At 39.7% G+C, this 555157-nt stretch overlaps 12 protein-coding genes, 2 long non-coding RNA genes and 1 other non-coding gene across 29 annotated transcripts; 7 read left to right on the forward strand and 8 right to left on the reverse strand.

Moving 5' to 3' along the window:
- Nucleotides 1–3572: 3572 nt before the first annotated feature.
- LOC144056944 (uncharacterized) lies at nucleotides 3573–9873 on the reverse strand. Its single transcript, XR_013295143.1, has 4 exons — nucleotides 9677–9873; nucleotides 8672–8794; nucleotides 5777–5850; nucleotides 3573–4234 (listed from the first exon to the last, which is right to left on the reverse strand). It is a non-coding gene; the product is annotated as an uncharacterized LOC144056944 (long non-coding RNA).
- A 23997-nt stretch (nucleotides 9874–33870) lies between these two features.
- id1 (inhibitor of DNA binding 1, HLH protein) lies at nucleotides 33871–34947 on the forward strand. The gene is made up of 2 exons (XM_077574460.1): nucleotides 33871–34359; nucleotides 34442–34947. Exons 1-2 carry the CDS (start codon nucleotides 33997–33999, stop codon nucleotides 34475–34477), a joined length of 399 nt encoding a protein of 132 aa, XP_077430586.1. The 5' UTR covers nucleotides 33871–33996; the 3' UTR covers nucleotides 34478–34947.
- A 2276-nt stretch (nucleotides 34948–37223) lies between these two features.
- ncoa3 (nuclear receptor coactivator 3) lies at nucleotides 37224–70519 on the reverse strand. Of its 5 annotated transcripts, none has more exons than XM_077572505.1 (23): nucleotides 70382–70519; nucleotides 55521–55589; nucleotides 53188–53292; nucleotides 52244–52404; nucleotides 51074–51174; nucleotides 50777–50951; nucleotides 50472–50663; nucleotides 50259–50345; nucleotides 49909–50052; nucleotides 49270–49417; nucleotides 48063–48574; nucleotides 47042–47991; nucleotides 46825–46945; nucleotides 45579–45818; nucleotides 45174–45386; nucleotides 44781–44898; nucleotides 44501–44672; nucleotides 43313–43672; nucleotides 42494–42661; nucleotides 42157–42409; nucleotides 39923–40115; nucleotides 39027–39261; nucleotides 37224–38944 (listed from the first exon to the last, which is right to left on the reverse strand). In XM_077572505.1, the coding sequence occupies exons 3-23, from the start codon at nucleotides 53271–53273 to the stop codon at nucleotides 38933–38935; spliced, it is 4641 nt and encodes a 1546-aa protein (XP_077428631.1). In that variant the 5' UTR covers nucleotides 53274–53292; nucleotides 55521–55589; nucleotides 70382–70519; the 3' UTR covers nucleotides 37224–38932. The 5 variants fall into 5 exon arrangements, with proteins under 5 accessions (XP_077428631.1, XP_077428627.1, XP_077428629.1 ...); XM_077572501.1 differs by having other exon boundaries at nucleotides 42148–42409; XM_077572503.1 differs by having other exon boundaries at nucleotides 42148–42409; nucleotides 55511–55589.
- LOC144056094 (uncharacterized) lies at nucleotides 39625–40380 on the forward strand. The gene is made up of 2 exons (XR_013294998.1): nucleotides 39625–39701; nucleotides 39890–40380. It is a non-coding gene; the product is annotated as an uncharacterized LOC144056094 (long non-coding RNA).
- Nucleotides 70520–74662: 4143 nt separating the features above from the next.
- trnat-ugu (transfer RNA threonine (anticodon UGU)) lies at nucleotides 74663–74735 on the reverse strand. Its single transcript has one exon. It is a non-coding gene; the product is annotated as a tRNA-Thr (tRNA).
- Nucleotides 74736–75003: 268 nt separating this feature from the next.
- Nucleotides 75004–99230, forward strand: zmynd8 (zinc finger, MYND-type containing 8). Of its 4 annotated transcripts, none has more exons than XM_077572507.1 (21): nucleotides 75149–75300; nucleotides 81858–81922; nucleotides 88187–88332; nucleotides 89535–89756; nucleotides 89908–90021; nucleotides 90992–91057; nucleotides 91253–91345; nucleotides 91440–91527; nucleotides 92196–92251; nucleotides 92353–92430; nucleotides 92505–92620; nucleotides 92708–93186; nucleotides 93259–93381; nucleotides 94885–95040; nucleotides 95126–95623; nucleotides 95702–96136; nucleotides 96223–96347; nucleotides 96463–96543; nucleotides 96621–96699; nucleotides 98227–98466; nucleotides 98537–99230. In XM_077572507.1, exons 1-21 carry the CDS (start codon nucleotides 75287–75289, stop codon nucleotides 98719–98721), a joined length of 3459 nt encoding a protein of 1152 aa, XP_077428633.1. In that variant the 5' UTR covers nucleotides 75149–75286; the 3' UTR covers nucleotides 98722–99230. The 4 variants fall into 4 exon arrangements, 3 of the variants coding, with proteins under 3 accessions (XP_077428633.1, XP_077428634.1, XP_077428635.1); XM_077572508.1 differs by having other exon boundaries at nucleotides 92708–93174; XM_077572509.1 differs by lacking the exon at nucleotides 90992–91057.
- A 1009-nt stretch (nucleotides 99231–100239) lies between these two features.
- Nucleotides 100240–102549, reverse strand: arpc4l (actin related protein 2/3 complex, subunit 4, like). The gene is made up of 6 exons (XM_077574029.1): nucleotides 102336–102549; nucleotides 101811–101929; nucleotides 101473–101584; nucleotides 101166–101261; nucleotides 100705–100875; nucleotides 100240–100629 (listed from the first exon to the last, which is right to left on the reverse strand). The coding sequence occupies exons 1-6, from the start codon at nucleotides 102336–102338 to the stop codon at nucleotides 100624–100626; spliced, it is 507 nt and encodes a 168-aa protein (XP_077430155.1). The 5' UTR covers nucleotides 102339–102549; the 3' UTR covers nucleotides 100240–100623.
- Nucleotides 102550–102787: 238 nt separating this feature from the next.
- tada3l (transcriptional adaptor 3 (NGG1 homolog, yeast)-like) lies at nucleotides 102788–106198 on the forward strand. 2 transcript variants are annotated; one of them, XM_077574027.1, is made up of 9 exons: nucleotides 102788–102969; nucleotides 103429–103675; nucleotides 103789–104036; nucleotides 104392–104497; nucleotides 104575–104710; nucleotides 105025–105128; nucleotides 105208–105314; nucleotides 105506–105697; nucleotides 105767–106198. In XM_077574027.1, exons 2-9 carry the CDS (start codon nucleotides 103466–103468, stop codon nucleotides 105957–105959), a joined length of 1296 nt encoding a protein of 431 aa, XP_077430153.1. In that variant the 5' UTR covers nucleotides 102788–102969; nucleotides 103429–103465; the 3' UTR covers nucleotides 105960–106198. The 2 variants fall into 2 exon arrangements, with proteins under 2 accessions (XP_077430153.1, XP_077430154.1); XM_077574028.1 differs by lacking the exon at nucleotides 102788–102969 and adding an exon at nucleotides 102976–103065.
- Nucleotides 106199–123396: 17198 nt separating this feature from the next.
- Nucleotides 123397–138402, reverse strand: LOC144056717 (RNA-binding protein 38-like). The gene is made up of 4 exons (XM_077573732.1): nucleotides 137976–138402; nucleotides 135311–135434; nucleotides 132968–133022; nucleotides 123397–125051 (listed from the first exon to the last, which is right to left on the reverse strand). Exons 1-4 carry the CDS (start codon nucleotides 138219–138221, stop codon nucleotides 124700–124702), a joined length of 777 nt encoding a protein of 258 aa, XP_077429858.1. The 5' UTR covers nucleotides 138222–138402; the 3' UTR covers nucleotides 123397–124699.
- A 1946-nt stretch (nucleotides 138403–140348) lies between these two features.
- Nucleotides 140349–145071, reverse strand: rae1 (ribonucleic acid export 1). Of its 3 annotated transcripts, XM_077573881.1 has the most exons (13): nucleotides 144905–145071; nucleotides 144368–144480; nucleotides 144186–144290; nucleotides 143998–144090; nucleotides 143837–143923; nucleotides 143511–143597; nucleotides 143313–143384; nucleotides 143104–143211; nucleotides 142899–143005; nucleotides 142661–142736; nucleotides 141474–141668; nucleotides 141301–141386; nucleotides 140349–140718 (listed from the first exon to the last, which is right to left on the reverse strand). In XM_077573881.1, coding segments are annotated over exons 2-13 (1107 nt in total). In that variant the 5' UTR covers nucleotides 144458–144480; nucleotides 144905–145071; the 3' UTR covers nucleotides 140349–140717. The 3 variants fall into 3 exon arrangements, with proteins under 3 accessions (XP_077430007.1, XP_077430005.1, XP_077430006.1); XM_077573879.1 differs by lacking the exon at nucleotides 140349–140718 and having other exon boundaries at nucleotides 141297–141386; XM_077573880.1 differs by lacking the exon at nucleotides 140349–140718 and having other exon boundaries at nucleotides 141297–141386; nucleotides 144368–144540; nucleotides 144905–145064.
- On the forward strand, nucleotides 144532–161124 carry LOC144056803 (bone morphogenetic protein 7-like). 2 transcript variants are annotated; one of them, XM_077573878.1, is made up of 8 exons: nucleotides 144532–144702; nucleotides 147419–147746; nucleotides 153220–153409; nucleotides 156357–156505; nucleotides 156626–156832; nucleotides 158496–158566; nucleotides 158653–158763; nucleotides 158860–161124. In XM_077573878.1, exons 1-8 carry the CDS (start codon nucleotides 144643–144645, stop codon nucleotides 159007–159009), a joined length of 1266 nt encoding a protein of 421 aa, XP_077430004.1. In that variant the 5' UTR covers nucleotides 144532–144642; the 3' UTR covers nucleotides 159010–161124. The 2 variants fall into 2 exon arrangements, with proteins under 2 accessions (XP_077430004.1, XP_077430003.1); XM_077573877.1 differs by lacking the exon at nucleotides 144532–144702 and having other exon boundaries at nucleotides 147209–147746.
- Nucleotides 161125–163313: 2189 nt separating this feature from the next.
- LOC144056444 (dysbindin-like) lies at nucleotides 163314–171652 on the forward strand. The gene is made up of 4 exons (XM_077573276.1): nucleotides 163314–163508; nucleotides 170595–170747; nucleotides 170815–170958; nucleotides 171030–171652. Exons 1-4 carry the CDS (start codon nucleotides 163466–163468, stop codon nucleotides 171269–171271), a joined length of 582 nt encoding a protein of 193 aa, XP_077429402.1. The 5' UTR covers nucleotides 163314–163465; the 3' UTR covers nucleotides 171272–171652.
- Nucleotides 171653–172026: 374 nt separating this feature from the next.
- Nucleotides 172027–176127, reverse strand: LOC144056443 (protein LSM14 homolog B-like). Its single transcript, XM_077573275.1, has 8 exons — nucleotides 175430–176127; nucleotides 175180–175343; nucleotides 174676–174805; nucleotides 173815–174000; nucleotides 173651–173728; nucleotides 173423–173557; nucleotides 172703–172826; nucleotides 172027–172621 (listed from the first exon to the last, which is right to left on the reverse strand). Exons 1-8 carry the CDS (start codon nucleotides 175554–175556, stop codon nucleotides 172465–172467), a joined length of 1101 nt encoding a protein of 366 aa, XP_077429401.1. The 5' UTR covers nucleotides 175557–176127; the 3' UTR covers nucleotides 172027–172464.
- A 784-nt stretch (nucleotides 176128–176911) lies between these two features.
- taf4a (TAF4A RNA polymerase II, TATA box binding protein (TBP)-associated factor) lies at nucleotides 176912–185802 on the forward strand. Of its 3 annotated transcripts, none has more exons than XM_077573273.1 (16): nucleotides 176912–177181; nucleotides 177556–178318; nucleotides 179148–179278; nucleotides 179606–179725; nucleotides 181085–181168; nucleotides 181302–181421; nucleotides 181495–181584; nucleotides 181714–181926; nucleotides 182015–182156; nucleotides 182265–182367; nucleotides 182957–183126; nucleotides 183529–183659; nucleotides 183909–184034; nucleotides 184132–184188; nucleotides 184275–184397; nucleotides 184623–185802. In XM_077573273.1, the coding sequence occupies exons 2-16, from the start codon at nucleotides 177808–177810 to the stop codon at nucleotides 184779–184781; spliced, it is 2280 nt and encodes a 759-aa protein (XP_077429399.1). In that variant the 5' UTR covers nucleotides 176912–177181; nucleotides 177556–177807; the 3' UTR covers nucleotides 184782–185802. The 3 variants fall into 3 exon arrangements, with proteins under 3 accessions (XP_077429399.1, XP_077429397.1, XP_077429400.1); XM_077573274.1 differs by lacking the exon at nucleotides 176912–177181 and adding an exon at nucleotides 177262–177336; XM_077573271.1 differs by lacking the exon at nucleotides 176912–177181 and having other exon boundaries at nucleotides 177237–178318.
- A 19169-nt stretch (nucleotides 185803–204971) lies between these two features.
- cdh4 (cadherin 4, type 1, R-cadherin (retinal)) lies at nucleotides 204972–422366 on the reverse strand. Of its 2 annotated transcripts, none has more exons than XM_077574031.1 (16): nucleotides 422154–422366; nucleotides 420561–420672; nucleotides 283052–283278; nucleotides 276935–277117; nucleotides 259615–259770; nucleotides 249007–249151; nucleotides 236792–236964; nucleotides 226834–226971; nucleotides 223413–223598; nucleotides 221399–221652; nucleotides 215575–215717; nucleotides 211617–211853; nucleotides 210767–211000; nucleotides 208761–208900; nucleotides 206362–206526; nucleotides 204972–205178 (listed from the first exon to the last, which is right to left on the reverse strand). In XM_077574031.1, exons 1-16 carry the CDS (start codon nucleotides 422205–422207, stop codon nucleotides 204972–204974), a joined length of 2754 nt encoding a protein of 917 aa, XP_077430157.1. In that variant the 5' UTR covers nucleotides 422208–422366. The 2 variants fall into 2 exon arrangements, with proteins under 2 accessions (XP_077430157.1, XP_077430156.1); XM_077574030.1 differs by having other exon boundaries at nucleotides 215566–215717.
- Between the last annotated feature and the right edge of the window lie 132791 nt (nucleotides 422367–555157).

Genomic DNA, 555157 nt, shown 5'->3' on the forward strand with positions numbered 1-555157 from the left:
GGCACAGTGTGAATAAGATAGGGTGAACGTAATCGTAAAAAAAAGCATGTTTGTTACTGGGAGAGGAAATCAGACTACACGGGGGAATAAAAGGAGGCCCATGTAAGCCTACAAGAAAATACTGACACTCGACAGTTTGTTCCTTCTGTAACATTCCAGTCTGTAAATGTGATAAATTGTGTTGATAATGACTGATAATTAAGTATTCATATTAATATAATTGTAAAGCAAAGTGCTACAGATGCTTTTTAAATTGAAGTTGGCTGTAACAAGTTTTGCTCTGACCAATCAGAGGACAAAAAATGCTGACATTATCAAGTGCCAGCTCACTTGAGAACAAATTGGCCTGGTTAAAAAAAACACGCCCAATGCTAATGCAATTTAGTTTAAGTTACATGGGCCAGCACTCTTGATTCTGAAGGACCTGAGCAGATTAGATTCACGTAGCAGCACTGAAATCGGATTAGCTGAAGAATCTAACATTAACATTATATTAACTTATTCTACATACTGGAAGCATTGCAGCCAAGTGAAACCCATGAAATAAAGATAATAAACTCTATTATGATGTGCTGTAGGTTATACATTTACTTTAGATCAATACTTCTGACTGTGTTTAGGTCAGCAGAGATGGCTTTGTTGATCAATCGCCACTGGGTTCAAGTGATATGCTCCCCTTTTTTTTTCTCAATGTGGCCAAGTTTAGATTTTCTATGGGGGCACTGTGAGCAGCAAAAAAAAGTTGCTATTGTATACGGTCGGTATGTATGTGGATAAAAATATGAAATGCAGTGTAAAGTCTCATACACGCGTTCAATTTTTTAACATCTTGACCAATTCTTTCCGCCAAACTTAGGGTTGATCACAGTGAACTGGTAACATTTAAGATTGTTGGCCTCTATTAGGGTGGAAAACCTACCTTTAACACACTACAGGATAATCCGTCCAGACAGCCGATAAACAAATGCTGTTGGGGTTTTTTGTTAATTTTTCCTTTTGGACAATCATAGAGACAATTTACAACATTCACTTTTCACATACAATTAAAGCCGAAAAGAAAAAGGGCTGACGGGATGAAGCCGAAGTTTATTAATTCCCATTCCCAGAATACAATAGGACGCAGATAATCAAAGTGGTAATTCGTCACATATCTAGTTGAGTGGGTTATCAAATTGTTGATTGATGCAAACCTCGATCAGTCAGAAAGCGAAAGCATAATGTATAGACTATTAAATAGGGAAAACACTGACTGCTGGTGAGTGCTGGTATTGTGTGTTCAAACATATGTAGGAACTACTGGGGCCAACTAAGCAAACACTCGCCAAAAATATAAAAATAAATATTTTGCTCCCACTTTTTCATGAGATAAACTCAAAGATCTCAAACTTCTTCCGCATACACAATATCACCATTTCTCTCAAATATTGTTCACAAACCAGTCTAAATATGTGATAGTGCGCACTTCTCCTTTGCCGAGATAATCCATCCCACCTTACAGGTGTGCCATATCAAGATGCTGATCTTTCCCATTTATTTCTGTATGTTGTGTAGTTTTTTTCCTACTATTTGAGTGAATGTAAATGTATCATGAGTGCAAAAAGATGCGTATGAGAGACTAAAAGGCAAAAAGTGTGCAAGCTTGAATAAGTCAAAGTTGAGTTGAAAATGATGTGTTTCTATTTTAATGACACCCACCAAAAGGAGTCACCAGTAAGTGTGTGAGCGATCATGTTTATCACACTGCTGTTTATACATGTCAGAGGCAATGTGCTTCAATGACTGATCTTTGTCTCAGATGTATGATCCTCGATTCCCCCTCCCACTCTCCAGCTTTCAGAGAGAGCAATAACAATCCTTTCTGTGATTCCTTCCACATGCATGTCGTGACACACACTTCATTTCAGACTATTTCGTCCATCGTCAGATGTGCTGGGCAAGAATTAGAGAGAAGAGTGAGAGAAAGACAAGAGAGGGAAAGCGAGTGGGAGGGAAATAGAGAGACCTCTTCTTATGTTTCAATTGTGGAGCGGCAGCTACGCAAACAGTGGATGAAGGTGGGAGGGAGGCGCTGCAGCTGAGGCTGAGGGATGGATGGATGTGGATGTGGAGAGCGAAGAAGGGAGGGAGTGAGGCGCTAGGCAGAGCCACTGAGTCTAGACTCCAGATGTGCAGGCAGCAGCATAGTGGCTGCATTGGCCCCCACCAGGCTGCTCTGGGAGTATCCCCAGCACATGTCCCCACGCCGCCTGTAAATCAGTCCAGCTCGGCCTCAGGCTGCACCGCAGCCACAAAACCCCTCCGCATGGACCCCCAAACTTTGCTGGCCAGCGACAGAAAGACGCCAATGAGTCCACTGTGTTCAGTTTTATCCATAATTGTCTCTCGGACTGCCTATTAGATAAAACCAGCTCCAAATTTGAAGGAGACCTTTATGCAACACAGTCTTTGCTGATTTTGATGATAATATTGTGTTATTTTGACCATTTATTTACACAAGCATTTTGGAACAATGGTGGACTTAATTAGTGCTTGAACGTAACACTTTCTTTAGCATAGAGTACATTTACAGCAAATTCTACATTTACCAAGGATGGGTAAATTTGGAGGGGCCAAGAATTTTTCCACTTATACTGCTTGGGGTTTCACAGAGGGTCGCACACCTGCAAAAACAGATATAAGCCAAAAATGCAATTTTAAGTAAGACCAAAATATTTTTAACAAGGTGTGAGAAACAGACAAAAAAATAACCACATACCACTGCTGAGATTTTTGTTTTCGTTTAATGCAAAGGGCTTTTGTGCATGAAAATTCATATTCAAACAGAACTGCTGAACAACAAACAATCACTGTAAACAATCACGTTCAATTACTCATTTGATGAGACTTTCTCCAAGATTTTACTATGACACTATTGGTCCTGTAAGTCATTCAAAATCCCAAAAGGAAGAGGCCTACCCACTGCATGTGCACAATACGGCAGTGGTTCATTCGACATTGTTGAAGGAAGCCCCGTGAATCAGTGCACCATCCCTAACAATAGCTGATTCCAACATGATTAACGGCTTTGAAAAATTCTGTGTTTTTGGAGGACAGACCTGTCAACAGTTTTTCTGAAAATCCGCAGCTGGCTAACGTGCATCACATGTTCTTTCATACAAGGCCAGGGAGAAGTAGCTATAACAATTGATTGATAGCTAGCTAGCTAGCTAGCTATCAATCCAAGCTTGCTTTTAGCTCTTGAGTTACTACTTGGTACCTGCTCAGTCATGGTTCTAAGTGTGCTAGACAAACTGTTGGCCGTACTATGTTGTCATGTCATAGCTCTGGATGTAGCAATATTCGACCTCACAGTTTCCTGAATGTTGCCTCCTTACTGTTTGCCATCAAGTAAATACATGTGTATTTGTTCTCCATTGTACCGTTTAGCACTTTTTCATTCTGACTGATATATTCAAACCAGTAGAGTTTTTGCTGCACAGGTACGTCTCCCAAAAATCAACCATCATAAAGCAAGATACTGGCAAAGGAGAAAACATTTTTTATTGGATAGTTGTCCTTTAATTAAACAAGCTCGAAGAAGTTGCAATACTATTGCCTATCTGTGGCTTCTAATTTGCGTATGTGCATAGTTGCATGAGCACATGCAAGTGTACACGAGAATGCAGCTGATGGTCGGCTACAGCTGCCTACAGATCAGAGGGAGTGCTGCTTGGTGTCGCTCCTCATTTAGCTCCACCACAGCTCATCTGCCGCCTGCTCCCCAGTCTCACTGGCACCAGGGCATTCCTTCAATAGCTCGCTGCTTCCCAAACTTTATATCCACAGAGCACATTTATACAATTACAGATTCCTGCTGGATGTGAGTATGTGTGCGCAATCCGTTTCCATCAATGCACACACATAATTAGATGTTGGACTGAAAGGCTCGCACCATATATAGTAAGCAACGCAGACCACAAGCATGCGCTACAAAAACCACAATTCTCATTGTAGTCCATCAGGGAGCTATTTTAAAGGAGGAGGAAAATGTTTTTTTAGCGGGTCAGCATTTAACACATCCAAATCCAAATGAAGGAAGCGAGCTGAACGAGGCCTATGCATGTGTCTGTGTGTCCCGCAAACGCAGCCTGCGCTATTGTGCAAAGTGTGAGAGTCGACGCCTCGCTCAGCTGTTCAAACAGGTAGCGCGGAAACATTGGCGCCGTGCTTCAATTGATCGGGGTGTAGACGTCCTCTGAACAAACAGGTGAGCACAGGGAAAGATGCAGAGGTCAGAATGCTGATGAGTTTGTGTGAACAGGTGAGCAAGTCATCGTTTGCAGTTCCGCCCATGTGCACAGGCAAAACAATGAAACACACAAATTGGCACTCACACAAATCCCAGCCGATCCTCCTAAACTAGTCTTTCCCAACCTTTATTGCAAATTGTGAGATCGCAGTAGCAGCGGAGCTCACACTGTGTGTCCATATGTGTGTGTGTGCACATTAGGGTTGTTCAAACACTTTAATTGTGTTGATACTCGTCGCAGGTATACATGGAGAGCTTTCCCAGCGTTTAGGCCCTGACCCCCCCGGCGGGATGCTCCTGGAAAAACTAGCTGACAGCTTGTGGAATTCTCCTGGACATGAGAGGTTAACTAGGCTTTAACCTTTGCTCGGTGGGAGCACAGAACAACACAGATTGTCATCAGAGGCTTATGCGACAGTCAAGTCAAACGCGTGGATATCGAATGACGATACCACATGCAAAATACGAGACACAAGGTTTGTTTTCAATGATATCATGGAAAATGTTGATGAGTTCAATGTAGACTAAGAAGTTATTGTTGATTGAGTCAATTCTTTATACTGCTCATTTAGGGTGAGGATGTTGTAAGATCTGGACAGATCACTTGTCAATCACGAGACTGACAGAGAGAGAATCTGTTTACAGTTTTCAATAAAGCTGGCCTTCAAGTGGATGTCCACTCAAACGTTAGGGTAACTATATGAAACGTTTTCTTAACAATATGTTATCCTATGTAGCCCAACTATTCTAAACACGATATTCTGATTACTATCTGCGTTTAAGCAGCAAAATCCACCATTTTAATCCATCTCAGAAGGCGGCCATTTTGCCTTGTACTGCCACTTTCTATCCACTACAAATGACATCACATTGGGGCGCAGGTAACGACCAATCACGCCTCATGTGTTTTCTGAAGCTGAGCTTTTGTAGATGACACTAATTTGCAGACAGTGAAATTTCCATCATTTGAAGAAAGGTATGTGTCATTTTGTAGTATTTAATTACAGACTTACATCGCCAACTACTGGTCTGGCATGTTAACTACCAGACAGCTTTGGGGCTCTCCTACACTCACAAACACACACTACATATTTTTGCAAGAACATTGCCAAGCATACATAACTGGTGACGGTAATCCAGTTTATAGTTTTAATCTACAGCAAATATGAATGAATACAGTATTTTACTTAAATAAAACAAAACAATATTGCATTAATGCAATTCACTGTGTTAGTAATCACCTTTTATTTATTTAAAACTAGTAGTTCTATGTGGGCCATAATTGTTATGGTCTCTTGGAACCAAAGGAATAGAGACCAACAGTGTTGTTAGACTGCTGACAGACAGTGAGTGGCATTCCAAGTCCAAAGCAGCGTGGGAAAAAGTATAGCCGCAATTCCTCAGACAATATAATAATTACACGCATTCACAGAATACACTTTAGACTAGACACCTATTAGTAGGGATTGTCGAGTACCAATACCTTACCTTATTAAAAGGTATCCGTGCTCGTCATAGCAGCCGATGCCAGTATCTGCGTGTCTTCTTGTAACCATTTCACACTAGAAATGACAAATTGAAAGAATAGAATTGCCATTAATTATACGTAATTATAAGGAAAAAATGCTAAATTGGGATATATAGATCTTTTGATTATCTGTCATTGTTTTTGTTTTGTGATTTTACTATTTAAAAACACAAGTATCGGTTCTTGATATCGGTATTGGTCCGGGGGAAAAAAGTCGTATCAAACATCTCTATCTTTTAGCCTGCATTCAACAGTCTTCTGTTAAGTGCGTCAAAGCGCTTGTAAAGCTCCAATGCAGCAATGTTAAAGATTGGTGTTTTCTATCCCTCCACTAGAGGGCTACCTACACCATCTGTGATTCTCCAGGGGTCGTCAACCGATAGGAGTCTGTAAGTCTGTGTATGCATTCGTGTGAGTGTCTGTCATGCATGCATGAGCAATCCCGAGTGGGGGGATTGCAATAGACAAGGCAGTCAGTCAGAAGGCCTTGGGTTCCTCCACTTAATTAGTAGCAGTACTAGGCCGCAAACAAGCCAGCATCAGCCGCCTGGCTAACAGTCATCATGTGAAACGGCTGCAGGGGAGAACATCTCCCTGGTGCTGACTGTGCAGATAGAGTCGTTCAAAGAGCTTATCTCAGGCCGTCTGGCCTTGTCTTATCTGATGTGACCCCAGTGCAAACTCCTCCTGTTACACTATGTTTCATCTGGTGCACAGTGTACATGTGTGCACGATTGCTTTTTTGGGATGGCAACCAGGAGAGTGTGAGGTCGCCGTTCGTAACCTAGTGTGGGTCACACATCAAATAAAGCGACATCATAGTATGGTTACATGGATTTGTTCTTTGTTGGAGTAGTGATTTATGAAGTGATTAATAATGGAGCTCTGTGAATAGGATATGTTGAAGAGTGTTTTTATTTAAGGCCACAGCTCAGCAAGAACAAGTGTCTGATATGGTTCCCATGACTTTTTCATGGAGGTGAAGGTGATTACTTATATTTTACTTATCCTCATTTACAATTTAACCACCGACTCCTGAATCATTCGAATAGGTTACTAATTGTACTTTTGCTGAAAAAATAAGACATAGTCCAAAAATAATGAAAGATCCAATTTAATGAAGGTAAAAAGTAAGTGGAGTACACTATGTATAGCGCTTTATCTACACCATATGTTCTACAAAGCGCTTTACCAAGCCTCCTATTTATTCACTTTTTGAAAACATGTCTGAGTGTAGGCCTACATTTACGGCTGACATGCTAACACAGACGCATCAGCCTACGGAAAAATTTTCCTTTTTAGTTTAAAATAACTTATTTTGACCTTTAGGATCCTTTGCTGCGCCCTGGCCAACAGCAGAATCCAGAGTCGTCCATCCATGACATCTGTCGTGTCTGTCATATTAGCTAGCTTGCGCTAAACTAAAAACCGTGAGGGTTTGTCTCTCCCGTGCAGTGTCCAAATTTTTAACGGCTCTTTGTGCTAAAACATCATCAGAGGCCAACAGCGAAGTTACCGGAAAGGTGTTGATACACTACTTGATTGAATTTATTGACTGATTGCTTAACAGGGTAGTATAATGATCATTACCATCTAAACATTGCCGTACACACACACACACAACGCTGTATACTCCCCACATAGGTACAAAAATCACACACACATTCAATCATTCCACTGACAATACCAGTGTTGTACCGGAACGAGTTCAATGGACAAAAGTTCATGAACTCGTTCATATTTTGGGCAAACGGGAACTAAACGTAGTGCATTTTTGCTTCGTGAACGTTTTGTGAACGAGCTCATTCTGGGGTAAATGATTGGCTTTCAACACAGTTCAGTTTCTTTCCAGGTTGCCAGGTTTTCTTTTGTCAGAAAACCAGACTAAAGACACCATAAACTGGCCTTAATTAGATGGGAAATGCCATTATCTGGCGACAAACGGTCGCAAGGCACTTACATCATCAAAATGCGACGCTAGCTTGCCTGATGTAACTCACAGCATCGCTGTGTGTTTCTTGTGTAGCAAACGCAGAGCGTATGTGATTTTGCCGTCCCTAAAAGTAACAAACAACAACAAGAAATACACCGATCATATATTTAAATACATAACATCTTTAGTTTAGAAAACATCGCTAGCGCTAATGCTGAAGTCGATGGCGGATCCCGTTCAAAAGCTAACAGGAAATTAGCATCAACTTCGGGAGTGCTATTCCTTCAAATAACTGCTATTCACACACAAACACTTTGGAAATACATACACACGGGTAAGATCATTCAAAGGCACATACCCCCCCCCCCCACCCCCTGAACTAGCTCTTTTTAAAATTTGTGAGCTGAACTTTGAACTTGTTTGCGTAGAAAATGAACTTTCCCAACACTGACTAGTACACATGACAATATGCCATGATTCGTTCTCACTCAAATCCGAAAATTCCAATTCGACATTCGCATGCTGTAACTATGTACACACTCATGGCACAAGGCCACTGGTGGGCCGGCATGAACAATTCAGAGACGATTCAGCTCCAGTGCTGTGGTAATTGTTGTTGCCCACTGTCTACCCCAGGGGTGACCCCCGCTTCCCGAAATGCAAACACATGCAGATACAGATGCACATACTCAAACACATTAACACACAATGTTGACACAGCTTCGGCAGTGATGCCTCCCCTTCCCCGCATTCGCTCACACACACATCCACACCATATCCCCCCTTCTGCCTTCTTGATCCCTCATCCTATCATCCCTCCCTACAAGACACACATGCACGCACACACACACACACACACACACACACACACACACACACACTGCTGTTTAGAGATCAGAAGCCCAGCTCGGAGGCCCCACACCTGGGCATGTTTGTGGAGGAAGCGGGCCCTGGGCGGGCTGCGCTCCATGCGCCTGTCGACTGGCTCCACCAAGTCTGGCCAGCTGTGCTCCTGGCCTGGCCTCTTGCTGTGGGGGCTGTGCAGCTGGGAAAGGCATGTTTCCCAAAAGGGGAGAAAAAAGGACAAGCGAGGGGAGGAGGGAGGGAGGACATAGAAAAGAGGGAAAAAAAGGGGCTTTAGGTTATTTCGAGATCATTACACATTCATCCCTGGGCTTTCCTAAAGCATCTTTTTTGGGGGGTTTGAGAAAACCATACAGATTCTAGATAATGCATTCCAGTTAATGACTTTTTTTAAAAAAAAAATTTTATAAATAAGCCTTACTAAGAAATGTCTCTATTGAATCACAAAAAATGCTGATTAACTGATTAAGGATTATGGGCCTTATTCCCAAACTATTCGGAATCATGTTTATGCACTTTTATTAAAAATACATTTAATCCTCACAAACATACTATAAGTGTGTCATGATTGAACAAAACAATTATGACTAAACCTATTAATGAGGTTCTGGAAGACTTTTACAGTACTGATAAAGAGATAATGGCATTTTGAATCTCATAATATTACATAAGTAAACACCTAAATGTGTGTATGTATTCGTTGAGTTCTTAAGAAAATACTGATCATCTACAAAAGTCTGTCCATGCAAGTTCATGTGAAAAAAACACGAGCATGTGGAACAGGTTGGAAAGAAAATATTAAAGTTGTTTGCATGTCTAATGACTTAATTGTGTTCTGTCTTCTGTACCAGAAAACCAGGTTCCTAAATACACTAACTGTAAATGTCAAAAAAAAAATTGCAAATTATTGTTATATTATGATTTATGAATGTGAAACATTCACAAATGGAGTATTCCATCAGCACGTGAAATTATCTTTAGATACGGAGCACCCATGCAAAACTTTCACCAGATTTAAGAGACAACAAACAAATGTTGTGGCATTTGCTATTTCAGATGTCACCTCTTCCTGAGTGTACTTAGCCCGCTGCCATGCGGAGCTCCTTGGGGCTGCACAGCTGAGCCACGCTGCGTCTCAGGAAGGGGAGGACGTGTGGAAACGCTGGCTGCCATGTCCGCCTGTCACACAGCAATCATCCATGCTGAACCATACAGGCCATGCCCGGTGCGTGACAGCTTCGGGATGAGTGCGGAGCTCATCCTTGCCTTCCTTGAGGATGAGTGCCAAATACTACACGGCCTTAATTATGACGGATTGCGGGTGAGATTGCACTGATCCTATCAGCAGTGCTGTTGTTTTTCCAAGTTAGGAAAGTGAAACAGCCAACCAGAGGTTGTTACTAAATACTGCTATCTCTCTGAGGAATCTTGACCTGTTTGCTATCACGTCGCTATTTTTCGCTGTGTGGGACAGTTCCGTTTGTAGGCACATTGATACAATCTGCGTAGGCAATCCAAACCCTTGACAGCTGCACAACCTCCACTGACCTGAGCATGAGTGTTCAGGTGAAACAACACCAGTTATTCAATGCAGCTATTTATTGCCCCTGCCAAGTCGTTCTAAAAAGCCAAACAGATGACCAACATACCAAATGCATGTGTTTTTAAGTTGCGCTTGTTTAGTGAGTGGCAACGTAAGATGTCCGCCGCACATACAAGTGGTTCCTGAAAAACAAGTATCCTCGTGAAAAAAGCACAAGCAAAACATAAACCTTAAGTTCAGTTCAAAGGAAGTAAAGTAACCCGATCGCATTTTTATGACCAAATTCAGTATTTGAATAGAAAAGGGGTAACCCAGGTGTCTTGATCAGGTTTTAAAAAACCCTAAATAAGAGCATATTCTGCATTTTGTGCATGTTTACATGGCCTTGATTGATTGATTTCTTAGCCATATAAACATTAGAAAAGAACAAAGAATTGAAAGAAAGAAAAGAACGACCATCAATAGAATTCAACACAGTTTACATGTTCATAGGGGAGAAGGAAGAAGTACAAGACCTTATCTAGTAGGGGTGGGAATCTTTGAATGTCTCACGATTCGATTCGATTCCGATTTTTGGGTCTGCGATTCGATCCGGAATCAATTTTCAACTCGGAACGATTTTTGATTCAAAATAATTTGGTTAATTCATTCACTGCCATTGACGCCTATAAACGTAAAAAAATATATATATTTTTTTAACTATTTCTATTAGTTTAACATTTTTTCCACTTTTGTTAATACTTGTGTACTGTATACTTGGAACGATTATTAACTCGTGAAGCTCTTATTTGCCTAAGTTCAAAGGAGATGCACACAGTTTGACCCCAGGGGATGTCAAGGTAGCTTATTCACTGGCATCGGCCTGTAGCCTCACTATCGAAGGCGTGCCAGGATGTGAGCCGCTATCTCTTGGCTAGTCCTGCTCCTCACTGTCGTCCCACCACAAGCCTGACCCCGCCGCTCCACACACGACTCTCACCGGTTGCCCAAAAAGAACATACGGTGAGAGAGGGACATAAGGTGAACATATGCTGAAGTGGGTGTCAGGAAGTGTAATTGTTCTATTCTAAACTAAAATAACATTCATGGATGATAGGTGATGCATGGCGGGATGGGAAAATGTGAGAGCTCAGACAGAGAGGCGTCTGGAGTCAAACAGTCGCTTCTTTTGACTGCGCCTCCTACACTTTCACTCCTCATGCTGCTTTTTCTCGAGAGCCGCCCGCTTCTGTTTGCTCATCCACCGAGGCCTCCTCCTTGTGGGAAGTCTGTGCTCGCTTGCTGAGATTCTTCTGAGGCCATGCTTACATCACAGCCATCTTGAATACATTTTAATAACTGCCATATGAATATGAAGATGACCCAAGTGCACAAGGATCTCTGAAACAGAATCTGTCATCATAGTCAACAAAACAAGCGTGCAACAGCAATTGAGAGATGTACTTTGTAAACTATTAATGCCACCAGGGAAATTGAGGAAAGATTTCTGACAAAATCCCGGATTACTTTTTAGATCTTCTCACTGAGGTCATAAGATTGAAACAACATTTTTTGGGGAAAAATAAGGCTATAATGTCAAACAAAACCTCTGAGTTCAAACTGCATCCATGACGTTACCTGAAGCATCAGCATGTGCCTCTCAAATGATTCTTTGCTTTTCTTGATGCTTTTTTCAAAACAAAAGAGAATTTGAAGAAACTGATACACACAAGTTACATAATTTGTGGTCAAAGTTGGGTACGAGTTTGTTTACTCGTTTACTTAAAGGATGTGCGAGTTCTTATTTCAATGTGTTGGTACTTACAACTGCCAACTTCTTGTGGTTGGGTTACAATCAGGTATGAGAAATTAGAAGAATAGAAAATTGTCATTAATTTCATGCAATTCTAAGGAAAAACGCTATATTGGGATATTTAGGTTGTTCTTTAAAATTAGCTGTCATTGTTTTTTTGGGGGGAATTTTATCGATCAAAGGGTTAGCACTAGTAGTACTAGTTGTATCGGTACTTGGCATCGGTATTGGTGACTACTCAAGATTTGAGTACTTGTACTGGTATCAGTTTGGGGGGGGAAAGTGGTATCTAACATCCCTAGTATTTACCTTTTGTCATTAACTCATTCACTCCCATTGACGGCTATAGACTATTTTTTATTAGTTTAACATTTGTTTCCACTTTTGTTAACAAGAGTATGAAAACCTAGGAAAAAATATTGTACATTTAGAACAGATATAACATTTGTGATTAATCGTGAGTTAACTATTGAAGTCATGCAATTAATTACAATTTAAAAAATGTAATCGCCTGATGCGTTTTTTTTTTTTTTTTTTAAAGATTTTAAAGAAAATTTTATATCTGTTCTAAATGCACAATAAAAAAAATCTAGGTTTTCATGCTCTTGTTAACAAAAGTGGGGGAAAAAAATGTTAAACTAATAGAAATAGTTCAAATGAATTTTTTACGTCTATCGTCGTCACTGGCAGTGAATGAGTTAACAATGTTCTTTTTTATGTTTGTGTGACAACTCAGAATGTGAAATTTGCACATTGCAAACATTAGAGCTGGTTGGTTACCCAATCATTGTGATTAATGATTCAAACCACCACACTGCGTAATTGTAACCTGGATTTTATGAATCATAATGGCTGGCTGCTGCTAAGAACACAAAGCGAATAAAGTAGGATACTGATTTTTAACAACTTAACCAGTTTTTAAAATTAAAATATATATATATTTTAAATGGCATATGTGTGCTACTACTACTGTACTCATGATGACCAACGCAACACACCATGCAAATAATGATCTCTACTGACAATAGTGAGTCTCTTCTGTAGTACCAGGAGTGACCTATGAGAGGCAGCATGGTGTCACGGGACATCCAACACTGCCTAAAATATAAAGAAGGACAAGTAGTAGAGAAACAGAAGTAGCTACGCTAGCTGTTATATTGCGGTTGCAAACTCTTCTCCTTATCCTTTTTGATGTGAATTACTTTGAAAACATTTTATAGGCTTACTTTGACAATTTAGTCCATTTAAATAAGTTGAATATTGTAATTTGCACATGCTGTGGTATAGTGATACGGTTCTATACTGTTCTCAACAGTATAAAATAGAAGGTGCAGAAAGACTTTTTAAGGTCAAAAGTCAAAACTAATTGTAAAAAAAATGTCACTTTTCTGGTTGTCTGAACTGATAGATTGAACTAAAGTAAGTTTATGGGCTTTTACAACCATGCCTGTGGAAAGTGCAATCATAACCTTTGGATAATTATAGGTTTTGCTTTTATAGGGCAAAGTCATCACACTTGTAAAGTTGTTTATCACATATTTGTCATGTGATGGCATTCTTGCAATACCCAAGTCCTGGTGGCCGCCCGCTCCACTCTCACTTGCTGTCGTCAGCCCAGAATAAATTAACCATGAACTGGTATAAAAATAAAATGGATACTGAAATACTAAATACTGAGTGGTAAGACTTGCCCAGTGGCACTTTGTTTTAGAGAAGGAACTCTCAACCCCTACCTCCTCAACTTGCAGCCGTATGGGTGTCAATGTAGTAAGTAACCATACCTGTAACATTACCTCTAGATATTCCAAATAGATATATATCAGAATAGTCACATATCTCTTAATTTTCGCCATGTAGAGAAAATGATAAAATTCTGGGGGATCTAATTTATTTGGCATAGCCAAATGAAACCTGCCGCACTGCAGAGAAACTGGAAAACACAGTACAGAGGGAAAATCAAGTCCCTTGAGATACGCAGAGAGAATGGAAAAAAAAAGTCCTGACAAAAGCAGAACGAGAGAATTATCTGTGCAGCTGTCTGTGCATCAGGATGTTGCTCCCAGAGAGTCAGCTCCAACCAGCCTGATCACAGAGGCAGCACAGGAAGTCGCACAAAAAGCAAAGGAAGTAAGCACAAGCTCCAGGAAGTGTTTTTTTTTTTTTTTTTTTTTTGCAGCATCGGCTCCACGAAGTCTGGATCCTGGGAGGGAGGAGGAAGGGAGGCAGCCCGGCTAAACACCAGAGTGTGAGAGAGAAGGAAAAGGGAGGGAAAAACCGACAGTGAGAGGGAGGGAGAGATTAGAGCATGCACATTATAAGAGCAGTGACATCTGTCTCTATGTCTCCCAGCTGTGTGTCATTTAGCGAGTGCTTAGAAAAGCCCGCCTGGCATCATTGAGTGATGTGCCTGATGCTGTGGCGCCAGGCGTTCCACTTTAAATGACACTGGGTGCTACCACCAACCATTTCCTTCAGCCTACGCACAAATTGCTCACTTCAACACAAGTAAACACAAGCTTGTGTTTAGGAGAGTTGGATTTTCTTCCCTTTTTTTTCTTCTCAATCGGAGATGTTTCCATTATTCTTCTGCAATCCATTTCAACAGAATATGAAATGTGACACATTAGTGCAATTTAACAGTAACCAAGCAAACAAGCAGCATCAGGACAAACAGATTAGTGGCTCCGGTGACAATAAGCCGCCCCCACCTTCCCGTCACACACTCATACACACACCTGTGTTCACATATTTACCACCTAAGCCGGCATTTTGCATGTAAATAGAACGCGTCGTTGTGTTGAAGAGGTGCTAACTTCCTCAGTGTTGCACCTGGACGGACGTCTTTTGCATAAAGAGGGGGTGAAGAGGAGAACGTCAGAGGTGTTAATGGAGTAAAACCTGATAATTGGGGGGTACTTAGTCAACTATTGTTACTGTGAGGAACAACAGATGAAGGCTCATTTTTAATTACATGTGACTTTAACAATGGGACATATTTAATTGATGTCGCTTATCTGTTTTTGCGTCTCTAGTCCAATCCTGACTGTTGATTCTTGGGATTTAACCATGAATGCCATGCTATAATTTGCCTTCAATTAGCTATTTCACAAGATAACATGAGCTGTACACAAAAACCTCAGTTATGAACTGTCTGGACTTGCAAAAACGGAAGGAGGCAAAAGATAACTTATACAATCATTTATAAACTTTTTTTTTTTTTTAAATCTAAATGTAGAACCTTGCATTCATCAGTTCCTCACCACAATCCAATCCAATGAAAACAGCAGGGGCCCCAAAATTGAACCCTGTGGAACACCATACCACAGTTGGACAACACGCGGTACCGCGGCTCAGAGAGAATCGAGCATTTTCCGTTGCTTGTTCCTCGCTTTGGAATGACCTCCCGATCAATGCTAACCAAGCTTTCTCTCAGCCCGTTTGTAAAACTCGTCTTAAAACTAATTTTTACTCTTTGGCTTTTGATTCAGCATGACACTCTGTATTGCTTTAATGTATTGTGTTTGTTTTTACGTTTACAGGTAGTCCTCTAGTTACGAACCTTCACAGATACGAACAAGGGCTGACTGATGTCCATAAATGTTGCATTTTGCTCGCAAGTTATTATTTTTTAGTGTGCGCCTTATCATACATTTTGGTACAGTACTGCACTATATTTCCCCTCTCTGCCACAAGCCCGCTGAGAAGCATCGCGCCATTTGGGCATTTCAAATACCTCTCATTCTTCATACACCAAATATTGCCGGCACGCTGTGAGTACATTTCAGCGGCTCTCCTCCAGGATATTCACGAGAAGCAGCCCTCAGTCATCTTCTTTATCGGCGTAGTAGCAAATCAAACAACAATATCTTTTCAGCTTTGAGATCACTTGAATCTGACTCGGTGGTCGCCATCTTGAATCGTCATACACGGTAATCACAGTCATGTGCACTTCAGTGACTGGTCGGAAAACAGTGAGCGTATTTATTTTTGTTTTTATTGCGTTGTACTGTGTAAAAATTTTATTTAATTTACTGTGAGGAAAAGTGGTTCAGATAATTGATGGATGGATGATGTAATATATTTTGTTATTTAATGTACTTTATAAAAAGTAGATATTGTATATCATTTTATTTGTTTCATATTTTTTATTGCTTACATTTTTGGCATTATTATATATTTTTAAATAATTTCATAAAATGTAACTTTGAAACAAAATTTACATGTGATTCGACTTACAAACAACCTCTCGGAACCCAGTGTGTTCTTAAGTTGAGGACTACCTGTAATTTATTGTTTTAACTGTTTATGTTATTGTATGACAAATTTTTACTCCACGTACGTCCACTTTGTATGCAGCAATGATTGTCTTAAAGTGCTTTATAAATAGCAAGCAGTGCATGCCATAATCACAAAGCGATCCAGTGGTACGCTGACTGCGCATCTTCACCGCAAGCGAGTGGTTCAAATGCAAAATCCAGACATCTGAATGACACACAAGACCACTTTGACTTCACACAAAGATGGATAAGATGAAGCCATCACGTCTGAGCGCGACCTGTACTGTATCTTGGTGTCCTCCTGCATGTCCTTTGCCTCTGACTCTGCTCTTTCTTGCCTGATAAATGATAACATGAAGAGCATATGCTCTCCATTTGTTATCAGACCCTATCGGGGGCTTAGAAGCGTATCTGCTGTGGCCTCATCAAGGTCAGAATGCTGTTCATCCAAAAATCCTTCAGGCCTGCGAGTGCTTTTCAGATGGGACCCGCGCGTCTCGGAGCCAGCCCGGTACACACAGTCAAAACATTTGGGTTGGATTCTAGCAACAGACATAATTCAGCACAGCTTTGAAAGCAAAAGCTGATAATATTCAATATAACTTGTGTCATCGCACTTGAGAACGAGTGCTTTGGCTCGGGGCCAGTGTGCTATATTTGGTCATTTCTGCAGCCTTTTAATGACTTCACCGAAGCAATTTTAGCCCCGGCCTGTGTGTTGTTTCAGTCTCATTTTCAGTCAACTCTGTGATCACCTGGCCTTTGCGTTCCACAGGCCTTTCACTGGGAGCACAAAGAGCCAAGGGGGCATTAGTCCACAAGAAAAGCCCAGCTTTGGCTTCTTTAAGAAAGCAGAGGTTTAGCTCTTTCACTTCCACTGCATTGTTATGCTAAGGCCCAGCTTGGGAATAAGAGTAAACCATTAGCATCTGAAGAAGAGCCAACATCTGAGGGAAACACGTCTTTAAGGCCCCAAAGAAAAGAATCCATGCTGTCTCTCCCTCTCATTTTCTCATTCTCTCACTCGCTTGCTTGTTCCTCGGCTCCTCTCTCGTCCCTCGCCGTCCGTTCGATGGCCCGTTCTCTATTCTTTAAAGCTTCTTTTGGCGCCAAGAGGGTTCAGATGCATGTGTGTGTGTGCGCGTGTGTGAGTAAAGAGGAGGATTAGAAATTGGAATGCTTGCTGATGACACAATGAATACAGCTCTTGACACAAACTGCATAGCTGTTTCAAAGAGGTAGTCTGAATCAATTAGAAATGGAACCCGCATCGGAATAGATCATTGGGCCACCAAGAAGCTTGAAGATATTGAAGTGATGTTTTGCCCGTTGATTTGAAGCACAACAACAATTTAGCCAAAGTGCAGATATCTGACATTGTGAAACCTCTGTTTAGACATGCATAGCAATGAACAGATTATAATGTCAGAAAAGTTTGATTTCAGCTGTTTACCTAATGGACGATGAGAGTACAATTCACACGATCCATACTTCGCAGTCAGATTATTGCAGCTTCATTCTGTTGTTGGATGGTTTTCATTTGTGACCGTAACTTCATCTATTGTGGATTTTCTTGCTCTTTTATTTGTTTTTGTTTTCTGTGGGAAAATTTGTTTTACAAAAACCGAGACTCTGAACATTACAGCTCGTCACCCCCCAAAATCCGCACTCCCTCATCGTGGGTGCGCTTGGAAATACATTCCGAGCACACTGCCTCACTCAGGCCGTTCAGGAACTCAGAACGTGGTTTAAATGTATCATTTGATTATTCAGGGTGCCCTCCTTCAAAAAATAAATAAATACATAAAAATTGAGTACCGGAGTCCAGTGCATCAGGCAGTACAATGAAAGCACACAGTTGAATCGCGTGAAATTAGTGTGAGCAGAGCACCTGCAGCAAACGAAGATGACAAAATGCGCTCTTAATAACAACCTTAGTTTTTAGTTTTTTGTTTAAAGTGGCTTACCTTAACAAAATCCTTCCTTTTAGCACTGTAAATCCTTGTTGTGGTAAAAAAAAAATCTTCGTCTACTACTTCTTCTTCCTCTTCTTTTTCTTCTTCTTCTAATGGAAGACAACAAGGATTTTCTGCACCAGTATTTTTCTTCATTTCACATTTTAAAAATTTAATTTAAGAGTAAAAGGTGTTTGTTTTAAGGGTGGAAACTGTGAGTTTGGGGGGGGGGGGGGGTAATATGGGAATCAGAATTCGGAAATCCCCAAAAAAGAAATAGGGGAGGCTAGTATCACGGGTAAGTTGTCACGTTGCAATTGTCTTCTTCACCAGAAGGGCGCAACAAAAAAGTGGAATACTAGTTTTCTTCGTATAAATAAATGGTCAGCGGTTGTGTACTGTCTGAGAAGAGAATAGCACATTGTGAGTTGAGATGCGTGCCAGTTATCTGTCTTGCACAACCCAAAGTAAAAAATTTCAACTTCATATATTTTGAAACAGGCGTCGTACATAAACAAATTCTAGCAACAAATGATTTGGACTCGTTAGAGGAGAGATTCAGGCATCTTGTCATGCCTCAGTCACTGCTCTGTTTTAAGCTAACTTTAAACGAGAGCAAGTATTAGCCAACATGGTCGTTTGGAGCAACGTGTCTGGTTTGTTGTCGCATATGCAAAGAATGGGCCAATGAAAAATGCAACTCGGGCAATTTATGCCAGAATTGTTCTTCAGATGATAGAATTTGATGAGTGAGGAAATTAATTTGCCATGTTCTGGTTCATTGTTTAAAGTTAGATTTTTCCAGTTGTTGGAACTACAGCATGCCCACGTCAGGACTGGTTTAAGTTTCATGATGGAACATCCATCCATTAACCGAAACGTTTATTTATTTATTTATTTGGTCCAGTTTAGGAGGGGTGGGCATTTGAGGCTGAGAGCTGTAACATGCCAGCAGTTCCTAAGGACTTTAATCAATTTCATAATATTTTATGTTAAAGTTTGCTCAATTATTATGCTAAACCCGTGAAAAGTCACACACAAATCTCTAAAAAGTAGTATGTCAAAAATGTGGCTTGTGCTTATGTCTCATAATTATGCAAGTATGTTTAATGTCCAGGAGTGCAAACCAATCAAGCCTGGATAATTTAACCTGACAACATTTCGAGTTTCCATGAGTGTAAGCAGCTTGTTGTCAACGGAGCCGGCTGAACATACTGACTACAGAGCTGCAGCCATTTGGGGGGGGGGGGGGGGGGGGTCAGCTGTGGGATGAATCACTGTGCCGACACACACGCGCGTACACGTAATCTTGGGTGGAAACACACAGATGCTCCCCTGGATAACAGCTGGAGTGGAACACATTAGGAGAAAGAGTAATACTTTTAATAAATGGTCGGTGCAAGCCATGGCTAGGATGGCTTTTGTTAAGATCTGGTACTTAACAGGTACTTTTATTGTTTAGAAAAACGAAATATTAAAATTGGTATTGTTATGATAGACCTTTGTATTGTTTTGAATACATTTAATTTTCTTTAATGTTGTATTTTCTTATGGTTTTTGTCCTATCTCTGTCGTTTTCTGTTTCCAACTGTGCTCATTAACCCGGTCCCTTGTGTATACCAATTAGCTCCCTCCTCTGTCCAGTTGTTTTTCCTTGTCTCGTCTGTCTGCCTGTATTTAGTTCCCTTCTTTTGTTGAGTTCTTGTTAGTTCATTTTTGCACTTGCCATCTCAGTCTCAGACCAGCTCAGTGGCCTAGTGGTAGTGCGTCTGCCCTGAAACTGGGAGGTTGTGCGTTCTATCAAACCCATTATCTTCCTGCATGCTTGACACTCAGCAGGGGTGGAGTTACTCTCACCCGTGGCACTGCTGCTGCTCACCGGTCCCTCAGGGAATCGGGTTGAATGCGGAGAACAAAACAAACCCACTTTGGTGTTCAATCAGTGGTACTTTAACCAGTCCTTGTTCGAGTGAAGTTGAGTTCTTCCTCATTTTATTTTTTGTACTTTGAACCTTGTTCTTTTGGATTTGTGTTATGTTAGTGTTCTTCACAATGCTAAAAATATTAATGTAAAAATAGATAAATAAAAACAGTGATTTACTGAAAAAGTAATGTTGTGACCATATCACTACTCTAATGTTAAACATAATATAAGCAATTATTTAATGCAACAGAAAACAGCAGTGTAAAACAACAATGGCGTGCTAAAAGCGCTAAATGCTAACGTTGCGCTAAATGCTAATGGTGCGCTAAATGTAAGAAATTTGAACGTAGCATAGGTTACTTGTTTCTACCATCCATTTTACCACTGCATAAAAGTATTTGGGGGGGCAATCAAACCAAGAATAACCAACATTTTAAATTAACGTAACAGTTAGACTGAGTGTTACTGTAAATTGATGAGCCACCTGGAGAGTGAGACGCAACGCTAACAGCGGTTTTGTCTAACTGAGCTCAGTTTTACCCTTTTATGGTGTCCGGGGTCTGTGAGACCCACGTACCCATACAAAACACAGGTCTCATAAACCCGAACACCATACGAGGGTTAAATGCCCTGATTCAATATTATCTTAGGAACACAGCTAAACCAATAAACCCCACATGCCAAAATAACAATATAAACAGAGTTATATGGCACTGTGTTTATATCATACTAGAAATCATATTGCAATATGACTGGTCAGAACTGTATGGGCACAGAAATCAGCCAACCGTGTCTCTCACCCAGTGGGGCGAGATGGCTCGTCTCTAAGTTTGAAAATGCTTCTTAGACGAATACACACATTTTATTGTTATTTAGAAACAATATCAGAGAAGGTAGAAAATAACGTTCACACAATATATATATATATTTTTTAAACAACTATAATTTAAGTAATTTCTCTAAGCTTGTTAACATACCCATCAACACACTGGAGCCAGTTCATACCAGGGCTCGTATCCATCCCTAGCTGTGGCATTTATTTATGAACATGCATACGGTTCATACATGTGTCCACTTGTTACAGGACAGACTTGATAGGGCTCAAGCATAAATGTTTGCATGAAGGAACCTGCAAACTGACGATTGGAGTTCCACAGAATACAGCGAAAAGACAGCAAAACATTAATGCCGAGTCAGTTGTCATCCTTGAAGAGAACTGCCCTCAGCTGCCTGTTGACATAAAAATGAGTCAGTTACGAGTGGCATGATAACAAACCACTGCCGGTGTGAAGCCTCCTTTATGATAAACACAAATCTGGCATGGCTCTTCGGTCAAAACTTTCCAGCTGAGTAACGGCTCACTGAAGCACACAGCCAGTTTGGGTATAAAAAAAAAGAAAGATGGATGACTAAGCCGTGCACCTGCCTCGCTTTCAGGCTGTAACACTGACAGGAGGGGACGGAGGGAAAGGAGGGGAGGGCTGAGTTCGTATGAAAAAACGGAATTTCCAAGGACAGGGAAGATGTTGTGAAATCATATTGCGCATGTGACCCGTACAGCTGCAGAGGGAGGGGATTGCTGCGTGTGCAATAGCATGAATCACCAGCAGAGTTCCTCAAAATTCAGAACATACATTCACCTCTCTTCTATTTCTTCACTCTCTCTCTTTCTCTCTCCTTTCCAATCTGGCCTTCTTTGTGTCTTCTTAAACACAGTTGTACATAGTGAAGTAAAATGATCACATGAACATGCACACAAACAAGCACACACACACCTTATTAACAATGAACAATGCCGGAGTCATCCAAAGTTTCTTCAACAGCATGAGATCATGTGACACATATAACGCATACACACTTCCTCCTCCCCCCAGTTCAGTGCAGGTGGCTGACTGCAGCAGCCGGAGCAACATTCCAGCTCCGTTGTTAAGTGACATCTCCCTTGTACAAGTGTCCTCATCCAGGAAAAGAAAATGACTCATGAGCTTGTTTACTTCAGATGGCAACCACGACCAATACGTGGAAGCTGGGGGGTGGGGGGTGGGGGGTGGGGGTGGGGGCGATTGCCTGGACACCTGTTGCATTGGATGCAGACATGACTTATCATATATGCAAAGTGTTTTTCGGTTGGCTTTGTTTCCTGACCAATTCTTTCATTACCTTTTTTTTTGACTGAAGCTAATTGAATAAAAATCGATCAATCTAAAAGCTGGACTCGGCGATCCATATTGACGGTGTTGACATTCAACTTAGGTGGTCAAAATCAGCACTTAGCAACTTTTTTTCAAATATCATTCAAACATGAATATATAAGAAATTTGTATCCAAATGGTTAGCTGACCATCGTCACATTTCTGGGATTGGAGTTCAAATCTTGCCACCTTCCTTTCTTTTTCCTCCCATTTTCGCAAAACATATATGTCAGGTTAATTGAAGACCCTAAATTCACCATAAATGTGAGTATGCTTACCACCAAAGTCCGCTGGGAAGGCTCAAGGTCTCCCGCTATGGTATGGAAAATGATTTCACTTCCCTTCCAAAAGTAATGAGGCCAGTTCATTTTGCTGTAGACTGAAAATATTCTTGTACACGTGAATATGATAGTTGAACATTTCAGCTTTAATTTCCACTTACTGTACGTACATCTGGATCTGATACACAACTCCGATGACAGCACCTTTTGTTCAAAAACATCAGTTTTTCCTGTGAGCTCAAAGTATTGGAACATATGACTGACAAGTGTGTTTTGTTGCCCGGGAGCGTCCTATTCCACTGATTTTTCAAAATGTTAAATCACAGTCTTTACACAAACATGGGCCATAGCCAGTACAACCCTTTGGAATGTTCTGGATAAGGAAGAAGCCACTGGTGTACTAAGTAACAGACTTTGAACGTGTAGACCAAGAGAAACATTTTGAAAGTTGGAAAGAAAGAACCCTAGTGACATCATTAACAACCTCCAGGGAGCAGGTGTGAAGGTTTCTACTACAGAGCACTTCATGAGCAGAAGAACAAAGGCTACACCAGATACCAAGAAGAATGGGAAGGCTTGCCAATTTGCCAAAAAGAACAGAGATAAGTCGAAAAGAATGAATGAACAAAGTTTTCTTACGGTCTATTTGTCAAAAGACCTGATGACGGTCCCAAATGTACTTAACGATCGTTAATTAATCACCTAACATCTAGAGAAACATTGTGTCTGCCAATTTAAAGAAAAATGTAATCAAATTCAGATACTTGAAAACATGGCAAGTTAATAACCCAAAACACGCTGCCAAAATAGCAAAGGAGTTCATCAAGGGAAAGCCATCAAAGATTTTACACTAGCTAAGACTCAAACCCTATAGAGCATGCATTTTATTTGCTAAAGAGGAATATTGCTACTTTTAGTGGCACAGACCAAATTTACTCATATTTTACTCAACACACATTGTTAATCATACTAATATTAATGCATCAGTCTTGAACTCTCGTGTGTGTCTTGTCAAACTTGTTTAATTCTTTGGAGTGCTATATTTTGGTCACTACTTAGTGGCAAATCTGCAAATTCATTCCTGCCGATAATTTTGTTTTCAACAACCCGGGCAACCTTGACAACTTTTATTAGCAGGTCTACTGAGCTGCACCTTGCAGCTGCCAGATGGTTCAACATCAAGAGAGGGAAAATGTTTTTTTTTTCCCTCTCTCTCTTTCACAATAAACAGATAAAGACTCAAATGTGATGATACGCCCATGGCCACTTATGACTGCTTGCACAACTTAATGAGCTCCAATACTAGAGTTATATAAAAAATTTTGACAATGAAAATATTTTTTTAACCGCTCAGTATTGATTTTTTTTTTTATTATTATCGTGGGAGGAGTTGGCAGAGGTGTAAAAATTGCACTGCAGCTTCCTGAGAGCTGTTTCTTGCAGGATGGATGGATAGATAGATAGATAGATAGATAGATAGATAGATAGATAGATAGATAGATAGATAGATAGATAGATAGATAGATAGATAGATAGATAGATAGATAGATAGATAGATAGATAGATAGATAGATAGAAACGACATCTAACCTTAGCAGATGCAAGAAGTGAGGATGTGGCAGTTTCGATCTGCCTTGTCTTTTCAACAAGAGTTTAAAATTGGAGTAGTTGCCACATTACCAAGAATAGCGTGTATTTACTTGTACAAAGCCACCTGTAGGAACCTCTCAGTTCCTAGTATGGCTGAGCCCTAAGCCATGAATATGAATATACTGAGTGCTAAATAGAATATGGGGGGTAAGCAGTTGATGAGAAGCTCCCCAGTGAAGTGAAGAGGGTGCCGACATCTTTATCTATTCAAGCTGATGCTGAATTGAGAGCTTTGGAATGTGTCTTTAATACTGATTGAATGGTTAAATCCATCCATAGCCAGGCTGGCCACAGTGGCCCGGAGGGTAAATGTGTTATCCAGGGTCCCTAAGGACTGTCCCCTGGTCCTCTGTGTGGTCTACACCCCCCCCCCCTCAACTGAAGGCTGAGTCCGTTTTCTGCCTCCTTGTCCTCCTTTGATATCAAGAGTGCTGGAATGGAGGAGTAAAACTGCAACGAGGGCGGGAGGGGGTGGGGGGTTGCCGGGTCTCCCTAGTTGCCAAGCGAACGCCATATGGGCAGCTCACTGGTGTTACTGGGGGCCCAGGGCTGTTCCCAGAATTCACATGATAATGAAGCCCGGGGCCATTCAGAGTGCCGGCCTAAAGCTGGGCCTAAGAGCTTTTGATAGCCCCCGGCAAGCTGTAGGCCTGCCCACCCCAGTCCCAGCCAGCTTTCCTGCCAGGCCTAAACCACCTGTTTGATTTTCCCAGGGCCCTGCCACAGTGGAGTGGGATATAGGGAGGAGGGAGGGGCAGCAAAGGAATGCCTCACGTTTTGTCACCAAGTGTGTACTTCCCTTTTACTTCCTCTTTATAATCCTGCAGCCCTCCCCTCACATGCACTCACAGTTGGTCACACAAAGTATAACCTAGATGCACACACACACACACACACACACCAGTGGTCTCCCTTTATCAACGCAATTCCCGGGAGAAGAATGAAGTTTGAAAGTAGGGCACCTTCTGCTGCATAGGAGCTTCACACAAGCAGATTCCTGGAAGCCAGCCCTGGGTGCGGGTGGGTCTCTTCTTACGTGGGAACCAGGGGACCAGTTGGGGTGGACAAGAAGGTGACGGGGACGCGGAGGATGAATTGCTGGGGGTCGATGTATGTTGACTGTGGGCACATTCCTTTATCGTGAGAATGGCTGGTCGGTGATAATAACTAACACCAGCACAGACATGGCAGATGGCCTCAAGCCTAACGCATTCTAGCTACTGTACATGAAAACAAATCATGTGTGAACAAAATCCCTCAATTGACGAGTCAAACAGGCGCTCGCAAGAGTGATATTTATAGATTGAATTTTTCTCAATGCCAAAACATTTAAATTCTTGATCAAATGCGCTCGATCCTTTGGGCAAGATTTTGCGGTGTTTTTTTTGTGGATTCATGTGATCCGAGCAGGTGTGCAGGTGTGGCGCTGTGTACTCTGCAGCCACTTTTGGTTCCCAGTGTGAAGGTGGGGCAGCGTTCCTGCAGTTTAACCTGAACTGCCGCCTTGCTAAGGGCTAAACACCTGCAACACTGTCACGACAACAGCAACAGGGGGTGAAGAGGGGCGGGTGTCTTGTCTCTTCTCACCTAACACAGTCTCTGGTTGCTGCGCTACGTTGCCGCATTATTCAGGTGAGGTGCTCAGGGGACGGCGAAGCGAACAATGCCTTTCGCAGTCAAGCCCTATTGACGGTGACAGAATAACTACACCTGTTGCACCTGAATTCCTATCTGGAGGGCCCATGAATGGAAAAGCACAATTCCCACACCCAAGGAAATTAACTTGCTCTTGTTGTTGCACCCTCTATACACATTTGACGAAGGGAAACAACAAGCAAGAGCGGAAACCTGAGCGCGGGCATATAGAGAGGCTCGCGGAGGTGCGACTTAAATGTCAAGAGCGAAACAAAAACCTCTCCGAGGCCCAAATAACTTGATTATAGCCGCTCCACAATCAAAACAAAAGTGTCAGGCCCAATCTGTTCACTGTCAATGGCGGCTCTCATTTGTCAAGCCCATCCGAGAAGTTGGTTCTCAGGCGACTTGCACAATGCCCAGTGACAAACAGGAGGGCTCTCCTTTTAGCCCTGCCTGCCACCGGGAAGCCCATCTGAAGTATTAATCTTTGGGTGGAAGAGTGGAGGAGAGGGCTCAGCCTGGCCCAGCCATTGTCCCCAGGCCCGGGCCCTCTGAATGGGGCTTTGTCAGCTCCCCAGCTGCCACTGTCCGTGCTCCATCTTTGGGCTCGGACTCTCATGTCCCCGGCCGTGCTGACTGGACGCCTCTGTGCAGCTGTGGGGATGTGAGCGTTTGTTTGCGCGCCAGATGAAGAGAGAGGTCAGGTGACCGACTCTTGGCTTGTCATTTTGAACTGCCACCTTCACTTTCCATGCAAGTCTCACAATTGCTAAACCATCAATATGATAAAATAAATACACATAAAATGGGGTCAATGTAACAGAGCCCTAGATGCTTGGGAGTAATTACTTCCTGACCTTTGACCTTCCCACTGTGGTTAAGTCCCCTATAACATTTTTTTACACCACAGACTGGTTTCCCTGGTTTGTGCAGTCCCCTCAAAAAGTATTTGAACGGCATGGTCAATTCCTTTGTTATTGTTGTCCATTTGGGTTTGAGATGCAAAGATGAATATAAGACAATAAGTTCAGAATTCCAACTTTTGTTTCATGCTATTTACATCTAGAAGTGTTAAACAACTCGGGACAGAGCTGTTGCTCCGTTTTTGTTTCAACCTTCAGTTTCCTCATCATGAGGTAAAATGCATGCTCTACTGGTTAAGGTCTGGTGATTGACTTGGCCAGTCTAAGACCTTCCATTTTCCTTGCATGGCTGCATCTGGATCAGGCTCACTAGTCTTTATTAATGATGTAACTCATGATGATATTCTTTTTTTGAACCGAAACCCAAATGTCTTCAGTGTACAACAAAAGCAAAGGAATTGACCTTTTGGAGGAGACACGTGACTCAGTGGAAGCCGTGTGTTTGTTCTCTATGTGGTAAAAGCAGTTTTGAAACGCATCATGGACTCTTTGGATTTAGCAAGTACCCATTGATAAATAGAAAAACATCCCATAGATAATATCATAGGGTACAAAATCGGTCTTTTATTTATTTATTTATTTAAAAAAAAACACGACATCAGTCCTTCTGGTCTCAGATCATGTTCTTGGATTCTTGTATCACCTCGGTTGCTTAGTCGATTCTATTTCACAGATTTTATGACAGCTTGTTTGATTCTTCAATCCATTTTTAAAACTGTTATTTATTTGGTCTTCACCAGTCTACTAAGTTAGGAAAGGGGGAGGGGGCAGCTGGCCAGCAGCAATCAGGAACTGTCCCCCATGGGCATCTTCTGGCTACCAGCTGGGAACAGCTGGTCCTCCTTCTGCTACCAGTGGACCTGGACTCTGTTGGAGTCCTGGCGAAGAGGTGGTCTCACAGGATTTGACATGTGGGTAGTATTCAAACATAGACAGCCTTCTGCTAATGAAGAGGCCTCATTAGGCTACACTTACAGTTTCTATAGCGGTGCATCTATTGTTCACTGTACAACCACTGGGCTGGTCGGGACAATGGAGACGCTCATCAGGTTGTGTTGTCTGTTTTACTGTGACCTCAATGTAAAGTCAGTATAAACTCACCCGCCCGTCCACTCTGTGATGTCACCAGTAAACGGTTTGCTGAAAGAATGAAGGGAGGGCTGAGATGGCGTTGGGAAAAACTTGTGGTGGTGATGGGCCGGGGCGGGGGGATGACCAGCCGACGGAAAAGGGACTCGGGCGTTATTAGATTCGCAACAAGCCGTAACACTGTCTCCCATTGTGTCCCCCCCCACCCCTACACTCCCCCAAGCCGTGACCGTAGAAAACACTAGCAAGCATCCCCTCCATTTCACCCCCTACTCACCAAACTCAAGCCCAACGCCCCCTGCGCTCGCACCCCCGACTAAAGCTCTCTCTCCAGGCAATTGCCACTGGAGTGGAAAGTATTCCAGAGTACAATGTCCGTGCTCTCAATGGGTGCTTTAGCATGCCACCAGTGCGCTGTCACCAGCAGATGGGGAGCTAATTAGAAGCCATTAAAGGGCTTTGATAGTGTGTGTGGGAACCAAGCAGTGGGAGATGGCCACCGGGGTGTAAGGGGGGGTACGTTTTGGGTCTGGCGAATCCACAGACACACGTAGACCAAACCAAACTCGCTGCCGGGCCAAGGACGCAGACCAAAAGACACCTGTCCTTTAAGGATAACATACAGATAGTGTAACCTGCCCAGTAGCACCCGACTACTGTCAAAAGAAAAGAAAAACACTCAACAGTCGGCTCCGGCCAGTCTGCGCTACTGATGACACATCTCTGAACCGGGACTCCCACAGGAAGTGACTCCCAACCACGGGCCCTCAGTCATTACACAGGGAGGTGCCAGGCCACACCGCAGCGCACCAGCATCCCCAGGAATCCAGGCGGGGTGTGTGCGTGCAGCAGCTGACACACGACGACACAAAATTTCACTTTGGACTTCCTGGTTGAAATGTGACAATGCGGTTGTGGTTGACACCACGCACACACCTTCCTGGTCTCACATCAGCCTCTCCATTCACCTGCTCACCTGTGCACAGGTGTGATCATTATCAAGCAAACAGGAAGAGCCTGACTGGGAACTGGAAACTAATCCCACAGCTGCGAGGAGACAGCCTCTAGCGTGTGTGCATGCGTGTGCGTGTGTAGATGAATAGAAGGAAAGATAGATAGATAGTAAATGTGGGTGTCTATGTAAAAATATATGAATAAGTGTTTTGGTTTGTGGAAATTATCAATATAAATAGCACATCGATATCTTGAAGGCAGATGTAGCTAACAATGGTGAATGGGGTAGAATTTAAATGAGTTTTGCATTGTGTTTTAGCATTAAGCTAGTGGATATGCTAAAAACAAGGTTGTGTTGTTTGCTGTAAATAAACATGGTGTAATTCTGTTTGTTTTGTTTTATTTGACTGTACACTTTAAACGGTATTGACAAGAAACAACTTGAAGCTTCTTTTAAAAAATTATTTTTTTTAATTTGTTCACTGAACGCCAAACTGCAGTTTGTTTTGTGAAGTAAATTGAGTCTGCTGCCACCATCTCAATTTCTTGCTAGCAAGTCAAAACCAAAACAGATGCCAATCAAATCAATTGTTTTTATTTTTGTTTTTTGTACTGTATGTTCAAAATTAAAATCAACTCTATGAATGAAATAATAGTTGTGCTACAATAATATTTGTATGTGTGTGTTGATGATAATGTGATCTGTTTCTCTCGGAATTGATTACCAACAGCATTTCTGAAACCCATCTGTCCAAGAAACAAAAAGATTTATTCCGTCACCATTATTGTGACTTGGGCCACTTTCATGTTTCAGGAAGTAGTAAGACTGCTTCGTATTGTCCCAACAGTAATAAAAACAGCAGCAAAAGTGTGCTGGAATGTCCCATTTCCTCTGAAGGAATTCCTGCATCAACTTTTCCCGGATACTTCCTGTAATGTGCTTTACTCGCACAAGTGATAAAGAGGGCGTATTATTGAATATGCTTCCCTTCCACCAAATGGAACAATGCCTCCAACAAAATAAAACAAAACAAAAAAAACGGCCAAGATACACAATGTTCTTTAAAAGCCTTTCTGCTGTTTGATGGCCGCAGGATGTTGCGACAGACCGTCACAAACGGTAGCCTGTCAGCAAACATAAAATAGTGGCAACCAGGCAAAAGTCTAACGGGTCCGCTGGGAAATGAATCCCGTGTCGGCAATGAAGGAGGGACGGGGCGCCGCAAGCAGGCACTGCCATTCTGTCAGTTAAAATCAGGAGCTAATATGGTTCACTTTTCTTTGGCCTCCTCTGCCTCTTCCTTCTGTCTCCCCTCGCCTTGATGTGCTGTAAACAGGCTAAAAAGGGCCCAGCTGTGTGGAGTTATTGTTGGTGTCAGTAGGAAGTGCTGATAGCTTTTGCAGCTGAACAAAAGCTGGATGAGGGGAGTGGAGGGGTGCTCCAGACACTGTGGCTCCAGCCTAGATTCTCTCCCACAATCCCTGCATCGCGCTCCCATTGTTCTGCCCACCCGGCCCTCCCACCGCCCTGTCAGCTGCGACCTGGGACAGAGGGCAGGGGCAAAAAAGAAAAAAAGAAAGTTGGGGAGAAAAGTTTTTACAGGTTACTGCAACAGAAAGAAGAAAAAGCCTTGGGCTAGTGAGATTGGTTAAAAAGAAAACAATGAGTCATGGCTCTTTTAATAGATTGTAGACTAAAACAAGGGTTATTTACAAAAGTATTTCAAATATTGCATATGTTTGTGCAAGGCAGGTATACCAACATATAGTCAAATATCTAGAGTATAAAGAAAAATACACTAATTTTAAGGAGGGTCATACACAAAAGACAACTGAAACTTTACGCATGTAATTTTCTTGCTTTTTTTTTTGAGCCAACAGAAATATTTCACACAAAGGAAACGAGTCTGGACAAAAATAACGTAACAAAAAGTCTGGTTGCACAACCTTGGATTTCTGTTACTCTCAATGAAACTTGTGCACCTGTCGACCGGTATTTTGGCACACTTGTCGTAACAAAACTGCTCCGGCTGGTTTGAAATGGCCTTTCACCAGATTGCATGTTTCAGATGTTCAATAGGGTTTAGGTCAGGGTTCATCAGTTTTGTTCTTAGCCGTTCTTTGCTGTTTTTAGCTCGTTTTAGGTCTTTAGATTTTTTTTCCCACATGTGTATGAGCAATATTTCAATTATTGCCAAGACCAGCCTTCAATTGATTAGAAATGATCATTTCTGACCATGCATAAAAGCCGCTAGTGACATGGATTTGATTTGAAAATGATTCTGTACATTTTACCTTACTTTCCATTTTTTTAAATATATCCCATCTATTTTCTATAGCTTGTCCTGTTGGCTGTCACGGGGACATGCAGCTAACTTTTTCAGTCCAATCACAGATCACATAAAGACAACTATTCAGACTCACAATCACATCCATGGACAATTTACGTATCAAACTCATGGCCCCCGGGGACAGATCTGGCCCACATGTCGTTTTATGTGGCCTGCAAAAGCAAATCATGTGCGCTAACTTCCAGGATCCTCGCTAAAAAATCTGTGCAAAATTTCAAATTCTCATATGTAATGAATAATCATGTTGATATTGCAAGATTTTTTTTGGTTTTATTAAACAGTAACTGGATAGAGTCTTGAGTGAACTTAACATGCTTGTTTTTGTAACACAGGAGGAAGCCGGAGTCTCCAGACAAGACCTACACAAGCATGAGAACAACATACAAACTCCTTACAGTTGTGAGGTTTGAACCAAACCTCACAACTGTAAGGTAGTCACGCAAACCACTACACCCACTGCGGTCTGTATTTCTATTTATTTATACAGTATATTCTATGATGTTTTATGTTTTAAATCATGATGTAATTAATGGATGGTTAATTGACATCATGTGTTAAAAAATAAAATCAAGTGGATGTAATGTATGAACAACAGTAAATCCCACAAAGAAAAAAAACATTGTAAACAACTCATCGGAGTCAATGCAGTGACAGGAAGTATTGAAGTCCAAAATTCTTTGTCACTGTACTTAAGTAGATTTTTCAGGTACTTTACAATAGAACTTATTTTTAGAGAATTTTTGCACATTATTGTCGGCAATCAGGCAATGTGAATGATTTCTGGCAAATGAATTGCGTCTTGCGCCATCATAAAATCCACCAAATTCTGGAATGCAAAATTTTCTGTCTAATCTGCAGGTAAAATGTGTACTTTTCAGTTGCTATCGTTAGCATAATTTAGCTTTCTTTCTTCTTCTTTTTTTTATGTTGTTTTAGATCATGCAGGACCTGTTGTCTTGATTATCATTTCATAATTTAGTTTGCAGTAAAGCTATGTCCTGTGATTTTATTTTTTTATTTTTAGCTAACAGGTAAAGATTTTAATATAGCCATAGCCTATATGATGCAAAATTAAATAAATACCGGCACATTTAGATAAAGATGATGACCAAAAGATAAGAGATAAAAAGCCCACGTGAAAGTGGTCATGTGAAAGAATGCAAGCGATGTGTGTTAAAATGCAAATTCAGATCCTCCCCACCCCACCCGGCTCGCACTAGTCTAGCGGCGCCCGTGCAGGTGCGCGGGGCGGTAATCTCATCTGGCTGCTGCAAGGTGATTAATGAACGACAAAGCTCCGGAGCTGGTTTGTTCTCGGGGTGCAGGTGAATGGCGGAGCGAGGCGGTGCGAGTTCTCTTGTTTGACGTCTCCATGGAGACCGCCCGAGCGGCGCCAGGCTGACAGGCGTCAAGGCTCCAATGAATGGGTGACGTCACCACGCTGGCGCCTGCCAGTCTGCGCGCTGCGCGGGCTTGTTTGGATAATCTGAGAGGGAGGGGGGAGACGAACCATGTGAAAGCGAGGCTCGGCACACACTGCAGAAACATGTGAAGGAATCTGCGAAAAGTTTGAGCCGCCGCGAACACTGCGGGTCTTGTCGATTCGGAAAAGGTTGGAAAAGAAGAGAACAAGCGAGCAGAAAGAAAGCTTTCAGCTCGAGCGGTTGCCAGTGAGGTGGAAATACTCACGTTGAATAGTGCGGTCGTACCTTAAGTTCACTAAATGAACCACCACACTTATTTTTGTTTTATATTTTTAATTTTAAAAAAAGTTCAGTTAAGTTACTCTGTTAATTAGAGTTAACTTATATATCTAAAATGTTTCATCTGTTGTTGCACTTTATTGTGGTTGTTGCACTATAAATGGCTTCTGCACATTGTTGTTGCTGTTTTAAAAAAAAACAAAAAAACAGATGGATTTATTTACTTGTTTTTTGTACACATTAACACAGTACACCATAAGACAAAGATTAATTCAAACCACTCCCATTTTTTTGTTTATTTTTAACAACATTTAACAAATAAGTATTTTAAAACAGTAAAATGTTCTTCCTGTAATTCATATCATTATTGTAAGCATTCAGAGAGCAAAAAAAGAAAAAAAATATTTCCTTGATTATTTTTAATTAATCGGCTGATTAATCGGTTATCTGAATTTTATTCTGCCAAACGTCAGAATCAGCACTTGTACATACACTTATTCATTTCTTATTGGTTTATACTGTGTGTTTGAAACAAAACGTTCAATCAAACAATAATCCATTTGGCTGGCAGAAAATCCCCAACTGAAATTTATTTTAGGGCAGGGCCCCAGGAAGCAGCTCTGACTACAGCGGTGCACATCTGCAGCGCCAGCAACAATGGCCAAATGTGTGGCAGCCTAATTAACACGGAGCATTCATTCATTCATTCTCCCACCACAGCACCCCGTGACTGTCCCGCAGGCAATCTCCACCTGCAGAGTCCCCAAGCCTCGCAACGGACAGCTGGATTCCCACATATTAGCCATAAAAGACACACATTTGTTTCCATTTGTAACGCCATCCCTCAAACAGATTGGAAATCCCGATAACCAGGCGAGCTCGCTGATTGGACGAGATGTCAGCGCGTTCATACGAAAGCCGACACTCGATTGGCTGAGATCCTGCAAGGCCGCGCCCCTGACCACCGCTCTTGCTATATAAGCAGGAAGTCTCTCCATGTGGACGTTGCGAACTGTCAACATTACCACGCTGCAATCTCCAAAGGAGAATTTACACACCGACCTTTTTTTCTTCCTGTGTGGAAAGTACGAGCTGAAATCTTATCCCCACCATGAAGGTCGTTGGATCTACTTGCGCCCTGAAGAGCAAAGTTGGCGGCGAGGACATGGTGCGCTGCTTATCTGAACAGAGTCTCGCCATATCCAAATGCAAGATCCCGCTGCTGGACGAGCAGATGAGCGTCTTCCTGCAGGACATGAACAGCTGTTACAGCAAACTCAAGGAGCTCGTGCCCACCCTGCCCACCAACAAAAAGGCGAGCAAGGTGGAGATCCTGCAACACGTCATCGACTACATCTGGGATCTGCAGGTGGAGCTGGACGAGCCGGAGAGGAGCCGCCACCAGCCCGGGGGCGTGCAGACGCGCACGCCGCTCACTGCCCTCAACTCGGAGCTCGCCGGCATCGCTGTAGAGGTGAATATCACAAAATTCATCTTTGTGATTCGTTTTGCCTCAACGCTTCACGGTGTGCTAATCGTTTGTCTCCTTTTTGCAGAATGGCTGCTCGGATGATAGGATCATGTGCCGCTAAGAGCTTCACGAGGATTTCCAAAGGTGTCACCACGCAGCATCCACGAAAACGTTGAACTGTTAGTGGTGGGGGTGCGGTTCCCACTCCCACAAAAAACAAAAAGCTAGAAGCGTTGCGTGGACGTTCTCGAGGATGTCAAAGCAAGAAGTCACTCGAGGCTCTCGATTCATTAGAGGGTCCAGAAAGAGAGAAGACACAAGACCGGGCTGGCCACTGGGACCAAGACGAGACCAGTCCAGCAGAACCTGTTGCATCTTCTACAAAGCTTCTGTTACATTCTTGTATCTTGTGCAAACTATCTGAAAAAAGAAATCATTCCACAAATTTGTATTGTATGTAATTCTCAGATTCCTGAGCGATCAACTGTATTGTATATTACAATGCCACATTACATGTGAACATATTGTTTTCTTACAATGTACATTTTATTGGTGTTTTTTAATTAAAACAAGACAATTATTTTTAACTTATCTGCGCATGTGTTACTGCTTCTTCCACACACGTGAGGCTCTTAGCACTGATTCCTTATCCATGTGTGAAAACTAACACTTGGCTATTATGGCAACGTGATGGGCCTTATTGGAGCAAAATGGTGGAATGCACTAGTCTATGTGTTGTCACACTCAGGACAAGCTGTTTGGTCACTCTAGTGAGTATTTCATTTGGTAACAAAAAGCCACAAGTTTGGCGGGTCAACACAATGGCCCTGCACTAGAGCTCATTTGGCTTTGTGTGGCTCATTAGCAGCTATCACCTTACGAGAGACGTTTCACTTAGCCTACAACTCTTCAACGTGGGGCGAAAGGAAACACAATTTATAGGCTCCCCTTAATAGAACTTGTAATTTATTTTATAGACCTTAATTTGTTTTTAAGTATCGTTCTGTTGTGGGTCCTCGATTTACGTCTGAGTTAGGTATAAGTTGTAACCTGTACATAAGTCGGAACATGTTGCTGTAAAGTCATATTTACCCTTCATGACCATCAAACAATTACAGACTAGTTAATATTGTCTTGTTCGTAACTTCGGAAATGTCTTAATTATATTCAAAATGAATGTGATAAACACATAAATATAATGGGGAAAGTAATTAGCCCGCAAACATTTAAGTCATATAATTAATAATTAAATATCTGTTTACATGTTTGTACGTCGAAACGTTGTATGTCGAAATCACCGTAAAGCGAGTGTGTGCACGAGTTGTCAAATGACAAGGCGTCAGTCCGCTCTAAAAGTCATTTCCCTGAGTCAGGCGTCACTTCAACTTGCTGTTTCAATGTGTTCTGCTATAAATCAGCATGTGCGCCGCACGGGTTAAAAACAGGCTCTGGCTTTAAGATCGCTTGTAAGATTTATTCTGTCTCCCCGGTGCAATGTTTTTCCCATTTTCCCTGCGGTGCGATGCGCACAGCTGCGGGCCGGCGTGGCCGCCCGGGCGCCGTGTGATTGTGTTTGTGCGATAGCTTTGTGCCAAGGGCAGGGGCGGGGGGGAGGAGGGAGGCGGCGATGGGAGGGGAGGGCGGCTGGGCCCAGACTGAGCGGCGCCGCGGCACACCTGGGGAAGTTCAGGTTAAATAGCTCCACATTCCTCAACACACAGCTGATTGAAACATTAACAAACAGTAATCCGCGGGCCAGGCCGCAGATGGGCCGGGAACCGAGCCAACACACAGACAGAGAGAGAGAGAGGGAGCGAGGGAGAGATAGAGAGCGAGAGGGAGGGAGTCAGCCTCGCTTTGGCACAGATTCCCACACTACAAACTCGTGATTGAGATCTGCTACACACGTCATATTTTTAAACACGCAAACACTGGATAACATTTAACTGCGAATTACCTTTAACAAGAAAATGTAAATATCTTATCGACTGTTTTGAGATGATTTACAGCATTTCCTCTAAATTAGTATTGTATTCAAAAAATATGAACAACTTTGCAATTTAATTACAAGCTATGATGCGACTTTTGCAAGGAAGTAGCACTTCCTAGCGTTCATTTAGGGCATTGCAAGTATTCAGCCAAACCAGCTGGGCTGCGTTACAGAGCAACATTGCCCCCTGCTGGCTAGAGGGCAAAACGGACAGATGAGTTAAAAGGTTTAAAATTTTATTTAAAAAAAAGAAAAACGGTTTATTCATTAATGAACGAATGATTAATTTTCAATTCATAATTAATGTATCTATTAAAATTATGTTATGTAGCTACATTATTTTATTTTACTATTTTATTTACAATACATTATACAATTATTAAACGAGACAGGAATTTATTACATTTTAATTTTAAAATGGACAGATGTACAGATTTATGTAAAATATAAGGTAATTAAATACTGACATAATTCAAATGTACAATTCATTTAATTATGAACAAATCAGATAATAAAATAAAACCATGGCTTTTATTTGCAGTAACTCAATATTTTTTTTGAATGAAATACATGAAGGAAAGCAATACATACAATTGAATTAATTTAATGAATGCCACAAATATTCCAGGACTCTTGCGAAGGTGGGTGCTTGGTTGGCTGCATTACAGAAGGGAGCAGGTAGTATATGGCCCACAGGCTATATGAACACCACCAAACAAAATGTATATTCTGCAGCTACCCTGTATTGTTTTTTTTTTCAATTAACTCGTAAAATAAATTTGTGTGAAATCTGGCCGTGTTTAGTTAAGATAAAGCTGATACAGACAGACGGATGTGTTAACAACCGAATGTTATTCCACAATAATTTGACACGTCATGGTTTCCTTTGTTTATTTTGTAAACATAATATACCAGCAGATGTGCCCACTGATAATCATAAGTTCACAATCAAAGTGTTTAAATAGAAATTTGTATTTACATCAATATCAACATCAACTGAAAAAAAAACTGTAATATACATCATGTAAAATAACAGCTATTCAAATCCCAAAGATAGGAAAACAGTTCAATTATCTTTTGCGTCGCCTTGCACTTCATTCAAACATTACAAAGTTCTGTTCCCCACGCAAATAGCAATATCAGGGCCTGGTACGAAGTTGTAGTTGTGCCATTGATATGTCTTGAAGTGAACTTTTCCTATTTGGGTTGAAGGGCATTATGCAGCGGGGAATTTCATAGTCTTTTCTGCACACAGCTCCCAACAACTTCAACCCATTTATTATATGACTAAAATACATAACCATCATATGAGTTTACAGATGTATGATATGTACCCATTTACCATCTGAATAAAATAATGTATATCATAAAAATGTACACTCCAAAACCTTAGAAACTATACAAAGATGTGGAAAAATATCTTTGGATTGCGCTTGTTGAAAAGGTAGATTGAGCAGAATAAGAGTCCAAAGGAAAATGACCAAATGGCAAAAAAATAAAAAATAAAACACAAAAATAAAAAAATACACTCCACAGAAAGAGGAAGCCGGAAGGAGAACAATGTGAGGACCAAAGGTGTGGTGTACTGCAGACTGTTTGTTCACGTCCACGTCGTACTGCAGTGAGACGCGCATACAAAACTCGTCTCGCACTTCAAACAAAACAGCGTTGCGTGACTGACGGTCCAAAAAGACGGCACTTCCACAACACTCGTGAGTGCGCAAGCTCAAACCTTCCGTTCGCCAGATCCTTGTCACAATTAAAAGTGCCTCGCTAAGACATGAAATACAAACATTTGCAGAAAAAAAAGAAAATGAAAGAGACACAGCGTTTAAAAAGGAGGGAAGTCTCATCAGACCTGTAATATTTGGAAAGGTGTTCAAAATAAAACAAAATACAAACCAAATAAATCAGCTTTGACCTACTGGACAAAAAAATACAAGCCAGTCTCATTCTTTGTGCAATAATAGGCCTTTAAATTCATGTCTGATATATTTTGTTGAATATTTACAATTCATATTCACAGATGATGTTTGAGACATCTAATACTGCAGTACCATTTGTTTGCTTCAAACAGAGGTTGAGATGCTCAATTACAGACGAAAAGATGGACATTATTGCTCCAATCTGCATACCATAATAAATTGTGCTTATAGCTTCCAATGTCTTACATGAGGCGCATCCATCCAGACGTACAAAAACACAAATTAAATCAGAAACAAAACCCATTGTTGTGAAGGCATCCATTTTCGAGTAAGGCTGTCAAGATGAGGAAATATTGCATCAATCTTTTTTTTTCATACAGAAACCTGCAGGTAAAGTGCAGTCAGAGCCAGTTGTACCGTCGCTCCCCGTTTCGCTCAACACTGACTGACATCTCCAAGTTACACACACACACACACACATGCACTAATATGAGGGTGCGAGGCTCCAGTTGGAGATAAAACCTGGCACAAATTCATCCTCAGGGCAAAGTTCCACTTGGATGAGCAGTGTGTTGTGTCGATGTCATGCTTGACGCTGGAGAATAATGTTTGCGTGTCCTCAGAGCCAAAACCTTTGTGGCAAGGCTGTGAGCTCACAGACTCAGCAATATTTCTACAGAGAGATAAAAAAAAAAAAAGATGAGAAATGTTATGAAGCATCGGCAGAATGTCAGGCGTGGCAAAGTGTGGCGTACCTGATCAGGTCCCATTGGCATCCGACCCATTCCCATGGGGTTCATGCCCATCTGGCCCTGCATTGGTCCTGGCATCTGGCCCTGCATTTGATTCTGCATCTGGACCGGCATTTGGCCCATTTGTGCCGGGCCGGCACCACCGACCGCACCGGGTCTGCCAATCGAGTTGTTCATCATCATGTTCCCAAACTGTCCCTGGTTTCCCTGCTGTGGGAACTGTTGCTGGGGATACGAGCTGGAGGACACAAACAAAAAGAAAAGCTTAGTCATGTGTCGGAGATTTACTGCAAAAGTTCTTCCCAAAATTTTACACTCCAATTTATTTGTCAAAAATGACCATTAATTCAAAAATATCTCTTTGTTCATCTGTGACAAAGTGACAGGCAGAAAAATGTTATGCTCTTCCACTAGATGGCATTTGGTGTTCATACAATAGAAGTCATGGCTTCCTGTGCGTAGTGTTCAATTCAACAGGCACATATTGCACACTGACTATGTCAACGGGCTCTTTCATGATTGGACAAACTGATTAATCCAGGTGTGCCTGACCAATGTCGTCATGGTTACTGAGGTCAGGCACACCTGGATTCATCAGTTTGTCCAATCATGAAAGACAGGATATGAAGGAGTGGTATTGAGTTCAGGAAGTAGTGGATTTGTGCAAAGAGCCCATTTGTGAGTACATTGAGACAAGATCATCTTTGTTTTAGTTTTCATACTTTTTTATGTAGCCATTTTTGGGTAATGTGCCATGAATGTTTATACATAAAATGGTGCCAGCCCGAACAGCAGACATGATCAATCCTAGCAGCAAGTACTTTAAAAGTAATATTCCTTTTTTTTCTTCTTTTATTTTACCCCAGAAAGACTTGTGTCATTATGTTGGCATTGCATACCTTTTGCGTGGCATCCCACCCTGCGGCCAGCCCTTCATGTCTCCTGACGGATACATGGAGCCTCCCTGTGGATTTCCTTGCATTCCTGACATCATGTTGTTCTGAGAAGGACCTCCCATCCTACCCGCCATCATGTTTTGTGGTGGGCTGCTACTTGGAGCCATGAACGACTGCTCCCCCTGTTGGTTCAATCCTGCATGTGCAGAAAAACAACAGTCAGGATTGCAACTTCCAACATGGCGGAGAAAACAAGCAAAATGGAGACTGATAAAATGTGTTTTTAGTGTACCGGTATCTATGTAACACACACACACATTGGCATTTTTGTGGGGATTATTTGTTTTCTTTGCTATTGGGCATGTGTCACCACTCACACTAGAGAGGGTGCTGTAGGGTGGATACGGTATTAGTGGGTAAATAAAAAGCCAAAGGTGAGTGAGAACGTATCATTAAAGGCACAGAGTGTATTATTTAGTCACATCTAGTAGTGAACTAATAGAATACAACAATTTTTAAGCATGCACACTTGCACCAATTACTACTCTAAATGAAGATTTATTTTATGTATTTTTGTTTCGTAGGAGCAGGACACTTTACAGACTATATTTTCAGTACGAACTTTCAACTATGGCAAGTCATTTTCAGTCAAATAGTAACTACCTCACGAAAATAGAGTGTTACACTATGAATTAGTATTTGGAGTGAGCAAGAACGAGCTGAAGCGGTTAACAAGAACGGCTAGCGGGAGTAAAGCAGAGGGAGACAAGCGTCGGGAGCCCGAATTAACGAGACTCGTAGCAGAAAGAAAGCAGAAGCGAAACATGTCAGGCTCCCGAAGGCATGGCAGCGACCTATGTAACATAATTAATGATTACTGGACCTACGATTAGTTTTAAAAACGTATGTTGATGTGATAGAACATATATATTTTTTGCATATTATTGAAATTAATAGTGGGGTTTTAAAACAAATGAATTATTAGTTCACCACTAGATGGCGCTAAATATTACACACTAAAGCTTTAAGAGCATACAAAAAGTGCCCTACATTGCATACAGCCAACAAGTTTTTGTTGTTTTTGTACATTTTGTGTCGGTCAATATGTTTTTGTAAGTTAAGCAGAAGTTAGTAAGTATTTATTTTCTTTATGCTAGTTGTTGCGTTTGTTTGAGTATTTTTGCTCTCGTTTTCACGGTGGATTAATTGTTTGTCAAGGAGCAATAAACTCGGCAGTCAAGGAAAACCACTTGTATCTGTGGCTATGAAGTGCAAGCAACTAAGGCATCTATAACATAAAAAAAATATTTTGCCTAAAATCGTAAATGTGATTTCATTCACAAAGGGTCAAAACATTAAAGGGGAAGTCCCCCCCACCAAAAATATCTTGTCTATAATATGTTCTATGATGCCCCACTAGTGTAAATGTGGTATTCTGGTTAATATTGCGTTAGTGGAATATGAGTTAAGCAGCAAAATCGTCTTTATCCATCTCATCCCATCAATGTTTGCTCAAGTCTCAGGTAACAATCAATCACAGTTCAGCTTCAGAAAACTGGTGAGCTGTGATTGGTCGTTGCCTGAACCCTAAGCAATTGTGTTGTCCTCTTCAGTCGACAGCAAGTGGCAAAATATCCGCCCCCTGAGATGGATAAAAACGGCTGGATTTTACTGCATAATTTATATTCCACAAATGTAATATTAATCAGAATGTCATATTTGGACTAGTGAGGTCACATATAAAATATTATTGTCAAAAATGTTTAAGGTTGACTTCCACTTTAAGAAATAATCCATTCTAGAGGAAAACAAATATTAGCCAAACAGGAAATGTTTCAAAACATAAAAATAAAAAATAAATAAAACAAGTGGGTGAGGGGGGAAGTCAAGCCAAAAATGTTATTTGCAATAATAGAGTATTAGTATTAGTATATAGTGTTCTATGTGCCCCCATTGACTAAACACGGCATTCTGATTAATATTGCATTTGTGGAACAATACGAAAATCCAGCAAAATCCACCCGTTTTTACCCATCTAATTTGGCGGCCATTTGGACTGAAAATGACATCACAGTGCCAAAGGGCTCAGCTTGTGAACGTCACATGACCAAACCCAGAAAACAGGTGAGCCGTGATTGGTCATTCATTACCTGAGCCCTAAGGCACTGTCATGTCATTTTCAGTCAGTGACTCTTAAAACACAAACAGCTTTGTCGTAAGTGACTCACCATAGTTACCTCCATAATTGAATCCCTGCTGTCCTGGCTGGTTCATGCCGGGGCCTCCCATGGCACTGTCCATTCCTCCCGGTGCGGTGACATTTGGAGGAGGGCTGAATCCTGCGGCAGCCCCTTGTGCCTGTGCCTGTGCCTGTGCCTGTGCCTGCGCCTGCATCTGTTGCTTCTGCTGCATCAGTATCATCATCCGGTGTCTCCTCATCTCCATTTCTCTGCTGCGCTGGGCCATCATCTGAGCATTCAGGAAACCAGGCTGCGCAAAAAACAAAAATACACTGACTAACTTGCGTCATTAATAGTGACTTTCGTGAAGCATGAAGGACAGTTGCTGGCATACCTGACCACTCATCCCAGGCTGCATCCCAGGCTGCATCCCAGGTTGCATACTAGGTCGCATACCAGGCTGCATGCCGGGTTGCATGGCGGGCCGCATGGCAGGGCGCATGGCAGGATTTCCTCCAGGGGCATTTTCCATCTTTATGCCTTGACGGGTCTGGTTCATAAACTGTCATATGGGATCATTTCAAAGCATATGTCATTACGGGGGTTGATTACTTCTGATGTACTGTAATAAGGCCCGGCTTGAGAAAGCGGGACCAGCGGGCCACTAGAGGTCACTATTTCACAAATTACAAAATCAGCCAATAATATGCTTGTGGTAAACCTTGCCATGCAGGCGCAGTGACAAAGTTGGAGCATATAATATAATATTTTTTAGAATGTACTTGAAATTATTTGCACACACACAAATCATGAAATATTTTTGACCTGTTGTTATTTATAGCTTAGGTCAGTGGTGTCATACATGTATTTGTTTATTGTTCAAATAAACATTGTGATCCAGTAACGGCATTCAGTTGTTACTTTAATTTTTGATGAAATACACTAAAAATATCGATGTTGGGTGGAATATGAAGCTATTTTAGATTGATGCACTAATATGCAAAAAACAAAAATGGCGTTAAAATGCTGTGAACTGAAGTGGGCCAGTCTGAGCATTGAAACTCCAGAGCTGAAAATGAGTCCCAGTCCCTGACTGTAATACAGTCAGTACTTTACAAATTTACTAAACCATCATTAGAAAAAAAAGTACAATAAAATGAACATGACTATTTTTTAATTAAGAAACCAAGAACTACTCTACGAGTGTTATCACCTGAAGCCTCTGCTGCAGCTGCAGTCGAAGAGGCTTGGCTGTGATCATGCTAGGTCTCATCATGTTAGCGCGGGGGTTACCCAGACCTGCCATGCCCCCCATTCCCGGGAAGCTTCCGGGCTGGCCCATTTGATTCATCATGGGGTTGAATCCTGCTGGAGATTGGCTTGGTATCGAGTTGCCACCATAACCAGGCTGCATGCCTATTGAGGCAGGTCCCGGTGGCCCAGGATACCCTTGGCCATACAAGGGCTTTTGCTCCATGCCAATGGTTGAGTCAGGCCCTGTGAAAGGCTCTGATCGGGCAGATTGTGGCTGTCCTTGATCCTGGGCCTGAGGATGGCCCTCGGGTCCGTGGTTCTAAGGTAAAGAAGAGAGAAATGTCATCATGGATTGGACATTGTAGATCTGAACTCATTCACTGCCATTGACGGCTTAAGACATCAAAAAATCATTTGAACTATTTCTATTAGTTTAACATTTTTTTCCCACTTTTGTTAACAAGAAACCTAGAATTTTTGTTATTGTACATTTTAGAACAGATACAATTTGTGATTAATCTTGAGTTAACTAGTGAAGTCATGCAATTAATTATGATTAAAAATTGTAATCGCCTGACGCTTCTAATTTTTTATAATCTTTTCTTTCTTTTTTAAATCGCGTCAGGCAATATTTTTTTTTAATTGTAATTAATTGCATGACTTCAGTAGTTAACTCACGATTAATCACAAATTTTAAATCTGTTCTAAATGTACACAAATGTTTTTTTCTAGGTTTTCATACTCTTAACAAAAGTTCAAATGAATTTTTTACATCCATAGCTGTCAAAGGCAGTGGATGAGTTAATATGTATGTGGAGTGAAGCAGGTTTCATAACGTATAATGTAGGTACCCAAAACATGAACCCCCTAAATCAGAGGTGGGCAATCTCGGTCCTCGAGGGCCGGAGTCCTGCAGGTTTTGGAGGTTTCTCACTTCCAACACAAGCTGATTCCAATCAACAGGATCGTTATCAGGCTTATGCAGAGCTTGCTGATGTGCTGATTATATATCAGCTGTGTTGGAGAAGGGCAACATGCAAAACCTGCAGGACTCCGGCCCTCGATGCCCACCTCAGCTCTAAATAATAATAATGGAAATCAGTTGCCAATAAATTACTTTGCAAATCATCCTTAATAGTACCCGTACCTGGCCTACTATTTCAGGGATGCCGAGAGCTCGGTCGATTTCCTGCAAAGCATTGACGTCTGCAGTGTTGAGCAGAGAGTCCAGCTGATCCAGAAGTGCCCGCTCATCACTCTGTCCTTCACTGCTCGCCAGGGGGCCAAGAAGCTCTTCTAGTGGGTTGCCAAACTGTTCCCTATCACAAAAGATGAAGAGGAAGATATTGAATGGCTGTTACAAAAAGTTGGACAACGTCTGTCTACAATCATTGATTAGGATCAACTGAGAAAGACGTATGTTTTACCTGTTTGTATTACTCCGTGATCTTTCAATGCCCATAGCAGAGTCTGGCCAGGACGGGGACCGAGGTGGGGGCCCGGCCCCACCAAATGGGCTCATGCTCATGTTGCCTTCATTGGTACCTAGAGTGGAGACAGTGGGTGGTGCAATAATCAGCAGGTGGTAGAAAATATTCAAATTATTCACATAACACAATACAAAAAAATACATATTATAACTGCATATATGCTTATAGTCAGTTCCAAGTCATACTTGTTAAAATACAAATTCAAGCAAGCATTACATGCAACTAAACTACCAGTAAATTGATTCATTTATTGAAGAATGTTCAGACTGATGTTGCTTTGGTTTCTTTTTTACTACATAGTGTATACTATTAGTGCTTTGTCAGGCGTACCCATCTCCATAAGTTGTTGCTGCAGGATTGACCTCGTGTTTGCGGGCACACTGTTGGAGCGGTTGATCAAGGGTCCCCCCATTGGACCGGAGCGAGCCATGCCTGGGTGGCCTGGTCCAGTCATCGGGCTGGTGTTGGATCGTTGCATTACCCAATCCCCTGGCCCTGCCATTGGAGGGCGTAGAGGCATTCCCGTCCCTCTGACCATGCCTCCTGATCGACAAAAGTCAATAACAAAACTTAGTCACACAGAAAATATTCTTTCTGAGACAAAGACAACATGCAATAAGTCAAAGATAGTTTCTACATCAAACATCTATACATTTTTCCAATGATTTTTCTCTGTAACTAAGAATTAATTAACAGACTGTTGTTTTAAGAATGCTAAGATTTTTTGAAATGTACTTGTTGGGTGGCCTCTTGGTGGACACACTCCCGTGCCTCCGGGGAAGCCATTAGGAATCCCCCCAGGTCGGATGGGCGCATCCATGTTCTCTTGTTTGATGAGTGTGGGACAGAGGACATTCCTTCTTCCAGCCAAGCCAACTCCCACTGGCACTTCGCCACCCATCGGCTTAGAATCTACAGACAGCGCTCTTTGACAGGCGCCTCGCTGACCTGTAGTTAAAGCGCCTCGATTGCCTTCTAAAACAAACAAGGAAACCATTTAGGCTGTGTTAGTAGTCCAATGCGTATATGCTTAATCAGTCAATATTAAAAGCTATAACATGACAATAAAAAGTATGAATGTTTGATACCACTTTTATTTTCTTCAGACCAATATCAGGGTGACTAGTCAACTCTTGAGTAGTCACTGGTACTGATACCACTAGTATTTTTAATACATAAAATTTCCCCCAACAAACTGACAGAGAATTTTAAAGAAAAACCTACATTTCCCAATATAGCATTTTCCCTTAAAATTGCATTAAATTTACTCATTCACTCCCAGCTATTTTCACTGAAGCAATCCTGTTTGCTCCCCGGCTGTTTTACTGGATTTTGACAAATTTTGCAAGGCCCACAGAATATTGTGTTCTTGTGCTATAAAAACATGGACCTACCTACTAAAAGAAAGATTATATTCTTTTCTTTCATCAGAAAAAAATAATCTGTTTAATCTGTTGTATCTGTTTACGTTTTGCAGCAATTAGCATTAGAATATAGCCAAGTTTCATCATTATTCCCATTCCTGTTGAAAACACTGGCAAAAAGAGCTTTTTGCAACATGGCCCTGGCTGATCTCTTATACTCTTCTGCCACCTGCTGGCCGTTTTTTTTGTAATAACTACCATTGCTTCAAGCCACCTCTTCATGTCAGAAGCTGCATCAAACCCTTCTGTGTGCTCTTGCATTAAAACTATTTTAAAAAACACATACATAAATACTGTATGTTTTTGGGAGTGAAGGACAAAGTATTTAAAAAAAACATGTACTTTTATCGGTTTGAATGAGTTCACCACAATTTTCTATTTTTCTAATTTCTAGGTCCTGATTGTAAAACGGCCACCCTACTGGGATTGGCCGCCGTCGTGGGTACCGCGGTATACCTTGAAATAAAGACGGTTATCAGCCCGATACTGATACCTGGTATCAATACTCAGTGAGTACTCAGTCTTCCATCCAAGAAGCAAAAATGTATTTGGCTTACCAAGCAAACTGTCAGGCATGATTCCCTGTTTGCTCCCGACTTCTTTTCCTGATCTGGAATCAGGCTCAGGGAAGAAACCAGAAACATTCCTTGTTCCAAGGATGGTCTCCAGGGTCTCCACCTGCATCATTGATGTGGGGAATCAAATGAATTACAAAAATGATTATTGCGCTGACTAATGCTAAAATGAGATTGCTGGTTTGAGTGAAAATATCACCTCATCAGATGGCTCAAGCTTGACTTTGCCATCCATTAAGTGGGTCTCAGAGCTTGTGACCCCTGACCCCAGAGCTCCCCTCCCCTCTAGCTCTTCCAGCTTTGGCTTGATATCAGCAGCTTCTTTTGAGTCATCCTTATTAAGGAGGTAGTGAAGGAGTGCATGGGGCTTCTCCTTCTTCGGACTGTGCTGCTCCTGCTTTGATTCTGTTCCCCGAACTCCTCCGACAGCTCCTGCCTCAGATGTGCCGGACTCCAAGCTACTCTTGCCAGTGGCTTCTTCTGTGATGCGGGCCACATCAGCGGGGGTGTTCCCAGTTTTCAGAAGCTTGTGGAGAATCTTGTGCTTCTCTTGAAGTGACTGGTTTGTGAAATGCCCTGAAGAGGACACGGCGCCGTGACCTCCGCCTGTAGAGGAAGACACACCAGTTGAGGAGGAAGGGCTGGTAACACCAGTTGTTCCGTCTTTCACATCCAGTGTGGAACTGGGCCCAGAGCTTGGAGGGTGTTTCGCTGGCGCGAGCTCATCTGTTGGGCATGTGAGGAGCTGCAAAAGCTTCTTGTGGCTTTTGTCGGGCCCCCGACGATGAGATTCTCCCATGTTTGGTCCCGCCTCTCTGCTTGCTTGACTGTCTGGTTTGTCTGAAGGGCACTCGCTCGAGGGGGTGTGGGGATGCTGCTCCCCTGTTGCCCCCAGTGAGCTACCCGGGCTCTTTGAGTCGCAGTGGGATGGGAGGCCGGATTTGCAAGGCCCACTTGTAACCTGGTTGGTGGAATTAATACTTGGTGAGCTGTCAGGCTTGTGCGTGGTAGGGGAAGTAAGAGGGGAGGGCAGTGGGTTGCCCACACCCTCGCTAATTGCTTGCAGAGCATTCAAGGAGCTGCTGGAGAAAGTAGTGGTCCCGCCTCCTGAGTTACCCGGGTGACTGGAGCTCATGGGAGAATTCAAACCTATAAATAAGATAGCACGTGAGCTTGGTAAAACAAATTCATGTGAGAATTGCAGATTTTGCTTTTTGTACCTCCAGGAGAGAAGGGGCTGGCACCCATCTTGGGACTTCCTCTGACTCGGGGTGAACCCATGACATTGTGTGGAGGGCCATTTATACCTGGACTGGCCTGTGGCGGACTGGTCATTCCCATCCCGTATCCTCCACCTCCAGGTCCACCCCCGTGGAACTGAGCCATCTGTTGATGTTGGTGCTGATGCTGCTGATGCATGCTGTGGTGGCCCATCGGATTCATTTGCCCCATTTGGTTCATCGTGTTCATTGAATTCATGGAATTGATTGGGCCCATGTTGTTCATTTGATGCATGGGATTCATTTGATGCATGGAGTTCATTTGATTCATGCGGTTGCCCCCATTGTAAGGAGGTGCTCCTCTTTGGGCCAGGTTTCCCTGGTCAGCCATGCCATAGGGCATGCTCATGCCTCCACCGGACACCATGTTCATCTGTTGGTTGGGGTTGTTCACACCCATGCTTTGAGGCCTGATGCTTCCTACTTGGTTTCCACGATAGCTACTCTGCTCTCTGAAAGATTAAATACAAAATATGATGAGACAATCATGCTGTTGAATCCAAGTCGCATCGCACTGTGAATAACACAAACTGGTTTATAATACCCATCAACAGACCAGAAAAAAAACACCCTTAAAAATGTTTACTTCTCTCTGTACTTGTGTATATTACTGGCCGCCAATTTATTGATATCCTTTATTATAAGAGTGAATAATATCAATTAATAAAGAGTCAAACACACTACTAATATGTAAATGTTTTAAATCCATTAAAAACAATGCTATTTTCGCATATCTTAAGGTAGTAAGGTATTTCAAAGTATTTTTAAACTCATGTTTTCCAAAATCTTGTTCTTGCACTGTACGCTCTTTTAGTCACTTTCGTTAGCTTTTTAATTTCTTTGCTTTTAAATCTCTTAAAACTATATTTGTAACTGCTTTCAAATAGTGTAATTATACAGTATGTGAAGCATATTGAGTTAGTGTGTGTAAAATGTGCTATAAATCAGCGATTCTATTTTTTTCTACAACCCGCTAGGGACTGGTAAACTTCTAAATAATTTGAAATTGTTTCTTTTTTTTATTAAGCCCTCATGTATGATTCCCCCTCCCCTTAAATGAAGGATAAAATTGCTAAAAAATTAAAAATGAAAACGCAGGGAAAAAATTGCGTGTAATTCACAATTTCACAAAAAATGTCATTTTCACCTCTGAAGCAGGTGTGTAGAGAGAAATGAGTGTGGTTCATTGGTGTTAGGATTCCTGCAGAGGTCACTGCGAGTCTGGGCGGTGACGGGGGTGCCATCAGAGAGGGAGAATCGGTAGAGTGGTGTTTCTGCATGGCCATTGTGGAAAGCTGTTGTGGAATGGAGCAAGCAAAAAATAAGAAAATTACCAGACATAGTGAATATCAATGACATGGGGCCAAAACTCATAAGTCTCAATTTGGTAAATTTCTTATTGTAACACAAATCTATCCTATTGGTCAGTCCACACGTGGGTGTTTTTTTCACAAATAATTGACCAATCTTAAGTGTTGAAAATGATTGCTCTCTTTGATGATTTGGTGTTATTGGTTGAACAAAAAAAGCCCTTTTTAGGGTCTTCTCAAAAGTGACTATTTTAGAAGTACAAAGTTTCGGCCGGATGCCAGCAATATAAGTGACTGAGCAGTCAACTGAGGTCATTTAAGGATAGGCATACATTTTGAATGCTGTCTGTTATTGTTCCTCCTATCTAGACACCGAAGTGAATCCCGACCCTGTTCAAATAAAGTGGTCTGGTAAAATACTGTATGACCACATTCTGAATGTAATGCTTGAAACGACTCAGTTCGGAAATACAAACCATCTTGATAGTGGCGTTTGTAAGACCATGGCTGTCCATCGCTTCGACTGAGGAACATCTGTATGCAGCGCCTCACCAGGTCCTCCCAACCAGGACGCATTGTGGTGTGAAGAGTGTTATGCTGCTCAATTTCAATGAGTTTACCTAGAATTGCGGGACAAAAAATTAGGGTTGCATTGAGATGTAACTGCTGGGATGCATGAAATGAAATGTCATCCTTTCATCTACTGCATGAAAGGATTTCAAACCTCATGTTGACACAGTGAAATTATACAAGTAAAGCAAGACCCTTATGCTTGTTTTTCATTATTTCCCATTTGTACACCATTTGGGGAAAAAAGGAACCTTACCTGACAGCTCGTGGCGTGTGCTAAACCGTTCTGTCCTCTCTAGTGCTGTGATGCGTCGAGCCACGCAGATCATACATGACTGGAGATCTGAATCAGAAGACAATATAATATTACATGCTTTATTTTTATACTACTTTTAATGCATTTTTTTTTATTTCAGATTAAGCCAAACGGTATTAAAACTTTGGGGACAAAATATTTGAGATTAGATACCTTCCCCTTCCTCCATCATGGCCCGGGGCTGAGTGAGAGCAAAACACTGCATAGTCTCATAGCGCTGTCCACCGGGCCTGTTTTCTGACAACCCATGACATTGACCATGGACCAAGTTTACCAACATGCGACAGTTGAATGTGTGGCTCTTCTGTCTGGGTGCCTCTCCCGCCCACGATGCCCCATTTGGAACTACAAGAAGCGATCAAAATGACTACTGAGTGACTACGATAACATTTTGTATTGAGTTGATGTTAAGGCGTTTTACTCATCATACTCATTAGAATGTGTAATTCATATCTCACCAGCAGATTTGGGCAAATTCTTGTGAAATGCCTCCCTGTCGTCATCATGAATGATGTTATACACACTAGTGTTGATGAGCTCCTCCTGTTTGTACTGAAGGTATTGTGTCACATTGTCTGACACAAACACAATGCTTCCCTCTCGGTTTACTACAAAGAGAAACCCATCTAGAGCCTGGAAAGAACAAAAAAGTGGAGAATTAGGAATGCACAAACTTTCCGCTGACTTGTCAAGTGCAAGCGATGACAGGGGGAGGACGCATCATATTGGATTTTTGGCCCAGGTGAGAAACTGACCTGTAAAAGCAAGGGTCCCAGGTGGTCTTTGTCAATGACTCCTTGACCAGTAGAGGACACATCCGCCTTCTGGACATCGTCAGCGCTGCAAGAGTTTTTACCTAAGGAGACATTGCACAGCAGCGACTATAAACAAGAATCGGCATTTATATCATATGAGTTTCTTAAAAGTGCCCCCCAAAATTAAGAGGAGTCTATAAGTGTATATTATGTTACACTTAAAGTAAAAAAAAGTTGATGTACTGTCATCATTGTAAAGCTTCAACTTGATTTTACTACAATATAATTGTAATATCTTTGCCTGATCACCAGGTGGCAGCACAAGTCACATATGCATGCTTAACATACCTTTCTATTTTTAAATTCAGCATGTGTCTGAGACTTTGTTCGACAGCCCTCAATATAGTAGGACTATCTCTGGGGTTAAGTGCTAAGTAAGACACAAAATAGAGTAACCTTGGAATAAATATCCTTTTGTTTGCGATTGCGAAGATGAATGTCACCTATCTGAGAGTCCAACTGTGGATGTGGTGGAAAAGTAAATGATGTGTTGAAATATATATATATATATATATATATATATATATATATATATATATATATATATATAGAGATAGATAGATAGATAGATAGATAGATAGATAGATAGATAGATAGATAGATAGATAGATAGATAAAATGGTCCCCTTCCATTTTGTCTGTCCATAGCATCCTGGTAGGGTGATGCTGCGGGGTCCAGTAAAAAAACCAGTAACTGTGTGAGACACCTCTCAGATCTTATCTCAATCGCGCGAATACAGGTGAAAAGAATGTTCTCAATCAAGTCAAATTTGCAAAATGGCGAAGGGACATCATCATTATTCTCCAATGGCAAGCAGGGAAAACAGATCAACAGTGTCTCTGACAGCCTTGAGCCACGAGCATTGGTCTCAATTACTGGTGTTCATTTACCCTCGATGACACAGCCAAACTGGCTGTCGATCTGAGGCCTGGCCCTGAACCAAAAGCACCACTTCATCACCAGCATCATCTGCTCTGCAGAAGGGTAATTTGTCTTGCCAAACCATATTCACTTTCAATTCTCCAAATACAAATAAGGAAGATACAAATTGCATATTGTGCTTTGGAGGTGTTCATCATATGTAGGTGTCGCATGCACTCGGCTTGTACCTTGCTCTTTGATTTGTCTGATCTGCCGCACAGTCTCCTTGAGGATTGCACATTTGTCAGGCTTCACATTGAAGCTATCAATGTTAGAGAGGTTAGCAGAGATGAGCTCAGCCAGCTCCTCGATGTACTTGGTCTCTTGTTCCCGTCGACGCTTGTCACACCTGCCAGGGCGCCAAGGGGATTAGACATGTTGCCAAGACAACCTCGCCACCCCGTCAGTATGCGCAGTAAACTGTTCAGATAGTTGCAAGGCAGCAGTAAAAGCAGTAGCTCGCAGTGTGTCCATACATTAAAGAGGAAACCTAAAATGTTCTTGTGTATTCTGATTAACATTGCGTTTGTGGAATATTCGTTAGGCAGGAAAATTAACTCCGGCCATTTTGTAACTTGCTGTCCACTGAATATGAGAAAATCATTTAACGACCAATCACGGCTCACCTGTTTTCTGAAGCTGAGCCTTGATTGGTCTTTACCTTTAAGAAACTGTGATGTCATTTTCAGTTGACAACAAGTGGCAAAATGGCTGCCCCCAGAGAAAAATGGGTGGATTTTGCCATTTAATTTGCAAATTATTATTATTTTATTCATTATTTTGCCATTTTAAAGGGAAGTCAACCCAAAGATCTTCTTTAAAATATGTTTTTTGCGCCCCCATTAGTCTAAATATGGTATTCTGATTAAAATTGTGTTTTCTGAAGCTGAACCGTGATTGGATGTTAACTGAGCCCTGAGCAACTGTGATGTGACTCTCAGTCGACGGTTTGTGGCAAAATGGCCGCCCCCTGAGATGGATATAAAATGGGTGGATTTTGCTGCTTCACACATATTCCACAAATGCATTAATCAGAATGCCATGTTTAGCCTAGTGGGGGCACATATTATTGTAAAGAAAATCTTTGGGTTGACTTCCCCTATGAATTGATATCTAAGACTAAAACACTCACCCTATGCCTGGTGTCTCGCAGGTGGATAGTTTACGTTTGCGGTCCGAGCACAGTGGCTCCAACGAGTTGTCCCCTAATCCACTCATCGTCAGAGCATATCAGCACCTGGAAATTTACAGTCACATCTTACACGTGTCCACTCACAAACAAAGGCTTCAATAAATCAAACACTGAATGACCTGGGAGTGTGTTTTGCGTGCGCTTGTACGATCTGATCAAAGGAGACGCGTCCTCTGATGTCAGTAAAATATGTCAAACCTCAAACCTTGAAAGCTAGGTGTCAGGTTGAGGTAAAAAAACAAAACAAAAAAAAACATACAAACTCCCTAACCAACTGAGGTTATAAATGAAATGACTTCCTTGGGAAGAGCAGATTCCTTCTGATTTATGAGGGAAGACTATCCAGTTAGTAAAGCAGCCTTGGTTCTTGATGGGAATGAAATCTCATCTGTTCCACTGTGGGGAGCGACTGATGATGATGTGGTGATTTGAAGCCTCGGGGGAGATGGGTCATCCTGCGTTCAGCCAGCTTGCCCGCTAGAATGGTACCACTCCACTCTGCCGGCAGTAGCAACACACATACGTATACATGCTGCTATACAAACCCTTTCTAGTACACGTATGCGCTCAGGCATGCCGCAGCACAGTGTGTAAGGGAGATGAATGCTAGGAGCAGCAAGGCATATATTCTGCAGCCTGCCTCTCTCTCTCTCTAACTGTGCAGGACCACATGAGTGGGAAAAAAAAAGAAAAAAACACACACATTTCTCAATCTTGTGTAGCCTAGACTTGGTCCTCTTCATGGCTACCCACTAAATTTCAGGGACTAGCAAATAAATATCCCGTTTATGCATTCTATTTACTTAGCTTTTTCCACTAGGCTACATCCGTTCTTTCCTCCACAAGATTTTAACTGCTCTTTCTCCGCATGCCAGCCTCAGTCAACCCCTCCCCTTCTCTCCCTGCTTCAATATAGTATTCAACCCAATCCAGACAAATTTATATTGCACCAAAGCAAAACCTCAGTTACGTCTCATCATTTTTCACATAGGGCAGGTCAAGAATTACACATTCACACAGCCGCATTTGCACTAAATAACAGTTGCAAGGAAAAACGACATTTTACCTACAATTACCTACATAAGCTTGAGCTAGTTGAGATGCAACTACAGTAATCTTGTGGTGACTCTGCACTTAATTCATTTCTATAGCACTGACCCAAGTCTGACCTCCTCTCAGTTCACATAGGAGGAAATCTTGTTACCCGGTCTGTAAGGTCACTCCTCCTCCCTATCCCCTCCGACAAATATAAAGTTGCAGTGCTCTGTCTGCTGTACAACCACCAATACTATCCTGGACACTGTGTCTGCATGGTTGTAAATGCACAGGAACAAGCAGTCTTTCAGCACAAAGGAGTGAGCTCATTCCAGAGTTGAAAAGTGTAGAACGGATGAGAGCAATTATGCAACTCCAGCTCCACAGTTGCAGGCTAGAACATGCAGCTAGGTCACCCACCACTGCCTGCCACGGCTACCTCTACCACCAATTTGCACAAGTAATGCCAGTGCTACAAACCCTCGAAGGCACACTTCATACTATAAATCTGCTTGTCCAGCTACCCAAATGATCTTGCTTTGCTCTGCTCTGCCTTGAGCTAAACTCCCTTCTTTCTTTCTCCCTTCCTCCCTGGTTTCTGTCCTGGGGCTCACCTCTAAAATAGTGGAGAAAGATGACATCAACACACAGACAGCATCACATTCTGAAATGAACAGCAGAAGTGGAGTGTGCTAGCATTTCTGAGAATAGGGAATTACACTTCAGGATTTTCATTCTGGTTGCAGGAAAACAAGTTTGAGCATGTTTTAACGTAGAAATGTTGTTTTCTATTATCCAATCAACTGTACCAGTTTATCCACCACTCCTAAAACTGTTGTGTTAAAAATAACCCAACTATGGGTAAAAAATGGACCGATCCTCTACCTGGGTCAATTTGATACAACTTTGAGTCAAGAAAATTGTCTTTTAGTGTAAAACAACTCATAAACATTGGTCAGATCCTTTACTTGGGTAAAAAAAACTGGGTCATTTTGTATAAAATAACCCAGAAATTTGGGTCAAATAGACCCATAAAGTAGATCGATCCATTTTTCTTTTTAAATCCGAAATTGGGTTGCTTTTGACCTAACTGTTTTTAGAGTGACTGGTATGAATCAGCTCAATGTGTTAAATGTGCTCAGTGGCATTTGGCCTGCTAGTAAAGGACTGTTCATTATAGTATTTAGTCAGAGTCTGATTCTTTTTAAAAACATTTTTAAACACATACCTATGCTCACCTTGGTGTGTAAAATTCCCAGCTAAGCGCCATCCGGGTTCCCTGGGCAACTTCAATGTGCTGTCATCGCCTGAGAAAGCAAATAAAATCTCAAATGTAACATTGTATGTTTATGTTTAGCTTGACAGAAATTCATAGGAATAGATGATTTTGAAAATTTAGCAAGAAAGCCACAGTAAGTTGCATCCTGTTTGCTTCGTTGCTCAGCTTGTTCCACTGCGTCATCACTTCCCTTTCCTGGAAGTGTGCCTACTGCCACTTCATCCACCCAATTTACATACTGCCTGTATCAGGCTAGTTGTTTCGAGTCGTTTTGGTTTCTACTCATGTTTTGACCAAAAAAGGTTTAGTAAGCATAAATACTTGATAACTCTCAGGTCTTCTCTCATATAATCTTGCAAAAGTCAGAATTAATGAGAAAATAGTTCCTAATTGCAGCGTACCTGCAGTGGGCAGTTGATTTGTGTAGTCAAGAAAGCACATTAACTCCTAACCGCCTGCCACATACTGAACGACAGTACCGGTACATAATATTATCTGTATAAAAGCCACTACGATGGTGCCTATACAACATAGTAAAGACAAACATGACAATAGCAAACTCCTCCTATTACAAGAAAGCGATTTTCACTACAACATAGGATCCCACTCCCACCTTCATCCTACCACCAGCCATTGAGCCTTGTCAGGTTTTCAAACAACACATTTTGTATCTTGTAGTTCGTAGCGTTGTTGTAGTAATGTGTAACAAATTATTTTTGAAGTGATTTATCAGTATACTGTACCCACACAACCTGCATTTGCATTTGTAACCTGCTATGAAAAACAAAATAGACAAAACCTATACTTACATTAACAGTACTTTATACTAATTTATCTATATCTACAGTAGAAAATAAAAAAATATATATATTGAAAAAAAGGGGCTACCTGGTAGAACAACATTCAATCAAGTACAGCTTGTTTATTCTTCCCTCACTTTAACAATTGATGGAAAGGAGTCACAGCACATGCCTGAGTACGTCATATTCATGCATGCCTAATACTGTACAGGACTGTTGTGTGAGTTTCACTCAAGATAATGAGCTTGAAACGGGGGGAAAAAAGAGTCATATTTAATTACAAATACTAACAGTAATTTGTTTGCTGACGTCGGCACGATTTGCGAATGTCTATTTCAGGACCAAGTCCAGCCCCTAGCTATATTATACATCTTTTCTGTTTTGTTTATCAAGAAAGAAAGAAAATTCACATAAATGTATTTATAGTTTATAATATTTGAGTAAATGGGTCATTAAAATACGTAGTATGTACAAGCAATAAGAAAGAGACCTAGTAATAATCTGCATCAATTCAAGATCAAGTTGCATTGATAATCAGTCACTGAATCATAGCCCATTGAATTGTAATTTAGTCAAATTGTGAGGTGGTTTGAGATGCCCACCCAAAGTAGTTTACCAAAACTGAGACCACATTAAGTGAATGTTAGTGTGTCACAAGATGTCACGAAGAAGTATGATATTATTATTTTTTAAAGTTTTTATTATAGCATTTGGTCTGAATTTCCTCTTTGCTGTGTCCTGTGATGTTTATGGAAGATAATAAACATTTTTGGACAGGACAAAATGTGCATGAAAGTAGCTTGTCTTTTAGAAGTATTGTTTGGAAAGTATTAGCTTCATGGTTTAAAGTTGTGCTTAAAATTGTTTCTGAATAGTTTATTCTCCATCTCTTGCAAGAACTTTCCAGTTCTCGTTCATTGCAAAGCATTCTTTTACCACACTTCTTTTTCTTTGTCCTGTTTTTGCATAGCTAGGCAGCACAACCAACTTGTATTACTTGTTTCTCAGAATAAAATGTATTTTGGTACTATATATTGTGCCTTCATTCCACTTATGAATTCATGGAAATGTTGTTGTTTTTTTTCCCATAAGTATTCTTCTGGGACTCTTGCTGTGAAGAAAATGTTGTGTTTGAATTAATTTTCAAGAATACTGGTGATAGATTGTATAAGTTGTTGAGTATGAAGACTACAAGTATGCTACCAGGAATAAGTGACTTAATCACAACAAACTGGTTTAGTGTCAAATGCGTTTTTTCCTCCGATACTTTGTAGATGTATTGGCCGTGCTACTGCTGCAAAGTTCAGAACGGCAGCAGTGTCACGCAGTCAGTACCAGAATAGTGAGGAGGACATTCCTGCTCAGCGCAAATAAAAGCCTGAAACTTGAGCTCCCCGAGACAATGACTTGTGCGCCAACAATAAACACGGACACACCCAAAACAAACTGGTGCGCACGTACATGAACACACAATTGCAATCTCACAAAATCACACCCAATTTATTGTACACTGACACAACTGAGCAGAGAGGTAAGCAGGTGTGTCTCACAACAGAGAGAGGTTCTAGTAGATTCGACTCATCTCTGGCTGTTCTGAGTAGAGTTTACAGAGTTCACGTTTTTTATGTCTCCTCCACATTAAAAATAATAATAATAATACAAGAACCTGACCATGTAGATGTACTGAAGGACTTTATTGTCCACAGGTTGTCCAAAGTAAGCTGACATAGACTCCAGCTTGCTAGGGAAACTAATTTCAATTCTATCTTTTATTTAAAGACATCATTTATAAAGGAGGAAAAAGCGTTATAAAAAACTGATAGTTGGATTTCACTTAAGACAATCTTTTTCGAAACCCCCAAATGTCATATTTGGGGTATTAAACATAAAAGATCTGCAGTGCTCCATAAGAGCTTCTGACATCACGTACAAAAAGAAAATCCAAAATGACTTCCTGTTTTTCTTTGAACAACTCCACTACCTCCTAACAAGCATGCTGCAAACAACATGAATATTAACAGGAATAGTAAACACTATAGACTTTATAACAATTCATTTTACGGGTGAGATCCAATTCAATATTCATTTCCCAGCAAAAAGCGATGACAACACGGCACAGTCTTTTTGACGCTGGCGTTTAACTCTAGAGAATAATCCTCCCAAACAAATAAAAAGCAACTGCAGAAAAGCATCTGTAAAATAATTTAAATTTTTTTAATGAATGGCCTGCTCTACCGTAAACCCTGTGTGGAGATTGAGAACAAGCACCACAAAAAAAAAACACCTTAAAAGGAACACAGGACTGGAAATTCATTTTCCTTCAATCTACGAAGCCGTGCATATGACCATTAAAACTTCAAATATCAAACGCATCTGATTCCCTGAAAGAAGATTGAAGCCAATTAAAGGTGTTTTCAAGGATCTTTTCGATAAGTAGAAGGCACTTTTTTTTAAATGCGCATGCGGAAGACCATCCTACCAGCTCTACTGCTCGTCCGGGGGGAACACAAAAATGGAGTGATATTTACTTGAAAACGCCTAGTAAAGGTTGATGCACTCAGAAATTTTAAGTAAATTTTACAAGGAGTTTAACTAGAAACTTTACTAGACTTTTTAAAGTAAATCTCGTCGGAACGTGCAAGCTCATCTTAATCAGTCTCTGCTGCCGGTTTCCCCCGTTTCACTTAATTCATATAAAAACTTAATTATTAGGTACAACTAGTGCATTTTCGTTTATCTTTGCTTGCCAGAACAATCACAAACAAATTACAGTGCGCAACCTGACCCTCGCACACATACTAACTCACAACAGAAAAATGCAATCACCGCCATTATGGTTAATGCTTTGAAGCACCACACAGATTATATTATTGAACCACAAATAACATGGCATGATTGTCAAGGAAAAACAGAATTGCTCGAGCTGCTGTAGCTTGATTTCTCCATTGGCAGAGACTAAAAAAAAAGGAAACTGGCAAGAAGAAATGCGAGACTATGTACTGTATATTTGAGAGGCTGTTAGCAATGCTAGCTGAATTCATTGTTGAGCGCAGTGAAAATGAACTTTTTCTGCATCCTAAACCTTAGCGCCGGCGACAAATTGGATTTCGCTTGATAACAGCAAATGTAATTTTGGTGGCGAAAGATCACATGATATAACCGTGGGTTTTGATTGAGTGTACTGCTGTGACACCATTGATTCGATTCAATATTTGGATGTGCAGCCAAACTCGTTGCAGACGGTCGGCAACTCATTAAGACTAGTTGCGAAAGCACACACACCGGGTGAGGCAGCTCAACTGTTTATTGTTGTTTGTTCAGCCGCGTTACTCTATGTGGGGCTGGCTGGCAGAAAGTGCAAAGGAATTGAATGTGGTATAAATCATCAATACGACGTTGTGTAAACTATGGTGCACTGGATCAATTCCCATGCAGCTGGCATGACGTATTCATAATGGCATCGAAATAACGTGTTTCGAAAGAACAGGTATTTGTCCTGCTTGTGTTTATGCTTTACTCTGGGAGTGCACATGAGGTCCAGTGATGACAGCAGCAGCAAGGGAGAGGGAATATTTCAAAGCAGAGGAAAACTGTTTTCATAGAGATGTTTTAATAGAAAGGGGAAAAAAACAACCCCCACCCTCAGCCAACAAACACACACACACACACACATCTCCGGTAAGCAGGGTGAGAATCTTCCAATTTTCTCACCCAAAAATGCAACGTGTAGAAAAAAATGGGGGGAAATAAATGAAAGTGGAAACAAAGAGGTGACAGATTAAGCTGTGTGTGCGTGTGTGCACATGTGCGTATGCACGCACGTTCTCCAAATGCGTCTCATACAACTATCCATCATGAATGCCGACAAAGAAAAGAAAGAAACAGGAAAGGACCCACGAGGACTGTGATTCGACCACAAAAGTCCAAATGCTGCTGCAGTGTTATGATCAAACGAACCAATATTTTTTTTAACGCTATAATAAATACTAATGGTATACAAAACATGGAAGAGGGGTTCTGTGAGAGAAAAAGAAATGCAAAACATGGTTGGGTGATGCGAGGAGAACCAGTGATGGCACCAGGCTAAAATCATGGAAATGCGCTCATTAATCAATGGCTAACTCGCCTTTTATCAGCACAGCCAGAGCGCCAGGGTTTGATCGGCCTTCATGCTAGCCACTCTGATAACGCAAACCTCTTCTGCATCTGCAACTGAAAAATCTCATGCTGCCCAAGATCATTTAGACTGAAGATATGTCAGCCATTATGAATATTTTATGTTTTTTGAAAATGAAAAAAAAAACACACAATATTGAGCCAAAAGGAGTTGCTTGAATTGAGAAGTGTGCATGTCCATATTTCACAGTCATTTTAAGATTGCACCGCACCACTGATTCTCTCCCAGTGCATTTTCTCTCCACCCACACTGCGCTCTCTACCCCTCCCCCCACGTTCCTGTTGGATTGGTGGAGTAAACACAGGAAGAGAGCGGGCTCTGTTCCACCATGCCAGAGCTGAGGCTGGGCGTTCCTGCAGCGCTCCTGCGCCGGGGTCAAAAGTTTACTGTGGTTTTTATTTCACCTTTCCTCAGCCAATCACGGCGCAACACTGTAGTGTGTTAACTCTGACCCCTACAAAGAATTTAGCTCAAAAGATGGTCTGACGGCAGTTTCACAAATACACCCCAGCCCCGTCGCCCAATTCTCTTCTCACTGCTTCTTTTCCTTTCTTCCTTACAGGCAGGCCAGTTTTCATGTGTTGACAGAGACCGCGAGTGAAAGATTTCGAAAAGGCACACTGCAGAGAAAGACGGGCCGATTTACCTGTAAAGTAGACTGTGAAAGTCAAGTTCAGGATCAGGGGGAGTCTTACTTTTCCTCTAGTTCCCTCCGTCCACTCAATGTTCAAAGAAAGAACAAGTTGAAAAGGCGGCGAGATTAGTAGGACAGAGAAACACAAGCACACACACACCCTTTACTGCATAAAAGTGTGCTTTTGTTTTTGACTTTGTGACACGCAACTCTTTGTAATCTGAAGTATGATTACGCTTGTGCTGCCAATCAGGTCCTTCAACTGGTTTTAAGCACGCAAGAAAAATGTACTCCAACATAGTTGAGACTTGTCAGTTTATGAATCAAACAGCCTTAAATGGTGTTCACATGCGTAGAAACAAAACGTCATTGATCAATCATGTTCCAGTCAATGAAATGTTCAACCAGGCCAGGAATTTTCCTTTTTCAAGATCAACCTCACAATATTAACCACGTTCATTATTATATGCCACACCCTTTCAGACACTGACAAAAGGACAGATAAGTGAAAGCAAAATGGTTAGCTTCAAACTGTGTGGTGTTTAAGAAAAAAACGAATGAAAGACTAATCATATGGCAAATGCCTTACCAGTGTCAACACGCTGTAGTATGTCTACAGCCCTTAACTATGGTGTGGGATCGTTTGTGACTAGACTCTCTTTGAACTGAAGGTGACAATAAAGTAAAAATTGCACTTGTGGAAACTAAAAATGTGGGGGTGGTTCTGTATTGTAAATCTCAGAGAAATGACATCAAATGGAAACACGCCTCAGCAACAATACAACAAAGTTGAACCACTGTAGATATGGAGTGGGTAGTACTAGTGAGGATAGTGAAGATGAGCTTTGAGGAAACTTAAGATAATCATCAGAGGTGGTGGCAAAGTCCAGAAAGTAAAAGCCCTGCCCCAGTTTGGCTTTAACCGCAGGTGCTTCGATTCAACTGGTAGGTACCTGTTGGGTGAGTAGAAGTAGGATTTTTACTTCCTGGACCTTGATTTACCACCTTCGATAACCATATAACATACTATTGACCATTTGCACCGACGTCACGTGATCACGTGACTGCCCTATGACGGACATGATTGTTGAATGGAAGTGGACGTGACCCGGAGCGACTTAGTGACTTAGCGACTGCTATTTTACAAATTAAACGTTATTATTGCCCATTGCGCCATGGAATCTATTACTTCAACCGAAGGTTGCCTGTCAGTGGAAGTTGCACATTTAGTCGGGACTCATAGAGCGCGATATTTACTTAAGTTGGAGATCGCTAGTTTGAAAACAGCACATTACCTTCTAATGCCTGCTGTTTTTACCAAGTTAATCAAATTCACAGCACACGACCTATATCATTATGTAGTCAATGCCTGATTCAAAAGCTCGACGCTGGCTGGGTCTCTGGGACGAGATGCTACGCTCACACCGGGGGACAATATACCTTGTTATGCAAAGGTAAAACATGTTTATCATGCTAACTGACTTATTTTTACATAGTCCGTGTTATATTGAAACGCTGTGATGGTGTTATGTTACTATGTTTACTAGCATGGAACAAGTGACTATCGTAGTGGCAAGCTATGCAGTAATTTCGTGAATATGACTCCAGAGTGAAAAACTCCAAGCACAAAGACCAAATCCCCCATTATTAAACGGTCAAATGCACTTAATAGTTTTGAAGAAGGCGCTTTTTAAAACTAAGCTGTGTGTTCGTGCAGTTGGAGTGGATGCTAACTATCTGGCTCGTTAATGTGATTTGAAACACGCAATTCGACACCTCTGTTACAATCTTTGTTAAGAGTGTACGTTTACTAGTAAAATGTATGAACATTTATCTACTAACCTCGCAAAAAATTATCGCTGCAAATCCGTGAACACTTTGTGGGCTGCCAGTCCTTTCTGTTGATTGCTGCTATCAATCGACGTCATTTGTCTTCGTTAGGTATGCGATAAAAAGCAACATTTGGTTTACTACTTTGTCTGTCTGCACAAACGACCACACAGCAAGATATGACCATTTTATATGATAATCGATTAGATAAAGGACTTTACGCTGTACGAGATTCAATGGTTACAATACAAGCAAGTGGCTCTTTTGCTGTCCAGCGTCCCGTAGGGGGCGTTCCCATGAGGGCTGTGACGTCACGTGCAAAAGGTCAATACAGTGCTGTAAACTAAGGCCTTGTTTACAGGACAATGACCTTGCTAATAACTGAAAGGCTCCACGGAAATTCTGAGTGCACTGCATACAATGCATACAAGTCTTGTGGTTAGCAGTATAACTATTAAATAAAATATACACCTGATTTTGAGTCCAAATGTTTGTACAAAAGACTTTGCTGTTTTTTCCTTGTGACCACTAATGAAAAAACTTGAACATATCAGGAACTATTAAAACGCTTCGGAGGGGTCATTTTTGCCCTCACACATGGCTGACAGCAGTCACACTTTACACCCTTGATGCAACAGAACCCCATTCTGCCAGCTTGATGATAAATGATGTGGGCCCAAAAGATTATGTACAGGAACAGAGTTTCAAGAGTAAGCATATTTAGGGTCACACGGAGAACCAAAAGATCGGTCCAAATGCTGCAAAACATTACCTATTATATTAGGTGTACTATAAATTGAAAGTATTTGCTGATCACAAAGTGCAGCATGGAATTAACAGGTAATCTATAGAAAAAGAGAAGATGGGGAAAGTCCATGTAACAGTTGAAAAGTTCATCTACAAACGTCAGTCTATTTTTCTTGACTTTTTCTCTCCCCTCCTTTACTCGGCTCCCTCTCTTCACTTGAAGCTGCCAAAAGAGGCAGAAAGAGAGCATCTGGTAGCAGTTATGACACAAACCAAACTTGTCGCCCTTTCTGTCTCTTCCCCCAAAGCGTTTCTTATAAACAAAACACAAACAAAGTCTTGCTAGGATTTTTACAATAGTCACAAAACTGTGCCCGGGATACCCTTCCCCCCGCTGGCTTGTTCAGGTGAACTCATTTTACGAGCATTCTTTAGCTAGGGGGGTGGGGAGTTAAAGGGAGAGTTGAAGTTAAAGAGGAAGGGCAAGGAGAGGAGGGGGACAAAGCTCTTGGCACCCCCTCTGCCAATAAACTCTTGCTTTCGTCCAATCGGCAGGGACTACAGAGAGTTAACTGTTCCAAATCCTTGCTGGTTATAAACTGGAATTGGGTGCAATGATTGCTTCAGGCTGCCCGTTTGGCTTTGAGAAGTGTGCATGGCTCACATATGGCTCAGCTTGCCTGACACTTGGGTATTGCCACAAAGTTGAAGATGAGGGGATCGAGGGGGTGAATGAGATGTGACTTTAAAAACAGTCCAAGGGCAAACTGCACCGCTTCACTTGACTCCACGCCGAGAATCGGCTGTCTGGCTTCTTCGGAGTTGAGAATAACAATCTGGTATGATGAGCCGCTCTACTCAGACTCTCACTTGTTTGGGCAAAGTCACAGTAAATATTTCAGCAGTGGAAACACGCCTGTCTTGTTAGGCAGAGTTTTCTATATTTAGCTGGGAGGACGAAAGCAGAGGAAGCAAACCTACCTGTTGAGGATCATCAAGAGTGTTGGTAGAAAGCAAACTTTGGAAAACACAAACATTGAACACAAAATCTCAACTGACCACAAGACATAAAAAAAATACAAACTCAGGACTACTTCGAGAAACCAGGTTGCATTAAGAGCTCAAAGTATGTTGATTACAAACATTAAGCATTCATGCTTCTATTACCATAAAACAATGCAATTTAAAACAATTCAGGCAGATGATACAGCTCGACTATTTCTTAACTCCACAGTACTTGTGCCTGACAAAAAGTGCAGGGAGTCATATTTCAATTAGGGGATACAATCGGGCTTTCCTTTCAGCTCTGTGTTGTCACGACTACTGTGACTCCTGCTCATCTACACTGTGGTAATTTAAGGTCAAGTCTGCTCAACATGGGGAGGGGTGTGTGTAATTTGCTAAAATTGTAATGGATATATTTCTATTAATACAGAACCAATCTAAACAACAAAGTAATATTCAACTTTCTTGTATCCTTTTATATTTATATAGGAGACCAGTATTCATGTAACACCAAAACGTTTCTGGTACAGTAGCCCATATTGTTGAGAAAATTAAGAAAAGAGGACCCGATTGTTGAAATCGGCAGCGGAAGAAAACCAAGGGGTTGCGACTTGTCAGTGAAGTGAAGACAAAGAAGCAAAATGAATTGGGGGCAGGCACCAATCAGAGAATAAAGACAGACAGTGTTTCAGTTTTTCCAAAGTGAAATCACTAGTGGGGGGACAATTATGTGTTTACATGCACAAGGGGGGGGGGGGGGGGGGAATCATTAGATTGATTGAAAAGTTTTCAATCAATCACACATGTAAACCCCTAAATCATACTAAACATACTAAAAAGTATACTTCTAAGTATCTTTTGCATTTACATCTGGCTTTGATGTATAGAGTACACTTGTGTACTTCTTCAAAGTACTGCATACACTTCACTCACGACTCATGAGCCAGAGTGCTGGTATCCTGCCGTCTCTGCAGAGGATTTATCAGGGATCCTAAAACCATTTCAATCTCAATTAAAGAAGATGAAGTCAAGATGGGAGGATGGGCCAGATTTGGACAGGCAAGGAAATACATTCAGGTTCCATTATCTTAAAGGAGAACGCAAGTAAAATGTTTTCTTTCCAATAATATGCTCTATGCGGATTAAACAGCATTGTGATTAATATTGCGTTTGTTGAATTAAGCACACAAAAACACAAATTCATTTTCATCTATCTCAAGAAGCGGCCATTATGCCACTTGCTCTCGACTGAAAATGACATCACAGCGCCTAACAGCTCTTCTGTTATCTGGGTTTGGTCACGTGACGTTCGCATTTTCATAAATGCGTAAAAAAGTAGACTGAAAATAAACTGCCTGCATTTTGTTAGTCTTAAATATTATACAAGTAAATATGAGGTCAACTGTGTATCTATTGTACAGCTAATGGCTATTTAAAAAAAAAAAAGCAAAAGGACCTTCATATTAAAGTGAGAAAAAAGGGTTACAATGGCACAACACATGACTTTTTCCTGTCTCCATCACCTTCTTATAACACATTAAGCCATTTGTAAAAAAAACAATACAAAAACAAATAAAAACATACCGCTATGTGCAAAATGTACGGAGCTATAAAGTTGTCAATTTTACCACTTAGCAACTAGCGAGTAGCATCCCACAACTTTCTGGTTGAAAAACCAATAGCGAAATGAACTTAAGGAGCATAATCATTAGCTGGCATTGCAAAGGGAGACAAAGTTTGGCCAAAGATCCAACTACATCCAGTGCATGTAAACAGGAATTTCAGAGAGAAGTGTAAAAATTTAAAGAAAGAAAAAATACACCAGTAAGCCAATTAATTTGCGCAACAGATGTATTTAATTAAATGTGTTTTTATAAGGTCCCGGCTTTCTGTCAATTTAGCCTAAACACACTCTTGCCTACATAGAAAACTGCATCATCTTCTACAATTGTCCTTCTTAAATGTTAAAACATAACACATACCATGGCAGTTGCAAGAAATGAAACTTAACGTTATCATCATTATCTCAGTCCCAGTCTCTCGGTCGCAGACTAACACTGAAGGAATTCTATCTATTCAAACATCAGAGAAAGAAAATGCAGTTTGACGAAAACAAACTGGAGACAGCTATCGAAAATAGACCTGCCACTTTAGTGTGGCAGATTTGAAATACCTCTTGCTGATACCGGTCAGACTTTAGTTTACAAAGACATAATTAACAATTATCAGAGTTCTGCATTAACAGTGTGTCGGGCCACCCAATATTCACTGACGTTGGCCCAAGCGGGCTAGTACAACATCATAAATACAGTAAATTTATTTAAATAAACACGTTCTTGTGTTGTTGTTTTTTTAAATATTTAATATTTTTAAGTTGATCAATCATCATTGATCTTTTGGACAATTTTAAATTAAACAAGGTCTCTAAATGATTAATCAGTTACAGAAAAATAATTATTGATTAATTTGATAACCAATTAGTTGTCAATTAATCATTACACCTCAAATTTTATTAACGGTTTAAATGGTACAAATATGCTAAATATGAAATCATCAATGAAACGTTTTGAATATATATCATGAATATACAGGGCCACAGGGCCAACACCCAAAAAGCCTTAGACAGGAGTCAAAGGACACTGATTATACCTTTTTGATAATGCTATTAGATCCAACTGTATGATGATGAATAACTCACTTAAGTATGCATTTGTCTGTGATAATATTATTAGCTATTTTATTTTCATAGCAATTTAACTTAACAATTCATCACAGCCCACCATGAAAATACATAAAGAATTCTACGGTTGCGCCATTTTTAATTTTACAGCAGTGCACAGAACGTACTCGATGGGAAGGCAGTAATCAATATGCACAACCATGTGGGAATTGTTATTACTTAGTCCCAAAGCTACCAATAAGAATAAATGTCTGTATGTCAAATGAAACGTGTTAGTTTAAATCCAATCCCACCTGTCCAACCTTTCATATTAAACAACACAAATGTGTTAGCGAAAGGACAACATCTGAGCATTTTTAGATAATAATCTACTCGCATTATGTAACCAAAGTTGCCACTGTAGAAAACAGACTTTTCTGGCTCTCATGAGAAAAAGTGATAAGTTAATGAATTATTGAGAGCACAGGGGCTGACAGACAAAGAGCCAAAGCCATGCATCCCAGTCACTTCTTCACCCCATCTGCAGTCAAAGAATGCCCCCAAAGATTGATTCATTGTTAACACAGCCTGACACCCTGTGTGAGGGAGAAAGAAAGTGCTAGATAAAAGGACAGAGAATGGGGGACAGGGGGCTCCATTTACCAAGAATATGAGCAGAAGCAGTCTATAGGACAGATTCCCACAGTGATCATTTTGCCACTTTCCAAAATACCACATATGTGGGCATGAGTAATGGCATTCCATCAGCTTCAAAACGAACAGTGCATCTACACTCAGGAACATTGTTCCTTATTTCCCAGCTAGAAACAATTTCAATTCCTGCCCTGCATTATTGATATATCACAGCTATATGCAGACTTTCTGCATTGACTTACATAAGCAGCAACATTTCCGAAGAGAAGAGCAAATCTGATTCCTGCAGGCAAAATGCAACTATTACGGCAGTGGATTCAAAAGTTATTTGATTACAGGTAGGCATGTGCAAATTGAGGAGGAATAGGCAAAGATGGCTGCTAGCAAAGAGAATGAAAAGTGCATTTAAAGCTCTCACTCAGATGGTTTTACACCAAAATCACATAAAACTCATTTGGCAGTATATGTGAATGCACCTTCTGACAGCAGCACTAAGCCAAGATACAAAACTGGGGTCAATGTTGCTCCTGCGTGAACTTGGAGGAGGGCTGCTTGTACATTCAGTCGGGGGTGGAAACAGCAGTATTTTGACTTAAATTCCACAGGTGCCATATTTAAAACGGAAGCATGATGTGCCCACTATCAAATCAAGAATCTCTATTTTCAAAACAATTACAATTACACTTATGCGAGTGTCCTGCTAGTGATGTACATATTACAAGTCTTACAAGTCCACCTGAAGTGTTCAGCCTCAACATCTGTCTGCATCTGCCTGTCTCTTGCTCTTTTGCACATACAAAATGTCCTACATGTGATTTTACCAGCAGTTAAAACTAACATGATATGCCATTTTGCCTGCTATCACAATCACGCATATGCAATCTCAGTAAAGCCCAGCAAATAATAATTAACAGATGCTTTGGAATCCAGCTTTCGTTGTCATCTCTGAGGACACGTGATCCAGTGGTGAATAAAAAATGTTGTTGTTTTTTTTTACTTCATTGGCTGCCCTTTGTGCATGTATATAATCATAAAACTATGACAGGAGTACGATATGCATATGTGAGGTAATGTGGTACCAGATGACAATAAACAATAGGCAGTGGTTATTTTGCCGTGACCGTCAACTCTCCTGCTAGCATTATTTTGCCGTGACCAGCTCTGATTGGTCAATCACCGAAACCGGGTCATGTACTCGCTGTGGTTCCTGCCTTGCTTCACCCCCTTTGGTGTCATTTCACAAAGATTTCATTTTGTTTCGTCTGTCTAGCAATTGCTAATTATATTACATAGGTCGCGCCGCAACATACAGGAGGCTGATGTGTTTCCCTGCCATCTTTCTGTTACGGATACCCGACGGAGAAGAACTTTACAAACGTAGTAATTAGTGGTAGGCTTGCAAAGTGACTTTAGTGTACTTGCTTCAAAATGCACGCAATTCGAACTTAGATCATGGCATTCTTTTAGTTCACCACTAGATGGCACTAAATTCAACACATTGTCTTTGCGCAAAATTCGCTAACTGTTCAAGTCTTCAAAAAACGCGTGAAGCAAAACGACTCGTTTACAACTCTCGACTGGCTGCAAGAAATTGTAAAAAATAAAAAATAAAAATAATGTACAGAGTGGGATTCGAACCCATCACTCAGCACTTTCAGGCCGATCGCCCTAACCACTATTGCACAGCCTATACACATCCCCTGGCGCAGAATTTGGACTTGAATATTACAGACAGTGGGTTTGTAACTAATAACTAACTAATAACTAACATTGTAACATAACTAATGTGTTGTAACAAGCTCTTTGACGAGATAATTTCTACAGTTGGACTTGAAGGCAAGTCAAGCTGGCTGGCTAAAAATACTTACTACCCTCGAAGCCATCCCGTTGTGTTGTTTAATATGTCAAGCGGTGCCAAAGAAAAACAATAACCGAACACAAGTATGTCCCACACATAAACCAACGGTGAGTATTGGCTATCGTATTGCACCCCGCGAACAAGCCATATATACGCTATAAAGTTTGTACATGGAAGGCGCCTGCAAACACATGGAAACGAGTACACGCATTTTACCCAAAACGAGTGCATCAAATCGTTGTATTCAACGCACAATTCAGATGGCAAATAAAACCAAATAACTGAGAATGGAAAGGTGGCTCGCTGTATCGCGACAGCTTAGGGACCATAGTCTGCTTCCGAAGCGGAGCTACAGCAACTGCCTCGGTGACAAATTTACGCAGTCAAAACACACGGTAGCAACAGAGTTCGAAAGTCGCTCATTGACTGATGACAAAATATTTCAAATAAACTCACCGGCTTCGACGTTTTCATTGAAAAAGCAGTTTCTTTTACATCTCTACAAACTCTCCGCCATCTTCGGAAGGACCGTGTTTGTTTAAATGGGAAACACTCCCAGACGGAGAGCCAGCTTGTGGGCAGAACCACGTGCATTCTGGGTAATGTAGTCATTTACCTTCCGTAGAAATGGAATGCTACTACACGTACACAATGCGATGAACATGATTTGCCCCGCAGATATTAGTAGGGATTTAAAGATGTATTTATAGCGTGCCCGGAAGTCAGCTTCATTCACGAGTTATCATGACAAGAGACATTGGAAATGTAAGGGTTAGACTTATTAACTACATAACTTCAAACTGAACGCATTAATAACTGTGTTGTGTGCCCATTTGTAGTAAAGCGATGCAGCGGTATCCTGGCGTTTGCTACAGTGCAGGTTGTATAATCTCTCTGTGACATACAAAATCAAACGGGTTTGCATGTAACAGGTACTACAAGCTAATTTTATGTTGCCTTATATAAAAACAATGTCACCATTGCGCAACAACTGCCCCTTCTGGACACTGAAAATATGTCAATTTGGCATAGGCCTATGAATAATAATACTGTACTAGGACCACTAGTGAGTCATCACACATGCAAGATGAAAAAGACAGTCTTAGCCCTGTACTCTTCTTTGCGCAAGGGCTTGGATTTTATTTATTTATTTATTTATTTATTTAGCTACCGAGAAGGAAGTCAAGCAAAATACAAGTCAAATTCTGGTGATAAATCAGTGAAGTTCAATGTCATCCATTGAAACATTTTACGACAGTCAGGCTTGGCAATAGCTGCTATTCGGACAATGTCGCCCAACATGTTTTGCAAGTAGCAACCACATGGACAGTTATTCATGATGTCTTGTTGGGCCCCTTAAAGCAAAGATGATTGTGTATTGATTATCCCACACACAAGCTGTGCCTATTATCTGTACCCCCAAAATTAATAAATACTTGATCAAACCGTGAAATGCAATAAATTAAGTGACTTATTTTTTCTTTTCTTTTTTTTTTACTGTAAGGGCTTTATGCTGTTTATACTGAGAGAGAGAGAGAGAGCAAGAGAGAGAGAGAGAGAGAGAGAGAGAGAGAGAGAGATAGAATTCCATTCCACAGAGAGCCACTGAGGGGCCATGCAGGCCCCTGTTTGTGCCCCATCCCCCAACAAAACATGCAAAACTGACCTTCCCCCTTGGTGAGTGTGAGACACTTAATTCCATGCCCCCCTCCCCCCCATACACTCCTGCTACTTTGAAAGGACAGGAGATAACAGTTTGAAAGGACAGGAGATAGCCCTATAATCATTATTGTATTCAGATTGGTTTACCTGCAAACTGCTATACAGCTTGCACAGCACACTCAGTTCAATAAATCCTAGACACAGGCGACATTGTTATCAATTTTTCAATCAACATCACATTATTCAATTGGGGGTAAAGAGACCAATCATTTAATATCTTGTGGTCTTACTCAAGTTTGGCATTTCATTTTCATTCGTGATAAATAACAAAAATACCAGTTATAGGATGTAATGGAAATTGCCACGATGACGCTGGTATTGTAAGTTACATTTTCAGATGATGTTAGATGATTTCACAAACATTTGAATTAGTACACTGTGAAACAGAAGAGTTGGACTAACAACGTGCTATTTCTCTTTAAATTTACTACTTTTATGTTTAAAATTTGCTATATATAGGCTATTACTATCAGACGATCACAGTATAAATCTACTTGCGACGGTGACAAGAGGACGAATGACTAACGACAGCGCCATCTCGAGGCCTGCAGAATTCCTTACAAAGAAGTCACCCACACGAGCCAGATGTCACAACCTGAACCTGCCTCCGGAGGAGCAAAAGGTACGATGGCTAACGCCAACATCACACAAAATAGCAAAAATGTGAATGCATTTTGTAAGCGGGACACTGTCGTCACTATTACGAATTAGGTTTAAATTTTGCGCTTTTATAGAACGAACTTAAATGAACAAAATTCGCCCCTAACTATCTGAAAACGAACGTGTGGCCTAGCTAATTTAAGCGTAAAATAATATAGCTCGAGTAAAATTGTGTGCTATGTTGTTTGTTAGCGCCACATACTTAGAATTTGTAAAAAGGGAGTAAACAAAAAAATGCTATTTTAAGTTAAGCTACTGTTAAAAGGCTACTTGTTGGTAAACCTATGTTGATAGAAACTCCTCACGACCTCTTAATTAGTTCTAAAGAGATTATTTTGAACAATGGAAAAAAACACAATGTGCATATATATTTTTTATTATTATTTAATGTTAACTAATTGAGCCTTGAGTGACACTACCTGAATGGGGAATTGATGTTGCAGTCAAAATACTGTGCTGTAGAATGATTGTGATTGAAATTGTTTATTATTTTACTCACCTGATGATTTGCAATATGTTGGACAAGTCAGCTTGTAGATGCTACTACACTTGAGAGTATACTACAACTATTTTTTTCTTTAAATCTTTATAATAAACGGTAATTAAACCAAATAAAAACAGAACTATTTACATCTAACAACAGAATAGTGATGTGACTTCATGCTTTACACTTTTTAAATGTCATACAAAGAAGTTAAAAAATAAGTTTGAAGAAAGGCAGAATGATTCCACCCAAACCCTGTAGGTAACGGTAATTCTAAAATTTCCACACACAAAAAACAAACAAAATATTTATGTTGATATTTTGCCATTATGAATTTAATATGACAAAAGAAACAAGTCAAATCTTGTGGTTTAGAGATAATTTCTGCCTTTCATTTTGGAACGACAGATGTTTATAAATGTGTAGTTAAGTGCTTAAAGTGACAGTGTGTAATCATCTAGTGCTAAACTAAGAATTCATTTATTTTAAAAACCCACTATTGATTTCAATAATATGCAAAAAAAAAAAAGTTCTATTACACCAACATACATTTTTTTAATATAATCGTATGTCTAGTAATTGAAAAATATTACATGGTTAGAGCCTCACTTCACCGCCATCTTCTTGCTACGGATGCCCAAAGGACAACTTCGCCAAAAGTAGTTAGCCCCGATGGTTCTTGCATGTAACCTGGCAATAGCCAGATTGATATTGTGAGCCACTCAAGGGAGTTCTCCACAATATCAATCTGGGACTGCTCAATGGTGATTTGCTCGGGAAAGGCGGGACAATCTGTACAATACTTAGAGCTGATTGGGCGATGCGGCATTGTGAACATTTGTTTTGACAAATCACGGCCACGGATGAAAATGTCTTAGCTCTCGTCGAACATCTTTACCAGCAACAAAAGCATGAATGAAACGCATCTCGCTGTTCAACATTCAACTAGGAAACGGTGAGTAATTCTGCAAGAACAGAATTAATTTCAGCGTCCATTCATCCATGTCAGGTTTGTTTTCTCCGGCATCGGCGCTGGCTTCTTGGTTTCGTCACAGCTGCATATCACGCCCCATCCACAATGTCGCTATTTGATTAGGAGGGGCCGTAGGTGCATGCTGGCAGCCAAGCTTCTGTTAGCCTGACCCAGGGTAGCTGTGGCTACTTAAGTAGCTTACCGCCACCACAGTGTGAATGTGTGAGTGCATGAATGTATCCATTGCATTGTAAAGCGTCTTTGAGTGTCTAGAAAAGCGCTATTTAAATCTGATGTATTATTATTATTACTAACTTTTTACACACTGTAACTTTAGGCATAGAGTAAGTACATCTGGATTTAAGATCAATCCTAGCAACCATTTAAAATGAAAACTATGCTCTGTCTATGCTTTTATGTATATGTTGTTGTTGTATGAATCTTAAGTGGTAAAGTACTAGTACTGTAGTTATATTTTATACTGCGAAAAAGTCAACAAAAAGAACACACAATAATGTGCAACAGTTTGAACATTAAATATCTTGTCTTTATAGTATATTCTATTGAATGTAGGTTGAAAAAGATTAGCAAATCATTGTATTCTGTTTTTACACAGTATACTAAGTTTTACACAATGTCCCAATTTCAATGGAATTGGGGTTTGTAGACAAACACAGCCACACACGCCAATTGTACTTCTCTTCAGGGATTGTTCAGTTCATGTAAAATCAACAACTTTATAAATATTTATATATTTAACAGTTAGGTAGCGCAATAGTGCCAGACGCCATGAGTAATTGCAGTTCCGCTTTTCTTAAGTGCGATTGGAACCTTCAACCATTCAGTACAAAAGCCAAGCCCTACAGTTAAGTCACAGCAAGCCTTAAAATGTACAGTTAGGCCCCAGCGAGAATTGAACTCGCGACCCCTGGTTTACAAGACCAGTGCTCTAACCACTGAGCTATGAGGCCAGTCCCTGTAACCTGACTAGTCTGTTGTCTGTACACGGGTAAACGGTCAGGTTTCCTGGTAAATCATTTAACTGCCTCATAATGTTTTTAATACTACTGTATACAGCTCAAATGCAGGGATAACATCGCTTAACTGTCTATTTAAAGAACACCTCATGTTTTCTTGGTTAGTTAAATTAAGGGTCAGGCATATTGATTCAGGTCGTTCTGGGAACAGGACTGGCTTTTCTCTGACGTAATTATTAACCGTATAAAATGTTTGAAACCACAACAGCTGAGTGGGAAGTTCTGCGTTTCAGCCTTATCTTTTCATGGTTCCGCCTCTCTCAACCTAACAAAAGACGAGCAGCCAGGAAGTGCAACAGCCAATCGGCAGCTCTCTTACATTTTGCCAGTGTGTCTGTCCACTCAGCATTTGCTTTTTATGAGAGCAGCGCGTAGGGCCGCTTGTGGAGACTGAGAGCGTGGCTGTGCTGGGAGCAGGGTGAGGGCTGACAGGGCTGTCCTCCATGTTGTAATAAGCATTGACATATCACACAGAATTGTTAGACATGCATCCACAGAGGTAAGCCAGATTTTTATTCTTTCACTAATATGACGCTGTTGTCAAGGCATCAGCCGTATATGAGCTATGCCTTGAAAACTGGGGGAGGGGAAGCAAGATTTTGTCCCACCATATTCTAGAATTGGAGCTGAAAAGATGAGCATAGCTAATGGCGATGAGTCTCTGTACATGACCAAATTGGACCCACCTGGTCAGAGTATTCTAACAAAACAACAAAGGTCCTCAGAATGGGAGAGGCAGCCACCATTGCAAATAGGACAGCCCAAAGGAATTAACAGATGGTAAACTGACTGCACAGCAAGTTTAATTTAGGCCTCAAACTGGCGTGAGAGCAGTACTGCCAAGCAGGCATTCTCTGCAATTGTATATTCAACAAACCTATCAAAAACAATCACCTAGCACTTTCCTCATTCACGGAAAGTCAGTTCACTTTACCACACATTTGCCCTTTTGAAACATGTCTTAAACGGGCATCATTCTAGAATCTGCTCACCAATTTTAGGTTGGTGTTGTAAAGTTATAAATGATCTACAGACCTATTTTGCCGTAGCGGCTTATTTATCGCAGCGGATGAGGAATTGCTGAAGTCTAATGGTGTGCACTGCCTCCCAATGTTCTCTGCTTCTGAGTGTCAGCCATCTTAGAGAACTTCCCCTTTCTGTCCCTGTGCTCCAAGCACACTGGTTACTTGTATGTAAGCGGGAGGAAAGAAGAAGGGAAGGATCTCCTCTGAATAGGCTCTGCAGTGAAATCTCATCTCATCCCTGTTTTCGAAAACCTGTCTGAAGGACAAACAGGTTTGGTAGAATCTTGTTTCTATGTGCTATATTTAGGTTGCTTGCTTTCTGCGTGTAAGAGTCTGGGAAATCATACAGTGTGGTTGTTTTGCTCTGTCTTCCAGTTTTAGCCTAGTATGTTTTTCTTCTGACAGTTGTACACGTATCTGGTTCAGACCTTGTTACAGACACTCTGGCCTGGTTATGAAGACTTGCTTGATGCTTGACCTGAGTTCAAGCTCACTCTCTATTGACTGAAAGAATCACTCCCTCCCCACCTGTTTTGTTTTCTGGTCACACCTTTCATTTCCTGATTTGATGATCATATTTGCATTGTGCTGTATTTCATTTCGTCTCTTATATCACTGTCTACCAGTTGACCGCTTCTGCTGTAACTTGACCCGTCACAGACGGTTGGATGTGATGTAGTTTGATAGCATATTTATTAGTGTTGTGCACAAATGGGTGGTCATTTGGAGAGTTGTTTGAATGGGCGTGGAAAATTAAAAATCAAATCATAATTTGCGGTCTGGGATCAGATGGTGTGACGTCACCAGAACCTGCATTTTATTTACATGGTAACCTTTTAGCGCGAGTCCACTTTCTATGACAATTACAGACTTAGACCATGTGGGAACGCCAGTTGACGCATCTTAAAAGAGGATGTGTATGGAGTTCTGTCCATACACATGAAATCGTACCTGACCTCCTGTTCTTTTCACAATACTCGTCTCCGGTGATTTGCCATCAAACAAATGCGCATTAGCTTTTTCCTCCCTGGTTGTTAGGTCAAAGGCCAACAATGCAACAAGGTATCAGGCTGCAAAAGACATTTTGAAATGCTACGCAATTGTTAAGTAAATGGAAGCAAGACACGTATATTTTGGGCAATCTGCTCTCGGTACAGAGATCTATACATAGAGCCTTCACTCTGAGTGGTTACCGTGTTGAGTAATCCCCTCGATGGTCTCTACGTTACAAACAAAAAAATAGCACGTGGCTTATGTCATAGCTGCATGTCTGATGTTTGTAACAAATCAATCTGTGTCAAAATCACTAAAGAATTCAATGACTTACTATGATCTTATTGGAGCCAAACACACAAATTGCTCTATAGCTAATATATCTATGGTCTCTGCAGCTAGCTTAGTTTACCAAATAGCATGCAGGCTAACCCATCCAGCAATCAGGATGTTCGCACGAGTACTACTACTTTGTAACACCACAGTGTGCAATAACCGATACACATTCTACCGCAACACAAGATTCTACTTAAAACTACAGAACACAGACTATTCCATTTTGAATCGCTACTGCCACCTGTTGACGAAAAATGAAACTGCACACACCCTTCTTCACGTACACATTGCCTACGTGACGTCACATACATAGACAGAGGGTGGGAAATTTGAACCCAAATCCAATCTGAAAATTATTGCCCAGAGGCTTGTAGGACTGGAGTACCCATTGTGAACAACTAAGGAGTTAATCTACTAATTAGAATATGTTTCAGCCATAAATGGTCAAATAAAAAGGCTATTGTAAAGATATTTTTGGCCATATTGTGACAGAGAGCAGCTTTAAGGTTAGCCATTTGAAACTTAAAAGTGTAGATAAAGCACTATATAAGTCTTCTCCATTTACTATTTAAGTCAAATTTGATTTATTTTCTGGAAAATACATTTTTTCCCACCCTGGAAATAATTGTATTAAGTTACAAATCCAAATGGAATTCATTTGCTGACTTCAGCACAATTAGTAAATCTGGATTTTTGGAGCGAGTCCAGGCGCTAATATTTATACTTTAATGGTGCAATATTTATTGCAATGAATGTTAATGATCCCCACAGTTACAGTGAAACGGTCTCTTCAGAAATATTCAGAAAATGTCAAGCTAAAAGACTTTGTGTTTTTTTCCCCCATACTCAAGCAAATTCCTGCAATATTTCCTCAATGTAACCTAGCAGCAAAAGAGAAACGGATGGCTTGTGATGGATTTAGGTTCTGTCTTCTGAGTCAGACCTGTGACTTCTGTCTTTGTGTCTACTGCATAATAAAACGCAGGGGACATGATAACCTGCATGTGGTCCTTGTTCACTATACTCAACTGGTGCGGTGTGGACTTGTTTTGTGTGTGGTGCGAGCAGCTGGAGAGAGAGAGAAAGCCTCATCAAAATGGATGCCATATACCTCTGAGAGCAAAGAGAGGAGAGAAGCTCCGCTCGCCGTCTCACTCATAAAAGCTGCATTTTACATGTCCGCGGCCTTTTTTGTGTGCTTTAACGGAGGAAATAGGGAATTCAGGAATAGTGGAGAGCAGTACTCTCTGCATTGCAGCACTGTAGCTGAGGAGATCAAGAAGCAGAAAAGCTTATGTGGTACATTGAGCTTAGCATCCAATCAGGTACCTCGGAGTGCTGCTCAAGCCAATCAGGCGCCTGCAGCTGAGGTTAAAGATTGACAATTGCAGGAGGAAGCAGCGGGGAGAGGAGGCCTTCTGGGATACTTGGAACCACCGTTTCCCTCATTTCACAACGCCCTCCATAATTGAAAAGAGTTCAAAAATAGGGTGAAGAATCTTTATGTGAGTAAGATGGAAAGCATGCTGTTGATTTCCTTCATTGAAGCATGGATGTTCTAGTGGTGTAGGCTGTGGAAATGGTTGTATCAGTACCTGGTGTATAATTCTCTGTTTGATAATATTCATGCCATAGAATTGGGTGTCATGCGTTTGTCTCATGTTGATTGTTGCTTTATTCCTGAACTGCATGGGACATTGCTGTGATAATTTGACTGTTCAGACTGGGTGCTTGAAAAGGCCAGAATGTCTTTTCACTGCCCTTATGTCTGTCTTTGTGTATGGTCTGTGTCCATGGCAGACACATGATCACATCATTCTCTGATGGAGATGGAGGAGGAGAGGGAGGATGGGCGAGGAGGGATTGGCGAACCACATTTTTAAAAAGCTCTGCTCTCTCGACAGAGAGCCTGTAAACAACAATAGGAATGACATCATGGTGCCTACAATACAAACCAGGGTGAAGCATTGACTGATACTGAAAAATACCTGGTGGGTATTTAGACACCAGGCTTTCATTTGCATATTAAATAAATGTTTCTTTTGGGAGGGACTAGCACTCCATGATTCAGTTGTTTTGACTTGAATGTGACTTGGCCAGTTTAAGCCACAATGAGCCTGTTGTTGTACTTGTTTGGTGGTATGGACTAGGGATGCACGATAATGCTATTTTCAACCGATAGCGATAAACCAGTAATTTAGAAAGTGCCGATGTCGATAACCGATCAGTAAGCCGATAATTATTTGCAAAATTAACTTGAATACAAATATACTTTATATACATTGTGTAAAGCACCACAAAGCTGAATTTTATTAATATCTCTGCTTCAAAGACAACCAGTAACTCATTTTGAGTTTACCATGTTTCAACAAATACAACAAAAAACTGCGATGGTAACATTTTGGGGAGACTCAGTAAAGAAAGCCCACACTGGCAACTACCATGTCACCATGAACCATCTTCTGTGAACACGAGGTTGCGCACATTATGACATCACAAATATGCGACACTACCATAGCAGAGGGGAAGGGTTGAGAAGTTGGGCACAACTTGAGCCACAAACACAACAGGTGGACCAGTGTGGCATGTCTATTATTATCGGCAGATTTCTTTATTATCTGTTTTATCCGTTTGACGTCAAATTGGTCGAAAAATGCACATAATTATCATTCACCGATATCATGCATCCCTAGTATGGACTCGGGCACAAAAGATATGTTCAATATTGTAGGCCCATGTTCATCAAAAAGGGATGTGAGGATATCCAAACAATCACGATATTGTGGGTTGGTTGGCGATATAAAAAAAAAACTCACGATACTGTGTAAAAACTCACAATATTGAACACCCCCCAATAATAATTTAAAAAAATTAAATAAAATTAAAACTCTTTTTTTTTTGGGGGGTGGATGGGCAATATTGTGTTTTTGTCCATAATAACAGCTGTGATGAAGAACTAGGCTTGGCCATTTCATTGTCATGTGCGCCTATTGGCTCAGCGGCACAGAGTATCGTGGTCTATGTAATTCACAATTTTGTGTTCAGCTGAAGCGGAAAAAATGTTATTGTTTTTTGACACAAAGATGTTGAAAAATATTTGCTGGTATTACTGATTTATATGAGTGATAACCGCCACAGTGGCTAAAACATTCCTAATTCAAATTCAACTGCACCTATAACCTAACCACCAGAGGGTGATAGAACTGCACAAATGGAATACAACCTCATCATCCTCACAGATGTGCTGATTTTAATATTGTGACATGACGATGACGATATTGTGGCAATTTTAATATCACAATGTTGCCGTTATTGTTACATCCCTATCGGCAGAGTGATTATTTTATTTGTTTTGTATTTGTAGCTTTATTTGGGAGCATGGTCCCTGGACTGTTGGGATAAGTAGCCCTGTTGTGAAAAAAAAGAGGAAATGGTTAAAACACTGGGTACTAAATTGGAATGGAGCACCTGTAGGGGAGTTATTTATTTTATTTTTTACTTTGTTTTACTGTGTTGTGTGCAGGCAGGTCGGCATTGCAAATGTAAATCTGTTCCCAATAGTCCTATATGGGTAAATAAAGGTTAAATAAAAAGGTATTGCCATAATCACTTTGTACAATTGTGCTATCGGAATGGTATTTGTCATTAGGGTATGGTTGGTCAGTCAGGTTTTTTAAACCAGTAGGTTGAGTGTACCACGTCTTTTGTGCTCAGTTTACTAAGGCTAAGCTCTGGTTGGCTCTGGCTTTTTTATAATTCTTTGTTGACATGGTTCACTTCTTTTTAGGCGTGCGTAGACTGTCAAGTGTATTCTCTAATGCCTCAAATGCTCAATGTTGAGATATTGGCGCCAAAACATCTCTATTTCATTATCTGTTATCGCTCTACAACATTCTGTTTATCGTCCATTGTCTTCTGTTGCCACAGTGCTTCTTGTCTTTATCTGGTCTTCCAGTTACTGCCGTTTAGCCACTCTTGGGCCAATATTGTATCTCTAGGCGGACTTACTGTGTATATGAACACTTGACATCGATTCATTTGACTGGTTTGAGCTCTACAATTTTTTGGCCCCAGCAAAATTTAGTCTTGGCAAGTATTCTCAATCGACTCCAAAAGTGTATTTGTTAAAATACATTATCATTTTATCAACATAAAACGTACAAGGGGTAGGACTAGATACGTTTTTAACTTCCTCCTACCCCTTTTGAACATATAAACTCTTTTCTTTCTTCCTATTTTTGTTTTTCTTTTTTTTTTTATACTTCAACTTATATTTTAAACTTGTAATGTGTTTTTATATGTTTAATAAAACCATAAGCCCCACCAAAAAATCCACAAAGTCAAAGCCCATGTTGGCTTTCTCGTGCACGATCACAAAAACAAGAGTGAAACAAACATTTCAGATCATTGATGTGCATTGTTAATGCAGTGTATTATAATGTCTTATCCCTGCCAAATGAAAGCTGACACTGATCTTTCAGTGATCTGTTAAAACAAATATTGAAGAAATATTGTGTTAGCATCATCACAAGCAAGGTTTTTGATATGCATATTGTAAGTAAAACCGTAGCTTTAAGTCAGTGAAAATAGATGCAAAACACTGATCAGCGCCAGTGTTTCAAGTTTACAAATGTGCACTGTGTAATTCCCACGATGCGATATGATATGTACTATATTAACTAAACTCTTTTGTCTACACAAGCGGAGCAGACGAAGTAAAGACTGACACTCCAATGGAGAAAATGGAAAGCTCAACGCGATCTAAAGGTAAGAATTAATCATACATGCTGTAAAGCTTTTATATTGCTTCAAGTATAGTTTGCATGTTTTATTTTAATATACTTTATTTGTATAACTGTATTCAAGATTGATATTTATAATCGTGGTCAGAAGTTTACATACACTCATTATTTCATGACTATCATATTAGCATGGGGCTTTTGATGATTTATAGTGCTGACAGGCGATTATTATTTTTTTATCTAATTAAATATAGGATTTCTAATTAATTAACCTATTTTAATCTCATATCTGATAAAGGTTCCCAAATAAACAATTTGAATTCCAGGACATTACAAAATTGTATTGAATGACTAATCAATTGAATACACCAAGAAGAGAAGAGTGCTTCATAAGTGCTTCATAAATGAAATTCAAAAGAAAAGCACATCAACAAACCAATTAGGCCCTACATTATTTTAAAAGATAATCTAAACTTCAATTAAATTCAAAAAAGGGTGAACAAACTTTAAACTTCCACAAGCTGCGGTCGGTGTATAGATGGCATGAGATGAACTGATAATAAATAGCTGTGGTTGTTTTTGAGCTAAACTAACAAACTGGTAATCAGGAAAAGTTAGAGGTTAGAAGGAAAGGTTAACAAAAATATAAAGCTACAATATCTGGGTCATAACAACTCAAACCCAAAAGAGGAACTGGGGCTACAGTATCAACTCCTCAAATCAAAAACCCACCCCAAGCTAGGTTACAGGATCAACAGACAACTAACGCTATGTGTCCTTGAGCCAGTTGCTCAAACAAGCTTGTTTACATTGAGTGTCTTAAATGATAAGTCAGGCTGGAGCTGCTTTTTTCTTTTTTACAAAAGGTACAAATCACTGCGTTCTTGTTAATAGTCCCGGCTATGCTCTTTTTATAAATAAACTTGCGTTTAACCACTAGCATTACCAGAATTTTAAGACAACTAGATCTCCCAGAGCCGTCATTTTGAGCCTAATATAGTTATTACTCGCTGTTTTAAGTAGCTAATAAAATCCCTCTCTTGCTTTTTTTTTTTTTTTTTACCTAAAGCCCATTAAAAAAAAATCCCATACTAATAATATAATATAATAATAAATTGCCAGATGCAGAAACATCAATGTAAGTTATCACGATGTAGTGGCTCTCGCTAACAGACAGAATTAAGTAACCGGAATTAGGTTAAAATATTCTATATACGTAGACCATGTTTCTATAAATTTTGATATTTGGTTTTTATTTGAGGCAGATATTTTTTCCATTAAAATGTGATTTATGAGGAGGTTAGACCATTGGTCGATATTCAGAGTTTGTTTATTTTTCCAGTTAACAAGAATTGTTTTTTTTAGCGATAGTAAGGGCTACAAATGTAGATTGAAATTGTTTATGTGGTAAGTCAGTTGTTGTTAGGTCACCTAGCAAACACAAGTTTGGAGATAAAGGTATCCTACAGTCCAAAATAGCGGAAAGTTTTTCTAAGACTTTAGTCCAGAAATACATAACCGGAGTACATAACCATAAAGCATGAACATAAGTGTCTGTAGTGTTTTGTAAGCATTGGAGACAAATGTCGGAGTCTGAGAGTCCCATTTTCTTCATCATATATTGAGTAATGTATGTTCTGTGAATAATTTTATATTGGATAAGTTGTAAATTTGTGTGTTTTGTCATTTTAAATGCGTTTTCACAAACTTGAATCCAAAAGTCAGGTTCCGGTGCTATAGACAAGTCTGTCTCCCATTTCGAGATGGGTAAAGACATTTTATCAGTATATGAAAGTAACTTATATATTTTTGAAAGTTTTTTTGTTGTTGTCGGAGAAAGCTTGTTAATATCTTTAGCTAAAACAGGCGGTTGGAGCGTACCCCGAAGTGTTGGAATTTTTTTCTTTATCATATTTTTAACTTGTAGATAATGTAAAAAATTTCCATTTTCTATATTGTATTTTTGGAGCAAGGATGTATATGATATAAACATATTATCTGAGAAGAGATGGTGGAGATGTGTAATTCCTTTCTGCTCCCACACAGCTAAATGAAACGGTTGGTTGTTAAGTTGAAAGTCGGGGTTATGCCATAGGGGAGAAAGTCCACAGGGCTCCACTTGGGCTTTTGTCAATTCTAGTGCCTTCCACCAGGCAGTCACGGTGGCGGAAATCATTGGGTTTTTAAAACAATTATGGCGCTTAATTGATGTTGTAATAAAGAGTAAATCTCGAAGTCTGAGGTTATTACAATCCTTCTGTTCTAGTTCCAACCAACAGTTAGTGTCTCTGTTGGGTTGTGCCCATAGAACGATATATTGTAGCTGGTTAGCTATATAGTAGTACATAAAATTTGGTGCCTCTAGACCACCTTTGGATTTGCTTTTCTGAAGAGTAGATAGACTAATCTTTGCTTTTTTTTTATTCCAGTAAAATTTTGTTACGGCTGAGTCCAACAACTGGAACCATTTAGCCGTAGGTTTAAATGGAATCATTGAGAAAAAATAGTTTATTTTAGGTAAAACTTTCATTTTAATGGTGGCTATTCGTCCTATTAGAGAAATAGGAAGATTATTCCAGCGCTCCAAGTCACTATAAATGTTATCCAGAAGTGGAGAAAAGTTTAAATGAATTAAATCAGTTAATTTAGGTGAGATTTTTATGCCTAAGTATTTTAAATTACCTATAGGAAATGAGTAGTGTAGGTCCTGGCTTGCAGGGTTCCATGAATTTTCTGTAATAGGTAGAAGTGTTGATTTTGTCCAGTTAATAGAATAATCTGATAACTGTGAGAATTTAGTTATTAAATTAAATACTTCCCCTAGCGAAGTAGCCGGCTTTTCTAAATAAAGTAAGATGTCATCGGCATATACATTAATTTTATGTTCTGTTACCCCAGAGTGAATTCCTTGAATCCTTCTTTCCTGGCGTATGGCTAATGCAAGTGGCTCAATAAATATTGCAAATAATAAAGGGGACAGTGGGCATCCCTGTCTTGTGCCTCTCTGTAAAGTAAAGCTCTGAGATATAATCCCATTAGTAGTAACTGTAGCTTTTGGAGAATCATATAATACTGATACCCAGTGGATAAATGATTTCCCAAAGCCAAATTTATTTAAAACAGCAAAGAGGAAGGACCAGTTAACTTTGTCGAAAGCTTTTTCTGCATCCAATGATATAATAACTGCCTTTTTATCATGCCGCTGTGACATGCTAATAAGGTTAAAGAGTCTCCTAATATTATTAGTAGAGTGACGATCTTTAATAAAGCCTGTTTGGTCGCTATGAATAATTGTCGAGATTACTGTTTCTAGTCTAGATGTGAAAGCCTTAGTGATAATTTTAATATCAGTATTAATTAGTGAAATCGGACGGTAACTTGATGGAAGGGTGGGGTCTTTTTCTGGCTTTAATAAAAGTTTAATTGCTGCTGTATTCATGTGTGGGCGTATGTAACCCTTAGTTTTAATTTCTGTTACTACTCTTAAGAATAGTGGAGCAAGCATTAACCAGAAGTGCTTAAAAAATATAGCCGGATAACCATCCGGGCCAGGTGCTTTGCCATTAGGCATACTATCTCGAGCACTGTACAACTCGTTTATAGTAAGTGGCGCATCTAACATGTCTTTATATTCAGTAGTTAACTCAGGTATGTTTATGCTACTGAGGAATGCCTCAATATGCTCAGGGTTAGGCTTGTTAGTTTCTAAGTATAGGTTACGATAATAGTTATAAAAAATGTGATTAATTTCTTCTGGTGATTGTGTGCATTCACCAGTTGTCCCTTTAATCGCCGTTATAAGAGACTTTTCCCGATTGCGTTGAAGTTGGTTTGCAAGAAATTTACCTGATTTGTTATTATATTCAAAGTTGTTATATCTCAATTGTTGTATTATAAATTCTGTCTTTTTAGTTAGCATATTGTCTAACTGTATTTTTGTATTTTGTAAGTCAGTCCATATTTGGTTATTTGGGTTTATTGCGTACTCATCCGTCAGTTGTTTAATTTTATCTTCCAAGTCTTTTTCTGATTTTTGATCCTGTTTCTTTTTATAAGATGAATATGATATAATTTTACCTCTAATTACTGCTTTCCCAGTTTCCCAGAGAAGAGATGGCGATAGGTCTTGAGAGTCATTTATTTCCAAAAAGTCTGCCCATTCTTTTCTTATAATTTTGTCAAACTCTGCGTCGTTTAGCAGTGAGATGTTAAACCGCCATGTCGGTGGTGGTTTAAAGGTATAATCAACTTGTAGGGAAAGGGAGACTGGTGCATGGTCGCTAATAATAATAGGATGTATTTTTGTAACAGTTTTATCAGCAATAGAGTTATTTGTAAGAAAATAATCAATTCTTGAAAAAGACCGGTGCACAGCGGAAAATAAGGTAAATTCCTTCTTATTTGGGTTTTTAAGTCTCCAGCTGTCGACGAGGCCAAAGTCATCCATATATTCCCCTATTACTTTAGTAGATTGTAATCGTCTACATGTTGTATTATTAGAACGGTCAATTAATGGATTTAAGACTGTGTTAAAGTCTCCTCCAATAATAATAGTAGAGTTCGCTGCTAAATCAAACAGCTGAGAGAAAAATTCATGGAAAAAGGCCGGATCATCATTATTAGGGGCATATAAATTACCAAGTGTATATATTTTATTAAATATAGTCACCTGAATAATAATGTATCGGCCCTCTGGGTCTGTTATTGTATTATTTAAAGTAAAGAGTAAATTCTTATGTATGAGTATACAGACTCCTCTTTGTCTACTATTATAAGGGGCAGAGTACGCTTGGCTAAAACTCTTATCAATAAGTAATTTTTCTTCAGATTTTTGTAGGTGGGTTTCTTGTAGGAGGCAAATATCTGCTTTTAATTTTAAGAGATGATCTAAAGTTTTTATTCTTTTTGCTTCTGAGCGAGCGCCACAAACATTCCAGGAAACCAGAACTAATTTATGCATATAAACAATATAGACTCAGTTCTGTGTATATATCTGCCTCTCTTGCTTTTCTGAGGCGGTCGGGTGGTGGACCTTTATTGATTTCGATTATCAGGCTTGTACTGCCAAAACGTCATGACTCTTTTAACTATAAGCCTTTACTAAACCTTGAAATCATCGGTCTTGTGGAGGTCTTTGGAGCCACAGCATCACGACATTGCGTTCCGGAGATAGAGGGCCGACAAACCCGTGATTTTACCCAGTATAGCAACCATCGCAGGTGGGGTAAGTGTTTGAAAATCATCGGTCTCCTGGAGGTCTTTGTGCGGCCGTATCTCCCGAACCGTACGTCCTACCGGGGACATAAGGGCATCCCCGGACTCGTCTTGACGACAGATTTCCAACAATGTCGGTGCCATCGCTCCACGACATTACGTTCTGCCATGGTGATCTAGCTTGTAGCCTTCGTGATGAATGGCAGTTGCGGCGGCTGCAGCAACTACGGAAGCCCAGCGGCGCAACCCCGCGGGTCCTGGCGAGTTGAAAGATGTACATTGAAAAGAAAAGAACCGTCAAAATATCGGCTCTTGGAGATATAGGTCCAAATAAGTTTGCCTCACTATCCTGGCTGTGCTGCACTCGCGTCCATGTTTGCTCGTAGTGGCTAGTAGTGCTACCCTCTGCCGCCTACGGGTACATCAACGGGCCAAAATGCGTGTTGACTTGCCACTCACGATCAATTCCATTATTTTTTTTAACGCGCTAATTTGCGTGTAATTAATTAATCTAGATTGACGCGTTAAAGTGACATCCTTAATTATTTATTTAAAGTGGGGGGTTTTCTGAGTGGAATGATCGTACAACTACCAATTCCGATGAAGTTGGGATATTGCATAAAATGTAAGTATATATTCAATTGACTACAATACAAACTACAAAGCCAAGATATTTAATGTTCAGATTCAGACTAATACATTTTATTATTTTAGTTTTTGCAAATAATCACTGCACATAAGCGGCAAAGCCAAAAACCAAACCGGCATCATTGTAAAGCGTCTGGCTGAGGTGAAACAGAACTTGCTAAGGGACATTTAACCAATTATTAGTGGGGTTGTAAGGATCTAACTTAACCTTTTATTAATGGTTTTCACCTTGTGAGGAGTAGAGAAAGTCCTAATTTCAGTAAATGATGTGTATCTAAATCCAGTCTGAGACTTCAAAAAAATTATTGAAATCCTAAACTGAATACAGTTGAGTGATGTAAACCTCTGATCATAACTGCATATGACTTAACTAAGGCCATCACGGAACCTTAGTTGATTTGTATCAAACTGTCATCTGCAACACAAGACACAGGCTCAACCGAGCGGACGACCCAGAAGCGAAAGATGCCAAGTCCCTCTCACTCATCAAATGGTCACTCCTCTGCTGACACCTCCCCCAGCCCAGCAAAAAAGAAGAAGAAGCCAGGTGCTGTTAGCAGCAGCAAAGACCAGGTAATAAACAAAAGAAATGGAGAAAAAATGGCTTTGTCATCACTCCTCTCACAGCCATCCAACATTGCTAAAGGGGAAGTCAACCCCAACATTTTCTTTAAAATAATATGTTGTATGTGCCCCCCACTTGTCTAAACATGATATTTTGAGATGGACGAAAATGGCTGGGATTCACTGCTTAAAACTTATATATATTCTACAAATGCAATATTAATCAGAATACCGTATTTAGGCTAGTGGGCTGCATAGAACATATTGTTATTTAAAAAATAAATAAAATGGGGGCCTGATTTCCCATTTAAGTAATTTCAAGAATTCTAGTCTGAAGCTATATGTAGTGCTGCAAGTAGTCCTTGGAACCTTGTGCACATTTAACAGTAGAGAAGAATATTGCATCACCGCCTTCACATCCCAGTACAATAATATGTTATACTGTATGTGACCTTACTAGTCTAAACATGACATTCTGATCAATATTACATTTGTGGAACATGAGTTATGCAGCAATTTCTATGCAGCCTTTTTTCATCCATCTCAGGGGCGGCCATTTTGCCACTTACTGTCGACTGAAGATGACATCACAGTTGTTCAGGGCTCAGGCAACGGCCAATCACAGCTCACCTGTTTTCTGAAGCTGCGATGTGATTGGTTGTTACCTGAGACCTGAGCAACTGTGATGTCATTTTCACCCGTCAGCAAGTGGCAAAATGTCCACCTGCTGGATTTTGCTGCATAACTCATATTCCACTAACTCAATATTAACCAGAATGCCGTATTTAGACTAGTGGGGCTGCACAGAGCATATTATTGTTTTAAAAAAACTTTTTGGAGGGGATGACTTCCTCTTTAGAAAAGAAAAATCTATGGTAACAATACTGATATTGTGCTTTATCACACTCACACTTAAATGCATGGGAGTCGCCATTTTGCAGGTGCCCTCAATGGTATCTTCAGGTTGTCATAGATACCACTCTCAAATGCTGCACGGCATTACAGAACATCTTGAATTTGATTAATTACCCATATAAGCTGCAAACAAAGCACTCTAAATAAATTAAACCTCAACATCCATGGATGAACCCAGCATTTTTTTTTTCAACAGTGCACCTTTTGTCGTCATTGTGCATCACTGCTTGTCTTTGTTCAACTTGGCCCGATTTTGACCTCCCCCAACCTTGTGTTTCTTTTTGCCTGCATTCCAGTCAGAACTAAGACATGGTCCCTTTTACTATGTGAAGCAGCCAGCACTCACCACAGACCCTGTTGATGTTGTACCGCAGGACGGCAGGAATGACTTCTACTGCTGGTTGTGCCACCGCGAGGGTCAGGTGCTCTGCTGTGAGCTCTGCCCCAGGGTGTACCACGCCAAGTGCCTCAAACTACCAGACGAGCCTGAGGGCGACTGGTTCTGTCCGGAGTGTGAGGTACTCACCCAGGAATATTCTGAGTGTAAGGGTGTTGGAAACCAGAATTTAAAGACTGATGTTTCATCTACTTGTGTTTGTTTAACATCGTAGACCTCACTGTGGACGTCTACTAACTATTTTCCTCTCAATGTTTTTTTTCTCTCATTAGAAAATAACAGTTGCTGAATGTATAGAAACTCAGAGCAAAGCCATGATGATGCTGACTATAGAGCAGCTGTCTTACCTACTCAAGTTTGCTCTTCAGAAGATGAAACAACCAGGCGTAAGTATGCTGGTATCAGTGTCTCCATGGGGATCTCATGCTAACTAAATGGTACTATTGGAGTGAGAAGCTGCAATACAGTGTCAACGTTAATTTGTAATTGTTTATTCTTTCTGATTTCTATCACCTGAGCATATTTTTCTTGGCAAGTCAGCACAGCAAGCTTATGGCAGTAAATTAAGAGCTTTTACAGTCATCGTAGTCTCATCAAGTCTCTTCCCTTAAAATAAGGCTGGACGATTAACTGAAATTGTATCCTGATTTCGATTTTGGCTTTTTTTATTTTATCATAATGATCGAAGAAAAACGATTACTGTACTGTGCAAAACGCCGCGGCGCGTATACAATTTCCCTACTTTGTGAAAGGACCCTGAATGCACCATGTAGCTTGTAGCTAGCACGGAGCGAATGAGTGTGATTCTGCCGTCCTTAAAGCGTCCTTTAATCTGCATTTACACACACAAATTCTGTCGAAACACATGACCACAGGTAAGATAACACTACTCAAAGGCGTAATTTCTTCCCAACTTGCAAAAACGAGTTATTTTAATAGAATTCAATCGCAACTTTCTACTGTTCTCATTGTATACCACACTGCCCCTAATAGGCCAAAACCCGCAGGAACACCCAGTATTTGTTTTGCAATTACTTTTTTAGCATACAGTATTTTGATGCAATAATAATAGTTTTGAGTAGTTGGACAAATATTAGTTTTAAAACTAATTAATAATAATATTATTAATTGTGAATTCTATCTCAATCAAAATACCATAATCGTGATCATTATTTTTTCCCATAATCGTCCAGCCTTACCCTAAAACCTGTCCTCCTTTGCTCTAGCATGAGACCTCAATAATTTGCATGTGAAATAAATATTCATATAACGCACACAACATTCCACAACATTGAACTAGACTGGGCCTGTCAAGCTGATAGTGAGGATACAGCTGCGCCTCTCACTCTCTTTCAGGATCATCCCCGCTTGTCATCTCGCTCTCCCCATGCAGCTTCCACGCAGAGAAAGACTTTTAATTGGGTAATAATTACACCACTAACAAGTCCCTGTCTTGATTTCTTCCTTCACTGGTTGTGCTTTTTGTTTGATGCAGCTTTTGGAGTGTTTAGTAGTAGCATGATGACAGTAGTGGTCATCTGCCATAGTGGGGAAGGATTTGCAGTAAATTGGTGTGTTGAATCAAACCCCAACACCTCTTCTCTTTTTATTTTAAAGACTGAGCTCTTCCAGAAACCCGTTTCTCTTGAGCAGCATCCAGACTATGCCGAATACATATTTCACCCAATGGACCTTTGCACTCTTGAGAAGGTAAAAATGTGTCCATATAAAGTTTTTTAATGAAATATACATGCATGTTGAACAGCTCTCATTTATAAACGGATGTTTTCCATTTGCAACACAGAACATCAAAAAGAAAATGTACGGCTGCACGGAGGCCTTCTTGGCAGATGTAAAGTGGATTTTGCATAACTGCATCATATACAACGGAGGTGAGTTGCCTATTTTAACCTCTAAAAGCAAATCATAAAAGAATGGGTATAGTATCTTGGTAAACTATACACTCTATACACTTGGGTCAAAAATAAGCCCAAAAAAGAGACTGACCCAAAATTTTGGGTTATTCAATTTACCCAAAAAGTTGGATCAAATGAATAACCCACAAAACAACCCAAGATGGGTTACTTTGTTGATTATTAATTTTATTTGGTCCAACTTTTGGGGTTAAATAAATTAAAAAGTTGGGTCCGTTTATTTTTGACACAGTTCAATTGGGTTATTCAATTCACCAAAACGTTGGGTCAAATTTATCCAAATTAATTTAACTTGACCCAAAGTGGGGGTTAAATAAATATTTTTGTTTAACTTATTGGGATAAATAACTCAAGAGTCAGTCAGTTCTTTTTTGACCCAGTACTTTTGGGTTATTCAGTTCATCCAAAAAGTTGGTTCAGTTGAATAACCCACAAAACAACCCCCCCGAAATGGGTTGCTTTGTGGGTTATTAATTTAATTTGACCTAACTTTTTTGGTCGAATAACTCAGTTGGGTTGGTCCATTCTTGACCCAATTTGGGTTATTTTTGACCCAACTGTTTTTAGAGTATATGAAATTGTCAAACTTCCCACTGTATTATATATACCTTACTTTATATTTTCAGGCAACCACAAACTGACAGCCACAGCCAAAGTTATCGTCAAGATTTGTGAACATGAGGTGAATATGCGGTCTGTGTCATTTTTTTTGTGTGTGTGTGTAGTGGAAATTATTTTTTAATGATTGATTCAGCAAACGTAATTCTGTATCCCTTTTTGCAGATGAATGAGATTGAAGTCTGCCCTGAATGTTATCTGTCTGCTTGCCAAAAGAGAGACAACTGGTTCTGTGAGCCGTGTGTAAGTGGGACTTGTTTATGTTTTCATGTAAGAGTAAAAAATTTTAGGTTGAGTATATTATTGTGTGATGACAGGGTAACCCTCACCCTCTGGTGTGGGCTAAATTGAAAGGTTTTCCATTCTGGCCAGCAAAAGCTCTGCGTGACAAAGATGGACAGGTGGATGCTCGCTTCTTTGGTCAGCATGACAGGTCGCAATCTTTCGTGCTTCACATACTTGACTTTGTTGTCGTTTCGAAAGATTTGATGTCACTTACATGAATACGTTTACCCTTTAGGGCTTGGGTCCCTTTAAATAATTGTTACCTGATGTCCAAAGAGATTCCATTCTCTGTAAAGAAGACCAAAAGCATCTTCAACAGCGCCATGCAAGAGATGGAAGTCTACGTGGAGAACGTGAAAAAGAAGTTTGGCGTGTTTAACTACGCCCCCTTCCGGACACCCTACACCCACGACAACAGCTTTCAGATGCTGCACGACCCCTCCGACCCCTCATCCACTCCTTTCAAGCCTGAGAAACAGGAAAAGATCAAGTTGAGCTTTGACATGTCTGCGTCACCCAAGATCTCGCTGACCAGGACCATGTTGCCGGGGACTGGCGTTGGAGGGATGATGGCAGGCCGTCGGCTGCCTCTCACGGACGTGCCTCGCTCCCCCATGAGCACCAACTCTTCTGCGCATACAGGTTCGGATGTAGAGGACACAACAGACAAGTCCCATGCAAAGGCCGCAAACAGTCAGGGAGGTATTGGACAAGGTATTCTGGCCTTTACTTCAATCCTATGAAATTATACTGGAGTCTTATTTGTTGGTAAACACCTGTGTGCAGTGTCACCGGATCATCCTCGACCAAGTCAAGCTGACAGCCCCAAACCTTTACAGCCACAAGCCCCTGGCAACACCGAGCAAGAGAAGACACAGCTGACAGGAAGCATTTTGAATCTTAATCTAGGTGAAGTAATCGCTCATGCTTTTGTAGCGTGTAAGAAATAGGGATGGGCAGGTAATGATGCAAGCCTTATATTAAGGTATCGGTACTCGATACCAGGGATAGGCCGATCATCAGCCGAGCCGATTATCTGTGTTAATATTTGGCATTTTGACAAATATCGGCATCAGCCTTGTTACGAATCTTAAGGCCAATGAAGCTGGTATCTCACCCAGTGGTGAATGCTTGCGAACGTAGTGAACTGAGGGCTTTCATCAGGATTTGTAAGAAGTTCAGATAGTTTTACTTGTTGCAAAGACTTTTCGAACATATTCAAACAAATTTTCACTGTCTGCGAAGATCTTTTGAACCCTGACAAAAAAAAAAATTGTTACATTTGCATGCATTTTGTTACTCAGTGAGATACGGGGAACGTTTCATTTATAGATTTATTTAAATTTCCACTTCATAAAAAAAAATGATGCTGACACTGGGAACTCCCTCCACTTTTTTTATATTCAAAAATAAAATAAATCTAAGAAATTATGTTTTGGAAAACTTTATTTACAATAGAAAACTTAAGGGAACTATTTACTTGCTTTGTTTTTAATTTATCTTAACACATGCTGTTGACTCTTCAAGCTCCCTGCAACTTTTTGTTATAATTTTTAAACAAAGCTATCAATTCTTTATGTTTAAAATTAGAAGAAAAAGTCATTTTTAAAAATGTTGACGCTAATTTTTTCTCTTTTACTACAAATGAACATCGGCTTGAAATATGGGTTATTGGTCTCCTTGACTACTACTATTGGTATCGACCTTCATTTCATGCCATTTTAAGGAAAAATGCTATCTTAGGATATACAGTATCAGGCCAAATGTTTGGATACACTTTCTTATTCAATGCATTCGCTTTATTCTCATGACTGGTTACTTTGTAGATTCTCACTGAAGGCATCAAAACTATGTATGAACTGATGTGGAGTTAAGTACTTGAAAAAAAAAAAGTGAAATAACTGAAAACATGTTTTATATTATAGATTCTTCAAAACATCCATCCTTTGCTCTGGTTACTTTTTTGCATACTCTCGTCATTCTTACCTCTGCGAACTCCTTAAAGACTGTTGGAAAAGCCTTCCAGATGACTACCACTGAGAGACTGTATGGGCAAAAAAATTATCTGAGATTTTTTTATTAATGTGTTTATTTTATTATTTTCATTATATTTACTTTTTTTTGGTTTGTTAAGTACATAACTCCAAATGTGTTTGTTAGTTGTCATAGTTTTGATGCCCTCAGTGAGAATCTACAAAGTAACCAGTCATGAGAATAAAGCAAATGCATTGAATAAGAAAGTGTGTCCAAAATTTTGGCCTGATACTGACTACTTAAGAGTTGAGTACTTGTACTGTTATACTGGTCTGGAAAAAAAGTGGTATTGAACGTCCCTAGTGTGTAATAAAGGTAATAAATACTTTTTTATTGTGATATTGCTATGATGAAGTCATTCATGTAGTATTCTTCCAGATCGGAGTAAAGCCGAAATGGATCTAAAGGAACTCAGTGAAACGGTTCAGCAGAAGCTGGGGACCACCCCGGTTCTCACCTCTCCCAAACGGCAGATCAAGAGCCGCTTCCAGATGAACTTGGACAAAACCATTGAAAGCTGTAAAGCACAGCTAGGTCAGTACAAGTTTCATCTCATACATCGTTAATTATATATACGTGTGTTTTGTAATATCGCTTTGGTGCTCCAAACATTTTGCAGGTATAAATGAGATCTCTTCTGAGGTGTACAAAGGTGAGGAACACAGCGACACTGAGGACTCTGAGGGTAAATCCGAATCCAGTGACACAGAGTATGGCAGTGATGAAGGACCAAAGGTCGACGATTCCGCACCAACAGAGGAACCCCAGAACAAGAGTCGAGACCAAGACCACTCATCTCCAATCCAAGAGAGCAAGGCCAATATTGCTCCGGTATCTGAACCTGCAGCAGCGGATGTTAGTGTAATGCAATCAGAAACGCCGACTCAAGAAAACGTTCCAGAGAGTTCCGAGAAGACCAAATCCCCCCCATCGTTACCTGTGTCGAGGGAGAAGGGTCAGGTGAAAGAAGATATTAAGCAAAATGCGTCTGCGGAGGATTCGGACTCGGAGCGAGAGCTGGTTATTGACCTTGGGGAGGAGCAGGGGAAAAAAGACAAGAAGAGACGCAAAAAAGACAGCACTAATGCTAAAGAGTCATCTGCGAGTAAACCTGAAGGTGAGATGCTGTTTTTTATGATGCGTGAGTGTGACTTTGTGTGAAATTGCTCACTAAGCAGTCGATTTCTCCTTGAAGGCAAATCCCTCACCCCGTCAACATTCCCATCTCAAAACAGCACAACCCCTTCCACACCCTCCAGTGTTGCCTCGCAGTCCCCTATGGCCATGCCCGTCACCATGATCTCCCTCACGGCGCCCTCTGCTGCCAATGTCAGCCTTGCCACCGTCTCCAATGCCCCTGCAACTCCACCTTGTTCGTCCTCATCTTCAGCCTCCACCACCCCGGGATTGAAGAAACAGCGCCCTCTGCTGCCGAGAGAGAGCGCGCCCGCAGCGCAGAGCGCCACCGTGTGGAATCCCAGCGCCAAGCCGCAGAATTCCTCACACAAATGGCACACGCGGCAGGCAGGGCAAATTCAAGCATGTGACAACAATTCATCATCAGCGACTTCATCTTCAACACAACAGTCTTCACAGAGCACGCGTTATCAGACCAGGCAGTCAATTAAAGGTATCCGTTGAATACATTCCAATAGTCACTGCAAATCTTAGCGTAATCTGAATATCTAATTTGATGTTCTCTGTTGAGCACACCAGCTGTCACCCTGGTGTCAGCCTCGGGTGTAGGCACATCATCTCCATCCTCGTCGGTGGAAACGGATCAGTACATCGCCACAGCCTCGGCAGACGTGGCCGCAGATATCGCCAAGTACACTAACAAAGTAAGCATTTCTGAGCAAGGTGTTGATGAGCGTACCTTCCTTAGGAGACTGTTGTGGGTGAGAATGTTGATTATACATTGCATAATAATATGACAGAATTATTTTTCTTTTCCAGATAATGGATACAATCAAAGGTACAGTGACTGAAATCTACAGTGACCTCTCGAAGAGCACTTCAGGGAATACCATTGCTGAGGTGTCGTTTTGCACAGTTAATAATATTTCTTTGCATCAAGACACCCCCTTGATGTTTTCTTTGATTGTTTGTTTTAGATGAAGCGGCTTAGAATTGAAATTGAAAAACTACAGTGGTTACATCAGCAAGAGTTGTCAGAGATGAAACACAATCTTGGTAAGGACCTTATTCACCAGCTCTTAACCTTGTTGAAGGTACTGAACCGCACCAGTTTTCTTCACCTAACCCTTCTTTATTGATTTTTTTCTTTAAATTTAAGACATGAACAAAAGAAACAGGGAGAGTGGCCTTTTCATCAAATCTTAATCAATCAAACTTTATTTATATAGCACCTTTCATACATTAAAATGCAACTGAAAATGTGCTAAACAACTAAAACATCCATAGTACAATAAAAAGAAAATCTGACTTTCTTCACCTTGAATTTAGACTGTACCCCTGAGACTGGCTCACCGAACCCCTGGGGTTCAGTCGAACCCAGGTTAGGAGCCACTGAGATAAGTAATATATACTCCACACAACTTTATTTAGCTCAAAAAACACAAAAACGACTGCAGCTAAAACCTCGTTCTATACATAAAATCAAATGCAAAACACAAATAATAATAATAAATACAGTATTCTATGTTGATATATTATTTAAAAAATAATACAGCATTAATTTTGAATAAAATTATCAAAATAAAATAATAATAATAATAAAATGCTATTTTAACTAATTCACTGCCATTGACGGCTGTAGACGTCAAATATTCATTTGAACTATTTCTATTATTTTTTTTCCACTTTTGTTAACAAGAGTATGAAAACCTAGAATTGTTTTATTGTATATTCAGAACAGATATAAAATTGTGAGTTAAGTCATGCGATTATTACGACGGCAAATTTTAATCGCTTGACGCCCCTGATTTTTTATATATTTTTTATTTTTCTAATCTTTTTTTTTTAAAGAAAAGATTATTAAAAAATTAGGGGCGTCGGGTGATTACATTTTTTAATTGGAATGAATTGCATGACTTTACTAGTTAATTCACGATTAAAAAAATAAAATAAAAGACGATTAAAAATTTTTAAAAAAATTGTAATCAATTGCATGACTTCACTTGTTAACTCACGATTAATAACACATTTTATATCTGTTTTAAATGTGCAGTAAAAAAAAAATTCTAGGTTTTCATACCTTTGTTAACAAAAGTGGAAAAAAATGTTAAATAGAAATTGTTAAAATGAATTTTTGACGTCTATAGGCATCAATGGCAGTTAATGAGTTAATATTTTATTAAGAAATAAAGTGAAAACAGGAGAATGGTGAAGCGAAAATTGGATTGGCTACAAACCAAAAAAAAGATAGCTATTATTATGGTGTGTGTGTGTGTGTGTGTGTGCCAGCCCTGGGCAGATTAGATTCACATGGCAACATATGCGGCCTGAAATCTGATTGGACAGCAGAATCTGCATACGCATGACTAGAAGCCGGGCGACACAGACACATCTTAAGAAATGAAGATCATGTTGTTGGAAATAAAGTAATCCAATTTCATCGAAGTTTTAACTGAAGATCAGTTTTTCGGATCGTGTTTAGGCCAGCAGAGAAGGCCTTGAGAAGGCCCTTACTGGCAGATACATGCCCCACTTCCAATGTAAAGTAATGCAATGTATTTGGTGAACATGAATCTAATCTAGAGCTTACAATGGCTGAGATGAGGCAGAGTCTGGAACAGGAACAAGAGCGCTTGGTGGCCGAGGTGAAGAAACAGACGGAGCTGGAAAAGCAGCAAGTGGTGGATGAAACCAAGAAGAAGCAGTGGTGCGCCAACTGCAGAAAAGAGGCAATTTTTTATTGCTGCTGGAACACCAGCTACTGCGATTACCCGTGTCAGCAGGCCCACTGGCCAGAACACATGAAGTCCTGCACTCAGTCAGGTAAGAGATCCTCACATTCAACAAGGACTGCGCCGTAGATTTCTCTTTTCAAACGTTGGTGTGTTCGCAGCCACGGCTCCGCAGCAAGAACCCGAGGCGGAGTCTGCGGCAGACTTGTCAAACAAAGGAGCGGGACAGGCTAACTGTGGACCGAACACTCTCCGAGAAGCGCCGCTCTCTGCTTCGTCTGCTTCGTCTGATAAAGACTGTGAACCAGAGACCAGTGCTGACAATGCTGCTGTCACTTCAACTTAACTGTGTGCAATATACTTTTTTTTTTTTTTTTTTTTTTTTTTTTTACCACTACACGGATGTATGTATACAATATGTTCTATATATGCCCTGTTAAAAGTGGCTGTATCCAAAGTATTGTTTATTTATTTGTTGGGTTTACAATGTAGGGCTTAAAATGGCTGCCCGTGTACAGTGTTCCTTTTTGAATGTGAAAACAAGACTGACAGCCGTTGTTACCAAGAACGAGGGGCCAGTTTTAAAAGAAATGTGCACTACATGCTGTATTCATGCACACTTTGTAGTCGGTAGTTTGTAACGGCATGCATCACAAAAGACAAACTGTTTAACAGTCCAATTGGCAAATAAGAGAACCTACAGTATTTGAATGGACCACTTTACTATAAGAGTACTACTGACAAACATGTTGTCTGTAGAGTTCATGTTGAATTATGTTAATTTATGTTTGTATCTGTTATGATGTTGCCTGCTGTATAGTGTTCTATGGCGAGAAGAAGACGTTTTCAACAAGATGTTTGTGTGGTTGTTCTTGTTACAAGTAGACTGCAGTCAATCGTTCACAAATCGAGTATTGCCATCAGGTGTTTTGGGGTACATTTGGTCTTAATGTTGTGGGCGTGATTTAAAAAATGTTTGGTCAAATATTGGGTGTGTTCCAATTTAACTAGATGTTCAAATGAAACCGTTACCTCGAAGCGAGCGTCTAACTTCCTGAATCACACTGCTTCGAAATTGGGCTTCGGAGCTTGTATCATTCTGCAAGTATCACGTGACCGATGACGTTCGAAACTTCATATGTTACAGCGCTATTGACGACCCGAAACGTTTTGGTGGCTGGTAGCCCGCGAAATCACGCTGGAATTTATGTGGTCCTTTGAGAGGTCCCAATTAAGTTCGTTGTTAATTGGTCTCCTCTGCGTGGTGAAGTGGAATAAGAGGCGTGGGTTCGCTTCCTTCCACCGGGAGATCATAGTGAGAGAGGGGAATTTTTTTTAATTCTCTATTCAAAGCTACTTATTTTAAATGTATAATATTACAATCTTATTAATTATATTGCTTGTAATTTAACTGAGTTTACATTTTTCTTATTAGTAGCACAGACTTTTGTAAATAATACATGCTTTGTATCTGATTTAGACTTTTATTGATGAAAGATCAAGTGTGAGTGATTGTTTCTCACTTCAATGACATAGGTCGCATTTACTTCTTTCGTCCACTAGATGCCCCATATGTTGCTTTCACTGAAGCACCAAAGCTTGGAATCTTTTTCGGCACAATTTGAACGAAAGCCTCAAAGTTTCACAAAACTTCACCCACACATCTCTAAATTTAACTGACTCTTACCTCAGGTGTCATTAAAAATCAACCCAAAAGAGGTTAAAAAATGCAACATGTAAAGGGGACAGCGGGACTCAGCAAAGTAGTTTTTTTGGTCAGTTCCTAATCATCTTAGTTTCTTGCCAGCCTATATTTGTGCTGCAATCTCAAAACAATTTCCTCTACAAACGACAAGCAAAAAGGTAGAAACATTGGCGCTTTATTTATTTTATACAACATTTTCCGCATGTGTATCTGAAGACAAACTTACATACACTGAATACTCACACCTAACTACTTAATTGCATTTGAACACACCCATAGTTTCTGTATTCAAGGACACCAGCGTGTTTAATACTTTAAGGACCCGCCTTTGTTTGGGTATTTATTCTAAGTGGTAGAAAATTGAAACTGCTAAGTATTTCGTTATATACAGTCACTGATATCAATGAATACAGAAATGAGTCATTAGACAAAGCCAACATGGGGTCAAAAATGGGTGGGTGGTGTTGCTCTCTCACTGGAACAATGATTGTTTACACCCAAAGTTTTCTGACAGCTGGCTGTTCATCTGGGAGCCAGCGGTCATCAGAACTGTGGAAAAGACAACAAAACTGCTTAATGCCACAAATTCTGTCTTTTAAGACGCATCATATGCTTCTGTCTTACATTCTTGAGGAACTCCTCTGCGACGATACGGGCTCTGGCATTAACGGACAGCTTCATCTCGCTAATCTCCTTGTCGATCTCCTCCATGAAATGGATGACAAAGTCCACCAGCTTGTGTTTGTACATTTGCTCCGTGTGGAAGTTGGTGATCAAGAAGCTTATATCATATCCCTGAAAGAAAAAGTTGTAATTTGTCAATTACAACATCAGGCACGGGAATTTATTTTTTACAGTATTTATGGGAATCGATGCATTATTCATTATAATCCATCCAACCATTCTCTAAAATGCTAGAATTCGCACAGAGCTCACTATTTTGCAAGCCCCAGCAACTGTCATTTCTATCAGGATAGTGTAATAGCATTGGTATAGTGAAGAGGCGAAGCAGTGAATGTCTAATCTTTCACTTTCTTAACAATCCTCATACTATGCAAATGGGCCACCCTCAACCCGTTTCTTACCTCGACTGGTTTCCTCCTCAGAATGAAGAAATTCTCTGCCCTCATCATCATAAAGCGCATGAACTTGTGGCAAAGGATCTTCTCAATCTCATCAGCCTGAAGTGGTAGACATGGCACAATTGCTTTTAGGGTGGATATAGAAAAACTGCAGAATTGTATTGCCTCCCAAAGGCAAACACAATCCAATATTCCTCTCGACTTACATTGTGTATCTCTAAATACTCATTCGGTGAAGTGCTACCACCACATTTTTTTTTAGGACAACTGGTAAGTACAATGTCTCATTAAAGGTCATCAAAATGAATACCTGCTTGACAGCAATGCTGACTCTGACAGAGTTGATGGATCCCTCGATAAGAACCTTCTCCTTGTCATTGCGGCTGATCACAACAGGCTGAAGAAGCAGCTCCTTACTGCTCCTGTAAACCACAACAAAAACAATCATCAGATATTCATGAAAAGTCTCAAATGAAATATATGACCAATTGCTGAACTTCTCATTTAAACAATGGCGCTTGCAGAAGCCAGTTTCACATCTTGCATGCACATCCAGCATTTTCCACCCTCAAAGATTACCATGTGCGAGTTTGCACAGGTTCAAACTTGTGTAGAAGTAGCAATCCTCTGCAAAGCAGAGTGACATACCTGACTTCCACCTCGGGCTTGTTGTGACGCTCCACCACCTGAGAGGAGAAGTTCTCCAGACACAGGGCCGCCTGCAGGGTGGCCCTCACGGCGTTTAAGTAGGGACGCAGAGTTGCTGTCTAAGGACAATTGGACAAACTCAGTGTCTGCAGTTTTTTTTTTTTAACAAAATGGCATGAAATTCATAAAACATCAGCATCAGGGGAGCGATGTCACCGTTTAAAAAGCAAGGTCGTAAATGAGTTGAATACAATTGAGGATAAACCCGATAATAACTGTTTGAATACAAATAATGATTTGAATATATAAGAATTAACAGGAAAAAGCTAAGTGATAAAAAAGGGAGGGGAAACTGATTCTACAAGAGAAAACCACTATATGTGCTAATGCACTTTTTCCCAAAACCCCACTTGTGGCTGAAACATGAAAGTAGCAATGTAACTGTCGCTGTAGTCTGATGCTGTCAAATAACGCACGACTATAAATTAACTAAGTAAAGAAGACACACTTGAAGAGAAGACTTACCATTTTTGCGCTGTAAAAGACGGAAGTTCCTAAGCCACGCCTGGGACTCAACTTCCGTAAACCCTACATTTCCAGAAACGAAAGGGTGTGCTTGTTTTAAATTTAGTTTTTTATGAGGAAGTGGGCTGCTCTATGGACTGTGCTTGTCTAACGACTAGCTTCTTTACACCGCCCGTTTTGAGTATACGAAGTTATAAAACGAACATTCCCTTAGCGACGAGTCCATTTGGCTGCAAGAATAGGGGACATTTGTTTAGTGGTCGTGATTGTATTTGTTTCACAGCAATAATATTTAAAACAATAACACTTAAAGCAAGTTTTAGTAATCAAAATAGTGGCTTTAAACTACTAAATTCAACTGTGTGCGATGGAAATAGTGTATCGTTAGACCATACCATAACATAATGTGGTTTAATCCGACGCTACCATTAATATGTGGCATTGATGTCCTAAAATAGGGTGTCTGGTCAGTAAACTGGACAACTCCGGATTAATTTAACGTACTTAGTTATTTATTGTCGTCTCAAGTGCCACCTGAAATATTGTGACGGTGTCGTAATCTCAGTGAATTCAACAGTTGTACGACCCCTTTTCTGTTAATGGAGTTTTCCATCATGGACGCCATTCTCTGACTGTAAGTATTGCTGCATGTAGAAATTCACCGATTTATCACTCTTTTATACCGTTTACTATCTCTCAAGGATTGACATAACGCCACTGCATAAAGTGTGTAAGTTCAACCATGTAAATACAATGGTAAATTTTTAAAATATATGTTAATACACTATTCACGGTGTGGGCCCTGCAGAATAGCGATGTACAGCCCAAACCTAACCTGCGTGTATCGTGAGGGCGAAAAACGAGCATTGCTCGCATACACTTAATTCTAAGTACAAAATAACAAAACAAGTTAGACACAATGTAAACGTTCATCATCCCCCTCTCCCTCTCCCCCCCCCTCTCTCCCCCCCCCCCCTCTCTCTCTCTCTCTCCCCCCCCCCCCCCTCTCTCTCTCTCTCTCTCTCTCTCTCTCTCTCTCTCTCTCTCTCTCTCTCTCTCTCTCTCTCTCTCTCTCTCTCTCCATGTGGTTCAGTTTATTCGTAGGTAGGCAGGCCTCAGGTAGCGGCAACATGAGTGATCTGAAGGACTGCCCCCCTTTGAAGTACTATGACTTCAAGCCTGTGGAGCACGTCAAAGTGTGTCCCCGCTACACGGCCGTGCTGGGACGCTCGGAGGACGATGGGATTGGTATCGAGGAGCTGGACACGTTGCAGCTGGAGCTGGAGACTCTCCTGTCCTCAGCCAACCGTCGCCTCAGAGCTCTGGAGGAGCAGAGACAGGTGGGAAAGAAAATAAACTCATCCGTCCATCTATTTTCCACTATCTTGCGGCAAAGAGAAATTGAAAATTCAAACGCAATTTTAATGGTATTATATTTTGTCCTGCATTGCAGATCCTCACGGACTGGCAGGACAAGAAGGGAGACAAGCGCTTTCTGAAAATGGGAAAAGACCCCGACCCTGCCGCGTCATCTCGACACAAGCCAAAGAAGCAGAAATTAGATGGCAAAAGTAGTCACGGGCCAGGTCCAGGTCCTGGCAGACCTAAATCCAAAAACCTGCAACCCAAAGTCCAAGAATATGAATTTACAGATGATCCTCAAGACATTCCTCGCACTCCGAAGAACGATGTCCCCAACAGGTCAGTAATAATCTCTCTCATATATTATACAGGAGTATAAATTAAAATAGTGTTTAAAGCGTAACTTTTTTTCAGTAGTTCAGTTTAAAAAAGTGAAACTCATTATATGGATTCACTACAAGGAACATTTTTCATAATTTTAGTTTGCAATTTTGATAGATTTTACCTTACTTTTAGCGAAACCCAAAATTCACCATTTTAAGAAATTATAATTTAATGTACCTAAAGCATTTTCTGGTGCTTCTCAACTCAGAAGAAAACATTAGGTCTTTTTTTTTTTTATAGCAAACTTGGCAAAAGACGGCAACAATTGTCTTTGTAGTTGGTCATCAACTTGCATCGTTTCTCTTTCCAGATTCTGGGCTTCTGTTGAGCCGTACTGTGCCGACATAACAAATGAGGAAATTCGGTTACTTGAGGAACTTCTAAAACCACCAGAAGATGAAGCTGAGTACTTTAAAGTAAGCCATTTGCGTATGCTGTGTCTTTACGTTAAGAGCAGTGTGTTAAATTTTGGTGCTGTGTGTGTTAATTGAAGATTCCAGCATTAGGGAAACACTACTCACAGCGGTGGGCTCAGGAAGATCTGCTGGAGGAGCAGAGAGAAGGAGCTCGGGCCAACGACAAGAAGAAGAGTCTTTTGGGTGGTCCGCTGTCTGAGCTTGACGCAAAAGGTGACAAGAATTTTGCTGCCAGTGCCTGTAAAATGAGACATTCCTGCTCTGATGTGTCATGGGAAGGAGGAGGAGGATGATGATGATGATGATGATGATGATGAAGACAAGATGTTATGGCCAAATTACACAAAAGTAAAATGCATTTAGTTGGTGTGACCTGACTGAGGGTAACCTCCACATTACTCCACTGGCAAAAATATTTCCCTTATTTCATAATCATCACATCAATGACTGTAATTGCAAAAGAGGCAGGCAGCATGAAAGCGTTGTGACGTCACGGTGGGTTTATGCACTTGGCTGATGTTTACTAGATGTGGACTCTTTGCTGAAGAAGTCCGAGTCCCAGCATGAGTCCCCGGAAGACGGCTGTCCCTTCGGCCCTCTCACTCAACGGCTCCTCCAGGCTCTCGTCGAGGTAATTCTACTTTGGAAAGTGAAATTCATGCTTCGGTATTTGGAAGTTTAAACGTTGATGTCTTCTCTGTTGCATTCAGGAGAATATTATATCCCCCATGGAGGATTCTCCTATACCAGATATTGCAGGGAAGGATGCTAATGATGGAGCCGGGACATCTCCTCGAAGCCAAGGGAAATCTTTTAGGTAGGTCGAAAAACATCTTCAGACTACATAAGAGTCGTGGAGATTGGGACTGAGCCTTTCCACGAAAAATGAAAATCTGTAATAAATTCCCTTTTCTGATATCAAACCCAATTTCCCACTATTGGTGCATTCAAAGTTACGTCCACTCATTAAAGTGAACGAAATGAAGCATCTTGACGTTCCCATTGTAGCGCACCTCACACACGTTCCCTCGAAGCTCGGATTAAAGAGGAGCTGATTGCCCAAGGAATCCTGGACTCGGAGGAGCGACCCGGTCCGGGCGGAGACTGCGAGGACGAAGTGCTGGTCGAGCTCCAGAAGAGGCAGGCGGAGCTCAAAGCTCTCATTGCTCACAACAAAACCCGCAAGCAGGAGCTGCTCAGGTGAGGATCATCTCAAAATGGCACCACAGACTCGTCAAGCTCCTGGTTACGTTTGTTTCTGCTTCTTAGGTTGGCAAAAGAGGAAATGCGCAAACAGGAGCTGAGGCAGAGAGTCCGGGTGTCTGACAATGAGGTCATGGAGGGATTTCGGCGAATCATGGCAGCCAGACAGAAGAAGCGCACTCCAACCAAGAAGGAGAAAGACCAGGCATGGAAAGCTCTGAAGGAGCGGGAAAGTATTCTTAAGTTACTGGATGGCTGAAGGAAGGGAAGACGTTAAAAACTGTGTGAGGAACAATTTTTGGACTACAGTCACGCACTGCTGCATGTGGAACTTAAAAAGATGGATCTCCCTACAGGTGGCATTTGAGGAGGGGCATTTCTGTCGTTTATTTGATTTTGATGTCAAGATGTTTTTTCTATGGCTTTTTCGTCTGTTGTGATGGCATAACAATGCATATCAGTGTTTGTATAAATAATTAAAAGCTGTTGTTGTAATGAAAGGAATTCTAGCGTTTCTTTTCATTTTTCTTCTTCTTAAAGTTAAGAACTGTCCTGAAAAGCTTACGTACTTAGTATGACAGACTGTTGACTGACTGAAATATCATTTGCTTAAGATGATAGCAAACATCAATACATTTATGTAGGTTGATCAGCAATCTACAAAGTAATTGTCATAAATAATGAAAGAGTTTACTGTTTTTGGTGTGCAAACCGTAACGCCGCGTGGCCTTAAAACAAACTGTGCTGGTCATGTAACTACAAATTCCTGCATGGCAACAATCTGAGAAGTGAGAGAAAAGAATCAAGACTCTTTCATGTAATGTGCCTACCACTAGTCACTCTCAATGGATAAATGTCTAATAAATGTTGTAGGGTGTAAGTGATGAAGTGTTATATTTACACATGTAAATGTGTACTTTAATGGGAAAGGTTTTGAAAGCTGTACATTTCATGAAAAGTGCCGTATTGCATAGCACAGAAATATTTTCCAACACCACTAGATGGCAGTCAAATCTTATTTAATCCGTTTAATCCAACCAGTTAAAATGGTCCTCGCTTTACAACGGAGTAACGTTGCGTACGTAACATTGCTTACGTTAACACAGTCGTAAAGTCACAGGCTCAGTCATGTGTATGAAAAACAATTTCCCAGTGTATGAAGGCTACAGAGGAAGTCATAATATAGCTCATCTTTGCAGGAGGCCAGTTTATGACACACAGAACATTGCGACGTTATGTTTGCACAGTGCAGAGAGTAATGCACCCCAAGGTACTTTATTCTTGTTTCCATGAACTTTATCCTGCTATAAAACTTTTGACTGCTGAACTTTTCTGCGAGCCTCAAGCTTTTTGGATCATTCTGTCCAAATGTGTGTCTTTTCCAAACAATTTGTTTGGCTAAACTCTAGCAAGGAGATTCATTTCGTTTACTTGTTTTCATAAAAACTGTCTGACGGATTTCCACAATCTAAAATATGTTAACAATGTAGGATTTGTTTCCCCCTAATTTTGCAACATTTGAGGAGGTTGGTATCAGTTAGATGTTGATCCATTCTGAGACTTGTAGTTGTTTTTGCCATTAATGTGACCTACAGTATGCCTAGAACCTGTACAACTACAAAATAAATATTCGCGGGGATGTATGAATAAACAACTGAGATCATGTGGTTTCATAAGTGAGCACACACACACACACACACACACACACAAAACCTGTAGAGGGCGCTCCGCCCTTCTTTAACTGAGGTCCAGGGTCTCCGATTTGGAGGTCTTGAATTTGAGTGAAAATAAATAAATACATTAATTAAATAGAACTGTACATATTATAGGTCGCATTAATAGTGGAAAAAAATATGACATGTTTTACCTTTTTTTTTTTTGTATATCACAAAAGCCTGGCATTTAAGCAGAGGGCATATCCATTGGGGTATATGCCACGGAGGAGGCGGGACTTCCGACTTCCTGGTTTTCACACATCAGCTTTGTTTCCGTTTCTTGTTTGCGACGTGTGGGCCTCGTCCCAGTTCTTGCGCTTCCGCCTTTGTGCCCCTCGGTTGCGCGTTCCCGTCGACAGGTGCGAGTGTGTAGTGTTTTTGTCTCAGTTGTGCGAAGCATTTCAGAGAGTTGAGACGCCCATTTGGGGGGCGCAGGGGTGGGGTGCGAGTGTTGGAACGCGGCCATCAGTGGCCGTAAACGACGCTGATGTGTGGCATCTAACCCATATTTAGTTTTATACTATTAAATGTAAATTAAATAATCCACTATATCAGAAAATGGTTGAATGTTTATGCACACACAAAAACATGTTCAGTGTCCTTGCACGCACTTCTGTGCTTACACCCAAACAGACACCAACAATGACCTCCCACCCCCACCCCCTAGCCACTTCCCTGTTAGACCAACATCCTCTATGCAAATTCATAATGCCATGAACTCATTTGCATGAAAGCTCTTTTTCAAAATACAAACCTATTGAATCTTCCCCAGGTGAATGAATGCCAGAATCCACGCATGTGTATACAGTCCCGCAGAGCCTTTGTTGTATTTGTTGTCATTATGAGACCTCAGCTGAAGGGCAAGTGGGTTTTGTGTTGTATTGAAACACAGCATACATACTCACTCATTCACTATTCACACTTCATTACATTGAACTGCTCTTAAGTGTACTTTTGATAGTGCAGGTGTTTTGTTTTGTTTTGTTTTTGTTTCCCCCCCCTAATGCTGTGACCTGTGAGGTTCTGCATTTCGGTCTTGGCCCCACCCTTTTACTTCTGCCCATGTGAAATTCAGCCATGAGGTGCGCTTCTTCACTTGTCCCTGTCGCAGCCTGTAAACCTTTATGGCTGTTTGGACAAGAGAGCTCTTCACTGGAGGGCCTGCTGTATAATATTTGAACTTGAAGTATGCTGGGCATAATAACGTTAGAATATGGTTTGGTTATGCGGATGGATGCAGTTAGGCCGAGTAAGTTTTTCAACAGCGACATTTGTATGATTTTTGCTTTCTCACACCACACTTAACACATCTTGACGTAAATACCATCTAGACGTAAATACCATGAAATAAAAAAAGGAATTCTTAACTTAAGTCTCATATTCATCTTTTGATCTGAAGCCCAAATGTTGTCAGTATACAACAAAAACAACAGACAAACCTTGCCGTTCCAATACTCTTGTTGGATACTGTATGTTTTTAAATGTGGGGACTAAAAGAAAAAAGTTGTCAGAAAAATAAATACTCACATTTATATATATATATATATATATATATATATATATATATAAATTCTAGAAAAAAACTTGCAGGTTTGTGACAATATAAAGTAGCACATTTGCAAGAAAAAACTCACAAATTTATAAACATAAACTTACAGATTTGCGACATTATAAAGTGGCAAATTTGTGAGAAAAAACTCACAAATTTACCCAAAAAAAACCCCTCATATATTTGCAACATTACAAAATGGCACATTTGGAAGAAAAAAACGAGCAAATTTACGAGAAAAAACTTGCAGGTTTGTGACATGATAAAGTGGCACATTTGCAAGGGAAAAAAAATAATTTATGAGAAAAAAACTCGTATATTTGCAAGAAAAAAAACCTCGCAAATTTATGAGAATTTTTTGGGCAGATTTGTGACATTATAAAGTGGCAAATTTGCTAGAAAAAACTCACAAATTCACGAGAAAAAAACTCGTATATTTGCAACATTACAAAATGGCACATTTGTAAGAAAAAACTCACAAATTTATGAGAAAAAACTTGCAAATTTGTGACATTATAAAGTGGCAAATTTGCGAGAAAAAAACTTGCAGATATGTGCGAAAAGCCTCATAAACTTGCGAGAAATACACCTCGTGTACTCGGATGTTTGTGCCAATACTTTTCGGACGGGTTTTGCAATAAGGAGATAGTAAATGCTTTAGCAGAGCTTTACCATATCATATTAAGCATTTGCACTTTGAAGCGTTGGGTACAAGTCACTAAATTGATGTGTTGAATCTGCTGTCATTCACTTGCATTTACCTTAAGTCTGCTAGCTTCTGATTGGTTAGTGTTAGTCAGCTGATAGGGGGTCAGGAAGTGTTGTCGCTGTAACTTGCCGTGTGTAACAAGTAAAATTTAGAAATCCCTCTCCATCCTGTCTTTTCATTTTATAAAGATTGTTCCATTAACTACCAACAAATCTTCACGTTATTAGCTACACTACGTCTTGCAAGTTTCTGAGGTTTTTTTTTCTCGCAAATCTTGCAAATTTGCCACTTTATAATGTCACAAATCTGCGTGTTTATTACATACTAATATTACACCCCCTCTAAAAATATATATATATTTATACGTGGCCCTAATATGCCGTCATAGATACCTGATAAATCTGCATAAGTGCAGTAATAATAAAAAAAAAGAACATTGCTACTTCCCACTATTGTAAGTGTATAAGGTACAATTATAGAAAGCGCTGTCAGTGTCCAAATACTTCTGGACCGGTCACACGACTCACACTCCTCTGTTACTGTTACTAAGGTACTTGGCTGTATCTCCATGTTAGTCGAGGGGGGCTTTCTGCTCAGCAAAGCTCTTTGTTTTCTACGCTGAGTCTCTTTCTTTGGGGCCTTTACTCCTACTCCACCTCCGCCTCTGCGTTCCCGAACATGGACAGAGAGAACCTCTCAAATAAACATCCTCACTCATACATACAGATGAGCACAAGATAGCACGAGCGAGACGCATACAGGGAAAGGGATTTAACATGTTATGACTGTCAACGCATTGTCCAAATGCTATGTCAATTTCCAAGCTAATAGCACATGCTGAATAGAGATTGTGTATGCGCGGACGACATGTCCACTGACAAGCGCCTCTGTCCAGCCGGGGTCGCGCCTATTCGGCTATTCACCTCCTGCACAGAGAGCGATTGTCTTCAATGCTGCTTCCACTATTCTGATGTCATGATTTGTCCTGCAGTAAAAGCGTTGTTGCTGCTGTTGTGCTAAAGCTTGAACGACCTTACAGCCTCAAGTCGGAGGCACGAATGACCCAAAGGGCAAGGGCAGCGCGTCAAAGTACTCTCTCGTCCTTCTTTACCTTGGATGGGTTTGAATGGCATTTGTTTCTCATTTGCATGGCAGTTGATGTTTTTTGTATATGACTCCGGAATTTGGACACTCCTATGCAAATGATTATTTTTTTGCCTGATTCACCTCAAATGTCTGGGGCCGGCTCACTGCAGGAAGGAAGTGAACTCATTCGCTGCCATTGACGGTTATGAATGTCAAAAAATCATTTGAGCTATTTCTATTAGTTTAACATTCTTTTTCTACTTTTGTTAACAAGGGTATGAAAACCTAGATTTTTTTATTGTACATTTAGAACAGATATAAAATGTGTGATTAATTGTGAGTTAACTATTGAAGTCATGCGATTAATTACGATTAAAAATTTGAATCGCCTGACGCCCCTAATTTCTAATAATCATCTCATCAGGAGATACATTTTTTTAAATTTAATTAATCACATGACTTCACTAGTTAACTCACGATTAATCACACATTTTATATCTGTTCTAAATGTACAATAAAAATTGTTTTCTAGGTTTTCATACTCTTGTTAACAAAAGTGGGGAAAAATGTTAAACTAATAGAAATAGTTCAAATTAATTTTTCACGTTTATAGCCGTCAATGGCAGTGAATGAGTTAAAGACTTGCCTGTAAGTTGCCGGCAAAATTAGAACCATTGCTGACAGTTTTCTACTGCTTTGTTGGACAGGTGTTAAAATGAAGACAAAGTGCACTAACTGTGGAGGAAATTAAATTACATAATAATTAGGAATGGAAGAGTGGAAGACCTTATAGCTGCAAATGGAGAGACCAATTTTTTTTTTTCATTTTCAGTTCCTGTAGGTATGTAATGACCAACACTTTTGTCCTTATACTGTTACCATGGCAATGCACTTAATGGACTCCATCATGTCACCATATTTTGAACAGAGCACTTACAGTACTTGCATAGCTGCAGGCAGTTAAAAGTGTATCGAAAAAACACTAAACGTCACCACAGGATATCATGAAGAGAAGAAACATTTTCAGTCGAAGGTTTAGTATGAGTTTTACGAGTGTTTAAAAGATTCGAGTTCATGTTAACTATCTCCCTTTTGAAAGAAATTGGTGCTAAAGCTACAAGCTGGCTTTGGGGGTGGGTTTGCACCGCCGTCTGACTGCTGCAATCACCGGTGGAGGAGAGAAAAGGTGCTCTCAGCGTGTTAGTTCATTTGGACGTCAGAGGTCAAAGCTCTTGTGAAACCCCGTTTGACACAAGTCCGCTTAGCAGAGGTCATCTTTGGGAACATATACATTAGCCCAGCAATATTGGTCCTCGTTTGGGACGCGGATGAGCTGGAGTATATCCCAGAGGTGGAGTTCACCAAATGGCCGTCAGTCAACCGTAATTTGATTGCCAGAGTGACATTAATTGAACAGTAATGTTTGTATAGGTGGCGAACTGAGAAGCGGTTATAACTGTGACCGTTTGTGGTGTAACACTGAGCTATAAATCACGGTTGGGTTCATACCTTGGTTTTACGTTCACATTGGGTACAGCGAGGGAACAAAATGCAAAACGGTTTTGTTTTGTGTAGACAGCAAAACATTAATGACTTTGAAAACAGCTTAAAACCTTTCCTTTTGACAATATTTTTTTTTTAACTCATTCACTGCCATTGACGGCTATAAACGTAAAAAAATCATTTGAACTATTTCTATTAGTTAAACGTTTGTTTCCACTTTTGTTAATGTATATGTACATTTAGAACAGATATAAAATTTGTGATTAATCGTGAGTTATCTAGTGAAGTCCTGCGATTAATTACAATTATTAATTTTAATCGCCTGATGAGATTATTATTAAAAATTAGGGGTGTCAAATTTTTAATCGTAATCAATCGCATGACTTCAATAGTTAACTCACGATTAATCACACATTTTATATCTGCTCTAAATGTACAATAAAAAAATCTAGGTTTTCATACTCTTGTTAACAAAAGTAGAAAAAAAAGTTAAACTAATAGAAATAGTTAAAAAAATATTTTTAAGTCTATAACCGTCAATGGTAGTGAATGAGTTAAGGAGATGAACAAGCAGTGTAGTTTTTAGACACCTGAATAAGACTCCTGCCCTGGAACTCGGTGTCCCAACCACCAACCACCACCCTTACTCGTCACCCGGCGCATCCCATCACCCCCCCGGCACCCATGGACTGAGAGCTGATCTGACACTTGGACACACCAGCAGGGCAATGCAGGCACCGCACCACCCGTGAGGAAGAGGAAGAAGAAGCCCGGTCCTTCGGGGCGCCACACTGTAGGTTTAGGGTCAAGAGGAGAGAAACTCGGATACATGCAAGTGACCCTTTGACATGCACACAAGTCTCCAATGAAAAGACAGGATATAGGGCTCTATTTAAGACTTAGCCATTGGTTGAAATTGGTAGCATGCAATCTGTCCCGTTGAACAACATTGTTTCGTCAGCGATTGTTAAAATGTCAAGTGACGGCTGGGAATGTCTCTTTGAGAGATCTATAATGTACTTTTAAATAAGAAGATAGTGGAACGTGATGATGTTGTCAATAGAGAGGATTTCGTCCTGCGGTTCGTGTTAAGTGAAGCAGAGAAGCGGACATGTCCAGCATTGTGGATAATAATCATTCAGGAAGACGCAGGGAAAGACACTTCTCTCACCACCCACTACCTCTCTGTCATCCTCCCTCTCTTTTGTTCCCTCTGCTCTGTTATTATCACCATCATTATTAGGCTCACTCTCCCCTCGCTGCGATGGAGAGGAGGGCCGGCCGCCCACATGGTGAGAGATTTCCAAGAGCAGCAGCAGCATAGAAAGAGAGGGGGATGAAGACAAGAGGCCCAATAAAGTCCATCTAAATATAGACAGCAGGGCCCTTTTTTCTCTTCTCCTTATAAAGAGCTGGTGGTGAATCAGGGTGGACAACCCTCAGCGCACACTGATCATTCCCTCCAGAACTGGAAATATAATTGTATGGACATAGAAAGACACACGAACACATGCAGGCTTACAATGTTTTTACGAGTGAGACAGGACAGAGAGCTTAGTGGGAGCTTTTTTTTTTTTTTTTTTCACATGAGAGGGAAAATAGTGGTTGATACTAAATTAGGAGAGGTCAGAAGAAACCCTCAGAAAAGAAATGATGGGAGCATTGAGTGATGGGGGGAGCTTCCCGGCCTGAAAAGTTGAGACCAGCGCAAGAGATTAAGAAGTAGGATTTAAATGAACTTGTGACCAAAATGTCCAAGGATGGATTTCATCCCGAGAGATGCCCCTTTTTGGCTCTCACTCGATATACAGGTCCGTGTAAACCACAAGAAATGTTTTGCTCACCAGCCACTGTGGTTTATTTTCCAATATGGGGGGGGGAGGGATTGAGAGAACTTTTTCTCGATACAAAATTAGTGCCGCCACAAACAATTACAGTATTTTGATATTTTACTATAGTCCGTAGGGGGATTTTAAAAAAATCGATTCGGCAATATATCACAATTTTACAGGGCACAGTTCTCGTATCGATTCAATATGCAGCCAAATCGATTTTTCAAGATATATTTTTGATGGAAATATTCAACAAAATGTCTTAATTAGGGTTAGGGTTCACACTTTAAGCATGGAAGAATGTTATATTAATGGAAAATGAAGCCTTAAAATTTGATTTCAATGCTATTCAAACATGAAACAGATTGCAACCTGTTTGTTAAATACAGTGGCTCACAGTTATAAGCCTGAAGTACATTTTCATATAAAAATTTATAGTGTTACTGATTAGTATTTTCTAAATTTGAGTTTTAAAAAAACACAACAATTGACAAATAGAATTGTATCGGGATTAATCGGTATCGAATCGAATTGTGACCTATGAATCGTGATACAGATCGTCTCGCAAGGTACTACGCAATTTTTGCAGTTAGTTGACTAATCAGATAATAGCATCTTATCACATGACACCAGCAAGCAGCTGCTCTTGTATAACCATCATTAACTTCCACCTTGAATTATTTAAAGTACGTGCAACCTAAAAATAAAGATAATTTTAATAAACTTTGCAGTTTCTACCAGCTTTCATGACATGTTTTATGATGTCCCATTTTTAGCTCTAAATGTTTAGGTGAGAATATTTTGTGGCTCCTTTCAAATGTTCTGTATTAGCACATGCTTTGACATTGAAAGCACCAACGTGGCTGCAACATACTGTAGGCACTAGCAAGATAGCTGAATTTGTTCATCAGAAATAGAATCATCCACAATGTGCTTGTTTTTTATATGTGTTGTGTGTAGCCTGTGACTGTTGTGCTGTTACGAATGGCAAGTTCTGTCTTGGAGGATTTCCTCATTTGTATTTCTGGTAAAATGCTCAAACTTTCAGGCTCCGTTGCTAATGCCAGTTAGCCATATTACAGTTAGCTACTTTGAGTAAACGGCAAACGCCACACTTTAACAATGATAGACAGGGGAGAACATTCTACAGGCTACCAAAAAAGGAACAAATCCGTAGCCAATGGATCATTGCAGCCATAAAATGTGTGGAAAACAAGACCGAGGTGGATATCGCCTGTGTCGGCGAGTCAATTACAGAATCAGTTAGCCATGTAGATGATTGTATAGTTATTAAATGACGTCGAAAGACGTCATCGGACACTTTGCACATGGCGGCTGAACCAGCAGATGCTAGCCTGCGTGAAGCTAGCCTCTCACCACACACATGTGAGGAAATAACTTGTTTTGTGTCATTTGTGCTGCTACGGTTTAATAGCTATCACAAAGTTGAATTTAATAACTGACCAGCAGCATAAAGAAGACTTTTTAAACCATAAGTGACAGGTGGCGCTAGCCGAATCAGCAGATGGTCAGTTGCTAATCTAGCTAACAATACTGCAAGACTTGCATGAAACTGCTAACTTAGATTGCATTTTGATTTGAAATAAATCCAGATCGTACGAACTTGTCAAGCCTTTGTATGATGACATTTGCAAGTGTGAGTAGGGCGGTCAAAATAAACAATGATGTCGATCATTAAATTGATTGTCGATGATTTTGATCGTCAGCTAATCTTGCCATATATTTCAATTTGAACTACAATTCACCAAAGAGGCTGGTGGGAGTTGAGGCATTGATAATGTCTGTACATGGAAATAGTCTTCTTTTTCTGAGGCAGTTAAAATGTATCCTTACTTGGACCCCTTATCTTCCTTATTTCCGCACTGACTGTTAAATGAGAAGCATCCCATTTAATTGTTCTTGGCCAGTTATCATCAACACATTTTGAATGCAAGCTGTAGCCACCACTATGTAACCACTGGGTTCCCTTTTACAAGGAGGATAATGTTTGAATTATTCAACTGCTCTTCACATTTACACCACGCTAGACCATATTTCTTACTTTTTACTACCTGGCTGACAAGTTTTTCTCCCGTAACTCACTGCTGAAACAAATCATTTTATAATCCAAACTATTCCGTTACTTCAACACACATTGCTCATCTGTTGTAATCATCAGACTTCAGTCAGAATAAAGGTGGCTTCTTCACTCTGGAACTTTATTGCAGGACACATGAACAGAAACAGCAGCTGCAACATCACCGCCTAATGTGATTTATCCCCATAACCATGCTCTGTGCCAGTCTGTCTAATGTGCAGTTGTCACTATAACAGCCTGTTCTCCACCCCCAACCGTTCATTAAGTAACTACGTGAGTGATAGACAGGTCATGTGCCGGGTACTGTAGATACTAGTGTCTCAGTAGGTCACATGGAGTGCACGTTTTGAAGGAGAGAAAAAAAAGGGGACATTTTTACAGCTGTCCTCTCTCGCCAGCAGTCAAGTCAAATAGGGGAATAAAGTGTGCTTTTAACATCCTCTTTTTACGCACCTGTTGCCCATTGTCCCCTGTGGTATGCTCACCACAGGCAAACTCTTCATGGTGTATAAAGATGAGACCATGCACGAAAGGCAGCGCATAAACATTCGGAGCATATGTTTAGTTTTTCCAAAACTGGCAGAAAGACAAATAGTGAGACAATTGGTATAATCCACGTGGGATCGATTTTGTGTTTGTGGCACTGACGGTTTGTGGTCGTGAATGTCTCTGAAAGCGGAAGCTCAGCTGTCAAGAGTCATGGAGCACCTCACTTGTCTTTCTGTTTCTCAGCTGCTGTTGTTATTGCCTCCAAAAGCACCCCCACCCCCACCTGCCCTCTTTCCTTTCCTCTCTTCCTTCTGCTTTCTGCCCCCCAACAATGCTGGCTGAGTCACAGGTCGAGGTGGAGGCCCCGCTCATTTTTACAAGCATGCTAGCCTGAGATAAAGAAATATGGCACCAAACCAACAACTCTCCCTCATACCCCCCACCCTACTTCTGGCTCAACATACGACATACACACCAACATATTGCGCAAACAAGTGTTGAAGATAATAAGGGAAAGCGCTTCCAGTCTGATTTAAAAAAAACAAAAAACTGTGCTTGGTATTCCACTCATGTAGGTTACAGTAGTGCGCTTTCCATAACACAATGTTGTTTATTGCGGGGGTTACACAACAACAACAACAACAACAACAACAACAACAACAACAACAAAAAAGCTCGAAAGTCCGCAAATTAGAGATTGACAGGGTTCCCACCCTTGTAAACACTTTCTACACTTAATACATTTAACATTGAAAATACTAATGAAAAAGAATTAATACCAAGCTGCTGATGATGCATTCAGAAATTAACATGAGCGGAGCGCGCTCTGCCTCCGACGTCACAAGATGATGATGGGGAATGTTCACTTAACAACTAAATTTAAGTTGTTGTTTTTTTTTTAGTTTAGAATGCCCTACCTTAACGACAATCCCACATCGCATTGTAGTCATTGTGGAAAACAAAAACAAGTCCATGACTTGGACTTCTTCTTTTTCTTCTTCTTTTAAAGCAGACAAAGAAAAATAAATAAACTTCCGCTGGAAGTACGGAAGTAGCCAACCATAGTAATTTCAACTTAGTTTCAGTTTACAAATAACATATAACGGCCCTTCCAAGTCATTCATGACAAAAAAAAAAAAAGTAGTAGTTACAGATACTGTAAGCTAACCGTTAGCCTAGCTTCTTCTATTTCCTCTTTGTACTTTCCAGCAGTCTGTGGCGCCAAGCAGTCTTAAGTACTATGACAGAGATATCACTATGTATGGAGTGTGTTGTCTCGGTTAATTAAACATATCTTACTGATGTCATAAAAAATAAATATCCACACAAATTATGTAAACTAAGTCGAAATGGTCCAAAAGCTATTTTTAGTGGTCTAAAAAAAACTCAAAAAACTCAGAAAATGTGGCTTTTTGTAAAAATATCCTTGATCGTTTGCTCTGTAATCATAAACCCTACATCATAATAAAATATTGAAGTGAATTTCAAGTTATTTGTTTACAACTTGGATAAAAAAAAATAAAAAAATATCATCCGTTTGCATTCCACACAACGTTTGCTGCTCATATGCAGAATGACACAGAACAAAGCTTCTTGCGGGCTTTAAAATCATTTCTCAGTTTGCATGATGGCAGACTGGCATGATGTGAAATGAATATGAGACGAGGATACGCGGCTGGAAGCGTCCGCGGCGTCCTCTGGAGATGCGGGGGTGGAGGTGGGAGTTTGCTGAGGGTGTCGGGATGGGAGTGGGTTGACTATACTTGCGAGTACTGTTCAGGCTTGCCCATAGGAAACTGGTGGGGTTCGGTACATCCAACAAAGTTAAGAATCACTGTTCTAACCCAATATGTGGAGTTTGTAGACCTTTCCCAAAAGGTTCCTATGTTTGAAATCTGATATCAGATCAAATTGCAAGACTTAATTAAGGTCTTAAGATCAGATAAAAAATGCCTGTTGCTGGTATAGGAACATAACACAGAAACAAACAAAAAAATCCACATGAAGAACATATTTAGTCCCTCTTTATTCCGATGTCTTCTAGAAAGTCTTCTCTGTCAAATCTACTGTGTCATTTTGTTTGGGTCTCCATCATTGCAGAAAATCACAATTAGCAGAAATAGGATGTTGTTGTTCAGTGGTTTTATGGCAGTTTTGAAAGCTTCATTGCCTTGCAAGTCTGTCGCCACCTATTATGTAGAGTGTGCTTGGTGACTGAGAATCACCTGTAGCAATAAACTTGTATTTTCAGCAGGATTGCTGATATTGCCTCGAGGCTGCAGCTTTCTTTCTTTTTGGGAAGATGTCTTCAGTCTCATCATTTGGCATTTTAGATGGATTAACCTGATTCTTAATATAAAACCTTTTTTTTTTTGTCTGAACTGTGAGCTGATGTGCAGAATGAGTTGAATGAGTGGGTTGACTATGCTTGCGATTACCGTTTAGGCTTCCCCATAGGAAACTGGTGGGGTTCGGTACATCCAACCCTATGATTTTTTTCCAATGCTTTTCAAAAACACTTTGTTTTAAAAAAAAAAAAAAAAATTCATTTTTTTTTTTTTTTAGGAGAATGAGCGATTGACAGATTCCCACTTTCATCCTTTCTTGTCTTGGACACATTGTACCGTACCTTGGATTGAACCGATTAGCCGTCTTTCACTCTGATTCAGATCTGACTCTCTCCAGACAGCCTGCGTTATCTCAATGGGTTAAGAGTGCTAGTGAATGTTGAAGTGAGAAGCTCTGAATGTCTCGGAAGTGACACTTTCCAGGATCAGATGGATCTAACATGTGGTCCTGGAGTCACAGCAGTCTAGACTTAATTACACAGGCCTCATACTCTTTATATATACAGTATATATATATATATATATATATATATATATATATATATTTTTTTTTTTTTTTTTTTTTTGAGAGGACACCCTAGACCGATCACCAATCAATCAGAGGCGACAACAATTCAAACTCAAATTTTTGCTTATTTGCCAAACATGTATGGATTCTCAAGTTGCAGTCAAACCTGTTCCACTCCAGTCCTGTAGGTGGCAGTAATGTATATTATCAACTGCCGAACAAAGATGAAGAAGACATTTCAACCATCATATCGAGAGCTACAGCATTTCTATACTGTAAACTTTATTGACCTTGTTTAGCTACATGACAGAATAAAAAAGTTAGAAGCTGCTTCAATGTATATCATGTACATGGGGCATAAAAAGTCTACACACCCCTCTTCAAATGCCAGCTTTTTGTGATACAAAAAATGAGACGTAGATGAATTTCAAAGCCTTCTCCACTTTTAATGTAACCTGCATAAATCAATTTATTATTATTATTTTAAAAATCTTGTTGAGAGGGGAAGTAAAAATTAATTTGTTGCAAAAGTGTGGGCACCCTTTTATGACTAGTATATGGACGGACAACAGTCTTCAATTAACCAATCACGTTCAAACTCATGTTAAATAGGAGTCAGCATACATTTGCCATTATTTAAGGTGCTTCTGATTAACCCCAATTAAAGTACAGATGTTCTAGTAGGCTTTTCCCTTCTTTTTCTTTTTCTTTTCTTGCAGGAACCATACGGTTTTATCCTAACATTGGCTGATATTAGCCTCTAGCCTAATAGAGAGTTGAGAATTCTCTCCACCTTACCTGGGTAGGTATGGCGTTCTTTTGGTGATGAGCAGTTTTTAGTTTGCACCAAATATACCATTTGGAATGATGACTTGATGATGAAAGTTCAGCCTTAGTTTCAATTGACGATAACACATTGAATGATGAAAGTTCAGCCTTAGTTTCAATTGACGATAACACATTTTCCCTCATGCTTTTGGTGTTTCTTTTCACACGTATTTGGACGAACTTGTCATGGTCCACCTGCTGCAACATCTGAAATTTATTTGGGGTAAATCAGTGGCACTTGTACAGGTTGTAGGTCACGTTTATGGCGAAAAGCGTTTTGAAAGGATTTATCTTGGCGTATTCTTTTTTTACATCACAAAAACCTGACATTTTAACACAGGTGTGTAGACTTTTTGTATTGACTGTATATATAGTATATCAACTGTATATAGTTCAATTTTACACCCATGCAAAATAATGGTCTAATCTTGTTTTAAAAAAACAAACACAAACAAAGTGCTTATTTGCATAGTTGGGTTTGAAGCTGAACAGAGATCTGATAAGGTGGGGCAATTTTTATGACACTTCTGAGGAATCCCAATACGTCAGAGTTGCACAAGCGAGCAAGAAGCGTTAGGAGAGTGAGGTGTGACTGGAACCTACATGTGAAGTAGAGACACACAGAGAGGGACTGAAACAGATAAGCCTCATGGTGACTCAGCATTACAGGGGCCTGCACAAGCTTGTTTTTTTATCAAGCTGACACACTGTCAACTCAGTTTGGGCTCCTCTCTGCTCTGTCTTCACCAGGCAAGGGACGGGAGAAGAGAAAGAGAAAAAGGAAAGGAGATGAGAGTGGAGAGAATAAGCAATGAAGCGTGAGGAGAAACAGCAGCGTGCTCACCAAAGTGGAAACGAGTGACAGAAATGTTAAGGAAAGAAAAACACAAATGACTGCCAGAGTTGAGTAAATCAATGGGGTGAGTGAGAGCACAGCCGTGGAACAGGGTGGTGAGATAGTGAAAGATAAACAGTGACAAAAAGACAAGAAAAAAAAGGTGGGGGTGGGGTGTCGTAGTTGGACACAACAGGAACAACCAGTTTACAGGACAAACATACCGTGTTGACATTATTGTGAATTATATCACTGATATGAGAAATCCTTTAAAGGGAATTGTCCTTCCCAGACAATTCATTAGGTACATCTAAAAACATATGCACACATCTGCAAATTCACGCTCAGAATAAGAGTTTATCATTTAAACTAGCTCAGTTAGCTAGCCAGTAGCAGCTTGGATTTAATATGAACACGTGTGTGTCAAAAGCATGTTTCTCTCATTGTATTTCAAACAGGACAGTGACCACCACCTCGTATAGCTAGCAAAAAAACATAAACAGTGTCTTATGGTTAAATGCAGTGTAAATTAGACCCGCTAAAGTTGATGTGTACTTAATGAGTGGAAGAAGTTAAGCAATTTGCCACACATCCATGTTAAGAAAGGTCCAGTAAGGCACAGTACTCACTCAAACTATTCCATGTGAATGGAATACTGCTCACTCCCACAGTCAAGAAGAGGTGCCTGGATCCAACCATTTTTGAGACATAAGCAGTGTTTCCCACACCATGTTAATACTAAGGCGGGCCACCCAAGAAACTTTCAGGGAAATTTTTTTAAAATATATATATATTTTTAAACTGTTGCGACTGGATATACTGCATGTTATATATGCTATGTATTTCATATATACACAATGTTAGTTTGCCGTCATTTTGTCGATGGCGGGGCTAGAGGAGGCGTAACAGGACTGTGACCAGAAATCAATGAAACCTCATGTATGATATTAATCGGCAAAGCAGAACGGAAAGGGTATTTTCACAATAACTATACTATAGTTAATTTCAGTTAGATTTTTTTAAAAGTACTTTTTGTTTGTTAATTTTATTAATTAGAATAACCTTTCTACCAAGTGCTGTGTGGGGTTAACACTTCTTTAGCTGAGTAACAAAAGGAGATACTCTAAATATAAAGTCTTGAGACTTCGTTTTTGAAGTTGCTTGGCTGATCAAAGGAATGATTTTGCACCTCCAAAAATGGAATAAACACATCCATGGCCTTAATATAAAAAGTCCAGTTTCAAGAGGGGTATTAAGGTTATTATTATTGTGGTTATTTGTTTTTAGAGATGTACAACTGCACATCATACTGAGAGCTGTGCACAAGATTAAAACTATTATAATGAATAGAATACAATAAATATGAAAGGATGACAACAAGTTGATGGAGTTTATCTTTTTTTTCCTTTAGGCAAATGTCAGAGAATGTAGCGCTGGTGGAGAGAACATGCAACACCCTGGCAGGTGGTGGTGTTGAGGACTGATAAGTCCAAGTCTGGGGCCTCATGCAACCCCCCACCCACACATGCGAAGGATCCAGTGACGCACACACACTCCTCTGGATAACAAGCACACTTAGGTGAACTCTGTGACCCCGTATTACTGACACAGTAATGTACCAACAATGACGCAAACAAAGGAACCTTTTCAGTAGCAACTTTGTGTTTTTTGTTTGTAAAATAAAAACGTTGTATGCATCTTAAAGAGGGAGTCAAGTCAAAAATATTTGTATGTTCTATGTGGCTCCACTAGTCTAAACACAGTATTCTGATATAATATAAATAAAGCCGCCAAATCCACCTGTTTTTAGCCATCACAGGGGGCGGCCATTTTGCTACATGCTGTCGGCTGTTGCTCAAGTAATAACCAATTATGGCTCAGCTTGTGAATGTTACATGACCAAACTCAGAAAACAGGTGCACTGTCATTGGTCGTTACCTGAGCAACTGTGATGTCAATTTCAGTCAACAGCATGTAGCAACACGGCCTCTCCGAGATGGATAAAAACGGGTGGATTTTGCTGCTTAATTCATGTTCCACAAATGCAAATATGAATCAGAATACCAGAATAATAGAATAGTGGGGGCACGTGGAACATATTGTATATAAAATGTTTGACTTGACTTCCCCCTCTAATGTGATTGAAAGATAATCAAATATACTACTACTGCGCAACAAAAAGTTCAGAGGCATAACTAAGTACAAATTCTTTATTCTCAATTTGTTGTATGGCTTTTCTTAAAAGGACTATAAAATGTATTTGCTTATACAACCAGAGTCATCTACAAATAGGCCTCATCTGTAGCAGTACTTAAATGCACTGAACATGGTGACAAAACAAATATCCATGGATGTGCAGGTATGCTTCTGCAGGTTAATTGGCATCAGTGCTACAACTACAGTCATAGTACAAAAAAAGAAAAAAAAAATCACACTATTTAACTTAGTACCTTTTATAAATACCTATGTATAAATATTGTAAATGTACTTGAGGACTGAAAATATCTTGAATGCAGTGCTTGGACAATTGGTGACAGTCAGATAGAAAGGAGAAAAATGTCGGCTGAAATCCATGACAGGTACACAGCACGCTTGGTCCCAAACGGCCACATACTGCACGTAATCATCTACATCCACCTAAAATAACCAAGATACGAGTGGGTCAGGTTAATGACTGACTGCTGAAAACAGAGCAGTTACAAAGTCTGCAATTCTCGGGCAAAAGGAGCTCATGTGAATCAGGAAGAAAAAAAAAAAGGCGAACTTCTTATTTATTAAGGCCTCTTCAATAAAAATAATAAAATGTTTTCCTGATATCGTCCAGGCAGAACACAATGTAGCTCAGAGTCTTGCAAATTGAGACTTTTCCTTTTTTTTCTCCTTGAGAGGTCAAACATCGTGTCCTCCGGGTTGGAGCAGAGCTGAGTGCTGGGAGTTTGTTCATGGCGGCGCAGTGATCGAGGGAGGCTGTCATCACCCGCCCCACCTCGGACACCTGCCCCCCACCCCGGCACTGTCCGAAGGCATCAGTCACCCTCACATCCAGCTGAGATACTTTGGAGCGTGTAACATGTCACAGAATGCTCTCAAAACAATATGTACCACTGACGTGTCATACCATTGACTGAGCCAAGAGGCATGATAATGATAACAACTAAACAATGACATCAATAGAATAATAATAATAATGATGATGATGACGACAATACAAAGAATAACAATAATAATAATGATAATAATAATAATAATAAAGAGTCAGCTTCTAGAAGCCCTTGGAAGCGATCTTACACATTAAAGCTTCTCAGCCTGCCCATCAAGACCCCCCTCCCCAACCCACCCTTAACCCCCATGACCAAAGAGGACATCCTGATGTATAGCGTCTAGTGCAATAGTCCCCCTCCTTTTCCTGAAACGCCCTGAAAACAAGGTAGCCCCCCCAAAAGGGCATTTTGCCATCCTCGGTCCACTTTTGTGCAACCCCCCCCCAACCGTCCCCAGCTCACTGCATGCGGTCAGGCTGGATTTGCTGCTGCGGCGCATAGTGCAGGAAGGCGGCGGCGGCGGCGGCCGGCCCGGCGGCCGAAGGCAGGGCGGCGTGCACGGTGGACGGCGCGGTGGCGGCGGGGGCCGGCCCCACGCTGGCGGCGGGGCTGGTGGCGTAGCTGTAACCCAGGAAGCCGGCCGGGGAGGCGGCGTAGGGGTACTGCTGCTCAAAGTTGGCCTGGGCGTACTGCGTGTAGGCGGCGCTGTAGTCCAGGTAAGGGCTGCTGCTCACCGAGGACGACAGCTGGGTGGGCAGCACCAGGCTGGGCTGCACGTAGGCTTGCGGGTAGACGTACGGCGGGGCCAACCTGCGCACAGCCAAAGAGACCAAACAAGGGATGTTAGACAAAGACGGTCTGGCTTGTATTGTTTACATTTGCTTCCTGAGCGTAAAACAAACTGTGGCTAGCAGATGAGAGCGCCAAAGGCGGTTAGGAGGACATGGAGATGACTTTCTACTTTCAGTTAGCAAAAACCTACCAAACGTGTTTGGTTGGGCCTTCTCGGCTCAGAGCGTGGGGAGGGGCGGGTGAATGATAGAGTCAGCCGTTACTGGCAGGTTTTCAAGTTCAGGCACCAGCAGAGTGTTTTAACAGCTGCTGCTTTTCGCACGCACGCACACACATGCTACTGGGGGCTTATCAATGCTGCTGTCAGGTGCTGTAGCTCTTAGACAGGTGATTCAAGCTGTGTGATGTGGGGGTCACAAAGTCTCTAGGACCAGGTCCACATACCCATTTTTTGGGGTTTTTGATTAAAATAGGCATGGGCCGATATTAGCTTTTGACTAGGGATGGGCGAGTACCGATACCAAGGTATCGGTATTGGGGCGATACACGGCGTTATTTCAGGGAATGGAAATGGAAATGAAAACTTAATTTCATGCAATTGAAAGGGAAAAAATGCTACATTGGGATATATGTAGGTCTTTCTTTAAAATTCTCGGCCTTTTTGGGGGTGGTGGGTAGTATCATAAATATCGTCATCATAGATACTGGTGTATCAGTAATTGGCATCCGTATCAGTGACTGTGAGTGCTCTTACTGTTATCAGTCTGGAAAAAGTAGTATTGAACATCCCTAATTTTGACAGTAGAATAACCATGAGCAAAAATATTGCTGTATCACAGTTTTAAAATTACAGCTCCAAAATGATTAATTAATATATATATATATATACTGTATATGGCAAATAACAGCATATTTTCCCCACTGAACACAATCCATTTTATTTTAAAGAGATACAATATTTAGTACAGCAGAAACATGTACCATGTTTTAGTTGAAATAAAATAAATGTTAACATTCTTCAATTTTAAATTCTTCCTAGTTAAGTTACGGTGTCCGATCACTTGTGAGGTTTTTTTTAATTATTTTTTTTAAACAGACCTGTGTGCTCCTCATGTGCTTAGGGCCAACTAGTACCGCCCCACCCCTTTTTTTTTTAAAGGACAATGGACATGAATCAGAGCAAAAAGGAGAGAAGGAGGTGACATGGAAAAAAACGTTAATTAGAGGCAATTAACTTCAAAGATGTGTCTCATTAACTCAACTCTGCAGGCAGCCAATACTATTGTATCCTGCTTAGACATCTCCTCAAAAGAGAAAAGATGAGCTCATTCCTGGTGACAGCCACTATTAGCGGTTATTTCAAACCACAGTAAACCATCAAACTGGTAATCAGCCCATGCCCATTATACCACAATAACTTGTTTGTGCCGATTTCAATCCCGCGAGGGGAAATTCACTTTACGCTCCGTTCTATATTTTTGTTGCACATCAGACAGAGAAACAGATCACACACATGCAGGCACGTCAATGCGACAGAGCGTGCAAATGGTGACCATGCCCCTGAGCTGAGAGCTGTTTGTTTAGTGCCTTGCTCAAGGGCACCTCAACAGTAGTCAGGATGCAGACTAGCATCAAACAACTAATTGCCCTTTTGTTTTTGTCCACAGCAAGACTGCAGCTCTCACCTTCCGGTTCCAAGCTGGAAATTGGTTGACACGCAGAACAGTGCAAATGTCTTCTTATGATAGAAATGCTAAAATGACCATGTACAGTATAACTTAGTGACATTTCCAGGGGTGTCAAACTCATTTTTGTGGCAGGCCACATAATTGTGGTTTCTCGGGGCGGGCCATTATGAGTGTGAACGGTGGTGCAACGGATCAGCGTTGATCCGTGGTCGGTTCGGATCAGGCCCCACAGTTCGGATCGCCTACGATCCGCGGATTGGTTGGTGGTGGTGGGGGGGGGGGGGTACGGGGGACAACAACAACAAAGTGCGCATTCACAGTGGACACCATTCAGACATGTCAAAGAAGCCAAAACATACTCAACGTAACACACCGCTTACACTCAGGCTAACTTCAAAATCAGGTTTGTTTACATTAATGGCAATGCAAATAGCGTTAGTGGACATTTACTTTGAAAGTGGCCCATGTTGTGGCATTATGGCTAGCTTGGCTTCCCTTTTAGATGTTCGTAGTTTTGATTGACATTAAAGTTGCGACCAACATCAACACAACGCTGTCCCGAACTCATATTCAATCGCTAATTTAGGACGCTAAGAAACCGCTAATCAATTACGCCGTCATATGAGACAACGGAAGTCTCCGACGTAAATGGCTACTGGCTAGCATGCAGCTAGCTGTTAGCATTAACTAACAGCCTGGCTGGTAGCTGTAAATGAGTTTGACAGCTGGTAACTGGCTTAGTTGAATTATTTTTTTTAATATTCTGGACCAAGGCTACTTTGTAATTCACTCTCCATGTTTAAAGGAAGGGAATGTGCCTTAAATTAGACTTGGAAGTCTTTTCATTATTAAAAAATAATAAATAAATAGAACTCAGTCTTCATTTATTTGATAAAAACTATTTTGCCCATTAAAAAAGAAAAACACGCAACTCAAAATGTCAATCATACCCGTTTAGATTGTTAGATTGGACTCTAGTTTAAGCCCTTAGTACCTTGTTATTTTACACATGGACCATGTTTAAAAATGAGAATGTTTATGCCTCATAGTGCACTTAAAGTTGTGTTCTTAAATCCTAAACAGCTATATTGGACATTTTGAATAGATTTTTTGATTTTAATGGGAAAAAGTGTTTTACAAAATAAATGAAGACTAAGTACTATTTTTTTTTTGTTTGTTGCTGATCCGAAAAACGATCCCATCAGTGGCTCAAATCCGTAATCCGATACGAATCAAGACTTTTGTGATCCATTGTACCACTAGTGTGAACCCATATAAATTTATAGTACCCTCATATTATCAAATACACACTACACAACAGAGGCCAGTAAGCCCACTCCCCAAAAAACAAAGATATTTTTATATTTGTGTTAAATGGGAATTGGAAACAAAAATGATTGCACTCTTAATGTTATTAAGTCAAGACAATTACCTGCAGCAATTTTGGTATTTTATTTACATTGAAAAAGGTCATTGTAGCAAAGCTAGTGATGGGCTAAGACTTTTGCATTGTACTTCGTAAGAACAGAAACATCAAAATGCAAATATGCTTTTTTTTTTGTTAATGAAAAATGCCAACAATGGAAAGGCAAGATAACACAAACTGAACAGAGCAAAACTGCACTGCTTGGTTGTGGTGCTTTTTTGTCACTCGAACCAAGAGCATTTGCTCTGTTCTATGTTGAGGAACTATCTAGTGTTTAAAAGGTAGCACAGAGAGCAATAGCAGATAGAAGTTCCCCTTATATGAAAAAAAAAAGATGTAAAAATAGATTGGGAGTCGAGACTTTGAAAACTTGACATTCTAGTTTTGAGTGGCAAAACATTTATGGACAAAGACTAGAACATCACAACAAACGTCATTAACTGAGCGGCCTCTCAGTGCTGATAAGAAGCATTTCAGCTTTCGTCTTCAATCATCAGTACTGAAAGGCTGCCGTGGAGTCAACACAGCAAAAGATGGAAGCATGCAAGGATAGGGATGTCATCACGCTCCCTGACACGCACACACGCGCACACACACCAGTAACCACTGCAAACCCAAACCATGCCATAATAGGGAAAGAGTCACACCGCAATCAGTGCAACCTCTTCACTTCATATCACTGGCACACAAAACGGCAAAAGATAAAAAGGCACTCCAATCCATCACAGCACACGCCACGGCACGCCACGGCACTCTCAAGCCATCACTGGCACCTTGCGAAGAGAGGAGATGTGGGGGTGGGACATTTTCTGTCAAAGCCTTCCTCAGGACTAGTCCTATATTTGGGGGGGGGGGGGGACGTCCTCGAATCATCAGCTGGCAGCGGACAGCAACCGTGGCAGAAGTTGGACAGGAGGAAGATTATTGTCAAGAAAAAATATCAAAAAGTCGGACTGCATTGTATGCACTCCACATACCTATTTGTATACAAGTATGTCAAAGTCAGTGTTCCATACTATGCCCACTTTAAAAGTCACTTTTAAACTAGGCATGGGTCGATTACAGGTTTGACGGTTCACCGGAGTGAGACGGCACAGTTACAGATACATGGATGCCTTCTGATTAATTTGCATTGTCCTAACAAACAAACACGGTGCCAAGCGTGTACTAGTTAGCCCCAAGGACACCATGAGTAGCCCAAGGGTCTGTTCCAAAAATAGCTCACCAGTGATGTGTCACTATGACTTAGAAGAAAGTTAACATTTATTTTCTTAAAATTTAACATGCTACATGTTTTGTAATGTACATTTTGTTTAAAAATAAAATAGATTGTGTACAATCTGAAAAAAAAATCTATTTTTATTTATCCAATTATTTATTTCATCATCGCCGCAATATTTTCGCTCAAACTTACCATATCAGCCCCATGCCTACTCGAAACACACACTTCATCCTAAAGCAGGCGCTAAATAAGACGTGCCAGGATGTAATCTGATGAATGATTATGGGACGGATGAAAACTGGACTCCAACAGTGAGCAAACAACTGGCAAAGAAGTATTCAGCCTCATGCACCGATCTCCACAAGTATACGATAGTGTCGAGCCCGCGCACGGCCGTCATGTGTACGGAACATGCCTCGTCTCAGGCCTTGGTCGTCGGCCGCTGATGTAATCCCACATGGAAATCTAAAGGGATCATGTGGACTTGAAATGGAATGCAGCGGATAAGGCAAGACTAAAGGGATCATTTTATTGATACAATGCGGAGGTGTTAGCTTTAATTTTAACTTCTATCTAAAGAGATAAGCAGTGAGAGGACGCTGAGAGGTCTGGTGTGGACCGTGAGCAGTGATCGCTGACAGGCGAACGTGGACGCTGGCCAGAAAATCCGAGGTCAGCTGGTTTTGTGCTGACGGTGAGCTAGTGTGATTTTGACACAATGACACTGTAAGGCTAGCCTGGTCTGAGATGCATATTTGAAATGAATGCTTGTATAATATTACAAATACCTGTGTGGTTGCTTTTTTATTGGGGTGTCAAACAGTTTTGCATCTGAGTTTACTTTGCGGGTCAAAATTTGAATTTTGTACCTCATTTTAACACGGTGAAAAGCAAAACTGAGACTCAAACAGCGAGATGACCATCAAAAGAAAGTAGAAGAAGAACCACTGACGGGCCTAAAAAGTTTAGACTGCGGGTAGCCTGAATTTGAGGGAAGCTTAGTTCATTTTTTTAAGTGATGATTACTCAAATTTATTCAAATCATTGCACAGCCCTAATTGTTCATTCCATACATCGTCATATTCCACAAAGTTGGAAAGTTGCTCCTCAAACAAAGTAATTTATTCGCCAAAAAAAGCAATTATTTCGAGCCTTGTGCAATTAAGTAATGCGACTGCTGGTCGCAGTAAATTCCAAACACGGCAACAACACAACAGCAGCATCATTTTTGGTGTTAACATGGAAACAAGCCGCCTTGTATCCTTCTCTTTCCACCCGAGGATGAACGCTGGCGTGCGACGTTTCACACCTGTAGTGGTGTGTTTCCTAGGATGCACGCTGCCTCATTAAAAAAACAACAGCTCCAGATAAAAGCAAGCATCACCCTCTCTTTAACTACCAAACCCCGACCCCCCCTGCCCACTGCCTCACAGAAGTGTCAGCTTTCACACTGCTAGTGGCAGCCAGGGAAGAGACCGATTTAAATGAAGGGGAAAAAAACACACACACACACACATACACAGGGCAAAAGAAAGAGGTTTACATAGATGAAAAGATGACTATGGAGTGAACGTGGTTGGGGGTGGGGTCGACCCTATCAAAACAACAACACTGGCCTCTCCTCTTCTGACCCTTCCAAAGCATCTGCTGACCACAGCTATAAGACTCACTGTATACGATACTCCAGTTTTGCTTCCAATCCCACTTCAGAGCATGTCAGCACACCATATGTCGTCAAGGGGGGAGAAGAAAAGCCACTTGTAGGCTGTGTGTCTTAGGGAGGCCTGCGTCTGTCACTCACCAATCGACAGGACTCTGGGGCAGGAGGACAGGTGCTTGGTGGAGGCCTGCGAGTCTCTGGGGTGGTGGCCAGGGGGTGATTAAAAGGCTGTAATATGAGCCGGCACCTGCCAGAGCCATACCTCAAAACCCACACATTTTCAAACCCTCGGGGCTTCGACGTGCAATCTGTGATCACCATGGTAACAGAAGCATGGACATGGGACTTTCCAGGGTCCTCGGAACAAGATGGGACATATTCCCAATGGATCATTAACACCCAGTGTGGGTTGATTTAATGGGACACCATCATTGCCAGATAAAGACTGCTTTGGGAGGGGGGGTGGGGGGTTATATTATCATTGTCCCTACGGAGTGTGGAAAAACCTGGGATTTCCAGGAAGATGCACTCTTAAACGCTGGCAAGTACTGGTCTGTTCAATGTGAAAGAGCATCACTTTCCTTTTGTGAAAAATGCCCTTGTTGCTTTCCGTTTTAAACCAGTCCATTAAAATTGCCATCAAATGCAAACCAACAATTTACGTACAAAATATACGACCAAAGACAGTTTATAATGTGATTGCGTAGTTGTTCTTAAGTGTTAGACGTCATGACGCGATTGGACTAAACTCACACTTTGTTAATTACAGAGTTGTCTCGATCTGATCATGTGATCAGTAATCGGAGCCGATTTTCACCTGATCAGTATCGGCTCAAAAACATGGGATTTTTGAATGTTCTTTATCTTTAAGTCAAGAATGAAATTATTTATTTATTTACTTACTTACTTGACTTAGAAACCTGTGCTGATTTTTGTCTTTGTAATGCATTGTTGAAGGCAAATCCACCCTGATAGATAAACAAGAACTATTTTTTTTTCATTCAATGCTGGATTCCCATCTGAAACGGAATGCTATTATAAGAAATACAGGGGTTAAAGGTGAAGCCACAAAAGGCAACATTATAAATACACAGAGTACTCTGAGACGATTTTCACCCGATCAGTATCGGCTCAAAATCATGGGATTTTTGAATGTTCTTTATCTTTATTTAAGTCAAGAATTAAATTATTCATTTATTTACTTACTTGACTTATAAACCTGTGCTGATTTACAGCCATATAAAGTTATCATGTTGGTATACATCTATCCAATTTAAAAGGAAAAAAGTTATTTCAGACAATTTGGATGCACTTGTTTTTGTCTTTGTAATGCATTGCCGATGGCAAATCCACCCTGATAGATAAACAAGAACTTTTTTTTTTCATTCAATGCTGTATTCCCATCTGAAACTGAATGCTATTATAAGAAATACAGGGGTTAAAGGTGAAGCCACAAAAGGCAACATTATGAATACACAGAGTACTCTGAGTTTAAAAATTGACAGTTCAGAATTACTTGTAGCTTGAGGTAGTGATACGGGAGAGTTGCGGGTGGGGAGTCATTAATATAGTGAAACGCTCATTAACTGCTCAACAGACCATGTCTGAGACGCTGTTCCTACGACACAGCCGCTTCAAGGATGCCGAGCCCACTCAAGGAGGGTAGACGAGTCAATAACCTCCTGACAAAACTTAACAAGTGAGTCACACATTCACCTCTGGAATGCCCTTCTATTACCACAGATATGTGAGCAATCTCCCTGGCCTAGAAAACTCAAATATGCTAATGGACTCCCTCTGGATTTGCAAGCAGGCCCAGAAACTGACATGTACTTTCCAGAGGCCCTGTTTGTCCAAGAAATAGTGGCCTAGTGGCATTGCACAAAGCGTCCAGCACAAGAGCGCGCACACAACAAGCGCCCACTCCCTTTGACTTACCCATACTGCCTCTGGATGAACGCTGGGTGAATGGGCTGCACTCCGATGGATATGCCTGCAAGATACGAGGCCGACTGTCAAGACACACACACATACAAAACACATACATTTGCATTTACAGAGGAGGACCAGAGAACAATACACAGAGAGCAGAGTGAGACAGAGGAAGGGCCTGTTCCAATCTTTGGGCAAACAACGTGCGATACAGTGAACCCCCCACCATATTGTGGTTCAGCTATTACAATTTTGAAAGTGAGCATTTTTATGTATTTATTTTTTTACAATATATATGAAGTTTTTTTCATTCAGAGTTGCACGCCTACAGTCTAGCGCAGCACTGAGCTCTTCTTCATGTATAAATGCAGCAGAATTAAGACAAGAGAGAAAGCAGAGATGGTCCTATTCTATGCAGAGAGAATTTACAACAGATATAAAAAGTCTGCACACCGTTGTTCAAATGCCAGGTTTTGGGGATATAAATAAAATAACACCAAGATGAATCATTTCAAACTACATCCTTTATAAATCAAGTGGGAAAAAAATAGAGGTGAAGTAAAAAATACACAACCAAGATGGTTGTGAAAGTGTGCACACCCTCTTACAAGTTGGATGTGGCCACGTCTACAATTAACCAATCGCATTCAAACTTATAAATGGGAGTCAGCACACACGTGCTACCGTTTCAAGTGTCTCTGCAAACCGCAAATAAAGTTCAGACGCTCTAGTAGGCTTGTCCTAATATTTTTGCAGTCAAACCTTCAAGCACAGGCAATCTGCTGATCTCATTCAGCTTGGAGAAGGGTACAAAATAATTTCCAAGCCATTTAATATAATATGGAACACAGTAATAACAGCCATCATCAAATGGAGAAATTTTGACACAACTGGGACATTGCCAACAATTAGATGTTCCTCTAAAATTAATGAAAATAACAAAACAGGTAAGGGAGGCTGCCAAGAGGCAGAAGGGACACCAGGAATTTCTGCCAAGTACTAGCTGTTCAGTAAATGTGTTACGTTCTGATGAAACCAAGGTTAAACTTTTCTACTTTGGTAGAAAAGAAAAAAAGAACATCACAAGAAGCCTACTAGAACATCTAAACTTTATTGGGGTTAATCAAAGCAGTATTTCTCAACCCAGGTCCTGGGGCACACTATCCAGCCTGTTTTGCATGTCTCCCTATTCCACACACAGGTGAGGATTCTCCAGTGTTTGCTGATGAGCTCTCATTGGAATCACCTGTGTGTGGAATAGGGAGACATGGAAAGCAGGATGGATAGTGTTCCCTGAAGACCAGGGTTGAGAAACACTGAATCAAAGAGGCACTTTTAATTGTGGCAGTTGTATGTTGACTCCCATTTAACCAGAGTTGAAACGTGGTTGAATCATTTTGACTCAGATATAAAGAGGGTGTGCACGCTTGTGAAATTACATTGTTTCAGTTGTTTTTTTTGACTTCCTCTCTTAAATAAAAACTGTTGTACAGGATGGTTAGAGGTCACATTATTGGTGGAATAAGTTTGGAGTGATTTATCATCATATAATTTTGTTGTATCACAAAAACCTGGCATTTGAACAGATCCATGTAATGTTGAGCCATGTGGTTTGGCTGAACATATTAGTGTTTCTAAAAACACTGGCTAATTGTCTTTGTTGTACGTGATGCTGCTCGTACTCCGTATGCATTTAAGTAGCAGTTGTTTTAAGGTTTATAACTGCCGTTATGTCAATGGTCATTTCAGTTAGCCTGTCTATGGTGTTCTCCATTATATGTTAGCATTAAGCTAGCAGACTTGACATACAATCTCTACATTTATTTTGTTTAATGTGTCAGTTTCACAATAAACTTCAACTGGGAGTGACAAATACTTGAAACTTTACCTCTTACTTGGAGAACTGTGAATGTGAGAGTGACAATTAAGGAATACTTTACAAAGTTCTACTCATATTATAACTAATACAAATAAGGAAAACTCACGTGTGTTTTAACAAGTTTATATTGTGTTTAAAGCATTTTTCTCATACGGCCTCTCTACTATCTATCGCAGGTTTTTTTTTAACCAATCTGAGCGATCTTCTACGAGGGTTGACTGTAGTAGAAACGTGGTTGATTGTCATTAGATTTGAAAGACAAAAGGATTCAAAAACATTTCCCTGAGGACATGCCACATTTTATGCAACCAGATGTTTGTAAGACGTTTTCCCTCATGTATAAAAACCTCTATTATTAAGAACAGAAAGTTTGATCCTTCAAGTCAGCCATTACTGGAGCTGGCCAGTTAATCGGGGTACACTGATTTTGTGAATACATACATGAAAAAAAATTATACACAATGTTCCACCTGTTTGTATGCTGCGGGGCTTGGCTCCAAGGTAGGCCAGGTTGACGTTGGCCTTTCTGCCGTCAATAATGGGGTTGGGATCCTTGCAGGCTCTTTCAGCCGACCCTCGGTCTGTCATCGTTACCTGGTGAGCGACATTGTGATGGGAATCATAATAAGTCATTGTTAAAACTTGAATTTGGTCTAAGTTATGTCTTGGAGCGATTGACGCAAAAGAGAGTGCACAGCTTGGCTGTGACCAGCAGTGGCACTGTTGGTTCAGCCTCAACTGGTTTGCTAGAAGAACAAACATGACATTAGCGATGACCATATCCCTGCTAGACCTCCAGCAAAAAAATAATAAAAAAGTATCATGTTGTACCTAACGCCTGACCTAAAAAGGTTTGTAATTGTTTATAGACAAGATGACGACAAAGCACTACTGTTGTCTAAATGAAGCTACTCAAATCATTTCAATACAGTTCCTTGGCACCAAAGCACTACTGTTGTCTAAATGAAATTCCTCAATTCACTTATACATAGTTCATTGCCACCAAACTGCCACAAGATGGTACCAAATTAAAAGTTTTTTGTTTCGACCCGAGCTATAGTGACGGATCAATGGCACGCTGTAAAAAACACAACTTGTATTTTTTGGGGTGCTAAAAGAGTCATTTACAGTATAAATTATTGACATTAGTGTCAATACTATTAGTTCGCACAACAAAGCAAGAAAGTTGCTAGCTCCAAAACAATTTGCCGAGTTGTTCTTTCTAATAGCTTTAAGTAGGCGGGACAATACAAGAGACAACAGTTTTGTAAACTCTTATTTATTTGTTGTTAAATGGGGGTAAAGTAAATTTTCACACGAGCAAAATTTAATATATTTAATTGAATTGCCCAGCTTAAAATTGAATTAAAGTTTGTTGCCTTGAAATTTTGAGTTCACCCAACTTATTTATTTATTTTTAAACAGTGTATATAAACTGAGGATCTCCCATCTCGGTATCTGAAAGCTTACATGTCATGCTCACCAAAAGCATTACCGTATTTGGAAAAAAATCCTATTGCCGTTCTTATACTTAAAATACAAACAAAGTTCATTGCTTTTTCTTTCAAGCCGCTCACAGCAGCAATGGCACACCTGCAGAAATATGGATTTATGCAGAATAACATTTAAGGAGGTTATCCAATTAGGGACATAATATTAAGGAGCTTGTCTTAAGTCAGCCCCCTCCTTTCTCCCTCCAGGCATTAGACAAGCCCTTCTGTTTTGATTTCCAAGCTCTGCCAGCTCAGTAACTTGAGTCAGCTCACTGAGTCGACCAAACTGTGTATGAATGAATGTGGGCCATGGCTATCATTGTTTTAGAGGGCATTTTCAAAAACAGCAAGGCGACAAAAAGCGCATTCCGGCGTCTGTGTTGTGAACACAGGAAGGAACGAGGCTTTGTTTACACTGTGTGGAGTCTTGCTGTGGGGGTCCCACTAATCCACCTCTGAAGTGTGTTTGGATAAAAGGTGAGCTCAGCTTTGGGGCATCTCACCCGCCCCCTTTCTGTTGGTTTACACCCACCACCCCCAACCAAAATGAGCAGGTTGTCTTCTGTTGGTCAACTAACCACGTGCTTGGCTGACAGCAGGCAAATCCCAGCAAGCCTGTTTGACAGGTAACACCGGTCTCCGCGCTCAACCGTTAGCAACAAGACTTGTAGGACAGTGTTCTCTGGTTGAAAAGCTGCTGTGTAAACATCAAGCAATTGTCTTCCATACGGCCTGTAAACATACAGACACACATAACACTTTTCCATTCCTTCTTTGGCCTGACAGAACTAGTGCTGATGGGTCTTTCCAGAGTTCTGGTAAATATTTGCATTGCTCACATGGCCTCTGTGCTTTGTGTCAAAGGGAGAATGGCCGGTTTTATCTGGCAGGGACGGACGGGATAAGTCACCTATTAGCCAGGCCTGAGAGAATGCAACAGGACTTTTTTTGTTCACTGGATTTTTAAACAATCCCATTATGATTTTGACATTTTGGCATCTGGCATTTTGTGATTTGGTGGTGGGGGGTTAACTTGGGCCGGTGCTCCTTACTAAAGCTTTCAAAAGATAAGATCTTTACAGAGTATTCACACATTCACAGGATGAAAACAATTTCTTCCAAAGCAGCCAAGTTGCAGTGTAAATCATCTAAACGGTGAGCAATGCAGGCGCTTCCGTCTATGACAATGGAGGGCACACTGTACAAGGTCAAACTCTCCCACTGCTGCTGCTCCAAAATAACCATATAAAGGAACCAAGAGCAGACAGACTCTCCCACACTTAAGCCATAAGCCAGGGTTGTTCAGGGGTGAATGGGGCTGTCTTTGGGGTTAAGGGGCAGACATATGTGGAAATATAATCTTCTTACTTGTGTGAGCACTCATCCCCATTAAGATAGAAAGACAATTCAATTATATGAACAGGGCATATAGTCGACAGGGATCTATTCGATAGTCATACAAGGACAAACATCAACACGTGGAAAGAGAACAAAAATCAACACGTGGAAAAGCAGACAGACAAGACAAGCAATCATTCTACAGTGTTTGCAAGGCAAATTCAATGTATTACACTCCGTTAGGCAAATGAGCGCAGAGTGTGTATTCCATCACGCGGAGTGACTTTTATCTTGTTCTACTTACAAAGCCGTATCCTCGGGATTTGCCGGTCTGCCTGTCGGTTATCACCACAGCTTCGTCAATGTCCCCAAAGGCCTCGAAGTATTTTCGCAACGAAGCGTCGTTGGTGTGGTACGGCAGCCCGCCGACGAAGATTTTAGTAAAAGTGGTGTCCTTCTGGAGCGCTGTGGGATGCATGGCTTCCAGGGCTCCGTTCATAAACTGGTGCAGAAGCATTGGTGAGCCGGCCAGACCCCCAGAGGCACACATTGGCTAAACTGACTTAACTGAGCTTTAATGGCGGACCGGCATTTGTAACAAAAACTAATTAAGCAAGAGTACACCGACTCAATCTACTGCGCGTAAAACAACCTGGTGGCGACCGCTAGCTAATTCACTAATGTGAAGGATCCTCCGGTCGCGAGCACAACTGGCAGATTGTTGTGGAGGACAAGTGGTGAGTGTTTTTATATGCCAGAAATATGGGCCCGCCTCCGCACAACTCTTAGCCAATCACATTAGCGCCTGCGTGCCAACTTCTTTGCGTTATCACCCCTTCGCCCCGCCCACTCAGAAACCCCGCTGCACCTGCCTTTGTCCTTCAGAGATTCTGAACTGCACAAAAAACGGTGCCTTGACTCATTCTCCCTTAACAAGTTACTATGTCCACGTGGCATGGACACAATGCCTATGAATAAATACTGTGGTTTAACTATTTGGCATATGAAAATCTTAACGAAATAATAATATGGATTTGCTTTACATTCACTACAGTGACCGTCGTATGAACTTTAGAATAAAGGAATGTCACGCGTTTTCAAAACAGTGATAAATTGAGCGTACTAAACTACTAACTTGATTTTCATTGATTTAATTAATTTATTCAATCAATCTTTCTCTCTCTCTCAACCTCTCACCCGAAGTCAACTTAGGCTTTCAAACCCGCCTGACCCTAATGAGACACTATCAAAAATGAATGGAAAATATTTGTCTAGTGATTATCAATGTTTGTCTGGCTGACAAGGCGCTACTTTATTTTTAGAGCACATTTAATAGGCAAGTCGCAAGGTAACAATGTCTTTTACAGAATTAAAAATACACTTAAAGCCATTTACAAATAAACAAAAAGTAAGAGAGTTAAACGCAAAGAAAAGAAATAAAAAGTAGCTTACTAAATTTAGTAAAAAGAACATACAGTGCAAGAACATTTTGGACAATTCTATTGCATAAATGTTTTAAAAGACCTTAATCATAGGTTCGGGGGCATAGTTTTAAACCTGGATTTATACACTTGGGGCTGACTTAGCATCTGATTCCATTTGTGTGCAGCATAACAGCTAAATGCTGATTCACCATCTTTGCTTTTAACTCTGGGCTCCACTAACTGAAGGCTCAAACTCACCCGCAACCCAAATAATGCATGTAACTCAGTCACATTACTGCTTTGCACCGTTATGACAATATACAGTACTTTTTTTTTTATCCATCTCTCATATTGTAAAGTAATGGAGCCACATCCCCCTTTTAGTGAGGGTGAATAAGTATGTCCTTATTTGGTATGTAGCTTAAATGAGCTGCTTCAAACACTAAAACGGTTGCACTGGGCTGAGGATTTACATTTAACACCAAAGAGGCAAGCCCCGCAAGAAAGTGGCAACACTTTGAGAGGAGATGGAGAAGTGCAGCTGCAGAAAAATCTTCCCACCTTGGTGGCTTGGAGTCCCACCGCTAAGTACCAAGGGTCAGGCTCACAGTGAGGTGATACTCTAATAACGTCCATAAAATGACATTTAATTCACACCTTGTGCACTATGACCCTGTTCACTTTTCACATGTGGCCTTTGTTGTGACCTCATTTATATCCTAGTGGCAAACCCCACCCCACTTCACAGCTGTTTCGCCCCAACGTTAAAAGGATTCGACCTGTATGAATAATCTTTTATCACATTTGTCCTTCTTTAGGTGGGTGGCCTGACCTAACGCCTTCGAGTTAAGAGTAAACAGTCAACACGCTCCACCTGCTGGTCAACTTGCTTAACACAAGCATAAACCAAAACCTTTCTATTATCATCCCATTTTGTGATTTATGTCCCAATAACACTAAAGTTAACTAGTTTACATGTCAAAATCATACAGTAATCTGAGTGATACCATACCATGTGTATGTTGCAATAAAAACAAATGGCAGTACAGTGAACAAGTGGTTATCACATCTGCCTTACAGATATTTCTGCGGTTCTGGGTTCAAGCTTCTGTATTCTCTCCTCACTTGGGTTTTCACTCTCTTACTCGTTATTACTTTTACTATCACAAAGTTAGCTGGCTCCACTTCAGCTATGATCCTACTGAGGGCAAATGATACAGATAATAGATGGAATAAATACATTAGAATCAAAGTATCTTCACTTGTTTATTTTACAGCAACATTCCAGAGATAAACCACAGAGTAACAACAAATTCAAAATGGACAGTCTTTGGAGAGGTGTAAAAAAAAAAAGAAGAAAAAAAGAAAACCATACCCAGATGTAAATGAATGACAAACGCTCCATATATATGCAAACTTATACGACCAGTTTTCCAAGCAGTTGTCATCAATCAGCACTGAGTTGTGTAGGCCTCTCTGATTGGTCCACGGACAGGAAGCAGCATCACAGCAGCTGGTCCAGGTGTTTGTCAAATGGAAGGAGTCTTTCTTGAGTATATACGCATACTAAAGCATCTGGTTGTCTGCGTTTCCCCACACCAGATGCGACTTGGCACGAAGAATCTATAGAAAGGAGGTGATGCAGTCAGTGAAAAGGAACAGTTCATTTTAGGCTCTTTATTTAATAAATTATGTCCCATTTTGCACAGAATAAACAGGACAAAAATGGTGGTAGGTAATAGCCATTGTAAAATATTGCTTGCCCAAATCCAATGACTTGTCAATTCTGTATTCTAATAAATATATATTTTTCTATAAATAGCCAATCAACATTTAGCACGCTATACTACGCCTCACTGCAAATACAGCTTCAAAAACCTGCAAGCTCCATTCTCAACCCACTCATTGCCGATGTGCAAAGGCAGATTGTACATGCAACAGATGTCGAAACCACACAAGCCTTCAAAGAGATTTTAGTCACTTGTGTAAATTGCTATTCCCACTGATCCAGTTTGCTAGAATCTCTGCTTGTAGAAGAAGTGGCTTGGAATCAGCGTTTCTGCTCGCTCATATCCACGCATGCTAGGGGCTGCACGGTGGTGGTCACAAAGGCCCAGTGTGAGCCACGCGTGCACAGAGGAAGTGCGGATCCCATCCGGCGAGTTCGGTATCCGGGCTAATGGACAGTTCTTGCCGGGCTCTCACCATTTCTTGTTCCGAGGCTTCAGCTCCTCTGCAGCATTCCTCAAGAAAATGTAGTTCTTCTTCTGGGGGTTGTAGTACTCGTGGCCCTGAAGAAATTAGCGACCTCAATGCATTTTCACATTATAATATCATACTATGCAAAATAAACATGTTTTTTTCCCAAGACATCTTACCTTTGACCAGTCATAGCTGGAAGCATATGCAAAGATGTTGCCATTGTGGTTAAAGCAGCAGGCCGTGATGGGCTGGTCCAGCTGCTCCGATGTCTTCAACTTGGTGCGGGCGTCTTTGTCCCAAAAACTGAAGCGACCATCTGAGCCGACAGTCGCCAGAGTCCCGTGAACAGGATGGAAGGAAATGGCGTTGACCTGGTAAAGAAGAAAAAGCATATTGATTATTTGTTGTCATTCCCTCTCTACCTCAGCAGCTTTGTACTACTTTTTAAGTTATCGTTCATTGATTCACTATTCCTTTATTTCAACAACTGCCTAATGTATGGTATATGGTTAACACTTCCTGACATAATGGATGATAAATACACTTATAAATTGTATGCATAGTAATATGCTCTATAAATTGATTGTCCATATTCATAATAATAACTAGGGATGGGCGATACCCGGCCTTATTGCAAGGTATCGGCACTGATAAACGGCATCTTATGGTCGTTTTATGATTAGGAACTAGAAATGAGAATAGAAAATTGCCATTGATTTCATGAAATTTTGGGGATACTTGAATCATTGAGCCATTTTAAGCAGTAAAAAGTTAATATTTTGTTAATTTTTAAGTTAATTTGTTAAGTTAATGTTATCTTCCACTTGCTATCGACTGAAGATGACATCACCTGTGCTGAGAAAATCGCTAACGACCAATCATGGCTCACTTGCTTTCTAGGTTTGGTCAAGAAACTAAGCCGTGTTTGAATGAAATGGCGGCCCATTTATTATAAATTAGTTCTGTTAATGTACACATTACAGAACAAATTCAATAAATGTTGCAAAAACATATGTCTAACAAAGCAACAATTTAGGTTTAAAACTCAAATTCACAAGAATTTAAATACAAATTAGTATAATCATGATCTAAATTTTAAAAACTGTTCTTGTGTTCATGCACTCATTTAAGTTGAGCACTAGTTTACGTACAGCTAAACAGGTCGAATATGAGCTTCTAATGATGAAGAACTGTTTTTGATTGACATTGTCAGAGAAATATAGTTTGCCAGTTTTCATGTGATTTCATGAGTGTGGTCACTTCCTGCAGTTAAGTGAGTTGTGGGGACCATGTCATGTAGTATTATAATGGAGTTTTAAAAAAAAAGAAAAGAAAAAAGAAGAGAAAGAAATCGAAGTCTTACAGCATAGATGTCCTGTGGGGTGGCTGTGTTGGTTCCATTCGACCTGTGGCACTTGAAGGTGAAGTTGTCTTTGGCGCTATGTGAAAACGGGCAAACACATTTGTCCCAGATTATTGCTTGTACATTTGATAACATTAACTGCTACTTGAAATCATGTAAATGGAATCATGTTAACAATTGAGTAGTTGTTGAAATACTACTATAAAACAAAAATGCAAGTCTTCGTTTTGACGCTTACGGGTTAGGAGGGTTTATGTAGTGGATGGCAACACGTCCCTCAATGCTTCCCAGTGCAAAGCCAGTTGGCTTGTTTTGCTTGTCCTTGAATATGGCCACGCAGCGGTGCTACAAAATATATTAGACTCAAAGTGACTTACACATTCGGAATATTACACTTTAGAGCATGAATGTATGTTTCCTAACAATGAAAAATATCTACTCACCTGATGTTTAAGGGGAGATTCAAGTCTGCGAAATTCGGAGGGCTGGTTCTCTAACTGGTACACAATCAGGCCTCGCTCAGCTGTAGCCACCACCGCCATGGGGTACACCTGCAGAGGCAGATCATATTGAGAGAAAGAAAGAAAACCCGCTCGACACATAATCCGTTAGGTGAGAATATACTGCATGATCCTTCTTCAAGTCAACGTACAACATCAGCATAGTAACATCTTTCAGGCATCTGCAGAGACATCATAGGATTGGGCGAGCGGGTGTCCCAAAACTGGAATACAAACAACAAAAGCATGTCATGTATGAATGGTTGAAGATATATATTCTTGTGTTCATGCACTCATTTAGGTTGAGCACTAGTTTATGCATTACAATGTAAGGACGCAGGAGAGTGCACCTTTAGTGTTTTGTCCCAGCTCCCAGTCATGACACAGCTGTAGTTTGGTGCTTTTATCCAGTGAATCGACTTGATTGGCCCATCGTGCTGTTAAGTAAAATGCTTGTGAGCGAGAAAGGAGAAAGTTTGATGATTATGCTTTATATCTGTGGCTGGGTTTACACTGCAGGTCCAAGCAGTGCCCAATTCCAATGTAATGCTACAGTATTTCGTTTTTTTACTATTTTATTTGCATGTTGAGACCAAATCTATGTATTTAGGCCGCACTTATATTGGCCCATTTCGAAGAGGCCTGATTCCAATCTGAAGATAAGTGCACTTATTACCTGTGCAATCTGCATTGCTTGATTGCTGTTGAGATCCCACATCTTAGCGGTCTTGTCACAGGAAGCAGTGAACACTTTACTACCATCCTGGATAAATAGCAAGCATGTTGAAATGTGTTTTTGTTTGTATACAAGAGAGCTTCATGTATGGTAAGACTTACATCACTCCAGCATGTATCAAGCACAGGACCTGTGTGCATCTGTTGAGCTTTGGGGACAGTTTGTCCGTTGTCTTGTACTTCCCAGCAGCGGACCTAATGACACATCATACAGACATATGTTCTTATTTTGCATAACCACACTTAGTAAAACTTGCCTCGAAACTACTGAACCCCCCGCAATTACGCACATCATTAGCCCAGGATCCTCCAATAAGAAAATTCCCAGGCATGGTGGGGGGGCTGAAAGCCAGACAGCTGATACTATCATCAGGTGGGGAAGTCACTTCAACATCCTAAGCGACTCAAAAAAGTACAATATTTGACACAGTAACAAGTCAATAAATCTATGTGTAGCCAGTTTGCTATTTACCTTCATAGGATTGTGCGTGTCAGTCGTTGCGTTTCCAAAAACGCCAGTTCCCGTTGTTCCAAAACCGGAATTGGTGCCAAATAAACTCATGGTGCATTACCGCAATTCCCGATCTATACGTGGTAAGAGAAAATGCATATGGCCTCTCATCATCCGGACTGCAAGTAGAAATTCTGACAGACAAGTATTTAAAGTCAAATACTGTATACTGGAAGCAAAGGCTTTGCCTCGCAACGTATACAAATCTGCATTCGACGAGGGCGGGTATATAACAAATGGCACAGAACCCACCCAGTTGGGAAGTAAGCGCAATGGTGACAAGGACAAAATGTAAAGTAAGGATCTGACTCCATTATTCTAATACGATTATTCACATAAAATGTAAGTGTGAAATATCATGACTTCAGAGCTAGCTAACATTAGCTAGATAGCTTGTTGGAAATATTCCACTTTAGACCGGCAAACGTCTCCTGAGCAACAGCGGTATTCACAATATTTAAACAATACTGACTATCTTTTATCAATGAGTATACATACCCCGAATTCGTTATTCTTTTATCCCAATTTTGACTCCGACGTTGAGCCGAATATCACAAATTTATTCAGCGCTACAAAAATGTGGCGCTTGTTTAGCTTAGCGCTGTGTCGCAGTTTGGTGACGTAGGGTGCCGGGAGGAAGTTGCACTTTGTGGGTTTAACGCTTGTGGGCAGTGTAGGACAAAAATCTTGGCACTTGTTTGGGTTCTGATTTGTGCTCGTTTTGAATTTCATTTTAAACCTTTATTTGAGGTATTTTTAAGCCTTCTGGTGAACATATGTGTAATACTATCTGTTAAACATTTGTATTATTGTCATTAATAATGTATAATAATTTGGTTTATTAAACTGTACAGTTTACAAACTGAATGCTCGCATAATTTCTGGGCTCGTTTGGCTGCCTTTGAAAAGTGACCCGTGTTGAATGGTTATCACATAAACACAAAAACCTTTGCTGCACACTAAATAATTCACCTGTTTTATTAACTTGTACATTGCTCATACTGAAGGGAAAAAAACAAACATTAAACACAGCTTTGCTGCACTTAATTCTGACAGGATAATGACTGCCCTGACAAGAGGTCCTGCTTGAGCAAAACAAAGCAGCATAATTAAAATTTATACATTAGCTGACATTGAAACGTGTGGAAAAATGCACCTCACCTTTATGTGTTTTTATTAGACCCAAACCATTCGTTTAGTCGACAACTTCTAACAATAGTAAGCAAAAATAGCAGGCGTAGAAAGTACGGAGCAGAAACTAAGATATCTTTCAAATTTGAGGAATCAAAGCAAACATTTGTAGAAGAATGAATACCCAACTAAGATTCACAATCAGATACAGTATTTGAAAAATACTGAAGTACAGTAATCACATATTTGTAGTTTGTAATTTGCACACCTCAACCTTGGCTGATGGGAACATTGAGAACAAGGCTAATAAGATGAAATGTCAGTTTGCATATAGGACACACATTTGTGCAGTTTGCTTGTTGCTAGGCACAGGGCCAAATCCTTTGTAACCCCGAGAACAATTTAAAAAAAATGGCATAGCCTGGCTCTCTATTCTGTTTCCTAGGCAATGTAGGACTGAGGCCTGGTTATGAGACAAGTTAATTTTCCCACTATCATTTTGAGAATCACTACCAAATACAAATCTTGACAGGCCTTTTACACAATACCTGCTGCCCACTTGCTTCCACTGTTAATCAGACACTAAATTTCCTACAGGTGAGAATGTGAGTGCGTATGATTGTTTTTGGAATGTGGGAAGAAGTCGGGCAGGCAAGTTGAGAGCAGAAAACTCCAGACATCAGATCTGTGAGGCAGACATGCTAACCATTAGCGGTGTCACTCAAGAAAACTAACAAAATGATGCAAACTGACGAAGCAATTTCTGCTAGTTGCAGTTTAAGCGAAAACATACTTTTTAGACATTGTGGATGCTCGAGTTGGGGGTGGGGTGGTGGTGTGGGTGGGTGGTGACAATGAAAGGTTTTACTACTTTCTTTCTTTCAATATATAGCCACAGTCTGTTACCTTGCCCCCATTCTTTAATACGAATGCCCCACAGAACTTTTCATCAACGGGTGGTGAGACGGAATAAATAATTTTCCATTTGCTGTCAATATACGGCCTACAGTATATCCGCCGGATAGAATATAGCCTATATTTAGGCATGCGTCTGGTGTACTGCCCCCCCCCCCCCCCCCCCCCGCACACCACTGCACAGACATACAGTAGGCTACATACTGTATCTTACTTTGTTGATGCAAGTTTGTTTAATTCAAACTCACAGTAGCACTCGTGTAATCTGCACCAAATAATTGGATTTAATTTTATGCATTCATCACCCACACCTTGAGCCATTACCCACCTATTAAAACAACGGTGAGTGCTTTGCACATTGTTACACTAATTCACTGGGGCCATTGGCAAGTCCCTTCTTGCCACTAAACAGCAGCTCAGAGTACACCCCCAAATGATTAGGGTGGGACCAACCTGATTGTTTCAGTTCAAAGAAGTCTATGTTGATTAGGGGTCTGCAGGGGGATTTTATTATTTTTATTTTTAACCTCTTGATGGCCAAAAGTTTTCAAATCGTTTAAATATAATATGGATGACACTTGTTAAAAAACACGCCAACATATATGGACAAGCTTCTTAAAAAGACACTCCATTCTTTTCACTGTACTGTAGTTAATTCCCCCCAATGAGCCCCCCTCCCCCGCCCCTCCTTTTCAGACATAGGGTCTCTAAACGCGCTCCAAAATTGCCATAAGCAAAGAAAGGGCACGACGGGAACACACAAGAGAGCAGTGTTACATCAGATGACCGCATATTTTGATGAGATTATTAGCCTGTTCGATTTTTGATCCTGGAAATATTTACAAGTGATCGATTACTTCAGTATCTTTTAGAGACGCGCGTAAAAACATGGTTCGAACTGTGACGTGCGCATTGGGGACACTAATCATTTTCCTGACTTGGAGTTGTGGCGTCTTGTCCACAAAGTCCTTTTCCAACTTCTCGGTGGACAACGATGTGCGCTCCAGCTTCATCCACCGCCGACTGAGGAGCCAGGAGCGCAGGGACATGCAGCGGGAGATTCTTTCCATCTTGGGACTGCCTCATCGCCCGCGACCATCGCAGGTCGACTCCAGGCTCAACGCTGCCCCGTTGTTCATGCTGGACCTGTATAATACTGCCTCGGCAGACGCGCCGCACACAAGATATTCCAGCTACAATCCCCATTTGGACTCCCAGGCTTCCAACTTGGTGACCCTGCAGGACAGCCGCTTCCTGGATGATGCTGATATGGTCATGAGTTTTGTCAATCTCGGTAAGTTTATTTCACGGATGTTTCCTTGTTATTCAAAATATTCAAATTGCTGTAAGTTTCTTTTTTTGCATTTGCTTGATTAATATAGCGGTGCCCACATATGAGGCATGTGTACATTTTGAATATAGCTACTGGACACGTCGTCAAGTGATGATGGCCTCAATTATTTCATTCGTGTTTTGGTTTTCTTGTCTCTACTCCACACTGAAAATCGTAACGTCTATGTAGTTTTATGTCCACCATGGGTCATTTTTTTTCATGGTCAGTCAAGATGTAAGCCTACCTGGTGCAGTTGACATGCTGTGAGGTTCATGACTGGTGAGGCACTGACTCCTCTAGATTCAGATATAAAAATATGAACAACAATTGGCATGTATTTAAATTTTGAGCTTAATTGAAATGTTTGGTTTAAATTCTTTTAATTGTGCTTCAGCCAATTTACAATGTTCAGCAAGAAAAACAAAATAATATTTACGCAGTGGTTATTTTTCCGTGACTGGCAATTTGCTGCCTGCCGTGAATTGCGCAAGTGCTGCAAGTATAAACTATTGTGGCGTAGTGGGGAGGGACTGGTCCCAATGAAGCTCCCATGTCACGGGTTTAAATACTACTCTTACCATTTTATTTATTTTTATTATTATTATTTTCTGTTATTATTTACTTTGATTACACATGCAGCCAGTCAGGAGTTGTGAACGAGCTGTTTTGTTTCACGTGTTTATCGAATAATTGAAATTGATATGAAAATTTGACTGTCAATGTTGCCGTGAGGGAGTTGGATCCGCCCTGTGTTGATTCATTTTCCACATTCAAAGAAGTAAAAGACACGATTGCCGCATGAGAAACACGCAAAGGGCACCCTACTGCCTGATAATCCTGCTTTCTAGGGTTAGGCTGGTAATGATGATAACAGCCCATAGGTGGTAAAACAAAATGAAAACTTCGTGAAAAGAGACAAAGGGGGATGAAGCAAGACAGGAACCACATACTGTTCATGACTCGAGGCAAAATAATCGTTTCCCAGCAGCCTATGCATCATGCTAACATAACCTATCCACGGCCAACCTACTGTACTCACTGTAAAATAACAGATTTACCCCAGGCCAAGAATATATCACTCCGGTGATTGACTGATCACAGCAAAATAACCATTGCTTAATATTTAGCAGGAAAAAGCAAGTAGCCCTAGATGCAGAGTGCAGTCGGGTGGATTTAAATGTTTGACTCCGCCCATACGGATTTTTCAAAATGGTTTAAACAATTTTTTGGGGGGGAGATTTAATGATGCGCCGTCTTATATCGTAACGTTGTGTGTGTGTTTTTTAAACATATTATGGAGCATCGAAAGTTCCCAAACACTCAAAAGCCTCAGTCAGCCGGGGTGGAGATAAATAAACGATTTGAGGAAGAGGCGGAAGTGCAGTACTACATGTCCCCAGCATCACTGGACGGTTGAGGTTAGTAGTTGGGTTTTGGTAAGTTTTCAATTTTTGTTGCTCAATAAAGTGTTCAAAACATACTGTAATCGTTATGTGGTAGGGTTATGGTTAGGTTTAACAACAAAGAAAGAAAGAAGAATCCGTGTTGGCGAAGTCAAATGTTTAGGTCCATCCGACGTTGAGGCACGTCTCCAACTGCGCTCTGCATCCAGGGCTTACTCGGAAAAAGCGTCACCCTTCTTCTCCGCATTACACCAGTGGAGCTCAGCACTGCCACCTGTTGGCAGTGGCACGGTACTTTCTTTGTTCCACCGTAAACTCTCTGAAAGACAAATAATGCTGCCTTCATGTGGTATCGAAATTATGGTAAATACCACGTCGAGTAGAAAATTGCACCCGAATGCCCCCTCATGTCGTATTTTCAACCGGACAACTGGGAGTTTATTTTGATACCCGAGTTTCCGAGTTGAGAGAACTATTCAAGTTTCAACATGGCGGAGAGTGCCAAAGGATTTGTGACGTTAACGTCAGCTAGCCCAGCAGGTTGTTTTAGAATCTACATAATTACGTAGCATACACAATTTTGCTATAACAACAAAATCACATGAACAGGACTCGGTTGTAATTAAGAGTTTCCGAGTGGTAAGATGCATCTTTCCCATAGCACTTGAAGGCAGGGTTAAAAGGTCACACACATTCATTAAAAATATTCAACCGACTGTTGAACGCCAGCATGTGCAGAACACGTGTGATAAAACAAGTATATTTGGTGATATTAAGACAAACAACAATATCTCGTGCACCATTAATGGCCTGTTTCAATTAATGTGTGCGTGGTCGCATGAGGCAGGAAGGACGCTATGACTCATTGCAGCCGCTCTTCTCTTCAGCCCATGTATTCGAACAGGAAATATGCAAATTCTGCAACTTTATTCATTTTAATGACAAATTCATGGATATTATTGAATTTAGAGAGAAAATCAAAGTAACAGACCAGAGAACTAAAATGAAAAATCAATCAATGTGATAATTTTGTTGTTTGAGGATCCCTGAGCCCCTTTATGGACAATTTCGAGTCCAATCCAACAGACACTGGGTTGAAAAAAGCCTTGCAAAGGTTAACTATCACAATGGCGCATCCTGAAATTATAGTGTGTGAATGCACTTTGTCTCATAATAATTGTAGTGCTATTTTGGGGGTAACATCTGTGAGTTTCACTCAGAATATGTTCCTGTCAACAGCCTGTGCCCTTTCTCTGCTCATAGGGGCCCTATGTTTTTTGGAATATGGGACAAATCCCACACAAGCACGTGGAGAACATACAAATGCTAGAAAAGGCCCAAGTCAAAATTCATTCACAGAACCTTTGACTGGAAGGCTGACATGCTAACTACATGCCTTGAACGTGCTTCCCTTTAATTAACATGGTAATATGGTACATCTCATGCTTTTTTTTCTTCAATTTTTTCGAAAGCTCTTACGTAGTGGTTGTAGTGTTGCTGAAATAAGTTGTATAATACCATTTTGTAGCTTTTACATTTTTAGAAGTGTAGATTCAATTTTTAGCGGCATTGCTTAAACATCTATCTATATGACAGACAGCCTGGTGCCAATATGTCACATTTTATCCTGCAGCATTGCTGCCTCAGGGTCTGTCAGAGGGTTAAAGGCCAATTGGGAAGAGATGAAGTTTATCTTAATTTAAAGACCTGTTTATACTCTTGTCCATTTGCTTTAATGTCATTGAGTTAGAATTTATACACACACAAATAAAGAGCCATCTGAGATGAATCAATATGAAAGAACACAACACGTTAGTAGTATGCAAAGGCTTTTTAAATTGAAGGTTTTCCCCTTTTAAGCACACCATGGACTCCTGTGTCGTTCTTTTTTTCTTTTTTTTCTTGGGCCCCTCATTGTGTTGGAGCGGCATGGTGGTCCCCAGATGATGGCTTCAAGACTTAAATGGATTATGGTATTTCCCCTGTAAAGATCACAGCTTCTAGCAGATGAAGGTTTATCCTGCAGGTGGACTATGTTTGTCAGTTTCATTGTGGGGGGTGGGATTGTTGGGACGGGTTTTAATGATTTGTTGATAAGATTTTATTCATACAATAGAAAATTTGCAAAGTGCTTGACGATCCACAGGAATGAAAATGTGTTTGTATCATTGGAGATTTGAACTGCACATTTTTTTTTCAACTAAAAGATTGAACAGATTTGTCTTTTTAAAGGGGAAAAAAGCTTCAAGAAAAACACAAAACAGTTTTGCGATGTTGATGTCAGGGTTCACGTCAGGGGATCATGCTAAGAAAATCACTGTAATTTTCTTATTCAGTAGACTCGCTCCCAATAAACAAGCGCATGCAGGTTTCAATCCTTGTGGTAGTTTTGTAGTTTAGACACTCCAAATGTACTGATTGTCAAACTTCATGAATCTCAGCAAATCCTAAACAAACAGACATTGTCTGGAGCAGATGTATTCACATGGGGAACATTTGTTTTGACAAAGTCCTCTTGGTAACTGTGATAATCTGTAAGAAAACAGTTTGTAGTTTGTGCAATGCTGTCAAACTTGTCAACACACGTAGGCTTTAAATGGTGCGAATGGGGCTAAAGTGTTCTCTTGAGTAATAGACCACATGTAAAGGCTGAGCTTCAAGTGATGCATTTGATATTTTAAAGTCTTCACAAATAATTCCCAAGTCATGTTTTTTTCCTTTTTATTTCGCTACCCTCCGATAAGTCGGAAACCACCCATGCTGTTTCTTGACAAAAATGTCTCTGAAAATCACAAACGGTTCATGTCTGTGTGGCCCTGCAGTGTCAGGGGCAAACTGAAGTGTTGAAATCCCTCCCAGAGGGAAGTTTGCATATCTGAGGTCTGATCTTAGCAGCTAATGGTCCCTAACGTAAACACGCCAAGTCCTTACAAGCAATTATTGCTTTCATAAAAATACCCCCTGCTCCCTTCCAGCATTTAATTGCGGTCACACAAATGACTAGCAGGGTTCAGAATGCACGGCTCTTAAGAGCGAGTGGGCATGTGTACGTGTGTGTGTGTGTGGCGTTAGAAGTATTTTGAAAAGACGTGTCAATGTGTGTCAGGCTTTTGGGCTATGAAATTAAAATTATAGCGATGGAGGCTTTTGTGTTCTGATGTTACAGTGATGTCAGCGGGCTGCTGATCGCCGCGCTGGACCGCTAGGCGCACCTTCGCCGGAGACCTTCGGCACTCTCTCCAAGGACAAACACGTTGCCTAATGCTGCAAAAACACTGGGAAGCGTCAGGAAGCTTTGGGGTCTTTTCTGACCGCCATTCTTCTGGAAAGTCTGAGCAAGGTTTCATCTGGCAGGGCGGAAAAGCCACAATGCTACTGCAGCTTGACGTCCACGCTGAACAATCAGGGACAGTGATACATGGGAAACGGATCAGGGAGGTGCTACACAATCTGGCAGCGACATGAATTGTGTGGATTGCTATACTTCATGTGAATGTGTTTGTAAAAGCACACTGGCAGCTGTGGTTTTCCGGGCAGTGCCTTAATGGGCCTTTTCTTGTGGCACACACATGTGGGAACCAAATTGGATGCCGGGTGTGTTTTTGTCCCTCGTATTGGCATGTATGGCAGACTTAAGTGATGTTTAGATCAATCCTGTCGCAGACTTGAGGCGAGAGTTTTTCTATTCCTGCTGCGGCGTTTCCGAGATGTGGCGAGAGGCGACACACATCAGAGGATTGTCGGAGTCTCAAACAGTTTTGACAGAACTTGACGTCCCTGTCTGCTTTCACATCACACAGTGGCTTAACTTTTCCTCACAAGGGAGAAACTTTCTTTTTGAGAGTCAAATGTTTAGTGTGCGGCAGCTGGCTTGAAATAATAAACCATGAATCATGGTGTTATTATAATGGAGTGGATTGTAAATGGTGCAGAAAAGCCTCAATCAAATGTTGATTTATAGCTTCTGCCAGAAGTTTGATGTGAATATATAAATAAAGCATTTCCACATGTCCATTTTTCTTTTCTAACAGTTGATCAGGATCAAGAACTTCTGTACCAGAAGCACCAACGGGAATTCAGATTCGATCTTTCCCGTATTCCAGAGGGAGAGGCTGTCACAGCAGCAGAGTTGAGGATTTTTAAGGATTCCATTCAGGAACGCTATGAGAATGAGACCTTCAGAATCAGCGTTTACCAGGTCTTGCATGAGGCTGCGGACAGGTAAGCATACTTTTTATGTAACTTTTCAGATTTTTTCCCCCCTGCTTCTTGAGCAGGAGGGGTGGGAAAACACAACCTGTGGCATTCAATACGATTATGTTTCCACATGATCTATCTATTGTCATGTTTCGGTTCTGTGGGGCTTGGGTTTTTGTTTGTTATGGGTGTTCTTGTTGTTTTTGTCCATGGTTGGTGTTTGTCGTGTTCCTGGTTTCTTCCCTTGTCTCGTTGTTTCACCTTGTCCACCTGTGTGTCACCAATCAGTGCCCTCAGCCACTTGTGTTTGCCCAGGTGTGTCTCATTAGTGGTGGTGTATTTAGTCTATTGTGTTTGTCCAGTTGGTGTGGGAGCTTTGTTGACGTTATGTGTGGGAGTCTGTGATTTTTGTCATGTCAAAGCTAAAGGCCTCGTTATACTTCTATGTCTAACAGCGGAGCCCCGCTCGTGCGTTTGCCTTCATACTTGTGCGCAATACACATCAGGTTCTGATGGAGTTTCACTCCAAGTCGGGGTGTCGCTACGGCTTCTATTGGCTAGGATGCCACAGAGTGGAGATTCCTTTGCATTTTATGGCCAATTTTTGAGGCCCAGGGGAACGTTTGCTCATCACCATGGCAATTATTTAAAGTAGCATTAAGGAACTTTTCAACCTTAATAAAATATTTTCGTAACTCTTCTGATGAAACATCGACTTAAAACTAGTTGAATAGCGCCTTTGCCACGGCCTGAGGGAGCCTTTATAATTTTTGCTGGCACTAAGCAACTTTGAGGACGATGGTAAGAACACTGCCACACAAAAAACTACAAAAGTGCTGACTGTTTTATGGCATACGTCACTTAGCCCTTTACCCATTTGTTACAAGGAATGAAGTCAATTTGAATGTCGACGCACGAAAAAAAAAAAACGGAGCAGTGCGCTTGAAATATGGTATGGAAATATGGTCTTCCTTCAGGCATAACATTACCGCTTTTGTCCATTTGGCGGCGCCAAAATCAACATAAACTGAAGTTTCTAAGTTCCTTAGTGTTGGTTTAATGTCAAATTGCAACAGTTGATGTCAACCATAACTCGCCAAAACACTCCAGCTCCGTTCTTAGCAAACACAGTTTGTTTTTTTGTTTTCACCCCTCAACACATACATCCGCACAATCTCACACAAACGCGGTCTCCTGGGCGGGAAGTGGGTTCGTGTCGCCTGTGCTTACACAGTTGCCTTCACGGAAACTATCTGGGGGGAAAAAAAATTGAGTACGCCATCAATCTGACCAATCACGAGCGATTGTACGAACCGCCATCTACGGTGTACAAGATTTGGAGACGTGTGCGCAGCACCCAGCCACAAGCTACGTGGCACTTCAAGTTAATAGTAATTATAATTTTAAACCGATTGTACGAACATAACATTGTGATTCTGATGTTTTGATTTTAATATACAATTATTGCACAGCCACTTTTTAAGGCACAGATTTGCTAATCTCAGTATGTTGGAAGGATATGGTGGAGGACGGGGAGCGAGGCCCTTCACCGGTGACAGTAGGGCTGACGACAATGTTGACTGCAGGACCATTGTCATTCGCAAGCCCTTACATAAAGGCCACTCAGTGCAGACGAGCAGGCGTCAAAACAAAAGACAGACGTCTGCTTGAGGGTCTAAAAAACAGTCTGTAAACAAAGCTATTGTCTGTGAAATTTGCCCTTAAAAGGAGACCACACACTGTTCCGCCATTTTGTTGAAGTGGTGTCAGTGTTCATAATGATGGTGTGAGGAAAATAATGATATTGCCCCAATTTGTCTACTATTAACATGTTACGTGTACTTACTCCAGAAGTGAAATGAGATTCAAGTTATAGTCCTATGGCAGCTCTGGAGCTCTTTCGTCCCTCTTCTCTGGCTCCCTGTGGATCAAATTTTTATTATTATTATTATTCTTATTATTATCCAGCCAGCCATCATCCATTTTATTATTATTATTATTTACAAATGTAGTTTGATTTTTTTTTAGATAAAGTATTCTTTAAATCAATTAATGATTTAGATTTTAAAAAATGAATACTGGTAATAAAATGTTTAAAAAATGTTAGAGTCCACGTTTTTAAATTGTCAGAAAAAGAGAGATGAAAGGTAGATGAAAAAGGTTTTTAAAATACCTAAAATTGCTCAAAATGGAAGAGGAAAAGCAGAAAATTACCCTAAATTGTCCATGAAATTGCTAAAAATGTCAGAGATTCGAATAAAAAAAGGCAGAAAAAATATTCAAAAAGTAACCATCCAATGTCCAAAAACAAAAGAAGAAAAGCAGAAAATCATCATAAAAAGAAAACGTTCAAATATTTACCATAAAATGTCCAAAAACAAACAAATAAATAATTACAGTAAAAATTTCCACAAAATTGACAGAAAATGGATAGCAAAAAATGTAAAAAACAAACAAACATAAAATGTCAGAAAAAGCAATAAAAGAGGCAGAAAATTACCATAATATGTCCATAAAATTGTCCAAAATGTCAGAAATTAGACAGAAAAATAAAGGCAGAAAAATCTAAAATGTATGAAAAACGAAGTCTGAATTTTTATTATTTTTTTTAAGGAAGGAAGAGGAAAGGTAGAATAAAATTAATGTCTACGTATTGGATGTTGCTCTCCTATTTTTTCTTGTGGTGCAGCCCTAATTAGCTCTAATTGGGCCCTCAGTACATTACGGTACTAAACCACTGTTTCTTTCATCACAATCTTCAAATGCTTTGCGACTCCAGACAGATTTTCTTGTTATTTATTTGGCCTAAAATGGTTATTTTGCCAATAAAGGTTGCTGACCCCTGACCTATGGGGACTAGTGGAATTCCTCATTGTTTCATGGATGAATGTTATTGTAAATGCAAGTTTTACTATTTGGAATTTACCCAGGAACATTATCACACATTTACCGTTTTATCAACTTTTTGCAGTGAAGTGGAGCTGTTGCTGGTTGAACAGCGAGAGGTGTGGGCTGCAGAGCAGGGCTGGCTCATCTTTGACCTGACTGCCACCAGTAATCTTTGGCTGGCCAACCCTGAGCACAACCTGGGCCTTCAACTGTTCCTGGAAGACAACTATGGTCAGTCAACTTGATACATTATTACCTATAATGTGTGTCATGTGATATTCATGTGATCAAGACCACCCAGAAACTGAAACACTGTCATCTGCAAAACTCTGTCACTCTATTCCACTACAGGTTTTAGGAAGACCCCCCGACTGGTTGGGCTGTTAACGGGCAGCGGCGCACAACAAAAGCGACCCTTTCTGGTTGCCTTCTTTAAATCCAACGAGGTTCGCTTTCGCAACACCCGTTCTGCTCATGGCCACAGGGGGCGCCACTCGAACCGCTCCAAACCACAGAAGACCGTCCAAGATGCACTAAAGGCAGTCGAAGCCGCAACAGGTGTCCATTTCACACAATTTCAAATCAAACACAAGTATATGGACTTGTTTGAGCATCTAACTATGTCATATGAAATATTCAAATTAGACTTTTATATATATATATATATATACATATATAAATACAGTATATACATAAAAAAGTGGGGAAAAAAGCCTTTGAAGTGTGATAACTTCAAAGGCTTTTCCTTTGAAGTTATTACACTTCAAAGGAAAAGATTGACTGATTTGTGACAAAATTACAAGAATTTTGCGCTATTCAGAAAACTGCCATCGTGTAAAAACTGGGCATGCATAAAAAAATATATTGTTATGACTTATGGACTTATTCAAGCCTCTAAGTATGTCATATGAAATATTCAAATTAGACTTTTGTTTTATACATATATACAGCATAGTTCGTTTTGGTACTACAATAATACTGCTATTATTGTTCATTGGGGGCCTTAAATAAAAAACAAACAATAAAAAACAAAAAACATATATGCATAGATAGGTCTGATGTCCCTAAACATTTTGAGTGGTTGAAAGTGAAAAAATATGCATAAATGACTGAGTTATCACACTTCAAAGGAAAAGCCTGTTTTTGGACAAAATTACAAGAATGTTGTGCTATTCAGAAAACTGTCATTGTGTAAAAACTGGGCATGCATAAAAAATTATATTGTTGTGAATTATGGACTTATTCAAACCTCTAACTACAGTATGTCATATGAAATATACAAATTAGACTTATTTTATATATATATATACACATATATATATATATATAGATATAGATATAGATATGTACAGCATAGTTAATTTTGTTGTTAGCATAATACAGCTATTATTGTCCATAGGGGGCATAAAAAAACAAAAGAACAACAACTTTATATGTATAGATAGGTCTGATGCCAGTGAATATTTTGAGCGGTTGAAAGTGAAAAAAATATTCATAAATGACTACGTTATCACACTTCAAAAGAAAAGCCTGATTTTGGACAAAATTACAAGAATTTAATCAAAACTAAATAACGCTTACAGGTTAACCAGTAGGGGTGTACCGATAGCACAAAACCATTCATCCAAGAGCAATGAAATAGTACAAAAAGAGCGCCGTAGAGATAGCTGTGTTAGCCCACTAGCTCCACTAGTCCTTTCCTAGTCTGTGTGTGAGTGTGTGTGCTGCGTTCGTGAGTGCCGACTCAAATCTATTTGACAGGAGACGCAAAAAGCGGCGCAAGTGAATATTACAAACATATTATGTAAACAAAAGCACATGCAAATGACCATTTATTGACTGTGGGGAAAAAACTATCATGTCCGTTTGTTGTCAGGACATTTTTTTCTTCTGTTTTTAAATTTTTTTATTGTCGGCTGGCAAACTGATTTAGGCGCATTACTGCCACCTGGTTTGGATTGTGGATACTGCAATGAAGTTGCGTATTCATCGTTTTGAGTGTATGTATGCACGTGATGTCCGAGACGGTTCAGGACGAATACAAAGCCCGTTACAAACCCCTATTAACCAGCAATTTTTTCAAACGTTTAATATATTACCTGCTGGGTTTGTAACTCCTTAAACATTTTTTGTTGTTGTAATAAATGCGTTTTTTGGTGCTTCTTATTTTACTTATTACCTCATTGTCATTTGCGCTTAATTAATATTTTTACATTTTCAGATCTCGGCATATCTAATGATGGATGTAAGAAACATGAGCTGTATGTCAGTTTCAGAGATTTGGGATGGCAGGTAAGGTGTACGTTTTTTTTATGTATCTTATATTTGTGTTAAAATGTATGTATCTATTATTAAAATGTCTGTTTTACTGCCTTCAGGACTGGATCATTGCACCAGAGGGCTATGCGGCGTACTACTGCGAGGGGGAGTGCGCCTTCCCGCTCAATTCCTACATGAACGCCACAAACCACGCGATTGTGCAAACTCTGGTAGGTCTGGGACATTCCTGATGACAGCCACCTTTACCGCACACATTATGTCTGTGACAAACCGTGTAAACAGATTTATACTTCTTCTAAACACAGGTGCACTTTATCAACCCGGGAACGGTGCCGAAGCCCTGCTGCGCTCCCACACAGCTCCACGGCATCTCCGTGCTCTACTTTGATGACAGCTCCAATGTCATCCTAAAGAAGTACCGCAACATGGTGGTCAGAGCTTGTGGCTGTCACTGACCGCTGATCATCCATTATACAGTATGAGCTCATTTCTGAGGGATGTTTTTAAGAAGAAAAAAAAAGAAAAAAGGAGGAAGCGGTGGAACCAGAGACAAGAAATGGTTTACTGCCTGTCACAGAGTAAGCTTTTATCTGTGGGACTTTATTTATGACCAGCAGCTGAGCAATTAGAACACAGAATGGGTTTTTTAGACTGCTTATTTTCATGTTCTTTAGTGCAACTCGGAAATCTGCACTCAAAATCAATCCGAGCAGAGAGATACTTGAACTGCTTTAAACCGTAGCACTGTTAGGATCAGGTGCTGTCTATATTTTAGTTGTGACCTTTCAGCCACGAGAGGATCCAATTCAATTTACTGAATGGATGTGTATGCTTGATCAGGAATTGAACATGAACTTTTCACCTTTGACCTCCCACGTGAGCAACACTGCACATCGTCTTCTGGAAGAACTGAAGGAGATCAAGACTGCCACCAAAGTATTTCCAGGACTGTTCAGCAGGCCAGTTAAACCAAGTTAGGTGTTGATCTTCGGCGGATGTGATGAATCGTAGTCGAGACTGTAAATAATGTGTTGACTTAAAAAACCTTATTGATTGGTTTAGTTCCTTGGTGTATATTTATATCAGCATCATTCATGCAAATTAATTTTTACATTACCTTTTGCACCATCGGCTGTGGGTATGCATCTGTTATGTTGATTGTCACATTTACTTAAAAGTCAAATAAACTTAAGTGTTACAAGAAAAAGCATAGAAACAGTGCAAGTGGAAATGTAATCAAACAAATAAAAGGTGCATAAAAATTATCTTTAAAAGCTGAAAATAATGTACAATATTATACCAATTGCCTTTCATGGTCGTTATAAGAACTCATATATTGTAGACCAAAATGATGAATTCCTCAAAATGGCTGAAGACACCAATGGCTAGAAACCCAAAACGTACAGAATTCTTAAATTCTTTTTTTTTTGAGAGCTCAGTATTCTTCATTCGACAGTCTTACAGAGTCAACATGTCATCATCATTGCTCTCTTTTGTGTGTGTGTGTGTGTGTGTGCTTGTGAGTTTGTGCTCTTAAATTAATCTGAAACCTATTAAAATTCCCATACCTTTCACCTTAACCCGATACTTCAGAGTTCCACCACAGTTGTGAAGTTGTCAGGAGACCAGGGGAAGGATCAAAGGAAAGACAGATGAAACAAAGTGAAATCCAGCACCAACCAAACACCACTTGCCACCCACAGAGTTATAAAACGAGAATCTTACACCAACCCCAGAAACCTTTAAATTCCAACTGATTAGAGAGACCTCAAGAGACCAGAGGAAAAATTAAAGAAAGGAAGTAAGAATAGATGGGGCAGCGTGAAACACCAGCCTCCACTGAATCAGCGACCAGTATTCTTAAATTCAACCAAACAATCAGGGATCGTGTAGGTGATTACTAAATACTAGAGCTCGGACTCACCCCCAAAATCTGCGTTTGCTATTCGTTTACCATTTAATCAGCGAATCCCGATTCAACTCGAATGGGTTACTAATTGTACTTTTGCCCCAAAACATATGCCATAGTCCAAAAAGGAAAAATCCAAATTGATTATCATGGGCAATGGAATACACTTATATAGAGCTTTATCTACACTGTGTTGTCAAAAGCACTTCACCAAGCCTCGTTTTCACTTTTTGAAAACATAACTAAGTGTACATGGACGCACCAACGCAGCTGCGTCAATATATGGGAAGAGTTTCCTTTTAATTTACTTTAATCTCCAGGATCCCTCCCTGTACATTGGCCAAAAGCTAGCAGCAGAAACCAGCGTGTTCTTTTGGATCTATTTCAAATCTATCCACTTGAGTCATGTCAGCTAGCTTACCGCTAAACTAACCTTGGTATTTTTTTATTTAGTCTCCTTTGTTAGGATGGCATGAGAGGCCAACAGCATGTCAAGAAAGGTGTTTTATACCGGTACACTGCCCAACTGGGCTTTATTTACTGACTGATTAACAGTTGAATTTATTGCTTATTTGAACGCAGCGCACTTTCACACGTGAAATGCACTCCCCGCATTCCAACCTTTACAAGTTGTGTGATTTCCAATGGTCTGGGGGGATGTCATGAGTAACGAGAGAGGACGTTGGAGGGCGGAGGTGGTGTTTGAAGTTGTTTGCAAGGAAACATCTTGTGATAAATCATCCTTCCAGACAGATAACATCTTGTTCTGATGTAATAAATGTATTTTTGCTCAATTGCCCTGAGGCTTGAAAATGTAAGAAGTGTCACTGAACAGTATAACAACAATGGAAAGAAAGTTGAGCAATGCAACAGGAGGTACCTTAATAAATTTTAAGAACTTATTTGACCTTTAAAAGTGTAAGTATCATCACAATGAGGATCTCCTATACAAACATATTACAATCTTAATGCATGGTGACTTTTGAGGCACCCATAACCCTGTTAGCGCAATATAAAATGGCTGGATAGATCTGGTGCAAAGCAAATTGCAAAGTTCTACACAAGGGGGTGTTATTGTCCTTTTTGGAGCGTTTTCAGATCCTGTGGAAGCCACTCACACACTCAGATGCACTTATTGAGCCAATACAAGAAAAGAAAAAAAGTACATGGAAAATAAATATATGTACTGTATCAATACATCTACTGTATATGTAGCCAGACCATCTTTTTTACCTTTTTTATTTATTTATTTTTTTGTTTTTAACTTTATGCATATTATATATTGTAATTCTACAAAGTGGTTTGAAATAATACTAATGGTTTAATACCTTTATGCGTTTTGGTCGATGTTATTATATGACATACTATGCACATTTTATTTTTTTGGTGCCCATAAATATAAATATAAATATTTCATTTCTTTGAAAGGCTCGGTACAGTTGTTGTACAAACCTTGCAAGCTTCAGCTGCAGCAGATATTTTTATTTTCTAAATGTTGAAGACAGGCACACACACAAACACACACACACTTGTCTTTGTATCATTGTGGGGACATGTCATTGACATGATGCATTTCCTAGCCCCTTCCCCTAACCCCAACCATAATAAAAATATTGCTTACCCACATTCCTTACCATAACCCAATTTAAACCTAAACTCTAAAACCAAGTCATGACCCTCAAAAAGAGGTCTGAACCTGTGGGGACCACCAAAATGTCCCCACAATTTCAAGTTGGTCCCCACAAATGTAGTTAAACCTGGAAAAGCAGGTGTATATGCCCCACAATGTAGACAATCTCACAAAACAAGTCACTGAAATAGTTTATGTGTAGGCCTGCCATTATTTAAACTCATATTTCGATTAATCTCACAAAAAGGGTGAATTTAACAATTAAAAAAAAACGTATTTTCATAGCATTGTAATTTGAAAAAGGAACAAAATGTCTCTTCAACATAAAACCTGAGAAAGCCATTAAATGTGATTTCAAAAATTAATTTGAATATTTAAGTATGCTGTCACACATAATATTTTAGCATTGAACTGTAAATGAAATGATTCTTTGTGTTAAGAAACAATGACAATTTCATTTATTTAACTTTGAACCACTTAAAATAATTGGTTTGCTTAAAGCAACACTAAGGAACTTCAGTTTATGTTGATTATAGCGGCACCATATGGACAAAAGCGGTAATGTTATGCTTTAAGAAAAAACACATTTCCCATGAGGACAAACGCATTGCGTTGTTTTTGAGCTCACGCCAGTCAAATTGACTTCCATCTTTGTAATGAATGGGGAAATGGGGAAGTGACAATATGCCATAAAGCAGTCACCACACTTGTAGTTTTTCTTGTTTGGCAGTGTTCCTACCATCCTCCTTAACGTTGTTTAGTGCCAGTAAAAACGATACAGACCCCCTCAGGCCATGGCAAAAGTACCATTCAACTAGTTTTAAGTCAATGTTTCATCAGAAGAATTATGAAAATATTTTATTAAGATTCAAAAGTTCCTTAGTGCTACTTTACCCATAAGAAATCACTTGACATGAAGCTAATTAAGTTTGCACTAAATAAATTCTTTACATCAGTCAAAGTGTGATGAATTACCTCAAAATGTTCAAGTTCATCCAATGTTTTTTTTTTCTAGCGCATACAAAGTGTTTTAGTGTCACTCAGTTGATTTTAAGCTGGAGAGAGAAAAAACAGAGAGAAAGAAGACAAGAATAACTCAAAGTCCCTCCTTTGTTATTTTCCGCTTGATGACATAAAATCCCTCTTGTCAATCCCTTCCTCGCTCTTAGCTCCTCCCCCCTCCCTGGCATTGGTCAGCCGAATGACTTTACAAAACCCCTAACTTGTTTCCGCCTCCATCCAAGGGTCTCACAATCCACCGAGGAGCAAAAGTGTAAAGATAGTCGGCATCAATTGCTCTGGAATGCAGAGGCGGTGGGAGATGATTGACAGCTTCTCTGCTGAACGCTTACAGGGATAAGACATCATCATCATGAGCTCTTCATCGGGCAGCCTTCACAGCAAACGACTTCCTTGTAAGTAATTGCTTTAACTTCACAGCCTAGAGAGGACACAATTAATGTTTAATCATGTTTTACAGTGTAAGCATGTAAAGGAGTTATTCCATCAAAAGACAGAGGAGTAAATAACAACTTGTGTGTATGGGGGAATGTACTTTATCAGCATGTGCACTGCAAAAATACAGTATGTGATGCGAAAGTCCATTTTTGTATGTTTGTTTTGCATATTTCGGGACATCCATCCATAAGAATAACATTATTTTTCTTTTGGGAAGTTCATTGTGTGCATAATTAGCTCCCGGGGTACAATATAAGGGATTAAGGACTAAAGTGCTAATATATAAAAAATATCAAGGTCCTATGATTGTGACTTTTATGTACTTGTGACAGAATCTGATTTGATTTAGAGCTACATAATGCGCATATGTGCTGAAGCGGTTAGGAAGAGGGACATAATGTGTGAGACGGTGTGACAGCTCATTGGCAGCGTTGAATAGCTGCAGCTGTGTTGACGCTGCTTGAAGTGACGGCTGAAGAGTGTACTCGATGCCAAAATCAGACAGGAATGTTGAATCATCAGCCTGAGTAATGTTGGCTAATTCCATCTAAATAGGTCATGCTAGTCATCACTGGTGCAGGAACTAGATGAACTACAACTCTTTAACACTAGACACACAAAGAGCGATTATGACCTCGATTTCTAATTGGATTATGGGATGCCATCAGAGTGCAGTGGTTTTGTTCCTCAAACGCGCCGCCTCAGTGAGGACTTGAGCGTGAATTTGTGCGATTAGACAAGGCTAAAAAGGATCAAGTCGCGACCATCTGTTGCTTTGCTCCAAGCCTTACGTCACCTGGCTGTGTCTTGATTACTGTGGGAACACATGAAAGAGTTGCACTTATTAATTAAGCATGTTGTAGAATGAATATTTGCCAGCTGTTGTAAACATTTCAGGACATGATCTCTTTATTTTAGCAGAAGTACTTTATTTCTTCAGACTTAAAATTATGTCCAATATTTTTGTTTTTCATGAGATTTCAGCATCATGGAGTACCACCCAAACTGTTTGTTTACAGAAATAAGCCTGTGATATCACAGAGTTCCTTAATTAACCTGTCAGTCTGGATAAGTGGATTTGGAAATACAGTTAAAACAACGGATGTGTCGGCTGATAAATCCTGTGGCGCTTCAGGGCTTATGGAGGTCAGTGGAGCAAGACAATGACCTACACACAGTCCTAAGTAGGTGTAGATTTGATGTAGGGAAATATAATAACAGGTAACACTGTCTGGGTGTAGTTGCTTGCCTGAAAAAACTGGGCTGAAAGCTATTTGATGTATTATGTGATCCTTGACAGAATTCAGTCATTACATATACCTTAAAGTGGAAGTCAATGCCAAAAAGTTTTTATTTAAATTTTATTTTTGACATTAATATGCTTTATTCAGCCCCACTCGTCTAAATATGGTATTCTGGTTAATACTGCGTTAGTGGAATATGAGTTAGATGACATCAATGTTGCTTAGGTTTCAGGTAACAACCAATCACAGCGCAGCTTCAGAAAACAGGTGAGATCTGATTGGTTGTTGCCTGAGCCCTGAGCAACATTGATGTAATCTTCAGTTGACAGCAAGTGGCAAAATTTATCCCCTGGGATAAAAACGGCTGGATTTTACTGCATAATTAATATTCCACAAATGTAATATGAATGTTATGTTTACATTAGTGAGGTCACATATAACATTATTGTGAAGAAATGTTTACGGTTGACTTCCACTTTAAGTTAAGATATCATAAATATCAATAAATAGTAACCCGACTCCAAATAAGCGGTAGAAAATGGATGGATAAAATCTCTTTATTCTGCAAACAAAATTGTGTACAGTATTGCAATTTTTGAATATAGGAATATATTATTACCAACCTGGTTGAACCTGAAGGTATTTAGCAGTGGTAGGGTGCCTCAGGAAATTTTGCCAGTGACGTGTCTTGTCGCTAGTTTAGCATGCAGCTTACGTCAAAACATGGAGTTACTATTTACAGCAACAAAATAAGCAATAACCGACCAAGTCTTTTTGGCCACAATGCGACACAGGATTCTAATTAAGGTAAACCATTTTAAACTAAAAAATATATATATATATATATATATATATATGTATAGTGTATTTTGGGTGCTAATCCAAGCTCTAATTTTAATATATACCAGTCTCACCTGAATATACGTTGCAGGACCAGCCAAACTATGAAAAACAAGTGACTTAGAGTCTGAAAAATATGGTACACATAACAAATGCGAGGCATACGGGAAAATAGCGACTGCAAATATTGTCTATATTAACAGATGCATTGGGAATTAAGCAAAACAAAACATACAATTCACTTTCGGTGTTGTGTGGACAAAATAGTACAAAGAGATTTCAAACCTAGATGTAAAAACACCATAAATAAATAAAATAATGACATGTAAAAAAATGTGGGCTAACACGGACCGATATCAGCCATCGATCGGGGCCCAACAATCAGCAACAGCTAGTAAGGGGCACCTGTGTACAAGTGGGGACGTTGGTTCAAGACCATCTACCCCTAACATCCCCTGACATGGTGTCCTTGGGTAAGACACCAATACCTGAAATGCTTCTAAGCAACTCTTCTACTTCTTCTATGCAGCGACACAAAAGCGGCATATTTTTGTCACGCTTTTTCATTTTTTTCATTGATACAGGCCAGCTGCAACCCAAAGAACTAAAGTTCCTGTCTTACTGGTCAATTGGTTCAACCACAATCAACACAATTATTTCTACCACTGTACTGTGTGTCTTAGATAAACAGCGCAAACTTCTCAAACCACTATAACCATTTGATGTCATTTATTTGTTTAAGGAAAAGCTCATTTGTGTAAGTCTGGCAAATTACAAAGATAGGAAATTAAGTTTCTCATGTGGGTTTCTTTCTTAAATGCGGTTTATAGACCGCGCAAACTCTGGCAACCAACAGAAAGTAGCTCATCTGGAGGGCAGTTTTCTGGGCTGACCTTCCTTCTCCTTGTCATAAGTCAGCCGATGCTTTCACTTATTCATTTGACACAGAGAGGAGTTAATGGCAGCCCGTGGGCGACAGTGAGGCCTGACATCTCTGCATTTAGCCCCCAGATCAATGTGTTGCCTCTGCTGTTCGTGCAGTTGGCGCTTGTGAACCGCAGCTTCAGGGTCCTGTCCTTGAAAAGGGGTGAGGCACGTGGTGGAGTGACCTAACTTGTTTACACTGAAACAGAGATGGGCAATGAATAATGTCTTCATTGTCACGTGGGGATGATGCTTTTATTCATTTGCAGGCATTTTGTTGCCAAGTGATGTTATTTGGTCATATGCCTTAGGAGGGAAAAAAAGAATGGTTTTGTTTTGACTCTATCTTTCTGAGAAAGTCAAATGAAAGTCTAAGTGGTTAAATTCATTCATGCTCCGCTACACTTTGAGTGGTTTCCTCTAACTTGTTGTATCATGTCTAAGCAGTCCGGGTCAATTCCCTTCACTTTAAGTTCTGCTTTTATGCATCTCTGAATAGCCTTCCCCTTGGAATGGTTGTCCGACTTTTTGTGGAAAGGCAGAATGTCACCCAGGCACGTCCGGGCTACACTGCTGCTATATTCCATCTTTCTGCCTGTTCCTGTCACTCCGCATTTCCAGCTGGTTCTTAGCCCTTGTAGTGACCTTTTCTTTCTCAACTCCCAAAGCACATGCTGAGGGAAAAGTAAGGACACAGAAGAAACATTTGAAAAAGGCACACCAATACACGAAGGACAAAATGACAGAAAAACAAAACAACCCAAAGATGGCTGCGAAGACAAAAAATAGACCAGAAGAAAAAAGTTAAAAAGGTCATAGATACCGGTGTATATATCGATACATATTGAATAGTTAGGCTAATATGTAAAATATTACATGTTACATATATTATTTATGTATATTTTATATAGGGCCGTGCACAAATGGGTGTTAACTCGGATTTAGCGGCGAATTGGCTTGTGAAACAGGTCATAGCATATTGTTCTCAGTGGGTACTGTTTGAATGCACCTTACATCTCGATACGTATCACGTATCTACATGATGAGTGCACATTCGTGAAAGCTATGTATGGTTTGTTCGAGCGGATGCCAGGAAGTAGTTAACGGCACTATTTGGCCGGCTAACACCGTCCTAGCACCGTGAATATTTGGCCAGCTAACGCCTCACTGTTGGCTGGCTAATGGAGGAATTTGCAAACTTGGATGCTGGGCCTGAGAGTTTAATAACTTAGCGCTAGCTAGGATGAGGCTAGTAGCAAGTGCAACAAAACGGTTAAAATAAGTTTTTTTTTCCAACTTTGTTTATGAAATTTTTGAGTGAATACAATAGTATCAGAAAAATTTACAAGGTGTACAAAGTCAACTTTTTCTTATTGGGGAAAAAACAAAACTGTAAAGTGGTCAACACATTAATATAACAATAAAATAAGTTATTTTAAAGTAAAAAGGATAGTCTTCTCGGCTGTTGATGCTCCGGCAGGCTACACTCCGATACCATACGTTTGATTGAGAATAAGTGAATATGGGTTTTGTAACAATCGGTAGTGTGGCACCGCTCCACAGGGTGGCGCTTCTTTGTTTTTTGTTTGCACGTGTAGCACTTTTGTTGTTGTTGTGGTGAATGTTTTCTTTTGATGCCTGGAAGCTACGGTCATTGTAACGCGTGGTGGTGCCGAGCCCATTGTTTTTCTTTCGGCTTAATTAAGTGAATCCGTGGACTGCCAATCCTTTTGTTGCTCTCCTGTTTTTTTTTTGCTCATCTGCTGCGCTATCCATGGCCGATCGACCCGTGAGCTTTACAGTTTGTAAACATATGGTCAAGATAAAGCACTATATAAGTGCACTCCATTTACCATTTTGATCAAATTGCATTTTTAATTTGTCGGACGTGTTTTTTGGCAAAACTAACCAATATGTGTTGATTCGGTCATTTGGTAGCTAATGTCAATACAAGCAGCGACTGGTGTTTGGTGCGATTTCACGCTCTAAATGATATTGTATTATGATGTGTATTTACTGTGGTGTCCAGGAAATATTTTTCCTCACCTTTTGTTTTCAAAATTGAAAGATCCTTAACTACTAAAAAAGTCAATCAGTCAAGTGATCAACCCTCCTTTCCTTCAGCACACTCTTCAGGCGTCTTCTGCTGTGAAATTCAAGAATAACATTTGTGTCACGTTGTGGCTGGGATATACTATAGCATACTTGACTCATAGTCATATGCGCTGTGGTCATGCATTGTGATTTTCTTAAAAACAGAGGACTTTTTTTTTTTTTTACATTATCTGCTTTTTATCGGAGATCACGGTCATTGTGATTCAGTGCTAAAAAGACCTACTAAAGAAAATCAAAAGCAATCTGAGGATGCACATCTGTAGCTAACCTTTAGCTCTCTATGAGCATCAGCCTTTAAATAGTAAATGGACATTATGAGGGAGTAATTAATGAGGCAATAAGTCAGTGTTAACTGGGCATTAAAAACTCCTGGATAAGCAAAGATTTTGCTTAAAGCTACAGTGATGAATGACATCATTTACAGAGTGCCTCCGAACAGTCTGTCTGACTCCATAATTCATCCTGGCAAAAGACAGTTTGGGCTTCATCATTCTGAAAAATACAAGAGACTTTAAAGGCCTTCTTTTCTTCAATCTGTAGAAAATAGCTTATGAAAAAGAAATACAATTGAATGGCCCTTAAAAACATTCATATTGTGTAGTCTTTTGATAATGGGAAAAATAAATGACCAAAGTTGCAAGCAGCTACAAGGTGCCCTCGCAGGTTTGACCATGTTGGGGTACTGGCACCTTGTAGAGTTTAATTAGTTTTCTTTCGCACAGGTTTAGCTCTTTTAGGTTTCTTCTTTTTGCCCCATTAAGATTTGAAGTTTTTCCTTGCCCAGTTGGGAGGTTTAGATCATGAGATAGTGTCAATCTTATGCAGCTGTGCGTTTGTGAAGCCCTCTGAGACTATTTGGTGGTTAAGCCAGGGCTAAACAAATAAACTTAACTTGACTTTACTTTAGAAACTGCAGTCTAACTCCTAATTCATTTTGGTTGGTAACAGACACAACCCATTTTTTAATCCTTCATACACAATTTTTGCAGCTATGCATGTGCACAAATTATATGTGCATGAGCATATCTTAGAAACTTAAAATGGCATGTTCTCCATTCACTACTAAGAAAGAAACAGTACACTTTTTACTCTTTTATGAAGAAGAAACCTCTTGAGAGTTAAATTTTTTTTAATGAATTGTCAGGCTTTCATAAACAACGATGTCTTGGCAAAGTGTTTCAACGGCAGCACCGTTGCATGAAATAAAAAGCTTTTGATACCTTATTTATTTTCAACATCTTTATATGAACCACCCAGTTTGACGTACATTGGATGAATTTTGTGTCTGTGGGGGTGGGGTGGGGGTAGATTGTTAAAATGTAATGTATAAAAAAAAAGGTCAAATTGGAAAGCAAAATGGTGGACTTCTTGTTTGGTTTTGGTCATGTTACATGTGCCTCCCAAATTTCCCAGTCCTAAGATCTACGTCTAGGTCTAGGAGAAATGCACAAAAATGCTGCTTTGTTAAATATCCGTAGAGGGCGCTCCAGAGCTTTTATTTTTTACATTGCTCATGAACTCGCTAAAATGTATTTTTGATAGACCTGATGTGTGTGCAATTTCATGAGATTTCACACATGTATTAGAGCACCAATATCAGCATTATTTTTCTTGACAAACCGCACATCGCCACGGCAACAGCATTCCACAAAATAAAAAGCTTTGACCAAACTTTTGTCGACTTAAACACCTTTAAGATGAAAACCCCAAAGTTTTAAGACAATGAGGCGTTTGCTTAAAATATGACCAAATTACTCAAGCATTGCCATAGTTCAATTGCATCATACCGAATTAGTTGCTTGTCAACAGAGTGCTGAACCACATGAATGATGGATTAAAGTCGATCCTCATATTAAATCTTAAATATTAGTAAGTGTGATAAGCTACTGCCTGATTTCATGTCTGATGCTGTATTTCCAGCGGAGACAGAACGAGTTCCGAGGATTCCAGATATGGACACGGCCCATCATCTTAAAGTAAGAGAGCGGCAGCGCTTCTTCGAGGAGGTCTTCCAACACGATGTGGACGTCTACCTGTCCTCAGCGCACCTTTCTATTAGAGACTACACAAGACGTGAGCAGGAATTGGGCGATTTTTTTTTTCCACAGATGCACACGATTGACTTCAGCTCTCTTTGTAGCACCCATCGGTAGCATCTCATCTATGGAAGTGAATGTGGACATGCTGGAACAGATGGAGCTGATTGACATCTCGGACCAGGAGGCTTTGGATGTCTTCTTGAGCTCTGGGGGAGAAGATGTCGTCTTGAACTCTACAATGCCAGGTAACGATTGCAGAATGTGATATTAAAATGACAAAAATGCACCCCTCTCATGTTTTTCTTCTCATATGCAGCCAATGAAAACAACAATGCTGAGGGAGTCCTCACTAACGGACTCCTTCGACATGTCCTTGAGGGTTTTGACTCCAAATCCCGCGTGTCCTCCACATCTTCAATGTCTTCTTCTGACAGCCAGATTAACAATGCCAATCTAGGTGACACTTGTGGAGTGATTTCCCAGGATCATGTCACATGTGCAAACAGAATAGCACCACCACTGGAGACAGAGGAGAAAAGTCTGACTCCATCTATATAGGAAGTAGGCTCCCTCATCAGACCACCACCTGCAGCCATAAGAACTGTAATTCTACCCCACAAACATCACTGCCCTTAGCTTCTTTTTTTCTTCTTCCCCACTATAGGTTAGGGGTGTATTTTGGAGGTAAGAATTTTGGACTTTCAACACTGAATAGTTTTACCTTTGTTGTTGCAGTGAAGAAAGTATCATAAAATGTTATCTGTACGTATTGGATTTATGATAATTTGGTTTTGTACAGCTTTAACACAATCGAGAACTAAAACAAATACATGGGTAGTTCCATTAAGTGTCCAAAAGTAACATTCTTTAAATTAAGATTTTCTGTTTTTGCCAACCACACCAATGTTCTGTGATCAATAAAGTGAAACAAAAAACTGACAGGATGTGTTATTCAAATTATCAATGAAAAAACAGCACATTTTGGTTTTCTATGCCGTCAACTGCATTGCTGCACCTGAAAAACCGAGCAAGTCAGGTAAGTTGAACACCGCTCTTGTTTGTAGTTGCCCAAATAAATCAAACCGGTGACATTTCACGTTCAGCAACTTTCTATGAGCCTTTACATGAAGTCATGCTGCCAAAAGAGCCACCTAGGCTAACGTCTGTCTCTGTGGAACTAGACTCAAATCTTGAGTGGCTTCCACATTGCACCTACAAGGTAGTCTAATTTAACTCAGCTACTTCATGACTTGAGACTTTGAAGGCAAGGCAAAGTGTATTATGCAGACTGATTTGTTTACAAATGTGAAAAGTGTTTGTGAATCAAATTTAATAGCAACTGCTACACTTCACCGTTTCACAAACATGACAGGTGGAGGGAAAACAAATACAGTTGACTGTCCATTCCACTTGGGAATATACTCCTTTAGACCAATTCGGATTGACGTGGACAGTCAAGCACATAGAATAATATCCAGACCTGTACAGCAACAAAATTAAATTGCATGCCTGACAATCTGTTCAAGGACATGTCGTGCATTACATGCTAAACTACAAACTTGGTAAACAGCTGCTGGAATAAAATAAATTTCTCTCCCATTTTAGATGATAGAAAATGTACAGGATTCCAATAAATGCATATTTGGAATTAAGAAACAAAAATACATCATTTAAGTGCTTCAAATTGAAAAAGGGGGAGGGCAATTCTCAAGTAGAAAACATCTATTTACAGAAAATAAATCTCAACACTTTCACTCTCTCCCACCATCAATTTTCGGGAGTGGTCGCGGATCAACTTTGCTCTGCCCTTTGCGGCCCCGCTCCCGGAATCCTCTGCCTCTCAGGAAGCGCCCCTGCACTCCGAAAGTCTCCAGGTTTAATTTTTTCTCCTCTGCCCATGTGGTCCTCCTGAGGATGCTCACAAATGGTGCCTACATCAACTTGATGAATAAGACACACAAAAAGGAGGGGAAAAAACTGCATCCTCACCTGGGCTTCATGTCTGATGAGATGTTGTCAAAGAAGCCCTTACTCTTGTCATAGTACTTCTCACCAAGCGCGCTGTCCTCCTGCGTACGCGGCCTCTCGGGGGACTCTATTGAGGACACCTCAACTGTAGCGGATATCAAAACAGATAGTTTGATTTTCAAAATATCATTGAAGTTATAACAGTGAATCCCTGCTACTTGTCAGGGATAGAGAGATCTGCTGCAATGAGTGAAACTGTACAAGTAATTGACACCCCAAAAACGTTTGAGTATACAGTAGAGTTAACTGCCTGTAGATGGCACCAAAGTAATACTATTATTTGTTTTTCAGCCAAATACACTTTAAAGGGATACTTGACTCATTGAGCCATTTTCAGCAGCAAAAATTTATTTTGTCCAGAATGAAATTAATAACTTTTAAAACTAATCTTTCCACTTGCTGTTGACATCACCTGTGCTGAGGAAGTAGGTAACGACCAATCATGTCTCACCTGTTTTATGGATTTGGTCAGCAAACTGAGCCATGATTGGTGATTACATACTTCCTCAGCACAGGTGATGTCATCTTCAGTCGACAGTGGGTGGATTTTTTTAATCTGTATTTTAAGGTATTAATTTCACATGAAAAATAATTAAGTTGCCAAATTCATTCTGGACAAAAGATTTACTTTTTGCTGCTGAAAATGAACAATGAATTAAGTATCCCTTTAAGTGAACACACCTACAACCTCCTTTGTGAGATCGTCTTTAAATTGAGCATTTGCTGATTCAAAATCAAAATCTGAATCAAACTTCAAAGTTTTAGATTTTGAGTTCTTCACAAGAAACTGGCCTCTGCTCCTGGATCTGCGACTTCCTGCACAAACACACAAAAAAACGCAAGTTTCACAATAAAATTATGCTTTAGCTAATGCTTGCAAATATTTAAAAAAGCTAAATGTTATGATACCTTGTTTTCGTCTTTGTTTTTTATTATCAGTGCTTTGACCTTGTGTCAGGTCTTCACTTGGCTGAGATGCGGTTTGATCTAAAAGAAAAGGATTGGTCTAACTTAAACATGAAAAGAAATGAGTGATCTTTCGTTGATAGTCAAATTAATTGAAATAATCTTACTAATGGGGACATTCTCTTTCTGAACTTGGGAAACTGCGCGCTGGGTCGGACGAACACTCTGTCTGATCTGCTGCGGCTGGGTTGAGGATTTCCCCTTTTTCTGAGCACTGCTGGCCAATGGCACCGTCTGAACTGCTTGCTCAACCATAGGAGCTCTTCTGCCGGGGATAACGTCAAACCCTGGAACTGCACAAACAAATTGTGACACAGACAACTGAACGGCGCACAAGTAGATGAACATTGTACCTAGCAGGGTTATTATAGTCTTGGAATTTTCATTATTGTTAGTTTTTATTTCATTTTGACATTTGTTTTTAGGGTGGTTCAGTTTTTTTTATTTTTAAAGTTTTAGTAATTTCAAAAATACTCAAATCATTATTATTTTTTTTATTGTGTGCAAGATTTAATAAACACCACGGTAAATAAAAAAAATAAAGTAATGCACTTCCTACCTAGCATTGCATTTCAGCTGAATTAAATGAAAGCTGGCAAGTTGAGCCATAGAGGCCAAAAGTCAAACGCAAAATTGTCAACCATAGGAGTGACATCATCTGAAGGTGCTTTTCTATTGGCTGCTGCTAGATGTCGCTTCTGTGCGACACACTTTTAAATGTCCTTATTCTGATTAATATAGAAATAAATCACATTTAAAATCAACCCCAAAGGCTCATGTATTAAATGACCAAAGACTACAACTAAGGACATTTTCACTTTAATTATAGTTATTTTTGTAAATGTAAAATGTAGTTTCAATTCGTTTTAGTTACAAAAAAAGAAGCATTTTCATTTTTTATTTTGTTAACAAAATTATTATTTTTTTGTTATTTCGTTAGTTTTAGTTAACTAAAATAACCATGGTACCGAGACCCTGTGCTGCACTGTACTGCTCGTTGAGGAGAGAGCTGGTAGCCATCTGATTGTAGGCGGGCATCATGTCTTGGTAAGGGCTCCAGCGTGGGCGATATCCACCAGAAGGGGTTCCAAGAGAAGACTTAAACAGCAAAAAACAAACAGACATATAGAAAGGCATTTGAGCACATACACAGTATCAATCATTTTAAAAAAAAAGGACATTTTTTCCCCCCCCAGACTTGATAAACTGTCATTTACATGTCAACAATCAGTCACACTGCTTCTTTCCATTGCTCACCTTGTCCTAGTGTCATTGCCATAGTTGGCAAGATGGCTGACCTGTGAAAGTTTCTGGGAAAATATATCATCCTAAATATGTCCATTCACTGTATGCCCTTTAATGATATAAAATGTGTTCTTAGAAACATCTAAAGCCAACCCTAAAAGAATAATTTAAGTTAAAAAAAAAAAAGCAGAGAGAGAGAGAGAGAGAGAGAGAGAAAACCAAGACACCTGTACAATAGCAGGGTCTCGAGGAAGCCCATGATGCGGTTTTGCTGGTTCAGACACTGTGATGTCCTTTATGTCACTCCCTCGAAATATTATGTATTCATATACTTCATCTTTAGGTGGAAGTGGACTGCCAGTTTGACGGTCCTCCGTCCCAAATGATTTCACTGTATAAAAGGCACACAGAAAGAATCATGATGTTACGTCTTCAAGAAAGAGCTGGATACAAATTAGGAAATGACAAGGAACTTACCCTTGGCCAAAGCAACAGTGGACCTCTCTGTGTCCACGTAGGATAACACACCTTCATAACGAATCTGCGCCTTAGATATCAGACTTATTTTGCTGCCAATGTAAGGAGTTCCACCTCGGGCATTCATGTTTCCAGCAGATAAAAACAAAGCGAGAACGAGGCCACAGTTTATGCAAGGAGCATGGCATTAACTCATCAGCGACAATCAAAACTAGGAGCACGTGTGTAATTTATAAGATCGACACTTGACGCAATTCGGTTGGCTGGCAAACTGCAAAAAGAAGGGTTGGTTTGATTCTTTGTTTGGCGCACTCCATAGATAAGCGGGCGGTGGAATGTTTGAGAACTTGGGAAAAAAAGTTATCAATCAATCAATAAAGTGAGTTTTACTGTTAAATACCTCCAACTGTATTGTTTACTTTTTCAGCAGACCTGTTGGCAAACGTATCCACACTGTTAAAGCAAAAGTACTGTACTTAATTGTAAAAATAAAATAAAATAAAAAAGTGGTACTGTTTCAACTCATTTCCTTATAAGTTAAAATAGACAAAAAAACGTACATTCAGAAATTTGTATTTTTTGTTAAATCATTTTTATTTGAATTTTAAATATTCTTGCTAAGTGATGTGGCGGTGCCCTAGCCCCATCTACTGGCCACCACTGGAACGCATATTATTATGTGAGCAACCAAAGGATTTTTCAGGACAGATTTATTTATGTATTTTTCTGATGATCTTTGTATTTACTGATCGCATTGATATATATATATTTTTTAATTGATTACAAAGTCAAATATTTTGTTTGTATATTTTCTAAAAACATTTATTAACATGGATATGATAATAATAATAAAAAAAATAATAAAGAAATCTATACTTTGTCAACGTAAATTTGTTAATCTTGCTAATCTCTGCAAATGACACAACGTAAAAACGATAATAGATATATATATATATATATATATATATATATATATACACACGTGTGTGTGTGTGTGTGTGTATGTGCATACAGTATTAGTTTAATACTGTACTTTAAGCAGGGTATATACCTTCAATACCAATGTCTGTTAAAAAACAATGACACATTTGAAAATTGTCATGTTTAGTTTACTTCTGGACAACGATGCTGTAAAAAGAAAACGTCTTTGTGGTCGTGAGATTTTTTTTTTTTGGCTCATTATTAGCAATTGACTCACAAGCGACTAAGTAAATGACGTTGGTCGGGGGATCCAGTAATGTGCTTTGTTTTAGTACGTCATTTTCGCCAGACAATACTTCGTTTAAAAAAACGTGAACGTTGTCAAAATGACGCCACATTACGACACGAACAATACATAATTAATTGTGCAGTTACATGCGCTTGTAGCAGAGGATCCATCCCACTAGAGGCTGCCAGCAGCGTGTTTCCTCTAAGGGCGGGTGTGACGCCCACTCCGCCTCTTCACTACAGTAACTTCACTTTCTGCCTACAGCCAGTGGAGCCATCTTGCACCGCGTCTCGACCGTGCTTAACTCTCGAAAAAGGACAGTTCCTATTTTTGTAAAACATACTGACAACTCACTAAAAGTCACAGTTGGGAATTCGCAATAGGGGCGGCTAACGCAGCCGTACAAACAAGCCGTCTGGGACGCGGTATTTGACGAAAACACTTGGAGACCGCGGCGGTGTTTACTGCTGGTAACCAATCCTTTGGAATGACAGTTGAAGCCATTAGGACCGCCTTTTACGCAGCGGAACAGCCAATCACAGGTCAGTTCAGTACCTCCAACAAGACGCCGAAGTTGTTGAGCGCATGCGCATGTCAGTTGGTTAGTACAGTACCCGCTTCACTTCTCACTAGCTCGCGGGAGAGTAAGATGGCGGCTGTCCCTGGTCTGCTGGATGATCTTAAATAACACACAGAGGTGAATAAATCCGTAGTCTGACACGCTAAATGCTCCGTAGACTCACAATAGTTGTTCCTGTCTCACAATAACCACTGGGGAAGGCACGAGACATTTGATAATTAACTATTGCTCCTGGGCAAGCTCGTAGCGCGCTAACGTCCATTTGGGACTTGGCTCAAGAAGATAGCCAGACAGGTATGCTGTAACTCCTTATACCGTGTCGCTCTCCGTGTGTAGGAAGGAACACGCTGGCAGGGGAGATGAGTAGATGCGCCAAAGCCTAGCCCCATCACTTTCCTTATTGTTTCTGCTCCGAGCAAGTTGGAAGTGCATGGGGTGTCAACATAACGACGTCCCCATGGTTCGTCGGCGGACTTTGCCACGGGACACGAGGCTGGCAAAACACTCATTATCAGTGTTGGTGTGACTTATCTTCACTCGTCAGGAGGAAGTGGGCTCATACTCTGCGCAGACATTCAATGACCAACTATGAACTGTCACAGTTCAGGAAGTGCTGTGCCTCCTGTTAGGACGACAGTGGCAAGTTGTAATAACAGCTGTCTTGTGACATCTGTCAGTAGCAGTGGACCTGTGTTGTCCAAGGGGTCGAACGTTGCCATCGTGCCCCCCTTGTCAAACACTGTCATCCAGACGCCACTTTCGAACTCGCAAGGTGTCATCGCTTCAGCTCCGACCGTGACCCCGACATCAGGAGCCACCGTGACCCTCGTTAGGCCTCCTATGCAAACCGTGCACTTGGGTCCAACTTTGAACGGGAACAGTGATGGGATACGTGCGGTGGCGCCCGCGATTAAGGCAGAGCCCTACGCCAGCAACATACAGACTCCATCGCAGCAGTCTGTCACTTCTGACGCTGCTAGTGCTCCTCCAGCTGCCGGTCCAGGTGGGATCCAAACATTGACGCAACAGATAATGTCACCTAGGCTCCCTCTGACATCCCCGGGGCAGCCCAGTATACATAACATCCAGCTTCCCCCTGGTGAGTGTAACTTGTTTGTTCACTTGACTAGTACTACAGTATATAATTGTGATTAACTTACTTGTCACAATGGAAATAAAAACAACAAAAACATATGAACACTAAATAATCCCCCTCTTTTATTAACCTTTGTGTTCGGAATTGTACTAAGAAAAAACTGTCAGTGCTGGTTATTATGCCATGAAAACTGTTCCCATAGCTTTATATTGTTGTGAACTGAGAAAAAAAATTAGCTCATGGCAGCTGAAAAACCCCCACCTTGCCTGAATCTTTTTTTTTTCAGATTAGACATTCCAGTGCTATTGTTTTTTCTTTTTCTAAAAGTCTTTTTACATTTCGTCCTTATCCACATAGACTAAAAAAAGTAACAAACTTGTTTTGACCAGAGTAGAAAATACAGCTGCATTCAAAAGGAGGAACTAAACATTTCTTAAAAATTTAAATGGAAACTTAAACAAGTAAATAGTTCCCTATAGTTTTCTTTAAAAAAAAATCAAGTCAAAATACTTAATATCGGCACAATAATTGGCCCAGACAAAGTACAGTATTTATACTTATGCTACTCCCCACCTCCTAGAAGAACGTTGCAATGCACCGGGATAAGGACTTCTTGGAAAAAAATCTCTATATACCGGCAATAAACTAAGTGTTTGGCACAAAAAATTGGGGTCACAAAAAGAAAAGAAAAAAATGCAAATAGGTTAATCCGCAGGTGCTGAACTGCAATTTTGCGGGGGTCCACTGTATTTCATTTACAGCATGAATTTAGCAGCATTTATAGTATACCTGTTAAATTGGACTTTAACATATATTCTCCGACTTTCTTCAGGGATGGTGCTTGTACGCAGTGAGGCTGGACAGCTGTTGATGATTCCTCAACAGGCGCTGGCCCAGATGCAGGCACAGGCGCTGGGTGGCATGGCACCCCGAACTGCTCCACCAAACATGCCTCCAGGCCAGGTCGTACCATAATCACATATTTTAATTGGTTTGATTTCATGTTGAGATTTTCCACTTTGAGTCTGCGCTTGCTCCTCCATAGTTCATGGAAGTCATTTCTGGTTAGGTGAAAAGTTGTGAGCATAGGTAATAATGAATCATTTTCAGTGTGCACTTGACAAATGTGCACGACTTAATGTGAGCCAAGAGCTGTATCAACAATTTCCAAAGCTAATGCTAATATTTTATTGTGTTAAAACAGACTTTTATGATTATTCTGGAGATTATTCATTGTTTGATTATTATTTGAGGTAAAAATTTATCTTATTTCTTTCTGCCTTTTTCCAGGCTCCTGGAAACACCATCATCAGCAGACAAACAACTCCGAGCACCATTATCCGACAGGGCTGTCCAACTCCAACATCGTTGCCTTCCACCGCCACACTTCATAGACCTCCTGTCCTTCAGGTACTCTAGTCTGTTTTGATGCATTTCACACGTATATGTCAATCTAGTGATGATGCCTGTAATTGACCACAGAAAGTCAACATTCCACATCACAGGCCATTCCAAGTGATAATTTCCGCTATATAAAGTTTAAAAAGTAAAGATACTTTGGTAACATTGGTGACGGGTTGTTTTTTTGTGGTCGCGCTTTCTTTTTAAAAACACGTTTCTTGGTTTGTTACATTACTGTGATGACCACATTCTAGTTTGTCTGTCTGTTTGCTTTTTTTTTTAATATAAGAAAATGGGAACTTCACACACCTTGTAATTTTTTTGTGTTCACATAAATATTTAATTTAAAAAAAGTTGGAAAAAATGCAAATACTGAGAATAAGATTTTTTTGGTGCACTGTATAATGTAATGTTAATACTGTACTGACATTTAGTTTGGCAGTTAAGAGATCAAGGTTATCCCGCTCTGATCATGTGATCAGAAATTGTGGTTGATCACGTAATTTTCAGCTGATTGGTTTCGGGTAAAAAAAAATCAGATGCTTTAAACTTAATTTTTAATGGTCACAAAGGGCAAACAAATTCTAAGTAAAGATATAATTAAATGGCAGTAGCTTAGTTTTAAATTGCACAACTTAAAGTTTTGAGTTTGTGTGGTGTAGAAAAAAATACCCACAACCCCACAAGTGCTGGGAATCAAAAAAAGTGATTGTCATTTATTTAACCTGCAACATTTTAAGCATGGTTGGACAGAACCTATTTGTTCAGATATGAAACAAAAAAAAACAGATCATGTTGCTTCCAGTTACGGGTGGCGTTGACAAAATAAAATATATAAAATTTTTCAGGATGTTTCAATGAAATTTGCTTGCATCATTATTTTGTGCCTCACCACTTAAATGCTATAGCAATATTTTATTTGTTTACTTAATTTAAACCACTGTTGCACAAGTATTGCCATATAAAGAGGTGTCATGGGTTGAGTTAGGTGTTACTTGGTGTGAAAAGTTTGAGAACTACTGTATGCATTGCTGTGGTATCGGCATACAGTCTAAACCCGTTGACTCGGGTGCAAAAAATTAGATCGGGACAATCCCAGTAATTACAGTATGTAATGTTGAAACATTTTGAAGGTTGATAATAAAAAACAATTTAATTTTTAACATTTGAAAGATTTCCGAAAGTATAATAGATTTTTAAAAATTGTAACAAAAAAAAAAAGAAATGGGAAAATACACAAATAAAGTGATCAACTCAAGAGATTTCTGCACAGCTGTTATAAAGTAGTTCTGTAGACATTATGTTTCGCAATCAGGTTCACAAAATTAAACCAATATGATCATCAATGCTCTCTCTCCCTCCCCTTAGAGCTCGGTGGGGACGGCAATGCCAGGAATGGTCCGGAGAAACCAACCAGCTGGGACCGCAGTTACGTCAGTTACAATGAGTAAAGTGAGTCATGTGACTGGGATGGCAAACATCTGTGTTAAAAAGCCCTGCAAATGTGTCACAGAGATGATCTGTCTTCTATGAGTATTATTCATTCATTCATTCTGTGAACCAATGCATCCTTTACACCTGTCAGGAAACAATGGAAAATGTGAACAAATGTAGGAACTTCTTGTCTACACTGATCAAGCTGACTTGCACTGGCAAGCGATTAACCGAAGCTGCCAGTGTGAAACAGCTGGTTAAAGACCTGCTGGTGAGTGACGAGGACGGTACATACAAAGTGTTCATGGCATCTACATGTATATTCACATCAGCTTCCTCATCAGGAGAATAAACTGGAAGCTGAAGAGTTCACCAGCAGACTATATAAAGAGCTCAACTCATCGCCCCAGCCGTACCTAGTGCCTTTCCTTGAGGTAAGGTGACTTACGTTATTTCTCTTCATTTTTGTTTTCTTCTAGCAAATCTTTAGCGTGTATCCATAAAATCTCTATGACCACATTTAAGTTATTGTAGTTCAGTCATGTTTGTCACTTTGTGTACAGAAAAATCTTCCTGTCTTGAGGCAACTGACCCCAGACTCGGCAGCCTTCATCCAGCAGAGTCAGCTAGCCCAGCCAACCACTGGTTCTGTCTTGTCCACCTCACCGAGCCCCACCACAGTTGTCCTGAGCAGCCCTGCTCCGCGCCTCACCGCTCAAATCAACAGACCCCAGCTTCAGCCAAATGTTAGCAAGCCTGGACCGACAACGTCACTTGTAAGTACCCGCCACTAATGTCAATCCCCAACAATAAAAGCGCACGTCCAGCCATTTTCCGGGAAGTAATGGACATTCCTCTCTGTAGGTCCTCCAGTCTCAGCAGCAGAGAGCAATGTTGAGACCTCAGGTTCCTTTAGCCGTGTCCCCGATGGTGAATCTCAGGAATCAGGCCCCTGGTCGCATCATGCTGGGACAGCCACAGGTCCAGCTTAAAGAGCTGCAACCATGTGAGCGTATCACTTTTTAAAGTGACTTTTGTGCTGGCTTACCATAATGGTGACATTTTCTGTTTTTCATTTACACCATTTCTCTGTCTGTCTCACAATTTCTTGCAGTTCCTGTGAAGTCGGAGGTGCCAGCTGGTTCTAGACAAAACTCGGCCACAGTCTTGACTCTAGCTCAAAAGAATAGGCTGAAAGAAGCAGGCGGTACTTTTAAGTAAGCTTATGAAGCAGTTTCATTTCACAAATGTATTCACGGAATAATTTTACTGTTTATGGTTGCCATTAAAGGGGAAGTCAACCCCAACATTTTCTTTACAATAATACATGTTGAATGTGTCTCCACTCGATTAAACATGGCATTCTGATTAATATTGTGGTTTTGAGCCATCTCATGAGGTGGCCATTTTGTCACTTGCTGTCAACTAAAAATGACACCACAGTTGCTTCAGGTAATGACCAATCATGGTTCATGTGTTTTCTGAAGCTGAGCCATGATTGGTTGTTACCTGAGCCCTGAGCAACTGATGTCATTTTCAGTCGACCATGTTTAGACTAGTGGGGCTCCATAGAACATATTATTGTAAAGAATTTTTGGGGGTTGACGTTCCCCTTAACAGCAGAAGGGATAGACATTAAAACAAACATCAATAAATCTACTGTTTATCACCCCCTGCCCCCCCAAATAGATGTGTATTTTTTTATGCTGTTATTTCAGTTAAACACAAAGCGTTGCTTTCCATAATAACATTTCTATTCCCTTAAAATTTGTATTCTATTCCCTTAAAATGTGTCTTTTTTCACAGAGACGACGACGACATCAACGATGTGGCCTCCATGGCTGGAGTGAACCTTTCTGAGGAAAGTGCCAACATCCTGGCAACCAATTCAGGACTGGTGGGAGCAGTGACACATTCCTGTAAGGATGAGGCTTTTCTTTCTGGCGCCATGTTACAGAGGAGAATGCTGGAGATTGGTGAGACACAAGACCTCTTATAATCATGTGCTGCTATTAACCTCCTGTGTGTGTCTTTGCTCATAAAATATTATTGCTGGTATTGCAGTACTGGTAAAATTTGAATTCCTTTTTTAATTCGGGCAGGATTTTTACGCCACACACTTGTTTCCTTTCTTTGTGACAATGGCACTACGCTGCTTGTGTTAAGTAAAAAAAACAAAAAAGTAAAATATGTAGTGCCTCAAAACATTGATTTCCGATAAGAACGCCAGGGTTGCAGTTTTTCCATTGCAGTAAGTTGATTTAATGTACACACGAGGGTCAATCGCCTGATGTATTTTTTCACGATTGTCCAGTTCCGTTAGCATGCAACTCCTAATGGTGTTCAAAGGTATAACGGCGTCACTCCTTTTGCTTCAGGCCGCAGGCATGGCGTGACAGACTTCGGTCCAGAGGTGATCAATTACGTCTCACATGCGACTCAGCAGCGCCTACGGGATCTGCTGGAAAGGGTTTCCCTCGTGGCACAGCAGAAAAACGGCAATTTTAAGGTCTGTTTATAGCTTTAGCACTGCCACAAATAGGTCCGTGGTTCCCCATAGTTTAGAATTTGCACCAGGTTGCAAACACATATTTTGGGGGGATAAGCACTCAACATGATGTTTTCTGTGCTTTTGGCAAAATGGCTGAAAAAGTTGTTTGACTGAATTTTACAACTCACAAATAAAATATAATCAGTACAACTATTTGAGGAACATTTTTGTATCACTGAATGAACCCGAACCCTTCTCTACTGGCAGGAGGACGACAGGCATGAACAGAACAGTGATGTTCGTTCTCAGCTGAAGTTCTTTGAACAGCTGGATCAGTTAGAGAAACAGCAGAAGGAGGAACAGGAGAGAGAGATCCTCTTAAAGGCAGCCAAGGTATATTCAAAATGCCCTCTACCTCAGGAAAGGAAGGGTAGTCAAACATAACACATGGGCACGGATTTGTTAATATTTCTCGTTTATGCCAACGCAGTCTCGAGCTCGTCAAGAAGACCCCGAGCAGCTCCGTCTGAAACAGAAAGCAAAAGAGGTGCGAGAAGTCAATCCATCTGTTTAAATTACCGTAACTGCAGTATGACTGACATCTATGTTGATGGCGTTACTCCGTCCTTTCAGATGCAGCAGCAGGAGCTGGCTCAGATGAGACAGAGGGAGGCCAATCAGACTGCTCTGGCCGCCATTGGCCCTCGAAAGAAGAGGAAGATTCCAGATTCGCCATCTTCCACGGCTGTAGCAGAGGTGAACTTGACTGCAGTACTTTTACTTAAGCCACATTACCACCGAGTAGTATGGGTTAGTGCAATTAGAATTGATTACAATTCTCAGTTAAATCATCACTGAGTTTTTCTTGTTCCATCCTGCAGGTATCATACCACAGCGGTTGTTTGGAAAATAATGTACCATGTTTGTGTTAGCATGGGAACAGTCATAAAGTCATTGTTGCTCATTTGTCTCGCCCCGCAGGGATCAGGCCCCAATCTTTCAGGGGGTGCTGCTTCAACAGGCTCCAGGCCTACACGGCAGCGCATCACGCGTGTCAATCTCAGGGACTTGCTCTTCTGTTTGGAGAATGACAGATTCACCAGTAGCTCCAATTTCCTCTACAAAGGCTTTCTTAAATAGGATCCATGTCAGCTAAGAGAGGAGGGAGAGTCGAGTGTGTGGAGAGAGCAACCACTCCCAACACACTGAGAGCATACAAGGCTCCCGGAGCGGATTATTTAAAACTGTGTTTTTTTCCCCACTTGGGCAGATATAGGACCTAAAACATCAAAGTATATACTGTAACTATATTATGAATCACCTTTCTACCTCCCCCCTAAAGTCACATTTATTCCCTGAGCAGCAATGAACTCTGAAAATCTGATTAATGAATTTTATAGATTTTCAAATTATGCAAGTATGCTCTCACTAGTTTTATTTTCTGGTTCCTTGTTGGTATGTGCATTACAATTTGAAGCACTGAAAATAACTATTTTTCTTTAAACAGAATCCACACTCATTTATATGAAATCATAATCTTATTTTTAAGTGAATTAGTTAATGTACATTCACAGAGTGTGACCTACTGAATTGCCTTTCTAACTATAAGCCATATAGCATACTCTGCTGTTAACCCTTAAAGCAGTAAATAGCTCCTCCTTACTTATACTGGATTTTATTTGTCACATATTTATTTACCTTTTTTTGGAATTATTGTTTAGTTATTTATTAAATTTTATTTGATACATTGTGTATCATGTACCTTGAATACATATTCCCCCCCCCCCCCCCCCCCCTTTTTCTTTTTTAAATAACTTACGGTGTGTACTGGTAGATTTCAGTAAAGTGAAGAGTGCTTCTATTCTAATAACTTTTTGTCTTGATTTAATTAACTCCCAAGTCGAAGCCTATTTTTTTTTTGTTTAGCTGCCCACATTCTACTGTTGTACTCTCTCACAGATATTATAGTTATTTCTCTACCTGAATATATTTTGTGCTTTTCAGCCCTTTATTAGTATCTATGACTGGGAAATGTGTATATTTGTAAATGTTGCATCTTAACTTTTACACATTTTTAATAGTTGTGAGAATTTACCCATATAATAAAACGAATGTGTTTTCTCAAATGAACATTTTAAATAAATTAATATTTTGCACTAACCTTCTGTTTGAAATGTTTCTCATGCTACACTGGGGGGCAGCATTGTATTGTAACATGGAGCGATTGCTTGTTAAGTCGAATAAAGATGGCTTTATTTATATAGCGCTTTCAAACAGCGACGGCATGTCCCCGATTTGTAAGGAACAGAACATCCAGCAGTTGCCCCTGCACATACAATAGGTCCCGGATAAACGGTTTTTCGTAGTTTCTTAGCAGAAAACTGCAATTTAATTATTTTATTCCCAGCTCAAACAGAGTAACAATGGGTCCATGCAGTTTCCTGATAGTTTACCACAGTAGCCTACTGTAGAATGTGAGGATATATTTTGCATGCAGACTGTTATGGGGGTGCTCTGGAACGTAACCCCACGATAAACAAGAAACTACTGTATTCTTTGGTGGGATGTCTTTTTGAGTCCCTTGGCGTTCTGGCTTCTCTGACAACATCTGCTACATCAAGCTGTTATATTTGTTGCAATGTGCATTTCCACCAGTGTGGCAGTCGTCGCCTTAGGTCACATTGACAGGAAGCAGCTTCACATGCGCCAGGTGCGCAGTTGTATTTGACAATTGTACTGAACCCCGGGTTTGGAACGTTTATTTTATTTTTTTGAATTACAGTTATTTATTGAAACCACAAGATGGCATTAGCTTCTTTGCAATAGCTACATGTAGCCTACTATACACGACAGGCATCTCCTTGTCCTATAGACTGAAACTGAAAAACAGAGTAGTTAGTAAAATGTAAAAATGCACTAATTTTATATTGAATTGTGCAAAAGTACTTTTTTGTGCACATAGTTTGCTCATTCTGAGTGTTAATAAAAGCTACTTTGTTGTTCCTCCACAAATCTTTGTCTGGTGGTGGCGGTGGTGATGCAGGTAAGACCTCATCCGTTGTGCCTCCACCCAACCCATTATTTTTCATGGTAATCCCTCTTCCACTCATCAACATCACTGCTCTTTCAGACTTAAGTCCACATAAGCTCCCACTTGAGTGCCGGAGGCAGAGCAGCAACGGGGGACGATGAGGTTGCCTAGCGACATCTCAGTCACTGCACCTGAGGGTGTTGGGTAAACACCCTGAGCTTGCCAGAGGGAACAAGAGTGAAGTAACATCACTCTTTTCTTACTTCCACGTATTCAAGTCAGCTCTTTTGAAAGGAAAGTTGACACAGTTGGGGGAATTATACGTTAAGTTTTTCTGAATGATCCCTTTCAGCTATTACATCATTTAGATGTGCTTTGTATTCTTTGTCTTTCACTTGCGACTTGTATCGCAGTTCGCACACACTATTTCTTGTCTTGCTGGAAGCGCCCATTTGAGAGTGCATCCCTGAAATTAAGTGAAGCCAGCCATCATCCTCACGGACTAAAATATGACTGGACTAACAATGCCGTTTACTTAGCGTCGTGAGAACGGAAGTCACCGGCGGCCATCTTACGTTGCCACTCGCTAATCCACCGAGTTGACCACCAGTTTGGCTTGTGATGCTCGGAATTGTCAGTAAGAGAAAATTAAAAGTATTTTTCTTTGCAATCGAATTAACATGTAACACTTCTCCCAAATTTATTGGTAAAACTGTATGTCATACACAGTGGTATGGTATTTTCCCCGTAGAGACAGAAAATAACGTGAAATTATAGTTAGGTGGCGTTAGTGAGTGGCAACGCAAAATGGCCGCCGGTGGCTTCACTTTTCCCAAAGGCGAGTATGCGGCACTGACAGTCTAGCCATATAAATCCGTGCTATGGGAAGAGCTGCCACACTTCCTCTACACATTACACAAATTGAGCTCAGCACTGCCACCTGTGGCAGCGGCTCAGTACTTTCTTGGCTCCACTGTGCACTTTCAGTCACTTTTCTGGCTGATCAGAAAGACTACATAATAGAACACATGTTCATTAAATATATTAGACAGCCGCTCTTCCTTTCTCACCCATGTATGCACGTAAATATGCAAATTCAGCAATTTTATTAATTTTAATGATGAAAACATTGACATTATTAGATTGATAAAGAAAATCAATTTAAAATACGGACGAGAAATCTAAAATTTAATTTAATGATAGCACGTCCCTGATGACCATATGAAGGCAATTTAGATGAATTGACTTAGTGCCTTGGGATACATTTGCTGCATTTTGTTGTCCAGCAAGATCCACAAATTCACTGACCAATAACCACCTTTATTATGAAATAAAGATAACTTTTTAAGGTCCATGCATCAGCATTTTCCGTCTGCTTGCACCTCTTAACAACTCCATCTCCTATGTGTCCATGACCTTGTGGCACCAGGGTTAATGCTGACTTGAGGACTCTTTTGTCACGAGGTTGACCAGGGCAGTTTGCTTTGGCCCACAGATGCTATTATAGGACCGGTGTTTATGACTGCTGTTGAAATGGGTTTGTAAGTATGGTGTGCACCTGCAAAGTATTGATGTGGGGGTTAATAGCCTGTTGCCCTCTTTAATGGGGCTACATCAGGTCTGGCAGCAGGCAGCGGCAGCGCACATAGAAAAGGAGCATCCCCATCTACAAAGTCCTTGCAAGGAAGGTACGAAAATGTGTTGCATCTCCACTTTAGGTTTACATGGAGAAGTGTGTGACATTCGAATCTCTTGCAGGAACAAACAAGCTCATGTGCTGCTCTTACATGCGCTTACATGAGGCTGCTTCGCTTGATGTCACACTGACTCACATGGAGTCACATGTAACAGCATTCGCTACACCTGGAAAACATAATGAGGTTGCCGCGTTACCTTGAAAAAGGAACGTACTGCTGAGTTCCTTTACTGATTACTTAACGAACGTAACTAAGTTAGATTGGAAGATACTTTATTAGTTATATACATTCATCAGATGCCGACAACTCCAAGATTGGAAGATACTTTATTAGTTATATACATTCATCAGATGCCGACAACTCCACTTAACATAAAATTCACAGCGTCTTCTCTAACCTCATGATCCATTAGTGAGTGACGGCGAACTAATGTTATATGCGGTATATTTGGTCACGACACGTTTAAAAAAAAATTTTTTTGTTAGCATTTTCCTGAAATCTACTTGGGTGCTGGCCAATTTACTTGGGTGGCCCGCCCAAGTATTAACATAGTGTGGGAAACACTGCATAAATATATATATATAATTAAGACTTATTTTTTTTTTGACTTAACGTAAGTAAACAGTTTTAAAAATAGTAAATAAAAATTTGTCTTTATGTATTTCACCTAACATAACGTCACCCTTAATAATTGCCTAAGTCTTTTTTTTTTTGCCCCAATTTTTTTTGCCTAAATCATTTCCTCATGATGTAAAATGGTAAATTTTTTTGCGTTTCCTGAAAAATCTGAAAAAATTACCTAGGCGATTATTTTAAGAAGGCTACAAACTAAACTCTTTCTGTCTTTTAACACTTCAATTATCATATATATATTTTAAGGCAGTCTTTTTTTGACCTGATATATTACATTTTAACTCTTTGACCGCCAGACGTTTTCAGAAAAGGGATGCCGTGGGTGCCAGCCGATTTAAGCATTTTGACTGATCTTTCAAGGTCCACAGAAAATTTTGTGTTTGGACTATGGAAACACACATACTACCAAATGAAAGATTGGACTCTCATCTTTCATCAGAAAAAAAGTTTGTTTCTACCTTATTCCGTTTTTCAGTAATCAACAATAGAAAATGGTTAGTTTCACCTAAATGCTCTGTTTTGAAACAAAATACGGAGAAATCAAGCTTTTTGTGAAACGATATTATTTTATGCACTCTTGTGAATTTGACACCTTTTTTTTCCATGAATGATGCCACAAACACCTAAACAGTGCTTTACTTCTGTAAAATACTACCACCAACAATGAAAAAGTGTTTTTTGATAGCAAAATACATTTATTTACATTCAACAGTGTAACAATTTGACAAAACAATTTGGCAAACTATTTACAAATGTGTGCAACCGTGGTACTATTTACAATTGTGTGGATGTTTCAAATACAGTTTTTCTTTTTGTAACACTCCCCTGCGTGCAAGGGGACGCAGCAGGATTTGCACAACAGATTAGTTTCACTGCGATGGCTCCTTCGCGTGCAGACGATACACTCTCTTGCCGGCCTTTTTTTCCCGGGGAATAGCAAGTATATACTGCAGTGTGTGTTTGGCCATGTTGCCATCAAGTCTACTCTCAGGATGATGATACGGTGACATTACGGTGGTGTTACGTCTGGCTTCCTCATGTCCTTCAGTTCCTATACCGGGTGGTAAGAGATGTTCTGATCTATCTTATCCGCTCCATTCATGGTGGCATCGTAGTCCAGAACCAGTGTCTTCTCTGTGATCAGACTGTACCCACTCCTCCGATGAATATGCATTGGAATCGGGGTACTCTTTGTCGTCCGATTGAACATCCGCCTGTGCAGAAGTGCTCGGTTGTGCTCCGCGTTTTCCGGCGTTAGCATCGCTAGCCGTTGAGGCTTTATGACGTGATCATAGCCGCCGAGTCAACGCTTCCAACTTCGGCGTCAACCTCGGAGTCACCATCATCATCATCATCAATGTGCTCTTTAGCATTGGTCGATGCTTTTCGTCTTTGAAAAAAATGCTCAAGCGTGAGCCGCTTGCAACCGGTCGCCATTTTCGCTTCCCCAGCCATTCTCCCCTCAACACTCTCGCTCCGCCTCACGTCTTCTACTGACGCCTACCCAATCTTGTCCAAAGAGAGTCATTGCTGCCATCTAGGGGCCAAAAATAGTCATTATACTAACTAGATCTGCTTGATACTTTCAGCACAGCTGGCCAAGGCTTTCCTCCATCCGTTTCCCCCAAAAAACATAGTGAACGTCTCTTAACGTCTTTGGCGCTCCTCCGTAGGATTTTACTAAACGTTATTTAATGTTTTTGGCGGTCAAAGAGTTAATATTGTAATTTGTCATGGCAAAACCTTTATTAAGTACATTGTTTATAAATATAATGATTAAATTTGGGAACATCACAGTTACACATCCGTGTGGGTCTTTCGCTTGAATCTGCTCCATATGATAAATACTACTACTACTACTACTACTAATAATAATAATAATATTTTTGCATTATTACACGTAGTCTTTTTGAAGCTAGATAACACTTTGTCAACAGCATAAAATGTGCAACACACCCTAATCTTTTCTTTAGCTGACGCTCAAAATAGTGAATGTACTGTATTTCCAATTTGAAAACACAAATCACTCACCTTACTGCATTGGTATTTTTCATGTGTTCCGAACGTGACATGGCACATACGTGACGTCATTATAATTGTGAAGCTTCAGTATGCTTCATTTCAAGCTGTAAAAACTGTATTTTCTCTTTCTACACTCTTAAAACAGTGTGGTCAAAAGTAACCCAATTAAGGATAAAAAAATGGACCGATCCACTTTATGCGTCAATTTGAACCAATTTTCTGGGTTGTATTATACAAAATGACCCAATTTTTTGACCCAAGTAAAGGGTCTGACCAATATTCATGAGTTGTTTTACACCAAAAGACCAATTTCTTGACTCAAAGTTGGGTCAAATGGACCCAAATAGAGGATCGGTCCATTTTTCACCCATATTTAGGTTATTTTTGATCCAACTGTTTTTAGAGTGTAGAGTTGTTTGGTATGTGTCTTTATCTACGAATGGGATATCCTCCTATATTTTATTATTTATGGCAAATGTCAATGTGATCCCTGTGATCTACTTGCTAACATTGTTAATATATAAGCTATAATCAATTGTGGCTTTGTAGTAGTCAGATTACTTCACCGAGAGAATTAACATGGTATATTAGTAACTCGTTACTTTCCAACTCGTTAATTGCATCAATGCCAGTACTCCATTGAAAAAATTACAAAATAATGATGCTCAGATTTGATGGACACTTTCCCAACAAAATTAAATAAACAAGAAATTCCTAACAGTTATTGAGCCCAGGCACATATTTTAAATTAGAAAAAAAATCTGCACACTACCAAAAAATGCTCCAGACTGAAGTTGTTGCTAATTTATACTGCCTAAAAATAATATGAACATGTATAATTGCGGTCTAAAGTAGTGGGCCATCAGGGGATGTAATGCATGCTAAAACATGAAGTACATTCAATTAAGTATCATACTAATTACTGTGAGGCAAAAGCATGAAAAAACACATGCATTAATTATACATGAGAAATAGTTTGATGTGAAATTAGCATGAATTTTATCTCATGCATTTGCAATGGAACAAGGAGTGAATACACACATGCCATGACGGCATTGACTTTAAACTGTGACTAATCATCTTTCATTAGGCAGACAATCTCAAAGCTCGTCGTTCTTCCCTGTCACATTACTGTAATATCATCACAACATTTACAATAATAATCCCGGACATGTGCGGTGATCAATTATTTATTTATACTAATGACTTTGCTATACATCTATTATTCATCCTAGGCTCTGCGCTGTCCTCCCAGAGTGAGGCTGACAGGGGGAAATGGAGGGGCAGATGGGAAACGGAGCTTGATTGTGCCCTTAAGGACATCTGAGTCCAACTTGTTGAAGTGCCGGAAAATCGTCTCTTAGGGAGGTAGACGCTGTCCTGAGGAAGACATTTCAACTGGCCGAGGTGAACATTTTCACTGAGATGATTAAATACTCTCTGCCCAGACTTCCAGCATGCATTCGACCATGTTTTCACATTCAAACACATTGTTCTACATTGGGAGCATTTCTAGTCCGCTTTTCTGGCAATAAACTTCTTGAAGATGTGTCCATGGTTGTTATTAGTTTAGTCCACATTTTTTAATTTCACCCGCATGCTTGGGCATTTGCATCCCAATAACACCCCATTGGTTAATTCTAGTCTAAAGTTCAATTCTGAGGTCAAGTCTGATTCGTATTGCACCAAAAATGTCAACAAAATGACTGCTTCATGGCTATTTTTTATCGTAATGTGCCGGTCCGTCATGATGACAGGTCTGGTACGTGGTCATGTGATATGCGATGAGGAACAAGCTGGCTGTCTGAATCGCCAAACAAAATGCGGGTACTATAGTGTGGGACTATATACGGCAGGGTTCACCAACTTGGTGCCCGTGGGCAAGACCCCAAGGTCCTCAAGTTACGGCAGAGTTCCGTTCCTACGCTGCCGATCTAACCCAAATTTCGACTTAAGTCAGATTTCCCAGTTAAAGTCGATATTTAGATCAAAATACTTTGTACAGTAATTTTAACTCTTTGACTGCCAAACGTTATCCAAAAAACAACCCGACAATGCCAGCCGATTTAGAGTATTTTAACTTATCTTTCAAGGCAAACAGAATATTGTGTGTTTTGACTACATATACATGCTGGGTACCAAATGGAAAATCGCGTTCCATTCTTTCATTAGAAAAAGAGATATGTTTCTACCTTATTCCGTTCTTTCGAAAATAGGTAATTTGAGTGACATTGAGAGAAAATTGAAAAGATAAGGAGAAAACAAGCTTTTTGTGAAAATATTTCTTTTCATTTTCTGCACAACAGTGACTTTGACACAAATATTTTTTGTTTAGTGACGCTCTGTGAATTAGATTTAATGTGACAAAGGCTTTGTGAATTCACGTCATCCTTGAAAACATTCTATTTCATCAGATTTGTCATGTTTCATTGTAATTCCATACACCGGGAGCCCATTGAAAAGAGATACAATGCTGCCATCTGCTGGTCATAGTAAGTGGCTGTTTTGGGATTTTACAACCCTAATGACAAGGTAGTGCTGCACAAGACGTTGCACTGCTTATTGAGAAAAAAATGTAGGTGACGTCAATTGACGTTATTGGCGGCATTCATTAGGATTTCAGCATACGTCATTAAACGTTTTTGGCGGTCAAAGAGCTAAAAAACATATTTGTGCGACCCAGAAGACGCCGGAACCAATATTTCGTGTTTCCGCACGGAAATTCATTGCTGACGGACAGCGAAGCGGAGCTAATTCAAGCTCAAAACATGGAAATGTGACGCGCCTAATGGCGAGCCGACCGGCTGATGGACATCTGTTGCTGGAGGTAACATCAACACAACTTTGAATAACTTTAAAACGGCGTGATTACAGTGGGAAATTAATGAAAAAGAAGGTGCTTATTGATAAGAATTTTAGCCAAGCGTACTCTGCCCCTTATAACAGCAGACTAAGAGGAGTCTCTCATACATAAGAATTTATTCTTTACTCTAAATAATACAATAGTAGACCCAGAGGGCCGATACATTATTATTCAGGTGACTATATTTAATAAAATAAATACGTTTGGTAATTTATATGCCCCTAATAAGGATGATCCGGCCTTTTTCCATGAATTTTTCTCTCAGCTGTTTGAATTATCAGCGAACTCTATTATTATTATTGGAGGAGACTTTAACACAGTCTTAAATCCATTAATAGATTGTTCTAATAATACAACATGTATAAGGCGATTACAATCTACTAAAGTAATAGGGGAATATATGGATGATTTTGGCGTCGTCGACAGCTGGAGAATTAAAAACCCAAATAAGAAGGAATTTACCTTCTTTTCCGCTGTGCACCGGTCTTTTTCAAGAATTGATTTTTTTTCTCACAAATAACTCTATTGCTGATAAAATTGTTACACTACAAAAATACATGCTATTATTATTAGCGACCAGTCTCCCTTTCCCTACAAGTTGATTATACCTTTAAATCACCCCCCGACATGCCGTTTTAACATCTCACTGCTAAACGACGCAGAGTTTGACAAAATTATAAGAAAAGAGTGGGCAGACTTTTTGGAAATAAATGACTCTCCAGACTTATCTCCATCTCTTCTCTGGGAAGCTGGGAAAGCAGTAATTAGAGGTAAAATTATATCATATTCATCTTATAAAAAGAAACAGGATAAAAAATTTGAAAATCAAACAACTGACGGATGAGTACACAACAAACCCAAATAACCAAATATGGACTGACTTACAAAATACAAAAATACAGTTAGACGATATGCAATCTAAAAAGACAGAGTTTATAATACAACAATTGAGATACAACAATTTTGAATATAATAACAAATCAGGTAAATTCATTGCAAACCAACTTCAACGCAATCTGGAAAAATCTCTTATAACGGCTATTAAAGGGACAACTGGTGAATGCACACAATCACCAGAAGAAATTAATCAAATTTTTTATAACTATTATTGCAACCTATACTCAGAAACTAAGAAGCCTAACCCTGAGCATATTGAGGCATTCCTCGGTAGCTTAAATATACCTCAGTTAACTACTGAATATAAAGATATGTTAGATGCGCCACTTACTATAAACGAGTTGTACAGTGCTCTGGATAGTAACGCCTAATGGCAAAGCACCTGGCCCGGATGGTTATCCGGCTATATTTTTTAAGCACTTCTGGTTAATGCTTGCTCCACTATTCTTAAGAGTAGCAACAGAAATTAAAACTAATGGTTACATACGCCCACACATGAATACAGCAGCAATTAAACTTTTATTAAAGCCAGATAAAGACCCCACCCTTCCATCAAGTTACCGTCCGATTTCACTAATTAACACTGATATTAAAATTATCACTAAGGCTTTCGCATCTAGACTAGAAACAGTAATCTCGACAATCATTCATAGCGACCAAACAGGCTTTATTAAAGATCGTCACTCTACTGATAATATTAGGAGGCTCTTTAACCTTATTAGCATGTTACAGCGGCATGATAAAAAGGCAGTTATTATATTATAGGATGCAGAAAAAGCTTTCGACAAAGTTAACTGGTCCTTCCTCTTTGCTGTTTTAAATAAATGTGGCTTTGGGAAATCATTTATCCACTGGGTATCAGTATTATATGATTCTCCTAAAGCTACAGTTACTACTAATGGGATTATATCTCAGAGTTTTACTCTAAAGAGAGGCACAAGACAGGGATGCCCACTGTCCCCTTTATTATTTGCAATATTTATTGAGCCGCTTGCATTAGCCATTCGCCAGGAAAGAAGGATTCAAGGAATTCACTCTGGGGTAACAGAACACAAAATGAATCTATATGCCGATGATATTTTACTTTATTTGGAAAAGCCTGCTATTTCGTTAGGGGAAGTATTTAACTTAATAACTAAATTCTCACAGTTATCAGATTATTCTATTAACTGGACAAAATCAACACTTCTACCTATTACAGAAAATTCATGGAACCCTGCAAGCCAGGACCCACACTACTCATTTCCTATAGGTAATTTAAAATACTTAGGCATAAAAATCTCACCTAAATTAACTGATTTAATTCATTTAAACTTTTCTCCAGTTCTGGATAACATTCATAGTGACTTGTAACGCTGGAATAATCTTCCTATTTCTTTAATAGGACGAATAGCCACAATTAAAATGAAAGTTTTACCTAAAATAAACTATTTTTTCTCAGTGATTCCATTTAAACCTACGGCTAACTGGTTCCAGTTGTTGGACTCAGCCGTTACAAAATTTTACTGGAATAAAAAAAAAAGCAAAGATTAGTCTATCTCCTCTTCAGAAAAGTAAATCCAAAGGAGGTCAAGAGGCACCAAATTTTATGCACTACTATATAGCTAACCAGCTACAATATATCGTTCTATGGGCACAACCCAACAGAGATACTAACTGTTGGCTGGAACTAGAACAGAAAGATTGTAATAACCTCAGACTTCTAGATTTACTCTTCATTACAACATAGATTAAGCAACACAATTGTTTTAAAAACCCAATGATTTCCGCCACCCTGACTGACTGGTGGAAGGCACTAGAAATTACAAAAGCCCAAGTGGAGCCCTGCGGGCTTTCTTCCCTATGGCATAACCCCGACTTTCAATTTAACAACCAATCGTTTTATTTAGTTGTGTGGGAGCAGAAAGGAATTACACATCTCCACCATCTCTTCTCAGATAATATGTTTATATCATATACATCCTTGCTCCAAAAATACAAAATTAACCCTGGAGAACCCACGGGGTCAAATTTGGCCCCTATAAATTCTGCTACTCAAATAACAAAGACTTTTTTTTTTTTTGCAAATTTAAATTCAAAAGTCCAGAGTGCCACTTCTGACACCTGCATGGGGTCATCTATTGGATGAATATTGCACTTACATGAGCCAGAGTGGTGGTGACAAGATGGCTGGCAACATGCCAATTTTGTTGAGCTGGAAATCAATCCAAACAAAACCATCTTCTCAACAAACCATCAGATGGTAAAATTGTGTTTTTTTTGTTAATCTATTTCATATCATGTTGCAGAATGCCTAGGAGTATGTTTTATATATATATATTGATAAATTAGCAACTCTGAGCTAGTTAAAAAAAGGGTTGAAATTGAAAAAAACATATATTTTGGTGTTCAGTGAACTTATAGCAGTCATTTAATGTATAATTCATAATTTTCCAAAGAAGAAAAGGGTTCTTGGGTTCTCCAGGGTTAAAAACTGAAATTTTTTACATTATCTGCAAGTTAAAAGTATGATAAAGAAACAAATTCCAACACTTCGGGGTACGCTCCAACCGCCTGTTTTAGCTAAAGATATTACCAAGCTTTCTCCGACAACAACAAAAAAACTCAAAAATATATAAGTTATTTTCATATACTGATAAAATGTCTTTACCCATCTCGAAATGGGAGACAGACTTGTCTATAGCTCCGGAATCTGACTTTTGGATTCAAGTTTGTGAAAACGTATTTAAAATGACAAAACACACAAATTTACAACTTATCCAATATAAAATTATTCATAGAACATACATTGCTCAATATATGATGAAGAAAATGGGACTCTCAGACTCCGACATTTGTCTCTAGTGTTTACAAAACACTACAGACACTTATGTTCATGCTTTATGGTTATGCACTCCGGTTATATATTTCTGGACTAAAGTCTTAGAAAAACTTTCTGCTATCTTGGACTGTAGGATACCTTTATCGCCAAACTTGTGTTTGCTAGGTGACCTAACAACAACTGACTTACCACATAAACAATTTCAATCTACACTTGTAGCCCTTACTATTGCAAAAAAACACAATTCTTGTTAACTGGAAAAATAAACAAAGTCTGAATATCGACCAATGGTCTAACCTCCTCATAAAACACATTTTAATGGAAAAAATATCTGCCTCAAATAAAAAAACAAATATCAAAATTTATAGAACCATGGTCTACGTATATAGAATATTTTAACCTAAATCTGGTTACTTAATTCTGCCTGTTAGCGAGAGCCACCACATCGCGATAACTTACATTGTTGTTTCTGTATTTGGCAATTTGTAACTAATGGTTGTTTTTTTATAGTCAGGAAACCAGTTGCTGCCAGCAGGATCGAGCAGACTACATCAAACGACACCTTAATCACCAACTTCTCAAGATACACCTCCAATGGGCACTAAGGGTTAATATTCGGATTCACTGCATGCCAGTGGGTTAATTCGACAGGTGCTTTCCCCCCTGGCTGGGCATGGGTGGCTCTGCCCCTCTGTTGGCTGCTCGGTGGCGGCTGCGTCTTGGTCGTTCCCTGGTCTCTTGGGGGGTGCTGCGTTGCGGGACTCTCCCTGGTGTCCGGGGCGGCGACGCCCTGGCGCGGTCTGTTGCTCTGGGCCCGGCGACGCGGTTCGGGGCCTGAGGGCCGCCGGGGTTCCCCGTGGTTCCCTCTCCCCCTTGCTGCCTCTCCCCGCCCGTCCTCCGCCTCCCTGTCCCTTCTCCCTCGTTGCCCTTCCTCCTCCTCTCCACCTATCTCTGCAGCCCTGCCGCTGCCCCTTGCCCTTCTTGTCGTCTCCTTCCCCCTACCCTGTCCGCCTTCCTCCCCCTCCCCTGGGCCGGGAGCTCCATCCATAGCCCTGGTCTCGGGGCTCCGGGGGCCGGGCGGGTGGGTGTCTTTGTGTTGTGCCCCACCCGCTCCGGTGGACCTCCTGGCACCTCGGGCGGGCCCCAGTATCCAAATCTGTATTGCCATTTGTTTCCTCCAACCATCACATCACAATGGGTTCTGAATTATGTGGTTGAAAGAGTCCTGTGATTAACGGAGTTCGGGTTTTGTGGTTAGTTAATGATGAAGTCACATTTCTTCTGCTTTGATCTCATTTGAGTTGTAAAATAGCAGCGGTGTCAGCGCACAAGCGTTGAAAAGAGCAAGTCTATCTAGCACAGCATTTCAGTTGACAACATCAACACGAAACTCTGAACAAGTCTTTATGCATCCAGCATCACAACCAACAGCTTGTGGAGTTGTTTTGATTGGAATGGTCCCAAGACCCAACACCTAAGAGACTCAACAATGAAAAAAAGTACAACATGGACATGTTTAAAGACAACTTTATTTACAACACACACACAAGGCACTGGCTGCATGCCAGCAGCAAAATCTCAGCCTACATACTCTTCATTGTAATTCAACTCAGCCGTACTTTCTTCTGTGCTCATCCTGGCAGGGAAACCAAGTGTGCCTCTGCTAAGACCGTCAAATACACTCTCTGTAAAGAAGATCAATGTCCAAATGACCTTTTGGCCAACATAATTAACACTTAAAGGCAGTGGATCAGTGCATCAAGAAATTGTATAACATTATATACCAGTTTTATCTTATTTAAAAAAAATGTAGATTACATAAAAACACCAACCACATTAACTCATTCACTGCCATTGACGCTTATAAACGTCAACAATTCATTTGAACTATTTCTATTAGTTTAACTATTTTTTCCCACTTTTTGTTTGTTGTTTGTATGAAAACCTAGACTTTTTTTTTTTTAAATAAACTTTTTTTTTTTTAAACCCCCCTGAAAAGACTATTAAAAATTAGGGCCGCGAGTCGATTACATTTTTTTAATTGTAATTAATCACATGACTTCAATAGTTAACTCACGATTAATCAAAACATTTATATCTGTTCTAAATGTACTATAATTTTCTATAGTACTAGTGGATTTTTTTTAAACTAATATGAATAGTTTAAATGAATTATTGACCACTATAGCCGTCAATGGCAGTGAATGAGTTAAATAGGACAATTTGTAAACATCTGCCTTGACTTTGGGAAAGAATAATCAACATTTTTGTCAATTTTCTGATAGATGTTAGGGACCAAACCCATAAAATGAATCATAATAAATTTGAATTTGTGCATTTGAAATAATGTCCTGCTTTATTAAATAAAGTGATGGAAATGAAATCATGTTTACAATCTTTTTGCCACTTTCTTGTGTCTTTTCTAGATTTTCTAGCCAGTAATCAAACATTGCAAGATAGTGCGGCGGTGGACCTCATCCACGATGAACTTGGTTCACTTCTCCTCCTCCGTCTTCACACAGTGACGACAAAACGACAAGATTTATTTTCAAGCTATTCTCCAGCAAGTTTCCAATGATGTACATTGGCCCCACTCTTAAATCTCTCTTCCTCGGTCCCTCCCGCTGCTGACCCTCTTCGATCCTACTAATCACTTCTCCGCATGGTCTACCTGCAGATTGCCACCACCTCATTTTTCTCCCTTGCCAGGCCTGCAGCTCTCTGGATGTCTCATTAAAGGCGCTCTATCTAATGAGATTACGCCTTGGGGATTAATGGCGTGGCTAATTGATAGACACGCTGCCAGAGAGGATTTAAATCCCGTTAAATCCCCAGTGGCTTTTTTGGCACTCCAGCTGGGTAATTGAAATCACAGGAATGGACACAAATATAGTTCTTGACCCCCCACACGCCGATACACCACTGCTTTTGCTCAGATCCGATAATTGGTCTAATTTGTGGGGGATTTACTGATAAAATAAAGATGCAGCCTACCACAAAACGTGACAATAAATTTACTGCACTATATACCAAGACCACATCATACATACATCGTATTTCAAAAGTAGTCAATTCACCATTGAGCCCACCAGGACTTGTCAAATAGTGCATCCATTTTCTGTACAACATATTAGGAGCTCAGGTGAGCAGAAGCCTATCCCCTATCCGAACTTCATTTTGCCATGAGGTGCCCATAACTATTCACACTCACCTTCACACCTAGGAACAATTTAGAGTCTTGAATTAACCTTGTTTTGGAATAGGAGGAATTAAGTACCTGGAAAAAACCCATGCAAGCATGAGGAGAACGTGATAACTCTACATCGACTTTATCTAACGCAGAACCAAAATGGGAGCTGCAGCCTCGCCCAGGTGACTTCAGGCAAAACGCAATAGTGCATTAAAAAATTTGTAGAACAGTAATATTACCAAAAGATAACACAATATAAAAACATGCCTTTGGTTTGTAAACAACACATTCTCTATGTAAAATGTATATATTAGATATAGAAATTTAGATTAGGACTGGGGAAAAAAGTCAACCAACTACGGTAGGTTGTGTTGACGACAAAAATTGGTCGATACAAGAATGAATGCCTCGAAACTAATAATTTTTATTGTATAATTGTAATATGCGATATCCAGAAGTTGGAACCAGTGTTCCATATTTCTGCACAGACATTTGTTAATGTGGACGGCCAGACACACGTCCCGCTCTTCCGGCAACAAATATCTACATCAGTATATTATGCCCATGGTTAGGGTTAGGGTTAGGGTTGTTTTTTTAACCCCAAAATTAAAGTTACATGTCATTACAGTTTTCCCTCGCTATATTGTGGTTCACCTTTCACGGTCTCGCTGTTCAGCGGATTTTTAAAATGCAATTTTGCAGGCATTTTTTTTTGGTTTACAGTAATGTACAATTTTTTTTTTTATATGAAGGTTTGAAAATTGAGAATGTTTAAACAAGAGAGAAATGTGAGAAAATGTATATGCCTTGTTGAGAAAAGTGTATAAACTGTGTGGTGAGGGTTTTTTAGAGCCTTAAAACATTTGTAATAAATGTAAAACATAAAGCTAACTATTTTGTGGATTTCATTTATTGCAGGCATTTTTTTTAACCGACCCCAGCGGGAAACGAGGGAACACTGTACTGCGAAGTGGAGCTGACATTGCTTGGAAATGGGAACACGAGGACGTAAATACATGATGAGCGGGTGAAATTCTGCTAGCGAACTTAGCTTAGTGTGGGATAAGCAGTATTTGTGGTCTATATATACTGTATGTGTATGTTAATAATTATTACATGTCGTCAAATTTATGTTGGACTTATATAGATATAAACACTTTTGGTCAGGAGACAGTTGGGATTCCATGCAGGCATGGGTAAGCAGCTCAGGGGTCCTCCCAGGCCCTAGTCAGTGTAATGCCTTCCATGAGAATGGCGTATGAGGTCATGTTGTGTCTCGTGTGTTGCAGATAAGTGCTAATTATTTGCAAAAGGGCTTCATTTAACTTTTTTAAAACTTTTTTTTATTTTTATTTGTTTTACTTTTTTAGTCGTCCCTTGCTGTTTACACTAGTCAGTTAATGCTTTCCGTGAAAATGGCATGGTCATGTCATGTTTCGTGTGTTGCAGTTAATGTGAGCGATTACAGTAAAGACAACTAAAGTACACTCTCAAGTGTCTTCATCCAACCCCAAGTGCCACATTAGCATAGCGTTCTCCAAAGTGCGTCTACATAGCTAAGCAGTGATCGTGTTTGAGTGTAAAGTGATGTGATTATTGTGGGAAAATGAATAAGGACCATGTGAAAGTGAAAGTCGCTGCTGGATCTTTTATTTTTTTAAATAAGTCCCCACTTTCATTACAGCCATTCATGGTCACAAGAGTCACTGGACCCGAGTTTATATGAAAGCAACATGAAAATGTTCTTTACTTTGAAGTTAGTATAACGTCAAAGTTTGGCTTATCACTGTTGGACATTAAAAAAATAAAAAATAAAGTTAGCTTCGGAACCATGGTGGGATATAGGGATGGGGGTGTTGGGGGATTCCCTGAACAATCATAGGATAATCGATTCCAAAAAGATTAATTTGTGAGAGCCCAAATTTCGATTGTGTCTGTGTGCGTCTCCACGATTCCCTTCAACCCACTCACATGATTGAAGACAATTCTTCTGAACAAAAATGCTCTCAGCCCTTTGGCGTGACCAAATTGTTGAAAACCTTTGAGATCCTCAAATGGTTTTGTGACATTGTATTTTTAAGAGCAGTCCATTTGGAGGCTGCTAGACATAAAAATGAAGAAATGGAGCAGACATTTTTTGTGAAACTTGAAAGATGAAGCTGAGCATTCCGGAACATGTCTGTAAGGCAAAAACTTGCAGTAAATATCTATTAAGTTAGCTTTTAGATTATTTTTGTTTGATATATATCAATGTTTTGAATTTGGAGGACATTTTATTTTTCCAATTATGTAATGGTCAGTGAATGCACAAATGAAACAAATGCACAATGCACAAATGAAACTTGTAGAGCTCACAACCTCCAAGATGTATATATATATATATATATATATATATATATATATATATATATATATATATATATATACATATATATATATATATATTATACATACAACAATTTGAAAATAAGAGCGCAAAACCTATATCCAGCCATGCATTTTCTTAACCGCTTAGTCCTCACAAGGGTCACGGGGGAACTGGAGCCTATCCCAGCTGGCTTCAGGCAGTAGGCAGGGTACACCCTGAACTGGTTGCCAGCCAATCGCAGGGGACACAGAGACAAACAAACATCCACACTCACAATCACACCTATGGACAATTTGGAGTGCTCATATAACCTGCCATGCATGTCTTTGGAATGCAGGAGGAAACCGGAGTACCTGGAGAAAACCCACACAAGCACGGGGAGAACATGCAAACTCCACCCAGGAAGGCTGAAGCCCGGACTTGATCTCACATCCTCGACACTGGGAGGCGGACGTGCTAACCAGTCAGCCACCGTGCCGCCGCAAAACCTATATTTAAAATATATATTTTTTAAATGCAAAAAGCCCCTTTAACTGAATGGAAGCAAAAAAACAAACAAAACAAAACATGAAATGTCATCAATACTTCAAAATGATGTATGTTACAGTATTTTTATTTTCTCAGTGTCTTTATACAGAGTATATTTATACAGTTTCTGTTGACTATTTTCACATTCTCACCACATACTAACAAGTGATTTGAAGAAAACTTAAAAAAAAATCATGCACCTTCCAATATTGTTGTTGGACTGTAAAAAACGGGAATGTTAAAGGTGTCGATAATGTTTCAGGACTTGTCAGAGGCCTTGATTCGGAGTCTTTTAAGGTCCCTGCTTTCTTCACATCATGCCAAATAGAAGCTTTACACTGTGGAGAAAGCATCACAACAACCGTACAGTGCAGGCAAGCATCTCAACATCAAGGCTCCCTACTGTAAATTCATGAGACCACAGAGGAAAGGCAGGCATTCTCCATCAATTTACAAATTCCAAATGAGTATAAAAATGATGTCACACAATAGCAGTTAGTCCCTGTATTTGTGTCAACAGGTGATGATCAACTGAACAGGTCCTTGGAGAAGACGTTTGTCCTCACTATTTTCAGGCCATACTTCACGTGAGTGTGACAAGTGTGCCCTGGTTGTGCCTTTCTCTCATGAACCGCGCCGAAGGGGAGGGGTGGAGTGACAGGCAAGGTTGGTTTGAGGGCCGAAGGGGAGGCGATGACAGAAAAGAGCTTCCCTGTACTGCATGAATGGCAACCGATCCTGAGATAGCAGGAGTCTGATACAAAAATCACACCACAAAAGGCACTTTATAAAATGACAGTGCTTCTGTTCTAAGGAAATTCAAGTTGAGAGAGTCACAGGGCATCTCCCCGGAAACATTCTCTTCAGCGTTGTGACTAAAGCAAGACATGGTATTCTTTTAAACAATCAAAGCTTAAGTTCAGTACGTGCGCCTCTCACTACCGCCTTGATTTGTCCCCAGGGAGTTTGGGGTCCAGCACGGTGAGAGGACAAAAAAAAAAAAAGAAAAGAAAAAAAGGAGAGAACAATATCCAACAAATTTGCCATTGAAAAGTATGAAGCCAGAATACAGTTGCAGTGGAATTGATGTTTCCAGACTTCCAGTGAGCATCGACAGCCCATGTGGGGGTCCACTCCTCACATGTCAGCGTGGGTCATGTCTCTGGTGTCTACCCGTGCTTTTCCAGGGGTATCCGTCCAAACGACCCACCTCTCCTGATTCCTGGCTCCACCCGAAAGAACCCCGCCGTCCCTGCCCACCCCACCCCCCTCCTTCGCCCTCAGTCATCGTCCCCTCCCCCGTAGAGGTCGGCCAGCTTCTTGAAGCGAGGACCCCAGTCGTTGAGGTAGTCGTAGTCCTGGTCACCTGAGCTGGTGGAGTTGAGTGAGCTGACTGATCCGGCAGTTGAACCGTTGCCCTCGTAGTCAAACACCAGCAGGGAGTCATAGGGGGGCGCCGTAGGGTCATTGTCTGCTGCCCGAAGACCCTGGAGACGCGACAGTCAAGATTTATTGAGCTGCAATGTGATAGATGTTTTTTAACCTGCCAATTGCCAGTTGTTCTTGAGTAAAACACATAAAACAGTTCCAGGTGAACATATCGATAGATTTTTCATCCTGTTAAGTAGCATTCTCACTAAAGATACTTCATTGTTATACAACATAATTGTACTTATTGAAATGTATTTGGAATTAGGCATTGGTCGATGTTCGATTCTGACAATATGATATGGGTCTGAGTTAACAAATATCAAATGCGGGGTTCCACAAGGGTCCATTCTGGGACCACTTCTATTTAATATGCATGCTGCTCCTTGCTCAGATTATGGAGCACCACAACATCTATTATCATTTTTATACAGATGACACGCAACGTTACATTTCAGTGTCATCTCATGATTACTGTCCCTTACTTTCAAATATTTAAACTATTTTATTATTGTTTATGTTCATGAGTCCATCTTTTATTCTATTGTTTTAATCCCCATTTGCACACTGTCTTTTAATTTATCTGGACTGATGGTCGGTTTTCATCATTTTAATCTAATCATTGTTTAGATGATTTTTATTATAATTTTTGCAATGTGGATATTTTTTCTGTTTCTGTAATGTTTTTATTGTTTTATGTAAAGGACTTTAAATTGTCTTTAAATGTGCTATGTATGTGTTAACATTCTTCTTTTGTTTTAATTCTTCTTTCCATCACCGGTGAGCTATTTTTTTTTTTAGAAAAACTCATATGCTACTAATGTCCTTGGGGATAACTCGTACCCTCTGGCACTTTTTTTTTTTAGGACAAAGCACATTAATCAGAACAAAAAGGCATATGTGTTTGCAGCATAAGACCTGCTTAGATTTCCCGTCAAAAAAGAAAACAAGAGCTCATTACCGGTGACAGCCAATATTAGTGGTTATTGAAATATTGACTTTTAAAAACCACGGTAAACCGTCAAACCAGTAATAGGCCCATGTTTATTTGGAGTATATTGTTACTTTGTGTGCTTATACAGCCCAAAAATTGTATCTTAAATACATTTTCACAAATGTTTAACATTTTTTTGTCGTATTTCTCCATTAATGGGTTTTGAATGCGTAATGGCACACAATGTAATTGTCAATCATCATGCCTGTTTGATTTTAAACAGAAGAAATTCAGCATGTCAGTCCTACATCATGAATAAAATCTCCTATATCTCCAGGGTGGGGCAGACTGGGTCTGACGGGATACTGTGACTCCGGGATGACAGGCCTCTCATCCACTCTGCGTACTCCCACCGGTTTATTGATGATGTGGTCCAAAGACTCTGGCTGCTGGAGCTGGCTCAGGTCATAGTCCTGGATAAAGACCACACAGAGAAATGTGCAAGACTTGCATAAAACTTCTTTGCAAAATCTGTCTCATGCAGTAACGGCCCTGTAATGAGGAGAAAAGTGATGAAAAATGTTTGCCGTACCCCAAGGAAGGAAATGAAAAATTAATCCCTAACTGCATGTTAGTATCAAGTGAAGTGGAACGTTGACGTTGTATTATAGTCATATTAATACTGGACATGGCACTTAACAGTTGCATAGATCTTTGTTTCACAAAGACAATTTACACTACTTTAAAATTGTATAATTTGCGGACAATGCAACTGAGTTAATATACTCCAGTATCAGTTGAAACCCCTTGTGGTTCACGTAAGTCGCATTTATGGGAGCATTTTGACAACTTAGCGTGAAATTAGTCCTCAAATCAATGATACAGGATTTTTTTCCTTCTGCCTCTCGTATCTCGAAGTTGCCCCACGTGGTGGCGTGACGGCTAGCTTGACTTCTATTTTAGACATTTAAATTTCTTTAGCGTAGTTTTGATTGACATTAAAGTTGCGGCCAACAACAACACAACTCATATTCTTCATAATTTAGGATGCTAAGAAACCGCTAATTAATTAGGCCGTCATCCGACGTAAGTGGCTACTGACTAGCTTGCAGCTAGCAGTTAGCATTACGTACGAATGTCTGTCTGGAAGCTGTAAATGAGTTTGACAGCTGGTATCTGGCTTATTTTAATTCATTTTCAATATTCAGGACCAAGGCAACTTTGTAAGTCACTCTCTATGTTTAAAGGAAGGTAAATGTGCCTTGAATTGCACTTTGAGACCTTTTCATTATTAAAACACTTTTGTCCATTTAAAAAATAAAATAAAAAATTCAGCTCAAAATGCCAAATTTAGCCGTTTAGATTTTAGGAACACAACATACCTCATTTTACACATGGACTATGTATATTTTTTTTCTGCCTCTAATTGCACTTAAAGTTATGTTCCTAAATCCTAAACGGCTATAGTAGACATTTTGAATGGATTATTTTTTTTAATTTTTTGGAAAAAACGTTTTACAAAATAAATGAAGAAAAAGTAAGTTACTATTTATCTTTTTTTTTTTTTTTTGATACGAAAAACAATCCGATCTGTGACTCAAATCCGTGATACAATCCGAACCGTGACTTTTGTGATCCGACACGCACCACTAGCCAAAATCTATCAGTGGCAGCCAAAATTAAGATGTGGCAACCTCCCCAAATGGCAAACACTATCATGTTTTATTTCGAGTATATGATCAATGACGTCATCGATCCGGTGGGCAAATTACGACATTATGGCTGACCACAAAATGAACAAAATATGCAAAGTATTAGCCACTCTGAGAAAACTCGCAAGTCATGTCACTCTTATCTCGAGGCACCACTGAACATTTTTTTTAAACTTTTATTCTATGGTAGTTAAGAAATTGATTGAACCACCATCCATTGTAAAGTTTATGCCACAGCTGCCCTAAATCAACACCATAGGTAATCACCAAAGTATTTTTTCTTCAAAGTGCTTGCACATTGAGTATGAAGAAGCATTTTAAATAAAATGTACCAAAGCACGACGTTACATTTGTTAAGTTCTTTGCATGAACAGCAAAGATTGCTTGTCGCGTGCATACACCCAAACACACTCTCTTGAGACGCAAATGTTGTTGCGCTCAAATGGTTGCTATTTATATGTTAATTATTCAGAAGTGCTTGCTTTTTTCATAAATATTCACCATCGGGTAAATAGCTCAATTCTATAGCACAGTCATTTGCTGAGATTTTGTTTTGCAGTTGATGAATAACTGCAACGTTACACTCATGGCAAAAGTGGTGCTGCAGCTTGCAACTACATCGACAGAAAATCCCCGTTGCAGTCATTGTTTTCACTCTCCTGGGAAGACTTTCTACTCGACTGTGGAGTGTGTCTGGGAATTTTTGTTCATTCGCCATAGAAAGCATTTGTGTGAAGAAAACCAAATCTTGACCAGCAGCCTGTATTTTAGCTGGGAAAGCAAATTTATCTTGCTATGAGAAAAGCATTTTGTGCTCTACACAAAGCAAACACGCAGTCGCGCTGACCTCAATTCGCCAAGACTTGTTCAGTTGTACACCACCAGGGAGTTATTCTCCCGCTTATATTCGGGAACTTAATGGGAGTTTTGTGTTCATCATGTCAAAGTTGACCGTGCTGGATAACAGCCTTTTATGGTTTTGGCCGACTACATACCTGATCCTCCTCTCCTCCCCCTTCCTCGTCATATTTGAGGATATTGTCTCTGACATCGTCTTCAGGGTCGATCAGCAGTGGTTTTGCCTGCTTCTCCTTCTCTCTGCGTTTCATCCACACCACAAACAAGAGCACCATGCCTACGAGGAACAGGCAGCAAAACATCAGTGGGCCAGAGGCACGCACAAACACCAAATGTTCTGAGCTGTATGTTAGAAATCTAATAATAGAATGCATGATCAAAACTAAAGAGTGTGATGTTCCTTAAAAAAGGTCACGGACCACTGAGCTTTTGATGTGCTTTTTAAAAATTGAAATTGACATCGAGTTTATTTAATTAACTGTACAGTTCACAACTGAAATAAAAATCCAGGTATTTTGCTGGCAGCAAGAAGGATGAACAGAATTGCTCGGCCTCACATTTTACATTTATGTCATATATGTCATGTGTTGCCAGGAAGAGTTCATTGGACCCGAAGGCAAATGAAAAGTTGCTATAAAGTTCTCCGAGGAGGAAGGAAATTACTCCAAAACTGTATTATAAGGATCATATTAATTATTTTGCATACATTAATTTTGCAATTGAGTCACTCATCTACATTAATATGAAATGCATCGAGGGCATACAGAAAGTATTCAGAGCACTTCACTTTTTACATTTTGTTCTTTTACAGCCTTATTCTAAAATTAACCCAAAGCTTTTTCATGATGTTGGTAAGGCATGTTGTGAGTAGAATTTTGAGGAATTATAAATGTATTACATTTTTAACTGATTTTGACTCTTTTCTCACATAAGAACAACATGGAATTTTTTTCTGGGGGGGAGTAGGTTATCTCATGTTTTTATTTGTTATAGTGGACACCAGGCTGTAACGTGTTGTAAACTTACCAAGCTTATATGTAAAATATTTAACATTAAATCATGCAAATGAACTCGCGATTGTGATTGGTTAGCTCGGATCCAATCGTCAACCAAAAGTGTTGACATCATCTAAATTACGAGTTATTATTATTATTATTATTTATTATTATCTATTTATATATTATTATTTATTTATATTTATTTATATTTATTTAAGGGGTTAAATGCTAGCGGAAGCCACCATTTTTCATCTATTGTAAAAGGGGGCTGCATAGATATGGTAGCTCTGATACATAGAGTGGATTAGATATGGACAAATTACTGTATTCTTAATACATTTCATTTCTCATAACACATTTCTCAACGCATGTATAAACTTGTCAACAAAGTGCAAAGGGCTCTCTTGCATAAAAACGACCGTTCAAGGAGGGCATAAAATTGAACAGCAAATCAACATTTTGTAGATTTTTTCACAAAAATCAACCTACTCAAAAATTCTAAAATTGAGGTACGTACATAGCTGCAGTTCAGCATTTGCAAATTCACATATTCGCTGATTAAAATAACAAACTAAACAAAAAACTGACGGTATATTGAATGTCAGTGTTTTTTTGACGAATGTTTTGAGTTTGCACAAAAAAAAAGAGAGGATTTTTTTGGGGGGTGGGTGTAATTAATCAAACAGATATTTTTTCAATATTTTGTAATATTTAGTTTTTTTCCATAGATTTTCTTTCCCCATTTAACCCATTTTACGTGGAAAAATTAGACTGAATGTTTTATAAGCATTTCTTGAGGTTTTGTTTTTAAAAATATCTTGTTTAATTATTTAAAAACAGATTGTCAATGTTTTCAATAATGTATTGTCACACAATATTTTTTGTACGTTTTATTTTATTATTATGAAATAACTTGAACTTTGTTGTGTTAAGATTAAGATTGACTCTGTTAAAGGTTATTGTATTTTATTTGTTTGTATTTTGTTTTCTTTAAATTTGTATTTATTTTTTTGTTTCTTTTATGTTGTAGTTTTTGTGTGGGGCCCCCTCGCAAACGAGATTTTGGGGCTTATCCCATGATAAAAAAAAAAGGGGGGAAAAAAAGGTCATTGCTCCATGTCCCTAATGCAGTAATTTGTACTTACTGAGTAGTACAATTATACAGATGAGTATGGCGATGATAGCCCCTGTGCCGAGGCCGGCGGCTGCTACGGCGCCCGTAGCGCTACAGTCCCCATTGTCATCACAAGGACACACTTTGATTCTGATCAAGGAGCGGTTGGACAGTTGAGGGTTGCCGGAGTCAGACACAGTAATGGGAATCTCGTACACGCCGGCCTCCAAGTAAGGAATCCTTAACCTCAGCTGTGCATGGTTACCTGGAGAGAGTTTGTGAGAAAATGAAATGAATGTCAAGCTGGAGATTTCTCATTGCGAGTACACCACATATGATAGAGCAGTAAGGGCATATCTGGCTATAGTTTATCCACGTCATGTGTTGGGTATACTGTATAGTAGATACCTTTAATACCCAACAGCAATACAACTTTCAGCATGTATGAGTCAGTCAGATGGAAACATTGAGTCCCAGTGGGAGGAGAATTCAAGTATGTGATCAGATTTGTCCTCAAGGCAAGTGTTGTGATACATCCATCTGGGTGGATTAGTTGACAGATGGGTTTCTCGGGGGACAAGGAGATGTGAATAGATCTCATTTGTCACAAATGATAGATCATATGTCAACCCTGGATGCAACCTGTATCTCTCACTGTGAGACACTCAAGTTTTACTTGGGGAGCTCAGAGCAAACCATTTATTTCATCTCTTGAGAGTTTTTGCATCCCACCGGTTACATTTTATGGATTCATTCAGCTAGTTATGTTGAGTTGCTTAATATAAGTGACTTTAGCACCTCCTAAATTTAACATGCCAATGGTACAATCATTGCATCATGAATCCTATATATTATCAAGACAATATAGATGATGATATTACCGCTAACTCTGGTAATGGTCCAATTGCGGCGCAAAGTGAGTGGAAAAGATGGTAGCTCAAAACCAAACGGCCCCACATTAGGGTCAGCATCAGCGTCCGAAGCTGTGATGTTTATCCTAGAGTTGGGGCGTGCCCGCTGACAGACTTGGGCTTCCTGCGGTATCAGCACTGGGGGGTTGTCGTTCACATCATTTAGGTAGATCTGGAGGGTTCCTGTCCCGCTGGCTTGAGGCGAACCTGGAGGGTGGACAGAAAAAAGAGAGAAGAGCGACTTTATAAAATGAGGCAGGAGGAAAAACACGCGAGGAGGTGGTGAGATAGTTATGTGGAGAGGAGGGCGAGGTAATAGATGTGAGATTAAAATGCATGCAGATGGAACTCAACAACAAGAGAGAGGAGTTTGAGGCAGTTTGGCAACAGTGCTGTTATCTATACGCTTTTAGAGAAGTAAAAGCTAGCTTGTTTTACAGAACTAAAATCTAGCTTTTACCAAACTAAAAGCTAGATTTTTTCCTAGAAGATTACATGGACGAAAGCTAGCTTTTACAGAACAGGTAGCTTAATTTACAGAACTATAAGCTAGCTTTTACAAAACAGCTACCGGTACTTTTTACAGAACTTAAAAAAAAAACATGAAGGAAATAGCTAAAATAGTTAAAATTTTCTACAAGATGTTGAAATGTGTCTTTGAGAATATTTGTTCATTGTTCCAGAAAAACATTTCCGGTCATTGGATGATGGATGAGACCAATTCTTTGATGGCCCCTTCTTTGTGCACTAGGGGCACCATTATGCCAAATTCATGAGCTTAGAATAGAAGAAAGCTTTAAACAAACTGTTTCCATAATGCTGGAAGCAAACAGTTGTCCAAAATGATGTGATCATAACGCAGCAGCTCACAATGCACGAAAAGGGCTTTTGCGTAAATACCTGGGCAAGGTTGACTTTTTGCCGCTGGTATTTGGCTGTATGTGTTATGCAAGCCTTCAATTGTCTAACTACAGAAGCTTTACAGAACTCTGCCAGACTAAAGCCATTAGCTGCTGGCTTTGCCTTTCACATATTTAATATAGATGAGAATTGAAAATTGCTTTCCTCCTTGTCATTAACACATTCCACTGTATTCACACAAAACTTAACGTGGGACATCTTGGAGGACACACAGTTTAGTTTTATGGCAAAAGAGAGCTAGATTAATTGGTGATTTAAATAACTGAAAAATAGATTCTAGAAAAATGACACATTCTGGTATTCTAGTCTACATGATGGCAGACTACTGTAAAATTGCGTGAATAACACCTGTGTATTAAAAAACAAAACATATATAAAATTAAAATATGTTTTATAGCTTTTCACCTATATAAAGAGCAATTTGATTCATATAATATTTGTGGTATATACTGTAGATGAAACAGCAAAATCGACCCATTTTTCTCCATCTCAGGGTGCGGACATTTTGCCACTTGTCGCTGTCGACTGAAACTGACATCACAGTTGCTCAGTGCTCAGGTAACGACCAATCAAGGCTCAGCTTCAGAAAACAAATTATTTAACTCATATTCCCCAATCACAATATTAATCAGAATACCATGTTTACACTAGTCGGGCTGCATAGAACATATTGTAAAGAACATTTTTGGGTTAACTTCCTCTTTAACAAGCAGTTTTTTTTTTCTGTACTCGTGTATAATATGATTTTCAAAAATCTTGAACGCACTTTTGGTCATTTTACTAAGCTATTTATTTTATTTCTTTGCTTTTATATCTCTTTTAATCTTTTAAAACAGTTTTTTAAAACTGTTTTTAAAATGTACTTTTAATTACAATATGTGAAGCATATTGAGCTACGTTGTTGACATTGTGTTGGACAAATGATATAAATCTTTTTAATATATAAAGACCAAGGAGCAGCATCCTGAAATGTCATTGTGTTGTATACAATAACAATAAAGGCGATTCTGATTCTGCCAAATGAAATCCAGTACTTTAAAAAGTAACAATTAATAAAAGATAACCTACTCGGAAGACCGTGACATCAGCACAGCAAGATGTTGACGAGGAAACAACGTGCTGCTCTGTTGAACAAACAGACTGCAGTGGTGTTGCCTTGAGCACCACGTGCCTCCCCACACACAGTCAGCAACCGGAATTAAATTACTGATGCGAGCAGAGAGAGTTTCTACCAGCAACTCATCAGTGTTACTTTATCACTGTTCTCTCTCTAACTAACTTGGTGCATCAACCATGTAAAGGTCTGCTGTCAAAAGGCCTCGGGCCCATTGACTGTCTTGTCAGTTATGATTGGATACAAGCTTTGTTGCTTCACTTTTGCGTGTCACTTTAGTGGAATAATAAAAGCAATTTCAGTCAAAGTGGATAATTTAGTCTTGTTGATACTGGGCACCACAATCGATAGACAGATGACACTTTGAGCCTGAGTTGGTGTGCTTTATTTGTCCAAGGAAAAACAACACCAGCGTCTTTTACACAGAGAGCGAGCGGCTTATTGTAGCTATCTAGTTTGTGGCACACTGCTGTGGTGAATGCCTGCTATTGACATTGACATTCATTTTATTATTACTAGCTTGTCACTGGTTGAACAAGACTCACACCTGACAAGCCACAGCCTGGCTGTATGGTATGTAGCATCATTCATGGTACAGTGCTGCAAGAACTGAATGGCTAGTTAGTTCAACCATCAAGCAATGGAGGGTAAAGGAGAGAAAGCAGGGAGACGTTTGGTATGTTTTTCCAATGAATATATAATGTTTGTTGAAATATTTTGTCTACTGGGGTAAATAAGAGTAAACGCATTTTATTTTTTTTTTATTATTATTATTATTTTTAGCTAACTACAACCTCCTTTCTATAAATGTAATCATACAAGAGTAGTCAAGAGATTCTGTTTACCTGCTATGTCTTAATTGGGTACTAACGGGAATAGTGATTGAAACACAGGTATCGTCTAAGTGCAGGCATGGTAAGCTCATTTTCGTCTTGGGCCACATTTTGGCCACATCAGAGGGCTGTTATGACTGTGAAAAACATATATGGTAATAATGTATAACCAATTCATGATATTATTACATATACACAATAGCCCCTGCATTTGATTGTTTTCATGTGTATTAACAACATATTGAATAGTAAGTCATGGGAAATTGTGGCAACCTAATGTTTTAGTGTACAATTTTCCAGTGTATTTTTAAGATAATTGAAGAATAAATAAATGCTTATAAAACTAGTTAAAGGGGAAGTCAATTTTAAACATTTCTTGACAATAATAATAATAATAAATTGGATTTGTAATGCACTTTACATTTTCAATGAAATCTCAAAGTGCTACAGTGTCAAGTAAAACAAACAAACAAACAAGCAAGAATACAAAATAAAATAAAATAACATGACATTCTGATTAGAGATTGTGGAATATGAGTTATGAAGCAAAATCTACCCATTTTTATCCATCTCAGGGGGTGGCCATTTTGCCACAGCTCACCTGTTTTCTAAGGCTGAGCTGTGATTGGTTTTACCTGAGGCCTGAGCAACTGTGATGTCATCTTCAGTCGACAGCATGTGGCAAAATGGCCACTGTCTGATATTGATAAAAAATGCTGGATTTGCTGCCTAACTCATATTCCACTAACACAATATTAACCAGAATAATGTATTTAGACTAGTAAAATATTATTGTCAATAATTTTTGGGTGGGTTGAGTTCCCCTTTAAAGTGAAGAGAAGAAAAAAAAAATCAAATTTAAGGAGAGTATATTGTTGCCCAAAATTATAACACCAAAATGAATATTATAAGAAACATGCAGTTGAAAAACAGTTTGATACCTGTGGTCTACAGTAAAATTGAAATAATAGTCCGCACCATAAAAAGGACATCTTTGGAAAAGTGAACACATCTGTGGTTACACTGGTCAAAAATTGTCATCCTCACTTACCAGACTTACCATTGTCGAAGGCCAGAAATGTGGCCTCATATATGTTGTTTTTGACGTAAATGGACTCTCGGTCTAGTAGGGCCATTGTTGTTATCTGACCATTGGTCCTGTTGATCTTCAGCCAGTTAGCGGGATCTGATAGCTTTGAGTACCTTTGCACACAGACAAGAAAGAGAAATTCATCGTTAAATTCAACAGCAAGTTTAACAATATATTTACAATCCACCCCCTACAGTGTGATGGTACTATCATCTAAGTCAGTGGTGTCCAAACTCGGTCCTCGGGGGCCGGTAGTCCCGCAGGTTTTGGATATTTCTCTCCTCCAACACAGCTGAAGCTCATCAGCAAGCTCTACTAAGCCTGATAACAATCCTGTTGATTGAAACAGGTGCGTTGGAGCAGGGAAACCTCCAAAACCTGCAGGACTACCGGCCCCCGAGGACCGAGTTTGGACACCACTGATAAGTGATGTCAAACCAAAAATGTTTTCAGTCAACAGCAAAAAAAAATTGTGTCATGGTCCCAATACATTTGGATAGGACAAAATATGTACATGCACACTATATCAATATCTTCTTCCATCATGGAATGAGAGGAACCAATTTGATTTGTGGCAAATCAAGTGTTCACACCCACAACGGCGCAAAATGACCTTTTTGAAAACGCTACGACAACTTGCACAGGTCTTCGAAAATACCAGAACTTAGTCTGACCCGCCTCCGTGCCGTTAGACAACGCCTTGTGCTGGACAAAAATAATGTTATTTACACTCAAGTGTATTGCATCAATTCTCAAATGTTTTGTTTACCTGATATATCCATCAAGCTAGCACCTTTTGAAAAGTGCAGCTACATATAGACGTGAACATATGTTTGCCAAGAATACTGTGGCAGTTAATTAGCATAGAAACATAAATACATAAAGCAAAGCAGTTGAAGAGCACTCTCGACTTCACCGCTTTTCATATCCACGAGAAAAAACTGCAACTTTCGTCATCACTGAAGTGACAACCGAACTGAAACTGACAACTCCAATTACAGACGACAAATCCAATTAACAACTGACTTAACCACTGAGTGACAGAAGATTCTCTCTTGGTGTGTTGTCAGGAGAAAGAAGTACATACAGAAACTAAACTTGGTGGAAGTATTTCCATATATTATCGAGCCATTTTATTAGGTACACTCTCATGATGGTGTGAGACTGAGTCAGAGAGCTGTATGAAAATGAATCAGTTTAATAAGTTACTGTTAATTGGATATAGTATTGTGGTTCCAATTGGCAGTTTTGCAAAGATGCACTGCTGTGGTGTTTGTAATATTTATCATTTAATTTAGAGTTATCCAGTGACTTGAGTAAGGAAATATTTTGAGTGTGTAAGTTCACCTAATGAAGGGTTCTGTGAGTGTAATCAACAGCATCCACCAAAAACATAACACAAAACTATATAATAATGTTACTGATGATTCATCTATGTGATAGAAAAAAAAACTAAACAAAAGACCGCGCAGGTTCAATCACGGGCCAGCAGGGCTGGACTGGCCACCCGGCATACAGGGTAGATGTCCGGTGGGCTGGTGTGTCTGATTGATGTTAGGCAAAGCAATAGTGGATAAATGGCATTATCTCGTAAATTGAAGGGGATGTGTCGTGGCATTTTAAGCCCTTCCACAGTTAATTATAGCATATATAATGATTAAATCTTACCTTTGGCACCATGGCGATGTAATTTTTTAGGAAATACAGTATTAGGTATTTTGCTGGAAGTAAAACGCGGTCAAACCCCTGTCAGTAAAACCCAGCCTCTTCCGTGTGGTTGCCGCGTCCCTCTCGTCCGAGCCGGCTGCTGCGCGCACCGCCACAAAATTCTGGAGCGTTGCGTTCAAGCTCCTCTGAGTGGCCACAAAAGACCGGCCAGCCCTTGCAGTACAACCGCGTCTTCTTTAAATGTGAAAATTGGATGGATGTTCAATTCTTCAATAAACATTTGAAACAAAAGGGTCCCTTGCCGCAAGAAATCGTAGTGGAGGAGGAAGGGAGGGGGGAGAAAAAAAAACCCTAAGTGGGACGTGAACCACAAACTTTCTACTTACAGGCTGAGCACACAAACCACTACACCATTCATTCAATTAGGTTCAACGGTGCAGAAATTTTACTTGTAGTTTACACAAGTGTCAGCCACAACCTGGGAATTTAAGATAGCCAATTGTCATTGCACTTTGGCATTGCAAATGTGAAGGATAATTGATTGATTTGAAATCATTTGGACAGAATGTTTACTGATAAAGGCTACTCTTATCACTATCCTGCGAGCATGGAGGTTTCAGAGAAAGTGGGGTGTGTTTAGTCCGCATAGGGGGTGCGGGGGTGGGACCACACCTGATGACATCATAGAGTGAGTACACGCTCGTTTTCTCGGGTTGGGAGGGGCTAGTGCTTGGAGAGCCGAATGACCTAGAATTTCTCATAGAGGGGCGAATGGGGGAAAACACCACTTAGGTGATGTTTTGGGTGAGGAATTAGCATTTTAACATGGCTAAAAGCTCCAAAAAGTAACATTTTCACGCTACTGTCCATTTAAGCTCAGTAAAAAACTTACTTTTTACTTTGACTTGTATTATGAGGGTGTTGAGTAAGGTTCTGCATTTGTGTGCATTTTATTTCAGGAAACCCTGACTATGGACGCTATAAATAACAATGACTATGTTACAGAGGGGGTTGCGAGCAGGTATAGGTATGTGCACGTGCGCTGGTCTAATTGAAAATGTCAAGACCAAGTTTTTTGTGCAATAGCAGGTATTGCTGTTCACAAGCCCAAATAATGTGTTATGAAGGTACAAGAATTACGTACTTGTTTGTTGCCATCATTTAAAAACAACATGATCAAATGTGGACATGTTACAGTAAGTGATCATTACATTTTAGATAAAAAGCGATCAGTTCTCCAGCAAATCGTTAACGTTGATCCAACCACTATATTCAACTCATTTATAGAATATTGATGCTAACATAAACACCAATACAATCCAATAGTTTGTCCTGTTGCCATCAAAAGCATAGCCTATTAACTGGAAAAGCAGATGGCTAATGGCCTCAAACCTCTTCTTGAAAAGGAATTACTTCCCACAGAAAAAAACTTGAGAAAGCCAATCTGGCTTGTTTCCCATTCACCACTCACACACCATCTCCGGCGTCTGCGGCACTACTTTTGAGCATTTCGGAGTCTTTTGTGTGCGCGCATGCAGAGGTTCATCCAAGGTCATCCGAAGCAAGCGCGGCAGTAAGGGTAGAGACGATGCCGTCTAAGCATGAGGTGAGCATCTGCTTGCAAACTGCTTTAGTGGAGGGAGACAGCGGCTCTTAGTTACTGACTGAGTAAAAGGCTGGGTCAGGGGGAGCAAAAAACAGACTGCAAAAGGGGATTGCTCCTCTCACCGGGATTAGCTCGTGCGACTTTTACTGCACAAAAATAAATATAACTATTTCTATGTAAACAAAAGTGACCATTTCTCTGTGATGCACTCTTATTTTTATGTATTGTAGGTGAAGAAATGGCCACTTATGCGCTACACATATGCGCTTTGTCACATTTCTACGGGGTTTGTTGGTGGAAGAGGTCATCTGACTGACATTAAGAAAAATCAATGGCTCTCAGTGGCACTCTATGGAGTGGAATGAAGCTGCTGGGCCTCGGAGGGCATGTGGGAGTGTCCGCTATGCGGGGTCGATGCCTGGGTGGCACAATGCCTGCTGCGTGTCCGCCACATTAGGACGGATGGAGAACACAATCAATTAGGAGGACGGGGAGAGGATGGGGACCCAAGCAGGCGAGACAGACAATGTCCTACTCATTATATGATGACCTCTTCACACCACACAGGACAACCGGGAGGTAACACTTGTCTTAAAGTCTGGGCCGGTTGAGAATGTCAGCGTGCAATGCTAAAGACGGATGAACTTTTGGTGAAAGTGCTCCCTGTGGATAAAACAACGGCAGCAAACTGTGAAACAATCTCACAAGGAAACTCACGTCAGGCTTTAACCTTCAAATCGAATTAGTGAATTTGGAGGGTGGGGGGGTGGGGGGTGAACACACAGAGGGAGCAAGGCAAGCAAAAACAATGGAAGTGGATTTTGGATTTTAAAGTCATATTTAGTCACACCAAGTCACATTAATGCTGTGCCTTTTGGATCCGTGAATAAGCGTGGCAACCTGCTATTTTACAACCGGGATCATACTAAATGAATTACTTTTGAACACAGTTGTGCCATGACTTACTAATATCTAATGTAAGGTCCTATTCCTACATGGGCTTTGAACATTTAGATATTTATATCTCTCTTTCATTCCTCCCCCCTTCCTTTCTTTTTATTTATCTATTTGGATAAACAATGATTATGATTCCTGTCATCCCTCTAGCCACTAATTACTTTCTAGAGCAGGGGTGGGCAAACTTTTTGACTTGCTGGCCACAATGGGTTTGAAATTTTGACAGATGGGCCGGACCAGGAGCATTTGGACCTCATAGCACAGTAAAAACACACAGATAAATCTACAACCCAATTTACTTATTATGTGCACTTAGGACTGCTTTTTCAAATGTGCAAATCCACATATTTAAAACAGCTTTTCCAATAGCTTCATTTTTATTGTTTTGGCTCAACTTTTGCTGTGTTTTTATGCTTTGTAAAGTGACCTTGGGTGTTCTGAAAGGTGCTGTTTTTAAATGAAATGTATTATTATTATTATTATGATTATTATAAAATAGCCCTAATCCAGGTAGTACGTTTGCCTCAATGAATATGCAAGATGCGGCATTTACACACTATTTGGCAAAGTGGGAGGAGAAATGTAAATAGATTATAATAGCACATACACTGTGATCTGTCAAACCGGGTGACTGCATCTATTATTAATAGATTTCAATTCAAGGCGTAAAGTTAAAGAATTTTTTTCCATTGGCCCACCCATTTTTGACATGCTGAGTGTCAAGCAGAGTGGCAATCGGTCCCATTTTTATAGTCTTTGGTATGACCCGGCCGGGAATTGAATCCACAACCTCCCAGTCTCAGGGCGGACACTCTAACCACTCGGCCACTGAGCTGAAAAAAAAAAAAAATTTTTTTTTTTCTAGCCTTATTGGATAAATTCGGCGGGCCGGATTGAAACGCATAGCGGGCTGTATTTGGCCCGCGGGCCGGGGTTTGCCCATGTCTGTTCTAGAGGGTTCATATGCAGTATGTGGTGTTCCCAGGCACAAGTTAATACAAACCAAGGAAACGAGGTATTCGAGAAACCTAATGAGCCCGCTCAGACAGACCATATATCCACGTCTTATTCTGGGATTTACGGGACTGTACAAAAAAAAATTCACTCTAATTATATAAAAATGCCTTTTTTTTTTATCATGGGTGTTCATGAAAAAAAAAGAAGTTTTGACTGTATTTTCTGAAAATAATATAACCAAACCCACACACCAAACTCTTTGAAGCTATAGCACACAATAATGGTAAAAAGTGTGTGAAGTAAGTGCGTGCAGCATGTACAGCGCCTGTAGAATGTGTTATAATAGGAATACAATAAAGCCGCTCCATTTTGGTGGTTATATTATAGACAAACCGCGCAATAAGGGAAATCCTTAGGTTGACTGACTGTGATAAAGGCTATGTTTCTGAGGGACAATGTGGGCCCAGCACTAATGAAAATAAGTGGCTTAACGAATGGACAGATTTGACTGTATTGTATGAACATTTAATATATTCTTACGCGGATCAACTACATGCAAAATAAGAGTGACACTAATTCAAGAATCCTTCACACTATAGTAAGTACCTGACAATCTGATGGACGAAGTGGTCCGGGTCCTGAGCAGAAAACACTGTAAGGGTTGTCCCCGCCGGAACTCCCTCCTCGAAGCGGATCATTTTGGGGTTAACAGGAAAGACAGGAGGCTCATTCACGTCCTGAACGGAGATGGTGACGCCGGCTGTGGACTGGAGTGATGACTGGATGCCACTGGCCAAGTGGGCTTGGTTGGACACCACCACCGTCAGCATGAAGGCCCGGTTCATCTCAAAGTCCACCGACTAGAGAAGAAGTCAAGGGTTAGACAAAAATGAAACATAAGTGAAGGGAGGAAAATGAAAGTGCCTGATGACAATAGTGTCATCTGATAAAAGACTTTCTTATTGTTTATTTTTTGTTGTTTACTGTTCAATATCAACCCTCAGATAACAAAAGTTGACATGAGATGAAAGGGAAACAGATGATGCGGAGCTCAGCAAACTGAAAACACCACTTCCACTTTAATAACGAGATCATGAATGTTTGTTTGTCATTTCAGTTATTTTATCCAGCCGAATGCTTGCTATATATGTATATGTATATATATATATATATATATATATATATATATATATATATATATATATATATATATATATATATATATATATACACATATATATTTTTTCTACTTTATGGATTCTATTTGTCATAGACTGTACAGTTTCACTCAAATGTAAAAGTCCTTGTTTTTTGTTGTTGTTGCTGTTGTTGTACCCTGTTTGGGAATTTGACAAACCGCCTTGAGCTATGGTGTGCGTTCTTGCGTATACTGAGGACGTTTCCTTTGACATGCGGGCACAAACGACCGGGGGTGGAAGGCGGTCTCTAAGTGCCCACTTCACAGATCTGTGATCTCCCTGGCCAATGTTACATCATCCACCCGTGGAGGTCTGTTTGCTGTTCCTTACACTCTAAAAACAGTTGTGTCAAAAGTAACCCAATTATGGATCAAAGATGAACCGATCAACTTTAGGAGTCAATTTGACCCAACTTTCTGGATTGTTTTATACAAAATGACCCAATTTTTTGACCCAAGTAAAGTATCTGACCAATATTTATGAGTTGTTTTACGCTGAAAGACCCATTTCTTCACTCAAAGTTGGGTCAAATTGACTACAGTAAAGGACCGGTCCATTTTTTTTAACCTATAGTTGGATTATTTTTGACCCAACTGTTTTTAGAGTGTACAAACGAAGCTTGTCTTATGAGTTTACTCCTTTGGCTATTGTCAAGCATTGTGCACTGCGTTTAAAGGGAGTTACAGAGCCATGAATCAAGTAGGCTGTGCTCACGCCCACAACGGCACAAAACACACGTTTTTAACTGTGCTTCTTGCATATGTGAAAACCCCCCGAAACCCAGTCTAGCACATATCCAGACCACACATCCTACTAGACATGCACTGGGCATGAAAATACAACCCTATGTCTATATTTGCATAAAATCAGTTCGTAAAGGGTATTAATCTTCAATAATATCCAATACTAAAACTGAAATACACAGAGAAATATTTAGAAGAAATACAGTTTTCAACGACCATTGGTATTGGCCTCTGCGGATTTGTTGCCATGAGGTGACGTGCAATAACTAATCTATATACGCGCATCACTTTTTGAGCAGGGGTGTGTAAATGTTTGTGCTCAAGGGCTACATTTGATTTTTTAAATGGGTAAATAAAAAATAACTATTGTTATATGTTTATGCAAAAGTTTTCTTTTGACTAACATGTTTCCTTTTGTTACAATAAATCAACCAACCAGTTATTCACTGAAATAATGAAATGTATTAATACATTCATAGTTTAAAAAAACAACAACAATATAAAAAAAGACTAATTTAATGCAACGAATATTACAGGACTCTTGACAATGTAAATGCTCAGTGTGCTAGAACTACTGCTTTCAAGTCAAGATCTTTAAGTACATTATGTCACGTTTTGGATTTGTCATTTTGTTCCTCAGAAGACAAAGTTGATCATCTGCAATATTTCAACACTCACCTTTACTACAGTCAGCATGCCCTCATTAGTGACGGGGTTTGTGCGGATGGTGAAATGTCCGGAAGGGTCCCCGCTAACAATGCGGTACACGGCGTTCCAGTTGGGACTGTGAGGCTGATCTCTGTCCACCACTGTCAGGTTGGCCACCACCACATTCACCTTGTTCTCTGGCACCTCACCGGAAAACTGGATCAAAGGTGCGAGAGTAGGAAAAATAGGACAGGCCAGACATTAAAATGTTTTTACAACAGTATTTCCTACATTCACATTTTGTATATTTGTCAAATTCAACATCCATTTTGGACACCATTTTGGAATATGGAAGGAAGATACAGAAAACGTATGCAAGCACAAAAACAACATGCAAACCTTGAAACTCACAACTGTGAGGCAGACAAATTTGTGTCCTAATATGTAATTAAGGCAACAGTATAAATAATCTTGCTATAATGATCCTCATTAAACTGCAGTCTGAAACAAATCCCGTGTGGACTAACTGCTGGAAACTTGGTGACATGTTCCCGCGCATTAAGGGCTCTCATTTTCAAATGATGTGAAGAGGTAAACATGTTTATGGAGTGTATCTGCCAGCTGCTGTTCACTAATGGCTTCATCTTTATGGGACTGAAGTAGCATCTGAGCTAACCATCTCTTCTTTGCTCTCAATCCCCAACTTGCTCCCCTCTCTGCCTCCTTTTCTGCATCCGCTGCAGCACCATCCGGCCAATAAGCGCAGGGACTCCAATTAAAAATGCAACATCCTTCACTGGCCTCCATTTCCTCATCACCCCAAGCTTTTAGCACAAACAACTAAAAACCTTCCCAGCCAGTTTAGCCATGTTGCCAGACAGCCAAATGGAAGGTTTTCTCTCACAGGCATACACAATGAAGCTGACAGGAAATGAGGGCGGCGTCCAAAATGGTCACTCTCTCAATAAAAATTTGTGGTAAGGGGGGACGAGTGTGAGGAAAACACAATTGCAGTTTATTGTTACAAGGGACCCGAGTCCACTCAGCAAATGGAATTGAAAATCCAATTGAAGCAAAGTAAATGGGCAAAACCTCATTTAAATGTCATGAAATGCATTTACAACACTATGCGCTCTAGCCTACAATCAAATGAAGGAATGAATGAATTTCGGCAACCACAAACAACACAGAAAAGAAAATGCAAACATCCCCTCGAACAAACCAACCAACTGAAAAAAAACACGTTATATAAATCAATAAGTCGAAAAACCCCCAAAACGTGTTATATCATAGTCATTAAAAAATATATTTTGCCAAATTATAGAATAACTCCAACATCTCTTTATTTAAAACTGAAGTGAATGAGTGTTGATTATCTGTAGTCTCAGCCTGGCCAGTGAAATGTTAGACTTCAAAGGAAAAGTGAACAAAAGGAAAACTAGATGTGTGAAATTCCAATGAGTGATTTCAAACTTTTATGGTTTAACCTGGCGTAACACAGGAAATGATGTTTCCTTATTGCAAACATTTGGAACTGGATAATTCACAGATGTGTGAATCCTTGACTCCTGCAGGCTTTGGTAGAACAAAGACCAAATTGGCAGCTGATTGTTTTGCGTGTGGACATACATATTCAAGAAGTAATATTAGATATTCATGTCGGATGTGCCCGGTCCCTATAAGACCAAAAGATTTGGGGAGTGCTCGATTTCGGGAGATTGCAGTAACTTTGACGTCTACTGTCTTTTACAACCAAAACATGGCTGTGTCAAAAGACGTTTTTTTCCATAATACAATTGCTCAACGGTGTTTTCGGAGAGTTTTCAAAGAATATAAACAACACTACAAATATTGACTGCGATTGCCAAGCCACTCGAAAAAGTGAATCGAGGCCAATGAGAGTGGTCAGAAAAACAATTTCCTGACAAAGTATTTAAAGCTACTTACTGAACGCAGATAATTAAACTTCAGATCGTTACTGCCACGTGTGGCCGAAAATTGAAACTGCATTTTCCCTTCTTCACTTCCACAATGCGCATTCACATGACATCACATCCGCGGGAAATTCGAACCTCAATCCAGTCTGAAAACTATTGGCCAGAGACTTGCAGGAGTTCCCATTACGAACAGCTAAAGTGTTAATCTACTAATTAAAGCATGTTTCAGTCATAAATGGTCAAATAAAAAGGCCATCATCAAGATATTTTCTGACCAATTTATAGTAGATGGCTGTTACGATACTGATTTTGCCACATCATAACAGGCAAGCTGCTTTCCATTCCTGCTGCTTTTAAACTCATATCAAAGTGGAGAGCAGCAGAGGGAAGTGTGGATCAAAAATCAAATGTCCTCATCCTCTTTCAGGTATTTAGACGCTCCAAATTGGCAGATGAATCACAATTCCTGCTTGGTTGGTTTTGCTATATTGATGGTTTGATTGAAAGGACACACATTGGAACACACTTTGACATCCATTTAAAACAGACTTTTTTTTTTTTTTTTTGCCATTTTGGCAGTCAATTCGATGTACTGTATTCACATTAATGTTGAAGTTCTGTTGAATGAATGGGACCTAAAACAGAGATGGGTATTTAAACAAGTGATGTAAGTTTCTTTATCTTGTAATACAGTGAGGTAAAACCATTCGTTCCGATTCTAAGTCACTTTAGATGCAACATTTATTTTTATTTTTTTACAGAATGAAGTGGCCAGCGAGTTTATGCCGTACATGTCATAACTGTCAACGGCAAAGTGTTTGTTGATGCGCAACACTACAGTTGACTGCTGTCGTGACTGTGTGAGCCACACAGATGGGGGACGGGGGCAGTTGTGTGAGCAGTGGCAGTCTTGTTTGGTGAGCTCTCGCGCTGACATCTGGGGAGCTCTTATCAGAGCATGCGGCTGGAACTGTCCTGGCATGCGGGGGACCACGGCGAAGCCAAGGGGACGAGCATCACAGTGTGTGATGCTGACACTGCTTACACTGCTTGTGGCTTCTGATGCAGAAAGCAACTGAATTGCTTTTGACTCTCACTATGCACACTACAGGCTGAGTAGATATAGTAAAAGATATGGGATGTATATGTGCAAACATAGAAAACATCTACATTAATCCCCAGATGAGATGGACTTTGAACTTCTTCCCTAAATTGTCACTGCCACACAAACACACACGTACGTATATGTCCCTGCAGCTTTCACTGCTATTGTCAATGGGCACGCGTTATTCTACTGCATACAGTATTTGTTTATGCTACATGGCTGCTTTCTCAAATAATACGTAAAATAGAATATCAGTATACTGTATAACAGGATTTACATTGTTGAGAAAATGATGGACTTTTGCAAAATAAAACTAACCAATCGTGGTGAATGCAACAACACCAAAGGCTTTGTGTCGTGAAAATGTCATTCACTCAAACCCTACAAAGTTTCCTAGTTTTGGACTCACCGTCCTGACGGTCAGTTCTGGGGGGTTGTCATTGATGTCGGTGATGGAAATCAGGGCTGTGGCTGTGTTGGACAAGCCGAAGTTTAAGTTTCCTTCCATGTCAGTGGCCTGGACAATAATAGTGTACTGGGAGACTTTCTGGAGAGAGAAGTGGAGAGAAACAACAAAGTTAAGAGTGAAACGTTGGCAAACATACCTACAGGTATAAACACGGTTGAGCTGTTTAGCTAGCTAGCTAGCTAGATCTTTGTAGATACTTTATTTAACAAGACCCAAAATAACATGTCAACAATGGTTGGAGTGGCCATAAATACATTTTGAATATGCTTAAAACTTGATCTGATATGTCATGTCTCTGCCCTCAGTTTTTTTCAGTCTCTGATTGAGCAGAGGGGCGTGTCCTCCTGCGCCGCACCTGTTTTCTATTCCTAATCAACGCTTTATAAGGCCAGGAACTGCCGGCAATCCCTGTCGGAGTATTGACCTTGCCACGTCCTCGTCTAAGTGCATCATTCAGTGTTTCCTATCCCTGTTCTAGTTTTCGTTCTTTGTTTCCAGTTTTCACATGAGTCCTTTTGATCTGTAGTTTTAAGTTATTGTCTCCCCGGCTTTCTGCCTGAGTGTTTTGGTATCCACGCATTGAGTCCTATTTCTCCGTAGTTTTTTGTTTCCTCAGCTTTATGCTAGGGATGGCAGAAATGGAACATTGAAACGATCAAATCATTTGAAATGATTGATTCACAAAAATAATCGATCTTTAGGAATGTTCAAAATATCTCCCCACAGCGACATCTGGTGACCAAGTGTAAAATATTACATTCAAACAGGAGATCTATTGGCTGTCTGTCATCACCTAATTTGCACAACTGGCAATCGGGCTATAATTGTAATTGTCTTTTCTCACGTTTCTCTCTTGTTGAAACATTCTCAATGTTCAAACCATCATAAATGTTATAAAATAGGTACATTACTGTAAAAAAAATATGCATGCAAAATTCCAGCAAAACAGCGAGGCCGCGAAAAGTGAACCGCGTTCTAGCGAGGGAAGACTGTATCTGAATTAATACTTTGTGACTATATAAAACTGAACTATAGTTAAATGTAGGGATAGGCGAGTACCAATAACAGGTATCGGTATTGAGCCGATATATCAAGGTTTTGGAGTCGCGGCTGCCCCCTTGTGGCTGTTTTATGATCAGGAACTAGAAATTAGAATAATAGAAAATTGCCATTAGTTTCATGTACTTTAAAGGAAAATTCTAAATCGGGACATGTAGGTCTTCAAATGATCTGTAATTACTAGTGGTAACGGGACTCGGTATCGGTGACTACTCAAGGGTTGAGTACTGGAAAAAAGCGGTATCAAACATCCCTTGTTAAATGTTAAAAAGGCTCGCTATAAACGTGCCGTATTACACCGCAGCACACAAAACAGTCACCACATTAAACAGCAATCACTAGTGGCTCAGTGTGGTGGCTGTCCATGGTGCTGAAAGTTAACCAAGAAGACTGCATGCTAAAGGAAATGGAATAGTATGTTGCAACCGTTCATCTCGATGTCCTGTTTCCCAACCTTTATTGAGCCAAGGCACACCACCAAACAAAAACGTTACACCAAGTATGAACACTGAAATAACGATGATTTCGTCTCAATTTACTCCGTGCTGGACCTTCCTATTCTATTCGAATAGACCCACAGACCCGCTCTTACAAATCTTGTAGATTGTAGACCCACTTCAAAGTGGAGATTAATTTCAAGTTTTCTTACATATTATTTAATTTGGGTCCCATTATTTTTGTTTGTATAATTTATATTCTGCTTTATAGTTTGATAAGAATGATTGTTTGGTGTATAGTACGCACGATACACATATTTTAGCATTACTCCAAATCCACCAAAGTGTCTGTGTATTTCCACCCAAAGCAATCATTAAAGCAGCTACTAAGTGGTCTCTTCCTAATTCCACACCAGTCCTCCACTGTGCCAGGGTGCAGAGATGGAGTAGGACAGAATGGACGTCAAGGACAGGTCAGTGTCAGCAGAGTCAACTGCGTTGTTGTACATGCACAATTTATCTCATTGAGAATCTCTTTGCTGACAGGCTCGTTTTGCCTTATTCATCAATGCGTATTTTTAAACGCTTCTCTGTAAGCTCGACTAATGTCAGGGACGGTCTGAGGGAAGATAATGGTAGAGTGGATGTGTGTGTGGACACCGCGGTCGGGTAGTCGTCGAGCTCATTGGCTGCTCTTGGTCAGTCACATTCTGAGAATGGTCTAATCCGCCATTTTTGTGTACATTCTCTTACACATTTTTTTTTATTAGTAATTAAAGATGCATTTGATTATACTGTATATCCTTCTGCATCATCAAGACAGCTCTAAAACCCAACTGAGGTCATTAGGCATCTCTGAGTCATCATGAAGTGCACAAATGCTCATTACTCCACACCCAAACAATATCGTATTAATGATTATTCCAACCTGACCTCTATCATTGGTGTAATGAAATACCAATAACATATGCCCTTCATAAAGCACTTCAGACTAAATGACTCTCTTGGCGGCCTCATTAAAGATTCAGTCACTTTATTGATACAAGGATTGTGCCGGAAACAAAATATATTGTTTGAGGAATCAATATTTTGAGGACTGCCAGTAGGTGGAGCTCTCATATAATTGGGGATGAAAAAGATGCATCCTCGCACCTGCAGGGTTTTTAATCGTTCATCCGAGGCTAGTTTGGTGTTATGGCCTTTCTAGTGCACACATGCATATCGACTAATGGTCCAGTGTGATGGAACAGGTGGGAAACACATGCATCCGCACATGCACACACACACACAGAGCCAAGTGCACTCTGTCGCCCAAAAGTGGCCAAACAAGCTACGAGAGGCTCGTTAATGAGTCCTGTAGAAATGCTGAGCAGTTCAATTAGAGCCCAGTGCGGCTTTCTCCCAAAATCCCAAAGCATCTTGTGCACATGCAATGTGTATTTTAGGCCACTGAAAACTCTTACCAGTGTTCCACAATTCAGTTTTCAGCATAACTGAAAGGTGATTTGAAAATGGAGGCACTTTGGTTGTTTTATTGTGTGTGTGTGTGTGTGTTATTTTTTTATTGACATCACAGTTGCTCAGGGCTCAAGTAATGACCAATCACGGTTCACCTGTTTTCTGAGCATGGGCATGTGACGTTCACAAGCTGAGCCGTGATTGGTCATTACTTGAGCCCTGAGCAACTGTGATGTCATTTTCAGTCAACTAGCAAGTGACAAAATGGCTGCCCCCTGAGATGGATAAAAACGGCTGGATTTTGCGGCTTGACTCATATTTCACAAACACAGTATTCATCAAAAGAATTAGACTATTGGGGCTGCAAAGAACATATTATTGTCGTAAAAACCTATTATTATTGTTATTGTTAGAGGTGTTAAACGATTAAAGTTTTAAATCAGATTAATCACATCTTAGAATTTTGATTAATCACGATTAATCTTTAATTAAAAGGCTTTTTATCAACATTTTTTGCCTGCCAAAAAAACACCTGTTGTGTGTTAATTCTTTCGACATTTAATGGATAACGCTCATCCTCCTCTTTTTCTAATCAGTTAATTACTTGCATAATTTAAAATGGGAAAAAAATAACCCCGAAAGTTTGACATGGACAAATATTCTGAATGTCATAGGCAAACATTTATTAAATGCTCTACTTTAATGTATGCAGTTATGTTTATTGCTCAAACACAACTTTAACGTAATCATCTGCTATCAAGATAAAGGATCATCTGTGGCCAAAATTAACATTGCAATTAATCTGTGTTAATACATTAGTACATTAATTAATTAGTTAACGCTTTAACTTTGACAGCACTAATTATTATTCTTTCATTAACAGAGCGGTACCAATAATGTTGTCCACATGTGTATGTACTGGGTGAGCGAGATTCAGTAATTATTTTTTGACTCAATATTTTTGTCGTAATGGTAATAGCGTCACCATTAAAAACAATGACAAATACAAACGTTATTTTTATTTATTTATTATTTTTTAAAACTATAAACAAATAATACCTCTAATATTGTAACAAAGCCCTATTGGGTTTAGTTTAACCCAATTCCCATAGCACACATGCCATTATGCCAATAATTAACTGAAACCATTGAAAGTGTGCCAAAAAACAAAAACAACACCAAAAGGTGCAGGAATACCACATTAAAGCAGATTTAGCTACATACACTGGATACAAAAAAAGACTGAGTCACACATCAATGTAGCTGCTAGAATATAGAAAACCAATGACAAAAGATTCAGTTAATCGTGCTAATCAGCGTGACCATAAATATATTAGACAAAACATAATAAATTAAACAAGAACATGAAAAACACAACACAGAATCTTTTAAGAATAAAAGATGGGAAGTGAGAGAAACGGAACCAAAGTGACAAGGACACCTTGTTAAAAATACGCTACGTCTGGTCTCTCCACCCTCATTAAAGAACAAATAAGGAGAGACTACTCGATTACTTAAATTGATCAAAACAGCACAAACTATACGTGAAAGCTTTCTAACGTGTTGTCCACGAAAAGCCTTTTGGAATTAATGACATCTCAGATCACATCACATCTTAGAGTGCGGAGAAGCAATACTCCTAATTAACCTAACTTAAAAGGTTTAAGAGATAGACAGCTGGTCAGATAGCTTGAGTCTTAATCATCTGGGCACTAGAGTGTAAAGTGCACAGCATTTCCTCCCATAAACGTAAGTCTACTTCTGAGAATGTACCTGTGAGTGAGCTATTAACATAATAACCACCCCCACACCGAGTTTCTCGACGTGGCTGCCAAACATAATGCGGAATTGCAGCGTTAGCAGAGATTAGCATTGGTTAACACGTTTATCAGCATTAGCTTCCAAATATAAAGTTAATGCTTGTACAACAAGGTTTGGTACAACTGTCTCTGTGCCACATGGCAACACTTAAGAAGCTAGCTACTAGGCTAAGGCTATTTAGTTGTTTGAGGAGAGTACACTTTCACATTTGGTTAAAAATAAAATCTAAAAGGGCGAGTGAGAAAAATGCTCGGAACAAGACCACAAAGTGTAGCAACTTCGCAGTGAGGAAAGAAAAGTTTCTCAAGAAAGGTTCAATACAAAGTTCACACTATATTGAGAACATATTTTTCAGTGCTCTTGATTCAGTGTTGGCTACAAAATGGCCTCATCCACCTCCATGCATCATTAGACCTCATTCAGCAACCTGCTCACAATTCTCCAGTGGATTTGCTGGCTTGCGCCGGGAGCTTGGATGCTCTGCTGCGAGTTAACATAACTCTGACTCTCATAGACAATGCAGCCCCCCCCCGGCCCGTTTTATGGATGCAGACTCGCAGCAATATTCTCCAGGTGGAATCCAAAGACACTAATAGAGCCAGGTTGTGGGAACTCATCCCCTACAGACAGCGCAGGCCAAGCAGTCCTGCAAAGAGTTGGCATCAGCAGTGCGGACAGTCTGGCAAAGAGCCACATCACATTATGCCACACTGGACCGTTGGAGCATGGGGCTCTGGGGGTTAGGGGGGTGGGGGGTGATTGAGACATTCGGGGTTAATGAAAGACAGCAGTTGTTTTTGCCAGGCCGGCCGCTGCTTACAAAAGAGTGCAATCTTGCCAGCTGTGGAACCAGGATGTGTCTTGAGGATTTCAGCAATATTTAACATATCAAGTCATTATAATTAGCACTTTCTTACGACAAAGCAATATGGATGAAAATAGAAGCTTTGCACTAAAATGTAAAATGTGTCAGCCTCTTTTTGTTTAGTCCTTCACATAGTGGAGATGATGTACTCAAGTTTGCTTAAAAACAAACTCTTGCAATTTACAAAAAATGGCGCACAAACAGCAGTACGGTGGCTGACTGGTTAGCACGACCGCCTCCCAGTGCAGAGGACGTGAGATCGAGTCCGGGCTTCGGCCTTCCTGGGTGGAGTTTGCATGCTCTCCCCGTGCTTGCGTGGGTCTTCACCGGGTACTCCGGTTTCCTCCCACATTCCAAAGACATGCGTGAACACTCCAAATTGTCCATAGGTGTGATTGTGAGTATGGTCGTTCGTCTCTGTGTGCCCTGCGATTGGCTGGCAACCAGTTCAGGGTGTACCCTGCCTACTGCCCGAAGCCAGCTGGGATAGGCTCCAGCACCCCCACGACCCTTGTGAGGAAAAGCGGTCCAGAAAATGGATAGATGGATAGTAACTGAACTACTTCTAATCTTGAGTTCTAACTTTTGAGCTTTAATTTTAAAGAAAGACTAGTTCAAGACTTTCCTCTATTATTAATAATATTTGTGTGAGGTGCTAAGTAAGTGAATTGCTGTGTAGTGTGCTTTGTCAGCTCTCTGCGACCTTAGAAAAATCTAACAGCGTTAGCATTTTGTTAGTCGTTTGTTTTATTTATTTATTCATTTATTTTTTAAAAACACATATGAAAGGTGATAAAGCAGTTAGGGATTTTTCATGATTTTGGGGCAGCCCCAACTGTATCACATTAGCATAGATCCGCCTCTCTCCTGAGCCGATCTCCACATTCAGAACAAAAGCGAGAGGCAACAAAAAGTGTAAGAAAATATTTTACTGCTGAAAATTAAACATCATAATTCATGAGGCATTATTTAGGCAGAGTGTTACTATTTTAGTTGTAAAAAGTTTCTTTGCATATTGAGAAAATCTCTTTCAGTGAAATGTATCAATATTAGTAGTTGTCAGGTGGATCTTAGGAGATCTGGGTGTCACAAATGTCACAATATACACCCCCCCCCCCCGCCCACAACACGCTTTTTTAAAATACCAGCACCCAATAGGGTTGCTGGCCGTGTCAAAAGCAATTTTTTTTCTCCATATATGCAGAGGGCCGTGAGAAAATGGATGGCGGGCCACAAATAGCTGAAATTTGGACACCACTGCTGTAGCCTATATTATGTTAGTGAGAAAAATAGCGGTTAAAAGTCATTTTGATATTTAGCCTCTAACTTTTATTTATTGAGTGGAATTTGCTTACAAAAATTAAATAGATAGAAACCCTCAACTCATCTTCATTTAAAATGCACAAAGTCATCTTACGCTGGCATGATTAACACAAAGCAAGTGGAATCCTTCTTGTAAGCCTGTCGAAAGCATCATGTGGAAGCACGTGTGCTCAGAGGAGGAGCGGCTGAGGGAGGTTATTGCCGGAGAACGCTCATAACAATAATTGGCATTCAGTAACGTCTGGAGAAACGATAACTAGGCTAAACCCCATGTAACCCCCATCTCCTCAATATAAGAGAAACGGCTTCACGTGTTAATTAAAATATGAATATTCTAATTAAACACCGCTGTGGTGGATGAGGATTAGCTGAAATGTGAGAGGAAGCAATAGAGAGGATATAAAGGTGTTTAAGCAAAATTCATTGTTGACACAAGATGTGTGCGGTATACCTGCCTTTTCACTGCATAGATTCAGCGAGACACCTGGCATTGTTCTTATGTTCATTGCTCTGTGTTGGCAAAGTGCGAGAATATGTGCGTGAATTCGTCTGTGTGACTGAGCATGTTTGTGTTAACGAGCTTAACAGCAGGTGGGCAAACTCTCAGTTGGGTCACACCTTTGGTGGGGCTCTCATATCACAGGAAGGTGGGACCCAGTTTGGCTGGATATATTTAGATGAATGAGTTTCCCTTGCCTCACATCAGCTTGCTGTTGCTTCTGCATGAGCCAAAATGAGACCAGCAACACAGCGCTGGCCCACGTTCAGTCAATCCTCTGGTAGAGTTCCCAAAGAAAATCGTTCGTATTGTCATCAGCAAGCCAACTTGAGATGAGATGATTTGTAATTACATTCTTTAAATTTCAGCTGAAACCTTTCTGAACATTAAACTGTTAAATCCAGCTTTCATTTCAAAAGTGTTCGCTCACTGGGTTTAATGCTGAGAAGGGACCAGTGGGACTTCTCAGAATATAAACATTATGAGATACAATCAATAGTGCTTTTATGTCTGCTGTAAAAATCAACCAAGTAAGTTATGAGATGAAATTACAGTCATTACGACGGCATACAAAGTTAAATGTTTCCATGGATTTGCCGTCCAGATTTTCTTTTCAGCTTCTTGCAGCAAGAGAAATTCTGCTTTGCACTTTGTACCCTCAACAACCTGCAACGCATGAACATGGATGAACCCCGAGTGACCTCTCTCATTAGAGAGTGAGGTGGAAGTGGGACATCTTGTGCTATGGTGGGATTGGTGTGTGGGTTTAAGGATAACCAAAGATGACGGCCTCACAACTCTGGCTGGAAGTGTTCAGTTTAGGTGAACGGTATGGGATTTTTTTTAATAGGTTTTAGGTGAACTAATAAATACACACACATTCACACGCACACACACATAATCACCCACATACAAAAAAAAAAGGAGAGCAATGATGATGGCATGTCAAATCGGTAAAATTACCGAATGAACAATACTGAGCTCTCCAGAAATAAAAAAATAAATTAAAAAAAATAAAAATAAAATAAAATAATACACCAGCTGCAGATGAGAGAGAGAGAAAAAAAAACGACAGTGAAATCCTAAAGACCACATCAGCAAAGATAGCTGTAGATTTATCTTTATAGTTTGCCTTGGCTTTAGGTCTGAGAAAAGAAGACAGTAATTTGTACACATACTATAAGTTAACCATCATTTGGCTATTTCATGTTGCTGAGTTTTCTTTTTTGTAAAGAGACCAAATTGAAAAGTACAGAATAGTCTGGCATTTTTAACAGAGAAATTAATCAATAGTTTAAAGCAGGTGGTAGGACGGCACCCAAAAATGTGCCAAGATTCATTATGTGTGGCAAGTAGCAAGTAGCAAAAAACAGACGGGCTCCTTGGTTCATGTTTTTTTAGTCATATAACTCGAACTTTGTGTTAGTGTAGATTAGTGATTTCGATGAAAATATGTGTGAGCGGAATGCTGTTATTAGCTGAAAATATGTTAATATGTAACTTGCCATTTATGTGGAAAATAACAATTTACCAGGCATGCATCAGAAAGGTAATGCTACATTTATGCGTACACGGAACATATTGTATTAAGTAGTCTACGTGATCAGCGATCAATGAGTTTGAAAAAATTATAGCCAATCACCAAATCAATCAGAAGATGGAGCAAAATATCTATTTAAACAACATTTACAGTTGAACGCCGCCAACCGCGGGGTTGAGGGGCAGGCACACACAATTAACGAAAACCCATGCTAATTGACATCAACTGAAATGCATGGAGAGAAAAAGGACATAATTCTACAAAAAAAAATGATAAACATTAACTCTAACATGTAATGTATTATTTTGTGGAGCCGATCTATGACGTCATTGATCGATCAGGCAACATGAGTCGATCACCAATTTTGCATAAAATGCTAAATATCGACCGACGGATCAAATTGCTCTAAATGAACCAATATTATCCTTGAATCGAACCAGCAACCCCGAATTGTGATACAAATCAAATCGTTAAAATGAGTCGTTTCGCCCTGACTTACGAGTGCATCAATTTACTATTTTTTCATGTTACAAGCCATCGCTTGGTCGATTCTTCCGTGTGCCCCCAAAAAAAAGAATACCAACGTGCTTCAGATATGCTGCTGCTCCCGTAATTAAAAAAATCAAATAAATAAAACATAAAAAAAACTTAAAATAGGGTGTCGGTGTGTGACTTTGGGCTTCATTAAAACAGTTTTAAGTCTTAACACTCTTTTATTCTGGTTTTATAATGCATTTCACAAAACGATTAAACGTAAAAGTGCTGGTGTCATTTTGGGGGCTGGAAAGGATTAAGCGCATTTGAATTGATTTCAATGTGGAAAACCAGATTTTAAATAGAAGTAAATGGAGTGACAAGCTTGGTCACGGTAAATGATTTGACTGTCACACACACACCTCTCTATCCAGGCCCGCCGCAACTGTAACAATGTCTCCAGTCTCGCTGTTGATGGTGAACATGTTGGGGATGGGGCTGTGGGGCGTCTGCGAGAGGATGCGGTAGCGAACCATGCCGTTAGCTGTGGTGGAGTCATCTGCGTCGCTGGCTGTCACTTGCATAACAGAAGAGCCTACGGAGGGAAAAGATAATGTTTTAAAGGGCTAAAATAAGCACTTTGAGAACATCAAGAAAAAAAAAGTGTGAAGACAAGCAGCTGGCATTCGTTGAAGTACTGCTTAACGGCGTCAATAATGAATGTTGGCAAAATATTAAAGGGGAGAAAATGTATTTATAACCGCCGCAACAAGTCAATCAGACTTTGTAAATTGCTGTAACATACTGTTATCTGGCAGCAACTTTTCGACTGTGAGCTATTATGAAGAGCAGCAAAACAAAACGTGTTCTATATACTTTGATTTCAAACTGTGCTCTTTTGTCTTTTGTTTATAGCCTTAATGGTAGTACACAGTTCCCATCTTTACAAAGTCCATCTATGACGTCTACAGTACTGCTGGTTTGATCATGGTATCATTAGAATAGGTTTAGGGGGAGGGGGGGGGGGTGTTTTTGGATCTGGATGTGTGCGTCCCACATCTTTCTGCGAAACTGCGTTTGTGCCTTCCTAAGGGCGTTTATTGATCAACATGTGTTTGTCAGCTGGACGCTCCGCTTCGACCAGGCAATTAGAGACACTTTGTGCTGGAACAAGGAGAGAGCTCTGGCAGGTTTCTGGGAAAATGTCGCTTTTCATCAGGCAGCCATTTGCAGGTTGTTGCTACGGCTGAGATAAAATAACAAGCTTGCTGGAGGGGGGTAAAGTAAAAATACTTGAGGGAGGTGAGAGTGTAAGCAAGGGAAATGCTGCATTTGATTGAAAAAAAAAACTGAAAAGGAGAATTTGATCATGTTGAAAACATTGCAAATTGGCTTCACATGTATCACAGGGGAAATCTTGTGGGTGGTGCTTTGGGAGTACGGGGTACCGAGACCCCTGATACAGACTGTTCGGTCCCTGCACAAGACGTGTCAGAGTTTGGTCCGCATTACCAGCAGTAAATCGAATTTGTTCTCAGTGAGGAACTCCTCCAAGGCTGCCCTTTGTCACAGATTCTGTTCATAACTTTTATGGACAGAATTTCTAGATGCAGCAGAGTCGTTGAGTGGTCCGGTTTGGTGGCCCTTAACATTGCATCTCTGCTTTTTGCAGATGATGTGGTGCTGTTGGCTTCTTCAAGCCGTGATCGCCAGCTCTCACTGGAGCGGTTCACAGCCGGGTGTGAAGTGGTTGGGATGAGGATCAGCACCTCCAAATCCGAGACCATGGTCCTCAGTCGGAAAAGGGTGGAGTTCGCTCTCCGGGTCGGGGAAGAGATCCTGCCCCAAGTGGAGAAGTTCAAGTATCTTGGGGTCTTGTTCACGATAGAGCAAGAGACCGACAGCCAGATTGGTGCAGTGGCTCGGGCATCTGGTTCGGATGCCTCCTGGATGCCTCCCCGGAGATGTGTTCCGGGCATGTCCTACCGGCGGGAGGCTCCAGGGACGACCCAGGACACACTGAAGAGTCTATGTCTTTCAGCTGGCTTTGGAACGCCTTGGGATCCCACCGGAGGAGCTGGTTGAAGTGGCTGGGGAGAGGTAAGTCTGGGTTTCCCTCTTTAAGCTGCTGCCCCCGCAGATAAGCGGCAGTAAATGGATGGATGGATGGATCAGTGTTGGGAGGGGAGGCAGTGCCTCACTACTGCCCCCTGGTGTAATTTCGTGTGGCGGCCGTGGCTCAGGGTGTAGAGACGGTCATTCAGTAACCAGATGGTCGGCTGTTCGATCCCCGCTCTCCCCAAGTTATGTGTCATTGTCTCCTTGGGCAAGGCACTTCACACATTGCCTCCAGTGCTGATCACACTGATGTATGCAAGGTGCGAATGTTTGGTGGTAGTCGGAGCGGCCGTAGGCGCATGCTGGCAGCCACGCTTCCGTCAGCCTGCCCCAGGGCAGCTGTGGCTACTTAAGTACCTTACCGCCACCATAGTGTGAATGTGTGAGTGCATGAATGTTTCAATTCCATTGTAAAGCATCTTTGAGTGTCTAGAAAAGCGCTATATAAATTTGATGAAACAAAAAAAATCCATTCCCCTGCATTTGAAAAGTAAAAACAACTTATGTTCTATGGTCCATGATTTACATTGATTTCCTTTTTACTTTTGGCTTTTGTACGGCTTTGTCCCAACATTCTGTTTAAGGCAGTCCTTCTCAAAAAGGGAGCACGGTGCATGTGACCCCAGGGAACATGTTATATATTTTTTTGACGTACTAGAATAATGTGTAATAGTGTACAAGGAGTCATATTTTCTTGTTCGTGGGGGTGTAACAATTTTTTTTTTGAGAAGCACTTGTTTGAGCGACAAGCTAAGACAAAATTGACGAAATCAATTTATTATTAGTAGTAGCCATAGTAGTTGTCGGGCACCACCCTTATCGGTGGTCTTATTTTTTCCTATGGTAATTTTCTTGTAGAATCCCACCAAAATCAAGGCTGACCAGGGATGGGAATTGAAAAGATTTTTACGATTCCGATTCCGTTTAACGATTCGATTCTTTATCAATTCTCTTATCGATTCTTTTTGGGAAAAAAGATGAATAAACATATATTAGCGTCCACTTTTTTATGTCTTAGTTGTATCTGTAAACCAGAGACATGTTTAAAAGTAACATGGCCCTACAAACCCAACTGTGAAGTTTTAAGGTCCACATTCGAGGACTCAATGGGGTGCCATTAAATCGTCTTCTGTAGAAATTTACAAAATACAACCTAGATTATTTTGTGACAATAATGTCCAACTCCAGTAACATTTTAACACTAAGATGAGCACTCAAAAACTCCTCCTTGTCTTCGTCTAAACAGACGCAGCCAGTAGACTGGTATGTGGCTACCGTGAGCAATCAGTGTGGTCCTGTGGAAGTAGCAAGTGTTGCTTTTAAGTTATGGTTCGTTCTGTACATCTTTGCACCTTTTGCAACCTTGAACAAACCCTGATGAAAAAAACAGCAAAACATTCGCGGGCCACGGCGTTTACCCTTGCAAGCCGGCGATGTTTATTGAGATACAGGCTTTAACATTAGCAGTTGCTAACGGCACGTTTTACATAAAGGCAATCCGGCGCTAATATATTATTACCCGTACCTGGAGTGTTGATAGGAGAACGCTTGCATTGCTGGCGGGCGTTGCTGCTGTGTTGATCCCACCGGGACTATGGAGCGCTCACAAACACGACAGACAGTCATGCTGTGTGTTCAAATGCTCTTGCATAGTGGTAGTGTTTCCTCCATTAGACGAAATATCCTATTTGCAAATATTGCAAGTTGGCCTGTTTTTAGCTTTTCTTGGAAGATGTCAACAAACTTTCGAGCGTGGTGCCATGTTTGCTGCTCGACGCACAAGACGCGCATGGTGACGTCATCGTCCCACACGGAACCGATAAGGGAATCGTTAGCAAAAACGGCAAACGATGCCAAAGAATTGAAACACTGGGGGTCGGTTCTTAACAATCTTTTCAATTCCCATCCCTAGTCCTGAAAGGGATTGTGTTTGACCTCGAAGGTGACACAGTTCCTTTTGGAGAGGAAATCTCAGAGGTGAGCATTCCGTTAGTACTGACGGACTGTTCGTCTGTTCGTCACTGACGGATACCCGTTTTGTTGACGAGTAACGGACTGACAGAATGCCCACCTCTGTATTTCGGTTCTAAAAGTGGTGACAGAAGCGTGTTTAAAATATATTGAGAGAGTGACGATTACAGTTTGGTGCGGCTTGAAAAAATGACTGAGTGACGATCAATGGAGGGTGCCCAGGTCGCTGACAAAATTTTGTAAAGTGCCCACTTCTGATAAATAGGAATGCATTTTCAATGAATATTTTTACATAATGTCTATGTCAAGACTGTCAAAGTCACTGACAAGTGAGCAGATACAGCTGTCCCCATAACTAGCGGTTGATGGCACAATAATTCCTGTGACAACATAATTGTGGCCAAGAATTCCATTTCAAACATCATTGAGTTACAAACCAGAGTTTGTTATATACAGAAAGGAAAAGTTGATGGTTCAAAGAATAATATATGTGGGAAAAAAGGCCTATATTTTCTTTAAAATATTATCATCCTCTTCACATTTTGGCCTTATACCTTTCATTATAATAAGAAGGCTCCATGGTAGTCCCATCTCATATCCAAAAATGACCGCCATGCCCAAAAGGGTTAATCTCTGAGCCTGTTTAATTCCTCTTTAATTTGAATACTAATACCGAATCCTAATTGCTTTTTCACCAAAATCACTGGAGCTGAACATTTTACTGGTGGCAAATGCAAATATTATTGGTCATTTTGTCCATGTGACCCGATATAATCCGTGAGCTATATGAGCCGCTTCACCATCTATAAGCCAGAATCAACTTCTGCCTCCCAATTAGATTTGAAAATAAGAGGAAGAAGGCTGGATATCAACATTCAGAATGGAACGGTACGAAATTGCCAAGCAGAAAAAAGTGAAGAAGGGTAGGAAAAAAAGTACAGTGGAAATCCACAAAGTGAGCAGAGATGGATGGCATGAGAGTACAATAACTCTTATCAGTGTAGAGGAGATTGGGGTGGAAGTGGAGGTTGAGGAGGAAAGGAAGTTAGGCAAAAAGGCGGAAACAGTGAATCTTGTGGGAAACAATAAGGCGACACAATATAGTTCATACGGTCTCTAATGGAGCCGACTGCTCTCTGAGGACAAAAGGAAAGTAACTTTGGAAAAGCAGCCAATATAAAATAAGGTCACTGACAGCCTTTCCTACATTAATGCATCGGTCAGATTAAATCCACCAGGGCATTTTTGAAAGAGTCTTGATGCCCAGATGACACAAGTGTAGACGGGTTTGGCAACAACACCAAAGACAACCTACTTCAAACTTGATGAGAATGCTTGAGTGTCGGATGTATATAAAAAGATGGCAGAGAGCTAGAATTTGCTAAGAAAAATATACTGTAGTTCTGGTTACTTCCTTGATTATGGTTCATTGAAACTAAAATCGAACCTAAGGTTCTGCCTCTACATCCTGACGCTGATTGGTTGAATACCTCAATTAACTTGACGTCTGTCAAGATGGATTTACATGATTGCATACTTTTATGAGGTTAAATCACTTTGGCAAAAAGTCATACTATTGTAGGCTTTGAATCCATTGTTTGAATTGTTTTCCATTCCAATCAGTTCTTGATTTGTAATACAGTATGTAACAACTGATTACAAAACAGCAGTTCTTCCAACCGCATCAGAGAAGATTACAGTGTGTGTGTGTCTAATATTTTGCAGCCACAAAATACAAGTAAATGCCAAAATCTGAATATTGAATTTCAATCATTAAAAAAATCATATACGCTAAGCTTTCTGGTTACATTTTGATGGACAAACACTTTTTGGACTGAAAGAAAGCAGGGAACTAAGGCCCCGTGCAGACGAAAGCCAGTTTCAACGTATCCTCACAAGTTTCTTGCCGTTCAGGCCGTTCGTCCACCCGATGGCGCGGTTTCGGAGCTTGAAACTGATCATTTTTTAAATCGGGCTCCAGAGTGGAATGATTTCAAAACGCGCCCCGTACGCGTCTGTCTGGACACCATATGCAGGATACTTTTTTATTTAAAATTTTTAAATAGCTCGTCTTCTTCGCCGATTCTTCTTCTATGCTTTCCATTAACTCCCTGTGGCTGCGCTACAGCGTCACTCCAGACTTGGCATATACATTACTAGGCTTGGGGGGTAACGGAATACATGTACCGCCGTTACGTAATCAGATAGCAAAAAACATGTAACTGTATTTATTCCATTACAGTTATAGGAATAATCATGTAATCAGATTACAGGTACATTTATTAAAAATGGGATTACAATTACGATGAGAGAGAGTGCAAAAGAGTGCGAGAGATAGAGAAACAAAGAGAGAGAGAGAAAAAGAGCGAGAGAGAGAGAGAGAGAGAGATGCTACATGTCGGGGAGGTGGGAACGAACAAACTGACTAGTCGTGCCATCCACACGCGGGCAGTTTGAAAAAGCTTCACGGGCGGGAAGAGGAAATGACGACCGGTATTCACTGGAACTTACTCAGAGCGAAAGTTTGAGCTAAGAGTCCAGCAGCATGCTACGCGCTGTAGCTTCTTGCTAGCTAGCCCACTAGCCTACAACCATAATGTGAGTTACACCTTCCAAACAAATCTTCCTCTCACCAATTCACTATTTAAACATCATACACAACATATACACGGCTAAACTTGTGACTGGGATAAAAGTTCATTTTGCAGTTGATGTCACACATTGTCATCCTCATTGGATGACTATCTATCTATCTATCTATCTATCTATCTATCTATCTATCATCTGTTAGTTTCTTAAAACGATAATTGAATCATACTAGTTCATCAAATCAATTTGATAACATTTACAAAATATTTGACTATATTCAGTAAAACTACATTTAAAACTAGTGTATTAATATCCATCCATTCATCCATCCATCCGTCCCATATGGCCTTCAATCAATCAATCAATCGCCTACATGCTTTTTAATTACACAAGGATTTTTGCTATTTGTAGGCGGCCCCGGTCCCTATCACCCGCAAATAGCAGGGGCACATTGTATAGAATATATATTGCGGTGATATTTATTTTTATTTTGTCTTCATGAGCATACTCAATATTGGAGTAATCCAAAAATAATCCAGTTACATTACTTTAATATTATGTTACTTGGATTACGTTACTAACTACATTTTTTAGCAGGTAACTTGTAACTGTAATTGATTACATTTTAAAAGTAACCCTCCCAACCCCGTTAAACGTCCTCAGCATCTTCTTTTGGACACACGCAAGTCTTGAAATGCTTCTGTGTATACGAGATTTGTTTGAGGAACGAATCCAGCTTTGGTTCCATCTGGACGAGGCCTAAATAAACATAGTAACGAGACAAGAAGAGACACCTGAACAAGACACACGTGGTTTGGGGAGCTGATTGGGTGACACCAGGGACCGGGATGACAAGCACAGGAGGACATGATAAAACTTGACAAGGCATTGACAAAGGGAGACACACAAGGAAAACATGAATCATAAACCAAAACAAAACACAGACCATGGTATGTGGACCAAACATCCTCTTTTGGTAGATCATTTGGGAGGACAGACTTCTTACATTCTGTTCGGGCGTCCGGGGTTTTATAAATTCATGAAAATGTCCGTTTGGCATTGAGTGACTACTAGGAGGTGAAGCACTCTTTGTAACTGCGACTGGTACCAAAATTTCAAGGCTGGGACAAGTGTCCGCTTTTTTTTGGGAAACAATTCAGTTGTTTTGAGTCTCCATTTGTTTTTGGCCGTAATTTTAAAACATTTTTAATCATTTAGTAAACAAAACACTGAAATCACTGTACTTAAGTAAACTACAGCGAGTTTTGATGTTTGGCTTTACTTTATGTTTATGTATGTTTCATTTGACATATCTTTCCTAAAGTTATTAATGCAATTATTTCTCAGAGAAAAACAACAAGCTATATGATTTCTATGTCATAACATTGGACCTCAAACACATTTTGTATTTAAAAACAATGACCTTTAATTTGGAGAAATAGCAAGCCCATATAGTGCATTTGGTATGTATTAATTGTCTACAATGTTGGAAAAAAAAGTGAATTCATGTGAAGTGGACCATAAACGCACAGATGGGCACAGAAATCGATCAGTCTGGCAGGTTAAAAAAAAGTATTTTGGAGCCACGCGCACAGGTTTGGTAGTGTTGTGGTGATATGATACAAGGTGACAAAACGAGCCGGCTCAAATGGATCTCTGCTGATGGTTTGCTTCCTTCACAGTGTAACATCTGGTGACGGTAATGCTTCCCTGTAGATCTCTTTGGTGGCTTTCATGCTACATTACCTTGGGAGATGTGCTGCAGTGCTTCACTGAACCTTTGATAAGGGTGTCTGCAGATGCAGAACCCAGGGATTCTGCTATACGTGTGTATGCTCTCCTTTACTTGGCAAGGCTTGAAGAACAGAGCATTACAGAAATAATTGATTTTAAACGTTGTGGAGAATTAGCACATGCGCCAAGAATGAACCCAATGAATGTTGGACTAAAATGAAAACATAGGAATGTATTGTTGTATGTATGTTCTTGGTGCTGGAGTCACAACAGAATCATTCAGAGAAACTCATTCTCATTACATATCAGTGAGAAGGAACATTTTAAAATGGAAATATAGTAATATAAATATAGTTTTTGGCAGTAATCATTTATTAAAGTACTTCACAGGGTAAAGTTGTTGCATCTAACGGTCAACTGCTTCGTCATCGATCTGGACTGAATATCTTGCCTACAACACTAAACTAGTAAACAACCTCTCAACAGGTGCAGAGGACGCAGGTATTGCCAGATATTTACATGCAAGTACAGCTAGGTTAGGGAAACTTGCTTTGATTTTCTTTCAAGAACAAAAAAAGGAATGGCATTCTCAGACAAACATGGTGTGCTCAAGTAAACTGGGAACTCATTTGAGGATGTGTCAATTGGGAGAGCAGCTGTTTGAGACTACATGGAACGTTTCTTTGGTTAAGTATTAATGTCAGAGTTGTGCTCTGAACAAAATTCCCCAAAATGTTTGGGAAGCCATTTTAAAGACTTTGGCCCGTTTCTCACTGAGCCGTGAAGGTTTGCGAAGTTAACAAATGTTGATCTTTCGTCAGGGTTCGCTCAAGGTCGCAAACAGTCGCAAAGATGTTTACTCAAAGATGTCCGTTGCAAATTTTTAACATGTTAAAAATTACTTGCCCACAAAAAAAAACCAACCTTGCTTGAGACCATTAAAACCGTTGGCCAACGTCTTTGTGACCATGAACACACCCTGATGAAAAATTCACATTCGCTAATAACTCACAAACCTACACCGCTCAGTGACATTCTTTTATCCGTGTAGGCTTTTCATGTTAATAGAAAACAATGACTACACTTGACTATTAATTATAATTATTGTGTACATTAAGTCCTTAGTATAATATTTGTTTGAAATTCATGTAGTAAATAGGCCTATATACTGTAAAACTTCATTGTTTAATACACTTTAATTTTGCAACATCAATTTAGGGGTCATTCTCAATTCAGTTCAAAATTTTTGGACAGTTCTGCTTCACAGAATTCTTAGTCCACATACATAGATGGCAATCTTTTTGATTTGTTTTTGAACTGTTTCGAAGTGTACAACTGACTCTAAGAGGACTTCAGTCGAACAGCAACTATTGTTTAAAGGTGCATGCAGACTTTATAATGTTAATGTTACATATTGTATATTGTATCTTCCCTTCAGTTCAGAGCATTTTGGAGTGAACACTACACAGTGCGGTAGGAGTGGGAGTGGGACGAGGGGTGGAGTGGCGCCATGACACAGAGGCTGCAGTTACGCTTTAGGCCAGAGGTGGCAGTTGTGAGCAAAAACGTGACAACCTCTGCAATTGACTTTACCGTAAAACTCGCCCACATGACCTGATAAACCAATCAAGACGCAAGACGTCATGTCTGCGTCAGCACGCATGTTTTGCTGCGGACAAACAAAGCAATCCGGCTCCCGGTGGTGCGTTAAACGCTGTAGTCACGGGTTGTGTAAGAGTGATAACCGTTATCCTGATCGACTGGAAGGAGGTGTCCGCTAGACATTGTCCGGTTGATTCTCTTCCCTAAACCCTCAAACAACTACGAAAAATGTCTGCGCTGGATCAAACGATAGCTCCAGGTAGCTAACCTTCCACGCTAACGTTTGATGGCTTACTATTTACTATTAATGCCAACAAAACATTGAAACTATGAGGTAATATAAATTCATTCTTACACTGCTTGACAGGAACAATGTCCAAAAACGAAGTGAGTGAGGCGACTGTTGTTTTTATGTGTGTGTATTTATGTCATTTTTCTATGCGACGTGCCGACGTCTGGGCCGACGCCACAGGGGGTAGGCGTGGGTCACATTTGGTTGATGTCGGACTGGTGTATCTAGGCCTTAAAGTTTACATACACCAGTGGTTCTCAACCACAGTCCTCAAGTCCAGCCAGTTTTCCATGTCTCTAACAGCTAAACAGCAAGCTCTGCATGAAGCCTGATAACGATCCTCAGGTTTGTTGGTTGAGAGAGACATGGACTTGAGGACTGGGGCTGAGAAACAGTGACATACACTATGTCAATCTGTTGACCGAAATGTATTTGCATAAAAAGAAACATTGCCCATTTGTGTCAAATATGATCATTTTATGATGATGTGATTAACTGTAATCTCTTATTAATGATATAATTTTGTAGTGTACAGCGTTCTGGACACCAACTGAACTGAAGCGAACCTTAACTGAGTTCATTATTAGTGTGGAAGACAGGGTAGGCACTAAATCAGGGTAGGCACTAAATCACAGCTGATCTAATTTCTTCAATCTTTTTAACCTTCTTCATTAAAATGAATCAATTCAAGAAGCAACAACGCAAATCGGGTTTCCTTTTACATCAAACAGTTAACACCTGATTTTAACAGATAGGAGCAACTAGAAAATACCTCCTGTTAATTTGTATCACAAAATACTTTCTCGTCAAAACTGAATTGAAATGAAACACAATTGCCCTTTTTACTTTCCCACTTTGAACTAAGCAGTGAGCATGACGATGAAATGAAAAAAGACAGCGAGATGTCTGGTTGCTCTCTCTAATTAGGTTCTCTGTATATAGATCCACGCTCCAGTGAGAAGAACCGAACCCCCCCCCCCCCCCCCACACACACACACACTGACGCACATCATGCCTTCCTATATTGTTTACAAATTCCCTTGAGATTAAACTTTGCAACAGAACAATAACTGAACGCTGTGAAAAACAAACATGGGTCCTCAGGGTCTGATTGTTAGAACAAGAGTTCGTCCAGTCGAGACAAGAAATCTACTTAAACATTCTGCTCTCGTATTTAGCTTGTCACTGACCGCAGCTCGCTTTCCTAATACTCCGGGAAGAACTGCTTCTCTCCAAGGTCCACAGAATTTGATAATGATACATATATTGCTAAAGAAATGTCTTATGAAGCAAACAAACCCCAAAACAAAAAAAATGTTGGTTTGTTGCACAAGTCAAAGCCTTTTTAAAGTTGCGATTGCTTCTACGGGACTACTGGACTATGGATCAGCATCCCACATTGGGAAGGCAACATTTTCCAGTTAAACACCACTATTCAGCTGAAGATCCATGTAGTAGTACAGTCTTCGTCCTTAATACCAAGACATGTGACAGATGAAAACTGCACTTGTTGACAACTGTGTGCCACTGCAGGCGCATGATTATGATGCCCCCCTAAAAAAATGTTTGTCGACCGTGAAGTTGAGTCGGACTGGTTGTTTGGAGTGGATTGTGTACTTAAGCCTTACTTTCAATATACAGTATTTGTTGTCTGTTATGCTGTATGCCCCCTTCTTTTATACGGATGCTCCATAGATTTTTTTTTTAACTATGGGGTGTTCAATGCTGTGTCTGAGATGTGTCTGGTGTATTGCCAACAAAAGACATTTTGAAATGTTTCTGTCAACAGGGAGGAGCGGGCTGCCCAGGTGGATGCCCCGTCATCACGAGTCGCCAGTGAAATCAAGTCTATTTATCTATCAAATCTTGTGTCTCACCTTAACTGGCCTTTACTAATAAGTCCATTATTAGTGTGGTGAAATGTACCAGAAAATAATATAAATCAAAATCCTAATCAATCAAGTTTGTTTTTGTGAGTAGGATTTTAAGGTTGGTTTCTTAATTAAAATGAATTGATTTGGGACAAAGGGAAATGTTGTGCCAAACACAAAACATGTGTTTTTCTACATCAAACAGTTAATGCCACGTTGGAACACTTTAATGGATGGTGTAACTACACCATCTACGGAGTAATTTGTTCCTGTTAACTGGTACCACAAATCTGAATAAAAAAAACACAACTGCACTTTTAAGTTCCCAGCATGAACTAAATAGACAGCCTGAAAATGATAAAACATTGGAACTGCCAACACTTTTGACTTGCAAATACGCAAATATGTACGAACATATTTAAATACGTATATTCCCCCTATTCACCTGCGGTGGTCTTACCTGGCTTTGATCCTTCAGCCACAGAGCCATTGTACACCTGATTCTTAAACTCAGGCCTGTTGTCGTTCATGTCAATCACGTAGATGTACAAATCAATTGGATTCTCCACCTGGTTGCCATTCATGTCCACTGCATGAGCTCGCAGCTGTGAATGCGCATACAAACAAAGACACCTTCATTATCATTCAATACACAAAATGAAAAGCAAGAATATGCAACACACTTTGACAGCAAGTTCTCAGTCCAACTTTGACTTGTTAATTGACAGCCTCATTTAATTGGCTGATGTTTTTATTTTATTTTTATTTTTTAAAAATCTTGTCTGTCAATTGGGCAGACGACAGCAGCAACGACAACCATCAGTGAGCTGTTGCTTTCTGGTATCTTTGACTTTTGCTTTTGTTTATACATCAGGAATAGAAAAAGAGGACGAGAAACAATCAGTGTAAAAACAGACATGAGGTGAATTTACTTGTGGAAGCAAATGTAAGATATACTGTAAACTTAAAACGGCATGGTGGTGATGGTGGGTTTTTGCATGGACAGATCTGACTGAAGGTAATTGCCACTCACATGAGTTGTTTTAATCTATTTTGCTGCTTTCACAAACTCACTTCTCTCCAATCACCATCAACAACATCTGACAGGAATTGAAGCTTCTGTAACCAACTAGGATATACGGCCCACATATACAGTGAGGAAAATAAGTATTTCACCCCCTGGTGATTTTGTGAGTTTGACCCTTTACAAAGAAAGGAACGGTCTATAATTTTCATGGTAGGTTCATCTTAACAGTGAGAGACAGAATATTAAAAAAAATCCCAGGAAATCACATTATATTAATTTTAAACATTTATTTGTCTTTTATTGAGGAAAATAAGTATTTCACCCCCTACCAACCAGCAAGAATTCTGGCTCCCACAGACCCAGGGACAAGATTATAGACCTGCACAAGGCTGGAATGGGCTACAAGACCATTAGCAAGCAGCTGGGTGAAAAGGAGTCAACTGTTGGTGCGATAGTTAGAAAATGGAAGACACACCAATTGACCATCAATCTCCCTCGGTCTGGTGCTCCACGCAAGATCTCACCTCGTGGAGTGAACCGGATCATGAGAAAGGTGAGGAAACAACCCAGAACTACACGGCAGGAGCTTGTTGATGATATCAAGGCAGCTGGAACCACAGTCACCAAGATGACCATTGGTAACACACTACGCCGTAATGGATTGAAATCCTGTAGTGCCCGCAAGGTCCCCCTGCTCAAGAAGGCACATGTACAGGCCCGTCTGAAGTTTGCCAATGAGCACCTGGATGATTCAGAGGAGGCTTGGGAGAAAGTGCTGTGGTCAGATGAGACTAAAATCGAGCTCTTTGGCATCAACTCGACTCGCCGTGTTTGGAGGGCGAAAAAAGCTGACTTTGACCCCAAGAACACCATCCCCACCGTCAAGCATGGTGGTGGAAACATTATGTTTTGGGGCTGTTTCTCTGCTAAGGGTACAGGACGACTTCACCGGATCGAGGGGAGGATGAATGGGGCCATGTACCGGGAAATCTTGGGTGAGAACCTCCTTCCCTCAGCCAGGATATTGAAAATGGGTCGTGGATGGGTGTTTCAGCATGACAATGACCCAAAACATACAGCAAAGGCAACAAAGGAGTGGCTCAAGAAGAAGCACATTAAGGTTATGGAGTGGCCTAGTCAGTCTCCAGACCTTAATCCTATAGAGAACTTGTGGAGGGAGCTGAAGCTTCGAGTTGCCAAGCAACAGCCTCGAAATCTTCAGGATTTGGAGAGGATCTGCAAAGAGGAGTGGGCCACAATCCCTCCTGGGATCTGCGCAAACTTGGTGACCAACTACAAGAAACGTCTGACCGCTGTGCTTGCCAACAAGGGTTTCTCCACCAAGTACTGAGTCATGTTTTGCTAGGGGGTGAAATACTTATTTTCCTCAATAAAAGACAAATAAATGTTTAAAATTAATATAATGTGATTTCCTGGGATTTTTTTTAATATTCTGTCTCTCACTGTTAAGATGAACCTACCATGAAAATTATAGACCGTTCCTTTCTTTGTAAAGGGTCAAACTCACAAAATCACCAGGGGGTGAAATACTTATTTTCCTCACTGTATCAGAGTCAGATTTATTGTAAAAACACACAAGAAATTTTTTTCACATTCACAACCCATCTGGAAAAACGCGAAAAACAACAATGACAAACAGAGGGAAACAGGATGGGAAACCTGGTGGTTCGCAAGTTAGCGCTCTGTGTTTCTTAGTAGCAGGGAAGGGGGGAAAAAACAGGCCCAGTTTGTGCAGCTTTAAAGGGGAGCATAGTATGCACCTAAGAAAAAACAAACATAGCAACACAATGCTGACATAGATGGGTCATTGACGGACAAGTTTGTCTGATGATGCCCATTTTATGAATTATCGTGGTGCGACCAAAAATATATAACCAATTATGGATTTTTATTTCAAAATACATTGAAAGACAGGAGTTTGTGTTTCATCCATAAGACAGTCAAAAATCCATGGGAGCAGCTATCAGGTTTGTACTAAGTCACAAATAGCCTATGTAAACTGTTACCCTTTTAGCAACTGTTATGTAGTGGTCATATTTGGACATCATATGGTATGACCTGAAAAAATAATTAACAAAATTTTTTTCTCCAACAAATTATATTTGATTATAATTTCCCTTTTACTTGTGTGGCTAGCTAGCTTGTTTTGATCAGATGGCTAATTGTTAGCCTCATAACTGATTTAAATTGAAAATATTATCTGGTGTGGATATTGTAGAAAGCTTTCCATGATAGATGTTTGGCTTAAATTGTAGATGATTATAAAGAATAATGAAGAATAAACATGTTTAAACATAAACATTTTTTTTTTACAATAAATAAACTGTCTGGTGAAATATATATTAGTCAATTACAGAAATTCAACAAATTTCGAAGACTTACACATGTAGGAGAGGGGAGAGGGGGTTGGGGGTGATAACTTGGACACACTGACCGGCCTAATCAAGGCAAGCATATCTGCAACACAACTGTGCCGTCACAGGGAGGAGGAAGATTAAGGAGAGCAAACGGAAGGCAGTGATAATAGGGTAGTGCATGCAATGTATTATCATGAATGTTTATAGCGTATGTCTGCGGAACGTCCCTTGGTATGGCAAAGCATATCGTCTCATTGCCATGGAGACAGTCTAAATGGCTTAATCAGGAACACAGTCCACAGGAGAAAGAAGTGGGGAAGGGAAATGCTTCTGCCAGCATCACTTCCAGGTGAAAGTCCACAAAACAGTTGTTTTGATTTCGGTCAGCCTTGAATCTTGCCTGTGACTTTCCATGGGCATCAATTAGCCAAGTTTGGAATTCTTCAAAAGGATTCGGCAATGTCTGCATGTTGTTCGCCAATTTGTGCAGTGGCTCAAGAGTCGCATCCAGTCTGCGATTGAATTCACTCATCACCTGACTCTGAGTGTTGATCGCTCACACCACACTATCCAAAAGACCGTCAGCTTATTCACTTCCAATAGAGCTGATAAATCAGGAAACTCCAAATAACAGAATTCCAATAATGCAAATGTCGTCCATGTTCTCGATGGTTAGAATATATGGGCACACCATCTTCTATTTTGTTCCAGGAATTCAAGGTGTACTCAGCTGCTCGTCGGGGCAAGCTGGCTCATCTCTGCCAGATCTTCCTGTCGAAAATTTTTTGTCAATTGCACCGAGAGACCAGCTGACCAATCCAATAGTTAGATTTTCAGAAGAAGTGCAGTGGGAGCCTGGGGTAATATACACTAGAAGCTCAAATCATTCATCCATGGAGTTATTAAAGAAGATTATTTAAAGCCCTGTTTGTTTGAATGGCAACCACGTCAATTTAGTGTCTGCCAATCAGAATGAAGTAAAACGTCTAGCAAAGCAAATACAGTTAGACATATCGGCAGAGTGCTGATACAGCCTGGGAGACCCGCGTCCATTGAAAAGAGCCTTCCTGAGCCACTTAATGACCCTCAAAATGTAATTTTCCCATTGGCTGAACCACAGCAACAACGACAACAAACAGAACAGCTCAATCTGTTTTCTCAGCAGTGAATTTGGCACACGGAAAGATGCGTGAATTGACTAAGTGGGATTGCTCGTGTGGAAGCAAGTGTGATAACGAAGCCACGTTTTTGTTTGCATTCATTTATGACTCTGTTTTCGTAGGGCGCGTTGCTTGTGGATTTAAATGTGTTATTCAGCTTGCATGCTTCGGTCCTTTGTGTGTGTGTGTGTGTCTTCCTTTGAATATGCCCTGCAGATGGTACAGTATGTGTGTGTCGCTATGTCTGGTGGAAAAAATGTAAATGTGATCTATGGGCCTGGAGGAATGTATGCGACTGTGGGGTTTGCTGAAGTATGCGTGAAATTACAGTTTTGGTGTATGTGGACCATGCACATATGGGCTTGTATTTTCCCATTTGCCTTTTGAAGTAACACAGAACCCTACTCATATCGTATTTACACACAACTTTGACTGTTTTTCTCTGATTTCTGCTGGTCTAACGTATAATGCTGGGCCTTCGGTATTCGAAGGAGCGAAATATACACACCTTTATAGGGCTGCCACCTGTGGTAGTCTTACTGTTTAATAAAGCTATGACCAAAACTCTGGATTAAATACATACATGTACATTGAGGGCTGAGCAACCTTTTATTAAAAAAACAACAACAAAACGACAAGACGTAATTATTGACAAACACAATAATTTATGGGCTGCTATACATAGTCCACAAACACACTATGTTCTTAAAAGGTGTGCATATGCACATGATGTTCATCAAAGTTCCAGCTGTGAGCATAATATAGTGCTAGACTTTATATTAAAATTCCTGTTAAATTTTCATGAGAACACGTTGTCCTGAAACTCACTTATAGTCCACACGCTTAATCATTTACACTTACATTTACACCTTCTGGCAATTTTGAGTCTTCATGTAATTAATTTAAATTCTAGTGCCCGACCAATGTATTTTTTAGGCCAATGCTGGTTTCTGGGTGAAAAAAAAATACTGATTCCCAATTATGGGAGTCAATTGTAACTATACTGTTAAAAAACCAAACAAAAAAAAACATTCCTTTTCGATCCCTGAATGCATTGTGTGGCACATTGCATAAGAAGTTATAAAGTCATTAATCCTTCTCAAATGCATGTTTGTGTTACCAGTTTCAATCAGTTTATTCAAAGTGCAAAATCACCATGGAACATGGTTCTAATACACTTAAAAAGAAAAATCACATACAATTAAAACAATTCACAATAAAATCAGGTACAAGAAAAAAAGAATAAAACACTTAAGAATGATAATAAAGCACAAAAGGACAATGATAAAACAGTCACGGACTAAACCATGCCAAAATACTAAGTATGAAGATATGTTTTAAGACAGGATTTAAAAATTGCAGAGGATGCTATGGCTCGACTGATATGGATTATTATTTTTTTGGGCCCAATTCCATTAAGGATGTTTGTCATATATATATATTTCTTGTACAGATTACCAATTAATCGGCTGCATAATTAAAAAATAAATAAATAATACATAAAATATTTTTTCCCCTCAATGCATTTCAGTGTGTTTCAATTATACACGTATTTTCGCTATTTGCAGACTGACGGGTGCCAACTATAAGTATATTGTTCAACAACATACAACAACATAATTTTCCTTTTCAGCTCCCAGAATGTATTGTGTGGTGCAATGCATGCAATTATTGAAGTTATAAGGACATTGATCCATATCATATCAGTGCTGAGTTAGTGTATTTTACATTGGGCATATAGTTTGACTACTAAGGGGTCCTTGTGCGCTGTTTAGCGTCAGGCACATTGTTGAACAGCTAAGGGGGATCCTTGTGCCATTGTGCCAAGTAGTCACCGTAGTTACAGTGCTGCGATAATGTCTTTCCTAAATCCACTGTGGTTTGTAGCACTGTACGTTTTTTTTGGCTGCCATTTGCACTTCATGCTGTCTTTCTGTGGGCCCATGTCGAAGAAAATTGTCTTAAAAAAATCAAAATGCACTCGCGAATGTACGGAGCACCTCCGGGAGTACTCACCCGCTCTGACTAGAAATGAGCAGCGCTCCCTCTCAACAATTGCGACGTGAGCATTCGGCATCGCTCGGCTTCACTTGGCTACCCGTTCAAGGTATTTTTGGCTTTGCTTGTGTGTTCAAACTCCGAGAATGAGGTCAAACTCCAAGGCATTTTTCACTCAGATATTTGGGTCGATGTCCGATTTGTAAAAGTTCCGAGACGTTCGAACTCCGAGGTTCCACTGTAGTTGAATGTGCATCATATTTAACACATTTATGTTTGATTGATCTCACACTATGCTTTCATTTTATTCTTATTACTACTCTGACCTTCGGTTGTAAATTAGTGACATCAGGTAAATTCTTTTCAGTACTTGCATTGCTTGTAATAATTAGGATTTACTTGGAATATCAGGTCCGTAGAATGACCTTATAGTACTAGTAAATGGTACTTGATTTATCTAGTGCTTTTCCACCTTGCCTTAAGACCCTAAAAGTGCTTTACATTTGGACTACTCATTCCCCTACTGACGACGCAGCCTCATGAGCAACTGGGGGTTCAATGCATTGCTGAAGGATACTTTAAATTTGTCACACTGGCCTGGGATCAAACCCACAACTTTAGGGTTGCAAGATGACGACTTTACCACTGAGCCATGCCGCCCCCAAGGACATTTGGCATTTAGTGATACAAAGTTTTGGTATAGATTTATGTGTACCGAGACCAGCGTAACAAATGCTGTAATTGGTTAGGTGAGTACATTTAAGGTCAAAATCGAAACGACCGATGATTAATTGGTCGGGCCCTTGTAAATTCTGTAACATTACACTAGACTACAGTGAAATTAAAGAAAACACAAGGAGGAATGTTTTAAAATGTCACTCACATGTGCTCAAGAATGTTTTGGAATGACATTAAGTTATATACTGTATAATACATACATTGATGAAATAACACATTCTTGAAAATTCCACAAGTATAACTTATCTATTGGTATGCCGTCTGTGAATGAGGCCCACTGAAATCTGTGTGTTCGCACAACACAACCAAGCATGAAAAACTAAATGTCATTTGCTCAATTGCTTTGCTGAGTCACAGGAGCTTTGCCTGACAAAGCTAAAGCACAGACTATGATCCACTCCCCCCACTTCCCCCTGGTGCTAGTCTGTCAAAAACAGCAGGCTCTTCTCTCTTTTCACACGAGCTGCGAACTAACAAGCAAAGTTTGGCCCGTAAGAGCTCAGCAGTGCTTGGAACTTCCTGTCGTGTTGAAATAAAATGAGAGATGGGACAAATTTCCCCTGGGCCAATCGCTTGCAACATTCTCTAACCCTAAATCATACATCACATCGCAACCAGCATGGGTCCACACAAGTCTAATTAGGAGCCCCCTTCGACTAGAAGAGCCTGAAAACTAATACACTCTCTTCTGAACAGAGTGCCTTATAAGAACTGTACACATGCCATGTGACTCTTCTTTCCAAGGGACTAATAACCTGGCGCCGTTATTGATCCCAATTCTGGATGTGTGTAAGAGAAGCCAAACATGCATACGTGTTAGTTCACATTTCCAAAGCATATAAGGTAACAGGGCACATATCTAAAAGGGAATCGAAAACACCCTCACAAGTACAAGACAATTCAATCAAGAAGACAATCCTCAGAAGATTTGTGTTTGTTCATACTGAGCTGTGTGTGTGCATTGGTGTGTGTGTGTGTGTTGACAGAGACGCTGAAGTGATCAACTCCCCTTTATTCCATCCCTCCTCTGAGACAGGCGCATGCGTTTGCATTACTTCTATCAGCAGCATGGCCATCTATCATGCCGACAGGCACGCAGGCACCGCAGGTCTGATTCTCCAGCGCACCTTGAGTGGAGATGTCACACTCTTTGGCGATATAAACTGAAACCTGTAATGTGTGTATATTAACCAATGGCCTGATATTAAAGCAGTTCTCATGAGTTCTGCCTATCTAATTCACACATGCACAAAGCTGTTTACAACGGGTTCCGGAGAGGAGGTTTAATCCATCTCATTGGTGTATTTACTGAGGAACCCAGCAGGTTGCATGCAGGGTTACTGTTCAGTAGGACTGCAGCTATCAAATATTTTGTTACTCGGCAGAGGTGGGCATTTTACTTAAAGTTGCTGGTCTGTCATTTAACAGCACCCTGGGCACCCCTCAGTCACAGTTAGTCTGTCATTTTACTTCAGCCATGCTTCCATCACCACTATTTTAGAACCGACAGACAGAGGTGGCCATTCGGTCAGTAAGTTATTCTTCAATTGTCAACAAAATGGCCGTCCAACAGTGACACACTTGACGTTTACACTGACGAAAACCCATGTCCGTCAGTGCTTAGTCCGTCATTTTTTAAAAGGTTCTCGACATTCATCAGAAAAACGGGATATCCGTCAGTGACGGACTGACATAGAGAGTTCGTCATTAGTAATGGAATGCTCACCACTGGTATTCGGATATTCTACCAATATTCTATGGAATAATCGGGTATTCGGATACAAAAAACTAAACAAAAAAGCATTGCCATTTAATAATGAAATACCAATTGGTTTAAATTTTTAGTTAACGATCAACATTTTTTAACTTAGTTAAACTGTGGTTAGCAGCACACCATTGCCGTTTTTAGAAACATTAGTGGGACTTGAGCAGACATGAGCATTCTGGCAGTGCTGATGGACTGTGTCAGTCCGTGATGGACACCCGTATTGCTGACGAATGACAAGAAACAATGACAGAAAATGAGAAAATGACAGACGAAACACTGACAAAAGGTGGGTTTTTGTCAGTCAGTGTAATCATCACTAACCGGGTCAAGTTATCAAAGACCTGTCAGTCTGTCACTGACTGACAGTCCGTTAGTACTGACGGAATGCCCATGTCTGTTTGCCGGTCCTAAAATAGTGGTGAAAAGTGTTGACTGAAGCGTGGTTAAAACCGACGACTACAGATTGGTTCGATTTGAAACAATGGCACTACAGACTGACGATGATGGACGTGTGACGAGGGAATGACAAACCAGCAACATTTTGGACATTCCGGATTTTAGACAAAGTACCATACCATAGATTTTGGTCTGTGGATGAAGTGACGTCAGAACCACAGAAGCGATTTTGGTGGCTAAAAAAGCATTTGAATAAGCTTGGTTTGTTAAAAAGTGATCAGATGGAAAAGCAACTGTTTCTGACTGTCAGCATCAAAGTGCACAGTCATTTATGTCTATAAATGCCTTTAAAAAGTCGTCCGTTAGCCCTCGCCAGACAAGTGCTCTAGCCGTACATTAATTAAACCGCCTTTGATAAGTAGTCTGACTGCTCTCACGAACCAAATGCTGCTGTCCGCTAGCGCTGCTATCTGCTGTTATCTGCTAGCGCTGCTATCTGATAGCACTGTTATCTGATAGCACTGTTATCTGCTAGCATTGCTATCTGCTAGCGCTGGTATCTGCTAGCGCTGCTAGCCGCTATCACTATTGCTAGGAACCCTAACCCTGGCAACAGGCGTGGTACAATACATCAATGTAATTAAGTCTTTTTTTAACATGAACATGATTTCAGAAGAATGTTTTGTTGTTGACGTTGATAGCTACAGTTTGTGACGGCAAAACGCCCTAAAGACAGTCGGAAAGACAAATCAGCCATTACACACTGCAGAGAACAATTTCAAAATATATGTGTGCCAAAGCACTGATGTCCATATATTATTTGATAGGTAAGATTTATTTTGAAGTTGGCACGTTATTGTTATGCATAGTATGAATTGCTACTGTGTTTGGATTGGCTAGTTCCTTACAGTGTACACAAAAATAAGAGGGTACCTGAGGCAGAAAAAATGATTCAAGCATATTTTTTTTTTAACCGAGGTACTCGAATTACTCAAAGACTCGTTTCAGTCCTACTGTTGAGCTTTCACTGGCATAGGTGCAGATTGCTCAAGGTAAGCATGCAGCACTGTGTCAGGGTGCCTTGGTTAAACAGTGGTCCTGTCCACAAAGGTGAAAAGGAGAAATAACAAGAGCGAGGGCAGAATAAGTGGGTGGAGAAACCTCGACCTGCTTATGCCATAAACCAACATACAACTCATCAATCACTCCTGCTTATAAAGGAACACACACGCGCACACACAAGTGTGTATGCATAGTCACCTGCTCATTAGCTCTGAGGGAAAGAACAAAGTTTTGAGTGCTTCACCACATTTCTCTGTTCTCGCCATCCTGTGCGGTCCAAATGACAGCTGAAGTGTGTATTGTTATCAAATGTTGGCTTTCATTGTTAGATTGGCCTTCAATCAGAGCCCTGAGAGGATGGAGGGATGGAACACAAAGTCCTTCGAATGTGCGACATCAATGATGGAATGAAATGTCGACAGAAGACGAGGAAATGTGGAGCCACATTTCCATTGGAGATAATTGTGAGCTAACCAGACCAGCTTGAGTGGAAACGTCAATCTGGCAGACAAGACACACAATCATTTATTTATTGTCTTACATGGAAGGAGGCTCTCTCCTCTCTGTCCAGGGGTTGAGTGACAAACATGTTGCCGCTGATGGGGTCAATGTTGTAAATACCGCTGGGCGGCTGATCAGCACCTGCCCCAGTGATGCTGTAGCGGATGCCAACATCTTTGTCCTGGTCGGAGCGAATCTGAAGAGAAGAGAAGAAAATCAAATAAGAGCATTTTATTTAAAATGTAATATGCCAGGTCCAAGTGTTGTCTCATTAGTGAAGTAGGTTATGTCAACAAAAGTAGAGCTGGCCCAGCATTCTCTTTATAAGGATTCATGACAAGAGGGTCATGGTTCAAATCCTGCTGCAAAAAAATTAACAATAGTATATAATTGTCGTAGTGATTCTAGTCTGCATTGTGACCTCTGTCAAGGTGTCCTTTGCTGAAATTTTGAGTCAACTGTTTAGGAAATTGATGGGAAGAAGGATGAAGCTATACTGAATGTCTGCTGGTTTTAGCGTGCACGATTTGAGGAGCTGGAAGAGGTGGTGACCAGGATGTGGAGGGTAGGAGAGAATTTTGCTTGCCCTTGTCTTGCAAGTGCCCAAAAATGGGTAGCAGGGCTATGTGAACTACTACATGTGCAATGGTGTAAATTGAGAATCCATTTTTCAAGTTAGTCTAATGTCTTGAAAAAGACATTGTTTCAACGTATTGCTTTCTGTTTGAATGTGACCGTTTCTTTGCAATCTTGAGGGATAAAAGCGACTTACTTTCAGCTTTGAGATTATAGAAGGACATCTTCCCTCCAGGATGATGAAAACTGATAGTTGTCAAGAACAACAATCTTTGACTGAAAGTAACATCCCACTGTGCACCGTAGGTGTTATTAACACATAATGCAGCTTTCCTTTGAACACTTTTCAGTTTCCAGCATTTATTTTTTGCTACAACAATAAAAGATATCAATACTTTTGCTCAGCGCATTGCTGACGAAAGAAGATGGATTTGTAGTACTTCTTTCAGTGGCATTGATTTTCATTACGTTCCAAAAAGACATCTGAGTCACCGTCATTAATGTGACAAGTTTTGGATTGCTAAGGTGCAGTTACTGATGGAACATTTTCACCTCCGCATCCCTTTTTATTGACTGGATTGTCTGAAATGCATTGAACGGTGAACCAAGTAAATGTGAAAATAGAGCTGCATACATGTGATAAATTAAAAGTGCAAAGAACTTATTTTGTTTTGAATTCCGTTGAGTTAAAAGACAACCTTTAATTCATGGCCTCATCACATGGAAAAGGTTTATGTACTGTTGTTTACCAATTCATTATCTCAGAAACACATAAAAGATGACAATGTAGTTTCTCATTGGCATGAAGGCAAAAGGATCTGAAGGGATAAGCAGTACAATTGTGATGCCGCTTTAAACTAGCTTGGGGTTTTTGGTGCCTTGCTCAAGGGGACCTCGAGAAAATCCTAATAATAGAAGAAATCATAATATCTCCACAATTTCCTGGTTTCGACTATAATTTGAAGTCAAGAAAGTCCAGCCATTATAGACTGAACCAGTGCCATTGCAACCACTACCTTTGGTTGGTAAAACATTTTGGGTTCTTGCTCGACAAACATCATATTTACTCCTTTCTGAATTCATTTTGTGTGTTTGTCTTTGATTGCTTAAATTACGTCTGACCTATCACATTGGCTACAACTCCAAGGGAATAACCACAGATTGAAATGGAGAAAAGGGAAAGCTTGAATCATCTTTTCTCTCTATCTTTCTCTTCCTCTCCGATGCAATTTCCCCGGTCTGTGAGTCTGCAGATCATGCATGAAAATGAAATGACTTCATCCGTTCAGCTTTGACGGCGGCTTCTGCATAAAACATCTATCTGTTTGAACATGATACCCTCTCTTTTAATTTCCACAGTTGTCTTCCCACAGCCACAGAGCAGAACTTTGCTACAAACCTTTCACAGGTGGCAGTTTTCCCTCCCTGTCGGCACGGGAACCCAGGGCCAAGTGGAATCTGAAGTACAATATGTCTATCAATCATTTCACTGAGTCCCTTCCACTTGACAGAGCAATCTCTGTATGGCTCTGTTTTACTGCATTTGTTTTTCACAGTGCCCACTGTTTATCTGCCTTAAATCAGAATTATTAATGAGAACAATTTTATTCCTTTTGAAATTGAAGTGTGGGATGACCAGACGTCCCTTTTTAACTGTGACAGTCTCGTTTTGGCTCTTGTGTCCAGAGTCCCGGCGGATTTCGCAAGCCCCATTGTTATATCCTAGGTCCCGTCCCAGCATCCAGTCTTTTTTTTGTCCAATCAGCAAGCCAATTGTTTGGCTCATATATATGTCACACAGTAGTCTAATTGCTAACAGGCGTGTTTGCCTCATGCCGGAACTAGAACGACTTTCTGTTTTCGTGTCTAAGAATCATGGGAAATGTAGCACTACCAGCCTAACGCTGCGGTTGCTAATCGGACCCAACGAACGCTGAGCTTTTCTGGTGGCATATTTCGAATATTACAATGCGGGATTGGCGCAAGGTAAACGGCACAGCCAGCTTCCATTAGCTGCCGGTACAGAGCTTTGACATGTTTAGTGCTGTTGAACTGTCAACCAACATCGCCTTTAGCATTAGCTTTTGTTTTTTTTTTCTTTTGAGAGAGAGCTCAGTATTGTTCATTCAGTAATCTTACCGATTCGACATGTCATCATCATTGCTCTCCCTCCTTTTTTTCTCTTTTTCTTTTTTCTTTTTGTATGTGCGTGAGTATGCATGTGCGGGTGTGTGTATGCATGTGTACGTGCGTGTGAATGTGTACTCATTAATTCACCTAAAACCTATTAAAAATCCCATACCGTTCACCTAAACCGAATACTTCAGAATCTTTAGCATTAGCTAATGCAATAACTGGCAATGGAATTAGTTATAAATAGTTCTTGGTAAGAGTTTATTGTATTTTTGATTTTCAGCAAAATTGTAGTGTTTTAGTTCTTTTTAAAAAAATTTAATTTCACCTTATCCAAATGATCATTTTAATATAGAGAGCCATGGGGGAAAACGGGTTAGTGCCTACAAAAGTCCAAGAGACAGCTTAGTGTGAAGTGTTTTGCAAGTCACAATGTGTTCACAAAGTGGAGAACAAGCTCAGTTCAATAATTCAAAATTCTTCTCCCCCCACGACCGTCTACACAGTTGCTTGTCATTGCGTGTTGCTGGAATCGTAAAGCAGTCGCTGTGTTGTTGGCATGTTGATGTAATATTCCTGACATGCCACGTGGCCTCTGCTGCCATGCCCGCTTAACATTCCGCACTGCTGTCACCTGAGATCACATGTCACATTCACTAGTGTATCTTAATAAGGAGGCCTTATATGAATAAATGGCATAAATGAAGAAGCATGACTTCTCGGAGTCCTGGGAATCCCATGAGTGACAACTCTGCAATTGAACCTTTTGAATGGAATGCTAATGACAAAAGCTAAGATCTTTTTTTCATCCTCCCCTAGCGCTGCCTTTCTTTCAGTCTATCACCATCATCTATCTCGAGTTCTCTTTCTCATTCGAGTAGGTCCCGGTGGAGTGACTGGCTACTAATCACACTAAAAATAGGAGAGAAAGGCAGATGTAAGGGACTTAACTTGATGTCTGTCTCCCTCAGATCAGACCAGACATCAGATAAGTGACCTATTTGTAGCTCTTTGAGAGTGATTTCCTTGATTACTGACAACTACTGGGATCCTCTGGGACAAGCTATCAGCGTGAGAAGAAAAATGGCAATGGGTGGAGGGAGAGAGGCACAGAGGAAGTGAAAGCAGCAAGGAGTTAGGGAAAATTAGATGAAGAATTATTGTTCTGTTAAGCTGTGACACAGGACGTGCAAACGGTAGGGATATTCATTGAGCATAGCGACTTGCTAACCAATTAGTGTTATATGAATGTTCAGTCTGTTCAAATCTCCTTTGATTGATCTGAACCTGAGACAAACTAAGCAAAATTCCAGGAAACTAATTTGCTTTTCATGCGTTTGCACCATGCTGACTCATAATGCGGAGACGACAGCACGCCACTATGCACAGGACAAACATCGAACAGTTCTTCTTCATAGTATCAAGCTTCCAGAGAGCACAAATAAGCAATAAGGTCATTGAAGGACAGTGTGCGGCAGGCACCCAAAGTATTACAGTATTATGGTATCATGTCTGCTATGGGCTAATGGAACATAATAATTTGAAACTGTGGGTTTACATACTTTGGTAGGCTATTTTATGTCTCATATCCACTTAATGGTTCAGGCTTGGGTTGTAGTCTTTCATTTCAAAGCTTTCCACAGGCATAGCCATTCAGTTTCTCCTCAGGGTGCGTGACCCCCTACTCGTGTTTCAAAAGCAGAAGGCACAACAGGGAGAAAATGAATTATGACCACAGTGACGAAAGCAGTACTTGAGAACAAACTGCATGACAATCAAAGTGTTTGTTTTGTATTTGAGTTGGTCAAACTCGCTTAGAACTGCTGTACCATTCGGGTTGAAATAGCTTGGGAAAACAAGACACACAACAGGTTTTGTTTTACGACACATACGGTATATATGACTTTTGAGAACTAATTGACTTGGATGCAGATAAGATGACAGACAAGCATCCGATGACTGGGGTGACTTACTAACCGACATCCAGCAATTACAATTAATTGTCCGGGAGGGGAGTGCAACGATAAGGGGGCGACCGGCCCATTCAGGAAACTCACAAAATTCCTGATTGTTTCTGGTCATCTCTTTCATTATCAATCTCTGTCATTTATGAACCAGTATAACACTACATGCTGCATTCCCCTTCCTTCCAGCCCCCAACTACTTTTTTCCTGGAGAATCTTGGATGTATTATCAGTAGAATCAAGGCTTTTTGACTACCACTGCCTTCATCGGAGTCTTGTAACCAGCCGCTTAGGCTACCGTGCAAGCAGGCCTGGTTTGTCTGATACTGTGTCAAATATTTCCCACAATGTAAACTGTTTACTTCGGAGATTAGTAGGATAAATGATTGATCGGGAGCTACACGGGAGGAAGGAAAAGTTGAAATTCAAGAGTCTCCGGCTTGAATTGGAAAATTGACAAGTATCTACTACCAATTATTATTTGGAGTGAAAAAGTGAATGAGCGAGCGGGCAGCCCGGCGAGCAAATGTGGCTAGCAAGAACGGCCTGGAGCGGCTAGGAAGAACTAGCTAGAGCGGCAAGCTAGAGCGGTTAGCAAGAGCGACTAGCGGGAGAAGCTAGCAAAAGCTAGCAAGAGCAAAGCAGAGGGAGACATACAGCGGGAGCCCGAATTACGGGACTCAGCAATGGCCACATGCGGGTCCCAGCTGCGGAAGGTAAGCAGCAGTCAACCCATTGGGTCAGACACTAGCTGCAAGCATTACCAGAGGCTAACTACATTCGTAAAGTTCTTCTCCTTTGAGTATCCATACTATTAAGTTGGCGGCCAAACATGTCAGCCTCCTGAACCTATGTAATATAAGTAGCGATTACTAGACCTACGATTACTGTATATAGGAAATGTGGTATTTGAACACCCCACATTTTTTGTAACCCCTTTTACAGTAACTTGAACAATAATTGAAGAGACTATTATCCTTGATTTTTTATTTCAAAACCATTAATCCATCAATTTGTTGTTGAGTGGATTTTAATATTTGGTTTCACCATCATGACGGCCTTCTGAGGAAAGCCGTAACTCCGTACAACGTGGCCCGTGACAAAAATGGGTTAAAGCATTGAAGGAATCATCGTAAACTAGTGCAACTCCACAAGTCCTAGTAATTACTGGTGACAATTGATGAGGCAATCAATACGTTTTGTTCTGACCCTTGATCAAACCTGTTTTATTTTATTTGAATTTGACTAGCCAGACATCATAAATTCAGCAACTGTAATTAAGGTATGTTCAGGACTGTGGTTAGACTGTTTGCATGAAGCTAGTTTATTGCTGTAAGGGCAACAAGTATGACAAGTAAGCATTCTTCTTTGTTTAACTTTTTGTCAATCACTAGTCCTATTAAAGAACAACAACACTAAGCCTAGCAGTACAACTAGTGGATATAGATAACAATTTTAACAACACTAGCACTGGGCTTGAATGTTAGTAGTGAGCGTTTGGCTCTAACTAGTCTGTCAGCCTGGCAAGTGTGAAAGAAAGGAGTCGTGCTAAGTTGCCAACAAATCCCAAAGAGTAGAGAAATAAGGCTTTTGATATTGAGGATATCAGAACAAATGCTTAAAAGATTTGCTGTTCTGATCTGCCCAACAAAAAAATTCCTGTACACGTTCACCGAGACTAGGTGAATTGCTGTGTTAAGTAGTATTATGAAAAGCATTTGTGCATCTGAAAAGTACTTGAAAATCACTGTTTGATAGTGTCTCATCTCTCCCTGCTGTCACATCCGCATATGGCGGAAATGGCGACACTAAATGTTATTCCTTCGAATTTTGACTTTTGTATTGCTCTGATGCCTATTGCTGTGCCGTTCATCTGAGATGATGCGCTCTACTTTTGATTGGTAAGAAGCTTTCCAGTCTGATAGGCCATCCACTCAAACAGAACAATATTCCATAAGCGATGAAATAAAAAGGTCGGTCGACGAAGTAGAGACAGCCTTCAGACTTAATTTGCTGTAGAATACAGTGACAACCATACATACATTAGACTTGCTATAAAGAGCGTCTGGGGACATGGGGGAGGTGTTGAGTGGTGTTATTAAAGGGGAATGGTGCAGCTGAGAGAAGCTGCAAAGGGCTCCTCTTTAATATCTCTCAAATGATCCGTTGACAGCCAACATCACGCGCAGTCTTTCCTGATACTCATAAAGAGCAGAACATTATAGATCGGGGACGGAATAGAAAATGAAAAAGCTTCCTGCATCCTTTTTATTAGAAATGTTTTTCTGTTCTGTTTGGGTTGCCTCTTAGTTTGCTCTCATCTTTCCCCCCACTTTCCACCATTTCTCCATAGTGCAGTAAAAAAAAAGGAAAATAATTCTGTCCATATAAATCAGTCTCCAACTGAAGAAAGTGTAATATTCTGTACTGACACTGTTATTCAGCTTTTTACATTTATTTTTTATTTTTTCACTTTAATTTTCTTAATTCGTATAAGCTGCTCAGGGGCCCTCAATCTAATGTTTTGGATATTGCGTGGATTTGATTGTAAATGTAAATTGGCTGTATATTATTATTGTTATTATTATTATTATTATTGTAAAGCTTCTCTGTAGAGGTTTTCGGTGTTGCGAATATTTCACAAGTAATGCAATTGCAGTGATCATCAAATTGTAACAAAGCAATTAAAAATGTTAAACATTTCTAATAAAATGTAGTTAATATTATTATTTAAGTTTCTCCTGACCTTTTGGAAACCTAAACTAGTAACTAAATCTAGTAAACACATCGTTCTGGGATGTAAAATTTTTTAATACAAATAAATCTGGGATTGACTTAGTTGGCATGTATTACTCCACTTCTGTTCATGTCCCGCCTTCCTTTATGGTCTGACTAATATACTGTAGTACCTACTCAGTTATTGTTCACATATGATTGTCTTAAATCACTGTAGCAGTATCACTCATCTGTCTGATTGAGTGTAAGATCAATCATGTAGCACAAAACCCAGATGTTGAATATACACAATTTAAGATCTAGAAGTAGGCCAGAGCAAAGTATATCATGGAAGACTGAAAGACTCTTATAAAAACAAACAAACACTGAAATTACCTTTAACTTTTAGCTATCAAAACAATTAGCTAATCTTGATTTTGTGAAAAAGTTAAATGAAAAGTCTATTAAGATAATAATTATTTGGAAATCTTTTTTACTTGTTATTTTGCTACAGCAATCAGTGTACTTAAGTTGAACGTCTGTAGACTTTTGGTATTGTTTTGGTAAACCATTTGTACGTGGTACTCTATATAGTTGACAGTGTCTCTAATTTTACTTTCAGCCATTTGCTCTTTCAACGCTCCATTGATGAGAATTTTATCAGCTCCATTGTCTTATTTTTGATTAGTTACCCCGAGGACAGAACAGTTCCACAATTTTTACATTTTGTAGCTTTAAAAAATAGATGAGATGCTTTCTCAAGCATGCCCTCGTGCTCATGCATGCGCCTCACTGCCTCCACCTCAGACCATTAACCAGACGGCGGAATGAAATGTAGGACTGAGCTCAAAAAAAGAAGCAATTACAGGGCGAACAAATATTAATGGGAGTTAAGAAGTGACGAACAAACCCAATTATGGCATTAGCCAGGCAATTTAGAGGAGCTCTGCAGGATGGGAGAATCGTGTTGAAATGTACCAGCGGTCTCTCTGCATTAACAATGGCATTAATTCCCCTGAATCACAGCGTGGGAGAAGAATGAAGAAAATATATCCATTAAGTTCCTTTATAAAGAGCGCTAGAGACATTCCGTGTATAATGAGATTGAAATGGAGGATGCCGAGGTCCACAGTCTTGTCTTACTTACCAAACAGGCTGTAAAGTCTTAAGTTTAAATGGTTTTATTGTACCATTTTACCCACAGATCCACAATACAGGAACAAAAAGTAAACTGCCATAGATCTTGGGTCTTTCATGCACAAGGCATGAAGCTCTGACTGGCTTCACGAAGTCTTACTGAAAGAGAATAACAGGGCATGTAGAGTATGAAATGGAGCGGAGTTTGTGGTGCTAAGGGAGCTTTCCGCTGCCCTTGCGCCTTCTTTTCCACCATCAACTTGCATGCTTTGACGTAATCTACTGCCATGTGCTCCCGCAGGAGGCAGCGGGCCTTGAAAGCCGGACCAATCAGCAGCAACCCGAGGCCAGTTGAAAGCACTTCTGGCATGCCCAAGGTGGCCTCGCTCCAACCAATCACTTAAAGGCCGGACTTGAAAGGAGGGCCATGTTTGGACCTGGGAGTGACTGGAGCTGCCAATGCCAGTCCAGAGGGGAGTCGCAGTGGTTCAGAGTGAGCTGCCAGTGGGGTCAGAGTGGTTGACAGTTCTTTAGTGAGAAGCTGAGCTTTACGCGGGCCACAAAAGCACACGGCCTTTTTACTACTGGGATGGCTCTAATGGGACTGTCACCTCCTAATTGTCCAACCGGGAATACTGTGATTGACACACACATTCTCTTGTGGAGACGTGCAGCAAAGTGCATACTGGGTGTGTATTTGAACATATTTACTCTAGCTTCAATTCATGAAACACATTGCTCATATCAATTTTACAGGTCCAGAGTGTAGATTTTATACAAATGAAAATTTACAATTGCATAATTTTTATGAAAATTCCAGTGACAGACATGCCAACAGAAAGATACACTTTATTTTTATTTTTAATTTAAATGATTGAAATGTATTAAATGGTACCTAGTATACCAGTATCTTATGACTCTTCCAGAGTATTCCGTGGCTCATATAAAACCTTCCATAGGTTACAACCTTGTGTATCTTGACATTAACATAAGTTTGTTTTTGGTATGAGGGAGGAAGTCGGAGTAGTCACTAATAATCCACAAACTACAAGAGAACACACAAACAAACTCAACACATACTAAAACAGGTAGGTCAAAAATAACCCAATTTGGGTTAAAAAAAAAAAACTGACTGATTCACTACTTGGGTCAAAGGTCAGTTGGTAATAAAAAAACAAAAACAAAATTTGAGAATAAAATTGACACAATTTGGAGATCTGACCACTTTTGACCCAAATTAGGTTATTTTTTCCCCAATTGCTTTTAGAGTGCAGGACGAGCAGAAATGAGATTCGAACCTCAGAGTTGTGAGGCAACTGTGCTAACCACTTGTATGAAGCCGATAATTGGATGACATAATTACATCTAGACCAGGGTTATTCAAATACATCAAAATATTAATACATTATTGAAAATGTTAAACTACTAATCACATTTTTAATTGGGTCCATTTATTGTGGTCAGTAAGGCCACTTGCATCAATACTGTTAAAATAAGGTTAATTTCATTTAAAAAAAGAAAAAGGGCTGGAACAGTATGGGTGCCACCAATAGGTAGCCAGAGGGCCAGATACGGCCCGGGGCCCACCAATTGAATACCCCTGGTCTAGGCAATATTGATCTGGCAAATTAATGGTTCACCAGGAAAACCATTATTGAAATAATGAAATACTGCATCTACAAAGGTACCTTTACTAACAAATGCAATATTGTGTTTGTGTTTGTCTATGCTTGAGAGAGACTAATTGATCATTTGGGAGTATTCATGCAATTCTGTCAATACAAACAAAAACAAATTAAAGCAACCAATAAAACTGACTTTCCTCAGACTCAGTCAGCATTTGGGTATTTGATTTTCCATTTTACGACGTCTAAAAAGACCTTTATTTTGAAACGCTTCAGTCGATTGTTCATCTAAAAATTGCTCATTATGGCATGCAAGAGGAGGGAAAATCTCATACTGTTAATTTGCAACATAATGTGATGTGTTGTGTTGTTCCAGATAACTTGCTAGAGATTTCCTCCAATCATTATAGGACAGGCAGGTACCAACATATAAATGAACTGGGCCACGATGAATACATCTGTAGTGTGTATTTCAAGAAAAAGAGAAGCTTTTCAGGTCCTCTCAATTGACAGCTTCATTAAACACAACTACAACAATAACATCAACAATGAGAAGACATCGTTAAGTAAGGAGATTTCGTGATAGAGTTGTGAAGAATACGCACACATCATGCAATTGCTTTGTAAAAGAAAATAATAAAACATGATAGGCAAAGATGTTGTCCAGAAAAGTTTCTTTATCTTTTTTAATGAGGATTGTGTGAATTGACAGATACGAGTGTGTATGCATAAAATGACCAAATACCATAACCATTAGCATATTAACCATTACTATACACACCAATTCTGTGCCTCTACTGCCACCGTAATTGTCTGCACAATGCAGGTACAATTCATCCATGAAACAAACGCCCCCATTCTTTGCACTATTTTACCCATCAGGTGACAAGTGAATAATTCAAATCTGTTGTAGAGAAAATGGATGAGGGAGCATGTCCTCATCATGGCGAAGCGGAGCAAAATCAGAGCAACTATTCCTGGAAACCTTGTTAGTCTGGATGAGTCAGCATAAATGGCACAGATTCTGGGACGATGAAGTCGGGAGGAAATGGAAATTGGGCGCTGACCTGATTCCCACCTTGAAAGAAAATGTCAACAAACTATCATCTTGAACGCAAAAAAAAGAGAACAGAATTTCAGTCACAATCAGAGAGCTAGACTGCACTTCTGACTCTGAGATGCAATGAGTGACAAAGTGTAATGTCCTGTATGTACAGTATGTGCACTAGCCATAATCTAGAATTTCAGGATGAATTTAAACAAGGGACAATGTATGTGTTTTTGTGAGTTTCTCCCTTTTACCATTTAAAAAGGACCCAAAATCGATTCCCGACCAAAACAACAACAACATGTGGCTACCTGGAATCTCTCCAAGCTGGCTTGGGATAAATGTTGAGTTTTGCCATTACAACACCAATTTAAAAAGAAAAAGGAAAATAACACCGCTTTTATTTTAGATTTTATTTAAAAATGTATTTAAGTAAAGTGAAGTCTCGAAAGACTGCCTTTATATATATATATTTTTAATTAAAAACAACCAGCCCATTTATGTTAAGTGAAATCCATTAAAAACTCTCATAAATATGGTAAGTCCATTAACTCACTTGCTCCCAAAATGTATACAAACGTTCTATTTTAAATATTGCCATGGTCCCAAAAACTTATTTATAAGATTTTTTATGTTTTTATTTTTTTAATGCTTAAGCATACAGAAGGCATACAGAAGCCTCTGGCCTGAAGAGGTCACTTAAAGTAATGGTATTTATTACAAAAAACGGCCAGCAGGTGGCAGCAGAGTATAAGAGACCAGGGCCATGTTGCAACAAGCTATTTTCCCCAAAGATTTCAACAGGTTTGTGAATAATGATGAAACTTAGCTAAATTTTAATGCTAATGACTACAAAACGGAAACAGATACAAATATCCTTTTTTCCTGATGAAAGAGGAGACTCTAATTGTTCTTTTGGTAGGTTCCATGTTTTTATAGCAACAGAACACAATATTCTGTGGGCCTTGCAAAATCAGTCAAAAATCCAGTAAAACAGCCATGAGCGAAGGGGTTTGCTTCAGTGAAAATGGCTGGAGAGTGAATAAGTTTAAAAAAAAAACTGTTTAAAATGTCCTTCAAATTAAGTGTCAAAAGCGGGTTGTCAGTATGCTACGTAACTATTGGAGTAACTTGCAATTTAACTTAGTTAAAGTTATCAATAAAGTAATAAATTACTTTTTAAAGTAAGTAATCAGTTACTTTTTCAAGGTAATTGTAACAACAAGTTAACACTGTTCTGGAAACAGTATACACACTGTGAATACTTGGGTCAAAGTTTGTTTGTGCTTCTGTTGTTGTGACTGTGACCCATTTAACCCCCGGTTGCTTCTGGTGATATTGTTTGAGAGCACAATGACAATGGGCTATTCAAAATAATGAGGTAACACAAACCATGCTGAGTTGTTGCTCTCCAACTCACCTGAAAAAAAGAAGTGTGCAGGCATGATCAAAGTCATGCTTGATGGATATCATTACAGTTCAATTTCAATTTCAGTTTCTATGTGATGACACATTCATGCACAGCATTCGGGCAAAGGGAAAAGTCCTGATCATATTCTTTCTATCATCTTTCCTTCTGAGTGGGTAATCAAAATATTTTCAAAAGCATAACACGTGCAATTGTTTTCAGGCAATTGATCATCTCCCTGGCTATGGTCAGGAAAAGAGAGGGTTTTAAACTCAAGTTAATTGCAAGTAGGATCTTTTGACTAGATCAAACAACCTTCCATCAGTTTTGGTCCATTAATCCCATGAAGGTATGCAAGAGACAGATGGGAGAGACAATACAATAAAGATGGCATATATGTGGGGGAAACAATCCATTTTGTAAGTGTTTAAGGTTGCTCTACTTTAGGGTACTTTAGGGCAGAGGTCCCCAACCCTGGTCCTCAGGGACCGGTATCCAGCCTATTTTCCATGCCTCCCACAGCCAACACAGGTGATTCATATCATCAGCTAATCAGCCATCTCTGGAGAAGGCTGATAACGATCTCCACCTGTGTCGGCTGTGGGAGACATGGAAAACAGGCTGGATACCGGTCCCTGAGGATCAGGGTTGAGGACCACTGCTTTAGGGTAAAAAAACCCCAAACAAACGCTCACCTGACACATTAGAAAGATTGTTTCACATACCCATCTTGGGAAACGCAAATCTGTACTTTTGGTTAGTCCACACTTGTGAGTGTCATTATTACAAATGATTGATCAATCTAAAGTGTTGAAAATGATTTGCTCTCTTTGATGATGCAATGTTAACTCATTCAGCCATTTTCACTGAAGCAACCCCCTTCGCTCCCGGCTGTTTTACTGGATTTTGACTGATTTTGCAATGTCCACAGAATATTCTGTTCTATTGCTATAAAAAACATGGCACCTACCAAAAGAAAGATTAGAGTCTCTTCTTTCTTCAGGGAAAAAAGTATATATATTTGTATCTGTTTCCGTTTTGCAGCAATTACCATTAGAATATAGCTAAGTTTCATCCTTTATTCACAAACCTGTTGAAAACACTGGGAAAAAGTGCTTGTTGCAACATGGCCCTGGTTGATCTCTTAAACTCTGCTGCCACTTGCTGGCCGTTTTTGTAATAACTACCATTGCTTTAAGCGACCTCTTCATGTTAGAAGCTGTATCAAAGCCTTCTGTATGCTCTAGCATAAAAAAAACATAAATAAATGTTTGGGAGTGAAGGACATAGTCTTAAAAAAACATATTTATATTTTTTTGGGTTTGAATGAGTTAATGGTTGAACAGACATGAGGTCTACTGAAAACTGTTTTGTAGAGGTAAAAGTTTTCGGCCTGACGCCAGGGATATACGAATTGCCTGGAATAGGGAATAAACCTTTAAAAGATGTTAGAATGTGATTGAATGCACCCATTAGAGGCCAATATGAGCCAAATACTGTACATCCTTTCACTCCTGTTAAATTAAAGGCCTCTAAAAGTCATGCAAGTTGGAATTTCACAAACAAAAATAAATAAATAAAATAAAATAAATGTTTATGAACCTGTACGTATTAACATGCTCTATTTAAACTTTTGTTATGATGTTCATTAATTAATCATTTAAAAATTGTGACACGTATGGCAACAGTACAACTTGTGCTTTTACGTTGCCAAACCTCTGCAGCAAACCCACCACAACTGTGCCAATAATAATTCCTCATGACACATTGACATTGAATAAACAGTCCCATCAAACTCTCCGTAAAATTTTCACGACAGTCTTTTCCGTCCAGCTGCTCACCCAGTCGCTGAATGCAAGTAAAAATAGAACCCCAAAAAGGAAGCCAGTGGGGGCTAATTCAACTTCAACATTTAGTGCTCGAGATGAAAAAGGGAATTAAGGCGTTCCCAATTCCTCGCGAGGGCAGCACATTCTGGTTCTTTCCCTGGCACTTCATCTTGTGTGTGTTTTGTTCGAGTGAGTGTTGAGCTTTAGTGGAAAATCTGCCCTCATGCCAACACACTTGGGAAAGGCGATTTCTGTAATACGGCAATGTAAGCCTCACTGTACAAATGGGCGTAGGGGACTTTGTGTGGACATTTGTGTGTGTGCGTGTGTGTACGTGTTCGAAATGCCAGCAGAAAAGCCGCATGTCTGTGTGGGTAACTGATAAGAGGCAGCCAGTAAGGAGAGTTTAGAGCAGCAGCAAAGTGTGCCTTCCATGGAAACTTGAACATTGTCATCACTTGGCTACAATCACAACCAGGTTACAAATAAAAGTCACGACATCCGTCACCAAAACTGCTCCAATGTATAGGCAATCATGGTCATTTGCGCCAAAAGGGAGACAACACTACAAAAACTGAACTAAGAACTAAGATATAATTTCTTAAATTTAAACTTAATTTGCGTATTTTGCTCTGACAAGTTATTTTTTTATTTGAAATAAGATTTTTAGATAAGATCATTCTGCTTATTTTTAGGTTCTTAGTACTTAATTATCTTATTTGATCAAGCAGTCTAAGCCTTGAGTGTTAGCAGCAAGTTTTAAGTAGCCTACTTTTGAGGCTTAAAACAAACATTTTCCACATTTTAACTCATTCACTGCCATTGACGGCTATAAACGTCAAAAATTCATTTTAACTATTTCTATTATTTTAACTTTTTTTTCCACTTTTGTTAACACGAGTATGAAAACCTAGATTTTTTTAATTGTACATTTAGAACAGATATAAAATGTATCATTAATCGTGAGTTAACTAGTAAAGTCATGCGATTAATTACGATTAAAAATTTTAATTGCTTGACGCCCCGAATTTTTAATAAGCTTTTTTTTTTTTATTCATTCACTGCCATTGACGGTTGTAAATGTCAAAAATTAATTTTAACTATTTCTATTAGTTATTCCCCCCCCCCACTTTTGTTATCATTTTTCACAATTTGTGATTAATCGTGAGTTAACGAGTGAAGTCATGCAATAAATAACAATAAAACATTTTAATCCCGTCACCCCTAATTTTTTTAATAATCTTTTTTTAAATGAATTTATGGCAGTGAATTAGTTAAGATGACTAACCAACATCAAAGGCCCCGAACTGGGGTTTCATAGGTTTAATTTTCTTATTTAAAGATTTTGCATAATCTAATAATAAGATAAATGGGGAAAATACACATGTGAAAACAATCAAACAAAAGTGGAATATAGCACTCAATTGCAAGCATTTTTTTCTCGTGGTATTTAACTCATTCACTGCCATTGACGGCTATAGACGTCATAAATTCATTTGAATTATTTCTATTACTTTAACATTTTTTTCCCACTTGTTAACAAAAGTATGACAACCTAGAACTTTTTTTTTGTACATTTAGAAGAGATATAAAATTTGTGATTAATCGTGAGTTAACTAGTGAAGTCATGCGATTAATTACAATTAAAAAAAATAAATTACCTGACACCCCTAATTTTTAACTCTTTGACTGTCAAAAACGTTAAATAACGTTTAGTAAAATCCTATGGAGGAGTGCCAAAGACGTTAAAAGACGTTTGTTTCTAAACAGAGGCGAAACTAACCATTTTCTATTGTTGATTACTGAAAAACGGAATAAGGTAGAAACAAACTTTTTTTTCTGATGAAAGATGAGAGTCCAATCTTTCATTTGGTAGTATGTGTGTTTCCATAGTCCAAACACATAATTTTCTATGGACCTTGAAAGATCAGTCAAAATGCTTAAAATCGGCTGGCACCCACGGCATCCCTTTTCTGAAAACGTCTGGCAGTCAAAGAGTTAATAAGGTCATTTTTCCTCTTTCCAGTAAATATAGTACCAGCTGTGGTAGAGTGCATACCCTCAGAGTAGGAGGTTGTGGGTTCAATCCCTGGCTGGGTCATACCAAATGCAATTAAAAAATGGGACCCGTTATCTGCCTGCTTGGCATACAAATAAAGATTGACACACAAAGATTTAATTTACTTGAAATAAGGCCATTTAACCTTTAAAAATAAGTGTTATAAATAAGCGTATAAAGCTTATTATAAGATTAATGGAGCTCTACACATTTTTCAATAATTTTTTCAAGAGATTTCAAGAAATCTAAGTTAATAACATTATCTTATTGCACAGGCAGATAATGCCACTTGTTTCTAGAAAAGTTACACTAAGACCAAGTCTAATATTAAGGAAACGTGTTTTTGCAGTGTACTGCCAGACTGCTTTCAGAATGTTAACATGGTTCAATTGTGGTTGGCTTCGTTAAAGTGAATCATAGAAATGTAACGCTGCATATTTTAATACCAGAGCGCCCTCATGTTTTACCACAAGAACAGTTAAGTTCAATAGTGGCTTCATGCAAAAAAAAAAAAACACACACACATCCTTGAAAAAATACTTAATTTGAAGTGAATTTTGGCTTCCTACGCTTGGGAGAACGTGGGTGTTTGAGTAAACAATTCATCTATTCCTCTGAGACAAAGCATGGTTTACGTTTTTGTATGCCTTCTGTTCTTGTCTCACTATATGGAAATGATAAAATATTTTCTGGCAAAAAATCCAAGATGAACTCAACGATTTAATTGAACTGACTGTGCTTTCAGTGTATGGACTGAGTCGGCATTTAATGACATTATGAAGTCTGCCTCGAGTGATATCGGTTTCGATTTTTGTTCTGGAAATTATTTCAAATTTAATTTTGACTTGATGTAAAATGACACTCACTCTGACAAGCATATGAGGAAAGGGTCCTCGGGAATTCTCAGGTACGTTAATGGGCGGGATGACCCAATCTCTCTTCTGTCGCCTCAGCCCGTTACCATAGGAGCTTCTTTGATGTTTTCGGGGAAACTTGATGACACGGGGTTGGGAATCCAAGACTCTTGATAGCATTTCTTCAATGCTGACCTGGAGAGACAAAACAAATATATGACGTCATGCCAAATCATTCACTGAATACATTTCACCATTTTAACTCTTTTACCGCCAAAAACGTTTAATGACGTATACTAAAATCCCAATGAATGCCGCCAAAAATGTTAATTGACGTTACCTAAGTTTTTTTTTTTCTCATTGAGCAGTGCAATGTCTTGTGCGGCATTGGTTTGTGAATGGAGTTTGTGAATTCCAAAAACGCCCACCAACTATGGCCAGCAGATGGCAGCATTGTATCTCTTTTCAATGGGTTCCCGGGTATTAAATTACATGAAAACATGGCGGATCTTAGAAAATAGAACGTTTTCACGGATGACGTGAATGATCAAAGCATTTGTCACATTAAATCAAATTCACAGAGTGTCACTTAACAAAAATATTCGTGTCAAAGTCACTGTTGTGCAGAAAATGTATCTTTTCACAAAAGGCTTGTTTTCTCCTTATCTTTTTCCATTTTCGCTTGATGATGTCACTCAAATTACCTATTTACTAAATAAAGAAGAAACATACTTTTTTTCTAATGAAAAAAAAAATGGAATCCAATCTTTCATATGGTATCCACCATGTTTACATGGTCATAGCACACAAAATTCTGTTTTCCTTGAAAGATGAGTGAAAATGCTCGAAATTGCCTGGCACTGTATGGGTTGTTTTTTGGATAACGTTTGGCAGTAAAAGAGTTAAAGGGTGTGATTTTTACAAGAAAAAAAATAGTCGGTGCCAAACAATAAACAATACTTATTTATAAGAGGGACAAAACATTTTTAACCACAGGCACATCATGTGCAACACAACTAAAGCAGCCTCAGTGGGTTTTTAACATGCTGTGCTTTTTCTGCATTCCTCTGCAGCCAAAGATTTTTCAGACAGACAACATTATCTGCGCACGTCTTTGTCCTCCGTGTCACTGCGAAACCCAGTAAACAATGTGACATTTCGCTGTCAGGGTATTATCAGATAAAATGGATATTGATTAAATACTGCTTCAATAACAAAATGAGTGAGGATAGAATAATATTGTTTGTACTTTGCTGAATGGCTGTATAGTTTTACATTTTGTCTTTTCCACCAAAAAATGGTTAACTTTGTGGAATAGTTTTGTGTGCTTGTCAGTGTATTAAATGATGCGTTTCATTGTGAGTTACAGTTATTGAAGACAATATAGCTCAGGGTGGTTTGTTTTATTTATCCAATGAAACAGACTGACATGGACTGATTGGCCTTGGCAGAGGTCTATTCTCCAATGACTCTCAAGCTCATAATTATCTTTTCATTCTAAAATTATAGAACTCTGGCGTCTGATGTCAGCCTTTTTCTGTCCTCTGATTGGTACAGAGCTACTCGAGTGGGATTCATTACATGAAGCTAGGAGAGGACAACTATCGGATTTCATTTGGAATTCATTTTCAAGGTGGACTTCAAAAAAATGACTGGGGAGACAGACAACACTTGTGGCTGGCTGGTTTGTTTTAACCCAGTAAATTATTTATTCCCAGTAAATTATTTATTCGCCACATCCATTCGCAACATATACACATTTCTGACCATAACAATACTGCTAGCAAAAGAGAGTGGATTTTGTCTATAATAATAAGAATATCTGGTGAGTAGTATTTTATTTTAGGCTTTTGGCATGTTATTAGATCACTGTGAACAAAATTGGAGAGTTAAAATTGCATAGTTGAATTTGTGGTTAATTTTAACTCCCAAAGTGTCATTTTAATATTTTCAGAGATTAGAGAGGTGTCCAGAGAAGGTGTTATTTCACAGAGTTGATCACCTTGAGTTAGATTAACTCAACAGAGTGAGACAATGCACTGGGCTTTCTGCTGTGTATACTGTAGTGAAGACATTTGGAGTTGAATGTTGAAATGGAATCACTGATGGTGTAGTGGTGACTGAGTAGCCTGACTTCAGTGTGGGTTAATTTCCCTCGCAGTGCCAGTGTGAGTGGTTGTCTGTCTCTATGTTTGTCCTGAAACTGACTAGTGACCAGTTCACAGTGTAGTCTGCCTTTTGTCAGCCGGTAGGCTGCGGCACCCCCGTGACCTTGATAAGAATAAGTGCTGTAGATGGATGGATGGACAGATGTTGTAATAGAAGATAAATAGTTACATTTTTGGTGTCAACCCCCGATTTCTCATTTGTTGAAAAGAGGTTTAAAAAGATGGGAACATGTTTGTTGTATTGTCAGCTATGGTGTTTCCCCTTGTAAAAGGGTTGTTTTGCTGTGATCCACCTAATCCTATTGTTGCCTTTCAGAACACACACACACACACACACATAAACCGGCAGAGAGGTTGTAACCTGTACCACAGGAGGAATCCATCAGCTAATCCCAACAGGACACACCCAACACACTCGTACGTGTACATCATTCGTGAGCACACGTGACACATGCAAACACATGTTTTATTCATGACGTAGCTCGGCGATAGGCCACCTGAGCAAACAATGAAGGAGGGAGAGGGAGGGAGAAAATTGTTGCCGTTGAGTACCGGTATCGATTCCCAGGTACCGAGAATTGGAAAAGTACCGGGTCAAACATGAAAGGCACCCATCCCTAGAATTAATGAAAATACTATTTCTTGGAACTGCATTTGCTTCTGGTTATTTTGTTTGCATTGATTTTGCTCAGTCAAAAATATGGAAACATGAAGAGATAATAGTCTGCATGTGAATATGAGGCAGGACTTTAGTGGGACATTAGGGCTTGCTCAGCCAAAATGCTTGTGTTCACAACTTGAGTCAAGTGCATATACGCATAATTGCATCTGCAAGTGTTTTTGTCCACTTGTACACACCAAAGAGTGTAGGCATATTGGCACATATGCACATTTGAGTGTGTACGTGTGTGATTGTGTGCACGTGCTATAGAGCCAGTTCGTGTGCCCCTTGTGCATGAAGGGCTTCAAAAAGCCAGAGGCGAGCAGGGCCAGCTGGCAGCTCTCTGCTCCCGGGTATGCTGCACATTGTGTGGGACATTCTACAGGCCTGAAGACCCTCAAGCTGTGGAGCTGACATCTGGAAGTTTTCAGTCTGACAAACAAGCAGGACAATACCACATGAGCTCCTTGCTCACTCTGCGCACAGTGCAATATTTGATCTAGGACTTTTGATATATGTACCTATATTTTTGTCTTCAGCGTTGTAGTGCAATTTCCCCCTGACTTGTATGATAAAGAAAGAGATCACAATACACGTCCTCTGTGAGAACATGCTCCCAAAAGATGTGCTTATAAAAGTAGCTGTATTGAATAAAAGGAATGTTAAATCCAGTAGTCGTATTTTAAAATCACATGGATTTCCAACAGCCTAAGCCAATTGAGCTTTCTAGTGCAGTTGTTACACATTTCCTAGCCTCAATTTCAGACATGAAAATATATAGATCAAAAGCGCAAATGTTTAGTTCTGCCGACTCCCCGTGACTCCGTGACCTATGAACCAAAAGGTTCAATGCTTTTCCCACCTGTCAGCTCCATTTGTAATCTAACGTGAACAGGTGAGACTATCTTGAACAGAGTGTGGTAAAAATGCAAATCAAATAAGCACTAAAACCTGTTCCGGGAACCAGTGGATTTCAGATCCGCTGGTGCATAACTAATAGGCTCTAAGCTGGTGGAGAAAGCGAGTCACCGTGCCATGAAATCAGTATGGGTTGGAGAGCACTCATTGAGAGGCCCTACCTGTGTGGGGTGTGATAGCGTTAGTGCATAAACACCGCAGAAAGACTCATAGGCCAAAGATGCTGCATTAAACACTGGAAAATGAGCATTCCAGGTGATCTATTTTCTTTTACTAAAACAGGTGAGCAAGTGTTATTAAAAGAAAATGAATACACTCTCGAGATGGCAACACAAGAAAGCTCTGATGAGAGATAAATCTAGCATGTAATTGGCATCATGTCTCGCTGCACTTAACAAAATGAACTCGCTAGCCTGTCGTCTTTTAGCCTTTCTTTGAGCTGGTATTCTGTAATGTTTCCGTGTTAGCAAAAATAGCAGCAAGTAACGTGCTAAATACAGTGTGTTCTCTAAGTTTGCCCGATTTTCACAATAAACTGAGGAAATCTTGGAGTTTATTTTCCTCCAATTTGTCACCCTGGTGTGACGATGCGCTGACTTTGAAATGCGTCCTGCAATTCACATTAGCTAGCTTTTTATTGACACACAAGCCAAGTGATCCCACGCTAAGAGTTATCACAATTCGGTTGGTTTGGGCCTGCTATCACTGGCTGGCCTACCTGTTCTGAATGGTTAGGATTCGCAAGAAGCCGTCTTGTATATCTTTTATTGTTATTATTAGTAGTAGTAGTATTACTTACAGTGCATTATTTACAGCTCAGCACACATCCATCTACCTACTTGTATGGCCAGTTGCCATACTATGTTACTTTCTTTTTTAGATATTGTCTCTCATTATATCTACATCTCTTATCTACTTTTTTTTCCATTGTGCCCCTTGTGTTCAGACTGAGACTCCACATTCGGTAAGCCTGGACATTCATAACAAGTTGACAAACTTGGGTAAATTATGTTCCTTAACTCATTTGCTCCCAAAAACGTAGAAAAAAATTCTATTTTAAATATTGCCATGGTTCCAAAAGCGTATTTATATGTTTTTTTTATGCAGAGCATACAGATCGAGGCTTTGATGCAACCTCTGACCTGAAGAGGACGCTTAAAGCAATGGTAGTTATTACAAAAACGGCCAGTAGGTGGCAGCAGAGTATAAGAGATCAACCAGGGCATGTTGCAACAAGCTCTTTTCCCCAGTGTTTTCAACAGGTTTGTGCATAATGATTAAATTGAGCTATACTCTAATGCTAATTGCTGCAAAACGGAAACAGATACAAATATTTTTTTTTTCCTGACTCTAATCTTTCTTTTGGTAGGTTCCATGTTTTTATAGCAATAAAACACAATAATGTGTGGGCCTTGCAAAATCTGTCAAAATCCAGTAAAACAGCCAGGAGCGAAGGGGGTTGCTTCAGTGAAAATGACTGGGGATTAAGCAGTTCATTTGTTAGCACTTTCACTGGATAAATGCTAGGCATGCTTGAAGCCTGTATGTCATTGAGCGGCAAAAGCTTGTGGTTTGTGCACTTAACAAATGTTTTTTCGTCAGGGTTCGTTCAAGGTTGCAAAAGGTTGCAAAGACGTTCACCACTTTTAATTATCACAATCAGTTTTTCTTGTCACAAATACATTTTGAACATGTTCAAAATTTGACCCAAGGGTAACATACAGACTGAACAAGAGGGGAGCAAAGATTGACCCTTGAAGGACCCCACATATCATGGGTATTCGATTAGATATGAAACTTTTAATCGTCATAAAATAAGTCCTTTCCTCCAAGCAGGACCTGCACCATCTTAAAACTGTTCCATTTAGTCCTAACCAAATTTCCAGCCTGTTCAAGAGTATAATTAGCTGTATAAAACACTACAATGAGCTTCAATAAGACTAGCACCAACAACTTCCCTGTATCAGTGTTCAGTTTTATAAAATGTGTTCAGTATTATAATAAGAGCTGTTTATGTAGTGTGATGAGGTCGGAAACCTTATTGAAATTCATCAGTCCATTTGAGTTCAAAAAGTTAATTAAAAAAAACAAAAACACTTTCTCAACAATCTTGGTTAAGAGGAGAAGAGGTTTGAGATGGCTGTATGAATTGCAAACAAAGAAGCAGCCAATGTTCTCTTTTCCAGAAGTGGCTTGACGGCAGCTATTTTCAGGGGTTTAGGAAACTCGCATGACTGAGGTATCAATACATCATCCTTATATTTAAATATAGAGTGCATGTCAATTGATGAGCTTCTACTTGTTTAAATTGAGGTGTTGGGTAAGCAAATGTGATTTCTTGTCCGCAAAGGATGTGTAAGCAACTAAACAATACTCGGGTACCTTTGTCAGGGGTAAAGGGTGGGGATGTCCAGCTGGTGCTAGCTTAACTGTGGTCTCCCAGATGTGTGGATCAAAGAGCTCTCGGGCAGTCACCATGAATTGGACGGGTTCCGAAAGGTTTGCAAACTCCTGCTCGGCATACACAGCACCATCAGCCCTCACGCTGAACTTGGGGTCGCTACTAACAAAGCCCACCTCTCTGGTGTGCTGGCAGTCTTCAAACTTCACTGCGGAAAAACAGAGAGAAAGAGGTTACAGAATTAGAGAACATCAAAGTGAGATTTACTTCACGAGGGTTTGGCAAATCCTTGACACATTTTAAGATTAACCTGCACCCATCAAAACATATCTTGAAATATCTCATCCCTTTTGCTGTCACTTCTGATTCCTCACTTTTGACATCTCTGGCAAAATGAACTGCTTATCTTTTTCTGAACCAGATACACAGGGGAGCCTAATTCTCTTTTGTATCATTCTTCTTTCCGAACTAGACGGATAGCAATATCAAAACTGAATTTCTCTCAGCTTCTCCAGGGAAAGCTTGAAGAATAGGTCCAAAGGATATTAGACTGAGTGGGCTGAATGCAGCCGAGGATTTACCGCCAACCGCAATGGTATCATGTTTGTTTCAGGCACATGGGATGGTGTTTTTGGTGTGTATCAGAATTCATCTTAACACTTCACAGGGATTCCTACAGTGTCAGATTAAGAATGCAAAAGCGGTTTGTCTTAATAATTACATTTACTTCCCCCAGGCTTTCCACCTCCGCGTAAGTTTGTTCACACCAAACTCATCCAAGCATGCGGTTATAGACTGGGGCGCAGTCATGCTAGAACAGAAAAGGCCTTCCCCAAACAATTCCATGGTGCAAACGCAGAAGTGTCCAAAATGTCTTGTTAAAATCAAGAAATAAGACTTCATGGGGACTAAGGGATCTAGTCTTAGCCCTCATCCATTACGTCATTTCCCATCCTGTCCATATAGTGCATGAATAAATGTTTCGTAAATATTGCAAACATACAGCTGCATCAGAGATGATGGGCGCTTGTATGCAGATATTCTAGTGACAGCTGACATGAATATGCCATTAGAAAACCCCAAACACAGAACAAACTGACAGCGTCAGACACACACAACAGTTTCATCCTACTGCCAATTTTTATCAACGCTCAATACATCATCATCCCATGATTCACAGCATGGCACAATGGCATGCGTGCCGAGAATAAATGATGGGTGGTTTTCAGCATGTCTGCCTCGTTAAGACACACCAACACAAAGTTTATACGCATGTGCTGTGATCATATCTCAAACTCTGGCTGCTGATAAAAAGACAAATTGATTTCATAAATCACCCAGGCAATAGAGCTACTGTTCTGAGCAATGGCAGAGCGATTTTTCAAAAATCCAGTCTGAAGAATTATACACAGCCAGCTTTTTTATTTTTTTAAAAAAAATTTTTTATCAAGCCATCTATTTAATTTATTGCTTAGCTTAATGTCAAAAGTAGCTTCCAAACAACAGGCTAATAAAGCCGAATCTTCTCCGCCGTTTCAGCTTAGCATCAAACAAATGACGCTGCTTGTGTTCACCATCTGAGTAATTGCGCACGGAATAAAATGGAGGTAAACACGGCTTCGACAATGAGTGCATCTGTCTTTGTTGGCAAATGCCATCCATATTTTTATCAAGCAACCTATTGAACAATGTCCTTCTGGGAGTGAAAGCCTTTGTGCAAAATTATCACTTGGCTTTATGCCGCACACAAAAGCGTAAGGTGATTTAACAACAGGTTGTGACAAGAAAACAAAGAGCTGCTTAAAATTGGCCACAGATTAATTGTGATGGCAGGCATGCATTATGTAAATGGCTTCAATTTACTTGAACTGAGCAGGCTAATTGTTGTCACCCAGACAGGTCTCTTGTGGTGCAGCTGGTGCAGTGACACGTGCCACTTACACATGTGTGTTTATGTTCCTGTGTGTGTGTGTGTGGTTCTGCGCGTAGGAGTTTGTTCAGAGTACATTGAGTTGAAGAAGTTGAGCCGCAGCAGAGCCTTCATTTAGTCTTAATTCTTCAATAACACCGGCAAACACTGGAAGGATCTGTTTAAAATCACTCGTGTGTATTATGTGTTGTGTACCAGTTGGCACACAAACTTAGATTTGGTTTATGAAACATGCACAGTAAGATTATTCTTATTAAGGTTATTATTTTTTATTAGAGAAGGAATAAAACATCTAATTTTGCGGAAGAGGTTGCGTGCCTTAGCCTTGTGCAGAAATATGAACAAATGGTTTGCTATTCATGGTTTTTGGGACAGAGGGAGACATGCGGATTCTGATGGAGACGGTGTTTGACAATATGTGTTGGTAGACTGCAACTATGCTTACTATGTTTAGAATTGTCAGCAGACATGGGCTGATTACCGTTTTCCATGGTTTGAATAACTGATAATACTGTCTGTCACCGGTAAGGAGTAATTATTTTCTTTTTTTTAGGTGCTTTTTTTGTAGAGTTGAGTAAACTAGCCGATTCTTTGAAGTTAATTGCCTCTAATTAAGTTTTTCTTTGTCCTTCTCAGAGGCGGGAGGGTTTAAAATGAAATACCGCTAAAACAGATGCCTTTTCATTTTTTGATTGTGAATTTTCTAGCCCAAAAAGGTGCCACCGGTTACTAGTTAGCCCCAAGGACAATATTAATAGTCTGTTCTAATTTGCTATGAATAAGTAGGGCGGGCCTGCTATCACTGGCTGGGCTACCTGTTATATATATATGTGTGTGTGTGTGTGTGGGGGGGGGGGGGGGGGGGCAATGATTATTACAATAATAAATATTCATCTATTCGTTGATAAAAGGTTTTGTTTATGTCTTTTGTTTGCAGTTCTATGAGCTTGCCTGCAATGTGTACGTATGTTTTTCATTCTCATGAGAATTCTATACAGTATTCTTAAGTTTCAGGACATATGAAATGTTTAGTACAGTTTTCTAGCAGCATGATTCCTAGATATTTGTGGATCACAAAATAATAACGGGTTAATGAAATAATCTACAGTAGAAATACAACTCGGATCTGATACTTCCAGAGGAGAGCAAAAAATAAAGCCCTCTAATTTAAGAAACTGCCTGACAATTATTTTAGGAACAATATAACCAGCAGAGCATAGACACCATTTTTAATGTGTACGGCACTTTTGGTTCAGAAACATCCCTTCTGCACAAGCAATTTACTATAAAACGGTATCTGCGCATTAGGATGTTGCATACCGTTGTGAGACATTTTGTAAACATGTTTGTGTGTTTCTTTTCGTGTTGATGTGTCCTACCATCCACAACATTGGCTGACAGGCTGCTGAGGGTGTTGTCATTCCGCTTGGTTACTCAGATCTAGACACATGCAGCAGAAAAAAACGATGCCCAACAGAGCGGCTAGCACATTGTGGAGGGGGCTTAGACTGAGTAGCTGTGCTGCTACAGTATGATGGCCAACAATCAACTATAACTCCATCAAGTCATGCGTTTGCACTTTGTCTCTTCCTGCTTGCAAATTATCTGCAGTGACCTTCCACCGTTGCTGTCAATCTTAGCCTTCTGTTCCTCCCACCAAATTGCTTCAAACGCAGACTGAAGTCTCTAGTGGGTCATCTAGCACTGGAAAATGTGACAATGACAGTGACTACAACAAAACGACTGATTGCAAAATAAATAACGAAAGAAACCACGGTCAAAAGGCTTTGTCACTCAATTATATCCGTTAGAATTGGATAATAGAAAAAGATCTACAACAAGAGCTGTAGTCAAAAGTTCACCTTAATAAAAAAATATGCATATTATCATAGCTGCAGTTTGTAGTGCACACTGCATGAAAGCAAACGGCCTCTCATGCAGCTAAATATGGTTACCAAAATATGACACACTAGACTCTATACACATAAGCAAAACTGACTTCAATTTGAACTTGTACTGATCCTCTTTATTCTTCACCTGAACTGCACACAAACTGTATTGAATTTGGATGGCAATTATGCTAATGAAGCATGGAAGGTGAAGAGTTCACTTTCATACACTCACCCTCGGAGAGGTATTGATTTATGACCTATGCCAAAGGAGACACAACCAGGATGGTTTTAAAATTCTAATTAAGTGGTTAATAACTTAAGGGCAAAGGTGTTTGGAATTGGCAGAGGTTTGTACGCAATACTGTTTATTAGTGTGGTAGTCATTTGCATTTTTAGTTAGATGTTAAACACTGCCTTTACTGAACTTCACGTAGCTGTATATTTAAGTGTGCTAGCCTACTACATAGCTTGGCTACAAGCGTGGTTACTAACTACAATAGTTGTTAGATATATTAGAGCCTTACCATTTAACCACCAAATCCTGAATCCATTCGAATGGGTTACTTGTCATAGTCCAAAAAAATCCAACTTATCATAATGGTAAATGGAGTACAGTTATATAGAGCTTTATCTACAACATTTGTTGCCCAAAGTGCTTTACCAAGCCTCCATCCATCCATCATCCATCTACCGCTTATCCAAGGTTGGATCGCGGGGACAGCAGCTTTAGCAGGGAAGCCCAGACTTCCCTCTCCCCAGCCACTTCAACCAGCTCCTCGAGCGGGATCCCAAGGCGTTCCCAGGCCAGCCGAGAGACATAGTCTCTCCAGCGTGTCCTGGGTCGTCCGAGGGGCCTCCCACCGGTGGGACATGCCCGGAACATCTCTACAGGGAGGTGTCCAGGAGGCATCCAAACCAGATGCCCGAGCCACCTCAACTGGCTCCTCTCAACGTGGAGGAGTCCCTCCCGGAATACCGAGCTTCTCACCCTATCTCCAGGGGAGAGCCCGGACACTCTGCGGAGGAAACTCATTTCGGCCGCTTGTATCCGGGATCGTGTTCTTTCGGTCACGACCCACAGCTCCTGACCATAGGTGAAGGTAGGAACGTAAATCAACTGCAAAATTGAGAGCTCCGCCTTTTGGCTCAGCTCCGTTTTCACCACAACGGACCGATACAGCACCAATCTACCTGTCGATTTTCCGCTCGATCCTTCCCTCACTCGTGAACAAGACCCCAAGATACTTAAACTCATCCACTTGGGGCGGGAGGACACGCCACCCATTTCCGACTGAGGCCCATGGTCTTGGATTTGGAGGTGCTGATCTTCATCCCAACCGCTTCACACTCGGCTGCAAACCGCTCCAGTGGGAGTTGGAGATCACATCTTGATGAAGCCAACAGCACCACATCATCTGCAAAAAGCAGAGATGCAATGCTGAGGCCACCAAACTGGACCCCCTCAACGCCTCGGCTGCGCCTAGAAATTCTGTCTATAAAAGTTATGAACAGAATCGGTGATAGAGGGCAGCCCTGGCAGAGTCCAACCCTCACTGGAAACAAATCCGACTTATTGCCAATGTGGATCAAACTCTGACACCGGTCGTACAGGGACTGAACAGCTCCTCAAGGGGCTCGTACCCCACAGGACTCCCTGAGGGACACGGTCGAACGCCTTCTCCAAATCTACAAAACACATGTAGACTGATTGGGCGAACTCCCATTCACCCTCGAGGACCCTGCCAAGGGTGTAGAGCTGGTCCACTGTTCCACGGCCGGCACGAAAACCACAATGCTCCTCCTAAATCCGAGATTCAACTTCCCAACGGACCCTCCTCTCCAGCACCCCTGAATAGACCTTACCAGGGAGTCTGAGGAGTGTGATCCCTCTATAGTTGAAATACACCCTCCGGTCCCCCTTCTTCTTTACTAAGCCTCATATTCACTTTTTCGAAAACAATTTGGAGTGTACATACAGTATGTGGTTGACGTGCACACAGACACATCAACCTAGGGCAGGGGCGGGCAAAATCAGTACTTGAGGGCCGGAGTGCTGCGGTTTGAGATGTTTCTCTTCTCCAACACACCTGATCCATATGATCAGCTCATCAGCAAGTTCTGCATAAGCCTGATAACGATCCTGTTCATTGGAATCAGCTGTGTTGGAGAACTGAAACCTCTAAAACCTGCAGGACTTTGCCCCTCAAGGACCTAGTTTTGCCACCCCTGTTCTAGGAAAAGGTTTCCATTTTTAGTTAAAACCTTAATCTCCAGGATCCTTTGCCGGACATTGTCCAATGACATAACCCAGGGTGTTTTTTTTCCTTCACTTTTGGTATTAAATGGACTCGCACACTATTTTATTTAACATTGTAAAGCATCATTTTGAGAAACATACTCGGTATCCATTGCAGCCTGGTCATCCTGGAAGGGGGGTTTCCCCATCTGCGGCCCTCCTTGCACTCCTTTGGGGTTAAGGTCAGGGGTTGTTAATATTTGTCAACTGTGGATGTGTGATGCCCTTTCAGGATCTGTGGTGATTAAGGGCTATATAAATAAACTTGACTTGATAACGCACTACAGAGTGCAGAGGAGAAATATGAAAATCCCATTTTTTATTTTCCAGTTTTGGATCTCTGGAGTGCTTCTCCACCAATCAAATGTCAATTTACACAATCCTGCTCCCAATGTTAAGCTCAATAAGTTAACATGCTGTTTTTAACTCACCCATAGCCATTGACTGCTAATGATGCAGTTTCAAAATAATTGTTCTATCACTGAGCTTTACGATTCAAAAAAAAAAAAAGGAAGTTTCAACTTTAGAGACTTTATTAGTGTGTGTATGTGTGACATGGTTGGTGGTAGCACATCAGGGAACACGCGTAAGCAGAAGCGGCAAGAATTTGTGGCACACTGTTTGCGTATAGTAATGCATTGATGAGTATGGGTATGTAATATGCAAGTGAAAGAATTGTATATGTGTGTGAATAAATTTCTCTTTTTCAACTGCTTGTTATTAGGTGCTGTTCATGTACATGATTGAATAAGACCTTTGTCACGTTGACACTTCACTTCTCGTGTCTATGCGGCCAACGTCAGCCCACACACACACACGGCATCCACTCCAATGCCTCCTTTGTTTTCCATCAATCGCCTTCCTCCTGCAGGTAGAACATCTGTGAAAGAAGACGCTCCTGCCCTCCATAGTGAAGGCGTAGGTGCCTACACGCCTGTCAGGATGTCAAGGTCTTTATACTGCGTGAAACCTCATAATGTTGTGTGGGCCACATACACAACGAGCTGATTTTTATAGTGTTGGATTCAGATTTTTTTTCTTCTGCTCCTCGGTTTATAATGGCACCCACAAAAAATGTTTCAAAGGTAAGAACGACACGCAATGAGCTAGTTGCGTAGCGGCATAACAATACGTTGTCACATGGCACAATAAGGTACACCGTTACCAGCGTACTTACCGTTTTCCATTTGACCATTTTATATTTATTGACGACAAGTGTTTTTCCATACCAGTATCAAATATTCATTTTGGCTTCACTTAAGTATACATTTGAGTTACGTCGCCTCTGTGGGAATGAAACTCCATTGGCTGCTTTGAGTAGCTTATTACAGGATTTGGCCAGCCCTGGCCCTGCCATTTATCTCTGCATTAGCCTCTTCTCATGTGTGCATTCATGAGGAGGCTTGAGGAATGAAAAAGGAGAAAGGGCCAGATAAAGTGGCAGAGTGGGAGAAAAGCAGAGCGGATGCAATTAAAGGACTGGATCAGACTGGAGTTGTAGGCGTCAGTGATTGTTTCTCTCCTCTTGTCTTGCGGGGTACACATATCAAGATTTTTTCAAATGACAGACAGCCCGCACGTGACGATAAAAAATTTCATTCTCATTGTGTGCTGTTTATTTGATGTGTTTGGGTTTCGTCTTTATGGATCTTGTATAGTTGAACATGCTAAAAATTTAATATTTGTCTAGATAATGCATGAGCAGGTCAGATGAAGTACTTTGTCAATGTCTGTCCTGACATACCATATTTTTGAACCAGTAGGCGCACTTAAAATCCTTCAATTTGATCAAAAAATCGATCCCGAGCGCCTTATGCAAGGATGGATGTCGGCTTTTCAGTTTGTCGTCTTTAATTCAAATTCCTTTCTATTATGTTCGCGTTTTCATTCTCATGCGTATCTATTCACTACCAGGTGTTTATATTTTTGTTATACTGGAATGAGAACTACTTGTACTTCCTGTTTCTGCGTCTAAGAATCAGGAAATGTAATCCTACTAGCTTAATGCTGCCGTCGCCCATGAGACCCAAGGCAAGCTGAGTTTATCTGGCAGCATATTTCTAATGTTACAATGAGGGACCGAACAGGGGCAAGGTAAATGACATCGTCAGCTTTAAATAGAAAGCAAAAAAGGTTAGTGTATGACTTGTTCAAAGCTGTTGAACTGTCAATCAAGATAGTATTTAGCATTAGCCAAACTAAAAACACCAGATTGACTTTTTTTTTTGTCTGTCGGAGCATCCCCTCCTCCGCTCGAAGCAAACCTTGTGTAGTGAATGGCGAATAAAAGAACGACGCTACCCAATGCAACCAAGCATAATAGCGCTAAATCTATCAAATAAACATATGGTGCAATTAGATTAAGCTATTAAGCTACAGTATCTAACATACAAAGCTTCACAAAAAATAATGTATGAAAAAAATATGAATAAAAATATTTTAAAACAGACGCGTTCATTGATATTGGGCCAAATAGTACAGTGCTCAGAAAAATCTTCTTCTTTTTCTATATACAGTGTATATACTCTGCCCAACTTTTGGTGAGTACTTATGCATCTCCGGCGAGTGCTTTAACAACGCAAAGCCTAAAAAAATACACGGACTGAGAAGGACTGTCGTTACTGACCAAGATCGATGGACGTAAACCTGCTTCCGTCGGTGCTCAATTCGTTTATTTATCCGAGGCTTTGCCTCATAACACATTCACTGAAAATGTGGGAACTTACCGAAAATGTGGGCATCCATTAACAGCGGGAAGACAAGACAAATTTGCCCATCCCTGGTATAAATACTGTATAGTAATAATTCATAACCAAAATATTGTATGGAAATATTGAATGTCTCAATCGTTTCACACGTTAATGACCAAACACTCTGCTTGAAATCTCGTTTGCATGTCTTTTGGCCGGGTGTCACATTGGCAGCTACCCATGTCAATGGTGTGTAATCTTCCTCCCGATCAATTCAGAATGTGCATCAAGGAAGCACAAAATGCCTGAAACAGTCCGCAATTGATCCCCTCGTCCCCTGTTCTATGATAATGAGAAACACTCCTTTCGAAATATAGCAGACTACAAAAATACTTTTTTTGTTGTTGTTGCCCCCCCCCCCCCCTAACTGGATCCCACTCCTTGGACGGACCATGCCCTACAGGCTTACCATTCGATTTAGCACAAGCAGAGAAGGAGCGACGCTTATCACTGCAATATCTTTTTTAAAGAGGTGAGGCAAGGAAACAGCCTCAAGGCAATGTCTGTCTACACAATGTCTGTTATCTCCTTGTACAATGTAATGATTTTACACAGCCCAAGGCGAGGTGGTGGGACACTTGGGCCAAATGAACTTTGGGCTGGGATCAAGGAACAAAAGGGGCTTCTGGGTAATATCAGTGCCTTTCACTGAGCCATATAATTACTGTGATGAAAACTCATTATTCTCATGTAAGTACTTTTTGGAGGACTCACACTGCGCAAAAGAAAAAGGTTTAATGTGAAGAGCAAACTTTTTAGTTTTAGATAGTGTTTTAACTTTATAATAACTGACGTAGGCATTAGTGCCTTCCATTAGAATGAAAGAGAAGTTTTGGGATTTAGTTAGATTTACAGATTGTGCATCATGTTTCGATGACTGCAGCAGCTCTTAGTATTTAATACTATGGAGGTCATCCTAAAACGAGATGTTGTCCTCAGAGACAAGGTAATTTTTTTCCACTTTCCATCACCCCTCACTATGGAATCTGCCTTCGTCTGTGATTTCCACCCTTTTCTCACCATCTTCTCCCACTATGCGTTATTAGCATAATGTGTTTGAATACATCCCTGGTGATTGTTTAGCTGTTGTGTTCAACATCTTTATTTGATTCCCAACAATTGCTCTAATTAGCACTACAAAAATACACAGAGGAATGAGCAGAAATATCTTATTATGCCGACAGACTAATTTAAAGTATGAGGTGCTCAAGTATGAGGCATCGCTTTTGATCAAATATGTATCGGAACATCTAAATTAGGTAATTCTAAAAATCAACATTATTCAAGTCTGGCTATACTCAGTGACTAAGGTGCATTAATTTATTAGAACAACAGGCTGAGTGATGTGGCAATGATGGCGTTTCAGTATAATCACAATGTGAAACATCCATCTTATCTTGTTTACCTCACCAGCCCAGATCATGACTTTAAAAAAAGCCAGTGATTAGATTGCACACAGATCCCTTTTGTAATGTTTTTTTCCTTATCCGTTGCACACTAATCCAGTCTCTCCTCAGACCCCCTGGGGAAAGTGATAGTTAGTCTCACAGATCCTGAGACGAGGGACAAGACTAATCTGTTTATCCTTGAGAAGAGATCAAGACCATTACAGGGTTCAGGTACACAGACTGATATATGACCCTCCCCCAATGCTTTCAGTCATCAGTCATCAACCACCTTCGCCTTTTTCTACTTTGTGAAGCCAACATGAGACGGTTGTTGTTTGTTGATTTTTTTTCTTTTTTTTGGGGGGGGGGGGGCATTATGTAATCATGTATAAAGTGACTGTTTTGTAATATATGTCACTTTTTAGGAAAATATTCACCCAAATTAACTGAATGAGTAGTATCAGTGATGACTAAATGAGATGAGATGGAGCAAACTATTCAATTTCTGTAATTTTAATGGAAAAATAATGGTTATTATTACTTTAAATTCACTTAAGAACATACTGTTTAATGAGTAAAGTAAGTCATTTTGAACAAATGCATTACATTGTGTTTCAAACGACAATTCGCGCTACCTTGCATGTACTTGAGAAAAAAATTATCATGTATAATCTGATTACGCACCATCCTCTTTGAGATTAGCCACACTTCCGTCTGAAGAATACGTGGGCCTTCCAAAGTGCAATCCTCTCTTAAGCGACAAGTCTGATTTCCTTTCAAAAGATATTTCATTTGAAGTCATTAACAAAAAGATAAGAATCACTTACATGACAAATACATTTGCACTCAACATTTCCCAGTTTTATGTGGCCCATAGCAATCACATCAATAGTGATGGAAGATTTTCCGCATGCACCATTTTCTACCTTTGGCCGCCCAAAGTGTGACTATAAGTGCTATTTCTATCCAAAACAACATTTCCAAAGATCTTTGATGAGGAACATTATTTAAGTTTTTCTGATGTTTTATGTTTGAGGTGGAGGAGTGAGGTTGAAATTCTTGGATGAACGGTAAACAGATGTCCAGCCTTTGCCCTTCCATTTATTTCTTAGAGTTTCCTTTTGCCAGTTATCAGAGAGATCGCTTGTGATCCTTCAAGCCGGCATACACCATTCCCATAAGAGTGCACAGCTGAACCTCATTGCCTGCTATCGATGAAGGAGGCACAATAGGAGAGGAGAGAGCAGCTTTCCGCTCAACTATGAGAGGGAATGGGAGGTTGGTCTCCTATGGGCAATGCAGCGAAACCATTATTCTTATCACTACTGGACAACTCACTGTGGGCCAGAAAAAAAACTCAATGGAAAGGTCAAATGAGAGTGTCTCCTAAGGTGTGTGCCTATGCACGCGTGTGTTTACCTCTACCCTGCATCTTTCAACCCAGACATTTCCCTATTTCTCATTAACTGATAATACATCACTCACGACCTTGCGATAAAATAACTGGAGACCACCAGTCATTAATCGATCAGGAAACATGGCATTTCAGTTAAAAGGTGATTAAGTCGATATGTTATCACAGTAGGAATGGGGATAGAATTAATTGCTGAACTTGAGAAAGGTCCAATGCGGGGATTTTATTTTCTACTTTGAAATGTAAAAGAGTAATTCAAGTCACTGATGGTGTAAGATTTGTCTCTCTGATTTCTGTGCAAAGCGGGTGTAAATTCTACAATTACGGCGAGAATGTGAAAGGTTGTGTTTCAAAATACTGTTAACAGTATGTTCGTTGGTAGTTTATGGTGACCAGATGTTCTGTTTTTACCGGGACAGTTGGATTTTTGAGCCTTGGGTACCGTGTCACGGCGGATGTCGCCAATCACATTGTTTTGTCCCGATATTAGGCAGGTCCTATCTAGTAATCTGTATATATTACTTGATAGCTGATAAGCCAAGACTTTTTATTTTATTTTATTTGTAGTTGTTTTTATTTTTATTTTTATTTTATTTTATTTTTTTATAAGCCAAGACTTTTGAAGCCGCAAGGCCGCCAATGATTAATCCTCCCAAGAAACGTTTCCTGGCATGCGATCCTATACATTTACAGTATCGAAATTGGAGAACATTTGAGACAGTACTTAGTAGAAACAGCATGATTTATGATGTTTTAAATGTGTTAAACATAAACGAGAGGACATTTTACAACCTGCCTTAAATACATGTATAAATTATATGCTTAATGATGTTTACAGGAGGAAACTGATTTTTACTGATCAGTGATACTGATGAAACTGATATTTTTTATTAAAGAATCATAACTCTAATTCAACAAAAGATGCCAAATGTATATGTCTAATGCAGGGTTAGGGAACCCTGGTCCTTGAGAGCCGCTGTCCCGCTTGTTTTCCATGTCTCCCTCGTCCAACACAGCTGCCTCATATTATCAGCTCATCAGCAATCTCTGTAGAAGCCTGATAATGATCCTGTTCATCAAATCAGCTGTGTTGGTGGAGGGAGACAAGGAAGACAGGCAGGTCGACAGTGGCTCTCGAGGACCAGGGTTCCTTACCCCTGGTCGAATCTGTACGCATACGTATAGAATATACAGTACTCTGCTCGAGATATGGGGGTAAAATGGCCGCCTTATGGCTTCAACAGCTTGCATGGGTGTGTATGGGCTACCAGCTATCCAGTCATGTATAAAGATCAGTGACTATGTGCAGTCAACAACTGTGTGCTAATGACAACTTCATTCATCATAAAATAGCAATACTGTGTCGTTACTGTCAAAAAACTTGTTGGAATATGCCAAACGGCCATAGCTCATGGTTGCAGAGCTAATGGATTAAAATCTGCAGGCGGGACTATGTTTCAACACAGAGAGATCTGTATTTACAACTGCAAGCTAATTGCACTTATATTTGGCTGCCAACTCACAGCTGGGCATCATATCGGTGCCAGTATCATTTTGTAAGTGTGCAAACTGTGGACGTTTCTGATGCTTAGTCTGTCTTAGCCAGCCAACAGCCCTACTTGTGTCATACGCTAGTTTGCAAACCCATAACATATGCTTCGACTTGAGCTGTCTGCTGTGCATAAATCTTAGTCTTGCTGTTGGCAAGAGTGATGACAGAGAGGCAGATGAGGACATCCAGTGCAGTATGAAGGATGATGGTAGCCTTACCACCTTGGGGCCATGGCGATGGCACAGCATTGATCCAGCCATTCCTGAGCCTGAAGAGCACAGCGTTTTGGCTTTGTCAGCAATCTTCAGCTCACAATTGCTAAGTAACTCAGTGGGGAAAGCCCAGCAAACTGGAGAATGAGGAGCAAAGCAGGGGCACAGAGCTTGCTAACTCACTGGCTACCGCAATACTGTTTTGTAGATGTGTGGTGATGTAGGTAATGAAATGTTCATTTAAAGGCTGGGGTTTACAGGGTGTCTCTACTTATTCAAAAATAATCGTAGGATTTTAAGAATTTTATCTAGCTGAGGAAGTGGGGTACAATATTTTCTCAAAATGACACTTTTTTAGTTAATAATATACATTAATAAAATGTTTTATAGTGCACAGCCTCAATAAAGATGCAATAAAGATGTACAATATCCATCAACATTTATGATAAGGCAGATAGAACCTCAGAAGATCATTCCAGACCTGCCACAATATTTGGGACATTTTACCTTGTATAACATACAACACAGCTGGGTATAAAAAGGACATAATATAAAATATTTTGAAATAAGATGCATGAGAGAGCAATTTAATAACAAAAGAAAACTGTTAATACACGAATACCGTAATTTCTTTCAACGTATTCTAAGCAAAGGTAGGTAGAGTAGCCAAAAATTGTACTCAAGTAAGAGTAGCGTTACTTCAAAAATAATGTTACTCAAGCACAAGTAAAAAAGTATTAGTTGAAAAGAATACTCAAGTACTGAGTAACTGCTTGAACATGAAGTCTGATTTATTTTTTAAATACAATGTCATCAGACAGACAAAAATATAAACTGATGTTCAAGCATCTTTACGTCATAAAATACAAAAAAAAACAAAAAAAAAAAAACTTTTGGAGCTCAAACAACGTTAACTCGTTAATACCCACCTCTGAAGGCTGATAGGGGAATTTTGAAAGTTTTGTGTATGCATAGACGAGTCACCTATGCTCAGTAAATTGCTATGTGGAGTCTTATGGGGACAGGTTACCATAAGTAAAGGACTTTGCAAAGATAGATAATTGATAATTTAATGCATGTTTAACACAACTGTGCTGCCTTCAATTCAGTTTTAAGTATACAAGAATCAAATAATTTGCCAGATTTTAGACATTGCAGTATTAAATCTCTTTGTACTGTAGATCATCTGCCCAAAAACTATTTTCTTATCATAACTATAGTATTTCTCTTTAAAGCAATACATTCATAGCAAAATCAATTGCATCTAAAAATCTACAGTTGTCACAAATGAAAAAGAGTCATCTTGATCATTATTATTTTATTTTTTGTTTGTTTTTTGGTTGTCATGTTGTAAAGAGAACTGAGTAAGAAGACTTGGTTGATAAAAATCTCATAAAAGTTCATCTTATATCAAATAATGGATTGACATGACATTTTCCTCCACTGTGCTGCAAAGATAAAGTGTTTTAAATAAGTGCATCAAATGCTGGAAATGTCAAGATGTCTGTCATTACAGAAAAGGTGATTGATTTATTTCCCTCTGTAATGCTGTGATTCCATCTCTGCCAACATAGTCACTAGTTTTCAGAGCGCCACAGCAGACAAAAAAGCAGAAAAAATGCAATTACTCTTTGATTTGAGTGAATGAAGGAAACAAACAATATTGCTTAATCTGGAGCGTGAATTGAAAGGAGGATATTGTGGATGGTGAGACGGTTGCGATAAGGGAGAAAGCTGAAGAACACCAGCCTCGAAAATGAGACCAGTGACAGGCGGCGTGTTTGCTCATCTTTCATGTTCTCTCTTAACTACAGTCTGTCTGTGAGGGAGACGGCAGGCAGGAAGATGGAGGGGAAGAGAGTGGGCAACAGACAGAAAGGTAGACATGATGGAGTGACAGCATGGTAGCAAGGCAGGCGAAGCAGAAGAAAAATGGGAGTGACAGAATGAGGTTTACAGCACCAGGTAACAGAAATCAAACCCATTCCCTGGGCTTACACACCCAAACAAATACCTGGCAGAGGAATTGTATAATAATAATAATTATTATTATCATCATTATTAATCTCTAAAACATTACAATCGAGTGCGTTATGCATTTGAATGTTCCCAAAGCTGTGGAAGTTTTGTCCCCCCCCCGCAATCTGCTTTCTCGTTTTCCTCTCAAGTTATAATTAAAGTTTAATTTTCAAGGATTCAAGGAATTATACTTTCCTCAAGATTCAATGATACAGCAGTCGAAAGACCTTTTACCGCATATGGCACAAAATATGACACCCGAGTCCCAGGTTAGCCCAGTAAGTCCCAAGACATAAAAAAAAAAAAAAAAAACAACAACAACAATAACATAAGATACATTAATATGATACAGAGATAAGGTTTGAATGTGTGCAAATTTGCAAGGCATGAAAGATGTGGGTGTAGCAAAATGAAAATGCGTGAGGCTTGAATTTGACATTATATTCACAAGGTCATTCTGTATGAGACTACGATGATAGTTTTGAGTAGTTGAATAAATACATAGTTTTGAAGCCGACCAATATTTGTTTTATTGATTGTGAGCTCCTGGGTGACAAGGCCCCGGGGGTGGATGAGATCCGCCCGGAGTTCCTAAAGGCTCTAGATGTTGTGTGGCTGTCGTGGTTGACACGCCTCTACAACATTGCGTGGACATCGGGAACAGTGCCTCTGGATTGACAGACCGGGGTGGTGGTCCCCCTTTTTAGGAAGGGGACCGGAGGGTGAGTTCCAACTATAGAGGGATCACACTCCTCAGCCTCCCTGGTATGGTCTATTCAGGGGTGCTGAAGAGGAGGGTCCGTCGAATCTCGGATTCAGGAGGAGCAGTGTGGTTTTCGTCCCCGCCGTGAACAGTGGACCAGCTCTACACCCTCGGCAGGATCCTCGAGGGTGCATGAGAGTTCGCCCAACCAGTCCACATGTGCTTTGTGGACTTGGGGAAGGTGTTTGACCGTGTCCCTCGGGGGGTGCTTTGGGAGTACGGGATACCGAGCCCCCTGATACGGGCTGTTTTGTCCCTGTACGACCGATATGAGAGTTTGGTCCGCATTGCTGGCAGTAAGTCAAATTCGTTTCCAGTGAAGGTTTGGACTCTGCCATGGTTGCCCTTTGTCACCGATTCTGTTCATAACTTTTATGGACAGAATTTCTAGGCGCAGCCGAGGCGTTGAGGGGGTCCGGTTTGGTGGCCTCAACATTGCATCTCTGCTTTTTGCAGATGATGTGATGCTGTTGGCTTCTTCAAGCCATGATCTCCAACTCTCGCTGGAGCGGTTCGCAGCCGAATGTGAAGCGGTTGGGATGAAAATCAGCACCTCCAAATCCAAGGCCATGGTCCTAAGTCGTAAAAGAGCCTGCAGTGATGCGGACTCTGTATCGGTCCGTTGTGGTGAAGAAGGAGCTGAGCCAAAAGGCAAAGCTCTCGATTTACCGGTTGATCTATGTTCCTACCCTCACCTATGGTCACGAGCTGTGGGTCGTGACCGAAAGAACAAGATCCCGGATACAAGTGGCCGATATGAGTTTCCTCCGCAGGGTGTCCGGGTTCTCCCTTAGAGATAGGGTGAGAAGCTCGGTATTCCGGGAGGGACTCAGTGTCTAGTCGCTACTCCTCCGCGTTGAGAGGAACCAGTTGAGGTGGCTCGGGCATCTGGTTTGGATGCCTACTGGATGCCTCCCTGGAGAGGTGTTCCGGGCATGTCCCACCGGCGGGAGGCCCCGGGGACGACCCAGGACATGCTGGAGAGACTATGTCTCTCGACTGGCCTGGGAACGCTTTGGGATCCCTTCGGAGGAGCTGGTTGAAGTGGCTGGGGAGAGGGAAATCTAGGCTTCCCTGCTACCGACCCGATCCCGGATAAGCAGTAGATAATGGCTGGAAGGATGAATTGTGAGTTCAATCTGAATCAAAATCACTGGGATTATTATTATTTCCATAATTGTTCAGCCCTTGTGTGACATTATTTGTATCGTTATATAGCGCAGACTGCAGCGGGCATCATTGTATCAAGCTGGGAGCTCACAAGACATGTCTGATGGTGATGTTTTGTGATTGCGAGGGCCATCCGTCATCATGAGAGAGTTCCTCCCCTTGAAAATGTAAATGCAGGATTTTACGGTAATTCGCGTTGGGCAACATGGGAGCGCTGGGCGAAAGCCTGTATTTGCAACAAAGCTTTGTCAGACTGCAGGAGAGTGCTGTCAGTGCAGCTGCCTCAACTTTATCCACCCTTCCTTTATACTCGTCTCGCCTTGCTCTGACTCACTGTCAACCCTTCAAACTTGCTCCATTCGCTCCTGCCTTAAGCCAGACATTGTGAGAAAATAGGAAGAATTTATCAATTTCTGGCTTATCTAAACAAAAGGAACATCTTTTGTGTTATGTGTTTTTATATAAATGCAAGATTTGCCATTGCTCATTTACTGCTCCTGTGGTTAATCATTGATAAAAAATAACCCGAAGAACAGGAAGATGATGAATATATGATAGGAACAGGACACAGAACAGTGATCCAGGAATATTGAAATTTACTTCAGCAGTTCTGCTGCTCGCTCTGCTTCGATGGCTATATGTGCTCATTAAATATTCATCTTTCTACCATCTCATGAGCGGAAGTTTTGGCAGAAAAAAGATTGAGACGGATAATGCCTGCACTTGCTGTTGTATCAGGCCTGCTGTTCTCTAAAAGCTATCTTTTCAGGCTAAAAATTAACATATTGAAAAGAAGAAGTGAAACACTCGAGAATGAAGTAAAAACATTCATAAAGAAAGACAAGCCAGGGATGTACATTTAATAATAGAGAAAAGGAGACTTGAGTTTGTTTGCACACACTCAACAATGTGTGTGCGGCAGCTAAAACAGAAGAGACAGAAGGAGCAAAGTCATTTAAGATCTAAAGGAGTTTCCATTCTAGATGGAATACATGAAACTACATCACCACATTTCAATGAATGACAAAGATTTAGTTGCATTTTGTGTAAGCGAGATCATATAAATACACAGGCGGACATTTGCAAAACGTTGTAGATTGTTTTGCAAATACATTAAATACATCATCATAAAAAGAGCTTGCGACAAACATTTACCATAAGGCAAGAATGTCCACATTTTCCACCAAAGGCTCCAGTGAGAAAAAAATGAAGCATCCACGGGGCACTGTGTAACCTTTAGTTTGTTCAAAGGGCGAGAAAGATCCATCAGTGTAGATAGGCTAGGAAATGACATTTATGTTAGCAATGCGCACACCTTGAATTGGTTGAGGCAAAATAGTCCTGCAATGTGATCAATGGGTGTGAGAAGAGGACAAATGTCAGATATGATTAAAAATGAATTTTAAATGCGGACTTTCAAGAAGGGAAAAAAAAAAAGTCAGCCAACGTCGTTGCTGGCTGGATTCTTTGAAACTGGAAAAGGATTTTATTTTTGTCTATCATTTTGTAAAATTGTGACGTAGTAGTGGTGGTGTAGATTAGGTCACTTAAGTCCCTACTGAGGACCCGGGTCCGAAATACAGTATGTTTGAGCATCACGTAGGCTACTCATTGAAAATGAGAGCCGCAATGATGTTCTTTTTTGTTGTACTATTTACGAGCAAAATTGAACTGCCACACTGAACTGACACAACATGTAACAGTTTGTTTTTGTCCAGTTACTAAAGCAACATGTAGTAAGTAACATATTTGATATTTATATCAATTCAAAACAAAGAGCGAGAAGCAAATTGAGCAACTACCATTGCATAAATGATTGCCAAATGCTTGTTGCCTTAGATGACGCTGACAGATACAGTTTACAGTTGTGAACGCAAGACACTGATCTTGCCTGCACAAAATGTCAAAGGAAGAATAGAATACATCAAATGACAGGGAGGATCAAGTAAGAGATACAAAAAGACGATCAAATGGTTGAGGGGAGAAAGAAAAGAAAGGGGAAAGCATAAAGATTAGCAAGCGTGGCGGAGAGCTTGCGAGGAGATAAAAATAGATCACATAGTGAGGGAAAGAGGTGAAAAGATGAGTCCTGTTCATCATAAAATGTGCACTTGGAGAGATACTCTAAAAACTTCTCTGAGAGGCAACCAGATAATAGAATGGATCAAAAAAAGGGGCCTTTTCTTTTTTAAACAAAGCTGGCCTTTTCATGTAGTAAACAGGCACATGCCAAAAAAAGGAACACCACAAAATGCTGGATACCTTCTATTGTCACTCTTTATTTCATGTACCCCATTATGTTTTGTTAAAATTGTGTGTTTTTAGCCAAACTACTGTTCTGTATAAACAAGAATGCAAGGACAACATCATCTATGCAAATGGACACCTTTGGGGTCAGATCCGCAACAGAGGGGAGATTGACAGTTGCGTGTCAAGAAATGCAGAGATCACAATCAGGACTAATTTCTCATGTTTTTGTTGACAGTAATTGTTACCGTCAGTCAACTGCCGCAATTTGTTGGCTGGGTTCTGTGTAAAAGTTGATTAAATGGTGAATCTTTGGATGCAGCAACTTTGTGTAATCTCTGTGTAAAGCCCAGTCTGCCACACTCTCAACATCATCCTTGTTGTAGGTGATCTTAAGTGCACACTGAGAGGCACACCAAATCAGTTTATTGATCCAAAATGGATCACAATGACTGTTTTACACTGTTCTACAATGTTTACATTTAGATCATTTACTTCATGTTTACATTTGAGAAAGTACATTCAAAATACATATCGTACTCAAGGGTATAATTTTGCACCTTGATCTCCTTTGGGTTTTGGGCACTGGCGGCTGTCCCCATGCAGACGCAGTGATATTTATATAATTTTATGGTGTCTTCGTATTGATTGGTTCGCTGTCAGTAATTGTAGAGTCAGCGAGAAGCAGACACTGTTGAGATTTCTCTGAATATCTGACACTGTTGCCTTTTACTGACAGTCTTCCGTCACGCAACATTTGTCTTTCACTTTTGCTCCCGTCTGACTGTGGGGATGTAAGGCCACAGTTTTTGAGCTGCAATGACAAATGTTTCTACAATCATGCATCATTCATTTTCAGTTTGATATACCCAACAAGGATGGGCAGAAACGGTAAGCATATAGAAGGAGCCTAATCTAATTCGGTTTATGAACGTAATGTACTGTAAAAACTGTTTACAAGGCAACAATGGCAAGGTGAAAATGTTAAAAAGTACTAACTAGTTGGTACTCCATATCGGAACTTTGTTTTACTCCAGTGAGCCACCAGAATATTGTTCACAATAGGTCCAACAAACAACATTAGGTGAGAGGGTGGAATTATTTTCACCATGCATTGGAAATTCTCTTCTATTAGTGGAAATGTTCGCTACCATAAGGCATATATATAATTGGCATTACCTATGAACCTGGAAATAGCCTGATAACAAATGACCAAATACAAGATTCTACATTTTGTTAAGCATTTGTCCTAAGTTAGGGGTGTTCAAACTTATCCTCCGAGGGCCACATCCAGAAAAATTGAAGGATAGGGGCCACTTTGAATTATTATTTTTTACTTCACCAAGCACACTAAAATCAGTCAATAAGAAATTGCATATTGGTTATATATTAGGCTAGAAAACTGCTACCTAAACAGCTACTATTGCGTGTACAAGTTGCATTGCTCATCTGAGGATTGATTGTGGCCGTCTGATTAATTGGTTCGACATTCTTTTTTTTTTACTTTACAAAATCATCTCACAGGCCGGATTAAACCCCTTTGCGGGCCTAAACCGGTTCGCGGGCCATATGTTTGACACCACTGGTTTAGGATTTTACAAGAGAGAGGAAGTTACGTATTTTAGGACATCCTACATATTTTGACCCAGTGGAAATTCCAGACCCACAAGAAAGTGGGTGTGGCTTGCCAGGCTAGTCATCAAAACCCTGTACCCCCAGCCCCCACCTCGAAAATATCTGCCCCTGCACTGAATCACATTTGAATCCCATCTCTACATTCAGAACCAAAACAAGAACAATCTCTCATAAGACGACCATTTTTAAAGCTGTTAATTACTTTACTGTTGTCACTTGTTTAATTGCAAATTAAAATAGTAGATGGCGGGCCACAAATTTGGTCCCCGGGCCACAGTTTGGAAACCTCTGTCCTAAGTGGTTATTATTGAGCTGGTAAAACACAAGATAAAATAGAGTTCCTTACACTTTTCGACGGCACTGTACTTATGCTGTTTTGACACATCATTATCATAAATTTGCCTGACAATCCGAATATGCTTTGTCAAACACTTTCCAGTCCTACCAGCTGTCAGCCCATTTACAGCAGGTGTCCTGAAAATACCCCATTTTAATTTATGAGGGCCACTGCTGCACTCTGGAGCGAATCGCTTGCTCATCAGAGCCGGATGCAGCACTATAGGTGGAATGAAACTTGCAGGCAGTTTGAATGTATGAACTGTGCGAGCTAATCACTTAACAGGCCCGCAGAGGGAGTGTGCTCGCTGAAAGTCTGAACTCAACATAGCCCAGTGTGTGAGAGAAAGTGTGTGCACCTCTGAGCGCAGGCAGTGGGGAAGAAGACGGAAGGCTTTTGGCAGAACCAGGTCATTCTGTTCTACCAAGTGAAAGTGTGTGTGGATGTAGCAAGTGACAGAACTGTAGTCCTCAGAGTTTTTAGCGTCCTTGTTACATAGTACTGAACACGCTGCTTGGGGAAGGGGGAAGCTTTGTTATGGACATGAACAGAGATGTAAGTCATTTGGTAGTAATTAGCGATGCAAGATGTATGATGCTGATGATTTGTCATTGTAATAGTCTACAGCTCGACCTTGCTGGAAAATAAATTTAATATTATGTAATTTTCCTCAAAGCATAATGGTTGCGGCTCTGTGAGTGGTTATATTGGACTGCAGCTAATACAAAATGACTGCCCGATTTTCGTTTCCCTTCATCTTAAGCCAGATGTGAACAACCTGCAGCCTTGTTTTTATGACAGGATTTCCCTGTATCTGTTTCGTAACACTATTTAGGCACCTGCGTTTGAATTAACCCACAAGGCAAATACTCACACACCATGCCTGCAATGAAATATAAACCGCCAACTAATATAGCTGATTGTGAGATCCAGGCTGTAATGTGATGCAATATGAGCACTGTGCTCCATAATAAGTGTCTCGGGAGAGGGCGGGTGGGTTTGTGTTGTCTGTCCCTCCAGCCACACCATAACAACACCCTTAGCTTGTATCTTCCCTTCAGTGTGGAGTGTTCGCCCCGCACAAGCTTTACATAGAGGCTACAGTTACAGTTTAGGCCAGAGGTGGCAGTCGCGAGTAAAAATAGTGACCAATTCCACAATGCTTCTTTAACAGGAGCTAAAGGCCGTTTCTCAATATGCGTTCTTGTCCGTACTTACGTCCTTGTGATCTCGTGAAACGTCATTAGTCGCGGCCCAAGTACTGTTCCAAATGAAAATACGCAAAAAGCCATAAGGATCAAGCAAAGAACGGACAGAATACCCAGATGTTGTTCTTACTCTGAGTTTCCTGGTTCTGACGCACTGCCGTAGCTGTGTAGCACGTGGTTAGATGTTATATAATTACGAGTAATACATTAAAAAAGTCTCATTTGAAATTATACATGGGATTTATCCAATTTAGGATTGTATTGGAAAAAAAACAAGGTTCTGGAAAGACACCGATGTGAGTTGTAGGTTTTGTTGCGATTCTCTTAAAATTGTGGTACAGTACATCTATAAAAAAATATATATTTGAATGTGTGTGCATATAGTAAATCATATTTATAATATATTAATATATAATATTGTAAATTGAAGTTGTTAAACAAAAAAAGGGCGAGATTTAATAAATTTGTATTTTACACGTTAAATTATTTAGTATTATTTACGCTCATAAAAGAGGCGAATACTTACAAACGTGATGCTGGTGGGGGGCAGCAATGCACATGCCGTGCCTAGTTTGCCGGAAATGAAAGAAGAAAGAAGAACAAACGTGATGCTCCCCTGCTGCCATTCGTTCCTTGAAGTACGAAATGCATGTTGGGATATTTTCCCAGCCAAGCCTTCACCAAGCAACAACCGATGCATCCTTGGTAGCTAGCAAAAAGGAACGACATCTGGGAATTCTTTTTGGTCTTGTCTAATGCATACTTTCGATTGGAACAGTAATTTACATGCCGCCATTTATGCCGTCTCACGAAATCACAAAGACATAAGTACATTTTGAAACATAGAAATAGTAGCACAAATTCATTAAAATCTAGTTACATTATATAACTGCGATAAATTACGGAAATATACCAGCGAGATATGCGCGCTTGGGAAGTATTTTATTGAGACCGGGTTTAACAAGACCCTACTCGTTGCGTCACAAGAACGTACTCTTTGCTCTTGATATTGAGAAATGGCAAATGTGTTATTTAACTACTCCTTCACTGTTCAAATGAATTTTTGACTTCTGCAGTCGTCAACGGCAGTGAATGAGCGAAACACAGGTGCCAAACCATTCATATTTTAGAGAGCAAGGATATGGACATAGCTTGACACCTCATTAAAGGTGTGTGGCTGTTAAAACGCTGACAAAATCCCAGAGGTGTGAAACCCAGGTCCAGAAAGTAAAAAACGTGCCTCAGGTGCTTCTACTCAAACGGGAGGTAAACAATCCACTTGAGCCAGTTGATTAGGAGCACCTGTTTACTTTCTGGACCAGGATTTTACACTTCTGGACTCCCGCCAGTTAAAAATGGCAAAGGTGTCTTAAGTTGTTATTTATTTATTCCCTATGACCAAGACAACCAGACGGGACAGTTGGAAATTATGCCTGATGTCAGAACCTTCACCAAAATTCATGTGGACTGCTATCTTAAGCAAACCTCTGAAATGATCAAAATTTAATATTTTGAATTGTATAACTATTTTCCTTTTGCGTAACGATGTTACGAAGATTCCAGCTGACATGAGCGATATACTAACACACAGCAGGAGTAGATTGGCTGTCTCCGAAACGGAAGGCTGTGAGTTTGTTCCTCAACCCTTGAGTGACTTTTTTCCCCAGAATGATTTATTTTACTCTCTTCCAAGTGTTATTATTATTTTAAAACGGAATCTATTTGGTTCCACTCTTGAGTCAAATATACTCTACAGAATTTACTTTGTACCTATATGCATATCAATCAGTGAAGACCCCTTCTGTGTCTGGTGTGTAAGATCTTGTGAGCCTTGACCTGAACCTCATCGAGCACATTTGAGATGAACTACAACAGAAAAAAGACGTATCTTGATACATGGATGGAATTCCCTCATACACACAAATTCCCAAAACCGTAAAAGCTGCTACTGTTGCAAAGGGTGTGAGGGTAATAGCGCATTTTCTTCTATTTTTACCTCCAGTAGATTTAATTTACAGCAGTCCTTTTTTTGTCCAATTACTGTCTGTAACACCTATGTCAATGTGTGAGAAATATAGAGGAGTTGCATTATTAGATGGTTGAGCAGATTCGGTCTCAAGGGTGTAACTTTTGTTCTTTGAGTATTCCGGTTCAAGATGTCTTGGAGGTCTGTTTTTATTTGTTGCCCCACAGGGTGCATTTTATTTTCTGCTCAAACAACCTTTCATTTATCACATCCGAGGCTGAAAAGACACCTGTCGCATCGCAGGTATGAGATGAAGAAAGGAAAATAGAGCCTGGGGGGAAACTAATGTGCAGTGTGCTTCGTACTAAATATTAATCAGTTGTCTCATGCTTGAATATTGTTGAGCGGGGCCACTCCTGCAAAGTTCGTGGGAGGATCCACCCACCCACTCTGCCAAAGACAACCCTACTTGTGCCGAGGTGACCCCCATGTGTACTACACAGCCCCAACATTCATCATGGTTATTTATGAGCATGCAAAGGTGTCCTTCTGCAGAGAGCCTGCGTGCCACCTGTTTCAGCAGCAGCTTAACGTGTCAAGCAAAGGTGAAACTGCAGGTGCGAGTGTGGGGCTAACCAGCTTAGCAAAATAAAATAAAAGTTTGGGAAGAAGAATGGTGCATATTTTTGAGTTAGTTCCAAACAAGTCCATTGATTTGATTTGAAAATCCACAAAAACAAACGTTTAAAGTGGAGTTATTTATGTGATTATTATCGTGATGTTCAGTATTAATTGTTTCAAGGTCTATCTTTTCATTTCACATTAAAAGCTTAGATTTGTGCATTTCTACTTTATTTTCATGCCTGTTTGTTCATTATGAATATAATCATGAACTTTAATCGGTGAAAAATACTTCTTTTTAGAGAGCTTACAATCTTAAAATGCAACTGAGCAATAGAACATCTCAAATTAGCCTTTAAAAGATACAGAATATTAAAGCAGCCAATAAAAAGTATGAAATCATGCAGCATGTCAGGCTTGGGTTGATGAATAAGTACAAAACTTACACTAGGGGGAAAAAAAAAGAAAAAAATCTGTTCGAAATCGAAATGCTTTTGAATTGATACAGATGAAGTATGCCTGTCTTTATAGAGGCAAATTCAAGAAAGTCAACACTTTGAGCTGATTCACGTTCTTTTCCCCATTCTTTTTGGTTTTCATTTGAGATACCAGTCAGGCAGAGAATTAAGTATCAGTAGATTGTCATCAGGACTGTTTGTGATTAAATGTAGAGGGCATTAGATGGTAATTTCCTTTTCAGTGTGTTGTGCTGAATCAGGGCTCTTTAAGTATGCATCATTTCATACTCTCTTTTGTGAATTTTGTTGGCGCACTACCTCGTGGTCTATGTTGCTTGTGTGTGTGTAAAAATAGTAGTAAAATAAATAGTCAGAATCAGGAAGTGCATCAAGGGTGACCAGATTGCAAAAATTAATGAGACTCTACAATTTTGCTGAAAATCAAATATAGGCTACAATAAATTTTCACAAGGATCTATTTATAACATATTTAATCGCGAGTCAATCTGGTGACCGGTGGTTATATTATAACTATAGCTAATGCTAAATGCTCTCATGGTTGACAGTTAAACAGCGCTAAACAAGTCAATGCACTCATCATTGTCCCACCTTTATTACTCGGTCACGGCAGCTATTTGAAGCTGACTGCGGTGTTTCCCTCATGTCAGTCCCGCATTGTAACATTGGAAAAACAATGCTAGAAAAGGTCAGCTTGCACTGCGGACTGCATGACCGTTAGACTACTAGGACTATACTGCCCATGATTCTTAGACACAGAAGCAGGAAGTAGTTATAGATCCGGTTTGACGAAAACATGCCTGCTAGCAGATGAGAACGCAAATGTGAATGTGAAGGCAAATAGGAAGGAATATAATAAATGAATTCCTTTTTGATTGGTTTATTGTATGAATTACTTTCATAACTGTGCGATTGACATATACATGGCCTAAACATTTGGCTAAAAACTAGGACGCCGCATGGGTCCTGCGTAAAAGTGGGACAAAACAATGGGGCTGGCGAAATTTGCTGGGACTTGGGACACAATGCTCAAAACCTAGGACTGTCACGGGTAAACTGAAACTTCTGGTCACCCTAAGTTAATCGATCTCATGGAAATGAGCAGACAACTTCGCTCTATCTTTATCTTATGGTTCGTTCTTGTTCAAGAATCACCTGTAAGTAATTAAGCATGCAACATGTATAAGTGAGCTGAAATGTAGATGAAGTTTTGTTGATTTAAAAAATGCTAATCGCTAATGCTTACCACCGGTGCGCTTATGCTAATCGCTGATTGTTACCACAGTCTAACTTTGTTGGTGTTTGTAATAATTCATGTGTATGAAGTGGATATTGATTGTATCTTCTGTTTCTTGTAGCCGTTTCATAATATGAATAGACAACTTCATTGCATACCTTTTGTTTATGAATGTTTAGCTGTTTAAAAACTATCTCTCTCAACTAGCAAGGCCTTTAGGACAGCAGCAACATTTTCCTCTCCATCCAAGAACATGTATTTATAACGGTTATGTTTCAAAAATGAAAATTTCCTCATTATCTACATACCTTGACATATTTGCGACTTGATGCTTTAACACATATAAAGTGCCCAAAACAAGCTTGTATCAATTGTTCATTATAGAAACCAGGCAGATGTTTGCCATAATAAATATGAGCTAGTTAACATGGCTCCAGTTGAGGTGTGAAGGATTCTTCAGCATGCTGCGTCACACATGCCCTCCTATTTTTCTACCCTTGCTCAGTGGCCAAACGGAGGCACCATGAAGAGTTTGAATAAAAGGGATGTAAGACATCGAATTCTATTAGGTGACTCTCTGGATCAGCATGGAGCTTGGCCTAGGTCTACAGCTGTGCTTCAGTCAAGGACACCGTGTGCATCAACCAGGCCAGTCTCTGTCCATCAGGCATCAAATGAGCCGCCTCCAGTGGGACACCAAGATCAGAGAGCAGAGGGATTAGTACTCCCACTGGGGCAAAATACAGGGTGTGTATGTGTATGTTCTGGGATACACACTCTGGGATAAGTATCTACATTTTAGCCACAGGCTAAACACTATCTAATTCTACTGCATGCCAACATTGCCCCTAAGGCCGCAAATATATGAGGCATCTAAAGAAGGTAACAGGAAAGGAGAAAACATCCCACAATCTGCCTGCACTGCTGGGTGATGTCAAATATTCAGCATGCAAAAACATTCTTCAAAGCTCCTGATATGTTGGAGGCGTGAGGCCATTTGTACGTTGCGGACAACATGCAAAAAGTTGACACGTGGTGCAGTGAGATCCATCTGTGGTGATTGTAGTGGAGGCATTAAACATGCATGAAAACAGGGAAGGCTTCAGTTAACTGAACCACTGGGCGTTATTGAAGTGACATTGCCACGGGGGAGAAAGGTGAGACAAAGAGCTAAGCCTCATTGGACGCAAGATCTCGTGACAATTCGGAGCATTCGAGGCCCTCGACCACTTCAGCAACACCTTTTATGATGATGTTGTTCACAAGCTTGGCACAATCTGTGGCACAAGCTGTGACACCAACACATTCGATCTTCTTCAAACATCACCATTCTCTACTGAGTTTCTGCCTTTATTTCCTCCATAAACACACACACACACACACACACACACACACACACACACACACACACACACACACACACACATTTCCTCCTCCTTTCTTGAATTTGGCCCACACAGTCTGACACTAATGGTAACTTTTCACACCCTTTATGGAGAGAGTCTGCTCAACTCCCTGTGCTGATACAGGAACAACGACTCAGCTCTAACTCTTCAAAGACGCCTGTCTGCACACAGCGAGGCACTTAGTCTCACCATGGAGGAAATGGTGAGCCACACCAAGATTTATGTCCAATTATAATGGTACAAATGGGAATTTATCACATGATACAGGCTATTTTCTGAATAAAAATAATGGCCAGCTTGTATTTATAAATTTAGCACATTTTTGGTGACAATGCTGTTTTCTACTGTCTGTGCTATACAAACACAATTATAAGCGTGACACTGAATTAACAAGCACTTTATGTACATCATAATGTCTCAACACTTCTTAAAGACCCAGTATAGTCCATAGCGCCATCTAGTTGTCAAAGAATAACATTAGAAGCGCGCAGGAGCATGCGCACTATGGTGACTCAGAGAGACCACATTTTGCAAGCCTACCACAAATTCATATTTTGCATAAGCAAACGAGCATCTTGGCGAGCGATGGCCACCGATGTGAAGCGGCTTGCGAGAGCAGCTAGCGGGAGCTAGTCGGAGCCATATGCTGGAGTGGCTAATAAGAGCGGCTAGCGGGAGGAGCTAGTTAAAAAAAAGAGCTAGTAAAGGCTTGCGAGTGCAAAGCAGAAAGTGACAAGCGACGGGCCAAATCACAGGAGTTAGTGACAACCACCTGCAGGCTCTAGCTGGTGGAAGGTAAGCTGCAGTTGACCCATTAGGTCCGACACTCGATGCAAGCACCACCTGGGCTAACTACATTCGCAAAGTTCTCCTTTGGGCATAAGTGGCAGGAAGATGGTGGTGAAACATGGCAGCTCTAGTAAGTTGAGACTACACCCATGTGATATAATTAGTGATTACTCGACCTATAAAGAAAAAATGTTTATGCGCATTTTTTTTTTTTTGCATACTAATTGACATAAACAGTCAGTTGTTTTAATTAATGAATTATTAGTTTACCGCTAGATGGCACTCGGGATTACTGAATGTCTCTAAGGTTTATCTTCCCCAAAAATTAAAAGTAAAAAAAAAAAATAAAAAAAGGGAGAGAGAGCAATGATGTTGACATGTCAAATCGGTAAAATTGCCGAATGAACAATCCTGAGCTCTCCAGAAAAAAGAAAAGAGAAAAAAAAGTAAAAAATACATTGACTGGTGAGAACCCGTTTCCTTCATTGTGGCCACATGCCAGCCTTGGCCTGGACATCAACGTCAAAAATAAGAGTTCTATTCACATTTACATTTGGTAGTATAGCAGTCTGAAGGCATGAAAAAGAGTGTAGACCCTCCCTTGTGTCTTCTAAAACAACAGCTGATTAATGCTTGATCCAGCCTAGCCTCATTTCTCCACTAGCGTGCAGGGCTAATCTATAGAGTGGGCGGGAGCAAGAGTGATGTGGCTGGAAGGTTGGGCTGAAGAAAAACTGTTTAAACAGGGTCTGTGTGGGAAACGTGTAAACAACAAATGAGTGAAAAAATTAACTAAATGAGGTGAGAATTGAACAAAATAAGAACATTGGATGAAGGCAGAAAAAACAATTGACTAAATTGAGACATCAGATTCACCCATCTAATTTTTACACTACTTATCCTTCAGGGTAGCGTGTCTGCTGGCGCCTACCCCAGCTGACTGGGCTAAAGACGGACTAAAGCCTGATTTGTTATCCATGACAGGACCCATATGGAGAGGGGTGCATATAAGCGGTGCGCAGGTGCACACGCATACTGAAAATATTCCTGTGCACCAGTTGCATGCATTTACTGTACGTACTAAACATATTGCAGCTCAGTATGTGTGTGCTCAAGTTTCTCATGTAGTGTGAGTCACAGGCTGAATGACGTGTGCCATTTACTCTGAAGTGTCTCTGTTATGTGGACCTACAAACCAATACAGTGCCAAGTGGGAGGAGATGACACAACAGACCAGCCCGCAGCCCGTCCACTCACGTCAGCTCCGATTCGCTTCCGGGAGCTTGCTGGTTTGTGAGCTAGCTGGTGGATAGCTCATCTCAGCTAGTCAGCGATGACCTGCTGAGATATATTCCAGCCACCGGAGGCTTTAGCATATATGTTTTCATGGTTTAAACATTTAGGAATGTGGAGGCATAAGAAAGCTTTCAGTTTATTTTATTTTTTTTAGCAGAACGAGCGCATTCAGCAGATACAACATACCTTACTACAACATTCCAGAGTGGTGAGAATGTCCTGAATAATCAATTGATTTTGTAGCCTCATTTTATATAATTCTCTTTTTATTATTATTATTCATTCATATTGACAGGCTTTTTGAAACACCATTCTCAGAATCTGAATCAATTTATGGACAATTCCGACCATCTCAGATATTTTCGCAATGCTACGCCCTTTACTCAATACAAACGGCGTATTGTATCACTTTTGCCTGTGATTTGTATACTAAGCTCTTAGGAATCATGCCTAAAAGTTGTGCGGTTGGATGTTCCAACCATAACATGATGGAAACTAAATTAGTATTCAATGGAGCCTGAACGTCGGAGAAAATGTGTAAAAGTAGTGAAAGAGTGGAATCGAAGGCTAACCAAAATCACAGGGCTTTGTCGTGAGCACTTCCTAAGTGGTAAGAAATGTTTTTGAGTGTGATAAAATCAAACATATTGTTTCATACATATTTTAGGTGCCAACTAGCGTGCATCATTATCCACATAAATGGTGTAAAGCCCACTCCACTCTCCTCAAAGTGACATTTACCAATTTTTCCAAGCAACAGGGCAAACATAAGGGTTAACTAAATCAAAACTGGTGAAACATCACTCCAATCATCCAAATCACTGAAATTATCGATGCAAATGTCCTATTCTGTGTATAGAATAACAAAAGAGTGTAGACTGGTTAGCCAGGCTAACTCAACCCAAGGTCAAGTCAAGTCAAGTCATCTTTATTTAAACAGCACTTTCAAACAGCCTTAGCTGTCACAAAGAACCAGCCAGCTAATGCGCCATATGATCGGCTTTCGATGTTTTAGCTTGCTTGTCGCACATTTTAGTTTTCTATGGAACTTTTTTTTATTTATATTATCAGCATAACATACAATATTCAGATGACATAAGAACTAAATAGTATTATACACAGTTTGGATTCTTTCATTTTTAATAATGTAATACTGTAATGTAAAAGTGTTTTTTTGGCTGTTTGTAAGGACATTCATCAAATGTTAGACCAATTACGTCCAATTTCAGTTCATATTGCATTTTTGCCTCTATAGGCAGATTGCTAAGTAGTCAGATGGTATTTCATAAAATTTTGAAATCAAACTATACCTCACAAATCAAATTTCAACGATCCAAAGTCCAACGCTTCCAGTGAGCAGAGAGCTTTTTTTCACCGAGTAAGACCTTGTGACGAAAGTGTCACATAAGCTCAGAATTGTCCATTGCCATTGTCTGTGAAAGTTACATTCACAACTAGGACTCTTTTACGGTTTGATGGAGCAGCATGAAATATAAATAGCAATGACAAACATCAAAAACAACAAACACTGCATCCATAACAAATTAATATGATCATAACAATGTTCTTTTCATAAAATGTCAATGACCATATGCTTGTGCGTGACTCACAGGTTGGCGGTGACATGCTCTTTTGGATGCTGAGGGGGGAGAAAACTGTTACAGCAAAGTGATGCTGACAGTTGCGTGACGAGTGAGCCGAGAGAATTAGTTTGCTACAGGTGAAAAATGCCTCTATAATTTAACAAGAAATATTCATTTAATTTTCTTTTCCGGCGGAGAGTAAGTTGCACACCTCCAACTTATTCATTTGCATGTTTTGGGAGAAGTTTATGCCAATAGATTAATTCAGAAAGTGTTTGTTTATCTATGTTTATCAAACCTGAGACGGAATGTGATGTCTGATTTTAGGACTGAAATACCACGTCTGAATAATCTAAGGGCTGAGTTGGAGCCAGTCATAAGAAGGAATCATGCCATATGACCAATGAGAAAACTACTTTCAACTCAACATTTCAGCGCACGACTGTTGGTGCTAGCCTTTCCCAAAGCAGCTTTCAGTTGTGCTGTCTTAAGATTTAAATGCAAAGGATGGGCACATACGTCCAAATGCCGCATAGTGTACTAGACACAAGACACACAAAAAAACAAAACAGAATACATGGCTTTTATAGGGTTGCCGACTTCCCCAAAATTATCGGATTGATAGTAACTTTAACTAGTAAGTTTACAATGTTAGTAGATCAAGCTTAACACATCTACAAACAACGCACAAACTGCTTGAGTGAAAATGCAATTTAGCGCCCACTACTAGTAAAGCTCGACGTCCTTATGATTCAAATGAGGCAGCATATTTCGAAGGACAAAAAGAAAAGCAGAATACATATTTGTTGTCACTGACTCAAAAGAAAAAAAATCATTGAAGAAATTAAATACATGCTTCAAAGGTAGAAGGGCAATGTTTTTGTGACTTTGGTTGTTTCATGAAACTACTATATAATTATGAAAAATATGGTCACCACAATTATTGGAAACAACTCAAAGTAAAGCAATATCAATATTTTGATTGAAGTAATTTCCCAAGAGGGAAGTCTTATTTTCCAATTGTTGGCAAGGAACAATAATAATTTTCCAAGAAAGTGATTTCCTTAATGGTATACATTTTATAAATTATATACAGTACTGTATACTCATGGATAAGTGGCACCATTTTTGAAAAAGGTAAAAGTACTTAAATTATTGCCTGTGATTGAAATGTGAAATTCTCAATAAGTGTTCTATGAAAGTACTTCTAAATCTAAACACGACCTCCATAGGCAATGCCAGCTTGGATAGTGACATCATCTTTTTAAAGTGACAGCTTAAGACTACGAATGCACAGAAAACAATTCCACCCACACATGCATTTAAAAAAAAATAAAAAATTCGCAAACAAAGCTATTGCTGAAATAGACGTGTGCATGTTGAGTGCACTGAGAGGTAGAGCTGATTGGCAGGAAAATTGTTGCTGCTGGAACACCAGCTTGACAGAGAAAAGCACCAAATGCACAAGTTAAAAGACATTCACGGAAATGGCCTCAGCATGGTTTGCATGAAAGCCAGTCTATTTTGCGTTTCTGTGAAAAGTTGAGTCTGAGGTGAAGCATTCGGTAAAATATGAGTTTTATTTATTTCATTCTTTTTTAAAGAAGAAATGCTCTTTAAAGAAATAGTAAGCTCAGGTGTCAATCATGAGCACTAAGCCCACTCTGAGGGGCTGGAGCGCATTCAAGTATCGGTATCAGTATTTCAATACTTATTTCTTACACCTTGAAGAGAGACAACTCAAGATGCGGAGCCACAAGTGGGATAGTAAATAAAGGTGATAATAAAACGTTTCATCAAGAAACTGTAATTTTACTGTCCATGGCAGGTAAATGTGGTCGGTTTGGACCAGAATGGCTGAACAATATAATAATGGAAAGTGAGGGGAAAAAAATCCCACCATGAGAGGTGATCATGAAGGTACTTTGCCAGTTTCTGCTCCTCGTAATGTCGCAGAGTGTAGGTAAAATTAGACCCAGGAAATGGTGTATCATTAGTCCCAGCCAGGATGTTAAAATAAAGTGTGAACTAATTGGTCAAGAATATACCGTGCCTGAAATAATAAAGTAGTGTAATTATGGGAGCAGACTCCACTAGAAATGTATATTTTCTGCAGCTTACGGCAGAATCCATTCGTGATTAACACAGGTGAGGTGCTACAAAGCCACCAAATACTGATAACCAGCTCTTGTTGTTTGCTTTAGTTCCTCAGTTTTTAAAAGATGGGTAACATTGAAAAGACTAAATGTTGCCAACTCCACTAACGTATTTTACAGTGCCCATTATTTCTCTTTTTCTATATTCGTGTGTTGATTTCAATATGCTCCACAAGTTAAAGCAGTATTCACATTGTAGAGTTACAATTAATCTAACACATTATTTCTCTTAAGGCCATATGCCACTGAGCTGTGATGTCGAACATGGTGAATGTTGAATTCACCAAATATGAGGTTGTCTTCTCTGCGACATTTCTGCGACATTTTTGCAACATTTGAGACAATGCGCAAATTAACCTGAAATATGAGTCAAATTGACCTACACAACGGATGAAAATGATTATTTTCCATTTCTTTTTTATCAGAAGATGTAATTATTGGACATTTATTAGCAGTCCACGTTATCACTATGACAAGTGTGAGGTGTTGCGTGCCCTGTTCATTTTAGACTTATTTCCTAGTCTGTTGTGCTATAATAGTACGAATGGCGTTGTCAAGTATTGCCATAATTTAGATAGCACTGCTACCCTTCTCAGGTTTCAGATTCTTCCTTCAAGAAAGCCAACCCATCGTGTGCGCAACCGGTCCATTATGGTGGCATATGAATAAAAACCATGACAGACTGCCCCCAAAATGAACCCTCAAAATACGAATCTGTCGTCCCCAACAGAAAAATACAAATGTTTTTCAAGTCACGCTAACTCCTGAACCGTTAGCGCTAGCAACGTAATTCCAACGGTTTCTAAGAGCGGAGAAGTGGAGATTTGCATCGATACCACATACGTTACAGTAGCTATCAGATTTTCATGTGTGGAGGAGGAGAAAGAGGTGTATTATACAGGAGAGTAACGCAGGGGACAGGAGATGATGCAACGTATACTGAAAGCGGAGGAGCGGAGCTTTACGTTGAGAGTAAAAAACAATAAAAACAGGCGGACTGCTATGATAATAGTATTTAAAGGGTCTTTATTGAGTACATGTGCAGACATGTTCTAATAATAGTCTGAAAATATTAGCACAAAACTCGCAATATTTTGGGTTATAATTATGCCACACATTCATATGAATAATAATGCTTATATTATATTATTTATTATACAAAATATTGCGAGTTTTGTTGCACCGGTAATATTTTCAGACTATGATTACCACATGTCTACACATTTTATGGAAACTTTTGGTGACAATTAGCATTGGTTTTTGGACATTAAGTGACGTAATGTTTTGTGTCTACACAAAGGAACGGATTGAGCCAACTTCATCGTGTGGAATGAAAAAAAATATGGCGAGTTTCAATCTAATATTTTCAGACTATCGTTAGCACACATACCCATACATTTTGGTGACAATCAGTCACGTTTTTCATTCATTTGCCACCGTAATGGACCGGTTGCGCACACGATGGGTTGGCTATGTCGCGCTGCAGTCACTTCCGCAATAAATGTCTTTTTTTTTTCAAAGGGAGAATATGAAACCTGAGATGGGTAGGAGTGCTACCTAAATATGACAATACTTGATGACGCCATAGGCATTTTCATAGCACAATAGATCAAGAAATAGGTCCAATACAAACGGCCGTATTGCGTGAGCGCAACACGTCACAGTGATGATGTGCTGCACAAAAATGTCCAATATGACAGCATCATTTTGACACTTAATCTGTTTAGGTTCAAACAGATTTATTTATTCAGCTAGGGAGTCAGATGTCATTAATATTTTAATGCTCATATATAGCCTTATGCCTGCGAGGCAACATCTTGTTGCGTTTTGGAGGAATATCACCGGCTTGACCGTAGTGCACGGGCACATTGAGCACTTGAAAAACATGCAAATAAATACAAAATAGAAAATATGTTCAACACATGTCTCCAAGCTAGCTTTTTGTTTTTCATTTTTGAAATATGATTTCAATGCACGTGCTGCTCGAAGCAGAGCCGCACTCCTCCAAACAGAGCCTGCTCCGCCTGAACACAAGCGCTCTCTCTCACCGTGGTAGGCGTCATTGAATTAATGAATGGGACCTCGGAAAGAACTTTGCCGTTTTATAACGAATACGATGACTTAAAACGAGATTACGAGCAAATCTGCAAGGAAATTTTGAGTATGTTCAAAATGTCCTTGCAACAGTGGCAACCAAGGCAACAAATTACAAACACAAACGCAACAGAAATGCGACATTTTCCGAACTCTTTCAAACTCTGAAACATCGCAACATTCGCAACGTTGGCCAACATTCGCAGCGCAGTGGGATAGGGTCTTAAATCAAGTAATCAGATTATAGTTACTCTTCAAATATCACAAAACTTTACTTTGTAGAATGTATTTACTTCTACAGACCAATGCAGGACAGAGTTAAATAGATTTGTATTTTCAAATCAGAACTATTATTTTGAGTTTGTGTCAGCTAAAAACAAAAATATGAAGGTTTATTGCACATTCTGCGCAGTCTACAAAACATTATGCAGCTTCAATAACACTATGTAAAAATCTAAATAAATGACTAAACAGTATATATTCAAGTTTAATTAAAGAGAAAGTGACACAATCTTGTGTGAGTGCGAGAAGCCCTTAAATTTAGTTATTACTTGGTTACTTTCAAAATCAAGTCAAGTCCGTAGCCTGGTTTACATGGAGCCATGTATTCCGATTAGAATGAATCCGAACGGCCAAACGGAATGAAAATGCTCCATATAAACACCTCAATCGGAATGAAAAGGCTGAATCCAAATGTAATTTCATTCGAAATCACAGGGGTGGTATATTCCTTTCGTCAATCCGAACGAGTGTCGTGTATACACTTCATTCGGAATAGCGATGCTGCGTCCGGCAGCATGCTCTGTCTTGATGTAAATGCATCATGACGTCATCTTTTCCACCCACTAAAATGGCGGCATCTCCCCAAAGCTTGTCAGCGAGGGGAGAAATTGTTTTTAAGTACTTGAAACTAGTTTTTTATCATGATGTTGCTTCTATAAAAGTGTTAACACTATCACAACTACTCTGCTAAATGACGAATAGACTATATCTTGATCATTCATGTGATTGATGATCGTGTGTCCCGCGGCTGCCGCGCGGCTGATCTTTTTTTTTTTTTCTTCTTCTGCCGCGGGGCTGATCTGATTAAACGGGGGAGCATATAAACGGCAGATTGGAATGGATCACGCCACATGTAAACAGGTGACCACAGATCTTCATTCAGAATGATTTCAATCGGAATCACTAAAAAGTCTCCATGTAAACCCAGTTAAGTAACTAAGTTATTTTTTTTTAAACAAGTAAGTTAATCAGTAAAGTAACCAAGTTGATTTTTAAAGAGAACTGTGACAACACTGCTGCTAGCTAACAAACATAAAAACATTAAAAGGTACATGTGATAAGACTTCTAACAACATCTGGAAGTCCGTTGGGTGCGAATGCTTTTACAGCCATTAAGCTCGGCCTCCTGTGCCTTGACACAAGTGTGTCAGCCTTTGTAGGCATAGGCTGCAGCGTTTGCTTTATTCAGCTGGGACAGGCTGGTCCGAGCTCAACATCAAGAGCTGTCAATGCTTTTATTTTTGTGAAAAATACATGAATTGTCTCAATGAATGCCTGCGGATGTTTTTGAGCATTTTAAGGAAATAACTCAAACATTGCTGCTTGATAGGTCGGACAGCATTCTTCAGCAGTTCAAAATTTGATAATGGTGAGTCGCAAACTGGGTGGCAAATAAGAGCTTCTCACTAGAGACAGGATGCTATTTTCATGCTTGTTTGTTTCGTTCTTTCCCAGTACCTCTTTGCATATACCTTTACACAAACCATCTGCCGCACAGGTCCTTTGTGAGTTTACTTCAAGAGCTTTGTGGCTGTCTCCATTCGTTCAAGAGCTGCTGCAGAAAAAAAAACTGTTTTAATTGGTATTGCACGGTGAGAGAAGAGGAGGCCTTGCACTCTGAAAGACTGGGACTTCACCTGACTCAATATTCAATTCATATGCATGCCAATGTATGTCTAAGGACACTAGAGTTGTTTCACTTTAACACCAAAATAACTGCAGCATGGCATTGAACAATTTCAGGGTTCTGATCTTGATATTTATGAAAATAGTCAAAGTTGCTGCAGTCTGCTCTTGAATGCTTTAAAGTGTGTGTAACTGATTTATAAGATACCTTGTAGAAGGGCTACGGCTACAGTAACCTGGCTGTAAAAAGATTAATAATTGTGATTCACTCAAGGGAGTTCTTTACAATATAAATCTGGGACTGCTCCACGGTGATTTGCTTGGGAAAGTCAGGACATTCTGTACAATACTTTGAGCAGATTGGACGATGCGGCATCTTGTGCACGTTTGTTTTGGCCAATCACAACAACGGATGAAAATGTTGTCTTCAGTCTTGTCTTGGGAAAAAAAAAGCATGACCATCTTTACCAGATAAAAATGCACAAAACGCAACATTCAACAAGTAAACAGAATTAATTGCAGTGTCCATGTATCTATTTTAGGTTTGTTTGTTTCCCCCAGCGTCGACAGTTCCTGGTTTCGTCACAGCTGCGTGTCCCGCCCTAAATAACGCCAGATTAGTCCAACCTAAAAAAGGTTGGATGCGAACGGATCAGCGGGATCAGTACAAGATGGATTCTCGTAGTGCTAGTGAACAAATACCGCGACAATTCAGCTTGCCGGCAAGGTTAGGGTGACAGGGAGGGCTACGAAATAACCTGTAATGATCACACTGATTATGTTTTTTATTTTTACTTTTTAATCAGTTCTATATATCAGTTATGTAACTTTGTTGATTACATGGCTGCACGAAAAGCAAAAATCTTTTGTTTTTGCGGTGGACCTTGCTAGTGTGGTCTAGTTACTGCCTGAACCCACACCCAAAACCACCATTCACTTTTCTCCTTTATGTTAACAAGTAAGTCCCGAATCAATTTCCAGAAAAACGCTTCTTTGTCCAACAATTGAAAAATCCCATTGGTCCAAAATATTATATGGTAAATGAAGTACACTTATACAGCGCGTCATCATATGTTTACAAAGCCTTACTCACTCATCTCATTCAAACATATCGGAGTGTAGCTTACACACAGACGCAGATTATCAACCAAAGGAAATTATTTTCAGTTAAAGTAACTTACTTTATTCTCCGGTGTTTTTTCGCTGTGATCCCATTTTAAATCCATTTGCTACAAGCCTCATCCTAGCTAGCGCTAAGCTAGTCCATCTCTCGGGGCCGGCCAGTGTCCACTTTTACTAACTCCATTTCGCTTGTTTTTTTTTCCATTTCGCTTGTTGATAGGACGGCATAAGATGCTAACAGCAAGGCGTTAACCGTAGCAGGCGAACAGTGAGACATTTAGCAGACAAATATTCCCAGACATTCACACACTACCATTTCCGAGCATCTACTCAAATGTAGCTTCCGCGCATGTACAAAGAGAGACAGGATATTCCATCCAAACATTCTTCTCTGTTGAAAAAATACTATAACACCTTAAGACTGTAATGGGAAAATTCAACAGCCAAACTGCTATTCAATTGAGTGACCTCGCCCTCCCAACCCCTGACTCGTGTGCAGTCCTATATACTAAGTCTAAAATATTACTGTTGCCTTGAGAAAAAAATAAAACAAGTACAACTAGCAGTGATCAGCCAGCCATCAAATTGCAGCTTCATCAACAATATACGTGCATCATCCAGTTTATAGTTTGCTGATGTGCACTGTGCTGTGGCCAAGACAGAGTTAAGGTGGTTTCCAATTGCAGTTGATGGGGTTGAACAATTTGCACGGCTGGCAGAAATACCATAATCAATCCGGAGATTATAGATAAGGACACTAAAACTAGCCAAGCACAGCATTTTCTCTTATCACAATTACACCTTACCCTCCAGCCTCAGGTAGAGCCAATTAAGCTGTGAGAGGATGAGCCAGCAGCCACTTCACATCGAGAAGGCCTATAAGATGACTCACTGCAGAAAGGGGCACGGAGGAGCACGGTAAGACACAGGGAGGATCAATTTATAATGCAGGTAGACTGAACACTCAAAACTGATATTTTTCCAAACCACACAGCTATCGATTTTGGGGATGACGCGTAGGTTGCTGAGTGATGAACAGTCTACTGGATGGCTGCATCAACAGTCCAAGGGCACAAAGACATTACCCAAACACTTCCCCTGTTTACTCTTTCATCATTCTTTAAATTCATTACTTCCGTACTCCTTTATTCTCCCTTTCGTTCTGAACTATCCCTCATGGAATGTGATGACTCAGCAGTACAAAAGTCGAAAAGCAGGAGAATGTTTTAACGTGAATGAATAAGGGTGAGTCATAGATGTGGCTAAAACTAAGACTCAGGATGAATACACATTTCCTCATAATGTCACTTATTTTTCTCTGCAGAATGTGACATTGGTAATTTAACAATAAATAAATGATCCAAATGTACTGTGGTGGCTGTAAACCCAGTATGGAAGAACACTTCCAGTGCTGGAAGCAAACTAGAACTAAAAGAGCATTCAATAGAAAAGAAAAAGATGTCCTGCCAAGTGCAAAACTTCAACAAAGGGAGATTAAAATAAAGATAAAAATAACACACACACACAAATGATGGCATGCTTATTAGTGTGTAAATTAAGCTTTAGGAAATTATCAAGTAAATTAAACTCGGCAAAGCATTGTTTTTTACTTGAACTTGATCCTGCTTGTACAGTATTAAGAGTGTGTTGAGCAAGGTGAGGATATTGATATGTGTGCATTTGATTTCATGAAACCCTGACTGTGTATCAGTTACAGAAGGGGTTCCGATCAAGCATGGGCTGGTGAGCCGGTCGGTCTAAGTCAAAATGCCAGAGCTGATTTTTTTTTTTTGGGGTGTCAGTCCAGCTCTGGGTCGGGTAAAATACGTGAACACTAACATTATTAAGTAAAAGGCAAAAATGTGACGTTATGCCGAGTCAATGAAGCATTTTGAGATTGTGCAAGGTTTTTTTGGCTGGTAATGTCTTAATTTATCTAGCAGAATAAAACAAAGATTATCCTAAGGAGTCTTTAATGTCTAGTGGGAATCATACTTGCTACAGATTGCCAATACAATAAGACACGTCAACAAGAAATATAAACTCCTCAATGGCTCGCCAAGAGGGCTTTAATTCATGTAGGGCAAATAATGATTGGCCGCATAGATGGTGCTTCCGTAATTACCTCTGCTTTTCGATTCTCTTCTTGTTGCAACATTTGTCATGGCAAGCAATGTAGTTCAGAGAAAAATAGCTTTGAGGAAATGCATTTGCTGTTTGTAGCTTGGTGCTCCCCAAACGAGACAAACATCTGAAATTGTGGTTTCTTTCACATCAGTCTAAACACAGATGCAGCTAAATGAAGGTACCCATATTAGCATACAGTTCATCAGGATGCTTGTATCTGGTATCAGGCTGCAATATAATTCCGCTCGAATACAACTTCTCCCTGAGATTTGACATAATCTTTAAACAGCCAATGACAAAAATTGTGAAATAATGCGTACGAATCGCACACACATGAATGATCGCTGGTAATTATTCAGGCCTTGACACCAACGCTAGGTGATGGAAAGTGAAGAGACAAGCCTGGAGATTCTGAACTTTTCTTTTCCTTGCCGTGTCCTCGAGCTGATTCTCTTGCTCAGATGTGATCCCAAGCAATCTCCATCGCTCTTGTTTGTATTCCTTGCTAAACAAATACCAACTGTTATCAGATCCACTTGATTTGTTTCTTAATCATAAACCACACCGTTTTGTCTAAACATTGCAACCTTGTGACTTCCAATTTTCCCAGGACAGATTTATTGTAGTTAAGAGTACAGCAACGCAAGCTCAAATTAGCCTTCATCTTCTTTAACTGCAAGACCCGAACGATTCAGCATGCAAGCCAGGTGGATTTGGATAAAGAGGATGTTGATGGATGACGGACTTCCTGAAAATGATGACACCGAATGTAACGGTAACAACATGCAGCAAAGAACATGGGCACATAGCTCATATGCTTGAAGCCTTCATGAAAGGTTTCTCATACTTTATAGCTTGTGGCAACATGGCCAACAAGTCTCACTGGCATTTATTTCAAGGCTAAACCTGCTCTGTTGGATTGATGTATGCTGACCGGTATTTCGCTTGACCTCTTTGCCTCAGTAGATATGCCCCTCTTTTAGCCTTGAAACTCTTTGAAATGATTTGTGACTTCTAAACCGGCCATGTCATAAAACGTATTGAACATATGGTCTGAATAATACACTCCAGCAACTGAAAAAGACAGGGGGGCTTAGAAGCCCCATGATGATGTAAGGCCTTCAGCAGTAAGCAGTTGCAACAGTGTTGCAGTTAGTCAAAGCCAGTCTGTTTCACTGTGCGTTTAATTATTTAATACAAATATAAAATACATTTGCGGTGCCTATAAATGTTGTCATAGTTTTGCTTCGATTGCCAGATGCCAGCTTGTGGCCTGTTTGGTTGCATCTGTTACAATCAAAGTTCAAAGTTATGTTCTATCAAGTTTACGTCTTAACGCAAAGCCATCTGAGTTCATTTAAAAAGTTGTTTCCCTTATTGACTTGTTAAAAAAAGGAACACACATCCACATCTAAATGAGGGTTTTGCTCATAGAAAGCCCGCGTAGCTCTATTCTCTCTCTGCATGGATATCCCAATAGAACTCCCCTCCGCACATGTTCAATTATTCATCTCCCTCTGTCAAAAATTCAGCCTTGCTAGCACTTGCCAGTATCCCACACAAATTGGCAGGCAGGCGCTTATTTGGCATATGGTGCAGAGCAGCATTGCTTTTTCACGTTTTTTTTCAGTTAGCCTGCTTGCACTTCTGAGTACATGGACACAAACTGAGATAAACTAACAAATGCGTGTACATTTACAACATACAGTATACTCGCACACACTAATGAGGTTCTATGTTTGTCTGTCTTGGAAAGTGAAACTGCGCCGCTTTGTTTTTTTTTTGTTTTTGTTTTGTCTGATGAGCTTTTAACATTAACTTTCAGTCTTTTCAAAGGAAACTGCTTTTTTTTGGATCACACAATGATGGAGGCAACCGTATACCACTGCTAACAATAACATACATTACACATTGTTATACAATTACCCATACAGGCACTGAAAATGGAACAAAATGGAATTGGAACAAAAATACAGACAGGACTGTATGCAACACAGATCTGAAAAACAGTTGTTACACAACAACATATTAGCTCAGCGACTCACAGGAAAGCAAAATCTTGAAGCACTTTTTAGCTTAGTAACAGTTAATGTTTGAGTTTACTTGTTTTCCACCAACAGCCAACTTTCCCCTTTCTTCACTTCCTATTATATATTACATATCCCACTGAGGGGTGAACATTTGCGAGTGTTCATGAAGGTAGCGAATGTTGATTTCTCGTCAGGGTTCGTTAGAGGTCACAAATGTTTACCAGACATTGGCTAATAGTTTTAGTGTTTTTTTTCTTGTCGCAAGAAAATGTTGTTTGAAGCCTTAAGCCTGTATCCCACTGAGGGGTGAATGTTTGTGATTGGTTGCAAATGTATCAACTTTTGATTTCTCGTCAGGGTTCATTCAAGGTTGCGAACGTTCGACAACAGTTTTAGCGATTTTTTCTTGTCGTTTCTATCCTCGTGAACGTCAACTTTTAACATGTTCAAAAGTTCTTTGAGACAAGAAAAAACATTAAAAGCGTTGTGAAATTCTGTCAAACATTTACGACATTGAACAAACCCTGTAAACATTCGGCTCGTAAACGTTCTTTTAGATCAATTCTTCTTCATGTTTGGGTTTGTGTGACTTTTGAGTTTTCATTATTTTTTAAAAGACATTTATTCCCCAAACAACAGAACATTTCCATTTCTATGCAATCTTACTTGAAACTCGTTGTCTCCCAGAATGCAACTACAGTCAAACAATGTGAGCCAGCAACTCTATGAAAATAAACTCTATCTGAGTTCTTATTCATTTTCATATTTGTCAAATGTCAGGGAGTTTTTAGACGCTGAGCTGACACATCCAAACAGCTTCTTTAAAATGGGCAGAGTTGTGCCAATGTTTAGTGTTGATGCATATGCACGATTTTTTTCCCGTATTCCATCATTTTAGCTATCAACCTTGTCTTTGGCCCATGCAATGTTCACAAACACACTAGAGTTTGTTTGCAAGTGGGCACAACCACCCAAACCTCTTCTACTTTGCGTCTGTTTCTGGTGCGCACCAGTGATGAGAGGGTTTATTCCTCATCAAACAAACTACCACCGCCAGAGTAATGACAACAGTTTGTTTAATCCAAACTAAACTGAACATATCCCAAAACTGCTCTTTGCTACTTCTTTAGGGAAAAAAAGTAATTTAGCTCTGTGAAGAAACTCATTCAAAGAATGTAATGACGTAGGATTGCTATACATTTGACTAAAAGGACTGTTATTCCTTTCCTTAATCAAAGGCGAGTCGAAAACATGTCATCTCTCATGCACTTTGCAAAAATAAAAAAATATCTCCCGTGGTTCTGGTCACAGAAGCTTGGAACCATTATGTTCTTCTATGAAGGATACATTTCACATTTTCATATATCTTTCCTTTAATTTCTTGTATTGTGTTATGACAAATACTTAAAAAAGAAGCTGTGAATCCAGCTGGCAACCACATGCTGAAAGAACGACAAATTGTTCAGAACATCATGTAGCAGCACACCAACACACACGACCACCTGCTATGGGCCTAAGTGTGCAGTGAGCGTGTGTGTTTGCATGTAGATGGGAGCGTATTCCAAATATTCTTGTTGCCCTTGCTGTGAGTACAATTTCAGCTAATAAATAATACATTTAAATCAAATCACATTGAACAAATAAGTATGTCGACAAAACTATTAATCAGAGCGCAAACATGTATTTACAAATATAACACTGGCACAAACAATCAATTATTCATAAAGTAATGGTGGGTAAGTGGGCTTCTTCCCGGGTGAGATGCTGCCATAATTGGAGTGGGACTGCAGGCGTGCTGGCTGGTGTGTGTGTTTACGTGTAGGGGTGAATGCGTATTACTGTGTGTGTACCTTTGCACACATACTTAACTAACCCCAAACCTGATACGAGCAGTCAAGTGTTGGCTCATTACTGCTTAATGACTTGTCTGATTAGTGCCGAATATAAAAGTCTTACTGTCACACGCTGTATGTTTATTTTTGATTAATTATTGCACTAAAGTTACTGAATGGTTGCAGAATGACAAGTAGTTTGAAGACCAATGTAGTTCTCATTGCGACACATTTAACATAACCACTGCCTGAAGGGATTTCACTTTGCCGGCTTTTATTGTCTCCTCCTCCATGTGTGCAGTTTTTCTCCTTATCAATCAACCTGCACACGCCAATGCATGATAATGTTCCAGACAGGTGGCCGGTTTTGAGAAGATCAGCCCTCAAACGTATTCATCAATAATACTTTTTATGTCCCTCTCATCCCTTTGTGATGTGTTAACAAAATACTCAAAGACCTTGCGATAATTAATCAACATGGGATTCATGGAACACGTGTGTGCCTCTCAGTGTGTGTATCAAAAAAAAAAAATCTAATGGCAAATCGCACTTTGTTTCCTACAAATCTAAATAGCGTTTTTTTAAAATTTAATTTAATTTAATTTATAACATAAATTGTTTGAGTATTCTATGGCAGGAACGACCATTGTTGATTTGGCCATGTGTAAAACAAAGAATAATTCTAGGTTAACCCTTTAAGCCCTAAGCTATTTTTCAGGCTTTTGCTCAAAAATTGCATACCCAAAATAAAAACAGGATATCTCTGCAACCACAAGGTCTACGTGAATAATTCTTGTGTCATAATAAAGGGAACACTTGTGAGATTTTACCAGATATGTGTAATATATGTTACTGGTTAAAAATAAATGAAGACGGCACACAGCACAAATGTGAAAAGACAAACAAACACAAGAACACGTGCGTAGCACAAACGGCCTAAACAGTAGGAAACTTGTGCGGATACATTCAAACTGGCTATCGTGTGGACGTGGCCTAAGCTCATCAGCAAGCTCTACAGAAGCCTGATAATTATCCTGATCATTGAATCAGGAGTGTTGGAGTAGAGAAACCTCAAAAACATGCAGGACTCAGGCCCTCGAAGACCGGATCTTGACACATGTGCTTGAATATAAAGGGAAGGTAAACGCTGATAGCTGTAAAACAGTCAGGGTTCTTCGTACTCATCTGGGCATTGGTGGAGCATGCATGATGTAGAAAAAGCTTTAATATTACCTTTTTAAATTGCACAATGCCCCTTTAAATGTATTTCATAATTTAAAATGGAAAAAAATGAACAAACATTCTGAATGTCATACGCAAACAATTATTATTACTTTAATGCATGTAGATATTTTTATTGCTCAAACACAACATGTGCTATCTTTAACGTAATCATCCGCTGTCAAGCTAAAGGATCGTTTGCGGCCAAAATTAATAGTGGGATTAATCTGCATTAATACATGATCAATGCGATATTTTGTTGTGATTAATTAGTTAACGCTTTGCGCTGGTATTTTCCCAATGTTTGCATGTGTGTTTACAGCTACCAATGCATAGTGCATAGTGTGCGAATGGTGAATGAATTGGAGACAATAAATGTGTGCATGTTGTAGGTAGTCAGGTTATCAAGTTCAGTCCATTTACTTGCATGCATTTTCAAGCATATCTACGCAAATCTACCACATCCAAAATGGTGGGTCCATTGCCATACAGCAACAATAGGCCAACCACTTAAAGTGGGTTCTATGTATACTGTATGTCTATGGCTTTATATAGCTAAACTTTACATCTTTTTTATATTGTCACCATCCATGGGGGTTGGGAAAAGTAATGCCTATGCACTTTTGCGCTTGGTAAGGGTAATAAGTAGAGAACATTAGCTCCAATTGAATACGACTGCCCCCATTGGGTCACGTGACTCCCTCCTGGCGCGTCTTTAATGATAATCTCCAGAAGCACAGCTTCCCTTCTCCTTATGCACAGTGTCATGTCCCTATTCATTGTCTTAACCTCTTGTTAACAACCCAAGGGCCAAATCACTTGTGTTGTGTAAAGTGCTTGCATATAATGCAAAATGTATGCTGCAACCCTTGGAATTACAATCGCGTTAATATTGAAGCACTTTTCCTGGATGCTAAAAGCATCTAATGGGAGGGTCTCCACCCTACTGTTAATGCAGGGCAGGTATTAATTATCATCAGTAATAGCGATGAACAGTTGCATTTCAGTGGGTGTCTTCTTGTATTACTTTCTGCATCACATTTACACGTTTTTGCATATGGGATTTGCACTCTGACACCTATACATGCTTCTACAGCTTGAGTAATGGAATATAATGTGCCAGCGCTTTCATATTCAGAACTCAAAAAACTGTAACTGTATTTTGTTCAGTTACTGAAAAAAAGATGTAATCAGTTTACAGGTACATTTATGAAAACTGGGCCTGCCTGGCTCCTCTTGCGCAGTCGTTGTTAGCAAACAGGTCTTCACTCAAGGGGAGGCAGTGGAACTGGCTGTGATGTGTCCTCCAAGTGAAGCCAGTTTAAAAGTATCATGGAAGAAAAGAGCAAGTGGTGACCAGTATTCATTGTTTGGAACATACTCACTAAAGGACGATTTTATCTTGTATTACATTTATAAAGAAAATTCAGTCCTACGACGCCCTGATATGGCGGCGCTAGTTGCTAGCCCGTTACACAGCTAACATGACTTCCAGCTTCCACAAAAATCTGCTATGGATTTACTATTTATTCACCATATTAATTATTAACAATAAAAACGGCTAAACATCTAATGTTTCCTTGATAAACGCGTACTAGTGCAGTACATGGCCTTCTTCTCAAGTGGCCTTTCAGATTTATGGGTGCTATGAGACACGTATTTCACTACTTTACAATGTTCGTTACATTCATAGATAAATAGATAGCAAGAAAAACAGTTATCTTTAAAAATAAAATAAAATAATTTCATTTATAATTTTTTGAAATCAGTTTTAGTTTCCATTGCTGTTAGTTTCCGTTCACTACAACATCTTTGGTTTGCACCATTTTCACAGTAGTAAATCAGACCCAGAGCGATGTCTGTGAATGGAGCCTCCCGATATAGTGGTGGAAGTAAAAAGGGAAGGTGGGTGTCTACTGTTGTTCCAGCTGCGATGAACTGGTGCTGACACAGCCAGATGTTTAGTTTAAATGCAAAGCCCCGATGTAGGATGATAGGAGGCGCTGACGCATGCTCTGGAGGTTTTAGGCAAGTGCTCCTCTGTTGACCTTTTATATCCCTGTAGGCAGAGCGTGTGTACACTTTATCGCACACAATTGACATTTAGCTCAGTGTGTGCATTTGTACGTGTGTGTGCACATTTCCATCTTTGTGACAAGCGCTACATTGAGCATACGTCGGAGATTCGACATTGTGGACTGTGTCATACCTGAAAGAAGAGAGGCTGCACTGGCTCACAGTCGACACACCTGCCACCATTAACATATGGTATCTTACGCTGCAGTTTGGATGAGAGTCATTTCCCGATGGAAGCGCTTTCATAGATTTAGCGACATTTCAACAAAAAGGTAGCAATAAAGAAGAAATAAGCCACATCTTTGTCAGTGTGTCGTCATTACTTCTACTTGCACTATCATCATAAACATGATCTCAGTTATCATGCACCTGCTGGCTCATTTGGGTACGCTGCAGCGAGCCTCGTGGAGTCGGAATGACAAGCCTTAATGGAAAGAACTTGAATTTGAAGCCATGCAGGCAGGCAGGTGGTGCTTGATAGGCTAATTGACACACTTACAAATTCCCACTTTCTTCCTCTCTCATCTTCTGTTCCCTGGTCTGTACTCATGTTCTCGCCATTGAAACTAATCTAATTTACCAGTATCTTGAATTGCAGTCATTGAATGTGTGTTATTAAGACCAGAAAGCGTGGTAGGCAGCCTTGGGGAGATCAAGAGCAGGTACGCAGAGAGGGCAGAAGGTGATTAATTCCATCCTGAAAGCGCATGAAAGGAAATGAAGATGGTGAAAAACAAATATGGATACTAAAGCCACTTTCAAAGCCCCTTCTGCTTTGCGGGGGCCAGAAAGATACAATCGAAACTCTTACCACCAATAGCACCTCTGTTTCTTTCTGCTCCATGTCGGATTATCACCATTTCGGCCACCCCGCTGCACCTCCCAACAGTCCCATTTAGGCATTAAGCCAACAAAGTACAGCCCTGCCTGCTCGCCAATCTGTCTCTGCTTCCTTCTATAGCCTTGATTCTACTGACAACCACAAGGTAATGGCCGCTGTGAAGTATTTCACAACCACTTGGGACCCATTCTTGCAGTTATGTGTCCAATGTGTGACTATTAGTCGGCAGCTAAAGGCTGCCATCTATCGCTTCGGTATCTATTTGATGATTCCCACATGGGAATACTTCACCGCTGGTCTTAGTTAACCTGTCGTTCTATTTTAACAATCTCCCTTGGGTCTCTTCACAGTCTATTATATGAATGCTGGAGAGGTTGTGTGGTATATTATTATATGCACGTCAATAAACCATATTTCATCAGTGCCCCTGTATGGTTCAATTTGTAAAGGTGCAAGACTATTGAGAGTAAGAAAAAAGGTAAAGATGCAAATTAATTACTTTAAGTCTATTAACTATATATATATATATATATATATATATAACAGCAATGCATATAAACAACCTACAATCGCTTATAACACTTAACATTGAGGCACTTACTTGCTAATGCACGCACACATTGTGTTCCTCCACATATTGACTCGGTTCACAAGCATACTACATTTCCCTTCATCTGATCATTAGCGTGGATTTTAAACATAGAAGGGCCGAAACATGCCTTGTGAAAATTAAAACTGCACTAAAAAACAAGCCACCAGAGGGGGCTAGAACTGCACAAATAGAAACCAACCTGACTTGCTTTAACAGGTGTGCTGCTCTTAATATCATGGCATGACGATGACGATATTGTGGCAGTTTTAATATCGCAATATCACAATATTGCAGTTATCGTTACGTCCCTACTAATTAGCGAACCACCAGGGTCATTGTTCTGTCTCCCTCTGTTGGTCATTGTTATTTTTTTGTGTTTCTTGGACAGATTGTGACTGTGAAGATAAAATACCTTGGGTGTTTTTACATACTTTGCCAATAAATTTAATTCTGATAAACAAAAAATTCATCTTTGAAACTACAGAGGCATGTTCTATACCACTGCAAACTGCCACCACAATTATAAAACATTTCTGTAAAGAATCAATAAATCAGTCCCCTATATTATTTCATTCTTCTTTATTGGCCTGATTAAAATGTTAACGTGTGCATAAAACAGAGTCCCTTGAGGGTAACATGTAACAATTATTTTCTGTTTTACCATACCTTTAGAAAAGCTTCCACTTATTTTACACACATCAATATTTTATTTGATGCAGAGAATGCAGCACAGGTAAGCCATTATTTTACCTCTGAGAGTATTTGTTAACAAAAAAAAAAATCCAACTTTTGCATTCTCTATGTTCAGGAACAACAACAACAACAAAGATAAGAAAGCACCCAAGAGAATAAGAGCAGAATTTTGTCTGCTCCTGTGCTCCAAAATTTCCCTCTAGTGTTCTACATTTCAGAAACACGAGCAGACCGCAGTTTCAAGTCACTGCTCAATTCCTCTTCACAAGATACAAGTGACAACTATTTTATATATACTCAAAAGTTTTACGATAGCAAAGTTGAAGTGTTTTACTTTATGTGATAGAGCAGTTATGCAGGGTAATGTTTGTGTTTGTGTTGACTTCATACACGGGCTTTTATGCAGCAACGGAGGACACAAAAAAAAGGCAGCCAAACAAAAGAGGCAGCCCGTCTAATAACGGTGGGGTTTATCAGTTCCTTCTGCCTCCTCTAATTTCCATCAACCTTGGCAAGGCCATTAAATGAATGCCAGGCCAAAAATAAACATGTTTGTGTTGAGTTTAAGTGACAAGCAGTGATCACACCTCTCAATGTTGAGGGGGATGGGGACATTTTTAATTGAAAATCAGCTGCTGTAAAACGTGCCTCCAGCACATAGCAAACACATCAAGTAAACAAATACATATTGACGGTGTTTGTCATTGAGTAGGAATATTCTAGAAGATGTGTCACATATACTTTCTGGATTACAGACCATTCTGTCATCTAATAATGGTGAGTTGTATTATCTTTCTTGAATATACTAGTCATGCATTTCTTCAACATGTGATAAGAAAAAGAACATGTTCAAGGTTTCTTTAAAAAAAAATTCTTACACATTTCAGCTACTCCACATTGTAGACTCATAAAATATGAAGAACAGGACTCCATCTTGTTGCTACAGGTCATCACCATGTCTCCTCTCCTGTCTGGCAATATGTTTTCTTAAACAGACCCTGAGGGAAGTGCTCTTCAAATTCAAAGAGTGTAAGGATTCAGTGGAACCTTTCGTATCCTCACTGGACTGCTGAGGACAATGTGACCTCAGCAAAGGCAATGTCAACCCTCGGTGCGATTGACAGGCGCCATTTTTCTCAGGATGACGTCTTTATCGGTGGCCATTGTCATCCGATGAAGGAACACAGCACAGCCGCCACCCAGCCTGTCAGCGGAACAGTTTCCATGACAACGCCATTCTCCCAACTTTCATGCCATTTCTGCCATACAGGCTGACTTAAGGTGAGCCGTTCTAAAATCTTCCCTGGCACATCTGCAGCAGATTTCAGTTCAGCTCAAGAGTTGTCTTGTACTTTTACTGGCACGGACATTCTTCTGAATCTTTCTTCCCCACACTTGCCCTTTTATTTTCTTTGATAGCTGATCTACACTACAGAGCTGTACCTCTGGGACATACAATGTTGGAAAGACCGCATGTTTGTATTTTACTCAAGGCAACTTGACAGTGGTTGGACATTTGAAACCTTTTTTTTTTTTGCTTCTTCACAATGTTGGACTGCTCATCACGAAATTCTTTCAAGGTTTATGAATCTGGGTAGTTAAGCGTGAAGTTTAGTGTGAAAAATACGATAAAGCGGGTCGGGATGAAGTGACTGGGGCATGTACAGAATCCCTTTATTTGTCTCTGGATTTGCCAGTTTATGCATAATTGGTGGTGGCTCGAATTGAGATGCAAATTGGCTGTTAAAAACGAATGCTGAATCAGAAGTTTCGGATTTGAGTGAGAATGAATCATATCCTAGCATATTAATGTGTACTAGTGTCAAAGGAATATTTGAATGGCAACACGTGCGACACGCTCTTCAACAAGCGGCATCCCCCAAAACTGTTACTTATGTATGGGAAGATTTAGCCAGCTAATTATCATTATATTTAACTGTTATGCAGTCAATCAATAAAGCCCATCAATGCAGTCTATCAACGCCTTTGTCATTGCTTCGCTGTTGGTCTCTGACGCTGTCCAAGGATGAATGGAGTTTGCAAACATGGACGCTGGATTGCTGGACAAATTATCCTAGGTTAGCTTAGCGCTAGCTACCTGCTACGACAGACACAACATGAAGGGACGACGCGGATGGATTTAAAACTTTATGAAATGCGGGAAAAAAAACACACAAATTTGGTTCTGCTGCTAGCCAGTGTTTGGCAAGGGATTCTGGAAGCATAAGTAAGATGTTTTAAACTAAAAAGGAAAACCTCTCCATAGGTTGACTTTGCTGCACATACAGTCTCGGTACAATCAAATATGTTTTCAAAATGTGAATATGAGGCTTAGTAACGTGCTTTGGAAAACATATGGTATAGATGAAGCGCAATATACGTGCACTCCATTTACCTTTATAATCAAATTGGATGTTTCCTTTCTTTGTGGATTATGACGTGTTTATTTGGCAAAAGTAACCCATTCAAATTGAATGTGATATTCGGTGGTTCAATGGTAAACAAATATGCGTACAAAGATTTGAGCTACGAATCCAGATTCTACTTATTTGTCCTGCTCTTGGTAAATGTCACCATGTGCAGGAAGGTTACAGAAACAGCTTTTCAAAATGAAAATCTGAACCAGAAGCATCATCTGAACTGTTTTGAACAGTATTTTAAAAGCAAATTAAGGCTCTTAAACTTGAATTAAAAATCAATGCTGAGCTTCCTTGAGTCATGATTTCCATTCAAGACCACTAGTAGGCCAGGGGCTGCGCCCACCAAACCTGCAATTACGGTTTGCGTGTCGTATGAAATGAATCATTACCTCTGCAACAGAGAAAATATTATGTGCTATACTTGGAGTTATTCCCCCCGCAAGGACTGATTTGCAATCAGAAGACAGAGTGTGCATTCAACCAACAATGCAGCTTTTAGCTTTCAGGCTGGCCCGGCGTGAGGGATATATGGGATGCAATCAATAGGCTAATCAATTACAACACAGCCAAATGGGAGTATTGTGTGACCAGAGGACATGTGAGAAAAGATCACTGCCTACAGTCAACATAAATTCTTAAGGCTAGTATCACTGCAACATATGAGGTTCAAGGAAGGTCATGCGGGAGCCTGTGGCATGCCTTCATCCTTTCTGCATCACTGATGCTCAGAAATACCCAGCAGTTTGATGCAACTGTGTGCATGACAGACATTTGCACAGCAACAAAAACGCTGGCTTACAAGGGATGTTTGTGTCTCATTAATGTGAGAGCAACTCATGCACGTTAATGATATGAAAGCAATTAAGACGCAATTGAAGTGAGATGGAACTAAACCAAAAGGGCAGATATGAAGAGCTGGCGTGACGCTTATTGCTGTTGTCCACTCCCCTCAGCTTGTTCCACAGTCAGCCCAAAGTATTTAGAGGAGCAGTGTGTTGCCCTGGTTGCCTGTGGGCTACATTTGCCTCATTGCTAATATCCAACAAGCACTCCATGAATTCCTTAAGAGAAAAATAAAGGGGTGGGGGATCTGCTGCTGACCTTGGCCTGGCACTTCCTGCTACTCACATAGGCAATATTCCAGACTGTTGTTTTGCTTCTATCAAATTTTCCATTAAAAGTGACATTTCATCTACATCAAGCCCTGAGGTGGAAAACCCACCCAATATTAAAGGAGGTGAGGGATGGAAGAATACGTTCAGCAGGTTTGTGCATGCCGCCAGCATCTAACTGACTCCATTATCAACATAAAGGCAATTACACGCCTCTCTGTATTCACTGTAGCTATTAAAGCAAACAGCTAGTCATTTATCAGAAGTATGTAAACACTACAGTGTGGCCTTCTCTGTCTCATCATTTGCTGCCAGAGAAATAATATTGACAAGTATCCTAAAGTATTCATGTGTGTTTATGAAATAGGGCTACATTGCAACATTCAGTGCATCCACTGGAGCAAGACACCAAAGGATGCATAACAGAGAGGGCAGGAATAAGTGCAGACAAGCAGGAAAAGGAACAGGGGTCTATTTCACAAAGCAGGTTTAGTGAGAAACCTGAGTCAAGAAATCCTCAAATGTGGGAAACTCACTTATTATTGCAAAGGGAATTAAATATTCATTGTGAGATTGTTATCAGGCCGCGCATAGATATGCTGGCGTTTTCGGACAGTTATCTTTTTGAGCGGTACTGTTTTACGTCACAGTCCATCATCTACATACACAACTTAATCTGTCCTTACATTTGCATCATTACCAGCCGTAAATGCGCTCACATCTCAGCATATATTGTGTGTTGAACTCCGCGTTTTTCTTATAACCATTTGAATAATGTTTTTATATTTCATCTTGTCAAGTGCGCTTCTCCCCCGCAGGATTGCACCTAAATGAAATGAAATAATGAGCTATCATTCAAGAAGTTTCCCCTGTAATATTATTGTGATTGCAAAGGACTACATTTAAATTTACGTATTGACCCGACACCCGAGCAGCAACGTTCTCCCACGCCGCTTTCCTCTACGGGGAGCCTCTGCGGTGTTGCACTTTTTTTCTTCTAAAGACATGTTCAAATTCGCTATATGATCGCATTAATATTTTCAGTTGAGAGGGGTAAAAACAAAAAACGCGGAAGCAGAGGGTGGCGCGTGCTTTGCGAATCGACGAATCGGGGTTCTATTGATGCGGTCTTTTTAATCTAGTGGTAACGCCAGGTGAAACTACTCTGCGTTGATAAAACTACCTCAAATCAGCTGTCCTGGAACCGAAAACGCAGTGTTTCCTCTCTCAGTTTATGTCAACTCGCTGTTCAGGGTTAGTCTCTGTGCTTGTTGAATGAACATACTTTGTGAAATGGACCCCAGCACTATATTTTTATGTACTACCTCATTGTCATCTTTCTACACTTGTACAGTATGCTGGTTTTGTTTTACGTATGTACTGATGTCTACAATGTTACTATGGCAACCCGTGGAGACAGGTCAGTAGAGATTGCCGATGTGTGGACACTTAGCGTTGTAGTTGTAGTTCTTGAGATTGGTCTTTGGTCTCTAGACCACTTTTCAAGGGTCTCCGTCTCGTCTCGGAGTCAAAGGAATTTTTACTCAGTCTTATCTCGGACTAGGGCTAGGCAGACTTGGGATTTTTGATCAAGACCGTTTGAGACCAGGGAATGTCATTGCCAAGGTACGAACTGATGTCTATGGTGTTATTATGGTCACTCATTGAGACAGTACAGACTGCCGATGTGTGGACACTTAGCGTTGCAATTCTCGAGATCGGTCTTGGTCTGGTGACCACTTTTTAAGAGTTGTCTTGGTCTTAGAATTGTTTTATTGTACAATTTGTTTGTTGTGTAATGAAACCTAATGAAAAGAAAATACTAGTCATTTGTTGTTGTTTTCCTTTGATACATACAGTCTTGGTCTTGTCTAGGTCTCGACCTCCACAAGTCTTGAGCTTGGTCTCGATATTCTGCAGTCTTGATAATGTCTTAGTCTCAGTTGGGATGGTCTTGACCACAACACTCATAACGGGGACATAACAGACCTGATCCGGTCACGTGCAAATGACGGAGCGGACTGTAGACCATTAAAGTCTGGTTTAATTAGTCAAGAACTGTGTGCGCCTCGACCGCACTGATTTTACAGCAAATGTGGGGAGCTGCTTGGTTTAGCTGGGAGCTGGCTGTGTTCCATCCCCACCCTCTTCTATCTGCATTAGTCTAGCAGAATAACAAAAGAAAGCAAACTCCTCCACCTACGCATTGTTAGACTGACTACACTTGCACTGGGCACTAGAATAGGGCCCTAGCTTTGTCCCTATCTATCTGAAACATTTACTTATCTAACATTGCCAACACATTTTAAGTTTTGTGGAAATCAACTCTGCATTTCAGTTAAGTAGTGAGTTGCACGTAAGCTCGAGAGATTTATGTACACAAGGCCTTTCAATTACTCATAAATCAAGAGACTGACTCACAACTCACACAGGCAAAAAACGTCAGAATAAGTGTAAAAAGTCTGAGTGGTATTCATTCCCTCCTGAGCATTACAGCGCAATCAATCGTGATTAAAATGGCTTGCGCTGGATTGGGTTTTGTGAAATATGATGTGCAGAGTGACGGCCTTATGTGATTATCAAGTAGCTCTTTCCAACATTATAAAACACAGTCCTATAAAACTATGAAGTTTGAAACTGAGAGCTACTTCTTGAGAACTGATTTACAGTATGTGACAGGCTACTAGTTTGATACACATGTATTTGCTCAATTAGCTTTACATACAATATAATTAATTAAAGACACTCATCATGTTATTGATTTTGAAACAATATGCAAAACTTTATTTTGATCAATCTCAGGAGCTACCTGGTGCTCGTAAGCACCATGGTGGTGACCCCAGCAATACATTTTTTTTCTTGCAAACACTGCACTGAATTGACTAAGTTGTCATTGAGACAAAATACGACAGCATGATCTTTGCAATTCACCTGTGACCCTTGTGAGCCCTCGATCACTTTGTGAAACAAATAATGACAACAATACCCCTAAACCCATCAACATAAATAAACAAGTCAACTGCAAATTTAATGAGATGTTGGTATGCTTGAGTAAATATAATGAGACGTGTAAATGTGATTTTGCTCCCGTCTGTGCTCTTCCACCAAAGGTTGTGGGTTAAAAAAAAAAGGCACATTACTAGGTACACGAACACAATCTAATGAGACACAATATGACCCTTATTAGAAATTTTGGCTTGTCTGAAATCATAATGATCTGTCTGAGTGACACTGGCAAATATACACAAATTTGGTAATAAATGAATTACAGTAATGTTGTTTGCACTAGTGTAGAAGTGCCCTGCATCATCCTGCCATGTGATTCTGATTTTTTTGTTGGACTTGCTGTGGGCTTTATTATTATTATCATGAGGAAATGTTTTACATTTACATGTTTCTTTCAGTCCGAGGACAAGCATTACATTTTTGAGTACTCACCTGCAGTACTATTGCAGATATCTAAAATTTTATTTAACACGACACCAAACAATTGTGAACAATTACCTACTTTTCTGACGCAGATGATGATTTGGCATGTGAAATACTGCCGAGGAGTAGTCGATGTCAGATTTTTTTATTTGCCATTAGTATCTGTAGCTGTTAGCGGCAGCCATTAGGAGTACCCAATAGTTAAGCCCGGTTCTCATGATGATGATGATGCCACATTAGTTTCCTTTTGGAGAGTCTCAACATGCCCTAGAACTCACAAATTTTTGTAAGCATGGACATCTTGAAGCTGTCCTTTTGGGTTTTAGGGATCCCAAACACAACTTTCTCACTTTCACTCAATAGCGCCCATTGGAAAGTTAGAGAAAAATTATACCCGACTACCAGTTGTACCATCAACATGGAATTTGACACAACAAAGTGTGTCCCTGAAATGGAATAGCAAGTCAACCACTTTGATTATATACAGCTATTTAAGTAAAACGCCTACTAGAGAATTAACCAGATTGCACCCAAAAATTAAATTGACATTTTAGACAGATTTTCCCCAGAATGACATTTTACGTTGTCAGGCAGTGATTCTACACTATACTTGGTGGGCGAATTTGCCTGTATGTACAGTACTGCACGCCCAAAGAACAAAGTGCAACTCAGATCCAATTCTGTGTGCCTGCCTCTGATTAGGAAAACAAAGACAAATTTGGGCAAGCAAATGAGAGGGAGCCTGGCAATTAGGTATCTCAATTCCACTGATTGGGGATGACAGGGGCAACACTACGCACAGCTTCATACCCTCAGACATGCACGCAAACCCTGTCACACTTTGTCTCTCTCTTTATCTCGTTCATACAAACACACAGACACACACTTGAGAATACTATGCCTCATTTACTGCAATTCTAAATTGGATCTGATTTGCAATTAATGGTTTAATTGGCCATTGGAGGGGGTTCTTCTCTCCCTGGAGCATCGCTGGTTCCGCTGGGTAGTCGTGTGGGAAAGGCAGGATGTGTAACTGATAGAGCCGGGTCAATCGAACTAAATAATCCCAAACTTGCTAGCAGACAGGGAGGGGTAATGACACATGGTCCTGCAGGGCAACTACATTACAAATTGTTCATTAAGAGATCACGTAGAGAAAAATTGACAATAAATTTGATGTACTGCTTTCAGATTGCAAGCCTGTTCAAATTATAAGAGACCTCAGTATGATCCCTCTAAAGGTGCAGCCACAAAAAAACAAACTACTTATTGAATTTCAACTAAAGAAAGGGGCAATGTAAACTAAACGAATCAATTATGTAACGAACCATGTAAATGCCTGCAAGGCATAATAATGTTAACAGTGTCTAAAATGTGTATATAGATTAAACATTTATACAATGTAGGCTTCAATGGCGTGGAGCCCCAAAAACAGAGCAGGAGAACAATAGCTCAACTGCCCCCTGCTCGAGTCGTGTTGCAATTCAGTGAGTCAGCAGAATTATAAATGCTGTTCATTATTAATCCATCCAGAGGGACTGTTCCAGTCTTGAGAAATGCCGTCGCTATGTGCATGGCGATGCAGTCAGGTTACCTGACGGGCCTTTTTCCTTGTTAACACACCTTAATTTGGTGCTGAGTATCCAACTATGCTAACATCTAATATCACAGCCTAGAACAGAGCTTCCCATGGTGCGAGCTGCGACCTTTCGGGTTGTGGGGGCAGAGCTGCTCAGCACTGGATGAGCTTGGCTACTAATTTTGCTTTTAGGCGTGACATTTGTTGCATTACTGAAATCAGCTCGTTTGAGTGGGCGGCCCTACCTCATATAAGTGGGCCAGCCGTCATCCCGCCCCACATACTGCTGGGAAAATGGCAAGTAAATATTCCTACACGGGAACGAGATGGCAGCCGCCTGATATGTCGACTGATGTCCACTGTAATATAATGTGTTCGCCATTTTCCATGAGGGACTATTTACTTTGTTGTTAGGGTTGTTTTTAGCATTAGCTTTCTGAGTCCAGAGACATCTTCCTCTTCTTCTTGATTTTGGTCCATGAATGGCAAATGCATTACTGCCCCCTACAAGGCTTTAATGGAACAGCACTATGTGTGAGAAGTCCAGTGACTTTCTATCACTCATCTCGTGCAGAAAGAAAAGATACAAAATTCTGCAGTTTGCCCATGTAATTTATTTATTCACTAGTTGTTTTCCCCTTCATTGCAGTAAATACATTACAAAGTAGTTGTTTAGAGAAGTCAAGTCAGTAATTGTATTTTCCATAATATGTTCTTTGCCCCCCCCCCCCACCCCCACACACTAGTCAAAGCACAATATTCTGATTAATATTGTGTTTGCGGAATATGAATTAAACAATACAATCCATCCACTTTTATCCATCTCAGGGGGCAGCCATTTTGCTACTTGCTGTTGACTGAAAATGACACAACAGTTGATCAGGGCACAGGAAATTATCAATCATGGCTCACTTGTTTTCTGAGTTTGGTCGTGGGACATTTGCAAGCTGAGCCGTGATTGGTCATTAACTGAACCCTGGGCAACTGTGATGTTAGTCGGCAACAATTGGCAAAATAGCCACCTCCTGAGATGAATAAAAACAGGTAGATTTTGCTGCTTAAAGGGATACTTGACTCATTGAGCCATTTTCAGCAGTAAAAAGTTAGTATTTTGTCCAGAATTAATTTGATAACTTCATTGCTTTTCATGAACAATGAATACCTTTAAAAAACAGATGTTTCCACTTGTTGTTGACTGAAGATGACATCACATGTGCTGAGGAATTAGGTAACAACCAATCACACCACATCTGTTTTCTGGGTTTGGTCAGCAAATTGAGCCATGATTGGTCATTACCTATTTCCTGAGCACGGGGGACGTCATCTTCAGTTGACAGCAAGTGGGAAAATTAGTCCGTCCGTCCGTCTTCTTCCGCTTATCCGAGGTCGGGTCGCGGGGGCAGCAGCTTTAGCAGGGAAGCCCAGACTTCCCTCTCCCCAGCCACTTCAGCCAGCTCCTCCGACGGGACTCCAAGGCGTTCCCAGGACAGCCGAGAGACATAGTCTCTCCAGCGTGTCCTGGGTCGTCCCCGGGGCCTCCCGCCGGTAGGACATGCCCGGAACACCTCCCCAGGGACGTGTCCAGGAGGCATCCGAACCAGATGCCTGAGCCACCTCAACTGGTTCCTCTCAACGTGGAGGAGTAGCGGCTCGACGCTGAGTCCCTCCCGGATGACCGAGCTTCTCACCCTATCTCTAAGGGAGAGCCCGGCTACCCTGCGGAGGAAACTCATTTCGGCCACTTGTATCCGGGATCTTGTTCTTTCGGTCACGACCCACAGCTCGTGACCATAGGTGAGGGCAGGAACGTAGATCGACCGGTAAATCGAGAGCTTTGCCTTTCGACTCAGCTCCTTCTTCACTACAACGGACCGATACAGCGTCCGCATCACTGCAGACGCTGCACCGATCCGCCTGTCGATCTCCCGCTCTAACCTACCCTCACTCGTGAACAAGACCCCAAGATACTTGAACTCCTCCACTTGGGGCAGGATCTCTTCCCCGACCCGGAGAGGGCACTCCACCCTTTTCCAACTGAGGACCATGGCCTCGGATTTGGAGGTGCTGATCCTCATCCCAACCGCTTCACACTCGGCTGCGAACCGCTCCAGTGAGAGCTGGAGATCACGGCTTGAAGAAGCCAACAGCACCACATCATCTGCAAAAAGCAGAGATGCAATGCTGAGGCCACCAAATGCAGTGTGGCAAAATTTGTTTTTAAAGTTGTTGATTGGTCATAAGTTATCACATTAATTATAGGAAAAACATTATCTTCTTACTGCTGAAAATGCCTTAATGAGTCAAGTATTCTTTTAATTCAGATTCCACAAACAGAATATTAATCAGAATACCGTGCTTATACTAGTGGTGCTAAAAACATTATTGCAAAGAAAGTTATCTTTATTTTTATTTCACACAATTTGTTTTATAATTTTTCTTTCTTCCCCCAAAAGACCCATTAAAAATATTATTATTATTATTATTATTTATTATTATTATTATCCATCCATCCATTTATTGAACCGTTTATTTTATTTCTATTATTTCAGTTATGGTTGCTGCAAAAGTTGCTTTGCTTAGTAACCATGTCTGATTGTCCCTGCTAAATAAACTAATAAAATTAAATCAAATTGAAAAGAAAGAGCAATTGGAAATAAAAGTAGGTTACACCAGGCATCAAGAGCCATTTATCAGCTCTAAAAATAGCACCATAATTAATTATGATGGTACTTATCATGAACAATGGAAAAAAAAATCTGCATTGTAGCAAGCTTCCTGCATTTTTGCATCTACCACCATTTACAAGTGGCTGAATTTCAACTCAGCAATATTTACTATAGCGTAGGCTTTCATCTCTGTTTCACATTTTCTGGACGTTCTTGCCCGAAGACACAGCATACTTGATGTGCAGAGTAAATTCCCTTTAGCCTGCAGCATGTTAGCCAAATCTCCCTGTAGTGAATACACAGAGTGGGAATTTAGTCTGGACTGACAGATAAATGGATAGACAGAGAGTTGCTTAGTACGGGTGGAGCTGAATATCTGACCACTCCACTTTGATGCAGTCTTTACTATACAGTTTTCTTTTCTTTCAGCGTAACTCCCTCATGCATTCTCCTGCAAGCTAAAAGTGTGCACGAAAACCAGGCATGGTAGGGCATCTTCAAAGCTTATATGAATTTGCCTACCCCGTTCATAACAACAAAGCTAATATGTCTCATGGGAGCGAGTGTCTGTGAGCGTGTATTACACCAGCTACAGGTAGTGTGCGCTAGGCTAGTCAGCTGTGTGGTGTTAAAAAAAAAAACTTCATATGCTTGGCTATAGACAAAAAAAGAACATTTAAATCCACAGTATGCCCAAATTATTATTATTAGAGGTTTTAAATATCCTTTATCAAGATACGGAGATGTTCTTGTAGATATTTATTTGTTAAATGTATGTGATGAATGGTCAAAGCCAGCATCTCTTCTGATTTCCTCGATGTCATGGGAAAATGGCAAGTACTTAATCTTGGTAAGACACTTATTTCCTCTATTCCTCTCTGACAATAGTTAAATTTGAGGAAGGAATGCTGATGAGGCATCCCACTGAGTAGGATCTGAGCATGAGCCGTCCACAGACACCACCTGCTTACATGGCATCAATGCCAAGCTCCCCTTCTTTTATCCTCGCATGCATTCCCCCCTTCCTCTGTTGTTACCCTTTTCAAGTCCTATCATAGATTTGCAGGAGGCTTGTGGTTTCCGGCATTTCTCTATCACTCACCCGATCTCTTGGCCTGTCTCGTTCCATGTCCATCTGGTACTTTCTTTCGCTCTCTTCCTCCATCCCTTTCTCTCTTCCTCCCTTTCCCCGTTTTTCAGTCACTGCTTCCAATGAGACATCTGAGCCAACAATCAATGTGGTTTCATTCCAGTGAAGAAAAAAAAAGAAATGGAATTCCAGCTGAGTGCAAGGCAGCAGGTGACGAACAAAGGCCTTGCTGTGGCACTGACTCTCCCTGTCCATTCCTAACACTAAAGCCCAGAGTCAAGGCTGGACAGGCCCCTATCACCTCTTTACACTACTTTGCCATTTACACAATGTGAAGCTGTACAAACAAGTTAACAAGAGCAGAGTTGGTGGGGTGGAGGCGGGATCTTATGCACATAGAACTAACTGAGTCTGAACGATGCATGGAATGATTATTTTTGTCTTGATGTGTATTAAGGTCTTCTCACACTGCACTTAGCAGGGTGCAGCTCATCGTTGACAAACCCATTTTGGTGAATGTTTGCTGTCGCGACAACAGACAGCTCATCCGATAGGAGAAGGGTTGGTGGAGTGATTTCAGAGTAAAAACCGCAATAGCAATTCCTTTTATTCATTTTCTGTTAAAAAGCATTGTTCTTCAGAATAGAATGTGTGTGGTTCAAAATGTATTGAAAATACAAAATTTCACTAAAAATTATCAGGATTTTTGAGCTTTACTCACATTTACAAATGCACTGCTATTTTTTTTTAATCACAATCTAACAATTTACGCCCAAGATCAAATCTTAATGTGGAACTTGCAGAGAACATTTTACTTGCATTCATAACTTTTGTAGTACAATAATATCATGGGGCACAAGTAAAGTTCTAAACTGCTTCTGGCAAAAACAGTTTTATTTGCCTTCAACTTCAACTTGTCGTATTGGTCTGAAGGCTAAATGAGGTTACCCCAATAATATACTGTATATGTAATATGAATTTTACTAAAATGCACCCCAATCCTTTTATCCTTTCATTTGATTCCAACTATATTAGAATTGTTAAAAATGGGAAGTCATTCATATAATAAATAATAAAAAATTAAAATGTCAACTGATGATCAATTTCATGAAAGAAAAGCCTGCATTTATTTGATGGGTGTGACCCATTATGTGCCCACGTCTTGCTGCTTCTCATGTGACTCATTGACCTACTTGAATTTCCTCTGACAATGGAGGATCTGACAGTGACATTCAAAAAGCTTTCGTTCTGATGCACCTCTTAAATGTACTTCTGTAAGACATAACATGATTGTCACAAACCAAAAATAGAACTAAACAGGAGGAAGAAAAGGATGGTTGACTGGGAAATTAAGTAGGAATCTCTGAAATTAAGATTGATATATATTGATATATATAGCCAAGATTTGTTTGCAAATTAACATCAAACCTTTGATTATAAAACCACAAATGCTAAGAGGTCCTTCTTATGATAGATGCCCCTTTCTGTTATTAAAAACGTCCAATTGTTTGACTGGGGATAGGTGCATGTTCAAGCCAATGAAAACAAAAAGAAAAGAAAAGAAAATGTTCCAAAAATTCCGCAATGACAAAAGATAACACGTGTTATGTTGAATTGAGACGATTCCCAACTGTAACCATTAGTGAAACAACAACAGCAGCAACCAGGACAACAATTTTGTTTGCACTTTACAAAACTACAGTGTGAAATGACTTCCATACATTACCCCCCCCTACCCAGCTTGCACTACAATTCTATCTGCCAGCTGCATAGGGCTCCCTCCGGCATCACCATGCCTGCATGTCTGGCCAGCTGTGGACATTCCCTGGGGCAAAAGAGAAGTGGAAAGAAAAAAATAAAGCTGGGGTGGCATTTGAGCGAGATGAAGTGGCTGGCCAGCTGTGAGAGGCAAAACGTCTTCTTCTTTTCTTTTTGCGCAGTGCAAAATGAAAAATGCGGTTAACATTAATTTCACACTTTGACAAAATAAAGTATATATCTATATCAGCATTATTCACACCCTCTCAAAGATAGAAAGTAGCAGCATAGTGCAAAGTGAAAATTGAAAAAATCATAGGATCCGTACATCACCGAATAAACCAAGTGAGCCCAGCAGTACCCAGAGGAATTATTAATGAATGCAATGACATTTTCTTTTAATCACTGTGCCCTGTCAGATGCTGTCCAGCACTGTGGGAGGTGTTTGAGTGCAGGGACAAAAATACGTGTTAACAGATAATGAAAAACATAATGTATCAGCATATGGAGGAAATAAGCCAGTGATCCCTGAGGGGAAAATTCAGCCACGCTAGAGCCGCCCAGGAAGTCCAGCTAACATTAACACGCATTACATGCCAGGCCAGACATACAGCAGGACACCGATCACATGCTGTTAGCATCTTTTATCTGTTACTTGCTAGCGTGAATTCATAATAGGCAGCAGTCTAAGGTTGTAAGGTATGGCTTTATGCAAATTTTGAATGGTTATTTGCTCATTTCTTGGAAGCTCATCCATATCTAAGTACACAGAATATCCAGTATATTAATTGTTCTATATTATTGTAATATAAAACTACCGTAAAATTCTGTGATGACCACGCACACCCGTGTATAATAACCCAACTCCCCGCCAAATCACCCTTAACTCATTTACTCCCAGCCATTTTCACGGAAGCAACCCCCTTTGCACCCGGCTGTTTTACTGGATTTTGACTGATTTTGCAAGGCCCACAGATTATTGTGTTCTATTGCTATAAAACCATGGAACCTACCAAAAGAAAGATTAGAGTCTCTTCTTTCATCAGGAAAAAAAGTTTATTTCTCTCTGTTTCCGTTTTGCAGCAATTAGGATTATAATATAACTAAGTTTCATCTTTATTCACATTCCTTTTGAAAACACTAGCAAAAAAGAGCTTTTTGCAACATGGCAATGGTTGATTCTTATACTCTGTTGCCACCTGCTGGCCGTTTTTGTAAAAACTACCATTACGTCAAGTATTCTCCTTAGTTCAGACGCTGCATCAAAGCCTACTGTATGCTCTAGCATAAAAAAAACATTTAAAAAATACATATAAATATGTCTTTTGGAGCATTGTAATATTTAAAATAGAACGTATTAATACATTTTTGGGAGCAAATGATTTAAAAAGATTTTTTGTTTCTGTACTTGTGTACAATACGGTCCCCCGATTTGCTGGTTGTCCTTTATTACCAGAGTGAATAATATGAATGAATAACGATTCGAATTAAACATACAAATAAAATGTAAATATTCTTAAATCCAGTATAAAAACGATGTGCTTTTTCCATGCCTATGATTAAGGTTTTTCAAAGTATTTTTAAAATCATGTCTTTGGCAATCTTGCTCTTGCACTGTAGGCTCTTTTAATCTTTTCAGTAAGCTATTTTGTACTGCTTTACTTTGCTTTTAAATCTCTTAAACTCTGTTTGTAACTGATTTTGAATATTGTATTTTAATTACAGTATGTAAAACACATTTATTGACTTCTATTGTTTGAAATGCGCTATAAATCAAATATTACATTTTTTGTTTGTTTACAACCTCTAGGTACTGTCTAGGTGGTAAACATCTAACAATGTGAAACATTTCAGTTTCTTATTAAGCCCCATGTATAATACCCACAACCTTGATATTTTTTATTGCCAAAAGAAAAGAAAAAACTATTCACAAATATTCACAGGATTATATAATTTTATATGTGTGCAATCCATAGGCTATGTAGTGACATATGCAAGTGTTTTGGCTCATTATCTATTCTCCACAGCTGCGTTCCTGTTCAGCAACTTAACTAAAATTTTCAAAATCAAAACCTTTAAATTACATATATTTCAAAGATTTGCATAATATTCTACAATGTGCTCCTTGGTTGAAACGAGAAGCACTTGGCAGTTTGATTAAATCACTTTGCAACTAGCATTAAGTATAATCAGCTATGGGGGGAAAAAATGTAAATTTATTTTAATAAAATTTGCATGTTATATTACACTGATCATGTATTCAGCTCCTTGGCAAATGATATGTTTCCTTGCTTACAAATACTAACGGCTGCTAAGAAAATTATAGTGTTTGCGCCAATGTTTGCTATGTCGTTTCTAATGCCTTTCTGAGAATACTTTATATCGCATTGACGCACGTGCATTCATGAGTCAGGGTGTGCAAATCAACAGATATGTACACAAACACACTTGCGAGTTCCATGCAAATAATGAGGGAATTTGTTCATTGCGGAAAAGTGAACAATAGACGAGTAATTTTAGTTCCATTGTTCACGCTCATCCCTAATCAACGAAAGCCACACCCTGACTGTTGCCACACTATCAGCAAACCTCACCAATCAGCATTAAAAACATACAACGCTGTCATTCCTACAGTCCACTCTTCACTCACATCAGCAGCCATAAGAAGTGCTTCTCTATAGACAGCCAAGCTGACATTAAAGGAAATGGATTTTCTCTCAATCCGCTTAAGACATCAGTCGCTGGTGACTTTGTTCTTTTTTTATTTTTTTAAGAATCATTTTAATACTTGTGCTTTCATGTTTGAGTGCATCCCCGCTGTGGTACAGATACTGCGTTAGAAGACTGCTGAGTGACAGTTAAACATGTAGGCAGCAAATATATTATAAATATAATATAAATGCTGCCTATGTGAGAAATTGACAAATACAAACTTCAGGCATGAGTTTACATGTGCTGTGTTTTAAGTTAACATAGCATTCATATCCGTGTTCAGTGATCAGCCAAAAAAAGGTGAATGCTTTTCAAAATATCCCATTAGGGTTTGTGTTCTCTAAATAGGACTAATTTGATTTAATGATACGAGAAACAGGCACGGGGAAGGCATATTACGTCCACAGAAAGACTCCAAGACATATATTCCCACAGTCCATGCTGGAATCAAACCAGAAACCGCCGCTGGGATCAAGCAGTGCTAACCACTCTTTCACCATGCCCTTTGTTTCCACATAGTCAGGCCGTGAGCCAGGGGTGTCAAACATACGGCTTGAGGGCCAGATAAGGCACGCAAAGGGGTTGAATCCAACCCACGAGATGATCTTGTAAAGTAAAAAAATGAGTAATGTTTTTGTTTGTTTGTTGAAATGTATTTATTTATTAATAAAAACATCAATCAAACACAAACGTGCTGAATATGACACACATTCAGCTACTGGTAACACAAACACATATGACATGGAATAACATCCTATAACTTCATTAACTGCGCCATACAATGCATTCTGGGAACAATAAATATGCAAAACAGGTGATTATAACACGCCCGTAACTCGTACGGGCAAAAGTTTTGCTGCGTGCCATTTGCATTTGTGTTATTTTTTGGAACAAAATATTTACAGTTGAGACCCGCTGGCCTGCAAATAGCGAAAAGAACTAACGGCAATTGTTTTTAAGTTATATACTATGATATTACCGGTCCGGCCCACTTGGTAATGTATTTTCCTCCATGTGGCATGAACTAATATGACACCCCTGAGAATGGTACTTCACCGTACATGTTCGTAGCCTACACTCAGGGTTGGGAGGGTTACTTTTAAAATGTAATCCATTACAGTTACAAGTTACCTGCTAACAAAAATGTAGTTCGTTCGTTCGTTCCCACCTCCCCGACATGTAGCAATGGTTACATTCGCGCGGGCATGCACGTGCTCTCTCTCACTCTGTACTTCTCTCTCTCCCTCGCTCTGTCCTCTCTCTCTCTCTCTCTCTCTAGCTCTCTCTCTCTCGCCTTTTTTCGCACTCTATCATCGTATGAATTGTAATCCCTCGAAGTAGTCCCCATTTTTAATAAATGTACCTGTAATCTGATTACATATTTTTGCCTGTAACTGTAATGGAATACAGTTTAAAAAAAACTGCAAACTGATTACGTAACTGTCACGGCTTGAGAAGGGCGGACCCAGATGCAGTGAGGAAGGCGAGCCACGGCAGGGATGCAGATAACTTTGATTTAATGTGGCGATAAACGCAAACACAAAATCACGCACACAGGCGGACAAAAATAAACACAAACTCACGCACACAGGCGGATAGCAAACAAACTCAAAATCACGCACACAGGCGGACGAAAACAAACACAAACTCACGCGCACAGGCGGATAGCAAACAAACTCAAAATCACGCACAGTGGCGGCAAAAAAGTAAGTCATGGGCAGCAGGAGAAAACTTGTAAGACGAGTACAGTCGGGTCAAGAGAGCGGCGTCTCGGGGTAATCACCCGACACTCCTTGCTGTGTCCATCAGGCCTTTATTGAGGTCTGATTGCATGATGGGCAGCAGGTGTGTATGGTGGGCGGAGCCCACCAGCTGACCCAAATCATGACAGTACCCCCCCCTTAACGACGCCCCTAGGCGGACCACCCGGCGCCGATGGGTGTGCTAAATGGAAATCCCGAACGAGGGACTGGTCCAATATCCAGGAGCGGGGAACCCACTGGCGGTCCTCGGGTCCGTACCCCTCCCAATCGACCAGATACTGAAACCCTCTGCCCCGCTTTCGAGAGTCCAGAATGTCCCTTACTGTGTACACCGGCTGCCCCCCCACGACCCGGGGAGGCGGCGGGGGCGCGGTCGGCGGGCACAAGGGGCTGGCAGAGACAGGCTTAAGCAGGGACGTGTGGAACACTGGGTGTACCTTGAGAGTAGGGGGCAGGTTGAGCCGGACCGCTACCGGGTTGACCATAGCGTTGACCTCAAACGGGCCGATGAACCGCGGCCCCAGCTTCCTTGAACTCCCCGCCAACTGTAGGTCCCTAGTTGAGAGCCACACCTTCTGACCCGGTCGGTAGAGCGGTGCCGGAACCCGGTGCCTGTCCGCGAGCCGCTTGTTGCGGTCCGAGGTGCGGCACAGGGCCTTCCTAGTGTCTTGCCAAACCCTGCGAGCCCGGCGGAGGTGGGTCTGGACTGAGGGAATGGCAACACCGCCCTCCTGGGAAGGAAACAAGGGGGGTTGATAGCCACAGGCCGCGTTGAACGGGGACAGGCCTGTGGCCGAGCACTCGAGAGTGTTGTGGGCGTATTCGACCCAAGGGAGGTGGGACGCCCACGAGGAAGGGTGCTGATGGCACACACATCGAAGCGCTGCCTCCAAATCCTGGTTGGCACGCTCCGTCTGCCCATTGGATTGGGGGTGGTAGCCCGACGACAGGCTAGCCGTAGCCCCCAAGGACTTGCAAAAGGCCTTCCAAACCCGGGACACGAACTGGGGCCCCCTGTCGGAGACGAGGTCCACTGGAATCCCGTGGATCCTGAAAACGTCTTTTATCAGGATATCCGCCGTTTGTAGCGAGGTGGGCAATTTGGGCAGGGCGATAAAGTGGGCCATCTTTGAAAACCGGTCCACCACCGTCAGGATTACCGACCGCCCGTTGGAAGTAGGTAATCCGGTAATGAAATCCAGGGCCACATGCGACCAGGGACGGTGGGGAATGGGCAGGGGTCGGAGCTGGCCAGATGGCTTCAGGCGGGAGGACTTATTACGGGCACACACCGTGCAGGACGTGACATAGTCCTGGACGTCCTTGCGCAGCCCAGGCCACCAAAATCTCTGTGCTACCAAGGACAGCGTGCGACCCACCCCAGGGTGACATGCTACCTTCGACGCATGCCCCCACTGCAGCACTTCCTGCCGAAGGTGTGTGGGCACGAACAACTTGTCTTCAGGGCACGCGACCGGGGTCTGCGTGTCGTCCGCTGCATCCGCCACCTTCCGCTCCACTTCCCACCGGAGGGCTCCCAATACTCTGTCCTCCGGGACAATGGTTTCGGGTGGAGACCCCTCGGCGGCTGGACTGTGTATTCTGGACAAGGCGTCCGGCTTGGTGTTCCGGGCTCCTGGTCGGTAGGTGATGGTGTAATTAAATCTGGTTAGGAACAGGGCCCAGCGTGCCTGGCGGGGATTCAGCCTTCGGGCGGACCGGAGGTACGCCAAGTTTTTGTGGTCAGAAAAGATCTGGAAAGGTTCCGCCGCGCCCTCCAGCCAGTGCCGCCACTCCTGCAATGCAAGGATAACGGCCAGCAGCTCCCGGTTGCCCACGTCGTAGTTGCGCTCAGCCTGGTTGAGCCGGCGCGAGAAGAAGGCGCATGGGTGTAGCCTCTGGTCCTCCGGTGACCGTTGGGATAACACTGCCCCCACTCCTGTCTCTGAAGCGTCGACCTCGACGATAAAGGGAAGAGTCTCATCGGGGTGTGTCAACACCGGGGAACGCGAAAATAATACTTTTAAATTGACGAATGCGGCCTCTGCCTGTTGGGTCCAAACAAACGGAATTTTGGTGGATGTCAGTCTTGTTAGTGGTTCCGCTTTTAAGCTGTAGTTGCGAATGAATCGACGGTAGAAGTTTGCGAATCCAAGGAACCTCTGTAGGTGTTTCCTGGATGTGGGAGTGGGCCACTCGACCACGGCCTGGATCTTCGCTGGGTCGGCTCTCAATCGACCCTTCTCCACAATGTAGCCGAGGAATTGGACTGAACTGGCGTGAAACTCACATTTTTCGGCTTTTACATACAGCCGGTTTTCCAGCAGTCGTTCCAGGACCAGCCGAACATGTTGTCGATGTTCGGTTTGATTTCTTGAAAAAATCAAAATGTCGTCCAGGTAAACAAAACAAAAATGATTGAGCATGTCGCGCAGGACGTCATTAATGAATCCCTGGAACACGGCGGGAGCGTTTGAGAGGCCAAACGGCATCACCAAGTACTCAAAATGCCCAATAGGTGTTTTAAATGCTGTCTTCCACTCATCGCCCTCCCTTATCCTCACTAGATGGTAGGCACTGCGAAGGTCCAGTTTGGTGAATACCGTGGCTGAATGTAAGGGAGCAAACGCTGAGTCCATTAGCGGCAACGGATATTTGTTTTTGATAGTTATGTCGTTCAGACCACGGAAATCGATGCACGGGCGTAGGGTCTTGTCTTTCTTTTCCACGAAGAAGAACCCCGCCCCTAGCGGTGACTTGGAAGGCCGAATCAGTCCGGCCGCCAGGGACGTGGTGAGGTACTCCGTGAGGGCTTGACGATCTGATATAGGCGTGTACCAGGCAGCGGTGCCCCAGGAACCAGTTCTATTGCGCAGTCGTAAGGTCGATGTGGAGGGAGAGACATGGCCCGGTCCTTGCTAAACACCTCCCGCAAGTCGTGGTATTCTGCCGGTACCTTATCCAGGTTAATCTCCTCTAAAGTGGCTTTGGCAGGGCCACGGTGATCATCCACTGCTGACTGCAGGCAATGCGAGTGACAGAAAACACTCCATCTCTCCACCCTGGGAATGCCCCAGTTAATGTCCGGGTTATGCCTGGCCAGCCAAGTCAGGCCCAGGACCACTGGGGCCGACCGGGACGGCATAATGAGGAACTGAACTGTTTCCACGTGGTTCCCCGATAGACGCATCTGTAGGCTCTCCGTTCGGTGTGAAATCACACCCAGGGTGCGCCCGTCGAGGTCGCGCATCTCCTTGGCTCTCTTGAGTTCAACCACCGGGCATTTCAGGATGTCCACCATCCTCGGGTCAATAATGCATTCATCCGACCCTGAATCCACCAGAGCCGTCATCCTAGCGTTTACCCCCCCCCATGTCATCTCTCCTGAGACTAGTAGTCTCCTTGGGTTACGTTGGAATGGGATGGTTGGGGCTGGAACAGGTGCGACGTGCCTGTGTCTCTCAGGCCGCCTCCCACACTTGGCCGCTAGGTGTCTCCACCGGTCCGTGTGCTCCGTTGCCGAGAGCCGCTCTCCTCCCAGCTGCAAAGGCTCCGCGCCATCTCTGGCAGGCGCGCATCGCCATGAAGCGTTGGGAGGCGGGGCGTCGACGAAGCGCCCCGCGGACGTGGCCGACACCGGCTGAGCAGACGTCTCCGCTGCCTCCGGTCGTCGCTCCTCCTCCTCCCGTTCCCGCCGTCGCTCCCGCAACCGGTTATCCAACCGGATGGCCAAGCCGATGAGCTCCTCCAGCGTGGACGTCTCGTCCCGTGCCGCCAGCTCATCCTTAATCCGCGGGTTTAGTCCCTGCCGGAAAATTCCGCACAGCGCCGCGTCGCAGTAACCACTCTCGGCGGCCAAAACCCGGAAAGAGATGGAGAATTCCGCCACGGATGAGCCGGCTTGCTGGAGGTCCAGTAAGCGGCTGCCTGCTTCTTTCCCTCTTACTGGGTGGTCGAAGACCTTACGGAATTCAGTCAGGAAGGCAGGAACTGAGGCTCGGAGCTCCGGGTTGGTTTTGCTGGCCGCCATCGCCCATAATGCTGCCTGGCCGGAAAGCAAGCTCATAATAAAAGCAACTCTGGAGCCGGCGTCCGGGAAGGTGTACGGCTGTTGGTCGAGGACCAGGCTACACTGATGAAGGAACTGGTCACACCCACCAATCTCGCCAGCGTAGCGGGGGGGATGCGGAATATTGGGTTCCCGGAAGACAAGATTGCCTGCTGATCGGGAAGTGGGGAAAACAGGAGACGCTCTGGCAGGTCGTGAGTCTTCCGCGGCCGTGGATTCCGGTCTCCGCTCCATCTTTAAGGTGAGCGATCCAATCTGTGCAGTTAGTGCCGACATCACCTCCTTTAGATCCTGGAAGTATTGCTCGTGCCGGTCGAGCAAGTGTCCATGGCTGGCCAGGACCTGGCGCGGGCTGCTGGGATCTGCGGGGTCCATAGTTGGTCGGGTGATTCTGTCACGGCTTGAGAAGGGCGGACCCAGATGCAGTGAGGAAGGCGAGCCACGGCAGGGATGCAGATAACTTTGATTTAATGTGGCGATAAACGCAAACACAAAATCACGCACACAGGCGGACAAAAATAAACACAAACTCACGCACACAGGCGGATAGCAAACAAACTCAAAATCACGCACACAGGCGGACGAAAACAAACACAAACTCACGCGCACAGGCGGATAGCAAACAAACTCAAAATCACGCACAGTGGCGGCAAAAAAGTAAGTCATGGGCAGCAGGAGAAAACTTGTAAGACGAGTACAGTCGGGTCAAGAGAGCGGCGTCTCGGGGTAATCACCCGACACTCCTTGCTGTGTCCATCAGGCCTTTATTGAGGTCTGATTGCATGATGGGCAGCAGGTGTGTATGGTGGGCGGAGCCCACCAGCTGACCCAAATCATGACAGTAACGGCGGTACATGTATTCCGTTACTCCCCAAGCCTGCCTACACTGCACCGCTCTTCTTCTACACCACTTTTCTTACACTTAAAACATGGTGGCACCTGAAGGCACCATACGTTGAGACTTGGCGGAGTTTACTTTAAAATGTAAGTACAAGACACATAAGGCCTGTCGAAATTTCCCACGGTTTATGAGGCTCACAGAGACAACATGAGGGAAGAGGAGCCTCTGAAGTTTGTGTTTTTGTGTCACGTGTTAAATTCCCATGTTTGGTTTGGTAACATACTCTCTACCTGTCTACCAAAACACAATTAGCAACTCAACTCTGGAGTGACAAAATTCACCCACTCCCCACTCTCTGTGGTCAAAGGTCGTGACTTTTCTCTTCTGCTCCATTTCTCGCCAAGTGGCGTACAAGAACATACTTGCACTGATATCCCCTCAAGAGCTTTTAGAGTCAGAGTGGTACCTTAACTTGGGTTCAAGTGGAGCATGGGATCCTGCTTGATAATGTGTATTTAGTCAAAAGGATGGTGTCTCCAATGTCTAGGAGTTTATTTACAAAGTACTAGCACCAGCATATACAGTATATATATTTTTAGAGAAAGCTCCATCTTAAATGGCTATTAGTTACGTAGGGTGGAACTGCAAACACACAAATAACAGTTTATGGGAGTCATGGGTGTAAATCTAAATATTAAAAAGCAAATATATTCTCCAGACACAAAAATAGGTACAACAACTGCTAATGTAAGCCTTGTTAAAGTTTTACATTTGAGTTTGAAACTGTTCCATATTCCTCTAGGAATGGAGTCAAAAGCCAAACAAATCAAGGAAAAGGAGAAGTGTTTATGGCTTCCTCCTTGGCTCATGCCTCTACTCTCCGCAAAGTACTTTATTTATGTTGACACTGTCAGGGACATAAATAAATACAAATAAATCAATCTATCTGACAACTTTTTTTTTATTGTGACTATATTTTGCAATGGTGTCAAATGAAACAATGCCAACCCCTAAGTTGGGACATTGTATAAAACATAAATAAAACAGAAAGCAATGATTTGCAAATTTTTTTCAACCTACTGTATATTCAAATCGAAAAAAATATACAGAAACAAGCTATTTAATAATGTTCAAACTGATGAACTTTATTGTAAATATTCCCTTATTTTGTATTTGATGCCTGTAACACAATCCAAAACTAGACATGGTGGGTTGCATTCCATCACCTGTCGTTTTAACGTCACTCAATAATCGTTTGGGAACTCAGGACACTAATTGTTGAAGCTTTGCAGACGGAATTCTTTCCCATTGTTGTTTGACGTACAACTTAAGTTGCTCAACAGTCCGAGGTCTCTGGTGTCGTAAGTATTTTGCCACTGGACTGTTGGCAAGCCAGTCTCGTACTCAAATTCTATGAATACAAAGTCATGTTGTTATAACACGTGCAAACATCGACATTTGACTTGCTAAAAGAAAGCAAGGAAGCCACCAAGAAAGACGTTGCTTGAATGGCACCTACTCCAAAAACTGCTAGAGTTTTAACTTGCATTTGTAGATGTCGAGACAAACTGTTAAATTTCACAATAGTTTTATGCAAAGTTCCTCACCCCACGTGGCAATTCCTTTACACAATGATACAATTTTTCAATGCAATGCTGCCTGAGGGATCAAAAGTCACGGTCATTGATTGGTTTTCAGCCTAGCTGAGTTAAATGCAGAGATTTCTCCAGAATTTTTGAGGATATTCTAATGACCGTAGATGATAAAATCTCTAAACTTTTTGCAATTGTAAGTTGAGAAAAGTTCTTTATGGGATATCTTGTTGTTCACAAAGTGGTTGTGAACAACAGAGCCTTTTCTGGGTTGCTTTTTTAAAATTATATTAGCATGGAAAAAGATCAAACGTGAGAATAATGCAAGTTTCTGGCTCATGATTAACTCATTCAATGCCATTGACGCCTATAGACGTCAAAAATTCCTTTTAACTAATTAATTTAAAAAAATGTCCACTTTTGTTAAGAAGAGTATAAAAAAATCTAGAGAAAAAAATTGATTGCACATTTAGAACAGATATCAAATGTGTTATTAGTCGTGAGTTAACTAGTAAAGTCATGCGATTAATTACAATTAGAATTGTTAATCACCTGACGCCCCTAATTTTTAATAATCTTTTTTTAATCGTGAGTTAACTAGTGAAGTCATGCGATTAATTACAATGAAAACATTTTATCACCCGATGCCCCTAATTTTTAATATTTTTTTCTAAAAAAAAAAAAAAAAGATTTAAAAAAGAAACAATTATTAAAAATTAGGAGTGTCAGGCGATTAAAATTTGTCATCGCATGACTTCACTAGTTAACTCACGATTTTATATCTGTTCTAAATATCCATAAAATAATTCTAGGCTTTCATACTCTTGTTAACAAAAATTGAAAAAAATGTTAAACTAATAGAAATAGCCGTCAGTGTATGTAGTGAATTAGTTAATAAAGCAGATTAGATTCAGTGACAATAGTGAAACAGTGGTAACACGTTTGGTGCAGTCAAGAAGTGTTGAGTATTTGGGCCGCGATTGGCTACAGATTGGGGTCTGGAAAAAAAGGAGAAGCATTGCAGCAAGTCCTACATCGTAAATCATGCTCCGTTAGATTGGTTTAAATCTAGCTATTCTTTTGAGCATTGCCAAGGTCCCTGGGCTTATTTGAGTCTGACGATGTGAAAATAACCAAGTGCAGTATTCATCAGAAAATACCTTCAAACAGAAAGGCAGCACAGACAAATTAATTTATCAATGGTTCTCAAATATATGTATTTGAAATACCTCCTTGCATGCAAGTTTTTATGAAATGGAATCTCTTTATATCCTCAAAGAGCTTGTCCTTTCTCTTTTCCCCTTTTATTAAACCAAGAAGAAAAACAATCTTATCTCCACTTTGAACCACCACAATGAGCAACACGGAGATACAATAATGCAGGCATTTGGACGCAAAAGGGTCCATCAAAGAAGCAGAAGTTTTTATTCCTATTGTCACTTTTTATTTTTTCCAGAAATCATGAAAAATCGGAACCAATTGCGGATTATACATTAACAATTTCATTTGTTATAATTTAATGATCTGGTTAACTAAGGATGTAGTAAAATAAGGAAGTTAAAGGGTTTGGAAGGACATCGAGGAGGGTTAAGGCGAAGTAAGCCTTGTCGGTATTTAATAACTTGAAAAATTTACTGTCTGATTAGACCTTTTGGTTTTTTTTTTTTGTTTGTTTTTATTTAATCTTTTTTTTGTGTGTGTCTTGTTAGACAGTACTGTTCTGGTTTGTGTGCTCAGCTTGAATTGGATGTTGGAGTTTTAATTAATAAAGAAAGCAACAACAAAAAAAAGGTTGCTCCAGCTTTTCAAGACGTGTCCTCGGCATTCTCAAACCCTGTGAGAGCAAAGGGGCGTCTTGTCAGTTGGAGTAACCCCAAGCCACTTGATCTTTAGATGTGAGGCGTATTTTATTCAGCAACTCCAGAAAATAGCTCTTGTGAGTCGTGCTTTTTCTTGGCTCGCTAGCAGCAGAGCGGCTCTGGCTAGGCGGTGTCACTTTACAATCAATGCACATCCGAGAACTAAACAAAATAAAAGCATTCAGCGTCGTTCAAATGCGTCACTATAACATAATTTAGTAGTAATAAATTCAATGATAATGCATATATTTGTGGGGACTGGCATCAAGTTGTATTTTACAATTTTAAAAATGTGCAAAAGTTCGCAAGTTACTTCATGTTAAAAATGAGATAGCTCTTAATATGAAAAGATCTTTTATGTTTCGTTTCCAGTGAAGTTGAGTCATTTTACAACGTGCATCCGAATTGCACTTAACAAAATAAAAACATTCAACATTGTACAAAGGAGTCACTGTAACACATTTTAGCAGTAATAAATGACATAGCAATGCATATATTTGTGAGGACTGGGTTTAAGTTGTATTTTACAGTTTTTAAAATGTGCAGAATTTCACAAGTTATTTCATGTTAAAAAATAGTCAGCTCTTAATATGAAAAGAAAAATGCACTGAGCTGTCACCACTGTTTTACAAACGCAATTATGCCATGTAGTGACAGAAAAATTGCTAACACAAATCAATGTCACACTCGTTTTTTACAGTACAGTAATAACGATTTATTTTACCTATTTTTAATTTAAAAAATTATGAATTGTTATGAACTTACTGTATCAATGACTAAAAATGTAACCATATTTCTATTACGTTAACAGTTCTTCCCACTTTTATGTTAACAAGAGTATGTAAAATTTTGGGGGGAAAATGCACACATTATAAATTTAGATATAAATTAAGATATAAAATGTGCGATTAATTTGTGATTAATCGTCAGTTAATTGTTGAAGTCAAAATATGGATTAGGCCATTATTTTTAGGTGACAATATCTTTGAGCAGAAACACAAAGCTTAATTATAAGGAAGCTGAACTTCAATAATGATGCAATTAAAATGTATTGCACGAGTAAATTCAAAATAAAACCAAATAAATGTTTAATCTTTGAAACTGAACTGTACTCAATTTAAAACAGTTAACTTTAAGCCACTGTAAACATGCACAGTTTGAACATTTAATACAGTAATTTTTTTCACTTAGCAATAGAAGAAGCCCACGTACCACTAGTGGCACCACACATATTTATTTAGATGATCTATTTACTGTAAGTAGGCTCTTATGCGAGAACCTTACTCAACACTACCATTAAAATTGAAAATCACAAGTGTACTTTTATGGGGACATATTCAAACCATTTAATCAAAACTCTCAGTCTTAATCTAGCTGGTTCCATTTTAGCTTCTCATTATTCTGCTTTCCTTAATTATTTGTCATTTTTTAACAGAACAGAAGAAATATCAAGTTCCCTACGCAAACAAGAAAATTGGTCGTCAATCATGTGCAGAGAAACAGAAAAGATCCACTATGAAAAAGGTTAGAACGCAATTATTGCAAACGGCATTGGCACATACTGTACATGTGGGGAGTAATGAAGGAAGCAAAACCAGCACATCTGCAGCTTTTCTGTGCTGATCAATACAGACAGGAAATCCAATAGCCACATTAGGACACAGCCCCAACAAGCAGCTTTTCATCACTGACATTGGCTACAGTTTGCATGCAAGAGACTACAGGATGAGCTACACCCACACTTAAAGCAGGTAGAAAATACTGACAGAATAAAACTAAATAATAACACTGGTTAGTAATTTCCTAATGCATGCCCAATTGCACTGATGACTTAAGTAGTCCTCGACCAAGGAAGGTCCATCCATCCAACCATCCATCCATCCATCCATCCATAATCTGAACCACTTATCCTGTTTAATAAATCTATAAATAAATAAATCTATAAATAGATCTAGACTATCTATTTGTAGTTATTACGAAACAATAAATTCCTGAAGTAGGTTTGGAAATGGTAAATGTAATTTCACTTGCACAGCGATTTTCTACCTACAAGCTACTCGATAACGCAACAGTAGGAGCCAGTGGAAATTCTATATCTTGCTCAAAGACACTTCAACGGCTGAGGAACTTATTTACAAATAATGGCATGATTTAACTATCCAAGTTCCCACCAAGCCATTCAATTTTTCGGCTGCTCGTGTCCTCATCCTCCTTTTCAAAATGAGCAAAGTCAGGGCACTCCATTTTTACTTCCTGGTAGGATGGTACGTCAGCCTTTCCAAATATGGGCACCGGCAATTTCACATTTCCGTGTGACTCTTTCAAACTGAGCGAGTGCAGTGTGAAAAGGGCTTAACACGGTCATTATTTTATATTATAATGTCAGTGTCTAACAAATTTCCTTTGATCTTACAAGCGGGGATAGACTGATTATCAGCTAGGCCGATTATCTGTGCCAATACCGGCATTTACCTTTAAAAAATAAATAAATAAATAAATCTGACATCTGATAATAGATCAATTTAAAACTGTGTTAACTTCAGGGAACTGTTTATTTAAATTTTCAGTTAACTTTGTAATAGATTATTTATTTATTATTAAATTATTTATTTATTTAATAGATAATTTAGGTCAACCCTGTAAACTGTCTCTACCTTCTGTTGAAAAAACTGAAAAAAATACTAATTTAACCTTTCAGATATTTTTAAATGTAAGTTTTTGTTGAACTTTTGAAGACATCTTGATGACCTTTGGAGCTCCTTTAACTCTTAATTAGAATATTAAAACAAAGATGGCTATTTTCCTTTTTAGTAAAAGTGAATATCGGCTCCAAATACCATTTAACGGCCTCCTTGAGTACTAATAATCAGTATTGGATTGAAAAAGACATATCGGTATATCTCTCCTTACAAGATCCGTTATACTTGATGACTGTTAATTTGTGTCCATCTCTCCCTCCACTCGACAAGTATTTTAAAGGAGATTATTTAATCAATCCTTGAAAATAAATAAATGTAATTCTCATTTTGCTGAAATAATAAACCATGGCACGATTTCTTTGTCACGTGATCGCTCATTAAAGCAGCTCATACAGATTTTTCCAATCGATCAATCATGCAGCATCTCCTTCAGATCTTCCTACACTATATGAAAGATGCAAGCCATCAATGCTGAGCGAGGTGGGATCAGCACAGCGGCATTCTTCAAATAAGTCCAGGTTTTGCTCGCAGGGCAGAGGTCAATGTGAGTACCATGGATGGACAAGTTTGAGACAAGGTGACAGCAATAGTGCAGCAGGTGATAAGCCTATCTGAGAAGGTCGCCCATACCTCTTTCTTGTCACAGATAACGGGTTCAAAGGCAGGCCAAAGGTCAAACAAGAGACATGCATGTGCACGTGTGTCGTGCTAATCCCTGGCACACAACAATGGGATACAGCACAGAAAGTGGGAGTAGCAACACATGCACAACTATGCACATGACCCAAAAATCAATTATTATATATGTCAGTCATGTTTGTTTGTTTTAATTAGTACCAACATTTGGGTTTGGATGATCTGTGAATTTAATTGTCGTTCATAATAAAATGTTATTGTATTTTTAATAAAGACCTGAACACACACCAAGATTATTTTTTATGGCCTGTAATTAAAAGTGCACTGTTTTTAATTATCACTGTTAGGCAATGGTAGCAAGGTCTCATTCACAGTTCGGATGATACTTAACACAAGCATGCAAATTCCAACACAACTCTGTTAATCACATACATTTGAAAAGGTGTACGATTGCATGTATTTATAGTGTCTAATGTGAAAGTAAGGTGGTTGCAAATGTTAGCAACATTGCTACTATTGTTTATTATTTGTATACTATTGCCAAGCCAATTAATTTACATGCTGACTACTCATGTATAGTTGGCTGCCAATTGAGGGTTGCCATGGTGATGGTCCTCTCATACCAGCGATTATATTGTCCTTACTACAAACCAAAATACCATCAACACGCTTCTGTTTTGAAGCTGTTATCTTAAAGGAACACAAGGCTTATGAAAAACTAACCAGCTATTCTGTGAAATGGTTAATTTCAACTCTTCCCTGAATTTTTTTTTTACATTTATGTTGAGCAATTATGATTTTATAGCATTTTTTATGAATATTTTTGCATTAAGTACACTGTCGGCCATTTTGGACTGTCACATAATCATCCTAATGTGTCGCGTGCGTAAAACAAGCATATATGACATGGCCGCTAATGACAACAAAGCCATTCACGAGGAATTATTGCGTTCCGCGGCGGAAGGTGGAATTATGCCCTATGGCAAAGAAGCACTTCTTCAAAAGCAGCACAGCCACGGAGGACTCGCCAAAGATTTGTATCCAGCCGAAAGCCGGATGAAAGTGGCCAACTCAAAGCGAGTCGAAGTTGGGGACCGTCTACAAGTTGCATGATACAGAGGCTCAAATTACCAGTCAAGAAACCATTGACATTGTTCACTCTCGAAATGTAATTTGTGGGCGGTCCCTAACCTGGACTGTAAACATCCAGGTGACTTCTACTCTGCTAGGCCAAGCTACATGTTAACTAAGCACGCTTTTGCCCACATTAGGAGAGGCCACCCCCCACCGCCCCACCTTCACACGGAATGACATGAAACCTGACGTGCGGAGGATTTTACTCTGATCAGAATTGGCGCAGTAATTGGGATAGAAGACTTAGCTATAGATAGAAGCCTTTTTCTTGCCCGATACGTCAGCAAACTCCCATTGAAATAAACGAAGGCGGCTTTTGTTTACGCACGGGATATGTCATCACGATCATGTGACCTGGATAACGGCGTTCACCACGGTATGTTCTTATTTTGATACTTAATCGGTTTAAAAGAAAATTCAGGGAATAAGATGCCAGAGATATTTGCACTTTTACTCTTTATACACAATGCCTAATCCAATACTGGAAAATTAGTAATAAGTCTTGTATCTCTATAAGGTAACATTTGAATTAAAAATGTAAGTGTTGATCGTTAGTATCGATGAATCAAGTCAATATGAATACTGTAACTCCATATGGGTGTTTGTGAGTGACAGTAAATGTCATAATATTGTTTTAGATCTGAAATTGATCTTAGTTGAGAGTTAAGCGGCTTTGATTCAGGCAATGGGTGATGTGATTACGTGCAAAGAATTAGGGAGGGGCAAGCATCAAGTATCAGTATCACCTGAGCTTATTTCAAGGTTTTGATACTCTGTTTTATGATCAAGAACTAGAAAAGAGAAGAATACAAAATTGTCATTTTAAGAAAAAACACTATATTTGCATATATAGATCTTTCTTTAAAATAATCTGTCTGTTTGTTTTATCTATCAAAAGCACCAGTGGTATACTATTACTCCAACTATAATACAACAGTCCCAGTTCTAAACTGTGAATGGCACAAATGTGACAAACATATGGTGTGATGGAAAGCTGGGGGTGGAGGTGGTGGGGGCAATCCAAACAATATTTTGGTAGGAACATAAACACATCAAGATATCAAAATTTATTTTCTCTCAGCAGATTGCAGAGGAATGTGATGAATTCCGCCTCAGAATAAAGACTCTGCAGCGCTCCTCTCTGCTGTTCTATTTTTCTTGAGCAGCACAACCAATATTCTCCCGCCGCATTTCCAATCTCTCACCCTTAAAAACAAAAGGGAGGGGTGGATTGAAAAATGAAAAATCTGTGCGAATTGGAGAAGCTTGCCCCAGTGGAAACGGAGGCACTTTAAAGCTTCAAACAGAAGAGGTGATTCTCCCAGCCGGGCAATTTGGGAACAATCAGTGTGAATTGTCGGGCGGCTCCTTCTAGCGAGACTGAGGCAATGGTACCATTGTTCATGTCAGCCCAGCTAAACGTGGCCCTCCAGAGCTCTCACTGAAAGGAGCAAAGGAGAGAAGGGCAGGAAGTGAGACCTGGAAACTGGGGTGAATAACACAGAAAACCTTTCGACTCCACATTAAGGTTCTCACATTTAAATGGACCACGTGCTTTTGGCCGATGGCTCCAATGATCTGCTTCGTTGCCTGTGTTTGCAGCTCCCATCTGAACACTTCCACAAAGCAGCCCTCAGGTAATCCATCATGAGCAATCAAGTCACAAATCGCCTCTGACTTCATACCCGCAGTCAATATGGTGTTTGAAGCATTAAAGCCACCCTGCTGTAAAAATGACGTGTAGAGTTCACATCACGACCAACATGATGACAACATGAAATAAACACGTATTTAGACAGTTCTTGTCACAAAACTGAAAGGAAAAAAATCCAGATCCGTGATTCATGAGTGATTTAGGAGGGGAAGCTTTCACCTTATCCCAATATTTCATTTAGTGCAGTGACCAGGCCATTAGACGATGTCAGACTGAGTTGAACGTGAGCAGGTATCCACCCATGCAGCACAGGATATTCATTTCATCCATGAGAGAATGTGCAACTGCAGAAAAAAAGCTTTACATGCAAGGGATGAAAAAAATGTGGAAGGGAACTGAGCTCGAACCCAAATAGGAAGGGCTATTTTGAAAAATGGAAAGGTCCCCCACAGAACATCAAGGACAACCCAAATGAAATGTCTTGTTTTATAATGGGAGTGATGACACTTTTTAGAGGAATTTAGATCTCTGGAACCTAGTTACGCAGGCAAAATCCTCTCGAACCCTCCAAATCCGGGTCAATGCACTGCAAAAATAAAAAATAGAGTAAAATAAGAAAATTATTACTTCAAATAAGCAAAATTATCTGCCAACAGAACAAGAAAATTGTACTTAAATTTACCTGTAAGATTTAGAAAAATAAGAAAATAATACCAGCCCTATATCAACCACTGCAGTCTTGAAAATAGTATTTTCAGACTAAAAGCAAGTAATGTCGACTTTTTTCAAGCTGTAATAAATAGAACTATTTTTTTTTTATATACATGAGTAATTTTTCCACGCTTGGATAACTGAGTCAAACAGGGAGGTAACGGGTCTTTATTTACTTTGTCATGACCCGGCCAGGAATTTAACTCACAACCTTCAAGTGTGAGGGTAGGCACTGTACCACTAGGCCACTGAAAGTAGGACAAACGAGCTTAGTAAATATAACGAAATGAATCATATTGCACTTGTCTGTTTTTATACTTGTATTTTTTTCCCATTTATCTTGTTATTAGGTCTTAAAATCAAAATCTTAAAATAAGAAAATTCATGAAACCCCAGTTCAGGGTCTTTGATGTTGGTTAGTTGTCATCTTAAAATGTGGGAAATGCTTGTTTTAATCCTCACAGTACTTCAAACTGGCTGTTAACACTCAATGCCAAAACTGCTTGATCAAATACGATCATTAAGTAATAAGTATCTTAAAATAAGCACAATGATCTTGCATTACAATTTCATTTTAAGTAAAAATAACTTGTCAAATCAAAACAAGCAAATTTAGGTTACATTTAAGAAATTTGATCTTACTTAAGATTTTTGTTTTTGCAGTGTGCGTCTTCCAGCTCCTTCCCTCAAGTTACAATAATTGCTATCGAACGATGCACACTAAAACCAGTAGACATTCCAATAGCTTCTTCCCCCTTCACGTTAACTCCCTAAACAATTGACTCAAAGTTCCATAGTGGCACCTTTTAAATGTTTGCCAATTTTGCATATCTCCGTGTAACGGTATTGTAGCATGAGATCTCTACATATTTGTTTAACTCATTCAAATATTTGTATAACTGTCATTGATAATTATTCCACAGCACTAGAAACTATTAAGTGCTCAAGGAATTTCTGCATCATTGCACATTCAAAGTTGTATTACAATGACTGCGCTACTGGTCAGCTGTTATTGGTCAATACTGCAAGCACTAATTGTACCTCGCACATTACGTAAAAACCCACTGTACTTATGTGTCGTGCTTTGTTTTGTATACATAGTTGCTTGTTTCTGCAAAACTAGTGTAGCTCATACTACCAGAGACAAATTTCTTGTGTGTTTTTACATACTTGGCCAATAAAGATGAGTCTGCTTCTGATGTGAAATCCCAATGACTCACTGGATACGACTTTCTGGGTTGGACAATCAGAACTGCATTCCACTATCTGATCTATGACCTTATAAGCTTGGAATTTATAACATCTTTTTTAATTCATTGCGGTTATACAACAGAAAATGTGGGACATAAAGACATTGAATTTTTTCCACATTTCTTCTTACATCATGTGAGAACAATGAGCCTCATTCAAGAGAAGCCACAGACAGACTAAGGACGAAAAGAAAAAAGATTGGTCAAACAAAAAAAGACACAAATTAGGACATGCAGCTTGAGCTTCTTGAGCACTGCCAGCGAACCCTTGAGCAACGCATCCAACAGCCAACACTCCAGGGCATGACCCTCTTTTGTACACCCCCTCAGCCCCAATTTATTTTAGTGCCTGTCATAGAACCCTACACTGTAACAAATGTCTGTAAAATCTAGAGTAAAAAATTACAGCCTTGTCTGTTTTTTTAATTTTACAATATTTAAATGCATTATGGGTAAAATATGGTGCATTATGGGTAAAAACAAAGTACAGTGATTTCCTGTATAATTAGCTGTATAATTAGCTGAATAGCTTAAATACTGTAAATTTGTTTTGGCATGTACGTATATATGTAATGCAAGCAGCGGTCTTACACTGTCAGCAGTCGTTCACACCAGTCAGCCAGTGGATTATATGTAAATACTGTAAAGATTGTTGGATTTTGGTGGGTACACTCTAGAGGAGAAGAAGCAAATAGCAGACCCTGTATTGTCACCGGAGCAGGGACAAGAATTCAGTGAATTGGTGAGTAATATTTGAGCGCGAGCCGCGAGGGCAGTCTGCATCGTCTTCACATTGCATTTCTCTAATAAACAGGCAACATTACAGCTAACATTCATTTATGCACTCGGCTGCACAACAAGGATGGATTTTACAGCAACATACTGTTTTATTTATTTACAGTAAATTCTTGTAAATTAGACTACAAGAAACTGTTGTAATCTAGATTAGAGGGAATTGCAGTTTTTTTAAAAATAAATAAATACAGTAACTGTAATTTAGGGTTAGGGTTATAGTTAAAAAAAAACACACACACAATAATATACTGTAATAGATCTTTACAGTAATTAAATGAGATTTCACAAAAATTAGCTAATTATTATTTCTTGTAAATTCTACAGTCAATTTGCTCGTTTATATGAAGGCCTGGATTCTAGTTAATGTTAGGTTACATTACTATTGCCGGAAACTGAGTGGGACTGTGGTGTTTTTTTTTCTCTATCGCTCTTCTTATTCAAGTCTTGAGTTTTGTCACAGTCTATCATAGAATCCACAATGGGCCATGGTGGGGAGGGTTTAGCCGTGGCTTCAAGGCACACTACGGTTAGGCTCGCAGTCTACCACGGATGCAATACATTCCCTCCCGATCTCTAATAAGATGATGGGGTCCCTAACGTTTTTCACCTTTGGATCAAGGTATGACGAGTTTTCCACATTCACCAAGCAGCTGTGGGTCATGTTTGTGGCTACAGAAAATGTGACTGAAATTCCCCTTCCTGGCGGGTTAACACTGCCATGTCAGACCATAGTAGAACACTAGCATGCTGTGAAAAGTGTGACAGACACATGACAAAGCATGCACCAAATGTGGCAGACTGTGATGAAACTTAAAAGGACCATACAATGATGATGATGATGATGATGAAATACTGTACATATGCTTCTGGCCCTACTACGGACCATCCCAGGTTTTGTTATACCCTAACGTAATGTCACATTTTGTTGCTTTGTCCCTGTTTTTCTACCGGCAACAATGTTTCTCATATGCAACGAGATTGCCGTGGCAAATTTTTTGACCATTTCAAATGAGGGTTAGGATGAGGGCTGCAAACCACTCAGTGTCACATTATCGCATCCCATTCTCCCGCATGGTCTCACATCCATCACGTTTTGTCAACGATGGCCTGAAACATGAATGGCGTGTCTGCCGTGTTTATAACGGAAACGTAGCATTAGGCAGCAAGACCCACATCGCTAGCGCACGCATGTTGCAGCTGACAACTATTGTGTATACATGTTTCTGTGTGCATGTGCATTCGTGTGTGATCTCACGGATGGATTCAATGCAGAGACCTAATGTCCCTCTTGGGATGAATAACATTTGTATTTTCAAGATGAAAAATGTTTGATTTTTGAACGGATCTGCAAACCATTCTGTAATGCAAGCAAGGGTTGAAAAGCTTCAGAGGTACGTTCCTCCCATGTTACGGTGATGTTCAAATTGATTTTTGGGGGGAAGAATAAATATACAAATAATATAAATGAAAGGAGAAGGTGACTTTAGGTGGAAGATTTCTGCATGTTTCATACCGTCTACAAAGTTGTCAACCGCAGCCTGAATCCTCTGGACTGTGATGTTTTATTCATCATTTGAACACACAAGATAATACCAGAGGCCAACAACTACTAGAAAAAGCAAGCCTTGCAACTTTTAAAACTCTTTAGGACTCTCACTGCTAAAAAAACATTAAGTGAAGGTATTTTATTGATAGTTTGGGATATACTGTATGTTTGGTTTCAGATGATTATGAACATGTTAAAAATGCTTGAGTACACATTTGTTGAAGCTGTTTTTACAAGTGTGCTTTGCTCTGCCAAGTCTTATACTATTGCTGTTAATTGTTTTTCCAAATAGCTAGATAGCAACCTTCAGTTATTCGAAAAACTGAGCAGAAAAGATAGACGTGTTCAAGTATTATCTACATTGTACAACTGTACTATTGTGGCAAGGTGAATTAGATATGTGATCAAGGTAATTTTGTCAAATGCAGAAAGAAATAAGAAAGGAGTGTTTTGAAGTCCCTGGGCCCAATTTTTTAAGATCCCAAATAGAGGACACTAAATTGTGTGCTCACTGTAAGAGAGTGCAGGCACTGCTTTGTTGGTTGTCGTGTTGTGCGTGATCCTCTAAGATTCTGGAGCAATTAGCAACATGTGGAGTAGACTGTAATTAAAAGAGGGCTTTGCACTTCTGAAGGTTTTCACCATGGAAATTTTGGGAGAGCCCCGCAAATGAGGAACAAAGTTTGAAGTGATGGAATTGGAAGTGTTAGTCAAAGGATGAAATAAACAATACAGCCAAAAAAGCTATGTTTCGTTTGAGTTTACTGCTTCCAGTTGGATGTATCTGCCAATCACCCTGTCATGTCTGGGAAGATCTGGTTTTGGTTGAGGGTCCCGATTGGTCCTGAGTGGGTTCCTGCCCTTCCGCGGGTTGACCAATCCGGGCCCTCAGCCACTTGTGCCTGGCCCCAGGTGTGACTAGTTACCTAATTAGTGTGGGTGTATTTAGTTCCCGGGTGGTGATCAGTCGGTGTGGGATCATTGCCGCTTGTCACGGTCAACCCCGGAGTCTTGGCTGTCAATTTGGTTTTGTGTCTTTTCAGTTCCTTGTTTATTTAGCATTAACCAGCACCCTGGTTAGTGTTTTCTGTAAAATAAAGCACGCCCGCACTCCTGCTGTGGTTCTCCTGCCTCCCTGCATTTTAGGTCCTCCACTTCACACACCGACAGACAGCACGCCGCTCCGTGGAGCACCGTAACACCCCCAGTTTTGTTCGATACCTCCAATTACTTTTCCAAAGTTGATATTGAGTAAAAGTCACGCTAGTAAGTGCTAGTTAAAAATCAGAGCTACCAACCGAATATTATTTAAAGATTTCAACATTTTTGTTACTTTGCGTAGTGTTGCTTTAAAAAACAAAAAACAAAAAAACCTTCAGACAGCAGACCCTGAAAACTGCTCTGGAAGGCCAGCACCAATTTTCCATTTGCGCAAATGACGCAGATGCATGGAAGTAAGGAAATACACCTTAAAAGGAGTTGGCTCATAACTGATATGGCATGGCAACAAGTCAACCCTTAGATCATTTAGAAGCTCTAAAACTGCATTGCTGTCAAACTATTAATAATAACAATGCATCAGATTTATATAGCGCTATTCTAGACACTCAAAGGCGTTTTACATTGGATAGATTATTCATGCACTCACACATTCACACCGTGGTGGCGGTAACTTACTTAAAGGTGTATTGTGCCGTTTATGAAAGCAATATTAAAGCTTTTTCTACATCATGCATGCTCCGCCAATGCCCAGATGAGTACGAAGAGCCCTGACTGTTTTACTCTGTCTGCACCTAACAGCTTTTATCTTCCCTTTATAGTTGAGTGTGCGGACCCCGCACACTCAACAGTTTCTTTGGGGAGGGGAGGGAAGGGGTGGAGTAGTGGAGGGTGACATCATGCGCGTCCCCGCAGAGTACCGGACATGTGGCGTGCACTTAGGATCGTGCACGTAGCAGTTACGCTTTGGGCCAGAGGTGGCAGTTGTGAGTAAAAAAAAGTGACAAATCAGATCCTTGAAGTAGCCACAGCTGCCTCGGGGCAGGCTGACGGAAGCGTGGCTGCCAGTGTGCCAAACATTCCACAAAACATTCGCACCTTCCATACACCGGTGGAACTGAAATTAATAAGTAATCATTTTTGTTTATGGCATTTCAAAATTTTTACAAAAGTGGAAAACAGTCATTCTCCTCATTGGCTCTCATTTTCTCTATGTCACCGCATTGCCAAAATAACCACATTCATTGTACACGGTCATTATCATTGTGCATGCTAAATTAATCTATTCATCACAGTATTGTACGCTTTTGAGTACAAACTTGAAAGTGAACTGCGTGGCAGACGACAATCTTGGGTATGGCCGCTTAGTCGATCAGCTTCTACATCTGTTTGCATCCGTTTTTGCACATTCAAACCTGTCATAAATCAGCCTCTACAATATGTGTTAAACTTACAATAGATTTTTTTAAACCATACAAACAAGACCTGCTTGCACTTGAGACTCCCTTGTCAGGAAATATTGTACTGTATTATTTTGTTCTTGTTATGCTCTTTTGCTTAGCCAAGCCATCCATGACATGGTTTCTCGTTTGGCTTAGTACAAGCGGTCTTTGGCAGCACTAATCCAAAATAAAACGACGCCTTTTTAAGCTCTATTGTAGTACAGTTGCTCGAACACTTAGCATCACTGCATTGTTGGATCACATTCAGCACAGCTTTGCTTCTAAGAGGAATATACAAGTGTTAAGTTCAAAAGTCCTCTTGTATGACTCTGATAAGAAGGAGCAAAACCGACTAAACAAATCTCACAATGCTCTATAATGTAAAGCTGATGTTGGACTTTATGGAAGTGGGGAAAATAAGATTGATGGCTGCAGACAATTGGCATCCACGTGGCGTCACGATGTTGGAAAAGACTTTTTGGCCAATTTTGTTCTTTGACATTGGCAGCTATTTTTGGCTACGGCTGCGTAAATGTCATTTATATTGTGTGCTCAGTTTATCAGTGATGAATGCAAAATGACATTTGAGGCAGTAGTGCAAGCTTGGAAACTTTTCTGTTTTATTCTTATTACTGTTTGGCTTGATTAAATCTTTTGGCCCACTGCCTTAAGTCTTTCAAAAGGTCTCAGAGCCAAAGTCAGTGTTTAGGGTAGTTGTTTGTTTGTATACTATTTGCTTCATAGGACTGTTACGTGCCACAACTTTTTAAAGAGACTTAAAACATATCCCAAACTAATGCTGGTATCTCAGAGCATTTTTTTTCAAAAGCTTTGAAATGTGAATTCATTTTAAGATGGCAGCACAGTATTTAAGAGTTGAGGTCTCCTGCTTCATGGCAAGACATCTGATCTCCATCTGATCACCACAGAGGCATTTACTATTAGGGCTGTGTATCAATTCTAATTTGCTCAATCAATTTGATTTTAGTTCACTAGAGTTCAGTTTGATTCGATTTTTCCTGATGTGATTCGATTTTTAATCCGATATTGGTAGTCAGGCAGTAACTGGTTAAATGATTTAGTTTATTAATGAAAGTAACACATATTAAAATCACTTAAGTGTTACACAGACATTGACATCAGCAAGGATGAGATGAAAATATGTTGACAACTCTTATTCAATAACTATAAAGATAAATTAAAATGATTCTGAATTGTATTAAAGTGCAATAAGTCAGGTCTTTCATAAATGTAAGAAAATAATTTTAAATTCAATTGAACAGTAAAATTCAAGAAAACAGTAAGATTCAAAAGAAATAGGGCCTGCATTATTGTATTTTTTTTAATTAATTTATGGAAAAAGAGATATAAAAAAATAATTTGTGGTTTTATGACTCAATATCAGTCTCTCAAAGGAAAAGCTATTCAATATTGATTATTACATTTTTTAAACCCAACCCTATTTACTATTTCTTTCGTTGAAACCATGTACTGCCAGTTAATATTTCTAACATCATATCAGGGGAAGCGATCACTTGATTAATCAAGAGAATAATCGATAGGCTGTGATTTGCTGGCAACCAGTTCAGGGTGTACCCCGCCTATTGCCCGAAGCCAGCTGGGATAGGCTCCAGCAACCCCCGCGACCCTTGTGAGGACAAGCGGTTAAGAAAATGGATGGACGGATAATCGATAGATTCGATAGTGGCAGCACTAGTCTGATAAACCAATGCGAAACCTCCCATTGCAGACAACGACACAGCATTTTCATAATCCATTCTTGCGTCCACCAGGGAGGCTCCAGGCACTTTCTCACCAGGTGATGAGTCTCAGTGCTGAATCTAATTCTTTTTTTTTCTGCCTGTGTGCACTTCACATTTACTGACCTTCCCAGTCAATTCCTTACAGCCTCTGAGCAGGCTTTTCAAATGCAGCGGAAGGGAAACCACTATCTCTGTCTCAGGTCAGTAAATATAATCTTTCTCATTAGATTAATTCACAGACACTTCTCCACATTCTAAATGTCATAAGCACGTGTAGTATGTTCTTTCCATTCATATATATATGTTGTTTGGTGTTTGTTATTTTTAAAATTTGAAATGTACCTGGAGGTAGGCAGCCTCTCCAACTTTCAGCAAGCAAGAGATTTTTTTTTAATGGTCTAAAGAGAGAATATGTTTTCTTTCTGTCCTTGTTGATGTGTCCATTAATGACAAAGAGGCACACGGGAAATGAATGGCTATGTGTCGACAGGGAGAACGGAACAGAACAAACAAAAGCAACCAGGTCGGACGTGTGAGCACTAGTCGGCTTCTGAGCTGCCCGCCAGCCAACGGCGGGCTGACGTGATCTGCATCTCAAAGGCGCTTGTCCTCTGGCAGATCGCTCGCTCCTCCAACAACAAGCTGCAAGGAGGAAGAATGAGCCTCGCAAGCTTCAAGGTCAGATATGAGATCTAGATGGGAATAATAAACATGTTTAAATTGGCAACCTTGCGCCTGGCCTGCGCAACCATTCAATTACAGATCGACGGTGTGCTAATTCGATGCTAGATCTAAGTGGCTGATTGAGTTTGAATTGTTGCCGCTTGTGGGATTATGAAACATGACAGGCTTTTTATAAGGTGTAATTAACGCTCTGATTTTAGTGGGGACATGACAGCTACTAAATTGGTTTCAGATCTCAGTGGTGAGACTGTGTGTCTTCGACTCTTGTCAACTGTGTTAAATTAAGGCATCAAGTGAAATCTTTGACAATTTTTTCCCAAAAAAGGTGACTTTGGAAATCAACATGATGAGCACTGATTAGACTTCCACATAGTGGCTACATTTAATTAAGTCATAAAAGCTGCTATATGCTTCATTTTTTATATCAGGTTGTTGTACCACTAGACTGAATGTGTTCTCCGAAGAAGCAAAGAATGTAAAATACTCGTTAATAATTGCCATTTACAGTCAAAACCATAACACCAGTTGCTTACTTATGATTGGTGGTAGTCAACTTCGTGGCGCTTCCATTTTCAGCCGTAAAATGAGTGGAATACAGCGTGAAAAAACGAAAGAAAAGGAAACAAGATTACTTCGTAGGTTAATAAGCAACAAATAAAAAAATTAAAATTTCCACCAAGCACACTCTAAAAAATGGATTGGTTAAAACCAATCTAGTAGGTTGAGCTCATATTGGCATGATTAACCAATAGATTGGTCAGACATTGACCATTCACAGGCATACAAATTCAATTGGTTAGCCAAACAACCAATGAAATTAGTTGCAGTAAAAAGTAAGTCTAGATAGATCACTTAGAAATATATTTGGTATATGAATTTATTGTCTTCTAAATGTACTTATGTGATTACAATATATTATATAAATATGGTGTTTAAAAATGGAAATGAGTGTCTAGATAGACAGTGGCCCATTGGTAGAGTGTCTGTCCTGAGACTGGGAGGTTGTGGGTTCAATCCCTGGCCGGGTCATACCAAAAGCTATAAAAATGGGGCCCATTTACCTCCCTGCTTGACACTCAGCATTATGGGTTGGAATTAGGGGGTTAGATCACCAAATGATTCCAGAGCGCAGCCGCTGCTGCTGCGCACCGCTTCCTCAGGGGATGGGTCAAATGCGGACAATTAATTTAGCAATTTGTAAAAGAACTGTACTTATCGGAACTGCAGAAAGAATTACAATTGAGGTAACAAGGAGCTTTTAATTCATCACACATTTGAAGTCTTGACAGGAAAATACTGTTGGCTGTAAGTCACCCTGTCATAATGTGTAATAAAAGAGTGTTTTAATGAACCCATGCCCCCAATCAGAAAATGGTGGAATTGATTTCTTAACTAGCAGAATAAGATATTGTATAAAGTAAATGAAAATGTTTGGCCGAAACAGAAAATGAGAAACGCTTGGCCGAAAACCGAAACACAACAAAAAAGTTATATATATATATATAAATTATTTTTAAATTAAATTAAAATTAAATTACTATTATAATTTTTGATTTTAAGCATTTATGGCTACGACTGTGTACTTAACTAAAGTCAAAGCATTGAAAATGTATAAAGTAAAAAACAAACAATACATAAATTGAACTTTTGCTGCATTCGAGGAAGTTCGGATGTCAGATTTATCCCACTCGGATTGTCCCAGTCTGACCTCAAAGTGTTTGAGGCAAATGTAAACGACATAGGCTACGTTCACACTGCAGGCAAATGCGACCCCTGTCAGAAGTGGGCTATTTTTAGAACAGATCCCAGTTACTCGTGAACAATGCGTGTGTCTCATTCCTCCAATGTGGTGGTGTTTCAGTTTTAATTGTCTTTTGGCCGACAACCAAAAATTCATTAAATTTTATTTGATTTTTTTTACCATTTTCGGCCCGAAACCGAAATTTCGGTTGCATTCCTAGTATAAAGAAGAAGACTTGTTCGACATAGGGTAATTTGGGCTATGCTTACTCATTAGTGCATTTACTTTCACTACGCAGCCCAAATATTTTAGGGCATTCCCCTCTTGACTTTCTTATACTCTCTGCATCATTTTGGGAGCTGTTATGTTCAACCACTGCATTTCCCGCTCTGTCTAGTGCTCATGTTGGTTTGTTTTCCCTTCTCTTTCTCTTGCTCTGTGTGCCCCTGCTGCTTCCATTCTAGTGTAAATGGGCAACAGCTATAACCATCCGTGGAACAGCATTTATGTGCAATCTTCCAAAACATGTACCTATTCCCTCCATTTCTGTCAATGCCAGCAATTGCTTTCGGTCCCTTTTTTATTATTTTTTTCCACACATACTATCAATTTAAGTATACAATAGCCAGTTAAAAAAAAAAAGAAGTAGCAATTAGCAAACCCATCTTCCTCGGAGGCAATGGTTTTCATGGGTATTCAGTCCCATCGACCAGATTTTGTGTGTAGATTTTTTTGTTTGGTTTTCACAAACAAAGAAGTCTATAGAACTATAGGGAAAAAAAATACAGTTTGTGACAACCTAACTAATCTGAGGATTTACAGGTGGATCCTCAGTTTCTGTTTGCACCATTTCCAGTGTGCAAGTCCACCAAAGGAGTTAAACTAATATATGGTTCCTTTTCATTGTCACTGTTTTTGAAATTTGGTTGAATTATATTTATGGCCAGAAATTGTTTTTCCATACAAATATTTTCTGCAAATGTTAGCAAGTGTTAGCATAGGTCAGTGATATAGAACGCTTATCTTCTGACTAACAAATTAAGGTTAGCACAGCGTTGTCAAAATGCAACATGTAACATAAAATGTAACTAAATAAAACTAAATCATATGGGGAATATAAAATCTTGTTAACCTAACCTAATTTTACATAGGTTCTGGTTTTAGTTTTTACATGCCATTTTATAAGAATTTTGCAACTTATAAACACATGATGTTTCCTCAACACTGAACAGGATAAATCACATTATATCCAATTTGTTTGAGATTGATTAGAAATCAGAAATAATTTGTCACAAAGCTGTGCATATGTTTACAAAGCCATTTTCACTTATCTCACTCAAGTCAAGTTAAGTCAAGTTTATTTATATAGCCCTTAATCACAAAATAGTCTCAAAATGCTTCACACGCCCACAGTTGACAAATATTAACGACATCCCCTGATATAACCACAAGAGGGCAAGAAAAAAAAAACATCATGGGAAAAACAAGACACCTTGAGAAATGTGGAAATGCCCCTTCCAGGATGACCAGGCTGCAATGGATGCCAAGTGGGCAACAATTTACACAGTATGTGGTGCTAAACAATGTTAACGAGAATAATGAGAGAGTCCATTTAATGAGTTGCAGTCCTGCACAAAGGGAACTGGTTCCTGGACTGGTTTATCCTTTTAGCTCATTCGCTGCCATTGACTGCTATAGCCGTCAAAAGATCCATTCTTACTGGACTGGCAGCGACTGAGTTAGTTTAAAATACAATGATGCGTATGATGCGTTCTGACTCATATGGGAACATTCTGATTCAGTGTTCGTTTTCAACAGTCAATTCGCTACACAAATCAAGTCACCACTCATTTGTGGACAGCCTGACAATAAACACAACAATAATTCAACATTCCTGTTGAAAACACTGGGGAAAAAATCTTGTTGCAATATGGCCCTGGTTGATCTCTTATACTCTGCTGCCACCTGCTGGCCGTTTTTTTTGTAATAACTATTGCTTTAAGCCACTTATTCATGTCAGAAGCTGCATCAAAGCCTTCTGTATGCTCTTTCATAAAAAGACATAAAAAAACGTGTTTGAATGAGTTAAAGAAGCTCAACTCTCTATCTGCGGACGTGGCGGGCCACATATGTATAAGGCAGCTAATAGAATGCCCCAAATAGATGCCAGCCTAACAGAATGCGTGTGCCCCTTTATCCTCTGCTTTCACTTGTTGTGAAGAGGAGCCTCCATTTCCTCTCTGGAGGGTTCACAGCTCTGGGGCTGGGGCTTGTCAAAAACAATTACATCCCTTGGTCCCCAGAAGGGCCTCCTCTTAATATGATCTGATAAGCATTTCCTTGCATATTAGCACAGAGACTCGGCGGTCGTACTGCTCCCCATAGATAATGGACTGAGCTGGCAAACAGCATTTGTCAAAGACAGCCACTTACCTGATCCGTGCACGACATGCTGAGCAATACTAATAATAGCCTCTCTGCCAGACGAGCAGTTAGCGGGCCACGGAACTCTGCGGCTGGCCAATCGATTGTCATTTACCCGCCTTTCAAATCAACAGGGGGAAAAAGATGTAGTGAGGCCACTTCCTGTTGCCCTCAGACAGAAATGAGGGAGAAATATGTAGTTCCTTTTGACTGATGGCGTTTCACACTATTATCAGCATTTTTTTTCCCCTTGTCAATGTTCAGTGCAATACCTGTATACCATTAACAGCAGTATTCATGTACCATAAGAGAATCCTGTCAAAATTCTCTAGATTAGAATTTTTGCGCACACTTGAAAGATACATATGTGCTACATCGAGCGGATGACCGGAAGTATGGAAGAAAATTATTTCTTGGCTAACGCCCCAATCTGGTGCCTACACCCAACGTCGTCCTAGCAACGGGAATATTTGGACAGCAAACACTTCGCTCATGGTCACCTTACACCATGCTAGCAACAAAGGAAAGGGTGTTTACAAACTTGAATGGAGGACCTTAGAGACGTACTAACTTGGATGAATTTAAAATGGAACCAAAGACAAAAAATAAAAAGCATTGGGCAGTGTATCGCATGGAATGCTGGAGGTATGTTATTTTAAACCAAAAAGATACATTTTTAAAAGATTTCCATGTGCTGATAGGCTGCACCAATGCACCGGCCGGTGTGTGCTGCACTCTAATTAATATGTTTGAATGAGATAAGTGAATATGGCTTTGTAAACATATAATCAAGCTGGTGCTATATCATATACCAATTTAATCAAATTGTATTTTTCTCATTTGATGGCAAAAGTACATTGAGTCCCCAGTTGTACTAAAGGGTCGGCAACCTCTGACTCTGGAGCCACATGTGGTAATAATGTAGAAATTATTATTTTTAACCTATATTTACATATACATAAAATATTCTTTAAATTGATTAAGAATCATTTGAATAATAAGTCCAAATTTGTAAGTCGTCAGAAAGAGCGATAGATGAAAGGCAGACAAAAAGGTTTTAAAAATGACCTAAAATTGTCAAAAATGTGACCTTAAAATGTCCAAAAAGGAAGAGGAAAAGCAGAAACAGACCATAAAATGTTCATGAAATTGCCAAGAATGTCAGACAATTAAAAAAAAATGGTAAAAAAGAAAACTTTCAAAAAGTAACCAAAAAATGTCCAAAAACAATGACAGAAAATGACCATAAAATGTATTTGGAATTAAAAGTCAGAAAATTTATTTTAAAAAAGGCCGATTTAAAAAGTAAAATCCTTAAAATTACAATAAAATGTCCACAAAATTGCCAAAAAGTCAGCAAATTAAATATATTTAAAATATAAAAAAGCAGAAAAGGAAATGTTCAAAAACAAAAGAAGACATTATGAAAATTACCATAAAATTTCCACAAAGTTGCCAGAAATGTCTGAAAATTGATATGAAAATGTCAGAAAAATAGCCACAAAAACTCCAAATTGCCCAAAAATGTCAACATTTTTACAGAAAGGCAGAAAAGTCTCAAAATGTATGAAAATTAAGTCTGAATTATGTTTTTAATACAAAAAGGGAAGAATAAAGGTAGAAGAAAATGAAAATAGTATTGGTTGCTGCATATTTATTTCTGTTATGGTGCAGCTCTTTTGCGGCTCCAGACACTTATTTGGCTTAAAATGGCTCTCTTGACCGTAAAGGTTGCTGACCCCTGACAAAAATCTACAGTTAATACGTGTAGGTGTCACTTGCATATTAATGGTATTTTTATTTTACCATGTTTTTATTTAGGTTTTTACATTTATAATACATTTTAAATAGCTGAGTTCCAAGCTAGTAAATATTCTGCACACACACAAAAAAAAACGGAATAACTTTTCAGTTTTGACCAACTCAAACATTAGCTAATCATTTCACAGACGAAACCCTGCTGAAATGCATTGGAAGAAAAGGAATGAATAGATCAAGAAGAGAAAGAGTGTGAGGCTGAAGGAGCCAGTGAGCTGAAAAGCAAAGAAACAAACCGAAGACACTGTGACTATTTTCCTGTTCATCATCTCCACTCATGCAGAACACGACCAATAATGGCATCCATTTGGCTGACGAGGGAGCCTGAGTGGGACGTTGTTTCCTTATGGCCGTCGCTTGGCGTTAGCCCAGCACACTTATATCGTTAAATCGCTCATTAGAGGCGGAATAAAACACATAATTTGATTTACAGAGCCAGAATCACTCCCCCGGCAAACAGGTAAGCTGTGCAAATACAATTACATGGCAACAATGACTTCAGGGTGGCGGAACTTATCAGCAGTACCCAATGGCTTTCTTCAAGCACAAATGCACATTGACATTTACAGAGGGCGCTCGGAGGGGAACGCTGCACCGTTTTTATTCACCATTTTGTGGGACTTCAGTGCAACCAAAAGCAAAATGGCAAATGTAAACATGTTCACAATGAGCTGTATTATTCTCCACTGGATAATATTCAAGCTTGTGCATAACAACATAAATCCAGATTCAGAGTGAAAGTATTGTATTGCAATGTTCAGTTTAAGGCATTTTTAAGTGATTGGGTGACTTTCTGACTGACAGTCATGTTTCCACTTTAAATGTGTTGTTGCACTCAAGATATATATTAGAAAAAAACACACAGATGAAAGTGAGCAACATTGATGTCTTAAGCAGTTGCAGCAATTAAACAGTTGACAGTCTGTGACAATCTTGTCGTTAGATAAGACAAACGCAGACGTGAAGTCAAAAGGGGTTATGGAACATTCAATTCTATAGACCCTCATTGTACATCACATTTACACGCTAATGTGTGTGTAAACATGTCAATGAGATTTATTATACTGCAGTTCCAACTACCCTAACTCATTTGCACCTGAATGGTTATACTACAATAATTTATAGGCAATAGAGCACATTCCAGTCGAACCTCCAACATTGCCCCAAATTAAAACACTGGGAAAAGTTCGTCTCTCGCCCACAAGAATGCAGACACGCAACCCAATAAAGCCTTTTGTACCTGTACTCCTTCCTGGTCCTGTGGGGCATTTTCATCCCCTCTGTGTAAGCAAAACTGACATCCTTTATAAAAGATTTATGAGCCAAAGATGCAAACGATAGAGCGTGAACTCTCTTGGGTACAGCATCTTCCATCTGTGAAGGATCACCTGTTCTTAGGCAGGCTAAAGTGCGTGTTCACCGCTAGTGCTAACAGGCATCTCGGCCAAGAAAGCAGGTGGGGGAGAATGCAGTAAGTTGCAAGGGGCTGAGGATCGGTGTGTAGCACAGACAACGCAACGTACCACTAGCAGACATAGCATCCCGACATGTCTGCCTCACAGTTGAGTTCTTGCATGGAGTTGGCATGACTTGCATGTCTTTTTTTCTCTGGCTTCTTCCCACATCCCCAAAACATGCATGGTAGGTTAAGTGAAATCAAATTGTCTATAATAGTGAACGTGAACAGTATTTGTCCTCTGATTGACTTGGCAGCTGTGACCTCACCCATAACCCTAATGAGGTCGAGTTTGAAATATATTGGTTGTATTATGAATATAAGACTTGACAGCAAGTGGAAATGAGATCTTCAAATACATGATAAAAGGAATATATAAATTAAAAAAACAGATCTCTCCGTACTATACTCACAATGTGGTATATGCCACGGAGAAGGCGGGACTTCCGCTGTTTCCGGTTGCTGCATGCGACGTGTGGGCCGCGTCCCGGGGCTTGCACTTCCGCCCTTGTGCCCCTCGGTTGCTCGTTCCCGTCGATGGGTGCAAGTGTGTTGTGTGTCTGTCTCCGTTTTCAGACGCCCTGCGAGCTCTCGCCCATCGGACGGAGTGCGTGGTTGGGGGTGTGAGTGTTGGGACGAGCCCTGTGTACTGCAACAGTGGCCGGAAACAGCGTCAGTATGTGACTTACGGAAGTCGGAAGTCCGTGGCATTTACCCCATAGGTGTGTGTGGAAAGAGCCAACTATTCTCGAGTTGTTTGACTCCACGGGTTGTGATGTGAACGGAATGAAGCCAATTAAAGAAGAAAGCTGAGAGACAAACGAGAAAGCGGTGGTAATTATTTTTTTTAAAATGTCCTACCTGACGTTGTTTTTTTCATTTTTAAAAGCAGGTTCCCCAGACGCCAAGAAGTATTTTTCCAAAGCAAGTCTTCATAATTTTGCACATGTGATTTCTTAGCTTTTAATTTTTTAGTATACAATATTAAGAAAAACTTAAACAAAATGAGGAAGATAGATAGATAGATAGATAGATAGATAGATAGATAGATAGATAGATGTGTGTGTGTTGATGGATAGATAGCTCGCAAACTAGATAGCTAGCAAGATGGATAGATAACAAGATAGATAGATTAGACACTAACCCAAGACTTAAGGCTAAAACAATTTGCAATATGAGAATTACAGCTCTAAGAACCCCACCAACGGACACAACTTTCCATAGTAAGATCAACACGTTTGGTTTAATGGCAACATTGTCTCAAGTTCACGAAAGACAACACAGTGTAAATAATGTTAATGTATCCTCTGATCCAATTTCTGTTCCTTTTTCTTTGCCTCATTCCACTTGCTATTCAGATAAACGAAGAGTGAAGCACAGCGGCTTTGACTGAGTTGTGCTCCTGGAGAGCGACATTCATCCATGGCTCCCAAAGGAGGGGGGTCGACAAAATGCCAGGCTTTGTTTGTTGCTTGCCTCATCCCACAGCTTCCCTACTCGCCAATTCTCTATATTGACCTTCTGGGCCATCTTGCCACACCTCCTCCCATAAGTCTGAAACACAAACGTAGCCTCATTTAAAGTGGGGTCACACTTGTTGCTTTTATCAAATCCTCTATTCACGCCCTGCGTGAACTTGATACTCCCCGTCCCAGCCAACCCCCACCAGGCTGCTGCAAGCTTAAACAGAGTGTGACGAGAGTCTGCAACATCATCTTGACACTAAATAGAGACTTTATTTTGTTTCTTCAACATAGTTGCCTACTTTAAGAACATACCATAGCCCTGGGGCCGTTATTACTGAATAATCGGAACAAGACATGTAACTATTTACACAATGAATTTTATCTTATCGTACGGTGGTGTTTTATTTGGTTTTAGAAGTTTCTTACCAGATTAAAACCTAGCTTGTTTGCTTAGGGTTCATACAGTTCATTTCTGTTTTGTTAGCTGTCATCATAGTTTTAGTCTACCATCATTGGTAACCTTTTTGGCGGCATTTCAAAAAAAACACACACACAAAAAAACGTGTAATTTTAGCTGTGTTTGGGTCTTCATCCTGTTCAATTTGTGCAAGACACTATGAATCTTCAAGACTACTAAGACTTTCAGGGATGAGATATGTCAGAAAGCTTGGTGTCAATCGCAATTTATAAGTCCTCCAACAGGATAACAACTAGCTAAAAATATCCAAGAATGGCTAAGAACAAAACATTGGACTATCCTGCAGTGACCTTCTATGGTCCCCTGTTCTAAAACCTAAACGTAACCTGAAAATCAATGTAAGGGGCTGAAACTTTTAATCTGCAGATGGCACACTACAAATAATGGAGTAATTATCTCATGCTGCTTTATTATTTCTTTTTCACTCATTTTCAATTATTACTTTAGTCATTGTTCTCAATTTTCATTAGTCCCCCCCCCCCCCTATTTTGTTTAAAATTATTATTACATTAGTCAGTTTCCCAAGTTATTTCACTGACCTTTGAGGAGATTTTCTATCTTTAAATGAAGGATTAACAACGTGTCCACATATGTAAAAACAAAGCCAGTGCGACCATCAAGCTTTACATTTTGATGACACATGTGGACACGCTAGTCTCTGTGCCTTGGTTTGCAAAGTAAGGTCATTATTAACATATGAAGGCTTGTTTACCATGTGTTTAGCTGAATTTTCACCTGGAATTCTAACAAAACCTGGTATTCTTGAACAAAAATGCACCTCTGTTTAAAAAGCATTCACAGACACCAGAATGAGCGTGTTCACAAAAACTTTCATCAAGCAGAGATACACAACATTCAGTTCACGTTTACCCCAACATATCTAGTTCATGACCTTTCAGTCATAGAACTCGTTCTGGTACAAAACTGCAAATAGCATGTCCCTCTACAGTTACTTTAAGGGCCTTCCACATCAAGTACAGTGACTGAGTGTAAAACCAGTTCATGTTTGTTCCGGGCTTGTGTTCATCCTTCTGCCCGTTTGCCCTCACTTGGCAAAAATAAAAGCATTGTTTCCAACTAAGTCATATAAGAAAGAGTGAAAGAGAGCCGATTCAGGTCCATCTCCATTTTTCCCTCTGTCTACATTTTGCACTAACCTCAGTGTCCCTTGCACTGCAGCAGCTCGCTCTACCTGACAGGAGCTGACAGAAGGCTTACAGCTGAGAGTAATGGTGGGCCAAGTGACGAATGCCCAAGCTAATGAAACATTATCTCTCGGCCCATCCCTGCTGATTCTACGGCTGTCGGTTTTTTTTCCTCGCTATTCTTTTCAGGCCTTTCAATCAAGGGAGCACTTGAGGAATAAAGCTAATTCATGCCATCAGACACATTTGTGGAAATGGAATGCAGGTGCAAACAGGTTTACCCCTATTACTTATGTGACGCCCTTTGAAGATCAGCTCATTACCGGACTGTTATCAGGGCATCAAATGATGAAACGTGTGTGTGGTATGCTGGACTAACTTATTCATGTTCATAAAAAAAAAAAAAAAAACACTTCTACCCTCCTTTTCCTTGCAGTATTTCACACCAATGAAGTTAATATATTAAATTGTACAAATTTAAATATTTGTGCTCTTCGCTATTAGAATTTGCATTGCTCTGGGGTTACCATAATCTTCATATTATTGTGGCTCTTATCCCATTTAATGGCTCTTCTGATTTAATGAGTCACATATAAACTTTATTCATCTAATTCAGCACAAATGATGTCCCAAAGCTCTTATGTCACCTACAGCTGAGGGAGATTTGAACATAGCTGGCCAGAGGAGGCATGTGGTGCAACAGTATAATTACAAACACAGCAGTGGTTTTAAATGGCTCTTAATGAGTGATGGCTGATAAATTGGTAACATGCACCTACTTGTATTTGGGTTTAATTTTGTGTTAAGTGTTGTCTTCTAGTGGTTCATGTCTGTCTCATCATGGTTTAGTGTCCACCTGTTCTCGTCAGCCCCTGTCCCTTGTGTTTACCAATCGGCTCCCTCAATCATGTGTCTTGCCCTGGTGATTCTCATTGTCTCGTTAGTTTGCTTGTATTTAGGCCCCGTCCACACGAAAGCCCGTTTTAATCGCCTTTCGAGTAGAACGATTTTAAAACGCGCCCCGTACGTTCCAATGTGGACGCCATATGCTGGATAGCCCTGCAGGGATGACGCAGTGGTCGCAGCTCAATGACGCGTGACTGTGCGCAAACTGCCAGTCTGTCAACAACAATGACGGATAGCCGTGTCGTAGTCGTTTTGTGAAACCTCCTTAGCTTCCTTATGCTTTTACAGCAAAATATTTTGCGTGATTTTGTTATACAAGCCCCCCCCCCCCCCTTTTTTTTTCTTGTCTGCCCCTCCCTCGTATCTTTCCTTCTTATCTAAGTTCTTGGGGCGCTTCTTAGTGAGTACTGGCAGACATTTCTGTCCTGTCTCCCTCTGTTGGTCATTGTTTTCCATGTTTCTTGGACTAAGTTGAGCCTGTTAAGTGACTTGTGGGTTTTTTTGCTCTGTACTTGTACATGTGCAATAACAATAAAGATATTCCATTCCAATCAAGCCCGGGTTTGCGTTCACTTCACTTCAGCTCCGATATCTGAAACGTCCTTTCTCAGGAGTTTCTATATTATCAGGTCTCCCCAGGGGGTAATTTTGGGAACCGCACATGCAAGTGTGAATTACTTACCAAAATGGGGATGAGAACAACAATTGCCTCGTTGTTCAACTTGTGTATATTTGTTTGTTTGCAATGCAGCCTATCGCCAGCTGGCCTGTGTTTAGATTAGTTTTAATAAATGATCAATTTATTTCTGCTTGACCTATGTGCATTCAAGCATTAAAAAAAGAAAAACAAAATTACAAAATGGTGCCTGTATATTTCCCATCTGTATCTTGTTTTGTTTCTCTTAGCCGGTGTGCCTGTTTCAGTTTAGTCCTAATCCTTCGTCTACACTTTCTCTCTCCATCCTCTTGTCATCTCTGTCTCAGAGATCTATGATGTGAAAAAAAGGGTGAGGTGAGGTGGGGTGGGAGTGAGGGGGGGACTTGCAACCCAAGCAACAGACTAAAGGCTTTTATAAGCCATACAAATAGGCTGCAAATCGGATTAGGGCGGAGAAGGGAGCCTTTTCTATTGAAAATCCATCTTGTGATAGGGTGGACATTGTATGTACAATGACAGGCAGGACATGCACTTCTGAAAACATGCAAGGGTGACAAGCGCGGAGAATGGCACTAATCTGCATAAAAGAGGAAGCTTTCTTATTGAATGCCACAGTGGAAGACGCCGCATTTGATTGTTGCACTAAAGAATATTCCAGACTCTTTGTGATCTGTTATTATCTGTGAGAAAAGCTGCAGAATGGAGCACAGGAATGAGCAAGATGAACGGATTAATGGCAGACAATATTCACGTCATTTGTGTAAGTAAATGCAAAAGAACATGTTTACTTTGATTAAAAGACAAGGCTTGTGGGACTGAAAATCATTTCTGTTGCATGCAGCTCCCTATTCATTCCAAATGAATTGATGTCATTTTTCACAATCGCTCTCGCACGGTTGCATATTTAGAAAATGGACTGCAAGTTGCTCAAACCCAGTTAACTGCTCGAAGTTGCAATCAACTGTTTCTCAAATGCCTCAGAGTAAAGGCAAGGTGCGCCAGCGCCCACAACGGCTCGAGCATTGTGTGAGCGCTACAAAGGCACAATACTTTGAAAATATCCATCTGTGGTGAGCTTCAGCCTTGAGAGCCACTGAGAATACAGGACAGAGCGTGAGGGCAAAGCTGGCGCATTCATCTGTAAAAGGAGTTGAGCATTTGCAATGCTAGTTGCTCTTTTGCAAATTTAATTAATTAGCTCATTGCAATTGTTGCAAAAATAACTTATTTTTTTTCCCCAGCGTTTGACTGATTGATCTGACTCGGTTGATAGATTTTCCACAGCAAAGTACAGTGCTCGAGATCAAGGTGGCATAGTTCATCTGATGTGCTGGAGTTTGTGTTCCTTTTGGTGCACCAAAAGATATATGTGGTGATGAAAGGCTTATTTTACAAAATCTGGACGGTCCTGATCTCACGTCCTTATCTCACGTGAAATGGCATACTGTACTTTGATCCTGTCATAGAAATAAATTAAGTTCTTTAAAGCAATTTAATTTTGTTTTTGCTGCAATTTGCAGTGTACATTTTTAGGGGCTTTAGGGTTCTGGTAATGACCAATCTCGGCTCACCTATTTTCTGAAGCTTGGCCATGACTGGTTGTTACCTGAGCTCTGAGCAACTATGATGTCATTTTCAGTCAACAGCAAGTGGCAATGATGGATGAAAACAGGTAATTCATATTACACAAATGCAATATAAATCAGAATGCCATGTTTAGACTATTTTTTGTGTGTGGGGGGGGGGGGTCACTTCTTTCAAGAAATAAACGAATACGCCTTTTAAAAAAAACTTAAATCAAATCTTACATTTATAAAACTAAAATTAACTATACTTATACAGAAAAGTAATTTGATTTCATCTTTATCAAGTAATATTATATTTGAGCTTTTGGAGTTCATTTTACATGTACCGGTATTTATTTTGGTATTGTGTATTTTCTGTGCATGAGAAGGAAGTTCAACCAATCGTTTGAGAAGTTGTTTACTTGACCTTACTTTATTACACAATACTTACTACTTAATGTCTTTTTTTTATTGCATTCAACAAATATTATTAAATATTAAAAAAATAAACATAATAACTAAACTAAAATACTTTTTTTTTTTAAACAAAAATGCTCTAAAAATTCATTCAAACTAACTGCATTAATAATAGAAAAGAAAAAAACTATAACGGTGGTCCCAAGTCCCTAAAACTGGTGAAGTCATGTGACTCAAGTGCCTCACCTCTGCTATATGTTTTTTTTTTCCACCACAAAAAGAGCCCATAGCACAGATACCCCTAGCTTTTATTTTGCCACAGATGCTTTCTCTGAATAAGAAACAATCTGCTGAATGCCAGGCTCTGTGGGAAAGAAGAAGCAAATTGAAGCCCTCTTGCACTGTGTTCCTCATCAGGGAAAAGGCTGTTGTTGTGTGAGCACTCCAATTCTCGAGTGACAGGCGGATTCAGCACATCCGTTATTGTGTGGAGCTTGGAGATGGACAAGCCAAGCTGGAATTTCATTACCTTACTTACTCATCCTTTCTGTCTCTCTTGCTAAGTTGATGAGAGGTGATTCTGTTGCTCCAGCAAATATAGTACAACTCCAATTCAATTAATGAGTAATGATTTAGTGTCACAGTCACTATGTGCTCTCAACCCTGAAAGAAATTGGCATTCCATTCCCAATGCAGCCTTGATGTAGTGCTTCCTGAAAAGATTGGACCTAATATGTACGTCGGGAGGAACAACCAGTTTAATCACAAAACCAAACTCCTTTGAAAAGAAATGAAACCATGCTTGGAATGGTCTAAATGTGACATTTAGTGGTATTTGAGTATGATTATAAGACTTCAGGGAATTCACTCATTTAATTCACTCACACACTCATTTCCTCGTCAGCAAACGGCTAATGGCTGTCACGGCTTGAGAAAGGAGGACCCAGATGCAGAGAGGAAGGCGAGCCAGGGCAGGGATGCGGATAACTTAGATTTAATAATAGTAATAAATGAAAACACAAAATCACGCACACAGGCGGACAAAAGGAAACACAAACTCACGCACACAGGCGGATAGTAAACAAACTCAAAAGCATGCACAGTGGCAGCAAAAAGGTAAGTCATGGAGATCAGCAGCTGGTTCTCGGATAAGCGTTTACCAGTCGGGTCAAGTGAGTAGTGTCACAGAGGAATATCCCGACACTCCTTGCTGTTTCTCTCAGGCTTTTAACTTGGCCTGATGAGCTAACGGGTTACAGGTGAGTGTGGCGGGCTCCGCCCACCAGCTGTCTCCCCAGCAACTGCAACGGAAACAGCACAGCTGATACTAATCATGACAATGGCTGTACGTCTTCGCCAGGCATCCCATTCGTCATCAAATGAAGAACGCAACAGTCTATGAAGTCAGTGGCTCACAGGCTTGATGCAGTTTTTGCAAGCAAGGCTTACGCTACCAAATATGAAATGTTATCCACTTTAAGTTAATTTCATGTCTGTTCCAAAACTTTTGCTCACTTGAGAAGCGGGTGGCTTCAAACAAACAGTGCTCTGTCCTGAGTTGTTTAACACATCTAGATGTAAATGTCATGAAATCAAAGCTGGAGTTCTGAACTTTTGTCTCATATACATTTTTGATCTGAAACCCAAATTCTTTCAGTTTGCGACAAAAACAAAGGAATGGACCTTGCCGTTGGAAAACAAGCCCGTGTGGCAAAAGTTCAAAGGCTATCAGTGAACAGAAAACAGCAGAGTGAGGCATGAGAGAGTAGTGGAAATAAAAAAAGAAGAAAAACAAAATAGGAAAAGCAACATAAAGGAACGCTTGTCCTAAAGTCACCATAATTACCTTCTTTTTCGTCCCCAGTCTTTTTCCATCCACATTTTTCTGTGTTCTGGTGCCTTCTCATTTCTCTGAGTTCATATGACACACATGCCGAATGTTTATACATCTGACTTCAAGTGGGACTGTGAGTCACTCACCTGCAGCCTAACAGAAAACATCAATTGAAGTTGGAACTATTTTTTTCTAGGAATTTAACCAAAAAATTCAAGGAAATGGTGGTGCAAAAGCCACACGAGTTGGTGTTAGTTTGTGATCTGAGCCAAACAGGGAAAGTAATAACAGAAATGAAAAAGAAAACACACTTTTTTTTTTAACATGACTTGCCTTGTTGACTTGTATTTGGACTTACATAATAATGCTATGCCAACCTGACTAAACAATACATGGCCTATTCAATCATGTTTTTTAGAGTGGCTTCACTTAATACTTAGCTCGAAATGTGACACTAGGTAACAAGTTAATTTTTTATTTTTTATTCACATATGAAAAAATTGTACACAGAACAACCAGGTTTACAACAGGGATTCAAGCCACAAATCCACTTAAGAAGTTGGCAACTTGGCAAGCATGAGATGGAAATTGCGACTATGCTAGTTGTGATGCACGTATTGTAATTCTGTAAGTCTGTGGACTGTTACAGTCCTTATATTTGATTTGTACACAGTTGTGTTTTTTTTTAAATATATATATTTTTTGTGACGAATATTTATGTGATGCATTTTTTATCTTGTGCACAAGAAATTAAACAAAATTAAAAACAAAACAAAATGATGACCTAAACTAAACTAAAATTAAGCATTTTTGAAAAATTTAATATAATGAAACCTAACAAAACACCTTTCAAAAAGTCATTAAAGTGACAGTGTGTAATCTTTAGCACCATCTAGTGGTGAACTAATAATAAATTTAAAAAAAAAACAGTATCGTTTTTAAATAATACGCAAAATATCCAATAGTATATATATTATTGGATAATATATCTTAATATAAATATATATATAATATCCAATAATATGCAAAAAAATATGTTCTATCACATCAACGTACATTTATTTTATATTATCGTCGGTCTAGTAATCACTAATTCTATTACATGGCTGGAGTCTCATCTTACAAGAGTATAGAATGTTTCACCACCATTTTCCTGCTACAGATGCCCAAAGGGTAACTTCGTGAACGCAGCTAGTGTCAGACCCAATGGGTAAACACCCGCTTAACTTTCAGAGCTGAGGCCTAGAAGTGGTTGTCGCTGAGTCCCGTGATTCCGGCTCCGCCGCTTGTCTCCCTCTGCTTTGCTCTCAATAGCTCTTACTAGCGTTTTTATTTTACTAGCTTTTCCCACTAGCCATTCTTGTTAGCCACTCCGGCCAATGGCTCTGACTAACTCTTGCTAGCCGCTCTTGTTAGCTGCTAAATCCGGCTCGCTCGGTGTGAATATTATATAGCGACATCCAAAGGAGAACTTTTACACACCGTCACTTTAAAACTATCTAAATTCAAAAAGCAAAACAGAATAAAAAGTAACTACAATGAAAATTCCAAAACGCCCAGTCTGTCACAAAAGCCAACTATTAGGCTAATATGCGATCTCAATGATGTTCTTTGTGCAAATCGTAGCATTCTGTGGTGGAATTTGTATCCCATCCCATATATGGAGCGATCCAGAAGAGACAAGCTCAAATGGCATCTCTGTATTCAGGGAGAGTTGCTGCATCGGCACAATGTTAATAATGAATTCTGTCCTTCATCTCTTTGTGATTTATTCAGCACCATATTGATTTATACAATTGCAGAGGCACTAAGGAGCAGACTATGCCTGATATGAACATTGGCACTGGCCGGCGTAAATGATTAAGCCGGATGTCTGAAAACAAGCTCCTGCAAGGGACTACAGCATCTATGCTAATTGGATGATGGTGCTTAATCTAAAGAAGTGTAAATTAAAAAGCTTCTACAGCGGGTGCTCACATCCACAAACCGGAAATGGCTTCACCTCGCTCAAACCGTACAGAAATACAAATTGAATTGTTGGTACTTGCACCACTTCGACACGTTTTGCCTGACGTCAGCTCGCTTGGAAAAATGTTGGCAAGCCTAAGACGTTTTGCACACATCTTTGTTTTGTTGATTCTTAATCTCCAGAAGCCCATCTAAGATCAATCACTTGGCCAAGCATGATGGAGGAGCCTGTCAGACCTCACTGCTGTGGCCTTGATTCAAAAAAACAAATAAAACAGTCGGCGGCTTTACAGAAAGGTTCAACTAAAAAAAAAAAAAGACGAAAGACCGCGCAGCAGACTTTCTCAACGAGAGAGAAGAATAATGAGGGCTGTGAATGTCAAAAAGTACAGAGCAAAGAGAATTGATACCCCGAGACAAAATTGATATAAAGAGCGTGCCATGCTTTGTTACTTATTATATGAACTCAAGTATTCGGATTTCAAGCCATGACACTTATTTGGAGCATGAGTCCTCCCTTCTGACCAAAGTCAGCAAGGCCACATTATCTGATATCTCTAAAGATCCTCCTGACAGTTTAGTATCTGTCCTCCAACTTTTTCACCACGAAAAGACAAAGGGTTCTATTTCTGTAGAGACACGTAAAAGACAGTGCATCTTCATTTTTGTGCTAGTGAAGTCCAGTTTTCCGTGTTTGGGAATTTGGCAGACATTAGTGAGCTAAAAGCAGGTCTAAGTTGTGGTGCAGGTCGGAATTGATCGAAGGCAGGCAGACAGACGCACAAGGACGCAAGATCTCCAAGTGCCAACTTTACAGCGATCAACTGTACATCAGCCGCAAATCTTCTTGCGGTTCGATATACACATACTTTGTACACTCTAAAAACGGTTGGGTCAAAAACCCAATTATTGTAAAAAAATTGATCCACTTTATGGGTCAATTTGACCCAACTTTCTGGGTTGTTTTATACAAAATGCCCTTCTTTTTTTTTTGACCCAAGTCAAGAATCTGACCAATTTTTAGGAGATGTTATACACTAAAAGACCCATTACTTAACTCAAGGTTGGGTCAAATAAACCCAAGTAGAGTATCGGTCCATTTTTAACCCATAGTTAAACTGTTTTTAGAGTGTACGTTGCACAGTGAGTCTGTTTCTACTTCCGCCATGCAGACCGCCTGCCACGCCGCCACTGAATTTAAAGGAAATGAAAGGAGTCACTTTGATTGGACGGGAATCAAGTTGCCTGTGTGCACTCCCACAACGGCATGAACAATCTCACGTGATTGAGGAATTGCATCTATTCACACACATTTCAAACATATTGTGGCATCAGAGCATCACACGCGAGTGTCAGCAAAAGCAACTCTTCCTCTCTGATGATGATGTCGACCATATAAGCTGAGAACTGCACAGTTCAGCTCAGCTCAGCTGGATGTGATTAAGCAGCATTTTCAATAAAGTGTTCGACAACAGAGTACAGCTCTTTCCCTCAACATAACATAACCCGAGGAGGCCATTATGCAGCGTTGTCAGCAGTTAACCTTCCAGTTGCACTTCAAAGCAAAACCTAGGGCCAAGCAGTATGGGTGAACCCCCCACCACCATCTCACACACACAAACGCACACACACACACCCCTCCCTCTCTACGCACACACCTCTGGGAGGCCAGTGCAGGACCAAAGCACCGTGCTCAGCACAGTCACCGGGCTCACACATCAAACAACTTCCTGTGGCTCTATTCTATATCCATACACTGCACACGTTGAAAACGATGATACAGGCATCCTATTGGGCCGATTGGTCAGAGAATGTTGGAGGGCAAAGGTCTTCTGTGCATTGGTATAATCAGCTGGAAACAACCATTAGCTCGTTAACACAGAAAATCTGTCCATCCATCTATTTTATGTAGTGCTTAGCCACACAATAATGTTTACGATTGTTCTTTGTCAGACAAAAAAAAAAGAGACAATGGACAAGATGAAATAAAGAGGTAAACTGAGAAGCCTAAGGAAATGTTGAATTCACTTCTATTACGTTATGTACAGTATATTGCATATTTTGGGACATGGAAATGAAAATTTAGTAGTATGCTAAAAAATTAGGGAAGGACAAGTACCGATACCAGGTATCGGTATCAGCTGATAACGATGCTGATGCCTTATTTCAAGGAATCGGTACTCGATCGGGAATTTAAGGCACATATATCTGATATATGCCCATTAAGAATTATTTATTTTAATTAATTGTATTGGGTGTTCTATACAAAATAAGTATTTTATGAACAAATGGAAAAAAGCTAATGGAAAATTGTAGGGCTGGCTTTAAAATGTTTTTTTTCCAAATTTGTAATAGAAACATCAAATTAACTTTGGGGGGCAAACAAACCTAGCAGACAAATGGTTGCTGCAATTTATTCTTGTTAGAGCCATAGGAAAAATATTCATTCATTCATTGTTCATTTATTTCAGGCAGCAATCAAAATCAACAATTTATCAATTTCTCCAGACAATACTCGACTAGTCCCACCCCCAATCTCATTAATATAAAACTTTGAAACAAATTCAGCTACTTTCCTGCAAGCTTGCAGTAACCAACAACGGTTTCCATGAACACTGAAAAACAGTTGTGTCTACAAACAGAACTAAAACAATGTGTAACTAGCTTGACATCAAAAGCTCATACCAGCAATGGTAATGAAAAGTAACAATACCAGCTTGGGTAAGAGACAAACCAGAAACAAAACAAAAGCACAAACAACACATATAAGACAAAAGTATACCAACAATGGTGATAGATAATATGCCTGCAATCATAAAAATAAAAAAAAGCAGCAAGCATACACTATCGCAATAAGATGGAAGATTGATGTAAATGTAAGATGCACTCCAAATACTGAAACCAAACCATATGTTTACACAACAGTTTGAATCTGTGGATGTTTTGGCATTGCTTGTGTTGTACCTCGCTAGGCTGTTCCAAAGTTTGACACAGACACACAAAAACTTTTATGAACCGTTCTAAATTTAGGTCATATAAAATCATAAATATAAATATAGGTTTGTTCAAATGTGAATATACAGTATATTTAACTATTTGTGTTCCATTTTAATATATTTTTTTACTAGTCACGAACCTATTTTTGGTGTTTTCTTTTTTATTTTGTTTCATGTAAATTCATTTAGAATATTTGAGTATTTGTGCTTCATTAGTTTGTCCTGCTTTTAGGCTGTCGTAAAGAAAGGCAGCTGCCGTAAAGTGTGGTGTTGACGGAAAGGAAAAAGGAAAAGCAAGTAGGGCTTGGAGGAACAACTTTATCTAACTTAAATGTAGCGACAAAAGGAAAGGAAAGGTGCCGCTACAATTCTTTTTTTTCCTAAAATGAGATCGAAGACGACATTTTTATCCGTTGCTGTGATTGATCAAAACAAACGTGCACAAGATACCGCATTGACCAATCAGCTCGAAGTATTGTACAGAATGTCCCTCCTTTCCCGAACGGATCTATTGAGTGAAGTTCCAAATTGATAATGTGAAGAACTCCCACAATTATTAATCTGGCTTGTGAGGTTACAACACGTATTTATCTGGAGACAACACCCGGACGACCCATGGCCTGCTTACCCTACAACAACCCACAGACGATTGAGGCCTTGACGACCAACATTTGTCAGAATTTCAGAAACATTTGATTGACCCACCCAGGGTGCTATTCACTTCCTGAGTAAGGTGTCTTGAGCAGGGAACTAGCCTTTAAATTGTTGATGACACAGAGTATAGCCTTTACTTTGATTCTATGTTCATGTATTGTATTCATTATATTTCTCTTAGTATATATTTTTGGAGAGTATGTGAATAAACTTCAGTATTCTCCTGCTGCCAGAAGCCATGTTAATACAGTTGCAGTCATTTTATTGATGCTCGTACTCCATCCATATTTGGATTATTTTATTTATTGTTGTTTTTGTTCAGCGATAATCTAATTGGTCTAGGAATTGAGAAGGTTTTGTGACAATGACAGTCAAACTATACTGTAGTGCTGTGCAACAATTAGGTGACCTTTTGATGAGCGACAGTCATGATAACTAAGTTAATGATGGGAACAGTTAGATTAGAATTTACAAACAAACATAAAAATGGATAATAGACAGTCACAATAAGTTACTCCTTTTGCAGCGTAGGAGGATATTTTGACTTTTTGTATTTGGCCTTCCTCAAACTTCTTCTTGGATCCCGCTAAAGAAAGCAATTTGTTCTTCACCTTTCTCCCATCTATACACTTGAACATCTTTCAAATTGACTTCTGATCTTGTATTCAAAATATGACTTCAAGATCAAGATATTGACAGGAAGAGGAATACTTGCTGGAAGCATGTTTACCCTGCATGCATTTGCATTTTGATTTCATTCATGTGCTATATACTGTTTGTGAATAAATACATATTCAAATAAAATCATCTCCCCCAACAACATTCACAGAGCCAAACTTTTTTTTCCTTCCATCCACTATTTATGATACAGAATATGTGTGTACAAAGAAGGGTTTCAATAGTTGTTTTTTCTCTCCAATACAACTATCAAGATTCCCTCCACAATTATAGTTTAGCACATTTTCCACATTTTATTGTTGTAGCTAAGTTGCGACTTTAATGGAAATGAAGAACCATTTAAAAAATGTACTGTTTAAGGATAATCTTTCAAAATCAGATTTTTTCTATGCATACTTTGTACCTTTCAGAGCACCTTATTAAAAAAACTGATGATCAACATGACAACTGCAAATACAAAATATATTCTTAACATTAAGGTCTGTAACAATGAAATGCATATCTGTACTGATGTAATTTGAGGAGCAGCTTTAAATTTTTACTACCTCTTCTGCAAGTGACCCAAAATGGATCAACTACTTTTAGATCCCGACCAGTGGAGAATCACTGGTTTGAGCATATTACAAAGTGATAGGATCGAGATATTTCTGAATTTTATTGCAATGCCGTAAATAAGTAAATATGTAAATATGTAAATAAGTGTTTGTTTAAAAAAAAAAAAAAACTTATATGAAAGATGCCAAGCCAGTGAATGTGCATGAAACACAATATATTTGCGCAAATGAGATGAAAGCTGTGCCAGTTTGAGAGGTGTGAAATGTTGACTCAATAATTAACCTTGAATTACTTTTCATCTGCATGCTATTTGTGTTGGTTACATGGTTCACTTATAAGTGGCTGTTAGCTTTCCATTATCACTTTATGCGTTCTATGCCAATAATGACCTAAAGCAACATTTATAAATAATCATGATGTTTTACCATGAGATTCATTGGGCTCTGTTATTACAACTTTAGAAGAAATCCAATCTTGTAGGCTCATGAAGTTTAGATCATCTATTCATGTATGAGACTGTGTAATATATGCTTCGCAATTATACTTTGCACAATAACTAGCACACACACCCAGAGGTGAAGGCGTCATTGCACCATCAATAGCTCCATGTGAATGGACGGAGGCTTGCTTCATCTGCAGTGCGTCAGAGTCTCGCAAGCTGGCAGGTCTCCTGTTCTCCATTCGCTTATTCATCTCTTTCACTCACAGCCAACATAGTCTCACACACACATACACACACACTTGGCATCCAGTCACCCACCAGGACCGGAACAATACCACTTGATAGACCACAATGTCGTCATTTTGAGCAAAGCCAAAATCTAGTTCAGGTGCCCCACACAATTGCCACAAAACAAACCCGTGCTGATTGTCGTTTCAGAAGCAATCGCTTCTTGAGCCCATTGAAGGGGATGCACTGTACAATCAAAGTCCATTAGCGTTACAGGAAAAAGTCCACTGGGATGATTCCCATAGGTGTACTGAGAAATGACTAAAGAAGACAGACTAAAGAAAATATTCAGCCACGAGAATAAATTATGCATACAAATTTGCCACAGGTTAAAAAAAATGCTTTGGCAGTTAGGTGGCTCAGGGTGCGGAGGAAGTAAATAAATAATCCTCTTTAATAATTCATTAAAATTCATGTTGCTTTGCCTCCAGCCTTGACGATATTTAGAATGCAGCCTGCAAGGGCTCTGACTTATGGCTGTGTGGTAAAAAAAATATTGAAAATAGAGGAGATGCAAAGAGAAGCAAAATGCATCCTCATAGTGATATATACCACTTATTAAATGTTTTGGAAAAAATAGTTAAATGGATCGACACTTGTCAACATTTTCTCCCCTGATTGCTCCACTTCTCCTTCGAATGGGATATCCAATCTCTAGAGTGTGAAGATAAGTTCAGAAAGAGCTTGAGGCTGCATACGCCGATGCTGTAAAGATGGCAACAGACACGGCGAGACTGCAAATTGGAGCTAAAAGTCAGCAGATGAAGACAGAGAGAAGGTAAAAGAGGAAAAGAGTTCATTAAGTCAGCAACTAACTTCTCTCCTAACAATTTCAATGACACCAGTACATTAACCTGTATGTGCGCATGAGAGGGTGGTTCGATAAAGAGACATATCCAAAATAAATCAAACCTTTAAAACTGTATTTGACTTTATTCGTATTTAAATTTGGCAGCACATTTTCCCTGCTTGTAGTTGGTTAGAGTTCAAACATTCACATGCGGTGTTAAGTTTGTGTGGCTTCAGCATAATAACAACTCTTGGGGGAGTTGCTGATTAAAAAACATTTTACAAGCAAAATGAAGAGCATACCAAGCACCAAGTGTGTTCATAAGACAAGCTTTCTGGTTATTTTGTATTGTTACTAGGGGTGCACTGATCACAATTTTTTGATTGATCACCGATCCCAAACCTTTTAAAAAGTCTAATCTGCTGATGTCAATTTTTTTTCTAAAACAAGCAAAACTGATTGTTTTAATTGCACATGAAGTAGCTCTATGAAATAAAAATGAAAATCCTATTAGTCATAGCAGAAAAGGACAGTGACTGACTTTTTTAGACCTCTGAGGAAGAAGATGAGACTGGTGGGGAAAAATTGGTTTATTTTTAAGGGATCAACCAATCCACCATAATTAAAGAAGTCGGGGTACCTCTAATTGTCACGCCAGTTGGAAGCCAAGAAAAGGCTAAAAGCTAAATGTAAAAGCCGTGACTTTTGTTCCTCACACATTTTTACATGCATCTCCTTCCACATCATTCATCCATTTCACATCATTCCAATTTCACCATATTCCAAAAATTCTCATCATGAAGGCTACTATATTTTTCTAATTCCACAAATTCACAGTTTTCTCAAAATTCGACATTTTCATCCAAAGATTCTCCATTCATTTCCAATTGGGACATTCCACTGAATCACATTATTCCCATTTGAAATTCAAAACATTACGCTCATTCAATCCACCTTGGGAAGGATTTTCAACATGTCAAAAGTTACTATTCACCAATAGTTTTCACCACTAAAATCCTGGCATTTGAGCTTTTGCAGAAAATTTCTGCAGAAATTGCAAATGTCTCGTATTTAATTTTTGTTGTGAGTTCAGAGACCTGCAGAACACGACAAAGCATTTTAATATTTTACAATAACCAGCAGACAAAAAGTTTCTTCCATTTGTCAGCAAATCATACCAAATTGTTTTTATTCTCAAGTCCGCATTGCAAATGAGAATCTCTTCTCAATTGCCTTACATGGATAAATAAAAAGTCAAATGAATAAATAAATGAAAATGAGCTGCAATGTATAGCAAAGGGGAGCATTTTAACAGTTTGTTGGCCTTTTACGTCATTGTAATCGTCACCAAAATCATTACGATACTTTATAAATAATTATACAAGTGACACAATAGCCATTGCAAACTACTAGCTCTGTCACAAACACATCTTTTTAGAATCACATCAATTACTCGGGTAATCTATTGACGTTTGTCGCCGGAAAAGTGCAACCGCAACAACAAATGTCCGTGCGGAAACACAGAAATGACTCAACATTGGTTATGGGTGCCACAAAAATGTTTAAAAAATAAGAATATACTATAGTTTTGAGGCAAAAATTGTTGTGTTGACCAATTTTTGTAGTCAACTTAACCTGTTTCCCAGCACTACAAACTACCGACACATTACCTACTTTTCCTGTTTGGTCTTGCAGCGGTTCCAGCTGACTTTGGACTTGGCATCACAGTGCACATAAAGCGGCAGACAACTGTTCACAATGCGTGGCAACTGAACCCACGTTACCTGTGCAACCAGAGACTGAACCACAACACTATCAGCAATTGTGTCAATAATAGGGGAGACCGGGGCTAGTTGTATCACTTTTTATACTTTTGTATATTTCTTGGAATCATTCATCCGTCCATTTTCATAACCGCTTGTCCTCACAAGGGTCGCGGGGGGCGCTGGAGCCTATACCAGCTGGCTTCAGGCAGTAGGCGTGGTACAACCTGAACTGGTTGCCAGCCAATCGTAGTCCTTGAAATCAATACATAATATATAAACAAAATGTATACCAGATGAAAGACCAAAGTCTAAGGTATATTTTTTGTATTCATGATATTTCATACCTCGTGTCAGTGCAGAGTTATAAGCCATCAAATAGAAGGAGTGAACATGTGACATGTTGCCCCACCATTGGGTAAGTTGTCACACTATATGGGGTAAGATGTCACACTGGATTTTGCAACAAATAAAACAAGGACAGAATTATCCTTATTTTGCTGGGGGGGGGTTACAGCCATAGATATTGTTAATCATTGATCTTGAAAATTTACCATAGTCTTTGAGCAAACTTTAACATAAATAAAATGTTATGAAATAGATTAAAGTACTTAGGAACTTTTGGCATGTAGGTCATAGCTCAGCCTCAAATGCCTGTTGCCCTGTTTTGCTTCCCTTAAACTGGAAATTTGAGATTAAATTGAAGCATTTCGGTTAATTGATACATGGATGGTTCATCATAAAACTTAAACCAGTCCTGACATGTGCATACTGTAGTTCCAACAACTGGAACATCCATTTTTAAACTATGAAACAAAACCTGGCAAACTAATTGGCAAACTAATTTCCTCACTCTTCAGACTCAACATCTGAAGGGCAATTCTGGCATACGTAAACTGAGTTGCCAGAGGTGTATTTTTCATTAGCCCATTCCTTGCATATGTGACAACAAACCCAAAAATGACTGAGACAAGTTGCCCCAAACAACCATGTTGGCTAATACTTGCTCTAGTTTAAAGTTAGTTTAAAAATATATGAGGTTGAAAGATTTTGCATTGCATTCATTTTGCCTCCCTGTGAACATCAAGAAGCTTTTCTATCAGTGGACTGATGTCATCAGCGTCATGTTGAATAAAGCATGTCATGGCCATCAAGAACATGACACAATCATTCTTATCTAACCCCGCCATGAATGTTGAATAAAATGTACACGTCTACCCACTCTTCCTTATTTGGCACAAGCCAAAGCACTCTTTGGAAATCACAAGCCTTTAGCACAAAGCACAAATGTCACTTGCTATCACAGAAATGCAAGGATGTTCATGTATTATGTCAACACTACTTTGTTCCACATGCTGTAGTGCCCACCGATTACAATGGTCTTGCAATGTTCCAAGCAACTAGCTCACATCACGTTAATGAGTCTAACATGACCCACGCCTGAAAATCTATCACTTAGATATAACAGAGAGGGGCAATTACAGTAGTCACAGTGACGCATAATAATTTGATGGTTTGATACAATAGGAAGTAAAAGAAAAATGCAAATCAAACACTGAATCACTGCATAGAATCAGGAAGGCCACCAGATATGCTGGATGGTGGGTGGCCCATTGCCCTGCAGAGGAGCAGTAAGCATTCAACCAGGACATTTACTCTCTATTTTATAATAGTACCTTTTATAGGGCTGTTCAAAGCTTTATCCTCTGGTTAGAATTCAGATGGCTCCATTTGAAAGGACTGCAGCATGTTAAGCCCGTAACCTGCGGGTTGCAAATCAAAATGCTACATGTGGAAGCTCAGACACAAATTGATGTGTTCAAAATCCTCCACCCTCTCAATCCCTCTGCTTTTAATAAACACAGACACGGCGATAACCACTGAAGAATTCCGTAGTGCAAGTTGAAGGCATATTTCACTTACTGTATGTGTCAATTCTAACTTGTCATTGTCAGGATGAGCCTCGACGCTGAAGTGCTTTACACAGCTATAAATTTGATGCTCTATTTAAGCGGGTTGTAAATCTTTCACTGTCACGACTCAATTTAAAATAACATTCTAAGATTCTTACAGGGAACAATTTCAAGATTGTTTCAAATCTGTTGAGTGCCAGAAAGGCCATGTGCCAAATTTTTTCATGAACTTGGCGTCGCGTAACGTGGCATGGAAATCTCCATAGCCTGGTGACACAGTGGTGCTTAGCGACATTTCCTCACATAAAAAAAACGATGTATGTTAGCATAATCTGATTCTAAATGTGAATGGTCAGTACTCCAAACTAATACTGCAACTGCAAAAACCTCTCTGATTGACTGCTAACAATTGAATTAATCAATAAAATTAACTTTCACTACCATCATAAAAAATGCTCATAAGGACCTAATTATATTAAATATAATTTATTATGAGCACACACAGTATATATGTGTAGCTGTGTTTTCAACCTAATATTACTATAACTATTTAAAACTGATAGTAGGCTACAATAGGCTACAATACTTACAAAAAAGTAGGTTACACGGCTTTTTATTTGTCACATGACATGACGAGACAAGATGGCCCGTCGAAAGTCGTTCGGTTCGCGACTCCAGCCAAAAATGCAACTACTGCAATTTAACAGCATTTTGACTTCAGGCCTGATGGCAGGAACGAGCAAATGACTATAAGGAAAATGCAAAATCTGCATGAATACAGTAATGGCCAGAGATGGAAATAAGAACAACTTGTACTTAGTTAGAACAATGCGGCTGCAATGTGTCTGAATATGTTTTCACTTAACTGTATATCAGGCTTTGTAAAATGCTTTGAAGAGCGTACAGTTTAGTTAAAGCGCTATCGAGAAGCTGAAATTCCAAGAATTTGGACAACTTTAAATTAAAAAACAATTTAAACAATTGATCGACTATCCAAAAATATATATATATATATATTGTTGTGTCAAAAAAATTTCTTGTTTTTGACCCGGCAATTGTCCTTTGGCTTTGTAACGTCGGCCAGCCTAGCTGCCAAATCTGGATTTCTTGGCTAAGAAACTTGGTCTGCGGGTGGTTATGTAAATTAGCCTCACCGTCAATAATATTCGTAGGAAGTAGAACAGCTCACTCAAATATATTTTCAATAATAGCCAGAAAACAAAATATTTACTTGGAGGGGTAATTTTGCACTTAAAGGATGGACAGGCCCAAGGATAAACAATGAGTTTTCCGATTCTCCTCTCAAAATCACATAGGTTACGTCCATCCTTCACTTTGCCATGGTGATGGGGTGGTTGCCATGCCAATCCCTCACATTTGGCTACCCAAACTAAATTGCTGTTTATCGCTATCAGATAGCACCTATTCCCAGAGGCCAGAGTTAGTCAAACACTCTCGTCTGTCTTACGGTGGTGTTGCAGACTGTAAACACTGCCACCATCCCTTCCTCCACCTCCATGCCAAGACTAGGAGAATGAGAGTGAAAAGGAGGCGCGGAAAGCAACAAAACAAGACAGGAGGGAAACACAGATTCCTCTGAAGTCTAGATCGATGCTACCGTCGTGTTCCAGCAACGCGTATTGGCAGCAAAAACGAGGACTCTATTGATTTGTATTTCAATCAAAAATGTAGGTTGTCCCCACATATTCTCCGTTGTGATTTCTAGGCTTCCTCACAATGTAAAAACAAAAACGACTCTGTTTTTTGTGCGCACAACAAAAGGGCAGTGTCACCTTTGACATGATAATAATTATATTGCATGGCTATATATGTATTTCCGTCTTTTTTACTTTTCTAAAGCATGTCTGAAGTGCATGTGTGTCATTTTACAGAGAAATTCGTATTATGGAGTGAGGAAAATTTAAAAGTCAGACCAGTGACTTTTACATTCTTACTTGATGCATCTCCTGCAGAATCATTTACTGGATGACTGTAATTTTGAAGAAAGTCAAATGAAGACCAAGGTCAATAGCTCAATGGTGCATTTAACTTAGCCATTGGGCTTCTGCTACAAAAACATGTCCTGTCTTCCTCGTGTGAATCACTAACAGAAAGCCAATAAAATAAATAAGCAAGTCAGTCACATATCCATCCATCCATCCATTTTCTTAACCGCTTGTCCTCAGAAGGGTCGCGGGGGGCACTGGAGCCTATCCCAGCTGGCTATGGGCAGTAGGCGGGGTGCACCCTTGAACTGGTTGCCAGACAATAGCAGGGCACTCAGAGACGGACAACCATCCACACTCACAATCACACTTATGGACAATTTGGAGTGTTCAACTAACCTGACATGCATGCATGCAGTCACATTTCATATTTTCATATTGTGTATTTTCAGGAAATCGGGTCAAAAGGGATGAGATGACAGTAACAGCCGCAAGAGCGAGTGCAATTATGGGAGTAGCTCTGAGTGGTGTGGGGGCTTGTATGATTGAATTTCAATCATGATGTTGTACTGGGTTAGCAAAATATTTGAAAAACAAAGTTGCAACATAATTCGCAGGAGTACATGGAGTCAGTGTAGTCACAGTTACCTTGAAAAAGTAATTTAGTAGTACTGATTACTTGCTTTAAAAAGTTAAAAAAATATGTTTATAAAAGTAAAGTAAGTTAGTTTGCAAGTTACTTGTATTTTTATATTTAGCAGATACTGACACCTGGTTTTGCCACTTAACTGGAAGTGTTTTTAACAGGAAGGTTTCTTTTTATAGTTTCAAAATGGTAATCATGCTCCATTGCTTGGCCTATCTCTGCTGCGGGGAATTTGGTGTGCTCAGTAGTCGACTTTTGACTATTGTGATGGTAAATCGTGTGACTTCTTTATTAATGTAGTCCCTTCATACTATGTCGAAAAAAGAGAACAGTCGGCTGAATATGTGCAATATGAATTCTCATGTACAAGGGAACGTCCCGTATGGTTAATTTAAATTTCTCTATAAATATAGAGTTGAGTGATAGGAGTCAAGGTGATGAGAGCCAGATTTGATGAAATAGCTACTTTCCCTGTTCATTTTGTTCCCCAGTAAACCCCCTAAACCTACGTCTTGAATTTGAAAAAAAGTCATTTTATATTTCAATTTAAAAAAAAAAAGGGCTGTGTGAATGTACCTGGTGGGGTTCAGTACCACCAAAAAGGCTACCTATACTATTTGTCAGTCCTGATGGGTGTGTTCTAGTTTTACACATCTGAAATATTGAAAATGGCTATTTGATGATAAATTGTTTACAGTTGAACAAACGTGGAATTCGAAAGGGATTATTTTGGAGATACAAGAATTTAGACTACACTGGGGCGGGGGGGCGCTGGAATCTTTCCCTTCTGAGCTACAGCAAAAGGCAGACTCCACACTCACATGATTAGCAATTCTTAGTACAACATTGAAAAAGGGAACAGAACATGTCTCTGATGTATGGATGTCAGCTATGCGAACAAACCCTTGTGCTAGAAATGCTAACGATAAATTGTAATTCTTAAAGAGATTTTGTTTTGATGCTAACACATAAAGCCACCTTAGAAATATCAAGGAAAGAAGCCTAAGCTCATCTGAGATGTACTGGCACAAAGTGGAAAAGTGTGCCGTGGTCTAATGAGAGGTATCGAGTGGACATCGTATTCTCCAGGTCAAAGAGGAAATGGACCATTTGGATTGTTCAAAAGTTTAAAAGCAGGCATATGTGATGCTATGGGGGTGTGTTAGTACTCATGGAATGCGTATCTCACACATCTGTAAAACCACTATTAATGCTGAAAGGTACATATCGTTTTGGGAGTAACGCGCTGCCATCCAAGTCTTTCCCAGCATACCTCAGCAAGACAATGTCAGGCCACATTCTGCAGTTGTTACAACAACTTGGCTTTGTAGTACTTGTAAAAATGTGCACCGGGTACCAGATTTGCCAGCAGTCCAGACCTGTTCCCATTGAAAATGTGTTGCACATTATGAAGAGAGTTTTGCAGGAACATCTGTCCCTGTCTCTGTAATCGTGTGGCAGAGTTGAGTCATTTCACTGCATTTTTTCACAAAATAATATCAAAATGATGGTTGAGTCCTTTTTTTTGTCGGTTAAAAATGTCAGTTAAGTATTGGTGTAACACTAGCTTGGAGCTGTTGTCTGTTGGAGCAATTTGATCTGAACAAAGATAAAGTAGTGCCAGTGATGATATGCTGGCAAGAAAAAAAATGGTGTCTCTGCCCCTCTTCGTACGGTTTGTGTCTTTCTCTGATACATCCCTCTGCATTGCTTACTAATTAGCTTTAAGATTGACGGCAGGATTAATCTGCTGGTTTACAATCCTTTATTTCTCCATTAAGGATAAAGTGCTGCCAATAAACATAAGCACAAACAAATGCACAGAATTCACTTCATTAATATATAAATAAGTGTGTGGGTTTTGCAGTTAGCAAAAATACGTCAGAAAATCCAGGGAGAATGGAGATAAAAGCGAGGTTGAATTAAAATGAATTCAGAGTGGAGCAAAAGCGTTTGTAGAACAAAGACATTTTGACATTTTGATATTTTGTCCTTTAATTAAGGCAAACGGAATAGCAAGAAGGCACACTATGGCTGCAGTGTGGAAGACTGTACAGTGTGGCTCTCTTGAGATGAATTTAGCAGCAGCTCAGAAAGTCGAGTCAGGCCAAATGTAAATCATTTTGATCAGGCCATGTTTCTCATCTCTTCTGGCGTTGTAGGCTAAGGATACAGTGCGCTACCGAACACGTGAGTTCAAATGGCAGCACAAGGTCAAAGGGTTTGGCCATAACTCATCAATAAAGTGCAAAGCTATCTGTCACTTGGAGTTAGTGACTCTCCAGTAAAAGGTAGAAGAGAGAAAAACAGGAGATGGGGCAGAGTAGAAATTAGATGGGGATCAAACGGAGCCAACATGGATACAACGCTGAACACGATTAATTTTTATGCATCGCTCATTTGTCTCAAGGGTCAAAACATATATTTTTAGTCCAGTCATTTACAAAATAACAACACGTGAGGCTCTCACTATCGAATATTTTTATAGTCAAGTAATCTTGTTGATTATTTGGCATAGTTTTAAACCCTAAGATTAAAAAACAAAACAACTAAAAAAAAAGCTATTAAGCAATATAACATGAGAGGGATTGATGTTGTAGTCAGCATTCTTTTTTAAACTGATTGTTACTGGTTCATTCATAGTTTTCCAAAGTAAGAGCCGATGTTTACACATGTCTTATTTGGATTAGATGCAAAAGACAATCAGCCTGCTTTCATGAAGGACTATAGAAACCAGAGAATAATTCATGTTGAGAGGATGAAATCAAAGCATTTAGACAGTCATAAAATGTCTCTAAACAATTACATGATTATTAAACAAGTTGAGTTAGTAATTTGGTAATCAATTAGTTGTCAATTACAGTATAAGACTAATTTTGACATCTTTAAATGCATGCGTGCCAATGTGAGGAGTCAGTGATACTGTTGACCATGATTATTTTGTAAAAACAATTCTCACGTCTTTCATTCAAAGCATAATCAATGCTGAAACTGGATCGTTAAGAGTGATGAGAAAAAAAATGTTTTTTATTCTTTAGTCATATTTTAAAATATCTAATGCCAAAATTAAATGAGAGCACTATCTGATCTGATGTCTTTTTTTTTTCATCTTCAAATATACAACCTTTTTCTCCTGTGAAGAGGAATAAGTTGTCTGAGCACATGTGAATCCCCTGATCCATTGCTGAAACAGAGATCATGCCAAAAAGATGTAGCTAAGACTTTCCACAACCAAGTTGGGCTTGAAAAATGGACTATAGTACAGAATTCATAATCTCTTTTTTTATGTCAGTTCATCCGGAGCACTTAAAGTAGCAGTAAATGTTTTATTTTGTGTTGCTGTGCCTGCCTTTCGCCTACATTGTCATAAATACAAATTGAGAGCTATAAATGTGCTTTGTTGACAAGCTGTCTGGGGTGACATTAAATTATTGGCACTCTTGCTGGTAAAATCTGTGGTTTACACAGCTATTCTTAATAGAAGAAAACACAAAAATGATGACAAAACCCTTATTTTTAAGTAACCGTATTAGTACTAATTTGGGGTCTTGTTCTCAGTTGTCTTGTCAAGGTTGAGTAGACTGCATCTCTTAGGCTAATAGTTACCAATTCAATAAGCCACTAGTAAGCATTGCAATAAAAGGTCATACGAAAGGATTGCATGTGAATAATTTAAGATGAGGAAAATTCTGCTTTATCCAGAAAAGCCGATTTATATTTAGATGCATGTAAATCCTACAGTCTAAGGCGGTGGTGAAAAACCTCATGTAATGAACTGGCAAACCGCGGGTCACATTTGCAGCGAAAAAGGTGACACAGAGGTCTCCTAGTGGGAACGTGATTTGTTTCTGTGCTGCAACAAAAAGCCAATCGAGTCTTAATCAAGGCTACCGATCGCTCACATGCGCTGAGATGCAGAGCACAAATACATATTGATTGAAGGCCAGGTTGATCAATAGGAAAAAAAGTATACGATAAGAAATGCAAGTGCCATTCACATAAAAAATTTTAATTTATTAATTTGTGCCACACTCTGATTCAAACAAGCTATATAATTTGTTTCCAAGAAACATGAAAGAAACTCACATTTATCCCATTTAATGAAGTATTACGCCTCTAATTTCCTCTTCAACACAGTCCTCATTCCCTTGCCAATGATTCTCGTTTTGGCACCGTCAGAGCCACCTAGTTCTTGCCTTTTTCATATAATTGCTTCACGATTTCCCACACAGCCTTTTGCAGATGCAAGCTGGAGGGTTGCATTTACCTCCATTTGAAGGTCACCATTCAGAACACTATTAGCTCACATCAATTTTGTTGGGGAAAGTACACATAAGAGTGCAACAACATGGAGGTGGTGTTATTAACCCTTTGAAATCGTCATCTATCTTTTTGGTCTTTTTGAAAGTGTACTTACTGAATCTCGCATTACACGTTGACATAAAAAAGACGTTTACAGCGGTATGAGTATGTTGGAAAGATGCAGGTCGAAATACTGGGGCAGAAGGCAATTTTTTTTAATTCAAAGAAGTCAGCATGTGCTCACCAGAGCAACTATGAGCTTCACAAGGTTCAAACACACAGACAAACCTTAGTAATGTGTGTATGGGGATGGACAGACAGGTACACAATGTGACACAAAATTTCATGTTTAATGCATGTGAATTAATTCAGCCTGTATCTGTATGACTATGCTAATATAGTGCTAACCCAAAAAGAGCTGGCTCTTAATCCACCCGTTTCCATTTGGTGGATAAGCATTTGCACAAATTCGATACAAAGATTGTGGGGAACAGAAAATCGCTTATGGCCCTCATGAGGAAAAGTAGTATAGAAAATAGGTAGATGGAACATAAAGCATTTCTGTTTTCTTTTCATTATTTCTGGGCTATGGCATTGCAATTTGTTACAGCTAAGACCCAATGTAGAATTTAGTTCCACCCCAGGGAAAATTGCATAATATTAACAAATAAAAGTAATAAAAAAGAAAACAGACATGCATATTTTACAGCAAATATAGGGAAGAAGAAGAAGAGGAGGAGGAAGAAGAAGCAGAAGAAGAGAAAGCAGAAGAAAATGTATACCTGCTTACTGACCATTGTACCTAACATTCTAAAAAGGGAAGTCAAGTCAAACATTTTCGTTACAATAATTTATTTTATGTGGCCCCACTAGTCTAAGCACCACATTCTGATTAATATTGCTTAGCAAAATCCACCTGCTTGCCGCCATCTCAGAGGGCGGCCATTTTGCCACTTTCCGTCGGGTGACATCACAGTTGCTCATGGCTCAGGTAACAGCCAATCACGGCTTTACTGTTTTCTGGGTTTGGTCATGTGACGTACGCTAGCTGAGCCGTGATTGGTCGGTACCTGAGCCCTGGCCAACTGTGATGTCATTTTCGGTCAACAGCAAGTGGCAAAATGGCCGCCCCCTGGATGAATTTTGCTTCTTAATTCATATTTCACAATCAAAAATATTAATAAAAATACTGCATTTAGACTAGCGGTGTCGCATAGAGCACTTGAAAAGACTTGACTTCCCCTTTAAAGCTTTTAAAAAAACAATATATAAATATGATCTGATCTGGTTTGTTGCAAGAAATCAAAGCAAACATGTTAAAAAAAGGAAAAGAAAGAAATTAGAAAATCTGAATTTCAACAAACACCTCCAATATACAAATCAGCAAAAAAAAAAAATAATAATAATAATTAAGTAATAGTTCCTCAGACAACTACCCAATTTCTACTCGCTCTATTCCAATATAGGATGGAAAGTATTGTGCTGCAGCATGTAGCATACTGTATCTTTGGTGGCTTGCTAGACAGAATTGGCTCCACAAGCGTGTCATGAGGCCGAGCGTTTGAGGAATAAAGGAACGCAGTCCGGTTTAGCATGAAGGTGGGTAAGATAAAGAGAAATGATGTAGCTCATCATCTCTACCTGTATTCTATCGCCTCACTACAGACTGCTGGTCTTGGCTGCGGAGATGAAATACTCTCTGAAGGACAAGAGGGACCTTCATGAGTCAAAGGAAAAATGGCATCCTACTTATCACTGGCGTAGACACATAATTCCCCCCCAACTTTCTTCACACACACACACACATAAACACAGCTGTTGGGACTGGACATACTTATGGAAGGTTGAGCTGCTGCAAAGTAGATATGGCTCCTTGCCAGATTTTTCTTGTGTAGTCTAATTGGGGTCACATAGCGAGTCATTTTGTGAGAGCAACCTCTACAGGCAGGACAAAACAATAGGAAACCATACTGAAGTGTTTAGCTGTTGGGGGCACAAACCTACTTAAATTTATCTTCTCCTGTACAGTGCTTGTTTTTTCACCCCGCAAAAGCTGAAGCAGTTAATAATAGTACGGTAAAAAGGCAATAAATCAAACGCATTGGGATGAGGCCAGGAAGGAAAGACACCTCATATCTTCAGATATAAGAGCAAATAAAGGGACCAAGACTACTCGCCTCATCGTACCGTCTTCTAAATCTCTTCTAACGGGATTCATGGAGATTTTTGCACACTCTGAAAACAAATCATCGTAATGTATGTTGTTTTTTTCTTTTTGACACGAAATAGGTGAATAGCTTAAGAAGCCTACCAAATAAAAACTGTGATGTTGGATTAAAAGTGATATGAAAAACATGCTTGTCCACCCATCAGGTGTGAAATTAGTATTTGCTAATAGAGTTATAGCATTAGCATTTAATGGCATATACTTGATTGTGCAGCCAAGTTGTTGATGGCCCCATGGTGGTGGTGTTGACACGCACACGCATTGATGGCTTTGCGATGAAGTGACATATCCACTAGTGAAGATACAATCAATTATTTTAGTCGTTATGGGGGCTTGGTGAGTGTTGGTGTAGATACCGGGTGTAACCTGAAGAGCACTACCTTGGTAGACCACACCCTCAGTGTGACTATGTCAAAGTATTCTTTAGCAAGAACCCCCAGTTGCTCCTGACACGGTGTCGTCCGTAGTCAAAATTTGAAGTGCTTTGAGGGCCTTGTAAGGAGAAAATGTGCTATATAAATGAAGGACCAGAGTTAAGTGTAATTTGAATTGTATTCGTAACACTTACAATACCTTAGACTACTTTCAACATAACTCAGCGTAGAATTTTAACACCATACAGTGTTGGAGTAACACTGGTTAAGTGTGAAGAAAGTAGCACTTTGAAAAGTGTCAAATGTACACTCATTGGTGTGGACACATATGAACACTTTTCTAGTGTTAGATTTAACACTCTCGGTCTCCTCGCAGGGGATAGCAAAAGGATATACAGTATGACTGTGAGAACTGTTAAATTGAATGTCAAAAATGTTTTGCTGCACTGATAAAGCCTGCCACTGTACGGTAAACCCGACTGAACTCCTGAATAGTACTAGTCCGGGTTTCTGCAAGTAGTTTTCGTCAGTGGCTGAGGGTCGGCCAAAACTGAAATGAGCATTCCACAGTGTCGCAACATCGCAGATATACCGCTAATCAAAATGCGCATGCGTTTTTGCACAGCAAAAAATACATTTTCAAGTTTTAAGCTAGCAAGACCCCAAGACCCTGTGCTGCAGGCAAGACATATACATACAATATATACAGCATAAATAAATAGTTTTACAACAATACTTAATTATATTTATGATTTCATATGTACCTCCAATCTATATTATATCTATATATAATATCCTTTTATTTTACTATATAATGTGCTTTCTTGGTTTATATCCTGTCAAACTGAATGCCTACTTGTTCAATTTCCAAAACACCATACTAAAAAGTTGGATTATATTTTAGAAACGTGAACCAACAAAAGTACTTGTTTTAGTGAGGCAACATATTGAAAGTGTGTTAGAAGGCTTGTGAATCACACAGTGCTCTGTTAGGTGAAACACATCACTGCTGTCATTGCTGACACTGGCAAAGTCCTGAGAGAGAGAGAGAGAGAGAGAGAGAGAGAGAGAGAGAGAGAGAGAGAGAGAGAGAGAGAGAGAGAGAGAGAGAGAGAGAGAGAGAGAGAGAGAGAGAGAGAGAGAGAGAGAGAGAGAGAGAGAGAGAGAGAGAGAGAGAGAGATAAAGTGTCTGTCCCGGCTCTTGGAGGGAAGTGATGGTTTACACAGCGAGGTGCAATCACTGGAATATTTCTTTTCATGGCTTATCTCACCACAGCGGGAATCTGCACAAACCACAACTCCAATTCAACTTCTTTGTGCCTGCCTGTGTACTGCGCCTCCTGCTCCAGTCCTGGCCCAGCTCACAGGCAAACGTCTCCATCACAGCATAAGATGATTTATTCAGAATCAGAACAACTTAGTGCAAGTGCAGGGATTTTTTTTTTTCAGTGAGTTTAACAAAAAGGTTTTATGGACCATAAACACATAACTCGCCTTTCCACTTGTCAAGTCAAGCAGAACAGCGGAATGGGACACATTCACTTTAGACATTTAAGAGAGTAAAAAAGATGCTTATCACAACATTTTGTTTAATGTGCATTTAGTTCTTGCTTTGATGAAGAATCAACCATCAATTCTGCTCCATTTTCTACCAAGCACAGACTTCCACATAATTAATCAATCAAGGGTTGGCCGAGACCCTTTAGTTGTGCTAAATTTTTTAGTCTTCATTTTCAGACAGTGCTATGCTTCTTGTTAAGCCCCACTGCACAAATCAAGGTCCGTGAAGACATGGTTGGATGATGATGCTGTGGAATGACTTATTCCTTAACAAACATCAATGACCTCTGGCCTTAAATAGCTTTCTGGTGAATGGCGAAATATTCCTATAAGCACAGCAACATCTTATTAAAAGACTTTCGAGAAAAGCGGGCTTTGAACTTTCCCGTTACTAATACACTGTAGGGTGAAAAATGACTTTGTCCGTCCGTCTTCTTCCGCTTATCCGGGGTCGGGTCGCGGGGGCAGCAGCTTTAGCAGGGAAGCCCAGACTTCCCTCTCCCCAGCCACTTCAGCCAGCTCATCCGACGGGACCCCAAGGCGTTCCCAGGACAGCCGAGAGACATAGTCTCTCCAACGTGTCCTGGGTCGTCCCCGGGGCCTCCTGCCAGTAGGACATGCCCGGAACACCTCCCCAGGGAGGCGTCCAGGAGGCATCAGGGGGCTCGGTAACCCATACTCCCGAAGCACCCCCCACAGAACTCCCCGAGGTACACGGTCAAACGCCTTCTCCAAGTCCACAAAGCACATGTGGACTGGTTGGGCGAATTTCCACGCACCCTCGAGGATCCTGCTGAGGGTGTAGAGCTGGTCCACTGTTCCACGGCCGGGACGAAAACCACACTGCTCCTCCTGGATCCGAGATTCGACCTCCCGACGGACCCTCCTCTCCAGCACCCCTGAATAGACCTTACCTGGGAGGCTGAGGAGTGTGATCCCTCTAAAGTTGGAACACACCCTCCGGACCCCTTCTTAAAAAGGGGAACCACCACCCCGGTCTGCCAATCCAGAGGCACCGTCCCCGATGTCCACGCGATGCTGCAGAGACGTGTCAACCACGACAGCCCCACAACATCCAGAGCCTTCAGGAACTCCGGGCGGATCTCATCCACCCCCGAGGCCCTGCCACCGAGAAGCTTAAAAATGACTTCAACTAAATAATTAGAATTTGAATGTAAATACCCCATGGTGATGTCACCTCACCATGGTGTATTTACTTTAAGTACGGGTACATAACTGTAACTTTGTTATTTTAACTAATTTGCTCCCAAAAACGTATAAATATGCTCTATTTTAAGTGTCCCAAAGACGGATTTATTTGTTTTTTTTATGGGTTTTTTTATGCTAGAGCATACAGAAGGCTTTGAACCGCAGAGAAAGGATGAAGCAATGGTAGTTATTACAAAAACGGCCAGCAGGTGGCAACAGAGTATACGAGATCAACCAGGGCCATGTTACAAACAAGCTGATTTCACCACAGTTCCAAACAGATTTTTGAATAATGATTTGTGAATAATGATGAAACTCAGCTATATTCTAATGCTAATTGCTGCACAACAGAAACAGATAGAAATATATGTTTTACTGATGAAAGAAGAGACTCTAACCTTTCTTTTGGTAGGTTCTATGTTTTTTTAGCAATAGAACACAACATGGGCCTTGCAAAATCAGTCAAAATCCAGTCAAACAGGAGCGAAGGAGGTTGCTTCAGTGAAAATGTTTGGGTGTGAATGAGGCAAGAACTAATAAAAAATAATGCACAATGTATTCAAAAAGGTCGTTATGGTGAAACCAAAGTAAATACACAGACCAAATGACACTGGGCTCTATTTCCGCAGACAGTGCACGTGCACTCAAAACTGGCACGTCTTCATTTTCGTGCCAGGTCAAGTCTAGCTTGCGCTGTGCCTTCTGACTTTTTCTATTACACGCCCTTGGCGCACTTGACAGTTTGGTGACAGAAAGTAGACTATAGACCTTAGATTAGTTAAAAGCAGGTCTAAGTTGTGGTGCAGATGGTGCAATATGATTTTATTGGAATTGATCAAAGAGCATGCACATGCAATCCGCTGATACGTGGGGTGGACGTCATCGTATTGCAATCATAAATATGAGAACAGCATGCAACGAGCCCTCTGAATACGTGTAGAAATAAGTTAATTGAACGCATCATTATTATCACCATCTTCATTATATGTGTATACTATATAGTACAGTATTGTATTGTATTTTATTATATTCTAGCGGCACATTTATGCAGGGAGGTGACAGACAAACACAAACAATCAGGGTGGGAGACAGTTTCCAAATGCCCACTTCACAGTGATGACCTATGATCAACCACACGTGGAGGTCTGCTTGCAGTTCCTTATAAACATACTTTTCCCATTTTGATCTTTTGCATGGACTTCTGCAATATCAAAGGGTACACTGAATACAAAAGGAATGAGGGAAGCTGCTTCAATTGGCTGGGAAAAAAACTGGTTGTTTTCACTCCCACAATTGAGCAAACGCTCTTTTATGCCTGAGTCCGTCTATGAAAATTCCAAAGTTAGACTGCACTTTGCACAGGGCACAAAAATATTGCCCACTGAGAGATATGCAACAAATGAATGCAGAATACCAGTCAATTAATGATCCTCATAAAACATAATGTAATCACATACACTTCGCCCACACATGACAAAAACAACTCCCATTTCAGCTCAGCATGCGGCCCGATGTGACTGGAAACACAAGCCCTGTTCACGCTGAGCCTGCTGGGTCACAGCTCCTTGGTCCTTCCAACAATCGCTCACTGTCATTTTCTCCAGGGACACAACAACCATGGTCTCCAGTGGTCCTGCAACCCCACCAATGCTCTGTAGCAGCCTAGACCCAACCTTACAACACACCTGATCCATTTGTTTTCTTAAAACCTGACAGTTTCAGGTTACACATACTGCAATGTAGTGTTACTATTAAATAAAGGATTCCTCTCACTTAGCATCCAACCCTACTGAAGACGAATTGAGCGTGTGTGCATAAATCATTATATGAGGACTGATACTGCTGGAACCCTGACTGCAAGATAGGGACCACCATACATCACGAGAACAGTGGACTGACTCATTTGACTTCAAAATAGGGACAATAAGGACACCTTGGCCCATTTCTAAACAGGCAGAAACCTTGAGCCCCGAGGCCCTTCAGGCAAACTCGCTCACCAGTGGCCAACCAGTGGCACCGTCCTTCTCTCCCTCCAAAATAACAAACAGAATAATTCAATTGTTACACCAGAAACTGAAAGATACTCATCATGCAAGCAGCTATTACTATGTGAAAAAAAACCAAAACATTTTTACCAGAGAAGAAGGTGGACTACAAAAATTAAGTATCATGGAGGTTTTCCTCAGAAACTTGATAAGCCTGGTTGTCAGGGACGGACTGTGAACAAAATTCAGCCCAGGAAAATATTTGTGAATGGCGTGCGCTGAATCCTATTCGTTGTTGGGGTAAGAGAGTGAGCACGCTGGGCAGCATTATGTGGCGGTTTATATTTATTGACGGTGGGGGAGTTGTGACACTTAGCGTGCCAGGGACGGTGCAAGAAAAATCTGGCGGTCCGCCAAGCTAATAAAGCACTGGGGGAAACCCTGATCATGGTAAGTGCCGCATATTGTTCACTGCAGTTTTCTGTGACCATTGGGGACAATACTACAAAATGTCCTGCAACCTACTAAGTAAATTCTGAAGAGTAAATTTGACTATTTAGAGTGGGACCAAATACTTAGTTTTAGAGTAATATTTACACTTGCAAGGAATAAAGCAAAGAATTATAAAATAAAATAAAAGTCACTCAAGGGTTGAGGAACGAATTCACGACCTTCAGCTTGTCAGCATGCCACGCTACCACCTGAACTATGCCACTACTAGTGTTTTCTTATATCCAAGAGGAGACCAAAAACATTGGGGTTTTTTTTTGGTCTCTTGGAGTTATAAGCTGATACGAGCAATTTATAAACACACTGCAGAAGCTGTAGATCGGCTGTCTCCCAACCTGAAGTTGTGGATTTGTTCCTCAACCCTCGAGTGACTTTTTTTACTCTCTTCCAAGTGTAAATTTTACTCTATTTAGAGTGGAACCAAATAGACTCAGTTTGGAGTAAAATTTATTCCACAGAATTTACTGTGACACTTGTGAGCAACATGGCTCCAAACAAGAAGCCAAACTTTTTCATGGACCATAAATAATAAATGTTGGATTTCATCACTGTTCCTTTTTAAGTCAGTTCAGAATTTTACAATTTGGTTAGTTTAAAAGTGCAACTCACCCCCCAACCAGTCTCTTGCTCCACCCGGGGCCCTTACTAATATTAAAACAGCACCCAGAGGGAGCGTTGGCCTGGCGGACTGTTGGGCTTGCAAGTGGGGAGAGGGTTGGGCGTAGTCTGGCTGTGATTGACAGCAGCAAAGAAACTACGATCTAAATAATGTCTATACTATGACAAGCTACGCTAAATAAACTAACCAAATGCTATGCTAATAAATCACTAACCTGAAAATCGACATAAAGATGTTCGCAAACGCTACTACACCAACTCACTAAGGAGGCGTGTACGAGACTGGACAGAGCGACTACGTCAGTTTCATGGATGCGACGTTGATAGTCTGTGCTTGTCCAAAGAGAGAAAAAAAACTGAAGATGGCGCCACAGAGACGGTGTTTGCCCCAAATTCAAGCTTCCCACAAACATACACTAAAAAGCAAAAATAATAGCAAGGACATGTAGACAGCATTAGTAGACACCTGTTTGGCATTGAGTTGCTCTTTGAAGATTGATATGAGTAAGTATACAGTATTTATCACAAAGTCTATCTTTCAGGTGCACAGAATAGAACTCTAGGCTGCGGCAGAGATGGATTTTTCTATTACAGCAGATTCACCGGCACATAGAGGAGACACGCAGAAGAAAATGCAGCATCATTTCTCATGGCAGGAATGAACCTCACAATAGATGCAGAACCCTGGCTGCTCTGAAAACAAATGGAGCAAATGAAAACAAAATTGCATTCCTCCAAAAACCCAAAAGAATGAGACTCTTGGAAAATGTCTCATGATAAATAGAAAAATACTTTTCAGGTCTGAACACAAATCAATATGAAATGACAACTGCCGCACAGCGTAAAAATACATTTTTAACCATTTGCCACAACTTTCTACTCCTCTATTCACACATTTATGCAATCTGTGTATCTTACACTACATAACCACAATGCACGCTGACCTTATACAAACGTGATGAAGAGACAAAGCACATACAAGGAACATGTGAAGGACAAACATTCAATTAATCACTCCATGAGGATGAAAAAGGAAAAAAAAGTATATAATTGAAATCCAGCAGCAGCAGACATACCTTTGAGAATGTTCTGGCCGTGCAGCACAACCCTGGGAACTATCACTGTGTAGAAGTTCTGGGAGAAGCCTGACCTGCATGGCGGTCTTACGGACAAGCCCATCTTGCTCCCCTGTGGAATGAAACAGCATGTTAAGCATCGGCAAGTTGAATCATAGGAGGATTTCAGGGCATGGTATCGAACCCATTGCTGACTAATGTGAGCAAACTTCAACCCATTTAGGGTGACATTTGCTCTAAATACATGAAAATATCTTGAAATTTTTTGAAGATTTGTTATCGCCAATAAACTTTCATTATCATTGCTATCCATGATGAGAATATCAATCATGGTAATCACTGCCTCACAGGAAATGGTAATAAGCAAAAAGGTCAAACGTGTGTAATACATATTCTATGTAATCACTTAACCTAAAACAAGGGAGACCTTACATTAACCCACCTGGTGTATTTTTCAGCTGCTACCACAACATCAAAGTAAAGCCAAAACCAAATTTGTACATAAATCGTAATGCACGTAATCTATCTACTAACTAAACTCATACCCTACACTATGCAGGAGTCAAAAAAATATAATTTAGTAATGTGCATGAAAAATATTTCGGCCATAAATATAAAACAAACTGATGACAAATAGTAAGTAGAACAGTAACTAAGTATGACTTTCTTGTGTCTCATTCATCAATACTATTATCATCGTGTTTGCAGTATTCTGAGAGTTGTTTTTAAGATTTTGATTTGCCAAATATATAGTAAACTGTAAGAGATCATCAGATGTGTTATGTAAAATTATCCAATTTCAGTCAATTATTTTTTATTAACGACAAATAATGCAGCTGTGTCATTATGTAACGTATAGTTTATGTGACTTTTTTTTGGTTTTGCGCAGCAGTTGGATTTTTGTAATGTTAAATTTGTGCCTTGGCTCAGTAAATGTTGGGAAACAGTGGTCTACAAATTATAAACACATTTTATTTGTATTTTTAGGTATATGGTGTACAGTTGCAGTACAGTACAACAGCAACTACAACCACAATTTCAGGTATCAGGAAATTATCAGACATTGCAATAATCAGAATGTGCAGGTGTACCTAACAAAATGATCGGTGACACATCACTAAGCATTTGCTCTGATTGGCAATAAAAGCTAGCTAAGCGTGTTCACAACTGACGACTTGCCCTAGAAACGATCGTGCCAATAACCAAAAGCCAAGACCAACTTGCTACATAAAAGTTCAATGCAAAATAAAAAGGACACCTCGGTGCGTAAATGTGCATGACCCAAGTTGTTCACAGCCACGACCGAACAAGGAGCCCATTTAAAAATCCATTCTGCAGCTAAGCGCGGCTGTTTTCGTCAAGGCGGGAAAGACAACGAGAAGAGTTGTTCGTGACTTTTTCATCCAGGTTGAACAAAGAAAAACAAATTATTCTTGACATAAAAGCCGCGCGACACTCGGGCTGCTTTTTTTTTTGGCGCATCAGCGGCGGCACTGCGGGAGAAAAGTGCTCGTTCCATGGCCACTCTCATGCACCGTGCACCGCACCAGTGCAGCACTAACCACAACACATGAAGCAATTAACTCATCTTACCGAGGATGCTGCAGCGAGCAAGGTGCACGCCAGGATGACGCAGCCTGTCTTCATTTTTGCAGAGTGTTGACTTTTGAGAAGAAAAGCGAGTCGGATTCTTTGGTCAGTAGACCTCGGTAATTCCCGGAGCTTGTCTTTTCCTCTTGAGAGTGCGGCGAGAAAAGCGTGCCTACTTGTCTGGCGCTCAAGTGCCGCTGACAAGAGAGATGCTGAGCTCTCAGCTCCGGTCACAGAAAGAGCCGTTGGCGCTGCCACAGCGTCACTGACTGTAACCCCTCCTACCTAAAACGCGGGAGCAGCCACACCAAAGTGCTCACTGTGCACTTCTTCCAGTTCAACCACATGTCCCGTAACTATAAGCGAGGAAAATCATTTTTGACCGTATAATTTTTGTGTGTATCGAGAGAGTAAAGGGTGAAAGAGTTACTGTCATGCTCATGTGCAAAATAAATAAATAGCTAATACATGGCCAAAATATGACTACTATTAGTGGAATGGTCATATCATGATCTTTGCATGTAACCCAATAATGCAGCCAAAATGATTAACATAGGCTAAATAAATATTGTTTGTCAATCAAAGCTGAACCATATATCCTGACTCCTGGTCTTTAAATTTGAATGTCATAGAAAGGTTCATCACACAATAAGTTAATAACTATCGCATTGTTAAATGAAAAGCCTGTTTTTTGTTTATCAAACAATTGATGTTTTATTTTTTACATCCATAAACTCCAATTTGTGAAAAGTGAAAAACGTGCTTCAGTAGTTCACTTAAAGAATTTAGTATGAGCAATACACTGCGCGAAATATTTCCTTTTGATTACAGCTAAAACAAATACATAAATAAATAACAGCTCAAGAAATGTAAATAACAAATAAGCTTTATGAATTTTGGAGTATCATGGTATATAACACATCGAATCCGAAGAAGATTCGAATCTGGCTCAAATTTGGCTCCAGCCTCACTTTGTGGAGTTTGCATGTTCTCCAGATACTTTTTGGCTTCCACAAGTCCCAAAAACATGCATGAGGCTCATTGAAGGCTGCAAATTTTAGAATAAATTGTCCTTAGGTGGGAGTGTTTGTCTAGATGTGCCCTGCATTTGGCTGGCAAACAGTCCCGAGGTCAACTGGGATCAAGTCCAGCTCACCCTAAGGACAAGCTCACCCTATTTTTTGAGTTTGGTCATGTGATGTTCATAAGCTGAGCCGTGATCGGTCGTTACCTGAGCCCTGAGCAATTGTGATGTCATTTTCAGTCGACATCAAGTGGCAGAATGGCCGCCCCCTGAGATGGATATTTATTTATTTTTGTTTAATTTATATTCCACAAATACAATATTAATCAGAATACAGCGTTTAGACAAGTGGGACTGCATAGAACTATCATTGCAAAGAAATGTATTGGGTTGACTTCTCTTTTAACAAATCTGTTTCTCTTTTTGAATTGAATAGCCAAACCAGGGATAGGCAAGTTCGGTCCTAGAGAGTTCTCGGTGTCTCCTGCCTCCAACCCAGGTGTTTCAAATCATCAGTTCACAATTACGTTCTGCAGGAGCCTCTCAGCTGTGTTCGAGGAGGGAGACATCAAAAACATGCAGGACTGCGACTCACTAGGACCGAACTTGCCTACCCCTGAGCTAAACTGAACAAACCTTTTTGAGATAATATAATGTATTGAGATGCACCCATACATTTCTGGATACATCCTTTGATTTGGATCTCATTGCTGCTCAGTTCTCATATCATCATTGTGTGTATGCTGAGAGACAAGCATTTTTTCCAAAGCTATTGTGTGTCAAAGACATTTGTGTGCATGCCGTCTGACAAGCATTCAGGCAAGTTTGTTACTTTGTGTATTGGCGGAATGCTAATACATTGTATTTGAGTAAAGGCTGAGATACCAGCATTCACACTGAAGTTACATTGTGGCATATAATTTAACGCTATTGCCCTTTTAAAATATCTAAATGCTTCAGAAGCTATTTACACATATAAAAAGGCATTGGGTGTAACAATGTGTTAATGCTATTCACAGTGCTGCCATTATTATTGGTCAAATACAATTCCTGTTTCAATGGTGAAGCATTTTTTTTTATTCAAACTAACTCAAAGAACAAAATGTTCTTTCCCCTTCTTGCTTGGTTAATTGGTTATTCAATTTGTCACTGCAAACAGGCAAGCACTTCTGAAACGATTTAACCAATTAAAAAAAAGGGAAATTAAAAATAAGAATACTGAGTGAATGAAATAGAAGTGACATTTCTGGAATATCACAGTATGTCTCAGGGGCGTCAAAGTCACTTTTGTCACAGTCCACATTGTAGTTACGGCCCCCTCGGAGGGTCATTATGACTGTGAAACCATATAAATGTTTAATCATGATATTTGCCATACTGTATATAATTAATTCAACATTTTAAACAGAGCTTACATTAGTGCAGTAGGCGACATTACACACACAAGCTATACGGCAATGTCATGGCAAATATATCTTTCAGAAGTTCAGATCAATGATATTTTGGTACTGAGAACTCTTTGTTGTTTCCATTAACGCATAACTTCTTAAATGTTTATATAAATAAATATAAATAAGAAATAAATCTGTGTAGTTTGACATGGAATGAAATAAAAAAATATATATTAAGTGACATCTTGGTATCTATTTTGTATAGGCATCAAGAATAATGAGTCTTTATATAGTGGGTCAGGTAACAGTTGTTCGACGAGGCCTCCCCTGAAATAATTGCCTGGCAACTGTGTGAACTATGCCTTTAACTGGTCTCACAATTTAATAATGTTGACATTTCCGAAGCCTCTGATCCGTGCCTCGATTTCCATATCTGAGAGGTCATGACAATTTAATCCCATCAAAAGGAATAGGACAGTATTGCAGTGTCAATCACTCTAGCACAGCATTTCCAGCGGATATAAAAAGTCTACACACCCCATCATGAATAACTCACTTGAGGAGCAATTGCACTGAAGGAGATACAGCATATAGAACAAGTCGTCACTGTTGAAATAACATGTTTTATAGTATAAAAACTGAAACGGAGAAGATTTCCAAAACTTTTTCCCACCTTTAAGGTAACCTGTAAAATGTAGCCACAACTCAATTTTCGAAATGAAATTAGCAAAACATAACTGAAATCATGTAATGGGGTGAATGAGACCACACAACCACAGACTTAAAGGGCAAGTCAAGTAAAAATAAATAAATAAAATCAATACAGTTCTATGCAGCCCCACTAGTCTAAAAACGACATTCTGATTAATATTGTGTTTGTGGAATATAGATTAAACAGCAAAATCCATCCGTTTTTATCCACGATTTGACTTGACATCTCAGGGGGCGGCCATTTTGACACTTGCTGTCAACTAAAGATAACCTCATCACAGTGCCTCAGGCCTCAGCTTGCGAACGTCACATGACCAAACAGGTGAGCCTTGGGTGTTGTTCTGGTTGTCACCTGTCCTAAGGGTCTATTTTGTATTGTCGCTGTATTGATTGAAATGCGTTGAACTGAGCTACAAAAAAGAATTGTTTCCGTCTGAGTAACAGTTCACATTCCATCACAAATATTGCCATAACATTGTGAATATTTCCAGGGGGTATCCCGAGGCGTTGCAAGAACAGCCGGGAAACACAGTCTCTTCAGCGTGGGCCTTCCCTGGGGTCTCCTCCCAATGGGACGTGCCCAGAACGCCTCACCAGGGAGGCATTCTAAGCAGCTGTCCGAGCCACCTCACTGGGCTCTAGTCTCAGCCCCTCCCTGGAAAGCCTAATTTTAGCCACTTGTGTTCCTCATCTTTTTCTTTCTGTCACTAACCACAGCTTGTGAGTATACAAGGTGAGGGTAGGAACGGAGATTGACTGACTTATAGTGAGAGCTTTGCCTTTTGATTCAACTCCTTCACCACAAGAGATCCGCCTGTCGATCTCTTTTTCCATTCTTCCCTTACTTCTTAACAAGACCCCAAGATATTCGAACCTGTCCCCTTGAGTCAGCAGCTTATCCACGACCCAGAGAGGGTACTGTGTTCGTTTCTGAATGAGTCTTTGACTTGAAGGTGCTTATTTGGAAAATTTGATCCATTTACTGTCATCATCATCATAGGGGGTCCTGATCTATGCTTTGTCTGGTCCCTAACCCAGGACCTGTTTTCCCCAGATGGCCCTACAACCATACTCAACACAACAAGGTGACAACTCAAGGAGGTGATGTTTTAGTTATTTTCAATGAATCAAAGGTCCATTTTTCCGGGTAGGTGTGGCCACATCTGCAGGTAATTCTGTACAGTGGTGAATGCTCTGAGACTCCCTCCCCCTGAAAAAAGAAAGTGATGAAATATGCACTGCTGTGTGTACAATTCATTATGAGCTAGAATACTTTCATCTTTTGTTCAGAATCAGCTTCTTATCACAAATAAATGATACGACTTCCTTCTCATTCATCCACGACACTTTTATTTACTTATTTACACAGTTGGTCGCTGCTTCGTAGAGTGGGTTATTCCACTGTGCGAAACGCGGACGGTCATTGGATAAATGCTGGGCTTTTTTTCCCGCCCGTCCTGACGAGCAGCGTCTCTGGGGGGTTATTGAACAGTGGGCCGGCACAGACATTCGGCTAACGCAGGATGATTGGATGATCTGTCTGAGGCGTAAAGAATAAGCTTCCCCTCATTTGAATGACCAGCAGCTGCCACACTGTAATATTAAAAACAACATTTCCATTTTCAACAACAAAAATAACATGCAATTTTCCTTTTGACTTAAGTTAAACAAAATAAAACATGACTCCTAGCCTAGCATGAATCTATAACAAATATATCAGTAGAGATAAGAAGGCAGTGATTACACATTTGCTCAAAGGAGGAGACTAAGCTGATCGGCCAATTACAGACCAGTGAGTATCCTACCTGCTACATCAAATGTAGTTGAAGGTAGTGGCCCTGCAACTGAAGAATCATTTAAATCATAGGTGTCAAACTCCGGTCCTCGAGGGCCGCAGTCCAGCAGGTTTTGGAGGTTTATCTCTTCCAACACAAGCTGATTCCAATCAGCAGGAACGTTATTAGGCTTATGTAGAGCTTACTGATGAGCTGATCATATATCAGCTGTGTTGGAGAACGGAGACATCCAAAACCTGCAGGACCGCGGCCCTCCAGGACCGGAGTTTGACACCTATGATTTAAATTATGGAGACAGTCCCTTGTATTCACTTCAATTCAGTTTCAGAAAACACCATTCGATTGAGACCACACTCTATTATTTTGTTGAACAATTTAAAGCCATGTAGTTGAAGGGATGGGTAGTGGGAGCCATATTTTTAAAACGTTTGACACATCCTGTTGTTATGAGTTATCATTTCATAATATTTCAAATGTCACATTACAATGCTTTGTCAGAAACACTGCACAATAAATAAAGTGGAAGTCAACCTTAAACATTTCTTGACAATAATATGTTATATGTGACCTCACTAGTCTAAACATGACATTTGTGGTATATAAGTTATAAAAAATACAGCTGTTTTATTCATCTCATGGGGCGGCCATTTTGCCACTTGCTGTCGACTGAAGATGACTGAAGATGACCAAACACAGCTCACCTGTTATCTGAAGCTGAGTTGTGATTGGTTGTTACCTGAGACCTGAGCAACATTGATGTCATTTTCACTCGACAGCAAGTAGCAAAATGACCGCCTTCTGATATTGATAAAAACAGCTGGATTTTACTGCTGCATATTATTATCAAGATTTTTTGAGGTGTGTTGACTTCCTATTTAAGAGCACATGTCCTGTAGTTTTATACAGCACAATGGGAGCGCCGTAAGGCTCCATTTTGTGTCCCCTATTGTTCAGTAGTGACATTCCAGCCACACAAATGTATGCAGATGATACTGTGATATATGTAAATAGTAAACAAGACAGAAGGCTGCAGCTGTGGGCCCGGGTGCAATGGGCAAAATACCGTAATGGATGGCGCAAACAAGAACCACAGTAAAGAAGGGAATGTGGATTGCGTGTTTGTGTGAGCATAAACCCTAACAGGAACAAAAACTAAGCGAGTACTCTTAAGGATGTATATGAAGAATGCTGTTAAGTTTGCAACATTTACACAACATCACACTTCCTGTATTAACAAACAAGACAATCCATTTTAATAATAGTTATATTGAGTACCACTGTGTAAATGCTTGCTGTTCTAAACATTTTTTTATTTAAATTAAATATCACAGCATTTTTCCACCCCTTGAAATGGAAACTCATTTTATTTTTGACACATGCAGATTCAAAGAACAAATGCTATTATTAGCTGTGTCGAAATGCCCCTTATCACTGACCCGAAGCAACACAACAATCAGCCCACACTGTGCGTGCCTTTCTTTGACCCTGGTTTGTCATACAGTATGTTATGTCTGCACAAGTCGTTATGAAATCCTGCTGGAGGTGTTTTTTAATTGTGCCAGCAGAATGAGTCAGAGCGCTTTACACCAAACATCAGCCCCCTGAAAACATGGTTTAGCTTGTGGAAGTGTGCTGCACATTCTCAAGTTTAGTACACTTGTATTCTTCTGATATGCTTGGAAGAGGTGGACTCGTGACCATTTGACTATGATCACCACTGCACAATGAAAACTCCATCCAGTTAATCCACCCAACATTCACACTCCTCTTTTGGAGTGTATGAGAAAACTGTAATACCCGGGGAGAACATATACAAACGCTTGGATAACTTGCCTGCATTTCAAATGTTTAAAAGGCTTTTTAGAATGACATACACAAACTGGCATTAGTGCACAAACACAGGTTTCAGGTATTTGCAAAACAAATGCGGCAGGATGAGCTTTAACACGTTCATGGCTTTCAACCAAGACAATGATGTCCAAACAGACTACAAATGATAATGTTATGAGGCAACTATTCCATAAATTAATCAAAGAACGACTGTTGTTTTTAATCAGCAGGATTAAAATTAAAAATCCATTTGCTAAATAAAACACTTTAAGTCTTCCTGCAAGGTTGACAATAACTTCTACTTCTAGAAAAAGCCTGCGGGATGCATAATCATTATTCGGTACATTTTATTTGCTCTTTAAAGGCTTAATGCCATAAACTACTGGGCTCTATATACGTCTATAAACACATGAAGTGGTACCGAATGTGATCCTTGCTGCTGCATGAAGTGACATGCACACACTGGTGGCTTCACAACCAATCGACAGTGATGCAATGTTTGACATTGACCATTCAGTCACTGAAGCGTGAAAGCACTTTATCCGACTGTTTCTGTAAATAGTAATTTGGGGTTGCTTTGACGTAGGTTAAAAAAGCTTCAGTTTTTCAATTTTGTGATGATCATCGGTGTGGGAGGGGGTAAATTCGCAAAATTGTGCCAAGAACCTTCTAAAGAACATACTTTTTCCCTCAAGCGCAAATGTTACACACCAAACTGCACCTACATGTTGGCATTTTGCCTCAAAAATTTAAGAGAGTGCAATTAAATCTTTCATCTATAGCACGCGTGACCAGTACATTTGTGGATAAAAAAAAAAAAAAAGAAGATCATTTTTGAATATTTTTTGATGGTCCTAAATATTGAACACACGTTCTACTTAACAATTCTCATTTCATTATTACTATTAAAAAAAAAAAAGAATAAGGGGCTCAAAGGTATTATAAAAACTAATTATTGTCAAATATTTAAATAATTAACACTTTATTAGCAAAATCGAAGATACCTCGTTGTCACTGTACCTACTAAAGTCTGCTTACACAAATCTAAAAAATGTGCCTGTGTCTTGTTAATTAATATCACGAGAGTGGATTTCTTTTCAGGAGAAATAGACATATAATAATGTCTGTCACAAGCTAGATAACATTTTGTCCTTGAAAGAATCCGCTATCTTGCATGTTTTGCCATTTATTTTATTTTAATTGTGCTACGCGATCACCGATAGTACACCGCTTATTGGTCATGCATGGACTGAGTTAAACTGCTGTTAAAATGGTTACAATTTGAAGTGCTCTAACTCATTTCTGTTTCTATTGCATCAACATTTGTCATGAGTATTACTGTAGAAATCTATAACATGAGAAACTGGGGTCCAAATTTTTGAATTTTATTTAGCATTTGTCATGAAATGGTGAGCGTAGGAGAGGGTGGAGCCAAAGGCGAGGAGACACATCAGGGAGACAGGAATTGAGAACAAAAAGAGAAACTTTATTGGACCAAGTGGGGACGGGTGAGAGGACGAGGACTGGGGAAGACGTGACTGAACTGGGCGAGAGGAGACTGGTTGCCATGACGGGACTGGGCGAGAGGAGACTGGTTGCCATGACCGGACTGGCTTGGCCAGTGTTGACTTGGCAGAACTTGGGAAGCTTGGCTGGACGTGGAGAGCTTAGCAGTAATGTGGAGAATTTAGCAGGAAGTGGAGAACTTATCAGGAACGTGGAGAACTTAACTGTGAAGAGGACGACTAGACTGAGATGTAGACAACTAGACTAAAACAAAGACGACTTAACTATGACGAGGCTTAGCTTGACGCAACGACTTCAACAACAACACATGACTTTGACACCTGACGTAGACAATGATCCCACACCGACTGGACAAACACAACAGACTAAATACACTAACACTAATGAGACACACCTGGAGAACACAATAGAAAGAGGGCACCAATTGGTCAAACACACCAAAATAAACAAAACCCTAACCCATACAAAACCGAAACGAGTATTATTTCAAAGGAAAACAAGAGTCCCACTAAAAGTATAAAATTATGTTAATAGCCACTGTATTTCCCACAGCCCGTGAACGAGAATGTTACACTTCTGTTTAATCTGTGTTTATAAGCGCACAATGCGCAAAGTTCAGTGACCACCTTCTGTTTTAATTACATCAACAATATATAGCAGCTCAGTTTCCCTTCTTGCTTAAACTGATTTTTGGTTCTAATAAATGTAATACTTATTCAACAAGCATCTTGAAGAAGCTTCTTTCCTCTTCGTCTCCAAGATACCCTGAAGTCTCAGTCTCAGTCTCAGTACTAACTAGTAACTAATCATTGTGTAATAAATACGATCTTCAGTGTGTTTGATCATGAGAAAAGTCCAAACCCCTGTATCACACCAATACTATTCAATGCAATACATAAGCCCAAATATTAATACTACGCAAAAATTAGTGCTCCCTTCCCTTTTCTGCAGATAGTTAATTATTTTTCATTGGACAACACTAAGAAAACAACACTTTGACAGAATGAAAAGTAGTCAGTGGACAGCTTATATAACAGTGTAAATGTCTTGTTCCCTCAAAATAACTCAATATATAGTCTTTAATAGCTAATCCCCTAGCAACAAAAGTGAGTGCACCCCTAAGTGAAAATGTCCAAATTAAACAGTTAGTCCTTTTTCCTTCGCAGTGCCATGTGACTCATTAGTGTTACAATCTCTCACGTGTGAATACGGAGCAGTTAATCTAGGTATTACTTTGTACAAATCAAACACTCATACTGATTACTGAAAGTTCATCATGACATCTCATGGAAAATAATTCTCTGAAGATCTGAGAATTGTTTTCTTTTCTTTTTTTAAGGGACTTGTGAGTCATGGGTCCATAGAATTTTCCGTTGATTATCCTTTCGGTGCCCCAACTCATCCTTAAACAGGATAAGAACTAGAAAATGAGTGGCTGAATGAAATTACATGGCTATTCCAGTGACCTTTGAGTACTTCTGTGTGGTTTGTTTCTTTCTCCATAAAGATGAGACTATTGTGTCCTTATAAATACATAATGGATCACTGGTTCTTTGAGAAGATACAACTGAGCCCCGAAAGCATTGCCGCAAGGCTAAGGGTGTCCATAATTAACACAGGGGGTGCTTTTCTAATTGATTCATGAATCAATGATATTTTGACTGCCATTCCAGTATAACATGACAGCCTCATAGGTGCACACAGTGGCTCAATGCTGATAGATAATGGAGGACGCTATTCCATTTTTATTTGAACCACCGGAACATCAGAATCAATACTGACATGAATGTTTCTGTATGTTTCAACCCAATGGACTTCTCTAGCCTCGGAGGCAACTTGCATGCAACATGCATACTTGGCAGCCACGACACTAGCTACACCTAGATGTCTAATAATGAAATTCTTGTTCACAGCTTTTCCCTGATTTGTGGTTGCCGTTTTTGTATGACATTTTTGGCAGATATTATATGGATGGATGCCCTTCCTGACTCAAATCCTTCCTATATGGGATGCAAGATATGATATGATATGATATGATATGATATGATATGATATGATATGATATGATATGATATGATATGATATGATATGATACGATGCCATATGTCTCATATAAATGTACACCATTTGGTACAAAAATCTAGTGAAAGACACAAGGAAAAAAATTACATTGTGTCACTTTGCAATGTTAAAAGTGAAGCAAATATATTTCTGGTGCTCTAATATCTCGTGCTTAAATATATCCCTAGGGTACTAAAGGAGCATTATGCAAATACACTATTGCAAGTATTGCTTTTAGATGCAGCTTGCTTTGGTTATTATTCAATACGGGGGTTAATTAACAACAACAAGTGTATGTAGAAGGAAGAAGCTACATCATATAATGGCACAAGCGCATCAGTGTAAAAGAAAAGCAATAACACATAAAACTGTTGTGTGAATAATTCAGTAGGCGAAAGCATAAATAGTGGATTAGGCTTGATTTAATTTTGTCTGTGTGGAAGCAGTGCCTGTCATTAAACAAACAAACAGACGGGCAACTGGAAAGAATAGTTTTGAACCCGCATGGCAAGTCGAGCCAAATCATTCCTCTGTAAAGATCAAACAGAAGCGACCACATTTAACCAAGGCCGGAAGAGTACTATAGACCCGACTCCTCTTTTCATTGTTACGCAGAGAATGATTTTCTCTCAGGACACAATTTTCACAGGAAGATCACTGAACTGTTTGTCTCGTAACGCCGCCTCGCACTGATCTCTATTCACATCGGCACACATCAGGTGAGATTTGTTTCACTTTGATACAAAACCAAATCCGTGTGCTGCTTGGACTAGCTGATAATGGAGCTCTACCTGCCTGAAAAGAAATCTATCATTTCATATTCAATGTCTGTCACCATTGAATATGGATGAATACATGGTTCCACATCTCAAGATTCTTTGCCAGGAAGCACATTTGTCTATATTGATTTGCTTTAAGAAAATATTAGAAATGGCTCACGAATAACTGCATTAGCATTAAAATAAGAATTCATGAGAGGGGATACATCTGTAATATTAACATATCATGATTCGTTGATCACATCACCATTCATAACAACTGTTTTAACCCTGATAAGCGAGTAGTTCATTTGGGAGTGGCAGATGCCTGAATGAGAGCAGATGTAGCCAACCTGTGGGGAGATTGGGCGAAATATGAATTGAAGCTTAGTTATTCTTTGGGCAATGGAAGCCAATATGTGGAGCCAAAGCTCAGTCGACTCAGGCTGAATGGTTGATTGAGTTCCGACGGAGGAATGGGTCTTGGCAGCAAGAAAGGCAACACCTCTTTCATCCATATTCACCCATCATTTGAACACAAGGTTGAAAACAGCAGTGCATAATCACACCTGAAACCATAGCGAGAAATGAACCTGCATTCAAAATTTAGCGCCATCTCTAAATTATGTAAAAAATGTCATCTAAGTTGGACAATACAGTCTATGCTAATGTAGCTTCCCCTCTATTGTCATCTATCAGTTCAATCTTGTAGTTTCCATAGTGCAGGCAGCAGTCTTTTTCTAAACCAGAGTCTGTTTGCAAATGTTAAATGTAATGGAATTCAGAAGCCGTCTGCTATGTGGCCTTATGTAGCACACCCCCATTGACAAAATGGTTAGAATGCTGTATGATGCATACAGCTTGCCCTATTTAAATTTGCTCTGCCCTCTATGTCTCCTTCCAGGTAGAGATATGAAATATTGACTGTTCTCATATTGGGCTGCAACCTGCAACCCCCATTAAGCCACGCTGCTATACTTTGCTATCAAAGTGCTGGCACAGCAAAGTGAAGAGAGGAAGGAGTGGGGAAGCAGGAGGCAGATATACAATGGGCGAGGATTTAACAGACAGTAAAAGCATGTATGAGAAAATATATACAATGTAGCAAAAGACAGGGAAGGAGTGGTCACAAATAATGCCCAAGCACAAGTATTGTGGGGTGCTATTAAGTCTGTCTATGAAATAGGAGAGAAGAAGAAAATATGGATGAGCACGTTCTTCCTAAAATAAATAAATAATTGCAAGTAAAACTGAGCTGAATGTGCAGAAAGTAGTAATTATGTGCTGTTGTCTGGTCAACTGCTGAGTGACAAATTGTCTTTCTACAGCACACTTGCCAATTGTACATCTCCTTGAGTCAAGAGGGAGTAAATGTGAGCGTGAAACAGTCATCTTGGAAAAGAGTGTGCTTGGTGTCTCACTAATGCTGCTTTTCCAACAAACAGCACCACACCACATTACTCTGCTTGGCCTGGTCAGCACCACACTAAACGGCCTCAGCACCCAGCATAAAGTGGGAGGGGCTGGGGCAGGGTCAAGGACTCAAATGCACAGAAGCGTTAGACAATAAAAATCCATTTCCTGGTTTAAGCCAGTGCGATAGTGACATTGCGAGTGGCACGCAAAAGCTCGCCGCCAGTTCTTGTAGACTGGAAAAAAGTTTGAATAAAGACAAAAATGAATCCTGTCCTGTGGTGTCGGTTCTTTTGCAAGGAAGACACCAGAAAATGTCAGAACCTTAAACCTAATTGTGAACCGCCTTTCCGCAGACTCTAAAGGAAGGATATCAACATCTTTGGGATACAAAACTTTGATTTCTAGCTCGATGTTTGGCCTAATTACTTCTTCAATACTATAATAATAACCTGGACTGCCAGCCACACTCGCATCTAAGGGCAACCATCTTGCGTTGCCTCTGTTAACTGTCAACTTCCACTAATAAACTAAGACAGTGCTTCTCAACCCCAGTCCTGGAGGAACCCTATCCCGCCTATTTTCCATGTCTAGTAGTAGTAGTAGTAGTTTATGGTGAATACATCCATATACAGAACCTCTGAGTTTGAACGTCTCGGAACTCGTACAAATCGGACTTCAACCAAAAAATCTGAGTAAGAAATGCCTGGGAGTTTGAACTCATTTTCGGAGTTTGAACACCCAAGTAAAGCAAGCTAAGCCGAACATACCTTGAAAACGGGCAGCCGAGTGAAGCTGAGCTGATTTTTTATTGTTTAAATACTGCACTGTCCTGTAAATTAAAATAAAAACATAAATAGAAATTAAAATAGGAATTTTCTGGTTTTGGAGAAAAAATGTTTCAGAGGTTGAACAACTCGGACTTTGAACACTTCACAGGAACGAATTATGTTCAAAGTCCGAGGTACCACTGTACTCAGTAAAGTAGAAATATGCATATATCTTCAATTTCTTGAAGAAAAAAATTCACTCAAAACATCATCTGAACAATTAATTGAGAGACGAAAATCAAAAATCTTGCTGGCCATTTTTCTTGTTAATTTTCTTCATTCAAGTGCTTCCTTCTCATGTGAGTCGCTGGGAGCACTGCGCCCCCTAACATCAGGGAGAAGTATCGAACTAGGATATCGATACAGTATTGTTTTTATTCATACCGGTACGTATCTAGGTCATCAATATTTTGAACACACCCCTAGATGGCGGAGTGACTGACTGATGCGGTGAGATTTGCTGAAGATCCTAAAATAGCTGTTATTGATCGATGATGGAAGCGCAATGAAAATAACGAAGACGGAATGACGACGTGACAGTTACAGTTAAGTTCGGCTTGAAATAATGACGGACTGATTATGACGGACATGTGGTCCAGCTGTTGATGAATTGACACACCGTCAAAATTCATTGACGCCCCCACCACTTTACCTATCCAGCAGGTAGCTCTGTCTCATTTGTAAAACCAGGAAATGGGTGTGTGCAGCGGAGTTCCTTGCATTCACTGTCGGCCAATTAGATGACAATGATGACCGCCTACGTTTTAGAACCACCTCAGGGATGGTTCTGAAAAGAAGTTCCACTGCAACAACTCGACCAGAAAAAGTGTAATGGAAAAGCAACCACTCGGGGCCAAGCAAGGCCATCTCAGTGTGGAACAATGGAAAGCCATAAATGTTCTCGCGGTGGCACAGGCTGTCTTTAACAGCAGAGACTAATTTTGCAAATTTATTCTGTTTAAAAGTACAAGAAGGTTAAAAAAAAAACTGTAGCACCATACACAACGAGAAAAAGGCCATAAACTCTCATCCATTATATAAAAAAAAGTCTAACTATGAAAAGCAAGCAGAGAACTTGATATAGCTGGTATTCAAATTGGAAACATAATAGGATTCATTAAAAAGTGAGGGTTAGAATTAGGTCTGCCTGTCAAATTGTCATGATGCGGAGTGGAGGACCCAAATGCAGGGTGGCAGGAGAACCACGGCAGGGATGCATGTAATACTGAAAACACTTTATTTAACAAAAACACTACCAGAGGTACTGGGTGAACAAAACCAACAAAGATCTGAAAAGACCAAAAAGCAAGGTAACAACAAAACACCAGTGGTGACAGCGACAATGATCCAACCCAGACAGAGGGGAGACAGGAGACTATACACACACACACTAACGACACAACAAGACACACCTGGGGCAAGACACATGTGGCTGAGGGCACAGATTGGTTGACACAAGGAAGGGCAGGATTACACTCAACAAGACCAAGGGAGACACACAACCAAAAACAGAAACCAAACATGACACAAATGTATTCAATTGCAGAATGTAATACAATGCTTTATAATCTAAGGATAGTAATAACCACTCAAAAATTACGCAGACTCCATCTGACTGATGGAGTCAAAAATGTCTCTTCAGTCATCTTGAAAATGTAAGACAAAGAAAAAAAAACCTAGGCTGGAGTAAACTGTGCATCTTAAAAAACTACACATTAAGAAAAACATTTTTTTCCTGCTTTTTCACTTTTTTTTTCTCAACAGATTTTCAACAAGTTTTCAATAGAAATCTATCTGCATTTTAAGATTTGAGAAATTACTTGCACTGGCGGAGCCAAAATGGAGGTCAGGATGGCACTGGCCCCCCTCAATGTGACTGGACCCCCCAAGTGAGAAATGATCGACATATCACGGCACCGGCGCAATTGAGCCGCACGTCTTGCAATCCAGTCTGCCAGCATTTTTTTTTCATTCAGACGCCTACTTATTGTTATACCCCTCCTGCACAGTAGCTGCCGCTATTTACCACAAAATGTTGTAATCCACCTCACTAGGAGTCTGGAGAAGAAGAATCTCCCATGAAGACATGTTTTTGGCAATGTCATGTTGGTTTCCCTGTGAGACGGGACTGACTGTTTAAAAAAACTTTTATGTTCATAGATTGTTTTGGACGGTCATCAATAAGTTAAAGTTGTTTTGCACACGTTAAAAATAAATGCATGAGCTGAATGACGAACGGCGAAATAGTGAAACAGGAAACAAGTACGGAGCAGCCTTCCAGATTAAAAGCGCAGATTTCAAAATAATATTTATCAACATCACACACAAAACAGTTTGAAGAATACTTAAAACATATATGCCCTAATGTTTTCAGTGGGGGGATTTAATAACATTAATAATCATGGCGGCCGTGGCTCAGGGTGTAGAGACGGTTGTTTAGTAATCAGAAGCTCGGCTGTTCGATCCCTGTTCTCCCCAAGTCATGTGTCGTTGTGTCCTTGGGCAAAGCACTTCACACACATTGCCTCCAGTGCTACTCACACTGTCATATGGAAGGTGCAAATGTTTGGTGGTGGTTGGAGGGGCCATAGGCACACACTGGCAGCCATGCTTCCGTCAGCCTGGCCCACGGCAGCTGTGGCTACTTAATTAGCTTACCGCCACCACACTGTGAATGTGTGAGTGCATGAATAATGTATCCATTCAATTGTAACGTGTCTTTGAGTGTCTAGAAAAGCGCTGTATAAGTCCGATGCATTTAATTTAACATTATGTGGCTGTAAATAAAGTAGTAGTAGTAGGAGTAACGAATGTATATATTTTTTCATACAGTGTGTGGAAAATGAAATAAGGGGACAAAATTGGCTACATAAGTATTTTTTGTGATACATATTATTTATACATGACGTGTGATGATGTGTATTGCTGCTGGTCCCATCCATCCATTTTCTTGACCGCTTTTCCTCACAAGGGTGCTGGAGCCTATCCCAACTGACTTCAGGCAGTAGGCAGGGTACACCCTGAACTGGTTGCCAGCCAATCACAGGGCACACAGAGACAAACAACCATACTCACAATCACACCTATGGACAATTTGGAGTGTTCAATTAACCTGCCACGCATGTCTTTGGAATGTGGGAGGAAATTGGAGTACCCGGTGAAAACCCACGCAAGCATGGGGAGAACATGCAAACTCCACCCAGGAAGGCCGAAGCCCGAAGCCCGGACTCGATCTCACGTCCTCTGCACTGGGAGTCGGACGTGCTAACCAGTCACCCACCGTGCTGCCCTATTGCTGCTGGTAATGCTGTGAATTTCTCCACTGTGGGATAAATAAAGGTGTATCTTATCTTTAAGATGACATGTTCCTTAAATGAAACAAACTAAGCAAGTGTATGCGTGCAAATTTCATTAATGTTAAACACTGATGTTAATTGTTTGTAAACTTTGAATGTTTTAATACATTTTGCACATTGTTAATAAACAGCACAATATGTGCAAAAATCTCCTGCGTGCTTAATATGTACTTAAATATATTATATCAACATTTAAAGACGCCGATTGAAATTAATTTATTATTAAAATTATTTGGCATAATCTTTGGATACCCTGAAAGATCCTTGCCCAAGGCCCCCCATTTATCAAAGTCTTAATCTGCCATTGATTGCATGTAAAGGAATAACTGTGCTAAAATGAGGACATCTACACAGTGGCAGTAGTTGCTTAAAATATCAAAGCTACTTTGGTCACTATGTGAATGGGGCATGCAAGACCTTGACAAAAGAGCAGAGTCCATTTTAACCTTTCCCTAGTCCTAAGCATTTATTTAGTGCCGGGAGAATCATATGACAGCTTTAGCCCTAACTTGTGTGCAAACAAGGGAAGTGGAATAATGATGGGGTCATTTTCCCAATGGTATTCTGCAACCTCTTTCTAAAAAGTTCTTGATTTGTTTAGTCCACTGCAACAATTGTTGTCCACACACTGGACTCTCCAAAGTTGTAAATATCTTGAGAATTCCTGTCTGAAACAAGTAATATTTTACTCTTGTTGGAAAGGGACAGATTCAAAATGTGAGTGAGCCGGCTAATGTTAGATGGTTTTGGATAGAAAGGGCCAACCAGTAAACAATAATACACTTATGCTTCATTCTGTTAAGCGCTTAAAGGTGGGTTGGGATTCAAGCTCACCTAATATAAGGAGTTGGGTGTCGATCTTCTGTTTTCTTTTGGGAACTCTGTCCACGTAGCGCAGGGTGACCAGGTTTTCATAATTAAGAAACAGGACACTTTTATATAGCTGAAAAATCAAATATACAACAATTTCTCAAGCGGAACTATTTATAACAAATTAAATCGCTAGTCAATCTATTGACCTGTGGTTATGCTAATGGTAAATGCTATCTGGGTTGCCCCTGCAACTTGAGTTGCGACTGTGCTGATTTTGGAGCGTCAAATTGATTAGAAAAGGTTCCCACGTAGCCCCCTGCAATGTGTTTACATACTTGTCATCACTGTTGTTGCATTGAATGAGTATGATGTCCTAGTACTGTAGGAGTAAAAGGTCACCACTCACCACTGTGTCCAACTATGTGAGTGGTCAGTGAACACACCTCCAGTTTGCTCATGTTCGGTCTAAGTACATTTCCCATGTTCTTCGACACGAAAGAAAGACATAGTTCTAGTTCCAGTATGACACAAACATGACAAAAAAAAGTGTTAATGTTGGTCAAAACATTGGGGCTAATGAAATCCACAAGGACTCAAGGCTAAAAACCGTGACTCTCCCTCTATGACGTCATTCTCTGTAATGTCGTATAAGTGTGGCTTCTCGTAAATCATACTGATAAATTACTCTTCACTTTCATCCATCCAGGTGGCCATGTCGTAAATATGCGTGCAATGAAATGTAACTAAAATGCACAATTAGCAAAAGCTGAGCTGTCTTCTTGAGATTCTATTGAGGCCTTTATAGTACTGTAACGATGTAACGATGTGTTGTGTTGCGGGGGTGCCACGATGTAGCGGCTGTGTCACTGCAGCTAAAACCGGTGCTGTCCAAATGGAGGCCGGTTAGACCCACTGTCAGGTGTTTATAGAAACATCACTTCATTAGCTGTGGATCACGCCAGACACTCATAAGGGCCAACCATCTGCTCCCTGAGCCTCGCCAAGGTTAAATATCCACTTGGAAAGATAGAGAGAAGCAGTGATGTGTAGAAGCAACAATGATAGAACGCTTCTGAATAAAAATAATCGCTTACTGACTTTGAAAAACATTATTTTCATACTAGTACATTGTACTACTTTACACATAGTGTTAAAAAGTGTAACTGTGGTGCATTTACACAAATAAATATACAATGGGTGACAGTGGTATTTCAAGACATTACTATTACTAAACATGAAATGTGATGGCATGATATAAAAAAAAAAACATTCAAGTATAGGAGAACAACAGCAACGGGATTTAAGAGGCGGCCATAACACATACCTTAAAAATTGCCTAAGAGAACATGCAGGCTCAAGATTGACAGAAAAGAGAAAACAAGCAACCAGAGGGGAATCAGCTACAGTATATACTGTAAGCGTGATTTGAATGTCTAGTCAAGCACACACAAAATGCGGAAGCATCCATCCATGGTGGTCAAACCTGCTGTTAGTCAGCCAAGGGGGAAATCTGGATTCAGACATTAAGGGGACAAAGTAGGTTAAGTAAAAAGAGCATGCATTATCACACATTATATAGAAAGAAGTTGAAGATTATAATGTGATACATGACTTTTATGCATTAGGCTGTGTTTACAGGCAGTAAATTATAGAGATATAGAGAATAATGCAACGAGGAACAGGACATAAAAAAATACTCTATTGATCATCGGAGAAAATATAAAGAATAGGCAAGATTTACAACCTTTTCAAATGATACTAGCAATGATCAGAAATTGTTGTCTGTCTTCACAGCATTTTGACATTTTTTTCCTCCATAATGCCATTGGGCTATGCACATGAGCAAGTTGATGCCCTATGGCATTATGGGAGAAAAACCCAAACGGAGGATTAAAAAAAAAAAAGTTTTTAGCATTTACTCTACAAGTACTTCAAACAAACTTGCAAATATGTTCAAACGTATTTAAAAAAAAAAATAATAAATGCCAAATGGCAATTATGCACTGCAGATATAATAATACATAAAAAAAAAGACCAAATTTACATTTACTTTTAGAACTTTCAAACTTATTGGTATAATGTAGGCAGAATACAAAAAAAAAAGGTTCAAATGATGGATAGATTTAATTTGAATTGTGCATGCACAAGTTAATACCTAGTGGCATTTTGGGAACAAGTGTAAGTGTATGTACGAAAGTACGCTCCAACATACTTGGAATATTTTTGTGAACGTCTATATCACACAACTGTCTCCCTCCATAATGACAAATATCATATATGTTCTACTACTGCTAATTACTTCAGCAATCAGAATTGATTCTGGCTTCAGCCTCCCTGTGTGGAGTTTGCATGTTCTCCCCCATGCCTGCGTGGGTTTACTCCGGGTAGACTTCAGTTTCCTCTCACAGTTCCAAAAAACATGCATGGTAGGCCGATTGCCCACTCCAAATTGTCCGTAGGTGTAATTGTATGTGTGAATAGTTGTTCGTCTATGTGTGCCCTACGATTGGCTGGTGACCAATTCAGGGTGTACCTCGCCTACCGCCCATTGACGGCTGGGATAGGCTCCTGCATGCCTGCGACCCTCATGAGGATAAGTGGTTTGGAAAATGGACTCAGAACAAGCTTTCCGGAAAAACGCACACGACTGCGCAACTCACTGTAAGCTTTTTTTAAGCTTTGAAACTAATAAATCAATTACAACAGAACACATTTAATGCACAGTAACGACAACGGCGTTTCAAATATGGGGAACATAATTAGTTAGATTACTCTGTTTATGAAAAAAAGAGCGGCGTTACTAACACAATTAGTTTAAACGCGGTTATTCCCAACACTGCTTTCTACTGTACAATTCCGAGCTTAAGCTTACTGCTCTCAGTTTGACTTAAATGCCTCCATTCCATCCCATCAAACTGGAATAAACAAAACATTACATTAGAGTCAACAGGTACGTCCCCGGTCGTTAATAATTGAGTCATCAAATGCTCACCCACACACCGGGGTCACTTTGGAGAGGAGGGGATTGGCTAATTCAACTAATTACCCAGGAAGAAACAGATGAGTTCTTCCATTAGCAGGGTCATCCTCATCTGCTCAGAGCCTCACTCTTAATCCGCTGTTAAAACCGTTTCTGTGGGCAAATTCTGCAAAGCAATAACTTTAGTTTTAGAGGATGCAGTGCAAAAATGGTCTCGAGAGGGATCTACAAAGTTTTGAAGTGTTAGCTTTACACAAGGGAGAAATGCTTTGAAAATATTTCAGAAATATGGACACATATCCAAAAAATGTACTCACAAGGGATTCCTCTGGGCAGTGCTTTTGGGGATAAACTGAATACCGCGCCTCTCTTGAGAAACAGCTGCAAATCAATCATGCTCACGGGCACGGCCATGAATGCTCCTTTCAACAGACGAGAGATATTAAGAAACTTTCATCATGCTGCCTCAATGGACAAGATCACATATTCAAGACGACCATCATGCTTTATGGGTAAGGAAGATCAAACATCAAATTAAGACTGATTTAGAGCCATTTAGCTGTCTTTCACCAAAACAAACGAGGCAACTGGGATTTCTTATCTTGTATGAAAATGCATGATCATTTCTCTTTTTCATGATTGCTTGGAAAGCAACCAACCAATCCCAAGTAAATGTAAATGTGTATACAGTGTAAGTACTGTACATTGCTATTGGATTATGTGGCTTTGCTTCACAAGCAATGTTTGTTTGTTTGGGTGGTTGTACAAACAAACCAAAACAAGCAGGAAAGATGACCTTGTGGGTAAACTGACTTTACATGAATTTCCTTGTGAACGTTTGTTGAGGCTTTCGGCTTGTCCAATAAGTGTCGAATGTATGATTTACTTGGAATTGTGTTTTCAATGGAAGCTCTTCTGTGACACAAGCCATACCTTCCCCACCCCCATCTGGGCTTGGGACACCAGAGGGATGAGTATTGAGGCCGGTTACCAAACCCGCACCAACTCCACGAAAAGTAGAACAGAGCCAGGGGCCCTATTTTCATAGACAGGTGCCCGTGCACTCTGTGTAAAAACCGGATTCTTCATTTTCGTGCCGGGGCAAGTCTAATTTACTGTGTTTTTGAATCTGATGGCCAACATTACATCTTGTTGTTGTCACGATGCGGAGTGGAGGACCCAAATGCAGGGAGGCAGGAGGACCACGGCATGTTAAACTGAAGACGATTTATTTAACAAAAACACTAACAGGGGTACTGGGTAAAACTCTAAATAAACAAAACCAGCAAAGTTATGAAAAGACCAAAAATCTAAGTAACAACAAAACACCAGAGTGGTGACACCAACAATGATCCAACCAAGACTAAACAAAACCAGGGAACTAAATAGCCAAAGCCAACTGACGAGACAACGAGAGACACCTGGACAAGACATAAGTGGCTGGGGGAGAAGATTGGATGACACAAGGGAACACAGGGGCAAACAAAACCTAACAAGGTTTACATAATAGCATAGCAGTTGTGCATTACGGCAAATGGAGTTGCCGTACCCTGGGCGCATCTGGCAATTTGGTGACAAAAAGTAGACTAGATTTTAGACAAGAAAAAAGCAGGTCTAACTTGTGGCATAGCCGCACAAGTTGTGCAAGCGAAGTACAGGCAGACAGGCAAAACTCCACCCATGTGCACAAAGGCACAACGGCTAGGCACAAAAATAGGGCCCGTAATCTGCAATCTTGTATGCCAAAATAATGTATTAACTGCTAATAAACAACTTTTTAGATGGCGGAATCCATAATATTTGAGATCAAGCCTGATAGTTGGATAACAGTACAGCATATCCTGGATATATAAATATATCTAAAATCTTACTAACATAAAATCATTTCCAAGTTGTTCTCAAAAATGAAAGAACAAGCTCTTATATACAATACACCCCATACTCCAAGCCACTATCACTGAAGAAAGAACGAATGGGATGCCCGGGCAGTGTCTGATCCTTCAACAGAGAGGAAAGTGGAGACATGGCGTTCCGAGCTGTTTGGTTGAGGTCACGAGAGCAGAAAAGAGGAAATGAATGAAGACAGGCACTGCTCTCTGCGGTGAGCCTGTGACACTGCCAGGGACCCTGTCAGGACTGGTTTGCTGCCTGTCACGCAGCAGCCTGCGACAGGACAGGTAGGCAGAGCTTCAAACATAATACATGACAGGAGACCTCGTATGTGCAAATCTATTCCAAAAGGTCAAGAGGAGGTTATTGTCGTATTGACAGACAGACGTGTTTGTATAAAACACGCAAAGCAGATGATATTTGGAATTTTTTATAATATTAGAATATTTGCTGGATTAACTCCAGAAATTGTAGCTCCAAGTGTTGCCAGTGTTGATGAACATAAGAAACAATCTTTATGTTTGTGTCTTTTAAGGAATGCTACTAACCTTGATCTTAAAAACGATGACGCTTACTCTGAAGAGGATTCTGTAAATCATCGGCATAGTCATGTTGTCTTTGATTGATATAAAGGCAAAAACCTGTGAAACACATTGAGCAGCCGCAACATTATCATCACTTGCAAAATCTACTCATTCAATCCACGTGCCTTTGCCTACACAAAGAGAATCATGCAGATTTTTGCCTGGCAGTATCGGATGGTCGCAAGAAAAAGTGTGTGAACTTTCGATTTGTGCAAAAATGTAATCTGATGACTTTTGTGTATGAAAGAGCAACTCCTTGTGAGCAAATTGCTACAGGTGTAACAGATTTCAAGGTTGCTTTCTCCAGACTGCAATGCTCCAGCTCCTTTCACAGATGTTCAAAAGGCTTAGTCAACTTTGTTTTGTTTTTAGGAGCTTTTGAGTGTTTGTACTTGTGGTGTCATGTGACAAGTGGCAATAGAATCCAGTCACAGCCGACCCCCCCCCCCCCGACCCCCACCATAAAAAAAAGAAGCTTCCCCCATCCTCCCCCTGTCTCAACCGAAGCAATGGGGAACGAATTTCACTTGTATGTATGAACGTATTTCAGTAATGTTCATAACAGCATAGCAGTTGTGTTTATGAGAGTATTTCACTTGAATGTATGAACGATTTCACTATTGTGTATGAGCATTTCAGTTCATTATGGCCCAGACGGCGCCTCATAGAAACTCCCGTCACATCAGTGCAAAGGACATTCTCCGAGAATTTTGTTGCTTGTCAATATGCAATTAAGAAAAGTTCCATTCTCATCAGTTTCAAGTTATTTGCCAAGTGACTACTGTTTGTTTTACTTTCTGGAAGGGTACAAACAAATTTGTCTATCAGTTACTTGACTTTAGTGTTCTCAGTACTCTTTTCTGTCAATGTCAATGAAAATGTTCTTGCTTGACGGTATAATAACAATCCTTGAGGAAAACTGCAGCTGATAAAGTGCTGAGCAGAAACTGCCATGGCACTGCAATAATCAGAAAGCTAACAATTATGTTTCTGAAAGATGACAAATAACCTCCCATCTAAAAGCATTTGTTTTTGCTGTTCTGTACACATATTTTGAGACAAGAGAGCAACAAATCAGTTTCTATTTCTAGTTATTTACATCTGCAACTGATACACAATTTTGAAATTTTAGAGATGAATTCTGTTGATGACTTGGCCAATCTATAACCTTATACTTCTTTCCTTTGTGTGTTTTAGGTCTCCATCTCACTGCATGATGGTGTATTACCCATACCTTGTTTCATACCTTTTATTCAGACCAGAAAAGTCATTTAGTTCACTTGTTTAGTCCGGACCAAAAGTGGACTTTATTTTTTTTCGTTTGATGCGGTTCATATTCACACTGTGGTTTTTGCAAGTTGACCCTATTGTGTAATCACGTCAACCCGCGTGACGATCTGTGCTCCCATTGGACTAAAATGATGAGGGCTGAATAACCCAAATAACCATAACCAAACCCGGAAATAGAGGAAACATGAAATTCCGACGTGCTGCCTTCCCCACCACAACATGCTGACGGCAGCGTGGTTAAACAGAATACAGATAATTATGAATGAATTTATCACAATATTCGCTAAGGGGCAATAGTTCTCCCCCGCGATGCTTGGCTACGGTGGCTTGTTAAGACCAAAAGGGCACATATGTCCTGCAGTTGGAGATGGATCAGTCCGAATGCTTTTGGAAGCGGACCGAGACCACCTCAAAAAGTGGGTCTCGGTCCACACCCGGATTCATTTGTGTGTATTCAGACCAGCACAAAAGATCCGGATCAGCGTGGGAAACGAATTCTGGTCCGTTTAAAGCGGACCAAACTGTCCAGGTCGGAATACAATTTGCCTAGGAAAACTCTACACACCCCAGTTCAAATTTTAGGATTTTGTGATATAACAAAATAAGAACAAGATAAACCATTCCAATGCTTGATTCTAGGTATGGTGTTCTTTTCATAATGAACAGTGATGTGTTTGCACCGAAGAGTTCAACCGTGGTTTCATTGGACCTTAACACATTTTCACATATGTGTTTGTGAGATTTCAACTGTGTGTGTGTTTTTTTGTAAGATAAGTTTTCCTTCTCGCCACCCTTCCCAATAGACCACACATATGAAGAAAATGGCAGATTGTTGTCACATGTATTGAACAGGCAGTATTTGCCAGAAATTCCTGCAACCCCTTCAATATCAGACTCTTGGCAGCCTCACTGACCAGTTCTCATTTTTTCATCAGTTTTGGCAGCACGTCCAGTCCTTGGTCATGTTGTGTTGTATTTTCTCCACTTGACGATGACAGTTTCACTGTGTTTGTTTGCATATTTAAAGCCTTTAAATGTACAATGACATCCTTTGATGCTGTGGAAGACTTCTGTGGGCCATTGCTTGTACTAGAAGATGTGACTACAAAAATGTCAGAAAAAGCCTACCAGAACAGCCATACTTTATTTGTATATAATCAAATGCGCGTTAAATTAAGAGAAAATTGAAAATGTTTTGTGAACTGTTTCTGTAGACTTCAGAGTTCATTTTGCTGCTGCTACCACGTGTTACATCATCAAGGAAAATTAGCCAGCCTTTTGCAGATGAAGCCACACAAGCTCATCCTTCACAGATGTGCTCCTTTGTTTGGGATTAGGAGCAGAGTGTTTTTTTTCTTGAAGTTTTGCATTTTTCATCACTCTGGTAAAGGTTAATCTTTGCCTCACCGGTCCATCAAACTTTCTCTCTGACTGTCTATTATTTGTACTTTAGCTTATTACAGCAATATAATAAAAGTGTGTGTGTACGTGCATGTAATTTAGACTGTATTAAAAATAAGAAAACATCAAGTTGAAAAGTGTAACTTTAGGTTATGTTAGTCTGCTATTATCTGCACTGGTTATTTTTTTCCTGCAAAACCAAAGTTGTGTGTTCTATTCAAATAAGAAATTGTATATTTGATGACCTAAAATAGCAACATTTAATGCAGGACAATGATGACTACATCTGCAACTGCATTGTGTTACATTGATGAGTACGCACTGTTATGTTAATCATAACCCAGCAATGTCACTGCATTAGCCTAAGACACTGATAGTGCAGTACTGAGAATAGAGATCAGGTGTGTTGATGCTTCAGTGTTTTCATTTAAGCTATAAGCAGAAAACAAATATGATGGGAGCAACGCCATGGGAAGCACAAGTGCACACACACAAAACACAATGGCTGTACTTGGAAATGGGATTGTCTCCAACTCTGCAACCCTGCAGAGGATCAGCAGTATAAGTGGACTACCTGGCCTTTTGTCAAAACAGGAAAGACGCACACTGCTTGAGGATGGATAAACGCAACTTTGTGTGTTGGATGCTGTCAATGAATTACTTAATTCAAGAGCTAAAAATGCTGGATGAGCACTTTTCGGCCACAAAGAGAATGGTATTGATCCTTTACGTGAGCAGAAAGTCCAGAGGCCAGAGCACAACTTGGCTCTCACAGGGTTTGAGAGTGCCACGGACACCTCTTGCTGGAGCAACCTAGCTCGTTGCTTTTTTTTTTTCTTCTTCTTTTTCTGGAGAGCTCAATATTGTTCATTCGGTAATTTTACCAATTTGACATGTCGTCATCATTGCTCTCCTTTTTTATTTTATTTTTATTTTTATATATATATATATATATTTTTTTTTTTTTGTATTTTTATTTTTTTTTGTATGTGGGTGAAAATGTGTATGTGCGTGTGTGCGTGCGTGCATTCATTAGTTCACCTAAAACCTATAAAAAATAAAATAAAATCCCATACCGTTTCCCTAAACCGAACACTTCCAGCCAGAGTCGTGAGGCCATCAGGAAACCCGAGAAAGGACCAAAGAAAAGAAAGGAAAGTGAAATCAAGCACCGACCAGACACCACCCACCAGGCCACCAACCAGAGTCCTTCACCAACCCCAGAGACATCTAAATTTCAACAAATCAGGGAGACCTCAAGAGACCAAAGGAGAGACTGAGGAAAGGTAGGAAGGACAGACGAAGCGGAGTGAGATCCACAGACACCAGCCTCCACCGATTCAATGACCTGAGGAAGATTGTGTCTGAGTTTCGATAGATGCTGGTGTGGTGGATCTGGCGTGCTCCACCAATCTCCACCAAAGAGGGGAGCCGTCGACCCCCGCCAGGACAGAGCAAGCGCAACACCCCAGGGCCCCCCAGGCCGCGGCAGCGCCAAAGGACGACCCCCAGGCCCCGCAGGGGCCACCGGCCGGAGAGCAAACCCAGGAGCAGGAGCGCCCCCCACCCCAACGTGGCAGGACGGGGCACTGCAGGCCCGCCAGGAACCCCACCGGCCCACAGCCTCCGCTCCCCCCACGACCCCACCGCCCCCCATCCACCCCCGCCATCCACCCCAACCCTGCCCCAGCCGCCCCCAGGCCCCGAAATCCCCAGACACCCTTGGTCGATATTCAGAGTTTGTTTATTTTTCCAGTTAACAAGGATTGGTTTTTTTGCGATAGTAAGGGCTACAAGTGTAGATTGAAATTGTTTATGTGGTAAGTCAATTGTTGTTAGGTCGCCTAGCAAACACAAGTTTGGAAATAAAGGTATCCTACAGTCCAAGATAGCAGAAAGTTTTTCTAAGATTTTAGTCCAGAAATACATAATCGGAGTACATAACCATAAAGCATGAAAATAAGTGTCTGTAGTGTTTTGTAAACACTGGAGACAAATGTCGGAGTCTGAGAGTCCCATTTTCTTCATCATATATTGAGTAATGTATGTTCTGTGAATAATTATATATTGGATAAGTTGTAAATTTGTGTGTTTTGTCATTTTAAATGCGTTTTCACAAACTTGAATCCAAAAGTCAGATTCCGGAGCTATAGACAAGTCTGTCTCCCATTTTGAGATGGGTAAAGACATTTTATCAGTATATGAACTTATATATTTTTGAAAGATTTTTTGTTGTTGTCGGAGAAAGCTTGGTAATATCTTTAGCTAAAACAGGCGGTTGGAGCGTACCCCGAAGTGATGGAATTTGTTTTTTTTTGAGAATTTGAGCAAGGATGTAAAGATGGTGGAGATGTGTAATTCCTTTCTGCTCCCACACACCTAAATAAAACGATTGCTTGTTAAGTTGAAAGTCAGGGTTATGCCATAGGGGAGAAAGCCCACAGGGCTCCACTTGGGCTTTTGTAATTTCTAGTGCCTTCACCGGGCAGTCAGGGTGGCGGAAATCATTGGGTTTTTAAAACAATTATGTCGCTTAATCAATGTTGTAATAAAGAGTAAATCTAGAAGTCTGAGGTTATTACAATCCTTCTGTTCTAGTTCCAGCCAACAGTTAATATCTCTGTTGGGTTGTGCACATAGAATGATATATTGTAGCTGGTTAGCTATATAGTAGTACATAAAATTTGGTGCCTCTAGACCACCTTTGGATTTACTTTTCTGAAGAGTAGATAGACTAATCTTTGCTTTTTTTTTATTCCAGTAAAATTTTGTAACGGCTGAGTCCAACAACTGGAACCAGTTAGCCGTAGGTTTAAATGGAATCATTGAGAAAAAATAGTTTATTTTGTGTAAAACTTTCATTTTAATGGTGGCTATTCATCCTATTAGAGAAATAGGAAGATTATTGCAGCGCTCAAAGTCACTATAAATGTTATCCAGAAGTGGAGAAAAATTTAAGTGAATTAAATCAGTTAATTTAGGTGAGATTTTTATGCCTAAGTATTTTAAATTACCTATAGGAAATGAGTAGTGTGGGTCCTGGCTTGCAGGGTTCCATGAATTTTCTGTAATAGGTAGAAGTGTTGATTTTGTCCAGTTAATAGAATAATCTGATAACTGTGAAAATTTAGTTATTAAGTTAAATACTTCCCCTAACGAAATAGCAGGCTTTTCTAAATAAAGTAAAATATCATCGGCATATAGATTAATTTTATGTTCTGTTACCCCAGAGTGAATTCCTTGCTACTATACTGTACTTGCTATTCCTTCCTACCTAGCTCATTGCTAACGGCTAACCGAGTGTGTTATTCCAAAGCAGAGAACCAGCGGTAGTGCTACACAGTCCAAATGGCTCCTCCACGCTAACATTCTGCCCTTTAAACATTGTGTGTTTTAGCTCCAGTGTAGTAGTTCAGTTCTGCTGCGTCGTGACTGGAATTCCTTTTGTAGAGGCTTTCCAAATAAGGGGCGGTCGTTAATCGATCGTTAAAAAAATTTGTGCCGTTAAAGGCACTTTAAGTTAACGCAATATTAACGCGATAATTTGACACCCTTATTTTGGGGCCATTGTTCAGCTGCATAACTCAAGAGTGCCTGAGTTTAAAGGGTAAAGACTGATGGCCGTACATAATTTTCTGGTAGAAAGCAGAATGTAGTTCCATTGATCACAGCAAGTAGTCCAGGTTATGACATAGCAAAGCAGCCCCAGATTATCACACTGCCACCCCCATGTTTGACTGTTGACATGGTGTTCTTTTCATCCAATGCTTTATCATTTTTTAAAAAAAATAGCAACATTTGTCTAATCAGTCTACATATTTTCTTGTCTTGCGAGAAGAGTGGATCCAGTTGTCCTTTTGGTGGGTGAGTTTTGAGGTTCTCTACTCTTAGGAAAAAAAGAAGAAGAAGAAAAAAAGGCAAATCTGGTCACTGGAGGGACGAAACTGTGAAAATCTGACATGCTGTATTCTGACTGAGGACTGCATTAATTCTCAAGTCAGTCTTCTCCACATGTGCTGCAGATAATATTAAACAGTTGACCAATGTAGAGCATGGGGGGAAAGCACACACACACTCATACTCTCCTCACAGAAACACTTGGAGAAAAAGGACAAAGTTGCTACACTTGAGTGGGCACTCACACTCACTCTACACATTTGTAGTATGAATGAAAGCTGATATCAGGCCCAGATCAGTGCAAGGTGAGGTAGGGGACATACTGTCGGACTTCTTTTCCCCAGAAGACCTGACAACAGCTTGGCTGAAAGGGAAGACAGCTTCTCTCGATACTCGCTTCAGCTCCTTCCCTTGTACACACACACACACACACACACACACACGCACACACACAGACACACACACACACACACACACACGTGAATCCCTGACCTCTTTGGTGTGAAAGGAAAGGGTAGTTCGGGTGCAAAGTAAAGCACGGGACCTGTCAGACGGATGCATCCAACACACACTTGACAGGATTGAAGTTCAGATGTCAGTCCTCATCATGCAGTCAGAACACAAGAGGTGAATGTCTCAATTCAGGCAATTCGCCAAGCAGAGAACACATTAAGGTGATACTTTTGTAGCCAAACTTTCTACCTCTGATCTCCCTGTAAACATAAAAGTCCATTCATTAGCACCAATAATGGAATGTTTTGTCATTTGAAATCATCTTTTCTGAGTATTTTCATGTTCACGGAGAAATGCACAAATGTTATTTTGACACAAAACTGTCTCCTGTAATAAATACTTTCGGGCTTGTGTGTATAAAAGATGTATTCTGCAAACCACGACATTTAGACATGATTAATGGTGTCCAATCAGATTGTTGTGCAGCATCCCTTCCCCACGCCAAATGTGTATATGGAAATCTTTTTCATAATGTGTAATAGATACCCACTCTCCCCTTATCCATGGCTGTCTGTATAGAACTGATCTAATCAACAACACAATATAAATATGTTGTGGTCATGTGATTAGGACTTGCCTCTTTCACGTTGCAAAGATTGCTAATCAGCAGTGACTGATGGCAATAATAAACTTGCTTCCTTATAATAAGGTCATGAATTCAATCAGCTGTCAATTGACTAAGGAGGGGATGTTCGATGCTATGATGTCACACCCATAGCAGGCATGTGCAGAACGGGGGAGAGGGGCTATTGGTGCCGGGGCGTGTGCCCTTTTGGCACTGATGCCCAAAGTGCCCTTTTGCCCATTTATTTATTTATCTATTTAATTTTTTTAACTAGTTTGTGAAAGTAGTTTTGTTGTCTTTCAAAATTAAAATTCAGCAACATAATTTTTTATAAAACAAATTATTATTCGTTATCCTTGGATGACGTCATACTACGAGAGGCGCCCCATTCTGCCAGGTCGCTGGTAAGTTGGTCGCTCCGTTTGTATTTATGTAGTCTAACTCACTGTAAACAAAAGCCAAGGTCATAGAATGCAGAAAACTCAAGCAAACCCAATGCCTTTATTTGATCGATCTTGTAGCCATGATCACGTAGCATGCTGTGTGCTAGCCTAGCTTCAATTGAAATGTAGTGACACAAGTTGTAATCAGCCTCCCAAAAAAAAAAAAAAAAAAAAAAAAATTGTAATCAGCCTCGCAACTACGATGACGTCTGACATTTGGGCGCAGTTGGCTCTGAGGACCATGAGGACCTCAGTTTCATAAAGACCAAGACGATCCTTCCTATCCTCTTTCGCCGCGGCAAAAATCCCCGGTAAAACTGACGTTCTTCTTCCATTGGGACGGGCATGGAGCTTCTTCTCCAACTAATGATGCGTTTAAGGTACACAGAATATGTCGGAATTTGGAACTCTCGCTCAGAATTTTAATGAAATGTTCCCGAAGACTCCAACTTGTAGCATGTACTCAATGATAGCTGAATGGAAATATACTACATGATCTTTGTTTTTATTTTAACTAAGAGCTCGTTTTGGGCGGGTTTTGCGGTAAGAGTAAGGTCCTAATAAGAAACAGGTGGAAGTGTGTTTAGAAATTAGGGGGATAATGAAGAACCACAAAAAGAAGAATAAACAACAACAATCACAGCGTTTTATCAAAAACAAACAATGTAGTTTGCTGAGATGTGGCAGTTACAGTAATACAGAAATATTAACATCAACACCTCCAGAAAAATAATAAAAGGCATTTGCTCTTACCTGAATCAAGCTAAATGTAAAGTAAGAATTTTTTTATGCTACTTACACTACAGGAAAATCCTAATTGTGTTATTTAAAATGTAAATTTCATGTACATTTTACATAATCGTTTTTATTCATGTAAATTTGTTGTTCATAAATGATTCCTTATACACAAATGTCAAAACGTTTTTATGTTTTGTCAGTTTGTGTGATTTATAGTCTAGGCATTATTTCAATTAAGAATTTTGTTATGAGGGTGGCATGGTGGGTCATCGGTTAGCACGTCCGCCTCCCAGTGCAGAGGACGTGAGATCGAGTCCAGGCTTCGGCCTTCCTGGGTGGAGTTTGCGTGTTCTCGCCGTCCTTGCGTGGGTTTTCTCCGGGTACTCCGGTTTCCTCCCACATTCCAAAGACATGCATGCCAGGTTAATTGAACTCTCCAAGTTGTCCATAGGTGTGATTGTGAGTATGGATGGTTGTTGGTCTCCACCCATGCGTACAGTTCTACTGCGCTTTGAGCTACAGTAGATTTGTGCTGATCATGAAAATGTGACTGAGTTTAGATTTCTTTCTTTTCAAATAACCCACTGTGTTTCTGCAAGTGGTCACCATTTGAGAGATTTGTGTCATTTATTCATGAATGCAACGTTGTTGCGATTTGGTTACATTTGGAAATGTTATATTTGGACTCTCTTTGTCAGACTAAAGGAACTTTTGAAGAGTGAGGTTCCCGCCTATTCGGTCCAGAGCTGCCCTCATCAGTCCCATGCGGGTGTGTGGGTACGGGTAGCAAAGCCCTTGTAAGAGTCCGTCAGAGAGATTAGAGATTCTCACTTTTCTCCGGAGTAATGTATATGTCTCTGTAGAGAAGCAATCCGAGAAAGGGGTCACACAAGGATATTGAGCTGGTCTGAATTTCAGGATATCTATGCTGACGTGAGACCACCTAATTAAACCCAGTGCAATTGAATCCCCTTTGTCACAGCACTACAACCCACCCCACTCCAACCCTTATCCAGAGCAGGCAAAGAAGAAAAATCAATATTTTATGTATTGATATTAATCATTGAATCATAGTGGCAAATCGGAGCATATGGTCTGCATTAAAAAGATGTGCTGAAATCAAATAACCATCTTGCTTCTCTCAGGTAACATCCCTTCAGGTAAACAAATCTGCTGCCGTGGTTTGCCTTTTGCCTCCCACACAGTGGCCCCTTCCGGAAAGTTAACTTCTGAGCTGCAGTTGAAGTGAGCGTTAACACTTGGAAATGAAAAACATGCCAGTTTGTTTCTTCCATTCATGTTTTTATATTGACCAGTTAGAATAAATATCCCAAATATGCAGCCGTGTGTACAGTGTGTGAGTAAAGTGGTCCGACTCTCTGGCTCTGACTCACTTTGGTATGATGTGTCACTTCATGTTTAACTGTGCACAAAGAAGTACTCAGTGTGATCTGCAGACTGCATTAAAACAAATGTATTCCTGGAAATATAACACATCCTCAAGTAGTTTGAATCAGAACTTAAACACAACACTCACCGACATACTTTACATATGGGCCATTATGCTGAATTGGAATTGATTTATGTCAAATCAATGTTCAATCTCAAGGCTTGATTCATAGTTTGCTTCCTTGCTACTGGCAAGTCACCATCCTTACTGCTCAAGGTGCAGCTTTACCCATTTCACTGATATTTCTTCTTGCATGCCTGCATGTGTGTTTGCTTCTGGGTATGCTGTGCAGCACAAAATTAAAAATTTGATTTCCCCTTGAGGGATTATAATAATAATAAATGTAATCAAAATTAAAATTTGTTTGACTTACATATTGCTTGTGTTAAATTGCTGTTTGTGCTCGAGTTTGCATTATGGGGTATCTTAATTATTTAAATGTCTCAAAGGGGATGCTAAGGATGCTTATATTATTTTGCTTAGTTAATTCTTGGCAGGAGAGGCAGGAGAAGAGTTAAAAAGAAGAGTACAGTCTCGAGAAAATATTGAAAGGACAAAGGCACAGGCACAGAGCCTTCTGAACAAGTTAGTTACCCAAATCAAAATCAACCACAAAGGAAATTTGGTCAGAGGCTGTGGCGCTACTGCAATAAATGAGAGGTTACATATCCGTGCTTGTGATTCGGTGTCAGAAGATGGTGCATACTGTGCCATCTCCATATCATTTGGCAAAAAACAACATCAAATGAAGCGTTCGGAAAGCAAGGATTTTATGATTGGAAAAATGCTCTTGCTGAAAAGCAGAGAATGATTACTAATAATGGCCGCTCGGAGGCCACCAAGCTGACTGAACATTTTCTAAAAAATGCAACCGGCAAAAAGGAAAGAGTAAAGTCAATATTGGACAAAAGTAATGAAGAAAAGATCAAATATAAGAACAATTCTCATTTGCATCTTAGACATCATTAACAACCTTTCATAGAGGAACATTGTGTTGTGTGTGGCAAAAGTAAAGGACAACTTCTATCATTTAATTTCCTGGAAATCCTCATTCACTGCCACACTTCAAAATTCTCTTTAAAGCAGCACCAAAAAATGCACGGCCCATCACACCCACAATCCAAAATGAGCTGATGGCATCTTGTTGGGCTGAGATTGGAGGAACTAGTGAAGGAAATTAAAATAGCCAAGTACCGGTATTTCTCTATTTTTTTAAATGAGACCATGAATGTAATCAGCGTATGTTTGCTTTCGGTACATAAACCATGACAAGCGTGCTGAAATATGTGAGCATTTCTTGGGTTTCTGTCTTCTTGACGAAAAAGACACAAAATCAATTGCAGACGCCATTTTGTCTCAGTTGAAGAAGTGCGATCTGGAAATTAAAATATTTTAGAGGGCAGGTCAAACGAGCCAGCACAATGAATGAGGGGCCATGTGAGTGGAGTTCAACGGCGAATTAGCAAACTTCAGAACCCTACTTTATTGAAAAATAAAATGATTTTTTTTTTAAATTCAAGACAGTATAGCGTTTACTGGAGAACAAAATAAACAGGGAGAGTAGCCTTTTCATCTAATCTGTCCCTCTTCCCTTTACAGTAGAGTGTGCGGACCCTGCACATTCCACAGTTTCTTTGGGGATGGGAGGGCCGGAGTTTTTTTTTTTTTTTTTTTTTACTTCATTTGAAGTCATGTCTTTCTTCATTTGTCAACTGTGGCTGTCGTTTTAAGATCGTGCATGTACTCACACGCGCACCATGAACGAGCCTGACACAGATGCTGCAGTTATGCTTTGGGCCAGAGGTGGCAGTTGCGAGTAAAAAAGTAATCCTTTAAATTTAGAAACATTTGTGTTCTTGTAGTGCGTATCTCCATACAGTTTAAGGAAGTGTTCCTTTAGTTTTGCTCGATAGCTAATTGTGCTGGATTACAATTGCTCAACTTGGCATTACTTGGCAACTTGGCTTAACTCCCATCACTCAACTCAACTCTATATTTATATAGCACGTTACAACAACCACTGCTGATTTTTAAAGGTGAAAGCCCGGGAGTGAAAATTTGTCTGGCAAGCCACACCCACTTTCTAGAAAAAGAAAGTGGGTCTGGACAGGCGTCCATAGACAGCGATCCAGCACAGGCTAAAAACAGGCCGGGCCAATCAAATTCATCTATTTGCGTGACGTCGTCACTCTTCAGGTTTTTCCCGCAACAACATTCAACAATGACATCATTTGTATTATGTCATCTTAATTTTAACTGACAGCTGCCACATCAGATAAAGCGTAGGGCTTTAGGACCCAGATGCGGGAAGGCAGAGCAAGGAGGCAGAGGTGCAGTCCAAAAAGAGGTTTTAATTTCTAATCAAAAAGCTAACTTCAAAGAACAAAATAAACTGAACTAACAAAACATGAAGCTAAACATGACAAAACAACTTAGGCAAAACTAACAACATGACATGGATCCTGATAAGGCAAAAAGGTCAGCGTGACGTGGCGAAAGACTTACGACAGTGGCAACAATGAACCGACACAGTCAGGGGGGAGACAACCGACTAAATACACCAACACTAATGACATAACAAGACACACCTGGCTGAGGGCACTGATTGGATGACACATGAGGGTAATGGGGAAAGGTGGACACAATCAGGGATCAGGGTTGACAAAGACACCAAACAAGGAAGGGCAAGTGACCTGAAACGAGAGGAGTCAGACTTTTCACAATAAAACAGGAAATGACAAGACAAGGGGAAAACAGAAGCTAAACATGACAGGGAGTAAACAAGACTGAAAATAAACATGACAGTTGTGACTGTTTTTCTGTTTATAAATGTACTGTAGGAAGTTAGGAACAGACATGTTTAGCATACTGTGTTATAAACATGCTTCTCCATAATAAAGAGATCATTCAAGAAGTATAAATTGGACTACTATTCTAAATTCAAGTTAAGATGGAACACTGTCATTGATGTGGTAGAAAATGAGGCCTCTTCATACTCCTTTAGATGACAGAGAGATTCAAATGCAGGCACAGGGTATTATTCATTTGGCCCTCCAAAACAGTATTTGGGGCTTCTGAAAAAGGGTTTTCAATATTCATGTCAATTGTGAATACAAGAAAGAACTTGTGACACCCAGATGTGTTTACATGTTGAGCAGTTTCTTTCCAAGGGCCAGCTCGTCACATGAAAGGGAAGTAAGTGTTAAAGGTTGGGCTTTGTCAAATGATTTGAAAGTGCTAATATACGTAATGTAGCTCTTTGAAAATGGAAAGCTTTGTTTACCTCATCGTTGATAGAACTTCTCTCCCTGGCTTAATTGATTGTAATCAACAGAGTTTTCAAACACATTTGAAGATCTATCAGTAGAAGGAAGATGTTATAATGGTGCATACGTAATGTATAACACAGATACACTGTACTGTTAACATTGCTAGAATGTTGAGGCAACAATTAGAAAATGGATAATTGAAGCTCCAGAGAAGCAACAAAAAAAAAAACGGAGCTTTTTGTTGTTGTTTGTTTTTTAAACAGGAAGAACCTTGGCTATTTGGATGATGTCAGAGAGTAATACATTTTTGGGAGTAATAAGCTAGAACTGGTGTAAAAAACAAAAACAAAAAAAACATTGATGCTGTTGGTGTTCAAAAAGACTAGTTAGCATCAGGCGACGGAAAGCAGTCGCATATGATTAACACCATGGTGACTCTTGCTGCCAAATGCTTGAATTTGTTTTGTTTTTTGGTTTGCGGCTGGGAATGCAGAGAGTGGGCTGAACAGAGTTTTGCAAACTCAAAAACTAAAGTAATGATCCACAAGCAACCAGAAACTTCTGAGGGGCTTGGGAAAACTCAAGCACTGTGCTCTTTTCAGAATGTTTAGAGACCTTTGAGCCATAATTACAATGAAATCCAGGCATTACTCAAAAACAATTCTGAAACGATGGTAATATGAGCTATGCAGTATTCATTGGATATAATTCATACAAATCGTACTGTATATGTCATACCCGTAGGCTACCTCGTGTAATTTGACATTTACAATTGGCAAGTTCAAGCGATAGTTTACAACATTTGCCTCCAGTCCAATAAACACTTTGCACCAGTAAGAGGCAAATGCCTTATAAATTAAAAAATAAAATAAACACCTCACCATTAATTGATGCCTCGATTTTTCCCTTAAAAAATAACAGGTGGTTCCAGTAGGTTGTAATTACTGTATAGCTTAAAGATGCCATCTGATGCTAGCATGTGTCACAGAGAGAGTGGCAACCCACAACACACACTAATAAATGCAAAAAAAGCAGCTGCAGAAATGAAACTTTTTATGGCACAAACGTAGCGCAAACAACTATTTTCATAAAATTTTGCATGGTGTGGAAGCCATTTTAAAATTTAGTCTCTGTACTGTTACTGTATTAGTCCAGTTCCCATTGCACGCTGTTGTTTTTTGTTTTTTAAGTCAAGTTTTTTAGCCTTTATTTTAGTCCAAGAACACATTCGTCAACAAAAACTGTCTGATTTTTGACTATTTTTAGTCAGGACAATTATTTTCCCCCCTTTACATTTTTTGTATTATACGTGGTTATTTTGTGTTATCTACATAAATTGTTTTAGTTCATTTTGTTTTTAGTTTGCATACATGTGTAGTTGCCCAGGTGATTTCTGTAAACTTCTAAATTGCAATACAACTGAAAACATCGCTGCCTAAACAGTATAACATATTGCAATTGCACAAATTCAAGATCACATAGCTACTATCGCTACATGCTACAAGCTAGTTAGTTAGTCAGCATTAGCTGCTTTTAATGTTATTATTGGAACATTATAACTAGCCGTTGGTTTAATGTTGCACTGTGCTAAGCTTGCTTGCTGCAGATTTGAAAGAGGGTATGTCACTGTATGTTAGTAGCGGATTAAATTTTATAATTTTCATCTCATCATGTTTGCGTGCTTAAATGTGGGCCTCCTTTGAGTTTAGCCCAGTTGTTTATGAAAATGTATACTGATTTAGTCCCAATTATTGTTTACTAATGGGGTGTCTGAAAAATGTGCATTGCTGTTATTTTTCATTTAGTTTTTGTTTACAAAATGAACACTAACATACAATATAAGCTGTACACTGACTACTTTTTTTCCCAGCGTTGTCCCATGAAAAGGTACAAATAATTATCTGCATAAATGTGAGGGTGTACTGACTTTTGTGAGATACCGTATATTTTCACGCTGTAAATAAGTAAACAGACAGACCTAACACTAGCCAGTAGGCCTATGTTGGTGTAGCCTATATACTGGAGTCAACTGGACAGTGAGAGTTAATAAAACAACATAACCCTAATATATAAACATGCAACTAATGCAAGCAATGAAATCCAAGCTGTTTTTGTCCATAGCGCAGGGAGTGCTTTTGCAGGGGATGTGTCTCAGTGGATCTTGTGGCACAACAGGCGCCTGCTCTCAACGGATCTGTTTCCTTTCGGGCAGTAGAGTAAACATGGATTGCCACCATCCAAACAAGTGTTCCCCCGGGCATGGCTAGCTCTTAGGATGTTCATCCTGCATGGCATGGCGCAGACTGTCAGGTCTGCAAATTGCTGCACCTGCCAGAAGCATTAGTGCATGAATAGTCAGATTTACTGGCAGATCAACTCTGCTCCGATTTGAAATAGTCACCCATAAAACATAGCCATGTTGTATTCAATTTTAAAACAAAAAAAACAACAAAAAAAAAAACATTTGTTAGTGTTAGTAGCCTTTGAAGGCTTTATTTGATTACTTTATTAAGTGTAATCTTTTGCGTGTACAAATAAATCAGAATTGAGACCTCATGAAGAAGTTTCTTTGCAAGGATTTATTAAGAGCTCTTAAGACACAGGAAAAAAGCTTACATTCGAAAAGTCATGATAAGCTCCCAGTGTGTGTAAAATATGGAAACTCGCAGGTGTCTTTATACTAGTGGAAAAGGTTCTCTCCGCCTCTTACATTTGACAGAGATAGTGTTGAGAATAAGCAGGCACAAGATACTGACATGTTCATCTCAGCTCCCCACCAGCTTCGGAGAAATGATGTAGACAGGCTTTGACCTTAGACCTTCAGTTTTTACGACCAAATGACTAATGACAAGAGACTTTGACAACTTTTAAAACATACACATTCTTATCTCAAGAGATGGTGAGGAGTAAGAGGTTCAAATGTAGTTCACAAAATCATTATCACATTGTTATTCATTTAACTACACATAGTTATATCACATCTATATACCTATAACTAAATTCAAAAACAGTAAAAATATATATTGAAAATGTTAAATGTCAACACCTTTTACATTAATTTGGCAGTCTCCAATAAGAAATCAGTTATTTGTGAAAGAAAAATCATTTGACAATTTTACTATATTAAAGATACAAAACTATGGGGAAAGAATAACCTAAGTAGGACAGTAATCCATTTTTGAAAACAGAGAGCACAAGAGAGGAATAGCAGTGCATGAAACGGTTCGATTATGAAACTGATTGTGAACAGAGTTTCCTTGTTCCCTTTTTCCGCTTCGTCTTAATCACAATAACGGTTATTTCAACAGGAGGCGGGACTGCCTGTACTTCTGGACCCCATCCAAATTCACCATTTGTTTCTCCTGGCAGGATTGTATTGAGTACGTGTCATCCTCAAACCAGATGAGGAGCGGATCGATATACTATTGGTGCTGTGGACAGGATTTAACTGCAATTAGATTGCATTTCTAGGTGTCATGCTTAAAATCATTTAGTTTTGTCGGAGCCAAGGAGGGAAACTGAAAAAAGAATTTGGACAAGACAAATTGCAGAGTAGGGATTATCACCAAGGACGTGCGGTCAGGGTAGACAAGGGAGGCACTGCCTCACTGTTGCCCCCTGCAGTTCTTTCCTTTCCACCGCATGTGAAACACCTGATTCTAAAGATCAGGATCGTTATCAAGCTTCTGCAGAGCTCGCTGATGAGCTGATTATAGGAAATATATGTGTTGGAATACGGAAACATCTAAATCCTGCAGGACTCTGGCCCTCGAGGACCAGGATTGGGGAACCATGGTTCAATATATTTAATGTGACATTTAGTCTTTCTTGTCAGCCAGAAAAGCAACTCGAAGTGTACAGTGGTCATACAGCGGAGAGCCAGCATGGGGCAGTGTTGCACTCCATGGCAGAAATGCGTAAAAGAAGCCCTTGCGCAGCAAATGTGCAAAATCGATCTTTACCTGACTGGTGCTACGCAAGTTAATTCATTACAACACATGTTCCCGTTTCTTGTTTTACAAGTACAAGTACAAGCACTTTGAACATTCTTCAGTGACTGTAAAAGCACTGTAGCATTCTCTAGTGACGGCCGCGTATGTGGGGAACCAGTCGGGCAGCTGGAACAGATAGGGTTGAGACTTAGACGCCATCTTGAACAGGGAGTCCGTAGCAAGCTGTTCCATTCACTTGTGCTGAGTTAAGTGTGTTTGGCTCCAATAAATTCATCATCATAACACACCAAATTCTTTACCGATTTTCACACGGATTGGTTTGTTAGAAATATTAGACATGCAGATATGATACCGGACACCTGGGTAATCTGATTATTTATGCCAATTTGTATGCCAAATGTTTTTTATATTTAAAGAGATCTGCAAAAACCAACAACAACCCAACAACAATGAATTTGTCTCTACTGTATATTAAATGTTCTTGTTTGTTTTCTTCCTATCATATTGTTGAACAGTGTGGAACTGATTAAAACATAAAGCTCTGAAACAAATTCAAAATTGAAATACAGCAGCCGTGGAAATAAATTAAAGGACCACCCTTGTTTCTTCAGATTAATGTTAATTTTAAATGCTTAGTAAAACCACATGTACATTTGTTTGGACCAGTATATCAATGAAAACAGGAGTTGAATTTAAGATCTGATCAAGACATTTTCCAAAGGTGTTTTTGACAATTATTAAAACCACCTCATAATTTCTTACATAAATAGCCATGGCATTTTGTACTGCCAAAAATGTTACTTTTAGGCTACAGCATTTTCTTTTGTGTCACTTGATTAACTTTGAGTAGACCCAAAATTCAAATGAACAAGAAATCGAAGAAAGTCTCTTATTTTTTTTCTACAGATATATAGGCTAATCTTCAAATTTGGGTTCATATTTATTTTTATATCTGACTCCAGAGAAGTAGCGCGCCTTCAGTTATGAACCTCACCACACGTCGCTGATTATCACCAATGATAACGGGGACTTTTGTACTGAAATGTTCTCATGTTTTGTTGATGAGTTCTTCCTCTGGCAATAGATTCAAAAAATGGCTGTTTTCATTTCAAAGATTTAGTCAAATGGTACTATTTGCCAACTGTTTGTGATGACAGATGATGATTTGATATAGCGTCACTTGCATTGCTTATATTACATTTTGTCTCTGGGGCACTTATGTATTCACTTAATATTTCCTTTGCTGAAATGACTTTTTACAATCCTTCATTTTTTTTTTCTTTCTAGCCTTAGGTGAGCACTTCAATTCTCGTATGGCTGGTGACCATTACAGATCAAACGGCACACGAGGGAATGTGTGTGTCCCAGGTGGGCATGTGAAAAGTCATTAAGTGTCAGCCCTGCCACTGTTTGGGAGGTAGTGCCCTGGGTCAAACAGAGACAGTGACTGTAGATGTGTGTCCCAGATAGACAACAATCATAACAGGCCTAATGGGTAAGACTAATGGTCCAATGGTCTGCTATTACTTGTCTCACTGACAGCCACTCGCCAGTGCTCTTACCCGGGAGCTCCCAGCTAGCTGTGACATATAGGCAACTTGTAGCCTATATGTGGCCTGACTAGGTGATTCTGGGTCTTGTAATTTTGTTGAATGAGGATTATAGGATTCCTTAATGCCTTATTTTGATAAATGAATTGTTTACAGCGACTCTACATTGGGATATGGAATGCTGCGCAACGGATAGTTGGCTGAATAAGGGGAAGCTAACAATGCTTTTGCTAACTTGTCTCATAATACATACGGACGCTATCATGATATTCATTATAATCTTTCTTGCACTGTCTATCAAATACTCAAAAATGAATTTTATTTGTGACATAATGCAGCAAGACAGTGGACTAGTGGGTTCAAGCTTGGCTTAAGCCCTCTCTCAGAGATTCAGAACTGGAAGTATCCTTGTATCCTTTGGTCTGTTTATAAAACTTCTATTTGTTTCTCTTCTCAGAAAGATTTGTTTGATCATCTGTAAACGCAGTGAACTGGAATGTGGACCAAATCTTCCTCTCCAACAAACTCGACATGGTTCTGTTGGTTCGGTTTTAAATGAGCAACCTGTCATTGATCCATTTCAAACCAACAAATGAACCGATCAACATATTGGTGATTAGAGCTCATCAGATTAGCCATCGATTAACCAAATCATCTCGAATGGGTTACTCGATATACATTTGCTGAAAAACTTGTGATAGTGTACCACAAAAAAAATTATTAGATTAAAATGGTAAATGGAGTACACTTTTTATCTCTTTATTTTGATCATACGTTTACAAAGCCATATTTACTTATCTCATTCAAACAGTGCATCAACTTAAGGAGTGGTTTAACTTTTGAATTTTAAATAACTTGGTTTAACCTCTAGGATCCCGCGCCGTACCATGACTAACAGCAGAACAAAGGATGTTGTTTTTTCTCTTCGGTGCCACTTTAAATTAGGGTGGCCAGATGTCCGGATTTAGGGCAGTCCTAATTTTCAGTTATTTGTTTGGCATCATGCACAACCCTATCCCGGACGGTGGTTTGTCCGCCTTTTCAGCCGCGTCGAGTTTATGTGACCCAACATCAGCCCCGCCGGCCCGCCTAAATCGCCATGTTTGTCAACTGGCCTGGGATTGGCCAAGAGTGAGAACATCTTGTATATCATTGGTTCAATAAATGTAAACAAAGCTCCACGTGTGGCTATCTGACTATACGCCATTTCCTCGCCGCCTTCTTTGACAGCAGCGAAAAGGCAGAGCTAGCAAAAATGCCAAAACGCCATACATCTTTTAATATTGAAAGGATGAAAGAGCACAATTTCCTGGCTAAAAGCAGTCGATTCTGTTTTCACGGTTTCTGCACACTTTGCCTGTGTGATGTGGACTCGGGGCAAAGCAGTCAGAACATCACGCGGGGACTGCGAAGCTTAAAAGCAAGAGCCGAGCAGCAGGTGCGTCATCATTGAAGACATGTTTTCCTTGTTATTTGCTTTTATATTTGTTATGTTATATAAGTTATGTTTTGTGGCACATTGCACTTTTACAGAAGCATGTCACTGCTTATTAGTTTAACCAATTAAAGGGAGAAGAGCGCTGCAACGATAGAAGTGCGGTCACGCACTCCCGGCCTTAATGGGTTAAAAACATGATACTGTAAACGAAATAAATTGTCAAAAACAAGTATTATTGATATTTTTTACCATTTAGTTACACAAACATGATCTATAAACAAAGTAGTTATACGTAACCCACCCATCAGATTAAGTGAGATAGCAATGAAATACATCTTTAAATTAAGATTTGACAAATTTGGACTAGCATCAGAAGAACCCAGATTCTTATGGAGCCATGTGTTTGAGCAACAATAATGACACAACACAGATTAACAGTTGCGTAGCAACGCATGTATTGTTACAAAAAAAACAATTCGTATGGAAAATAAAAAATCAAAAGAAAATTGTGCGCACCAAAAAAATAGCTCAGTCTTTTTAATTAAACTCAAATTGTTGGGGCCCTTTCTCTAAAGTTCACTTGTTCTGTGTGACTGTTTGTCACGTCCAAGGGTAAATCCAAAAGATGATGAAATGTTTGTCCTGAACCACAGCAGGGAGTCCAGCAGGGAGTATAAAGATGTGTTTTTTGTGTGTGTGTGTGTGTGTGTGTGTTTCTTTCTCCTTGAGGGTTCTTGGGTTAGCTCGCCATTCAGAGGTGATCCAGAATCGTGGACCGGTCCTTAGATTTGTCTCTACCAAAAAACCTGACCTAAAGACAGGGTCGCATTTGTATCTATTAATCTATATTCAATACAAAATTAGTAAAGCTTCAAATATCAATACCATGTGCTACATATTGTCTAAAACCTTGTAATTCAGTACCAATTCTCAGTTCCGTTTTGTTGTACAACAGTTCAATATCAATCTTCAATCATAAAGAGTAGACACATTTAACTCTCAACCATTAAAATACTCCTAGAATCAGTAATTCACAGTAGTATTTGATTATATATCATGGTAGGTAGCCATAAATATTCACATATTGTTCCTTTACGAATTGGGTTTAATCGTCCAAAACATCACATACACCTTATTAAAATTAAAATTGACAAAATGTAAATAACATCGCATTTCCATATGAAGTATGCTCAATAAGAAATTACAAAACACTAGCGTACTTAATTACTCTTCTTACATTATAGGCCTTCTAATATAATGAAGAGCTGCACTAGAAAATCACCTCTTTATTTGCATCAATTCACAGTTGGAAATACAAATATTTACTCAACATCAATTGCATTGTAAAACAAAACAAAAACATTCCCCTTTCGTTTGGCAACTGAAAGTGTAATTTACTCTACTTCATAGCTTATTTTATACAGTTAACTTGTTTTAACAGGTATTAGCAATAGCAAATAGGGTGTCGCTAAGTAGCAAAACGTCGAACGCTCTCACCACGTACAAGAAAAAAGAAAATTGGGGGAAAAGAAAAAAAAAAGTTCTCCACTCTGCAGTATTAGCTCTGGTCCAACCTGCGTTTGGACTAGCTACTGCGGGTCTCAAAATCTACTCAAATAGCTTTTAAAATTTTCTGCTTGTGTCGCTGCTTCACCTCCTTGTAATTGCGTCACGTCACTCGCGAAGTAAAAGAGGAAATACTCGAGCTGAAGCGCGCCTAAACTAACCTCTCCATCCATAGGCTGAATGTGACCTATGCTGCTTCTGATTGGCTGAGGGCACAAGGGGCCTTCAAGTGCACTCATTTTTACAATACAAATACAAATACAATACAATAACATACAATAAGCATCTTCTTCTCTTCAGTTGGTTTTAAACAAATGTTATTTCTTAATTACTCTATTTTCTCAGTCTCCAAAAGTAGATTTTACTTCTTAACTTAAATTGATACCTCTGTTACATATAGCTTTATGTTTAAAATTTATTAGGAATGTTTTAAGGCTCTAAAACCCCTCACCACACAGTTTATACACTTTTCTCATCGAGGCATTTGTATTTTCTCACATTTCTCAAACATTCTCAACGTTCAAACCTTCCTAGATTTTATATAATAGGTACAGTACTGTAAAAAAAAAAATGCATACAAAATTGCACTAAATAAAAATCAGCGAAACAGCAAGGCCGTAAAAAGTGAACCGTGTTATAGCAAGGTAACACTTAAAAAATATGTCCTCCTTTTTGACGTTATAGAAGTGGCCACCCTACTTTAAATCCATCTGCATTGCTAGTAACCTGCTTATCCTAGCTAGCTCTAAGCTAATTTATCTCTCAGGCTCGGCGTCCAAGTTTGAAAACTTCCCTTCGTTTGTTGCTAGCACAGAGTTAGCCAGCCATCAGCCAGATGTTAACGAGCCAAAGATTCCCAATTTTAGGGAATAGCCATACAAAAAATATTCCCATATACTTGCGGGTGTCCACTCGAACGTAGCGCGTACGTAACTTTTCAGACATGTGCACTCCCCCACGCCAGCCATTGGGATACGTGCGAACCAAACATTCCTCTGTGATGACAACACGCTATGATTTGGCATTTGTTTTCGCTAATTCGCTCTTCAATTCGAATCACCACCCATTTGAGGTGATGTAACTAATGATCAGGTGAAACCTGCCATAATTAATGCTCAGGCAGCACATCCTTTCACCAATTGAAGAAGAATATTTTTTCATGTCAGTCCTTTAACTCTCTCAATACATACATACATGTATGTATTGTTGTGGAGTAGATCTTTTCCTCCGCGTGTTCATTTTCTTTTGGGTAGTGAGAATGTTGGTTATCTGAATACAGGCTGGAGATCGATGAACAGTTCCTTCAAAGCTTTTATATAGAATATTCCGGGCACAGATGAGTTACAGACAATGGCTGCAGCTTCTCACAAGTGCGAAGATTACAGAGGACTTACAACATTCTTATACTATCTTGAAGGGCGGTACCACACAGTTTCCAGTAAACAGCTCACAAAATTAACCGGACCTGCACGATAACATTCAAGGACACTATTCAGATACCGAACAAAGCCCATTTGAGGAATAGAGGAAGTTATTCAATCATGACTAGACCTGGCAGAGATAGCGATATAACTCATGGCGAGGATATATCTGCAGAACAAAGCTCTACTGAGAAAATAAGGAAATTAAAACAGTTATGACTAAATCTGGGCAGAAGACACACTTCAGTATCAATACATCATAAGCCTTTTTTATGCAAAAGTGCACGAGGGTCTGGCGCATCTTTTGACTGAAGGATTACCCCGGGATTACACCGCATGCGTCTCTGCTCCGCTCCGGCGGTGCAGCCGATTCGTTTCCATTCTATCAGTTGGTCAAATTACAACGTATGCGCTGCGGATCGACTGCGGACCGGCTGCGTCATGCCAGAGCCCGCTGCACAGATAGACCTATTTTCTATTTTTGCCGGACAACGCATCCGTGGGCATCCGTCAAATGGCAAACTAGCACAGAACACATCAAGTGGGACAGGAAGATCGACGCAGTTTCAAAATAAAAACAATTTCAGAATAAAATACTCACCTGATCCTTTCAGCAAAACGTCATAATGTTTAACGTTTAATTCACTGTTTAAACACTAGCGAACATGGACGAGGAGAGATTTATAATGAAGGTGGATTATATATGACACGACACATCTTTTTTATTTGGACAACCTAAAAATGGATGCGCATTGAACGTTACAGCAGAAGCTGTGGGTGTGGATGGTAAGTTCAAAGTCCACCTCTCTTTCTTTTTTCTTTGAGCACACTTTCTGTGTGTTTGTCGCTGTTTTTAAAAGCCACATTGTCACGCACGCTCACGCAAGATACGGCGGGAAGTTGTCGGCGACTGAGCTACTGGACTGCAGCTGTGCGCGGAACGGAGCCGCAACGCACACGGATGCGGTGTATCCTGGCGTTAGGCTTGCCTGCAATGTTATCTAAAAGAAACGGCAGCAATTACAACATCATAGGCATATTTTGTTAAATTATAGTTATAATTCTTTAATTAAAAACATATATATATATATATATGTTTCCTCCTGTAAACAACATTAAGGATATAATTCATACATGTATTTAAGGCAAGTTGTATAATGTCTCAAGTCCTCTTGTTTATGTTTAACAAATTTAAAACATCATAAATCATGCAGTTCTTGGGAGGAGTAATGGCAACTTGAAAGTCTTGGTCTATCGGCTATTCAGTAATATATACAGATCAGTGCAGTCCTTCCGTAGGCTGCGTTCACACTGCAGCTCAATTCCGATTTTTTCACAAGTATCAGATTTTTTCGTGCAGTTTGAATTTCATATTCTGCACTGTGAACGCTCATCCGCACGCATCCAATTCATACGTCATCAAAAGCCTGATATGTGCTCTGCGTGGGTGGGAGACTACTGACACATCTGGGAATACTGTATATACAAAGCTGTTTGGAGTAACAGTGTTCAATTTTTCTTTGTCTTTAATCTAATCACACTTGAAACATGAAGCATGAAGTGTGTGGCGATAGTAGAAATTCAGCCTTGCAGAAGGTTCATCACGAAAAGCGATGACGGTCGACTTCGGTAGACTTCTCAATGAAATGAGGAGGTCGAGGAGTGTCCCCTAATTTCCCCCCAAATATTTCTATTACCTCTTCCAACCTCGCTAATCTGGCGGCATGAGATGAAAAAAAAAAGTCACACGGATTTCTGTTGCTGTTTGTAAACAGCACGTTCAAAACTGACGCAAGAGTAAGCAGCCAAAGAGGAGCGTGAAAAAAGTCCACCAACCAGGAGCGCAGGCGTTCACACAGCTGAATTTGCACAATGTATGCAGGCAAGACACATGAATCGAAATCTTAACACGTCCGCGAAACGAGTCCACCAGTCCACCAATCTGTAGCGTGCGTTGGGCACAGCTGAATTTGCATATGACACTGATAAAAGTCGCTTGTCTCGGTTGCTTGGCTGGCGGTAAAACATTGCGAGTCAGGTTACTTCCGTGAACACTGCAACATGACGTTGTTTTGGGTGAACGTTTCTCGACTCGACGTGTGCTCTTTGCGCATGCGAGTCGCATCACAGGCGCGTTGCGTTCACATTAGATGTCACATTTGTTTTTATAATGTGAACGGTACATAAAAAGATCTGATTTAACAAAAAATCCAAATTGGGCATCACGGTGTGAACGTAGCCTTAGAAAAACCTGCCCTCTTTTTTTTTTTTTTTTTTTTAATATATATATATTTTTTTGTATTTTTATTTTTTTTTCTATGTGGGTGAATATGTGTATGTGCGTGCGTGCATGCGTCCGTGCGTGCGTGCATTCATTAGTTCACCTAAAACCTATGAAAAATAAAAAATAAATCCCATACCGTTTCCCTAAACACTTCCAGCCAGAGTCGTGAGGCCGTCAGGAAACCCAAGAAAGGACCAAAGAAAAGAAAGGAAAGTGAAATCCAGCACTGACCAGACACCACCCACCAGGCCACCAACCAGAGTCTTTCACCAACCCCATAGACATCTAAATTTCAACAAATCAGGGAGACCTCAAGAGACCAAAGGAGAGACTGAGGAAAGGAAGGACAGACGAAGCGGAGTGAGATCCACAGACACCAGCCTCCACCGATTCAATGACCTGAGGAAGATTGTGTCTGAGTTTCGATAGATACGATACAATACGATATACTTTTATTTTCCCCGTGGGGAACTTTTTCCTGGACTCCGTCCAGCTGCAGTTTACAGTAAGAGAAAACAACAGAATAGAAAGAGATGAAATTAAAATTAAATAAATAAGAAGTGCAGCAATAAGTAGAAGACTTCCCAGAAGTCTTCACAGGAGTATACATGTGTAGAGAAGTACATTGCACACACCCATATACACACACACACATATATATATATATATATATATATATATATATATATATATATATATATATATATACACACACATGGGTATGTACACAACATTGCACCATATATACTGTATATATCTTATTGCAGTTAATGTCGGTTGTTAAGCAATTTGATGGATGTCGGCAGGAATGAGTTCTTGTAGCGGTTCAGCCTGGTTCTGGGGGCCCTGAATCTCCTGCCGGAAGGCAGTAGCTAGAACTCATGGTGCAGAATGTGAGTCGGGTCATTAACAATTTTCTGTGCCAGTCCGGTGACGGACCGCTCATAAAGCATCTGTAGGGAAGGATGATTCCTGACCCCCATGATCTTCATGGCAGTCCGCACCAGACCGGCAATCTGTGACCTTGACTGCACAGTCAGGTTGCCGTACCAGGTCGCAATGCCGTATCTGATGATACTTTCCAATGCAGCCCGGTAGAACAACAGCATGATCCTCTGCTCCACTCCATAGACCCTAAGTCTGCGTAAGAAGTAAAGACGCTGTTGGAGTTTGGAGCAGAGACTTCCAACATGTACCCTCCAGCTGAGTGTGTTGTCGATGTGGACCCCCAGATACCTGTATGAACCCACCTGGCTGATGTGATTGTTTTTAATGACGACTGGCCTGTGGTCACCAACAGTTTTTGGATCAAATATCCCCTCCTCTGTCTTCCCCACATTGAGCACAAGATGATTCTGGTCACACCACTGGACAAATTTCTCTATTTCTGAGAAATAGTCCAGTGGGCTACCGCCGGCCTGCAGCAAGCTGACGATAGCTGTGTCATCAGAGAACTTAATGATAAAGTTCTCTGGGTGTGATGTTACACAATCATTTGTGTACAGCGTGAAGAGGACCGGGGAGCTGACGCAGCCCTGTGGGGCGCCTGTGTTTATCAATCTGGGTTCCGAGAGGGAGCTGTTGACCCTGACTTGCTGTGTGCGCTGTGTCAGGAAGGAGTGATACCACCTCGAGATGTACGGGTTCACATTCATCTCCTTCAGTTTACCCAAAAGCAGGTGCGGCTGTGGTGATCCACCACACCAGATGCTGGTGTGGTGGATCTGGCGTGCATGAAAATCTCCACCAAAGAGGGGAGCCGTCGACCCCCGCCAGGACAGAGCAAGCGCGACACCTCAGGGCCCCCCAGGCCGCGGCAGCGCCAAAGGACGACCCCCGGGCCCCGCAGGGGCCACCGGCCGGGGAGCAAACCCAGGAGCAGGACCGCCCCCCACCCCAACGCGGCCCGCGTCCCCAACCCAACGCAGCAGGACGGGGAACTGCAGGCCCGCCAGGAACCCCACCGGCCCACAGCCCCCGCTCCCCCCACGACCCGCCCCCCATCCACCCCAACCCAGCCCCAGCCGCCCCCAGGCCCCCAAACCCCCAGACACCCTCCCACCCCCAGCAGACCCCCCCCCCAACCGGGCCCCACTAAAACCCCCACCAAACCCCCATCCACCCCACCGGGACCCCGCTCGCCCCCCGCATACTGGGCCCGCCCGAGGTGCCAGGAGGTCCACCGGAGCGGGGTGGGCACAGCATCCAACCCACCCGCCCTCCTGGCCCCCGGAGCGCCGAGACCCGGGCCACGGATGGAGCCCCCGACCCAGGGGAGGGGGAGGAAGGCGGACAGGGGAGGGGAAGGGACGAGGGAAGGAGACGACAAGAAGGGCAGGAGGCAGCGGCAGGGCCGCAGAGAGAGGGGGAGAGGAGGAGGAAGGGTGACGAGGGAGAAGGGACAGGGAGGCGGAGGACGGGCGGGGAGAGGCGAGGAGGGAGAGGCAGCAAGGGGGAGGAAGGGGGAGGGGAGAGGGGACCACGGGGCACGTTTATAATGTGAACGGTACATAAAAAGATCTGATTTAACAAAAAATCCAAATTGGGCATCACGGTGTGAATGTAGCCTTAGAAAAACCTGCCCTCTAATGTTATTATGCACAGACAATTGTCCTGGAGGAGGGCAACTTGTCCTGTCAGTGAGCGACTCTCTGGAGTTTAAAGAAAATTCATTTACTTACTGTTGAAGCTACCTGTCTGCTTCCTGCCTCTCTAAATAGTTATGGATCATTATCATTGATGGAGAGGTTTTTTTTTCTTCTCTGCGGGTTGGCAGGCGCCTTGTTTTCAGTAAGCAAACACCCAACTCAGCATTTGTGTTTATCGATGGAGTCACGTTGCAGGAACAGCATTTTTGACCAGTTGTCAGCCCCACTATTGTTAACGGAACTCATCTTGTGTGTGCATGTATGCATATTTAGAGTGTAACAGATAGCAAAGCTATTAATGAGCATTATATTCTGAGGTGTTTCAGCCTGAACAGCACAAAGAATAAGCGCTTTCTACTTTGATTAATTGCTAAATGTAGAAGTCTATTGTTTAGGCTGGACCTCACATATTGTACAAGTTTAGTCAACTCCAGTTTTATAAGACACACTGATTTATTACAGTGTACTTTCTAGAGGGGAAATTTAATGCGAGTGATTCCAATCTCCTCTCATGAAAAAATTCATGCTAAATTATATTCATAGCCTCGAAAAGCTAGCAGGGAGCATTTCATAACAACAACAACTTCATGACAGATAAGCCAAAACATGATGTAATTAGTTAACGAAGTATAATGTCCACTCCCATCAAGTCCTGCAGCTCTCAAGATAATAATATTGACCGAGGACTGACTCCTCCATGTCAGCAGTCCACAAACTGAACCTCTGTATGCCAATTACTCAGCGTATAATGGCTGTATGACTACAAGCGTCATTACCACATTGAACCTGAACCCTCCTACTCTCCTGACTAAGGTTATATACATATTCAATATTGCATTTCAAGAGGCTGACCTCAGCTGTTTCCTTTCCAATTCCCAGGGCCGGCTTCACAACTGTATCGTGCAAGTCAGCGGGTGACAGTATGAACAGAATTTATTCTCTTGCTAAACTTTCCAATATTTTAGAATAATCGTTCCTACCACACATCCACCTTCGTTATTTAGATAATTTCAAATAGTATATTTTTTTAAATAAAGCTGGTATTCAAGATCAGTCACCATACAGTGATTGCATTATATCACTGATTTGATGAATGTCACTCAATTTGTATGCGAGTGCAATGTCGAACTACAGATGAAGACACAAACTTAAAGTGCTAGTAAACATGAAAAACTTTGTCCATCCTTCTGTCCTCATTACTGTGCCGATAAGTGCGCCACACAAATGAATAAGACGTTATTAAATTAAACTACAGTATCATTTGTGCTAGTTCACAGACTTTGAAGTCATACAAGTTATGAATTATTTGTAAACAAAGGCTTTTTCAAGTACACAAAGATGCCCAAGTGTATGTCAAACATACATGTTGCAAGATAACACATTAATAGTTCCGGCTAATTGATTGCAGTGATCCCGTTTCACCCTGCAATAGTCTGGAACATTTTTTTTTTAAATAAAAAAAAATATATAATTTAATCATTTTTGTTAATCCAGCCCAAGGGGATTTCTAGTGCAAGGGTTTCTGGGATGGTTTCTATTTTATTGGTGAAGACAGGAATTGGCTCTGGACTCATACAGATATGCATATAAAACGGATTATCTAGAATAGATTAGATTAGTTGGATGAGTGGACGGTCAGATAGCTAGCTACATGCTTATGGATGGTGTGTATCGATTTACCTACGCATAATAAAATGTTTTATGCACATTGCAGGATAAATTCTGCAAGGGAAGCAAAGGTCATTGAAGTCTGCAAGGATCCAAAATATGAATTTGGGTAGCTCTAAATTAGAGATGCCCCAGACTGCAGAGCTGGTCAAGGGCTGTGTCAACAGGATTCATGAGTAACGGCCAACTCCTTTTAAAAAGCTGTACAATCTCAACACACCGTGACCATGATGTCGGCAGAACTAGCTGACGCTTGAAGAACAGCCACAAATTATGAACACTTTCGATTTTGAAAAAACTATTGTGGCCTAATGTGGACAGGTAGTAATTGTTGGAAATAGTCACACATGATGTGCTAAAAAGGAAAGAAAATCAATCCGATGTTCAGTCAATCAATTTACATGTCTACTACTTCCTTCCTCTTGTTTATGTCTAGCATAAATCATTTCTGTTGGTTTCAGAGCCATCTGTGTCACGATTGTCTTGTATATCTAACATCGATACAATAATTAATCAGTGACCACAGGCGTGTGTTTTATGAATAAACAAAACAAAATGAACTGGTGACAAACACGCCACAGCCTCTGGCTAGCTGAGATTTAATCAATATGTCATTGAACCAAAACATATTCATGTTCAATCTGATCATATCACGATGAGTGATGACATCTTTGCCTTTTTTTTTCTCGTCACTTTATCATAACAGAAGAAATTGAGCAAGGGATACAGTACCTTTCATTTTGTTTCTCAGTGCAATTCCTGGGGGGGAGCTTATAGTAGCCTTTGATGTTTACCTATGAAAGGCTTATAAGACTATTTAGAGTGGTTGGAGGAAATACTGTATGTGTTTCCTTTCATTCCTGTGTCAACTGTCCAGGTGTTATGCAGGAGAAACTTATTGCAATATACTGTACCACAAAACAATACAGAGAAATTGCAATAAATAAGCTTCATTTTCATTTTTGCCTTGATATTTCAACCACAGTTTCCCCCTGCAGGAAGTTATGCTAGAACTCTTTTTTTTTTTTTAACTCAACTATTGTTGTGTAATTTAAGTACCCAGTGAGTGAATTTAGGATGACCCCCAATCAATTATGTTCAATATAAATAGTGATTAGTCAGCAGGTTCAACACACTTCTGAATTTTCTGAAGCCAACCCGTATCATGTTCAAACCCACCCAACACTTGAAGTCTGGAATTGTTTGACTGTTGTGACTGCTCAATACTGATACTGATACAAACTATATACTGGCTTAGTAAAATTTTCACCTGCATGGCTTTTCCTAACATGTCTCTGATACTCACAGAAGCACTGATGCACAGGCAACAAGCAATTTGATTGGTGCTGGATCAGGACTAGTCTTGCCTACTGCACACCAACTGAAATTGGTTGGCCAGAATGATAGATACGATTATTTCACGTTAAAATGAAACAAATACATGATGAAATAAGAACATATCAAAAATAATTAAGTTAATATTGAAACTAATCAATAAATATTTCCATAATTAAATATATATTGAAATAAATTCTTAAATATTGAAATAATTCATATATACTGAAATATAATTAAATAAATTATTCATAACATATTTATTTATCTATTTAATTATTTATCAATCTATTTATTTGTTTATTTATTGATCTTACTGAATTTTGTGTTAATGTGTGTCATGTTTATCAGTGACGCTTAATCTAAGGACTTCAATCATAATAACACTGCAGCACTGCCAAATTATGCGGCAGATTACTTTAATTATTATTATAATTATTGTACCTTGTAAGTTCTTGAAGATTTTTTGTTGTATTTTGCCTTGTTGCCTTTTTGGACTGGCTCAAGTGTGTTTACGGTTCCGCGTATTTGTTGCATTCGTATTTTGTATTAAATTTCCTTTTGCCGTTGCAAGCTCTTTCTGTTTGACTTTTGCCTGTGTGCTTAATTTTTGTTTTAAATAAATCTGTTTTTAAATTAACTTATTTGTCCGTGTTTCGGGATCCACTGAAACCTTACAGTTATGCTTTCACCATGTAGAAGGCACGCTTCAGCTGTGCTGAATGTGAGGAGCCGCTTCGATTGACTGGGAATTAAGTTGTGCGTGTGTTCATTCCCATAACAGTACACATTTGTAACTCCATTGAAAATACCAAGAGAAACAAAACTCCACCCAGGCACAGTTCGACTGCACTTTGCACTTGATTTTCACAAGGTACAAAAATAGGGCCTCGCAATTAACAATATATCAGCTGCTAAAAAAAATTGAAGGTATGGATAGCAGTGTTTTTTAATGAGTCCCTGCACAAGCTGGTGGTAAAAGTGTGACATGTATCAAGTTACCATCGTCATCATGCTCTTAAGTGAAATGGTGTAAACAAACCTAATGTTATTAAACCAAAGAAGATGTCAAATTTAAATTCAAAGCATTTTTGAGTGCAAGCTCAGACTGGTATGCTTGAATATGTAACGCATCCGTCCTTCAATCCCAGAGTGCTGCACGTTATTTGATGTCCTTAATGGTGTGAGTTCCCCCTTTAGCAAGTGTGAGTGTGAGTGTGAGCGCTAAATCTCAGCTATCTCTCTCTTCCTCATTGTATTGAACAAAGCTTTGTCTCTGTTTGTTTTCCACCGACATTGAAAGGCCCATCTCTCAACCTCAATTAAGCATGTCTAACTACCCAAGCTCACTTTTTCCTCCTTTAATTAAAACATTTGTTGCGCTGGCAGGTTGAAATGGCCTCGGCAAGGCAGAGGCGTACGTCACTTGGAGGATTATGAGAATCTAACTCGGGACAAGGAAAGGTGCTTAACGGTGGAATTACTGCTGAAATGAGTTTTTAATCACGCTGTTAGTGTTGAGGAAATGCGCAGCCCAAAGACAAAGACTGTGTAGATTGCCGCCAAGAGGGATAAGACTGCAACCGGGAAACCAAGTGGACATTCTATTTTATATTAGGCTGCATGTCCAAGTAGACTATAAATTTAAGTGTGACAACCCAACTGATGATAATAGAGCAGGTATTACACTTAACCGTAAAGACTACTTTATATTTTAGGTTTTAATATTTTAGAAGTAAGCTCATTCTCGCTTCTGTACTGAATAGTGCTAATCCAATTTTATATGTCTTTCTTACAACAAATAAAACTTCAATTTTAGCCTTAGTGGAATAGTGCTGAAGCTTATTTGATGAAATGCGGGTTGTAAGTAAGTACACGCGTTCCTTTTTGTGTTTCAGACAGGACTCTTCATTGTCGTTAGGCTTGCAATAAGGTAATGGAACAGAGTCTACCAGGTTTGGGGGTTGCCATGACCCAGCTGGAGTAATAGGAGAAGATTCTGATTATGTGGAATGCTGCATGTTAAATAAAATGGAGGCTTGCAGGCCTGACGCTCCCTCAAAGGTTGTTCTCTTTCCATTTTGCATCCGCTACATCTCAGTGAACTAAATCACTCCCTATGCTGTGGAAAAACTCCACACATAGATTCTTCTGAGTACAAGAAAAGGCACTATAATTCTTTAGGAAAATTGCAAATGTAGCAGTGCATCAGCCCAAACAGAAAATGTCTGGCTTGATGTTTTGTTTTGTATTATTCACGTTTTGTCTCATTTTAATTCAGGATGAGAGAAGCTGAGAGCGGAGCTTGGTGATTGTAATTCCCCACAGCATTTTTATTATTTCAGTTTATGTGATAACATCTTTAATTCCATTTTGAATAGGTTTATATGTCCAGCATAAAATACTCCTTTGTGACTTTAATTATTGCTGCAGGGAGATAAGAGGTGCTGCGGGAAGAGAGCAGGAGGCAAAAAAAAGAAGTAAGTCATTTGTAAAGATGGCCACAAATGATGGAGCTCTGTGTCTTATCGTTCGGGACATCACTTCCTGTAACTTTCCTTGCTTTGGATTTATCTTGTAATCTATTCAAAGGAGACAATGAACCATAGCATCTAGTATGAGCCTAATGCAGAGGCTTGTTATGGGAAAGATTAAGAGTAATATAAATTACCCTGACTGAAATCTCAATAGTGTAAAATTCATCATTAGCTGTAATCACACTTCTCTAGCGGTTTTTAGACCAGGCCAGGGCATTTTTATTTTTTGATTTAATTTTTTGCAATGAGTCAAAAGTTTATAGAAGTCAGTCAGGCCAAACTATCATTTCGATTTTGAAACAAATTTTAAAAAATAGTTGAATAAACCACAGAGCTCAAAATTATAAATCAAAAATAATACTGGAATGTCTCAAGGAAAAGGTACAGCATACCACATGGTCACCATGGTCCATCGCCATGGTCCGTGCCCGCTCACCAAGATGATTGTGCACCCGCCATTTAAGGCATTGATCTCTAAAAATAAACTCTTGTATTATTATATTTTTCATAGTAGCTATTTTTGTGCATTAAAATACTAATGTTGAGTTGTATATCACTAAAACATAAAAAAAATATTGTAACAAACTAACTCTGTTGTGTGTTCGGGTGTTGCCCAATACCCATTCTGTTTCACACTCTTATGTCCGAATGTCAGTAATTGCGCAACCCAGGTCTCGCCGTGGAGGAGATACGTTCATGTTGGCTGCTTGTGTTCGTTGCTGCTACTGCTTGCCGCTCGTGAATTGTTCTTGTTTTCGGCATTGGCTACGGCCAACAGTAACCGTTTGTTCAAGACAAATAAAAAAGATGACATTCCCAAATAAAGTTTGCTGGCGACATGCTTACAAGACGCCGCAATATGAAGAAATAGTGGTGTGATTGTCTTATCTGCAACAGCCATCCCACAATATTAAAAATAATCTTAGGTACGCTGGCGTATACTCGACGAATACGTCAATGTTGGCATGCGAGAGTTATGCACATTTTTCAAAGTGAAGCTGCAAGTTTTTGGGTTTGATATTGTGTACTGTGGCAAGACATGTCTGTAGTTATAAGGAGTTCCGATGACACTGGCGCAGAAGACTAGCGTACGGCACGTGAAGAGGGACATACTACAAACTACATCCGTGGCCGCAACTAAAGAGCCACTTAAAAAAATTAAACCACGGGAGCCACATATCGTTTGGGCATCTAAAATGTGGTTGGGTCTTGCTCTCTTTTTTCTTTTTATTTCTGGTGCTGACACCGTTCATACAGGTGGCCTGTTCAAAGTAATATGTCAGCGCATCTGCCACATTGGATGTTGCAATTGTATTTGCCATTAAATCGGCAAATAATCAGTAAGATTGCGTTAGAAAGGGATAATACAGTATAATCAAAGATAATGGTTCCTTATTAATCCAATGAGTTGTGGCTTGATGATAAATCTCCAAGGAGAAACGAGGCATCTTTACAAATAACTTCACTTTGCCTCATCCAATATTGCTGTGGTGTCAACGTACATGTTGCCCTCTACTGTATGTGTATGTCCTGTAAATGCTGTCTTTGACATTACTGGTCAGCGGGCACCATTCAATGGATGGATGCAAGTGCTAAGTGAATTCATCTGAATATATGGGGCAAGTTAAAAGGAACCCCGACTGTCATGACAAGTTTGCTATATATTATTTATTTGATTACTGATACTAACATAACTATGAGATTCATTTTTCAAAAATAATTTCCAGTTTAATAGATTTTGTAAAAACTTTATTTGGACGAACACCGCCATTGTTATTTACGTTGCACACATTCAATGCGTTGTTACAGGCCAAGCGTATTGCCGAGCAATGTGAAACGCCTATCAAGAAAGCACGGTAAGCCTCGTAGCGTTCCTAAAGAAACAACATGCGATCAGTAGAGTTACCCTCCCCAACGCCGTGCTCTCGTCACCAGACACATACCAAGAGTTTTGATCGTCCCTTGAGGAACTCTACGGAGGTTTACCTTGCTATCTTTATAGGTGTTTCACATTGCTCGGCAGACAGCCAGCCGTCATTCTACGTCACAACGCACTAAATGCGTTGCGACGTAAATAACAATAGCGGCATATGTTCAAATAAAGTTTCTACAAAATGTATTAAACTGGAAATTATTTTTGAAAAATGATCTCATAGGTATGTTACTAACAACCAAATAAATAATATAGAGCAAACTTGTCATGACAGTCGGGATTCCTTTTAATTCTCTCTGTAGCATATTCATCATAATTGGGCCCCCCCATGCATTTCATGTGCCCCCCTTAAGCCTGGGCTCTGGTGATGGGTCTGCACATAAAGTATGAACACATCATTTACTTATGCAGGCTTTTCGATAGTGGTCGTTTATAAGATAAGATCATCTTTAATAGTCCCACATTGGAGAAATTTGCATTGTTTCAGCAGCAATATTGGATCCAGGAAATAATAATAAATAAATAAATAACACAGATTGTTTATGTATAAATAATTGGAATTGAAATTTCATCAGAGAAGACATTTGTGCATGAAGCACTTTGCACAAAATAAAAAACTAGGGATCTGGCGAGTACCGATTCCAGGTTCAGATTTCAAGGTATCGGTACTCACAACGGCGGCCCTCTTGTGGCCATTTTATGATTGGGTAAGAGAAATGGTAAGAATAGACAATTACCGTTAATTTAATTTTAAGGAAAAATGCTATATTGGGATACAGTACAGGTTTTTATTTATTTATTTATTTTTTAAATGATCTGTCATTGTGTTGTTGTTTTGTTACTTTATTTTTCAAAAGGCCCGCAACCCTCATGAGGATAAGCACTTCAGATAATGGATGGATGAATGTTTCAAAAGTACCATTGGTATTGGAACTTGGTATCAGTGACTACTCTATCCTCTAGTTACAAACATTCGCAGATATGAACAAATGCTGACTGATGACCATAAATGCCATAGACAGGTGTATTGCGCTCGTAAAGTTCATATATTTTTCAATGTAACTCGACTTACTGTACACATTGCAACTTACGAACAGCCTATTGGAAACAATTGTGTTTTTAAGTTGAGGACTACCTGTACTCGCACTGGTATCGGTCTGAAAAAAAAAAGGTATTGAACATCCCTATTAAAAAAAAAACAACTCGTGTCCGTACATACACTATCCAATGTTCCAGTTGTTCACTCTGACAGCTGCAGAAAAGCAGGAGGGGAAATCTCTCCGACACCGAGCGTGTGCACAAGTCTGTTGCAGTGCTGTCAGAGTGTCCTGGAGGGCGTGAGTTGGATTGTCCGGCATGGATGACAGCCGAGCCATCATCCTCCTGTGACTGTTCTCTGCTGTGGCAGTTGAGTCCAGGGAGCAGCCCAGGGTAGAGACGGCTCTCTTCACCTGTTTGAACAGCCTAAACCTTACATTACCTTACCTTACAATACATATTTAATTTAAGGAATGTTACCAGCAAATAATTATAAACAATGCCCATCCATCCATTTTCTTAACCGCTTGTCCTCACAAGGGTCGCGGGGGGTGCTCGAGCCTATCTCAGCTGGCTTCGGGCAGTAATAATAAACACTGTTCCTGCAAAAAATAAAAAATAAATAATAATAATAATATATATATATATATATATATATATATATATATATATATATATATATATATATATATATATATATATGAAATTGCTGATAAAAGGGAACTTGCACTAAAAAGAAAATGCATATTAGACTGCAAGAGAGAGTCCATTTATTTTCCTGATGTCTAGCCAGTATCTTAGTTGTTGGCGCACCACCATTATTTTTCATATCGATGCGCCACTGCCTTTATTTACAACGCTGCATCATTCCAACACCTGGCAATGAGTTTTTACAGTCTGCTTTTAACCTATTACAGCTGTCTGAATACAAGTTACAACAGGGATTCAACACACTACAGACCTAATGTGTTGACTTCACCTTTTGACTGTAGTTTTGTCCTTAGAATGCTTCTAACTCCTAGACAGTGGTGATGCATTTACAGTTGCAAGGGGGAAAAAAAAAAATATATATATATATATATATATATGTATATATATATATAAAGTATATATAAAGTAAGCTTTTTTTATTTTATTATTTATATATTTACACAGTATATAAATAAATGCATTTCAATGGCTGTCACTACGTTTACATGCAATCAGTATTCAGGTTAAGGTCCGCTTTCTGAGACATTCAAGATAAACCATTTACATGTGTGGCGGATGGTTACTCACGTGCACATGGTCATTGTGCTCAATTTTAATTCCCCATTCGTAACGGACGGACGGACGTCATTACGGAAATAGACGTTCATCGTCATGTTTGTTTATCTCTGCTTGAGTATTTCCGGCGGGTTGCACATATATATGCGCATATATAAGTGTATAGATATAAATTGTGGCATTGTTGCTGCAGAGACAGAAAATAAAGTTTAATTCCTGTGCTACAAAGGCTAAAATTACTTGTAAATAGAAATAACAGAAGAAGAAAAGTAGATGAAAAAGAAAAGAAATGCCCCATTCAAACGAGGTATTCCGAATGCCGTTTAAATGAACAAGAATTCAGGTTAAGAAATGGGTAACCCTGGGGTTTTATTTTAATTTTTAAAAGCCCAAATAAGATCATATTCACGTTTTTGCCCTTGTCCAACATTCGGGTCTAAAAGGGTTATTGCCTGCATTTAAACGTACTCAATTATACATGTATTTTCCTTATTTGCTGGCTGGCCCAGTCCCTATCTCCCGCAAATAGGGTCCATTGTGTACAAATATATATATATATATATATATATATATATATATATATATTTTTTATTTTATTTTTTTTTGGTCTGCAATTCGCATGTTTAGTATTGGAGTAATCCAAAAGTAATTAAAATTAATCAAGGTAAATTGCTTTAATATTATGGCTTACTTACCGCATTTTTTTTTAGCAGATACTGTAATTACTAACTGTATCGGAACACATTTTTAAAGTAACCCTGCATATAAATTTGAAAGAAATCAAATGCAAATAATAACCAAACTGTTTATATGTAAAGAGAAAGACAGGGAGAGACAGAAAAAGAGAAACCCATACATGACCAACAACAAAACACTAGAACTTCTGTCTGTCTCTTCGGAGAAATTGTCATGTCAACCATAAAATTATTTGTGACCCGAATTCATATCAGTCACTTGGAAAGTCAGCCTTTCTATAATGCATTTTGGTGATAGGGCTTTATTCAATTTCTTCTCAAGAAAATATCTTTCTAAAGTAATTGTGTGATAAAAGGTATAACTTTTCCTCTATTCACATTTGATGTTTTCCATCTTTTAGACTTGATTCACAATAATCCCCATCATTTACTCGTTTAACATAATTGATAGCTTTGTCTGCTGCAAGGAACCATCTCTCCACAGTTTGCTTTCGGGTAGTGACCCTTGAACTTCACCATTAAAACACGTACTCGGTCCTACAACAAAAGGACGACTGAGGTCAGTTTTCAGTTCAATACAGTTTGTACACCTGCAACGTCCTGTTCATCCTTACTGACGCCTCATTTTATACTTGTAGGAGGGAGTAACTCACTGGATAGAAACTTCCAGTAACAACCACGGTAGAAAAGTAGAATCCACTCACACAAGATGTGGAGTAACAGTTCCATCTGAATAAGCTATTTTAAATAATTAATGCATGGATTTTCTACACCCTGTTGTCCTCCTTCTCTTGCATACTGACCACATTCTATCAACGCAATTTAAAAAAAATGATAACTTCAATTGAACATTTCCTCACATTTACACTGTATGGTCTATCTATGTACAATATAACCTTGTTTAACATTTAAGGCACATGAAAGACAAGAGCTATAACTCATTTGAACAATTTATCTCAAGGCAAACTCTTTATGAAATTACAAGTCATACAAAATGTGACTGTCCATAATAATTCCCTGCACAGTGTTCAGTGCTGGTTTTCATGCCAACAACGTAACTGTTTTAATATTAGCCCTTATTCAACTATTTTTGAGTTGGAACTTTTTGCTAGCCATAGACTGTCCACTGTTTTGCCTTTCAGCCCACTAAGCAGTTTATATATATATATATATATATATATATATATATATATATATATATATATATATATATATATATATATATATATATACTGTATATATGTGTGTGTGTGTGTGTGTTTCTGACGCTACTACGCTTTCCCTGAAGTCTTCTAGCATGATTTATTGATACATGTATGTTTTTTATGCCAAATACAATGCTGCTGACGATTTCTGTTTTTGTTCACATCTGCATATGTAGTTTTAATTATTCATGTGTAAGTTGAGTTTTAGAATCACTGCACAGCAACCATGATTGCTGAGGCCTCAAATCGGCCTTTGATGATATCAAATGTGCTATCTTTTGTTGACAAAATGTACTAAGCATGTGGGTGAAGTCAGTCAATGTAATCAGCAATATCTGGGTCAGTACCAACGGACCTTTTAAGTTTGTCAATGACGGTCACCCGTTTTGCTGTCGAATAACAGAAACAGAGACACTCTTTTTCTCCTGCAGTAAACACGTAAATATACATTTACCAGGTTTGCTAACAACTAATCGCAGGTTCACACTGAGCCCACGTAACAAATATGTTAGAGAAACTGTGGTGAACTTTCTGTTACCTGCCCCTGAGCATGACCATTTTGGCAGTAAATTAGTAATACTCTGGAAAGGCATACTTGCACAGACCTCGGTGTGCTAGCCAGAGGTACCCTGACTGCTATTGAGCACTGGGATGGGATCTTCACACCTATTGTCAGATCACACGCTCATCAGTGAGCCCTCATGCGGCTTGAGTGTGTCAGCAGTTCTTGGATGACAAAGACATTGATGCTAAAGATTCACCGGCTTGCTGTTCCTGAGACGTGAGTGTATTTTATTTTGTAGCTTTTTAGCAGTGTTAGGTGGCTGTTCAGAGTTGTGTGCAGTCAGAACATTGATCTGCCAATGTATATCAGTATGTAAACAGATTGACAAATCCTGTCATTTTTTTTAGCCTGCTCATTAGTTGGCTCAGGCTCCGTGAATGGCGCGCTTGACAAAAATTGAGCTTCTTATTTTTCAAAACCGCTTTGTCACCTCTTTAAACACGGCAATGGTCTAGCCTGCTGCTTTCACAGATCAACAAGTCGAGGTACATGAAAAGAGACACTTTCAAGAATCCTGCCATCCAGCATACAGTACTTGTTAGGAAAAGACGCTTTGTTAACCTGAAAGAAAACACTGCATTATTTTGCAAACATAGCCCAAGGAGAGCTGGCTCCAACTTTGATCTTACACAAAAATGGAGCTCAATAAGCACACCAACGTGAACAAAGCAGAATGCATCGACAACAGCAAGAACAGCCAAGACATGCTTCAAAACATATTTGCGCACCAGAGCCAGCAATACAGTCATTTGTAAAAACACTTGTGAATTTTTCATTTCACTGTTGTGTTCACATTCTAACAAACCCAATATTTGAGCAGAGACCCTTTTGAGATCACACAAAACTCCTGCAAAAGAAACACTTTGAAGGGTGATCTCATACACTGACTGTTCAGACAAGTATGACTCATATGAATGAGTGATGTAATACTTATTTCAAGGTATCGTACTCACGACGGTAAAGTAAAGTCAGTCTATACCGGCCGGCGTCTTGTGGTCGTTTTTACTGTCAGGAACTAATTGCCATTAATTTCATACAATTTTAAGTCTGTCATTGTTTTTTGAGGGGAAATTTTATGTATCAAAGGTACTTGTGGTATCGGTACTTGGTGTCAGTATTGATGACCACTCAAGAGTTGAGTACTAGTTGAGTGGTATCGGTCTGGAAAAAAATTGTATCAAACATTCCTACTTGAGATACAAATTTAATGAATTCCATGACCTCCGTAATTTTAAATCCCAAATAATCTTTACCCATTGAAATGAATGAAAAGGCCAATAATCCAATCTAGTCTCTCCAAAAGACCTAAAAAAAATGTTGTAATGTGTTTTTAAAAAGGAAAATAGTACACTATAATCGTTAGCTTATAAAACCCATTGTAATAACATAATTAAATAGAATGTAAACAATTTATTTTGAACTCCGTTTGGGGAGAGATATATACCGTACTGCATTCCAATCTGCTGCTTCTTGAGAATTAAGATTCCTGCAGAGTAGAATTATGCTCACAAGTTAAAGCAAAAATAAATAAATAAATAAACAACATCATCCGCACGGCGTCGTAGATCTCAAAAACCACTGTATCAATGTTTAATTAAAAAAATAATAATAATATTAGGGCTATTGGGTTCCATTGTTTTGTTATACAATAATTGTCCTAAAACTTAACTTAAACTGATAACACAATGCATTCTGGGAACAATATATATGCAAAACGGGTAGATATAACACACCCGCAACTCATACAGGTGAAGTGTTGCCGCCTTCCATTTACATTTTTTTAACCATATATTTACAGTTGAACCCCGCTATTTAGGTCTGACCTGCAAATAGTGAAAATCGATTTATAACTGACGCTAATTGTTTTTAAGTTAAATACCATGATTTTACCGGTCCGGCCCACTTAGTAATATATTTTCTTCCATGTGGCCCCTCAGCTAATATGAGTTTGACACCCCTGGTTTAGAGTTTGTAATTTGCGATGTGCTCTTAAATGTTGTTGTTTTAAAAGCATGACATCACAAAGCCGTGCATCATTAAAGCCAACATGGAAATATTTTAACGAAACAAAACAACAACAAAAATAAGTCACTCAGGGGTTGATAATCCATGTGGGCGGTGTCAAACACGTAGGTTTGCCGCTACATTCAACACGGAGATATTGCAAGTAGTGATGCACCGAATATTCGGCCACCGAAAATTTTCGACCGAAAATGGCAAAAATGTACATTTTTGCCATTCGGCCGAAATATAATTCAAGCCAAAGAATATGGTCGAAAGAGGAGTGGTTGTGGTGACCCAAGCAAAAAACGAAAACACTGCAAGCAAGTGTCTGTTAGAATTAAACACCAAACACGGGAGTGAGTGTCTGACTTCCTGCTCGCTGGTTTGCGAGTACCGGCAGCTTCATTGTGCACACCGGAGAGGGAGAAGGTCGCTTGGTAAACTATGTCAAAAAAGAGAGCGCTGTCGAATACTGCAGTACAGGTGGGCTACTCTTTCTCCTGCAGCGCCTTCGTTTTTTTTTTTGATGAGAGTCTTTTTTTTGATGAGAGCCCCTCAACCGCTTCCACTTTTTCACTTGCATTCTGATGGCCATGCTAAATACTTTAGCTAATGTTAGCACTATTGCTATCAACGGTTTTAAACAAGTAAACACTTACCACCATGTCCGGGTGGCTACAGATCTGTACAAGACGCTGTGTGTGACTTTGCAGTCCGTTCTCAAAGCCGAAGAAATTTATTTATTTTTAAACGTTGGTGAATATGTGAATGTGCTGATTTTAAGTGCGCCGCACCGTGTCCCACTCCAAATAGCCTACAAATGCGACATCAGCACCGCACCGCACGCATCCGTGCCCACCGGTGCGAAGTACTGTACATTGACTATAAAGCGCAATTGCACCCACCACCAGAAAATGCTCAGTTGCTCACCCCGTGTTTGGTGTTTAATGTACCATTCGCCAACATGTCTGTGGTGTGGACGCATTTCTATTTATATTGTGCTTTGTTAAAATGCCCGTGCTAAATAGGCCTAAATATTTTATAATAATATTATAATTTTAATTAATTATAATAAATACAATAATAAAAAAATTGCGTAATTTTTTTTCGCCGTTTCAGTTTTCGGCCAAGCATTTCAGATTTTCGGTTTTCGGTTTCGGACAAAAAAATTCATTTTGGTGCATCCCTAATTGCAAGCTTCTTCTTTTTTTTATTACAATGCCCCTTTCAAAATATTAATCTCTATTTTTTTATGAATTTTGTCTGTGATGAAATGAGAGAGCATCCATTTATATGGGTTAAAAGTCTTCAATGCTGCAATGAAATGGTTGTTAAAAAGAGCAAATCATGCATGAGTCTAACAAGCCTGTCCGTGGACAGCACGGAGAAGAACTGGCAGGAGCTTTATCACTGACCTAATGAATAATGTTTTATTAACAGTAATGTGATAAGGTTACCTTTATCTCAATGAAAACCATCAATCTTTGCCCTCTGCTGTGCAGCGTTACGAACACTCATTACGCCGTGCATAGATTTTGGACTATAAACCAACGGGGGACCTTCACCGCTCAGGAAGCAATTAAGACAAAGCTACGTTTAAATCTTTGACTTCTATTAAACAGTACATTGCATCATCAAAAATCATTGAATAATGTGTGAATGAAGGGCTATTGGTAGATTCATTTGAAAAGTAATTTATCATTTAGTAAAGCAAAATGCTGGAATGAGATATTGAGCAGGTGTGGCGTGCAATGTGAGTGTTGCTAGTAGCAACATATTGCATTTTTTGTGCCATTTGTGTGTATGGAAAATAAAATCTTTACTCACTTTGAATTTCCATACACATTGAAGGATTTTTGTTTGGGACATACTATTAATATCGTGAACTCAAGGTTTAAGACTTAAGGCTCCAAATAAGCTGTTTCACATTGTAGTTTCTGAGTTAAAATTTGCATTTTATGCACCACTTTGAATAGAGTGAGAGTCACAGATTTTAACGTTTTTTTCCGAACTCCGCACAAAAAGCTTTGCTGGGCTGGATGCACGCATGTTAAGGTTTTTGCAACTTGTGTTATGCACGGGATGTCGGCAGTGGATCGCAATCAAGCTCGGTGCCACTTACGCCACAACCAGCTAGATACTGTAAGGTTTAGAAAAGAGTAAGATTTAGGTTAATTTGTTAAAATCTGTATTTACTTATACATTTATGTTTCCAGAATTATTATTTACACATTCATACATTTTGGTATTTCTTTTAATACAATTAGCTAAATTGACGTGTGTTGAATCTGATGTTCTCATTCACTTGCATTTATCTAAAGTTTGCTAGCTCTTGATTGGTTAGTTTTGGTCAGCTGATCAGTGGTCAGGAAGTGTTGTCGCTGTAGCAGCGTGTGTGAAGAGTAAACGTTGTTCCACAAGAAATACGTCTTTATCCTGCTTTCTAATCTTGTGACGAGTGTTCTATTATAAATATTCGATAAAACATCACATAACACAACGTACGTGACAGTATGCCGCTATCTCTCGGCATGAAATGATAGGGTGAAATACTGAATTGTATGGAATATTTATGAAATAAGATAAAAAAACAGTAAATGAAGCAAAATTGCGATAAGGTAAGTTTGCTGGAGGTCAAAATGAGTTTCGAGGACTAAAATAAAAAAATTTTTATCACTATCCGCCATTTTGGTTGTTTACTTTTGCCTCGAACGCTTTCAGGTCGGAACTTGGAAAAAACGTCCTCGAATGCAGCATTAAAGCTAAATTAATACGTGGTTTGGAAAATTAATGAATATTTGAACTCTTGATTATATAAAAAAAGAAAAACAATTGTTAATTTGTTATATTGTCATATTATAGTAAACCCTTGCAATTATATATATACAGACGCTCCCCAACTTACGAACGAGTTACGTTCCGAGCGATCGTTCGTAAGGTGAATTTGTTCGTAAGTTGCTTGAGTGCTATATTTTGTATTATAATTTATGTTTAAAGAGAATACGTACAGTACTGTACTACGCATGTTAGAGAGAGAGCGCGAGAGACACACACAGTATGTACATGTACGTAATAAGATAAATAAAATGAAGAAGATGGAAGATGTACTCGATGCTTAAGGAGATGATGGAGGAGGAGGAGGAGGAAGAGGAGGACTTTATATCATGAGAGGTTCTTCGTCGTCGCTGGAATGAGCTTCAAAAGTTACTTCCTCCTGCGTAACTTCAATGTAGGAAGAAGTTGAGGGTCGAGGAGAAGAAGATGAAGGTTGATGAGTATCTTCCTTGGAGGATTTACTAGAAACTGGCCGAAAGAAGCGATCTAACGGCGATTGCACAGTTTTCTTCTTTTTTCATCATAAATGATGCGGTAGCACTGTATGGCATCATTCAATTGATTTGCAACCTTTGTGCAACGTTCAATATTTGGGTCTTGCTGCTCGAAGAGTGCGATGGCTTTATCTATGAGCGACAGGCGTTTCTTCTTCCTCCTCCTCGACACGTTGCTGAGCCTCCAATGCTGGGTGAGCTCTCACAGCGCCAAGCATCTGTATTAGCGGCGGAAAGAAGCACTACTCGGAAAAAGGCGCGCATACAAAATCTAACTTACAGCATCTCTTTCCGAACATTTTTCGACATACTGTACGCGCAGACATGTTCGTATGTACCGTTGTTCGTAACTCGAATGTTCGTAAGTAGGGGAGCATATATATATATATATATATATATGTATATATATATATATATATATATATATTTCCTATCCTAGCCTCTGGTAGATAAACAAAAATATTCTGGGATTCAGTTGCATCCACCTTATGACCTTTGACTGACACAGAAACAATAATCAAGGATGCAGAGTTTAAACAATGTAATCAACTTATTTCTAAACCCTTGAGGTATTCAAGGCAGTCATGTGTCTGACAGCTCTGCTGAGCCTTGCGTGCTGCATCCATTCTGCCTGAGTGGCAGCCAGAGGGCTTAGTCTCGGAGGTATATGACGATGGCTCCTCCCTCTCTCCCGCTTCATCTATCAAAGACTTGACACGGGTCGGACAGATTGATCTCTCTTTCACATGCGCCTGGCACCCGTGGAGCTTTGATGAGGCTTGTTTAACAAGCAGCATCCTCACTGCCAATAAAAAGCCCCCCACAGCAGGCATCTCACACCAGCACTGCTCAGCGAATATATTAGCCACAAGCTCAGGATTTATAGACCCCGGAGTGGGAATATATGACAAACCTTTGCAAATTAATGATTCCAAAACAATTTGATAGAGCTGATTATTAATTCCGGGACACAAGCTCACTTAGAGCAAAGATTGCTTGCAAAGGTTGGCTTCATCATGTTGACATTTTGCTTCAGCCCGTGTTCCTCTCTCACTGTCTTTCTGCTGCTCCCATACAGTTCGTGTGTATTCAAAACTCTGCCCAACAGGTTTTACCTGCCACACACAGCGGAGCAGCAAAAATAACCTTTCTCCTTCCTCAATGTTTTTTTTTCCCACTTCACCTTCTTACTCAATTTGAACGATTACAGCGCCTACACGAACATATTGTTTGCGCACACACTCTTGACAAGTGTTCTCAGGCTGGTGTGCCATGCATGAAGGCACATGAAAGGTCAGGCCCATCAAACTCCATCTCTTCTTCCAACTGCAGAGTCACTCGACTAATTCTGCTGTTTGTTCAAACAGAGACTCAGGAAAAGAACAACTGCACTAGATGCATCAATCTCAACGCATTAGAAAAGGTTAAGTTGCGTTTGTACAACGAGCAGTCAAATACATATAAATGAACAAAGGAAAAAAAAAATTATTTGTGCACGTTTTTTATTTATTTATTTTTTTAGCATGAATGCGTTTATATTCTGGTTTGGATTTTCCTTTTTTTTCCAGCCATCTGTTGTTATCATCCTCCTCAAAACACTGCTCAACTCTAAGATTTAATTCTCAAGACACTTTTGTAAACTTACACAACTGCACTGCAAAACATAATTGGTAATGTGCACTATTGCTTCGGTCTCATTTAGTAAAGTAGTGGTTAGCATGTCAAGAAATCCTAGATTGCATATCACTTCACAGTTCACACTGTGCTTATGTGGATTTTCTCCTACTTTTAGTCTTTTTTTTGCAGAGGATAAAGAATATATGACTGGGAGTGTTAATCAGTCTACATGTCTTGTTACACCATTTGTGTTCAATTATCCATCACTTAAAACGTTCTGAAATTTCCACGATTTATGCTAACCGCATGTCAATGGTATGTCTATGTTAGCATTTAGCTAATCAGACTCACAAGGCAATACACGGTGTGTAATTTTTTTGTTTGTTCTTTGTTTTATGTTAATTTTGTCAACAAACTCAAACTGGCAGGTTTTGTATTGGATTGAAATGAATAAAAAAGATTTTTTTTTAAAAAACAAAAAACCTCAAACTAGCAGTGGCATTGAAGGGGAAGTCAAAGTCTTAACACGATATTCCGCCATTTTGTCAATGGGTGGATTTTGCTGCTTAATTCATATTCTACAAACACGATATAAATCAGAATACTATGTTTAGACTAGTGGGGTCGCAAAGAACATATTGTAAATAATATTTTTGTGTTGACTCCTCTTTTAACAGCTTGAAGGATCTTTTTTCATCTTCTTGTGACGTGTTGAATTAACTTGGCGCTCATAACTGAAGCAAGCAGCAGCTCATTTGTAGCCACTGTATTACAATGTACAAAATGTATCTGTAAATTTCACTAAGATTGTCACCTTAAACATCACACGTAATAGACACGAGCATGAAATCTGTAAGATAATGCATTTTAAATCAAGTCTGTATGCATTTAATAGTAATCACATCATAGCATGCACTTTTTACTAATCGATCATGAGTGACTTCTCAAAGGATCAACATGTGTAACGCGCAAAATTTTGAGTCAACTATTTTGAAGTGTTTTGTAGTAGTAAGCATTTTAAACCTGACTTTATCTCCATTCACATGAAATGGTACTCATAAATGATCTGTTTTACAGTATCTATTAATTTATTTATGAATTTGTAATAAATAAATGATCATGACGGTGCAGTGATACACCCGCCTGACTTCTGTGTATGCAGGAGTTCAATTTCCATTCAGTGAATCAGTGGGAATGGTTGTCTGTCTCTATAAGTGGCCAGAAGCTGACTGGCCACTCGTCCAAAGTGTAGTCCACCTTTCAATTAAAGTCAGCGGGGAAAGACTCCCGTTTCCCGCAACACGGAACACGATACACAACATCAAAAATGGATGAATGGATGAATTAATAATTATCTTACCTGTTTTCACAGAATTTTCTCTTTTCTATTTCTCGTGCTCTTTTTACTAACTCATTTTAAATGGTTCAGAGATGTTCCAACTTTTTCCTTCAAGGGCCACATACAGAAAAATCAAAAGATGCAAGGGCCACTTTAACATTTGTAGGGTAAATTGGTTCAATTAATTATTAAATTAGTAATTGTTAATTATTAAATTAATAATCAATTGACTCATTAATGGAAGGAGACTCAAATTTAATATTTGAATAAATTTTGAGCCGAGTCTGCAGAGCACCACCCACATTTATTTTTGATCATTTATCAAATAACAGACGATAACCTAGTTCAATAAGTAAAATTAAAATATAGATTGTACCCTCTAACAATTTTGTGAGTTTTTTGTTTAGCTTTAGAGGTTAATATAAATTGCTAAAACACACACACAGTACACAATCAGGTTTTGATTTTGTGCATGTTTATTTTCTAATCTATTTGGGAAAATCTACTTTATACTTAAAAGAAGCAAAATAACAACTGTGATAGGAAATAGAAACAATAACTAAAATGATAAAATAATCAAAGAGAAAAACAAACAAACTTCTGTCTTAAACAAGGAACTTCCTAATCAGGCAAACCCATGTGCCTGACCTCAGTAACCACGACGACAATGGCCAGACACACCTGGATTAATCAGTTTGTCCAATCATGAAAGACAGGAAATGAAGGAGTGGTGTTGAGTTCAGGAAATAGTGAATTTGTGCAAAGAGCCCATTGCTTAACCCAATTGGATGCGCCAATTTGTACAATCTGGTTCATCTTTGCAAAGTTGCACTTACAGATGGTCTGACTTTGGCCCAAGACGCGGAGAGATGTGATTGGTTCTGCAACCCCCCACATTTTCAAATATCACACCCAATTGGGTTACAGGCCATGTCGAAAGTTATTTTTCATACTGTATATGCTGAAAGCTGCTAGAAAGCTGCTAGGACGGTGGGCCGCAAAAGGCCCCTATGCCGTAGTTTGGACACCGCAGAAACGTTAGGCTGTCTTGCAAACTTAAAAGTGTCTTCCTTTTCAACAATAAAATGCTGATATACTGTAGGATAATCATCCCTAAAAATGGTAAGATTTGCGATTGAGGATAAGCTGTTCAGATAATGGATGGATAGATGATTGTTTATGATTTTAAAGAAAAACAGTCCTGCATGAGTTCCTGTAAAATTGTAGTCGGTCCAAAAACTGCCAGTGCCAGCAAAATTGTATACTGCCGTATTCAATTCATTTTATGCTTAACAGTATGTTATCAAACAGTACTGTTTTTGTTTTACAAAGAAAAATAAATGAATTGCGAGGCAAATGAGGATGTTGAACAAAAACACAAACGACGCGGGGAAATGTTTCATCACAACTTGGGCGTATTTCAATTATAACATAGTTGGTTGATTCTAAAGCAATGAACCTTAGTATCAGTCTCTGCTTTAGTATAAAGTAAGAATCTGGCATCAATAAATGTGAGCCATGTGAAATCATTCTATTATAAAAGAATGACTGTGTCCCCAAAAAAGTAAAACATTTGGTCAGAATGCTAACAATAACTTCCATTTGGCCTCATTTGTGTGTTTTCATTGTAATCTCAGTGGTGGTAACCTGCATTTTAGGAGAGCAAGCAGACCCTCTGAGCCATCAACATTGAATAGCTGATCTTGCCAAACTTTTGACATTGACTAAAGACTGGGCTGGAAGCCTTGGACCCAACTTATGAGCCTTGCAGGTATCAGCTCAGACATGCACAGCAAGGTCGCAGTGTTGCAAAAACGCAGCCATTTTGTGAGATGACAGTTGACCTTGAAAATAAACGTGTGCTTTAAAAGCAGCGAAAACAGTCCCCCATACATTGAATTTCTCAATCCTGTTGTCGCAGGTTGGGGAAGTCACATACTGTACAGCGTTACTCAGTCCGACCAGCTGCCTCACCGTCATAATTTACAGCCTACTCAAAATATTTGCCTCCATGTTCTGCAGCTTGTTATTCCCATATTCCCTCGCACATGAGCAAGCTAAAAGCACTGCCATTACTGCATCACACTCTTAAAGCGGTGGCTCTGACCCATTAGAGTGGGCTGGTGGGAGTAGGGCTGTGTGAAATGATGATCACGGAGAATTCTATAAAAAGAAAACGGCTGCGAGCATTTGTTAGTCAGAGCGGAGGCGAGATGAAGCAATCTGCGTCCTGTGCGAGCGGCACACTCCTAAAAAGGTGAAGCTTGGCTCGTCGTTACCTTTCGTCCGGCAACACGGGGTTCAATTAATCTGGTGTCTCGTAATGACCCTCGAAGGTGACTCACCAGATACGTGCAATTAAACTGGAAACATGGGTGCTCCCAATTAGTCCTTCAGTTTCCTTCCATCTTTGTAGCAGAGGGTGTCTCACAGGGTCAGCCTGTTTGTGACTTCATTAGCAGCCTTCTAAAAGTGGAAGATGAACGGCTGGCCTAGATCACATCTCCGTGCACGAGGATCATCACTTTGGATGCTCTTGTCCTTTGAGGCACCGCAAGGTGGAAGAGGCTGGGCAAAACCATGGAAACACTTTTCCCCGACTTCTCAGACTGTCTGGATAGATTAGACGGAGTTTACTCGCGTTTTGTTATTTTAGGCAAGAAGACCCGCGGGAAGTCACACAAATGTCTGAGCGCGTAACTGTGCCAAGGACCGATGATTATGGTACTGATGATGATGATCCTTCATCTCGTTCTTCCAAGCATCTTGAGCCCATCTCTAATTGCTCCCCCATCCTTTCTTGCCGTGAAATTGTTAATGAGAATTTTGTGCAATGTGGACGTGAGGGGCACAGTCACTTTTGTGTGTGCCAGCGCAGAGTGCGTAAGTAATGGGTGTGACTAATGTTGCTTGGCAGCCTCCGCTCTCGTCCATCGCTGCCAGCTGTCCCCTGCCACCCCTCTGGGTGCATTTGGGTGCTCTCAGCAGGTCTCAGTAATCACGTACGTGCCACACACATGCATGCACATATACACGCACACACACACACACACATGAATATATCGCCGGCATCGGACTGAAACCTCATAAGTTACAATTTGGTACATTTCAAATTGTTTCCAGTATTGGTTAGTGTGTGTTGGGTGTTATTTTTACAAAATATTGAGCAATCTTAAGTGTTGAAAATGGCTTGCTCTCTCTGATGATTAGGGCTGTGCAAATCGATGCATGTATCGATAGAATCGATACTAAAGTGAGTATCGGTACCAAACAGCTGGTATCGATCCTTTGCATTTATTTCTTTTTTACTCATGGGTCCCTTGCGCAAATTATGCATTTGTTTTAATTAATCAGATAATGAATCAATAATTGGTATTCAACACTAGAGACATCTACACAACTACACTACAAAAACAAAAAGTACAATATCTTAAAAATAGATTGACTCACACAAGTAATTCATTTGGTGCAACTTCATGTAAACTAAATTTATAAACTGTTGCAAACCAATTATCCCATTGTCTATAATTAAAATCCTTTCAGTTTATTATTAACTATTATTTATAGTTTTTACTTCATCTAAATCAGGGGAGTCCAACCCCCCGCCCATATATAATTACTAGTTGAATTTTTTTTTAATGTATTTGAAGTGAAAAATAATAATTATTATGTTGCACTAATTGAATTGTTTACATAAGTCAGTGTTCAAATATTAGTTGTGACTTACTTGATTTTTTCCCCCTGTAGGATGAAACCTTTCCTTATTGCCATCCATTCATCCATCTATCCGTTTCTATTGTCTAACAAATTAAAAGTCACAGATGAGCCGGAGCCTATCCCAGCTACTTGGCCAAAGGGCAATAACCTAGATTGGTAGCCGGCCAGTCGCAGGCCCTTATTTTTATGGTCATAAGAGGAAATAGTGGACCACCAACTCATTGCCAAGAAAAGCAGTTCTCAGTCTTAATGCTTCTATAATGAACTAACTGCCATGTAGAGAATCCCACAGATGACAAATATTCCAGGGGTCTTCCAACAAGACGCTCCCGTTGACAAACCTGAGATGTGAATGACGTGCATCAATTACAATAAAATTGGTGAGATTTCATAACAACTTGGCATTTTTAATTGTGTCGAAATAGCTCTTGCCCTGAAAAAACATTGCAGACCCTTTAAAATGTATAATAAATGTGTTTTATGACAGATGCACTCTATTACAAAAGTCATCATTTTAGCAATAGCTGAGCCTGGCGTACACATCAACTTTATGACAAGTACTGTATTTCCTTTTGGAAAATTAGTCAATTAATCTACTATTTATTGCCAGGTAGATGCAGAGTGTTTTTTGTTTGTTTGTTTAAAATCATTCTGTATATAAAAAAAATCTGTGCTAACTCTATGTTATGTGGCGCACTGAATGTTTTGTAAGTTTTCTTGGACACCCACTCAACTGTTCACGAATGCGTTATACCCTCCTCATATTATCTATCATGGAGATTGGACATTCTGTGCATTTGGGAAATAAATGAGATGAGTAAGTCAGTTTGGGGATGTAGTGAGGATGTCAGCACTCGCTGGTTGAAGCAGTAGGAATCTCATTACACTGGCCTCTGGACCGGCCCTGCAGCTAAGTATATCACTGTGAGTGATTTGAAATTGGTGTCCAATGAAGTAGGACTTGATCTGTGGCCTTCTTCTGGTTCTCTCTGGCGCTTTTGCACCATAATCTTGAGAAGCTGATGGATTTGTGGTATCTGGTTCGTTTGCATACAGCTGGGGTCGTTTTACGAACAGAAAGTAATTTGGTGAGTCAGAGTAGGAACATGCACTGGGTACATGGCCAGTACTGCTGCAGTTTTGCACAATAATGAGACTCCACATGTCTTCCGGTGAAGAAAAACGTGTATACAGGATCAACTGGTATGTCTGTACGACACATTACCAGAGATGGGGTCATTGCGATTTGAACTTGTTGTTTTGATAATTTGTGACTTGACGAAAAAGCTAAAAGAATTGCTTGACATAAAAGATAATGAAATTATATATAAGGGGATATTCAGGTTTTGCGGGTGCTTACATGGCCTTTCAAAACCTGAATATTGACAATAAACGGGTTTTAAAAGGGTTACTGACTGCATGTAATCATTTTCAATCGTTTTATTTAGAATCTGGAAGTTGTCAGCCGTGGAATATGACAAAAACACAGAAACAAAAAAACCCACACCAATAAATCACAAAATTGCAGAAAAGGATTTAGTTGCAGTCTATATATATATATATATATATATATATAGCGTTGCAATGATTATTTGATTACTCAACAATTAGTCAAAATAATTTACAATTATTTTTGTTGTTTGAATAGCTTAGTTTAATTTAAAATGATCCAAATCTTGTAATTTGCACATTTGCAAACATCTGCTTTTATTTTGGAAAAGAGTGAGCAACATTTTTGCATATGTAATGTTCTGACATGTGACAGACCAAATTCCAAGTTCCTGTACACTATACATTATACTTAATGCTTATCAAGGTTCTTCTTGAGAAAAAATAGCTGAATTTGATCATCACGATGATGTCACCTGTCATACAGTATTCCATTATCAGTAACGAGGGCTGGCACTTCATTGCTGTCTTCCACTCAACACATGCTTATGTTTTTGTCTGTGTGTGACTCACTACGGCGTGATTGTCACAACAGAAATCTAGTTGCACATCATATTGGGGGCGATAATGTTTTTATCATGTCCTTAAAGCCCTCATTCTCCACAACGCAGTATGGTTGTTATTACTGTTCCTCTGGTCAAGTTGTGGGTGTTTCAGTTGGAAGAAGTCCTCTCCTCTCTCCGTGCGGTTGAACACCGGCTCCATGCCATCTAATCAAGCGTGTAGGGTACATCTGCCGCACTCGCGGTTGACAGACGGTCTTTGTACATGGCGACACTTTTTTCCAGTATTCCATTGTTCATATAAAATAAACATCTCCTCCATACTTTGGACATTAAACTTGCCGGATTTGTGAATCTTGTCCGCGTCTTCATTCAGCTTCCCTCCCTTCTAAACTCAATGCTATCTGACGTCACATAACTGCAACAAGTCTCGCGTGACTTTTTTTCCCACCCACGCACAAACAAACAGTCTACCGGGTGAAGTCTCGCGTGACTTAGAGTCAAAGAAATGCAATTTCAACAGCTCGCTTGTGAATAATATTCTCATTCATCCAGGATATTTCATTGTCATGGCATTGAATCGATCGCAACTGTTTTGGTTGTTTTATAAAGCAATTTTGAGCAGCTGTATCAGCAACACAAAACCGATTTATAACGTCTTGACCGGGCCATCGGCCGGTTCAAGCTATTTTTAGACTGATTCATCAGTCCGTATGCCGGTGCATCGTTTAACTCAAAACCGGATTTCCGGTTCAAATTGTTTTTGTTACACCCCTAATATATATATATATATATATATATATATATATATATATATATATATATATATATTGCTGCCGTTGGGCCAAAACTCGTACCTCCAAAATCATCACTTTTCAGGAGACCCCAAAAATGGCCCGTTTGCTCAAACATTAACATTGGCTCATTAAAGAGAGCAAGCCATTTTCAACACTTAAGATTGCTCAATATTTCATAAAAATTAAACCTAAACGTGTAGACTGAACAAAAGGATAGATTTTTTTTTTTTAATACGAAATTTGCCAAATTGTCATGTGAGATATTGCAAAAAGAGAAAAGGCTATTGTCAAAATTCAATAATCCTATACTAATAACATGAAGCAGAGAATTAAATTGTTTATAGAATGCTGATCAATGCCGACCCTCTTACTGAATTCTACAGTAGATAAATTATTATTGACTAGACTGAAGTAACATTCCTTGATGTCCTTGAGTTAGCACGAGTGGAACGGCAATCAGTGGAAGAATTTCTCGAAGACAGGTAATACATCATTGAATGACGTGCAGTTGCAATGAAACTACAATGAAAATGTTTTCTTGGGAGAATTTCTGTGCACACAGACCACTTTTATGCTGGTCATATTGGCAACACATACTTTACATGCATCAAGAAATTAATTTGTCATGGTATTTTCAGGGTCACTCTGTTGTTTTGTAATCTCATTTGGCGAGAATGAATAAACATATCCATGGGAATTGGCCACAGCTCATTCTGAGGGATGCAAATTGATTTTCAGTAGAATTGGCTGCGGAGAGCTGTTATGTGCATAAGGGCACTCCAATGATGAAAACCTCTATCGGTTTTTCCTTATCAGTCAGTGAGTACAAATATTGAAAGTAATGAAGGAACTTTTGTTTTCATTCATTCAAAGAATGCCATCCATTGCATTGTCGTGACAATTACTCGTAAAAAATTCCCCTTTTAAAGACGTGAGACTCAATTTTCATGACATGCAAGACGCGAGACATGAAGCATAAATCTCCGCAGATGGATGCTGATACGTGTAAGATGGCGTATTTAAAAAAGGTCCATTTGCGCAGCTCTGGGCGTGAACACAGTCAATTAAAGCGACGCCTCTCATTTCCTCTAAATGTGTCACTCTCACTTATAGATGATATCCATGCCCATATCTGAATCTGCCTGTCCCTCGCTCAAATTTACCAAAATCCCTGCGTTACTATTATGACGTGGTCTGACAATGCCAAAGTTTGGACCGACTTTGGTCCTATTGTATCTTTTGCATTGCAGATGTTCATGTCAAACTTTCAACAAAGTCTCTTAATGTAAATCAAAAGTCCATCTAGACATCACACATTTGCTCGCACTTATGAAGTACCTCTGCATAGAAATTCTAGCAGGAGTAACATTAGACTGGCTGCTAAACTGCTGAAATTGATACTCATACAACGGAAGCTAGAGGGAAGTGAGTTCATTATCTTGGGGTTGTTAGGTGTAATTGGACAGATGCGTTTCAAATTGGTCAGCTCATTGCAAGAACATTGGATGAAAATTCTCTCATGCTGGTGTTGTATAAAGAAATAGAAAGCGACCCCCACCCCAAAAAATGGAAAACAGACTGGTTCCAATGGCCCAAAATCTATTTTAAATTTGTAAATGACCTCTTAAATATTTATATACTCGCTATCAGTGGCGTGCAGACTTTTGGAGGGGCGGGAACTCAAAGTTAAAAGGTGGGCGCATGGAACAAGATTTTAAAACACCTTAAAGAAACACACTTTACTATATACATTGCACTATGTGCATTGTGTATTGCTGAAATCAGGGACGGACTATTCGTCAACTGGGGAATGGGCGACAGACATTTGTCAAACCCTATTCGGGCCGGGGGAAGGGAGTGCACACGGCGGCTGGCAACATTATTATTATTATTATTATTATTATTATTATTATTATTATTATTATTATTATTATTATTATTATTATTATTATTATTATTATTATTATTATTATTATGTGTGTGCATGCCATTTCTATATTTTGTCACCACAAACAAATTCCCTTGTCATGTCTGGGTCTCCATAGATATTGGTGAATCTATTCTCTGGAGCTGCTCTATGTTTCAATGAAATCTTGATGTCCACTGCATAGCATTGCTTGTCTTCCCTCAATTAACAATGATCATACGGATTTGATTCTGTTTCAGTGTAAGTGAGATGCTTAACAGGCAAGCACCTTCTGTAGTACAGTGAAAATGAAATATCTCAACAATACTTTCCTAACATTACTGATCTCCACTGAATTTACTGAACCACTCTCATTAGGCCAACATCTAATTTAATTCCACCCGCTGACAATGAGAAGTTGATTTGTGATTTAAATATATTCTGAACACATCCTCAATATACAAGAGGATACCCTGCTTTCAGGACCTTTTCTGTGGTGTATTTTGACATTACTGATGCGCCTCTATAGTCTATTACACTGACTCAGGGCTTTCTTGATGCTGGTGGGCTCACCTGCTGTCCATCTGGTGAGTATTCTGGCTGAAAACAAGTGTTACACAGTATAAAGGTCCAGGCTCTGTACAAGGGATAGCAAGTGGCTCAGACTGAGATCAGCAGGATCACTTTGGACTTCTATCGCAGGGGAAATGAAGTGGCTGAGAGAGCAACAGCAAGAAAGTGAAAGCTATCCGTTTCCCTCTCAACCAATCCTTCTCGCAAACCTATAATCTGCTCCGACAAAATGGACAAAGCTGAGAAAAACGATGTATCCTGATTCGAAGCAAGCCATACTGCTGCTCAACTCCATATGGGAGCCTCCAGCACAAAGCCAATGGGAAGTCGCACCGCCATATTTTGGGATAGTCCAAAAAGAATTGACGATGTGAACATGATCGATTTGTTTGTGATTCAAACACCAGAAAAATAAGTAAAGATCACGTCCCAGTTGGAATTGATTTGAATTTTTTATGCCTCAGAAAAAAGCTTTTATTGAGAGGGTGCAGCAAAATCTCTATGACAGAAGTCCAAAAATCAATTTAAATAAACTCAGCTGCAGCTGTGTTCAAATAAATAAAAAAAACATGTCTGGTATCAAGAGAAAATTTCATCTATTACATTACACATATGAACCAATAACATGACTGTTTTGGGGTTGGGCCATTGTATTATGAAGTGATGTCAGTTTCTTTGTCCCTTGTGATGTTATTTGCAGTTCATATGCTGTTGCTATGTCATTTATGAGGATTTTGTTCATTTGTTTATTTATTAGGATCCCCTTTAGCCATCATAGTCTTCCTGAGGTCCCTCCTTACACATGACACAGTTAAATATATATATATTTTTAAACATACAAAGTAACAAATAAAATAATCAACGGTAGTTACAAGGGAAAAAAACTACAATATTCAATTCAATAGGTTCCCAAGTGGACTATTGAAAGAGATTATATCAAACAATTTTATAATTTTGCAAACACACAGAATCAATACCAATATATATAATGTATTAGACACTCTTAGTTTGTCTAGTTACTCTTATTTTGTAGTTACTATGCAGTTATGATGTCCCTTATGATGATACTGTTGTCGGTTGCTATGCAGTTGCTATTGTCCTATATTAGTCACTCTTAGTGTGTCTAGTCATTCTTATTTTACCATATAAGCCTTTATTCTGTCATATAGAATTGTGCATCGCCTTAACGACAGTTACTGAATGATACTAGTACGTCGAGGTTCTTTAGCCGAGGCCACTTAGCTGAAGGTTTTCTATGCATCCAGCCAGCTCAAGATTTATGTCAAGGTTTCTCCATCAAGTGTTTGCTTTGAGGACATCTGCATCCAGCCCTGCTCTCTGTTGTTACTTTATACTTTTGTCTATAAAGAATCTCTGTTTTCCAACATCCGTGTCTGGCCTGTGTTCGGGTTCTAACTGGTGCTGGAGGGTGCCACATTTTTCTTCCTTCTTGTTCTTCAAAAGTTCAACAGTTCACAATTACATGTGTTTTCCCATGTAACACTGACAGCAAAGTACAGTTAACTGAAATTCTACATTTCATGTATTCGCCCAATAATGATAGCTTAAAAGAATACAACATGGATTGTAGTTGGTGGATCATAGACAATTCGTAGAGCTGCTCGAGAGTGATTAAAGCATCTAAGGGGTAACCGCAGCTTGTCATCTGTGCTGCTTGTTGTTGTCTCAAAACCACCCATTTCCGATTTGTTTGCTGCCCTTCAGCCACAGGCTGCTGCTGGCGATAAGAACATGGTAGAGCCACGCCTGAGGGGCAATCCTCCCCTCCTCACTTCTCCCATTTTATTTTCCTACTTAAAAAGGGGACATCAGGATTTGCTGGCTGAAACATCCTTCTTCCAAGATTCACTCTCCTCTAAGGCTTACCCCTCTCTCAATTTCGATCCCTCTCTATCCTTGCTCTTGCTGCTCAGAAATCTCCTGGATTATGATAGTCGAGGGGAAAAAAACGTGTTGCTGTTATCACTGAAATTACCACTGCCATTTCCAATCATGGAAACGTCATCAATGTGACTGCCCTGGAATGGAATCCCACAGACAAAACATTCTTAAATATTCTCATTTCTTCATTATTTGGAGATGATGACAGCAGGGAAACAACATGGCTGAGAAGTCATTGTTTATCTTATCATCCACAGTTATGGGTTCATGAAATAAAATGCACAACTACACAGAATCTTGCTCAACACAGTAGCCCAATACAAGCAGCTAACCTAAATAAAAAGTGTTGTTTTGAATTGTGTCATTATGCTTTTTAGATATGATTTGAATGAATTGGCCATTAATCGGAGTATGCAAAATGATGTGATATGCTGTTAGCAAACAAATGCACAAAACATAAAGTACACTATAAACAAAGCAACGGCAAATAAAATAGCAATGTCAAGTAAATTAAGCTAAGCAAAATGTTGCTTTTTAGTTAGACTTTCTCCTGTTTGTATTACGAGTGTGTTGAGCAAGGTTGTGGATATAAGTGTGCATTTTATCTCATGAAATCCTCACTGAGTATGGTATGACAAAAAAAATGACTTCTCAGTTACAGATTTGATTGGTAGGTAGATAGATAAGACGACGGGTAGAACAACCCGCAGCCATATATTGATCAGTCTTGGATTTATCCTGCCTCTCACCCAATGTCAGCAGGGAAAGGCTCCACAACCCCCCTGCAATGCTGCTCTGGATAAGCCATATGGATAATGGGTGCCCTCCTTTGCAAAACCACAGGACCTACCTCAGATCTCGTCTACTTTAGGTGTCCCCAGGATCAAGTGACATTGTAAAAGCTTTCACTAAGGACCTCGGTGGGCCAAAGGCCTGACAACATTAATGAATGAATGCTTTTTGCTGCCAAATGGGAACATTTTAAAGTTGGTCAAGTCAAGGTCATCAAAAACTCATGCCACTAGAAAAAAAACATACCTTGCAATAGATAGTCAGTATCTTTTGTTCAGTAATTTGACTCAATCTTGAAAACTGTTAATGCAACCTTTTCCACTTATATACTAGTAGACAACTTAGACAAAGGGTTTGGTCTATAAAATATTGTTTCCAAGCACATCCTGTTACATGACATCATCTGCTTCCTGTTCCTTCTGGCTGAAGACATGGTTAATGGGAAAAGATAACTTTCATAAATTTCTTATGATTTACCCACAAATATATTCATGATTATTCAATCATTGAAGTCTCAAGAGTAACCCTCACCCCCAAAAATATTATGTGGGATAAATATTTGTTTGTTCGTGGGCCTATTTTTGTGAGTGGCAACAAAAGTTGCCAGTGGGTTGTCACTAACTAAAGGAAAACACTGTTTACAGGATTGCTCATAACTTACTGTTTACATTTTATAGAATCATGTACAATTGCTACTCTTCTTAGCTAAACAAAATCACAGGTACTGTGTCTTTAGATTCTGATACTTTTATTATTTTCTTGCGGGCGGCACAGTGGCTGTTAGCAAGTCCGCCTCCCAGTGCTCCGGGTACTCTGGTTTCCTCCCACATTCCAAAGACATGCATGGCAGGTTGATTGGACACTCCAAATTGTCCATAGGTGTGATTGTGAGCATGGTTGTTCATCTCTGTGTGCCCTGCAATTGGCTGGCAACCAGTTCACGGTGCACCCTGCCTACTGCCCGAAGCCAGCTGGGATAGGCTCCAGCAACCCCCGCGACCCTTGTGAGGACAAGCGGTTAAGAAAATGGATGTATTATTTACTTGTTAGACGCTAAGTGATCTTTCTATGTTAGTTAACATCGGACCCGGTGGCATGGGCGGGCATTAGGGGGCCGGGCCCGCCCTGGCAGTCAGCTGTGCCCGCCCTTGGTTGGAAGCTGTTTTGCGAGGCCCCGCCAACAATCTGTTCTTCCTATATGTCACATAAACTTGCGTTGCTTAGTAAAGCATGGCTTGCCAACCAACCATATACTACCCTTTCAAGTTTGGCTTTGTTGACAGCTAAAGATAGCTAATGACAATCGGGTGCGGTCAGACAAATCTGCTTCTGGGTTAAAGTGATGGCCAGTAGACTACAGATGGAAAGTAGCCTTCTGGCTAATTCTGGCTTTTTTAACTCATGAATTTCTATGTGTTTGATTATGATATGAAATTGAGTCCATATCTTACAGCCTTAAGTCCAAACAGGGAAGGATGGCAACTCCTCGCCACTCACAGATAAACAGAGTCATTCCTTTGGACATAGTTGTATACAGAAATGGCGTTTGGCTTTGTTGCTAATGAACTTTTGAGTTACATAAATGCACACAGAATTACACCATTGTTTTTCGTTTGTCTTTTAGATTTCATGATGAACTGCCGCTTTTGAGTGACAGAAAATATTTCTGAGCACTTTTGCAGTTGTCACAACGCCATTGTTTAGCTTGAAGAACATCAGATTTAGGTTAAACAAGTGTTTGGACACCGCTGCTTTCGAGTTTTGAGTATATGGATATTTGAGAATATGGTTATGTAGGTTATCATTTGCGTTGCATTTCTGTGCTGTTTCAAATGTTGTTTATGAATAAAGGAACCAGTTCAAATTGTTTATTGTTTTGAATTTTATACAGGGGAACCAAGGTTTGAACTTTGAACCATGATCATTAGCTACCTTTTTGGGATGATCATATCCATTGGTATCCATGTGCCGTTTTATGTTTTTTGTTTGTTTATTTTACACTCCTCACCCCCTCCACCTTTTTCTTTATTTATTATGACTATATTATTTTTGTACCATTAATATTATTATTATTATTATTATTATTATTACATTTCACTATAGAGACAAGCTGTGTGACCACTGGCAACAATTGTTGCCGGTCATAAAAATGCTATTTTCTTCCAAACAAAGTACAAAATAGAAAAAATAAATATATAATATGACTCAGAGGGAGTCAACTGATAAAATTATATGCCTTACAACTCCCAAAGTTATTAATGTTTGATCAGCCGATAAGCCTCCCTTTTATTTATTTATTTTTATTGCCCAGAGTTCCTGCAAAATGTTAATTATCATGAGTCATCATCTAGCACTTGCTCTCTTTGATCATATTCTATAATTTTACACTTCAACACACTCATTAGTTATTTGGCCTACTTAATTCCAAGTGACCTCAACAAACTACTGTATGCAGTGGAATTGGAGATCTTGTGCTACTAAGCACAGTAATTTCATCTCTTTATAAGTGTTTCCTTTTTTCAGCCACAAGGGACCTTTTAATGGTAAATCTCTCTTCATTGATTTTTACTCTTTGCTTTTGCCTGCTTCTATTATCGCTGAAGGGTAAAGAAATCTGAGCTGAAAGTAGACGACAGTGTCTGTGCTGAACTGATGTTGTGTAACCAACCAATGTATGTGTGAATGTGTTAATTAACTTTGTCTTCTCGAGTATCAGCCGCTTCACAGTTAATTGCTGATATAAGACAAAATCAAAGAGAATCCTCTAGATGCATTCGGGGTATCCTATTTCGACACCACTAACATCAGAATATAAAACCTTTCTTTCCAGTTGTTGTCTTCCTTTCCTTTTGCTAGTTCCTTCTAAGAGGGATCAGAGCTGGCTGGCCTCGCAGCCTGACCCTCATTATAAGCACAAGTAACAAGAATAAGACACAGCCAACGAGGCTTCATTAGGACAATAGCAGGAATGCTCAACTGGGTCGTCACCATGGGCATCTTGGATTGCATATTCTTTCACATTGTTTATCAGAATATGTCCTCAACCATTGACTTAATGAAGTCATCCATTATTTGTGAAAGTATTTTCTGTCCCCGCCATCATCTAAGCATTTTTCAAGAAGTTGTACTTGTGAAGGTAGTAAGAGCAGTAGACCACATTCCTTGCAAATTACAGTTATGGGCCCCTATTTTTGTAGACTGGTGCCAGTGCGCTCGGGGGGAAAACCGGGTGCCTCTTTACTTACCGTCTTTTCCCTCACTGGACATTCAGCAAAGCTCACAATTTGGTGACAAAAAAATAGACTCGCTTTTAGACTTGTAAAAAGTAGGTCTAAATGGTGGTGCAGGAGGGTTAACGCAATTTTTGTGGATTTGATCGAGGGGTCATATATATATATATATATATAAATATATATATATATATACTGTATATATATATAACCATTCAGGTGTGGGGGGGTTCTGTGTTTTTGTCATATTCCATGGCTGACAACTTCCAGATTCTAAATAAAACTGTTGAGTATGTTTACATAGTAACCCTTTTAGAACCCGTTTATTGTCAATATTCAGGTTTTGAAAGGACATTTAAGCACCCGCAAAACCTGAATATGCTATTATTTGGGTTTTTTAAAAAACCTGGGTTAGAGCATTTAGCTTCAAACATAAGGAATGGTCAAGATCCAGCGGGAAGCTCCTGCCCTATGATGATCAGACCATACATACACAGGACTTCAGGATTACAAGCATCCATAGTTGGCCACGGTGCCTGCAACATCACCATCACAATGCGCTTTTAGCTGCAGGTTCGGTTATTAGTTACTTTGTAGCTGTAGCTAGTAGTTTTTAGAGTTTGCTGTATCATGTTGGTGGGAGTCTTATCTTTTTCCGCTGTACCTCATTATTGCGTAATGAGAAACTTGCTGTCAATACAGTTATCAAAAGTGACTGACAGCCTCAGTAACACTTGTGTCCCTTGTTGCTTGAATCAGCTTGAACTCGTATCATTCATGCTTGAATGCTCAGGTTTACTCAATCTCTGCTCCATTGTAAGAAAAATAATTAACCATGTATAGTTCGACGCAGTCCCAGAGGAATGGCGCCAACTGGATGTGACCCAAGACAGTGTTCGTGCAGTGTTAACACACACAGGCCAATCAGAAGCATTTGTTCAGCAGTCCCAAGACACAAGCACGCACGCACGCACACACACAAACGTGTCATTGTGCTCTTAGGGACTTGGCATTGATTTTACAGCCCTTTACCATGTATAACTGTGCTCTTTACCTTCAGTGTTTGATTTGTAAATCAGTCCCAGAACACAAAGTACTGCGGCTGGAAGGTGAGGGAGGAAGCAAAGTCTTCTGCTACTAAAAATAAATCCTCAGTGTCGATTAGGGTTGAGCAACAACGTCAATACCTTAATATACTGATGTACTTAGTCTCACAATATGTTATCAATTCACGTCACTTCTATAAAACAACGGATTCACTGGTCCTACAGTAATTCCACCATCGATGTACATTACGGCAACTGTAAAAAAATAAAAATAAAAATAAAATAGATCATTACTTTTGCCTTTAATGTTTTTCATCTCCTTCTGCTACATCAATACCATCACATCTGTAGATATACTGTACAGTGTTCCCTTGACTTATATTGATCTTTGCAGAATTATAGTGACATGGTGGCTCATGTTCATATCATATCCTGAGTTATCATTATAATCATGTAATGCCGGCCTCTAAACCTGCTTATAGTCCTCTCATGTTTGTTTACAGTGTTTCTATTCTCTGCACAATATTAACGTTGCAAGATGTCCCCACCACACCCGCTATAAAGTAACAAGTTTGAGGATTAAAACAGATGACTAAATAAAGTTTTGTTTTCTAAAAGCATGATTGTAATGTGGACTCTGGTTTAGGGAAAAATTTGGTTAGTCATATGACTAATTATTGACTGATTTATTGTTGTTGGCCTCAAATGTTTGGACAGCATACAGAATGTAAAATCACTCGTGTGCCTTCCATTATGTACTTGATGGCCTCCCATAATTCTCCCCAGAAGCATTACATTGATTTATTGAAGACCTCGCAAATTTTTCTTCTTTTCCCCCTCAGCTGAGTTCAATTCCAAGAAGGACACCCGAATCACTCGAGCCAATTAATGTCCAAACAGATGTGCAAAGGCGAGAGCTAAGCTTTGCTGCAGGGTCAAGTGGCCTGAATCTAATCTCTTCAACAGAATTACATTTCCATTATCACGATCCCAAAGCTAGAGACTGGCTTAGGCTGCAAGAGGCCTGAAAGCTATTATGCAATCACATGATGCCGTTGGCGAGAAATAACTGCACATGACCTTAGTGGAGCACAGAGAGTGATACAAATGGGCTAATAGTTATGTTGATAAATGAATGAATAAATAACATTTTATTTTGATCAGTCATTTCAAAAACAACAACACACAGATCTGTCATTAAAAAAAAAGAAAAAAACACGCGCGCACACACACACACACAGACCGAAAAGGCATAGGCTGAAGCTCACGCTTATTTACACTTACCCTTTTTACAGATCGAGACATTCAAAACAATTAACTCAAACATCACACATAATTAATAACATATTAACAAAACAAAAAAACATCATGACCTTCATTCTCACATTTTTCAATCATTTTACTTAAAAATGGTCTGACACCCTTTCAAATCTTTATCAAGATTATTCCATACTTTCACACCACTTAACCCATGGGCGTTATTTTATTTTGAAATGGCTTGGTCAGAACCAACAAAAAGCCAAAAAATGGTCAAATAACGCCCAGGGGTAAATAAATACATTAATCTTTTATTTTAGTCTAGTATTTTATTGTGTCAAAATGTTGCTTCCGTCAGAGGTTATATCTACATTCTTTTTTCTTAAACATATTTTCCATATGACTAGACATCTGTTTATATTATCATTTATACGTTGTCACTGTTATTTTATAATTTACCAAATCCCCAAAATGTTAAAGCTCTGAACTTAATAAATAGATAATTTGATAGTTCTCTACAATTTGACTTTGTTATTATCCTTACAGCTCTCTTTTGTAGAATATATATTGATGTGTTGGGATTGCAGTTTTTTTTTTACGAGAAAGTAATTTTCTGTTATTTCACAGCATTTTTCTGGCACCCCATCTGCCGGAAAATTACCGTTTTTTTTTTTACTTTTTTTTTTTTTTTACAGGGTATGTTATATAAGGAATAACCAAAGAATAGTACAAAATATACAGCGCATGTTGGTTCAACAGATCCTTCACCTTATATATAATGGCAATTGATTTGACTATTTTTGAGCTGACAATTTATATGCATTTTATTTTCCATTTCAATTTATAGTGCAAAATGACACCTAAGAATTTCATTCATTCATTTCAATTTCTGTATCATCTATCTATTTTCAATTTCACTATTTTCAATTCCACTGCTGAATCTATATTACGGTTACCAAATATAAATTGTGTTTTATTTGCATTATAAAGAACTTATACAAATAAAACCACATTTTATAATTATTAGTTTGTTTGTTTTTTACAAATTCAATTCCACATTAAACAGTGGTGATCAAATCATTCAAGTGTGTCCTCTATAAAAAAGAATGCAATTAACAGATTTAGACACCAAAACCATTCAGATACAGAATAAATAATTTTGGCCCAAGGACCGATCCTTGTGGAACCCTACATGTTACCTTTAAAGACACAGAATAAATGTTATCACAAGACGCACGCATATTGCCATCTATCACTCAAATAGGAACAGAACCAGGAATGAGCTACCCCTCTGACAGAATATTTATACAATTAATGCAATAATAATTCATGATCTATCATATAAAATTATTTTTTAGATGAAAAATTCCTATTGTATAGAATGTATTGTCTATTGCAGTAGGTATTTGAATTTCATGAGAGCTAATCCTGTTGACTGATTTGTTCTAAAACTGTGCACTGATGGTCACTTAAGATGCAATGTTTTTCAATAAAGCTCTCCATTCTGATCACAAATAATTTCTCCAGAATTTAAAAAAAAAAAGTGTAAGCAAAGACATTGATCTATCATTTGAAACAATATATTTTTTTCCACCAGATTTATATAAAAGCATAACCTTTGCTAGAATGTTTCCAGTTGAAAGTGACAGATTAAAAATATAGGTCAGAGGTTTAACCACATCTTCTATACTATAGTATCCTTAACCCCTTCAGACCCATAGATAGTTGCAGTGGACATAACATATTTGCGTGTCTAAACCAATTAAATGCATATTTAGGATGATGTCAACACTTCTGGTTCATGATTGTGATTGGTTAGTTAAGATCCAATCGCAAGTTGATTTGCATGATGTGAATGTTAAAGATGTTGCATATAAGCTTGGTAAGTTTACAACACGTCACAGTCACATTATCCTGGCAAATTGATTGATTTGAGTATATCCTGTAATCATCTCCTTGCAGTTTTCTTTAATTTATTGTGTTTGTGTATAAAAAGACGCTGAAGCAAACCTGAGGCAAAATAGGGACTTTACACTTGAAAGTGTAAAACATTACTTATGCATTAGGTATGTCTTTGAAGAACTCCAAACATGCATATTCCCGAGTCCTTCACCCCAAATAATGCATATAAAATCAATTATTCATTTGTGAATGTTTATTTCACTTCAAAAAGTATGACAGAGGCCTTGATGTCGGGGGGCAGAAACTGTTCCCGCGCATACAATGCCCTCGATGGAAGTTTATACTTTGAATACAGAACTGTCCTTGAGCATGAATTAGATAAGTGATCACGAGGAACAACAGACAGCCCTTAAGATCAGCTGTGTTATCAGTCGGCATTGAGCGAGGTGGGAGCAGCAGCAGCAGCAGCAGTCAATTATTTGCATTCTAGTTTTTAATTATTATAGAAATACCAGACGATATAAGAATTAATTGATGTCAGGCCTGACGTGTGTGTGTGTGTAAGTTTCATGACTTTTCATGTTTCCTTGGCGAACGGCGTGTTGCCACAGCAACGGCATATTTTACGTTTTCTTTTTCAACATCAATGAAGGCCTAAACATTCTTCCAAGCAAATATGAGGTAGATCTGGTTAACCCTCTCGCAGAAAAGAATGGAAGAATAAAACATATTTCCTTTAACCAGTAAGTGGTGCTACGACCCTGATGAAAAATGAGTTTGTAGATATCTCATAAAATCTGTGAAATTTTTACAAGATAGGATTATTGAGGCCAAGTTATAGCAGCTTTTGTTGTCATTTTTTGACCAAACAAATGACCAATTGTTCAATAATGGTAAACAGCGCGTCACCACAACATCGAAAACTTTGCTTTTACTTTTCATCTTGAACATCCACTGCTTATTTTGCTTTCCACTTACTGAATTATTACAGAAATACCAGACTAAGAAGAGAGTTCAACATAGGTTACTACGACTTTGTTAAAGTGTGTTATTTTATAAGCTCTGTTTGATCTCACTGTGTGAATATCGTCAACTCGTCAGAAAAGATCACATTCTGTCTAAATTCAAGTGGTTCCGATTTCTTTTCACTGCCACCTTTGAGTCGGAGCCGCATGACGCTGCTTTTCAGATAACCCAGTAATTAGACTTTCTAGTATACTCCACTAGTCTGAACCTTTACTTGCTCCCATCCAATGTGTTGGGTTTAATTTCAGAAGTGGAGTCTGGAGTGTGGGAGTCAGGCCAGCGGCCGTCAGCAATCAATCATTATTCTGCTTTAAACTTTTGTTCTCTTGCTCAGCTCTGCCCAGGAGAAGACTTTGCAGCCCGACTTGCAAGTCATTCATTGCTTCCTCCTACCTCATCCTCTTTTCCAAGCTTTATTAGTTCTGCACAAACTGGATTTCATTGTGCTTGGCTTTGGTTCCAACCTTGCTCAAGGCCTTTAGATCCAGTCCTGACAACCGCACCGCTAACCCTCCCAAGATCATCCAAGAAAGTTTCTCATCTAAAATATTTCACTTTATTAATTTCTCCAATCTGTGTTCCGCACTTCTCTGCCAGGATTGACATAATAGCCAATAACAGACGAACAATCCATGAGCGATATGGCAACAAAATAGTCCAGCAGGGATTAGAAAACATTGTTCACATGGAAACATGGCTTCAAAGGCAAGACAGAAATGTTAATTAGAGGAATTGCATCAAAGAAAATGTCAAATTGACAGCACAGTTGGAGTCTCGCTTAAGTTTTCTTCCTTGCTTCCTTTTTTACTATTAGCATATAAAGCTTGATATTCGAATATCTTTAATGCTTCAAGTCCCTTAGCTATTGCTATACCAGCAGATCAGACATATATGTATGTGAAACCATAAGACTTAACATTCGCTCGAACTATGAATATACTAAGCAGCTAGATGTGACATAGATATATAAGGACATAGACATAGATATGATAAGATATGAAGTATACTAAATATGAAGAAACACCGAAACCTAATTGTGTTGATGGGAAAAACAAAAACAAAAAAAACAATGTTGACATTTTTGGTTGAGTGTGTCCTGAATTTACCTGACAGCATGATGATTCGAGGTGGACATGTGGAAGCACTGATGCAACTCTGCATCGACCGATGGGAGCCCTTCAGTAGGCTCACAATCTGTCAACCAAGTCACACAGGGACTGTATAATTACACCCGATCATCCACTGACAGCGTCTTGCCTGCAAACCCTTTCGATGTTGGAGAACCCATTCAATCTTCCATGAAATGTCTCATTATTGTTATTTCATCATATACACAATAGTCACTGTTTACACATGATAGAAACGTTTTTTTTTGTTTTCATTTATGTCTATCTGTATGATGTATGCCAATTATTACTCCTCTAATGTCATGCGTGGTGCATAGTTAGAAAGGAAAGATAAATTTCCAACCATAATTATAGCCAGCAAGACATGTTCTTTCTGCTCTTAATCTCATGTACGCATGGTATATGACATGATCTTGTGTTGACCAAAGTCAAGTCCCTTTACCTCAATTTTCAATGACCTCTAAAATAATTTGAACATGGAGACTTGCTGACAATCACATTCATCACAGGCCTGGGGAGCCATGTAATAGATATGAACACGGTGCTGGTGACAGGAGAAGAAAAGGTAGGAGTGAGGGATGAGGTGCACAGAAATTCAAAAAAGCAAGTGGAATTTACGGAAGCGTGTTGCAATTTGCATTCGTTGTTTTTGTGTATTTTTCTTTTTCTTTTCAGTTTATCAGAATGTTTTTTTTTCTGTCTTACTAATTTTTGTTTCTGTCATAACATTTTTTTCCCCAAAAGGGGGGGGGGGGTATACAGAAAAACAAAAAGAAAAATTACTCAGAAAAACAAAAAAAATATTCGGAAAAGGGGAACAAATTATTTTAAAAAACAGGAAAAAAATATTCTGAAAAACGGAGCACCAGCGTATGTTTTTCAGAGGTTTTTTTTTGTGTGTGTGTGTTTTTGTTTTGTTTTTTACCTCTGAACTGTGACTTGTTGCAGACTCTCTAATGGTGAACACTTTCCCGCCACTTTACCTTCAACTATATATGACTTACTGGCTCAGTTAAGGTCAGGCATGTACCGTAATTAATAACATGTCTTATGGATTTTGTTTTACTGTATACTATCATTCTAATGTAGGTTTATCGTTTTATGGTTTATCGTTTTATGGAGCATGTAAGTATACAAACATGTCAATCGATCGGCATGATTTTATTAAGCTAACAGCTAAGTTTCTACAATGTGGGAAATTGTCCGCCATTAGCGAGTCTGCAACAAGTCACTTAAAGTTCAGAGGTTAAAAAAATAAATAAATAAATTCTCAGGAAAACAGAAACTAGTGCTCTGTCTTTCTGCCTTTTTTGGGTGGGGAGTAATTTCCCCTCCTGTTTTTCTGAACACTTTTTGTTCTTGTTTTTCGGAATATTTTTTTATGACAGAAAAAAAAATTCAGTAAAACAGAAAAAAAAATTCAGAAAAAGAGAAAAATGTTTAAAAAAAATACACAATAAACAAACCTCCCCAAGAAACATTAGTCAGATTTTTTTTTTCTTATTTCAAGTGAATGCAATACACTTCCATAGGAACTAAATCCCATTTGAGAAAATCAATTCACATGTGCATCATAATATAAATGATGATAAATGACTCCTCTTTGCATAACCCCAATAAATGGGATTTATGTTCTTTAAAGTACCAGCAGTATGCTTACTCGTGTCTTCAAATGGATCCTGAAGGAGTCGTCGTCCCACCAAACCCTAAACACTGATTACATTTATGATCCTGTTGTGGATTGTCTGACATCAACGCTCACTGAGGTTCCTTACTGATGTTACCAATCATCTTCTCCGCTCTAAGAGTTGTCTGTCTTATTTCTTTTCTTTGCTCGCGCCTGTAATTATGACACGTTGTTGACATTCTGACCTCTTTCCAGCCTCTGTTCACAGGTCTTTACAGCGGCATGGGCAATAATTCAATCTTGTGTGGCAATAACAAGCGTTTTCAAAATGTCAACTGTGAGACCTTTCCTTATTATTATCTTCCCATGCTCGTATGTAGTCTGTCAGCGCTTGGCTGGACTCCTGGAAACAAATTTCATTCAAGAAAGACCAACTCCAGTGGCATTTGTTTGGAGATGTCTTGTCTTGGATGGAGGATTCGTTTTAAGCGCCCCACTCATCGGGACCTTCACCGGCATGTGTTTCTTTTCTATCAATAAGAGTTTCAGAGTATTTGTAAGAAGGTCAAAGATGTGGAGAGGAAGGGGATTATTTAGTTTATTAGTGCACGAGAAATAATTGGCGTTTTTGGTTTATTGCTTTAGCAGGGGTGTCAAACTCATTTTTGTTGCGGTTTACATCTTAATTATGTTTTCCTCAGAGGGCAATTATGACTGTGAATACAAATAAATATATCATCGTCTCATATTAGTCATAATTAAAAAACACTATTTATAATTGAGGTGGCGCTGTTTTCTCAGCCATAGACTTATTCGTCGTTTATCGCTGGTGGCGGCCACGCACTGCTAAATATTTATCCATAGAGGGGAGGGGGGCAGCGGACGAAAATTGGGCGTCGACCGTTTGGGAAACTCCCGAAATTCCCAATGGCCAGTCCGCCCCTCCAGTAGAATATTGAAGTCAATGGGCTGACGCTTAAAAATCTTACATCTAGTTTCTCATTACATTTTAATACTTTGAAGTGCCAAACATCAGAGGGAAATCTTCTTACATGTGTTTTTGTTGTTAGCTAAATTAGTCATGATCCTCAATTGGATTGCATTTCAGATGAGGGTGACACTTCTCTACTAAGGACATAAAACACATAAATGCACTCACGCAACTTAGTTTTCTGTCATAATTTTCCGTATGCATGGTCACTCTGAATTTAAAGAGAATGAGGGGAGCCGCTTTGAATGGTCAGTCCCACAACGGCGCACATCTACGAAAATTTTCACCCATGTGCACAGTTAGACTGCACTTATACTTGCACTGGGCACAAAAATAGGGCCTCCAAAATTGACCATACTGTAAGTGTGACTGGTGGCTCTATAGTGCCCTGTGATTGGCTGGCTACTAGATTAAGGTGTACCCAGTCTTCTTGGACAAGCTACAACCCTAATCAGCAAACGCTCGATGGATGTTGCAGACATTATCGATTGACAGCTGGGAACTGAAAGAAAATGTACACTAGTTCTCCTTCAAACATAGTGTGAAGTACAATCTGAAGATGAGATCCTCACATCTGTGCTTCAAACTGCTCAAAATGTCATTTTGAGTATATTTGATGGCTTCTCTTTGTGTCTTTTTTGTATGAGCCTCAAAAGTGGCTGCCTATAGCTTGGTTTGGTTTTACACTGCTGCAGCATGATCAATAATTTCAGAGTCACTTGACCAATCTTGAATTAAAACCGGTGACCTTCCCAGAAATACAGTCAATTAAGTACAAAGAAAATGGACATGTGATTGATTAAGTCGACAGAAATGGGCCTTTCGGCTATATCACTGTACCAGACTCAAACCAATGGACCAGCGGGTAGGAAGTATCGACCACCACATTTTTTACAAATAAATATCTCTGCAACTCTGTAACAAATGGGCTACCAAATGGGGACCGGCGTCTGATCCTGTGAGTTCCCACAGCATTATTGAGAGAATTTGGAAACTGAGGTACTGTACTGCAATATTTACTATACTGTTGCATCCCTACAATTCACAGATCGCAGGCTCACTCGCTAATAAGCTTCTCTATTAGCCATATCTCCATGTTGAAATAAACTTCAGCATTGGGTAGAGGCAATTATTTATGGTTCTAGGGAGATAATGCCAAAAGAGGTTTAGAAAAAATAAATAAATATGTAATTGCCCTCCACACACACAAAAAGTTGCAGTTTTACATGAAACCGTTTCTCATTATTGCAGTGTTTCATTATTATTGTTTAGTCTTTCACAACAAAATAATGCATCGAATTTGGGTTGTTTAGTGTCCAGACAGTAGAAGAGAACACACGGCCGAACTAAATTGCTGCTTTGGCACTGAGTATCCATTTGCGGGCCTCATTCTATTGTACTCATGAGGCAGAGTGCAAATTAGGAAGAGCTGCTTTATCTAATTAAGAGAGTGTATCATTAGTAGGCAGGCCCTTTGGCTGCAAAGTTCTTCATTGATGTGCCTGCGAAGAACACAAGTTGGTGCCAGTGATATCTGACACCAACACTAAGAAAGGCCGTCAGGAAAAGAACATCATAAAGTTAGTGATGTTGTACGTATGAATGTATTAAGTGCCGCCACCACTTTCATGCTCACTGGATTGTGCTTTGTTTTTGTTTTACTATTGCTGCCTCATAGAAAAAAAAGTTTTGTGCAGTATGGACAAGCCACTTTTCAAGCACAAGTTATAATATCATAGCTGACCATACTAATGACAATTAACTTTAGATGTGCAGCACGTTCGGTGCTATCCGAAATGGGCATTTTTTTAGGACCAGAGGTTTAGAGGTGCTAAGCTCCTGGCTAGGAATGAGAAATATCTCTGTTTTATACATTTTAATACAATTTCATTGTTACCATTTGTATAAAAGAGAAGTCTGAAACATTTGCGGTCAAAAGTAAACCATTAAATCCGTAAAAAAAAAGCCACAACAGAAAAGAATGGAATGCATTTAAAAAACAAACATACTGTAACCCTACTTTCTTTTCACACAGCACTTACCGGCAATGCAAATTTACCGGTTGTCAACGTGCCCTTATTTGAAAGTGCTGATGTAGAAGCCTACCAGCAAGTAAAAAGTATTCTTGCCACTCTGCGCCACCCTGCAACGCTCCATTCCGTGGTCCCTGCCACTCAGCACATACACAATGAATAGGTTTGACGTTAGCACACCGTGTCCTGATAAATGCAGTGTGAAATAGGTTTAATAGTTATTTGCTGGAGTAAACAGACCCATATAGTGAATATTAAAAATAACAATAATGGACCTTGGACTTATTTTTAGGATTTTGTTTAAAATTATGGAATGCTTTGCGCAGTATGGAAAGCACATTAACAGAAATGGACTTTCCTCTCTCTACACCTCCCCGAGGTTGTGGGTTCAATCCCAGGCCATTGTGACCGTGTCTAAGTATCTTCAAGCAAGATACTAAAACCTTCAGTTGCTCCTGATGCGTCATCAGTAGGTGAAAAAGTATTCCAAATGAAAAGCGCTTCGAGGGGCTTGTAAGGTGAAAAAGCACTCTACAGTATAAGTGAAGTATCATTTACTAATGGGCATCCAGTCAGTTATCTTGTCAGTGGCATGAATGAGGGAATGAGTGGAACAAACCATTACATTTCAACCGTATGATTATACACATTTCTAGCTTGTTTAAAAAGGACATGCAGCAAAAACTCTCACATTTACAATGACTTTGAGTCAATTTAGGGTTGCTTGCGCAACGTCAAATATGGACTGCAAATGCCTGTGCTGTACTGTTCAACTTTAATAAACTGTATAATCTCACTACCTTGTCTTTGGGGGGGCTCAGTGATGGCATTGTGTGACACGCTTTCTGTTCCCAAACCACAAAACATAAAAAAAGCCATGGATGACACATATACATACAGTAAATGCAGCAAAGCCGTCACCAAAGTTACTATTTGATCTTTGTCGACGCATTCAAGTTCTTTTTCGATCTCAATTTTTAAAAAATTCCTTAATTATATTTAATCAACATAGCTAATTTTGTTTTTAAAATACTTATGTTGAGTTGTTCATCACTAAGACATTAAAAATACAAAGAAACAGTGGTGTGATTTTGTTTGATTGATGGCCAATCTTATCTGCCGCAGCCAATCACGGCCTGGCTGAAAATAATGTTTGGTATGCAGGCTGATACACGACAAATACATCAATGTTGGCGTGCAAAAGTCATGCACATTTTCCAAAGTGAAGCTGCAGGGGTTTTTCTTGTTTGGTATTGTGTACTGTGACAGGACGTCTGCAAAATATGTACATATTTGTAAATAAGGTGGTCCGAGGTGGGTCAAATTAAAATTAGTGTCGGCAACTAAAGAGCCACTTAAAAAAACAAAAAAAACACGGGAGCCACAAACCATTGGGCTGGGTTAAAAAAATCAAATAATCGATATCCTTTTCAAGCCTGATATTGATTCATAAAACCATGAATCAAGTATTTTAATAACTCTTTTTCCCATAAATTCTTAAGAAAATTGTTTTTTTAAGGCCGATTTTTTTTAATTGTTAATTTTCTTGAAATTACTGGTCATATGAATTGAAAAGTATTTTCTTACATTTATGAAAGACCTGACTTATTGCACCTTTAGAAAATTCAGAATATTTTTAATTAATTTATATTTACAATCGTTGAATTAGAATTGTAAAAATATTTTCATCTCATCCTGTCAATGTTTGTGTGACACTTAAGTGATAATAACGTGTTAAAAGTGAAAAACTCCACAAATATAAATTTCCAAAGTACATTTTAAGATACACCTTTATTAATACACCTCTAAGATATCTTATCTTATCACCTTTTACGATAAGATATCTTATCTTATCTTAAAGGTGTATAAATAAAGGTGTATTTTAAAATTTACTTTGGGAATTTTATATTTATGGAGTTTTTCACTTTTTGTCATGTCCTTGACATTTAAGAAGATTTAATGGTTCACAACCAATCGATTTCGGATTGAAGTGAAGTGAATCGAATCGAATAGTAAAAAAAATTGAAATTGAATCGAACTGGACTCGTCAATCGAAATCAAATCGAATGAGGAAATCAGAATCGATATCCAGCCCTACGTTTGGACATCTCAAATGAGGTTCGATTTTGCCTTCTTTTTTTCTGTTTAATTGTGCGTTCAAACAGGTGACCCCTTATGTTTTAATTGTTGTTATAATGTGTGCATCTCCCTGCTGTCAAAAGATATGCTGCACATTTTCTTAGTCAGTCTGCATTCATATTTCAAAGTCCATACGCTTGTGCAATAGCCTGAACACGCTCATGGGTACAATTTCTGTTCTCCATCTGTCTCACAATGCATATTTGTCTAAAAGGGAAAATGATTAATACAAGGCAATATACATATTCACTTTTGTGCCTCTTGGTATGCCATCTTGCAGCAAACCGCAGGTTCCCCGCCTCAGAGACTTCAACGGCTTTCAGGTCCTACAAAGCTTTCTTGACAGTTCACTCTTCCCCGCGACTCTCAGTTGCCCTGTCTTTCAGTGTGAGTAAATGAAATCCCCTCTCGATAATATTGAATGTGATGTGAGAGCACAAGATCGGGGCACTTTAATCTCAAAGATACCCCCTGAAGGTTTGGGCCCGGCCTCGACACTCCCTGTTCAAACGCTCAACCTCCCTGCCAAGATGAGAAGGAGTAAAGCACAACCACTCAGTTTCTTCTTCTTGTCCCAGCCGACTGTCGCCAAGTCCTAATTTCACTCAAATAAGTAAATATTTGAGGCACCACTAGCAATACATTTGATGGATTTACTGCAACCCATGAGACCAATAAAGGAAAAGATTTGATGGGCAAACTGAAAAACTCTGACAATGACCGATGCTCCTTCAACGTACTTCCAAAAACACTAAACACTCTACTTCTAAACACTGAGGACGTAATGCAGTTTTAATATCATTTGCGCAAAAAAAAAAAGATGAGATAAATCTGTGAGCTGTGAAATTGTGTTGTCAGAAAATGTGCACCATCTAAATGAAACCGATTGAGAAGGCATTTGTGAATAACATATTACAAAATGCATTAGCACGTTCAGGCGAGTCGCCCTGACTGCAGTCAACAGATTGGGGTTGGACTAAATGTGGGTGGAGCTAAACGTTTGACGGAAGAGGTCGAAAACGTCCATTTTGACGTCCATTGGCTGAGTCAACAGAGGGTCGTTGCCGTGTGAGGTGCCAAATTAGCACCCAAACACAGACAAGGCCCGGAGTTGGAAAATAGAGTCTTCATTTAAAAAAACAAAAAACTAAGTAAAAACAGGCCTGTTAATGTTCATCGACTTCATGACTTTCTTCCTAAAATACAAACATTTCAAATTGTCTTCACGTTTAGAAATGTTGAGATATTTTTGTTACTAGTCACCTCTTATAACTCTTTTCCTGCCAATAACGTTAATTGACGTCAACTACGTTTTTCGCAACGTCTTGGGCAACTCTGGTTTCATGAATGAGCTGACAAAAAAGAAAAAAAAACACAGACTAACTATGGCCAACAGATGGCAGCATTGTACCTCTTTTCAATGGTATCCCGTTGATCAAATGTCATGACAACATGGTGGATGTGAGGTAATACGTTTTCAAGGATGTCGCCAATGATCAAAGCGTTTGTCACATTAAATCGAATTCACATAGCTAATATTAGTGTCAAAGTGACTGTTGTGCAGAAAATGTATCTTTCACAAAAAGCTTGTTTTCTCCTTATCATTTCCATTATAGCTTGGTGTCACTCAAATGACCTATTTTCAAATGGTGATTACTAAAGAATGGAATAACATAGATTTATTCTTATTTTTTTCTAATGAGAGAATGAAATCCAATCGTTATTTATGGTATCTTATAGCATGTTTACGTAGTCATAGCACACAATAATTAATAGTAAATAATAAATAATAATAATAATAATAATAAAATTGCCTTGAAAGATGAGTAAAAATTCTCAAAATCGGCTGGCACTCTAGGGGTTGTCTTTTTGGATAACGTTTGGAAGTAAAAGAGTTAAGATAAATACAATAACATTTGAACAAACGGTTTTTACTGGCCTCTTATCTCAAAACTAGTTATTCACCAATATGTTTTGTATAAGTAATATGGGGTGATCAATTCATACATGTATTTGGGTTCATGTCATAACCATAAATGATATGGGCCTAACCAAAAGTGAGTTTCACACCCCTGGTCGAGCCACTGGGCTCAAAAGTTGCGGTCACATACCACATGTCTCCAGCTGAAGGTGCACTCCCTGGATTTACTGAGGTTAATATTTGGGTTTGGGTCAGTCAATAGACGGCACTTAAAGCAACACTAGGGAACTTTCCGTTTATGTTGATTATGGCGGCGCCATATGGACAAAAGAGGTTATGTTATGCCTGAAGGAAGACCACATTTCCCATAAGGTCAAGCCCATTGTGTCGTTTTTTCGTGCGACGACATTCAAATTGACTTCCGTCTTTGTAACAAATGGGTAAGGGGAAAGTGACGTATGCCAGTGCTCCTACCATCCTCTTCAAAGTTGCTTAGTGCTAATAAAAATGATACACAGACCCCAGGCTAAGATACCATTCAACTAGTTTTAAGTCGATGTTTAATCAGAAAAGTTAGGAAAATATTTAATTAAGGTTGAAAAGTTCCTTAGTGTTACTTTAAGGTTGAGAGTTTGTAATTGTCAATGTTCAGTAAAGTGTAAAAACTCAAATAAAATAAAAAAGATAAGGAAAAAATGTGTGACATCATAAAGTGGCACATTATTGATCCTGCCAAGGAAATAGTTTAAAAAAATAAAAACGCAAATCCATGTGGGCAGACATTTAGCTCCGCCCCCATGTTCAGCCACTCCTCGATGTGTGCTGGCCAGCCAGGCCTTACTCCATATGGTAAGTGGTTCTCAGAACTTCAGGTGTGTTTTTGATGAACCAAAGAGATAATATGACGAAAATACATCGAGGATTATTTTCATTCTGAATGAGGCAAGCAAAGTGAGTTTTTAGTGCATAAATTAACCTAAAACTGACATTTGGTAAAAGATGCCTTTTAAACTCATTATTACCATATCAGTAGAAGTATTATCTGTAAATGTTTCATCCTGTTTTTATTCATATTCTCCCCTTTATATTGCAGCCGCAGTCCCAGAAGACACATTTAGAAGTATTGTCTCAATAGGCGCTCTTGTGTTTACACATTACACACTTTTCATAACTCCATTTGCACACAAGTAGATAAGGATGCACTGTGAAACTAAAATAGAAAAACATTTCAGCAAAGACAAAGAGCTGCATTAATTAAAATCCAGCATGCATAATTAAAGTGGGCATAACCTCGCTTTAACTGCAGCTATGAGTAATGCAAATAGTTCAAAAACAAACCCTGAAGCTCTTTGCCACTCAGGCGGCCTGTTATCTTCAGCTGAGGCTAACAATTTGTGTTTTGGTACCTTTAAGTGCTGTTCCCACTGAAGGGGTGTTGGAATTGTTTGGTTTCACTGTGAATTAATTCAGGGGTGATGGAAGTGTGTGTGTGTGGGGGGGGGGGGGGGGTGGCTATTTCTACAGGCCCAGGGTTAAACAGAGTCTCATGAGGGTTTTTTTTTTTTTTCATCCATCATTCTTTGGAGGAAAAATGTTACTCTTACTTTTGGCCCTCCAGATCTTGTTGATTAAAAAGGATTATTGCTCTTTTTCACAGGACAAATTCATTCATTCATTACTCCTGCTTTTTACAGTCAAGTGATAGTTGCCTTTGAAGACCCGGAACCATTTGACTGCATTAGCCACTGGTGTTTTATTGGTGCTGACAACATAAAGACAATACCGGATTTTTCATTTTGTTTGGATCCATTTAGGATTATATTTGTATTGATTTAGAAGTTGTGTCATTTTTCATTTAATTCCAGTTATATAAACCACATTATTGTTGTATTGATTGATAGAAATGAAAATATGTTTTGTAGATGCTACAAAACCTAATGGAATAAATTGAGCATACATTGTAGAGTCAGAGAAGAGTGAGGCTATAGGATTTGATTCGATGGAACTGTCTTAATTTTCCTAAACTTTATGGTGAAAAAGTAACGCAATTAAAGATAAAGAAATACATTCTATTCCATTCCAGCAACAGTTTACCCATTACAGTCTTAGTAAATTCTATTAGAAGTATTTAATAACCTCAAATTGACCTTCTTACATATATTAGGGTTACAATTAACTAATCTGTTAAAACTTTACGTGCTAGGGAAAAAAAACTTACTGCAATTCTGGAATCTGTATGCCAATTTTAGTTTTCATCAACAAAAAAAATCTGAATTTTTTCCCCAAAATTGTTAACCAATGTTGCTTTGATCTGTCAAAAATGCCAAAATGTTGATCATTGTTTTCAAAAGTAAAATCAGACGTTTGCAAACGTTTTATTTTTATGCAACACAAAGATGAAAAGTGCTTTCATAGAAATATGAGAATCTTTACTGTTGGGAGGCTGAAATTCCGGCAGAAGTTTGCTATTTTGGTTACAACACATGACGTAGCAATTGCGGTGGGTAGGACATTTTACGATAATTTTCTTCATGTGACAAATGCATACTGTATGCCCACGTCAACCTCTGAAAATATTTTTTAAATAATCGCACCAATAATTTGTATTTTAAGGATATTCAATGAACAAATGAATAGCGTCGTCCTCTTCGTTCACTACAGCTTAATGGCGCTAAATGAGGAAAACGCTTTTGCATCTCCCCGGTCCAAGCTCACTTTGTGTTAATGTCATCTTCCTCGCAACTGTTACTATACTGCCGTGTTCTTGGCGCAAATCCATTGCCATGTGTGGTAAATCAGGCACAAATTTGCTCCCAGCTCTCAAACTTTGTGGGCGTGTCATTAGTGCAATATCCTTAGTGAAAAGATCGTTAACAGGGAGCAACCTGCGGGTGCAGATGTGGAGCCATTGTTGGCGCTGTCAGGAGACGCAGCATATTCTAAGTGGATTTGGCCCTGAGTGCATGACGTCACATCCACAGACAAAGGGTGGGAAATTCGAACCCAAATCCATCGACTAGAGGCTTGGAAAAGTTCAGCTAAAGTGTTAATCTGCTTATTAGAAGATGTTCGAGTCGTATATGGACAAATAAAAAAGGCTACTGCAAAGATATTTTGGGGCAAATTCCGCCATAAAGCAGATTTAAGCCAACATTTGATAGATCAAAAAGAACATTGCTCATTTTCTAAAGTCGTGCGTGTTCGTCCGATGAGCCGTACTGAGCCACTTCATCATCAGACAACTGCGATGTGGGTTTGGGGGGGATTCAGATCTTACATTGTGTTGGCTGATTGTACACATGCTTGGCTGGATGTTGAAACAGCGCCTTGTAGAGTGAGATGCAGCGCCATGCTCCTTTTGAAATACTTCAGACGCATCATTCATCAGCAGGTAGTGCAGCAGCAGCATTTCCATGTCTGCAAGTTACAGCGGGGTTATTGTTCACTCTTACATTGCAGCACCCTCACATTAGAAACAACAAACCACAGTGGTTGCTCCTTTTGAGGCTATTTACCATCACAACATATCCATCCTATATTAAGAAAACAGTTCTATATAGCAGCAATCTATCATTGCGTGGCCACAAGGCGTTTCAAGATGACTGCCACACTCCTGCTGTTGTTTGCAAAATTGCAGGCATGTTGTTATTGTAATGTTTTGGTTTTTTTAGATTAATGTCCAATACAAACATTTTGGAAGCTGCTATCGTGAGACCTGCTGTTCCTATTTCATGTTAGAGCTTACTTTGCACTTCTTTGTGAGTGTGTGTTTATGTGCGTTTCATAGGAAATTGTCAGCACTTTATTTAAGGCTGACTGTGGACATTTGATTTTTGGAAAGCATTGCGCACTGCTATCAGAGACTCAAGCTGCTTTCACAGTATGATGTCAAATACAAATATTTTCAAGTTACATCACGCTCCGTACATATATATATATATATATATATATATATATATATATATATATATATATATATATATATATATATATATATATATATATATGTATGGAGAGTGTAATAGCGTATGTATATGTATATATATATATTAGGGGTGTTAGAAAACATCGATTCGGCAATATATCACGATATTACAGCACGCAATTCTCGAATCGATTCAATATGCGGCCGAATCGATTTTTAAACATAATTTTTTTATGGAAATATTCAACAAAACGTCTTACTTAGGGTTGGGATTCAGACCTTAAGCATGGAAGAATGTTATATTAATGGAACATTAAGCCTTAATATTTTATTTCAGTGCTGTTCAGACATGAAACAGACTGCAACCCATTTGTTAAATGCAGTGGCTCACTTATAAGCCTGAATTTTCAGATAAATAAATACATTTTCATACAAATCTTACAGCGTACATGTACAAGTTTACTGCTTTGTATTTTCAAAATTTGAGTTAAAAAAAAAAAATCGCAATAATTAATTTATAGATTTGTATCGGGATTAATCGCTATCGAATCGAATCGTGACCTATGAATCGTGATACAAATCGAATCGCCAGGTACTAGGCAATTCACACCCCTAATATATATATATATATATATATATATATATATATATATATATATCCATCCATCCATTTTCTTAACCGCTTTTTCCTCACAAGGGTTGCGGGGGGCGCTGGAGCCTATATATATATATATATATATATATATATATATATATATATTATAGCTGTCAAACGATTACATTTTAAAAATCAGATTAATCACATTTAAGAAATTTGATTAATCACGATTAATCGCCTAATTAAAAAGGCTTTTTTACCAGCATTTTTTGACTGCCAAATTTAAAGAGCATCTGTTATGTGTTAATTCTTTCGACATTTAATGTTATGATAACGACTTCAATATTTTTTACAAGTTTACACCATATGTTGTCCAAAGCACTAATAATCCTCATATTCACTTTTTTGAAAACATACCAGCCAGCAGCCAAGTCAACCAATGGAATTTGTTTTCTTTTTAGTTTAAAATAACTGACTTGAACCTCAAAGGTCCCTCGTCATACACTGGCCAACAGTAGAACCCAGGGTCGTCTTCTGAACGGATTTTAAATCCACCCACTTTTCAGCTACAACGTCATCTAAATACAAACATTTTACACAACATCCCCAAGGCAGCTCTATTTTGCATGTATTATACTAAATCAATCCTGAGAGAAATCAGATTTTCACTCTGCTGGATATTTTTTGTCGAATGCCTAACACACACACACACACACTCAAATTTTGCACATCACACAGAGGGAGGGAAAGATGTCAAAATGTGCTTGAGGGCAACTTGACAGTGCTAAGAAAACTGTCTCTCCACACACCAGTCTCGATTTTCAGATTTCCTAATATAATGTTGTTCATTTATTTTTCACTGTCTGTAACCCCCGTGAATAGCAGCGTTCCACTGTACTTAGTACTTATTAGTATTTAGAATTCTGCTTTCTCTTTTCCTTGTCCCTTTTCCTTCCTTTTCCTTTACTTGTTCCATCTCCTCGTATTAATTTAACCTAAAATTCTCTTCTCTCATAAGTCACCTTGTACAATGTTGTTCAGTTCAACATAACTAGTTAAACTGTATTACCTGTTTAGCTAATGGTTATTTGTTAGTAAAGTGAGTGAAATATGACATGTCGGCAATGCATAAATGTTTTGTTTTGTTTTGGGGTTGTTGTTTTTTTACTGTGAGGAGAACTGTTAAAAAATATACACGCAAACAATTAGCATTCATTTACAGTTTATAATGTGTGAAGTGCGCAGTTTAAATTAGAATCTCACTTTAATGGAACTTTTTAATGTGACTACATCAAATTTTCAAGGGCCTGCATCTGACAGCTGGATTAAAAAAGCCTACTCCACATCTCCGAAATCAAAAGACAATTACCAGAAAATCGCGTCTGCTTGTCGTCTGATTGCAGAAACAAAAACAAAACCTAATTATTTTAATGACTGTCAACATTCCTTTGCACCATCAGACCCACATGAACAAAATAATTGACGTAGTATCTTTCAGTAGCAGGCGCCATCAAGCGCATCACAATTACAGGAGGTGAAAGTCTCAAAAAAAACCTGTGAACTCAAAACAACTAACTTCACACTGGAACGAGCTTCAAAGTGTGACGAAAGCAGGCTGCCTTTGCACGAGTCGTGACTTGTTTTCAAAAGGTGATATTGGCTTTTCATTTGAGTGGGGGTGAGACCATGTCCTCACAAGAGCTATCGCTTTTTATTGGCTCGGAATCTGGAGCCTGGTGCAAAAAAATACATTAATTTTTTTTTTTTTTTAAAGCTCTGATCAGATGACCTTCTATTGGAATCCAAAGGAGAAGCTTTTGGAAAGATTCTCTATTGATAGCAAGGAGAACTGATGTCTGAATGTGAATATAAATAAATTGCACATCATTTGGTCCTGTAAGCAGAGTAGCTACTCTGCTCACAGGACTACAAGATGAGACTACAAGATGTATTCATAAACATACATGATTATATAAATTTGGGTAGAAGGAAAAAAAAAAAGGACTTTGCGTTTATTTATTTATTTATTTATTTTGGTCCCTAGTGTTTTAATTTGTGCAGCAGTGTCTTCCTTTTCAGTTCACAGTTTGAGTGTGTAGGCCCATGTAGGGTGTGGGGGTCACGTGAAGCGCCACAAGAACATGCGTATTCAGCTTGACTCCAACAGAAGCAGACGTAGGCCTCCCATTTCTTTGTTTAATCACCTCTCCAAGGGATACATTGCCCCACAGAGCCAAGTTAGCTTTAGGCAGGACACATTCACACACACAAAATCATGCACACACTCACACACACATCAACCTGCAGTTACAAAAATCACCTTTTGCCCACGGATTTAAACAAGAGCCATATTTCTTGTTGTTCTTGTTGTTGTGCATCTCTTTTCTTCAGAGATCGCTTCTTCCAGTGTTGTTTTATTCAATTTCAACATTTAGTCATTACCGTATGATAATAAAGAAATTGTTTTGTTTTAAAAGGTAGCCATTAGTGTGCTAAGGTCTTAAACTGTGATGAGCCATCAGGCCCAGCAAGGCTTTCTTGCTTGTGTGTTTGTTTATTAAACATATAAACCAGAAACAGAAATATTGCAATTAAAAAAAAAAGATTTAAAAGAAAAGGTTTTTTTTACATACATAATCATCATTAAGCACAGCTTACATGTTCAAAAGGGAGTAGGGAGAAGTAAAAAAAGAAAAAAAAGAAAAATATAAAAAAATAAAAACTTATTGAGTCCTACCCCCTTACAAAAGAAAAAACAAACACAAACTTACACATAAACAGCTGCCCTTGTACGTGCATAGCTATGCCAACAGCATTGTACATTTAGTTGATAAGCAATTTTCCAGATATCCAAATCAGCACAAAGGCTTACACGTACATTTTTAATTGCACTTTATTTTCTACATTTGTACTGACTTATTATTCCTGATTTAAATATTGTTCTTGTACTTTGCTCTTATACTTCCTTTTAAACACAACCAGTGATTCACACCTTTTCAGGTTAATTCCAAAATTATTCCAGAAATTTACACCTATAATTGTAACACACCTTTGCTTAATATTTGTTCTTGTTTTGAATTTTTCATACACACTTATACCCCTCAAATCATAGTCACTGTCTCTGATTTTAAACAGCTTCTGAATATTGTGGCAAAGTAGGTTGTTGTGTACCTTGTACATTATTTGAGCAATTTTAAACTCAACTAGATCATAAAATGTCATTGTGTTTAATTTGATAAATAGTGAATTTGTTGGTTCCGTATATTTGATCGGTTAATAATTCTTATTGCTCTTTTTTTTCATTTGAAAAGCGGGTATTTGTAAGTATATCCCCATATTTCCACACATTAGGTTAGATAAGGGTTAGATAGTAATAATAATGAGCAATCTAATGTTTATGACTTCTTGTCCAAAACATCCTTTGTTTTGTCAAGGATCCCTATAATTTTGGACACTTTGGACTTTTAACACTGTCTATGTGAAACTTCCAGCTTAATATTTCATCGATAAAAACACCAAGAAATTTATTTTCATACACTCTTTCTATTTCATTAGAATCTACTCTAATTGTGACTTGCTGCTTGACTTGTCTCATGCCATAAACTATCAACTTTGTTTTGTTTAAATTTACAGATAATTTGTTGGTTTCAAACCAATTTTTTAATCCTTTTAATTCATTTTCCACCGTAATCAGAAGCTGTTTCAGATTTTCTCCAGAGCAATAGAGAGTTGTGTCATCAGCAAACAAACACTTTTAAGTATTTTGGAGACACAGTAGATATTGTTTATATATAATATAAATAACTTAGGGCCTAGCACTGACCCTTGGCTAGCGCCGTGAGACATCATCAATTATTTTGATTGTATGTTGTTGAACTGCAAATGCTGATATCTGTTATCTAGGTAACTTTTAATCCATTTATATGCTAATCCTCTTATGCCGTATCTCTCAAATTTATTTAATAATATCCTATGATCTATAGTAGCAAATGTTTTTTTTTAAATCTATAGAAATCCCAATAATAAATTATTTATTATTTATACTTGTAGCTATAGCTTCTACAAGTTCCATGACTGTCATGGAGGTTGACCGTTTTTTTTTTCTAAATCCATATTGATTTTCGCTTAAAATCTTGTTATGAAAGTGTCCAGTCTATGTAAAAAAAAGTTTCTCTAAAATTTTTGAGAACTGTGGCAAAAGTGATATTGGTCTATAGTTAGTGGATAAATGTCTATCTCCGTTTTTATGAATAGGAATGACTTAAGCGGTTTTCATTTTTGATGGAAAGATACCAGCTTTAAATGACAAATTACAACATGTTCGATGATGCTTTTGTAATCAGTGGACTTTTAATTTTTTTTTGCATTTTTACAACATTTAAAACTTCAGTTTCAGTTACTGCGCTAAGAAACATAGTGTTGGAGTTATTTTTCATATATTTATCTAATTCATATTTATTTCTTGGCTCAGAAATTCCTTTCAGTAGGTCATTACCAACATTGACAAAGAACTCATTAAATGTATTAGCTATTTCTGTAATTTTATCAATAACAATATTTTTATCTTTTAAAAAATATTTTGGATGATCAGTTTTTTTAGACTTATTTTTAATTACATGATTTCATATTTTCCATATTTCATATGTGTTGCTTCTTTCTCTGCTGGCCCAACCACCATCAGCAGCACTGACCAACATTTGCAAGCTAAATCCAAAATTGTTTTCATTAAATTGTATTTGGCTCTACAACATCATGTGGATATCGGGGATAGTGCCTGTGGATTGGCAGACCGGGGTGGTGGTCCTACTTTTTAAGAAGGGGGACCGGAGGGTGTGTTCCAACTACAGAGGGATCATACTCCTCAGCCTCCCTGGTAAGGTCTATTGAGGGGTGCTCCAAAGAAGAGTCCGTCGGGAAGTGAAATCTCAGATTCAGGGGGAGCAGAGTGGTTTTCATCCAGGCTGTGGAACAGCCGATCAGCTCTACACCCTCAACAAGGTCCTCAAGGGTGTAAGGGAGTTGTCCCAACCAGTCTTGCATGTCGTCAAATAAAAATAATGGTCTAAGTCTTTTTTTTTTTTTTGCAATTTTTTTTAATGCCTAAATCTTATGATGCAAATGTTACTTTTTTTGTGTTTGCTGAAAAATCTGAAGGAAAAAAATGACTTGGGCAATTATTTTAAGAAGGCGTCGATGTGTTTTGTGGACTTGGAGAAGGCGTTCAACTCGAGTTTGGTCCGCATTGCTGGCAGTAAATCGGATTTGTTTCCAGTGAAGGTTGGGTGAAGGAATTTTGCCATATTCACAAATGCAATAAAGTAACATCACGTTGTATCTGCAACCCACCTTACATACTCATTTCCTACTAAAAGAAAACCTCCAAACAGAACGTCGTGCCGAAAGGATTAAATTAATAAATTTAAAGATCAGATACTAGTAGTTGCTAATTTGTAACCATATCATATGTAAATATAGCATATCAATTTCTGAGCCTGCAATAACAGTGTAAGTAGATGTTTGCAAATAAACTGGAATGTGTAGACAGCCTAATTTTTATTGGGTCTGCACCTTTCATTTTATTTATCATTTTAGTTATTGATTTTTTTTTTCCAGATGAACAGGAAGAACAACAAAACAGGCAAAAAGTGTGCTCCAAACAAGAACAACCGTGTATGCTCCATGCATTTTGTTGATGGTGCACCTTCCACCTCCTTTCCAAAGCCAACACTGAATCCCAACATTTTAAGAAGCATATCTGGGAATCGTTTGAAACTTCATGGTAGAAGATCTCCTTCACCCAAGCATTTTGCAAAGCAAAAGAGCTGAATGCTTTGCCTGGAAATTAAAACATATACAAATTATATTTATATTTAATATATAAAGAGCAAGTACAATAATATAAATTCAAGACCTGTGCGTTTTTATTTTCTTTTGGGATTTTTTTTTGTTTACTAACATGATGAGCCTGTACTATAAACAGTGTTGGAGAAAAAACTTTGAAATTGTAATCAGCTACAGAATACTGAATACTGTCTCCAAAAATGTTTTGTAACATATGCTGTTCGGTGCGTTCTGATCATATTGTTATGCAATTTACGTCTCAAGTTTAATGTTTGAGTACCACAATGTGTTCCTTTGTTTCAAGAAAGTAACTGTGTTCTGATTACCCTCAAATGAAAGAGTAACTTTGCGTAATCTAAATACATGTATTCCGATACTCCAACACTGACTATAAACTAGATTTATGAGCATTTCTAAATGTCATGTTAATAGACATCACCTTCTTTGTAGTCATGAGCAAGTCTTGTTAGCAGGTTTGGCTCGTCCTTGTGAATCAGATAATTGTTGATATCTGTATCCATGCATGGGGGGCACTTATTTGCTGCTGTAGACTCACCCAACCTTCTCTCAGCTTAAAGTAAAAGAGGAATAGTCATCTAGCAACCGTCAACATCAATCTGAGTGAAATCATGTCTCGACACTTCCCTGCAACTAATTAATTCCATCAAAGGCACAAAGCGATCTTTTCAAGAAAGTAAGAGCAAGGTCCTACGTCATTTTATTTAACCGCAGTTCTTTATGAGTTCTCAAAGTGTTCAAATGTTTAACAATTAGGGAATTTGTCACCTATACACAGCAGTCCCAAGGGCGGACTGCAGTTGCTCAATACCAAAAGAGTTCTTAGAAAATGTGATGTTTCCAATGACGTACAAGGCGTCTTCATTGAGTCCTTGTAGTGTATTCAGGAAATATATAAATATCCGTCCACATACAGTACCTGTTCTTGAATTATTCACCAACGTAATCTGCAATTCTCATTCTCACCCGGCGCATTGCTGTGAACCATAAAGCCGTCTTTCTTCACTCACACTGAAGAAATAAAACCTTCACTTGGCATCTTGAAACCTACTAACAAGAACATCAATTGCATGTTTTGCCATTAACAGAATTCCTTGGTTCGGTTTGACGAAATGACACTCTACCTTAATAAGTCAGAAGTTCGAACCACAAACATGTTAAAGATACACTCTCGTCTTTGTTTCTACCTTAGCTCTTTTTTTAATTTATTTTTTTAAGTAGCCCTAGAACATGGGGTTGGTTTCACCCAAATCACAAATTTTAGACATTTAGTCATTACTTCTACTTCTAAACTTATATAATCTTCGTCATCTTTTCTCTCTTTTGTGATACTCTTTGTAGCAGATTTACCTTGACAAACACGTTGATCAATTACAAGCTGCTTGAAACAGTCGAATGTCTACAGATCTGCCATGTTGAGTTTCTGCATTCCATTGATACACGGTGATTTAATTCAAAAGATACCCAATTCTGCCATCTGTTGGCCATAGTTAATGTTCTATTTCTATCAAACCAGAGCTGGCCAAGAATTTTCTCCGTTCATTTCCATAAAATCTTAGTTGACGACAATTGCCGTCGCTGGCGCTCCTTGTTAGGTTTCCCGTTGATGATAATTCACGTCAATTGCACTGAAAGAATTACAAAACACATTAAAATGCTCAATCTATATTTTCTATTTTGTTAAAAAAATATATATATTAAAAAACATAATTACTATTAATTAGTACAACGGGCAAGGCACAACTGCGCGCCTGAGCAGTGTGCCGTTAAGGGGATGTCAGGAACAGGTCCAGTTAGTCCCTGCGCAAGCATCTGAACATGACACAAAAGTGTCTTCATTTTGTCTTTGTGTGTTTCTGTAAAAAAAAAAAAAAAAAACTGTGCACTCAGTTCTTTATTTTTTTTCACTCAGTTCTTACTTGACTTTTCCGGGGTATTTGTTGGCTGAGCCGTCAAGTCATCCGGCTTGTATCTACCCATAATCAGGCATCCTCCTAACTTTGCAGTCAAAACTGAGCACAATTCCCTCAAGGGTGAAGAATTTTGCAAGCAGGCATCGAAATGCTGAAAAAAGAAACCCTCAAATGAAATGTTGCTTCACCAATTCCCATGTGGCACCAGTGTCACACAATCAAAACACAGAGAATAAAATGATTGCGGGTGTTTTACCCCAAAAAATCTCATCTACAAATCAACATATACAAAATGGTTGCTTACAAATACATGCCACACACCTGCTCCCCCAGCATTAGAATTAAAAAAAAAAGAGCAGTGTTGTAAAAACGACAGCAATATCTAAAGTGACTATTAACCTGCACAGTTAACCTCTCAAAAGTAATCAATGGATGAGAGTTAGTGCCGAAAAGGGGATTGCACCAAAAGATTTTAGTGAGACTTTGAAAGTGGATCTGCAAGCAATGTCTCCTTTTTGTATATTTACTTTGCTGTCATTTGATTGTATATGCTTTTCATTGGACCACACTGAAAATGTATCATGGATTGCTGTAAAACGGATGAATACTGATATACACATCAGTTTTATATTTTTTTTTCTTTTTTTTTACGTTTTACTTAGAGTCTATAATTAATTATACATGTATGAGGCGTTAGGACACGAAATCATGGTCGTGATTGACTTTTTTCTTTTACCACAGTTTTGCTGTTAATATCTCATCTTTAAGTAACATTGTCACAAACCCTTCAAACAAATGATAGTGGTGCTGAGATTTATACTGACAGGGTTTTATTTTTCTGAAATCAGTATAATCCAGCTGAGATTGGGTTAACACCTCATTCAAGCACTTTCAATACAATCTGAATGCAATTACCCGAAATGAAGGGAGTCCTAATTGCGCCGCAGTAGTTTTATCTTTGTGTACCTAACGAGTGAGTAGCGAGCCCGTATGCCAATGATAAATAACAGTGTGGGTAGGATGAAGAAGATGTTCGCACCGTTGGCATACCAAGCAGATGCTGATCAGCATAAGCTTTCGCTTTCCTGCGTAGACCTTTGATGATGAATGCCAGGCGCCGCTCTGCTGATGGAAACGTCTGCTTCCTGCTCAGCAGACCAGCAAAGAAACTCAATGGAATATAAAAATCATTATATCAGAGAATGATAAATAAATTATTTTTCAAGTGTTGCCTGGCAAAAATAGTGTTGCGGCAAATATTTAAGTGATTGTTCAATATAAATGATTCTGCCTGACTGGAGGTTCTTTTTTTTACTCCCACTCTGTAGCCACAACATTATTTATACCAACCTTATCTAATGAGGTCCAATACATGTAGTTTGAGAGTTTGTACAGTAAAGGCCAAAAGTTTGGACATACTTTCTTCTTTGATGTAGAGGTATGTACTGAACAAAAAAACAAAAAAGGTGAAATAACCGAAAACATGTTTTATATGACAGATTCTTCAAAACAGCCATCCTTTGCTCTGGTTACTTTTTTTGCATACTCTGGGCATTCTTACATCATTCTTACAAAACGACTCGCAAGTCGTTTGTATACCAGAACAGTCTTGGTCCACTCCGATGTTTGTAAGGCTTGTAAAATTCTTTAAATAACAAACAAATGGTGTAGATAAAGTACTTTATAAGTGCACCCTATTTACCGTCATGATCAAATTGGATAGTTAGTTTTTTGGACGAATGTTTTAACTGGTCACAGCTTCTGCACTTCCAAAAATATCTCTTGAGCATTCAGGTACTTCTCAACGTGCAGAGAACGTACACCTGATTCTAAAGATTACAATTGTTATCAGGCGTCTGCAGAGGTTGCTGATGAGCTGAAATCTAAAACCTGCAGGACTCCGGCCCGTGTGGACCAGAATTGGAGAAGCCAGCCTATAAATTGTCCCTTCGGATAATAGCTGCATGGATGGACGGACAGATGGATTGTTAGAAACATCATACATTTAGCTACAGTACTTTTTAAGACCATCACAAGAGTTTCTCTCCATGGCAGCCACATAAGGATCTATGTATTGATATCTTTCTGGACGGCTTCTTGCTTGAAAATGTACTTGCTTCCTTTTTCTGAACGATAGCATAACATTTCAAAATGTCTTGCGTAGCTTGGCAACTTATTACACTGTTGTCCCGTTTGAACTAACAAATGGGAAGAAAAAAGCCCCCAGATCAACAAACGTATTTTACTTCAAATCACCAGAAGAAGATTTACATGGGGTACCATAAAAAGATTCAGAGCGTTGTCAAAAGAGCATCAGGTATCATTTCATTTATGGACTCCATAAACATTTTCTTTTAAGCTGCGTCAATTGGTGTTTACACATGGTTTAACTCCATAACGGTCAAAAGTGCACTCACGCTAAATAGTTACCATGTAAACAAATGCAGGCTCCCGTCACATCACAACATTTGGTCTGAGTCTGCAAATTATGATTTATTATTATTATGCTGCGACCACTCTAACAAATGTCTCTCTCTCTCTCTCTCCATATAAGTATATATGTATATTTATATAAAATATAGTATACATCATATGCATGTAATGAATATGTATGCATTTGCATTTGTATTAATATTTCACAGTTGTGTTGCATGCCGTACTTGTCTGTTATTAGAAGGCAGAAGAGGTGATTTTCATTTTCTTTCAATTCTTTGTTGTGTTACCACGTATTCAGTGCAGGCTTTGAGCAGAACAAAGTGGTACATGATACAATGACAATGACTCGAATCCTTATGGCTGACAGGGGGTAAAAAGTTATAAATGGAATGAAACTGAAGCACAGTAGAGTAGTGAATTATTTAGTGTGGGTGCTGGAGCAAAGATCTGACTGCTTGCTCATTTTAGAAGATTAACAGTTGTGGCAAATCACTCGGTTGTCAATCTTCACAGTTCTGAGCTAAAGGACTATGAATAAATTGAGTTTCATTTCTCTAATGGGAACTATTCGTCCCTGTTTCCTTTTTTTCTGTGGACAGTACAGCTAAAGATTTTTTTTTTCAAGGATGGATTTCTTATCCGACAGAATTGATGGCCCTGTGTTTGTGTTTGGCTCCATGTCCTTATCACATTCATTCGCATTCAAAGACAACTTTCTGAAACAGTGCTCGCTCAGTGGGGAGTCATACATTTTGTACAACACATTCTATCATGACATAGTTCTTTATAATGCCTCATACTCAACTTTAACATCTTTTGCAGTTTGCTCATGTGAACCATTAATTTAATCCCCCCCAAACCCCCCTCCTCAGCTCCACTTTACTCCTTACTGTCACACTTTTTACAGCCTGCCGTTTACCACAGGAACCCATACACCCAATGAAGACACCTTCACAGTCATTAATCTGCCACTGGCCACAGCCTTGCCTCGCGGCCACAGATATATGAGCAAAGGAGAACAGGAACCGCAACCTCTTCCACCTTTCCTTCTGACATTCCTTGCTCCGATTCAGTGGCGCTTCTTGAACTCAAGGCTGTGTGCATCCAGGATATCTTGTCTGTTGCTGGCAAAATTCTCGTACATGTGAGGAAGGGAATGGAAAAGCCTCATGCATGTTATGCTTTAAAAAAAAATAATAAATAAAAAAAGTGAAATTGTCCTTTTTAATTTAAGTTGACAGCTAACTGCTCCCCTTGCAATAAAATGATGACCAAAATAATGAACACAAAAGCGGACAGCATATTTGATTCGAATGTTTGCAGATAGATTAATTAAGATTGGCTTTCATTTCATATATACGAAGAGGGCTTAAATAGACCTAAGTCTATTTTATTTGAAGGGGCAAATAAAAATAAAATAAATAAATAAGCTTCAACCAAGCATCTTTTGTCAGGGTTCAAAGGTTTTTTCTTCGTGTGGGAGTTCATTGATTCTATAGATTCAACCGTTTTTTTATGCATATGCTACTGTACGTGTAAAAAAAAAAAAAAAAAAAAAAGAAAGAAACATGTGAGGTTGTGTGGCTCTTGTTTGTTGTTTTGCTTTTCTGTCCCAGCTAACCATTTGGCTCAGCATGCTGCCATTATGCTGATTTGTGTGATAAATACATGTATTTATTTTTTAAGTAAATGTTAACATCAGACAGAGGTGGCAAATCCATGTCCAGAAAGTAAAAACAACACACAGTTTGGCTTTAGCCCAAAGTGCTAGCTAGCTAGCTCCCTAGCAGTTTTTTTTTTTTGGGGGGGGGGGGGGCAATTATACATAAACAAACATATCATCATCAAATGACAAATTAGAGCCAACTCCCATGGTGCTTGTTTACCTGCTAGGGAGCTAGCTAGTTAGCATCAGGGGCTAAAGCCAAACTGTGGCCGGGTTTTTTACTTTCTGGACCTGGATTTAACACCTATGACATCAGAGCAGAACTTACCATACAAACAAGCTCTTTTATCACTTTTGATGATTAACAATCGTCTTATTTAAGCTTCTAGTGTTCTGGTCGTTACTGTAATAAATGCATGCACGATTAAGAAGAGAGACAAAAGTCAAACCACTTTCAGATATACAGAGCTTGATCAAAATTGACAAACGGTGGAGTATACCTGGACAGATGAAAAGTCATCTACCAGAATAACATCTCATCTCATCTAAATTTTATTTATTTACTTACTCACTCACTCACTCACTCACTCACTCACTCACTCACTCACTCACTCACTCACTCACTTACTTACTTACTTACTTACTTACTTACTTACTTACTTACTTACTTATCTACAGTTTTCTCTGTCCAGGGTCACAGAGAGGTGTAACCTGGGCCAAATGACTAAATGTGGTAGACAGACACCCATTCACACTAGTTTTCACACCACATTTACAGTCTTCAGTGAACATCACACTGTACATGTACATGTTTTTGGACTTCATGAAGAGGCTGGAAAGAGGATCCTTATTAAAGGATCAAACCCGAGAACTGGGGCAACAGTGCAAACATAAAACCCATTCATCTTTTTTTTGGAACAATTATCCTTTTCAGGGTTGCAGGTTGAAAGAGCCTCTCAGAGCTGGCCTTAAGTAAAGCCGAAGTACTTCCTGGAATGGTTGTTGGGCGATAATGACAATGAACATAAGGAGGTTCGTTTGTGGCTTCTTGTACGCTCAGGTGATTAAAACACCAAATTGTCTCCTTGTCGTTATCCATTAAACTTGAGGGTGCCAGGTCATTATCTCATATTTATTTGGACTAGAAGTCATAAAAAAATAATGATTATATAAAATATATATGCGGTATAATATAACATATATAAATAATGTAATGTAATAATGTAAAATAAATATAATATATTTACATTTTGTAGCATCCTTTTGTAGCATCCTTGGTTGAAATAAAGCTGGTCTCTCCAACTGATGGTTCACAATTTTTATTAAACCTTCCTTTGTGTGAACACACTGTAAGAGCTACAATACAAATAAACAAAAATTGACATTAATAACTCAAACGGTATGTTTTGTGTATGCTTTTACCGTATTTAAGCCATATACTAGGGTGACCATATTCACATTTCCAAAAAAAGAGGACACTTGCGCCGGCCTTGAAATTGTGGTACCAGTCGCAGTTACACAGTGTGCTTCCTATTAGTCACGCAATGGCAACCGGATATGTTCATGAATTTATAAAAAACGCCCCAACAGGACATAAGAAAATGGTACGCCCTCCCAAAAGAAGACACATTTGGTCACCCTACCATATACTATAAATGAATTGCCTTAAATTATTACCTTTTATAGCCTTGACAATTTATATTGCAAATAAACATTTTAATCTTGCCTGTTGCCTTTATAAATACCTTAAAACAAAAATAAACCATACAGAAATACAGATTCTTAGTCAATAAAACAGAATCTTGAGCAACAGCATTGCTAAATATTTACCAAGGAGCGTTAGCACACTCCAGTGGACGAAAACGGTAACATTTTACTATGCAGTAAATTACACAATGAACATGAAAGATAGCAACATTAGTTAAACAATGAAACATTGCTCCAATACGAACCACGTTCCCTTCATAGCCAGGTGCTAAAGAATCGTTCACTGAATTAGTTGTAAACTTTTCTCTGATTTCCGGCGCTACTAAGTATGTTGGTTGCTTAAGTCAATTCCTACCGGTTTATGAGACCTATATTATAATAGCACAATAAAACAATGCAATTCTGCAATGCAAAAATAAAAATAATAGCAGGGTCATTTACATATTTTATTTTAGAAAACCTGAAGGGGGTAAATATTTTTATCTTTTTTGTTAGTTTTTTTTTTTTGCCCTGCAACTTGGCGCCCCCTCCACTAGATGGCGCCCTAGGCGACCGCCTAGTTTGCCTATGCCCTGGCCCTGCGCTCAAAGTGCAATTATTCAAACAGGGCATCTGTCTCACACAAACTAGGACAAGCGCAGAGAATGAACAGACTTTTTAAATCTGTTCCACGCATGCAGCAAATTGGCTGCAAATGAAAAGTAATGAGCAATTACCTTCCTGACGAACTTCTATTACGGACAGTTTTCCCAAAAGTGTTCAGTAAATCTTGATTTTATCCTGTTTGATTAATCTGAATTGAAAAAGAAACTTGCCTAATTTCTTATTTGGATCAGCACCAACCATCTCCAAGTCACTCTGGATCTGGAAAGACTGTGAATGAACAAGTTAAATATTTTCTAAAAGTCAAACATGCAGGTTTGGCTTAATTTGTAAAATAGAAAAATAAGTATTCACGTTGCTCCTATTACAACTCTCCCTATCCATTTTCCTGCCAGGTCAATAATAGTTACCCTTTTGAAAGTATTTGTTGCCCTCTGTTTGAACTGACTACTTGCTACTAATTGAATCTTGCATTCCTGGCTGTGTGACGGCACATCAAAGACCCTTCAGCGGCAGACAGTAATGACTGAATGTGTTCACAAAGAGAAATATCTAACTAACTAATCAATTATTTATTGACCCGCTCAGCTATGAATGATGGTGGTGCATTAAATAATAAGCATGCATGCTGCTGGAATGATGGAATTCTATGGCACAATTTAAAAGCAGCTATCACTAAAAGATTATTGTTTGTTGTTGGGGGGGTCCCCAATGGGCACTGTAGTACAGTAGGTGTGTATATCTAGAGGTTATTGATGATTTCTCACCACAGTGGTTGTGGTTAGCACATTTGCCTCACCTCTCACCTGACCTGAGTTCGAATCTGGTCTGACTCTCCATATCCCTGCGTGGGTTTTGTCCTTAAACTCCAACTTCCTCCCACATCCCAAAAAATATCCATGTTCCGTTTATAAGACTCTATGTGATTGACGGACAACCAGTCCAGGGTACCTTTTGCCAAAAGTCAGCTGGGATAGGCTTCTGCTCACCCGCAACTCTCACAAAAGCAAACGGTATCGAAAATGGGCATGTACATGAACGTTTGAAAACAAAACTAGCAGACCACTACCGCCACCTGCAGATCACAATCTATAATGACGCTCATTATGTGCATATTATCCACTTCTGTTGACTCAAACTCACTTTAACAACTACTGTGGTACTTGGTCAACACTTGTTTTGTCATTTTTAGGACCTTTTGTCAGAGCAAAACCGTAAGTAATAGGAGATAAACAAGCGCAGTTACATTAATTAGGGCTCCATTCTATATTAATAGTGGGAGCATGAAAGAATATACACTGAATAATTGTCATTTTTGCATAAATAAGCTGTCCCATTATTATTTTTTTATTCTTCTGGTTGTCTCCTACTTGTACTATAGTGACTATCATGGATGGTTATTACAGTATTGCTAAACACCAAATCTCATGGTGGCCATTGGCCAAGGACGGTAAACTGAACATTATGACAATTTGGAGTGCAATCTATTGAGTTGCATGGTAAATTTTTATGCTTTTAAAAGATAATAATCTTCCCAGTGCTGAGGTCATGAGATCAAATATGGGCTTTGGCCTTCCTGGATAGAGGTTGCATGTTCTCCCCATACCTGGGTGGGTTTTCTCCGTCGGGTACTCTGGTTTCCTCCCGCATTCCAAAACTGAACACTCTGAATTGTCCCTAGGTGTGATTGTGAGTGTGTATGGTTATTCATGTGTGTGACCTGCGATTGACTGGCAACCAGTTCAGGGTCCTACTAGGGATGTAATGATATCCAAACGATAATTATATTATAATTTTTTTTTTTTTTTAAAGAGCTCATACTATTTTTTAAAGCGCTCATACTAAAAAAAAATTTTTTTAAAAATTGTGCTTTTGTGCATAACAGAAATGCATATAAAACCATCTACAATCGCTAATAACACTTAAAATTGAGGCAATTACTACTTAATGCTCGCACTCATTGAGTTCCTCCACATATTGACTCTATTCACAAGCATATTACGTTCCCCTTCATCTGACCATTAGTGTGGATTTTAAAAATAGAAGGGCCAAAACATGCCTTGTGAAAATTAAACTGCACTAAAAAAACTAGTCACCAGAGAGTGCTAGAACTGCACAAACGGAAATCAACCTGACTTTTTTACCAGCTATGCTGCTTTAAATATCGTGATGTAACGACAACGAGATTGTGGCAGTTTTAATATCGCGATATCACGATATTGCCGTTATCGTTACATCCCTACTGCCAACGGCCCGAAGACAGCTGGGATAGGCTCCTGCACGCCCATGACCCTCGTGGGGCTAAGCACTTCAGAAGATAGATGGATGGATGGATGATTGATTGATAGTATCCGGGAAGTTTTCCATTTAAGCTGGCCCAAAATGCAGTAAATAGTCTTCAATGGTGCCCTTGGTGACAATCGTTGGCAAGTATTACCATAGTGAGTATTTACAGTATTTATAAGTCATGTTGACTATGTCGATGCCACAGCCTTATTGGATATGGCAAAGTGAAGCGATTTGTGAAGATGCCTCATTCACTTGCTCTGTGGAGATGTATGATCAAGACAGAACTCCTTGGATTAATGCCAAACCATTGCTTTTGATTGTATTATGGCCTTCTAACTAATTTTTTCCCCGATTTTATGGTTACTACAAAGGCTGCATCCAATATGGCGGATGCATTGACATATCGCTTCGGGCCACACGGTCCAACAGATGTCTGAGGCAGGAATAAAGGGAAAAGACAGACCATCTTCAATTTAATGTCATTTCTTTTTCCAACAAGAACTTAGCCATTGACCATAATCCATTTGACAGCTAATGACAGCCAATACAAGTGATGCATTTTGGAGAAGAAATGCTTTTAAAAGACAGTAATGATGACTTGATAAGCAGGTTGCATTTAGAAAATATGCTTAAGGTTTTGCTCGTAGCTGGCAGTGCTAAATTCATTGCATCATACACAGTAGCTCCCTGTTTCTAATACTGTATCTTGGTTACATTAATCAGTTATTTAGGAGGGGGAAAATATTTAGCACACCCCTCCCTCAATATGATGCATTGCATTTCTCCAGCACTGGAAACTTCCGGATGGACAGACAGACAGACAGACAGATAGATAGATAGATAGATAGATAGACAGACAGACAGACAGACAGACAGACAGACAGACAGACAGACAGATAGATAGATAGATAGATAGATAGATAGATAGATAGATAGATAGATAGATAGATAGATAGATAGACAGACAGACAGACAGACAGACAGACAGACAGATAGATAGATAGATAGAGAATGATTTTGGTTCACTTATGCTATATGTCTCACTTAGCATCCTAAAACATGTGTCACATCCACGTTGCTCAAATCTTGCGTACAACAATGCTGCCCTCTAGTGGTAAAAATGGTCGAGGTTTTAAAAAAAAATGGTGACCAATTAAAGTCCTGCTATAGCAGGTTATTAGTGCACGACTCCATTAATAATAGAATGTTTTGCAAAACTCCAGTTCACCCATCAGTGCAAGGTCAGCGTTAGCTACACACGAATGAAATAATAACAGGCTATGAAAAGGGAAAGCAAGCACTGAAAAAAGCATAGTGGTTAAATTTCCATATGCTATCTGTAGTCCAGAATTGTTGTGCTGTACTGTCAGTCTTGCAGAAGCAGTGTGTGAAGGTCTGGAACACCTTTTATGTATTCAAATCAATGTATCATTTTAAACTTTTTTTTAAAATAGTACATACAAATAATCAAACCGATTAGCATATTATTAGTGAGCATGTCAGTAAAAATTTTAATATTGCCATCTTTGTACAGACAACTTTTGTATTGGATCTTAACAAGGATTGTTGTTGCCATTTGGTTGCACATTGAGAGAGTTGTGGTGAGTATTGCATGATTTAATGTTTTAAATTTTTTCAACAAAAATATTGCCTTGTGAAAAAAAAAAAGGAATGGCTGGAAAACCCCTGTAACTGTGATTTCACCAATAGATATTTGTTATATTTATAAATGTGTTGTAAAGATTTTCTCCTCATTTGATTAGTGCCCTAGAAGAGAGGCATGCTGCTGGAGGACTTCGATGACGACATGATGCAGAAGCAGTCGGAGGCTTGCTCTACTTTGTAGGAAATGGAGTTTTAAAAGACAGGGTTGCTGTGGCCACCCTCCTGCTCACAGCGGGAGCTGAGATGGGCTGCTCTTAATGTCCAGGCCACAGCACAGCACAGGGGGAGGTTGACGCGGCTGCTGCCCACTTCTAAGGGCAGATTCAAGTTGCTGAGGCCATCATGGCATTCTTTGGACTCCCTGTCAGATGTAGAGGATTCTCCGTGCTTACAGAGATAAATCTGAAAACCAGGCTCTGCTTGGCTCGGCGCAGGAAAAATCGGACGAAAGTGTTGATCCTCTCATCAAGGCTCTGGAACATGACGAGTGTCAGAGGAATGCACGAGGCAGCGTAAATCATGCAAAAGGCTTTGCCAGCGTCGGTACGTGGAGCAGCATGACCGTAACCTGCAAAATAAGAACACGTATGCACAACTTGCTTATACGTTTGCTAATATGTTTTCCAACCTTTATCAAGCCATGGCACACGTTAGAAAAAATGGCACACCAAAACAAAAATTCTCAAAAAAAGAGACACACATGTTAAGGCTAATTTTTCAAGACACATCTCATATTTCACAGCATAATAATGTGCCACAACAGGCACACTGGTTGGGCCCTATTTAACGGGTGAGGAACTACAGTGTTTTGTTTCTAATTCACTAGTGTCTAAAAACAGTAATTACTTTTGGCCAGCCTTTATGAGTAATAGTGTACTGAATACTGCTCTCTTCATGAAATTCGCATAATATTAGGAACAGCAATAAAGAAGTTTTTGTAAAGGTTCACTTGTTTGCTTTAATTCTTCAGTAGACCTTTTTTTTTGGTCAGTTTAATAAATAGTTTTGGACATTTAATAAATAGAAAGTATCCACTGTGGAGTGATATGAATAAAATGTTCTATACAATATTATATGTGTAGTAAATACATTAGGATGTGAATCTGTCTTCAGCTCACAATTTTATTTGATTATGATTTGGAGGGCTTTGATTTGACAACCAATTATCAACACCTTGAATCAATACATTTATGCTTTTTGATCATGTGTATTGAATTTGCAAAAATGAATTTAAAATTGTCAAAAATATTAATGTAATCAATGGTCTTAATCTATCTTATTGTGCTGAATATTTGCAAAGTTGGTGCAGTTTAATTTAAAGGTTCAAAGAGACAGTGAGTAGAATTTAGTGCCATTTAGTGGTGAACTAATAGAATGCAACAACCTTAGTTGGGAACGTGTGCATTTTGAATGGGCCAGAGAGACCACACTTGGCAAGCCTACCACCAATTCGCAAAGTTCTTCTCCTTCGGGTATCCATAGCAGAAAGATGGCAGCGAAGCATGTCAGCCTCCTGTAAGGTGTGGTGCAACTTATGTATCGGTAATATAATAATAGTGATTATTCATAGACCTGCAATTGTAAAAAGAAATGTATGTTGATGAGATTTTTATTTTATGCATATTATTGAAATAAATTGTGGGTTATTAAAATGAATGAACATTGAAAAATCGAAAAATTCTACACACTGAGCCTTTAAAGGTGTGGGTCTAATTTAAACGATCTTTGTGCAGTTTGTGACTTTTTTACTCGCGACTGCCACCTCTGGCCCAAAGCATAACTGCAGCATCTGTGTCAGGCTCGTTCATCTTAAAGCGACAGCCACAGTTGACAAACAAAGACATGACTTCAAATTATTTAAGAAAAACTCAGTTCCCCAAAGAAACTGTGGCGTGTGCACACTACTAAAAAGGGAAGATAAAAGCTGAGCAGTCAGGGCTCTTCGTACTCATCTGGGCATTGGTGGAGCATGCATGATGTAGAAAAAGCTTTAACATTACCTTTTTAAACGGCACAATGCACCATAAGCAATAAAATACCCGTATTTTCTGGACTATAAGTCGCTCTGGAGTACACACACTAGGCCAAAAATGCATAATTAAGTAGAAAAAATATATTAATATTTATAGTCACACTAGAGTATAAGTCGCATTATAAGTCTACAGTGCCCTCTTGTGGCTGTCTGTGAAATTATATAGCCCTTGTATATTTTTTTTATGTATAAGAAAATAACCAAAATTCTTATAAACAAAAACACAAAACAACTGAAATTAGATTTTACATCTATAAAACTTAACTTAATAATTATGGCAAAATGTCCATTCATGATACATGAGATTTCGTGCTTCTTTTCATTTACGTATTGATTTTGGTATTGCTATACATCCATACAGAAGGATGGTCAAACTGTCATTTGAGAATTGATGTGTACTGTAATACACAATATTTAGTGACCTTTTTAAAAAATAAAATAAAATGGGAAAAAATGCCCTACACACACTTGACAAATCCGCCATATTTAAAAAAAATAAAACTAACTAATACTAAAACTAATTTAAAAAATGAACTTAGAATGAAGCATTTTTGAAAAATAAAAATTAACAAGCCTGCTCTAAAAATTAATTAAAACTAACCAAATTTAAAGAAACAAAAGAAAAACTAACGATAAATACAAATCCCAAACTATTTTAACACTGTCCCTGAATGGGGTCAAATTTTCTCATGCTCCTCAAACGTTTTACTGCAATATTTTGTACTAACTTGCATGAAAAGACCAGAAAGCAGCACATTACAATAGTTGAGGTGATATGTAGCAAACGCATGAGCGTCACATCGCCGTATCTTAACAATATTGCACAGATGAAAAGCATAGCTGGTAATATACTTGATGTGCATCGAAAGGGAGAATGTTCAGTCAAATAAAATGCCAACATTTTTTGCTGAGTCACTTTGGTTATGGTACATTAATCAAATTGGTGTCCTTAAAGACGTGCCTTTGTCCAGCAGGACCAGAAATCAGCGTCTCAGTTTTCTCAGGGTTAAAATGCAAAACGTAACAGTACATCCATTATATAATCTGAACCAAACGCACATCCAAATTACAGTTAACCATTTTATTCCTAAGGGCTCTGATTAAAAATGTTTTGGACATCTCGGGAATTTGTCGACGGTTGTACGAGTAATAACAACCAGAAGTTGAACCTGTTGCTAAAAAAAGAGTAATGTAGCCTACCAGTTACCATGCAAGCAAAACGCTGGTTGTGGTTCATACAGGAAGTCGTGCCCATAATTAGCCCAAAGGCTCATGATGAGACCTCGGAATAAGGTCAGTCAGTCTTGATATTACAATTGACCTTGTAAAGTGTTATGCACATAGTGCTTACAATGTGCTGGCCTAAAGTACTCTGTTGTGATCACGCATTAGCTCGTGGCAGCACTGACCTTTGTCAAGCACACTTGGTCGCTGAGTGACCCACAAAGCCCTCCTCGTTAATATCACACCACGTGAGAGGGATGTGTGTGTGTGTGCATGTTATTTGTGGAGGCTCCCTGAAGTTTTCAGTGGCATCTGTTGGAGTTTCAACTAATTGGGTTCACATCAGAGCCGCCAGACTGCTGTACCGCTCCATACTGAGCTTTACAGAATGCAGCATGGTGCCTGTGGAGAGGAATTCAAATGCATGTGACTCACTTGTGAAATTCAACCGGCCACAAGAGCCTGAAAATGTGCACATTAAAAAGTGATTCCTCCCACAACAAATGTTTTGTACCATCCATACAGTAGCCTGCCAATCAAAAGTTAACAAAGAAGCACACGGACAGATCTTCATATTACCCATTTGCCAGTGAGTGCAATTATCATCAATCATTTTGATGATTCAAATGAATGAAATAGAAAGAGCACCTTGCGGTTCGGTGACTGCTGTCATGTCTGCAATGTTGGTTCTGCAGGACAACGCAAGCATCTGTTTATCTTGCACAGGAAGAAAGACATTAAGAGCAGAATGTCCACAAGCTGCACTCGAGACACTCCATCCAAATGCTGTTCGACGCACAGAAAACGAGTTACTGCAAATAAACATGATGCCATTTTTATCCAGATTATTATGGTGCATATAAAGGCTGGTATTATTGCTGTCATAGAGCACATAGGGTAGATGGTTTTTATTTTCTTTTGTCTTGCTATGCTTATCCTTTAAGTTTGTTGAAGCAAAACGTAATGGTGGTGAAGCTTGAATTCTGCAGTCCATCCTCTGTATTGAAGTTGGCCTTCCTTTGTTAAAATGCTAAAGTTTTTTAAAGGGATACTTGACTCATTTAGCCATTTTCAGCAGTAAAAAGTTAATTTGTCCAGAATTAATTTGGTAACTTCATTATTTCTCATGCACAATTAATACCTTTAAAAGCAAATTTTTCCACTTACTGTCGACTGAAGATGACACCACCTGTGCCGAGGAAGTTGGTAACGACCAATCATGGCTACTCACAAAAAGAAGAGCCAAAAAGAAGTCTGTGGGTTCTAGAGCGTTTTCGATTCGGGCTCCCGTGCTCTGGAATGCCCTACCATCGGCGGTCAGAGGTGCTACCTCTGTAGAAACGTTTAAATCGCGTCTTAAGACTCATTTTTATTCTCTTGCATTTGGCTGAATGATGTGTACCCGGTGACTGCCGCTGCTTTCTTTTCCTCCCTTCTCCACCGCTTGGAGAGGGAGTTCGGTATTAATGACCGATTCGGATGCTGCTTTTTTTTCTTTTTTTTTGAGAGAGCTCAGTATTGTTCATTCGGTAATTTTACCGATTCGACATGCCATCATCATTGCTCGCTGTCTTTTTAAATTTTTATTTTGTATGTGCGTGAGTATGTGCATGCGCGGGTGTGTGTGTGTGTGCATGCGTGTGAGTGTATACTCATTAATTCACCTAAAACCCATTTAAAAATCCCATACCGTTCACCTAAACCGAATACTTCAGAATCCAGCTAGAGTCGTGAGGTTGTCAGGAGACCCAAGGAAGGATCAAAGAAAAGAAAGGAAAGTGAAATCCAGCACCGACCAGACATCACCTACTACCCACTAACCTTAACCCTAACCCGGATGCTGCTTTACGGGTTCTGTGCTGGTTGACCGAGATGAAATCCGGAGCGGACCATCAACTTGAAGTTGCCGCCATGGAGATAGCTGTTAACCAACCGGGCTGGATTTGGATGAGGACCCACTTCCCTGACAATGTCTCTTTGCTGTGCTTCAACGTCTTTAATGGACTTTCGCACTATCCAAGTTAATAATGTTTAGTATCACAAACTATGTGAAATGTTGCCCATTCAACATCCATTGCAGTCTGATCATTCTGAAAGGGGGATTACCACATTTGAGGTCCCTTCTCAAGGTTTCACATTTTTCGCCTGATGTTTTTTTTTTAGTTTTTCCTTGGCCTCTTGTAGTTAAGATTAGGGGATGTCGTTGATATTTGTCAACTGTGGGAATGTGAAGCGCTTTGAGACTCTTGTGTAATTAAAGGCTATATAAATAAACTTGACTTGTCTCAGACTGGTGTATGAATGGTGCGAATGTTTGGTGGTGGTCGGAGAGGCCGTAGGCATACACTGACAGCCATGCTTCCGTCAGCCTGCCCCAGGGCAGCGGTGGCTACTAATGTAGTATACAGCACCACCAGAGTGTGAATGTAAGAGTGCATGAATAATATATCCACTGTAAAACATCTTTGAGTGTCTAGAAAAGCGCCATATAAATCGAATGATTATTATTATTATTATTATGGCTCAGCTGTTTTCTCCGTTTGGTCAGCAAACTGAGCCATGATTGGTCGTTACCTACTTCCTCAGCACAGGTGATGCCATCTTCAGTCCACAGCAAGTGGGAAAAAATGTTACTGAAAAGAGCTTTACATATGTAACCTTATTGAAACATATCTTTAGAAGTTTCTTGAAGAACCAATTGCAAAGGAAAATCTGTTGATGTCATACAAGCTCATGTTGGACTTTTATGGCATTGAGTTATGTCATGAAGAAAAGGGCCAGGTCCAATGGGCGAGTAACTGGAGAGACAGATTTTCCTCACATTTCACTGGTGAGTCCATAACCCATTGCTAATTGAGCGTATTATTTCTTCAAGCACACCCATAACAACTTGCGCATCACCAGAATATAAAAATGTTTGGGGACTCTGGGCTACCGTCGCTATCTAGCGCTGCTGGTCGCTTTCTTTCTCAATGAGACGCTGGTCCAAAGAGAACTCCAAAACGCCACAGACACCGTCCTCAACTACTTTGTGTTTTCTGTCCTCAGTAGGAATGAATGCAGGAAACTCATCAAGTTTGCGTATCTGAATTACGACCAGAAAGACGAGTTTGTGTGGTGCCCACAGAAGATACAAGCTATTTGGTTGACAAACTTTGACTCCAAATCGTAGGAACGATTGGAACGCTACATGAAAAGATGTGTGCATTAGCTTGATTTTAGGGGCACACAGATAACCTGCAATATTTTGATTACAACTCATATTAAAATCTGTTATCAAAGTTGATTAAAAGTCCTTAGTTTGGCATAGATGTATTACAAAATATATATCAAATTAATCTTTGATGCCCTTTCATAGGGTGTGAAAAAATAATTTAGGTTTAGAAAGCCCAACGGGGCCTTTTTGCAGGTATCATCACCTCTCAGGAACATTGTGGTTATTTTGTCAGGAACATTTTGATTTGGTCAGGGACATTAGCACCTCAGCCAAAGCAACAAACCAAAGACTCTGAACAATGTAAGTATTTGTATTACATTCTATTTGTTTATTTCCAGGTGACAAAATATTGACAGTTTATTTGCTTCCATTTGTTTTGATTCTTTAATACAATGTATTGACAATAAATTGCTTAAATACAGTCATACAGTGACTGTTTTATTGACACATTACATGAAATATCAGGTTGCATAGCGTTTAAGCAAAGCTGGATTCATTATTTGATGAAAAACAAAATAAAAAAGTAGGATATGATGTCGGCCCTAAATTATAAAAAAAAACAGCAATATTGTGCAAACATAAATTGCTGACACTATAAATACCGGTATAAAATATATTGGCATATTTTTAATCTTAAGAGGCCCTTCCTCCTGGCTGAAGTATGCACCACTGCATTAAGTCAATTTTATGTTCATCATAAAACAATATGCCTTTATTTGCTCTATTGTACTATGAAAGAACAAATACACAAATCTTAGCTATTGGAAATTGAGCTTTTATACTGCTGTATAAAGTTGAGCTCAGTTTATAAACTTTTAAAGGTACAGTGTGTATTATTGACATCCAGGCATTTCTGATATTTCCGCAATGCAAATGCTTCCTTTACACAGTGAAAAAACAAATTGGATATTGTATTGCTTTTGCCCGTGACTAGCATACGAACCAGGCAGATTGTTATAGTCAAATGAAATCTCATCACATTTTGAAATCAAAATAATCCTCACAAATGAAATTAAAACGATTTTAAATCCAATGCAAATTTCAATGAGCTGAGAGCTTCCTCTCCAATGTCTTCCTTTCACCGGTTTGACCGCCATTTGGGCTTGTGATGTAAGCACGTAATTGTTAATTTAGCGACATCTAGTGTTGAAAGAGTAGAACGTAATGATACCTCAGAGAGACCACACTTCGTAAGCCTTCTAGCACTACTGCCAATTACTTTATTTTTTGGCGTGAGCGAGTGGGCAAGCAGCCCGGCGAGCAGGAGTTAGCCAGCGACAGGTGTTTAAATCAGCTCCGGTGTAAGGAGGAGCCGGTTAGACACCGGCATTGACTACATAATGATATAGGTCGTGCACTGTGAATTTTGGCAAAGTCGGCGATTTGATTAACTTGGTGAAAACAGCAGGGTAACAGAAGGTAAGGTGCTGTTTTCAAATTAGCAATCTCCAACTTAAGTAAATATCGCGCTCAATGAATCCCGACTAAATGTGCAACTTCGACTGACAGGCGGCCTTCAGTTGAAGTAGTAGATTCCATGGCTCTATGGGCAAAAACTTATAATTTGTAAAAGTGCAGTCGCTAAGTCACTAAGTCCCTCCGGGTCACGTCTTCCATTCGTCGTCCGTCATAAGGCAGTCACGTGATCGCGTGACGTCAGTACAAATGGTCAATAACGTGTGGCGTGCGTGCGTGGTGTGTGTCTGCACAGGGAAAAAAGTAGCCTCATTGAGTACGTCCTGGACATAAGATTCTTTTTCAGCAAACAAAAGCTCAATTTTCAATTATTTGTATTAAAGACAAGATGTAAAAAGGCAGACACAAACAGTGCAAAAGTCAATTTGTTTTGTTAATGTTTTATATATGTCTGACTGAACTTTACCCATTCACAGTTGAGTATGTAATGTATGTTTTTTTTTTGTTTTGTTTTTTAAATAACATAGTACAGACAAGTATAGTCCAAAAACAATCAATATAGGTTATATTATATTATATATTAGGTTAATGTCTGTTA

Source organism: Vanacampus margaritifer, chromosome 8 (assembly GCF_051991255.1).
Source record: "Vanacampus margaritifer isolate UIUO_Vmar chromosome 8, RoL_Vmar_1.0, whole genome shotgun sequence".
NCBI lineage: Eukaryota > Metazoa > Chordata > Actinopteri > Syngnathiformes > Syngnathidae > Vanacampus > Vanacampus margaritifer.

Coding starts and splice junctions, on each gene's coding strand:
- cdh4 (XM_077574030.1), bottom strand. CDS start 422,207: ATGAAGACAGGCTGCGTCATCCTGGCGTGCACCTTGCTCGCTGCAGCA. Junction 277,118..283,051: donor ACCCTTTACCCCTGACAAAG/GTACCCGAGTAT, acceptor TTGTCTCTCCAG/GTCAGCATTGAAGAAATGCT. Junction 211,854..215,565: donor CTTCGACAATGGTAAGTCTG/GTAAGTGAGGAT, acceptor TCCACCCTCCAG/GTTCGCCTCAAGCCAGCGGG.
- LOC144056717 (XM_077573732.1), bottom strand. CDS start 138,221: ATGTGTGCCTCTGGGGGTCTGGCCGGCTCACCAATGCTTCTGCACCAG. Junction 133,023..135,310: donor GCCCCGCAGCATACAAACAG/GTGGAACATTGT, acceptor CGTATCTTGCAG/GCATATCCATCGGAGTGCAG. Junction 125,052..132,967: donor TTCATCCAGAGGCAGTATGG/GTAAGTCAAAGG, acceptor GGCTGTGCGCAG/GTTGGCCCCGCCGTACGTCT.
- LOC144056803 (XM_077573877.1), top strand. CDS start 147,341: ATGGTTCGAACTGTGACGTGCGCATTGGGGACACTAATCATTTTCCTG. Junction 158,567..158,652: donor TCAGAGATTTGGGATGGCAG/GTAAGGTGTACG, acceptor TACTGCCTTCAG/GACTGGATCATTGCACCAGA. Junction 158,764..158,859: donor ACGCGATTGTGCAAACTCTG/GTAGGTCTGGGA, acceptor TTCTAAACACAG/GTGCACTTTATCAACCCGGG.
- rae1 (XM_077573879.1), bottom strand. CDS start 144,457: ATGAGTTTATTTGGCACCAATTCCGGTTTTGGAACAACGGGAACTGGC. Junction 143,006..143,103: donor AATCTCCCCTTAAACATCAG/GTGAGTAGATAT, acceptor TATATTTTGTAG/CACCGCTGCGTGGCCATATT. Junction 141,387..141,473: donor CCAGCTATGACTGGTCAAAG/GTAAGATGTCTT, acceptor TAATTTCTTCAG/GGCCACGAGTACTACAACCC.
- LOC144056443 (XM_077573275.1), bottom strand. CDS start 175,556: ATGAATGCCCGAGGTGGAACTCCTTACATTGGCAGCAAAATAAGTCTG. Junction 173,729..173,814: donor GAAAGAGAATGTCCCCATTA/GTAAGATTATTT, acceptor CTTTTCTTTTAG/ATCAAACCGCATCTCAGCCA. Junction 173,558..173,650: donor AAAACAAAGACGAAAACAAG/GTATCATAACAT, acceptor GTGTTTGTGCAG/GAAGTCGCAGATCCAGGAGC.
- zmynd8 (XM_077572507.1), top strand. Junction 91,346..91,439: donor ACCTTTGCACTCTTGAGAAG/GTAAAAATGTGT, acceptor TTTGCAACACAG/AACATCAAAAAGAAAATGTA. Junction 91,528..92,195: donor CTGCATCATATACAACGGAG/GTGAGTTGCCTA, acceptor TTATATTTTCAG/GCAACCACAAACTGACAGCC.
- id1 (XM_077574460.1), top strand. CDS start 33,997: ATGAAGGTCGTTGGATCTACTTGCGCCCTGAAGAGCAAAGTTGGCGGC. Junction 34,360..34,441: donor TCGCCGGCATCGCTGTAGAG/GTGAATATCACA, acceptor TCCTTTTTGCAG/AATGGCTGCTCGGATGATAG.
- LOC144056444 (XM_077573276.1), top strand. CDS start 163,466: ATGAGCTCTTCATCGGGCAGCCTTCACAGCAAACGACTTCCTT. Junction 163,509..170,594: donor TCACAGCAAACGACTTCCTT/GTAAGTAATTGC, acceptor CTGTATTTCCAG/CGGAGACAGAACGAGTTCCG. Junction 170,959..171,029: donor CTTGAACTCTACAATGCCAG/GTAACGATTGCA, acceptor TCTCATATGCAG/CCAATGAAAACAACAATGCT.
- arpc4l (XM_077574029.1), bottom strand. Junction 101,262..101,472: donor TCAGCATTGCTGTCAAGCAG/GTATTCATTTTG, acceptor CTACCACTTCAG/GCTGATGAGATTGAGAAGAT. Junction 100,876..101,165: donor TGAGGAGGAAACCAGTCGAG/GTAAGAAACGGG, acceptor TTTTTCTTTCAG/GGATATGATATAAGCTTCTT.
- ncoa3 (XM_077572501.1), bottom strand. CDS start 53,273: ATGAGTGGATTAGGGGACAACTCGTTGGAGCCACTGTGCTCGGACCGC. Junction 52,405..53,187: donor TGCGAGACACCAGGCATAGG/GTGAGTGTTTTA, acceptor GCGCCCTGGCAG/GTGTGACAAGCGTCGACGGG. Junction 45,387..45,578: donor ACCAAGAGGCCACCCAACAA/GTACATTTCAAA, acceptor TTTGTCGATCAG/GAGGCATGGTCAGAGGGACG.
- taf4a (XM_077573273.1), top strand. CDS start 177,808: ATGAACTGTCACAGTTCAGGAAGTGCTGTGCCTCCTGTTAGGACGACA. Junction 181,927..182,014: donor CTGGACCGACAACGTCACTT/GTAAGTACCCGC, acceptor TCCTCTCTGTAG/GTCCTCCAGTCTCAGCAGCA. Junction 182,157..182,264: donor GCTTAAAGAGCTGCAACCAT/GTGAGCGTATCA, acceptor AATTTCTTGCAG/TTCCTGTGAAGTCGGAGGTG.
- tada3l (XM_077574027.1), top strand. CDS start 103,466: ATGAGTGATCTGAAGGACTGCCCCCCTTTGAAGTACTATGACTTCAAG. Junction 103,676..103,788: donor CTCTGGAGGAGCAGAGACAG/GTGGGAAAGAAA, acceptor CCTGCATTGCAG/ATCCTCACGGACTGGCAGGA. Junction 104,711..105,024: donor GTCTGAGCTTGACGCAAAAG/GTGACAAGAATT, acceptor GATGTTTACTAG/ATGTGGACTCTTTGCTGAAG.